Below are 472,909 nucleotides of genomic sequence, written 5' to 3'. Positions count from 1 at the left end.
ACCAGAATGAGGAAAAAAGTTCTAGAAAGTCATTTGGAGGGACCGCAAGACCCAAAATGATGTTCAATATTTTTTTGCATGCAGCCAGTCTTTAATGGAGAAGTAAGTGAAATAAACAAAAATACCCTGCGGAGAGAAGCCTGTGATGGAAAGTGCTCAAATCAGGAGATTCAGTCAACTAAGAAGTTGCAGAACAGTCTACTAAGGTATTAGCTGTGGGTTTGTTATTCTAACTTTCAGGGGATCCATTTGGCTGCGTTTGGCTTCAGTGGGCACCAGGATGCACATAGTGCACAAATATACAGGTGAAACATGCATACACATAAAAATAATTTTTTAAAAATAAATTTGTTTAAAGTTGTACTTGTTTTTGTTGGGTTTGGTTTTTTATTTGGTTGGTTTTCTGGGTTTGTTTTGTTTTTTGTTTTGTTTGTCTTTTGTGAGGTCTTTTTTAGGGGCGTTGGTTTTTCGAGACAGGGTTGTTTTTGTAATAACCCTACTTGTCCTGGAATTCACTCTGTAGATGAGGCTGGCCACAACTCTTGAGATTCCCCCTGCCTCTGCCTCCCAAATGATGGGATTAAAGGTGTGGGCCACCACCACCTGGCAATAAAAAAAAAAAGTTTTTAGAAGAATGCGAATTGTGTTAAAAATCAGAATTAGAGGGCTGGAGAGATGGCTCAGAGGTAAAGAGCACTCACTGCCTGTTCTAAATGAGTTCAATTCCCAGAAACCACATGATGGCTCACAACCATCTATAGTGAGATCTGGTGCCCTCTTCTGGCCTGCAGGTGTTACATGCAGGCAGAACACTGAATACATAATAAATAAATCTTTTTTTTTTTTAATTTAAAAAACAGAATTAAAACTCTCAAAATAGGCCGGGCTTGGTGGTGCATGCTTTTAATCCCAGCACTCCAGAGACAGAGGCAGGGGATCTCTGTGAGTTCGAGGCCAGCCTGGTCTACAAAGTAAGTCTAGGAAGAAAGAAACAACCAAGCCACTGTGAAGCCATCATCAGTTGGAAAACCAGTGTGACCAACACCCGGGATGCCTTCCTGTGCCTGGTCTGATGGCCACACCTCTGTCCCTTGGGGGCTAAAGGGTGTGCATTACGATTGGCTGTTAACAGCCACCTTCATTCCCAGTTGAGATAAGTGTATCACTTGTCAGCCATGGTGTCTATCTGACTGATCTAATATTATTCCAGTTGTTGTTGTGAATGTATTTCCCACCTGTGACTGACATCTACAGACAACTGCTTTCAAATACAGGAAAGCCCCCCCACACACACACACACACCATGATAGTGAGAAAGGGCTTCCTCTACTCAGTAAGGTCTTAAGATCAAAGACAACATTTCCAAGGGAGAGTGAATTTTCATCACAATTATGACACAGAAGAATAAGTCTTTTTTTTTTTTTTTTTTTTTTTTTTTTTTTGGTTTTTCGAGACAGGGTTTCTCTGTGTAGCCTTGGCTGTCCTGAACTCACTTTGTAGACCAGGCTGGCCTCGAACTCACAGCGATCCGCCTGCCTCTGCCTCCCAAGTGCTGGGATTAAAGGCGTGCACCACCACGCCCAGCTAAGAATAAGTCTTTAAACCCACACTCCAGATGGGTCTTTGTGAGTTCAAGGCCAGTCGGGTCTACATAGCTTGTTTCGGCCAGGGCTACACAGAAAGACCCTCTCAAAATCAAACAAACAAAACTGCCTGTGACAGGAATCTTTGCAAGATTTCTAGTTTTCCAAATGGCACAGTCACATACGCCTGTTCGTTTAAAATGTCTCTTCAGATGCTTATATGTGCAGATCGCCTGCTCAGTTTCTCTGGAAACTAGTTTCAGTGTTTTTGTACTTTTTATAAATTTAAGTGTACAGTAATATTTCCAACCTCTCTTTTTTCCCCCCTCAAGATGGCTCACCCCCCCCACCCCCCACACACACACTTTTCACAGGACCATCCATCCTTTGAAATGCTTATGAGCCTGTGGAGCAGGAGGACACCATCCAGGTCTCTAGAGTGCCTGCCGTGGTGAACAAGCAGCCAGCAGGTGGCACCAAAACATCTCCTATAGAACTGTGAACCACTGTCGCTGCAGAGGTGGTTATGCCATTCCTGTGGTTTTCTCCAGCCTGTAAGAGCAGATAGCTTTGCTAGACTGGAATCTTCACATTCCCAAGTTCAAAACCAATTTCCTCAGCCATGCAAAGTGCTTCTTGATGGCACCTTGACAGAGGTCAGCTGTGGTCGGGAAGAAGACTGAGCATCTGGAAGGGTCTGAGACTTCATGCCTTTGCCAGGACACCAGGAAGGCTGTCATTCTGGTGAGTGTTGAGGGAGTCCTTTTTAGGACAAATACTTCTTGCTCCAACAGGAAGGGGCCAGGTGATACCTTCTCACCCAGTAGCTTAAAATTAGACAGGGTTTCTGTGCTTGGGACCCTGAATATCTGCTAAAAGAAGAATAAGCCTGCTACTGCTCTTTCCAAAAGTGTGGCCTGTTGCCCTTGCTTAAGGAAACACGCTATTTCTTCCATGCTGTTTGCTTTGCTCCTCTGCAGAACCAGGGACTGGACCTTGTGACCCAGGCTAAACTAGTGCTGTGGCGCTGAGCTGTTTCCCACATCTTCTTGTGATCGGGCTCTAGTCATGTCTTCTGCTCTCACTATGTTGCCCAGGCTGGCCTTGAACTTGCTTAGTAGCACAAGTGGGGTTTGAACTTTTGATCCCCTTGCCTCAACCTCCCAAGTGGCTGAGATAACATGCTTTTGTTACCAGCTTTTTGCTATACTACAGTGAGTTACATTTAGTATTTTATCTGCTCTAGGTCAATTTAAGCAAACCAAGTCCTGGCACAAGCCTTTAATCCCAGCACTTGGAAGGCAGAGGCAGGCAGATGATGTGAGTTCAAGGCCAGCCTGGTCTACAAAGTGAGTCCAAGACAGCCAAGGATACAGTCTTGTACAAGAGCAAGGGGCTGGAGAGACGGCTTAGAGGTTAAGAGCACTGAGTGCTCTTCCAGAGGTCCTGAGTTCAATTCCCAGAATTCACATGGTGGCTCACAAAGATCTACAATGTGATCTGATGCCCTCTTCTGGCCTGCAGGTGTATGTGCAGGCAGAGCACTGTATACATAATAATAAATAAATCTTTAAAAAATAAAAAAAACACAAAACTAATGATAATAATGGCAACAACACAAGTAAAACATTTTTGTAGATAATATCCATAAAATTGGTAGAAATGCAAAGGTAATTTTTCTTTAAAAATTGTTTGGAAAGCCAGGTAGTCATAGTACAAACCTTTAATCCCAGCACTCAGGGAGACAGAGGTAGGTGGATCACTGTGAGTTTTGAGGCCAGCTTGGTCTACAATGGTAGTCCAGAACAGCCAGAGCTATGCAGAGAAATCCTATCTCCGAAAACCCCACCCCCAAAAAAGGGGGCGGGGATATAGGACCTCTAGTTTGCTATGCAATCATATATGGTTTTGAACTTTAAATCCACACATTTCAAGTACTAGGACTACAACTGTGCACCACCACACCTGGCTGATACAGTGCTGGGGATCAAATCCAAGGCTTTGTGCATGTCAAGCAATCACTGTGACAACTAAGGGATAGCCCCAGTGCTGAGATTTGTTTTAATACAAATAGTCATCTAAATCAGAGTAGAAAAAGCCCTTTTCTTTCTTTCTTTCCTCCCCCCCCCCCCCCTTCTCGCAATGGAGTGGCAATACCTCAGTAACTAACGTGTCCGGAGGAGCTCTTTCCCCTCACCCTAACAAGAGTGATCGCTACAGACACTTGCTACTCCCACTAGAAAAATCTCATGAATGATCTCAAGTTGAGAGAAACAGAAGAGCACCATGGAGACTCCCAGTCCCCAATGGGCCATTAGATTTCAGAGCTGTGGACAGTGAAAGAATTTACCCAAGTCACATCAGAGCTGAAAAAGACAGGTTTGCCAATGCTGCAACAGGGACTGCGTACCATGCAAATGAGGGCGGTGCTGATTGGTCAGTGTTTACAGACTAGCCCTGTCACACTAGCCCTGTCACATTGACTTGGTTTCACATTGACTTGGTTTACAGACTAGACCGGTCACATTCACTTCTGCCTAGACACCAAGGAAAGCCAGAGTTCTGGTGTAGACATTCATGGTTAGACACTCATGGATACCTTTATCACAAGATAGACAAGGTAGATACAGGATCTTGCTCTTATGGGAGATTTGATGGGAAGAAAGAGATGAGCTCTCTAACAGAGGAGATGGCCAAAGTGCATCCTTAAAGGCTTCTGAAGTGAACCTAGGTCTTTAGTCAATGTTTACCCTGCAGCCCTGAGGATCTTCCTAGAGTCCTGTGAGACATTTGAGAGCTGTATTTCCTCGTGCGTGAGGCAGCTGTCAAGCAAGTGTGTTCTTATGAAGAGAATCTGCCTCAACTAGGAGACGCCTGGGGAGTGTTTTCCTTTCTGAATGGAGTAGGAGAAGGTCATGTGGGAGCAGGGGCAATAGTGTGACAGAGCAGTGGCCTTCTGTTGGAGCTAAAGGACTTTGTTTCTTTTCTTAAAAGGGTCAGAGGGCTTTTGCAGGAGGAGGGGGGGTTGGTTTTTCGAGACAGGGTTTTTCTGTGTAGCCTTGGCTGTCCTGGACTCACTCTGTAGACCAGGATGGCCCTGGAACTCACAGCAATCCTCCAGCCTCTGCCTCCTCGAGTGCTGGAATTAAAGGCATGCACCACCACACCCGGCCTCAGAGGGCTTTTTTGATTTGAGTTTTTAAAGGGGTATGGGGAAGCCGGGACGTAGTGGCGCACGCCTTTAATCCCAGCACTTGGGAGGGAGAGGCAGGTGGACCTCTGTGAGTTCGAGGCCAGCCTGGTCTACAAAGTGAGTCCAGGACAGTAAGGACTACACAGAGAAACCCGGGGGTAAGGTATGGGGGGGTATGGGGAGGGAGCTGGAGAGATGGCTCAGAAGTTAAGGGCACTGACTGTTCCTCCAGAGGTCCTGAGTTCAATTGCCAACAACCATATGGTGGCTCACAACCATCTATAATGGGATCTGATGCCCTCTTCTGGCCTTCGGGTGTACGTGCAGACAGAGCACTGTATTCATAATAAATAAATAAATCTTTTTTTAAAAGGGGGGAATATGGGGAGCCAGGCGTGGGGTGCACTCCTATAATCCCAGCACTCAGGTGGATTGCTGTGAGTTCGAGGACAGCCTGGTCTACAGAGCGAGTCTAGGACAGCCAAGGCTACATAGAAAAGCCATGTCTCAAAAAACAAACAAGTCAGAGCAAAACCAGGTATGCTGGTGCATACTGTAGCCCCAGTGCCCACAGGTGGTGACAGGATCCCAGGCCCAGGACAGCCCTAAGTAATAGACAGGGTTAGGAGTAATGTGACAAAACAGCATCAAAGTCACAGCCTATTTTTCGTTAATTACTTATTTTGTAGTGCTGAGGGCGGAGCCTCTAGGGAAGTGCTTTGCCAGCTGATGCCTCCTGTAGGCCGACAGGTCTTCACAGATAGAAGGGCCTCAGAGATGGGCGGTAGAACTGTCTCTCAGCTCAAGTCCTGGCCTCCTCAGATTGCAGATGGACATCAGAGTTCTGCCTTCTAGTAAGGGGCAAGTTGACTTTCCAGGAATCTGCCCTTTGTGTGTGAGCAAACTGTTTACAACACAGGGCAGTCATGGACTTTGGGCAAGAAATCTGTGCAGCAGGACTGGGGAACAGATGTGGTCCAGTGGGAGGAAGCAGCCATTGAACAAGACTAGGGACAAGGCACGTGCCAGACCCTTGAGCTACTGTTCATTGTGGTGACAGAGGATCTGAGCACTGTCAACACTGTCAGCTGTAACTTGCAAGAAAGACAGACAGTCTGTGATATTTTACGTCAAGAGTTTAGTACTTAAGAGCAGATATGATGGTTCTTTTCCCTGTAATCCCAGCACTTGGAGACGAGGGCAAGACAGGAGTCAAGTACAAGTTCACAGAATTCTAGTTCGAGGCCAGCCTGGGCTATTCACGAACCTCCATCTCAGAAATAGCAAACAAAGAGTTTAGTCCTTACGTCACGTAACTGAAAATAGTTAAGTAGGAGTTTAGATTAGGTTGCCTTGGCTTTACACTATGCATGCTGGGGGTGGATGCCATAGACATGACAGTGCCCTAAGTGCAGGACTGGGCGTCTGGGTCTTCATTGCATGGACTGAGTCCAGCAAGCCCCCTCACAGGAAACTGCTGAGGACAGGTATAACTAAACTAAAGCTCCCATGGAAGACTGACAGCAGAGAAGAAAGGACAGTCATTTCCATATATTCTTTGCCCACCACACAGTAAACTCTCAAAACACATTTGGGAAGAGGAGATGTGTACGATGGCGCTTACCAGTTTCTGTCCGCTTTCTGTCCTATGTAAGCAAAGACAATGTAGGTCTCTAGAACAATGCTCACCCCCATTGTGGCTAACATTTGCACGCCCTCCCCAGAGTCACAGGGCAATTGCTGTTCTCAAGGACTCGTGCTGTAATGGGGCTTGCTGTCCTGGGATCCGAGAAAGGAAATTGAATTCTCAGATAATGCAGTCTGCCACCTCAGGGCCTGGCTATTTGGGACAATTGATGTGTAATGTCAGAGTCTAGGGAGAACTAATATTTTTTGTAGGTCACTTCTAAGAATTAACATAAAATGAGGGAGGAACTTTCTCAGCCCTTTAAGTTCCACTGATTGTGATGCAAGGTGATTGCTCTCTCTGATACCCAAAAATGTACATTTTCAACAGCACCATGTGGTAGGATGAACAAAGTTCCCCAAATGTGTCTATGTCCAAACCCCAAGAGCCCACAAATAGGTTGTCTTACAAGATAAATGAACTTTTTTACCTTTTTTAAAAGGACTTATTTATTTATTTTATGAGTGCTCTGTCTTCATGTACACCTGCAGGCCAGAAGAAAGCACCAGATCACATTAAAGATGGTTGTGAGCCACCATGTGGTTGCTGGGAATTGAACTCAGGACCTCTTAACCTCTTAACCGCTGAGTCATCTCTCCAGCCCGATAAATGAACTTTTGTTGTTGTTTGTTTTTTAGTTTTTCGAGACAGGGTTTATCTGTGTGTAGCCCTGGCTGTCCCAGAATCACTCTGTAGACCAGGTTGGCCTTGAACTCACAGAGATCCACCTGCTTCTGCTAGGATTAAAAGCATGTGCCACCACCGCCTGGCTAAAAGAAGTGAACTTTGAAGAAATTATTAAAATTGGAGCTAGAGATATGGGTCAGCGAGTAAGAGCACTGACTGCTCTTCCAGAGGACCCAGGTTCAATTCCCAGGACTCACATGGCAGCTCATAATTGTCTGTAACTCCAGTTCCAGAGGATTTGACACCCTCACACAGACACACATGCAGTCAAAACACCAATATACATAACATAAAAATAAATATAAAAAGAAAGTATTAAGACCTTGAGATAAGCCAGATAGTAGTGGCACGCACTTTGTTTGTTTGTTTGTTTTTTGAGACAGGATTCCACTTGGCTATCCTAGACAGAGATCTGCCTGCCTCTGCCTCCCCAAGTGCTGGAATTACAGGTGTGTGCCACTATGCGTGGTATCAAGGTAACTCATGTAAAGGAAAACAGTTCATTTGCCTGGCCTACAGTTTCAGAAGTTGAGTCTGTTATCATTATGGCAGGAAGCATGGTAGCACACAGGCAGACATGGCTCTGGAGAAGGAGCTGAGAGTTCTACATCAGGATCCACGGGCAGCAGGAAGAGACTGTGTGCCACATTGGGCAGGCTTGAGCTTAGGAGACCTCAACGCCCACCCCTTTGTGACACATCTACTCCAACAAGGCCACACCTCCAATAATGCACTCCCTATGAGCCTATGGGGACCATTTTTTTCCCTTTCTTTTTTCTTTTTCCCCCACAGAACATTTTTATTGATCCGTTGGAAGTTTCACATCGTGCATCCTGATCACAGTCCCTTCCCAGTCCTTCCATGTCTGCCCCTCTTTGTGACCAATCCCCCCCACCCCCTGCAAAAGAAGTAAAAGTAAAAATATATTCTCTATATACTCACTGGAGCATGGTCAAACTCTCAATGGCCTGCCCCCTAAATAGAACTGAGTCCTCCCCCTCCTTCTCCTCTGCCAGAGCCATCAACTGTGGAGAGCTACTTTTCAGTATCCCCAGCAGCATTTAAGAGTTCTCTTCAGCAGGGCAGTGGTGGTGCACACCTTTAATCCCAGCACTTGGGAGGCAGAGGCAGGCGGATCTCTGTGAGTTTGAGGCCAACCTGATCTACAAAGAGAGTCCAGGACAGCCAGGGCTACACAGAGAAACCCTGTCTGGGGGGTAGGGGGAAAAGACTTCTCTTCAACCAGATGTGGTGGCACATGCCTTTAATCCTAGCACTCAGGAAGCAGAGGCAGGCGGATCTCTATGAGTTCAAGGCCAGCCTTGTCCACGAAGTGAGTCTAGGAAGGACAGCCAAGGCACTCAGAAAAACCTGTCTTGGAAAACAAAACAACAGACAAACAAACAAACAAAAAGATTTCTCTTCAGCTTGGTGGTAATGGGCACCCCTTTAATACCAGAACTCAGGAGGCAGAGGGTGGCAAAGCTCTGAGTTCAAAGTTGGCCTGGTCTACAGAGTGAGTTCCAGGACAGTCAGGGATACACCCAGAAACACTGCCGTGAAAACAAAAAACAAAAAACAAAAAACAAGTGGAACATGGTGGCACACACCTTTAATCCCAGCTCTTGGGAGACAGAGGCAGGTGGATAACTGTGAGTTCGAGGCCAGCCTGGTCTACAATGCGAGTCCAGGACAGGCAAGATAACACAGAGAAACGCTGCAAAACAAAAACAACCTAAAAAGAGTTCTCTTCAGTGGCTTCCTGTCTAGGCTGTTACTTCTTTTCTTTCTTTTTTTAGTTTTTTTTGAGGGAGGGCTGGGGTTGCGGTGAGAGTTGCCACAGAAGCCTTCCATGCCCCTTCCTCTCAACTGTGTATCTACAGTCATCAGTATCACAGCAGAAGTAGCCTCCTTGCTCTTCCCAGTCGGCAGTAGGGCCTTAGACCTGGATGTGGCCCTCAGCAGCAGCAGCAAGGACCCAGACATCACTGTGGACTCATGTGGCAGTTTAGGCCACTCACATCAATATGGCCCACAAACCTACTCTAATCTCTTTTATATTTCAGGACAAAATACCAAGGAACTAGAAATCCCTTCCCCAGGTGGGTTGGCTGAAACCGTTTAGTCCCAAGATGGCTGCCAACATGATTCCAGGCAGCCTCTAACTTCATTATAACTCCATCTGCCTGGTAAATGACACACATTCCAGTACCACGAGGCTGTACAGTTGCCTTGGCAATGACTGGATAAGATCGTAAAAGGAGTGAGAAAAAGGTGGTGCCTGAATTCCTGGAAGACCATGCCCATTCCCAGAAAGTCCACAGCTACTCTTCCTTCCTAATAGCCTCCCGTTCATTTAGTGGATTGTTTGTTCGCTTGGTTGGTTAGTTGGTTGGTTTTGGGTTTTTGTTTGTTTGTTTGTTTGTTTTTTTAATCTTGTAACTTCTCAATCCCCAAAGATGAGAAGTTGATTTTTTAATTTATCTCTGACTTCTGTTGGTGTGCAAGAATAACAGTTGACTCAGCTGTTAAACGGGCACTTGTTATCACTTCCCACAGTTATAGATGGAAAGAAAAGGATCCAGTTATGGGACAAAAGCTGGTGACATGGACATTCTTCAAGAGCATTATTGGAAGCCAGGCATTGCTACTGAACACCTTTAATCCCAGCACTCAGGAGGCAGAGGCAGGCGGATCTCTATGTTTGAGGCCAGCCTGGTCAACAGAGTGAGTTCCAGAATGGTTAGGGCTGTCACACACACACATACACACACACACACACACACACACACACACACAGAGAGAGAGAGAGAGAGATGAGAGAGAGAGGAGAGAGAGAGAGAGAGAGAGAGAGAGAGAGAGAGAGAGCGCACACAAGGAATACTAAGAAAGGCTCTCTGGCCAGCATCAGAAGCTGGAAGTCTACCCTCCCTGGTTTAAGGGTCTTTTGAAGGTCTTCCTCCCCTAATTTATGATTGGTTAGTTTGGACAAAGACAGAAGACTCACAGGCCACAGCTTTGGGGAAAACCTGCCCCAAGCTGCCCTTGAGTCTTTGAACTTGTCCGACAGATTCATCTAAAGGCAGGGTGGAGGCTGCTGCTGGGAGAACAAGCCTGCCTGGGCTTTAGGCTAAGTCTCCAGAGAGGAGAGTGAAGAAGTCAGAAGTTTGCTGTCTTCACTATCTCTCTAGTTGTGGCTCTTTTTCTGAGTTTGTTTTTGTTTTTGTTTTGTTGTTATTGTTTTTTTGAGACAGGATTCCTCTGTGTAGCCTGGACTCACTTTATAGACCAGGCTGGCCTTGAACTAACATCATTCTGCCTGCCTCTGCCTCCCCAGTGCTGGGATTAAAGGCGTGCTGGCGCCACCGCCACTGCCACCTGGCTTTGAATTACTCTTAAAGGAGAGGGGAATGAAATGACCTTGTGCCTCCCAGCAAGACCAGCTCTGAAACGTGAAGAGGAGAGAAGAAAGGAGGATCCAAGGTAGGGAGGGTAGAGCAGGCACTGTTGGATGAACAACTGGCTAGAGGAACTAGTTGTTGAGCAAAGGTTGAGCAACGGAGGAAAAAGAAACTCGCAGGCATATGTGGTATAAGCTGAAGGTCCTTTTGTTGTTGTTGTTGTTGTGTGTTTGTTTTTTGAGACAGGGTTACTCAGAGATCCACCTGCTTCTGCCTTCCAAGTACTGGGATTAAAGGCATGGTGGATCTCTGTGAGTTCTAAGCCAGCCTTGTCTACAAAGTGAGTCCAGGATAGTCAAAAGAAACTCTGTCTCGAGGAAAAAAAAAAAAGAAACAGAAAAAGAAACAAAAAACTTTTCCTATTTCTAGTCCCAGACCAAGAGGTGTGCTACCAAGGGGTCCTCTAGTGTAAAATATCTGTAAAGCATGACGTTCCAAGCCCACCTTTGGTTGCTCTCAAAGCAGATTCAAAGGAAACGTTTCTACAGGTAACAATATCTAGCAAGGTACTGTTATGTCTAAGTCTTAACTTTTTTACAGTTTCTGCTTGGGTGCTCACAGTCAGAGCAAAAACTCTATCATTGTCTCAAGCCTTTGGCCAGATGCCTTGTTTCAACATTCTCTTGGGAAAAAGTTTTTTCATGTATGATTTTCCTTAGGGCTGAGAAATAAAGAGAGAAAACAGTTTTAGGAGAAATAGCAGATTTCTAACAACATTACACCTGAACCATACATAGTATGTGGGGGCAGTGGTGATCAGCTGGGGATCTTTGGAACTTCGTCAAGCAAAGACTCTACAACTTTTTTTTTTTTTTTTTTTTGGTTTTTTTTTTTTTTTTTTTGGTTTTTTTGAGACAGGGTTTTTCTGTGTAGCCTTGGCTGCCCTGGACTTGCTTTGTAGACCAGGCTGGCCTCGAACTCACAGCAATCCGCCTGCCTCTGCCTCCGGAGTACTGGGATTAAAGGCGTGCGCCACCACACCCGGCCACAGCCTCTACAATTTATACTCATGTCTGTGACACCCTTGTTCTTTTAAAAAAAAAGCCTCCAACTAGGACTCAAGGAAGATTAGAATGTTTCCAGCCAGGGCCAGATTATAACTAAAATCCTAAAATCATTTTTTGTTTGTTTTTTCGAGGGTTGTTTTTTTATTTTTTTGGGGGGGGGTGTTTGTTTGGTTTGGTTTGGTTTGGTTTTTTGTTTTTTTCAAGACAGGGTCTCTTTGTGTAGCCTTGGCCTTGTTTTTTGTTTTGTTTTTTGGTTTTTTTGTGTTTTTTTTTTAAGTTAGAATCTAACCTTGCCTTTGCAGCATCTCTCCATCTCTTTCATATACTAACAGACATTATTTTGTTGTTGTTGTTGTTTTGTTTGTTTTGGTTTTTCAAGACCGGGTTTCTATGTGTAGCCTTGGCTGTCCTTGACTTGCTTTGTAGACCAGGCTGGCCTCGAACTCACAGAGATCCACCTGCCTTTGCCTCCCTAGTGCTAGAATTAAAGGCATGCGCTGACAGACAATATATACTCCCTCATATACTGACAGACACCAGACTAGAACACTGAAGACAGGATTTCTCACTAGGAAAGTAGATTGCATCAAAGGATTTTGTTTGTTTGTTTGTTTTTGAGGCAGGATCTCACTATGTAGCCCTGGCTGTCCTGGAGCTCACAAATGTAGATCAGGCTGGCCTCAAACTCACAGAGATTCACCTGCCTCTGCTTCCTGACTGATGGGATTAAAGGCGTGCGCCACCACAAAGATGACAGGTATTGATGGTAAGGTACTAGTGCTATTGGTGCCACACACACCTCCAGATCCCCACCCATTCCCAGCCTACTACCTGGCAATTAGAATGCCTAGCTAATTTTTTTTGCTGTGAAACTCTGCCCTATCCTGGAAAGGAATGAGGGTCTTCTCTTCAGCCACCTCTGTGCTGAGTCTCTCCAGAGACCTCACCATGCTGTCTGTCTCTGGTGGTAGGGCCTGATTTCTCCTTGGAGTGTGCTGCTTGCTGCTGCCCCTCTGTTCATCCATGTTAAGGCCTCATGGACAGACCTGGAGGAGGAGCCTGGAGGAGTGGTTCCTCCTCCTCCCCTTCCTCCTCCTCCTCCTTCCTTCTTCTCCCCGCGCCCATCTTCCCAATGTGGCCATGTCGAATAAGCCATATTCTTCTTTTTAATATTAATTTGAGTCTTTTAAATTGGCTCATGGTGGCACTGGCTATGTCAGCTAAGAATAGTAATAACCCTAAAACTTGAAGGGTCTGGGCTACGTAGCCAAGTCCTGGATAGCTTGGGACCTGAAGTGAAACTGTGTCTCAAAAAGGGGGGATGCTATTTTTGGTCATAGTCAGCACAAGATTACAGAGGTAGAAACCTTAGAATGGCGGACAGAACACCTTTAGAATGCAGCTTTTACCAAAAAAAAAAAAAAATTTAGATAAGTAAAAAAAGAGCACTTTGAGCTGGGTGTGATGGTGCACACCTGTAATCCCAACTCTGGGGAGGCAAAGGCAGGCAGATCTCTGTGAGTTCGAGGCCAACCTGGTCTACAAAGTGAGTCCAGGACAGCCAGAGCTATACAGAGAAACCCTGTCTGAGACAGGGATAGGTGGGGGGAAAGCACTCTGAAATACACTTAAAATACAAGCCCTAGGGCTGGAGAGACGATTCAGAGAGTAAAACACTGCCTGTTCTTCCAAAGGTCCTGAGTTCAATTCCCAGCAACCACATGGTGGCTCACAACCGTCTACAATGAGATCTGGTGCCCTCTTCTGGCCTGCAAGTATACATGCAGGCAGAGTACTGTATACATAATAAATAAATCTTAAAAAAAAACAAAAAAAACAAAAAAACCACGGGCCTTGAAAGTGATCACTTCACTGAGCAGATATGAAACACAGAGCTAAGGAGGCCGGTGAGGAGTGTGAGCACCACTGGCCCTGTGCTGCAAAGTCAGTCCTTAGCCTAGTGATAGACAGCCTGGCCTTTGCACATTGACTCTCTCCCCTGGCTTAGAACACAGTAAAGCAGGACAGCGCTGAGCACAGGTCAGACAGTACCGAACCCCGTGGCTCTCCCACAGCTGATGGCCTCTTCCCCCACACTTCTCCTGTGTGGGGCAAGTGTCTGTCTTGGCCCCCACATGAAGAATGAATGGCCTTGGGGAGTGCAACAGAGATGGGAATGAAACAAGACAACTAACTGTAGGCTGAGGGTCAGGGTGGTGAAATGTCACTAACTTAAGGCCTAGGTCTGTGGGGAGAGAAGGAGGAGTCCGGACTTCTCCCTCGTCTTTACAGCAGGGAAGATGTTGCTTATTCAATCTCCAGAGGTTCTTCCCTGCATTAAGATGCTCCTGACTGTACCCAGAACACCACTGGGCTGCAAGAGGACAAGCTATCAGGCAATTATTGAGTATTTTCCGAAAGTGATGCCGCTGTGCAAAGTGTTTTAAAATAAATTGAATGTGCTCCTCCATTTGGAGAAGAGGAGAAGCCAATCATTTGGTTTTATTTAATAATGATTTAGATGATGGCAGGAAAAGCAAGTAAATTCAAATTAGGTTATTGACTCTCATAATGACAAAAGAGAACTCCAACAAAAATAACTGACAGATCCTTGTCTATCTGAATATATTTCAATTGATTTAAAATAACATGAAAAATACATATTAGCCATGATCCCTGATGAATGGACGCACTGGCGTTGTTACTTGTAAAGTCCTTGTAGAGCGCAGAACTTCCCAGTGAATTATCGTGAAGTGGTTTTTCTCTAGTGACGCTGGAGGATGATGTAATGGAGTCTTCCGCACAGCTCTCATCCCTGCCCATTAGGGATGCACCCTAGATGGCTGCTCTCCAGACAACTCCTAGAACTTACTAAGAATAACTCGCTCTCCATTCAGTACCCTGTAGCAATAATGGAATTAGGCCCAAAAGTAAACCTGCATATATTTGTGTGACTCATCCGTTGCCCTCTACAGTCTCAGGTTGAATTATGGGTGTTTTTAATGTGGGAGCCCTGTTTATACTTTTGGGTGGAAGAATAAGTGAAAGGGGGCATTTTATTATCCATTGAAGTTTATCTCAGGAAAGATATTCAGAATAAAAATTTCCTCCTGCCCTCAACGCAATGTTCCCATCTCTGTTGGGCAGCTTCTCCTTTCTGAATTGAAACACCCACTGGTGGACCAGATCTCTCTTTTTTTTTTTTTTTTTTTTTTTTTTTTTTTTGGTTTTTCGAGACAGGGTTTCTCTGTGTAGCCTTGGCCATCCTGGACTCACTTTGTAGACCAGGCTGGCCTCGAACTCACATCGATCCGCCTGCCTCTGCCTCCCGAGTGCTGGGATTAAAGGCGTGCGCCACCACACCCGGCTGGAGCCAGATCTCTTAAGGCTCAGAAAATAAAACTCACAAGTCTCAGGAAGCTCCTGAAGCTTACAAGATCAAGAGGCTCCTCTCTAAGGTTATACAAATAGTAACAATTATTTCTGGTTTTTGTTTTTTTGTTTGTTTGTTTTTTCAAGACAGGGTTTCTCAAGCCAGGTGGTGGTGATGCACGCCTTTAATCCCAGCACTTGGGGAGCAGAGGCAGGTGGATCTCTGTGAGTTCGAGGCTAGCCTAGTCTACAGAGTAAATTCCAGGATAGCTAGAGCTGTTACACAGAGAAACCCTGTCTTGAAAAACAAACAAACAAAAAGACAGGATTTCTCTGTGTAACCTTGGCTGTCCTGGACTCACTTTGTAGACCAGGCTGGCCCCAAACTCACAGAGATCCACCTGCCTCTGCCTCCCTGAATTTTGGGATTACAGGTGTGCACCACTATGCCCAACAGGTAGTAACAATCATGAGAGGAGACTCTAACCAGACATACTGCCTACAAATTCTACAGGGAGTGCCAGGTATGTATCTTTTGTGAGCTTTCTTTCATTCATGCTGGGGTGAACTTTTTGGGGATACAGCTTTCTTTGAGTCACCTGTGCTGTTATAAGTAACTTCTCACCCACAGTTATGTAAATGACTCCAATAAGGTCACTGTTTCATTGAGATAGACTTGTATAGAATTGTTTATTTGGTCTGTGATCACTATTCCCTCTGAGATGAACAGACATTTGCTTCTTTCTCTCCAGAAGTCATAACCAACACTGGACACAGGAATGCTGTGTCCCCAGCATTACTCCCCAGGGTAGTCACTCCTTACTATATCTGGATCATATATTTGTCTGGGTACAAGGGGCAATTAATTCATTTTGGCAAAAATAAATATATTTGTTTAAATCATAAATAAATAAAAGCCACCCTTGCATTTTATCCAAGCTGAATTTGGAGTTCTTAAGTTCCTAGGGTGCTAGAATTATAGGCATACACTGCCTGGCCTAGCTTTTTTTCTTTTCTTTTTTTTTTTACTGTTTATTTATTTATTACATATACAGTGTTATGCCTGCACACCAGAATAGGGCACCAGATCTCATTATAGATGGCTGTGAGCCACCATGTGGTTGCTGGGAATTGAACTCAGGACCTCTGGAAGAGCACACAGTGCTCTTAACCACTGAGCCATCTCTGCAGCCCTGGCCCAGCTTGCTTGCCTCCTCTTCCTCCTCCTCTTCCTCCTTCTTCTTCTTTTTGGTTTTTGGAGACAGGGTTTCTCTGTGTAGCCTTGGCTGTCCTGGACTAACTTTGTAGACCAGACTGGCCTGGAATTCACAGCGATCCGCCTGCCTCTGCCTCCCAAGTGCTGGGATTAAAGGTGTGTGCACCACTGCTCAGCTGGCCTAGCTTTCGCACAGTCCTAAATTGTACTCATCTATGTGAAGAATTGATATAGCATCTGCCTCTAAGACAGAAACAGGGACTCAAGAAATAGCTCAGAGGTTAAGAACACTGGCTATTCTTCCAGAGAACCTGGCTTCTGTTTCTAGTACCCACACAGCAATTTACAACCATATGTAACTCTAGTCCCCTGTGATTTTATGCCCTCTTGTGTCCTCCGAGGGTACTGTGTGCACATGGTGCACTGACATACATGGAGGCAAAACACACATACACATAAAATAAAAATATAGAGGCCGGGCAGTGTTAGCACATGCCTTTAATCCCAGCACTTGGGAGGCAGAGGCAGGCGGATTGCTGTGAGTTTGAGGCCAGCCTGGTCTACAAAGCAAGTCCAGGACAGCCAAAGCTACACAAAGAAAGCCTATCTCCAAAAAAACAACAAGAAAAAATTTTTAAATAAAAATATAGGTTTTTTTTTCTTTAAAAAAGACAGAAAATAAAGAAAGAAAGACAGAAAGGACAGCTGGGCGTGGTGGAACATGCCTTTGATCCCAGCACTCGGGGGGGGGGGGGCAGAGGCAGGTGTGAGTTCAAGGCCAGCCAAGGCTACACAGAGAAATCTTGTCTCAAAAAACAAAAAACAAAAAACAAAACAAAACAAAAGATAGGAAGATCACCAGGTGTGGTAGCTCACCCCTTTAATCCCAGCACTCAGGAGGCAGATGCAGGCAGATATCTGTAAGTTCAAGGCCAGCCAGTATACAAAGTGAGTCTAGGACAGCTGTCCTACAGAGAAACCCTGTCTCAAAAAGACAGAAAAGTAAGTTTCTTTAATCCAGAAGTTGCAAGCAGTATGGCTGATTAGAGTCTCCTCTTATAATTGTTATTACTTTTTTTTTTTAAGATTTATTTATTTTATTATGTATACAGCATTCTGCCTGCAGGCCAGAAGTGATGGTTGTGAGCCACCATGTGGTTGCTGGGAATTGAACTCATGACCTTTGGAAGAGCAGTCAGTGCTCTTAACCTCTGAGCCATCTCTCCAGCCCTGTTATTACTTTTATAACCTTGGGGAGGAGCCTTGTGATCTTATAAGCTTCAGGTGCTTTCTGAGACTTGTGATTTTATTTATTTATTTTTGTCTCAGCCTTTTTTTTTGTTACTATTGTTTTTGTTTGTTCATTTCTTGATTTTTGTTTGTTTGTTTGTTTTATGAGCCTTAAGAGACTTGGTCCCAGGAGTGGCTGTTTCAATTCAGAAAAAAGAAACTATATTACATCAAATATATTTTGGGGATTCTCATAACTGAATGAGACTAATGTGTCATGGACTACTTATAGTCTATGATTTAATTTAATTGTTATATATATTTTTAAGATTTATTAATTTATTACATATACAGTATTATGCCTGCATGTGTGCCTGCACACCAGAAGAGGGCACAGATCTCATTATAGATGGTTATGAACCACGATGTGGTTGCTTGGAATTGAACTCAGGACCTATGGAAGAGAAGACAGTGCTTTTAACCACTGAGCCATCTCTCCAGCCCTATTGATATATATATATTTTTCTTTGTTTGTTTGTTTTTTGTTTTTTGAGACAGAATTTACCTGTGTAGCCTTGGCGGTCCTGGACTCACTTTGTAGACAAGGCTGGCCTCAAACTCACTGTGATCCACCTGTCTCTGTCTACCAAGTGCTGGGATTAAAGGTGTGCACCACCACTGCTGGGCTCCAATTGTTACATTCTTTAGCTTTGCAGGCTCATTGATTATACAGACTTTGTCGAAAACCTGGAACAAATTCCAGATCTAAGTGACCAGCAGCAGGTTGGACTGACAGACAGTCCCTTTCTGGCTAGTAGTTCCACTATGTTCCGTATACCTTGTCCCTGGTTCCAGCTGCCCCTGAAAAGATCGTCCCTTATGACTTCTGTTGAACTCACACAGGGGCACCCTTGCAGACCTTGGACTTTCTGCACTTCTCACCTACAAACAATAGGGCCAAGGAACTACCAAACTAGACCACTCTGTGGATAGAAAGATTTATTAGGGATCAAACTGTCAAGGCTGTTTCTGGGGTGGGGAAGCAGAGAGAATTAAATGACAGAAAAGCAAACAGATGCTATATGACAGTGGGCAGGTAGGGATCTGAGCTGACACGGGCTGTTGGGGTTGAGCAGGAAATAGGTGCCCTTGCCCAAGGTAGTTAACCTTTGGGAAAGCTTAAGGGAGGTTCCTGGAAGATTAAGGGTGATTTCTGGCAAACAGAAACCTGATTTAGGAGATCTGCTTTTCTGGTAAACAGAAACACTCCTTTAGGCTTCTTTACCCAACAACTGATCCTTTCATAGTGCACTTTTACAGTATATCAGTTTCTTGTATGACTCAGATTATCCAAATAGCTAACGCTATTTCAGTAGGCGCAACAGAAGTATCTCTGGGAGTCTGAGGCCAGCATGCCCTACATAATGAGCTCTAGAACAACTGGGGCTACATAAAAAGACCCTGTGTCCAAAAACAAACAAACACATACAAACAAAAATCTAATGTCTCTTTTTTTAAATTAATTTATTATTTTTTATTTTTTTATTAATTTATTCTTGTTACATCTCAATGTTTATCCCATCCCTTGTATCCTCCCATTCTTCCCTCCCTCCCATTTTCCCATTATTCCCCTCCCCTATGACTGTTCCTGAGGGGGATTACCTCCCCCTGTATATGCTCATAGGGTATCAGGTCTCTTCTTGGTAATCTAATGTCTCTTTAAAAATCTGAAGTCTCTGAACTGTGGGCTCCTGTAAAATAGGAAATGTTACATACTTTTTTTCACTCCAAGAGTCAAGAAACCAGGCACAGTCACAAATCAAAGCAAAATTCAACAGAGCAAAAAATTCAGTGCTTGACATCTGGAACCCACTATCCATCCTCTGGGCTCCAAAGGGCCTGGGCAGCTCCATTTATCTGGCTTTTCATCTGCTGCATATACAACTTGTCCATTTATCTCAGGTCAGGGCCACTTCACGACTGCTGCTGTCCCTGGTGGTCATTCACAGTCTTGATATTTTAAATATGCTGGGGTGTTCATAGGCTACACTTTTACCAATTGAAGTGGAAGTTTCTGGTTTATTTAAAAACTCAGACACTCGGGAGGCAGAGGCAGGTGCATCACTGTGAGTTCGAGGCCAGTCTGGTCTACAAAGTGAGTCCAGGACAGCCAGGGATACACAGAGAAACCCTGTCTCAAAAAACAAAAACCTCAGTTGTGTCATGTGATGTTTTGTTGAGAGAAGTCTTGTGAGAGGGCATGTGGAAGTTTAGCTGGAAACACACTTGAGAGGGCACGTGATGTTTAGAGAGAAGGTAAACAGAACTCTACAGACAGTGAGACAGCATTGCTGTGCTGTTCAATGCTTCACTGGTCTTCACTTCTTAGAAAGAAATGTGCCAGAGAACTTCTTGTGGTACTCCAGCTGATTCTGGCCACTTCTGCCAATTCTGTGGAGCCTTGCTGCTTCTGCTGAACTGTGCTGCCACCACGGATTCATGTTGCTGTTTGGTGTTCGCTTTTGGATTGCGGAGAAGAATGTTAATTCAGAACATAGCTGTTCTGGCAAGAGAGCACATCCAAAGATCTTCTAGGTGATGATGTGGCTGGAACACAAACACGCCTTAGATTAAATGAGACAGAGGCAAGCAGATCTAAGTTCAAGGCCAGCCTGATATAGAGCAAGTATCAAGTAAAGAAAAGATTAGGTCCAGGTGTGGGGGTACATGCCTTTAATCTCAAACGAAGGGAAAGTTATTTTTCAGAAGTAAGCACCCATGTTTGAAAGTTGGGACCAGATTCTCAGTTCAAAATATCACCCAAATGATAGTGTCTTTAAGAGACACTCAAACTTCCCTGTGAAACTTCAGGAGCCAGGCAAACATTGTCTGCACGGCTCACACCATTGTTTCCGAAGTTCCCACAACAGCTCTAAACACTCAATAGCTTCTCTGTCCCCAAACTCCAAAATCTTTGGCAACCCTCCCATAACAATATGGATAGGTCTGTCACGACAGCGGTCTACTCTCTAGTACCAAGGTTACGTTCTAGTCCTGTGGTGAAGCACTATGACCTAAGGCAAGTAGCAGAGGGAAGGGTTTGTTTCAGTTTACAGCTGTAGTCCATCTTTAAGGTAAGTCAGGAACGCAATCAACCCAGAGGAGGAAGGCGATTTGTTGGAATCCAAACCCAGGACTATTTAAGATACCAAAGTGGGCCTGGCCTCCGGGTTCTCCCAGCACCCCTTTCCCACAGAGACTCCTCACTATTGTAGTCCAGACATTTTGGTTCTTTGTCTCTCTCTGCCTTTCCTCTCTCCTATTTCCTTTGTTTCTATGCTCTGCTCCAGTTGTCCTGTCCGTCCCCACGCCCTGCACCCTCCCTTTTCTGTCTCCCTCTGTAGGATTTCCCTGGCCCTGTTCCTTTGGGACCAGTGAACCCACTGGAGAGCTGCCCCCAATGAACTTGCCCTTATATACTTTAATTTGGTTTGAATTAGCACATTTTGTAGCAGAGGTAGCCTATCACTGCTTAGTGGCTCCCTCCTCCTTGCTTGCTTGAATTGATTTCTTATATACTCCAGGTCCATCAGCCTGGGGATGGCACTGCCCATGGTGGTCTGGGCATTAATCATCAACCAAGAAAATGCCCCACAGGCTTGTCTGTTGGCCAATCTGATGGAGACGTCTTCTCAATTCAGATTCCCTTTACCCAGATGTCCCAGCTTGTGTGCACCAATACATCCCGCCTCATTAATTTTATTTTTTATTTTTATTTTGTGTGTGTGTGTGTGTATGTGTGTGCAAGGTCTAACTTTAATACCCAGTTGACCTCGAATGTGAGACAATTTTCCTGCCTCAGCCTCCTGAGTGCTAGGGTTGCAGGTTAGAATTACAGTACCAGCTGTAAACCGGGCGGTGGTTGCGCATGCCTTGAATCTTAGCACTTGGGACGCAGAAGCAGGCAGATCGATGTGAGTTCGAGGCCAGCCTGGTCTACAAAGGGAGTCCAGGACAGCCAAGGCTACACAGAAAAACCTTGTCTCAAAAAAACCTCAAAAACAACTCTATACCTAGAATTTTCCAAATTCTAAATGAACATATATATTGTTAGGTTAAAATAAATGTTGGGTTGAAACTGGACAGCATTTAGAAGATGCATGTGCCCATGATGTGTATTCCTAGCATAGGGGGAATGTTTAGGGTGGAAAATAAGTTAGGAATACTCTTGGTTTTGTTTGCTTGTTTTGAATCAGGGTTTCTCTGTGCAGCCCTGCCTGTCCTGGAGCTCACTCTGAAGACCAACTTGGACTTGAACTCAGAGATCCACCTGCGTCTTCCTCCAGGGTGCTGGATGAAAGGCGAGCAGCGCCACTGCCTGGCACAGTTTTTTACAAACTTTTAATGAGGATGTTCACATTGCCTGGCAGGTGAGAAAAGCATATCGTTATACTATTGGCAGTGTTCACCCCGAGGATATAAGTTTCTCTTCAGTGAGCATGTTTGGGAGAGTTTCACATTCTCTAATCTGCGTCCCTTTGTTGTTTGGCTACATATCTCTAAGTTTAAATTGTTTGGTTAAGCCATCTCCTACTACACAAGTAAAGACCTGGAGCATCAATGTAATGGTTATTTGACACATGAAAAGTGAGCAAAAGGTCCCATACTCTTCCCTGGTTCATCTGCAAAGTAATAAGCCAAACTGTGCTGAGGTCTGCTCTTATTTGCGTGATGGTCAGGGTCTGATAACCAGTCAGCGCAAATTCCCGCACAGGATACAGAAGAGCGTATGCTTCCCATCTCCCCGAGGGAAGCATACCTAGACATATCTAGGAAGAGGGAGTTTAAGTTGAGAAAATGCCTCCATCAGACTGACTTGTAGGCAAGCCTGAGGGCACTGTGTATGTGTTTGTGTGTCTGTGATGGGGTATATGCATTTGAACCAGGGAAGAGTATGGGACCTTTTGCTCACTTTTCATGTGTCAAATAACCATTATATTGATGCTCCAGGTCTTTACTTGTGTAGTAGGAGATGGCTTAACCAAACAATTTAAACTTAGAGATATGTAGCCAAACAACAAGAGGAGAAAAGAGGGTGTCCAATCCCCTGGAGCTGGAGTTAAAGGCTGTTGTGAGAATTGAATCAGGGTCCCCTAGAAGTCCTAAAAACCAAAAACAAAAACAAAATCTGCTGAACCATCTCTCCAGCCCTCATATTCTTTTTCTTTTTTCTTTTTCTTTTTCTTTTCTTTATTTTATTTATTTATTTATTTATTTTTGGCTTTTTTCAAGACAGGGTTTCTCTGTGTAGCCTCGGCCTGTCCTGGAACTCACTCTGTAGACCAAGCTGGCCTCCAACTCACAGCCTCTGCCTCTGCCTCCAAAGTGCTGGGATTAAAGGCATGCGACGCCGCCACAGCCAGCTCTTATATTCCTTTAAAGTAACAGTATAGCAAATCTACACACATGACTTCATGTGTTTTTACATCCTTGAATTTATGTGGTGTTGGAATAAGAAAAAAAGGCTCAATCATTTCAAACATATTGAACATTTTAAGTTGTGCTTAAAGTGCCAAATCTCAAATAAATCCTATCAATTAAGTTAAAGAATAACATAGTTGAAGTTAAATTCAGGGAAGCGAGGCATCCTGGGTGGCCAGCAGTCTTTGTGGTTATGATGTGGCACTACTCTCCTGACTCAGGGCTGTTGACATAGGAACGGGTATTTAGCTGGGGAATTGAGCTGCTCAGCAGTGCCGCAATCACTTCTGTGATATCATCTGTGTCCTGCTGCCAGTAAATGCTCTGAAAATATTCTGTTCTGGAAAAGCTATGTCTCAATGAGAACAGTCAGTCTGCCAAAATAATTCTCACCACTCCCCACCTTCCACCTCCAAACAAGCTAGCCCTGCAAACCAGAGTCATGAATGGCTGGGCCGGCTCTGCAGGGAGGCAGGGGTTCCTGAGCAGTCAGACCAACCGGCTTTTGGTGCAACTCCCCTGCTCATTAACTAGCATAAAATACCCGCGGTAACAAACATCTAAGGAGAAAACAATTATTTTGGCTCAGAGTTTTAGAGGTCCCTGTTTATGACTGGGCAAACCCAATGCTTTAAGACTTTTGGGGGGCATACTGTACCGCAGTAATGGAGTGGGACATGGGTACAAAGCAGGAGGAAGGGGAAGAGGTTCCACAGTCTACTTTGAAAGTAAACCCCTGCCAGTGACCCAAGGACCTCTCACTAGAACACCACTAGAGGGTGTTCTGCCCTTTCCTCTTCCTCCATCTCCTTCCCCCTTTTTTCTCCCCCCCTCCCCTTATTCCTCTCCCTTCCCCTCTTTTTCCTCCTCTCTCTCCCCAGCTTTTCTCCACTCCCATTTCCTCCTTTCCTATCTCCCTTTTCCTTTGGAAGAAAATCAGAAGGCCAGAACTACTTCCATAAAGTTTTTGTTTGAAGCCTGGCATGGTATGCATTCTTATAATCTCAGCACTTTCGAGGTGGAGGTAAGACTTGAAATCCGTGAGACTGTCTCACATACACACACACACACACACACACACACACACACACACACACACACACAAACCCCAGATACTTCATTGGAAAGATGATGCAGCACCTGAAAACAGGGAATAAAGACAAATTTTTACTGAGTTAAAATTTTTCATAATAAACTGAGTGTGGTGGCGCCCGCCTTTAATCCCAACGCGGGACATGAACCCGCTTTATTACATGTTAGCAGGAGTTAATCCCAGAGTTTGGCTAAGAAAAATGAATCCAGTGATCCATAAGCAAATTTATAGCTGAATTAGTGTGTGTGTTGGGGGGTGGGGAGACTAGACATTATTTTCAGTTGGAGAGAATTGTGTGTTCCAGATTTTCTCCTGTTTTATTCTAAGCCATTGTTGTACTGCTGCCAACAGTAGGGCTGACAGAGGGTTGAGGTACCCTTTCTCAAAAGGCTTGAAGCCTTCCACCGTTAGTTCCTGCTATTTATTATTGGACTCACCACCAATATGGGCAAAATAATAGATAGCTCCCCACTCTTGGTGAATATACTGTAAACACTATCACTTAGCAATTGCTATGGGCAGTGGTCACTATTCTGCCTTGCAGTCCAGCTGTCGTGCCCCAAAAGGCCTCATTGTTCCTTCCTGGTACTTCCTAGGTCTCTGGGTGGGCGTGGTCAAAGCAAGTAGGCATCAGAAGTTCGAACCAGGACCAGGTTACTTATGTGTCTTTTTTCTTTGTTTGTTTTTTTGAGACAGGGTTTCTCTGTGTAGCCTTGGACTGTCCTGGACTCACTTTGTAGACCAGGTTGGCCTCGAACTCACAGTGATCCACCTGCCTCTGCCTTCCGAGTGCTGAGATTAAAGGTGTGTAGAACCGCGCCTGGCTTCACAGCTCTTTTTTTTTTTTTTTAATTTCATCTTTTGCTTTTTGTTTTTGGTTTTTTGAGACAAAGTTTCTTGGTGTTAGCCTTAGCTGTCCTGGACTTGCTTTGTAGATCAGACAGGTCTTGAACTCATAGCAGTCCGCCTGCCTCTGCATCCCAAGTGCTGGGATCAAAGGTATGCGCCACCACACAGAGCCAAAACTGTAAAATTTGTAGATTCTAGGATATTTTAACACTTTCAAGCTAAGCTGCTATTACAAGAAATCCAAAGCATCTTTTCTAACCAATAAATAAAGTAAGGAAAGAGCCTTGTGGTGTATCTCAGGAAGGAACTATGACCTTCATCAGCATGGAAGGCAGGGGCCTTTAATCATGCTTTTAATCCCAGCACTTTGGGACACTGAGGCAGCCAGATCTCTGTAATTTCGAGGCCAGCCTGGTCTAGAGTGTAAGTCTAGGATAGCCAGGGTCACACAGAGAAACCCTGTCTTGAAAAACCAAAAACCAAACCAAACAAACAAAAAAAGAAATAGTTATATATGAAGAATTGAAAACAAAGCAGTAAAGTGTGTCTGGATATTATTTTTGTTAAGAATAATCACAACTGTTCGAGGCCAGCCAGGTCTACAAAGCAAGTCTAAGACACCCAGGACTACAAGGGAAATCCTGTCTCAAAAAACAAAACAAGTGCCAGGCGTGGTGGTGCACATCTTTAATCCCAGTACTCGGGAGGCAGAGACAGGCGGATCTCTGTGAGTTTGAGGCCAGCCTGGTTATAAAGGGAGTCCAAGACAGCCAAGGCTAACACAGAGAGACCCTGTCTCGAAAAACAAGCAAAAAACAAACAAAACAAACAAACAAACAAACAAAACAAAAGAATAATCACAACTGCCATCTCTAGATTATATAAAATAGAACATGGTCAGTACTAGCCAGAAATTCCAGCATGTTGGAGACTGAGGCAGGAGAATCACAAGTTTAAGGTTATCCTTAGTGAGTTCCAGGACAACCTGGGTTATGTGAGATCATGGGGAAAATAGAAAAGAAGAGGAGGGGCAGGAGAAGGGGGAAAAAAGGACAATGGAAAAAACGAGCTATCAAGGTCATGGGGTGTGAGCAAGGTCACAGTTTTAAATTGCTAAATATAGTATACATTGGTTCTGTTCTTTCATAGAGCAATTTAATGGTGAATATAAAGGCTATAAAATATCTGTTGCAGATGCTCTAAGTGCCTTCCCGTTACCCTCTGCTTTTACTTCTAAATTCAAAGGTTATTTTCCTCTTGAACATTTTTGTACCATAGAACAAGCTCAGATTGCATATGCTGGGCATGCTAAGTGTGCCAGGGAAGCTAATATGTTCTAGAAACATCTTTTAAACTATGACAACTGGGCAGCTGATGGTTAATACCCCATGTTCTTTGTCTTTGGTTTGGAAACTTTGAGGCTCAGTACTGACTGCCTCCTCCAGCTCCCCAGTGGGACTAAGGTTTTATGGCCCCCATGGTAAATGGTTGCTGACAGACCCTTTGGTGGCTTCCTTTCTTCCCCTCTCTTTCTTGCTCCCTCTCTAATGTTTCCTGGAATCACCTCCCATATCAAGTGCATGGGCTCAACGCAATTTTCTATCACAGAAAAACAAAAGGGAGATATCAGTGTTATCTTTCCCCAACCAATTCTATTTTTTAGCTATTTATTTGGAAGAAAAAAGAGGCAGGGTGGTGGTATGGGCCTGGAATTCCAGCTACCACTTCTGGGAGCTGAGGCAAGAGGATCTCCAGTTCAAGAACTGCCTGGGGGTGATTTAGCAAGGCCCCATTTCAAACTAAAAATTAAAAAGGGATGTTGGTCATCAATAGAGTACTTTCCATGAGTAACCAGACCTTGGTACTGGGGCAAAAAAGGAGGAGATATGTCCAAAATAAGACATTGCAACATTTTCCTATAATAAGGAAATTGAAATAATTGAAGCCAGGCCCGGTGGCGCATGCCTTTCATCCAGGTGCACACACTCAGGAAGCAGAGGCAGACAGATCTCTGTGAGCGTGAAGCCAGTGTAGTTCCAGGACAGCTAGGGGCACATTAAAAAAAAAAAAGCCTGTCTACCCCAAAACAAAATAAAGAAATGAAGAAGAAGAAAAGAAAAAAAAAGGAAGGAAGGAAGGAACACTTGAAATGTTCAAAAAGAATCCACTCAGTCACTCTCAGTCTCATTGCTTTTGTACTTATTGCTTTGCCTTCTGAGCATTCTTGGCACTCCAAGTACTAACTGGAATGCTGTACAGTTGACTAGAAAAGGATAGACAGAAGAGAGCAAGCCCTAAAGCAAAGCAGCCTCAGAGGAAGGCAGCGCAGAGCACAGAAGTGAGATTTCTCGGAAGGTTAGAGTCAACAGAACCAAGTGACCTGTCAGCTGCGGGAGCTAGAGGGCAGCGATGTGTTGACAAGAATTTCCTGGTTCGGGTGTGCATGAATGAGTGACATCATTAACTGGAACAGAGGATTCAGGAGAAGCAGCAGGGTGTTTTTTTTGTTTTTGTTTTTTTGTTTGTTTTTGGTTTTTTGGGGGTTTTTTTTGTTTTTGAGACAGGGTTTCTCTGTGTAGCCTTGGCCATCCTGGACTCACTTTGTAGACCAGGCTGGTCTTGAACTCACAGCGATCCGCCTGCCTCTGCCTCCCGAGTGCTGGGATTAAAGGCGTGCGCCACCACGCCCGGCTGAAGCAGCAGTTTTAAAGATAGGTCTTTAATTCAGATTTGGATGCCTTGAGGTTGAGAAGGTTGAATAGGTTGCTCTAATGTTATGTGACTTTCATGTGGCCTCATACTACTTGAGAATAAGGCAGGACTCCAGGACCTGTGTGTGTGGTCCTACTGCATCAAGCAAACAAGCAAGTGTGTCCACTGTGTTTTCATGCTAATGTAAAGGAAACCCGTGTCTCAGTCTTCTTTCTTTCTTTCTTCTTTCTTTCTTTTTTTTTTTTTTTTTTTTTTTGAGACAGAGTTTCTCTATGTAGCCCGGCTGCCCTTGACTTGCTTTGTATACCAGGCTGGTTTCAAACTCACAGAGATCTGCCTACCTCTGCCCCCCTCAGTGATGGGATTAAATGCCTGTGCCACCATGACCGCCCCACCCCCTCTTAAGTGGTCAGGGCAGGGTCTCAAGTTTCTCATGTGATCTGAGTACTTTGGCGCATGCCTTTAATCCCAGCACTCAGGAGGCAGAGGCAGATGGATCTCTATGAGTTCCAGGCTGGCCTGGTCTACAAAGCAAGTCCTGGACAGCCAAGGCTACACAGAGAAACCCTGTCTCCAGAACAAAATAAATAAATAAATAAATAAAAATAAATCAAATTTCTTATGTGATTGTGATTGGCTATTGTTGAGCAGTGCAAGGAGAAATGAACCGAGTACTTATTTTGATTTCAAGAAGTGATGACCTTAGAGGAATTTTAACTTCTGTCAAGTGGCTTCTTTTTTGTTTTGTTTTTTGTTTTTCGAAACAGAGTTTCTCTATGTCACCCTGGCTGCCCTGGAACTCACTCTGTAGACTAGGCTAGGCTCGAACTCACAGAAATCCGCCTGCCTCTGCCTCCTGAGTGCTGGGATTAAAGGCGTGCACCACCACCGCCAGGCCTAAGTTTTCCATTTTTAGTGAACTGTTGTGTAATTACTTCATTTAGCATGCTTTGGGCATCACATACCATAACACCCGAATGAAAACTGGCCATATCATATTACAGGGCACTCAGAGGAGCAGAGGGTGATTTGGGTTCTATTTCCCTGGACGCCTCTCAGTCTCGGAGGCCTTTTGGAGGGCTGCTGTTGTTCTCTGAAGTAGATCGTAGACGCCCACCTAAGAGAGGTGCTGTGGCTCTCCACCTCCCTATCACTGCAACCTTCAAGTTGTGGTGACCCCAACCACATTATTTTCATTTCTAGTTCCTAACTGTAATTTTGCTACTGTTATGAATTGTAACTCAAATATCTGTCTTTTCCAATAGTCTTAGGTGACTCCTTTGAAAGAACTGGTTGATTCCAAAGGGGTTGAGACCCACAGGTGGAAAACCACTGGTTTAGAGGAGGCAGGAACACACCTGTGGTTTTGCCATGTTATACAAGACTTTATACATGTGGTTAAATTCTAGGCTTTGAGATGGAGAGGAAATCACAGTGTCCTCAAAAACCTGGGGAGGTAAAAGTTCTAAGTAAAAGAGGCAGGTGACACAGATCAGAGTGACAGTGAGTGGAGCTTTCTCCCATTATGACAAAATGCTTGAGATCATCAGCTGAAGGAACAAGGGTCTGTCTGGGCTCATGATTTCAGAGATTTGGTCCAGGTTACCTGGTTTTGCTACTTTGGGCCTGTGCTGTGGTCACACACGGTAGAGAAGGCCCATTTCCTTCATGGTGGCCAGGAAGGGACCAGAGCCCCCAATATCCTTTCTAAGGATTTAAAAATATTAAAAACATCTAAAACATTAAAAAGCATCTGAGTGTGGTAGTGTACACCTTTAGTCCCATCACTCAGGAGGCAGAGGTAAGCAGGTCTCTGTGAGTTCGAGGCCAGCCTGGTCTGCCAAGTGAGTTCTAGGACAGCTGAGGCTACACAAGGAAACCCTGTCTCTAAAAACAAAACAAAAAATAATTTTAAAGTTATAAACTATTTATACAGGACTATTAGTTAAAAACTATTATTTTTCGTGGCGCACGCCTTTAATCCCAGCACTCAGGAGGCAGAGGTAGGTGGATCGCTGTGAGTTTGAGGCCAGCCTGGTCTACAAAACGAGTCCAGGATAGTCAAGGCTACACAGAGAAACCATGTCTCGAAAAACCAAAAAACAAACAAAAAAAAAACTTATTTTTCTTTTTACTTTTTTAAAAAAGGCAGACAGGGAGGAGGATATTAGCTCCATTTTACAGCATATGTGAAAACACTGCATCCATCTTTAATGTAAGACAGATCTGAGATGCTAGGTGGTTGTAGCGCAATCCCAGCACTTAGGAGGCAGAGGCAGGCTGATCTTTTTTTGTTTTTGTTTTTGTTTTTCAGTTTTTCAAGACAGGGTTTCTGTGTGTAGCCTTGGCTATTCTGGACTCACTTTATAGCCCAGGATAGCTTCAAACTCACAGAAGCCCGGCCACCTATGCCTCCCAGAGTGCTAGGATTAAAGGTGTGGGCCACTGTGCCGTTGTATGGCCTATCCTTTTCTAATGTGGATTAAAAAAAAAAAAAAAAAGACATGACTAGAGAAATCAGAAAGTTCCATCTAGAAGCCAGGAAGTGGAAGGTGTTGTGGGCATTTCCTGGAGTTATAGATGGTACAAGAAGTAACATAGTCCGGGAGGCAGAGGCAGGCAGATCGCTGTGAGTTCGAGGCCAGCCTGGTCTACAAAGTGAGTCCAGAAACCTTGTCTCGAAAAACCAAAAAAAAAAAAAAAAAGTCTACCATTCTGTTCTTATGAAGAATCACTTAAGTTGTCTTGTAGGGATAAGCTACTTGGTAAACTTTGGTCTTTCACAGAACTTGGAAGCAGAGACATGGGCTAATGGGCATCTGATAGGCTATGCATGTCTCCCTACAAAAAGGGCTTTTCTTTCTCAAACCCAAAGCTTTAGAGAAGACCTTACGTAAGTTGCATGGTAGAACACAAAAGCCACCAGCTGCACTTGGAGCCAGCCAAGTCTGAGCTCTCAGAGATGTCACTGAAAAGCTAAGACACAGATTTACAGCAGAGGGTCATTTGCTTTCGTTCTTGTTCTCTGTCTCGTCTCTCTCTGTCTCTGTCTCTCTCTGTAACTGTTTTGTTTTTTTGAGACAGGGTTTCTCTGTGTAGCCTTGGCTGTCCTGGATTCGCTTTGTAGACCAGGCTGGCCTCAAACTCACAGGGATCTGCCTGCCTCTGTCCACAAGTGCAAGTGCTGGGATTAAAGGCATGCGCCACCACCGCCTGGCTTCTCTTTGTAATTGTATTTCAGGTCTTTGCAAAACAAGGCTCTGAGGATATCCAGGGTCAGTGTGGCCCTCAGCTTGATCCGCAGGTGTATGGGCTCTGGGGAGCCCTGTGTGCATGCTTTTGTCATCGTTTACAAACATTGACTGCTGAGACGGACTCCTTTCTTCATAGCATGTTCTGACTTCTGAGGAGGAAGTCACCATGGAAAACAATGGAGCGTTTCCTGGCAACTGAAGTGTGACAAGAGCTGTCTGCCATGATCAGAGTCTACTGTCTTCCTACTGGCCCCTCCCTTTCAGGTTTGGCTGCTAAGCCAGAAAAGAATCTCTAAAAACGCTTGGTAACAGTTCCAAACACCATACGTTACCACCGTGTATTGAGCTTTCCGCTTTCTGGGTCTAGTTCAGCATCTTGAGGAGCTGGTTGGTGTAGTAACATATATTTTGCTCTTTTGAGTCCGGCACCACTTGTGGGTGACACCATTATTTCCCCAGCTATGGGCCGTTGTGAAATATGCACATAGTGGATGACCTTATAAGTCTGTTGCTTGATTTGGTTGACTAGTCAGCTGCTTATTCTTCCACAAATATAGTACTGCTGTCAGGAATATGCTCTGCATGCCTATAATCCTAGTGGCTGGAAGGCAGGAGCAGGAGGGTGTCAAGCTTCAGACTATACTAGACTACAATGTAAGACCTTAACAAAGCAACAGAAAAGCAAGCACAAGCCACACAAGCCAGGCCTAGAATCCCAGCTACTTGGAGGATTACAAAAACAGGCTTGCTTCAGTTTCAGAACAAGTTCAAGACCAGACTATGAACTTAGTGAAACCCTGTCTCAAAATTAAAATGAGTCTCAGGCTATCTCCACCCGGCAGCCGCCCAAGTAATGACATGGAGACTTTTTACTAATATGAAAGCTTGGCCTTATCTTAGGCTGGTTCCCAATTAGCTCATATAACTTCAATTAACCCGTTTAGACTAATCTACCATGCTGTTACATGGCTTGTTACCTCTCAGCCCGGGTACCTGCTTCTTCCTCTGAGCCCAGGTAGGGAATCCTGTGCCTGACTCTTTCCCAGCATTCCTATCCCTGTTGGATGACCCTCTCTCCTCTCCTGCCTTGCTACAGGCGGGTCAGCTCTTTATTAACCCAATCAGAAGATGAAAAAGAATGTTTATCAAGGCCGGGCGTGGTGGCGCACGCCTTTAATCCCAGCACTCGGGAGGCAGAGGCAGGCGGATCGCTGTGAGTTCGAGGCCAGCCTGGTCTACGAAGTGAGTCCAGGACGGCCAAGGATTCACAGAGAGACCCTGTCTCGAAAAACCAAAAAAAAAAAAAAAAAAAAAAAAAAAAAAAAAAAAAAAGAATGTTTATCAAAAAAAAAAAAAAAAAAGCCGGGCGTGGTGGCGCACGCCTTTAATCCCAGTACTCGGGAGGCAGAGGTAGGCAGATCACTGTGAGTTCGAGGCCAGCCTGGTCTACAAAGTGAGTCCAGGATGGCCAAGCCTACACAGAGAAACCCTGTCTCGAACAAAACAAAACAAAAACAAAAACAAACAAACCCCGCCAGGCATGGTGCTGCATGCCTTTAATCCCAGCAGTGTGGGGGGACAGAGGCAGGTGGATCGCTGTGAGTTCGAGGCCAGCCTGGTCTACAAAGTGAGTTCAGGATAGCCAAGGCTACACAGAGAAACCCTGTCTTGAAAAACCAAAACAAAACCCAAAAAAACCGACCCCCCCCCAAAAAAAAACCCTTAACCAAACCAAACCAATACAAAGTCCTGCCTGCATTCAGATCTCTACTGGTACAGAAATCAGCATTCGAATAATAAAAGACAAACTTTACACAGAGCACAAAAATGTAAAATAATTAATCTTTATTTTTATGTGTGTGGTTATTTTGCAGGTATGCATATGTACCAAGTATGTGCCTGGTGCCCATGGAGACCAGAGAGGGCATCAGATCCCCTGGGAATCTGGGACTACAGATGGTTGTAAACAGCCATGTGGGTTCTGGAAATCGACCAGTCTTCTGAAAGAGTAGCCAATGCTTTGAACCAGTGAGTCCTCTCTTCAGCTAAATTGTAAAAAATGCCTAGGGCTGCAGCTCAGTAAGAGAGTGCTTGTTGAGTCGGGCGTGGTGGCGCATGCCTTTAATCCCAGCACTCGGGAGGCAGAGGCAGGCGGACCGCTGTGAGTTCGAGGCCAGCCTGGTCTACAAAGTGAGTCCAGGATGGCCAAGGCTACACAGAGAAACCCTGTCTCGAAAAACCAAAAAAAAAAAAAAAAAAAGACAGTGCTTGTTTATCATACGCAAGGCCCCCGGCACATTTATGAAGTGGAAGCAGTAGCGGCTCAAGTCGGAAACTGGGCTGGTGTTTCAGTTTCATAACAAAACCAACCAACCCCCCCCCCCCAAAAATCCAGCCCAAACAACCAAACCCAAAGATGACAAAAAACGTTCCGCTTGTGCTTCTTGCCACCCAGTGGCCACTAGCTAGGTGAGGCAACAGAGCAAAAACGGAGATAGACACTGAGTCATGGAATTGCTGTGTTTAGGGGGTTTGTTCTTTGTGTCCAATGCTGGGGATGTACTTTACTGAATCCCCAATTCCAGAGCTAAGTTATTTGTAGATAAAAATTTAAAGCTGGGCGTGGTGGCTCACGCCTTTAATCCCAGCGCTCAGGAGGCAGAGGCAGGTGGATCTCTGTGAGCTCGAGGCCAGCCTGGTCTACAAAGCAAGTCCAGGATGGCCAAGGCCACACAGAGAGACCCTGTCTCGGTATCAGAGAACACAGTGAGTACGTCTCTACAGGTCTTCACTTGATCTTGGCCAAAGGGCCGAGAAGCATTCTTCACATGTCTTAAGATTATCAGATGGTAAGATTTTTAAGCGCATGAGTTCAGCAACATTGAATTATCGTGAAGCTGAGGCAAAATGATTTCCGGAGCCAGGGGCTTCTTTGGTAGAAGGGGACTTACAAGTGCTTTGAACAGACAACACTAACTTTGTAGCTGTGAGTCATGTTCCAAACAAGACACATTCTCCCAAATGCCTTCCTTTTTCCCATAGCGCTTTGTTTGGCACAAAACTTGTTGGGCTGACATCACTGTAATGTAATGTGTTCCAAAGTTGTGCGTAGGCCATTAGATTAACCTAGATAGTATTTAAATAGAACTTAGATACTGCGAGGAACTCGGAGCCGGCAGACTTTTCAGGGACTCTCTCACCTCCCGAACCACCACAAATGTAGCTGCAGGATGGTGCCCGGCCACGCCCCTCCCACCTGGGCACTCTCCCGACCACTGCCCCCACCGCGGCCGCCCCGCCTCCACGACGTCCAAACCACGCGGCGCGGAGGCGGCGCGCTGACGTCCGACGCTCCAGGTACTTTCCCCAAGGCCGGCTTAACTCAACGTGGGGGGCGGGGCGGGGCGCGGAGCGCGCATGCGCCATAGCGCGAGCGCTCTCCCCGGATAGAGCGGGGCCCGAGCCTGTCCGCTGTGGTGGTTCCGCTCGTGCTGCCCCGCCGCCATGTCGGCCGCCATCGAGCAGGAGTTCGAGGAACTGGATGCTCAGTGTCGCTGGCAGCCGTTATACTTGGTGAGTCGCAGGCTCGCGCGGCGTCCTGGCCTTCCGAGGGCCCGGGCTCGTGCCTGCCGGCTCCGTGTCGCCTCCCCCGCCTCCCGGCCGGGCGGAAGTGGCGAGCGCGGGCCGCGTCAGGGGCGCGCCTGCGCGGACAGCCCTTAACCACTTTGCGAGGCTTTGGACGGGAAACGTCTAGGTGGCCGGAGGCTGTTGGTTCTGAAGGCGGCGCCACAGCGGCGCCTGCTGGCTGCGCGGGCTGGACCCCGGCGTGTGGTGGGCCGGGTGGAGGGTCGGGGGCCACCCGGCGTGGGGTGAGACGGCCTCCGGCTTCCTCGCTGACAGCGTTTTTTGTCGGCCGGTGTTCGCAGGCGGAGCGCGCTGGTAGCCGGTGCAGCGAAAAGGGCGAGAGAGCCCGCGGGGTCTCGGTCACTTCGCGGTATCCTCGGGGCTTTGTGGCGATAGCAGAGTCGCAGATGAAGCGTCAGCGAGGGCTCCCGAGGGATCGGGGATCGTCAGTTTTTTCATAGGCTACTTTCTCCCGGACAGCGGGGGGCATCCTCTGCTAGAGCTTCCCGGAACAAGAGGCTTTGCTTGTGTTACAGTGATCAAAGTAGCGTTCTCTTTAAACATTTCTTTGCTTAGGCATACTTTATAGATGTGTGTATGGTACACCACAGATCCCTATGTGAGCTTTGCATTTGGGCGCATTTTCCAAATGAGTGCACCGGTGGTAGCAGCATTCAAAGTAACCAACGATCCTTTTGGGGCGCGGCGGGGAGGGGCGTCCTAAAGAGGCCACATGTCCGTAGGCCGCCGCTGATCTCTGTCGCCAGGAAATAATCTTAACCAAGTTAGTTTATAATAATCTGTACTACGAACGCTCGTGACTTTTTTTTTTAACAGCTCGTGGGCTATCTTTTATCCAGGGAAAACTTTTCTTCCCTTAAAAATGACTCATTGCTAATCATTATTATCAAGATCGAATTTAGTGATGGGTGACTTGTTAAATGCATTTCCTTATGTTTTGGCCCATTCCCACTACACCAAAAGAAGCTAGAAAGCTTTCTTTTAGAGCTGAATGATCTTGGGTTTTTCCGCTATTCCATTTAATTAGATAACAGTAAAATTTTTTTGGTCCTTTTGCATAGCACAGCCCCCTTTGAGATAGAGTCTCAGTAATAACTTTGGCTGGCATGACACTTGATTTGTAGACCAGCCTGACATCACAAATCCCCTTGCCTCTGCCTCCTGAGTGCTGAGATTAAAGGTGTGTGTCACCATGCCTGACTAGGACATTTTTTCTTAACAAATACCCTAATTTGCCAGGTTCAGCATACACTAGACTAAGGTACTAGTTTTTATTATCATTATTACATTGGGGGGCGGAGGCATGGCCCTTTGCATTTGTGTGGAAAGCAGAGGACAACTTCAGAAGTTGATTGTTCTCTACCATGTGGGTGCTGGAGATTGAACTTGGATCATCAGGTTTGGCAGCAAATACCTTTTACCCACTAAGTCATCTTTCTATTCCAGGCACTCGTTTCTGTTTTTCCTTTTTTCTCTTTTCTTTTTCCTTTGTTTGTTTGTTTGTGACAGAGTTTCTCTGTGTAGCCCTGCTTGTCCTGGACTCACTTTGAAGAACAGGGTGGCCTCAGACTCACAGGATCCACCTACTACCCTGCCTCCGAGTGCTGGGATTACAGGCGTGTGCCATCATGCCCGGCTCAGGCACTAGTTTCTAAAGAACACTAGTAAGGACTCTTCACTGAGATATAGAGCCCGTGTTATGCTGTATATTGTTTTGTGACAGGGTCTGATTGTAGCCCAGGCTGGCCTTCCTATGTCCACTGTCAAAGTGCTGGGAAGAATTCTAACATTGTAGAAAATCTTAAATGCAAGTACTTGTATCAAGTATTCAGTTTTCCTCTGTGTGTGTGTGTGTGTGTGTGTATGTGTATACACACACCTCCAGGTCTCCTTTTTATGGTTGCATTAGTTTTAGCAGAGACTGCTGCTCAAAACTGCAAATGATAAGAAGCACTGAAGTAAGAAGGAAAAGATTTACCAGGTGGTGCCTTCAGTTCCCACATTCAAGAAGCAGAGGCAGGAAGTCTGTGAGGTGCTTTTGTTTTGTTTTTGAGGCAAGATTTCCTTATGTAACCTTGTCTGGCCTTGAACTCAGACTGCCCTGCCTCTCCAGTGCTGGGACAAAAGTCTTGCACCACCATGCCTGGCTCAGATCTCTGAGGTTTGTTCTTGGTTTTTGGTTTCTGGAGACAGGGTTTCTTTTGTAGTCCTGGCTGCCCTGGACTAGCTTTGTACACCATGCTGGTCTTGAACTCATAGAGATATACCTGCCTCTGCTTACGAGTGCTGGGATTACAGGCATGTGCTACTGCTCCTGGCTCAGGTCTACATAGTTCCAGGCCAGTCAGGGCTACATACTAAGACCAAGTATAAACAGACAAAATGGTAGGTGGGGGACTGGAGAAATGGGTCATTGGTTAAAGGGCTTTTTATTCTTCCAGAGGGGCTTGATTGAGTCTTAGCACCCACAGGTAGCTCACAACTGTTTCTAGCTCCTGTTCCTGGGAATCCAAAGCCCTCTTCTGGCCTTCAGGGACACCAGTTATGTACATGGTCACAGGAAGACAAAACACACACACACACACACAGAATTAAGAGGCCAGGCATGGGGCTAGAGAGATGGCTCAGTGGCTAAGAGTACTGACTGCTCTTCCAGAGGTCCTGAGTTCAATTCCCAGCAACCACATGGTAGCTCACAACCATCTATAATGTGATCTGATGTGTACTGTATACATAATTAAATAAACAAATCTTTTTTAAAAAGAGAAAAAGGACTGGAGAGATAGCTCAGTGGTTAGGAGCGCTGCCTGCTCTTCCAGAGGTCCTGAGTTCAATTCCCAGCAACCACATGGTGACTCACAAACATCTATAATGAGATCTGGTGCCCTTTTCTGTAGATAAAGCACTCATATACAATAAATAAATAAATCTTAGTTTTAAAAAAAGAGAGAGAGAGAGAGAGAGAGAGAAAAAAGGCCAGATATGGTGGCACATGCCTTTCTTTAATCCTGGCAGAGGCACACAGATCTCTTGAGTTTGAGGCCAGTCTGGTCTGCAAAGCTAGTCCAGGACAGCCAGGACTATAAGAGAAACCCTGTCTTGAAAAACCAAAACCAAAATCACATAGAGTTAGGGAAGAAAGTAAAATAATGACAATAATTCAAAAACCAAAAGGGTGCTGGGCTGTGGTGGCTCATTTCTTTAATCCCAGTACTCTGGAGGTAGAGGCAGGCAGATCTCTGAGTTCAAGGTCAGCCTAGTATATAGAGTGAGTTTCAGGATAGTCAAGGCCACACAGAAACCGTGTCCTGGAAAAACAAAACAAAACCACAAAAGGGCTAATACAACTTAATTTAGCTTGATTTAATTGATCCCTCTTAACAGAGCAGAAGCACTTATGCTGGGTGTGGTGACTAGCCTTTAACCTATCAGTGTGGAGACTGATACTAGAGGATTGTTGTGAGTTAAGACTAGCCTGTAGCTGGCCGTTGGTGGCTCAAGCCTTTAATCCAGCAGGGGCAGGCATATCTCTGACTTTGAAGCCAGGCTGTGTTACATAGTTCTAGGTCACCCAGGACTACAGAATAAGATCGTGTGTTGAAAAAAAAAAAAAAAAAATCACCACGCGGTGGCACACATCTTTAATCCCAGTACTCAGGAGGCAGAGGCAGACGGATCTCTGTGAGTTGAGGCCAGCCTGGTCTAGAAAATGAGTCTGGGACAGCCAAGGCTACACAGAGAGACCCTGTCTCAAAAAAAAAAAAAAAAAAAAAAAAAATTAGGCTGGAAAGCTGGCTCAGTGGTTAAGAGCACTTACTGCTCTTCCAAAGGCCTTGAGTTCTATTCCCAGCACCCACATGACAGCTCACAACTGTCTACTACCCTCTTCTGGTGTACATATGTAAATGTAGACAAAGTACCCATATACATAAAATACATAAATAAATTGAAATAAAATTTTAAAAAAGAAAGAAAAAACCTAATTAAATAAAAGCCAGCATATATTTCAGTCCTAGCATTTGGGAAGAGGAGCCAGGAAGAGCATGGAGTTCAAGGTCATCTCCAGCTACTTGTGGAGTCTCTGTCCAAAAGGAAAAGGCAAGGTGGCTATGTGGGTAAACTCGTCTGTTGTCAGTCATGAAGACTTGAGTTCAGTCCTCTGATTCACATGGAAGGAGAGAACCACATGTTGTTTACAAATTGTCTTCTGATCTCCATACAAGTGCCTATTAATGTGCACCTACAATAACAAACTAAATAAAACAATTTATTTTTATTTATTTTTTTGTTGTTTTGTTTTTTGTTTTTTTGAAACAGGGTTTCTCTGTGTAGCCTTGGCTATCCTGGACTCGTTTTGTAGACCAGGCTAGCCTCAAACTCACAGCAATCACTCCTCCTACTTCTGCCTCCCAAGTGCTGGGATTAAAGGTGTGCACCACAACGCCTGGCCAATAAAACATAATTTTAAAAGAATTGGAAGTTAGGGAAGATGACTCATTTGTAAAGTGTTTGCTCTGAATGCCTGAGGACCTGTATTTAGCTTCCGACCATTTACATAAAGGCCAGGCCTGTAGTTCTAATCTCAGTGCTGGAGAGGTGGAGACATGCCGCTCTTGGGAGCTCTCTGGGCAGCCTAGCTGAATCAGTGAGCTCCAGATTCAGTGAGAGACCCTGCTTCAAAAAATAAGGTTTGGGGGCTGGAGAGATGGCTCAGGGTTAGGGGCCCTTAGTACTCTTGCAGAGGACCCTAGTTTGATTCCCAGAGACCAGGTAGCTCCAGTGCCAGAGGATCTGACATCTTATGTCCTCTATAGGGATTGAAGTCCTGCATATAGACACATATACACACAATTAAAAATAATTGTGTGGCGGTGCACGCCTGTAATCCCAGCACTGGGAGGCAGAAGAAGGCTGGTTTCTATGAATTTGAGGCAAGTCTGGCCTACATAGTGATATATAGTGAGACTCTGTCTCAAAGAAACAACAAAAACAAAAAAAATGTATCAAGGTAACACATAAATGGTTTGGAAATGCTGAATGCTAAGGATGTCTTCTTGACTGCCAGCCAGCAGTGTTTTTAAAGAGAACAGACGCAGTAAAGCCTGGAGAGTCGTAACGAACAAAGCAGGGAAGGAAAGCTGTTGCAGAACATGAAGGGCCACATGCTACAGGTGCAGCAGGCTGGAAGGGCTCGGCAGATGATTTCAAGGGCAGTATCAGCGTATCACAGTCCTGCAGAGCTGGCAACAAAGCTGGAAGAAGTGCAGATAAGTGTAGACGTTTAAGAAACTTAGCTTGAGGGGAAGAGGAGGTAGCTAAAATGAAGCACAGTTATTTGTCTATGTCAGCCCTTTATCACTGGTTTCCCAATGGCCACAACGTAAAAGTGAGCCCTTCTGCCTCACACCGCTGGTGGTGCCTCTGTGGCTTCATTCCCCATGTCACCCCGCCCCTCACGTTCTGTTGTTGGAAATGTGTGTATCCACCATCCCCTTGAGGTCTCTAAAATGCAATTTCCTTTGCACACCTGCTCTCCCTTCTTTTCCCTGTCACCTAACATCTCCTACTTATGTCTGAAGTTGGGGAGCTTTCTAACTTATCAGTTCATGCTCATACGAGCGCCTGTAAAAAAAATCTTTGACACCAGGGTTGGAGAAATGTCTCAACAGTTAAGGACCAGAGAGAGGATCTGTATTCGTTCCCAGAACCCACATGGCACTCACAAATGTTTGTAACTCCCATTAAAGGGAGCATTCTGCTTTATTACAATAGGTGGTGTTTGTGAAAATGTTTTATGAGTTCTGCTTTTTCTGGTAATGCTGGAGGAGCTAGAAGAAGAAAGAATTGCTCTGGACCAAAACCTAGACGCTCAGCTTTTAGCTGCCTGAAGGACACCAGAACATTTACTTCATACCTTATTACAATTTTTGCAGGGAAGAATGAATTGAATATTTTTGGTTGAGGTTCTGGCCTCCTACTCTTTTTATTCTGTAAATACAGTTGCTTTTAGAACATTGATTTGGAATTAGGTGTGGTGGCCCATGCTGATACTAGCTAGCACTTGAGATACTTGAGGAAGATCTTAGAGGTCAGTCTGAGCAATGTAGTTAGTTTCAAGTCAGCTTGTATAATTTAGCATTACGCTGTTTCAAAACAAAACAAGATTAGTTTAAAAAAAAAAAAAAAGAGCCACCACAGTTTAGGGCTAGGAAGAGTATCTTTTCTTCCTATTTATTTATTAAGATTTAATTATTACTATGTATACAGTGCTCTGCCTGCATGTACACCTGCAGGCCAGAAGAGGGCATCAGATCACATTGTAGATGGTTGTGAGCCACCATGTGGTTGCTGTGAATCAAACTCATGACCTCTGGAAGAACAGTCAGTGCCCTTAACTTCTGAGCCATCTTTCCAGCCCTGAAGAGTTTCTTGGTTAGTTGGTTTTGTTTTGTTTTGTTTTTTGACAGGGTTTCTCTGTATAACAGCCCTGGCTGTCCTGGATCTGCTTGGTAGACCAGGCTGGCTTCGAACCCACAGAGATCCACCTGCCTCTGCCTCCCAAGTGCTGGGATTAAAGGCATGCACTATCACCGCCCTGCGGTTGGTTGATTTTTTGACACAAGTTCTCAGTGTAGCCCTGGCTGACCTGGAATTCACGATGGAAACCAGGTGGGTCTCCGACCAGAGATTCATCTTCTTCTCCCTCCTCAGTGCTGGGATTAAAGTCGTCGCCACCCTTCCTGACTTGTTTTTGTTTTCCAAGGCAGAGTTTGCTTGTGTAGCCCTGGTTGTCCTATACTCACTTTGTAGACCAGGCTACCTTGAACTCATAAAGATTCGCTTGCCTCTGCCTCCCTAGTGCTGGGGTTACAGGCATACCACTGTGCCCAGCCTTTGGTTTGTTCTTTTTTTTTCTCTCTCTCTCTTTTTTTCTTTGTTTGGTTTTGTTTTTTTGTCTGTGTAGCCTTGGCTGTCCTGGACTCGCTTTGTAGACCAGGCTGGCCTCCAACTCACAGCGATCCGCCTGCCTATGCCTTCCGAGTGCTGGGATTAAAGGTGTGCGCCACCACACCCAGCTTTGTTTTTATTTTTTGAGACAGATTTTCTATCTGTAGCTTTTACTGCTTTGGAACTAGTTAGCTCAGTTTAGCCTTGAACCAATGCTAATCCTCCGGCATCAGTTTCTAAGTACTGGGATTATAGACATGGGTCATGGGGCCTTGGGAAAGTTGTTGGGTTGTGTGAGTTTGTGGGGAGGGGGCTACTAGTAATCAAGCTCATGGCTTCAGGCATGCTAGGCAGATGTTCTACCACTGAGCCGTAACCACTGTTAGCCTTTCCTCCCCAAACATTTTTGGGCTAGGCCTCTATCACTTACTAGCCTTGAACATGCCATCTTCCCGCTTTAACCTCCAAGTAGTTGGGTTTCTAGGCCTGTGCCTCCAGGATAGGCATGGTGAAAGTTCTTGATTTATAGAAAGAAAGATTAACGAAATGCTGCACTTGCTTAAATGTATGCTAAGGCCAAATCTTCTGCCTGGGGATTTGGAAGGATAAAGAATTTGCTGGTTTTGCTTCTATGTTGTGTGAAAGTGCAGTAAGATGGAAAAGGACTTACAATTGCAAAGTTGAGTACTGCCTGGTGTCATACATTCCCTGGGGAGCTAGAAATGAGCTCCTGTAAGTAAATCCCCTGGACTAGTGTATGCATTATATGCTCATCCATAAAGTAGTTATTACGGTTATCTTTGTGACGGGTTACTATTTTTATTTTTGCTAATGTATAGTCCTAAATTTTGGTAATGAATATATATTGATTTATTAAAGGTGAAAACTTTTTTTCTCTCCAATAAAATCACAAATAAAAATTCAAAGCTAGGTATGTGGTGCATACCTCTAATCCCAGCCTTTAGGAGGCAGAAACCATTAGACTTCTCAGTTTCAAACTAGGTACTGCTACACAGTGCGACCTTATCTCAAAAAACAAAAGTAAAATCCTCTGGCTACTTAATAGCCTGGTCCTCCTGAGTGCTGTGATTACAGGTGTGAATCACCTCACCCTCATTGGAACAGGGTCTCAAGTAGCTCAAATGGAATTTTTTTTTTTAAGACAAGGTTTCTCTGTGTAGCCCTTGCTGTCCTGGACTTGCTTTGTAGACCAGGTTTGCCTCGAACTCATAGAGATCCACTTGCTTCTGCTTCCTTAGTGCTGGGATTAAAAGCATGTGTGACTGCGCCTGACTGTCCAAACTGACTTCTAACTATATAACTGAGACTGGCTTTGAATTTGTAATCTTCCTGCCTCTACTTTCCAAAGTGTTGCAATCGAAGGCATATATACTGCCAGGCTCAGAATATTTTGTATGTTAAAACTAAGCATTGGTTACTTAAAACAAAACAAAACATTTGTAAACTAAGTATGATCTGTATGCATGTAATCATGTACTCTCAGAACTTAGAAGTTTGAGGTCAGGAGGTTTGCCATGAATTTGAGGCTAGCCAGGGCTACAAAGCAAGACCCTATCTACAAATACAAAACAACCCCCCCACACACCCCCAACACACACACCCAACACACACACACACACACCCCCAACACACACACACACACACACACACACACACACACACACACACACACACCAAACCAGTGTTGCATGAAATCTTACCCTATTTAAGTTGATACAATGTAGAAAAAAACATTCTGACATTTGACACAGTAGGGTTTTTTGTTATGTGTATGAGTTCAGCCTGTTCATGCCATGTGTGTATGGAGGTCACCTAAACCTTTTGGGAGTATAGTCCTCTCTCCCCACAGTGGGTACTTGGGAATCAAACTCAAGTCATCAGGTTTGTGTGGCCAGCCCTTTTACCTGCTGAGCCATCTGGACAGCCTGAGACTTAAGATTTTTATAGATACATACATTTAAAATTAAAAGATTGTTTTAATATGTAACAAAACAGAAAGATCTTTTTAACCAAAAGCATTTGCTTATCTCAGTTCTAATAACTGCACTGCAGTAAATTCCCCTCCCCTGGATTTGTAATTTAGACCAGGTATCATTTACTTCGAGTTAATTATAAAAGCTGTCTCCAGAAAATATGTACGGACACACACATACAGATCATTTATTTCAAATTAAAATTTAATTATCCTCAAAACATATATTTATCCATACAACTCCACCCCTGTTTTCTGAGACAGGGTTTGGCTATCTTGGACTTGCTTTGTAGACCAGGCTGGCCTACACACAGAGATCCACCTGTCTCTGCCTCTCGAGTGCTGAGGTTAAAGGCGTGCACCACCGCACTGGGCTTCCATACACACATCTTTACATCTGTATATAAACATATAAAATAGTGTTTGGCCTTGTCCATAAAATCTCCTACTACCACCATCTGGTTCTCTCTCTTTGAGATAAGCTCTTATGTATCCCTGGCTGGCCTGGTGTTTGGCATTGTAGCCCAGACTAGCTTTAATCTCAGGGCATGCCTCCTTCAGTCTCCCAGGTGCATGTGTCACCTATGCCCAGCTCTCCTTGATATGTATAGTTCTTTTCTTTTTTCTTTTTCCCTCCCTCCCTCCCTTCCTCCCTTTTTTCTTTCTTTCTTGAACAAGATTTCTCTGTGTAGTCCTTGCTGTCCTAGAACTCGTAGACTAGGATGGCCTTGAATTCACAAAGCCCTTGCTCCCTCTGAGATTCAGGAGCTGGAGCCGGCCTCTCCCCTGTCCAGATTGTTCTCAGCACTTATGCCTTTCATGCTACTGTTACTGCTTATAGCCGTCGGTGCCTTTGCTTTTCTTTCTTTCTTTTCTTTCTTTTTTTTTTTTTTTTTTTTTTTTTTTTTTTTCTCGAGACAGGATTTCTCTGTGTAGTCGTGACTGTCCTGGACTTGCTTATAGACCAGGCTGGCCTCGAACTCACAGCGATCCGCCTGCCTCTACTTCCCAAGTGCTGGGATTAAAGGTGTGCGCCACCACCGCCTGGCTAGTCAATGGCTTTTCTAAGCCATACTTCCAAAGTCTTCCACATTCCTCAAAAACAAAACAAAACAAAACAAAAAACATAGCCAGGTTTTTCATAGCAACAATTCCACTTGGCTCCAACTTACATGTTGATTTTTTTTTCCTGCCATAAAATACTATGACCAAAAAATATCTTAAGGAAGAAAAAAGGTTATTTGGCTTATGGTTCAAGAAAAATAATTCCTGATGGTGAGGGAGACACAGCAGCAGGTAGCCCAGAAAACAGTATGAACTGGAAATAGCTAAGGCCATGAGCTCAAATCCTGGCACTTCCTCCTGCACGGCGCATTGTCTTTGAGGTTCCGTAACCTCCCCAAGTAGTGCCCCAGTTGAGGACCAAATGTTCATGCACACAAGGGCATTTTTTCATTCAAACCATAGCAGTGTTGAGTGTGGTTGGTGTGGCTGCCTGCTGCTTTTTTTCTTTAAATGCTGATCTTACATATGAGACAGACTTTCTGGGGGTCTTTCTTTCTTCCTTTCTTTCTTTTTAATTTCAAGACAGGGCTTCTCTGTGTAGCCCTGGCTGTCCTGGCTGTCCTTGAACTCACAGAGATCCTCCTGTCTTTGTCTCCCCATTGCTGGGATTAAAGGTGAGCACCACTATGCCTGGCTTGGGGCTGTTTCTTTTACGATCATCCTATAACAAGTTGTTTTATGGGGGAGGAGGTCCCCCTCGGCCATAGACCTAGGGGAGGGGAATAGGGTAAAAGTGGGAGGGAGGGAGGAATGGGAGGATACAAGTGATGGGATAACAATTGAGTTGTAATCTGAATAAATTAATAACATTTAAAAAAAACTGGAAATTAAAAAAAAATAAAATAAAAGTTTATTCCATAGTCTTAAAAAAAAAAATCAAGTTGTTTTAAGGATTTTATAAATGTGTACTTAGAGGATCTTCTCAATTCTTGTGATCTTGGTAAAAATTATTTTACTGTCTGATTTGTTGCAATAAACGGAAAATATGATAATGACTGTAGTGTACGCTTCAATGATTTCTTTTTTTTTTTTTTTAAGATTTATTTATTGATTATTATGTATAGTGTTTCACCTGCATGTCAGAAGAGGGCACCAGATCTCATTATAGATAGTTGTGAGGCACCATGTGGTTGCTACGAATTGAACTCAGAACCTCTGGAAGAACAGACAGTGTTCTTAACCTCTGAGCCATCTCTTCAACCCATCAGCTTGCTTTCTTATAGACCCCAGGATCACCAGCCCAGGGATGGCACCACTCACAATGGGCTGGGCCCTTCCCCATTGATCACTAATTAAGAAAATACCTTAAAGCCAGATTTTATGGATCAATTGAGGTTTCTTCCTTTCAGTTAACTGTAGCTTGTGTCAAGTTGTCCTAAAACTAGCTAGCATATGCTCCTTATTATTTAGATACCTGGTTTAGCTGCATAGGAAGAAAAAGAAAAATAAAGCAATAATGGACAGTAGGTTTGTGTTTTTGTATAGTGAGAGTTCTGAAGATAGGAGGGATGTTCCTGTGGCTCCCTAATGGCTGTTCATGGTACCCTTTGATTTCTGTGTAGCTTTTCTTGGAATTTGCCTTTTTGTTTTTGTTTTTTTTTAAACCTGTTGATCATAGGAGGGTTTGTGCCTACTCTTGGACATCAAAACCTGTGTTCTAGGCAAACCCAAGAGAGGACAAGTTTGCTGAGCCGGTTTTTCTTTTTTGACTATTTGGGTAATCCTTGGTTGAGGTGATCTACCTCATCAGCTGAGTAGCTGCTACTACCAGCAGCACACATCCAGTGTGTGCCCGGTCACTGAGCTGGCCGCAGTTTTCATGATAAACCTTGTTCAACATACAGCCCAGCCCTGCTCCATATTATCATTGGCCACCTTGTATGACAGGCCTATCTTTGTGTTTGTTTTTTAAAAGGTTTATTTATTTTTATGTATACAGTGCTCTCTTGCATGTTCACTTGCAGGATAGAAGAGGGCATCAGATCCCATTATAGATGGTTGTGAGCCACCATGTGGTTCCTTGGAATTGAACTCAGGACCTCTGGAAGAGCAGCCAGTGCTCTTAACTTCCGAGCCATCTCCCAGCCCTACTTTTTTGTTTGTTTTGTTTAATTTTGAGATAGGGCCTGACTCCTATGTAGATGAGGCTGACCTCATAGAGATATACCTGCCTCTTGCCTCTTTAGTGCTGGGATTAAAGATATGTAACACCATGACTGGCTCACAGGCCTGTTCTTAACTGTAAAGCAGGCTTTTTAGTCAAAAATCAAATTAGCAACCTTGAGTGAGGAAGAAGGGATAGGGAAATGCTGCTGGTGTTCATCTCTAGAGCGCCTTTTTACAGCATTGGGATTTCCTGTCTAACATTTGCCAAGAGTAAAAACATGGAAAACAAGTAGCAACATTGATGATCTGAGAAAATGGGTTCACTAAGAAAGTTCTTTGTATTGTTAGCTAACAAGAAAGTAAGTTATGGCTATATTTCTTAGGGCTGAGTATCTGGAATGAGGGGTATATATGCATTGTTTTATGAATTTTAAATCCCTCATGCTATACTCACTCCTACCATCTTTTATTTATCTATTTAGTAATATATTTTTATTCTTTGAGAGCTTCGTATAATGTATTTTTTGTTTTGTTTTTGTTTTGTTTTTTTGAGACAGGATTTTTCTATGTAGCATTGGCTATTCTGGACTTTGTAGACCAGGCTGACCTCGAACTCACAGAGATCCGCCTGCCTCTGCCTCCCTAGTGCTGGGATTAAAGGCGTGCGCCACCACGCCTGGCTTTGTATAATGTGTCTTGATCATAGTCATGCACCCCTGCTCTTTACCAAAATCTTCCTGGATCCTCATCTTGTCTCTCTATCACATTGTGTTCTTTTTTATTTAAAAAATTTTAGGTTTACTATATTTTATTCTGTGTGTATGGGTGTTTTGCCTCCATGTGTATCTGTACTGCGTGTGTACAGTGCTGCAGAAGTAAGAAGAGGCTCAGATCTCTTGGAACTGAAGTTACACAGATAATTGTTAGCCGCCTGTGGGTGCTGGGAATTGTTTGGGTCCTCTGCAAGAGCAGCCAGTGTTCTTAACTGCTGCGCCATCTCTCCAGCTCCTATTTTTAGTATTTTAAGATGAGACTACCTAGTTGAGTGGTGGCAGGCCATGCCTTTCGTCCCATGGGAGGCAGAGATGGGCCAATCTCTTCAGTTTGAGCACCACAGAGTGAGTTCCAGGACAGCCAGGGGGACAGAGACTATCTTGCTGCAGGTGTCCTGGTACTCCTTCTTCCTAAATGTTTCCTAAGTCCTAGGTGTGTAGGAGCTATGTTGTAGCCTTTTAGCTGCCTAACACCTGGTCAGTTTTTTGCATTTTGACCAGTTGTGAATTTCTGTAATGGTTTTGTCTGCTACAAGAAACTTCTTTAATAAGCAGTGAGCTTATCTGTGGATATAGGATAAATATTTAGAATGGGGTTCAAAATTATACTTTGATATTTTTTTTTCAACATTAGTAATTGTAATAGTGTATACATATAATTGTCCTTCTAGGCTGAAAAATAAGAGCTACCAACTGATAGACAAGATTCACTGTAGAGGATTGGATATACAACAGAACAATTGAAGATTCAAGTGAAGGTGTCATGGAGGGGGCCCCATCCTCTGCTCTTGCTTTATTGCCACCACTCCATAAGAGAATCACCAATACATTTTATTTTACTTATTTATTCATTTATTTATTCAGTCTGGTCTGGAACTCATAGTGATCCACCTACCTCTGGCTTCTGAGTGCTGAGATTAAAGACATGTGCTACCACACCTTGTTCCCAGTAGGTTTTTTTCTTTTTTTAAATCCCGTTTATAGTTGGGTCCCATCAGAGTTTATGAAATTCCTTAGAACAATTCCTTAGAATACTTTCCTTGAAGAAAAATGAATTTAAAATATGGGCTATAACACATATGGGATGAATAAGTAAGAGCAAAGCAACTTTCATTTCTATATATTTAGATTTTATTAGGTTTTAGTAGCTAAAATTTGATGGTCTTGATGATAAATGATTTGTTGAAATAGAATTACACAGGCCGTTTTTCAAGACATGGTTTCTCTGTGTAACCTTGGCTTTCCTGGACTCACTCTGTAGACCAGGCTGGCCTTGAACTCACAGTAATTCACCTGTCTCTGCCTCCCAAGTGCTGGGATTAAAGGCATGTGCCACCACTACTCGGCTGTTTTGTTTTGTTTATTGTAGAAACTTAAGATAGAAACTCAAAAATACAGGTAGCTACAATAAGAGTTTTAGTCAGTATTCAGATGGGGTACATCTAGTTCTGTTGCATTACTTCTGCTCTATGAAGTATTTCCTGCTTGTTTGTAGGTGTTGGTTTGTTTGCTTGTTTGTTTTTTGAGACAGGGTTTCTCTGTGTAGCCTTGGTGGTCGTGGACTCGCTTTATAGACCAGGCTGGCCTTGAACTCACAGCGAGATCCGTCTGCCTCTGCCTCCCGGGTGCTGGGATTAAAGGTGTGCGCCACCACGCTGGCTGGCCCTGAGGAATCTTGACTTGCTCTTTTTTTTTGTGTGGCTGGAAAGAGCCGTGGGTGCTGGGAACCAAACTCTTATATTTATGGTTGTGAGCCTAGCCTTTAAGGGCTGAGCCATCTCTCCAGCCCTCTTGACTTGGTCTTAAGGCTGCCACTTACTGTATACTTGACCTTTGACCAATTATTTGAATCATTAAAGCATTTCTGTTCATGTTGCATGATGTGCAATGATATAAACACTGCTTTGTAGAGTACTTAACATAAGTTCTTAATGGTATTCTATATTAGCTGGGGGAATATATGCTGCTATATAAAAATTTAAGAGGGATATTAAAACATATTTTTGTTATTTTAAGGAAATTCGAAATGAGTCCCATGACTATCCTCATAGAGTGGCCAAGTTTCCCGAAAACAGAAATCGAAACAGATACAGAGATGTGAGCCCATGTAAGTACTGTGGGTTTGTGTGCATGTGTGTGCATTTCAGTTTGTTTCAGCAGACATGATGCAGTGACAATCTTTGAGTAGAGAGTGACTAGTATAGCAAGTTTTAAATTATTATGTACTTTTTCTTTTGTTTGAGACAAGGTATCACTGTATAGTCCAGGCTGTTCTGGAAAATGCTGTATAGTATAGGCTGACTTCAGATTTGTAGCACTCTTGCCTCCGCCTCTAGAATATTGGGATTATAAGTGGCAGCCACCACACCAGGTTTAACATGTGCATTTCACATGTGTATGTACACACGTGTATGAAAGGTTGAGGTTGGTGTCAGGTGTCTTCCTTGATCACTTTCTACCTTATAGATCAACTTTTCCTGAACCCCAAACCAGCTAGGCTGGCTAGGCGACTTGCTCTGTTATAACTTGTGCTGGGATTACAGTCAGGCTGCTACATCCACCTGGCCTCTTACTTAGGTTCTAGGTATCCAGACGTGGTCCCTTACACTTACAGAGCAAGAACTGTACTTACTTAGTCATCGGCCCATCCATTCATCCCTCTATGGTTTGAGGAACATTTTATTAACTCTTCTAAGTTCTGGTAGAATTCAGCAATGACTCTTGTCTCTTGGTCTCAGATGGAGGATGCTTGTTATTCTTGCTTCCTGTAACATCTCAGCATTTCCCAGTCCTATCCAGGGTTCCTTAGCTTGCCAGTGAAGCGACCTCCACCAAAGCTCTCGTTCCCTTTGCAGCTCTCTTCTCCAGGCTTCATAGCTGCTTATTGTGTTTCCTGTCATCCCCTTTCCTCAGCACAACCTTCATCCATCCTGGATGTCCTGATGTCACCATGAAACACCAACTGTATCATTCCTAGACCTCTTCAGCACGCTTTACTTTAATCTTCAGTATCCTTGCTCAGGAAGAAAGGAAGGAGGGATTGTTTATTTTGTGGCAGGGCTTCCTGTGTCTGCTCTACTGTCCTCTGACTAGTGTAATCTCTGTCTCAGCCTCCTAAGTGCTGGAGCTACAGGCCTGGGCCACTGCACCCAGCTTTCACCCTTGTAGTCTTAACTGGTGCTGCATTCAAGGCTACTTTTTGTGTCAGCACTGTTTTTTGTTTATTGTTTTGTCGTTTGTTTTTAACTGCTTCTCTTGGAGTGTATATGCTCTTTCATGGCATTGGATTCTTTAGTTCTTTGACTTTTAGTTTATTAAAGTGTTGCCACATCCGTCCTTAACCAATCTATTACTCATAACTATTTAGCTATTTTTAAAAAAGATTTCTTTATTATTTTGTATACAGTGCTCTGCCTGGTTGTACACTTGCAGACCAGAAGAGGGCATCAGATCTCATTATTGATGGTTGTGAACCACCATGTGGTTGCTGGGGATTGAACTCAGGACCTCTGGAAGAGCAGTTGGTGCTCTTAACCTCTGAGCTGTCTCTCCAGCCCCAACTATTTAGCTATTATATTTTAAAATCGCTTTGGCTGAGGCCGGTTGTGGTGGCTCACGCCTGTAATCCTAGCACTCAGGGAGGCAGAGGCAGGCAGATCACTGTGTGAGGCCTGGTCTACTAGGTGAGTCCTGGACAGCCAAGCTACACAGAGAAACTCTGTTTTGAAAAACCAACCAACCAACCAAACAAACAAACAAAACGAAATGTCTTTGACCGTAATTCTCTAACTTGCGAAGAAGCCCCCATTTTGGAACACTTTGTATTCTTCATTCCTTAGAAAGTTTAGAAAAAGGTTAGAGTCAAGAAATGACACGTAAGCTCTGCTGTGTCCCGGGAAGTGCCTCAGCTCACCCTCATCCCCGAGGTCCCCGAATAGAGCTTTTGCTTCTCTCTCCTTGTCTTGTCCTTTGTACTTCCTCACTGCCTCCCTCTTCCTCATGGATTTCGCTATTTTCAGCCTCTTTCTTTCTGCTTTTCTTCCTTATTACATAAGCATGCTGTACACTTCCACCTGTGCTTTATTATCTATGCAGATTTATGCATGTACAGAACAGTTTTTAAAAGAGTATATTCTGGGACTGGAGAGATGAGAGATGTCCTCTTTCAGAGGACATGGGTTTAATTTCCAGGATCCACATGGTGGCTCACAGTATCTGTAACAGTTCCAGGGAATCTGATGCCCTCTCCTATCCTCTACAGGCACTAGACACACAAGTGGTACATAAATATAGATGTGGGCAAAATACCCATATACATAAAATTAAAATAGTTTACCAGGTGGTGGTGGTGGTGCATGACTTTAATCCCAGTACTAGGGAGGCAGAGACAGGCTTGAGGTCTACAGGGTGAGTTCCATCCAGGACAGCCAAGGTTACATAGAGAAACCCTGTCTCGAAAAAACAAAAAACAAAACAGAACAAAAAGTTTTCTTATGTGTATATACTAGCTTGGACCAGTCCTTTCTGCTGTGTGTGTGTGTGTGTGTGTGTGTAACATCTAAAGTATCAGGGCTAGATAGATGGCTCAGAAGTTAAGAGCCAAGTATTATTGCAGAAGATCTAGGTTTGGTTCCCAGCATCCACACGGTGGCTCACAAAATACCTATACCTTCAGCACATCCAGCAGATGTGTGGTGCACATATGTTTACACAGGCGCGCTCTCTCGCTCTCTCTCACACACACATTAAAACTTAAAATAGCTTCTGTGTCTCCACTTTATTACTGCTTTCCTCAATTCTCATACTATCCAAGTTGTTCTCCAGCTTCTTTAGGCAAAAATTTGTTTGTCATTATCATTACACATTTTTAAATATACTTTTATGGCCTTTTTTAGACATCTTGATTTTTTTTCCTAGCTATTTTTGTAAATTTTTCATGTCAGTAAAACTGAATTACTTAGCATTCTCCCATTGTGACTAGTTTCTAACACATCATGTTTCAGATATGGAACTCCTTACTCACTCCCTCGCTGAAGCATCGTTCCTTTGCTCTCTGTCTTCTAATGCCTCTCAGGGACAGTCCTCTCCCTGCAGTACCAACTCAACAGCCATCTCCACTGGTTGGCCTTTTTATCTTGTAGAGGGAATTGTGGAGGTAGTGGTGTGTGTGTGTTAATATTTCTTTGTTTTGTTTTGAGACAAGTCTGTGTAGTATGTAGCCCTGGCTGTCCTGGAACTTACTCTGTATACCAGGTTCTTCTCTAAATCTGCCTGCGTCTACCTCCCCGAGTGTTGGGATTAAAAGCATTCCCTACCACACTCAGCTGGGGCTTTCATATGTGGCAGAAACGCACCAGTTGCTAGTTTGCTTTGGAGACATTGCTGAGAGGTGTCTGTATATGTGCCTCCAGAGCACAATGATACAGATGTACACCCTGCTTTCTGATACTATACAGTACAGCTAGATAGGGACTTGTGTTGAAGAGCATGAGATCATACCGGTGTGGGGTATGGTAGAGCCAGGAAGGATGTTCAGATCTGCCTCAGGAGTAAGATATGGCTCTGGAAAGAATAAATAAATGGTAGCCAGCTCAGTAAAGAAAGAGGGATGGAAAAACAAATTTCAAAGAAAATTTAAGATCCCAGGTCTGTCTCTTGTAGATTTGGAGTCAGCAGGCCTAAAACATGCTTTAAAACAACTTCTTCCTCTGTGATTTGTTTGCCCTTCTTGTGGCCACTGGTGCTTAAACTGATGTACAGATTATGAAGATGAAATATGCTAAACAAGGACTGGGCGTGGTGGCGCACGCCTTTAATGCCAGCACTCGGGAGGCAGAGGCAGGTGGATCGCTGTGAGTTTGAGGTCAGCCTGGTCTAAAGGGAGTCCAGGACAGCCAAAGCTACACAGAGAAACTCTGTCTCGAAAAAACAAAAAACAAACAAAAACAAGACAAAACAAAAGAGAAAAGAAAAAAAAAATGGTAAACAAGCCAGGCAATGTGGCACACTCCCGTAATTCCAGCACTCTGGAGGCAGGGGCAGGTGAATCTCTGTGAAGTTTGAGGCCAGCCTGGTTTACAAAGAGAGTCTAGGACAGCAACGCTACATAGGGGAAACCCTGTGTCAAAAAACAAAAAAGAAACACAGTAAACAAATTTAAAAGGGATATTTTAAAATAGAATTTGAAGTTTACTTTGTCTTAATCCCAAGATGCCTCTGTTGTCTCATGTAACTGAAACAGTCTAGAAGAGATGGGCAAAACCTTGGTGGTTGAGAAGAGCAATGTCTTTATGCAGTTGGAGAACATTGCTGGATTTTGAAGTCTCTAGTATTTGGTATTAGGTAGATACCCCAGAAAGGAAAGAATACCAGATGTTTGAACTGTCATCACTTTTCATGGGTGATTAGTTTGTGTGTGCATGTTTGTGGGGTTAAAAACATAACATTCGGGACTGGAGAGATGGCTCAGCACTGACTGCTCTTCCAGAGATCCTGAGTTTAATTCCAAGCAACAACATGATGGCACACAACCATCTATAATGTGATCTGATGCCCTCTTCTGGACTGCAGGTGTACATACAGGCAGAGCACTGTATACCTAATAAGTAAATCTTTAAAAACAAACAAAACAACAACAAAACCCCACACCTTCTAGGCATGGTAGTATTTGTCTCTTGTCCTGGCACTTGGGAGATGGAGGCAAGGGGATTAGGAGTTTAAGAGTAACTCAGGCTACACTGGAACCTGTTTGAAAGGAATGAAACAAAAATAATATGTAACATAAATTTGTTCTAGTAGCAAGTTTTATATGTGCATCCCAGCACTAGCTATATGGGTGTTGATATGTGACTGATCTGTGCTGGTTTTGCATAACTGAGACTCCACATACTGAATGTCCATTTCCTTCTTTTAGCACCTGAAACCCTCTTTTGTGCTTTCTGTCTTTATGAGCTTGGCTACTTTGGGAGCATGTGGCATTTGTCATTTTGTAATTGGCTTATTTCACTTGACATAAAGGAGATGGAAGAAAACTGGGTATGGTGGTACATGCCTGTATTTCACCATTTAGGAGGCAGATTTTTGTTACTTAATATTAATTCTGCTATGCCAGAGGTGTTGCTGACTTCTCTCATCCTAGCAAATAGAATCGACGCAGTAGCAGCATGCCTGACTGTGCATGTGATTCATCCACTTGTGATGTGTGTCAGGTTTGCTGAGCACCAAATCAGCCTTTTTGAGGTTGATGATTAGAGGCTAGGGAAATGAGTAAGCTTCTGTGAGATGAACCAACAGGAAAAACGGTGTAAAGTGTCACGGGTAAGGACTATGCCAAAGAATCTCAGACTAGTGATGACATTGATGAATACTTCAAATGCTAGAAATGAACAAATAAAACGTTTTTTGGGAGGAGATGATGGTGGTGCACGCCTTTAATCCTAGCACTTGGGAGGCAGAGGCAGGCGGATCTCTGTGACTTCGAGGCCAGCCTGGTCTATAGAATGAATCCAGGACAGCCAAGGCTACACAGAGAAACCTTGTCTTGAAAAAAAAAAAAAAAAAGTGCGTGCCCTTGCAAAACTGACTTGGACTCAGTTCCCAACATCTATAGGTGGCTCACAAACTGTCTCTAGCTCCAGTTCCGGGGGATCTGATGCCCTCTTCTATTCTCCATAGGCACCAGACACTCACAGCCAAAGCAGTCATACACCTAAAAATAAATAAGTACAATTATAAAATGTTTTGTTATTTTTTTTTAAGTGGGAGATTGGGACCACATTATTAAGTTTGATAAAGTAGGGAAAATATATAGAACTCTGTATCAAACAACTAGAGAAACATATTCTAGAGCTAACCTAAATTCAGTATATGATAATAATGAGAGTGAATGGATATTTACCTTAAATTTAGTAGTAGCTATTTGCTATTTTGTTGTCATGTTTTTTAAATAAATAAATACTGGCTTTTTTCCCCCCTCTGAGGCAGGGTTTCTTTGTGGTAGCCTTGGCTGTCCTGGACTCGCTTTGTAGACCAGTCTGGCCTTGAACTCACAGAGATCCACCTGACTCTGTTTCCTGAGGACTGGGATTAAAGACATGCGCCACCGCTGCCCTTCTTCAAGTTCACTCTTTACTACAAGGAAACAGCTCTTTGGATGCCTGCCTGATTTCTGTGACTGGGACAAAGTGTAATCCCTTAGACAGTTGTGGTGACAAAAGCCTGTATGTGTTCCCAGCACTCAGGAGTCAAAGGCAGAAGAGTTGAGAGCTGAAGGCCAGCTTGAAAAAAAGAAAGAAAAAGGTACATGCCTTTAATCACATCACTCAGGAGGCAGGCAGGCAGGCAGATCTTTGAGGCTAGCTAGAGCTACAAAGTGAGACCCTGTCTCAAAAAATAAGTAAAAGAAAGAAGGGGGAGCTTAGAATGTCTCAAATTTCTAGGACGTGAGAGTATGATTTAAACAAATAAAAACTGATGAGAGTATGTCATGAAGACACCCAAGCCACCTTACAGTCCACTGGCCTACTTCAGGAAAAATTGAACAGTGAATAATGATTTCATTACCTCCTGAATAAAGTAGAAATCCACGAGTCTATAATAAAACTGGGAAATAAATGAACAACCAAGTTAGAAATAGGGAATGTTCCATTTCTATATAAGACGCTGAGCCTGGACGTGGTAGCGCACACTTTTAATCCCAGAACTTGGAGGCAGAGGCAGGTGGATTGCTGTGAGTTTGAGGCCAGCCTGGTCTACAAAAAAAGCCAGTCCAGGACAGCCAAGGCTACACAGAAAAACCTTGTTTTTTTGTTTTGTTTTGTTTTGTTTTTTAAGATGCTGAATAATTAATGCTGCAACAAGCTATTTACACTGTTCTAAGATATTCTCATAAGTATGTACACACAAAGAGAAGATAGTAACTGTCCAGAAGAAATGAATAGGAGGAAATTCAGGATCTAAGGCTCGAAAATATCTTAGAAAGACACCAAAAGTGTAAACTATGCAATTTTTTTAAATGAATGAATTTTAATAGGGGGGTTTGTGTATCATGCTCACAACTTCAGTACTTGGGAGGCCACGATAGGAGAATGCTGTGAGTTTCAGAATCACTTGGGCTTCAGAGAGCAAGACCTTGTTGAAAAAAATAAAACGGCTGAGTCATCAAATGGTAGCACATGCAGGGAGTGCTATGAGTTCATAGCCTGATCTACATAGGGCACTCCAGACAAGCCACCGATATACAGCGAGACCCTTGCCTAAGAAAAAGGACCAAATGAACATTTAAAAGTTTTGGAGAGTAGTTGAGTGTGGCATTCAGAGTTCAGGGAGGCAGATTAGGGAAAATATTTGAAACTGCCTCACTAGAAAATGGACAGGGGCAGGCAAATCTCTGAGTTCAAGGTAAACCTGGTCTACAAAGGGACTCCAGGACAGCCAAGGCTACACAGAGAAACCCTGTCTCAGGAAAAAAAGAAAAAGAAAATGGACAAATGGTATGAGTACAGAAGGCAGACAAAACGTAAACACATGAAAAACAACATTAGCTATTAGAAACACTAGTTACCACAGTGGTGTTGCAATGTCATTAACACCTACTAGAAATGTTAGAGACACTAACACCTCAGGATGGCAGAGAAACTTTCAGGCACTACTGTTTTTTGTTTTTTTGTTTTGTGTGTGTATGTATGTGTGTGTGTTTTGGTTCTTTAAGACAGGGTCTCTCTGTAGCCTTGGCTGTCCTGGACTCACTTTGTAGACCAGGCTGGCCTCGAACTCACAGTGATCCACCTGCCTCTGCCTCCCAAGTGCTGGGATTAAAGGCTTGCGCCACCATGCCTGGCTGGCAGTACTTTTAAAATCTATTTTATTTGTGGTTCCTTACGCCTCTGCTTCTTTTCCAGCCCCCCTGCCCTTGATAAGAGAGAAAGAAGGTTAGAAGGAACAGGGACCAGGTCTATTTAGACTTCTGCCTGGTTAAGGTCCTTGGGTTCTTTGGGGCAATACCAGTCTCAGTGATCAAGCTATCCAGCAACATGTATGCCTGCAGGCCAGAAGAGGACATCAGATCACATACTAGGTGGTTATTGGGAATTGAACTCAGGACCTCTGGAAGAGCAGTCAGTGCTGTTAACATCTGAGACGTCTCTCCAGCCCCATAGCCGTGTTTTTAAAGAAACCAAAGCTTGGGCTGGAGGAGGGCTCAGAGGTTAAGAGTGCCACCTGCTCTTCCAAAGGTCCTGAGTTCAATTCTCAGCAACCACATTGTGGCTCACAACCACCTATAATGTGATCTGATGCCCTCTTCTGTCCTGCAGGTATACATGCAGGCAGAACACCGTATATACATAATAATAAATAAATAAACTTTTTCAAAAATAAAAAGAAACCAAAGCTTTTCTCCTACGTGGTTGATAGAAATGGTATCGCTATTTTTCTCCCTTTTTTCTCTTTCTGGTTTTGAGACAGGGTTTCTCTGTCTCTCCTACAACTCACTTTGTAGACCAGACTGGCATCAAATTCAGAGACATGCCTCCTTCTGCCTTTGGAGTGCTGGGATTAAAGTCCGTTGTCCATCTGATTTTCTGTTTTGGTTTTTGTCTTTTTGTTTTGTTTTGTTTTTTGTTTTTGTAAGGGGGACCTCAGTAAAACTTGATATGTGGACCACCAGCCTGGCCACAGACTCAGAGAGATTGACCTGCCTCTGCCTCCTAAGTGCTGGGACTAAAGGTGTGTTCTACCACACACAACCTATAACATTCTTGAAATAATAAAATTTTAGTAGTAGAGTCTGTATTAAAACCTTTTAAGCCGGGCGTGGTGGCGCACGCCTATAATCCCAGCACTCGGGAGGCAGAGGCAGATGGATCGCTGTGAGTTCGAGGCCAGCCTGGCCTACAAAGCGGGTCCAGGATAGCCAAGGCTACATAGAGAAACCCTGTCTCGAAAAACCAAAAAAAAAAAAAAAAAAAAAACCTTTTAGTGGAGTTAGACATGTGAAATCGCGCACAGTACCTTGATGGTGTTCTAATAATTCTATACTAACACACAAAGCTATATACATATAAAAGTATGAAGAATAATAAGCACACAAATGACTGTAAAGATGAGAGAATTACAGTAAGGTGATTTAGACCAGTATCTTTCCATGTTTTTGAATTTAGTAGCCTTTGACAGTTGGTCCTCAGCAGCATAATTCATGAGAGGTAAGGCTCAGTGGTGAACATGATGGTCCCTGGCTACCAAGAGTTTCATTTTAAAAGGGGAATAAAAAGTGGCCGAAGGCCTGAGTGAATGTTCCCTCCTTGCTGACTAAGTGACAGAGAATCTTGTCTTGAACAAGCCCCTGTAGAACTGTAGAACTTGTTCTGGAGGGTGGAGCCAAAGTGTATGTGGAGAATGTTCTGAGTGGGCGAGCAGGGCTTTCATGAACTACCTGTGTTCAGAATTTGGGGGGATTCACTACACTACAGATGAATGAAGCTGGGCATGGTGGTGCACGCCTTTAATCCTAGCACCCGGGAGGCAGAGGCAGGCTGATCTCTGTGAGTTTGAGGACAGCCTGGTCTACAAAATGAGTCCAAGGACTACAAGAGAAACCCTAACTTGACAAAAAAACAAACAAACAAAAAGATGAATGAAGTAGAGTTTTCAAATTACTCAAAATGTTTGAAATATAGTAGGAATGTCAAAGATTTTTGTATTGGCCATCAGGAAGTTAAGGATGATTCACTGGTGAAAATAATAAAGACTGAGTCAAGCCACTCCATCTTTTCCTTCTCATGTTCTGTTTTCTTCTGCAGCAGTCTGCCTAGCAAAGGATATTAGGTATGCAAGGTAAGATGCAAGTATGTGGCTTCTCAAAGAGAAACCTAGCACTGAGCTGAAAGTTGGACATGATTCTTCTGTTTAATACAAACACGTAGACTGTTGCAATGGTGGGTTTAAGACAGAGACTTCATGTTGGTCAGGAGTTACTGAGGCTGGGATGACAGGCCTGTGTGTCACAGGTTTAAGCTACATCCTGAGTATTAGGACTCTAGGTCAGAACAGTGGTATTGTCTTACCCATGGACCCCAGTGAAGTAATCCTCCCCCTTTATCAGTACATGAGAGTTAGGATGTCAATGGTTGAATATGATCTTAAGGAAAGTCTAGGCCCGCCCTGTTTCTCTTCAGACATAGTCTGATCAGCACAAAGATGACTGGGATTTCTTAGAGGCCAGTAAACTGTTTGTTTGTTTGTTTGTTTGTTTTTTGAGGATTTGTTTATTATTATATATACAGTGCTCTGTCTTCATGTAGACCTGAAGGCCAGAAGAGGACATCAGATCACATTATTGATGGTTGTGAGCCACCATGTGGTTGCTGGGAATTGAACTCAGGACCTCCAGAAGAGCAGTCAATGTTCTTAACCTCTGAGCCATCTCTCCAGCACCCAGTGAACTCTTCTGTGTGATTGAAATCTTGTAGTTCAAATCCCTTTAGTCTGAAAAGAATGATGACATTACTACCCAGTGTCAGCAAAACGGGCATGGTAGTGTATCATCTGCTTTACAAATTGTGCGGGTTGACGTGGTAACAGCCCAGTAAGCTGTGATGTCGTTTCTGGCATATCATCATCACTAAACAGTGCTCTTTGGTATTTCTTTTGATTGTATGGTCAATGAGAAGCTGTTTATAGATTTTGTTTTCAAGTAAGCAGTTGAAATGTTCAGACGTTCATGTATGCTAAGATTTATATTTCTTCTCCATTAAAATGGTAGTAGTTATGGGACTTGGATTTAGTTCTGTCTTTGCATAGGACTCCTTGCTTAGTTATGGAAAAAATTATATTCTGTCAGCTTTTGGAGCCGACATAGCTGTAAGCTATGCTGGGTTCTTGCCAGGGGAATTCAAGTAGGTATAGATTAGGTGGGTGAAATCTATAGGGTTTTCTTTTTCAGTTTATTGTGCATGTTGAAAGAGGAAGCTTCTGTGTATGTCAGCCACACACAGAGCAAGTCATTTCTTGAAAGCTGAAACCATTCTCAGAAGACACTGAGGGTAGGAGGCAGAGACTTCATCAGAAGTGGTTGGGTTTAATTTGTATCTAATTTTTAAGTTACAATACTGTTAGATATTAACAATACTGTTAGATATTAAATTTCTTCATTCACTCAGTAATTAGAATTAAGAATAAGTAATAGGGGGACTGGAGAGATGGCTCAGTGCTCAGTGCTCTTCCAGAGGTCCTGAGTTCAATTCCCAGCAACCACATGGTGGTTTATAACCATCTGTAATGTGATCTGATGCCCTCTTCTGGGCTACAGGTGTACACGCAGGCAGAACATTGTATATATAATAATAAATAAAACTTTTTTAAAAAGAACAAATAGTACCCTACAAAAGAATAAAATATGTTCCTTACAGTGCTGCTGCTGGTATTGTTAGGAGTGGAGAAGTAAGATTGCTTATGGAAGTGTGATTCCTTTCCCTTTATCTTTTGAAAGAGAGGAGGGGGTGGGAGAGGGAGAGGAGGAAGGGAGAGGGAGAAACTATGCTGATCAAGTACTGTGGACTTTGGAACTCAGGTTGTGCAACTCTTTCCGTTTTGATGGTCTCACTCTAGAAAATCTGGGGGAAAATTGTAGAAGAGGACAAAGCATGTAAACAGTTGAAGGGCTCCAAAGAGAGGTGATTCAGCAGTTAAGGGCCATGAACTCCCCGAAAGGACTCAAGTTCCCAGCATCTACAGCTGGCAGCTGACAGCTCCACTTACTCCAGCTCCAGGGGAGCTAAGTCCTCTTTTGCCCTTCAACAGCACCCACATACACATGGGCTCATGACCTCGTGTGTGTGTGTGTGTGTGTGCGCGCACGTGCGCGCGCTATTGAAAAATACGTTGTTGTTGTTTTTTTTATTGTTTTTGTTGAAAAATAAGTCTTTTAAATTAAAATAGTTAAAGATTTGGGACAGCACTACTGAGTCAGGGAAAGGAAACAGGTTGTCAGGGAACCTCTATAATTATTCAAACTGAACATATGTGATTCCTGGTAATTGAAAAGACAGGGTCTTTTATCTTTGCTGAGCTTTGGAAATTGTAAAGTCACAGTTTCTCAAGATTTTGATGGGCTTTCGGTTCCTGGAATGTATATGTGTATGTTCTTTCTTAGATATTTCAAAGTGATGTGTTTTAGTTAACACCAAAAACTGTCTGGTTTTTCTTTTGAATTGAAAAGTTAATGTAGCTTCCCTCTCCTCTCAATTCTGATATAAGGCTTTACATAATCCTGGTGGGCCTGGAATTCACTATGTGTACCAGGCTGGCCTAGAACTCAAAGAGAGCATCTCTCTCTGCCTCTGCCTCTGCCTCTGCCTCTGCCTCTGCCTCTGCCTCTGCCTCTGCCTCTGCCTCTGCCTCTGCCTCTGCCTCTGCCGTGCTGATGTTAAAGGTGAGTGCTACATGCACTGCTCTCTATTAGTCTTCATAATAGAACTAAATAATGATATAGCTGTGTATTTGACAGTTTGTTTTCCTGATAAGAAAATACAAATTCGTGGGGCTGGAGAGATGGCTCAGTGGTTAAGAGCACTGTCTGCTCTTCCAAAGGACCTGGGTTCAATTCCCAGCAACCACATGACAGCTCACAACAACTGTCTGTAATTCCAGTTCCAATGGCTCTGACACCCTCACACCAATGCACATGAAATAAAATTAAATGAATTAAAAAAAAAAAAGTTTGAAGAGCTGAGGTCAGTAAAGTTTAAAAAAAAAAAGAAAGAAAGAAAAGAAAATACAAATTCAGTCACCAGCTGTGCTTAATTCTAAAGAGCTATTGTGTTTTACTAAGGAGTAAAAAAAAATTTTTTTATTGTCATCTGCTAACAAAATTTTAAAACTTGTTTTTTTAAACCTGAGAGAATGCAGTTTCCCTATGTTGTTGTTTACTGGATAAATTATTGTTAGACAGTGAGGCAAAGCCTTGTGGTTGTACAAGACCTTGGGTGACTTTCAGATAATATCCAATGCCCCATTGTGCTTTTAGTCATTAAGTGTGACTACTGTGAAGTTTTGGGTTAAAGACTGAAGGAAAATAGCTGAATTCGAGGATCAAGGAACAGTGTTTAAGTTGCTAAGCTTTTTTCCTAGTCTTAGCTTCTAAGCCCTGTCTTGGTCTGGGAAAGCATTATGCAGGCAGACTCAATTCCTAGCACCCTGTGTGGGCCTAACCTGCTGAGTTGCATGTTGGCCAAAAGACTATAATTTGGTTTGTATTCTTGCTGTGATTGCAATATGAGGGAATGCATTCCTTTGCCAGGGTACTGTAGTGGGGTCTAGATTTTTGTGGTTGTGTTGTTGCTTTCTCTCAAAGCTTGCATTCTTCTGTTGGTATGCTATCCAGAAAACACAATGCTCTTTATTCTGTTAAGTAGAAAGCTGTCCACTATCGTGTACAATGTAACAATTAAAGAAGGATTGAACTGTTAACAAGACAAAAAATAAACTTTTAATAAGTGCTTGCTGGCATCATCATTCCCAGAACACTAGTATATGTGATTTACTGTAGCAAGATCATAGTTTTCCTGTTAGCAAGTGACGTGTAATATTTACAGAGGTCTTGTGTCCCGTCCAACAGAAACATCTGAGCTAAATTGATATGGAAACTAAAGCCATTTAATATGTTTTTTATTCATATGGAGAAGCAGTGTCTTAGTTTGGATTCTGTTGCTGTGAAGAGAGACACCAAGACCTTGGCACCACTTATAAAGGAAAACATTTCATTACGGTTGCCTGACAGTTTCAGAGGTCCATTATCACCATGGTGGGAAGCATGGTGCTGTGCTGGAGAAGGAGCTGAGAGCTGGACATCTTGCTCCACAGGCAGCAGGAGACTGTGGCCACACTGGGCTTAGCCTGAGCATATGAGACCTCAAAGCCCACCCCCACAGTGACACATTTCCTCCAACAAGGCCACACCCACTGCAACAAGCTCATACTTCCTAATAGTGCCACTCTGTGGGCCGAGTGGGGCCAGTTACAGTCAAGCTACCATAAATAGGTTAGACATTTTGGGGTTTTGTTGTAGTAGTTGTTTGGATTGTGGTTTAAAAGTGGTAGTCTAAAAAGCCAGGTGTAGTAGCACACACCTTTAATTTGCATACCTGCTTCTCAGTTTATTCCTTCCTCATCTAAATGACACAAGGCCAAGTGTTGCAGTTTAGATATTTAAATTAGCATAAATTCTGAAATTTTTATTTTTTAAAAATGTAGAAATGTGTCTAACTTGTTAACATAGTCTTAAGTAATGAAGTGTTTTCAGTTTCTTGTAAAGAATGCAGTTTGAATGATCCAATTATCTTAGCTTCTCAGTGTTAAGAAGAGTTATTTAAATACACTATGCATGCTACCCAGAAATGAAGAGGCTATTCTCATTAGTTTGAGCCCCTTACACTTTTACACACAGATATTTAGTTACTAGGCACTGAGACTTGAGATGACTTTTCAGTTCCAGGAAGGTAAGTGCCTTACTCATGTTACTGCACGTTCTGACCAGTTTTTCATGGTACTGTAGATGATGGAGTAGAAGCAGAAGCACTTCTTTTCCAGCACCCAGTAATAAGACTGTGCTTTAACCCATTAAAAAAAAAAAAAAGAAAGAAACAGGTAATTTAGGTAGGATTTGTCTCAACTCTCCTTTGGTATTAACTTATGTTTTCTTTATTTCTCCTGTCATCTGTAACTAACATGAAATAAAAAGTCATGAAAAAGTTGAAATGACAATTACGATTTATCATTCTCTCCTTTCAGATGATCACAGTCGTGTTAAACTGCAAAGTACTGAAAATGATTATATTAATGCCAGCTTAGTTGACATAGAAGAGGCACAAAGAAGTTACATCTTAACACAGGCAAGTAGTGTGATGCTGAGCAGATGCCTGCAAAGTGGAGTTTGGTTGCTGTGCTTTAAACATAGCTAAAAGGATATCTTGGCATTTGCGAATGTTATTTCTAGGTTTCTGATTCTGTAACCAGTTGCAATGTCATAGTTTGTAGACTTTGAGTATATTGGTAAAAAGTAAAGTTGTTCCTAATGTTACTATGTTCAATGGAGGAGATTCTTCTGAAATCACTTGGTGAATTAACAGTCTCTAGCCTAGCTTTTGTTCCTGTTCTGTTAGTGGTTTGGAGTTCTCTTCCCCTGTGCTCATCTTGTGATGAACAGGGAGGTCCTGAAGACCCTTTTCTATCTATCACTGCCCTTGAATATATTTTAAGAAAGTGCAGCCAGCCGGGTGTGGTGGCGCACGCCTTTAATCCCAGCACTCGGGAGGCAGAGGCGGGCGGATCGCTGTGAGTTCGAGGCCAGCCTGGTCTACAAAGTGAGTCCAGGATGGCCAAGGCTACACAGAGAAACCCTGTCTCGAAAAAACAAAACATCTACAAAGTGAGTTCAGGATGGCCAAGGCTACACAGAGAAACCCTGCCTCGAAACCCCCCCCCCCAAAAAAAAAAAAAAAAAGGTGCAGCCATACTAAGGATAGGCGTGACCATCTGTGGGGCCTAGTAAAGCACAGTCCTGCTGGGCTTCCTTGCCTCTACTCCAGCAGCCCCTCACACCAGCCTCTGCAATGCAGGCACTACCTTTCATTCTGAGATCAGAGCTTTCTCTTTATCAAATAAGAGAGGTTAAACATCAACAACACTGTAATTTTTCCTAGTCAAAAATGTTCAGAAGTATAAGCTATAATGTTTGAGAGTTTTAAGTTGTATTTTATTATCTGTCTGTGTGTGTATGTACATGTCCAGGGTGCCCACAGGGGCCAAAAGAGGGTGTCCCCTAGAACTGGAGTTACAGACTATTGTGAACTGTACAACATGGGTGCTGACAACTGAACTCTGGTCCTCTGGCAGAGAAAAAAGTGCCCTTAACTGTATCTGAGCACCATATTTGAGATTTTAAAAAAATGATATAATTTATTTATTTTTCTGTGCACTGGTGTTTTGCCTGCATGTAAGTCTGTGTAAGGGTATCAGATTTTGAAGTTATAGACAGCTGTGAGCTGCCATGTGGATGCTGGGAATTGAACCTGGATTCTCTGGAAGAGCAGTCAGTGCTCTTGACCACTGAGCTATCTTCCCAGTCCCATGTTTGAGATTTAAAAAAAAAAAAAAGCCAACAGATTATTGTAACCTGCTACTTAAAAGACAGAGAAAAGCATGAAGTAAAGTATTATTGTTGCTGTTTTATTTTTATTTATTTATTTATTTATTTATTTATTTATTTATTTTTGAGACAGGGTTTCTCTGTATAGTCTTGGTGGTCCTAGACTCGCTTTGTAGACCAGGCTGGCCTGGAACTCACAGCGGTCCACTTGCTTCTGCCTCGAGAGTGCTGGGATTAAAGGCGTGTACCACCATGCCCTGCTGAAGTAATTGTTTTTTAAGTTCAACCTAATGTATCTATGAGCTATTAGAATTTTCTCTGTCAGAGAAACAAATGTTTCACTTGAAGTAAAGTAGGTCCAGTAACTAAAAAGGAAGAGAAACAATCTGGTGTAAACTTGTTAAGGATACCAATCAATTCAAAGTTTACAGAACAAAAGAAAGACAGACAGTATATATTTGAAAAGATGCTGTTTATTCACAGCATAGATTTAAACGGGCCCAGGCACCAAGCCTCTACCAGAGACTCAGGAGCTTGGACTTTCAGACCCCCAGGTCTTGTCCTGTCCCCTGGTGCTAACCTTTTTGTCACCTACAGTCTTTTGGTTTTTTTTTTTTTTTTTTTTTTTTTTTTTTTTTTTTTTTTGGTTGGTTGGTTGGTTGGTTCTTGGGTTTTTGTTTGTTTGTTTGTTTGTTTGTTTTTGGTTCTTGGGTTTTTTTTTTTGTTGTTGTTGTTGTGTTTTTTGTTGTTGTTGTTTTTGGTTTTTTGTTTTGTTTTTCAAGACAGGGTTTTTCTGTGTAGCCCTGGCTGTCCTAGATTTACTTTGTAGACAGCAATCTGCTTCCCTCTGCCTCTTGAGTGCTGGGATTAAAGGCTTGTGCCACCATGCCCAGCCCTACAGTCATTTTCGGAAGGTATTTTACACCTAGGAGATTCTTTGTTGATCTAAATTAGAGTGATGAATTATTCCCTGCTGGCACCCATTTAAGAAAATTAGCAAGAAGATTCTGACTGCCACCTCCAGTATCTCTAGTGTTTATGGTCACATTATGAGACAGGTTTGCCTGCAGTGGTACTGTAGCTTAACATCCAAAATATGGAGAAGTGATTCAGCTGCACTGAGACAAGTGCAAGACACTAGTCTTAAGAGGACCGGACTGGCTAAGAATAATAAGCTGAAAGTTCCTGGACTTTTAAGTGCCTGATGGTCACTAAAGCTTGAGTGAGGGTTTCCTTGCAAAAAGTATTCCCCTGACTATTGTCACAAGTTTAACAGCCTCATAGCTTTTATAATTTGAATCACTTGGAGTCCTCTTTCACTCAGACCTAGTGGGCTCAGTGCATCTGAGAAACTGAGCTGAGAAGTCCAGCAGACATGAACACATGTTTATTCCAACCCTGTTTTCACAGGAGGACTGGCATGGGTTGGATGAAATAATCATACGCATACCTTTTAGTGTAGCAGTCATTAGTGGGGATGGGGAGTGTAAACTTCTTGCTGTTACATAGTAACTAAAGTTTTTCCTATGCATAGTCATAATCATTTAGGATTAAAAAAAAAATAAAATCAACATTCAGAGCTAGAAATTCACTTTATACTGAAAATGAGCATGGAAATATGGAAAAACATGTTGTATTAGGCTCTTTGGCTGTGACAAATGCTGAAGGGAAATTTAAGAGGGGAAAAAAAGTTTATTTTGGCCTCTAGACTAAGGTGAGGCAGAAGATTGTGGCAGCCAGGGCAGATGAGAGACAAGGAGCTGTGTGACAAGGGTATTCCCTCCGTGATGTGCTTCCTCTGCTAGGCATCACTTCCTAGCGCTGCCGTGCGAACCTACCAACGGGTTAGCCTTAGGTTAGGCTGAGCCCTCCCAAAAGGCCATCAGGTCACATCAGGTTCCACCCATGAGCCCAAGGTGGAACATTTCACACCTAAACCACAACAGGTGCTTGCGCATCTCAGTGTTGTTGGCTTTTTCTCTTCTTAGTTCTTACGATTTTCTTAGCTATCCCCACATCTTCACTCCTGTTTTGGGGACCATGGTTTGTCACTCTGTTTGTTTTTGGTAGGGCAGGGCCTAAGAACCTCACACACATGAGGTTGAGTACTGTTAAATATCTGAACTGTATCCCCTGCCCAGGACCTTAGTTCTCAACTCTATATTAAGGTGGGGTGTGCGCTGCTCTAACAGAATCTATGAAATCTTGCTGATGACACTTAGTGGACCCTTCATCATCCAGAGAGTCACTGCTCAAATACAACAGCCTTGCCGGGTGGTGGCGGCGCACGCCTTTAATCCCAGTATTTAGGAGGCAGAGGCAGGCAGATCTCTCTGAGTTTCAGGCCAGCCTGATCTACAAAGTGAGTCTAGGACAGCCAAGGTTACACAGAGAAACCCTGTCTCGAAAAACCAAAAAATAAAAAAATAAAACAGCCTTCTTAAAAAAAAAAAAGAAAAAAAGCAGACATGGTAATTGGTAATGCCTGCCTATAATCCCAGGCAAAGGAGGATCTGAGGTTCAAGGCCAGTCTCAATTCATGGGGCCCTGTTTCTAAATAAATAGACAATCCCCCTACCACTCTGAACATTTACATTCTAATGAGAAGTAAAATTATTTTTAAAAAGAATTAAAAGTTTTGTGGGGTGGCAAGATGGCTGAGCATAAAGGCACAGTCCTGGGACCCACATGGTGTGAGAGCCAACTAACTTCCAAGTTGTCTTCTGTTTTGCTGCACTCAGCGACACAGTGCACACTCCCAAGGGCACACACAATAAACAATAAAAGGGGCTGGGCATGGTGGCACACACCTTTAATCCCAGCACTTGGGAGGGAGGCAGGCGGATCTCTGAGTTCGTAGCCAATCTGTCCTACAAAGCGAGTCCAGGACAGCTAAGGCTACCCAGAGAAACCCTGTCTCGAAAAAACAAACAAACAAAATAAATAAATAAATAATAAAAGGGGTTTTGTAACAGGTTTCGTATAATTTAACCTTTCAACAACCACTCTGTTGGGGGCTGAAGAGATGGCTCAGTGGTTAAGCGCACTGCCTACTCTTCCAAAGGTCCTGAGTTCAATTCCCAGCAACCACATGGTGGCTCATAACCATCTATAATGTGATATGGTGCCCTCTTCTGGCTTGCAGGAGTACATGCAAGCAGAGCACTGTATACATAATAATAATAAATCTTTAAAAAAAAAAAAAACCCACTCTGTCAAGTGCTAATATCTTATTTTACAGAGGAAGAATGTGATTTAAGTGACATATTCATAACCGTGAGTAAGATGAAGCCAAAATTTGAAGCTACAGTTTCTTCTCTTCCGTCAGGTGTCACTGTGTAGCCCTGACTGGCCTTGATCTAAGAGAGTGTTAGGATTAAAGGCATGCACCACTACACCTGCCCCTTTCTGCTATCTTATAATTGCTGTATGAGTTTGTATAAGTGACTTAACCTTCCAAGCATTTATATCTGTATCATCTGTTTTGTCTATCCATCCATCTGTCATCTATAGAGAAATGTTTTGTGAAAACTCATTGTCTTAGTTAAGGTCACTATTGCTGTGGTGAAACACCATGGCCAAAAGCAACATGGCTTGCTCAGCCTTTCTTGGGGTAGCACCACCCACAATGGGCTGGGCCCTCCCCCATCAATCACTGATTAAGAAAATGCCCTACAGGCTTGTTACAGCCCAGCCTCAGTTGAGGTTCCTTCCTCTCAGATGACTTTTGCATGTGTCCGGTACACTCATGTAGTACCCAACAACTCAATGAATTATTTACTTTGGCATTTTTTTGTTGCCACTTTTATTAGGAATAGTAGTAATGAGATTCATGATTCTTTTTGCTTGTTTTGTTTTGATTTTTGAGACAGGGTTTGTGTATCTCTGGCTGTCCTGGAACTTGCTCTATAGACTCAAACTTACAGAGATACGCCTGTCTCTGCCTCTTGGGTGCTGAGACAAGAGGCATGTAGCACCACTTCCTGGACTAGTGATCCCTTTTAAGAAATCTAAAATCTCATTATGATAAAAGTTCATGATAAATAATTCCATGAATTTTAATTCATTTGTTGCTGTTGGACTGTTCTCATGTGTCTTGATAGACACGACTCCACACATTGGGAGCATGAGAATTTAGCAGCTTGTTTCTAGTTTTTTTTTCATCTGATTTCCTTTCTATATCCCTGTTTCCCAGTTTGCTACCCTGACCTTTTCAAAGTTGCTCAATTCCACATGATTCAGCTTAGCGTTGTAAGATGTTTCTTTGCCACCAGCTCTACTTGCTCTTCAGGCATGGCTCACTACTATATACCCCCATCTCTACGTGGGCTGTAATTTCTTAGATTTCTAGCATTTGCCCAGGTTAACCTTAGAGTTTATTCACTTAAGGAATATGTATGGAGTAGAAGTGAATAATGGCTACACACCAGGAAATACATCTGCCTTAGAGATGATTTCAGTGTAGAACTATTTTAACTCTTGAGTTCCATGGGTTGGGGATGGATTAGCCGTAGCCTTGGCCTTCCCTGCTCCTGATACTTAGCAGTCTGCCACTTGCTCTGGAATTGGCTACATGTTTGCAGTGACTTTAGGCACAGTAGAACTTAATTCTGTTTCAGCTTCCACTCAGAATTAGTAAGGGTAGAGGTTGGTTTTATAGCTCTCTGGTAGAGCATCTGCTCAGTTTGAATGAAGCCCTGGGTTACGTCTCCAGCCCTACACAAAGCAAGGAAGAAAGTCATAGCCTGGACATGCCTTTCATTGCTTGTCTTCTTCTTCTTCTTCTTCTTCTTCTTCTTCTTCTTCTTCTTCTTCTTCTTCTTCTTCTTCTTTTTTTTTTTTTTTTTAACCCTATGCTATCATTAACCCAAATGTAAAAGCAATTGGAAATGTATATTTGATTTTTCCTCCTCCAGCACATTTTGTAATGTGGGCTATTGTTCACTTTTAACTCTGCCAGATGACACTGGGCACAACAAACTGATTTGCAGGGACTTTTCATGATTACCTGCAAATGATTGCCCTGCAGATTCTTTTGTGTCAAAGAGAGCTGGTTAGTTGGTCAATAATGACATAAACTTCCCCACTTCACATAGATCCCTTGATGATGTGTGTGAGATAGCACCTGTCTGTTACAGAAACTGAAGGAGACGGGCTTCCTTTCTGATGTCCTTTGTAGCTAGATGTGATTAGCCTGCATGTTATGCTATAGGCATCTTTGGTAATGCCAACAAAGCCATATAATATGACAGTATCAGAAACGGTGAACTAGCTTCACTCTGTTCAGGACAAAATCTTGCCTGTATTTTATCATTTGTTATTTAAACCTATCTATCCAGCTCTTAACTCTGACAGACATCAGTTCTTTTTCTGCTTAAGTAAATAAACTGTCTTACGGGGTGGGGGAGTGGGGGTGTTGTTGAATGCAGACTGTATTTTGAATCTAAGTGCATTTAAAGTCTTGATTTACTTATCATGGCCCAGTCCACTAGTTATCACAGTGCATTCCAGAAGCATCCTTGAAGCTGTGTCCTTTCCTAGCTCCTCTCCCTGATCTGCTCTTGTTCAATTATTACAGGGTCCACTTCCTAACACATGTTGCCACTTCTGGCTCATGGTGTGGCAGCAAAAGACCAAAGCAATCGTCATGTTAAACCGAACTGTAGAGAAAGAATCGGTGAGTAATATGTAATACTAATGGCTTTAGCACGCTGTGTGTGATCATTAGATTACACATTTTTCAGTTAGGTAAATACTCACTTATTATTTTGGGCCTTTGGTAACTAAAAGCTAGAGCCAGAATGCTTCTGACCAGAAAACTAATGGGTGCTTTTCCTTCCTTTCATTTTCATTATAATTTTTAAAAGTTCATTTTATGTAGTTATGGTACCATATATCTTACTCTGCTGCATAAACACATTTTTATTCAAGTAGAGGTGATGTATTGAGTGTGTTCCTTACCTTGCCTCCTCACCATCCCCTTTCTCCCACTTCCCTTTTTAGCGTTTTTTTTTTTTTTTTTGTACTCCTTGACAGTTCCACCTCTGTTTTCATGTCTGTTTCCTAGATTTTGTAAAGATAGATGAATTAGAAAAGACATGTGTTTGTCTTTCTGAGATTATTGTATTTCGCTTGATAAATTTATCTTAGTTGCATCCATATTTCTGCAAATGGCATAACTTTGCTATTTTTTGCTTAAAACTTTTGATTCTGTAAATATACCACATTTTCTTTATCCATTCCTTTGTTGTTAGACACCTGAGTTGGTTTCTTTCTTTCTTTCTTTTTTTAAATAATATTAGATGAAGAGTTTATTAAATGAGCCTGGGGAGAGAAGGAAAGGGAGGAGGGGTACCCCAGAGAGACAGAGGAAGAGAGAAAGGGGGTAAGGGCCTGAATTGGTTTCTTAATTTAGCTTTTGTGAATAGTGCCACAGTAAATACTGGTAAATTGCAGGTCTCTCTGTGATGTGTTGCCTTGGAGTCCTGTGGTTAGATACCCAGAAGTGATATCACTGAGTCATGTGGTAGCTCTAATTTTAGTTTTGTGTGGAACCTCCATACTGATTTCCATTGTGTCTGACTAGTTTACATTTCCATTAGCAGCTCTAACAGCTCCCTTCTGCCCACATCCTTTCCAGCAGAGTTTTTTTTTTTTTTTTTTTTTTTTTTTTTTGGTTTTATTTCGGTTTTTGTTGTTGTTGTTACTGTTGTTTTTGTTTATTTTGTGTAGCTCTGGCCGCCCTGGAACTCTGTACATAGACCAGGCAGGCCTCACAGAGATCCTCCTGCGGGGTGTGGTGGTGCACGCCTTTATTCCCAGCACTTGGGAGGCAGAGGCAGGCGAATCATTGTGAGTTCAAGGCCAACCTGGTCTACAAAGAGAGTCCAAGACAGCCAAGGCTACACAGAGAAACCCTGTCTCAAAGAAACAAAAACAAACACAGAGATCCTCTGGCCTCTGCCTCCTGAATGCTGGAATTAAAAGTGTGCCTCAGTATGCCCAACAGTTACTTTTTTTCCACGGTCATCCTAACTAGAGTGAGATGAGAGTTTCAATGTAGTTTTAGTTTGCTTTTCTCTGATAGCTAGTTAGGCTGAACCTTTTTTGTGTATAATGGCCATTTGTGTCTCATCTTCTCTGTTCATTTTTTTATTTTGTTTTGTTTGTTTTGGCTTTGGTTTTGTTTTTTCGGGACAAGGTTTCTCTATGTAGCCTTGGCTGTCCTCGATTCACTTTGTAGACCAGGCTGGCCTGGAACCCACAGAGATCCACCTGCTTCTGCGCTGGAATTAAAGGCTCGTGCCACCACACCTGCCTTGTCTGTTCATTTCATTAGCTCATTTATTGACTGAGTTGTTTGTCTTTTTGTTCAGTTCTTTTGAGTTCTTTATATATTTTAGCTATTAGTCCTGTGTCAGATAAATTAGATAGCAAATATTTTCACCATTTGGTAGGTTCTGTTCACTTTTTGTTTTTCTGTGAAACAACTTTAATTTCATGAGGTTTCTTTTGTCGTCTATTTGCAGAATTTTTTTGAGTAGAGTCCTGTTAAAGTCATTGCCTAGGTGGGTGGATGTGTCCACGCCTGCCAGAGGGAGAAGAGTTTATTCGGTGTTATCTGGTTGTTTTTTTTTTTTTTTTTTTTTTTTTTTGGAGTTAACTTGGGGCCCCTGTTTTGACTAGATTGCCTGTGAGCCCTCAGGATCTGCCTTTATCTACCCATCCACTCCTCCCCCAGTGACATCTGCATCAGGAGTCACCTGACTGAAGCTGTGTTGGCTTCTCTCTGGCTTCTCTTTGTGTTTCTCCTTTTGACAGTGCCATACTGTTTTGTTATTATGGCATAGGCGTCTTCCTTTCCTATTTGTATCCCATTCATTTTCTTCTGCCTTACTGCTCTATCTAGTTAAGACTTCAAGCACCATATTGAATTAAGAGTAGAGAAAGGAAAACCTTTGTCTTGTATCTGATTTTAGGCAATTTGTTTTGAATTTTTCTCCATCTGGTGTTATGTTGGCTATAGGTTTGTCATATATAGCCTCTATTGTGTTAAAATATGTCCTTTCTATTTCTAGTCTCCTTAGGACTTTTGTCATGAGGGATGTCTTTTTCAACATCATGTGATTTCTGTCCTTGGGTCACTTTATGTGGTGGAGTACGTTGATTTGCATATGTTGACCATCCCTGCATCTCTGGAATGAAGCCAGCTTGATCATGGTGAATGATCTCTTTTCTGTGTTTTTGAATTCAGTTTGCAAGTATTATATTGAGAATTTTGCAGTTATGCTCATCAGAGACAGCGGCCTATTAATTGTGTGTTCTGTCTTCTTTGACATTATTAGAGTAATGCTTGTTTCATAAAATGAATTTGCTAGTATTTGTTTTACTGATTCTTTATTTTTTCTTTAGTTTTGGTTTCATTAGTTTTTTTCTCTGATCTTAATTCTTACCATCTACTACTTTGGGGTTTAGCTTGTTCTTGTTTTTTCATAGCAAGCCCTGAGATACATTTTTTTGTCTTCAGTGACCCATTTCTCATTCAGTGGTGTGTTTTTCTTTTTGTTGTTTTCTTTTTTGTGTGTTGTTTTTAATCTACATATCTGTGTATGGTCTTCTTACAATAGCATAGGTATGCCAGTTTTAGAAACATTGTCAATTTACAGGTGGCTCCACTACCAAAGGAAAACAACTCTCAAAGCTGGGCAGAGTGGTGCCCACGTTTGTTGCCATCATTCTAGAGGCAGGCAGGATTTCAATGAATTCAGGCCAGCCTGGTGTACATGTTGAGTTCCGGGATAACCAGGGCTTTATAATGAGACCATATCTTTTAAAAAAAGAAAAAAGGAAAATAGTCTCTGTCTCTCTACAGCCTAATGAGCTTCTCCCACCCTCCATGCTAGATAGATAGTTAAAGGGCTCAACCTTGTACAGATCTCCTAGGGGTTAATCCCAGCCCCTGGGAGTTGAGACAGTATTCCACAACAGAGATCTAATTTAAAGGAAGTTTTTTGATCTGCTGATAAGAACATGTAATCTATAGTGTTTGCAAAGTGTTCTCTAAATGTCTGTTAGGTCCTTTTGATCTATGATGTCTTTTAGCTCAGGTTATGTTTTGTCAGGATGACCTGTCTGATGAGAGATTCTCTCACTGAGTCTGGAGCTCACATGAGCTAAATTGACTGGCCAGTGTGCCCCTGGGATTCGCTTGTCACTGCTTCTCCGTATGTGTGCTGTGGTGCTGGGATCCTGTTTCAGTGGCTCATGTTCATGCAGTTATCACTTTGTCCACTAAGAGGTCTCCTCGGTACTCCCCTTGGTTTCTTTGGAACTTGAGCCAGTTTACTCTCATTAAAGAACTTTACGGTGGGACTAGGGACTAGTAATTTTTGGAGGCATCATACTGCCTTGGCTTTTTGTTTCCTCTGTTTCTCTTTTGCCTATGTGTATCTGAGGTTAGATTGTTCTTTGTAGGGTGTGTGTGTATAATCATTCCCTGTGTAGTTTTGGCTGACCTGGACTCATTTTGTAGACCAAGCTGTCCTCAAACTCACAGAGATCTGCCTCCCAGTGCTGAGATTAAAGGTGTGTGCCGCCGCCACAACCACTCATCTTTAAAGAAAGCCTCTTTATTGCTCCCTGAAGATAAGATAACATGATAAGCAACAAATGTTCTAAACCTCTAAGTAATCATTTTCTTTAACATTAATTTTTTTCCAAAATATGTCTTACCATTTGATCAGTTTTTGCAAGGAAATAATTTTGTCCTTTTAGTATATAGCTTCAATTTCACCCTTCCTTCCTTCTTTCTTTTGTAAAGGATTATTTTTGTTTGTTTAAAGATTTGTTTATTTTATGTATGATTGCTCTATCTGCATGTACACCTGAACGCCACAAGAGGGCACCAGATCTCAGAACAGATAGTTAAGAGCCACCATGTGGTTGCTGAGAATTGAATTCAGGACCTCTGGAAGAGCAGACAGTGCCCTTAACTGTTGAGCCATCTCTCCAGCTCCTAAAGGATTATTAAATCATAGATGGGATCTGTTCTGTTTCTGTTTGTCATTGCCGGTGTCTTCTGTGTCCCTTCAGTATATATATGTTGGATTTTCTTCATATTTGTCCTGTTCTCCTTAATGCTGTTTCTATTTCTCTTTTTACTGTAAAATGCCATCCTTATCCTCTTACACTTTATTGGTTACACTTAACCTGTGCCATTATTTTAGGTGTCAAGACAAAACAAAAATGCTTATTCTTCTAGTTGGCAGGCCTGGAGCTTTCTCTGTAGACCAGGCTAGCCTTGAACTCACAGCCGTCCACCTGCCTCTGCCTCCCAAGTGCTGGCATTAAAAGTGTGCGCCATCACCGCTCATCTTGAAAGAAAACCTCTTTACTGCTCCCTGAAGATAAGATTCTTGCAAGAGCTTGAGACTTCTGGAAATTCAAAGTGAATATGATAAAATATAATTATGCTTTAAAAATAGCACACTTTTGCGCATGGTGGCACATGCCTTTAATTCCAGCATGTGGGAGGTTGAGGCAGATGGATCTCTGTGAGTTTGAAACTATCCTGATCTACACAGTGAGTTCCAGGATAGCCAGGGCTATATAAACAGACCCTGTCTCAAAATAAAGAATAGCACATTTTTATGAACATTTTATGTTTATGGCTTTTCAAATTGAAAGGAAACATTTTATGGAGATATGTTACAAAATATCATTCTCATTAAAATATTTTTAGGTTTCTGTATATGAAGAATTAAGTGTGTATATGTGAGTTTTTTTTATAGTTTTATAATGTGTCTAAACTATTCTTAAATTTAGGTTAAATGTGCACAGTACTGGCCAACAGAAGACCGAGAGATGGTGTTTAAGGAAACGGGATTCAGTGTGAAACTCTTATCTGAAGATGTGAAATCATATTATACAGTGCATCTACTACAGTTAGAAAATATCAATGTAAGGCTCTTCTTTCAAAGTTTCAGTTTTATCTAATGGTTTTAAGAATTCTTTATTACTAGGTTTGGGGTTTGGTTCTACACTTGTATTTGGATATTTGTAATAGTATTTAGTCATAAACATGTTTTTAGACTGTATTTTTATATAAAGTAACTCTTCCCGCCCCCCACCCCCACCCCCGTCTGCCCCCGAGACAGAGTTTCTCTGTGTAGCCTTGGCTGTCCTAGACTCACTTTGTAGACCAGGCTGGCCTTGAACTCACAGTGATCCACCTGCCTCCCAAGTGCTGGGATTAAATAAAGTAACTCTTTAAGGATTCTGAGGAAATCCTAAAACCAAAGGATTACAGTGTTCAAAGAATATTGATATTTGAGAATTGAAAATTAATTATTGGAGCTAGAGAGATGGCTCAGTGTTTAAGAGCACATGCTGTTCTTGCAGAATCCCCAGGCTCAGTTTCCAGCACCCATGTTGAGAGAATCTTATCACTGCCTATAATGACAGCTTTAGGGAACCCAGGCCCTCTTGTATCCTCCTCAGCCTATACATGACACACATAGATATATGCAGACACTCAAGCATACACATAAGTGCGAAGAAATAAAGTTTTAGAAGAAAACTATTAATTATTAAAATTGTAGGGAAGATGTTGTGGGTATAGCTTGGTGGTTGAGCACTTGCTCAGTATACTTGAGGCCCTAGATTCAGTCCCGAGAACTAAAAACTCAAATGTAAGTAGGTAGTAAATATAACTGAGTTCTGAGGTACTTTCTTGGCATGCTTCAAGGCTTGGGGTTCAGTCCCATTCACCAAGAATATACAAAGCATACTTGGGAATAAAGAGAGGATGACAGAAGCAAGCCCGAGGTCCCATTCCAGTTCTGCTGTTCAGTAGAAGTGTGGTTTGCCTCATTTATAAGAAGGAAATTGTATATTTGCAGGCTGTTGTGGAGATCAAATGAAAGTACAAATGTGTATAAAATACCTCATGCCAAATAAGCTCAGTATAATAGGTAGTTCCTGGTACTTAACTATAGTTGAAAGTAGCCCACAGGTCAAGAAAAAGACTTAGCAAATTTGTAAGTGACCATATAGAAATGTGACCTTATTGAGTTGGGAAGAAAATGGTGAAATAAGTATAGCATATGATCCCTGGAACATTTATTTACCTAGATCTTTTCTCTAGATGAGTCTGTGACTCTCTCTATAAGGTTTTGACATATGCACAGTGGACTGCAAATGTGCTATCACACTTAGTATCAGAGAAGCCATTCTTTCCTCTTTCTCATTTACCATCTTTGTTTGCACTGTGAATTAGAGTAAGTTAGAAAAAAATGCTGGTGGTGGTGGCTCACATGGTTAATCCCAGCACCTGGAAGGCAGAGGCAGGCTCTGGTCTAGATTTCCAAGACAGCCAAAGCTACACCAACCAACCAATCAAACAAACAAACAAATAAACAAACAACCAAGATAACTGAGGGAGAGCGTTTAATAGAAAGCAGAGTGCTTAATAGGTAGAATTGTTAATAGAAACTAGGATAACAAGAAAATAAGGAAATGTGGCCATGCTCACTTTAAGAATGTGCTTCACCACCGGGCGTGGTGGTGCACGCCTTTAATCTCAGCACTTGGGAGGCAGAGGCAGGCGGATCACTGTGAATTGGAGGCCAGCCTGGTCTACAAAGTGAGTCCAGGACAACCAAGGCTACACAGAGAAACCCTGTCTCAAAAAACAAAACAACAACAAAATATAATGTGCCTAGTCTATAAAGTGAAATACTGTTTTGAGTTAATTATTAACATGTGACGCTTTAACATATAAAGCTTTGTAGAAGGGAAGATAAATAAATGTGTAATGTAGTTCTTAGAGGTGGAAACACCCTTTATGGCCCATCTCTTAGGATACCTGTTTTTCACTGCAGAGCAAATGCAGCTACATGTTGTACACTCAAGGCCCAAAGTTTGCTTTTCCTCTTGTCAGCGTCTCTGGATTGAAATTCCATGTGCAGTCAGAGATGACCTTGAACCTTGCATTGTCCTGCTTCCATCTCCTGGTGCTGGGATTACAGGCATGCACCTGCACACCCAGTTTTATGCAATACTGGGGACTGAGCTGGAGCTCAATATATGATCCAGGGCTTTGTATAAGAGTAAGGCAAGCACTCTGCCCACTGTTGTATAGCCCCATGTCCAGTTTTTGTTTTTTTGTTTGTTTTATATATATTCCCAACCCATTATGCTTCTACAGCAATTACTATGTATTTATATAAGAAAAATTAGAACTAACTTTTCCTTGATTTTTCACATTTCAGAGTGGTGAAACCAGAACAGTTTCTCACTTTCATTATACCACCTGGCCAGATTTTGGAGTTCCCGAGTCACCAGCTTCATTCCTAAATTTCTTGTTTAAAGTTAGAGAATCTGGCTCCTTGAACCCTGAGCATGGACCTGCAGTGATCCATTGCAGTGCAGGCATTGGGCGCTCTGGCACCTTCTCTCTCGTGGATACCTGCCTTGTTCTGGTAAGGGGCCATGCTGACTTCGGTTCAGTTTTGTGCTTTTATTTTTGTTTTATGGTTTTTATTATTGATGATGGAAAGATAAACATTTGCGCATGGCTGATACCCAAGGAGATAAGAAGAGAGCGTTGGATACCTGAACTTGCAGATAGTTGTGAGACACTTCAACTTGCGGGTGCCAGGAACCAAACCCTGGTCCTCTATAAGAGTAGCCAGTGCTCTTAACCACTGAGAGCCTCTTGATTTTTTGACTGTTTCTATAGGCAGCAGTAAGTTCTGATGTCACAGCCCTTGATGGCAAAACCTATGACTTGCACTGTTTCAACTGACTCGAACTCTGGCTGGTATATATGTATCCAAGACAGTTCCAGAGATTCCCCCACAAAGTTCTTCTCAGCCAGGCTTGGCTCATCCCTGTCATCCCAACACTAAGTGAGCTGAGGCAGAAAATTTGCTCTAGTTTTGAGGACAGCCTGGGCTAAGGAGTTAGATCCTATCCAAAAAAAGGAAGAAAAGAAGAATGAAGTAAAGTCTCCCCTTAAGAGGGGGAGAAACGACAAAAGAAAAGAATACTGATGTAGTGCTGTATGCCTGTTGCTCAGCATACTAGGCAGCCAGGGTTACCTATGAGATCCCACCTCAGAAAAGAGGAAAATGCCAAATGAACTGGGGCCGGCAAGCATGAGCGCAAGATTCCCAGCACACAGGTAAAAAGCTCAGTGGCATGTAAGTGTGGTCCAAGAACCCGGGGGAAGTGGAGTTAGGTAGACTCCCTAGAGCTCACTCATCAGCAAGCTTACCCAAATCAATGAGCTCCGGTCCTAAGAGACAGTCTCAAAAAATAAGGAAAGCCAGGTGTGGCAGCACACCCTTTATTTCCAGCACTGTGGGTTCCAGACCGGCCTGGGCTACACAAGTTCCAGGATAGCCAGAGCTACACAGTAGATACCCTGCCTCAGAAGAACAATTGAGAAAGATACCTGGCATCTGCCACTGATTTCCATACACACATGTACATTCACTGCACGGATACACACATATATACATTTACAATATAACTTATATAAGTTTAAAAAAATTTTTTTGTAAGACTTATTTATTATGTATACAATGTTTTGCCTGCACGTATGCCTGCAGGCCAGAAGAGGACATCAGATCTCATTATAGATGGTTGTGAAGCCACAATGTGGTTGTTGGTTAATTGAACTCAGGATCTCTGGAAGAACAGCCAGTGTTCTTAACCTCTGAGCCATCTCCCCAGTCCATAATTTATAAAATTTAAAAACTAGCTTAAAAAATTGGGTGCTGTCAGGCTAGTTCAGCAGGTAAGGTATTTACTGCCAAGCCTAGTGGCTTCTATCCTAGGCCCTATTGGGTCCTAGAAAACCAACTGCCACACGTTGTTATCTTACTTAAAATATTTTTAAGCCAGTGTACTGGCACCAGCCTATAATCCTATCCTTGGGTAATGGAGGCAAGAGAAACAAGTCCATATGGAGTTTGAGCTAGCCTGGCAACATGAATGTCTCAACACCCCACCCCTCCACTTTCTATTAGCTTTGTACACAGAATTAGAAGCCTCTACCTTAGTGACTAATATGTGACATTAAATTTTTTCCTTTCTTGGATAAGTACTTCACTTCTTATTTATGAACTAAAGGTAATGAAGGTCCTTCCCAGAATTACTGTGAGAATTCTACAAATTAATAATACATTGTATCCTGGTTAGCTTAGCTATCAGCCTAGAGTTACCTAAAGGGAGCGCCTCAGTTAAAGGCTTTTCTACATCAGATTGGTGGGTTTTGCAGGGACCTATCATGATTGCTAATTGATGTAGGAGGCCTGGCCCACTGTGGGATTACAATGCTAGGCAGGTGGTCCTAGAGTAGAGAAGAAAGCTGCGTGAGGACAGACTGGCCCGTGAGCCAGTCAGCATGCAACATCCTCCATAGTTCTGGTTGTTAATTCTTTGGCTGTGAATCTTTCTTGGTCAGAAGTGATGTCTTAAGTTCCCACTTTAATCCTTAAATGATAGGTTATGATCTGGAGTTGTAAACTGAAGCAAACCTTTTCCTCCTGTGCTGCTTTTTTTTTTTTTTTTTTTTTTTTTTTTTTTTTTTTAAGATTTTTGGGGCTGGAGAGATGGCTCAGAAGTTAAGAGCATTGGCTGTTCTTCCAAAGGTCGAGTTCAATTCGCAGCAACCACATGGTGGCTCACAACCATCTGTAATGAGATTTGGTGCCCTCTTCTGGCTGAAGGGACACATGCAGGCAGAATACTGTATAAATAAACAAATAAATAAATATTTTTAAAAATCTCATCATAGATGGTTATGAGCCACCATGTGGTTGCTGGGAATTGAACTCGGGATCTCTGGAACAGCAGACAGTGCTCCTAACCTCTGAGCCATCTCTCCAGCCCCCTCCTATGCTGCTTTCATGTTCTATCCCAGCAACAAAAGTGAAGTCAGGAACCTGTGTTAGTACAGTGCGGATCCTGAGATTCTTAGGTGGAACCTCAAGTGCTATACTGTGTTTGTTTGTTTGTTTGTTTGTTTGTTTGTTTGTTTGTTTGTTTTCAGCCAACCACAGCCACAACTTATTCAAGTGCCCTGCCCACTTTACGTTTGCTTATATGTATGTCTGCACCAAGTGCATGAATGCCTGATCTCCATGGAGGCAAGAAGAGGAGATCAGCTCTCTTGAAACTGGAGTTAGAGACAGATGGCTGTGAGCTGCCGTGTGTGTGCTGGGCCATCCCTGCAGCACCCCCTTCTAATGGCTACCTTCCGCCTTCCTCCTTTTATTATCTCGTCAAGCCTATCAGTAATGCCCTGAGTATTGATGTCTGTGCCACTTAGTCCTTCATCATTTTTTAACAGTTTCATTTCTGTTCCTTTTGTTTGTTTTGTTTTGTTTTTTGAGGCAGGGTTGTTCTGTGTAACCACGGCTGTCCTGGAACTTGCTCTGTAGAAAGCTACTATTGATGTTACCGTGAAGGTCCTGTGTTACTCTCCTCGAAGTCCTAACAGTTCCTGATAGCTACATGTTAGGCTTCCTAACACAGCTGATAGCACAGAGTGGATTTTCAGATGAATTGACTAACATAAGGGAACATTTTCAATAGTGCTTCTCTAATGAAGCTAAGAGTTAGAAACAATTGAGTTTAAACAAACCCTAATGGATTACTTTAACATTTTGCCCATACATGGTATAGTTTTGATCAAAACTTGTATTATTTGGACTGGAGAGGTGTCTCGTCATTAAGGGCAGTTACTGCACTTTAGAAGACCGGAGGTTCACTTCCAGGACCCACACTGGATGATTTACAACCCACGACAGCTCCAGGGCCCCTGTGGGCATCTGTTCACATATGGCATACACCCATACATATGCACCTGCAAATCTTTAAAACACAAAGACAGTTTATTAAAATTAACCTGTGCTTAAAGTCACTAATTTCTGTTAGTGAGAACTGGAGGTCTGGCTCAGTGGTAGAGGTGTGGCTAATTGGTAGAGTGCTTGCCTCGTTAAGGTCTAAGTAGTGGCCTTTCATTACTTCTATTTTCAGGACTCATACAACTTGGTTTTTTTCCTTCCTTGCAGATGGAAAAAGGAGATGATGTTAATGTGAAACAGGTATTACTGAATATGAGAAAGTATCGAATGGGACTTATTCAGACGCCAGACCAGCTCAGATTCTCCTACATGGCCATAATAGAAGGAGCAAAGTACACAAAAGGAGATTCTAATATACAGGTAATCTCACTATCACTAAATCAAACCAGACACCATCTAAGTCCTCATCCTTTCCTTACTTAATGTGGCAGATCCAGCTGCCTGCTTGAAATTTTAAAAATTTCACCATTCAAGGGGTGGAGATGTAAGCTAGTCAACCAAGGCCACCCTGGTCTGTACAGTGAGATCCTGACTTAAAAAAAATTTTGTGTGTAAGTTAAGAATATAGGCTCAGGGCTGGAGAGATGGCTTGGTGGTTAAGAGCACTGTCTGCTCTTCCAAAGGACCCGAGTTCAATTCCAAGCACCCACATGGCAGCTCACAACTGTCTATAACTGCACCTTCTGACACCTTCACACTAGTACACATAAAATAAATTTAAATAAAATTAAAAAAAAAAAAGAATATAGGCTCATGTATACTTAGCATGAGTGGAAACAAGATTTAATAAAATGTATTTTACACGTGAGAGGATTTAAGCATTTGATTATTGAAATAAATCAGAAAACCTAAGTACTTTTATCCTAGTAAGAACTCAATGTGAGGGCTTGGGGACATGGCTCAGAGGTCAGTGATTTTGAGCACCTCCTACTCTACCAGAGGACCCGTGACTCTATTCCCAGAACCTGTGTTGAGCAGCTCCCGGCACTTGAACATCTCTGGCCTCTAATGGGCCCTTGCACTCATATGCACACCTAAGCACACACATACACAATTAAAAATAAAAAGCCTTCATGTGAGAATAAAGACTATTTAAGCATAGGTGCTTGTCTTTATATCTGAATAACTTCAGTGGTTATGGCAGACATAAGATAAGTAGTCTTTATACATCTGATGGTGACATTATTCTCAGGATGTTTTTATTGCACATTCATAGACAGTAATCTTGAGGAGTATCAGAACTTATTGTCATGTGATGAACTAAGGAAAAGTGTAAAGTAGAAACAGAAATAACAATAGACTCCCTTCATGTCTGGCTTGACCACATAGCATTAGACATGTATAAACAGAAGCTGAGCACTTGAGACCAACAATCTAAAATCCACAACTCTTTGAATATCTATATAGAGATCTGCCTTAAAATAAAGTAAAATAAATCTTTTAAATCAGTAAATAAATTGCATGTGATTATTTTTATGTACACGTGTTTGTGTTTGCAAGCAAGTGTTGGTGCACATATGTGCAGAGGACAAAAGCCCGTGTCAGGTTTACCTTGCCATTCCGTGCCCTATATTGAGTAATTGCAGTTTACAGATCCTGATTTAAAGAAAACAAAAAAATTTTATTGCTTATTATTTCTCTTTTCTACCTAGAAACGATGGAGAGAGCTTTCTAAAGAAGATTTATCTCCTATTTGTGATCATTCACAAAACAGAACAATAACTGAAAAGTACAATGGGAAGAGAATATGTCCCGAGGATGAAAAATTAACAGGCCTTCCTTCAAAGATGCAAGATACTGTGGAAGAGAGCAATGAGGGGTATGTGTTACATGCTAACTGAGAAATGAGGCTATTTAATAAATCCAAGAAGCATGCGGTAATAGAGACCCTGTGTTTGCACAGGTAAACAAAGTGTTTAGATGGTGTTCGATAGTGAAAATATTTTCAAAGCATTTTCTCTCATAGTAAGAAAGCCAGTTCAGCACTGGAGAGTTGGCTCACTGAGTAGAGCAAGTAACTGCTCTTTTAGAGAACCCCAGTTCAGTTCCCAGCACCCACATCAGGTTGCTCACAACCAGCTGCAACTCCAGTTCCAGGGAAATCAGTGTCTTCCAGCCTCCTCAGACTTTTTTTTTTTTTTTTTTTTTTTTTTTCGTTGGTGTGAGGGTGTCAAATCTTGAAGTTATAGACAGTTGTGAGCTGCCATGAGGGTGCTGGGAATTGAACCCAGGTCCCATGGAAAAGCAGGAGTGTCTTAACCACTGAGCCATCTCTGCAGCACCCGCCGCACCCCCCTCCCTTTTTTTAAAAGATTTATTTATTTTACATTTATGAGTGTTTTGGCTGCATGTGTGCCTAGTGCCCACAGAGGCCAGAAGAGAGGGCCAGATCCCCCTAAACTGGAGTTACTGACCCTTGTGAGCCACCCAGTGAGTGTTGGGAATACAACTTGGCCCATTTGCAAGAACAAGTGTTCTTAACCACTGAGCTGTGCACATGTGTAATTCTAACACTTGAGGACGATTAGGAGTTCAAGGTCATCCTTGGCTGTATACTGAATTCAAGGCCAGCCTGGAGACCTTGTTTTTTGTTTTTGTTGGCTTGTTTTTTGCTTAAAAATAAATAAAAGCCTAATGACCTAAGTTTGATCACTGAATCCCACCATAAAAGGAAGACACCCAACTTTTCAAAGTGCCCTCTCTGACCTCTACATGTTTCTTCCTTTCCTCCTCCCCTCTGCTCTCCTCTCGCACACACACAAGCACAGTAATTAAGTTAAAAAAGAAATTCAGAGCTGTACAGCTGTACTCAAATCACTCAGGAGGCTGAGGCAGGAGAACCTCAAGTTCAAGGATAGCCAGGCATACATAATGAGGCTCCCCTCTCTAAGAGTAAACCATTAATCTTAGGTCTTGTCAAGGCTTGTGCTTGCATCAGATTGAGGTGATGCTTTGGTGTCCTTAGAATAGTTTTCCTCACTTTTCTTTGCTTACCATTTGATTCTTTTAGAATGCCCCATAGTTTGGATTTCTCTAATAATTTTTCTTGGTTAGATTCAAGTTAAACATTTTGACCAGAAAAGGTCTTATGATCTTCTCACATGCTGTCACACAAGAGGACAAGATGCTACAGAATGTTCACTCTGTCCTCTCTCAGCTGCTTGGGAAAGAAGGAGAGCAGAGAGGAAAGCGGAGTGAGCAGACAATTTTGAAAAAGTGTCTGGGTCACTTTGAGGTCCTGTTGAAGTGTCACAGTAACCAGAAATTATACTTGAGCTGTCAGTGCATCACTGGCCACGTGGAGCAGTTTGGCTTTTCCCCCTTTCCAACTACATTGTTCAAATGAGATTGTAATTCCACAGTTTTGTTGGTGGCCAGGCCTCCAGTGTCAGTGTAATTAAGGCCTGCAGTGCAGATATCTCACTTGTTTCTGTCTGTTCACAGTATTCTCCGGAAACGTATTCGAGAGGATAGAAAGGCTACTACAGCTCAGAAGGTGCAGCAGATGAAACAGAGGCTACATGAAACTGAACGAAAAAGAAAAAGGTGGTTATATTGGCAACCTATTCTCACTAAGATGGGGTTTGTGTCAGTCATTTTGGTTGGCGCTTTGGTTGGCTGGACACTGTTGTTTCAGTAAAATGTCCTAAAAATGAACAGCTTGACCCAGCACCGTTCTGCACTAGTAGCTGACAGTGGTGCACTGATCTCAAGGGTTTGTTAGCCAATGCCTCATCCCCCCAAAACATTGCGCTAGACTAGACATCAACCAGATAAGGGACATTCACAGTCACAGCCCAACATCTCAGGACTCATCACTGCAGGTTCCTCTGAGACCCAAACTGTCAGTGGCTTGAATAAAAACAAACATGCTTGTTGAAAACTGTTGCATCTCACAGCTGTGCTCACACATGCCGTGCATCATGTTTCATTGGCTAGTATTGAGAAAGCCTTTCTCACAAGGATTGGCTTTTGGAGGCTCTCTGGATTTTAACATGCACTTGATATAAGCAATAAACATTGTGATCTTTTCTACATTATTAATGGAAAGAAAATATCCTTTAAGTAATGTATGTAATGTGTAATGTACTGTTTAAATGGGCATTACTACTTTATATGCTTAACCATTGTAGGGTAAAAATATTTTATAAGTACGTATTTAATCTTACTTTTGTAGTTAAATGTACTTTTTAAAAGTTCAATGAAAATCTGTTACCATAGAAAAATAAATTGTATGTTGACTCAGTTGTATACTGGATACATTTTCCCTTTTCAAAACAGAAGTTGGAAACTACGAGTAAGTTATTTCTACTACATATTTTTATGGTTTATCTTATTTTAAAAGGAAAAAAACAAAGAAATGAAAAATTTCTAAACATGTCATCAAAGGAAATTCTCCTTTCTGGTATAGTCAAGTGGCAGTTGATCAAGACTTAGCTTAAAAACAACTTACAAAAAAATGGTTTCTGCAGGATATGATGGCACACACAACACTCAGGACGATAAGGCAAGAGGCATGGAAGTTTGAAGCCAGCTAAAATTGCAAAGCAAGTTCCTATCTTTAAAAGTAAAAGTTAAAAATGAGGTGGTGGAGGGGAGATCAGAAAACACCAAGAATAAGAAATTGGTTCTTAGCCCAATTTGATAGCACAAACCTTTACTCTCAGCACTTGGGAGATAGAGACGGAAGGATCACAAGTTCAAGGCCAGTTTCAACTCAGAGCCAGCCCCAGAGTTTGGGGCTAGCCAGGACTGCGAGAAACACTGTCTCAAAAACTGAAGTGGTTAAGAGAAAAGAAATTGATTTCTGTATAGCCCATGCATGACTTAAACTGTTCATTTTTTTGTGTGTGTGTGTGAAAATGTTAATGTAATTATCCAAATGGGATAAATTATGATTAGTAAGGAAAAGGAACCGGTGTTTTATATTTATGATTTCAGCTCACTAGACTGAAATTTTGAAGTAAAAAACTAATTTCTTTCTAAGTTCAATAAATAGTACTATGGTTTACAAACTTACATTGTCCCTTACCTTTGTAATGAGTATTTTTAAAGCATATAACCACTAATAGGGTTTTGGTAGTTTCAAACTCTGCTTTGGACTTTAGGAAAATCACCCAGGTGGTGGAAAGGTTCCAAGCCACTAGGACAGCATCTGCTTTGTCTGTTTTATATATCATGTGAGGCTTAATTACTTTAAATGAGGCATTAGTTGTAATGCAGTTTGAAGACCATAGGTATTGCTAGGATTGTGAATGGCCTTGAGAAGCCGTTATTGTGTTCAACTTACTGAAAGTCTGGGAGCAGGATATAGGTAGTGCTGCACACGGAATCAGGTTATGCAGTGTGTGTCTGTGTCCTGGCTCAGTACTCCTGTCCTGTAACTGTGAAATGGAGAGCGGGTAAGGAGGATGCTTCCTTTTGTCTGTTTGCATTGAACCTATGTTGAAACAATCTAGACCCGTAACGCTTTAGAATGAGATGGTTATTGGTCTGAGCTTTCTGATATTTATTGGCTTGTTTTTCCAAAATGGATTATGTTACCCTACTAGATCTTGTTAGAATTGCAGTTGAGGCCCGACAAGGTGGCACACGCCTTTAATCCCAGCACTAAGGAGGCCAAGACAGGCAGATCACTGTGAGTTCCAGGCTAGCCTGGTCTACATAACAAGTTCCCAGCCAGCCAGTGATATACATTAAAAGCCTGTCTTTAAAGAAAGGAATCCAATTGAAGATAGCCTCAGCTCAAACTTCTTAGGGGAAAATACTGATAAGGCCAGGCCAAGCCCTTCCCTGGAAGGATGTACCTTCTACACATAACACTGAACCCTGTTCTTTCTGCTTCTGGTGCGTGCTTAGTGCTCCTGAGAGCCTCATTAGTGCCCCTCATCAGAGCCTGCCTTCTTTCTTCTCTGAGCAGATCTTTAAGGATGAGCTTTAACAGCAGAAACTTTAAACATCATTTTCATGCTTGCTTACAAAATAACCATCGCATTTGGTGACAGTGCCCACGGGTATCATCCTGGCTGTGCTGGTGAGGTGCTTAACGTCTCAGGTGCTAGCCAGAGAAGGGAGGTCAGCAGTCTCTGGTTGGTGCATATCTTAAACACTACATCAGTTTTGTATTTACTGATTTTACTAGATTAGGAAAAATAGTTTGACTTGAATCAGATTCCCAATAATAAATTGGGAAAAGAAAAAGATTTTTAAAAGGGCTTTCTGTTTACTGAGGCGGAATCCTTATCTTTTCCTGCCTTGCTTCAATGCCATAGTCAGTGGTCACACTTGAGGTTATGTATTCCTTCCCACAGTTAACCAGGTGCTGTGCTATTTCTGCCTACTGATTTCTATCTATGCTTGCTTAAACACAAAATGTAAAAATACACTTCTTTTTACATTTATGACTACGCAAAGGCCATTTCTCATGTTCAGCAGAGACTTGACACGTTTTTCAATTTTTCTGGGTCTTGGTTCTTCTTTTTATTCATTTCATTGTGTGTTAGTTAGCATTTGTAACAGAGAGTGAAGGTGGGGAAAAAAAAGTAAAAACAGGTATTAATCAATTTCTGGTCAGACAGCTGTGCTTTACAGATGGCGTCAGAGGAAAGAGTCCTAATTTGGTGCTCACATGCACTTGGCTTGTTCCTTTGTCTTAAGTAAACTAAAGTTGATGGTATGAATTCAAAACTATGCCCCATGCTTTAGTTAGGAAATGGAGCAGTCTTCTAGTTTTTATATCACTTCCTTCTTTGCTTTCAGTGCCAGTTCCCAGGGTGTGGTGGCTGCAGTTTACTACCAGGCATTAAAAGACTGTAGCTGATTCCTTTAAAAAACGTCTTGAGCGGGGCTGGAGAGATGGCTTAATGGTTAAGAGCACTGTTGGCTCTTCCAAAGGTCCTGAGTTCAATTCCCAGTAACCACATGGTGGCTCACAACCATCTATAATGAGATCTGGTGCGCTCTTCTAATGTGCAGGCATACATGCAAGCAAAACATTTTATACTTAATAAATAAAAATAAATCTTAAAAAAAAATGTCTCGGGCTAGATTCTACATAGAGACTGGAACCTGATGGTAGTAAAAGTGCTTTTGGGGGGGGGGGGCATTTGGAATTTACATTTCCTAATATGTTCATCAAGTCATTGCACAAATTAAAAATCTACATTGCCTTAAGTTTTTACTAACAGATACAAATCTTTATTTGTGGTTATTGTTGGGCAGGTTTATTTATTCACTCATTTTTGTGTGTGTTGAAATAATGCTTTGCCATTTCCCAAGCTTGGCCTTAATCTCCTCAGTTCAAATGATCGTCCCATCTGAGCCTGTTGAGCAGCTAACACCATAGGCACACACTACTGCACACACAACTTTCAAGTGTAAATCTTGAAGAGACTGTAGTCTTAAACTAGATACCCCTACTACATGTGTCGCCAGTTTCTTTAAATGTTCAGATAAGGTTTCAGGCCTTTAGTCAGACTTGGTTCATACTTCCTTCCCTGTTTCCTGATGAGCATCCTATATAGCTGTGGCATTGACTCTGTGTAGTCTGTTGTCAGGGCAGAAGGAAGGGCTTCTTAGGGCCTTCATCTGCTGAACTTGATCCATCTGTTCAGCTTAGAAGGGAGGAAGCACCAACAGAAATGTATGTTTTACTTATATACCAACAGCTAATAAAGTCTCTCCTTTGTTCTTTGGGGCGGGGCAGGGGTTTGAGATAGGGTTTCTCTGTATACCTTTGCCTGGCCTGGGCTTGCGTTATAGACTAGGCTGGCCTCAAACTCACAGTGGTCCACCTGCCTCTACCTACCAAGTGTTGGGATTAAATGTGTGACCCACCACGCCTGGCTAAGACTTCTTTATATAGCTTTGTCATACAATCTTGTACATGCTTTTTCCCCCAAAGTAGAAATGCTTTTCCTTCATTAAATTTGTCATCCGGCAGTCACTTGCTCTAGAGGATACCTGTGCCATTCACCCTTTCCTTGAACTCACTTATTTGGGTTGGATGGCATTTCTTCCTGACACTGGTCTTTGCCTTTTACCAGGCGGCAGTGCCACAGATTCCACAGCATCATAGCTGGAGTCACAGCTGTCTATAATTGTCCCCTGGGAATGGAAGGAGAAACTCAGGTTGTGTCCTCCTCCACTCCTGCTTTGCCCCAGTCAGAGGACTTGTTCCACCACCAGTGGTCTTCCTTCCTGGGCCCTAGACAGTTTCAAGCCATTCTGCCCACGTGCTTCCTCTCAGCTGTGGCTGTAGGGAAGACCCATTGTTCTTTGCCAGTTGGAGGTTTTTTCCCTGGCTGTCACTGTCCCATCACAGTGTCATTGCCAGTGCAAACAGTGCTTGAGTGGAAAGCTTGACCTGCCTAATGGGCTTTGTGGAGGCTGACAGAACTAAAGAGCCTGGACCATCTCGGGGCAGCCTGTCTGGAGAGGAGTTCTGACTTTGGAACTTGGTTGTAAAATTCACAGTGGACTAGGAGCAGTAAGGTGTGGCCCTATCTGGTCTGCTTTTAAATTTATCTATTTTATTTGGGGCTGCTGCAAGGAGAATTGCATGGGAATTGTCTTTTTCTTTACAGAGACCACTTTTAAGAAGCACCAAATTATTCTTTGTGGTCACTCATTAGGCATAGATATTTCAGACTCAGGATGCTGTTGATATTTTAGATGACTATTTTAAAAAGTCTTTGAGTCTGGAAAGTTGGGGAGAGGAAGCACGTTAAGTTCCTTTAAAGCATGCTTGGCACACCTCCATTAACCCAGCATGGTCTCGGTAGGCTGCTAGTGTAAATGTATCACAGCCAGCAAAACAACTTTTAATGCAGTATAACTTTCCCTCTACCACGGGCAAGGAAGACCACTCCAGCATTTGCCGCTGCAGCATGGAGAGAGGCACCCAGGACACCCACAAAGCTCATTGCTTGATTTGTTTGAACCCATTTTATTTTCACCATATTAGAAATAAAATGGTAAAGATCCATGCATGTGAATATAATAGAATTACCTAAAAAGCCTACTTATCTTTATAGTCTTACAAATAAAGTCATTTTACAGAAGCTGTTCCAATGATTTCCTCTTATTTTGTTACCCTTAAACACTATTTGCAAAGAAGTAGTGAGTTCTAAAGAAACGACAGTCTGGCTGTGGTTAAATGGCAAACAGTTATTCTCTGTACATGTATTTAGCAAACACCAGGAAAGGGTGACTGTGAGTATATATGGTGAACGTCTGCAGTTTTGTCAGCCATTTTAAATACTTGATCAAAATTTAGGCTTTAGATGATGCCACCTTTATTTTCAGATAAGACCACCAGCTTATGTAGATAAAGCTGAGATGCAAACTCCAGGCTGTGGTTTCCAGTGCTTCCAAGACCCGGGCTTTTCTCCTTATGTCACACCACTGTTCTTTATTCCAGCTATTCATTTAAACCGGGTAGTTAAGTGGGGAAATAGTAGACAGCCCACTTTTAACTAAGACTCCAAATAAATTTGCTTTATTAAGTTGAGGAGGGAAAATCCCTTTTAAAACACTTTGCGATAGTGGAGTTCCAGAAAGTTCCCAAGCCAGAGCATTCCTTCACTCCATTCTGTGACAGTGTTCCACGATCTGCCATAGTCAGAACTAGCCATTTGGTTCCAGGTTTTTAAGTCTTAAACAAGGATTGTGGTGTTTACAGTGATCCATTGATAGCTAAAGAGCATGGTTTCCTAATGACAACACTATGGAGAAATCTGTGTTGGAAGATCAAACAAGAGGCTTGGTGCTTGGTAGAGCTGTCTGCCTTTGAAGAACAATCAACAGGCAGGAAAAATCTTCATTCTTGTGATTGGAGAGGGGGCCTAGTTGTTGGAGGTCTGTTTTATTTCTTGTTTATACATATGATACAAAAGTAACAAACATTTACATTGGTAGCTTGTGTGTATTGAAAGAGAGAAAGAAGAGAGAATGTGAGTGGGGAGTTGGTGCAAAAATGGAAGTAGCTTTAAGGTCACAAAAGGTTTGGTTACAGGCATATAATCCTGAGATACCAGCACAGACTACCGCTTTTAGTAGTCGCTCAAAAACAAAAAACAAAAAACTCGCTCCCTCTTGTCTCTTGCTTGTTTAAATGCTTTCTTTCTTTTTCCATTAGCATTAAAATGCACTGAACTCTGTTATGTTTTACATAGTTTAGTAGTTAAAATCATTAGTGTTATCCTTCAGAAGAAAACACAAGAGCTGAAAATCTGATTCAGAGGTACAAGCCAACTTTATGTCCAAACTTTCTATTTAAACTGTTTCTGGCAGTTTTACAGTGGTTGTCCAAACTGCATTAGACTTTTGCATTGAAATCAAAGTATGGGTAAGTCTGGCACATATAATAAAATCTTGCTATATTTTTGTGGCTGCATTATTTTTTTTAAAACTTGTCTGTCTGTTAGCATATTATTAGAGGTCATTTCTTGAATAAAATGGGATGGCCTAAACGCTTCAGTGGGTAACTACTGAAGAAGTGAGTTACGGTGCGTCAGCTCAGCGTTCTTCCAGCACGGCCTCCATTTGGAAAGCCATCGTTTTGGAAAGTGCTCGGTGTGACTAGATGTGACATGTTGGAATGGTTTTTGATTGATTTTTTTTTTTTTTTTTTTTTAGTTCAGTGTTAGTCCTTTTGTGTTTGTATCTATGTACATCTGTGTGTGTGGTGGATATGAATTGAATAGATGACTTCTTATTTTATGTTTTAGGCCAAGATTGACAGACACCTAAATATTCATGACTTGAGACTATTCTGCAGCTATAAATTTTGAACCTTTGATGTGCAAAGCAAGACCTGAAGCCCACTCCGGAAAATAAAGTGAGGCTTGCTAACCCTGTAGATTGCCTCACAAGTTGTCTGTTTACAAAGTAAGCTTTACATCCAGGGGATGAAGAACGCCACCAGCAGAAGACTTGCAAACCCTTTAATTTGATGTATTGTTTTTTTAACATGTGTATGAAATGTAGAAAGATGTAAAGGAAATAAATTAGGAGAGACTACTTTGTATTGTACTGCCATTCCTAATGTATTTTTATACTTTTTGGCAGCATTAAATATTTTTATTAAATAGACTATGCTGGTTTGTGTGTGTGTTATCTCAGAACAGCTGCAATTCAAACAGTGAATATTTTCTCATGGGCTTACTCAAATTTTTTTTAAAAGATTTATTTACTTATTTTATATACCAGGGGGCACCAGATCTCATTATACATGGTTGTGAGCCACCATGTGGTTGCTGGGAATTGAACTCAGGACCTCTGGAATAGCAGACAGTGCTCTTCTGAGCCATCTCTCTAGTCCCTTACTCAAAAGTTTTTATAGCTAGAAATTGGCATTGAAATTGAAATCAAAATACAGGTTACTTGGCTTCAACTACAATACATTAGTCTTTTTATCTTAAGTAGTACAAATTAGGCAAAAACAAATGACGACAACAACAAAAAACCCTTGTAGTATTGCTCTTGTCACTAAGGAAAGCATTGGTTTTCATAATAGTATTGCTTTGTAATCAGCGTTCAGTAAGAACAATTCCAGAGCGGGCGGTGGTGGCACAGGCCTTTAATCCCAGCACTCAAGAGGCAGAGGCCAGCCTGGTCCACAAAGTGAGTCCAGGACAGCCAAAGATACACAGAGAAACCCTGTCTCAACAACAACAACAAAAGAAAAACACAGCAATTCTGAGCGGCTTTTAATGTTGCAGTTGTCCTATATTGCACATTGTGCGTTCCCGAGCATTTCCTTACATGAAGATGCCAGAGCTTCCTTCCCACCTGTGGCTTCTGGCTTTTCTATCTAATTTGCAGTCAGTCATGAGTTTGGATTTTTTGTTTTGTTTTGTTTTTGTTTTGTTTTGTTTTGTTTTTCAAGACTGGGTTTCTCTGTGTAGTCTTAGCTGGCCTAGACTCACTTTGTAGTCCAGGCTGGCCTTGAACTCACAGCGATCTACCAGCCTCTGCCTCCGGAGTGCTAGGATTAAAGGCGTGGCCACCACTGCCCAGCTCTGGAATGTATTTTAATCAATTGTCAGGCAAGTAACATTTTTGGTGGCTGGAGAAATTCAAACCACACAGTATTCACAGAGCAGTACTTTCAGGTAGTAAATGACAATTTTGCCACCCATAAATAAATACACCTATTTCATCCTTTAAAACTGTAGAGGACTTGGCTTATGTTCCTTTCTACCCTGGATGCCAAGTTTTCTGGGTAACTGAGTTCCTGCTGTGTCCTTCCTAAAAAGCTTACTACCCAGCAGAGTAGCACAGCAAGATGTCTTCCCAGCATACCAGAATCGCTCTTTAACCCCCTCTCTTCCCTCTCTTGGTCCTCACCTCATTAGCAGCATCTGACTTTCTTTTTTAAGCTCTCCAGTATGGCCCTGAAAGATCTTCACTCTCACTGTAGTTATATATGGCTTGTGCAACTTCTGGTAAGGATATTCTGGACGCCTCAGGCTCTGAGGGCTCCCTGGGTTTTCTCCCACTTGGTTCTATTTACAAAGATCCCATCTTTGCGCTTTGGTTTTAATGTACTGACTGGATGATCTCATCTCTGTACAAGTCTAGATCTTGCCCTGAAATTGATTACATGCAATCTTAAGCCCTAGGCCAGATTGCCGTTCAGAGTTACAAACCCTAAATCCACATCCCTGAGTGGACCCTTAACCTCCAGCGTTGAATGTGACCTGTATTCCCTCTATTCCATTTGCTTTGCCTCACTGTAAACTTGAAAGTCCTTCCTACTTCCTCCACTTGGGCTCTGTGCAGTTTGTTCATAGACTGCTAATCCTGTCCACTGACTGCTGCCTTTTGTCCTGTCTTGGCTTAAGTTTCATTATGGTGTGGATTACAGCAGAGACTTTCCCTTCTGGAAAGGCCTGCTGTATTTACACCGGTGCTCTGCACAGCTTCCATGGCTCTTCCAGAAGTTGGCATCAGTATGCTTTCTCACCTCTCCACCTTTGTGTGTGTGTGTGTGTGTGTGTGTGTGTGTGTGTGTGTGTGTGCGCGCGCGTGCGCGGGTGCGTGCACAGTGTACGTGGAATGTTGTGGGTGTGTGCACTCTTGAAGGCCTGAGGAGGACTCCATCTCTCTTTTCCTACTCTTCCAGGTTAGCTTCCAGTGCCCACATAACAGCTTACAACCACCCATGACTCCAGTTCCAGGTAATCCGGTGCCTTCCGCCCTCTGCTGGCATTACCTATACACTGGGGGCACATACACATACATGTAAGCAAAATACTCAAACACATAACCACATCTAAAATTTCTTTTCCAGTATACAAAGCCAGGTATGATGGCTTATACCTGTAATTCTAGCACTCAAGAGACCAAAACAAAACCTTACTTTTAAAAAATGAATAAAATTATTGATGTATTAGGTTTTGTTGTTTTTTTGAAACAGGGTCTCTACTTAGTTCTGGCTGTCCTAGAACTCACGATGTAGACCAGGCTGGCCTTACGATCTGCTTTCTCTATTTCCAGGGAGCTGGGGTTCAAGGCATGTGCCACGCCCGGCTGTAAAATTAAACATTTTAAAATATGAGTTATTGAGGAGAAACCGAGTTTCTATTAACCCTCTTCTCACGGACACACAAACAGCACTGACAGGAAAAGAGCCACTCTGCATGAGAATGCGCGGGAACTGGAAGAGACAACACTTTCACTCTACATAGGAGTCACTCAGTATTTTAACCCTAACTAAATGCTCGCTAAAGCGCTAGCCACTCAGGACATCAGATGTAGTTTCAAACATGATCATGAACTCCAGGCAATGTCAGTCCTTGAAGAACATTTGCCTTGAGCTTAGACACAGTGGTGCACACGTGCGATGAGTTCAAGGCCAACCTAAGCAGCTACATTGGAAGTTCCAGGTCAGGCTATGATACATGCTAAGATTCTGTCTTTAAAAAGGAAGAGGAGGAGGAGAAGTAGTAGTAGTAAACATTCAACTACAAAAGCAAAGGTGGTGTAGTCAGGAGCCTGTCCACCCAGCATGGCCATGTATACCGTGCGCCAGCCATGTTTCCTCAGATGTCCCTTTGCAGTAATGACAGAACCTGCTTCTCCCCACCAGCTTCTCTCTAGACATTTCAGCTAGACACCCAGCAGTGCAACAGTCCGCCCAGTGCTATACATGCTCCTCACACATACAGTTCATGGTAGGTTTTATAAGTACTCATGAGGGTGGCTCTGAGCCCATGGTGCCTGCTGGCTTTCAGGCCTCTCCACCTTTGCTCTTCCTGGTTTTGCTCAGGAACACCCTGCAAGGTTCAGACCTGCTAGATCCACCACCATTCATTTTGAGGGAAGTTTAGTTTTGAGGGATTTCCCACAGAAAGTAGAAGAATATTTGAACAATATTTAAAAAGAAGGACTGTAAGGTGGGCATGGCGGGGCACACCTTTACAGCACACAGGAGGCAGAGGCAGGTGGGTTTCTGTGACCCTTGAATACAGTTCCTCATGTTGTGGTGAACTGCAACTGTAAAATTAGTGTTTTTGTTTTGTTTTAGAGACAGGGTTTTCTCTGTGTAGCTCTGTTCTGGAACTCCCTTTGTAGACCAGTCTGGTCTCAAACTCGCAGAGAGATTCACCTGCCTCTGCCTCCCTGGTGCTAGAAATAAAGGCCTGCATCACCAAGCCCAGCTCATAAAATTATTTCCGTTGCTACTTCATAACTGTAACTTTTGCTACTGTTATGAATTGGAACGTAAAGATCTGATATGTAGGATATCTGATATGTGACCCCTGTGAAAGGGTTATTAGACCTACCCCTAAGGCAGTCATGACCCACAGCCTGAGAACTGCTGATATTAGTGGGTTCCAGGACAGCCAGGACTTGTAGAAACCTAGTCTCAAAACAAAGAAAGAAAGAAAGAAAGAAAGAAAGAAAGAAAGAAAGAAAAGACTGAAACAGTCAGGAAAAGACCTGACTGGCCTGGACAGGAATCAGTGCAGGTTGGCAGCCATGAATACACTGAGGTGTGAATACACTGATAGTCCCAGTACCTCTCCAAGACCTCCTGTGCAAGGCAAGACTGAGGCTGCATAGGGCTGGGGATTTAGCTCTGTGGTAGAGTGTTTGCTAAACATTCCATCCAGCAGCAAACAACTAAAAGCCGAGTAACGTTCCATCCTTTGTACATATGGAGAGCATACGTTATATGCGTATTACACTTGGTCCCTCCAGACAGGATCTTGACATGTAGGCTAGCTGACCTAGAACTTGCTGTGTAGAGCAGGCCTGGCCTCACAGAGGTTCACCTGCCTCTGCCTCCCACGTGTGGGGATAAAAGGCATACATCTCTTCCTATTTAAACATTTTAGAGAAGCATCCAGAAGCAGGGGTGCTGGGTGGAAACAGACAGGGGAGGCTCTGTGTGTTGAACCTTGCCACTGTCCATCTTTAAGTATTTCACTAGAAGCTGTACCACAGCTTACTCACAAGGCAACCCCATGAAGTCCAGAAACTTTCATTTTTGTTGCTTTACTTGACACTGGTCTGTCTTGTGCATTTGAAATATCAATTCCATTCGACTAAAGTTAAGGGTTTTTCGTTTTTTTTATTTAATTTAAAAAAAAAATAAAGTTATCTTTTTTGTCTGTCTATATGTGTGTATGTGTGTGTTAGTGTAGGAAAATGCATGCAAGTGCCTGAGAAAACCAGAAGAGGGCATCAGATCCCTTGAAATTGAAATCACAGGCTGTTGTGAGACTGAGGACACTGTGAACCAAACTCAGGTGCTCTATAAAAGCAGCAAGTGCTTGTAACCACTGAGCCATCTCCACAGCCCTTTTTATGTTTTCGAGACAGGGTTTCTCTGTGTAGCCTTGGCTGCCCTGGAACTCACTGTGTAGACCAGGCTGGCCTTGAACTCAGAGATCCACCTGCTTCTGCCTTCCAAGTTCTGGGATTAAAGAAGCCACCATGCCCAGCTCCTTTTCACATCCTTTAATGTGATGAGGATACTGTAGCCAGATCCAACAAATATCAAGCTCACAAATAACCCCACTGTATCTGAACAATTCTGAACCTGGCCAAGAACCTTGGGATTTAGGATCAGAATAGGAATCTGGGGGTAGCCATATCCAGGTGCCAAGCTATTGTCAAACAGTGTTCTGAACAATAAAGTGACCTCCTTTTCTGTTTTGTTTTGTTTCTGTTTTTTGTTTGTTTGTTTGTTTTTTGTTTTTTCAACACAGGGTTTCTCTGTGTAGTCCTGGCTGTCATGGTATCGCTTTGTAGACCAGGCTGGCCTCCAACTCACGGCGAGCCACCTGCCTCTGCCTCCCAAGTGCTGGGATTGAAGGCGGGTACCACCACCAGCCTTCCTTTTCTGTTTCATTTTTTAATTTTTAAATTTACATTTTTTGAAGACAAGGTCTCTCTACATAGCCCCGGTAGTCCTGTAACTCACTCTGAAACTCAGGCAGGACTCAAACTCCGGCACTGTGTTGGCCTAAAGTTCTTGTGCACTGTGTATAGTTTACCCTTGTTCATTCAAATGCTGATCTCTCTACCCCATTATCTGGTTTCAATCTGGACATTGTATGGTGATGTTTAAGTAGCTCCAGTTCCGCTGGGCGTAGTAGTGCACACCTGTAATCCCAGCACTCTGGAGCCAGAGGCAGGCAGATCTCTGTAAATTCCAGGCCAGCCTGGTTTACAAAGCCAGTCCAGGACAGCTAGGGCTACACAGAGGAAACCCTGTCTAGAAAAACAAAACAAAACAAAGTATCTTCTGTCTCAAGTTTGTGTAAACATGTCACCATTTGTTCTCTTTATTGCCAATAAAAACCAACTAACCAATGGTGGGCAATACAGAGAATAAGGCGGGACATCCTGGTCCAGTGAGGGGAGGAGAAAGAGAAGAAAGGAGAGGAGGGATGGCACAAGAGAGACTGGGAAACAGCAGGAGGACCTAGGACATGAGTGAAAGCAAGTATAATGTGGGAAATCAGAATGAGAGGAAGCTATCCTAGCTTGGAGGTTCAGGATGGAGTAATTGCTGTGCAGCATTGTGCTATAGGCCTATTAAATAGATCCAAGTCTCTCTGTGTGGTTATTTGGTTATAGAGTTGGTTAAGGAGTAACCACTAATTTATTAAAAATATCAAATCAACATTAAATATGAATAATCAATCACAGAACACCTCAGGCTTCTGAGTCCTAGGGCTATAGGAGTGGGCCACTAGTTGTGTGTTGTTTTTCCTTTCCTTCCCACCTCCTGTTCCCCTCCATCACTCTACCCTCCCACCCTTCCTTCCTTCCTTCCTTCCTTCCTCTCCTCTTTCTCTCTTTTTGTTTGTTTAAGACAAGGTCTAGCCTGGGACTGCCTCAGATTATGTAACCCAGGCTGGTTTCTCACAATTCTTCCTCTATCACAGGTGTGCACCAGGACGCTTGGTGGCCCCCTTTTTATTTTAAAGGAATAACATGTTAATTGTTAGCATTAGATTTAACTGGGCATGGTGGTACACTCCTGAGGCAGAGGCAGGCAATTAGAGGCCAGCCTAGTCTACAAAGGCTATACAGTAAAACCTGGCTGTGTAGGTTAGCGAAACCCTGTCTTGAGAAACTAAAAAAAAAAAAAGACTTGATAGGCAAACAAAAAAATTAAATTTCCCATAATAGACACTACTAATATTTTGATAAACTGCTGTCACATTTTGGCTTTGTATACATCCTTTTTCCTCTTGTAAACTGAAATAAAGCCGATTCTGCTTTGTAACTCATTTTGTTCCACTTAACCAAATAGCAAGTGAACATTTTCAAAGTATTTCCCAATAATATCTTTTTTGTAAGTTAAGTAACAGGTATTATGGGAATTTAGACCATTGGTTTTATGGCTGTATCTTTCCCCCACAGATCCCCTGGCTTTTCCAGTTCTGGTACCATTGTTACATTGCACAAGTGCCAGCATTTACACACTAATATCCAGGTGTGACTGTTCCCAAGTTTTACTTTTATAAACCCCCATGTCGGGTCTGGAGAGATGGCTCAGAGGTTAAGAGCACTGGCTGCTCTTCCAGTGGTCTTGAGTTCAATTCCCAGTAACCACATGGTGGCTCACAACCATCTATGATGAGATCTGGTGCCCTCTTCTGGTGTGTAGGCATACATGCAGGCAGAGCACTGTATATGTAATAAATAATTCTTTTTAAAAAATTAAAAAGGCTGGGCGTGGTGGTGCACACTTTTAATCTCAGTACTCGGGAGGCAGAGATAGGTGGATTACTGTGAGTTTAAGGCCAGCAAGTCCAGGACAGCAGAGGCTACACAGAGAAACCCTGTCTTGAAAACAAAACAAAACAAAACAAAACAAAAAAAACCAACAAAAACCAAACCAACTACATTAAACAGAGAAAAAACTGAGAGTATGTCTGCTCAAGTCCAGAATAAGACAAGAATGTTCTCTTATTCAGTAGTGCTTGAAGCCTTAGAACAATATGGCACAAGACAGCCATACAATTAGAAAAGAAAAACTTCAATTATCCTATTTGTACACATGTTCTATACTTAAAAGATCCCATAGAACCAACCAGACATCTCTTAAATCTAATAGAAATTTATATTGTAAGGAAAAAAACCAAAAAGACAAACCACCAACACCAACAATAACCTCCCCCCACCCCCTCCGTCATGTTTGTAACAATATAGCTAAGTTCACATTCATTTCAAATCACTGTGCCCATACTGGGCTGGTTTCTTCAAAAGCATGTTTTAGAATCAGTGATAGCTTAGGCCCTCCCTCATTTTTAGCTCCACTGTTAACTGTTAATATAACTTTTTTTTTTTTTTTTTTCTGAGACAGGCTCTAACTATATAGTTCTGGCTGGCCTGGAGCTATGCACATCAGGCTGTCTTCCACAGAATTCCGCCCCTACCCCCTCTGCACGCCCCCCCCCACCACCTCCTAAGTGCTGGGATTAAAGGCATGTTCCACCATGCCCAGCTAATTTCAGGATATTTTAGCTGGAATAAACTCATAGCAGCTGAGAGAGAAAACAGCACAGCAGCACTATTATGCAGGCAGTTTTGGGAGCTCAGTTGAGAAGAGCTGTGAAAGTTGCCACCAACAGGCAGCGAGGTGGGGGCTAGAGAAACAGCTCAGTGGTTAATAGTACATATTACTGTCCCAGAGGACTAGAGTGTTGTCCCCAGCACCCATGTTGGGGTGACTCACTTATAAATTCAGATCACAGCAAATTGGAAGTGCATCACTTTCATGAGGGCACATGCTGGAAGGGTAGCTAAGGAACATTTTTTGTTTGTTTGTTTTGTTTTTAAGATTTATTTTATTTATTGCTTAAGAGGGCTTTACAGAAAAGGGCAGCAGATCTCATTATCGATGGTTGTGAGTCACCATGTGGATACTGGGAATTGAACTCAGGACCTCTGGAAGAACAGGTAGCGCTCTTAACCACTGAGTCATCTCTCCAGCGCCTACATTTGTATTCTTTTAAGGTTTTTATACTAGGGGTATATTTATTGCTTATATAGTCCAACATTTGTGGGAGGAGCATAATGGCACATACTTAATTTCAGTACTCAAGAGAGAAACAGGAGGACTCTGGATTCAGGAAGGTGGGAGGAGGGAGGGACGGAGAGAGAGAAGAGGAGAGAGAGAAGAGACGAGAAGAGAGGAGAGGGGAGAGGAGAGGAGAGGGGAGAGGAGAGGAGAGAGAGAGTCTCCAGACCAGAAGATGTCAGTGTCAGTTCCGTGGGGCTTGAGTAACCTGAGCTGAATGTAATTGGATTTTGTCTTCAATTCTTCTGTGGGCTTTGGTTTGCTGAGGTTCTCATTATCTTTATTTTCTGTGACAGCATCTCATGTAGCCCAGGTTGGTTTCAAACTCTCAGTGTATTTAAAGCTGACCTTGAACCCCTGACCACCTATGTCTACTGGCCAAGTGCTGGTATTCCTGGCTTGTCTCACCATGCCTGGCTTCAGAGCATACTAAGAAAACAATTAGGTTTGAGTCCAGAGCTATTCTGTTGCAAACTTTAGAGGCTAAGAGGCTTATCAGTCACTATTAACTCTTCCTAAGCTGGGCAGTGGTGCCATCGGCATCCAGGGTAACTGAGCTTTTGACAGACACCTGTGCCCTCTGAACTCATCCTGCCCGAGTCTAGTCGGCACCTACCAGGAGTGACACAGTCAAGACACTTGTCATGTTTCATCATGTCCCTGGGTCAGGAAGGCAGCCAGAACTCAGTTCTCACTCCTGGTCAGGACACAGGAACTTAAGAAGCATAGATCGCTCTTCTCAGGCCACAGCTCTGAACGACATGATTCTGTTCAGTTAAACTCTTGTCTGCAAATCTGGGCTGACCTGTTCTGAGTTGTCCCTAACATGGTTGTCATGGCCACTACATGTGAAAGCCTCCAGCCAGGAAGGGCATGGCTGGCTTGCTGTGCTTCCCAGGCAAGCAGAGGGAGCTGCTCCATGTGGGGGCTTGAACTCATGTTATCAGGCTTGGCAGCAAGCACTGTTACCCATCTCGCTAGACTTAATAACTTTTTTTTAAACACTAAGATCATGTAAGATAGATTATTTCAAATCTTTAATATTTGTTAGACTTGCTCTGCTGCATGGAACATAATCACTGGTAGAGGCACTAGGCTGCTGAGAGAGGAAGTCTGTAGCTTATTGTTAACTCCATTTGTCTACGATCTAGTTTAAGTCTGACGTTTCTTCATTGATCTTGTTTGGATGACTCATGGAAAGATTAACAGCAAGATACTGAAATCATCTACTACTGTTCTCACAGACTAACTCCTTACACCATTAGTGTGCACTGGATGGAAGTGGAAGCCCTGATGTTCACCATAGAACTTAAATTTTCTTTAAAATTGCTTGGTTTGGCCAAGTGGCAAACGCCATTTCTTAGCACGTGGGAGGCAGAAGCAGATCTCTGAGTCGGAGGCTAGCCTGGTCTACAGAGTGAGTTCCAGGACAGCCTGGGCTATAGAGAAAAGGACTGCTTGGTTTAACATGTAGAAGCCTTTACTCTTCCTAGTTTTGTTTTGACTTCGCTGTATTAGTTATCAGAACAGTGAGAGCCTCCTGAAGAGCAGCTCTGGCACCAACTGGCCCGCAGCCTTCTATGACTGCGGACTTCTGACCTCTCAAGTCAAATTGCTGCGTGACACCATTCCACGAGGCTTCTGATAATTTAGTACAGTGGAAGCAAACAGTATGTTACTAATTTAAAAGGGAGACTTCTCAGATAAAGCTGCTTAGGAAATAACGTTTTGTTGTACAAAATTTACATTTATTGTATGTAACAAGAGTAACACTTCTAAACCTCTTTGAGATTTTACTGTGAAAAGTACGTCTAACACATTCCCAGACAGCACAAATCTCTGTGTAGCACACACTCAACAGCCTGTTCTGTGATCTCTGGGGTATGAGGGAGAAGGCTGGAAATAGATCAAAACAGCGCAGGAGGAAGTCCACTGCCGAAGAGCAGCCGCCAGGAGCTGGGGATCCTCCATGGCAAGGTGGATGCTGTGCGGCTGTTGCTCTGAAACAGAACAGGAGACACTTTAATCTTGCCATCAAATCTCTTTTGGTCCTGACATTTGTAGCTAGTCTTTATTATTAGAAAAACTAAAGCTTTTTTTTTTTTTTTGGTTTTTCGAGACAGGGTTTCTCTGTGTAGCCTTGGCCATCATGGACTCGCTTTGTAGACCAGGCTGGCCTCGAACTCACAGCGATCCGCCTGCCTCTGCCTCCCGAGTGCTGGGATTAAAGGCGTGCGCCACCACGCCCGGCTTAGAAAAACTAAAGCTTTAAGTTCCTGTCTTTATATAAAATAATAGGTTTCTAAGGTTCACCTCAAAAAAAATATGCCAGAACAGTTATAAGGTGACAGCCGGGCACAGCAGAGGCAGGCAGATCTCCCTGAGTCTGAGGCCAGCCTGGTCTACAGAGTGTATTCCAGGGCAGGATGGCTACACAGAGAAACGCTCAAAAAACAAAAACAAAAGCAAAAAACAAACAAAACAAAAAGAAACAAACAAGGTGACTTACAGATTTGGGGGTCGGGTATTGAAACAAAGCTCACATGTAGCTTTGCTGTCCTAGAAGTCTTCAAGCTCACATTAATCCTCCTGCCTCTAAGTGCTCGGATTAAAGGCATGTAACATCATGCCTGGCCTGGGGTGCTTCTGTTAGGCTACAGGCTCCCTTCTCTGGGTCTGCTATTCATTTCACAACAGGGAAATGTGTTAGTTAGCACACAGTCGATGGCTATGGTACCTATTCAATGGCGACAGCACACTGTACTTCCCTAAAGCACCGAACTGCACGGAACTGCTTATTCTTCTGAGAAGCTGTCTAGGGCAGCATGTGACAGTGCAGGTTTTTTTAATCCCAGCACTGGGAAGCAAGGCTAGGAGGATCTCTCTGAATCTGAGGTCAGTCTAGCCTAAACAGCAAGCTCCACAACAGCCAGGGCTACACAGACCCTGTCTCTAAACACCAAACCAACTAAACAACAAACCCACAAGACACAAGCAAAACAAAGCCAAAAGCTGTCCTCACAATTACTGTGACGTGAACAGTGAGCACCCTGACTGCCTAACTAAACGATGAGGTCACAGGCTAGTTCACTCCTTGCTCTCTCTCTTCCTCTCCTTTTTTTCTGAGACAGGGTTTCTCGTTATAATAGCTCTGGCTTCCCTGGACTCACTTTGTAGACCACGTGGACCTCGAACTCAGAGAGCTCTGTCTGCTGCTGCAGGCGTGCTGGTATCAAAGGTATGTGAGTGCTGGAATTAAATGTATGCACTACCACACCCGACTCCTCGCTTATTTTCAAAAACTTGGCTCAAACTAAACTTCCTGTAGAGATACATATTTATTGAGCGAACTTTCACCTCTTCAGTTTACTCATAAGACAAGTTAACGGGCACATACCAAGTCAGTTCAGAGACTTACGCTGTATTAGCACTTACACTCGGCTTGATTATCTGGAGCCATTCATTCAGATACTCCACAAGACTGACTGCATCTGGGATATTGTCCCCTTCTGAAACAAACTTCAGCAGAACTGCCATTTGGATTTCTTTAGAACAGCTACAAGAAATAAAAAGAACAATTCCGAGTTTTCTCCTGATGTGAGACACATCTCACGGTGTGTGAGCCTTTACAGATACATTAATCTACCTCTTGTTAGACAAGGAAAGACATGACATCATAGGACAGATTTCTTACCTCCCACTGTCCCACATATATTCTGTTCCCAAGAGCCTGGGGAATATGCAAGTGTGTGCCTCATTCTCATCCTCATCCTCAGGAAAATACGGCCTTTCTATCCCTAGCTATGAATCCATGGGACAGGTTCTGATCTACTTCAAAAGCCTTTCAGAGTGGCTTTCAGAGGTAATGAGACTGAGATAAAATAACACTCGAGTCTTCTTTAAGATTGTCTTGTGTGGCAAAGACTGGCCTCACACTTGCTATATACTTAGAGCTGACCTTGAATTCCTGATCTTCCTGACTCCATGTCCCAAGTGCTGGGATTACAGGTGTGAAACTCCAGCCTTGGTTCACTCTTAATAGTCTAAAGCAGTGCGGGAAACTGGAAGAGAATGAAATAGTAGAGAGAAGAGAGCCACTCCTTCTTACAGATACTTTGTTCTTTTTGAGACAAGGTCTCTCTGTGTAGCCCTGACTGTCCTGGAACTCACTCTGTAGACCAGGCTATCCTGGAACTCAGAGATCCACCTGCCTTTGCCTCCTGAGTGCTGGGATCAATGGTGTGCAGCACCACCCCTATTTATTTTGTCTGACATATTAAACATTATCTGCATTTTCCCCTGTGACAGAGTTTCTCTATATAACAGAGCCCCAGCTGTCCTGGACTTGGCCTCGAACTCACAGAGATCTGCTTGCTTCCACCTCCCTAGTGCTGGGATTAAAGACTTGCACCACTATGCCTGGCCATCTGCAAATTTTATTTATTTTTTATTTTTAATTTTCTTTTTGGTTTTTCGAGACAGGGTTTCTCTGTGTAGCCTTGGCGGTCCTAGACTCACTTTGTAGACTAGGCTGGCCTTGAACTCACAGCCATCCACCTGCCTCTGCCTCCCAAGTGCTGGGATTAAAGGCATGCGCCACCACGCCGGACCATCTGCAAATTTTATTTAATTAATTAATTTATTTTTAAAGATTTATTTATTTATTAAGTATACAGTGTTCTGCCTGCATTTGAGTTTGCACATCACAAGAGGGCACCAGATCTCAGTATCGGTGGTTATGAGCTACCATGTGGTTCCTGGGAATTGAACTCAGGACCTTTGGAAGAGCAGACAGGGCTCTTAACTGCTGAGCCATCTCTCCAGTGCCTGCAAATTTTATTTTTAACTGTCTCCACTTTATTCATGAATCAGTTGGAGTCAAAGAAACAAGGACAGACAAAATGGCAGGTTCAAACTTTCCCCTTCTCACAGCCGGGCAGATGTGTTGGGTAAGTTCCTTCTGGTTTCTAATGGTCCTCATCTGTAGGAGGAGAATGAGGAGGCGCTCTCAGTGGGCACATAGGCACACAATGCAATTCTAGCACTATGTAGACTGAGGTCAGGAGCCTGTTGAGTTTGGATTAGCCTAGGCTATGTGACATCCTGTCTCAGAAACAAAATTAAACAGACAAACATACGAAAAAGAGACGGACACTGAGTGACACACTGACCAGGTACTAAGCCTGGCCTAGTGAAGCTTCACCCTGCACATGTGGCCGAGCATTTGGAGGCCTGAGCTGACCCTAGGGCCACAGCCCCATACCTGCCTTTCCACTTGCATTTCTAGTCACTTAGGCTTCCTGCCTCACCTCTCACGTCCTCAGCTGTGCAGATGGCTGGACTGTGCTGTTCTCGCCGCACTTCAGTCCAGATGGTACAGAAAGCTACAGCGACTAGAGGGCATTTTCAGAGATCATAGTCAAGTGTTGCTGTTGGACATTATCTAAAATACATCTCTTTTTATTTAGTTTGTCAAATTTCTGTTCTCTTTTCTTTTTTTATATAGAACAGGAGAGTTAATCTGCTATGGGCTTCTATTTGGTGTGTAAAGAAGCAAGAGTAGCCGGGCGGTGGTGGCACACGCCTTTAATCCCAGCACTCGGGAGGCAGAGGCAGGCGGTCTACAAAGCGAGTCTAGGACAGCCAAGGCTACACAGAGAAACCCTGTCTCGAAAAACCAAAAAAAAAAAAAAAAAAGAAGCAAGAGTAGAGGGCACAAGGAGGGCTGTGTCCATGTGATGTGCAGAAGGCATCTATAAGCAAGGAGAGGGGGACTGAGCGCACTCTTGGAAACCAGCAGTGAGGACAAGAGATGAGAGAACAAAAGCAGAGGGAAAGGATGCCCTTCACAGAACCATCCTGCCAACAGTTTCACTGGAGTACAGAGAGCAGAGTAGACGGAGGACCAGGAAGGAGTCAGGTGAAGAGATTACGGAAGCCCGTGGACGGCCTGTTAAGGAGCAGGAAGCAAGTGCTGGACACAATCACTGATGGTGACCACTACCTGGGGATATGGTGTGGGGAGAGCAGAGCGGGTCAGCATCGAGCACACAGGTCAGGTAAGATGATGCAAGCAGAGGCTACCCACTGAATTCTTCCTCCCCACAAATCACCATGCTGTGACAGAAGAAAGGGTAACTGAGGAGGGGGACCCTAGTCAAGTCAAATCATGGCTCTACATAAAGAGAACTCTCAATTGCTTTCCTCTACTATATAAACACACATGACAGTTAGTTGTGGTGGCCCACGCCTTTAATTGCAGCACTCGGGAGACAGAGGCAAGCTGATCTCTGTGAGTTCAAGGCCAGCCTGGTTTACAAAGCAAGTCCAAGACAGCCAAGGCTACACAGAGAAACCCTGTCTTGAAAAACCAAAAACCAAACCAAACCAAACCAAACCAAACAAACCAACCAACAAACAAAAACCCTACACATGACACAAGAACCAGAATCTAGTTATTTAGGCTTCCAGCCTCCTTAATTGTGAGACAGTATGTTTCTATTGTCCTAGGCTATCTGGACTATGGTACTTTGCCATAGCACTCTCAGCTGGCTAATACAAGTCTCTAGGCTACAAAGAATACAGGCCACATGAGGCACAAGAATAACTCAACGCTGGTGATTTACAGGGCAGCGACTGAGAACAACTAGATGGCAGGGCTTTCAGGCTGTGGTCAGACAGTGGCTGACCGAGTGACAGACAAGGAATCAGAAGCTGCAAGCAACGATAATGTGCTAAGAAGAGTGTTCTCAGGAAGAAGAGAGAGCTGAGGTAACAGGGAGCTGGGGCCAGAAACACAAATAAATCGTTCCAGAAAAACAAACTGAACTGCTCATACAGTTTCTGCAAAAGAAATCTTAAATGTTTTCGAAATAGAAAACAGGAGGTGCACACCTTTTATCCCAGCACTTGGGAGGCAGAGGCAGATGATCTCTGTGAATTGAGGCCAGCCTGGTCTACAGAGAGGGTTCCAGGACAGCTAAGGCTGTTACACAGAGAAACCTTGTCTTGAAAAACCAAACCAAACAAACAACCCACTCAAAAAACCAAACAGGAGGGGCTGGGGATGTGGTTTGGTGCTAAAGTTCTTGCAGAGGTAGCATTTTTGAGGACCTGAGTTTGATCTGGGTGGGTGAGGGGGGCACGGCAGGTGGAATGGAACATCAAAACAGAAAAAATCATAAATAACAAGGAAGTTCAATACTTACATTAAGAATAAAATCTAATGTGCCACAGACTGTGGGAATTAATCCTGCTGGTGAAGAGACTGAAAGATGGAAAGTGCAGTATCTGGGGCCAGATGCCCATGTTTGAATCCTGGCTCTGCCGTGTACTATTTGCGTAGCTTTCAGCAAGTCACTAAAGTTTGCAGCTCTTCAAGTGTTTCACTTACACGGTTAACAAAAGTGTATGTATCTGCAGTGAATCAGGAATAAGCAGCACAGGAGAGTGCCAAGCACCATCGATAGAGTCCACGTTGCTATTATTTATTCATTTTGTTTTTCTGAGACAGGGTTTGTTGTAGTCCTGGGCTCATTTTGTAGGTCAGGCTGGCCTCCAACTCACAGAGACCCCGCTGCCTCTGCTTCCTCAGTGCTGGGATTAAAGGTGTGCACCACCATGCCCGCCTTGCTATTAGTTACATTACAGTTATTGGTTACAAACGACTCCTTCAAGATCTGCAAAGGCAACCAAACTGCAGGCCTACTGACTGTCTCACCACATAGCCCAGACTAGCCTGGAACTCTTAACCACCCCCCCCCCCCCAAGTGTGGGACTGTAGGTATGTGCAACTGTGTCTATGAATTTTATTAAATGCCTCTGAGCAGCAGCAGAGAAGATGAGTTGTCTGTCTGTGGTTAGCTGCTCAGGCTCGTTCTGCCCTGTTGCTGAGGAACAGTACTGTAGGGATGGTGCTCACGCAGAACAGTGCTCTAAAGGCCACCGAGCCTCCTGTAGCAGCGTCTTCCCTTCACAGCACATGATGAGGAAGAGAAAGAGGGGATTCAAGCACAAGGCAAGGAGCACTGTTAGCACCACAGCAACAGGATGCTGACACCAGATATGGGGTGCACAAAAAAGTCAATTTGCAAAAAGAAAGGCTGAAAGAAACATGATAGCCTTTTGGCTTTTGCCTTTCCTTTCATTTACACTTTCTTGTTTATAATTCATAATCAAAAGCAACTACATGCAACTGTCTAAAATAGTTATAAATTCATGGTACTGGGGCACTGAGTAAAACAATATGTTGACAATAGGATGGAGGGGAGCAGTGCTCTCTAGGACTGAGTCTTCTATGCAGCTCATTAGTGCTCGTTCCATTAGGTAACTTGAGGTGCATGTGTAAGAGGCAGATGCAAGCATGCATGATGCCCTTAGTCCAATCTTTTTATTTTATTTATTTATTTATTTATTTATTTATTTATTTATTTATTTATTTATTTTTTTGAGACAGGGTTTCTCTGTGTAGCCTTGGCCATCCTGGACTCACTTTGTAGACCAGGCTGGCCTCGAACTCACAGCGATCCTCCTGCCTCTGCCTCCCAAGTGCTGGGATTAAAGGCGTGTGCCACCACGCCTGGCTCAAATCTTTTTTTTTTTTTTAAGTTTTTTGAGACAGGGTTTCTCTGTGTAACAGTCTTGGCTATTCTGGGCTCGCCGTGAGACCAGGCTGGCCTCCCGAATGCTGGGATTAAAGGTGTGTGCCACCAGGTCCGGTCTTTAGTCCAATCTTTTGAACAACAAATTATAAAACACAAAAGAAGAAAAGAAGCAAAATGCATCACTACAAAACATCAACTAACATAAAAGATGGCAAACGACATCAAAAGCTGTAAATACACAGCCAACAAATGGCAAATGGCAAGTCCTTCCTCATCAGTGATTGTTTAGTAAATGACTCTACTCTCCATTCAGAGGGCAGAGACTGTAAGTGAGGGCAGCACTGCAGGAGGATCGTGAGTTAGCCTATTACAGAAAGCTGATGGCCAGCCTGTGGTACAAACACAAACAGGAGAGACGGAGGGAGAGAACAAGCAAACAAGCATGGAGGCCTGCAATGCCAGCACTTTGCAAGTGGAAGAGAAGGATCAGAGGTTCAAGGCCAACCTGCACCACATGAGACTGTGCATAAACAGTGAGAAACAAACTGACAGATCACCTTTCATCGTAGAGTGTTTTTGTGATTCCACCTCCAGGAATGCGAATACAAAGCTCAGAATCGGTCATCTCAGGGATGCATGGACTTCTCTCCATCTCTAGCCAGTTAAGGCTCTTTATTTTAGTCTGAACGCTCTTCTGCATAGAAGGTGTAAGTAGGTACCGGAAGGGAGTACTGGAAAAAAAAAATCACATTGTTATGTTGTTTAAAAAATTACAAAAAAAAAAAAAAAGGCTGGGTGTAGTGGCACATGCCTTTGATCCTAGCATTTGAGAGGTAGAAGCAGGTGGTTCTCTGTAAGTTCAAGGCCAGCCTGGTCTACAAAGCGAGTTCAGGACAGCCAGGGATACACAGAGAAGCCCTGTCTCGAAAAACCAAAAAAAAAAAAAAAAAAAAAAGAAAGAAAGAAGAAGAAGAAGAAGAAAATTATAAATACCAGATAAACTGTCTCAAAACAAACGAACAAAAAAACCAACCAACCAACCAACCAACCAAACAAACAAACAAAAAAAACCCAAAAAAACCAACTCAGATCTTACAAAATAATTGAACACAGTTCACATAATATTAAGTCTGTACTAAAATTTCTATTTCGGGTCAATTTAATCTTATTTATATATAAGAACTCACTGTGGGGGCTCAGGATGTCACTCAGTGGTAGAACGTTTGCCTGGAGTGTGCAAAGTCCTGGGTTTGATCTTTCAAATGTTTCTAGTTAACTTAGGGGCTGGCAGTATAGTTATTCAGCGACAGAGTGCTTGCTATGCATAAGGCTTTGGTTTGATCCTTAAGCCATAAAAGCTATCTTCCTTATACCCAGCTGTAGTGGCCAGAGGCGCTAAAAGGATCTACCCACCTACTCTTCTCTCACCTTCCTTTCTAAATTCCAGTTAGAAAAGGATATACCTGGCCTTTACATTTTATTTAAATTTTAAATAAACAAGTGATCACAGTAAAATCGACAGTAAAATCGTAACAAGGGCAAGAACATACCTGCGAAGCTGCACATCATTACGGTGGTACGAATGGCTGCTTGAAAGAACAATAATCCTGGCACAGCTGCTACTTTTCACCCAGGCCAGCAGTTTTTCACAGAATGACTTGGACTTATACTTTGTATACCATTGAGACAGCAGAAAGAAAATATGAAAATGAGATCTCAGAGTATAAAACTAACGTATGTAACCCTTTACCTACCATTTCCTGTGACAGCGGGTGATGGGACTCACTGACACTGCAATGATTGGCAAAGGTCAAGGATTTAATATATCTTTTGTTTTGTTTTTCAAGGCAGGGCCTCTCTGTGTAACAGTCCTGGCTGTCCTAGACTCACTTTGTAGACCAGGCTGGCCTAGAACTTACAGAGAACCACCTGTCTCTGCCTCCTGAGTGCTGGGATTACAGACATGCACCACTGTGCCTGGCTAATCAATTATACTTAATAGTCAACTATATAGTCATCTCTGATGTATTCTTACAAATTTCATTATACTATAAACACATGGAAGTAATCAGATGAACACAGAGTAATATCTGGCTTTGACTCCTCAAAGCAATCAATACTGAGAAAAGCAGAAAGAAAATGGCAACAGTTAAAGACACCAACTAAAAGGATGTAACTGCAAAGCATAACATGTCAGTCTTGATTGGATCTGCAACTGAAAAGAGTTTTGGAAATAATCTGGGAGAGCTAAATACACTGGATGGCAATTCCAAGTCAGCATTAATGGTGTCTGGGGCTGGAGAGATGGCTCAGAGGTCAAGGGCACTGGCTGCTTTCCAAAGGTCCTGAGTTCAATTCCCAGCAACCACATGGTGAGCCACAGCCATCTATAATGTGATCTGGTGCCCTCTTCTGGCGTGCAGCACACATGTGGTCAGAATACTGTATAAGTAATACATAAATAAATTTTTAAAAAATGATTAGTGGTGTCATGGTTAGGAATGGTGTTGTGGCTGTGAGACTGTCCTTGCTCTCTACTGTAAGTTCCTCTCGCCGTGGGTAGGCCAGAACCCTGAGCCTCATCACACACGCTGGGCATGCGCTCTACCACTCAGACGAAGCCCCAGCACCTGTCCTTGTTCCTGAGAGCTGCGTCAACATTTAAGATGAAATATATTAACTCGCTTCTCTAGTAGCCCAAGTTCCTGGGAATAATCCCTTTTTCTTTTTCTTTCTTTCTTTTTCTTTTAGGTTTTCCGAGACAGAGTTTCTCTGTGTAGCCTTGGCTGTCCTGGACTCGCTTTGTAGACCAGGCTGGCCTCGAACTCCCAGTGATCCGCCTGCCTCTGCCTCCTGAGTGTTGGGATTAAAGGTGTGTGTCACCACCGTCTGGCCCTGGGACTTATGTCTAACGCTGAAAACAACAACAACAAAATCAAAACAAAACACACACACACACACACACACACACACACACACACCGAACAAATATAAAAGCACTACTGTGTGAAAAAAATCAAGCACAGCATTAGTGGTGTAGTGGTGCACTTAAGTAACACATGGCCACACAGAGAGAGATGAGCATGCCACTGTGAGGTACAGACGAACCTCACATCGAATGCTGAGGAAAGGAGGTTGAACAGAAAGAAACATCTGCTCTAGGAGTCAGTCCACCTCCATAAGGATTTAGTGTACCATATGTGCTCTTGGATGGTTGATAATATTCTATTTCTTGACTTGGAAGGTTTTGTTTGTTTGTTTGTTTGTTTGTGACTGGGTTTCTTTGTGTAGCCTTGGCTGTCCTGGACTTGGAAAAATTTTACTTGCATTCTTTGCCACATATATTTAGGTAAAATAGGTAAAGTACTATATAACAAAATACAGTACTTAAAAAATAATGTATTCATTTTAATTTTATGTGCATTGTGTTTAGCCTGAATGTCTATCTATGTGAGGATGTCAGATCTTAAGTTAAAAACAGTTGTGAGCTGCCATGTGGGTGCTGGGAATTGGCTCTTAACCACTGAGCCAGCTCTGCAGCCCTTCCACTAAGCTCTTTTTTTTTTTTTTTTGGTTTTTCGAGACAGAGTCTCTCTGTGTAGCCTTGGCTGTCCTGGACTCGCTTTGTAGTCCAGGCTGGCCTTGAACTCAGCGATCCACCTGCCTCTGCCTCTCGAGTGCTGGGATTAAAGGCGTGTGCCACCACACCCGGCTTCCTTCCACTAAGCTCTTAAGAGCACATGAAGGTACACATCTGTGATCCCAGCACCAGAGAGTCTGAGTCTAACCAGCTACAAGACAGACTCTGCTTTCAAAAAAACAAACCAAAGACCTTCTGGATTTCTGACCTCCAGACCAGATAGTGTGTGTGAAGACTACCACAGGTGCCAAGGCGGCTGAAGGCTGGCTATGCAGAGCAGCTATTGACAGAACTCTCTGATCACAGCAATGTTCTTATGCAGTCTCTTGTTGTGTGTGGCTACAGAGAATACACAGATATATGGGGCTAGAGACTATTTTATCAGACAGCCAGGCAGTCTCACAGGCCCTGGTAAAGGTCTGTGAAGTTCATTCTCAGAGACGAAAGCCCTGATGGTTTCAAGGAAGAAGGGATGTGATTTGACTTAGTATTACTGTTGGGATGGCAGAGTTAAACAAGAGCACAAGTGAAGATGATATTTCTGTGTGATTGAGCAGTGGTAGTTAGAGCTTTTTCAGTTTTTTGAAACAGGGTTTCTCTGTGTAGCCCTGATTGTCCTGAAACTTGCTGGCCTTGAACTCAGAGATCCACCTACCTCTGCCTCCCAGTGCTGGGATTAAAGGTGTATGGCACCTTGCCTGGCTTAGAGTATGTTTTAATAAATGATTCACACCTCAAAAATTTTCTGCAGATCTGCCCGAATTAATAATGTGTTAAAACTTATGAATAAGCCCCAATTTCTTTTAGTGTTAAAGTAAAATAATAGTAACACACTTGAAGTATTATCAAATTCTTTATCCAATCAGACCTTTCCTAAGTGTATAAAACAATACAATAAAAATAATTCTTTAGTCTTGATTCTTTTTTTTATGTTTTGTTTTAAGACAGGTTTCAGCTGGGCGGTGGTGGCACACGCCTTTAACCCCAGCACTTGGGAGGCAGAGGCAGGTGGATCACTGTGAGTTCGAGGCCAGCCTGGTGTACAGAGTGAGTCCAGGACAGTCAAGGCTACACAGAGAAACCCTGTCTCAAAAAAAAAAAAAAAAAAAAAAAAAAAAGAGACAGAGTTTCTCTGTGTAAGAGAGTCCTGGCTGCACTGAGTTTGCCACCACACCTGGTCCCAGTCTTTTTTTTTTTTTTTTTTTTTTTAATTCAGAGGTGAGGACTAAACCAAGGGCCTTGCGCTTCCTAGGTAAGTGCTCTACGACTGAACTAAATCACCAACTCCCTTAATCTGTCCTGGAGTCGCTTAGTAGACCAGGCTGGCCTGTACGCCTCTGCCTCCTGAGTGCTGGGATTAAAGGCGTGTGCCACCATGCCTGGCAAGTCTTGATTCTTAATGCTACTTGACTGTGTTTTGTCATACTTTAATGAATTAAAAAAATATACTAACCTTAATAAAAATGGATCTTAACTGAAGCACCACCAGTTTCCTTGACGGCAATGAATATACTACAAAGAGAAAAAGCGAAAATCACAGGACAGAATACAGAATATTAAATTGAAATTACTAGTATGACAAATAATATCTGAGTTACAACAGCTTTGCACTTAATATTTTCAACAATTAGTATATAGGCTTTAGGGCTGGTGTCCACGTGTGGCTATCAGAACCCACATGTGATGGTTAATCTTCTATCTGGAATCAACTCAAACGCAAGCAGCTGGCACACCTGTGAGGGATTTTCCTGACTGGATCATTTAAGGTGGAAAGAGCAGCACTTTCTGGTAGCAGCTCATATAAAAGGACACGGAAAAAGGAAGCTTTTGCTTTTTGCCTGCTTGCTCTAGCTGGCAAGTTCACCCACCCTGCTGCTGAGGCAGTCCTCTGCTGGTATTAGGACCTACTTCTTCAGGAGTCCAAACAGACCGAAGACCAGCTGAAGCATGTAGCTTCATGGACTGAACATCTGGATTCTTCAAGACAGCCACTGTCGGGCCAGCCGCAGCACAGCCTGCCAGCCGCTCTAGCACACCATGTACATATTCATTTTATCAGTTCTCCTGCCTGAGAGAACTGGGACTAACCCACTACGTATCATCCCGCCACGGTGGATGGGTGGCTTGCCTATAGTTCCACCTCTCGGAAGGTGAAGACCAGGGAGGATTCCGGAGCAAGCTGACTAGCCAGACTAGCAGTACCAATGGACTGTGGGTTTACTTGACTCTGCCTCAGTGAATAAACTAAAGAGTGATCCAGGAAGACTTCCTGGTGTCACCTTCCAACCTCACATACGCGCACACTTCCCATGACAAACATACACAAGAAAAACCACGCAAAAAACACAGGTTCTAAGCTCCGTGCTCTTTATCTCCTTCCTTCAGGTCTTGTTTTGAGACAGGCCTTACAATGTATCCAGGTTAGTCTGCTCAAGTGACCACCCTGTTTCACCCTGTATGCAGCTGGACTGTAGGAGTGTGCCACCATGCCTAGTTTATAAGCTACTTCCTCTTAACTTTTTAAGTAAAAAAATCTTAGTTGTACACACACACACACACACACACACACACACACACACACACACACACACACGACTGCAGTGCCCACAGAGGCCAGAAGGTGTCAGATCCCCTTAGAGCTGGAGTTACAGGTCGATCTGAGCAGCCTGACGTGGGTGCTGGGAATTACAGTCAGGTCCTCTGGAAGAGCAGGAAGTATTCCTACCACAGTCACCTCTCCAGCTCCTAACCATTGTTTGAAGTTAGCACAGAATAGTGAGTTTCATCATTGCACTGTATACATTAAGTGTCACTGTACTCTGTTCCTTAGTCTATTCCTAGTTTAAAAAAGCTCAAGTTGCCAGGCGGTGGTGGCGCACAGGCAGGTGGATCTCTGTGAGTTCGAGGTCAGCCTGGTCTACAAAGTTAGTCCAGGACAGAGATTCAGGACACAGAGAAACCCTATATTGAAAACAAAAAAACAAAACAAAACAAAAAACCCAAAAAACAAAAACCAACCAACTAAACCAACCAAACAAGCAAAAAACAAAAATAAAAGAGCTCAAGCTGGACACAATTATTTATACCTGTAATCCTAGTACTCAGGTCACAGAGTTCCAGAAAAGCCTGTGCTATATAGTGAGACCTCCCATCTCAAATAACTAAATACTCCATGGTAGGCAAACATGCCATAGACATACCTTCAGTATTTATGCTGAGTTCATTTGAATTTTCTTCTTCAGTTGCATATGGATTGTTCCCAACCATTGGTACCAGGCAATCAGTATAGAAATAACCAATCTTAGACATGTTCAATGTAGAAATAATCAGATCTATTGCAAGCTGGCCAACATTTCCAACCGATACTGCTGGCTGAAATAAAAAAAGACATGCTGTATTAAACACCAAAATTAGCAGCACTCTTGAGACAGCAAAAGTACTGAATGCTCAAGCACAAAGCGAGACTCCAACTGTTTTACAAATAAAACAGACCAACAAAACTTTGTGGCCTTGTGGAGCTTCTATTCTAGCAAGGAAGAGCTTCATTTGTGGTAAACAGTAAAATGGACAGTAGTGTTGTGGAAGAATACAATGTCGGCGTGCATACTGCTTTTAAGTAGGGGATGAAGGAAAGGCTCACCTTAGGTGACAAGAGGCTACAGACCTGGAAAAGGAGTGGAGAGCCACAGGCAGGAACACTGTTTTCAAGGTAGTGAAAAAGCAAGGCGAAGGGCTGTGAAGTATGAACAACGACCAAATGTTGGGTGGTCTTTCAGTCTGCCTGTTATACTATCTACTCCAGAGGTTGGATCGACTGCCGTCCCCCTCCCCCCACACACAGATACTGTCAAAGTGCCAAATGTCTACCTATATCCCACAAGAGGTTTTCAAACACACTATTTAGTCATAGCACAGACCACTCACATTCAGCACATACAAAGCTAAATTTCTGCCTGCATTTGTCCTATTTTGTATTTCACAAAAAAGCAATATTATCTACTTGTTTGCTTAAAACAGGAAATTTTGACAGTGAGATGGTGGCTAATGCCTTTAATCCCAGCACTCAGGAGGCAGAAGCAGGCCAATTGCTGTGAATTCAAGGCCAGCTTGGTCTACAAAGCGTGTCCAGGATATTCGGGGCTACACAGTGAAACACAGTCTCAAAAACAATAACGAATAAAACAGGAATTTTCTCTTTTCTTTTACTAACTACATTGATTTACCACCAAAATAACTTTTGTGTGGTACATGCACATGTGTGCAAGTGCAGCTGCCTGTTGTGGTTGTGTGTGCACAGGTGCTTGTACACACCTGCATGGAGACCAGAGGACAATGTTGGGTTTGGGTTCTTTGTCTATCACTGTCTTATTCTCTTGAGATAGGATCTCATATTGAGCCTAGAGCTAGGCTGGTGACAAAGGTCCAGTGATCCTCTTGTCCATCCCTCCTCGGGGCTGGGGTTACAGATTGCACTGAGTCATCATCTGGAGCTCGGGTTTGTTTTGTTTGTTGTTGTTGTTGTTTTTTTTAATTTTAAAATATACATAGTCTAGTATATGTCCCACGGTAAGGAGCCAACTGTGACCCTGCTTCAGCCAATGGGCTGCTTGTCTTCCTTCCCTCAGCAGCTGCCTTCTTTGGACATGAGTCCTCGCTCAGCGCATTCCCATTTCTCACTCGATTTTCTACCACTGCTATTTTCTGCTAAACTTCTGGTTACTTTCTGTAAATCCTGTAAGGATTTTGCTCTTCTGGGATAGAATCATCAGTCTTATCCTACTACTGGATCATTCCTACCATCATGTAAACACACTTCAGTGTTTTTATTCCTTTTAAAAATTATTTTATTCATTTATTTTTATGTTTTGAGTCAGTATTTCTTTGTGTAGCCCTGGCTGTTCTGGAACGCACCGTGTAGACGAGTCTGGCTTTGAACTGGGAGAGTTTGAACTCGCAGAGAGCCTTTCTCTGCTGGGATTAAATACCTGCGCCACCAACACCACCTGGCCCGTATTTTTTATTCTTGTTTTTTTTTTTTTTTTTTAATTTTTAATTTTTATTTTTTAAGGCAGGGTTTCTCTGTGTAGCCATGGCTGTCCTGGACTCGCTTTGTAGACCAGGGTAGCCTTAGAACTCAGAGAGATCCACCTGCCTCTGCCTCTTGAGTGCTGGGATTAAAGGCATGTGCCACCACCCCCTGGCTGTTTGTTATTTTGATTTCGCATTTTTATTCTTTAAAAAAAAAAGTGTACTTTTGGTACCACATAGTACTTTCACTGCTCAGGCCTCAACAGAGCCAAGATTCTCTCACAGCTGTCCACTACTGTGTAAATAGGAACTGAACTAAAATGTGAACAAATATGGTTCACAAATATGGCTCGGTGTTTCTCAGCCTGCCTAGTGCTGTGACCCTTTAATACAGTGCCTCATGTTGTGGTGACCCCTGACCATAAAATTATTCTCGCTGCTACTTCATAACTGTAATTTTGTTACTGTTATGAATGGTAATGCGAATATCTGCTATTTCTTATGGCCTTAGGCGACCCCTGTGACAGCTACGGCCACTGCTTTCCCTCTCTTCTGTTTATTTGACCACTGCACCCACAGGGCATTCCTCTTCAACATTTCACTAGCAACTCCTTCACCACCTGACCAGCTGTCTATAGCAGCCGCTCCCAAACAAGCCTGCCTTGATACTTGGTGAGTAGGAGATGCCTGTCTCTCTTCTTTTCTATTACTTTAAACAATACATTCTCCTTGGGTGCCTTGTAGGCCACAAGGCCTCTAGCCTATTCTCCCCCCGACATGTTACTCTAAATCCTTTGCAGTCAGTATTCCAGGAATATGTGCCTCTGTATTAAGCATCTATTTTTCAGACGGGCACCCTAAGCCCAGCTTCTTGGCCACTAGTTTTTCTATAAGATCAAAAGCCCTTTGTTTTTCTCCTGTCAATGTTTAAAATTTTTAAATTATGTGTCTGTCTTTGAGTACAGGAACCACAGGGCGGCAGAAGAGGGAGGCAGAGACCCTGGAGCCCTTGAGCCTTTAAAGAACTCCATCCTCCGCAAGCCAGACAGGCTCTAATTAGGCTCTAATTACCGAGTCACCTCTCTGGTCCCTCCCCCTAAGTTTTTGTTGTTCTTGTTGCTTTGTTTACCTGGGCGAGGTCTCCCCTTCAGGCTGGCTTGTTGGCGCCTTCCAGCCTCACCCTTGGAGTGCTGGGAATACAGCTGCTCAAATCACTCCCAGCCTTCCTATGCTCCATGACCTCAAGTCTTTCTGAATCCTTTTCAAAATTCTGTCTTATTTGTGCTTACTGATGTATTTGTGTTTCTAACTACACTGTATACTTGGATGACTGTAGTGGCGTATGCCTTTAATCCCAGCACTGGGGGGGCGGGGGGCGGGCAGAGGCAGGCGGATCTCTGTGAGTTTGAGGCCAGCCTGGTCTACAAAGCGAGCCCAGGACTGCCAAGGCTACACAGAGAAACCCTGCCTTAAAAAAATAAACAAACAAGAATAAAAATACAGGCCAGGTGGTGTTGGTGGTGCAGGTGTTTAATCCCAGCAGAGAAAAGCTCTTTGTGAGTTCAAACTCTCCGAGTTCAAAGCCAGACTGGTCTACACAGTGTGTTCCAGGACAGCCAAGGCTACACAGAGAAACTCTGTCTCGAAAAACTAAAAATAAATAAATACTTTGATGACAAGCACCTCACGATGACTAAACAAAGACAAAAGTACAACTGCCCGTTAGCCACGATCAGTTCTCTAATGCAACTGATGGCCTACATCAGTACTGGCACAAACGACGTGAAAAGAAAATTTCACGGTTAACACTGAGGGATCCTTCTGCGGGATTTATGTGCAACGCTCTTTGCAATCTACAAACATTACAGTTGACAAACAACGAAGGCGGAACTTTCAGACAAGCCTTGATAGCGCTGACAAAGCTGCTAATTAGGACAGCCGCCTCCAGGGTCCACCTCCAGGTTTGTTTTGCTTTTGTTTTCAGGTTTAAAGCCTGAAGCAGAACATGTGCCGGCTTCTCCTAGGGCCAGGTGGCGCTTCCCGCGTCGGGGTGGCGACAGCGCCAAACTCAAATGGAGACTTACCATCAGGAGCGTGTAGTTCGTTAGATCGGGGACCGACTCCCCGCAGGGGACGAACATGACTGCAGTGGGCGGAAAAAAAGCACAAGCGCCGGCCTAGAAAGCAAGGCCACCTTCGTGGGACAGAAGGCGGAACTGCAGAAAGGCCGGGGTCCTTCGTGCCCTTCGGCTCCTCCGAGCGGCCGGCGCTCTGCCGGTGCGCAACGCGGAACGGGGCCTTGGGCGCGCGGCGGGCGTCGCCTCCCCGGGGACGTAGGTCAAGGACTGGCGACAAAGGACGTGAAGACCACACGTGCGGGATCCCCGAGGAGGCGGCTCGGTGGACGGCGCCGATCAGGCATCTCCTAGGACAGCCTCGGCGCCTGTCAGTGCGCACCGTTTGAAAACAGTTAAGTCCTGGCGCCGCAGCAGCCGGGTTCCCGCCCCTCCGGGTCTGACGCGGCCGCGCCGCTGTGGCGCTTTGTGCTCCGCCCGCCACTGATGCTTCGCGGTCTGGGCGACGGGCCCCGCGACTCCACCGTGTGAGGCGGCGAGTAGCGGGCGCGAGGCGCCAGCGCCGGCATGTCGCTGCCTCCGGAGAAAGCCTCCGAGCTGAAGCAGCTCATCCATCAGCAGCTGAGCAAGGTAAGGAGCGAGGGAGGACCGATCCCGAGCCCAGCCCCGGGCTGTCGGCGGGGACCTGAGCCGGGGCTGTGGAGCCGGGGCGGGCGAGCGGGCGGGCGGGCGAGCTTCAGTCGGGTGTGAGACGCCGAGGGAACGCTGAGGGCTCCGCAGCTGTGGAGAGAGCGACTGGGAAGCGGAGGCGATCGCCTGGGGGAATTTCTAGAAGACCGTGTCCAAGTAGTCCGAGGCGGCGAGACGTCAGGGTTACTTTAAGCTAGGAACCCCCAGTTGCAGTAAGAAGTTATGGGAGACAACCAGGACCCTCAAATGACTGACAAGGAACGAACGCATTTACCCCACTCGGGGGTTTCGTGTAGAACCGCGAGCGGCCCTCGACTGCTGGCCGCAAGCTGAAGTAATAAAGCCTCTTTATGGTGTGTTCGTGCGCGAGGGTTTGTGCCAAGTCGCTGGCTTCTTCTGTCGAATCCTCAAAAACAGTCTCGCCTTTTCCATCGTATAGGCAAGGATATGGAGTGACCAGTTAGTTTAGAGTTGCAAGTTCAAGAAGCGGAAAGCTGAAATAACTCACTCTTTGTTTTGCCTTCTTCCAGGTCTGTGTTCATTTGATTATTCCCGACTCCATCTCTAAAAGATTGGTTTTCATTGAATTATTTGTGGGCAACCAGCAATGAAAGCAGTTAGTGGATAACCAACCAGTTCAGATTGTTTCTAGTATTTTGCTCAAGAGTTTCACCTCTTAAAAGCTTACTTTTAATGGCATTGGGCATTTGCCAATGGTTGTAGAAGCCTAAAACTTTTAGAGGTGGTATTGAACTGCTTTTTAATGTAAATTGTTTTTGTGTGCTTTGTGCTTTTTTTTTTTTTTTTTTTTTTTTTTTTTTTTTTTTTTTTGAGACAGGGTTTCTGTGTGTGTTGCTCTGGCTGGCCTGGAACTCAGAGATCCACCTGCCTCTGCCCTGGAGTGCTGAGACTAAAGGCAGGAGCCACTAAAGCCCCAGCATAATGTTGTAAACTGTAATGTGAGTTTCCCCCATAGATGGATGTGCATGGCAGAATAAGAGAAATTCTTGCCGAGACCATACGAGAAGAATTGGCACCTGATCAGCAACATCTGTCAACAGAAGATCTGATCAAAGCTCTTAGACGTCGAGGAATCATTGACGATGTAATGAAAGAACTGAACTTTGTGACTGTGAGTAATTTTCTAGGTAAAGAAATTGAAAGTGGAAATATTTGCTTGTGTCTAACAGTTTATAGGGTCCATACTTGTTCTTGTGAAACCACTATAACTTCATTCTATTAATAGCCCTTTTTCTTAGTTTGGTTTTTTAGTTTAGTTTAGTTTTGTTTTTTGAGAAAGGGTTTCTCCTGTAACAACCCTGGCTGCCCTGGAGCTTGCTCTGTATACCAGGCTGGCCTCGAACTCCCAGAGATCGGCCTCTGCCTCCCGAGCGCTAGGATTAAAGGCATGCCCTTTTTCTTAGTTTTTAAAAAGACTTTTGTTTATGTATGTGGGTGTTTTGCCTGCATATAAGTCTGGTTACTAGTTGCATGTCTGGGGCCCAGGCTGGTCGGGAAGGACTTCAATCCCCGTGGAACTGGAGTGCACCCCCATCACGGTGCTGGAAATGATCCCAGGTCCTCTGTAAGAGCAGTAAGTGCAGTAACCGCTGAGTCATCTCTGCAGCCCCTGTACTATCTTTTCCTCCATGTTTGTTTGTTTTTGTGGACGGGCTCTCTTCCTGTACTTCTGGCTGTCCTAAAACTCATTCTATAGACCTACCTGGCCTCCATCTCTCCCGTTTCTGCCTCGTGGGTGCTGGGATTAAAGGTGTATACCACCACCACCTGGCTGCTTTTCTCAGGTTTGAAGTTTGTCCCACCTTGAGTTGGCAGATAGTGCTGACGAGATAGGAGGTGTACACTATATTTCTTTCTCTGAAGTGACAGAAATTTCTAAACTTCTCCTGTTATTCTGTAGATCTGTAATTTATTTAGGTTATGCCTGTTTTTAAAACAAATAAACATGAAATTCTGGAAGGAAAGAGCTGACTGCATAAAACCCCTCAGATCTCTGTACAAATAGGTCAGTAGTAGGCCAGCTCCCCATGCATTTAGTAAGGAGGCCTTATTGTGAAAATGAGGCAATAATGAAACCCTGTGACCTCAATACAAGGAGTAATCTCCTAAAAGTAGGATGAACTTCATAATACACTAGAGAGTTGGGTACTTTAATACACTATCCTTTTTTTAGGTTTTGAGGTTTGCAAGCCCATTTTTTATAAAAACTGACCTATAACAGCCTCTGCTGAATGAAAGGTTTCTTTTAAAAAAATCAGTGCATGGTGAAGTTTTTGTTTTGTTTTGTTTTGTTTGAGACAGAGTCTGACTACATAGCCCTAGCTGTCCTGGAAGTCACAGAGACAAAGACAAGAGTGGACTTAAACTCACAGAGATCTGCTTGCCTCTGCCTCCAAAGACCTGGAAGCAAAGGCATGTGCTATGTATCTCACATTTTTAGTTCCAGCATTCAGGAGGTGGAGACAGGCAGATCTCTGAGTGGGAAGACAGCCTGGTCTACATGTATTTAACATTTAGGGATGGCAAAAGTTAAAGACTATTTAATCCCTTCATGTTAGACTTTTGCCAGTTAGATCTCTTCTTTGCAGGTGTTATTTTCATTTATCTTATTCATTTATTTATTTTACTACAGAGGCAGTGTGACCTAACCTTGTTCCATGTCCTAGAGTAGAAGGCTTTTTTCCTCATGGTTTTTAGAGACAGGGTTTCTCTGTATGGTCCTGGCTGTCCTGGACTCACTTTGTAAACCAGCCTGGCCTGGAACTCACAGAGATTGCCTGCTCTGCTTTCTGAATGTCGGGATTAAAGGTGTGCACCACCACACCAGTCAGGTAGAAACCTTTTAAAAAGAGCCTAATCCTATAGTGTTTTCTGTCACTGCCATTTTCTTAACTAGAATTTTTATTTTCTAATTTGCTTTTTTTCTCTCTACTTTTCTAGGACAGTGTTGATCAAGAACCCCCTTCCTCTCCAAAGCAAACTGTTGGTTTTGATAAGCAGTCAACATTAAAAAAAAGTATGTATATACGTATATATTTTTAACATAAACTTCTTTGTACTTGGTAATGGGCGTATGGTAATATTTGGCATTTGATAGAAAACATTTTAAGTTTTTTCTCTTCAAAATTAAGTACTTAAAATTTGTTGCTGGCTAACCTAAAACTTTGATGCAGTTTTTCATGAAATATACCAGATTTACTATATAGTACTATTAGGGTACGAGGTTTTGGGAAATATGAAAGACAAGTCCAAGATAGCAAGAAAGTCTCTTTATTTAAAAACTGATAGATCAGGGATCCAAACTGCTGTCATCCAAGGAAGCACAGGACAACTTTTTAAGACAAAAGAATCCCCCACAGATTAGGTTAGGTTGGGTTATCCAATCAGGCATGTACGTACATTGTATATTTCATTCCATATTTCACACCATGTTATCTTAAGTGGCTTCCTACATGTCAAGTGTTTCAAGTAGCTTTCTTGATAGCTTAGCTGGACTGAGGCCAGCCAATCAGAGCTCATTCAGCAGCTACTAGTAGGTCTTAGTCCCACCTAGGTGCTAACCAGTGAAGCTTAGAGTATGATATTGTGGTCTAGAAGCGTCTAGGAGAGTTGACCCTGAAGCTCTTTCTGGGAGTTTATTTAGTAAATAATGGAGACTATATACAAGACACAGAGTCTCTGTAGCCAAGGAGCCCACAGCACTGCTGCTCCAAAACCAGGAGTGCTGATCTCTTTCTTTCTTTCTTTCTTTTTTTTTGGCCGGGGGAAGTGGGGGACAGGAGGGCTGGGGAGGGATGGGATGGGGTTGGTTTTTCGAGACAGGGTTTCTTTGTGTAACAGTCCTGACTGTCCTGGACCAGGCTGGCTTTGAACTCACAGAGATCCACCTGCCTCTGGCCTCCCAAGATTTCTTAAGTTTTAGTGATAATTTTTTTAAAAAACTGTAAGGCCAGACATGGTAGTGCACACCATCACTCCGGAGGCAGAAGCACGTAGAGAGATCTCTGAGTTTGAGGCTAGCCTGGTCTGCATAGTGAGTGCCAGGATAGGCAGGGAGTCACAGAAATCCTGTCTCAAAAACAAAAAATAAAACAAACCTGTGTGTTCTCTTTGTTGATGGTAATTATCTGACAAATGCAGTTCCTAAGTTGGTAGTTACCTTCTGAGTTGGCCTGCGGAGGTGATGTTTTCTAAACACCTAGAAAGCAAAGGTACACCTGCCTTAACTCAGGTTCCCTCAAAAGTAGGGAGACGGTCAATTCAGAAAAGGATATCCTGTATCTCTCAGTTCCTAACAAAATATTCTGCTACATAGTTTATTTGTTGGTTTACTTATTTATTTTTTGAGAGCTTGTCTATATGTCTGTCAAGTTGTTTCTTGTGTCTTGATCACATTCATTCAGTTATTTGGCAGTTTCCTCATATGTTGCTACACTTTGCAGCTAATATTGATCCAACACGGAGGTATCTTTACCTTCAGGTTTTGGGTGGAAAGGCTTTCTTGGAACACCTGCAAGAACCTGAGCCTTTACCTGGACAAGTCTGTTCAACTTTTACCTTATGTTTACATTATCGGAACCAACGTTTTCGCTCAAAACCTGTTCCCTGCGCTTGTGAACCAGATTTCCATGATGGCTTTTTGCTTGAAGTTCACAGAGAAAGTTTAGGTAAGAAATGAGGCCTGGTTGCTCACTTTTAATCCCAGCCTCAGGGCAGAGAGATAGAGTCGAGGCCTTGTGGGGTTGAGGAGGGGGGATTGAGTATGGTAGATGAGTATCTCTAGGTTTTGTTCTGCTTTTTCCTCAATGCTTTGTGTGTGTGTGTGTGTGTGTGTGTGCGTGTGCGTGTGTGTGTGTGTGTGTGTGTGTGTGTGTGTTTTTAAATGAGTTCTTATCTGTTTCTTGACTTTATCCACTAATCTTTTTTTGCCATATTAATTTATTTTTTTTAGTTAATTGCTTATGTCATCTACATAGGCTTTTATACCAAGTACTGAAATTATAAGACTGTGCTACCACACCTAGGTTTTTGTAACTTAAAAAAAAAGTTTGAATTGGTTGTGGTGGTTGATGCTTATAATCCTATCACTTGGGAGGTTGAAGCTGGAGAGGGGAGCTAAGGCAGGAGGCCAGCCTACACGATATAGAGACCATGTCTCAAAAACACAAAACAAAAAGTCAGTTTTTACATGTGTATCAAGGCATTAGATATATTTTACTCATCCACCTAAAGCCATAAAAGCAAGCAAAACTACAGAAGTATGCCTTAATAATTATTGCCTTTAAAAGATGCCTCACTTTTTTAAATTTTTTAATTTTTTATTTTCTTGAGATACCGTCTCACACAGCACCGGCTGTCCTTGAGCTCAGTGTATAGCTGAGCATGGCCTTAAGCTTCTGGCTCCCCTCCCTGGTCCAGGGTGTCTAGTGCTTGAATTTTAACATGGTCCATGTGATCAAACCCAAGGCCGTGTCCAAATTGAGCTACATCCCCGGTCCTTTTGTGATTTTTTTTTTTCCCTTCCCTATAAAAATGTTAATGAGGGCCCTGGCAAGATAGTTCACCAGATAAAGCTCTTGTTTTGCATACCTGATATTTGAGTTTGGCCCCAAAATCCATATGGTGGAAGGAGAGAACCAACTTCTGCAAGCTGTCCTTTGACCTCCATACAAATGCTATGGCACATGCATACCCTCTCCACATATATCTGTAAACACGTGTGCGTGCACACACACAAACACACACACGAAGACTTTAAAAATGTTAATGTGTTAATGGGGTCACTTGCTAGCTCCGGAATGTTGGACCCCCCCCCCCCCCCCCCCCCCCCCCCCCCCGGTCTCGGTGTGTATGTACATGTTGTGCCAGCATGTGTGTATGCAACTGAGGCTGGAATGATAGACAAGATGCCAGGATCACCTGGCATTTCTGTGAGCTCTAGGGATCTGAACTCTGGTCCTCTTGATTTTACAGCACATACTTTAGCCACTGAGCCATCTCCTCAGCCCCCGTGTCTCTCAGTTTTAGGTAGACAATACTGTGATGATTTCTGAGTTGAGGAATGAATGTAATTTGAGAGTTAATGTTGACATATTTGGTGAGTTTTGTTTTTTAAGATTTATTCTTATTTTATGTGTATGGGCATTGTACCTGCACTTATGCTTGTGCGCCATATGTGCAGTGCCCACAGAGGTCAGAAGAGGGCATCACATCCCCTGGAAACTGGAGTCACAGACAGGAGTGAGTAAGCTGCCATGTGGGTGCTGGGAATCGAAATCAAGTCCCTGCAAGAACAGGTGATCTTAGCCACTGAGTCACCTCTCCAGCCTCCTGGATTTTCAGGGATCTTCAGGGTTCTCCTCTTTGTGTGTATATGGTCTCACTATGTACCTCTGACTGGCCTTGAACTCACAGATCCCCACCCCACCCCCATCTGCCTCTAGAGTCCTGGGATTGCCACTACACCCAGCTGATGCCTTTTTCTTTTGTGTAGCGTATGCTATGATAGATTCTTTTAGAGAATAGAGTTCATGGGTCAGAAAGCACTGACTACTGCAAGTCACATAACTAAATAACTCCTCATACCCTCAAAGTCCTGTCAAGTCAGTAATAGAAACAGAAGTTTCCCCCCCAGATTCTAGCATGCTTTTAGAGACATCAGATTATTTCATTCTATATAAGCGTATTATTTAGTTATATTTTTCAATAAAAGTGTGTGTGTGTACAACTGCATGCCCTTGGATAGAGACTGATCACTACACCTAGTTACATCTTTAGCTTGTAAATATTCTGTGTTTCTAAGTAATACATAATACAGCTTTTTTCTTTTGGTTTGTGTTGCTAGGTGATGGAACTAGAATGGCTGATTCAACAACAATGTTGTCAATAAGTGACCCAATTCACATGGTGCTAATCAAAACAGACATATTTGGTGAGACCACTTTAGTCGCATCCTATTTTCTGGAATGGAGATCAGTTTTGGGCTCAGAGAATGGAGTGACGAGTCTGACTGTGGAACTTATGGGTGTAGGTATGGTGATTAGTGCCACCCTTCGTTTGCATTAATTACTGCTTGTTTGTAAATGCATTTTATTAATCAAAATGGCCTCATGGGAGGGGAACAGTAAAACAGGGTTTCACCAGAATTTCAGCAGTAAGTTGTCCTAGTATTTTGTATCTTGAAGAATGCCATTGTAGTTCTTCAAAGTCAGTCTAGTTTGTCAAGGAGAAATTTTTCCTCCTGGAAAATGAATAGAATTTTTGGAGGCTCAACATTTTAAAAAAAAGATTTATTCATTATTATATGTACAGTACTCTGTCTGCATGTATGCCTACAGGCCAGAAGAAGACATCAGATCACATTATAGATGGTTGTGAGCCACCATGTGGTTGCTGGGAATTGAACTCAAGGACCTCTGGAGGAACAGTCAGTGCCCTTAACCTCTGAGTCATCTCTCCAGCCCTAGAGGCTCAACATTAAAAAAAAAAAAAAGAAAGAAAGAAAGAAAGAAAAAATAGTCATAAAGAAAAAAAAACAGGATTCTTTTAAAAACATGGATACATGTATACATAAGGTTCCTTCAGGTGTACTGGAGAGCACAGCACATCGACATCACTGCAGTGGTTCCTGGGGGAAGGTTATGGGTTATTTTGTTTTGATTATGGCTGGAATCTCAGTGTATCCAGGTCTGTCCTTGAGTTCCCTATATGGACCAGTTGGCCTGCCTTGTGCTGGGATTATAGGCATGTGCCACTGTGTGGCTATTGACAAAAGAGTAGAGTTCCTCTAGCTCTTTACAGTAGACAATTAAGATTTGGAAGAGGTGCTAGCTTGTCTAATGTCAGTAGCAATGAATAGTAAAGGACAGAGTTTATACATTATCTTATTATTTCCTTGGAGTTTTGTATCCATTAGCTCATAAAGTGAAGAAAAGAAAAACCTACAGTTTACCTGTAACATATGAGTTAAACTTGGAGTTAGCGTTATGGCTCAGTGGGTACCTGCTGCACAAGCAGGAGGACCTGAGTTTGTCTCCCCAGCAGCCACATCAAAAGCTGGACATGGTGGCGTCCATCTGTAACCCAGCTCTTGCTGGCACTGGAGACACACAGACCCTGGGAGCTCCCTGCACAGCCAGTTACCTGGTGAGCTCCAGGTTCAGTGAGAGGCATGGTCTCCAAACTGAAAGGCTGAGAGCCATAGTGGCAGACACCCGGCCTCAGGCTCTGCTCTGCACATTCCTGTGAATGGGCAAGGGCATCTGCATACATACATGCACGCACATGCACACACAAACACACAGAAAGAAAAGCCATGTAGTGATGGTGCATGGCTTCAATCCCAGCACTTGGGAGGCAGAGGCAGGAAGATTTTTGTGAGTTTGAGGCCAGTCTGGATTACAGAGTGAGTTCCAGGACAGTCAGGGCTACCCAGAGAAACCCTGTCTTGAAAAAACAACAACAACAACAGCAACTACCACCACCTAAATTTGGCCAGTAGACAGCAGGGCCTTAGTAATTTGAAATTTTAAGTCCGATTCAAAATATGTCTACTTAAATAAAAAGAACTAAAGTTCTTTTTACACATGAGATTTGTTTTGTTTTGTTTCCGAGACAGGGTTTCTCTGTGTAACCTTGGCTAACCTGGAACTCACTCTGTAGACTAGGCTGGCCTCAAACTCAGAGATCCACCTACCCCAGCCTTGCAAGTGCTGGGATTAAAGGCATGCACCACTACCACTCAGCTGAGATTTGTTTTAAAAAGTGATTTCCAGTTCTTTGTCTTCAAAAACAGGCGTGGGCCTAGAGAGATGGCTCAGTAGTTGAAAGCACTGGCTGCTATTCTAGAGGAGCCATGGTAACTGTATAGCACCCACAGATGGCTCACTATGGACTGTTAGTTAACTCCACTCCCTGGGGATCTGGCCTTCAAGGGCACTGCATGCAGAAAGTACACAAGGTGCACACACACATTCAAATATAACTGTGAAATAAAATTCAAAATCAAACAGCAGAAACAGGCCTAACATGATAATCGTAACAATGACCTGGAGGCAAGTATATACCAGTTTGCTGGAGAAATACTAGTTCTAGTGTAAAAAATATATATATTTATAAAGAATACATATGGATATAAATAATAATGGGTTGAAAGAATGATGTGAGCCGGGCGTGGTGGCGCACGCCTTTAATCCCAGCACTCGGGAGGCAGAGGCAGGCGGATCGCTGTGAGTGCGAGGCCAGCCTGGTCTACAAAGTGAGTCCAGGATGGCCAAGGCTACACAGAGAAACTCTGTCTCGAAAAACCAAAAAATAAAAAAAATAAAATAAAGAATGATGTGAAAGGGTAAGTGGAATTGCTGTCTATTATAAAAAGTATGAATACGTTCTGATTTTCATGGAAACAGAATTGGTTATTAATTGCTTTGCTTTTGTATTTAATGTAAAGTCTAGTTGGAATTACATACTTAAAATAAAAACGTAAGAATTCCAAATCTGTCAGATCAGAAAGTTCCTTAAAATGTTTTTAGAAAGCTAAGAAAATATTTAATGTTTTTTTAAAGTATGTGTTTTAGTAAAAAATTAAAAACCATTTGGTTTGTTTTGTTTTACAATTTTTATTCATTTTTAGTATAACTATTAAGTGTAAAGTTATGTATTATCATTCTACCTAGATGATAGGCACCTCGCTCCTGAATTTTGGTTAGACTTTGACTAAGTACAATAGTACTGAATGGTCTATGTTTTAAATAAAGTTTAAGTAGAGTTTTAAGTGCTTTTTTTTTTTTTTTAATTTATAGGCACAGAATCAAAAGTTTCCGTGGGAATTTTAAATATAAAACTTGAAATGTACCCCCCACTCAACCAAACCCTGTCTCAGGAAGTCGTGAACACACAGGTAAAGCCTCAGCCCCCCCTTGTCCATGTGCTTCAGTTGTAGTAAATATTTACCCCAGGAAGTATTTTCTTTTTAGGAATAAAATGTCGTTCCTGTTTATATTTATACCAAAAATTACCAAAAGGGATGGGAAAAGAGTTATAAAGCCAGATAGAATGGTTATTGGGAGGCATGGTTAGGGTAGGGTAGAAAAATAATCTGAATTGCAAGAAAAATTATATTAGTGAAGCCGAGTTAGGACCTTTGTGTTTCAGGTAGTAGGAGCAACAGCCTTGAACAAAAGGCTTGTATGGATGGGAGAGAGCGAAAATGAGCCCAGACAAGGTGATAATAAGCACAGGCAGGTGGATCTCAGTATGGGAGGAAGTGATTGAAGTGTTCTATTAAGGAAGTCCATCATGTGCGGGGAAAGGTTGTGTGGTTATTGTATGGCGACCAAATGCTGTTGAAGTGATTATAAAAATCTCGAAAACGGGTTGTTTGCAATTAGTTCAGGTGAAGACGGAAGCAGCAATGAAGAACAGTAGATTGTTCTAGTAATTGAGGAAATTTTATAGACATTTAAATTTTAATTTATTTTTTAATTTTAAGCTTGCTTTGGAACGTCAGAAAACTGCAGAGAAAGAACGATTATTTCTAGTCTATGCTAAGCAGTGGTGGAGAGAGTATTTGCAAATTCGACCCTCACACAACTCACGGCTGGTAAAGATTTTTGCACAGGTTTGTAAATTATGTTAAAAATCCCATATGTGAGATGCAGTGCTGTAAATATCTTAATTTATAAAATTATACTTATTCCATAAATGAAAGTCTATTTCGAAAGCAGTTATCTTTTATTGGCTAGGTCTCTGGCTTAGTACAATCTTTGTTAACTTGGAGTATACCTTTTCACGATAGTTGATTAAACATTTGCATACATTATGGCTTATTTGTAAATTGAACTTCGTGTACAGAACAGGGGCTCTGGACATAGATGGTGTTTGTTAGTTTTACAAAACAGAAAACAAAAACAGTGTTACATGCCATTGAGACGGCCCAGTGAGTAAAGCACTCGCTGTGTATGCTGATGACCCATGTGCGATCCCTGGAGCTCATAAAGGTGAAGGAAAGAGCCAGCACCACAGAGTTGCCTTCTGACCATCACACATGCCCTGGGGCACCTGCATGGTTACACATATCATATACACACAGTAGTAAGAATAATGTATAAATGTTTTTCTTTTTTTCTTTTCCTTTCAAGACAGGGTTTCTCGTGTAGCCTTGGCTGTCCTAGACTCACTTTGGAGACCAGGCTGGCCTCGAACTCATGGAGATCCTCCTGCCTCTGTCTCCCGAGTGCTGGAATTAAAGATGTGTGCCACCACACCTGGCTTTTTAAAATATTTTTATAACGGGGGCTGGAGAGCTGGCTCAGTGGTTAAGAGACGTGCCTGCTCTTCCAGAGGTCCTGAGTTCAATTCCTAGCAACCACATGATGGCTCACAACCATCTGTAATGTGATCTGATACCCTCTTCTGCAGATAAAGTACTCATATGCAATAAATAAATAAATTAAAAAAATAAATAAATAAAATATTTTTATAACAATAGTGATAAGTATATTAATTGTATATAACCAACATTTCTAAGCCAGTGACCAGAAATGTTTAACTGTGCAATTTCAACTACCGATGCACCTTGACTTATGGTGCACTTTCAAGTTGACCTGCCTTATGTTATGTTGTAGCTTAGCAACACAATCAATGCACTGAGGGATATTGGTTGTTTACCTTTGTGATCATGTGGCACACTGGAGCTGTGGCTGCCCAGCATCAAAAAATATTACATGTTGCATATTACTAGTCTAAAAATCAAAGTTTAAAATATAGTTTCTATTGAAGAATAGATTAAATAGTTTATATATTCAGCTTCTAAACAGTGTTAGATTATTTTGACATTAAGTGTCTCAGATGTTGTCTTAGTTAGGGTTTCTATTGATGTGAAGAGACACCATGACCACAGTAACTCTATTGTTGTTTGTTTCTTTGTTTTGTTTTTTGAGACAGAGTTGCTCTGTGTAATAGCTCTGGCTGTTCTAGAACTTGTTCTATAGACCAGGATGTCCTTGAACTTATAAAGATCTGCCTGCCTCTGCCTCTTGGGTGCTGGGATTAAAGGCGTGCGCCACCACCGTCCAGCACACAGCAACTCTTATTAAGGAAAATGTTTAACTGGGGCTGGCTTCCAGTTTCAGAGGTTTAGTCCATTATCATCATGGCTGAGAACTTGGCAGTGTGAAGGCTGGAGAGGAAACTGAGAGTTCTGTATCTGGATATGCATGTTACACTAGATCTGGGTTGAGCATTTAAGACTTCAGAGCCTGCCCCCAGTAACATACTTCCTCCAACAAGGCCACACCTCCTAATAGTGTCACACCCTATGAGCCTATGGGGGCCATTTTCTTTCAAACCACCACAGTTGTATAGGTTCATGTATATATCCTACACTCTCCAGGCATTGGGACAAACTACAGATGGCTTCCTTTCTAGATAAGGAGCTTGTGAATAAAAGTCCTAAGTTGGTAAGAAGGAGAAAAATTGCTTCCAACTTTCCATAGTTTTGTTCTTGTGAAGGCATGGGATTATATTGGAGAACTGCTATGTAGAAATACATCAGTGGTTCTAAAAAAAATTGAGCATTAATGTTTCTGTTGCCTGAGTTAGGTTTTATTTCATCAGAGCATTTTACTCCTCCTGTCATACAGGTATGATTAAAAAACAAAAGGTGTGTGGTGGCGCACACCTTTAATCCAGCACTCGGTAGGCAGAGGCAGGTGGATCTCTGTGAGTTAGAGGCCAGCCTGATCTACAAAGCAAGTCCAGGACAGCCAAGGCTACACAGAGAAACCCTGTGTCGGAAAAAATAAAAAAAGATGAAAAAAAATCTGCATCCTGTATTTAGAATATATGACGTTTTCCTAAAATGCTTTTGAACTTCTACTTTCAATTGATTTGGTTAACAATTTTTTTTAATCATCAGTCAAATTTTTTCTGGATATAAGTAAGATTTGTGTCCCTTACTTTCCCTTATCTATCTACTGAGCAGTACAGGCTTTGGAGTCAGACAGCTCAAGTTTTTAAAATACTGGCTCCAGTGCATGCCTATAATCTCAGCACTTGGGAGGCAAAGACAGGTAGATCTCTGAGTTTGAGGCCAGCCTGGTCTACAGAGCAAATTCCACGACAGTCAGGCCTACACTGATAAATCCTGTCTTGAAAAACATAAAAAAAATCCTGGCTCCATTGTATAACTCTATAATTTGTTTCACTTATGAAATGAGAGTAACATAGACTTCATAAAAATTTAAGGGCCAGTCAGTGGTGGCACACGCCTTTAATCCCAGCACCTGAGAAGCAGAGGCAGGCAGATCTCTGTTTTGAGCCAAGCCTGGTCTACAAGCAAGCTACAGGATAGCCAAGGCACATAGAGAAACCCTGTCTTGAAAAACCATAACAAAGGGCTGGAGAGATGACTCAGAGGTTAAGAGCTCTTGGCTGCTCTTCCAAAGGTCCTGACTGAGTTCAATTCCCAGCAACCACATGGTGGCTCATAACCATCTTTAATGTGATATGACGTCATCTCCTGGCCTGCAGATGTACATATAGGCAGAGCCCTGTATACATAATAAATAAATCCTAAAAAAAGAAAAGAAAAACCATACCAAAAAACTCTCTGTGAGTTCAAAGCCAGCCTTGTCTATAAAGTGAGTCCCCCCAAAAAGAAGATATTAGTTAGCACTTAGTAGCTGAGTGCTAGATGTGAGGCATACACTGAGTAAATGCATCCAGAAGTATCTACAGAGTAAAGATGTGACACTTCAGGTGATTAGCTTGTTTCAGCTTGTAGATAATGTTTCCCCCTTCTTCCTCTAGGATGAGAATGGGATAAACAGACCAGTCTGTTCCTATGTTAAACCACTTCGAGCTGGACGGCTTCTGGATACTCCAAGGCAAGCGGCTCGATTTGTTAATGTCCTTGGTTACGAACGAGCTCCTGTTATCGGAGGTGGCGGCAAGCAGGAGCAGTGGTGCACTCTGCTGGCTTTTCTCTGTAGAAACAAGGTATCATATGCATGTAACGTAGCAGTACTTAGTCTCATTATTTTTAATTTATAGCATACTTATAAAAGAATTTCTGGTCTGGAGAGATGGCTCAGAGGTTAAGAGCACTGGCTGCTCTTCCAGAGATCCTGAGTTCAATTCCCAGCAACCACATGATGGCTCACAACCATCTACGGTGAGATCTGGTGCCCTCTTCTGGCACGCAGGCACACATGCAGGCAGAACTTGTATACATAATAAATAAGTAAATCTTTAAAGAAAGAAAAAAAAAGAATTTCCTTGAAAAATGTACATAGTATCAACTTGAACAAATCAAATCTTTTGTTTGTTTGTTTTTGTTTTTTTGAGACAGGGTTTCTCTGTGTAGCCTTGGCTGTCCTGGACTTACTTTGTAGACCAGGCTGGCCTGAAACTCACAGCGGTCCTCCTGCCTCTGCCTCCCGAGTGCTAGGATTAAAGGCGTGCACCACCACATCCAGCTGAACAAATCAAATCCATTACCTGAAATGGTTACTTATTGAGACTTAAAACTTAGCATCTTCATTTTTGTATGGACTTTCTTTTTTAATGGAATGTTATTCCCTTGAGATAGAGACTCATACCTACCTGTTAGAAACAAAGTCATGGAGCTGAATGTGTTGGCTCATGCCTTAATCACACAACTTGGGGCAAAAGATGATGGGTTCAAGGTCAGCCTGGACAACAGAAAGATCCAGGCCAGTTGTGCTACATCGTGAGATCTTGTCTCAAAAACAAAACAGCTAGCTGGGCAGTGGTGGTGTACATCTAATCCCAGCACTTGGGAGGCAGAGGCAAGTGGATCTCTGTAGTTTAACGCCAGCCTTGTCCTTGTCTCTCTGAGACACTATAGTGAGACCCTGTCTGAAAAAACAAACAAACAAACAAAATCCAACTTATATATGGAAATTTCATTGTTGGCACTAACTCCAATAACAAACATAATTCTGTTTAACTAAATACATAACAGCTAAGATCCAAACTGGGATTAGATATCCCACTATGCTTAGCCTTAAACCATAGTAATTTATTAGCAAAATTGCTTGCTGATAGACTACTTACCACACTAAAACTCAAAGTACTACTTAAAAATAGGTTGCATTGGCTGGGAGGTGGTGGCACAGGCCTTTAGTCCCAGCACTCTGGAGGCAATGGTGGGTGGATCTCTGTGAGTTGGAGGCCACTCTGGACTACAAAGTGAGTCCAGGACAGCCAAGGCTACACAGAGAAACTATCTTGAAAAACAAAAACAAAACAAAACAAAAACCAAGTTGAGGAGAAAAGTTACATTCCATCATATCAGAGAAATCAATGCAACAAGATTTTAAAACAGCTGCTCATATCACATCCACAGTCAAGAGCCCAGAGAAAGGAGTGTGAGCTTGCTTAGTGCTCAGCTAGCTTTCTAGCCTTACACAGTCCAGACCGTGGACAGATTGTAGTCTCCTAAAACTTGCTGTGTGAAATTAATGCTTCTTGCTTTTCTGGTCCCATTTTCTGAAGCTGTTCATGTGTCCTTGGGAGTTATGCACCAAGAGTAGAGCTGTCCTGTGCAATAGTTTTATTCTATTACCATTATAACATTAGAGAGGCAACTAATAACTTATTCCCAATTTATCATCTTTTATATGTATTCATTATGCATATTTCTTATAATTTATACGTAATATATAGATAAAATTTTGTCTTGTTTTATAATTTAACATTATGCTAAGAATACTTTTTAAAAAGATTTATTTATAGGGGGAGGAAATCCCCCTTAGGAACAGTCATAGGGGAGGGGAATAAGGGGAAAATGGGAGGGAGGGAAGAATGGGAGGATACAAGGGATGGGATAACCATTGAGATGTAACAAGAATAAATTAATAAAAAAATTTTAAAAAAGATTTATTTATTATGTATACAGTGTTCTGCCTGCAATGTACACCTGAATGCCAGAAGAGGCGTTCCCAGATGGATCCCAGACTTTGTGCCTGCGAGGCACTCACTCTACCAACTGAAGTGTACCCCTAGCCCCCAACTCTAAACCTTTTAAACTGTATTTTAGTAGAGTAAGGGATGGCCATGAAGACATGCCTGTAATCTTAAGCATCTAGCAGAGATAAGAGATCATGGCCAATTGTAGGTCAGCCTGTGCCATAAGTGAGAGCCTATGTGAAACAAAAACATTAACACAACAGAGAATCTGGAAAAAAGCAGGGGAAATCATACAATTTACCCTAATAATAAACCTTGTATCATTTTACTGTTCCAATTTTTCTTATCTTAAAGTTATATACGGATACTTTTGAACTCATTTGCTTAATTTGAGCATTTTCATTTATTTACATTTCCTACTGAGATACTTTTCAGCTTGCTTATTCATTCCCTTTATTTATTTTTTAAATCTTCCTTGTAATTTAAAGTCTTCACATTAGCATGTTTTTTCCTTGTTTCAGATTAACACTGGACTAATGATTAAACTTGAAATTTTTTTGCTGCAATTTTTTATTTAGGTATTTAATGGAACTAATTTTACTTTACCTTCTAGGGTGATTGTGAAGATCACGCTAACCTGCTGTGCAGTCTTCTTCTTGGATATGGACTGGAGGCTTTTGTCTGTGTTGGGACTAAGGCAAAGGGGGTCCCTCATGCATGGGTTATGACTTGTGGAACTGACGGGACCATCACGTTCTGGGAGAGTTTAACAGGGCACAGGTGAGTCAACTAAGTTTGCAAGGATAGTAAATGCAGGTCTAGGGCCAGTATGATGGTTGAGCAGGTAGGGAGAGAGGGAGAGGGAGGGGGAGGGAGGGAGAGGGAGAGAGGGAGAGCTGAGTCCAGACAGTTGTCCTCTTGACTTGCGTCTGCTCTATGCGTGTGCTCATACATACACATCATACACAATGATAATACAGTTTTCAAAAATTAAATGAAACACAAGTCCAGTTGTGATCCTGGGGATCAAGCCCAAGGCCTTGCATTTATTTCTTTGTTTGTTTATTAGTGTGTGGAGGTCAGAGGGCAACTTGCAGAACTGATTTTTTTCTACCATATGGGTCCTGGAGCTCACACTTAACGTCAGGGAAGCTTGGCAGCAAGCATCTTTACCTCCTGAGCCATCTTGAAATTGCAGAAGTTTTGTTTGGCTGGTACTCAAAAGTACATGTTTATAATTTTAGTTATTTGGGGCTTTTTTACTTACGGTAGATAAGGAAATGATCTTTAAGAGAATACTATGACTTCTCAAATATTCTTTACTATCAGTAGTAAAAAAAAATTAGTTTTGTGAATTGGCATACTTATCTTCTGATGACTATTTCTAAGACTAAAAATGAGCTCAAGTTGACAATCAGGGTTTAGTTTGAAAACGTAAAGTGGACGCCAACTCTGCTGTTTCCTCCTGGATTTTCTTTCTTGTTTTTCCTTCATCTTGTGGTTAAGCATTCAGTGTTGTACAGATAGGGCTGGGCTGCCTCCTTATTTTCCTAAGTTCTGTTTCTCCCTGGCTGGGAATCACTTTGGATAATCATGCCTAATATTATACAGTTAAATGATTATAATTTTGATGCTCCCTGGGATAAACTTTCTTGATCTTCACCATAGACATAATATTTTGTTCCTCCCTCCCTCCTTCTTTTCTCCCTTTGTCTTTCTTTTTCTTTTTTGACAGGGTTTCTCTGTGTAGCCTTGGCTGTCCTGAAATCTGCTTTGTAGACCAGGGTGGCTTTGAACTTATAGAAATCCACCTGTCTCTGCCTCCCAAGTGCTGGGATTAATGATATGTGCCATTGTCACCCAGTTTAGAATATTTTCTATTGTTAAGAAAAATAGAAAGGCCGGGCATGGTGGTGCACGCCTTTAATCCCAGCACTCGGGAGGCAGAGGCAGGAGGATCGCTGTGAGTTCGAGACCAACCTGGTCTGCAAAGGGAGTCCAGGACAGCCAAGGCTACACAGAGAAACCCTGTCTCGAACAAACCAAAAAAAAGAAAAGAAAAATAGAAAGTGTACCTGGACTTTTACTATTTTGTGGGTTCTTTTTTCCACCTTTTATCCCCCCAGTTTCACTCCCTATCAGCAGATAGGAGAGAAAGAAGACTATAGAGGGGAGAGAGGTCCTCCAACTAACTTCTGTCTTGTTTCATCTTTGAGCACAAATACTAACAAACTGCTACCAACCCCCTTGAATAACCACCAACCACTAAAGCACCTAGCTGGCACTAGCATTTATATATATCCTCTGAAAATTCCTAGAATTCCAAACGTCACACAATTGCAGAAACTATCTGCAGCTGGCAAAGCCATGCTTCTGCTAGAGCATGAGGCAAGGCAGCCCCAAAGCCTCACACCAGGGATTAAAACAGAAACATATTCTTGTAATAGATCTGTCTTGTTGTTGGCTTTTTGTTTTGTTTTTTGTTTCTTTCAAGACAGGGTTTCTCTGTGTGTAGCCCTGGCTGTCCTGAACTGGAGCTGTAGACCAGGCTGGCCTGGAACTCACGGAGATCCACCTACCTCTGCCTCCCTGAGTGCTGGGATTAAAGGCATGTGCCACCAGGCCAGGCTTCTATTTCTATTTTTTTAAAGAAACCAAAATTCCAGAATTCTCACTACAAGAAAGTAGGCTTTTAAAAGATATGCTAGGTAGATAAGGCAGGGTGATCCAGCTGTAGAGATGGCTCAGTGGAGTGCTTGCTGCGCAAGCATGAATCAGATCTTCAGAACTCACATAAAAGCTGAGTGTGCACGTGTGTATAATCCCCAGATGTGAGGTGGGAGATAGGAGGATTCTGGCCAGCCCAGAACTGTGAGATCTGGGTTTAGGGAAAGACTCCATCTTTTTAAAAAGTGGATAGTGATAGAGACACTAGTGCATTATTAACCTCTGGCCTCCATGTACACAAGTATGAGCAAGTAAGTGAACACAGTCATCACATTGTGAAGATACAGAACATAAGAAAAAAAGACTAGAGTCCTGGCCAGTAATTACAGCTTTCTTTTGTTTATTTTCGTTTTGGTTTTGGTTTTTGGTTTTTTGAGACAAGGTTTCTCTGAGTAGCCTTGGCTGTGCTAGACTCGCTTTGTTGACCAGGCTGGCCTTGAACTCACATCAGTCCGCCTGCCTCTGCCTCCCAAGTGCTGGCATTAAAGCCATGCTACAGCTTTCTTTTTGTTTTTTCCTTAGTAAGATAGCTGCCTTTATAATTTAACATTTCTCATTCTATTAAATTATGGTTTCTTTTAGGTATATCCACAAGCCTACTAATCCCGAAGGGCCTCCACTCGCTGAGCAGTCCAAACCTTTGTACCCTTATCGAACCATCGGTTGTGTTTTCAATCATCAGATGTTCCTGGGAAATTGTCAACCCTCAGATGCGGTAGAAACTTGCATATTTGATTTGAATGATGAATCCAAGTGGAAACCCATGAGTGAAGAAGCAATTAAGTCTGTGTGTGCTCCAGGTGCTACTACGTCTCTCCCTCCCTTCCCACCTCTGTGTGCATCCACAATTGATGCCTCAGTCACAAGCAATGAAATTGAAATGCAGCTGAGGCTTCTAGTGTCAGAACACAGAAAGGTAACTAACACAGAAATCGTTGTAGCTTCGTTCTTTCTTTTTTTATTTAGATTTTTCTAATTTGTCTTTTAGAATTATTATTTTATGTGTATGATTATTTTGCTTGCAGGTATGTATGAGTACTAACCACTTGCATGCCTGGTGCCCTTGAAGGTCAGCAGAGGGCTCTGGATCCCCTGGGACTGGAGTTGCAAACTGCCATGTGGGTGCTGGGACTTGAACCTGGGTCCTCTGCAAGAGCAACAGGTACTCTGAACCAATGGCAGTTCACAACCACCTGCTTTGTATTTCCCTAAATGTATTCAATACCAGCAGTTACCCATTATTCTAGCTTAAAGCAAAGCAAACACAGTCCCTAGCTCTGCAAAGATTATAGTGGTGGAAGTCAGGAGACATAGTTGTGAGACTTCAAAATTGCCAAATCTGGGCTGGGGAGATAGCTTAGTGGCTAAGAACACTTTCTGCTCTTCCAGAGGACCCGGGTTCAGATTCCAGCATCCATCTCCAGTGGCTCATAGCCTGTTTCTCCAGTTCTAAGGAATCTGACATACTCTTCCGGCTTACTCAAGTACCCATATACACAAACGCATGTACTACGCAAAAATAAAAATGAATGTTTCTCGAGAATTGCCTCCAGGCATAGTGTCTCAGGCCTTTACTCCCAGCACTCAGGAGGCAGAGGCAGGCAGATCTCAATGCCTATGAGGCCAGCCTGGTTTACAAAAGGGGTCCAGGCAGCCAGGTCTCTGTTACACAAAGAAACCCTATCTCAATAAACAAAACAAAAAAAACCAAAAAACAAACAAACAAAAAAGAATTCTCAAGTCTACTAAACCTACAATTTAAGAATGATGGGCTTGTTCACATTAATAGATTTTGGCTGAATGTCACTGTTTGGATTTCCTCCTTGTGAAATGGTTTATTCAGATAACCAATCCATTTAAACCAGTTCTGTTAATTTCCTTTTGTCATGTCGTCCACTCACCCTTACCCATCTCTGGCTTGTTTCTGAGATTTTTTTTTTTTGTTTTTTGAGACAGGGTTTCTCTGTGATAGCCTTGGCTGTCCTGGACTCGCTTTTGTAGGCCAGGCTGGCCTCAAACTCACTGTGATCTGCCTCCATCTGCCTCCCCAGTGCTAGGATTAAAGGCATATGTGACCAAGCTCCACCTGGGATTTTTAAAAAAGATTTATATTTTAGCTTATGTGAGAGTGTTTTTGCCTGCATGTATGTATGGAAGTGTGCCAGGCATGTGCTTCATGCTTACAGAGATCAAAAGAGGCCAGGACTTAGTAGGTGGCTGTGAGCTGCTGTGAGTGCTAGGGAGTACCACAAGCACTCTTAGCCACTGAGTGGCCTCTCCAGCCTCTTTCTGTTTATTTTATTCCACATGAGTGGATGTAAAATTATATCGTCATTCTAGCTTTAATTTGCATTCCCTTAAGAATAGGATCAGATATCTTATTTATTGGCCATGTAGGTCTCTTTCGTAAGGGTATTAAAGACACGATGCACTAGTTAAAAGGAAGAGACTAGAATGTTTTATATTTTATTTATTTTTGTTTTTTTGAAACGGAGTCTAACTTTGTAGCTCTGGCTGTCCTGGAACTCACAATGTAGACCAAGCTGGCCTTGAACTCAGAGACCTTGCCTTCTCAGTGTACAACCAAGACTGGTGAGATTAACATATTTTAAGAACTTACCTTAAGCTGTGAGTATAGTTCAGTGGTAGAATGTTTGTTAACATGTACAAAGTCCTCAGCAAAACACACACACACACACACACACACACACTCTCTCTCTCTCTCTCTCTCTCTCTCTCTCTCTCTCTCTCTCCTCTCTCTCTCTCTCCTCCTCTCTCTCTCTCCCTCTCCCTCCTCTCCTCTCTCTCCTCCTCTCTCTCCTCTCTCTCTCTCCTCTCTCTCTCTCTCTCCCCCCCCCCCCCAAACTTGCAATTTATCAAAAGAAACTGTTAGGAGACTGAAGGCTGAGAATAGTAAGTTATTTGTAACTCACGGCCAACAAGGGACTGAAATTCAAAATTTCTAGAAAAGATTTGTTTCTAGTTTACTTTTGGTGTTCTCTTTTAGAATCCCCTTCTTGGATAAACTTTCTTATCCCTAACCCATCAGAGGCAGGCTGATTCATCATATTCTCTGGCCCAGTCACTGACAGCTTTGAACTCTCACATGCTCCTTGCCCATCAGCTCATAAGGCACTGATGGTCTTCAGCGTGGTGCTGTGAGGAGAGTGCTGCTGGAAATGAGAGTCCCTCCTGGCTTCCTCCCTCTCTCATGGTGCCTGGGAGCTTTCTTACCTCTTGCTCTGTTACCAATGAGGACAGTATTTTCTTGTCCTCAAGCTTGTCTTTTAACTCAGTTCTGCAGTTTCATCCTGGCTTTCTTATGTATGGAGATTTACATAGCTAGTAAGCACCTGTTAGCAGTAAGGAAAACACAGAGCCATTTACTCATGTAGCGGATATCTGTGACAATGCTGATCATTAGCTGGGTCAGTAGTGCCTATAAACCTGCAAGAGAGACATTTGATAACAGTAAAAGTGCTAAGTATAGACCTTTGAGACTGTGTTGCAGTAGCTAAAACACTTGAATGTCGTGACATGAAAATATTCAGATTTTTAGGAAGTTTTTAATATTGGCATCTAAAGGTTTGTGCTCAATTTGCCTATATATCAGTAGTTGACTTGTTACAGATTAATTCATAATTTTGAACATTCATAGAAATATGTGTTAGGTTTCCTGTCAGCCTGTAGGCAGCACACTGTCTTTATTGTTCTGTTGTTTGTGTTTTAGGTTTATCTTTTTATGTGTATGAGTATTTGCCTGCATGTGTGTGTTTGCACTACGTGCATGCCTAGTGTCCACAAAGTTCAGCAGAAGGCTTCTGATCCTTGGAACTGGAGTTACAGATTGTTGTGAGCTGGCATGTGGTGCTAGGAATTGAACCCAGGTCCTCTACAAGAGTAAGTGATTGTAACTGCTGAGCCAACTCTCCAATCCTGTCTTTACCTTTTAATCTCTTAGACTGTAAAAGACAGTGCCTTGGGCTGGAGAGATGGCTCAGAGGTTAAGACCACTGTCTGCTCTTCCAGAGGTCCCAGCAACCATATGGTGGTTCATAACCATCTATAATGCAGGTGTACATGCCGGCAAACACTGTATATGTAATAAATAAATAAATCTTTTTTTTTCTAAGTGCCTTTTAGAGTAGCTGTTTTGGGTATACTTGAGCTTCATTTATTCAGTTGACTTTACCCTCTACTGTAGGTGAATTCATGCAGATTGTCTTGCTAAAGTTCTTGAGGGAGAAGAGGGCAGGACAGGGCGTCATCGTCCTAAACTGGCCTCAAGCTTCCTGTGTGGCTGATACTGAATTTCTGATCCTCCAGCGCCCTGTGTGCTGGGGTTACAGGATGTACCTTTATACCTAGTTTTATGTAGTGCTAGGGATTGAACCCAGGGCTCCGTTCCTTACCAAACAATCTAAATAAAATAGAATCTCAAATTGTATTTGCATTATGTCCTCCGTATTAGAATGATTCTGTGTATTCTAGCTAATGGGTATTTATTTTTTACGTCTGAGCCTTATATATGCTAGATAAATCATTGGATTGCATGATTTTTAGTTAATTCTCAGAAATATTCCTCTAATTTTTATTTCTGCTTATCCTAAAATAAGTAATAGGAAATTGAGAAATTAGGACAGCCTTTAAAAAAATCTCTTCAGCTAGGCATGGTGGCACATATTTATCAATTGGGAGGCTGAGGCAAGCAGATTTCTTGTGACCAGCCCAGTGTACCTAAGTGAGTTTCAGGACAGCTAGAACTATGTAGAAGAGACTTTGTCTTTAAAAAACGAAGAGGAGGAGGAGGAGGAGATGGAAATGGAGATGGCTCAGAGGTTAAGTACACTGACTGTTCTTCCAGAGGTCTTGAGTTCAGTTTCTAGCAACCACTTGGTGGCTCACAACCATCTATAATGAGATCTGATGCCCTCTTCTGGCCTGCAGGTGTACAGGCAGGCAGAGCACTGTATACACAATAATAAATACATAAATCTCTATTTTTTTAAAAAGGGAAGAACAAAGAAAGACATGTTGTGGCACATTTCTGAAGTCTTAGCACTGAAGAGGCAGGGGCAGGAGAATCATTGCAGGATGGAGGCCATCTTTGATGGCTAACTAGGGCTATCTAGTATGTACATGTACACACACACACATCCCGAGTTGAGTGTGGTGGCACATGCCTGTAATCCCAGCATTTGTAAAATGGAGACAGGAAAATCAGGACATAGTCAGCATCACACCTCATCAAGACCAGCTTGGACTATATGAGACCCTCTCTCAAAGCAACAAAATAAATAAGTTAAACATTTCTTGGCATACATTGAAATGAGCAGTTGCTAGGCATAGTGTTGCATGCCTAGAACCCTGAAGCTCAAAGGCTAAAGCCAAGAGGATTGAAAAATCTATGCCCATCTAGGCCATGTTCAGAGACCCTGCCAAAAAAAACCCAATAAGCACATTTTTATTGAATTGGGTTTTAAAATATTAATATGTTTCACTTTTTTAATTGCTGCAGGACCTTGGCCTCACCACTGTTTGGGAAGACCAACTTTCTTACCTCTTATCACCAGCTTTGGCTTCTTATGAATTTGAGCGAACAACAAGCATATCTGCAGGCAATGAAGAATTCCAAGATGCCATAAGGAGGGCGGTACCTGACGGTCACACATTTAAAGGGTTCCCAATACATTTTGTGTATAGAAATGCAAGGCGTGCATTTGCCACTTGTCTTCGGTAAGGATTTTATTAATTCATAATTTAAAAATTTATGAACTCATATATATTAAGAATCTAGATGGTGTTGGGCATGGTGGCACACACCTTTAATCCCAGCACTGGGGAGGTAGAGGCAGGCAGATCGCTGTGAGTTTAAGGCCAGCCTGGTCTACAAATCAAGTCCAGGACAGCCAAGGCTAACAAAGAGAAACCCTGTTTTGAAACACACACACACACACACACACACACACACACACACACACACACACACACACAAGAATCTAGAGATGGCTCAGAGTTAAGAGCACTATCTGCTCTTTCAGAGGTCCTGAGTTCAATTCCCAGCAATCACATGGTGGCTCATAACCATCTATAATGAGATTTTGTGCCTTCTTCTGGTGTGTAGGCAGAACACTGTATATGTAATAAATAAATCTTAAAAAAAAAAAAAAAAGAAAAGAATCACCAGGCGTGGTGGCACATGCCTTTAATCCCAGCACTCGGGAGGCAGAGGCAGGCAGATTGCTGTGAGTTTGAGGCCAGTCTGGTCTTCAAAGTGAGTCCAGGACAGCCAAGCTACACAGAGAAACCCTGTCTTGAAAAACCAAAAAAAGAACAACAAAAGGCTAGAAAATTAGGCAGGTGTGGTGGTACATGCTTATAATCCTAGCAATCAGGGAGGCACAGGGGAATCTGTGAGTTTGAGGCCAGCCTGGTCTACAAAGCAAGTCCATGATAGCCAAGGCTACACAGAGAAACCCTATCTCAAACAAACAAACAAACAAACAAAAAACAATTGCTAGGAGTGACAATGTTTATACATGGGAGCTTCTATGGTGACTTGCTCCTTAAATACATTTTCTTTTTATATAGGTCTCCTTTTTGTGAAGAAATAATCTGTTGTCGTGGAGACCAGGTGCGACTGGCAGTTCGTGTTCGAGTGTTTACCTACCCTGAATCTGCATGTGCTGTTTGGATCATGTTTGCTTGTAAATATCGCTCAGTACTATAGGACTGCCGTTTCCTAAGGATTTTTTCCTGTGTTCTATTAGAACTGTATATGAGTAGCTGTGTGAAGGTTTCTTAATTTAAAATCAGCTTTTGGCTTTGGATGTCATTGTTTTGTATAGATCTGACTGGTAATGTTTTAAAATATCATGTGTGTACTTAAAAATTAAGGATAAAAAATTTGTACCGAATTTAGTATAAATTAAGTTATAATAATAAACAATACTTTGTTTTGAGGGACTCAGTAGTTTAAATGTGAATATAAGATCTCTTTACATTAATAAGTAATTAAAGAAATTTGTCTAATGGTTTAAGCCATAGTAAAACCAAAATGATCATTATTTTTCATAAATGAAAGATTATTTTACACAAATTACAAGAAATTAAGCTTATACTAGTTTATTTATTACATAGATGAAAATATATTTTGCTGAATTATAGTTTTTTGTGCTTTACTCATGACACTAGGGATATTTGAGGCTTTCCAGTGGAGACTTCAATGTAAGAATAGAAAAAAAGGCCAGGTGTGGTGGCACACACTTAATCCCACAAGAGGCCAGCCTGGTCACATAGCAAATTCCAGGCTAGTCGGGGCTATATAGTGAGAACCTGTCTGCAAAACAAAACAACAAAAAAATGAATGTAGTATCAGAAAATCATAAATATTAACAACAAATCTCACATGAATATGTGGGTATATGAACAATTTATGGATGTTATTGAAATGAATTAAGCACTTTAGAAAATATTTATTACACTTCCTTGTTACAATACAGGTTGTTCTTTATTTTTTGTTGTGATAAAAACATTGGCCTATTGCTGGGTTGTGGTGGCGCACGCCTTTAATCCCAGCACTTGGGAGGCAGAAGCAGGAGTATTTCTGTGAGTTCTGAGCCCAGCCTGGTCTACAGAGTGAGTCCCAGGAAGCTAAGGATACACAGAGAAACCCTATCTCAACAGCCCCCAACCAAAAAAAAAAAAAAAAAAAAAAAAGAAAGAGAAAAACAACAACCTAAAAACTACATCAGCCTACATGTAACTGATCTTATTGAAAAAAATCCTAAGAGGCCATTGAGAAAAACATTTGAGTTTGTTTATTTTTAAATTGAGCAAGTTTTAAGAAAACAACATAAGCATTAAAAACTAAACTAATTTGACTTTCTGTAAGATGCTAATGATAAATGTTTTAAAGCTTAACTGTCCATTCTACATTTCTGTGTGGAGGCTTGTTTGATTTTGCTTTGTGATACCAGGAACTAAATCCGGGCCTACCTACATGCTAGGCAAACACTCCCACTGAGCTACACCCACGGTGTCTCACTTCACAGCCCTGGCTGGCCTGGAACTCACAGAGACTTGCTTACCTCCGTGTACAGTTTCTTAGTTTAGTTGCTTTATCTGTTGGTTTTCTTAATAAAAAAGTATATGCCAGTTTACTATCCAATTAATTTGTTCTTTTCATTACCTGCTGTTGCAAATAAAATGATTTTTATGTATTTTTGTATGTCTGACTTTTTTATATAGATTGTGTATATGTGTGTGCATGCTGATGTACAGGTGAGTGTGTGTCATAGTTTGTAGAAACAAGGCCACCTCTCAGGAGGCGGTTCTGTCTTTACACTTGTGGGTCTGGAGATTGACTCAGGTCATCAGTCTTGCCAGCAACTAAGTACCTTTACCTGCTGAGCCATCTCACTGGCCTAAAAATTGTTTTTTGAGTTAAAAATCTAAAGATTATTAGGCCAACCTGCACTGTACAGGAAGTTCCAGGACAGCCCTAGAGCTACAGAGAGAAACACTGTCTCCAAAAACAAAACAACAAAAAACCCCAAACAATCCCATAAACAGGATACATAAAAATATCTTAAATATTTATGAGTTAGCTTTTTTAAAAGTCTAAAATTATTATTCCCTCTTCATTTTCATCTCTTGTAAGACTGACATGACTTTAGAGAATCTGTTCCCAGAATTACACATAAAGCCATCAACAGAAAATTGCTTGTAATTTTCAACTTTTGAGACAAACTATGAGGCACATACAAAGAAGCTGAGTATATTAAAGCTGTTTTGTCATTAGGTTGGGCCTGCTGTCTTCCTATGTAGTAGTAACACTGGTATTTCCGTGCGCTTTTGTAACAAATTCTAAAATAAATTTGTTTGTTATATACTTTAAATAGAGTCTGGCATTAATACTCCTTAAAGATGGTTCACTTTTTTTGTTTTTTGTTTTTTTGTTTTTTGGAGACAGGGTTTCTCTGTGTAGCCTTTGGCTATCCTGAACTCACTTTGTAGACCAGGCAGGCCTTGAACTCAAAGAGATCTGCCTGCCTCTGCCTTCCAAATGCTAGAATTAAAGCGAGTGACCAGCTTCTTTGGGTCTTTTGAGAGGGGTCTTTCTGTGTAGCTGTAGCTGACCTCAAACTGAAGCAGTGCCCCTGCCTCAGTCTTTTAAATGCTGAAAGTATAGGTGTCCTTCATCATACCCAGCAGTAAATTTTATCTTTAGGAATTAAATTTGGAGCCAGGTGGTAGTGGCAGACACCTTTAATTTTAGCATTCAGGCCAGAGGCAGGCTGATCTCTGAGTCTGAGGCCAGCCTGGTCTACAAAGCAAGTTCCAGTATAGAGGGGGCTACACAGAAAAACCTTGTATCAGAAAAATAAAAATAAAAATTTCATGCATTTCTGTTTATTTCCTATGGTATCCCTCCAGCCCCTGAGATCCACGGGTTTTTTTTTTTTTTTTTTTTTTTTTTTCCTTTTTCTTTTTTGTTTGTTTGTTTTTTCGAGACAGGGTTTCTCTGGGTAGCCTTGGCTGTCCTCGAACTCACAGTGATCCGCCGGCCTTTGCCTCCCAAGTACTCGGATTAAAGGTGTGTGCCTCCACTGCCTGGCTCCTTTTCCTTTTTTCTTTTTTTGTTTTGTGTTTTGTTTTGTGTGTGTGTGTGTGTGTGTGTGTGTGTGTGTGTGTGTGGTTTTGTTTTTTCTTTTTTCTTTTTTTCTTTTTTTTTTTTTTGGTTTTTCGAGGCAGGGTTTCTCTGTGTAGCCTTGGCCATCCTGAACTCACTTTGTAGATGTTTTGTTTTTTCGAGACAGGGTTTCTCTGTGTAGCCTTGGCTGTCCTGGACTCACTGTGTAGACCAGGCTGGCCTCGAACTCACAGTGATCCACCTGACTGCCTCCCAAGTGCTGGGATTAAAGGCGTGCGCCACCACCGCCCGGCTCTTTTTTTGTTTTTTTGAGACGGGGTTTCTCTGTATATCCATGGTTGTCCTGGACTCGCTTTGTACACCAGGCTGGCCTTGAACTCAGTGATCCACCTGCCTCTGCCTCCCAGGTGTGCCACCACACCTGGTGAAATCCACATTTTTATTGCCTAGCAAAACTTGAACCAAAATGTAGGCTTATATTTGAAAAGAAAGTCATTATTAAAGTTTGGTTTTCTGAAGCAGGGTGTATATAACTCATGTTGCCCTCAAACTCACTGTGTAGCCAAGAATGACCTTGAGCTCATAATTTTTCTACTTCCCAAGTGCTGAGATTTCAGGCATGTACCATCATGTCTGAAACCCAACAATCAGACGGTACTAGTTCTGAGCCATCAATTATTTAAATTCAGAAACTCCTTCATTCTTCTGATTTCATGCTCCCAAGAAGCAAAACAAAAAAATCTGGAAATAACAGTTTAAATTTGATCATTTTCATTGGTTCTAAGATAACAATTTCATATTTTGTATTTATGTAGGTAAATACAGAAAGTGTAATTTATGTATGTGTTTGTGTGTGTGTGTGTGTGTGTATACAGTTTTCTGCCTTTGTGTATGCCTGCAGGCCAGAAAAGGGTACCAGATCTCATTACAGATGGTTGCGAGCCACCATGTGGTTGCTGGGAATAGAACTCAGGACCTCTAGAAGTGCAGCCAGTGCTATTATCCGCTGAGGCCCCAGAAATTGTATTTTTAACATGGCCCTAATCTTTGTAACAACGAAAGTAATATACTTTCCAACAGTTGGTATTTGATAAACAATTAGATTTTCCCAAGACTGTCTTAAAATAGCCATATATAGTCCGGTATGGTATCACATACCTTTAATCCCAGCACCCCAGAGGCAGAGGCAGGCAATCTCTGAGTTCAAGGCCAGCCTGGTCTACAAAGAGCATTCCAGGACAGCCAAGGTTACACAAAGAAACCTTGTCTCAAAAAACAAACAAGAAGCCAAATATAAAAAACTAGAAGGCTTCCTGTTCTAAAGTTTTGTTTTGTTTTTTAACATTCTGTTTATATAGCATAGTTCAGTTAAAACACTAGTTTGTGGATAATTAATCCTTGTATTTTTCCTTTTAATTTTTTTCGAGACAGAATTTCTCTGTGTAGCCTTGGCTGTCCTGGACTGGCTCTGTAGACCAGGATGGTCTCAACAGAGATCCACCTGCCTCTTCCTCCTGTGTGCTGGGATTAAAGGCATGTGGTATCACTTCCCAGCAGGTGTATTCTTTGTAATTATATTTGATTTATAGCTAACACATGAGGAATACATTTGAAACTCACTTGCCAATGGCTTAACAAAGTTTGAGACAAATGAAGAATAGGCTTTATAAAATTATTTTTATGTATGTGTGCTTGCTTGTCTGCAGTGTTAAGCATGTTCATGCAGGGTCATCAGGTCAGAAGAGGGTGTCCTTGGAAGTCAAAAAGACTTAAATGTGAGTTGAGGAAAAGCAGTACATCTACCTTTTTTTTTTTTTTTTTGTGGTTCATGGTCATTGAAGACTCTGTTGCCACATCCATAGCTGTACAGATTTACATTGTCTTCTCAGCTTTATTCTTTAGGTCTCAAATTCAGGCTTAAGTCGTTTGTGAATTGTACACGGTGTGAGGTGGGGGTACAAGTGCACTGACACTGTGTTTTAGAAAGTTTCCCACTTAGTCTTGTCTCTCTGGAAAAATTATTTGACCATGGATGGATGTGGTTGTTTCTGGTTTTTCTTTCTTTGTTTTTCTTGAGTCTCAATTTTTTTTTTTTTTTTTTTTTTGTTCTTTTTTAAACAATATTTACTTAGCCCTGTTGGCCTGGGACTCATCAAATAGATCAGCCTGGCTTGGAACTTGCTGTAGTCTTGAGTACTAAGATTACACTGTATACCACCATGCTTAGTTTCTAACACTTATTTTTTTTTTTTTTTGAGGCAGGATCTCACATAAGCCAGGTTGTCATTAAATTCACTCTGATAGCAGCTGAGGGTGACTGAGTTTTTGATCTTCCCCAGTCCTGGGGTTACAGACGTGTGCTACACACCCAGGTCTATGTAGTTGTGGAGATCAAGCTTAGAGCTTCATGCATGCCAGGCAAATGCTCTACACACGGAAGCCACACCCTGAACACATACGACACATTTTGATTACTGTTTCTAGTAAAGTTCTGATCTTGGGAAAGTGGGTTCACAACTTTGTTATTTCCCCAATCTTATTTAGGTTACTCTGGCTACACATCTGTAATCCAGCACTCAGGAGGCAGAGGCAGGCAGATTGCTGTGAGTTCAAGGCCAGCCTGGTCTATAGAGCGAGTCCAGGACAGCCAAGGACACACAGAGAAACCCTGTGTCAAAAAAAAAAAATTTCCATATATATTATAGAACCAGAATTTCAGTTTTTATATTTATATATATACATATATATAGTCAGTTTATATATATATTATGTAATATATATATTTAGTCAGCTGGTGGGGCTGGAGAGATGGCTCAGCAGTTAACACTTCCTGTTCTTCCAGAGGTCCTGAGTTCAAATCCCAGCAACCACATGGTTACTCACAACCATCTGTAATACAATCCATTTCCCTCTTCTGGTGTGTATGAAGACAGTGTACTCATAGACATAAAACAAATAAATCTTAAAAAAATAGTCAGCTGGCAGGGTGAGGCAGGTAGGTGGGAGAAAGTCAGCTGGCTTTCTAATGAGACACTTGGAATGTGTGGGTCACTTTGGGGAGTGTTGCTTTTCGTGATTATAGCCCCTTCCATTCTGTTTTTGTTTTTGTTTTGTTTTGTTTTTTTGTTTTTTTTTTTGAGACAGGTTTTCTCTGTGTAGCCAGCTGTCTTAGACTCGCTTTGTAGACCAGGCTGGCCTGGAACTCACGAAGATCTGCCTGCCTCTGCCTCCCACCACGTCCGGCGCCTCTTCTGTTCTTAAACTTTTAACTGATTTTGGATCTAAAGTATGTCTTACATAGATGAACATATAATTGAATCTTTTAAAAATCCAGTTGAAAAGTTTGTGTCTTGATGAGATTCTGAAGAAAAACACCAAAACTTCAATATCCACATTTAAATAGGCTCAGTGGTAGGGCGCATGCTTAGCATGTGGAAAGCTGTGTATTAAATCCCCAATAGCCTCTTCAGGAAAAATAGATTCTCATTCATCCTACATTATTATATGTTACTTTTATATTAAATTCACTATTATTGATGTAGCTGTATTTAGGTCTACCATTTTTCTTTTTGTCTAGTGCCTGCTTTATTCCTTTATGCCTCTTTTTCTACTTGATTGTTTTATAAAAAACTTTGTTTTGTTTTGAGGTCTTTGGTGTCCTTGCGTCATGTGAACCCCGCTGTGATATCTCCTTCCTCAAGACAGGATCTTGATATGCAGCCCACAATGTTTTCAAACCTGAGCTCCTCCTGCCTCAGCTTCGGCAGTGCTGGGATTACATCCATGCACCACCATGCTCTACTCCTGCCTTCCCCCTTCTTTTCCTTTTCCCTCACTATTTTTATATGAAGTAATTTGAAAAGTGCTCTCACCCTTAAGCCATGTCCTTAGCCTGAGGTCCTTTATAAAAAGTATTTTCAGCATTAATTATTTTGAGACGATGTCTTTTTTTGTTTTGTTTTGAGACTAGGTTTCTCTATGTAGCACTGGCTGCTCTGGAGCTAGCAATGTAGACCAGGCTGGCCTTGAACTCACAGACATTTGCCTGCCTCTGCCTGGGACTAAGTCTTTAGTTAGATGTGGTGGCTCACACACATGTAATCATTCAGAAGCCTGAGGAAGAATTGCTACCTTGAACTACATAGTTTCAGGTCGGCCTAACCTGTAGAGTGAGTCTGTCTGAAAAAAAAATATTTAAATGGTACATCTGTCTTCTAAAGTATGTATAGAAGAGAGCCCAGTCATTTAGTCGGTACTTGTGTGTCAGTATATGTACATTTTAGTGTGTGCACACGTCTACACATGCAGGTGGAGGCCAGAGGTGTGGGTATTGTTCATTGAACTCAGTTCCTCTGCAATAGCAACATCTTAACTGCTGCCCCAAGATAATAGTTTTACATTGTAAGTTAGCCTGCATGATAATTCACAATTATTTTATAGAGATGGGGCATGTCAGTCCCGTGGAAGGCAATTACCATGGGAGATGACTGCTGTGGTGAAGCCTAAATGCCAATAATTTACAAAAACTAATCAAGACAGATGGCCTCATTTGGGAATTTTACTGTTTTATCTTTTTTTGTTTTCGTTTTTTTGAGACAGGGTTTCTCTGTGTAGCCTTGGCTGTCCTGGACTCACTTTGTAGCCCAGGCTGGCCTCGAAATCACAGAGATCTGCCTGCCTCTGCCTCCCAAATACTGGGATTACAGGCCTATGCTATGCCACTGCACCCAGCTCATGGTTAGTGTTTTAAAATACCAAGTTTAAACAATCATTGGTTTCTTCCTATTTTCCTTGATTTGATAGGAGGAGGTGAGAGTCAACAGCAGACACTTTCACTTATCAGCCCTACATTTTGTGCCGTGACTGTATTTTCCAACCTATAAGATAGGAATAATAATAACTCACCTTCAGTTTTTGTTTTTAGATTATATTAGGTTTATTAATGAGCATATGAAAGGGGGGAGGAACCTGGGAGAGAAGGCGGAGAGAGAGAGAGAGGAGAGGGGGGAGAGGAGAGACGAGCTGAGGAGAGGGGGGAGGAGAGAGGAGAGGAGAGGAGAGGAGGAGAGAGAGAGAGGAGAGAGAGAGCACCACAAGGAGGATTTGGCCTTTTATAATCTTGAGTAGAACCACGCCCTGTGGCAGGCAGGCAATGACATCACAGGTAGGTGGATTGAAGCAGAATCCTAACATTCCTCACTTTTCCTATAATTAAAAAATGAAGGCCAGGCATGGTGGCGCACGCCTTTAATCCCAGCACCCAGGAGGCCAAGGCAGGTGGATCCCTGTGAGTTCGAGGCAGCCTGGTGTACAAAGTGAGTCTAGGACAGCCAAGTCTACACAGAAAACCTGTCTCGAAAAACAAAAAACAAAAAAAAAGGAGGGGGGGAGGGGGGGGAGAGAGAGAGAGAGAGAGAGAGAGAGAGAGAGAGAGAGAGAGAGAGGGAGAGGAGAGAGAGAGAAACATGGGTTGAAGAGATGGCTCAGAGGTTAAGGGGACTGGCTGCTCTTCCAAAGATCTTGAGTTCAATTCCCAGCAACCACATGGTGGCTCACAGCCATCTATAATGAGATCTGGTGTCCTCTTCTAGTATGCAGGTGAAACACTATACATAATCAATAAAATAAATAAATAAATAGGCCGGGTATGGCTTTAATTCCAGCACTTGGCAGGCAGAGGCAGGAGGATCGCTGTGAGTTTGAGGCCAGCATGATGTAGAAAGGGAGTCCAGGACAGTCAAGGCTACACAGAGAAACCTTGTCTCAAAAAACCAAAACAAAACAAAAACGTAATTTAAAAAATTGAGGAACATTGTATTGTTTTTCATATACAGTAAGTTAAAGTATATAGATGTAGGTTCAATGGAAGCATCTTTTGGCTACCATGTAAAGGGAAAAAAGAGAGAGAAAAGCAATAGAAACAAACGTCCAGACTATACAGTGAAGGGGACAGAAAAGCTCAGTCTTGAAAGTTCAGGGTAGAGGGCAGGCTATGTCAGCACACCATCAGCTTTTATAACTGAAGAAAGAGCATTTTGGAAGCATTCTGACGCACTATAATATACTAAATAGAATTATTGACATTGGAAATTGAGGTTACAACATGGGAAAAAAACCCCACTGTTCTATTTTTTTCCCTTTTTGTGCACTTTTCTAGGTGAATGTGCCTCTTAGGAGCATTTGTCTGGCAGTGTCTGGGATAAGCTTGGGCTGCACAGATAGGCCGTGTTCCCCAAAGGCCTCGGAGCAGCTCAGCCTGCATCGTGTCCAGTGTATCAAGCATGAAGTACATTTATTCTACAAAATGATAAGTAAATATGAGAAAAACTCTCAAGGATCCTATTTTCAAAATAAACGTAAGAAAATCAAGGAAAACTAAAATCGTATTCTGGGTTACACATGCCTTTTTTTTTCTTTTTTTTTTTCCACTTTGACCATATCTTAAATGTTGCCTTGACTCACTTGGACATTTTAAATATAGAAAGTCACTTTCAGAAACCCAAATTACAGAGTAAAAAAAAAAAATCATTGATGGTAAGTAGAACAAAATATACTAGAAATAAAGGTATTTGACTCTCAGAGATTGAATTCAAAGTGAGACGCAGGGAAGCTGCTGCACTGGCATAGGATTGCGGAGACTCCGGGAGGAGCGGCAGAATGGATGGTGAAGATGCGGGGCATGTCAGAGCCACAGAAGATTCTGAAAATCTCTGTACAGGAAGTGGCCGGTATTCAGCTATAAGCTGACTAAGTGCATAGTAGAAAATGGCACTGACCTTAAGGGTTTCCCTCCTACTTGTTCTGTGTAGAACAGGAACGCCAAACATTGTTCTCGCTGTCACTTTGCCCAAGCTTAATTACACGCATGCTCACGAAAGGCAGAAGACTTACTTAACAGTATATCATAGAATTTGTACTAAAAAAAAAAACAAAAAACAAAAGCAAACACAAAACTCTCTTTGAATATAACCTTCCAGTGATTGATGTTATTTTCCCTTTCACAATGTTTACATTTTGGAAATTATTACTCAGAAAATGAAAATAGCCAGGCATGGTAGCCACATGCCTTTAATCCCAGCACTCGGGAGGCAGAGGCAGGTGAGCCACTGTGAGTTCGAGGCCAGCCTGACCTACAAAGCAAGTCCAGGACAGTCAAGGCTATGTAGAGAAACCCTGTCTCGAAAAACCAAAACCAGCATTGTGACACACGCCTTTAATCCCAGCACTCTGGAGGCAGAGGCAGGTGGATCACTGTGAGTTCGAGGCTAGCCTAGTCTACAAAGTAAGTCCAGGGTAGCCAAGGCTACATAGGGAAACCCTGTCTTGACCCTTCCCCTGCAATCCCGCAAAAAAGGAAACCCAAACCCAAACAAACAAACAAAAGCCACCACCACCACCACAACAACAACAAAAAAAAAAACCCTAGAAAATTTAAATAATCCTAGGGTAGAAAATCAGCTTTCAAAAAACTATATTTATAGATATTCAACATAGGGGTGTGGGGAGAGCCACGTTGTCAGAATTACTGCCTATCATGCACAAAGCCCAGGGTTTGAACCTGCATAAATCAAGCACAGGTCCACAGTCAAGACTGCAAAAAATTCTAACTTGGATTTTAACAAACTTTTTGCTCACTTCCATCTCTTCCCCCTTTCCTCCATTTTTATAGTTAATTGAGTGTTTATTTACTGCCCCATTTGAATTTATGCCACATGGGATCTTTCTTTGACTAATCCAACTTGTTTTTAGTAGGTAAGGCAAGAACAAAACTTGTTTGGGGTAGTTCATGTGCGACGCACAGCAATACTGCATATGACCAGAAGATGGCGGTGGTGTCCATACAAGTGGACCATTTGTTTCTCTACATTGTTCCAAGTATTTTAAGCTCTTCTGTATTTCTAAAAGCCACACAGTATCCAGACTTTTAAAATAGAAAAATTTGGGGATGTTGGTATATTAACATATTATTACATAATATTATCATAGTAATCCTAGTAGGTATTAGTTTCACAAAGAATGAGAAAGGTCTTTGCCTCAGAGATTAGCATACATAAATACTGTATTAATTTTCTTTTACAGTTTTTTCTCTGTATTGTTCATGTGCACGTGTACATGGAGTTCAGAGACCAGCTGGAGTGGGTTCCCTCCTTCAGCTTTATGAGCTGTCAGGCTTGGCAGCAAAGTCCTTTTACCTGTGGAGCCATCTCACTGGCCCTAACTACTGCATTTTCACATTTGTGATTATGAACCCATAACTAAGTAATTTTACTTGAAGGGCTTTTTTTTTTTTAACATCTCTTGTAGTGAAAACAAAAGGTGCTCGTGGAGCTTCTGCTCGGCTGCCTCTCTATTTCTTACCCTTTTGATTTTCTGTTTTTTAATTCCTGCTGTTTTCACAGTGGCACCTTACACATTCCCAACCCTTCGTGATTTCTACTAGAAGATTAGCTGTAGCATGAGTTTCCCACATGGTTTTCTTGCTTGGTTGATGCTACAACTGGAAGACTAGCCTAGGTGGACCGTTACCTATTAAGGCCATTTTAAAGAATAATCAGTTTTATCACACACTCGAATGTGTTGAGGGAGGCTCCTAGAGTCTTTTCGTACTACAGGAAATTGACCTTAGTTTGGTCTCTGACACCAGTTCCTTCTCATATGACATGCTGTGTTAACTGGGCTAGGATGAGTGGTGGAGACTACCTCGGCGAAGGCGGAATCTGCAAGGCCCTGAGTGTTCAGCATCCCACCCCTGGCCCTGATCTAGGCTTTCAGAGAATTTGGTGAGGCAACCCCAAGATCGCTGCCCTCATTGAATGTGTGAATGGAGAGAGTACCAAGACACAAGAAACAGGAGGAGGAGGAGGAGGAGAAAAGAAGAAGGAAGAAGGTGGTGCAGGAGGAGGCAGGGAAGGAGAAAAAGGGAGGGAAAAGAAAAGAAGATAGAGGGAAGAGGAGGAAGAAAGAGAAGAAGGAGAAAAGAAGGAAGGAAAAAGGAGGAGGATGAAGAGGAAGAAAAAGGAGGAGGAGAAGGAGATGATGATGATGACGAAGAAAAGAAACCTAAGAAGTAGCGGGGCCATGGTGCATACCTTGGAATCTCAGAAAGCCAAGGCCGAAGGATAGCCAGCTCAAAACCCAGTTTGGGTTACCCAGGGAGACTTTCAAAATAAATGAATGTATAAATATACTTTAAATTAGGTTTGCAAATGTGCAGGGATAGATCGCATGTGTCCAGTGGTCGGGAGAGAAACAGATGAAGCTCGAAGGGTCCAGGGGACGTGCGCTCGCAGGCCACATAGTCTGAGAACCTGGGCAGCCTGCGGCTGGGGCGATTTTGATGACCTTTTCTTTTTAGCAGTTCGCCCCAGATTGAATTCAATTCTTAGGCTGTGAGAGAGAGAGAGGAGGCGAGGCGAATCGGTGACAGCTACTTCGCGGCCGGACGCCCGCAGAAGCACGCGCGCGCAGACCCTGCCGAACCCACAGTCCCAGCCCCAGCCGCGCAGTCGCCCCTCGCCGCGCGTCACTCACCCCGGAGGCGACGCCCCCAAGCCGTGCTCGGCGCTCGGCCACGCGTCACTCACCCGGGTGGTGACACCCCCCCACCCCCGAGGCCTCGCGCAGCTCTCGGCCGCGCGGGTCCCCCACCCCCACCCTCGCCTCCCCACCACGGGGTGGGGCGAGGCGAGGAGGGGCGGGGCGAGCGGACGCCATCGCCGCGCTACCGGCCGGCGGCGTGCTGGCCAGCGCTGAGCGCCGCGGCGTCCCCGCCTAGTCCCCGCGGCGGCGCGCGGCCGGCCTGGGCGGCGGCGGCGGCGGCGGCCGGAGGATGCGGAGGCGGCGGCTCGCAGAGACGATGCTCCGGAGCTGAGGAGACGCGGCATCCGAGCGGCGGCCGCGCAGCAACCTGGGCCGCATGGCGCAGCCCTCAAGCCCGGGCGGCGACGGGCCGCCGGGCGGCGCGGCAGGGGGTCCGCGCGACGCGCTGAGCCTGGAGGAGATCCTGCGCCTCTACAACCAGCCCATCAACGAGGAGCAGGCGTGGGCCGTGTGCTTCCAGTGCTGCGGCTCCCTGCGCGCCGCCGCCCGCCGCCAGCCCCACCGCCGCGTGCGCTCGGCCGCGCAGATCCGCGTCTGGAGGGACGGCGCCGTCACCCTGGCGCCCGACGCCGACCAAGAGGGAGAGCCGCCCCCCGCCTCCGGTGAGGTCGCGGCCCGACGCCCCCCCCCCCCCCCGGGCCGGGTGGGAGCTGGCAGGCAGCCCCGGGGAAGACGGGCGGGCGGGGCTGCGCGACCGGGCCCCGGGGACCCTATATGCGTGTCCTCCGCCCTCGGCTGTTTACCGGTGGCTGCGCTGCGGGGGTGGGGGCTCCGAAGAGGTTCGCGGGAGGTCCTGTCTGGGAGATGACATCTTTGGGAAAGAGCAGTCTTCCCTCGCAGTAGCATTTTGAATTTGTCAGTAGTCCTTGGGAATGCCCCGGGAAGCCACTGAACCCCGAGAATTCTGCTGTTTTGGAGAGAAATACAATAAATGATGACTCTGGTTATGGAGTGTGAAAATTTGCTGTGATGGAAAGTACAGGTTTATAAAAAAGTAAACAGGCTGTTTAGATGAAATTGCTTTTAGTTAGTATGCGTACATTCTTCATGACTTGTCACCTAAACAGTGACACATAACCAGGAGCTTACTCACATGCTTTATTGATGGTAAGACTGGTAATAGGTTTCCCCTATCCGGTTTTATCTAATTCATTCTTGGAGAAGCAAGTCTATTAAAAACATAGCAAAACAATCCACCTTCACCTTTAGAAAGTTGATGGAAGTGTCAAAATGCTTAAGGAGGAAAATGTAATTAGACTGTAAAATGACATTTCGGGAAAACCCTTTTTCTGAATTGACTGAAACATTCAGTCCTACTAGAATGTTCTCAATTTTTAGTTCAAGTAAGCATATTTTTACAAATTTATTTAAAGCCGGCCTTTGTGATGTATTAAAACCCTCAGTGTTGCACTATTTTCGGAAGACCATGTGACGTTTTGATACATGTACCTTGAACATGTATCTTGAATAATATATAAAGCTGAGTTTTTTGTTTTGTTTTGTTTTTTTGAGACAGGGTTTCTCTGTGTAGCCTTGGCCGCCCTGGACTTGCTTTGTAGGCCAGGGTGGCCTCGAACTCACATAGATCCTCCTGCCTCTGCCTCCCGAGTGCTAGGATTACAGGCCTCCTCCATTGCTCCGGGCTAAAGTCGACTTTGTTGTGATTCTTTTGAATCTCTTTTTTTCCTTTCAAACATTTTTTTATTTGATTTGTTACTTGATTTTTAGACTTGGCCTTAGTAGATTGGTTTCAGTTGTAATTTATTAATAAGATGCCATGAAAAGATTTTTTTTTTTCTCAAAACAACGAGGCATTGTCTCTGTCCCAAACTATTTCAAGAGGAAAGTGTGGTGTGTGCGAGCTCACTTCAGAAGAATCTTTGGTTGTATTGAAAGCACAGGCTCCGTTGTATGGTGCATCAAGAACTGTTGGGAAACTTGATCTCACAAGTGTTCTATTTATCAAAGACTGATCGATTCTTTGGGTAACTGTTGTTGGACCGTTGACATGAATGAGTTTTTGCATCATTAATATGGGTGTAATACACTTTGCAGAGAATAACAAATAGATATTTCCCAGAAACCGTAATGGATTTTTGAAAGCTTACTTTAAAATTTTTGTTATTAATTGTCTGCATGGTGTGTTGTGGGGACATGTGCCCCCGTCCGTGTGGAGGTCAGAGGACAACCTAGTGGCACCTGTTCTCCTACCTTTACATAGATTCTGGGGCTCAAATTTGGGTTGCCAGGCTTGTGAGGCAGGCTCTTTCCCCACTGAGGCGTCTCTCTGGCCCTCTGTTTTAATTTATTTGTCATTTTTAGGAACTCAGTCTCATGTACTGCAGCTGAAGCTGTTCTGAATTCCTGGTTCTGCCATCATCCGTTTCCCTCTCCCACATGCCACATCATTGACCTGGGCCTCTACACTCTATCTTGTGATGGTTTATAACATCTCCTTTCTTCTATTCCAACTCAGGCCAGAAACAAAGAGGACCTAATAGAGCAGTGGATACAGTCTGGAGCATCATAGGGCCTGATGGCTAAAATGTTTAGGGATGAGGACAGGGGAAAGAATAGAATAAAAGTACATTGTATGAAAACATTGGTTTTTGGTTTTTCGAGACAGGGTTTCTCTGTGTATCCTTGACTGTCCTGGACTCCTTTTGTAGAACAGGCTGGCCTCCACCCTACAGCGATCCGCCTGCCTCTGCCTCCCGAGTGCTGGGATTAAAGGGGCCTGGCATGAAAAAAGGTTTTAATGAAAGTAGTATGGTCCATTTTCAAATGTCAGTATATTCGTTTATTTCCTCCTGGGATTTAAGAGTAGGTCTTTGGTTGTGGAAAATACATTGTCTTTAAACCAGTAGAGCAGGGAGCAGTGGTGCACACCTGTAATCTCAGCGCTCAGAGAGGCAGAGGCAGGCGGATCTCAGTGAGTTCTAGGCCAGCCTGGTCTACAAAGTAAGTCCAGGACATTCAAAGCTACACAGGGAAAAAAAAAAAAAAAAAAAAAAAAGCAAAACAAAACAAAAAAACACAAAACCCCACAAAAAATCCAAAAACCGAAATGAAACCCAAAACCAAAAAACATTTAGTGGCCAGGCGTGGTGAATACCTTTAATCCCAACACTCTTGAGGCAGAGGCAGGTGGATCGCTGTGAGTTTGAGGCCAGCCTGCTCTACAAAGCGAGTCCAGGACAGCCAGGGCTATATAGAGAGACCTTGTCTCCAAAAAAAAACAAACAAACAAACAAAAAAAACCAAAAAAAAAACCAAACAAAAACAAAAAACAAAACAAAACAAAAAACCCCAAAACTATTTAATGTTGATTTTTGTTTAAGACAGGGTCTTCTATACCCTGGAAAGGTCTCAAACATTCCATGAGACAGGGGCTGGCCTTGAACTCTTCGATCTTCTTGCCTATAGCTTCCCAAACCCATGTTCTGGAATTACAGATGTGTGCTTTAAATCTTGTTTTTTAAAGGTGATTAAGGCTGGGCAGTGGTGGCACACACCTTTAATCCCATCACTAAGGAGGCAGAGGCAGTCAGATCTCCAAGTTCAAGGCCAGCCTGGTCTACAGAGTGAATTTCAGGACAGGCAGGACTAAAACAGAGAAACCCTGTCTGGAAAAATAACAACAAAAGTGCCTGTTAAGGTTGCCTGCATAGACTCTTTCTCAGGAAACGTGATTAGTGGTTTGACACTTGGTGCTGGGTAAGTTTCTGTAAGTTTTTCATTTTGTTTTATGTATGTGGTTCTTTTAGAAATGAGGTAAGTTTATGGCGTATACTCCAGGGGAGATCAGCCTGGGTAGTAATAAAATATTGTGTGTGTGTGTGTTTGTTTGTTTGTTTGTTTGTTTGTTTAATACACGGTCATACTATGTAGCCCTGGGTGCCCTTGAACTCACAGAGATTTGCCTACTTCGGCTGGGCTTAAAGTCTTGGGCCACTATACCTCACGCAGGACCTCACTTTTTAGCTCAGGCTTGTGGCCTGTAAAGCCTTGAATAGCCCAGGCTGACCTATAACTTGTGACAATCCTGTTCCCCAAGTGCTGGGATTACAGCCACGAGCTTTGCCCCCAGCTCACTTATTTTCCAAGTAGAGGCTTAGAGAAGCCCAGTGACATGTTAATGTCACACTGGTCAACTCTTTGACTGCCATTCAGGCCCTATTGGCCTACAACCCTATCCGGTGGCTCCTGAGGGGGGAAGGGCTGGGCAGGACCGGCTAGGGTGAAAGAGACTTTCCGGCACTGAGGGAAGTGAGAAATAGATTTGTCGGGAGGCAGCTTCAGTGAGACAGCTCATTTAATTGACGCAAATTTAAACCTCTGTGGGGTGGGTAGGGACCTCTGGCTGAGTGTGCATCATTGTGGGGGCAGGGTGCTGGAGATGCCTCATTGGCATGAGGAAAAATTCCAGGTGCTGCTGGACATGACCTTATAAGAAAAGAGGAAAGGCTGGAGAGTTGGCTCAGAGGTTAAGAGCACTGGCTGCTCTTCCAAAGGTCCTGAGTTTAGGCTGGAGGGATGGCTCAGAGGTTAAGAGCACTGGTTGCTCTTCCAGAGGACCTGGGTTCAATTCCCAGCAACCACCTGGTGGCTCATAACTATCTATAATGAGATCAGTTGCCCTCCTTTGGTGTGTAGGCACTTATGTAGGCAGGACACTGTATATATAATAAATACATACATACACACCAAAGGTCCTGAGTTCAGTTCCCAGCAACACATGGTGGCTCACAACCATCTATAATGAGATCTGGTGCCCTCCTCTGCCAAGCAGGTGTATACACAGGCAGAACACTGTATACATAATAAATAAATAAATCTTAAAAAGAAAAAAGAAAGAAAAGAGGAAGTTTAACCTGACTACAACCAACCTCCTCCAGGTTGGCAGCAAAGTAGGGGAGCAGAGCAGGGCTACATTTACTGGGACATGTGGGGGGGTTGGGGCGGGCGCGGCAGGGAGGCAGCCATGGCGGCAATCGATCCTACTCCTGCTGATCTCAGGGGGAGATTTCTGGGGTTTGGACACGCCTCAACTCCACTCTTGCTCTGGGCAGGCTTCCCCTAGTCCCTTGGCTCCCTGGCCCCACATGTGACTCAAACCCAGGTCTAAGACTTGCAGCATTGTGCAGTCCCAGAGATTTTGTTTGATTCCTCCGGAGCTAAATGATCTCAGGAAAGTTCCCTAGTCTCCAATGTCCAGCTTGCTGTGGAAAGACAGTGTCTCTCTTTTCTTTTTTACATCTGGTGAGTATATGAAGTAATATGTAAAATGACTAACAGATTCATTCTTCCCTTAGTCTTGTGGTTTTCTCACACTACTTTGTCCGTCTGTCCGTCCGTCTGTCTGTGTGTCTATCTATGTAGAGTCAGGGTCTCTATGTAGCCTTGGCTGTCCTGGACTCTCTATGTAGACCAGGCTGGTCTTGAACTCACAAAGATCCTCCTGCCTCCCAGCTGCTGGGATTAAAGGCGTGCACCGTGATGCTTGCTAAGGAAAGCTCTGGAAATGCTCTTCTGCTTTAGTCTGGGGCTGAGTGCAGTAGCGTGTTCCCCATGCTACCTCTAACTTTTCTTGTGCTGTGACCATGCTCGTCATCTCAAAGAAGGAAAGCCTTGTGAACAACAAAACCCCAGTCTTCCTCCAAGCATTCCATAAACTTTGTGTGCATTTACCTGACTGAAATATAAGCAGTCGGTTTGTAGGAGAGGTTAGGAAGACCAAGGGTAAAAGGTTCCTTTATCTCTTTTGCCTTTGTAGCTGCTCTTTACTTATTTATTTTGGTCTGTTTGTATGTGTGGAAACTGTCTAACAATAAACAACTTTATTTTGTTGAGTTCTTCTAAAAACAAAACAGTTGCTACTGTTTAAGTCTAATCTAGTTCTTTATGAGGTTAAAGTGTTTATCTGTCTGAGGTGCCACAAAGAAATGCATTATAGTGTCCTTTTAGAGATGAGACTCCTACATGGCTCCATCAGCCTCTCAGGATTTAAATACCCATTGGACAACTATTTATTTCAATGTTGGTTCCAAAATTTTGGTATATCTTTAGTTAGATGTATAAAGAACATTTTAAAAATTATGGCCCCATCTTGATTTTAAATAACTTGAAGGGTGGTAGCAAGATAGATTTTCCTGGGAGGAACAATGCAGGCTGTGTGCATACTAATGAGGGGATCCCTTGAGGATGGTTTTGGTATAGGGAACATTCAGCCTTTGTTTGGGATGTGAAAAGAGGATGAGATCAGGCTCCTCAGCTAGGTTCATGCTAACGTGAGGAGAGTGGTCTTGGAACAAGGCCTATTTGGTTCTAAAGAGAAACAGTGTTCATGGAAAAGGTGGGAGAGTAAAAAGGTTTTCAGAATCCTTTACTCCAAGCTTGCTGTTTCTTGAGTGTTCATAGCTTGACCACTATCAGCTAAATGTGCAAGAGTGTAAGAGCATAGGTGTCGGCGAGTCAGAGGTGGAAGTATGGACTGCCAGAATACATCATTGATTGCAAGAATAAGTAAGAATCACCTTTGTTGCATGTGCCAGACTAGTTCAACTTAAACATATCTTGAATTTATATTATATGCAGGCAGCTTTCTGGTTTTCCAATCAACTTAAACATGAATAGTTGTAAGAAGGAAAAAATGTAAACCTAAGTGGTGAATTTACCATGAAGTTAATACTGCTTAAATGCCAAGTGCACTACTTACCCACTCTCTCCAGGCACCTGCGAAGGTTTAATCACATGTTCAAATGCTCAGTTGTGAAGTGAAACCTGATTGGATAAGATTGTTGTCATTTCCAACGTCAGTTTACCCCTCGGATGCTTACTGTGCTGGATGAGCGGCAAGTAGCCACAGCAGAATTCCAAGGAGAAGTTAGTTTCCTGTGGTTCTGCCTATGCAAAGGGAAATAAATAGTTGCATCATATTCAGAGCTGATACTTAAGTCGGGACTTTTAGAAAATGATGAGCTTAAGATTTTTACTGACCATAATAAAGAAAAATAAAATCCACACACATTTCCCAATGATCGTATGTTGATAGCCTGCCCGCACTCCACGGGCTTGGTGACTCACATATCTGAAATCCCAGCCTTCAGGAGGCTGAGGTAGGAGGATTGCCAAAGGGCTATGTGGTGAGTTTGAGAGAGAGAGAGAGGCTGAGAGAGCATGCCCAGAGAGAATCGAACTCAGAGACAGCCAGTCAGTCAGTCACTGTCTTTGTCCAGCCGGAAGTGCTCCTGTCTGAAGCATTCTCCTGTCCCCCAGCCGCTGTAAAGTAGAAACAGTTCATCTGTCTTCTGTAGCAGCACCATTAAAGCTGTGTTTTGGGCTGGGCATGATGCTCCACACCTTTAACCCCAGCACTCAGGAGGCTGAGGCAGGTGGAGCCCGCCTCTTTTCAAGGCCACCCTGTCTGCGTAGCAAATTCCGGGCCAGCCAGGGCTACTTAGCAAGAGCTGGAAACAAACCGAGCAGAGAAGAGAGAAGGACAGCAGTAGCAAACAGGAAGTGCGTCCTGTATTTGCATACCATGCTACCCAGTCTCTTCTGATCTGTGGAGTTTTTCACAAGCCTGGCTTTGTTTTCAGGACTAGACTAGGGCTTGCGGGGAGGAATACCACAGCGGGGAGGAATACCACAGCGGGGAGGAATACCACAGCGGGGAAGGTCTTGTCTGGTAACATCGTATCTGGGAACCCAGTGTAACATTGGTGGTAGCTCTGCTCGGGTAAGGCAGTGTTCTATGAGTCTACCTTACACATACAGCTGATGGTGAGCAATAATATGGTCTATATTAATTGTCTCCTTAATTTTTGGTTATTTTTAAAAACTTACAATTTTCCATCTTCATTATAATATCCCTTTTGTCTTTAAGTGGTTGTCTTATTAGAGTTTTAAACAAATTGTTTGTTGTATTGCTTTCTAGAAAATGCAAGGACTATAAAATGCTTCTATTTATTTCCTGATTTTTGACACATGGTTTCTCTCTGTAACCTTGGCTGTCCTTGGCTGTCCTGGACTCTCTTTGTAGACCAGGCTGGCCTCGAACTCCCAGCGCTCCTCCTGCCTCTTCCTCCCTGAGTGCTGGGATTAAATGTACACGCAACCATGCCCAGCTTATTTCCTGATTTTTATATATAGTTTGCTGACATAACTTTAGTTCATGTTTTAAAATGCTATAAAACAGTTTTTTTTAACTTGTCCAGACAATATTTTTATATACTTTTATAGTTATCTAGATCCATGTAATGTTGTCTTGATTCGTTCAGATCTGCAAGATGAAAAACTATTTTCCCTCTTTTAAATTGTTGTTGTTGTTGTTATTAGTTTTTTGTTGTTGTTGTTGTTTTTGTTGTTGTTTTTGTTTTTTTTTGCGACAGAGTCTCTGTTAGCCTTGCTTTGTAGACTAGGCTGGCCTGGAACTCACAGTGTTCCACCTGCCTCTGCCTCCCGAGTGCTGGGATTAAAGGAATGTGCTACCACGCCCGGCTTTTAAATTATTTTTTAGCATACAAAATAATGGGTTTCATTATGACTTTTTCATATTATTATAAATATCATTGTATTTGCTTATATTTAGAAGCCATTATTCCCTTATACCCCTTCCACTAGTCCCCTTAACTTTTCTCATGCTTTCTGTTTTCTTGTGTTTTTTTTTTCTTGTCTTTTTTTGGGGGGGTGGTTTTCGAGACAGGGTATCACACTGTAGCCTTGGCTGCCTTGGACTTGCTTTATAAACTATGCTGGCCTGGAACTCACAGCGATCCGCTTGCCTCTGCCTCCGCCTCCCAAGTCCTGGGGTAAAAAGCGTGGGCCACCATGCCTGGCTGTTTCTTGTCATTTTTAAAAAAGAACTTTAGTTTTAAATTTATTTTATGTGTATTGGTGTGAGGGTGTCAGATCCCCTGGGATTGGAGTTACAGATAATTGTGAGCTATCATGTGGTGCTGGGAATTGAACCCAGGTCCTCTGGAAGAACAGCCCTTAACCAGTGAGCCATCTCTCTAGCCCCTTTATACCATTTTTTAAGTATATATATGTGTGTGTGTGTGTGTGTGTATTTGTGTCTGTATCTTAGTTAGGGTTTCTGTTACTGCATCAAAACACCATGAACAAAAGCAAGTTGGGGAGAAAAGGATTTATTTAATTTATACTTAGTTTTCTTTTCTTTACTTTTTCTCTTTATTTTCTTTTTCTGTTTTCAGTTTAGTTTTGTTTTGGGGGCTTTTTGGGGGGGTCCATATAATTGTTAATTGTTTATTGAGAGAAGCTATCCCTTAGGCCACATACTCACGTTTCATAGTTCAGGAACACAGGCCAGAGAGGAACTCCTATGGAGCGCAATCCAAAGAATTCTCTGCATTCAGAAATCACTTGGCACTCTGAAAGCCACCAGCCTTCCTCATCTCTTCAAAACCTTTCATGGAATCATCATTTCTGTAGAAATCTGCATATGGCTTCTCTCTTTGCTCAGCCATGCCGAACTTAATAGGAAGCCGTTACTCCGGGGCCACAATAAATGCGCCAACAATATGCACTCGCAGACGCTAGGTCAGAAGACCGCGCAGTTGAGAGTTCGGCAACGCATTGGACCTCATAGTACTGAATGTCCTCTACATCAGCGTCCTTTCTGCCCAGGAAGAAATGGCTAGCCTTCTGGCAGCACGCAGCTGCATGAGTCTAGTTTTTAGTTTTTTCAAGACATGGTCTCTCTGTGTTAGCCTTGGCTGTCCTAGACTTACTTTGTAGACCGGGCTGGCCTGGAACTCCCAGAGATCTGCCTGCCTCTGCCTCCCAAGTGCTGAGATTAAAGGTGTGTGCTACCATGGCCATCTTGGTTTACACTTTCATATTGCTTTTCTTCATTCAAGGAAGTCAGGACAGGAACTCAAACAGGCAAGGAACCTGGAGGCAGGAGCTGATGCGGGAGCCATGGAGGGCTGCTGCTTACTGACTTGTTCCCCTGGCTTGCTCTGCCTGCTTTCTTTACAACCCAGGACCACCAGCCCAGGGATGGCGCCACCCACAATTGGTGGTGGTAGTTGACAGGCTGGATCCTCTGTCAATCACTAATTAAGAAATGCTTTACATGGGCTAGAGAGATGGCTCAGAGGGTAAGAGCACAGGCTGTTCTTCCAAAGGTCCTGAGTTCAATTCCCAGCAACCACATGGTGGCTCACAACCATCTATAATGAGATCTGATGCCCTCTTCTGGACTGCAGGCTCATATGGAGGCAGAATACATTATAAATAATAAATAAATCTTTTAAAAGAAAAGAAATGCTTTACATCAATACTGGGTATTGGCTAACCAGCTGGGAGACTTTTCTCTGGAGAAAACCATTTCTCTTGTTTTTCTTAGCACTTCCCAGGTGCCTGTAGTTCTCTGTTTAGAGGCCCAGAGAGCTTTGCCCTTTCCATGTTGGCAATCCAGTGGTGTCGCTGTTACCTTCACTTGCGTGCTTGGACCATGCAGTGCTGGGGGTTAAACCCCAGGCTTTTGACCATGCTGGACAACCACTCTACCAACAGAGTTCCAGCCTCAGCTCTTGTCCTAATTTTAAGGGAAATTTAAATTAAAATGTAATCTGTAGAAAAGTACGCAACCCAGTAAATGCACTTGTGCAACCAGGACACAGAAGACAGAACCGACCATGTCCAGCATCTGGAAAGGTCTGCCCTGTGCTGTGCACGCTGCAGTTAGCATCATCAGGATCTGATGGCCAAGCTGCACCTGCTTCCTGTCTCTCATGCAGAAATTCAGACAAAATATGTTTTTGTCTGACTTCTCTTTCTAAACTTGGTGAAATCAATCCAGATTATTGCATATAGTTGTCGCTGGTTCGTATTTTAGAGCCACATTCCTTTGTATGACTCATTCAACTCTGCAGTGACATTTGGGACTCAGATACCCAGCATCATGAATAATGCTGCTATTGAATATGTCTTTTGGTGAACAGATGTGACATTTGTGTTTAGTAATATGCCTAAAAGTGTAGTTGCTTATTTGCATGTTCAACATTGTAGTAGATACTGTGTTTTTATTAAAGTTTTCCAAAGTAATTGTACCTCACACACTTTTTTCTAAGAGTTATTTACTTTTATTTTATGTGTATGGCTGTTTTGTCTGCATGTATGTCTGTGCATCGCATGCAGATAGTGACCATGGAGGCCAGAAAAGAGTGTTGGGTCCCCTGGAACTGGAGATGCAAGTGACCGTGACCCACCGTATGGGTGCTGGGACTTGAACTCGGGTGCTCTTAATCACTAAGCCGTCATCTCTCTAGCCCACCTCACAGACTTTTAAAATGAAAACCATTCTGGGACATTTAGATGACTATATTTGTTCATAACTTATGTTTCAAAATAGTAAATGAAATGAGGGCTAGTAAGATGGCTCAGTGGGTAAATGCACCTCCTTGCGAGCCTAAGGGCCTTATTTGATCCCTGGAACCCACAGAGAAGCAGAGAGGAGCAACCTCACAGTTGTCTTCTGAATGCTGTGGCACGTGGACCCCCCCCCAAAAAAAGCAAAACTCCTGTCATACACGTACACACACTATAATAACTTCTCAAAAAAATCTCGCCGGTGACACACGCCTTCAGTCTCAGCATTTTGGAGGCAGAGGCAGGCAGGTCTCTGTGAGTTGGAGGCCTGTCCTGCCTACATACTGAGTTTCAGGCTAGTGAGGACTGTATAGTAAGATGCCTCCCAACTGGAAAGAAAGTGTCCAAATTAGGAAGAGATGAGGGGACATGACAATAAGTGGAATGTGATATCTGAGGTTGAATCCTGGCACAGAAAAACAACAGTGTTAGAAAAATTGAAGAAATCTGAATTGGAAAAAAGAAGAAGAAGAAGAAGAAGAAGAAGAAGAAGAAGAAGAAGAAGAAGAAGAAGAAGAAGAAGAAGAAGAAGAAGAAGAAGCATTTCAGAGGCAGAGGCAGGTTGATCTCTGAGTTTAAGGTCATCCTACGTCACGCAGGACGTTCACTCCAGCCAGAGCTACATAGTGAGACCCTGTAACAAAAACAAACCAAACCCAGGGATGATAAGGTGATAGATACAGATATTTGATCTCATAGAATGTACTGGAATGCACTTCACATTTCCTACGTATATATAGTGTTATTTGTTCACTTAAATCAACATGTGCATTTTTTTTTTAAGTTTTTTATTTTTTTTGGTTTTTCGAGACAGGGTTTCTTTGTGTAGCCTTGGCCATCCTGGACTCACTTTGTAGACAAGGCTGGCCTCGAACTCACAGCGATCCGCCTGCCTCTGCCTCCCGAGTGCTGAGATTAAAGGCGTGCGCCACCACGCCCGGCTTATGTGCATATTTTATTAGCTGGTGTGTAGAGGGATTAGTCTTTTGTTTTGACAGGGTTTCTCTGTGCAGGCCTGACAGTACTGGACTCACTTTGTAGACCAGGCTGGCCTCACAGTGATCCACCTGCCTCTGCCTCCCGGGTGCTGGGAACACAGGTGTGCACCACCACCCCTGGCCCTATATTTAGCTTTTGAAAACATTGATTTTTACATGTTTTTGTTTGTTTGTTTGGTTTGTTTTGTTTTTTTTCGAGACAGGGTTTCTCTGTGTAGCCTTGGCTGTCCTGGACTCCCTTTGTAGACCAAGCTGGCCTCGAACTCACATCGATCCGCCTGCCTTTGCCTCCCAAGTGCCGAGATTAAAGGCGTGTGCCACCACTGCCCGGCTGATTCTTACATGTTTTCACAATGCTTGTGCTAATGTTTTCTTAAATTAGGACTGTCCTCGTATTTCCTACTTAGTCTGCCTCACTCAGCATGCTTCTGCAATATGTTGTGTTTCTGAGAGATAACGATGGGCGCAGTTGGCAAGTGATGGCAGAGTGTAATCAGCTGGCTCCAGGGCTGTCTGGCCAGATTGGGCTTCCTAGGTTTTCAGTGAAGACCCAAGTGCCGTATTAAAGGAATTCTTGTTACCGTTCCATTTGCTCATTGCACCAGCATTTATTTGTATGTCTTGTAAATGGACTGTGCTAGATGTTGCAGGTGCACAGAGGAACAGGGTACACCTGCAAGTAGAAGCTCACAGATGCATAAGCTAGCACCTGTGGTACAGTTCCGGAAGGCTAGAGATGCATAGAAAGCTGTGAGCCCAGAGTGAGTGGCTCCCTTTGCGTCACAACAAGTACCTTCCGCATTGGAGACTGAGTTCTGGAGCCATGAAGGGTGAGCAGTGGGATGAAATGGGATCCACATAGACAGACGCGTGTGCTTAGAAAGGTTCAGAAACGTGCAAGGACATCATATGCATGTGTAGATAGATACTGAGTGTGACATTTGTCGAGCCACCCGTTTCCCAAGCTGGAAGCAAATGCTGCTTACTAATCGGTCATGACTTTTGTGTTGCTAAGTATATAAGCAACCTCTTGGGTTCTCAACAGGGTGCTTCAGGCAGCCACTACAATTATTTGGACTTGGCATGTGAGGTTAAACCCGTTTGTCTGCTTTGTGGTGGGTGTTCACTGTGCCTGGAGCATAGGATGTGTGTGGGAGTGGTGGGGAGTGAGACAGGCTGGAAAGGTGTGTTTACCGAGCGCCACACTATTGTTTGTGTCTATAGGTTGGATGGGCAGTGGAGAGCTTGTGTGAAGAATGTAAACTGGAAAATGGATAAGCAGATTATTCTTTTGAGAAAAATATACAGGCTTCCTAGAAAGTACTTTTCTTCTGCTACGCCTGTGATCCCAGCACTTGGGAGGCTGAGGGAGAAGGATTATTTGTGAGTTTGAGGCTAACCTGGGCTACATGGTGAGTATATAGTAAGTACCAGGCCAACCAGGGCTACCAGCAAGACCCTTTGTCTCAAAGACAAAACAAATCCATCTTCTACAAAATGTAGTTGGACAAAGACACCAGTTGACATTTCATACTGCCTTTAAGTGATAAACCAGGTAAGAGTATTTCAGCTCTCCAGACAAGAGATTATGAAGATTTGAGCCAGAGCAGTACTAGTAGGAAGGCAGATCGGTGCTGGAACATGGTGTGGCTCTTTAGTTTTGATGTGTAGTTGCAAGAAGAACCCTGAAGGCTCTGAGACTCCTGCCTGGGTGATGGGGAGGCAGGAGGAGCAGGTTAGGGTGGGTAGATGATGATTTATGCTGCATGGAAATTAAGGTGGCGTGGAACATAGTTTCCTGGTAGAGTCATGTTAATGTCCACCAAGTTCCTTTGCTTTTTTGAGATGCATGCAAATCCCCTTTTATGTCCCCTGGCAGCAGGGTAACTGCAGGCGATGTGCTTAGAGGCTTGGTTCTGAGGCTTAATGTGTAGTCAAAGCCTCTTAGCTTTCTGGTAAACCTGTAAGAATGGAAGTTGTGTCTGTCCAGCCCTTGTATTGTGAGACTCCAGTGACGATTGTACGTGAGCGAATTTTGTCAGCTCGTACATGTTGTACGGAGGTATTAACTATCTTTTTGTGAAAAGCATCTCAAGATCCTTTGACTGAAGATTGGTAAAGAAATTCTAAAACAATAAGTCCAGAAAATGATTGTTGAGGTTGACAGAATGTGAAATGTAGATATTTATAGTTGCCCTAGAAGTATGACCAGATTTTATGAATAGATTATGGAAGATTTCTTCCGCTGTCAGAGAAAGTGAGTGCCTGAGGACTATTCATAGTTCTCTATGATTTCCACGCGCAGCTTTCCTGTGATGCTATTTCTGTGAAGTATCTAGAGAAGGCAACTCTGTCAGACAGTGTGTTGGGGATGGTGTCATCATTGTGGCTAATGATGCTCTGTCTGCTTATGGGCCATTTGCGGAGATGACTGTTTACCCAGGTTTGAATTGGGCTGTCTTTCTTCTTATTGTGGTTGAGTTTTAGGGGGTTCCTTGTTTTTAGGTCTTTGATGTTTAGTCAATTTTTTTTTGGATGGAATGAGACAAGGGTCTGTCTTCTTAAGTGGATATCCAGTTTTCCCAAACTGTCTGTTGGAGAAAAATTCCTTCTCCATTAGCTGGCCCTGGCAGAGACACAGGTAACGTTCTGTGCCTATATTCTTGAATTTAGTTTCTTCTCCTTCCAACTGATTGTTAGTCATTTGTTGACAATTTAGTCTAGCTTCCTTATGTCCTCTAGGAAGCGAACGAGGGCTTCTTTACATCAATAATAAAACTGTGCAAGAGTATTTCTAAATTTCTGTAACATTTTATTTGAGATGTAGTTGGGATGAGACATTTGGACTATTGCCTCACGTATATTGAATTAAAGCTTCGTAAAAATTTGACCGTTGATTAGCTTCATGGTTGCTCTGATGGTCTAATTTAGTTTGTGCTTATTTCATTCTGTTTATCCCTAGAGAACTTAGGCATGCAGGCTGAGTACCAGTGACTTCCAGGCTAGTCTGGGTAACATAGCGACACCCCTTACTCAAGAGCAGAACAAAAACTTAGTGTTTTACTCGTAAATGTGATAAAATGTATAACTAGAAAGTTACAAAAGGATTATTTTTTGGTAATATGCATAGTGGAAGTAAAAAATGTGTGTGTGTTTATTGAGTTTTCCTTTTCCCCCTTTCACTACGGGGTATTAAACCCAGAGGCCTGCATGTACTAGGCAAGTGTTGTCCCAAGCCAACCTAGATAGTTTTGATAGTTTAAATAAACTCTATTCTCTTTCTTCTCTCCGCTCTCCTTTCTTCTGCTTCCTTCCTCCCCTCCATTTTCCTCGTTCTTCTGAGGTTTTCTTCCTATTTCATTCTTCTTCTGAGTCAGTGTGTCACTTTGTAGTCCCCGCTGGCCTCACACTAGAAAGCCTCTGGCCTCTTTCTGGAGCCGGGATTAGAGACGTGCACTGTTACTCAGCCTTCTGTTCCTCATAGAGACTTAAACAGTTAAGCGGAGCCAGGCCTGTGGGGCACAGCTTTGGCCCAGATCCCAGCAGCCTAGTCTACACAGTGAGAAAGACCCTGTCTCTGAGAGGGGAGGTGGGGGGAGGGGAGTGGAGGAGAGAGGAAAGAGAAGAGAGGAAGAATGGGGAGGGGATGGGAGGGAGAGGGGAGGGAAATGGGGTGGCCAAGTTCTGCTGTGTCTGAAGGGAGATAGAAAGTACCAGAGATAGGTTAGCAAGATGGCTCCATGGGAGAACAGGTAGTCTGCTGCTCTGAGTTAGATTCTCACAGCCTACGTTGTAGAGGAAGAGAACAGACTCCCCAAGGTTGTCCTCAGACCACCACACATGGCTCTGTGCCATGAGTGCACATACACACGCATGCACGCATGCACACACACACACACAGAATAAATAATGTTTTTGTTATTGTTTGTTTCCCTGTGTAGGTCTGGCTGTCCTGCAACTCACTCTGTAGGCTGGCCTCCAAGCTAAAGTCCACTGCCCTCTGCCTCCTGAGTGCTGGGGTTATAGGACTGAACCACACTGCACCCAGCTAACTTTTGATATATTAATAGAGAACTAAAATATGATGAGGTTCATGGATAAATTCGTGGTCCTCAGTGGCCATGATCTTTTACCAATTCAAGTATGAATAGGTTGCAGAAAGTTTTTAAATTGCTAAATTCCAACCTGTTCATTATTCAAAATTATGCCATTTTTGTTTTGTTTTGTTTTGTTTTGTTTGAGACAAGGTTTCTCTGTAGCCTTGGCTGTCCTGGAACTTGATTCGTAGACCAGGCTAGCCTTGAACTCACAGAGATTCACCTGCCTCTGCTTTCCAGAGTGCTGGGATTACAGGTGTGCGCCACTGCGCCCAGCATGCTTTTTAAAAAAATTAATGTGACAGCTATCTTAAGTCTCAGCCCCACCTCACTCTACCCTTTTGGAGGCAGAGCCTGGAATTTATAACTATGTAGTCCAGGTTGGCCAAGAATTCAGGACGGTCCTGTTGCCTCAGCCTTGTACTTACCATTAGCTGCTATGCTTGCTTGTACTGGGAAATTGTACCTAGTGCCTCACACTTGACAAGCACACATTCTGTCGCTGAACTATAGCCCCAACCTCTTCAAAATTATGTTTGATTCCTCTTACCTTTCACAACCCTGTCTCTAACTTGGGCTGCCCATCCCCCTTGCTCTCTAGATGACAGCAGCCTCCTGGCTGGCCTATACTTGCACTGTGTCCCTCTGGACAAGGCTGACCTGGAAACACAGTCAGCTTACTCTTTCATTTTTGAGACAGGATCTCATTGTAAAGCTATGTATCCTTGGATGAGCCTGGAACTTGCTGTGTAGACCAGGCTAGCCTCACTTAAAGACTCTCCCTACTTCTTCATCCAGTGCTGGGATTAAAGGCGAGCACCGTTGTCTCTTGTCTAGTATCCCTGTGTGTTTAAAAGCACACCCGAAGGCCTGGGGCTCTGTGATTTGCCTGCCTTGCCTGCCTTTCCCAACACACTCTGAGCTAACTGCCCACCAGATGTCTCCAGGACTCAGGCTCCCTGCTGGCTCTCCAACAGGCTTTACCTCCAGCCCTAGGTCAGCCCTACACAAATTCAAGGTCTTTAAATATTCTCAAAAGGGCTTGCCTGGCTAACCTAAATTGGGTCATTTTGTTACTTTCTTTCCCTTCCTTTTGTGTCCCTAATAGCATATTACCAGCTGTCCTCGTTGTTAGTTTATGTCTACATTTACTAAATGCAAGTACTGTAGGGCAAAGACTGAGGCTGAGCTCTCTGTGTATTGATGCTTATCTCCGGTGTATTGTAGGTGTGCAGGCATTTGTGGAGCAAGTGAGGAGGATAGATAGATTGTTAGCATGCATACTGTGGTGGTATCTTTCAGTGTTAGCATGAAGAAGGACATGTTTACACATGATTAGATGTGTCTAATAGTTTCAGTTGACTCACATAGAAAAAAAAATTAGAGAGTGATTCTGAGACATTTAGCCTTAAAATTTTGGAAACGGTGTCTTTGGTGGGTATACCTTGCTTCTTTTTAGTCAGCTAATTTGCTAACTGAATGATGATTCAGAAAGTATGGTGAGATTTTTTTTACTCCAGAGAAAGCTGTCCACCTTGATTTAAAAATAATATTGATCTATATGAAAATCTGTCAGGGAGGAAGAGGCAGGTGGATCTCTGTGAATTTGAGGTCAACATGGTCTACAATGTGAGTCCAGTACCGCAAGGCTACACAGAGAAACCCTGTCTTGAAAAAAAGAAAATCTTTTCTGTAACTACCTTAAATTCTACTTACAGTTTGTGTACTTCATCAACATTTATAGTGGTACTGAGTGTGTGTGTGTGTGTGTGTGTGTGTGTGTGTGTGTGTGTGTGTGTGTGTGTCTGAGTCTGATATCTAATCCTGACCAGCCAAAGTTGAGGGGACCAATTAGGGACATTCACAGAAATGTTCTTCTGGGACTTTTGGAGCATATTGGATAACTGGAGTTTTTCTGATCATTAACATTTAAGGCTTAAAGTATCTAAAAGGGCTAGTGAGATGGCTCAGCTGCTACAGATGCCTGCTAACCTGAGTTCTAGCCTGGGAGTCACATGGTGGAGGGTGAGAAGCAACTCTGATCTCTACACATGGCCTGTGGTATGTGTGCACACACACAAATAAATGAATTGAAATTGAAAAATGGTAAATGTCTCTAAAAGATAAGTAGTATTTTGTTTATTTGTTAGTATTGGCTTTAATAACAGGCATTGTCTACCAGGTTACTTCGATACTTAAGACCATTTGTATCACTTTATTGGAAGATACATTTTTATAATTGCTAGGCTTGAGGGAGAGCAGATTTTTTTTTTTTTTTGAGAGAGAGAGTTTCTCATGTATCCTTGGCTGTCCTGGAATTCTCTTAGTAGGACCAGGCTGACCTTGAACTCACAAAGATCTGCCTGCCTCTGCTTCCCAAGTGCTGGGATTAAAGGCCCATGCACCACCATGCCCGGCTTGAGCAGATCTTTTTACATCAGTTAAAATATGGGTTTGAAACACAGCCATGCTTTTTTTTGAGACAGGGTTTCTTTGTGTATCCTTGGTGTCCTGGACTTACTTTGTAGACCAGGCTGGCCTCGAACTCACAGAGATCTGCTTGCCTCTGCCTCCCGAGTGCTGGGATTACAGGTGTACACCACTGGGCTGGCCTGCCATGACTTTTAAAGCTGCTTTTGGCTTTCTGAGCAAATCAACCCTCCTGCCTTTTTGAGAATTTTGAAATATTAAAAACGTAATGATTAAACACCATTTCAGATTTTATCTAACAGCTGTTCTAAATGTAACCCAAAGAAATTATTACTTGACTAAAAAGAAAAAGAGCTAATTCACTGTGATTATAATCTGAAGACTTGCTAAGGCCTACCATATTTTAAGTTATTGAAAATGTAGAAAGTGAAATCATGGATTTTGGGCTTTGAGAGGGATTCCTTGAGTATGGTTTCTTTGAGGCAGAAGCAGCTAGCCCTTGACGACTGAAAAATGATGAAACAAAAATCCCTTCAATTATACTGGCAGGCTCCAGCTTAAAGTGCTGGAGTAAAGCAGTTTAAGTGCTGTGATAGCATGCTTGCAACCCATCCCTCCCCTCCCTACCTGTGCCAGTAGAGAGTGTGTATGACAAAGTTGGGGGAGCCCGGATATCCCTGCAGCCCGCCAGCAGGCGTGCAAATGCGTGCCACTCACTTCATTCCCCCCATCGCTCATGTGCACAGCGAGTGGACTGTGCAGGCTTATCCAAGGCCATCTTAGCTCTGCTGACGTGGTTGGGATTTCCCATCCCTAGGTCAGCACCTGGGTGTGGAGCTGGATGACAGAGTTTTGTAGGTGGTTGGGAGTGTTCTGGTCTCAGCCTGCATGTTTTCTCGAGGTGCTCAGCAGTTTGGGAAAACCAAGTGCAGTTGCACAGTTGCGTACACAGCTTTGGTATTCGTAGAGAGAAGTATTTTAGTTCTGCATCAGAGGTGATTAGGAGGAATCTAATTTCAGTAGCCTATGCTTTTAAACATCAGAATTGCAGTTTGTTGGTTTTAGGTGCAGAGTTCACAGATGCTTACAGTTGTCCTAGCCAGGGTCCAGTCTCCTGAGGGCTCCTGAGTCCTCTGCATCAAGTGGGATAGGCTCAGGTGCACCTTTCTAGGTGAAGTTCTCTTAGTTTTGCTAGGTAAAGCTAGGTTTTCTTTCTTTTTTGGTTTTTCGAGTCAAGGTTTCTCTGTGTAGCCTTGATTGTTCTGGACTCACTTTGTAGGCTAGGCTGGCCATGAGCTCACAGAGATCCTCCTGCCTCTGCCTCCTGAGTACTGGGATTACATGTGTGCACCACCACCGCCCAGCCAGAGCTAGTTTTTCAAGCTGGGTAATACCTCTAGTTCCAGATCAGCACCAAGAGCCTCCTCTCCTTCCATAGGTTGGGTTTGCATGTTGTCACACGGCACAAGTCACGACTTCCCAGCATTGCTCTGTTTTCACCTTTGCTTTTGCTGTAATGTGTGGAAACGAATTTCAGAATTTTCACCAATAAAAAGCAAGTTTGTCGGGTATGGTGGCACATGCCATTAATTACAGCACTGGAGAGGCAGGCAGATTTCTATGAGTTTGAGGCCAGTCTGATCCATGCAATAAGTTCCGGGCTAATCAGGGCTGCCTAGCCAGACCTTGTCTCAAAAATCAAAGAAGAAAACCCACATTAATATCGGTTTTAATACTTGTTTGTTTGCTCGCCTTTTCAGGGTGTGGGGTAGAGGGCAGGATCTTACGCAGCTCAGGCTGGCCTCAAACTCTGTGTAGCCAAGGATGGCCTTGACCTTTTGATTGGTTGATCTTCATCTCCTAAATGCTGGAACTGCAGGCATGAACCCCCACATCTGGCTTACACAGTGCTGGGAATTGAACCAGTGCTGTGTGTAAGCACTCACTGTAGCATCTCAGCTACTTATGTTCCTGCCCTTAATTCTTGAGTTCCTGTGATTCTTTCTTCCTTAAGAACATTGCCTATGATAGTGTGATGTATTCTTTAAAAAAATTTTTTTTACTAATTCATTCATTTTACATCTCAATCGTTATCTCATCCCGTGTATCCTCCCATTCCTTCCTCCCTCCCTCCCATTTTCCCCCTACTCCCCTCCCCTATGACTGTGACTGAGGGGGACCTCCTCCCCTGTATATGCTCATAGGGTACCAAGTCTCTTCTTGGTAGCCTGCTATCCTTCCTCTGAGTGCCACGGGGCCTCCCCATCCAGGGGACGTGGTCAAATATGGGGCACCAGGGTTTGTGTGGAAGTCAGATAGTGTGATGTATTCTTACACATGTTGCTTTCTTCTGTGCCACCATTTGGTGTCCTGACCTCCGCTGCAGAGTAAAGCCCTCAGTAAATGTGCTCTGCTCTGAGCTGTTTGTAACAGAATGTTTTTGTTTTAAGATTTATTTATTTATTACTTGTACAGTATTCTGCCTGTATGTATGCCTACATGCCAGAAGAGGGCATCAGATCACATTACAGATGGTTGTGAGCCACCATGTGGTTGCTGGGAATTGAACCCAGGACCTTTGGAAGAACAGCCAGTGCTCTTAACCTCTGAGCCATATCTTCAGCCCTGTAACAGAATGTTTTTAGGTAAATTAATTACCAATTACAGAGTCCTAATTCCTGTACATAATCTAAGTATTGTGATTTCAGTAGTCTCCATATCTATATATATCCATATATGACTATAAGTTTATGTTAGCAACAAATTTATGTCATATATTTAGCAAGTCCCACTTGCTGTATAAAAACGTCTTATAAGTTAAGGTAATTTTGTATGTATGTTCACACAGTTTTTATTGCTTATATACTTTATATTTTACAAGCTCCAAGGTCCCCATTTTCTAGTCTTTGTTTCAGCTACTGTTTTATATTACTTAGGACCATTAGGATCCTTAGATGTTAAGGACGGGCTGCAACTTTATTATTCATTTTAAGGATTAGGTGGCGTACAGTAAGATTGTTTATGTTTTTCTTTGATGATGTTACCATGAACAGTAAGGTGAGTAGATTCTATTTAAGTCTTAAAACGTTTCAGGCTGGGAATGTAGCTGAAGGCGGTAGGAGATAATTCAGAGAAGTACTAGGAGGGAAGGCAGTGCAGACGGGGTGTGTGTGTGTGTGTGTGTGTGTGTGTGTGTGCATGCATCTGTGTGTGTGTCTGTGTGTCTGTGTGTGTGTGTGTCTGTGTGTCTATGTGTGTGCCTGTGTGTCTGTGTGCATGCGTGTGCGCATGTGTGCATGTGTGTCTGTGTGTGCATGTTTGTCTGTGTGCATGTGTGTGTCTGTATCTTTGTGCGTGTGTGTGTGCGTGTGTGCATCTGTGTGTGTGTCTGTGTGCATGCGCATGCTTGTGTGTGCACGCGCGCGCGTGTGTGCATGTGTGTGTCTGTGTCTTTGTGTGTGTGTGTGTGCATGTGTGTGTCTGTGTCTTTGTGTGCGTGTGTGTGTGTGTGTCAACCTAAGGGCAGTTGGGGCCCATGAGGTGGCTCCAGTGAGTACAGGTGCTTGTTGCCACTGCACGTGATGATCTGAGTTCAACTGTCGGGATCCACATGGTAGAAGTATGGATCATACATGTGCTGTGGCACCTGTTTGTGTGCACACATACACAAATAGATATATGTGGGAAAAGCATAGATAAAAAAAATTAGTTTCTACTACCCAATGTAAAGTTGCTTTCTGTTCTTTTATTTAAATAAATAAATGATTCCCTTAAAGTAGTTGCTTTTATTTCCAAAATATGGTTGTATCCCAACTTGACAAAATACATGGTTGTACAAGTTCTCGGGTGTCGTTTCATCGATGAGAGAAGATCCTGCTGTGCGTATAGTCCGCTGATGCTCAGTTCTAGGGTTTCTTTCTTCGCTGTTGTTTCGACCCAAGGCCTCACTCTAGTTCATGCTATAGATAGTCCTGCCTCCCAAGGGTCAGTCAGCCGGTGTCTGTCTTACATAGTCCTGCCTCCCAAGGGTCAGTCAGCCGGTGTCTGTCTTACATAGTCCTGCCTCCCAAGGGTCAGTCAGCCGGTGTCTGTCTTACATAGTCCTGCCTCCCAAGGGTCAGTCAGCCGGTGTCTGTCTTTCTGTCTCTTTCTCTGTTGGCTGTTTGTGCTTTTGAGACATTGTCTCACTGTGTAGCCCTGACTGGCCCAGAGTTCACTATGTAGACCAGCCTGGCCTTGAACTCACAGAGATCCACCTGCCTCTGCCTCTAGAATCATGGTCTATACCACCGTGCCAGGCTTTGCTTCTCCCTCCCTCCCTCCCTCCTTCCCTTCCTCCTTTCTCTCTTTCATCTTTGGGTTTTTTTTTGTTTTGTTTTTTTGTTTGTTTGTTTGTTTTTTGAGACAAGGTTTCTCTGTAGCCTTGGCTGTCCTGGATTCCCTTTGTAGACCAGACTGGCCTCCATCTGCCTTCCTTTGCCTCCCAAGTGCTGAGATTAAAGGCGTGCATCATCACTGCCCAGGTCACTCACTCTTTCTTTCTTTCTTTCTGTCTGTCTTTTTCTTCCTTTTGATTATGAGTGCAGTTTTCTTTTCTCTTCCTTTAAAAAAATTATTTCTTTTCTTTTTTTTTCAGACAGGGTTTCTCTGTGTGTATCCCTGGCTGTCTGGGATGCGCTTTGTAGACCTGGTTGGCCTCAAACTCAGAGATCTGCCTACCTCTGCCTTTCGAGTGTTGGGATTACAGATGTGCGCTACCATGCCTGGTTCTTCCTTTTCTTTTTTCTTTTTTAAAAATATTTATTTATTTCTTACTATGTATACACTGCTCTGCCAGCATGTACACCTACACCCCAGAAGAGGGCATCAGATCACATTATAGATGGTTGTGAGGCACAATGTGGTTGCTGGGAATTGAACTCATGACCTCTGGAAGAGCAGCCAGTGTTCTTAACCACTGAGCCACCTCTCCAGCCCTCTTCCTTTTCTTTTCGGGGGCAGTTGGGCAGTTTCATTAGTCTTGGTTGTCCTGGGCCTTGCCGTGTAGATCACGCTAGCCCAGAACTTCCTTTTCCAGCCTCTTGACCTCTGGGATTTTGAGTATCCAGTCAGCCTGGTAACTGAATAAACCAACAACTTTGTACATGGAAAAAAAAATCACTCCAGCATTTATTATTTTCATGTTTGATAAAGCCTTGATTGTAGTTGCTTGAATATATTATCAATGATTTAGAAATCTTACAATGAAAGTAACTTTTTGTATTTTTATTACAGGTAAATTGGGATATTCACATTGTACAGAAACAGAGGTAAGAGAAATATGCGGATATTTCTGTAAAGCAGCCTTATACTTTTCAGCATGATGAGAGTAGTGAACTTCTGCTGTGGGCGTCTCAGTTTTCAGATGAGGTTACACTGAGAACAGGTACAATCTCCTCTACTCAGGAAGAACAAATGTGAAAGAAATCTGTTACTTGTCTGCTTGTCTATAACATCAGAAGAAACAGCGTAAGCATAGCTTATTTCCGGTATTTGTAAAACTACTTAACATCCAGGGCCCTGAATAAGAAGTATTTTAAGTTTAGCTTATTTTTTCATAACACAATCTGGTATATCATAATAATAACATGCTTGAATGTGAAAACCTCCATCGTGTGTCTTTAGTAGAACAAAAATTAGGACATGGACATTGTTTCAGTGACATTAATAATGAAATGCTTGGTGTTCTCTCTCTCTCTCTCTCTCTCTCTCTCTCTCTCTCTCTCTCTCTCAGGGGAGGTTTTGAGACAAGGTTTCTCTGTCCTGGACTATCTTAGTAGACCAGGCTGGCCCTGAACTCACAGCTAAACGCCTATCTCTGCCTCTCCGAGTGTACAATTAAAGGCATGAACAATCAGGCCCAGCCCTTTCGTTTTTTTCAAGGCAGGGTTTCTCTATGCAGCCCTGGCTGGCTGCCCTTGAGCTCTCAGAGATCTGCCTGTCTCTGCCTCCCAAGTGCTGGGATTACAGACCAGCACCACCACTGCCTGGCTTGCTTACTTATTTTTAAAAGTAGATTCATGATTTTAAAATAATTTTGATAATTTTGTTCTGGATTTTCCTGTGAAATTTGAGGAGTTTCTGTGTGGTTGCTTGTGTCCCTTGCAGAGATTTCAAGGCTAATATTAGATGTCAGGCTGCCCACACATGTACCATCCTGTCCAGTGGCAGAGTGCCATGCTTAGACTAGAGTGTTAGCAACCTCATTAATGCCTAAATACTTAAGAAATTGTGTGTCTACTTTTATAATTCAATGAATATTGATAATAGATTTCAATACATTTAAATACATTTTATGTAAAATACAAGATTCCTAAAAGATGTTACATAATTAAAAACCAAAAATAATAGTCTTTTTAAAATTCAATTTATTTTTGTACTTTTTACTCAACTTTAAAAGTATAAATAGGCTGGGCGTGGTGGCGCACGCCTTTAATCCCAGCACTCGGGAGGCAGAGGCAGGCGGATCGCTGTGAGTTCGAGGCCAGCCTGGTCTACAAAGTGAGTCCAGGATGGCCAAGGCTACACAGAGAAACCCTGTCTTGAAAAAACAAAAAAAAAAAAAAAAAAAAAAAAAAAAAAAAGTATAAATAAATTCCTAAATTGGTTCTTAATGGGTTAAGATATAGTTAGGCTTTTTGATGTATTTTCCACAGGAAATAAAGGAGTGAGTTCAGTCTGAGTCAGAAGAGAGAAGTGTTGCCATAGTTTCAGTGTCTGTATACTTAGAGCTATGAAATCTTTAGTGATGAGTTTTCTCATTCCAGACCTTTGTCTATCAAGTATTTAGGATAATTTCTGTTAAACGCATAGGGTGTGGAACATAAAGAGAATATATGTGGGCTATGTCGTTAGCTCCCAAGGTTTTATTGTAAATTAGGGTATACAGACGCAGTCTGCATGCTCCTGCGTTTGATCCTGAACTGTGATCCTAAAGCAAGGCTTGTCATAAGGTGCTTCATTCCGTCTGTGTGGCACTGCAGTGAGATCAGCATGGTTTTAACACTGCTTACTCTCTGAGAGGATGGCGGTCAGGCTAACTGCAGTAGCAAACACGAGATCTGGCTGTTCATTCCCAAGTCCTTTAGAGTTTAAAAAGTTATTAAAAAGAAAAAGTACCATTAATAGTTTTGTTAGACAATAATTTTTTTCCTTAAAAGTGTTATTTATACTAATATGTTGCATGCCTAAGTGGTTAAATTGTAATTGTCTTTAAATTTTATTTTGATTTCCAGCATTGTGAACATCAGTAATTTACAAGCTGTATCAATAAAAGCTCTTTTGTTGCTGTTATTATTATTATTAGTAGTAGTAGTAGTTTTTTTTTTTTTTTTTAAGGTTGGAAAACCATGCGCTGTTGGGCTAGAGAGCACCTGCAAGTGCTACTTGACCCTGAGCTGTGGAGCTGTGGGAAGAGAGGAAGCTAGAGGCCTCTGAGGCAGCAGTGTGGAGTCCCTGCCGGGCGATATAAAAGCCAGGCCTGAAAGGGGGGTTGCCCTGGCCTAGAAAAGGTGCTTTGAGAGCCTGTCTTGCTTACTGAGTTGACTTTCTCTTGAGGAAGGAGGCACCCATGTCCTAGTGTGAGGCAGACCTTTGTGCTCTCGCTGGCAGAAAGTCCAGACTAAGAATGTATGGAGCTAGCTGTGTCAGGCGTGTGTACATGTGCCAGGTGTGTACTATGTCTGAGCTAGTGACTGGGTGTGGGTGATAGTGGAAGGGTGGCCCGTGCACTCTCCTTCCGCTTTCTAGAGGCCACGGTGGGCTGCTGTGAGGGAGGGCTGCGTGAAGATGAGCTTGCCTTGATGTAGCATGTTGTAGTTCTTCCTTGGAAGCGAGCAGGAAGGTCCTGATTCCTAAGTAAGGCTCGGAGGCTAATGGAGGAAAATAAAGTAACCTTTTCTGAGCCTGGAGGAGCCTGACCAGAGCAATGTAGTCAATACAGAGTTTTTATAGCACATGAGAACCATGCTATAAGTTGCCTTTTAGTTTTTAAATAAGAATTGTAGTTTATTCTTTGAGATTTTGTAAATGTATACAATGTATTTTGATCATAGTCATTCTTATTTTCACTCTCAGACTTCTCTGGATCCCCTTCCTCCCCACGTCTCCAAGTTTCACATCCTCTTTATTTTCCTTAAAAACAAACCAACTAACTAACTAAGAAAAAACTACTGAGACAGTTTGTGCTGCCTCTATGTGCATGGGGCCACACCCTTTTAAAAAAGCTGTTCTCTCTCTCTCTGTACTGCTTAGATTCTGCAATCACAGGATTGGGTATTGTTTGAGGTTATGTGTTTGGACATGCGCGCACACTACCCTCCCACCCATTAGGTTTTTTGTTTGTTTTGTTATTGTTGTTTGAGGCAGGGTCTCTCTATGTAGCTAGGGTTGGCCTGGAACTCACTACGTAGACCAGGCTGACTGTAAAGTCATAGAGATCTATCTGTCTGCCTTTGCCTCCCAGGTGCTGGGATTAAAGAAGTGTGCTACCATGCCCAGATGGTTAGTTTTTTGTCAACTTGACACAAGTGAGGCTCTGACAAGAGGGAATCTAAATTAAAATGTCTTCTTCAGATTTGCCTGCGGGGGTATTTTCTCAGTTAATGATTGCTGTAGGTAGTGCTACTCCTCAGTGTGTGGTTCTGGAGTATAAGAAATGTGGTTGGGTTGGAGAGATGGCTCAGAGGTTAAGAGCACTATCTGCTCTTCCAGAGGTCATGAGTTCAATTCCCAGCAACCACAGGGTGGTTCATAACCATCTATAATGTGATCTGATGCCCTCTTCTGGCCTGCAGACGTGCATGCAGGCAGAGCACTGTCCACATAATAATAAATCTTAAAAGAAAGGAAGGGAAGAAGGGAGGGAGGAAGGAAGGAAGAAAGAAAGAAAGAAAGAACGAACTGTGGCTGACGGTGAGCCTGGGAAGCAAGCCAGTAAACAGCCCTCCCCCATGGTGCCTGCGTCAGTTTCTCCCTTGCTTCCCTTCATGATGGACTAGAAACTGTAACCTGAAATAAACGCTTTCTTCCTGAAGCGGCTTTTGGTCATGGTGTTCTATCATCGATAGAAACGTAACTAAGATGCCACGCCTCCTCCCAACAACCCAGGGAGAGGGATTCCATCCCCGCACTGGGCTTTTTGTTTGGCAAACTATGGCTTCTTCAAGGCTCCTAATGCACTGTGTAGTGTAATTCTCATGTAATCCCCTAGCCTGTGTGTGTGTGTGTGTGTGTGTGTGTGTGTGTGTGTGTGTGTGTAGGAAGCTTATAAAATAGGAAGTTTCCATGAGTTTCTCAAATATCCTTAGTATTATTTCTTTCCTGCTCTTTCCTCTGTCCTCACGTCTCCCTCCCATCTTCTAGTCTACACTTATAATTCCTTCTTTTAAATTTATTTTAGTTTGAATGTTTTACATTTACTGTGTGTGTGTGTGTGTGTGTGTGTGTGTGTGTGTGTGTGTGTGTGCGCGCGCGCACGCGCTCACACAGGCATGTAAGATGAGTGGACAGCTCTTGGGAGTCATTTCTCCTTCCACTGTGGTTTCCGGAGGATCAAACTCAGGCAGTCAGGCTGACGGCACGTACCGCTAACCATGGAGCCATCTTGCTGGCCCCTGGAGTTCTCTTTTTAATACTTTCCCTAATTCGTAGAAACCAAACTGAAATTGACTATAAAGAACACCAGGGGAGTATATATAGGTATTCAGTCAGAACTTTTCTTAAGGGAATCTGGTGTCTCTTAAGATCAAGCATTCTACCACATGTCTTCCTTTGGGAAGGTTTGTTATTTTCTTTCTTTCTTTCTTTTCTTTCTTTTTTTTTTTTTTTTGTTTGTTTGTTTGTTTGTTTTTTTAGGTTTGTTATTTTCAGTACTTGGGTATTAACTTGAACCCTGGCATATGCTAAGCCAGTGCAGCCCTGAGCAACCATGCCTCAGCCACCTGGAAAATGTGTTCACACTCTTGGCTGTTAGCATTCTCTGCATGGGAATTTGTTAAGGACATATCCCCACTGTCTTTTCCTGTCCTGTGTTTTTTTGTTTTTTGTTTTGCTTTGAGATGGGCTCTTGCTAGGTAGCCTAGGCTGGACTTGAACTCACCGTGTAGCTCAAAATAGCCGCACACATGCAGCTGTACTCCTGCCTCAGCCTTCTGTGTGTCAAAGTAACTGGGGCGCACCATTGTCCTAGCTTCGCTCTTTTCTTTTCTGCTCTCATGGCCAGCTCTCTAGGGAAATCTTTCATGTGATTTAAATGCAGATGGGATTTTCACGGTGTAGCACATGCTGGCCAACAACTCACACTCTCGCACCCACCTCCTGAGTGCTGCGAGTTCAGGTATGTGCTACCATCATGCCTGGCTTCAACATGAATATTTAAAAGTTTTAAATAGACAGTCAGAATTTCTCCGTTTTTTCAGTTCTTAATAATTTTAAATTTTTAGTTAAAATGTAACTATATATTTTCCCTGTTCTTTCCTCCACCCCAGACCCTCTCATGTTCTCTCCCTTTAACCCTCCCCACACATCCCCATTGCTTCTTAATCTGTGGTCTCTTTTTTATAATTGTTGTTACATACATACATATATACATACATACCTATTTATGTGTAAACACAAGTATATGCCCATCAGAATGGCTAAGATCAAAAATTCAAGCGACACCACATGCTGGCGAGGATGTGGAGAGAGAGGAACACTCCTTCATTGCTGGTGGGAATGCAAACTAGTACAGCCACTTTGGAAATCTATCTGGTGCTATCTCACCCAGGAAGCCCTGGGAATAGGGCTTCCTCAAGACCCAGCTATTCCACTCCTTGGAATATACCCAGAAGATGCTCCAGCACACAAAAAGAAAATTTGCTCAACCATGTTCATAGCAGCCTTATTCATAATAGCCAGAACATGGAAACAGCCTAGGTGTCCCTCAGTAGAAGAATGGATAAAGAAACTGTGGTACATATACACTATGGAATACTACTCAGCTATTAAAAACAAGGAATTCCCGAAATTTGTGGACAAATGGATTGAGCTAGAAATGATCATAATGAGTGAGTTAACCCAGAAGCAACAAGACTCAAATGGTATATACTCACTTATATCTGCATACGAGCCCAAGGGGCATGTCCCATGAAAGCCTTCACTTACCAGGAAACTGGGACAGAGGGGAGGACATCCTATTGGGACTCTAGATGAGAGAAGCATGGGAGAATAGCAAAGTAGAAGGATCCAGAGGGTCCTAGAAACCTACAAGAAGAACATTATGATAGGCAGATTTGGGCCCAGGGGTCCCGCTCAAACTAAGGCACCAGCCAAGGACAAAACAGGCGGTAAACTTTAAACCCCTACCCAGATCTAGCCAATGGACAGAACATTCTCCACAGTTGAGTGGAGAGTGGGGTATGACTTTCACACGAACTCTGGTGCCTCACATTTGACCATGTCCCCTGGAGGGGGAGACCTGGTGGCACTCAGAGGAAGGACAGCAGGTTACCAAGAAGAGACTTGATACCCTATGAGCATATACAGTGGGAGGAGATCCCCCTCAGGAACAGTCATAGGGGAGGGGAATAAGAGGGAAATGGGAGGGAGGGAAGAATGGGAGGATACAAGGGATGGGATAAACATTGAGATGTAACAAGAATAAATTAATAAAAAATTAAAAAAAAACCCAAGTATATGGATACAGCCTGCTGAGTCTGTTTCATGTTTGTATGTTATAATTTCAGGGTTTATCACTTGGTGTTTGAAGGTATAATTTACATATAGTGAAATCTACCCTTGTAAATGATGTTTCTTTAAGTGTTTTAGGATTACATCTCTTTGTTAGCCATTCTTTTTCTTTTTCTTTTTCTTTTCTTTCTTTTTTTTTTTTTTTTGGTTTTTCGAGACAGGGTTTCTCTGTGTAGTCTTGGCCATCCTGGACTCACTTTGTAGACCAGGCTGGCCTCGAACTCACAGCGATCCGCCAGCCTCTGCCTCCCGAGTGCTGGGATTAAAGGCGTGCACCACCACACCCGGCCTTGTTAGCCATTCTTACCATCAAATTCTGTCATCCTCGTAAGTCTCACCCCATATCTCTTCATGTTCCCCCTCCTAGCAGCTCCTGGTCTCTGTTGCTGTTTTTAATGCTTTAAAGAGACCTACACTCTCTTCCTAGAAGTGGCTCACAGCTCCAGCTGGTTACTTATAAACTTATAAATGGATGACTGACCTGTGTTTGCACTTGCCTGTCCAGAAGGCAGCTCTGGTCCAGGGCTAGGGATAACTTTTACTGCTGCCATCCTGCTAGCTTCCTACTACTGTTACTTAAATAGTATAGATGGATTGTAATCCAAAAGAACATTGCTGGACCCTTAAACAAATAACTAGATTGTAACTGAGTTTGTAATTTCCAGTTTTGCATGTTCCATTCTGTCTTGTATTAACTGCTGTGAATTACACAGCACGCAGAGCCTTTTCCCTATGCGAGGTCAATGGCTAAATGAGTAACTAGAGCAGCTGCTGTTCTTGTGGTGGAATAGGTTAATCTATTATAGAACATTAAGTTAGTGTCTACCGTTGCCTAATCTTGATGGACCTGGTTTAACTGGGCACTCATCGATAGAGCCGATCGTAATCTATGCAGTCGAAGGAAAACTGGAGCTTCGCTCACGGAAACCGTTCAAAGCATTCATGTTTACATTTTTAAACGATCTGTTTTTATTTTTAATAATGCAGACATGTGTGGGTATGTGTCTGAATGCAGTGCCCGTGAAGGCCAGAGGCATTGGATTCCCTGGAGCTGGAGTTACAGGCTGTTGCGAGCCACCTGAACTCAGGTCCTCTGCAGGAGCAGTGTATGCTCTTACCTGCTGAGCCCAGTCTCCGGCCTCTCATGTTTGCGTCTTAACATAGAGCTCATAAATACTGTTCCTAATACCTGTACTAGTTTTACTCCTACATACATAAAAACAAAACAAAACAAAACAAAACTACTTGACAGCCTACTGTGGTGGGTATTGATAGGGACATTAATTTTAATAAGAAACCTATGAAGTTGCTATTATGATTATTGACATTTTGGAGATGAGAACTGAAGAATAGAGATGCACAATAGCTTATATTAATCTTCCTTGTTGAATTTATACTCTCTTGGGAGACACACCCGTGAATGTGCCTGTGAGGATGTTTCTAGAGAGGCACCTTGCTGGGGGCAGCACTGTCTCATGGGCAAGGGTTCGAGGCTGAATAAACCGAGAAGGGAAAGCAAGCTCCAGCACCCATGTCCTTCTCGAAGCCCAGTGTGACTGCCCTGCCACCACCTGCTCTGCCGCTCTGCCTTTCTACCACAATCACTGTACGCTCCAAGCATGAGCCAGAAGAAACCTGTCCTTTAGTGCTTTTGTCTGGTACCTTTTTCCAACAACGAGGGTAACTAACACACTTGCCCAGCCTCACATACTGGTAATGGGTAGACGCATGCATTGCCTGCTTTCCTGTGTCGTCTTTGCCCAGCTTGTTCTCACTGTCGGTGTAGTGCAGCCACACAGTGCTGGAAACCATCTTAATGTCCCTTTTGGAACAATGAAATGCGCAGGTGTCTTCTTATTCCACCAGTCGCTTTAGTTGTGGCCTTTTGTAGCTGGGGGGATGCACTTTAACTAAAATGAAAATTTGGAAAAGGCATGAATGCAGCCCATGAGCCCTCAGCCCTCATGTATTAGATAGGTGTTTTGTTTTGTTTTGTTTTTTCAGTCCAAAAATTTTGTGTCTAACATTCAAAGGCCCTTCAATATATTTACACTTAGTTAAATTGTGCAAACAACTCTTTAACAGTATATATGTATTGTGGCTTATGCAGATAGGGCACAGACACTTTGGGATGAGTTGATATATTACCTTTGAAAGCATACACACACACACACACACACACACACACACACACACACACACGAATGTATACACACATACATACATACACACGTAGATTTATATATAACCTATAGTGGGTTATGGGTTTTTTTTTTTCTATAAGAATTTATGAAATAGGCCAATTAAGAATTGTCCTGTGTCCCACTCCTTGGAATATACCCAGAAAATGCCCTATAACACAACAGGGACATATGCTCAACCATGTTCATAGCTGCTTTATACATAATAGCCAGAACATGGAAACAGCCTAAGTGTCCCTCAGTAGAAGAATGGACTAAGAAACTGTGGTACATTTACACGATGGAATACTACTCAGCTATTAAAAACAAGGAATTCCCGAAATTTGTGGACAAATGGATTGATCTAGAAATTATTATAATGAGTGAGTTCACCCAGAAGCAAAAAGAGGTAAATGGTATATACTCACTTATATCAAAACACTAGTCCAAGGGATACATACCATGAAAAACTTTACTTACCAAGAAAGTGGGTCAGAGGAGAGGACATCCTATTGAGACTTTAGGCGAGAGTAACATGGAAGAATAAGGAAATAGTAGGACCCACAGGGTCCTGGAAACCTACAAGAAGAACTTTAAGACAGACAGATCTGGGTCCTGGGGTTCTCCTCAAACTAAGGCACCAGCCAAGGAGAATATAGGCATTAAACTTCGAACCCCTACCAAGACCTAGCCGACGAACATGATATTCTCCACCGTTGAGTGGAGAGTGAGATCTGACTCTCACACGAACTCTGGTGCCCCTTTTCTGACCACGTCCCCTGGATGGGAGGCCTGGCGGCACTCAGAGGAAGGATAGCAAGTTACCAAGAAGAGACTTGATATTCTAAGAGCATATATAGGGGAAGAGGTCTCCCTCAATCACAGACATAGGGGAGGGGAGAAGGGGGGAAGTGGGAGGGAGGGAAGAATGGGAGGAAACAGGGGAAGGGCTAACAATCGAGATGTAATATGAATAAAATAATAAAATGGAAAAAAAAAAAAAAAAGAATTGTCCTGTGAGCCAGGCATAGTGGTGCACACCTTTAATCCCAGCACTCGGGATTAAAGGCAGGCAGATCTCTGTGAGTTTGAGGCCAGGCTGGTCCACAAAGTGAGTCCAGGACAGTCAGGGCTACACAGAGAAATCCTGTCTTGAAAAACTGAAAAAAGAAAAAGAATTGTCCTGTGTGTTGAAATCCTCAGGAAAATTGGACCTGTAACTCAAGGTCTTCTTTGGGGAAAATTGAACGTCTTGGGAATGAACCAAAAAATACATTGATGTTAGTATCTTGGACTTACTCTCTTGTGATTGTGGATGGTTTTTGACCTACACTACAGTAGGTGAAAATTTTTGTTTCCTAATAGCCTAAAGTAAATCCCTAAAGGGAATATGTAGGGTTTGTTGCTTTAATGTACAGTATAACATTGAAAAATGTGCATTTGGGGTGGTTTTGTTTTGTTTTGTTTTGAGACAGGATTTCTCTGTGTAGCCTTCACTGTCCTGGACTCACTTTGTAGACCAGGCTGGCCTAGAACTCACAGCGATCTGTCTGCCTCTGCCTCCCAAGTGCTGGGATTAAAGGCGTGCACCACCACTGCCTGGCTGTGTATTTTAACTAAATCTGCCCATTCCATTTTTAACTTCACTCCTGCCTCCTGAATGTACTTGGAACAGTTGGATGCATACTGCTTTTTAAGTTGACATTGGATAACCTTGGTTAATCTTAGAAATGATTAAAAATGTAATCTGAAAGAAGTAGTGTGATATTTTTAATAAAATAAAAATGTAATCTGAAAGAAGTAGTGTGATATTTTTAATAAAAATAAGATGGACATAGTGGCACACACCTGTAATGCCAGAACTGTGGAGACAGAGGCAGGCGGATGTCTGTGAGTTCGAGGCCACCCTGGTCTACATAGTGAGTCCAGGATAGCCAGGACTACACAGAGAAACCAAAGACCAAACAAAAAGAAAAACAAACAAACAAACAAAACAAAACACACCCCTGCCTCTCAGGCATCTTGGCAGCTCTGTATGAGCCAAGACATGAGACAGATGAGTACCTTAGGAGCTGTAAGCCCGCCCCCTGTACTCTTCAGCTGTCCTGTCATAAAGACAAACTAAGGAACTGTGCTAGGGTAAAGGAGGCTAAACGGACCTAATGACAAATACAGATGGTGTACTAGTTAGGAACAGGGCAGAGAGCTGTGGACATTTTAGTATGCTGCATTACATCGTATAGGCGGTGATTTTCCTGGGATAATTGTGCGGTGCTCATCAAAGGTATGTCCTTGGTTTTAGGTAGGCGTCATGCATGCTGCTTTATTCTTGGATAGATCTGAGAGAAGTGCAGGGCTGGCGGGGACTGATAGCGGATGAGGCAGACTCTTAGCTATTGATAAACGAGGTAAAAGATAAGTAGAAATTCCTAAGGACTGCTTTTGAGATGTTTCTGGAAGTTTAAAATTATATTGAAGGAAAGTGCCCCCAACTGGCTTGAGGGACAAAGAAATTGTCCTGGAAGTTGGGAGTCTAGCATGGCCACTTTGGGACTGGCTGTAGTTAGTGCTGCTTTGTCAGTCCCAGCTCTGAGCTCACAGGACCTGCATCTGCACACACCAGGGAGCCTTAGGGCATGTAAGTTGGTTTAAGAGTTTGAAAGTTTTCATTTTGATACAAACTAAGACTCACAGCAAAGTCTCAAAAACAGTACAAAGCCGTCATTAACATAAGTGTTATTGCTAATGTTGAAACTCTCCCTGCATTATTAGTTAATCTGGTTGATAGTTTTATTGCTGTTGAAGCCCTGTAAGCACTGCTCCGTGATGCACAGACACTGAGACAGCCTGAAAGCCGGGTGAGGACAGAGCCTTTCCTTTTCTTTTGGGGTCCTTAGATGTCAGTAGACTTTGTGTCTCTTCTGAGGGAGATCTTAGAGGTGAAAATACTGTTTCAGGAAAACTCAGGGCATGGGAGAATTCAGAACAGAATCAGCTTCTGAAGTAATTTGAAATAATTCTGGGTTTGAGATACCTAATATACACTCTATATGTCTAATTTAGTTAAAATATAATCCTGGGCCTTTGAGATGGCTCAGTCGGTATAGCCACCTGCAGCAAAGCCTGACACCTTGAGTTCTGTCAAGCCCTGGAGCCACGTGGTGGAAATGACCTCATAAAATTGTCCTCTGACCTGCACAGGCATGCTATGTATGACACGTGTGCACCCTCCACCCCCACACATACACATGCACTCAGTGTAAATGAATGAAGGTTTTGTAAATAAAAAACAATTGCATATAGTTTGAAGGACATAGTCATACCAAGCAAGTACAAGAAAATATGTAAGTAAATGTCACAGTTATTAGTTGCTACCAAGCATTTCAGTGGTTTGAAACGCCAGTGATTTGATAACCTTTCCTGTGGTGACTCAGTCTGGTCTGTTGTATAAAAATGCAAAGTATTCAGACTCCGTGCTGGCCCGGCCTGCAGATGCCAGGGCAGGACAGCTGTGCCTGCACCCACCAGCTCCTCCAGCTTCCTGGAGTCCCTAGGAGATGAGCAGGGCCTACACACCCAACTATGCAGTGGTGTGGGCACAGGAGCCACGGCATTCCGCTCTTCTCTCGGTGCGTCAGCCTGCATATTTCATTAAGCACTGTCCTAGGTTGCTTTTTTGTTGTTGGAGTACCACCAACCAAAGCAGCTTGGGGAGGAAAGGGTTAATTTGTTTACAGGTTAAAGTCCAGGGCAGGAGCTGGAGTAAGAACATGGAGGGCAGACCTGAGGCTGAGACCACGGAGGAGTGCCGCGTGCGTGCGGGCTTGCTCTCAGGGTAGAGTTCTGCTTCCTGTGCAGCCCAGGCCCTACTGCCTAGGGATGGTACCACCCACAGTGTACTGAGCCTGCAGTTAGCAATCAAGAAACTGCTCCACAGACATGCCCGCAGGCCAATCTGATAGAGACAGTTTCTCAGTTGACTCCTCTCTTGCTGGGTGTGTCAAGCAGCCAGCCAATATTAGCTATCACAGACTTCTTGGAAAGTGGTGTCAAGAAACTAACTCAGCTATTTCAGGCCTTTTGAGATGCTCTGAAAAAGCTCTGAAAAGCTTATCTTGTTCTTTGAACCCTTTGAGTACAAGAGAAGCCAGGAGTCGAAGCTTTTGGTGTATAATTCTCAGCAAATAGTTACTGTGAAGCATTTCCTTTCCTCCTTGTCAAACATGGCTTTGAGGGTGTCAACTTTATTTTGGGGACCTTGAGATAAAATTCACTTAGCAAATGCAGACTAGCCAGGCACAGACTTACAGAAATGTTCTTTCCTTAGTGGTTGGTCTCAGGTTGGCATTGGGAAGCTTTGTTCTGGCTCCTCCTGTCTAGGGGAGTCCTCGGTGCCTGTTGATGGGTTAAAGCAGCATGTGGCACCTGCTCACAGAGCAGCCCTCCCGTCTGCAGCATTGCTTCTTGAGCTGGAAAGGAGGAGTGCCTGGTGGGAAGTGGCACCGTGACTGTAAGCACGAGTGAGGGATGTTCAGGTTATATGAAGGGGTGAAAGAAGCAGGCCCGGTACCCCTTTGTCAAGAGCTGTAATTGGGAAAGAAAAGGGCTGTGGAGCCTGGAGCAGGGTTTGCTTATTCTTACAGTGGAGGAGAAGAGGTTAGCGGTGTCCGGAAGGGCTCACGTCTGCAGGGCTTATGCGTTATGAGACAGGGCCTATGGTATCCCAGGCCAGCTCCAACTCGCAGTGGTGTAATCTTGGGATTCCGATTCTTCTGTCTCTACTTCCCAAGTGTGCACCACCCAGCTTGGCTTGTACTCTGCTCAAACCCAGATTCTCTTGCACACTGGGCAAACGCATTGCCAACTGAGCTCCATCCCTAGCTTATGGTGACAACTTAAGACACATGTGATCACTTGTTAGGGAGTTCATCACAAAAGTCCTGTTGACCGTCTCTCTCTCTCTCTCTTCCTTTTTCTTCCTTTTTTGAGAGTTATTTGATCATCATTTTAAATATTATGATTATTCAAATATGAACAACACAGTATTTGTCCTTGGAATATATGGAATTTTGCCTAAGCTACAGGTTTCCCCTAAAGAAATTTCACCAAATATCTGTCACAAGCAACAACAAGTTAGTTGTTTCTGTTGATGACTCAGAATATTTCCTATCAAACTTTATAGGGAATATTTCTTCCTAAGCTTCTGTACAGTAAATTTAATATTGTTTTATGTCTGATTTGTATATATATTATGGTATACTTAAAAAAATGGAAATAGGGTGATGAAAGAAAAAATGTTTTTCTGTGGTATGAAAAAGGCAAAATAAAACTGAAACTGTAGCGGTGGTTTTACAAGTTGAAGAGTTAAGACTAGAGTGGAGAGGGGACAGGACTGTTTTATTTGACACGGGAGAAGGTACTAGCTGCCTTTCCTCAGCTTCCATTTCAGGCCTCACTGTTTCTTCATAAATATCCTTCAGGGGCTGAGTGCACCAGGCCTTCCCTTTTCTGAGCTCTTTGAGTTTACTTGGACACTGTCCAGGTGTAGCCAGGCGCAGTGCACACCTGCCCTTGGCAGTCCAGAGCTCGCGGAACAGGGGCAGCGCTAGATAAGGACTCTCTTGGTCTGGCCATTGTGTCTTTCCAACAACGGCTCCTTGTAAGGCAGGCTGAGTGCATCAATACTACATTGTAGTTCTGGTTCGTGCAGTCAGTACAGTGTCCCTTCCAGCCCGCTCCCCATTTTCCTTCAGGTGGCAAATAGGCCAAGGTGACGTGGGATAAATGTGACTCCCTGGGGTGCATGAGGAAGGTATCAAGGATGGACTTCTCAAATGACAGTAGCCTCTGACCTCAGATCTCCCAGTTATCTCCTCAAGCCAGACCATCTCTTTTCTCTCTCCCTCTACATGTGTGTGTAGTTGCACGTGTGTGCATTTCTTTGTAAAGGACAGAGGTTTGCTCGGGAGCTTTCCGCCTTGTTTTTGAGACAGGGTCTTTCAAGGGGACCTGAGGAGTGAACGATGATTGGGCTCTGCTGGCTCGATAGTGGGCCCTAAGGAGCCGACAGTCTGGGCTTCCTCCGTGCTAGGATTACAAGTGGGTACCACCATGCTATATTTTTTTAATGTGTGTGCTGGGGATCAAGTTCATGTCCTTGTGCGTTTGTGGCAAGCACTTAGCCAGCTGAGCTGTGTCCCCAGCCCTGCAGGTCATCCTTCCTATTCACCTGTGTCTCTCTTCCGCTTGACCGAGCTGTTTGAGGGCGAGGACCTCGCATCATATTCATATTTCAGTGTGTGGCCTGAGCAGGCCTTTCATGAAGGTCAGTTGCAGTGTTGATTAAAAACCACAGATACACAAAAAAGAAAAACAAAACAAACAAACAAACAAACCACCGATACGACTTTGAGTGTTTGGGCAGAGGAAGTTAGAGGAAAGGTCTTGTGAAGCCCAGCCTTTGCTTCAGCGCCCTAGATAGCTGAGGCTGGTTGTAAACTCCTGATCTTCCTGCCGCCACCGCCAGTGTGCTCGGATTGCAGGCATTCGGCCCCGTGCGTGCTCCAAGTGTCTACTGTTCACCTGGCTCTGTGGTAGGTGAGTGGTATGCACTTTTTTTTAATATAACTTAATAATTTATTTAATATAATAGCCCAAGAAAAGGATTCTAGGTTTTTGTTTTTTTGGGAGGAGGGGTTCGAGACAGGGTTTCTCTGTGTAGCCTTGGCTGTCCTGGACTCGCTTTTGTAGACCAGGCTGGCCTCAAACTCACAGAGATCTGTCTGCCTCTGCCTCCCAAGTGCTGGGATTAAAGGTGTGTGCCAGGCTTGATGTATATTAATTTTTACAGTAAAAATGAAATGGTTAGAAACTAAGCCCCACACACTGCCCCATCACCTCCAGTCCCACTCCTTAGCAATAAAATCCTTCAGCATTTTATAGTTTTCTTACCTTTTTTTCCTTGTGGGTATAGGTTATAATAAGAATTATATTAATGTGAGCAATACTGGCTTGTAACCAAATTTTCCCCCTAATTCAGAGCCTCCTGATGTTTGCTTTGATGGCAGAAACAAACATTCAAGCTGTTGGGTAGGTGGATCAAATCCATTTTCCTTAGGATACATCTATTGGGATTTAGTGCTCAGTGTTAGTTACTTTGCGTGTGCTGTGATAAAATAGCATGGCCAAAGGCAACTTAAAAACTTACTTTGGCGTATGGTTCCAGAAAGCTAGATGTCCATACTGGTGGGGAAGGCGGGGCAGCAGGAGCCGGAAGCTGAGAGAGAGCTGGGAGACTAGAGACTCACAAAGCCTGTCCTCAGCAAGGCTCCACCTCCTAAGGCTTGCACAGTGCTGCCAGTGGGGACCAAGTGTCAGATACGTGAGTTCAGGGAACATACACGCCCCTCATCCCCATGTTCTAACCACTACACACTCACAAACTAGGAAGCCACTGTGTTGTCATTACCTGATGGTGATTCTGATGTGGATGTGCTCAGGGCATTGTGCCACTGAAGACACCTTGAGGAACCGAGTTAGATTCTCAGTTATTGCCACAAGACGAGCATGGATGGTGGCAGCTCTGTTGAGTTAGAAACAGACTGGGAGCCTCTGCTTTCCAAGGTGGACTGAACCGTTTGACAGGAGAGGATACAGTGGAAGGAGGCTGGGCCTGGAGTCCGCAGACTGGTGTTGTAGTTTACCTGGGCCAGGTGGGAAGGGTTTAAACGCCATTTAACCTCTTTTCACCTTCTGTAGAACAAAGGAATTGGATAGGTTGTCTGTGAGCTCACTTTTACAGGGCATGTTCTTTGAATTTGTTTTTCTAGTGTTCAAAATACAAAAAGATTTTTTGTGTTTCTTTCTTTCTTTTTTCCCCCGAGACAGGGTTTCTCTGTGTAACAGCTCTGGCTGTCCTGGAACTCGCTCTGTAGACCAGGCCGGCCTCAAATCATGGAGATCCACCTGCCTCTGCCTCCCAAGTGCCGGCATTAAAGGTGTGCGCCACCACGCCCGGCTGATTTTTTTTATGTTTCAACTATTAATTTTGTTCTTTAAAAAAAAAAGAAAGAAAGAAAAGAAACACGTGACTGGAAACTGGCATTGTGCCCCTTCTAAACATTTACTGTTGGAGCGCAGCTGGAAACTGCCGCTCACCCCTCACTTCTTCTTTTTTTTTTTTTTTTTTTATTATTAATTTATTCTTGTTACATCTCAATGTTTATCCCATCCCTTGTATCCTCCCATTCCTCCCCCCCCCCCATTTTCCCATTATTCCCCTCCCCTATGACTGTTCCTGAGGGGGATTACCTCCCCCTGTATATTCTCATAGGGTATCAAGTCTCTTCTTGGCTACCTGCTGTTCTTCCTCTGAGTGCCCCTCACTTCTTGCACTGCTCTTTTCTCCTACTCTCCAATGCCAGCGTGTTGCCGTGGCTCGCATCACTCCGCGGGCTCTCTCAGTGGCTCCCATTCACCGCGTTTGCAGGAGTTTGGGCTGCTATTGGCCGAGAGCAGCCTGGCTTCTCAGCTCTTCTTCACTGGCTGCTTTCCTATGTGGCAGAACATCCCAGGCCCCTTGTCTCAGCCTTTGTACTGGCTCCTGCCTCTGAGGCGCTCTCAGCTTGTCACATACGCAACACTCCCTCTCTCACCTTCACTCCGTCCTGGTATAGCCATGGGGTATGAACTATGCATTAATTATTTAAACTTTACTCTGCTGCCTTGAAATTCCTGTTCTCCTTGCAAGTTAGCCAGTCTTTTTCCTACAAGAGCATAAACTTTAGAGGGCAGGATTTTTTTTTCTTGGTTTCGCTGCTGTGTCACTGGCTCTGCAGTACGGAGCAGAATGTCCTCATCAGTATAAAATGGTAACATGTTCGTAGGCATCATTGTGGCTGAGCACTCCTCCAGTGAGCTTATGTTACGCTCATAAAGAAATAGATTCATAAAGAAGCCTATTTCACAAGCTGCAGGCATTAAAAAAGACGTACAAAGCCCCTGACTCAGGAGTGGTGTCCTCCTAGGCCATGCTGTTCCGGGGCCTGTGCCCTCCCCCCCACCCCCACGAGGGTAGCATCCTCAGGGACCCTCTGGGGACCCTCACACTGATGTCTTTCCTCTGTTGCGTCTCACTCCTGGCTCTGGAGGCATCTACAGAGCTTGTGCTGCTCTTTCCCTGATGGCTCAGGGGGCAGTGGGGTAGACATGGAGCTCCTGCCACTTCTGTGTTCCTTCCCGTTTAAACATTCTGCTGTGGCTTGAGACTGGAATTTTCCCTATCTTTACAAGGAAATTAATTTCTAGTTTACAGATCACATCAGAAGAAAACTTTGACGCTTAATGTGTTTAACAGAGTGACTCTTTAGCTACTAGTTAAAACGTCCTCACGTGCCAACTAGTCTAAGCGTGAACTTACAAACCTCTTCTTTCTGTATTAATGTTTCATTTATGCAAGTAAATTATGTGAGCAGCTAAAGGGAAAGTACTTATTTTGTTAACATGCTGTTAATTAAACGACCCTCCATGTAGCAAAAGGTAATTTGGTCTTTAACAGCTTTAGGTCCCTGCTTCCTTGTTTCGATGTGTAAGATGCAGAGGTAGTTGCTGCCACTGGATTAGACTAGAAGGAGCCTGCTGCTGTGTGTCCCTTTGTCCTTGTCCTGTTTCTCCTCAAGCTGGACCTTCTCGTTTGTTTTCTCAGCCTGGCACAGAGCCCTGTTAGACGTGATCTGTAAACTGCTTAGAACAGGCTGGTTTACCCAAGAGCAACTTTCCCCCAATCACCTGGAGCTGACGTTCCTTGTGTACTGGCAGTGTTTGTGGCCTTTCTGTCTTGCTGATGTGTGTGCGTTTGAAGGCAGATCGTGGTAAGAGTGCACCTGGTTTTTCTCTCTAGGCCAGCCCACTAGGGCAGGCTCCCTGCACACTTTCTCTCTTAGTACCTGGGCAGGGTGGTCCAAGGTCAAACATTTCCTCTTCCCTCGTTTGCTGTTCCGGCTCCTCTGTTGACTCTGACCCTGTATGACTACACTGTTCAGCACTCTGGAGTTCATGGGCTCTGAGAGAGCTGGGTCTAAGTTCTAGCTCCATTGCTTATTTAAGTCCCTAATATCCTTAATCTCCGTTCCACGTCTCTAAAATTGGGATGGGGTGTGGTTTAATGTGCATACTGCCCACTAACAATGCTAATGTGAGAATTAAGATGTGTGAAAACAGTTAGCACGGGACCTTGCACAGCTCAGCTTAGTAGATGTCAGCTGATAGGAAACTCTACTTTAAGTTGTTCCTTTCTTCCACATTCTTTTTATGTTTATTAATTTATATCTGCATGTATGAATAACTGTCAGATTTCCACTACGTGCTGAGTACACAAGAGTGACCAAAACAGACTTGACCTTGATCACAGAGTCAAGCAGAAAAGAGGCTTGTGCTTTAAAACCTGAATAGAACATTTACGTTGAACCAGGAATAAAGTTTTAAGTACAAAATTGAATGTTAAAAAAAGTTCTAAAGTGAAAAGAGAGAAAGAGAGAAATAAGTGTAATTTTCCGGAGTTTTGAGTAAGAGGTGCTTCCAGGAGCTGAGAGAGCTTGCGTAACCGTCCTCCAAGGACAGTTAGTAGGTCAGTAGAAACGGAAGAAAGGGATAGAAAGAAACAGGGCTTGTGAAGCAGACTGGAGCAAGTCCAGTGAGGAATTTTTTTTTTTTTTTTTTTTAAAGTGAAACAAGGAGAGCAGTTGTGAGCTGGAAAGTGAGGCCCGTAATTTTCCAGCACTGAAGCCGTAACTTCTGACAGCAGAATCAGAAGATAGATGCTTTTGTCAGAAACACACTTTGGTTTAAAAGTATGAAAAACAAACAAACAAAAAACCCTCAACAATTCTAACATAGTAGGGGTCAGTGGCAGATAAAAGGACATTTTTGTCCAATGACTGTTTTGCCACAGTCATGTTTGGCTTTGATATAACCAAATATCATGTAAAAGTTTGCTGTTAATTCTAAATAGTATGACATTTTAAAATATTTATTTTAGCAGGGTATGGTGATGCATACCTTTAATCCCAGCACTCAGGGAGGCAGAGGCAAGCAGATCTCTGAGTTCTAGGCCCACCTGCCCTACAAACTGAATTCAGGACAGCCAGGGCTACACAGAGAAACCCTATCTCAATAAACAAAAAAATATATTTTTAGGTATATGAGTGATTTATTTCTCCCTGTGTGTATGTATATGCACCATATATGCATATACCTGGTTCCTACACAGGTCAGAAGAGGGCCTTGGATCCCGTGGAACTACAGTTATAGATGGATGTGAGCCATGCCATGTGTTGGAAACCAAATCAGGTCCCCTGCAAGAGTAGCAAGTGTTTTTAACTAGTGAGCCATCTTTCCAGCCCCTAACACATTATTTCTATAATGAATTCGATTTAGCATAATGAGAGCCAGTCCGAGGTGGCTCATGCTTTTAATCCTAGCACTTGGGAGACAGAGATAGCCAAATCTTTTTTGTTCTGTTTTGTTTTGTTTTTCGAGACAGGGTTTCTCTCTTTCACCCTGGCTGCCCTGGACTGGGTTTGTAGACCAGGCTGGCCTCAAACTCACAGAGACTGACTTGTCCTTGCCTCCCAAGTGCTGGGATTAAAGGCGTGTGCCACCACTGCCCAGCTGAGAGTCTCAAATCTTAGTGAATTACACGACAGCCTGATCTATAGAGTGAGTTCCAATAAAGCCAGAGCTACACAAAAAAGCCTTGTCTCAAAAACAAACAAAACAATAAACAACAAACAAAAAATAGTGTGTGCATCCATAAAGCATCTTTGAGAGTAAAGGCTACTTCATGTTATTTTTAATTTTCTTTCTTTCTTTCTTTTTTAAAATTTTCTTATTCTCAGCTTGTTTTGTCATCTCTTGATAAGAGTGTAGCAGACACTTTCTGTAATTTTGGGGGCTCAGACTTCATTCCAACTGTGGTATCTTAAGGTGACCTGACAGCCTGGCTTGAGAGCTGCGGTTCTTGGGCAAAGGAATGAGTATGGGGATGGATCAAGTCAACTTCTGTCTGTGCAGGCATAAATAAGGTCTCTGTTCACACTTTACTACTACAGAGTTAGAGTGTGTCAGCGTGTAATTATATGCTTTCATGAAAGTAATACGGCAATGCACAGTATAGGAACAATTCTCCTGAAGGAATGCTAAATGACTTATAGGCCTTTATATTTGTTGTACATTTTCTTTTTATATGAATTTTTTATACTGGCTGATTTGTAATTTTTTCTTTCTCAATCATATTATGTAGACTTAGTCTCATTGTGTTTAATGTGTATTCTAACATTTTAAAAACTTTTTATTGATTGTTTGTTTCACATCACACACCCTAGGCCTGCTCTTCTCCCCATCCCCTCATATCCACTCTTCATCCTTGCAACCTCCCCCCCAAAACAGAAAACACACAAACAGACAGAGGATACAAAGCATCTCCTCGTGGAAGCTGGGGTATGTCGTGGCGTGTCCCACAGTATACCCCTCTGTCCACACATCTTGACTTGAATGCTCAGTGTGACAAATCATTGGTCTAGCTCAAGATCTGTGACTTCTGTGACACCATCAATATTGGATCCTCACTAGGCCTCTTTCCGATTAGCTTGTTGTTGCCCTGTGTTAATGGAGATCCTGCAGCTGTCCAACACCAGGGCTGGCCCTTTCACATGCTACAACTGTTAGAGGGTGATGTTGGTATTGGGGTGGGCCCATTCCGAGCCCTAGCTCTGGCCCTGGGTGGCAGCTGAGATGGTTAGTGCTCTGCCGTGCTCTCAGGCTGGCTCACCCACAACGGCGAGGGGGGAGGGTACCACCCACGCACTGACATTGCCTCACAGCAGATGAGTGGTAGGGCCAGCTCTCCCTTGTTCTCACCCTCAGGGTTGGCTCAACCATAGCTCCTCGACCAGGACCAGCATTACTGTGCTGCTCAGGTGTGGGACCTGCTCTCTTGAGTACTGCAGATGGCAAGGGACAGGACCAACTTACCCACTCTCATGCCATTGGGCCAGCTCTCCTGACTGCCACAGGTGGAAAAGGGCGAGGAGGGGAGGGTACGCCCCCACACCCATGCCACCTCATCCGTTCCACCTCAGGGCAGATGACTGTTGCAGCTGGTGAGGGCCAGGGCTAGCTCTTCTGAACTTATGACACTGTGGGCAGCCTTCCAGACTGCCAGAGGTGGTGAGGGGCAGGGGTGTTGGGAGGGATGGGATGGCATCACCCCGTGCCCATGCCATCTCATGGCAACTCTCCCACACTCAAGCCCTTGGGGCTGGCTCACCCACACCCCACTACCAGGGATAGTTCCACTGTGCTGCCTGGGCCAGGCATAGGGCCCACTTTTTCAGTGCTGCTGCAGCTGGTGAGAGGGTGGTTGGGTCAGCTCTGCAGAGCACTGTAGCCAGTGAGGGGTGCGGCCAGTTCTGCACAGCCCCTGGACATCTGTGTGTGGTCTGCCTCGGCCAGGGCCGTCCCCATGTTCTCCAGTGGTGATATGAGCCATGGACTGTGACACTGACCCCTACTACTGTGTATTCATAGGCCCAGACATGGCCCTCAGCAGCTGCTCAGGCTCGGGCTTCACCACGTACCCAGGTAGTGGGGCTGCCACTCACAACAGGCTACTCTTCGCCACCCTTGAGTTTTCAGTTCTGGCTCTCTTCATAATGCTCAAGCTGCTCCACTTTTCCTTTCCATCTGTCCACCATATACTCACACATTGTGATGGCTCCTGCTACAGTCTAGCCATGCAGCTAGCAGGCCCGCTATGCAGCTAGCAGGCCCACCATGCAGCTAGCAGGCCCGCCATGCAGCTAGCAGGCCCACCATGCAGCTAGCAGGCCCGCCATGCAGCTAGCAGGCCCGCCATGCAGCTAGCAGGCCCGCCATGCAGCTAGCAGGCCCGCCACGCAGCTAGCAGGCCCGCTATGCAGCTAGCAGGCCCGCCATGCAGCTAGCAGGCCCACCATGCAGCTAGCAGGCCCGCCACGCAGCTAGCAGGCCCGCCATGCAGCTAGCAGGCCCGCCATGCAGCTAGCAGGCCCGCTATGCAGCTAGCAGGCCCGCCATGCAGCTAGCAGGCCCGCTATGCAGCTAGCAGGCCCGCCACGCAGCTAGCAGGCCCGCCATGCAGCTAGCAGGCCCGCCATGCAGCTAGCAGGCCCGCCATGCAGCTAGCAGGCCCGCCATGCAGCTAGCAGGCCCGCCATGCAGCTAGCAGGCCCGCTATGCAGCTAGCAGGCCCGCCACGCAGCTAGCAGGCCCGCCATGCAGCTAGCAGGCCCGCCATGCAGCTAGCAGGCCCGCCATGCAGCTAGCAGGCCCGCCATGCAGCTAGCAGGCCCGCCACGCAGCTAGCAGGCCCGCCATGCAGCTAGCAGGCCCGCCATGCAGCTAGCAGGCCCGCCATGCAGCTAGCAGGCCCGCCACGCAGCTAGCAGGCCCGCCATGCAGCTAGCAGGCCCGCCACGCAGCTAGCAGGCACCTGAGTGATACTCTCTGGCAAGCAGGTGTCTATTTCCTGCTCGTGCCATGTGCCCAAGGACAGGTCTGTGGGTAGCATGGTGGTCTGCAGGTCTGCCTACCTCCTCCCATGGTGTAGTGTGTAGTGGTAGGTGTGGCTCTCTGTATTTCTGGCCTGCCCTAGCCATGGGGCAGAGGGCAGGTCTGTGAGCAGTGTCTTTCCCTACCCACATCATGTGGCATGGCAGAACACAGGTCTCTGTCTGTCTTCCTCTCCCTGGCTGTACTGCCTGGATTTGGTTTGGTTTGGTTTTTAGGCACAAAGCAGCTTTGGCCACCAAGACAGGTATCAAGCTAGGAGAAGCAAAGAACTGCCAACTACTCTGCCCCTGACTGATCCAAGAACAACACCAACAAGGTGTCTCTTTGCCCCCTGCCAGGGAGGTTTCTAACAACTTTTAATGCTGACAGCTTGCTGGGCCCTGTTTTAAGGTCTCTGTATTTTGTTATTTAATACTCTTCACCACAACCTATGCACTAGGTGCAGCTGCTCACACTGCATAGAGGACTTACAGGCAGAGAGGGCTGTTGGTAACTTCCCAAGCTTCAAACCCTGCGTCACGTGGGCCAAGGTGTGGAACCCAGGTAGTTGACTCAAGAGGCTGCCCTGTCCAGATCGATGTGAGGTCAAGGATAGCCAGGGCTACATAGAGAAACCCTGTCTGGGAAAACAAAAACAAACAAACAAACAAACTAAAAGAGGCTCTTCTGTCAATCAAAACATGATGTTGTCTTTCCTCAAGGATACTCATTGCAGTTTCACAGGATTTCCAATTTTTCACGGATTTACTTTTATACATATATCAAGTTTTCTAGCCTTTTATAATTTCTGTTGAGTGAACAAATACCTTTTGTTAAAGGAAAGAACTATTTAAATATTGAATTTGAATTGCCACTGCTGATAGCTCGCTGCATTTCAGGGATCAAAGCTGTCTTTACTCTTCCGCTCTCAGTGTTTCTGTTTTACTTAAAAATTCTGCTTATTCTTTGAAGAGTGAAGTGTTTTTTAGTTTTCCATATTTTAAGTATGTGCATGTGTATTTAGTTTGGCTTGATCATCATATTTAGATACTCTTTTTAAAAAAAATATTTATTTATTATGTATACAGTGTTCTGCTTATATGTTCACCTGCAAGCCAGAAGAGGACACCAGATCTCATTGTGGATGGTTGTGAGCCACCATGTGGTTGCTGGGGATTAAACTTTAACCGCTGAGCCATCTCTCCAGCCCCCATATTTAGATACTCTTGAACTTTTTTCTCCCACCCTTCCTCTTGTCCCCCTTCTGTGTGTGTGTGTGTGTGTGTGCACACGCCCGTGCGCGCGCTTGCACGCATGCATGAAGCTCATTGTTTAGCCTAGGCTAGATAGCCAATGAGCTTCTATTTCTTGCATTTCTTCCCCAAAGACTAGATCATTCTTTCTTTCTTTTTTAAAAAAATTTTATTTGGGGGGGGGTCTTATTTAAATTTTTTTTCATAACTTCCTTTTGACTAAGATCAAGTGAATATCGGTTCTCAAAAATGCAAATCTGCCAGAAGGAAAGGTTTTTTTTGGCAAGTAAATTTTATCTTTATTTATTTATGCAAATTAAAACTACTTTGAGATTCCATCTTACTCCAGTCAGAATGGCTATCATGAAGACAACAATTGACAATACATGCTGACAAGGCTTTGGGGAAAGAGGACCTTTTCTTTATTCACTGCTGGTGGGAGTGTAAACTAGTGTAACAACTGGAAATCAGTATGGAACTTCAAAAAACAAAATACCTCAAACTAGCGTGTGACACAGCTGTACCACTCCTGGATGTGTACCCAAAAAGCTTTAAATCGTACTATAGCGACACTCAGAAATCTGCCGTTATTACTGCACTATTTATGTAGGGAAGTGGAGCCGGCCTAAGTGCCCATCAGTCAAATAGATACTGGAGACGTGGTATAGACACACAAAGGAATTTTGACTTAACTGTTAAGAAAAATAAAATTATGAAGTTTATAGGAAAATGGATGTAACTGCAAAGTGTTTTAATATTAAATGAGGTGACCCTGTATCAGAAAGACAAAATTTGCATATTCTCTATCATGTGTGGACCCTAACTTTTAATATTTGTATATATGTAAATAAGGAGGCATGAAAGTAGGTGTGGCTTATGAAACTAGATAGGAAACCAGGGAAGGGAAACTAAAAAAGAGGAAAGCAGGCTATTGGGGGCCAGAGGGCAGAGGGGGGAGCAAGATAGGGAGGAATTTGGGAGAGAAATAACAAAATTTATGGTAAAAAACGAACAAGCAAGCAAATGAAAAAAACCTTAATGAAACCTAACTCCAGCCTGGCAGTCCTCAAGGACTCAGGCCATTCCTGGCCAGGGACCAGGCTTCCCTGGGAAGGACGCTGACACGTTCAGACACTTGATCCTTTACTCATAACTGGGCTGGAAGAATTAACCACAAATCTTGGGTCTAGAATTAGAAACTCGGTAATGTCTTCATTGTAGCTAATATTCTGTATTTCAAAGAGAAGAAAAAAATAAGTAAGACAAAAATTGTTCTTTTGTGTATCTGCCTTGTATTTTACTTTTTTTTTTTTTTTAATGTTTCTTTTTGCTTCTTTAAATACTATTTTCTTTAAGCCTGTTTTCCTTTTTGTTAATTCAGTCTTTCTCCTGATCTGTTTTTTTCCTGGCATGGCAGCTGTCCCTTTACACCAAGCTGTGCTGTGTTTGTAATGACTAGTGTGTTATGAAGTCATCTTTTTAAAAAAACAATCTATTTGAGAATCTGCCTCTTAATGGGCATGTTTTGCCTGTTTGCGTTTATTATGATGTCTAATAATTGTGGACTAATTTCTGTCTTCATGTTGTTTGCCTCATTTTGGTCCCAGTGCCTCCTCACACCCTGCAAAGCGGTCAAGTTTTGCAATCAAGCATGTATTTCTGCATAGAGATAAGCCATGGGCTCTGCTCTCTCCAGCTGGTCAAGTCTGATCCATGATAGCAGGACCCAGACCACAATTTCCTTCAGAGAATGAATATCAGACAGATTGAGAATTACTTAAACTGAAGTTTTATGCATGCCTCTACTCAGTGTTGAAAATTGTAAAGCAGAACTTTAATTACTTAATTGCATTACCTACTTAATGTAATTAATGTGGGGTCATAGTTTCCTATGCACAAACACGTACAATTTTTGCTTTTTTTTTTTTAAGTTGAGGGATAAGTGGGCATTACCATTGGTGATGTAAAGCAAGGTTAGGTATTTGCTTCATTTATCTTTTTCTCTTCAAATGTTTTTTAGGCTTTCCTGTACTTTTTTCATGTGATCTAGAAGAAATAATTTGTTAAACACACCTGTTTGCCCTCTCATAGACGGTATCAATAATTGGTGGAGCCAGGGGGTGTTGGGCTAGAGATGGAGCTTCCACTTCCCAGAAGCCTACAGTAGCCTGGTCCTGAAGTTGACTGATTCCTGTGGTGCTCTCATGCTGTGCTTACAGGGCTGATGTGAGTTGAGCCACCTGCGCAGCCGGGAGCGGAGGTTTCCGGAGCACGAGATCCTCATAGAGGTGTAGACAGTTGTTGGTGAAACCTGTGATTGAAAAAGGAGCTCATCGAGTTCCCTGTTTGTGTTCTCAGTCTCAAGTGTTGGGAACACCAGCTAGTCTCACTGTGAAGTTTTCAGTAGATAAGTGAAGGGGGAGCTTCATATTTAATCAGGGTAAAGTAAAAAACAACAAACAAGTTTTCTAGTTTCAGCATCTTTATCTTTTAGTCACAGTTAGTATTTAACCCTTTAGTGCCTTGGTTTTCAAAATGGAGATTATAATTTTGTGCTGTACGGAACCTTAATTAATGCTTACTGATCATGTGCTTTAAGCATGAGCTGAAAGTCCCTTAGGTTCAAAGTTCATAATAACATTTCAAGTAAACAGCTGAACTTTCTGGAGAAACAACCGGCCTCAGATCACTGATTTACGTATCATGATTTTTTTGTGCTATCTTGATAAGATGGGTCATGTTTGTTTTTTTAAAGGGATTCCCAACCCCACCCTCTGGGGTTCTTACGTCTTTCTATCTCTTCTAGCGAAGTGTTTGCTTAGTTTGGTGGGCAGTGATAGACTGCCCTGTGTGAGAGATGGTGCCGGGAGCAGGCATAGATGGGCGCTTGGAGGACAAGTAGAGTCATCACCTAGAAGTAAGGAAAGGGGTTACACGTGTGCACCACCATACCCGGCTGTGCACTTCATTTCTTAAAAGCAGTGTTGCCTTTGCAGAACTATAGTAACACTGGATCTTCACTGAGCCCATGTCCCTGTGCAGCTGGGAAGCACTTTCCAACCCTGTTTTTCCTTCAGCCCGTCAGTACGCTCCTCCTTCCTCACTCAGCTCACATTGCAGTTTTCTTTACCAAGAACCCAGAAACAGCCCGAGGAGAACTTCCACACTCCCCCCACCCAGCGCCCTGCCTGGGCCTCTTAAATATCTGCTCAGGGACAGCATTTGTCATGCAGGCCAATGTCTGCCTGGAAAACAGCAGGAGCGTGTGAGACCAAGAGAAGAAAGTGGCTCAAAAGGAGGTCAGCAAAGTGACTCTTTCTGCAGTTTAATGACTGAAGCCAGCGGGGCCTGCCCAGCGCTCTGCACAGAATGGTGGCATCACACCCAGCGCCCCTCCTGAGCAGTGTGGTGGCTGGTGCTCGAGCAGAGGGGTGGATGCCCGAGACATTTCTCTTGTTTTGGAAACTTTAGGATCCACAGTAAATAGGAAAAGTTGGGCCTTTTGAAAGCTGCTAAGTGGTAACACTTCCTAAGAGTTATAGTAACCTCAGTATTTTTAAAATTTTTATAACTTATTTTTTTGTATGTCCGAGGAGGTCAGGCTTTGGAGTTAGAGGCAGTTGTGAGCTGTTGGGTACCAGAAATTGAACTCGGGCTCTCTGTGAGAACAATGCATGCTTTTCACCACTGAGGCGTCTCTCCTACTCAAACCCCAGCATTTCTGTTGTAATAAACTACACATACCATCTTAACTATTTCAAGCATACACACAGTGGCATTAACCCCATTCACAGTGATCCGCATCTGTCACTACTGTCTCCTTCCGAAACTCCTTACATCACCCAGGACTCAGCAACCTTAACCAACTTTTTCCCTTCTAGTTTCAAAGATGTTCTCTGTCCCTATAAAGTTCCTTATTCTAATCCTATCTTGTTGTGTGACTTCTTTTACTTAGCACAATATATTAGCTTGCTTTCTATTTCTGTGATAAAACACTGTGACAAAAACCATCTTGGGTCTTGTCATCTTACAGCTCACAGTCTCTCGTGATGGGTGGTCAGACCAGGGCCTGGAGGGAAGAACTGAAGATGAGACCATGCAAGGATGTTGCTTGGTGATTTTCTCCTCATGCCTTGCTCACCTGCTTTCTTGAATGCCCCCGAACCATCCGCTTAGAGTGCACTGGGCCCTCCCACATTAAGCAGTAATCAAGAAAATGCCTGATGGAGGCAATCTCTCTCTTCCCAGATGGCTCTAGCTTGTATCAAGGGACTAAATAAATAAATAAACAGACCTAACCAGCACACATAATGTGTCTAAGGTTCATCCATGATATGGTATGGTTCAGAATGTCATCACTGTAAGGGCTTGTGCTTTATTGTTTATAAAACCTCAATCTGTTTGTTGTTTTGTTTTATTTTGTTTTGTTTTGTTTTGTTTTTCGAGACAGGGTTTCTCTGTGTAGCCTTGACTGTCCGGGACTCACTTTATAGACCCGGCTGGCCTTGAATTCACAGTGATTTGCCTGCCTCTGCCTCTCCGAGTGCTATATTCTTGGCATAAATACTGTCCATATCATTTCATCATCCCAAGTAGTCAGTTCCCCTCCCCCTGCTCCAGTGTCCTGGAATCATACCGGAAGTACCTTTTATACTGCCTTTGTTGTTGTTGCTGGGTTGTTTCTCTGTTGTTATTTTTTGATTCATCAAAATTTTTTGCAGTTTACCTATATTATCACATTCTCTAGTAATGTGTCCCATTTTGTCACCAGCCTAGTATTCCATTGTGTCATATTAGTTTGTTTTCTGTTGCTGAACAGTTATGTTGTTTATAATTTGTAGCTATTATGAACATTTATGTATGAGTATTTAAAAATCTTTATGTACGGTGTGTGTGTGTGTGTGAGACTGTGTACATGTAGAGGTCAGAGGACAGCTTTGGGTATTGGTTGTTTCCTTCCTCTTTGAGATTGAGCCCTTTCTTGTTTACCCCGTGTACAGCAGGCTGGCTTTTCTGAGAGCTTCTGGGGAGTCTCTTGTTTCTGCCTTCCATCACGCTATAGGAACACAGGAATTACAAGTGTGTGCTGCTACTTTCAGCTTTCTGTGGGTTCTGAGAGTCAAACTAAGGTCTTCATGCTTGCAAGCAGTCCGCCATTTGAGCCATCTCCCCAGCTTATATGAATCTTTGTTTGTTTGGAGACAAGATCTCTCTATGTAGCCCTAGGTGTCCCAGAACTTGCTACATAGACTGTGTAGACCTTGAACTCACAGAGATGTACCTGCCTCTGCCTGTGCCTCCTGAATGCTAGGATTAAAGGCGTGTCCTGCCATGCTGGGTCTATGTGAGTCTTTTTATAGACATACGTGTTTACTGTTCTTGGGTAAATGACCTAGCTGGGTGTTTGTCAGTTGACACAAGCTGGCGTTATCTGGGGAGAGGAGCCTTCATTGAGAAATCGTCTCATCCAGACTACCTGAAGTCCAGTCTGTGGGGACTGACTGATGACTGCTGTGGGAGGACCCCGCCCACTGTGAGTGGTGCCACCTTTGGGCCTGTAGTTCTGCATAGTGTGAGGAAGCAGGCTGAAGAAGCCATGAGGAGCTAGCTGGTAAGCAGTGTTCCTTCACGGCTTCTGTCTTAGTTCCTGCCTCCAGATTCCGATCTGATGCTTCTGGCCTGCCTTCCTCAGTGAGGACTGTGATGAGGAAGTGTCAGTGAAATAAACTCTTTGCTCCCCAGCTCACTTTTGGTAACGCTGGTTTTATCACAGTGATAGACCCGAAGACAGTAAATAACTAGGAATGTAATTGGTGCTTAGCGTGGTATGTCTGAGTTTTTAAAGAAACTGTTAAACATTTTACCATACAATTGTAGTATTATTTTTTGTTCATATTAGCATATATGAAAGTTCTTTTGGTTTCCACCTTCCCCAATACTGGATTTAAGGCTAAATGGAGGTGGGATTTGTCAGACAAAATGCTGGGGGCATTGTGAGTCAAAAAGGAAAGGTGCAACACAGTGAGAGTGCTCGAAGTGACATACCCTGGGGAGCTGAAGGCCTGGGGCTCGTTTGTAAATGGCTTTGGATGACATGTGAATCAATGTATGATATGTTGACCTAGAAAGTCCTCGCATGTGGTCAAGGAGTAACTACCTGCAAATAGACCTTTTTATCACCCAACCAAAGCAACTGGGCCAACACTTGAAGCACAAGTCCTAGGTTCAATGCCGCCAGCACTGCAAAAACAGCCCCCCCCCCCAACAGAGCCATCTTCTTCAGGCAAAGTGTTTTGGGGGGAAGCCACTAAGCTGTTAGGGGGATATGATTGGTCATCTGATTATTTCAGTAATTCTGACTTCTGTTTTCCCATGGCCTCAACTGTTTTTTACTTAGTTTATCATCATTTTCATACATATAATACCTGTTGTCTTTTTTTTTTTTTTTTTTTTTAAGACTTAATTCACTTTATTTTTCTTGTATAAAAAGTCCTATGTGGTAGCCAAAGCTGGAGCCTGGGTCCTCTGAACAGAGACTCTGGTGTGGGTTTTCCCAAGATGATCAGTGAATTCTTGATAAGGAGACTTGATGAACACAGCCTCTTTCCAGAGGTCGGGTGTCAGGTAGCTGTAGGTCTTAGAGATGGCATCAAAAGTAGCCTTGGCAAAGTTGCCCAGGGTGGCAGTGCAGCCCCTGGCTGATGTATAGCAGTCATCAACTCCAGCCATCATCAGTAGCTTCTTGAGTTCAGAAGCAGAGACCAGTGGCTCTAGGGGCAGGGATGAGACGCACAAAACAGAGCCACAGTGGCCTGTCACCTTGCACGGAACAGTGTGTGGCTTAATATCTGTTGTCTTTAAACCACACAGCTCACCTCTGCCTAGTCCCATAGCCAGCTGCGGCCATGTATTGTTTCTCCTCCCAATAGAACTTTTTCTGAGACTGCTAGGTACACACATCACTGTTTATACAGGAGGACTGCCCTGGCAGAAGTCACCATGGCCGCCACCTACCTGAGCCAGTGGGTGTGCTCTGTGTTTCCCTTACCTCTTACCTATATTTGGTGCATGTGACTGTTTTCCTTCTTCAAGTGTTTTTTTTTTTTTTTTTTTCCTCTTTGATTTTGTGACTACAAGTCTTTATTTCCCCTTCCCGTCCCTGTCACTCCTTTGTAGTCTAGTCCTGGGCTTTTTAGCCTCCGCTGATGGCTCAGTAGTTAGTTCCTTCTCTATGTTTTCTCCTTAGACTATTTCCTATGACTTTACTGACTAAGTGCACACCAAGAAATCCCTTCCAGCTAGGCCACATAGTCGCCTACCTGAGGACTGTGTTCCCCGAAGGTGTCTGAACTGACCAAGATGCCCCCACAATCTCCACTAGCACAAGGACTCCTTTCCCTACATTTAATAAACCGAGAAGTCCCATTCCTGCTTCCTCCATACACTTCTTCCCGCTGTTGTCACCCTGCTTCCCCCTCCCTTTTAATGCCTCGTAATTGTTCTTGACGGTTGACTTAAGCATCTGCCATGGTGACGTCAGCCTCCATTCCTGGCTCAGGACTACAGGAGGCTGGCTGCTTCCAGTCTTGGAAGGGCTGCATGAGAGTCAGTGGGTTGGATCCTCATCTGGTAACTCCCCTGAGGGCTGAGGGGCTCCAGCAAGGTGTTTTTGTTCCTGTTTTCACAGTGGTTCCCAGAGTCTTAGTGAGCGTCCAGCCTGGTGCTTTCTCTGGGAAATTTATCACATGATTCCTCCCGGAGTTTCATTTTGTGGCTGGCTAGGATAATTCTAATTGTAGGATTCCACAGTCATCTTCCCAGTGTGTTTAAAACCCTCACTGTCTCAGATGTGGACTGTGAGTCTGAGAATCAGGCACTCAGAGAGACGCTGGTCCCCTGCATAGAGTGTGCAAGCACGGGAGCCTGACTTTGATCCCAGCACCCAGCTGCAGTACAGCACATTCTCACGCTGGAGGAGGGGCAGAGACAGAGGATCCCTAGAGCCTGGTGGTCAGCCAGTCTATTGGGGTGCAGTGAAAGACCCCCTCCAAAATAAGATGGAGGCCTGTTGAGATAACTAAGCAGGTAAAAGCATTTCCATAAAAGCCTGATGACCTGAGTGCTATCCCAGGAACTCCCAGTGGATGTTGTCCTCTGACCTCCACATGCACACTGTGTGACATGCGTGTGCCACACTCTCACACATCATATATGCACACAAGCAATGAAACTTAAAGAATGAGGCAGAGACTGATAGAGGAAGACACTTCCCTCACAATCTCTGTGCTTTACATGAACACATATGTGCTTGTGCATTTGAACACCACATGTGTATGAACACAAAACATACACATGTGCACACATGTTACATACAAGCTACATTTGAAAGCCATTAGATATGTAAGAGATGAATCTAAGCGAGATTAATCACTTTACAGAGGCATGCGTACTACCATTTTTTTTTTTTTAAATGGTTTGGATTTTATACCAGTGCTTAAACTTAACTGGGCGCTAGCTTGAGGTTGTTAGGTGGGGGGTGGGAGACAAGCTCTGCCGAACCGTTGCTGGAAGCACTGTGATACTCAGTGACAGTTCATCAGTCTGTGGCAGTTCTTCCTCACGGCTTCACTCCATGATATAGACTCACTTACAAGCAGGTACTAGCCACATAATACAGGATAACCACACTAAATCCACACACCTAAAGAAACTAACTAACAAGGAGGACCCATGAGAGTGACAGGCAGGGGCAGGAGTGGAGGGACCCGTGCTCAGCAATGCCTGCCACCGCCTCTTTGCTAAGAAGACAGCAAACAAACACAGATGCTGCCATCTGGGCTGATTTCTAATTGCTGTTGGCTACTGTGCCTTTTAAGCCACAGCTTCTGTACATTTATTCACGTCAGCAGACTTGATTCTCTTGTTAGGTCTGCAGACTAGGTAGATAGGAGAGTGTCTGCACAGTCCTCCCTTCTCCTATAGAGCCTGGCATAATTTTGATATGTGAGTATATTGTAATTGATGGAGTCCATAGTATGTTAGGGTTCACTCTTTGTGTTGCACATGTATTAAGTTCTGACACATACGATATAACATGTGCCTCACATGTACTACCCAAAAGAGTATTTCCATTACCCTAAGACTCTTGTGTTTTTCCTCCTCCCTTCCCCTGAGCCCTGGCAACCATTGTTTACCTCCATTTCCAGAGGGCCGCATGGTTAGAGTGACACAGTGGACAGCCTATCAAATTGGCTGCTTCATCTGATAAGATCATTAAGGGCTTACATGTATGTACTGTTATTTTGAACTTGATAGTCTGTTAGAGCTCAGGCCTCACGGAGTTGTAACCAGCCTCCATTCACTTCTTTTTCTCTGAATAATGTCAGAGTCTTGATGTGCCGCACAGTCCTCATCCACTTACTGAAGGAAGCCTTGGTTACTTCTGTGTTTGGGCAGTTAAGAATAATGTTGCCATCAGCACCTCACATCTTGGTTTTTATTTTTTATGTGAACATAAATGTTCAACTTATTTGAATACGATTGCTGGGTCATATGGTAAGAAAATGTTTATTTTTATAAGAAACTGCTGAGCTGTGTGAAAGGAAAAGTATGGGCCAGGACACCCTGGGACCAAGTTCTAAGCACAAAGGAGATTTATTTTCTCCAGAGGGGCAGAGGGCAGGGATAAGAGACAAAGTCTGGAGATGGAGGACAAGGGAGCAAGGGAGAGGGAGCAGGGGACAAAGGACTTCCTCTGGGTAGGGAAGAGACAGAGCAGATGGGGCCCATAGTAAAATGGTTCTTTATAAAGGCAAAAGGGGAAACCCCGTGTTAGGATGAGGTGTTTAATTGGTCATGTTAATTAGGCGAGGCAAAGGGGCTTTTGATTCCTGGACTTCAATACTTTGGTAGCTGGACCTTGGCAGGCAGCCTCAGGAGGAGGAAGCAGCCAAATAAGGGAATAGGCCTTGGTGGCTGGCTTTAGGACTGTGATCTAACGGTTTTTTAGCAAGGCAGAGGGAATTGTGGAGAAGAGCAAAGCCTACCAGAGCCGTTTGCCAGGCTGGGCCAGAGTCCCTTTACTGTGGGCATGGCATGGTGAGGATGCCATAATGCATTCCCAGCATTAGTGAGTAAGAGTTCCTGTTGGTCAGACTGGTGAGCTGGCATGCGCTTGTTGTCTCAGCCACTTCCAAGTCTGAGGAAGAAGCGTAGCTTGAAGCCAGCCCAAGCATCATAGTGAAACCTTGTCTCATGAGAAAAAAAAGAAAGTAAGTAAAAGACAGTTCCCATTGTCCCACATCTTGTCAGCACTTGCTGCTGTCAGCTTTTGGTCCAGACTTTCTATTAAAATGCTGTAGTAGTGTCTCATTTTTACTGGAAATTCCTTTGAAAAAAATCATATAGTGTATAGCTTCTTTTCATGTGCCTGTTACCATCTGCCTTATCTTTGATGAAGAGTCCACACCCTTGCTCATTTTTTTTATTATTTATTTTATTTTTAATATTGTGTGGTAGGGGTATGTATACATAAGTGCTCATGCTGAGGAGGCAGAAGCATCAAGTCCCTGTCAGCTGGAGTTACAGGTGGTTGTGAGCCATCCATGTGGATTCCGGGAATGAAGCTCCGGCCCTCTGAAGAGCGACAGCGTGTGCTCTTAGCCACAGAGCCATCATCTCTCAGGCTCCTTAAGCTCTTTGAATGCTCCCACATGATTTCGCGACTGTTCTTCTAAAGTTAGGTTTAGGCAGTTGTCCATGGGAGCCGCTATGTCCAGATATGTGTCCAGATGTGGTCACCTCGTGTCCTCAGCTCAATCTGAAGAACTACTTACACACTACTCAGGGTTCCGTCCTTGTCGTCGAGGGGCAGAGCCACCTGCTGTACATTCCAGTCTAGGGAAGCCCAGCTGTGTTACGCCTGCATCTGTAAGAGGCTGACTTACATTTAGAGCTACCTGTGACAAGCAGTTCTGGAGTGCTTGAACAGGCAGGAAGCTGCTTACTTTGGGGCGGGGAGAGCCTCCAGAATGCTTCAGAGCCAATCAGGTTGGACTACCAGTGCGGTAGTCAGTTGGGAGGGCAGAGGTTGAAGTGACCCGGAATCTTCCCTGTGACTGTATTTCCATATCTAAACTTGACATCATGCACACGTGAGAGGAAGGAATTTATGTCTCATTAACTCGTTCATAAAGTCCCAGCTGCTTATAAAGCAGTTTGAATACATGAAGGTGAATTGTGGAGGGGCTTTTGCTTTCAAGGAGCGTGGTCTTGTTGGAAGATTAAGGTGTGAACATAACCAGCCACAGCCTGTGAATGAGCCACAGAGATTCGCAGGCAGGGTCACGGTGTCCTGTGCTTTACGTTAGTGTTGGCTTAGTGTGCTTGGCTTCCTTCCTTTAGGTGGGTTTCTTTTGGACAACATACTGGTTTTTAGTTCACTTTTAGACTCATATTTGAAGCATGTAAACTATTGACACTCAGAAATATTGCCGATAAAGTTATATTAACATCCACCACGTTTTCTATTTTTTAAATCCTTGTTCTCTGCTCCTCTTCTGCATTCAGTGGTCTGTCTACCTTTTGTAACTTTAAAGGAGCATTTTATATGACTTTGTTTTCTTACCTTTCTCATCAGAACAGATCTATTTCTTTGTTGTTCTCTTTAGTGGCTACCCTGAGGTTTGCAGTGTGGATTTACAACTCGTTCAGCCGAGTTTCTCGTAACACTGTTCGATTGCTCTGTAGGGAGTGCAGATGACCTTTCCTGCCAATAATCCCAGTTCCTCCTCCTGTTACTAGTATTGTTTCCAGTTTACATTCCGTACAGACATATGTATATGCACATAGTCACAATGTACACTTCTATACATGCAACACAGGAGATACACATATAAGCACAAATAACTAGTGTGGCTGTTACTATTTTAAAATATTATCTCCTAATAGTCAGAATAAAAGTTTTTAATTGACCTTAATTTATTCTTTCTTCAATGGTTTGTTTGTTTGTTTTTAGTTTTTCGAGACAGGGTTTCTCTGTGTATTCTTGACTGTCCTGGACTCGCTTTGTAGACCAGGGTGACCTCGAACTCATAGTGATCCACCTGCCTCTGCCTTCCGAGTGCTGGGATTAAAGGCGTGTACCACCTTTTCTTTTCATAGGATCTGAGTTTCTCACTTATTTTCTTTCTTTTTAAAGAATTATTTCCTACTCCCCAGGCTAGTGACAACACCTAGGATATTGTATTAAGCAAGTGTTCCGAAAAAGTCGTGTTCACTTCTGAAGGATAGCCTTGTAGAGTACAGAGTCTTAAGTTGGTGATTTTTGTTTTTCCTCTGGGCACTGAATTTTCTGCTTCCATCTCTTACTGGTTGAATGCTTTCTCTTGATGCAAAACCCACAGCACTCACCCTAAAAAGAGTAAGAGATAGTTTGTTCTGGAGCCATTTTGAGTGGCGATGGCACAGGGGTCAGGAGCAGTTTCATGAAGCCTGAGAGGTTTACAGAACCCTGGTGGGTTCATCAGGGAGGCAGTAGAGCAAGACGAGGATCTTTTCCCTAGGCTGAGGCTATCTGATGACGTTCCTAGCTTTTGGGTTGGTGGAAGCCATTGGGTCTAAGTCAATAGATTCCCAGGGTTTTTATCTATTACTCACAGGCTGTTAGTGCAGACACAGAGGTGTGGACAAGGTGGGCTCTCCAGGGGGCTAATGTTAGCCCAAGGTGAGGTACCTAACCCCAGGACCTATATAACATTTCAGTCTTCCCACAATACTGCAGTTCAGATGAGTCAGTCCGTCTCTTCAGATGTAGCATCTTTGCTGGAGTTCTCCTTCGCATTTCTGAGAGTCCGAAGCCCTTCATCTCCTTACCGCATTAGACACCCGTTCCTCCGCCAGCTTCCTGCAAAATGATTTCTTTTTTTTTTTTTGTTTTTGTTTTTTGTTTTTATAATGTGAAAATGCATCTCTAAGTTCAGTTTTTGTTTGTTTCTGTGCCTGTATGTTTTTACCTTTCTACTGCTTGGTGTTTGCTGAGTAACCTGGGTCAGAATATCTTTCCTGCTAAGAAGAATTTGTGTCAGATTTAGTTAGTAGTTTACTCACTCAGAGCTTCTCCAAGTATGGGGGACTTTCCAGTTCTCCCCTCCTTATGCTTTCCCCCATATCAGTACCTTATTTTTCCACACTCCCTGCTGTCTTGATCCTCCTGTTGTGTGTTTCCGATGCTTAGATTCTCTCTCTCTGGAGTAGTCTGTTCTGTCTTATCTTGACTCTTCTCCCTTCATTACCTCATGCAGAGGCAGCATCTAATCTACCGTCTTATCCAGAAATATTAGGGGGAAAAAAAACCACCAGTATTATTGCTTCAAAATTAGAGGTTAAGAGTTTTAAGTAGTATTATATTCATTTTAAATGGTTATATTATTTTCTCTGGTAACATAGCTTGTAGATTGTGTAGAGTTTGTTGAGTAAATGTTTGAATGCGTTTACAGGGTACTGTGTATAGTAACATTGATGCTGTTGTGTTTACCTCATCTTAAAATTCTTGGGCTAAAAGAATTATACTGTAAAGATTATTTTTAAAAAATTATATTATTGACTAAAAGTAGGATAAAGAAAATGAAGTTTCATGCTGGAGAGATGGCTCAGAGGTTGAGAGCACTGGCTGCTCTTCCAAAGGTCCTGAGTTCAGTTCCCAGCAACTACATGGTGGTTCACAACCATCTATAATGTGATCTGGTGCCCTCTTCTAGTGTACACTGTGCATATATGACAGATAAATCTTTAAAAAGAAAAGAAAATGAAGTTTCTTTGTACAGTCTTGATGTTGGTAACTAGATAAACATTAGAAACAAGTGAATGGAGAGGAAGGACAGATAACGTTTATTAAGAACCTCTTATAAACCAGGTGCGGTGGCACACACTTGTACTCCCAGCACTCGGGAGGCAGAGGCAGGTGGATCTCTGTGAGTTCGAGGCCAGCCTGTCTACAAAGTGAGTCCAAGACAGCCAAGGCTGCACAGAGAAAGTCTCCCATTTGTTTGTGTCATTTGAGAGACATGTTTCTAATGAGTGGAGCTCAGTGAACTGTCTGTCAGCGTGGAGAGACCTGTAGCTATCTCGGCTTCAGTGAACTTAGTGAACTTAGAACTGGAATTTTCAGCCTCACATACTTTGGGGTATCCATGAAAGTTCTAAACACTAGCAGACAATTTTATTTTGGCATTGTAGGAAATCAGCTTGGTTAGGGTTTGTTGTTGTTGTTATTTGTTTTGTTTGTTTGTTTTGCATGAGTGGAAAATATTGATCTGAACATGCAGTATAAATCTAAGAAAGTATGAAAAGGTATTGTGGATTGGTTATGCCAAAATCACAATAAAGTTGCTGTTTCAAGTTTTTTTAATGCATGTGGTGGTAAAATGTTAAAATTTCTCCTCAAGTGTTAGTTATGTCTGAAATACTGAACACTTTATACCTTACAGTTAGCCCTCAGCATCGCCAGTCCCTCCATTTACCGTGTTGTTGAATACTCCTAGGTCATTGAATCCCTGGGAATTATTATTTATAAAGCACTGGACTATGGCCTGAAGGAAAACGAAGAAAGGGAGCTGAGCCCTCCCCTCGAGCAGCTCATCGACCAGATGGCCAACACGGTGGAGGCTGATGGGAGCCACGACGAGGGCTACGAGGCTGCAGATGACGGCACGGAGGACGAAGACGGGGACAAGAGAAGCATCGTAGCTATTCGGTCCTATCAAGATGTCATGAAGGTACAGGCCACATAGTGTCAGTCTCTCTGTGGGTTGTTGTCTCACAGTTTAAAAGTGGCTGTGACAGTGGTTCCCAGGCTTTCTACAGCCTGGATGTGGCCTTTTGCTGGGTCACAGCTCTTGGCCACTTCTAGATGTGTTCCATGTTGCTCATGTTCCTGTCCCCGAAGCCTGACCGGGCATGATACCATCAGCTAGCTTCTGCATTTCCTGTCTGTGGAGTAGATGGCATCTACAAGACCGAGTTGGGCCTGTCACACATGGTTTTTGATTTTGGCCTTCCCATAGGATTTGCATACAATGATAAAATTCAAGTTTTCTTTTTAGTTCAATTTTGCTGCCTACCTGAATTTCAGCCTAGCTGTATAGAGATGAAAAGTAAGACAGATTTGACAAATTAACCTTGTGATAGTCTGTTCGGAGTTATTTAGATAGAATCTTTACGAGTTTTGTCTTTGTTTTAATGTGAATCGCTTAGGTTTTCACTTTCTCTCCCAAAGGCGGGACATGGAGAAGCACCTGAGTATGGTGCGTTTCAGCTGTGCTTTGTGCTGTGCACCCACATGCCTGTTTCCCAGCAAAGCCAACTCTCACGGCTCCAAAGGGATTATACAAGTTAGCATTCTTCCCCTCCCCCCCCTCGTTTTAAAAGATTTTTTTAAGTGTGAGGGAGTGTGTGTGTGAAGCCAGAAGAGGGTGACAGATGCCTTGGAACTGGAGTTACAAGCTGTTGTGAGACACGTACAGTAACTTTTTACAAATTTTATTCATTTTAGATATTTTAGATTTTAAGGTTTATTTTAAAAATAGACACAAAAGGATAGTAGCCTAAGTGAAATAAGCTAGAAAAAAAGAAATACCACATTTCCTCTCATGTAAAATGAAAACTGATCTGCATATAAACTCGAGCTTAGCAGAATTAGACATATTGGATTTGGTCATTGTGGCCATATGCCTGCATGGAGAAACCCCATTAATGCATACACTTACTGCAGAGTAGTCAAAAATACAATAATTAAAAAAAAAATACAGACATGTTTGGAGGCTGGCAGACCAAACTGCCCTAACCCTGAGAAGACCACTGATGACCAGTGATGTAAAGTGTGAAGAGCAGAAGGCATTACGTCAGAAGCAAAGTGTACATTCTGACAGAGGGTACAGGCATGGAGGGGCTGCACCGAGAGCGGAGGAGGAAGATGGGGCACATGGAACCGTGGTCTGTACGTTAGTCGGGCACCGTGACTGATGGGCACCAGGCTACTCTCACACAGCAGGCTTAGAGGACCTTAGAGTTCTTCCTCAGCAGCATTAAGTGTGCCGCGTTATTTTTTTTAGAGGTTCTTAAGCAGTTAACAATTGAAATGAATTCATTTTACCTTCTATTTTTTAGATTTGAGCCACTGTGCCTGTGAAAAAATATATTAGTAAAAGTCTACTAAAGACATATTTCGTAGTTTGGAGGAAATCCATACTTTTACCAGTTCTAGTCTTAGGACTTTTATTTGAGAATATCATAACCTTACTACTTGCTTTTTGGTTTCCATGTTAATCAACCTTGCCTAAAATTTCCCATTTTTGTAAATATCTTGAATGTTCTTTTTGACTGAAAAGAAAAATTGCTGAGACATTCAACAAGTTCTGAAAATTTGAAACACAAATGTCATAAAGGCCGTTGTTTATGACAATAGAGACGGACATGAGTCTGGTTCAGTGGGTTAGTAATGACTAATTCAGTTAGCAGTGACTGCTTGGCTTTGTTGAAAGCGAAGACAAAGAATTAGATGAGGAAATGTGACTGCTTTTTCTCCTCTTAAAAAAAAAAATCTTAATTGCGTGTACGTGCGTGCATGCATGCGTGTGTGATGGTCAGAGGGCTACTTTGTAGAGTCAGTTTTCTCTTTTCACCTTTGCATGAGTTCCAGGATCAAACTTAGGTCATCAGGCATGTGCAGAAAACACCTTTACCTGCTGAGCCATCATCTCACCAAACTGTGATTGCTTTGTTATTGTTAAATGTAGAAACATGAAACTAAGTTGCAATAATACAAATGATAGGGTTTATAGGATCTTATAAGTTTGTTTTCATTTTAGTGATCAAGATCTCTGAATGTATAACAAATACAACTTCCTATTTTATTCACACCTCTTTTTTATTTTTATTTTTATTTTTGAGAGACAGGGTTTCTCTGTGTAGCGTTGGCTGTCCTGGACTCGCTTTTGTAGACCAGGCTGGCCTCAAACTCAGAGCAATCCACCTGCCTCTGCCTCCCAAGTGCTGGGATTAAAGGCCACCACACCCGGCCTATTCATGCTTCTTGATTATACAGCAAAGAAAGAATATACACAGGTTAAGCATAAACACACTCTGTGATTATCTTTTTCTTTACTCATTGTGGGGCTCTTTGCAGCTGATTCTAGAGCCACATGACTTGCACACACAAATATACACACGTGTCTCCTTAAATAGAGAGTACACTCTCTAGACGGGAGAGACGGCCTCTCAGTGAAGAAGCTTGGCTCATCCTCCAGAGGATCCAGCATTGCAGTAGTCTTTATAAATGTGGTTTTGTTGGCTTGCTTGTGATGGACATCTTATGCAATTTGATACTGAGTTGCTATCTTACAAAAGACATTCCTGGGTTGGAGATTGAGTTCAGGAGTGGAGCACTCGCCTAGCAGACACAGGCATTGGGTTTGAGCCCCATCTCCAGAAAGAAAAGAAAAAAATCTTAAGGGAATAATTTTGAATTTGAGTAGGGTACTGTTAAGTTTGGTTTTGAGGTACCCCCACAGAGGCTCTTGTTAAAGGCGTGGTCTCTACCAGATGGTGCTGTTAAGAAGCAATTGAACATAAAAGTGGTATAACTTCATCAGTGGTTTAGTCCTCTGATGAGACCACAGCTGACTTGGCCTTGTTAGGGGAAGTAGGCCTTTGTGGGTTGCTTATGAAGGGTATTCTCCCCTGCCCACCCTCTCTCTTTGCCACCTGTCCACCACGATACAGCCATATTACTCTACCACGTCTTTTCCTCCTGGTGTTCAGCCTCTCACCACAGGAAGGCTCAGAGCCACTGAGCATGTACTAAAACCTACGAAGCTACTACTCAGCCTTAATCTTCGCTCCTTTGCTCTTCTCAGTACTTTGTCACAGCAAAGAAGTAACATAAGAACCTTCTGCGTGGTACAAAAATAAGCTAAGAAACGTGAAAAGCAATAGAGCTACACTGAACACCTTTTATTCTATTGATGCTTTTTTTGTTTTTTTTTTTCTTAATATTTTTATTTGTTTGTTTGTTTTGAGACAGAATCTCATTAAGTAGCTTTGGTTGGCTTTGGAATTTATCATGTAGACCAGGCTGGCCTCAAATTCATAGAGTTTCTCCTGCCTCTGCCTCTGGAGTGTTGGGACCTTTGGAGTGTGCCACTACACCCTCTTTTGACTCTTAATAAAACAGTGCTTCATGAGGCCCAGCTGGGCCTCGAACCTTCTGTGTAGTGGAAGATGACCATTGATTCCTGATTTTCCTGTCTCTGCCTACCAAGTGGTAGGATTGATTACAGGCATGCATTCACCTTACTCAGCTCTCTTTTATTCTTTCTTAGAAGTTATTAAAATAGAACAGATTTTTCAGCAATTATATTAATATCTAATTTTTCTTTTAAAAATATTTATTTATTAATTATTTATAGAGTATTCTGCCTACATGTGTGCTTGCATGCCAGAAGAGGGCACCAGATCTCATTATATATGGTCATGAGACACCATGTGATTGCTGGGAATGAAACTCAGGACCTTTGCAAGAACAGACAGTGCTCTTAACCTCTGAGCCATCTCTCCAGCCCCTAATATCTAATTTATTGAAAGATGTTAACAGTTTTCCCCGCCGCCCCCTGTTTCTCTGTGTAGACCAGGCTGTCCTTGAACTCACAGATATCCGCCTGCCTCTGCTTCCTGAGTGCTGGGATTAAAGGTGTGAGCCACCATGCCTGGCTGTTAACAGCTTTTTTATAGCAAGTGAAGTACTTTAAAATGTGACTATTGAACATGGACACAATAGTTATTTTATAGAAACATAACATTATTCTTTGGACTCTTAAGAGGACATCTTTGTGGTATAATAAAGGAACAAATCACTGCATCATGTTAAGGTGCATCTCTTACTCACGGCATCTTGGGACACGAGGAGCACAGGCAGACCGAGTTCTCCACCAGCCCCCTGCCCTCCTTTTCCTCCCTCCATTCCCACGTCCCCAGGCTTCACAAGTGGGACGAGCATGGGCTTCAGAACCTAGGAGAAGTATGGTTAGATTCTCCTGTGGTTAAAAAAAACAAAAACAAACAAGCAAAAAACCACAGGGATGATTCAGGGTTATAGGGAGAATGCGTGGAATTGTGCTGTTTATATGGCAGGCCACACAGTATGTGATGTGATAAATGCTCAGAGAATGGGAGCTAGTTGTCCTCGGTTGGACACACTGACCAAGTGCAACTTGGAGTGGAAAGGGTTTGTTTCATTTTTCAGGGTACAGTCCGTTGTTGAGGGAGGTCTGGGTAGTAACTTGAGGAAGAAACCATGGCAGAATGTTTTCCTCCTGCTTCCTCTGGCTTGCTTAGCTAGCGTTCTTATACAGCCCAGACCCACCTGCCTAGGGATGGTACCACCTACTGTGGGCTAGGCCCTCTCAGGCAATAAACAAGTTAGGAAATGGCCACAACCAAGACTTGGCCACAGGCCAGTGATCAAGGTCATCCTTCACTTGAAGTTACCTTTTCCCAGGTTTGATTTATGTTGGGGTGGCAGCTGAAACTATGGCTGCCAAAATGTCTGAGTTATTGTCAACATTTAGCAAGTCCCACTCCACCTCCCTTTTTCTCTCAGACAAAACTTTGATACATGTCCTCTCATTTTCAAATAGTCAGCTTATCCTTGCTGTTAGGTATCCTTGACTGAACCATGTTTTCCACATGATTCTGTGGATTGTATCTACGATCATTTGGTATTTTAAACCTTGGGTGACAGGACTTATCTTCCATCTAAAAGATAAGCTACAGCCCAGTGTAGTGGCACACACCTTTAATCACAGTGCTTAGGAGGCAGAGGTAGGTGGATCTCTGTGAGTTCAAGGCCAGCCTGGTCTACAAAGTGAGTCCAGGACAGCCAGGATGACACAGAGAAATCCTGTCTAAAAAAAAAAAAGAAAGAAAAGAAAAGAAAGAAAAAAAAAAAACTATAGATAGGCTGGGTGTGTTTGTTTTAATGGTACCTAAAATGCCAGTAATGGCCATATTCTTTTTTTTTTTTTTTTCCCCTCTTCTTCTTCTTCTATAGATATGTGCTGCTCATCTCCCAACTGAGTCAGAGGCACCAAATCATTATCAGGCAGTATGCCGAGCACTGTTTGCAGAAACCATGGAACTCCATACATTTCTGACCAAAATTAAGAGTGCAAAGGAGGTAGGTACAAATGCTAACTAATATTTGTAGACATTGAAATAGGTGGCCAGAATTTTCAATATTGTTCACTTTGTGCTTTTTGGTTTGAGCTTTGTTGTTTTCTTCTTTTAAAGACAAGGTCTTATTGAACACCAAGGCTGGCCTTGGTCTCATGATCCTCTTACCTCAGCCTCTCTAGTTTTAGGATTACAGGTGTGTTCTACCACACATATTCTTGAATGGTAACACTGTGGATCTACTTTATAAAACACAAACTTTCATAAAGCTCCCTTCTAAATGAAATAAACAGTTCAGAATTGGCTTAATCTGTTTCCTGTGGTACTGGCTTTTTACCTCTTTCTGCACTGTCTTTCATCCACTCTGGGACATATTAGCACCTCCTTTAGGACACTGTAAATAAGGTCTCGGTAAGGCCACGCTTTCTTCTCACTGTTTAACTGTTGAAATATACTCCATTAAGATTAGTGGAGGATGCTGGGATTCCGGTTCAGGTAATATGAACAATTCAGCTATTTTGTTTAGTTACCATTTGCTAATGTCTAAAGATTGAAATGTTACATTCAAAGAGAATTGTTCCAGTTTATTTAGGACAGTCCCATTGTACACTGCATGATGGTCGTGAAGATTCTCTGAGATCTTACACAAGCCTTACTTACACAGATCTTACTTGGAGAAGGATGCCTGAAGGGGACAGCTGAGGTGGACTGGCCTCCACATATGGGCCCATAGACACATTTTCAGGGATAAATGTATCCTATTTTCCTTGTGCCTCCATGTTTATAAGTGCACCATGTGTATGCAGTGCCTGTAGAACACAGGAAAGGACATTAGATTCCCCAGAACTGGAGGTACAGACCATTGTGAGCCACACTTTGAGTCCTCTGCAAGAGCAGCAAGTGCTGAGCCATCTGTATTCTCAATCCATAATTTTTAGTCTCATAGATCTCACGAAGGGATCCTGGAGCCACAGCTTCTACCTCTCCCTCCCCCACTCCCTCTTTAGCCCTAGTTTAGCCCTCTCTCTCCTTGCTGGGAGGTATCCGGTGTCCTGCTCTATCACTTCCCACGTTATGCCCTGTGACAGTGGTCTTTCTCTGAACCTGGAGCTCGGCTGCTGGCCAGCAAGCCCTAGCACTCTTCCTGTGTCTAGCCTGCTACAGTGCTGAGGTTGCAGGCAGGTACCCAGCTTTTTATGTGAGTTCTAGGGCTTTGAACTTGTATCTTCATGCTTGTGCAGCAGATGCTTTTACCCACTGGTCCCTCTCCTTACCCAGGGACATGTGCTTTTAAAGCATTTATTTGTTTGCTTATTGATTTTTAACTCTCAAATTAGAAAATGTAGATGAGGATGCAATAATTTTGTTATTAAAAAGAACAGTGTATAAAATTGTTCACCTTTGACTTTCCAATCTGTTACACTGAAAAATGAATAGGACTTTTTGCTCTTTCATATCTCGGATTTTTTCTAAAGTTGTCCTGGAGAAGGAAATACTTTCCTTCTGGGTCAATACTAATAGCTACTACTGTTTAAGAACGGCATTATTCAGGGCTGAGAAGATAGTTTGATCAAGCAAGTACTTGCCACACATTCATGAGGACATGAGTTCAGAAGCCCAGTGTCCAGGCATGGTGGCACATGCCTGCAATACTAGCACTAAGGAGGTCGAGACAGGACAATCCCTTGGGCTTGTTGGCCAGCTAGTCTTGCCCAATTAGTAAGCTCCAGGTTTATTAAGAGACCTTGTCTCAAAACAGGAGAGTGATGGAGGAAGTATTGACCCATGATCCCTACACACACAAATAGCCGTGTTCAACTACATACACATATGCACATACCCACATGCACACACTCCAGAATTAATAACATGTTTCTAATGTCTTGTCTTTTAGATGTTGAAACAATTCTCACATGTGACTTTGTAGAAACTTGTCATCAAGTTCTTACAAATGATTTACTATCCTAGTTTAACAAAACGCTAAGATGAGAAGATGACCTCTAGATGCCAGATAGTGTTAAATTACTTATAGTTCACCAGGCAATGAAGTTCTGGAGTGAAGAATTAAGTTGGAAATAAGAATGGCCCCTTAAGATATGTTTCAGACGTTACATACATATTTTACACTCTGTTGTCACAGTTATTACTGAGAAGTGTTACTTGGTAACTTACATGCATTGGCTTACTCTGTCCTGTGTAAGAAATTATGACTTCATGATGAAATCTTTTATCTTAATTTATCTTGAATATGACTATGACTAAAATATCTTTCTTATAATAGAACTTATATGTGCATATGTGAAATGCTCTTGGAGAACATTTTTGGAATTGGCTCAGCTATTATGAAATGGCTTTTGTCTGGTTCGTAAATACTACAACTACATTTTAGGATTTGAAAGTTTGGCTTTTCAGAAAATCGATTGTAAATGTTTCCAATCTCCCTGTCTCTCATCCAGCAAATACCAAACCCAGCTGTGTCACAGTGCAGACTACATGTTAGCTCACACTGAGATGCTTATTAGTGATCCGATTTCTGCTTGAATAGATTCAGAGAAATGAAGCCGCAGACATCTGTCTCTCCCATACTAAAGTGCATGTTAGTCAGCTCTTGCCCTCTCTTGGCCTGTCCCTCCCTCGGGTCCGTTGCCAACATTTCTAGCAATACAACTGTGATGTTTAAGTTGGCTTGACATTTATTTCCAGTCCTAAAGTGGATCTGTATCCCTCCAAATGGTGAACACACCACTTTTGGACACACAAAATCACACCAGATGTCTCTGTGAATGGTAGCCATTTGTTCATCTTAATTAGGCCATTCATCATTCGTCACCTTTGAGCTCCTCGTTGCTGCCGTGTGCTTTCTTTGGTTGTAAACGCTGATGAGCATGCTCACTTTCCCAGCAACATTGAAATACTCTCTGCCCAGAGTACCCCCTCATCACTGCCCCCCACCCCACTTTAAAAGTGTTCCTCAAGAGCACTCTGCATAAAAGATCATGAAAGAGCTCTTCCAAGTACCCATGTGCAGAGAAAATGACACATGGGTTGAAATGGCTACCAAGACGAGAAGACAGTGATCTTTACAATGCAAGAGAGACTGTTCAAAGGGGACACACACATGTGATCGGACACTGAACCCAGTGGAAGGAATTGTACTCTTGAGTATTTGGGGTGTGTGTGTGATTTACAAAGTACATTTTATTTATTTGTTTTTGAAGATGCCCATAACCAAGTATGCTAGCATGGAGATCTTACGATTGCTAGCTGAGAATGGTTTCACCAGCAATGGCAAGAGTTAATTGGCATGTGTGGACTCCCAATTAGAGCTTCCTCACCGCAGTCCAGGCATAGGCTGGCATCTGTCATTACATTTATGCAAAGAAAAAAATTCATTCAGAAGCTAAAATAGAATCAACAAGAATACAGAAGCTCATCTCTGAAATAAGACCAATTTTTAGTTTACTTTCAATTTCTTTTTTTGTTAACTAGAAAGGCAGAAGCTTCGGGTCACATATTTAATCAAACTTGTACAGTTGCAGTATTTATAGACTCACAGCGATTTCATGGATTTGTTTTGAATCAGGACTTTAATCTCATGAAGACATTAGAAAGAGGTACCATCTGGTGAAGCCAATCTGTTAAGAGTGAAATTTTGGTGGTGAAATATGGGTTCATAATCACATTTTTCACTACTCATTTTAATCAGCTTTTTCCCTCTCCTGGCCTGTCCCTCCCTCGGGTCCATTCCCAACACTTCTCGCAAAACAACCGTGACGTTTAAGTTGGCTAGAAATTTATTCTCAGGCCTAAAGTGAATTATGCAAGTCATTACATGCACTCAGTCAGCTCAAGCACACTACCTATCTGGTTACCAAGTCTCTGCATATGCACCAGGCTTCCTCTTGTATTAAAATCCAAAGTTCTTTTATATTTTTGGCTTTGAGCCTAGTCTTTATTGGCTGAGCCATCTCTCCAGCTCCAAACGTTCTTTTTTTGCTCTAATCTGCTCTGCTATGTTATTTTGGTTTTGGAGAGAAGGTTATGCTGTGTAGCACTGGCTGTTTTGGAACTCACTCTGTAGATCAGGCTGGCCTCAAACTCAGAGATCGGCCTGCCTCTGCCTCCCAAGTTCTGTGGTTAAAGGTGTGCCACCACCACCTGGCTAAAAGCTAAGTGTTCTTATTGTGACCATTCTACAGATGACAAAAACAGTTGAGAATTAGATAAGACATGTGACGTCACACAGCTGGAAACATCTGATAACTGTGTGTGTGTTACTGTAAAGACACATAAGCACAGCTAGAAGGTCGGAGAATGTTGCTGGGTGCAGTGGCGCATGACTTTAATCCCAGTACTAGGAAGGCAGATACTGGCAGATCTCTGAGTTTGAAGTCATCTTAATATACATAGTGAGTTCCAGGACAGCCAGGGCTACCCAGAGAAACCCTGTCTTGAAAAAAAGAAAACAAAACAAAACCAAAAGGCACAAGATGTTCTTGGGCCATTAATTTAAATTACCCTTAATATTGTAAAGAACAGGTCATTTTTCTTAGCAGTAAGGAGGCGGGTGCTTGATCAAGGCGTATTTTTAAAAACCTACATTAAGTAAGAAGCGTGTAAGACAATGCTTTCTTAAAGGGTGAATGAATAGAATGACCAGATAGTGGGGGAGGAGGTCCCCTCAGTCTTAGGCCTAGGGGAGGGGAATAGGGTGAAAGCTGGAGAGAGGGAGGAATGGGAGGATACAAGTGATGTGATAACAGTTGAGATTGTAATCTGAATAAGTTGATAAAATTAAAAAATGTTTTAAAAGGAGGGAATAGAGAATGACCATAGCAGGATTTAAAGCAGTAGTGTTTGGAGTCAGTCTGCGTAGTTACTGCTTCTCATGCCATTCCACCACAGGACTAAAGGTCAGGGAAGCAGGAATTACATGAACATAGTAAATCATGACTTTCAGTTGCTAGGCCTCTGCTGCACCTGTATAATCCGGCCTTTTGCTCTGCTACACCTCCTGAATTTGTTATCTTTTGGCTTATGGTTGCGCAAGCTGTAGTGCTTCCTGTGGCATCGGCCTTTAAATGACAAGAAGAACATGATAGAAAAAACTTCGTTTCTGTTGGACCTGAGCAACCCCATGCTGACCTCTCAATTACATGTGGGCAAAGGAGCATTGGACTACCAGTCCCTGATGATTTCTCTCAGGCGTCGAGATTTCAAGCCAGTTCATTTTGATGCTGGTTGATCTCGCTGGCCTGATTAATACTGTAATCATATCCAAACACAACGGGTTCTTTTCTTGGTGACTGCAAAGCCAACAGCTAGAAGGTCAGAGAATAGAGGAAGGTTTACTGCCTGCAACCAGCCAGGAGACCACTGTAGTTGTCTGAAAGCCTCAGACAGGAAGCATGCAGATGTGTTCAGAAAGCCTGTGTGTGCTTATGTACAAAACCATTTGGGGTGGACACAGCGCCTAAGAAGTAGGTTACTGGGCACCGTTCAGTTTAAGAGGGAAGGGTGCTGGATTCACCCCTGCACTTGTTTGGCTCAGTGCTATAAGGCACATACACACCACCTTGAAGTAAGTGGGATAAGAACACTTCTGCGGGTGTCAGCTTGTATTATAAAGACAGCCGACAGGAACTCTTATGGGCACCCTTAACTTTTTCCAAGAAATCTTTAGCTGAAACTAACAAACAAACAAACAAAAGGATACTTTAAAGGTGTGTTCACATACAAGCTTGCCCTTACAGAGCCAAGCTCATGTGACATAACTACTTCATTCTTCTGTAGATCTTAGCAATGAATTTCTTTTTTGTTATTTATTGGCTGAATGTAACATTTAAACACAGTATGAGTTCAAATTAAGTATTTTCCTGAACAAGTACATATATTTCTACCCCAAATTCTCTCATAGGATTTTGAATTTAAAGGCCAGAGATTTCCTCTGAATAATTTTCCCTCAGATTGAATTTACTCCAGTTAAAGTTGACTTTATTAAAGTGCTGGGATTACAGGAGTGCGCCACCACTTTAAAGTGTTTCAATTTATTTATTGAACAAATGCTAAGAGCTAACCTTGTACAAAGCACTGTTCCTCATATTTGAGAATCCATCACTGAACAAAGTAAACATTTACAAATGCTGCTCTCGTTAGAGGAGGTAGACAGAAAATGCACAAACCCATGTATCACGCAGGGCAGGATGGTCCCTGGCAACTGTAGACTGGGTTAAGTGCTAGAGGCCAGGGTAGGGCTGGTGTCAGGGTAGGCCTACGGAGAGCATGACGTTTGAGAAGGAGTCTGAAGGCCAGGAGAGGATCCGTGTGGTCAGTACCTGAGGTGAGTGCTGCACACAGAGGGAGCCCTCAGAGCAGCTGCTGAAGGCCGGAGCAGCGGGAAGTGGGCTCCTTCCCTCCCAGTGGGCTGCGCAGGGCTGTGAGGTGGGGTCCCAGGGTGCCCGGGCGCTGCTCACCTCCTAAACCCATCTTCTTGCACCATTGTGAGACTCTTTCAGTCAATACAGTAATATATACTCTCAGCCATTGATCTTTTTTGCAGAGAATTTCAACAGCACCAGGGGAACCAAATACAGGCTTCTGCCCACTCGGCTGGGATTTTGATACTTCGTGGAGGTTGCACACTTCAGGTTTTAGTGTTGACTCACCAGAGATATATTTTTTTAAACACCTAATTAAATTCTAGGGCATCAAAAAGCAGAGATTTTGAATATCAGGAATACTGTTCACCAGGTTGGTATATCTTAAACGAAGAATCCTGATTTAGTAATAGTGATTTCTATTCAGATTTTGATGTAAGGTCATGCCATTTTCTGGAAAGACTAGTTAGTAATCATAAATTCTATTCTTTTTCCTTGTGTGTGACTAGAATTAAAAGTATTCCTGAAAGTTTCTTTTAACAAAATAGGTAGAACTTGAACCTACTTCACGAGCTGTTTTGTGAGGACTGTCTCAGCCAGGGTGAGGTGGGACAGCTGCCCAGTCTTCTCACCACCTTGCAGACACCACCCCGCATATCTGAGAGCCTGGGCTGCATCCCTCTGTTTCAGGCCTGCTCCGCACTTGTTCCCGAGGCCACAGACATGGGACCAACCCTTATGAGGCTCAGTTCCTCTATAATGTGGAGTAGGGTAGACATGGGTTGTCGCGTATTAGCTGCCAGGACCCTACTCTAGGCAAGACTAGTATACAGAATATCAGGAGCCAGGCTTCGGATAAGCAGAAGGCTTAGAGCTGAGAAAGCACAGGAACCATCTGAAACTCTGTGAAGTTGCTTTTCTGAAGAGGCTGCAGATGTAAAATTGAGTATGCTTAATTTATTGTGATTTAAGTTTTGGTATATTCTATGGTATAATGAATTATGATTTGTTGTACTTAGGAAATTCAGGGAATGATGCTGGGTCCCCTATTTTTATGCAAAGCAGGGTGTCAATAATTTAATGTGGCACTTCTTTTAATACTTAGAAAGTAAAGAGGTGAGTAGTGACCAGAAGATGGCAACTTGGACAAGGCCACAGACATAAAGAACAGCATGGGTCTTCTTACACCGTCTCAGAGGGCATCTTTACTTTTAAAGAAATTGTGTAAATATCTGAAATAACTAGAAATGGGTTGGGTTTTTTTTTTTTTTTTCCCCTTTTGTTTTCCCCTAGGGAGAGAAGAATGTATTTCTTATATCACATCTTTACTGTTCAGAGTATTTTTTTTCCCCAGCATTAACACTTCTTTATTAGGGTATTTTAAAAGCTTGTGGTGTTATCTTCATTTTTTCAGATGGATAATATGAGATGTTGGGAAGCTAAAAATAAGTGGTTTGGAAATGTTTTGTTTATACGTCATATGAAACAAGCTAGGTTTCATATAGTACATTTTATATATATATATATATATATATATATATATATAGTACATTTAAATCCCATCTCTGGACAAGCAGGGCAATAACCCAGGCCCACGTAAAGTGTTAAGATGAAATTGCTGTTAGGAGGCTTGGAATACGGTGGGTTTATAACTAACTTCTAAATATGCTTTTCAAATTGTTCCTTACATTTATTTGTGTGTATGCACATGTGGGTGTGCGCTTGCATGTGCGCATACACACACTCATGTGTGGAGGTCAGGACAACCTGCTAGAGTGAGTTTTCTCTTTCCACCATGTGCATCCTAGAGATCTCAGGTCATTGGGCTTAGTTAAGGCATCTCACTGTCCCGTATGCTCTATTACTCAGTACTTCTTACAAGTGGCAAATGTAGGCTTGGTGCTATTTAAAGGCATTTTATTAATTGAAGTTTATCAATAAATTGCTTGATAAATATTGTTAGTTGCTTTTCCTGTTGCTGGGCAACATACCTGACAAAAACAACCCGAGGAAGGAAGGTTTCTTTCTCCGTGTGTGTAGTCAGTCTGTCACGACAGGGAGCCTGGCAGCAGGAGCACGAGGCAGAGCTGATTATGTTGCAGCCACATTAGGAAGTCCAGAGATAGCACACACCCCTGTGTGTGTGTGTGTGTGTGTGTGTGTGTGTGCGCGCGCGCGCGCGCTCACTGGCACACTGCTTTTCTCCCTGCTGTGTCCTCTTGGAACACCAGCTTGTGGAATGGTATAACCCACATTTAAAGTAAGTTTTTCTACCTCAGTTACTCTAATTTTTAAAACCACTCTAGGACATGCCAAGAGATTTGTTTCCATGGTGATTCTAAATCCCATCATGTTGACAATCAAGATTAACATCACAAATGCACACCAAGCATCCATAAGTTCCCAAGCTCATGTCAGCTCTGTGGTGGACTTGCGCCTCAGGAAGGCTAGAGGGCAGCCACAGATGAGTGTGAACTTAGTATGAAGCTAAGAGCCCAGATATGTAGAGACTTTGCAGTAAAGGGAAGAAAGGCGCGCCTGTCTGAGGAGCTGCTTTCAATTGAACCTGGTATCTGCAGAAGAGGGGTGGGCAGTGGAGGAGGGAAGGTGTGGCATTGCCCAGGCCAGAGACTTGTCTCATGAGCCATGCTGTTTTCAGTTCATGAAAAGAAGAGAATGGGCAGAGCAGTGGTGGCGCATGCCTTTAATCCCAGTACTCGGGAAGCAGAGGCAGGTGGATCGCTGTGAGTTCAAGGCCAGCCTGGTCTACAAAGCAAATTCCAGGATAGCTAATGCTGTTATATAGAGAAACCCTGTCTTAGAAAAACCAAAAAGAAAGAAAAGAAAAGAGAATGTACATTAAAATAATTAAAATCAAGAAAAGAAAATAACACTCATGAGATTTAATTTACTATCTCCATCATTGGTACTTCTGTCTATACTTTATCTAAAGATAACTATTTGGAGTTATAATTTAAGAAAGTAGCTTAATACAATTTTAATATTGGTTTTCAAATTTTATTTTAATCAATAGAATCTCAAGAAGATTCAAGAAATGGAAAAGAGTGATGAACCTAGCACAGATCTGGAGGACCTGAAAAATGCAGACTGGGTAAGGAAATGGACAAGTTTTCTGATTGATTAACTTTTACAAATAGTGTATGCTTGATTTTATAAGTGAATATTTTCATTATAAAAATATCCTACTTTGATAGAGCTGCTGCCATTGTGACTAGAAATATTGGTATTAATACTTATAATTGTAAATACCTTAAATAATGCTCATGTACTCAAAAATCAAAGCTCTGTGTAGCCTTGGTTGGTGTGACACTTGCTGTGTAGTTTGCCTTTAGACCTGAGTTTAATCCGCGGAACCCACACAGTGTAAGGAGAGAACTGACTCCTGGAAGTTGTCATCTGACCGCCATAGGCATGGCCTGGCACACAGACGCTCACACACATACACACAAAATTCATAAATAAATGTGCTTTTTTTAATTAAAAAAAATTAAAGGTGGAAGGAGAGAACTGACTTTACAGAGTTGCTGATGACTTACATATGTTCCATGGGGGATGGAAGGCACATCCACATCCACACACATCACACCTCATAATAATAATAATAAATCAGTTAGGTTTTGAAAAACAATAATCCAAATTACAGAAATTACTGACCAATACTTCACAAACCTCAAGGGGGGGGGCAGTTCCTTTGGCCTAGATTACTGCCGCTCCTTCCCAACATCAATCAGGTGAATTATCTAGAAAGATAAGAGTGAAAAGAGAAAAAAGAGTAGAGAAATTGGACATGTTTAAAGGCAGGCCATCAAGGAGCTCTGTGCCTAGAGGTACTTGAGGCCCAGCCTGGTGACCTGAGTGCCATCCTCAGGAGAGAGTGGAAATGTACTACTATACATTGTAAAAGGAAGATTGCTTTGGAGGACTTTCTTAGAAATGTAATCATTTGTTTTACATAGAAAAATGTTTGGCATTGCAGACAGGACCTAGGCCCTCACACATACTGACGACCAGCTCTGGCAGGGAGTGACACGCCTGGATGTGGGGCATTCTTAGGACTTGACTTCATAATAAATACATTTAGGCAGCTATTGAAGTCACATTAACTTTGACAAGGTACATTTTAATTAAATACTGTATTGATTGACTTGGCACTAAAGTAGACAGTAGTAGACAGTAAGACAGGAGAACAAACGGATTAAGGAATAATACACATTTTAGTATGTATTATACTAAGTGTTTTGATGTTTCATTTTATTCTCAGAACTCTTGACGGTGGATAGAGCAACTTATTTCTAGATAAGAAAGTTGGTTATAGCATGTAGAATAGATAATATAAAATCATCACTTTGAGCATTGTATATATATATAAAGCACAAGACATCAATTCTTCATTATTCCTTATTTATTATTGATGAGGTGAACTCAGAACAAGTGCCTGTCCCCAGCAGCTGTAACCACAGCAGTGCTGTGACACTGACAGGACACCGGCTAAAGTGTAAGGCAGTGAACTCACCATGTGCAGGGCAGCCTGGGAGCTCTACTGTGCCCAGGAACAGAGTCAAAGCAGGCAGGTACACACACGCGCACACATGCACACTTGGACATACACATGCACACAGATGCACACACGCACCATATGGCCAAACCCAAAGTCAAGGTGTGGGGAATACACCCTTTCGGTAAGCAGAGTCTCAAAGTGGTATATATTGGAGACATGTATTTTAATGCAGACTACTGACTTTCTACCCATCCCATGATATCCTAAAATGTAATGTGTTTCCTTTATTCTGTGTTTTATAATCCACACCCTACCTTGATTCTCGGTGAGTGTAACCATGGATTTATTTATTGGTAACTGTCCATCCTTGGTTCTTTCAGGCACGGTTCTGGGTACAGGTGATGAGGGATTTGCGAAATGGGGTGAAACTTAAGAAAGTTCAACAGCGGCAGTACAACCCGTTGCCCATTGAGTACCAGCTCACCCCTTATGAGATGCTCATGGATGATATTCGGTGCAGAAGATACACCTTGAGGAAAGTAATGGTACGCACTCACTGGTTGCCTGTAGCTGACGTGTGGGCAGTGGGCCAGTCAGGTGGTATTTCTTCTCATAAAACATTTGATCACTGAAGAAAACTTGGAAAATACATTAAGCTCAAAGAAGGAAAGTTTTCATAGGCAAGAGGAATTTTCACATTGCTTTGCCATTTGCGTTCATAGTCATCTTTTCCCTCCCTCCCTCCCTCCCTCCCTCCCTCCCTCTTTCCTTCCCTCTGTTTTCTGGTGGCTTTTATTGTTCTTGTTTATTGAGACAGAGTCTTGCTGTGTTGCACTGGCTGCCCTGGAACCCACTGTGTAGACCAAACTGGCTCAAGATGGCCCCCCTGCCTCTCCGTCTGCTTCCTGAGTGCCCGTGTTTCGTATGCCACTGTGTCTAACTTAATCAGTGTCCTCTCTTGTCTCTGCATTTTATTAGACCAAATAGGCTGATTTCAGCTTATACCCTGTTATACTTATTTCATGTTGAGAATATCTTCCGTGCCATTAGTTCATCCTAAATGGTTACATGTTTTCTAGCTTATGGCATTAAATTAGTATGTCACCATGAGGTATAAGCCGGCTGTTCTATGGGCCCTGTTGTACACATCTTTATCAGTAGCTAGGCACTGAGGCCCTTGAGCCAAGCTCTGCAGAAAGGAGCACCAGCTCATGAGCAAACCCCGGAAGCTCTGGCTTGACACTGTCCCCTGTGTGAACCACTTCTCCCCAGTCCATCTCCTGCCCTTGTCACCTCATCTCGCATTGAAATTGTCACAGAGCCTCACCAGCCTCCTGTTGGCTAGGGTTACAAGAGCGTAGTGCCACATCTTTAAATTTTTAGCCTGCCTCCCCCCCCCCCCCCCCCCCCCCCCACCATACAGGGTCTGTCCTGGAGAAATCACATGCCCTTAAGCGCTGCTCTACAGCTGCCAGGTCTGGTAACGTACCTTCCAGTGTTCAGGAAGTGGAGCATGTGTCCAAGGCCACATACATTACATAGCAAGACTGTGTCAGAACAAGAGGGAGGGAGAGGCAGAGTGAGGGAAAGAGAAGGATATTCTGGTAGCAGAGTTCTCCCAGGTGGAGACTTCCAGTTAATTTATACAATTGTTCAAATCCCTGTTTTGTTGTTGGTCTTCTTTGTGCGGTGCGCTGTGTAAATGAAGTACTAAAGTCTCTGACTACTGTGGGATTGTTCATCTCACTTTCAGTGTTTGTGGTTCATAGCTCTGGTCTATAGTTTGGTACATATATACTTACAGTTGTTACACTTTCAGTCTAGTGTCTGCTCTTGTTTTTCCTGTTAGCTTTTTTCTAGACATCTGTCTTATCTGCTGTAATATTGCTGACCTGGCCTTTTCTTTCATTGCTTACTGTCTGCATTGACATCCTCTTCCATCCTTCACTCTCAGGCTTATTCATGTTACACATTTCTCTTTTCCTTTTTTAAGATTTATTTATTTATTTTATGCATTTAAATGCTTTGCCTGCATGTATGTAAGTGCACGGTGTTTATTCCTGGTGTCAAGGGGCCAGAAGGTGACAGATCCCCTGGTATTGGAGTTACAGATGGTAGTAAGCAACTACCTGGGTGCTGGGAATAGAACCAAGGTCCTCTGCAGCCAGTGCTGTCCCTGAGCCATCCCTCTAGCCCCTCTTTTTAATTTAATGTTTTATTTTAAAAGTAATTAACTCACTGTAAAAACCATAAAAGATGAGTAAAATTAAAATTTTGCTCTATTTTGTATTGTTTTTCTTGAAATTTTATATATTATTTTATATAATATAAAACTAATTATATTATACTAAATAATTAGTATAAAACTAATACTCTTGTAATACCATATAAACTTTCCCTTCTGTTGAATGTGGGGTAAACTTGGTTCTATATCATGAAATATGATTTATATCATTTAAAAAATATTCTCTGTATATTAGTATTTTGCCGGGATGTGTGTATGCCTTGTGCATACCTGGTATTGTTAGAGTTCAGAAGGCGCCATGGATTCCCCTGAAACTGGAGTTATAAATGGCTGTGAGCTACCATGTGGGTGCTGGTGCCTGGGCTGGGATCCTCTTAACTGCTAAGCCACCCCGTGCCCAGCCCATGTACTACAGTTATTTATAGCGGCAAACCATAGTTGAGTGTTTTATTCAGATTATATCTCAGTTGTTATCCTCTCACTTGTATCTTCCGTTCACCCTCCCTCCCTCTTTCATCCTACTCCCCTCCCCTAGGCCTGTGACAGAAGGGGACCTCGCTCTAGCCACACAATTACTGACTCAGTGGACATACATGTCTCTAAGGCGGTGGTTCTCACCTTCCTAACTCTGAGGCCCCTTACTACAGTTCCTCATGTTGTGGTGATCCCAATATAACATTATTTTTGTTGCTATTCATAACTGTAACTTTGCCGCTGTTATGGATAGAATGTAATTATCTGATACATAACTCCCAAGGGGTCGAGACCCACAGGTTGAGAACCACTGCTCTAAGGCCTACTGAACTGCAGATTGTCTAATCTGTGGTTTGAAAGTCAGATACACATGTTTGAAGTAATTCTGAATTCTGAGATTAGAGCTTCACATAGTTCTAAGGAAGCTGTTTTCTTTCTGTGAGCCGGGGCCTCGGGTCAGGTAATTGGGCTTTTCAACCCTTTCGATGTTTGTATTGGCAGAATAGTGTGCATCTCGGCTTTGAAGGCTTACTGAAGTGCAGCCCCAGTGAGTCACAAGGCTTCGTTTCTAAAGAGTTGCTGAAAGGGAAAGGTGTAGGTGTGGGTCTTGTGTGCATGGCAACAAAACAACTTACTTTTATCTGTTTTACTTCAAATCCAGCTGCCTAAAAATGTTTACTTAAGGGCTGGAGAGATGGCTCAGAGGTTAAGAGCACTGTTCTTCTTCCAGAGGTCCTGAGTTCAATTCCTAGCAACCACATGGTGGCTCACAACCATCTATAATGTGATCTAATGCCCTCTTCTGGCTTGCAGGTGTACATGCAGAAAGAGCACTCATATACTTAAAACAAACAAACAAACAAATCTTTATAAAAATGTTTACTTAAGAAACAAGACGGAGTTCTGGGTAGTTTTAAAATACTTAAAAGGAATCACTTCTTGTATATTCGAAGATTTTTGTTGTAAACCACTGTGCTACCAAATATGATCCAGTTTATGTGATTGATCTTATTTTCTTTGAATCAACAATTTGTCCATCTGGAATCTTTTTTTTTTTTTTTAAAGATTTATTTATTTATTATGTATACAGTGCTCTACCTGCATGTACACCTGCAGGCCAGAAGAGGAGGGCATTAGATCTCATTATAGATGGTTGATAGCCACCACGTGGTTGCTGGGGATTGAACTCAGCTCCTCTGAGCCATCTCTCCAGCCCCCCTGGATCATTTTTTATTTCAGTTGGGGCTGCTAGATTTGTTTTGGCAAGTGTTTTAAAAACTTACACCCCAGAAATCCACAAGTAAGGGTCATGACGAATCAGGCTTTGGTTCTTCGGCCAGGTCCTGTTGCTTGCTCTACACACACACACACACACACACACACACTTACTTTTATTTATTTGTTTTCAAGACAGAATTTCTCCTTGTGTATTCCTAGCTGTTCTGGAACTTGCTCTGTCAGCCAGGTTGGCCTTGAACTTATAGAGATCCACCTACCTCTGCTTCCCAAGTGTTGAGATTAAAAGTGTGCACCACCACTACCTTCTTTTTTTTTTTTCCCCCTATTTTTGAGACAGGGTTTCTCTGTGTAGCCTTGACTGTCCTAGACTCACTTTGTAGACCAGGCTGGCCTCAAACTCACAGCGATCTGCTTGCTTCTGCCTCCCGAGTGCTGGGATTAAAGGCGTGCACCACCACGCCCAGCCCCCCCTCTTAAGCCAGGCACTCTCACTCACATGCTGGGCTGGACTCTACTAGGATTGCTGCTGATGCCTGTAATGGGGCCTAGCTATAGGGTACAGGGAGGAAGGGAGTGGTGCTAAGTAGATCTCAGTGCAATTGTCACGGGGGAAGGACCAGGCCTGAGGTGGCAGTTTAGCCTGTTTTCTTTAAAATAAGACTGGGGAACAAGCCCATGGGACCCTGGCATTTTGGATATAGAAACTAAAGGATTGGAAGTTTGGGGTTATCTTCCACTGCACATTGAGTTAAAAAAAACAGCCTGGGGTATACAAGACCTTATCTCAAAAACAACCCTTTAAAAAGATGGGAAAACATGTGTTAAGGTGGCTACAACTGAGGGGAGTCAGAACCCCGGTTATTCCATGTACATTACATGTAACTCCTCTATTCACATGATCTGCGTTTTTGTCTCCTTTTAGGTAAACGGTGACATTCCCCCTCGGTTAAGAAAGAGTGCTCATGAGATCATCCTTGACTTCATCAGATCAAGACCACCTTTAAATCCAGTATGTAACGTAACACTCTCTCCCCAGGGATGGGTGTGTAGCATCCTCCAAGCTTCCCCTTGAGAGCATGAAGCCCACCGGTTACAAAGAAAGAAAATCCCAGATGTTATATTTTACCAATAAAAGCTCTGGAGCCAGATGTTGGGGTGAAAGCCTGCTGACTCAGAGATGCAGAGAAAGCACCCAGCTGACCTTCCTCCTCAGCCATCATCCCAGAAGGAAAAAGCTAAAAAGCACCTTCTCCTTCTCCACACTGTCTTAAATACCCTTCAACTCAATCTCTTCCTTTCTGTTTAATCCCTGTCAGCTGGTTTCTTCCTCTGCCTCTTGACCTAGGGTTAACTTTATTTAATCCTGTGTACAGATAGCTCTTTGATTAAAGGTGTGTGCTAGGGCTAAGACACACCTTAATCACCTGTTTACAATAAGCAGAAAGTTTTTGGATTAAAGGTGTGTGCTCCATACGGCTGAGCCACACAAAACAAGAAGCAGGTTTGGTTTTTGTTGTTTTGTTTTTAAAGGTTTATTTGTTTATTAAGTATACAGTGTTTTGCTTGCATGTACACCTGCATACCAGAAGAGGGCACCAGATCCCATTATAGATGGGTATGAGCCATCATGAACTACATGTGGTAACTGAGAACTGAACTCAGAACCTTTGGAAGAGCAGCCAGTGCTCTTAACCTCTGAGCCATCTCTCCAGCCCCAAGAAGCAAGTTTTTTACAATTCACAGTCTTGGCGTTCAGGGGTTCACAATGGGATCAAATATTCTGCAACATCGACCTATAAATTACTCTCTAAAGTACAGAGACGTTCCTTCGGTATAATACAATTATTTGGTATGTTTTTGCTCAAAACAACCTGAGTCATAGCACAAAATCTCCTATAACAGCTGAAAACTAGTACCACGCTGCTTCCAGCACGAGTTACCTTTCCAGCTCACATCATAAAGCTTCTACTCTGCTTAGAGCTCGCTGTCATACCGCTTATTTTACAGTAAATGTGCCCTCGCTTTTATTTGAACATCCTCTGTTGGCACTGTTCTTCCTAGTGACCATAGAATGAGAATTCAGTTTGAAATGTTGCTTGTGTTTCTTCTTTATTCTTTTCCTCCTGGCCCAATAGCCAGCGGCCTGCCAAACCATCTCAAGCCTATGTCCATAAAAAACAATGAGGGTAGAGGAACTTTCTCCCAGTTTCTAGACCGATGGAGTCGGCTATCCTTTTGGATTTTCCTGAGAGGGGGAAGTGTTGGTGCAGTAGAGCGGGATCAGACAAGCCTGGTAGTTCTCACTGGCCCACAGTCTAGCTCCATGTGCCTCTCAGCAAGCTGGCCTGCCTCTCACCTCTGTGAGGTCGTTAATAGACGGAAGACAGTAACAACGCAAGGTGGTGAGTTACGAATGCTGCTTTTAGGTAGATAGTGTGGCTCACCCCTATAATCTCCACACTCAGGAGGCTGAGACTCAGGGATTGCCATAAATTTGAGACCATTCTAGACTACAGAATAAATCCCAAAACGACAGCAATAATCCCCCAAAAAGTTAGTTTCTAAAACAGTGGCGTATAGGGCCACAGTTATAACTTCAGCACAGCATCTGAGCACGTATGGTCAGATGACTGGGAAGCCCAGTTATCCCTTACTGCATTAGACATTTTGATATTGGGGTTTGAGAGATGGTTTAGTAGGTAAAGGTGCCTGCCACCAAGCCTGGTAGTCCGGGTTCTTTGCCCAGGACCCCATAGAGGGGAAGGGAACTCATTCCCTTGAGTTGTTGTCTGCCCTCCACTCAAGTGCAAGCACACAAAGTGTGTGTGTGTATGTGTGTGTGTGTGTGTGTGTGTGTGTGTGTGTGTGTGTAAAGAACAGTTAGTTAATCAAGTCTAACTGTTGTGCTTCCTTTCAAGGCTTCAGCCAGAAAACTGAAACCAACCCCACCACGGCCACGGAGCCTCCATGAAAGAATATTAGAAGAAATTAAAGCAGAGAGAAAGCTTCGGCCTGTCTCACCAGAAGAAATTAGACGGAGCAGACTAGGTGAGTCTCCACTTCTATACTCATGAATCACCACGTGCAAAGTTGTGTTTATATTAATACACATAAAAGTAATTCACAGAATTCTCAGTTCTTGTCTAGACCCCTCTTCTGTTCTCCGGTCTCTTCCCTCCTTTCCCCCCTCCCCCTAGCTATTGCTCACATACATGTACCCTCACATTTGTTTACACTTGAAATTCATGTGATGTCACAGTTTATTTTCTTCTTTGATGTTGAACTACATGAGAGATTTGTGACATAATGGCGAGAACACTGCCAATGTTATGCTGAGGTTTGAGGATGACACTTGTGGCAGTTTGAATAGGAAAGGACCCTTGGACTTGTATTTGCATGCTTGCAATAGGGAGTGGCTCTATTGGGAGGTGTGGCCTTGCTAGAGGTAGTGTGTCACTGTGGAGGCGGGCTTTGAGGTCTTACATGCCCAAGCTCTATCCAGTGTGGCTTACAGTCTCCTTTTGTTGCCTCTGGATCAAGATGCAGAACTCACGGCTCCTTCTCCAGCACCATGTCTGCCTGCACGCCGCCATGCTTCTCGCCCTGTAAGCCAGCCCCAAGGAAATGTTCTCCTTTATAAGAGTTGCCATGGTCTGCTGCAAAAAATACATAGGTTATTAAATAAAGCCTATAAGCATTATGGCGGTGTTATCTAGCCCACTATCATAATCAATTAAAGACACAGGCACCTGATAGGTCTTAGAATACGCCTTATTTTACCCGGGGCTGGACAGATCTTTCCACCTCAGTGACCTCGTTATCTCCCAGCCCCCATCCCTGGCCATCTGCTTTAATCATTGTGATGTGGGCTAATTCCATCCATAATCCTGAAACACCTGCACCTGCTTCCCGTTTGGGCCTCCTCTCTCCACACGGGGCCTCAGGGTTTCTCCTTCCGGGCCACGTGGTTCTTTCTATCCCACTGCGGCTATGCACTTTCTCCTTTACCTCTCTCCTCCTGTGACCCTCTGTCCCTAAAGCCCATGAACCTTCTTCATTCTGCCCCTCATTTCTGCCCTGCCCAGATTTTAGCATTTTTTATTAACCAACCAATTTTAAATTAGGGACAACAAAGTTACAAAGCAAAGACAAATATATATGGAAATATATTTGTCTGCACAACAACCAGATCTCAAAAAGCAAAATAATTAACATCAAATGGAAAGCACCAGGGCATGCTGTTACATGGTCAGGCTGTCTCTTCACAGCAATAGAACACAAAGTTAGCACTCTTTCCCTTTCTAAGTACAGCTATCAGCAGAAAAAGGGATAAAAGATCTTACCTCTATTATAGTTTTCTATAAGAACTAAATAAGATCATGGTAAAAAAAGGAAAGAAAAACCTTAAAAATCTAACACGTACAACTGTAGATGATAGATACATAGCATTACTTCATTTCTTTGAGAATCCTTCTAATGGTGTGTGTGTGTGTGTGTGTGTGTGTGTGTGTGTGTGTGTGTGTGTGTGTGTGTGTGTGTGTGTATAGGTACTTCTGTATATGCACAAGCAGAGGCCAGAGGTCACCGTGAGGGGGTCTTCTGCCATCGTCTGCCATATGTTTTGAGACAGAAATTTTTACTTCACTTGAAGTGCACTGTTGCAGCTAAGCTAGCGGGCTCAGTATGCCCTGGAATTCATCCATCTCCACCCCTCCCACTACTGAGGTCACAAATGTTACATGGGTGGTGGGAATCCAAACTCACCATGCCTGTGCAGCAAGCCCTTTACCCAGTGAGCCACCCCCCAGCTCTGTTTTGAAGGACTTCCCATAGTGGCCATACCACTGTGTGTCTCTCCAGCAGCACCAAATGCCCTAGTTCTTCATCCTTGTCCCACCACTGGGGGCTTTGGGGAGCTTGTTTAGACAGTGGCCACCTGGCATGTCTAAGGTGATTTCTCATTATAGTTTTGATTTTCATTTCCCTAGTGATTGATGATTGATGTTTGAGCATTGTTCCGTGTAGTTGTGAACTATTTCTGTGTCACCTTTGGGTTGTCTATTTAGGTTCTTTTATTTTATTTTTTTGGTTTTTCAAGACAGGATTTCTCTGTGTAGCCTTGGCTGTCCTGGACTTACTTTGTAGACCAGGCTGGCCTCCAACTCACAGAGATCCGCCTGCTTCTGCCTCCCAGAGTGCTGGGATTACAGGAGTGTGCCACCACTCTGGCTCTTTGCTTAGTTTTTAATCAAGGCCATCAATTATTTTATTATTGAGTTGTTAGCATTTGTTATGTATTTTGAACATTAACTCTGTGAATTGTGTGGAAAACTGTAAGGAAAAGGAACTTTTCAGCTGTAAGGGTCCTGTAGCAGCAGGAATGTCAAGAGGGTGAGGCAGATGAGGTCTACAAGAGTTTCCAGACCTCCCCCCAATGACCTAATGTTTGTCAGTCACTCCCTGCCCCCTGTAGGCTCCATGGTCTCCCATGAGCCCGGAGGGCACTCACATTCAAACCATAGGCATTGCGGGATTGCCTTCTCTATTTATGGGAAAATTACTGTTAAGCTTGCCATGGAGGGGCAAGAGGCAGGAGCAGTGAATCAGCAGGGAGGAGCACTCGCTGCTCTTCCAGAGGACGTGGGTCCAAATCCCAGTTACAACTGTCTATAACTCCAGTTGCAAGGAATCTGCCACCTGACTCCTACCCCATGCTTCTGACTCTTGAAAGCACATACATGTTTGTATGTGATATACATACTTACATGCAAGCAAAACACTCACACATATAAAATTAAATAAACTTTTTTTTTTTTTAATTTTAAAAGAAGATTCTCTGGGGACCTGAGGATATAGTTTCATGGTAGAGTGTTTGCTTATGTGTGAGGTCCTAAATTTAATCTCTAGGCATGGTGGCACACATCTTTAATGCTAACATTCGAGAGACGGAGGTTGATGGATCTTTGCGAGTTTGGGCTAACATGGTCTGCATGGTGAGACCCTGCCTCAACAAAAAAGAAGAAAAGAAAAAGAATTTTCTTGGGAACATACATCTATAATCCCAGCAATGTAATTTCTTTGGATTCCTAGCTTGTTGAGTTTTCAACCTGAGTGTCATATTGTCAAATGTTTTTTCTGCAGTTTTTTAAGGTGACATGAGTTTTTTAATCCTCTATTCTGTTAGTTATGTATCCTATTATTTGCTTCTGGTTTGTTTTTTCTCTTGCTTTGGTAAACACTCGGATTGAAAGCAGTTTAGGGAAGAGGAGACTCATTGCAGCTTACAGGTCCAGGTCACAGTCCATCAAGACTGTGTCAAGACTGGACCTGAAGCAGGGACCAAGGAGGGGAAGGAGGGCGCTGCTTGCTCCCTGGCTCTGCTCAGCTAGCATCCTCCCTCGTCACCCGCCATCCAAGTCAGTCTCTACAGACTGGTCTGCGTTGGGGGACTCTTCAATTCAATTCTCCTTCCTGAGTGAATTTAGTTTGTGTCAAGGTAATAAAAACTAACTGAGATTCATTCCATCCTGTGTCCCAGAAATAACCCCACTTGGTCAAGGAGTATGGCCTTTTAGTGTGCTGCTGGAATGCTTTAGTAGTATTTGTTGAGGTTTTGTTTCTTTTCTTTGTGTTTTAGCTTCAGTGTGCCTCCCTATTCTGTATTTTTATTTTATTTTTTGAGACAGGGTTTCTCTGTGTAGCCTTGGCTATCCTGGACTCACTTTGTAGACCAGGCTGGCCTCGAACTCACAGAGATCTGCCTGCTTCTGCCTCGGCCCAGGAAGGTAAGCCAGACGGTGAACTCCCTCCCCCCCCCCACACACCTCTCCCTCCCCCAAGAGCTGAGGACAGAACCCAGGGCCTTGTACTTGCTAGGCAAGTGTTCTACCACTGAGTTAAATCCCCAACCCCCCCCCTCTTCTGTGCTTTAGAACAGTTCAAAAAAGATTAGAATTAATTCATCTTTAAAGGTTGGTAGAATCATCGGTGAAACAATCTAATCTTAGCCTTGGTTGTCCTGGAAGGTCCTCTGTAGACCGGCTGGCCTCAAACTCAGAGATCCACCTGCCTCTGGCTCCCAAGTGCTGGGATCAAAGGTGTGCGCCACCACGCCCACCCCCAGAACTGACTTACTTTCTTTCTTTCTTTCTTTCTTTCTTTCTTTCTTTCTTTCTTTCTTTCTTTTTTGTTGTTGTTGTTGTTTTTTCGAGACAGGGTTTCTCTGTGTAGCCTTGGCTGTCCTGGACTCACTTTGTAGACCAGGCTGGCCTCGAACTCACAGCGATCCGTCTTCCTCTGCCTCCCAAGTGCTGGGATTAAAGGCGTGCGCCACCCAGGACTTTCTTACTGAGAGCTTTTTTGGTCTTTTCTTTTTTTGAGACAGTGTCTCATGTTCAAGTACTCCTCAAACTTGCTTCAGAGCTAAGAACTGGTTTGTGCCACCACTCACGACTCTGTAGTTTGTTTTTGTTTTTTTAGATTGTCTCATTATGTAGCTCTGACAGGCCTCAAACTCAGTATATAGACCATGCTGGGCTCAAACTTGCTGTGATCCTCCTGCCTCTGCCTCCTGAGTGCTGAGGTCACAAGTTGGGAGCTTTTGGACTATTGGCCCAGTTTCTCATAGCAGGCCTTCTCAAACATGTTCCTGTTTCACTTCTTGAGACTTGACGTAAAGGCTGACTGTGAGAAAAGGAACCACGCTTTAGAACAGTTAAAGGACAGATGATGTTCCATGCACTGTATTTCAGCCCATGATGCCTCACGGCACCTAGAATAGAGCAGTCATAGACAGTGGTTGTTCAGAGCCTGGGGAGGTGGATCAGCTGCTTAGGGCACTTGTACCAAACCTGACAGTCCCAGCCTCAGCTCCAGGAGGACCCACTTGGCAGAAAGAGGACACACACACACACACACACACACACACACACACACACACACACACACACACAAATAGTTTTAAAAGAAAGTGAATTTCTGAGATTCGTGCTTCTAGAGTTCTGAGTTTAAACTAATCTTAAATCTCAAATGGAAGGTAAGAACTTTGGTTCCCCACCCCTGTTCCATCGTGTTGGTTTTTTTCTGTAGTCCTGTATTTTGGAGTGTTTGCTTAGGATAGGATTGACAGGATTAACTTGAAAAAACATATTTCTCTAAATATTTTTGTATTTTCACCTTGGAATTCCAAGTAGAAACAATGCAGATAGTGGTGGGATGTCTTAGTGCCTAAAGAGTATTATTTTCATTTTCAGACGTCTCTGGGCATCCACTGTGAACTTGTGCATTACAAAATAACAGTGAGGGCTGAGGGACGGTTCAGTCAGTAAGCACTAGCTTTCAAGCAGGAGGGTTTGTGTTCAGTCTTAGAAACCATGTACAAATGCTGGGTGCATATACAAAAGGTGGTTTATGCTGGGAATTCCTGCCTGAGGGAGATGGAGGAGGACGAGGATCCCTGAGGTTCACTGGTAATTCCAGGCCAGTTGAAAGGCATGACATAAAGTCGGAGATGGAAGGCCTTCCTCATGGTGACACCCAAGTTTATCTTGCAGCCTCCACACACACTTCTGTGCATAAAAAAATAAGACTAAAAATGTTTAAATAGCTAGGTGGTGGTGGCACACACTTTTAATCCTAGCACTTGGGAGGCAGAGGCAGGAGAATCTCTGTGAGTTCAAGGCCAGCCCAGCCTACAAAGTGAGTTCTGTAACAACCAACTACACAGAGAACTCCTGTTATTTTTTTTAATTAATTTATTTTTACTTTATATGCATTGGTGTTTTGCATGCATGTATGTCTATATGAGGGTGTCAGATCTTGGAGTTGTAGACAGTTGTGAGCTACCATGTGGGTGCTGGGAATTGAACCCAGGTCCTTGGGAAGAGCAGTCAGTGCTCTCCAGCACTGAGAAAATCCTGTCTTGAAAAACAAACAAAATAAATAATGAAAAAACCTACAATATGTTACTCTATTCTCCTGGTGTAACATTGTGTATGGTCTGAACATCTTTCATCATTAGATAGAAAGCAAACCATGACATATTAGGACATGGTCTCCCAGCCAATGCTGAAGTGGTGTTCTATCTGCCCTCTACCAATGCAGAAGCGATGCTTTATGTAACCCTCTACTAATGCAGAAATGGTGTTCTGCCTTTCCCTCTGCTGTCGTACGGGCCTTTTCCATTGTTTTGCTTATCAAGTCTGAAATTACTATTATTGTACCTCAGCCTCTGCTTGTGTCACTGATATTTTCCTTTTCTAAACATCTTAATTAATTCACTGGTGATGTAGGGAGCTGACAGTGAGAGCCTCGGTTAGGGCTTTCACTCAACCCCAAAACAAACAAACAAACAAACAAACAACAACATGAGAAGCTGAGAGTGCCGCTCAGTGGGCAGTGTCCTTCCCTCCTTGCATAAAGCTCATTTGGTTAGCTTGACAAACACAAAAAAGGAAAAGAAGAAAACAAACCTCCTCTCCCATTCCTTCTGTTTACTCAAATAGCGTTCACGTACCAGAGCAGCTCAGCGGAAGACATTAGCAGCGTGGTTACAGGGTGGTTTGAGAGTGTGGGTTTTACTTGTAAAGTTAGCGAGGGAAATCTGGACTATATTTAAGTTTAGAACGGATTATTTTATTTTTGAATGGCGAGTGGAAACCTAGTCTCATCAACACAAAATCCCACTCCTGAGACATCTGAACATCCAACCTGCACATGGGGATAGAAATGCTGAAACTCTTAGTTCCTGACCATCAAACATTATTATGTACAACATACTTATTATTTGATGAACATAACATAATTGAACAAAACTGACCACTGCATAGACAAGGAATGCTGCTCTCGCTTCTTGGGAGATAGGATTCATATTTTTTCTCTTTATCTTGTTTTCATTCTTAGTATAGTCTTTAAAACTTTATTTTTTATTTTTATTATATTCTATCATTGTCATGGACCTGGAAATAAGACTCTTGTGTGGTTTTATTATATTTCAGACTTGTCTGCACTAGCCTCTAGCTAGACCCCAGGTGTCAGTGAGAGCTCCGGCCCTTAGCCCTGTGCTGCTCCCTGTTTATCCCTAATGGCTGTATTACTTTCTCTTTATTGTTTGTTTTCTGTTTTTCAGCAATGCGGCCACTTAGCATGTCTTACAGTTTTGACTTGTCAGGTAAAAAAAAAAAAAAGCACTTTCACACCTGACATGGTTGTGTGGTTTCTGTGAGTCACATTCATTTGTCTGCTTGTTTCAACATGTCAGAAAAGAAAATTGAAAAGCTTTCTTTTAAGCTGTGGTCAGTAAAATAAAATAGCCTACCTATTTCAAAGCAGTACATGTGATTAAAGCCACAGTGAGTGTGCAGCCTTATAGAAGAGCTGTCCTGCCACTGGCAGGCTGTCGATTCGGCTGCCCAATGTGTGGTAGCTCTCGCTGTAAGGGAAAGAAACAGTTTTGAAGTGCTCTGTTCTCTGAAACGCTGAGCACCCCGGTGGGCAGAACCCGCCTTCTGTGCACCTCTGCTTCATGGGCAGAGCCCGCCATTCATGGCTCCGCTGGCCACAGATCACCACCAGGGCCTCTTCTGACATGTGCCCTGAGTTCACAGCATGCTTTACATTTTATGTTTAGAAGGTGGCTATGTTTGATGATAAATTTAGCTCCTTTTTAAAATAAAAATTTAAATATATTAATGAGCAAGTTTTCATATTTTTCTTAATTCTTCAAAGATATTTTGCAAATTCAAAATTTTAATTTCACAAGTCACTCTTTCCATCTAAAATGAGGCAATGTTTTCTCATAGACTGTTCTTTGAAATGTTGTAGACTGCTTACGTCACAAAGAATTGTTGGCAAACAAATTAATGTTTAACAAGCCAGTGAGTTCTAGTCTCTTTTTCTAGGGTTATTATTGAATGTTTACTGTCTTCTAACTACAAGCCAGTTTCCACATGTTTTTTAAATTTCTGTTTATTTTGTAACTGTCAAACATGACTACTATTTTGGTCTTCATTTAACTATTTTTGACTGACCACCAAAGAGCCTTTCTATTTTCTTTGTCCAGTTGGCTAATTTTATTTTATGAACCACTTGTGCAGTGAACCTGTAAAAATATTAGCCTGGAAAATGAAACCAAAATTTTGGACCATGTGTGTTATGACTAATCTCTAAAAGCTGGCCAAATACCTTCCATACCGTGTCACTCTGGAGATCTACTGGTCATGTCCCATTGATTGAATAAGGAGAAGGCGGCTACCTAAACACATGGCCTGCCGACTGGTATGCACCTGAGCAGGACAGTGCGCATGCTCCTGAACATGCTCTCCACATGCTCTCTGGTGTTCTTACAGGCTCATGGTGGCCCTGTATCAGGAAAAAAAACCTGAGTCCTTCGTATAGCAGGGCAGCATTGTCGTCAGCGTTCACTGTGTGCTCTCTGTCTGTGTGACTCCCTGAGCTTCACTGTCGACCTTTGTGCTGCTTTTGTTTTCATTGTTGTACTTGGCTATTCAAATGTCCCAGATTGTAAATGGGGGGGATTAATCCATCCTTCCAGCTTAAAGACTAAAGTACATTGTATTAGTAGAAAAATGAACAAACTAAGGCGTAAGTCGCCTAAACATGTGACATAGGTAATGACTTTGAGCTTGAGTGTTGAGTGAGACATAAAGAAGTATATTCTCCTGCTCAAGTGTGCTGTAGACATGTTTCTTAGTGAAAATCCTAATAAGCCATTCAGCATCAATTGAGGTAAGTCTGATTTATTTTTCTATACAAATATTAAATATATAATTCATGTTCCAGTCACATTTCCTCCAAATAAATAAGGCAGCAGACAGAATTATTCAAGTATTTAATATCATGGGTATGCCTTTTAGACTCTGGATCTAGACATAATTTCTAAAAACCATCTCTATTTTATATCTTTAAACATTTGTTTTATATATAAATATCATTTTCTCCCTCAAGAAATACTGTCTTTAAGAGTTTGCCTCTTCTCACTTAATATACTGAAATAATAGTATTTATTATTTCAATAGTAAATATAAATAATCAAACTCCTTAAAATATGTCATTCCAGCTCTTATAGGCAGTGAGACCACACAGTGTCTAGTCTTGGAGCTCGCTAGACGCCTCCTGACAGAACCTTTTCCGAGTCACATTCCTCTGAAAGCTTTACTTACTACCGATGTTTGTTTCCGTCATTGCAGTCAGTGAGCCGCATGACAGCTGCTGTTCTCATCGCAACCATGGAGCTGTTGGAAAGCTTCTCCTAACCCTGCATCACAATGAAGTGAGCCAGGGCAGCCCCTGTCAGTGAGAGGCTCTCCCTAGACATCAGTTCATAGGTCATTTTGCCCCATTGTGTGTGTGTGTGTGTGTGTGTCACTAATGTGGCCTGAATTCTCAGAGTGTTGCACAGGGTAGACCAAGTGCTAAGCCACCTGAGTTACTTTCCTGCCTCTTTATCATTTTCTCTTTTGAGTGTGTTTATTTGTTGGGGCGGGATGATTTCCCACCGTCCTCCTTCCACCTGCGGAGTGCTGAGTGTCCAGGGGCTGTTGCCATGCTTCCATACGGGATTTTATGTGCTGCTGGTGAGCTCAGAGCCCTGTATGTACTAAACAAGACTTGACCAGTGCAGTCCTTGTTCTGAGGCAGGGTTGCTCAGGCTTACTTTGAGTTCACTTTGTATCCAAACAGACCTTGATCACTGAACTTGGTGATCCTCCTGCCTCATCCTCCCAAGTGCTGGGCTTACAGGCATGTACTACCATACCAGGCTTTTGGCTTTACCAGTTGTATTAGGCTTTTGTAGAGAAACAGAACTGATAAATGAAATCTGTATGTGCATATCTATCATATGAATATAATATTGTATATGATTAGTAGAGTGTCTTGCCTTACAAGTTTGTGGTCCAGACTATTCCAATAATGCCTGTCTCCTGACAGAAAGTCCAAGAATCCAATGTTGTTTGGTCCAAGAGGCTGGGTGTCTCAGATGGTCTTAGGTACACCAGTGAAAGTGAGGGCAAAAAGACAGAGAGCAAGCACTTTTTTCTTCTGTGTTCTTTATATAGCTGCCACCAGGTGGCTCTTCCCAGTCCCAGCATCTTGGGCTTTAGTTACTTCCAGAACTAGTCAAGTTAACCACCAAGAACAGACATCACACTCACACCATTTAAGTATTTCTAACCTACACAGTATTAAATACCATCAATACAATTTGAATTTAATCCACCTCGGTCTGCAGAGATGGCTCAGCATTGCTTTTCCAGAGGACATGAGTTCAGTTCCCAATCCTCATATGGCAGCTTGTAACCATCTGTTCCTGGGATCCAACAGCCGCTTCTGGTCTCCACAGGTGCATATCTGATGCACATACGTAAATGTAGGCAAAAACACTCATACACATATAAAAAATATTTTTTTAAAGGTTTAATCTACCTTAAATGACTTCTAAATTTTTCTTAAGCAATAACAGCCACAAATATGTGGGTCTGATGTGATACCTTTTTACAAGATGGTAAATGAATAGATAGTAAATAGTAATGAATAGATAGAGTAGAGACTAAAATCTCTTTGCCTTGACAGTGTGAGCCCAGTCTTGGAAGCTGGGTTTGTTCTGTGAGAGGTGTACCTTGTCACTAGCTTCTGAAACGTGGGTGACTAAGAAAGGACACGAATGTGTGCAGCTTGACTTTTATCTATTTATGCTGTTTTTTGGTTGGTTAACTCTTTTCGTTTGTTGTTGTTTTGTTTTTAAGACAGGGTCTTACTATGTAGCCCTGGCAATCCTGAAACCCACTGTATAGACCGGGCTGGCCTTGACCTCACAGAGACCTTCCTCCCTCTGCCCTTGAGTGCTGGGACTAAAGGTGTGCACCACCATGCCCAGCTCAATAGTTGTTTTAAGACAATTAACTGCAATGGCAGCATGAGTAAGTTTTGTAGGATGTATGTGCCATAAGGCATACATAAAGTAAAAGTTTTACAAGCGTACTCTTTAAGATCACAATAAACACTTACTACCTTTTTTCTTTTTGTTATTGTTTTTATTTGTTTGTTTTGAAACAGGGTCTTACTCCCTGCCCCAAGCTAGCCTCCTTCCTAGCAATGTTCCCGCCTTGCTCTCTCAAGTGCTGGGATCATAGTGTGAGCTACCAAGTGTGACTTCTTTTTTCTTAAATAGAAATTAATCATTGATACTTTATTCTTCCATCTTTGCTTCCCGGAAAACTTTTAAAATACCTTTCTAAAGTGCCTCTCCCGGTATGTCCTTGTGAAAGAGGATTTTCACCTTTACAACTAATTTATATAAAATCTTGTTATGGTTTCCATTTTTCCCTTTTACTTTACTATAACCAATTATTTATTCGTCTTAGCTATTGAATACCTGGGATGGTAATAACAAAGTAAATAAATACGTGAACATGGTCTCAGGTTTTTTTGTACTAAAACTTTACCCAGCCAGTTGTAATAGCACACACTATAGTCCAGCGCTCAGAGGACAGGCAGAAGGATTGCCACACAGTCAGGGTTTGCCTGAGCTGTATACCAACCAGGGCTCAAAAAGCTTTTTTTTTTTTTAACCTAAAATGATAAATTATTAATAGTTGAATAGCTCTACCTTCTTTCTCTTCTCTGCTCCTCTTTTTTCTTCAATCCTCCCATCCTTTCTAGCCTATCTGAACCTTTAATTTTAGAAGGACCTGTTCTCTGACCTTGATCTATAAAAATACAAATCATAAAATTATTAATTTTTTTGCAATGTATCCCAGGCTATCAAAGTTATCATAAGCCTTCCTGCCTTAGCCTCGTGCATGCTGGTATTACAGACAAGTACCATCTTACCTGCCTAGAAATTGTGCATATTACATAAGAAATGTTATACATTGTTTCTTCAAATAATGTCAAGGAAAACGTAAGAACACAATTATAAAGGAGTTGAAGATGTAGACGTAGCTCAGTTAGTAGAGTGCTACTGGGTGAGAGCGCCAACATTATATAAACTGTGCATGGTGATACACACTTGTAATCCCAGTGTACCGGAAGTGGAGGCAAGAGGATCAAAAGCTGGTTCTTCTCAGCTATACAATGAGTTCAAGTTCAAGGCCAGCCTGGTATACATGAGACCCTATCTTTAAAAAAAAAAAAAAAAAGTCAATAAAATAAGAACATGTTTAAGGCCGGGCGTGGTGGCACACGCCTTTAATCCCAGCCCTCGGGAGGCAGAGGCAGGCGGATCGCTGTGAGTTCGAGGCCAGTCTGGTCTACAAAGTGAGTCCGGGACAGCCAAGCCTACACAGAGAAACCCTGTTTCAAAAACAAAACAAAACAAAAGAACATGTTTAAATACTGAATGTTTGCTACTTCATGTATATAGATATCACTTGTTGAGAGAAAAATAGCCTTCGATTACAAAGCTTTCCCCTCCCAAAGTCCTTAACAGTTTGGTATCTAGAAGGCACTTTACCCAACAAAAGCTTCATAGATGGTTCTGCGTGCAAAGAGCAGTTGATCGCTCTGAGCTGCACATTAAAGTATGCACTGATTGCCACATTTTCCTTCTCTAATTTTATCATTAGATACTAGTGGTAACTCATGTTAAGTCTTTACTTGAAATGCTCATTTCATTTGCATTGGAGGATTGTAGGCTAGAGTACCAAAAAGCAGGCCTTGGCCTCTGGCCCACACCAGTGCCAGTCAAGGGCTTGAGTTACTTTAGAAGAGCCGAAAACCAGTGTTGCTGTTGGCTAACATTGACTGTACTAGGCACAGCACGTCATTCAGAGTTGCTAACTCACTTGGTCCTCACAATGGGCTGTGTCATTACTACTGTGCTTTACAGGGAGGCACGGAGGTTAGGTGCCTTACCCAGACAGCTGCCAATAGGGGAAGAGTTTGATCCCTGTCTGCATTACGCCAACTGTAGACTGCTGTGTTTTCTCTCAGAAGTTGAAGGGCTTTCTCATTCAGATGTGAGCCCTCAAGAATTTAAATCTGATGTACTGAGGGGACTTGTCCCAGATTCTTTGTGCTTACGTAAATGTGTTTGTGCAAGTATAGATTCTTAGCTGCTTTGCTTTCTAAGACATTTTTAGCTCTTATTCCTAGGAAGACTGTGAGCTGTATCTGCCCTCCACCCACCACTTAGAACCATCACCCTGCGAGCCTCCCTCTGCTTATCTGGGAAGCAAGAAGTCAAGGTTACTTGTCTAGGATTTCTCCCAGTTCTGAGTCCTGAACTCCAAATGTGAATATGGTTATTGACCTTAGGCTTTCCTTTCACCTGACCATAACTTGAACAAGCGTTCCGTACGCATGGCATGGCATCACTGTACTGAGCCTTTGTGCTTTATTTGTGTGACATGGAAATGCTGTCACCTGGTTGTGCTTCCGCCACACATTACCTTTCCTGGCTCAAGAAAAGGTAAGCTCTTGCCTTTCTCTGACTAGATGTCACCACACCGGAATCTCCAAAGCGTGTTGGGGAATCGTCTGTGGTGAATGGAGGCATAACATCTCAAACAAAAGAAAACGGGCTGAGCGCTGCCCAGCAGGGGCCTGCCCAGCGGAAGAAGCTCCTCAAAGCCCCAACCCTGGCTGAGCTGGACAGCTCTGACTCTGAGGTAAGGATGCCATGCATGGCTCTGCCCTCTGACCCTGTGCCCACCCAGTTCCTTGAGCTGTCTCCTCATCTCTTCTCATGTTTCAGTCAGAAAGGCAAGAGTGGCGTTAATGTGGGTAGCAGGAAGGTCAGTTACTGTCACCACTACAGACCAGGGCAGTGGGTATGCTTAGACACATGGAGGAGTGCTCTTCCCATAAGAGCAGTGCCAACAAGAGCGCTGTTTTCCCTGGAGTCTTTGCTGTATGCTGTGCCCTTCAGGGGACAGTGCTCATCTCACTTTCCACACCTGCATCCAGGCCGAGCCGCCTCCATCTGCTGAGCTATGAGTGTCAGAATGTGCGTTGCAGCTTGCTAGGTCTTCCCTGCTTGGCCCAAACTTAGACACAGTACTGATTAGATGCATGTAGCAGACAGTCAGGGTACTTCGTATGTTTCTGTGCTGTGCCATAGCGTGCTCATGCGGCTTTCCCCACTAGTCAGACTCAAGCACACGCCTTCCTTATGCCTCTAAAACCCTCACTCTATGTCTGTGGCTCTGCTGACTAGCTGACGCTATGCAATGAACAAACCAAGTCAAAACTTATAAGTGGAGAGAAGTCTCAGGAAGGGAGGAAAGGCCTGTCTTCCCTCCTCTCTCCATCTTTCAATCCCTCCCCTCCTCCTCCTCCTTCCCCACGCACTTGCTTTTCGAGTTTACCTGAACATTTCCTCCTATCTTGAGAAACAGCCGTATCCCCTGTTTTAAACACAGAGACGTTTTTACGTCAGATGCACACAGAAGTATAACGTCCACCAGCTAACAATGGAATGGGAACTACAGCTAAGTCCACCCAACACCAGCACCCCATCTTTCAGGACCTTATAGAACACTGGGAAATTCAGTTTCCATTATAAGAAAAGTGTTGGGGCCGTGGGCCGTGGATAAAACTCTTGTTCCAGTTTGCTTTCCTGTGGTCGTGGTAAACACCATCTTCATGGTTTTATTTCAGCTCATAAATTATAGTTTGCCATCAGGGAAGGCACTCAGGCAGGAGCCTGAAGGCAGGAAGCAAAGCAGAGACCATGGAGGAATGGTGTTGACTGGCTTGATCTCTCCAGCCCTGCCCCATCACTTTCGGTTAGGCAAAGTGAGGACATGAGCCCATCCCTAATTTTAGACCTCTAGCTTGCCTTGAGTCTCTGACGTTATAATTTGGTGTGTCATGTTAAAGTGTCTGTTTACTAGGGTTAAGGAGCACAGGATCTGAAGTTAACGGATTTGCCTTTTCAGGAGGAAACTCTGCACAAGTCAAGCAGCAGCAGCAGTGCGTCTCCTTCCCTCTATGAGGACCCCGTGCTGGAGGCCATGTGCACCAGGAAGAGTGAGTGCACACCTCCAAACACTTGAGCAGGGGCCACACAGTGGGCTATGGCCATTTGGGGTCTATAAAGCTAACCCTTGCACTTCAGTGTCAGAAGCAGACAGCTTAGGAATCTTCCCAGGCTGCAGGGACAGGTACCTTAACTAGATAAGGCACGTTTATGTATATAGCACATATGTAGATAAGTCAGCAGTGTGTGTGCGCTCATGTGCATGCACGCTTTTCAGATTAATGACTTGCTAGTCTGAATTTAATCTCAGAAGCACTAAATAACCATATTTTTTCCCACCTGCCTTGTGTAACATACATACAGTCATACCCAAGACATGTGTAAGTAGTAAACACTTTTATAGCTATTGGGCAGTGGATTTTAAATACAGCATCTAAAATTAAGAGATTTTTAAAGGCTTTAGAAATGTGAAATTATTGAAGGGTTAAAAATTAATTTATTAAAGCCGGGCATGGTGGCGCACGCCTTTAATCCCAGCACTCGGGAGGCAGAGGCAGGCGGATCGCTGTGAGTTCGAGGCCAGCCTGGTCTACAAAGTGAGTCCAGGATGGCCAAGGCTACACAGAGAAACCCTGCCTCGAAAAAAGAAAAAAAAATTAATTTATTAAATATTAAGATATTCTTGGAGGATTAAGAGATGGCTCAGTAGCTAAGAGCACTTGGTCGCTCTTGCAGAAGACCTAGGTTAGGTTTCTAGCATCTACATCGCAGCATATAATCATCTGTATATCCCTCTTCTGGCCCCACACATATGAACATGCAAGCAAAATACATACATGTAAAGTAGAAACAAATCTTTTTGTAAAAAAGGTATTGTTAGAATGTTGGCTTAGTTTCCCATACTCTTTTACACAGGATCTCATGTACTGCAGGATAGCCTTGAACTCGATGCATAGCTAAGTCTGGCCTTCCACTCTCAATCCTGCTGCTTCTTCCCAAGATTACATAGCATTGGAGTTATTCAAACAGATCATATAAAAAGCAATAGGTGGCAGGCAAGATGAATCCGAGGGTAAAAACACTTGCCATGGTGGAAGGTGAGAACTGACTAACTTCCAAGGGTTGTCCTGTGGCATTCACATGTGCAGTGTCACAGCATGCACAACTGTATTTATATTGCATAACACACACACACACAAATAATAAATGAAAAAGAATTAAGTCACTAAGAGTTGCTTTGGTTGTTACCTGTGAAGAGTCCTTGGCCAGGTCCATTAGACATTAGCGAGGCCTCGAGCTGGAGTGTTGCTCAGCTGTAGATGATGATCGCTTAGTATGCACAGAGCCCCAGATTTGAACTCTAGCACTGAGAAAACCCAGATACGGTAGTGTAAGCTTGTAATCCCAACACCCAGGAGGTGGAGGTAATGAGATCAGATCAGTAGTTTGAGGTCATCCTCAGCCATGTAGTAGATTTGAGGCTAGCCTAGACTACATGAGATCTTGTCTCAAAATAAATGAATATTATAGAGTACCCATCAAATTGTGTAATGGATTTCAGTATAATTTCTTGGCTGTGAAAATTATGTCTTTCGTTTACCTTAATAGTTTGCCTTCATGGGGTAATCCAAAGACTATGTCACCCCTCACCTTCCTCCCCCACTGCATGAAGCAGCCCTGCTTTGCAAGTAGAGTAAGAGGAAGTGCTAAATAAAACTGTGACAGCATAGCCTGTTTCTAATATCCAATATCCATATGTTTTCACATAGTGAGTCCAGAACCACTCATACTAAAGATTACCCCAAACGCTGTTACTTGGTATTGGAGATGTAGTTCAGAGGCAAAATCCTTGCTTAGCAGACCCAAGAATGTAAAAGAAGAGTACAATTGAAATTTGATGTAGTTTGGGTTTATTTTGGGCCATACAAAATATGTATATTTCTATGTTTTAAAAATTGGAATGGGGAGCTCTGTTGTAAAGCTTATGAATAGTACCATGGGTCATTTGGAGTACAAATGTTAAGGTTAATCATAATGTGCTTTAATGTGAACTTGAATGGATGTTAAAAGCATAGAACAAACACACACACACACACACACACACACACACACACACACACACACACACATACCATTTTTCTTGCTGTTTCTATAGCAAGTTTATCTTGCAAACAGTTTTTGGAACAATCCTATCTCTTTCCCCTGAGCTGCCATCTTATAAAACGCTCCCCACTGAAGTACGTCCTCTGTCTTTGAATACGGTATTGCTGCACAGTGCAAAAGGTTATCTGTTGAAAAATTCAGAATCCATGATTTTATCTTCTAAGAGAGTTCATTTATTTGCTTAAATCTTTAGAGCCTCCAAAATTCTTGCCCATCTCATCAACACCCCAGCCAGAGAGACGGCAACCACCCCAGAGAAGGCATTCCATTGAAAAGGAAACTCCTACGAACGTGAGGCAGTTTCTGCCGCCCTCCAGGCAGAGCTCGCGCTCTCTTGTAAGTACCAAAGGATGAGCAGGGATGTGTCTAGGAAGGAAGGAGGCATGTTTCCCAACAACAAGGAAAAAGCCCACCCAGGGTAGCATGACCTTTAGCATCCTTGTGCTCGGTGTCTTCAGGAAATGGGCTCTGGCCATGCTTGTTGTTTGCCCAGTCTTTGGTTTATTTTGAGTACTTGTCTTCAGAAGTTTTACCGGTGAGTTATTTTTAAAGAAATGCTTTCTTTGTCTTAGAGGATATTAATGCACTTAAAATTGTCAGAAAGTTCTTAGCATAATCTAACTAGAGTATTTGATCTGAAGAGTTTTGACCATGTACAACCGTTGTAGCTTCATTTCTAGTGTGTTTATAACACGGGGTCAGAGCTGTCCTGTGAGCGGCCGAGCAGCTTCTTGTTGCTCCTCACAGTGGAGCAGCTCACAGAGAAGAGAGACTGTTGGCCTGGCAGCCAGAAGTCTTCAGAGTTCCTTTTGGTTTCCCTCATGAACTTTCAAAATATAACAAGATGCAAGGTGTCTGCCAACATTCCACCCACAGCACTCAGGAGGCAGAGGCAGAGATCTCTGTGAGTGTGAGGCCAGCCTGGTCTACAGAGTGAGTTCCAGGACAGCCAGGGCTACACAGAGAAACCCTGTCCCAAAATTACTTTTTTTTTCAAAATTACTTTTTCATGGGATAATGGCCATTTTTTATGAGTTTTTCCTAACGCCTACATCATCACGAGTCACTGTTCTTGCCTGACACAGTGGTATGCCTGGTCGGTGGTCCCAATATCTAGAGGGTTACCACAAGTTCAAGGCCAGCCTGAGTGAGATACAGAGTGAGTTTCAGGCCAACCCAGGCTGCAGAGTAAGAACATGTTTCAAAACCAGAAACTGCTCTTTGATGAAGTGCAGCCTTGTTAATGGCCTACCAGCTGTAAAATAGCTCAACACAGGAAGGTGGACTTTAAAATCCAACCCTGTTAGCCAGTGTGAACAAATTATTACAGAGCTGGATGTGGTGCTGCACATCCTAACACTTGGGAAGCTGAGGCAAAAGATCAGGAGTTCTTGGCTGCATAGTAAGTTTGAAGCCAGCCTCCTGGGTTCCATGAGATCCTACTGGGGGTGTGCCCGGTCAGCCGCATGCGAGGCGCACAGGCTGCTGGTGAGGGTGAACCGTGGGGCGTGCCCAGTCCGACTGTGAGTTATCTTTGTGGAGAAAGAAGCAGAAAACTGTTTCTGAGAAGGACTCGGGAACAGGCAGTGGAAGGAAGCCACGGGCCACACACAGAGTGCAGGTTAAAGGGCAGGGATGGAGGTCATGCTGGGCGTTCCTCAAGTGCACAGGGCACCAGCTGAGAGAAGGAAAGCCTCCTCCACACAATGGCTTTTCTCACTGGTCACCTCTCATTAGGAGTTGGCGGATTTGTACAGATCACTGACACTGAAGTTTTCTAGTTCAGTAAGTGGGAAACTTAATATTTATCCCTCAACTGAAAATGGAAGGACTGCTTTGCAGTTAATAGTTATTTTATTATGTTTAAGTACCTTTTTTTATTATTGTTATTTGGTCAAATTACTGATGTTGATTGCCAATTCAAGTAAAAAGCAGCTGTCTTGAAAGACATTCCCAGGCAGAGCAGCTGGGCTTGTGGGCACAGGAGCCAAGAACTCCACCTGCATCACAGCCAGCCTCACGTGGGAGAACTGGAGTGCTTAAACAGACCACCAAGTTCGAACAGCCACAGTGTCTGTGCTATGTGACCTCGGGTTGTGACTTACTGCTTCACTCGTAGCTCATGAAATGAGTGGATGTCAGCATGGACCACTGCCGTCCTCATGGATGTCAGCATGGACCACTGCCATCCTCATGGATGTCAGCATGGACCACTGCCATCCTCATGGATGTCAGCATGGACCATTGCCATCTTCATGGATGTCAGCATGGACCACTGTCGTCCTCATGGATGTCAGCATGGACCACTGTCATCCTCATGGATGTCAGCATGGACCACTGTCATCCTCATGGATGTCAGCATGGACCATGCTGTCCTCATGGATGTCAGCATGGACCACTGCCATCCTCATGGATGTCAGCATGGACCACTGCCATCCTCATGGATGTCAGCATGGACCACTGCCGTCCTCATGGATTTCAGCATGGACCACTGTCGTCCTCATGGATGTCAGCATGGACCATGATGTCCTCATGGATGTCAGCATGGACCACTGCTGTCCTCATGGATGTCAGCATGGACCACTGCTGTCCTCATGGATGTCAGCATGGACCATGATGTCCTCATGGATGTCAGCATGGACCACTGCCATCCTCATGGATGTCAGCATGGACCTTTGCCGTCTTCATGTTGGTTTTGTTTTGTTTTGTTTTTCTTTCACAGTGTGTAATTGCTGTTTGTAGGCTACTTGTTCAGCATTTTCTCCTTTTCTTTGCCCTGCTGTTTTCTTTTTTCCTTTCATTGTTCAGGTTCCTAGGATAACCAGTGTATGGCCAAGGACGCCTTTCCGACCACTTTTCTCTACCATACAAACAGCTTCTCTGCTGAGCTCTCATCCTTTTGAAGCAGCCATGTTTGGGGTAGCATGGGCTATGTATTATCTGTTTGAGAGAGCTTTTACCAGCAGGTGGAAACCCTCAAAGGTTGGCCCCTTTCTGCTGGTTCTGGGAATTCCTTCACTTTCTGTGTCACTGACAGTGATACCTCAGCTACTGCACTCTGCAACAATTAACAGCTCAGATGGGCACTTTGCTTTTGACCGCTGATTCCAATCTTATGTAGGACGCATAGATCATGCTGTGATCTCATTGGAGAGGAAATAGCTGAAAGGACAACAAACTGAAAATGCAGCATCAGCCAGAGAGTCCGTGGGAGTGTGTCCCTGGAAATGAATCACTGTCAGCAGGGCATTGCTTCCTCCTGACTCCTCGCAGGCGTCTCTGCAAGGCCCAATGATCTCCCACCATTGGAGCTTTGGCAGCTGGCAAACCAGCCTTGCTAGCCAAACAGTCATGACAAGCCATGATGGCCAGCCTGCCACACCTGTAGAGGTGCAGGTGCACCTGTGGTGTTCCCTCCACACTCCATCGTCAGCTCTGAGGCCAAATACCCAGCCTCCTTCAGAGTACTGCTTCTCCAGAGAAAGAAGTCAGTTTTCTTTCTACTGATATGTACTCAAAATTTTTTTTTACTATTTCTCATTTTATTACTTTTTGGGATTTTTTTCCTCCTCACAGAATAATATATGATACTATCATTTGAATGTTTTCAAAAGACCACATTAGCACACACCACCACCACCACCACTGCCCCATCCCCATCTCCCCACCTCCCGCAGCGACGACCTGGCTCTTCAGGAGTCAAGCTCTCCACAGACAGGTGACCCAGCAACTGTTCCCTGTTACCAGGCACAGTGAGCGTGTTCCAAGCTTTGTTATTTGTCATGAATCTCTGTCCCATCTTGTGTTCATCACTCCCACCTAACTTTTAGATCAGTTCCTTAGACAAAATTATTGGGTCTCTACTTCCTCTTACTGCTGCATGCTGACATTCTGTTATGAGCACAAACAGAAATGTCTACATCAAGTCCATAGACTGCTTTAAGCAAAAAAACAAATTCACTTTGAGTTTTAAAACTGAATTTGAAGAGAAGAGTAATTAAATGTAAGTCACATTTTTTTTTTTTATTTAAATTGGTCTCCCTTTGGATAGTTTTAAAATATCTACTACTGGTGTGTGAAGTTTCTTTCTAATGGAAACAATTATGTAATAGACATCTCTGGGTTGGAGAGATGGCTCAGTGGTTAAGAGCACTGACTGCTTTTCCAGAAGACCCAGGTTCAATTCCCAGCACCTACATGGCAGCTCATAACTGCCTGTAACTCCAAGATCTGACAGCCTCACACAGATATCTCTGCAGGCAAAACAACAATGCACATAAAATAAAAAATAAATAAATAAAAATTTAAGAGATCTCTCTTTTTGGAGCCTGCAAGATGGTTCAGCAGGTTAAGGCACTTAATTGCCTACCGAGCCTGTCAGCCTGAGTTCAATCCCCAACTCACACAGTGGAAAGAGAGAACTGCAAGTGGCCCTCTTGTGTCCACACCCTCACTGTGGTGCACCTATGCCCCATACCCCACGCCCCACATCACACCCCACATTCACATAGGTAGGCAGGGAGGTAGGTAGGTAGCTCTCATTTCTCTGTGGTCTAGTAACTAATAACTGAGTTTCACATTCTGCTCTCTAATTTCTGTACTGCCTCATTCTGACCCCTTTTGTTTGACTATATAACCAGAATATTCGGTACAACTCAACTTGTAAGCATATAAACAAGCTACGGCATGCCTGCCACATTGCCAACACCTCTGCTGCTCTCCCCAAAAGTTTCAGTTACTTTGGGACTTAGAACAAGCGTGATGGAGTGAGGCTGGGGCGCGGCGGGCAAGCTGCGCTCTTGTCTTAGCACCTGGGATATTCCTCAGGCTAGAGCGTTAGATCTGTTACGGTTTGATTTGGCCTTAGAGATTACAAATAATATTCTTGAAAATTGGAAAAATAATTAAACTATTCTAGCCACAATTTATCATTTTTTTCCATGTTGCATTAAAGTTTTGTTGTCCTTGGGCAAGCTCCAGAATTAAAACATTAGCATTTGAACTGATGGAAATCATTTTACTAAGGGGTAGTCTGCCTGAAATTTTCAAAAAGAGTAAGAAAATAAGCAAACTTCATGATTTCTTACAATGTTCTGTGAAGTACAGGTTTACAAATGGTTCAAAGCTGGAAGATGAAGGTATGCTTGACAAAGAAAGCTGTCTTGTGACTTAGACTGGAGAGAGGAGGCACAGTGTCAGCTTGTTCTGTGGCAGTCTGTCCCCAAGTTCTGTCCCCAAGTGAAAGCTTTGCATCCAGAGGTCTGCAGGCCACCGTGATCTGAATGCTGGCTTAGATCAGTACAGTATTTCGCAGCAGCTTAGCAGTTTTGTCATAGTGACCTGTCAGCCACCTTTTATTTAATACTGGTAGAAAAACTTCTACAAAAGTTAAAGCAGAAAAATCATCACATGGCCAAGTTCAGCCAGCACTGCTTATGTAATAAGTAGCCTATGTAAACGGCCTAACTAAAGGCGGCTCATTTTCCGTAGGACACTGCTCTGTTCCCCAGGTAAAACAAAACAAGTACATACTGAGCGCACTGCTTAATCCTGTGTCATCTCTGAAACGGGAAACTGTGTGATGGGCAGCACTTTTTGAATGTCCTTTGTGGGCACCTTAAAGTAAATGATGCAATCTTCTCCAGCAAACCTTGGCCCCCAACTACTGAGAAGCTCCTCATCTTACCAACCCAACTGCAGGATTCTTTCCAAAGCGGTCTAAAGCAAGCCCAGCCTTCCTTAAATTAGCTCAGTCAGATTCTATATTGAACTGAAACAGAAGTTAGCTGGACTACTTTTTTTTTTTTTTAGTAAATGCTAATGTTTGTCAAGTTTGCAACCTAGATTTATTTTTGTTTCTCTCTGATTGAAAGACAGAACTGAATGTTAAAACTCCATAAACTGACTGCCCTTTTGGTCATGTGCTTTCTCACTTGGCTTCTTTGGTTCCAGAAAGCCTGGGAGCAGTGCTGTGGTGTGTGGGAGTGAATTGTCATGTGTTTGCTGAGAACATTGAGTTTCAGTGTCTATACACCACAATGGGCCCTTGAAGCCTGGCAGGGCCTGAACGCACAGGGCTGTTCTGTCTTTCTCTTAGATCCACCAATCAACAGCACCGGATGGAGAATGGCTGGTTCGAGGCTCTTATTCAGTGGATCAGTTACATCAACATTTTTCACAGCTGTTTGTAAGGAAGCCATTAACATAAGAAGCCAACATAAATATTTATCATGAAGGCTCTGTCTCCATCTGTGCTGACTGTGCAGTCAGCAGTTGTTGAAAAGGCCTGGGGCGCAGAGAGATGGGCTTCGGGAGTGAGCGGCCCAGGCTTCCACTTCCTGTTGCGGTTCCACTCGAGGCTTTAGGGATTTTTGAAAGTGTGCTGATGTAACTGATCACTCAGTAATGCTTATTGTACAAAGTACTAACCACCTTCACCTGGCTCTTCTGGGTACCACAAACAAGTCCTGCAGTTTTGAAAACAGGACCAAACTTGTGGATTTGCTGCATTCCCAGTGGAGTGTCCCTCACAACACATTTGCATAATCATCTGTGACACAAAACTGGTTTAGAATAACAATGTTTTCCCAATATTTCAACCGTGGATACATAGCTCTGCTGAATGCAGAAATACGTGGCCAAGTGTGAGGAACGCTGGCTTATTGTAAATTTCAGTAGAGTGCAACGTTTTAATCAGTCACGGTCCTGTTTTCTGTGGTGCAATTAGAAGTGTGTGGTCCCCAGAGGGAGCCAGCTCTGTCCCAGTGATCATGGGAATCTGTCTCCTGAAGCTACTAACCAGCTGTCCCATCTGAAGGGAGCACGGCAGGTCTCGAGCAGGGCCAGCGCTCATCACTCACGAGGCACTTTGACTTTCAGGAGGAATTCTGCTACCCAGTGGAATGCCTCGCTCTCACTGTGGAGGAAGTGATGCACATTCGTCAGGTCCTGGTGAAAGCAGAGCTGGAAAAGTACCAACAGTATAAGGACGTCTACACCGCCCTGAAGAAAGGAAAGGTAGAACTGTTTAAAGTTGATTGAACTGTACAAGATTGGCCAGTCCCAGCCACCGTCTCCCAAGAGGCTTGTGTGCTAGCCAAGTGCGACAGCACTTCAGGGCGTCTGAAGAGGTCAGGTATTGATATTCTAGGCTGATGCCTGTTTCTCATTCACAAGAGGGGATTGTTGTTTTTTCTCTTGGTGAAATTAGTGGAAGGGGTTAAAACTCACCCTAAAAAATAATAGCATGTCTTCCTAAAGGCATGTGCACTTGGCTTGGACTTTTTAAAGGACCAGCAGAGAAAGCACGCCTGAGAAACAGGAGTTACCTAGGAATTAATCCTGTGACCATGAGCTGCTTGAGCGCGGTGACCTTTTGTTACTTTTGAAGAACCGGGCGCTAAGTGTTGGAGCTAAGCATAAAGCCAGGGTTTCTGGGTTCTCGTCCTTTTCCTGCTGCAAACGTACCTGGAAGGTCCCCTACATGACCAGGAAGTAGATCCAGCCCAGGAGCCAGGAAGCGTTGTCCCCACTTCTCCTTGTAACTTTGTATTTTTCAGCTCTGCTTCTGTTGCCGCACGCGGAGGTTCTCCTTCTTCACCTGGTCTTACACCTGTCAGTTCTGTAAGAGGTAAGGCTTTCGTCCCTGGGGAGCTCGACAGCCACGGAGGGAGGCCAGTAACTCTCTCCCTCCATCACCTGCCTCTCCGGGAGGCGTTAGTGGAAGTGCCTGTTGTTCTGTGCCTTTGCTCTGTACCCTCCTTATCTGCGCGGCACAGCAGTGTCTTCCAGAGTGAGCTCAACAGTTGGTGAACCCGGGAAAAGGTTACTCTGCGTGCTACTTCCTCCTTCCTTTCTTTGTTACTGCTGTTGTTGGGAGGAGGTTTCATGTGGCTGCTGGCCTTGAACTCATTACACAGCCGTGGGTGCTCTTCAGCTCTCAAATGCTGGAATTGCCGGCGTATACCACCATGCCTGGTGTGGTTTTTTCACATAAGCAAACTGACTCTTGTCATCCTTGAGCAGTACAAAAACAAGAAGAAGTCATGGTTAGCTAGCATATGATCCCTGGATACACTGCTAAAATTTCACATGGAAGTAATCCTTTTTATTTGTCTGGTTTTTTTGGTTTGTTGTTACTGTTATTGTTTTAAGATTAATTTTTAGGGGCCTGGGCATGGTGGTGCACACCTTTAATCCTAGCACTCAGAGGCAGAGTGCTCTGCCTCTGTGAGTTTGAGTCCAGCCTGGCCTACAAAGCAAGTCCAGGATAGCCAGGGCTTGTTACACAGAGAAAACAAAAATCCAAAACAAAACAAAGATTAATTGTTAAGTGGTGTTGTGGTGGCATAGGTCTTTAATCCCAGCACTCAAGAGGCAGAAGTAAGACGTGCTCTGTGAGTTCAAGGCTAGCCTGGTGTACACAGTAAGTTCAGTACAGCCAGGTCTACATAATAATATTGTCTCCAAACAAAAATAATAAAGATTTCTTCCTATTATTCTTACATATGTGCATGTATGTGTATATGTGTGTATCTCTGTGAGGGACCCCCCATGAGTGCAGGTGTCACAGAGGCCAGAAGGCATGGATTACATGTTACAGTTCATTGTGAGCCTCATAATGTGGCTGCAGGGAACTGAACTCAGGACCTTTGGAATATTGTAGTGTAAGCTGGAACTCACTGTGAAGCTGAAGTTGGCCTCAAACTCTCAGCAGTCTTCCTTAGCTTCCCGAGCACTGGGATTACAGGCACGAGCCACTGTGCTCTGCTGATCTTGTTGTTTTGTTTTGTTTGAGACAGGGTTTCTTGCGTGGCCTTGGTTGTCTTGGACTCACTTTGTAGACCAGGCTGGCCTTGAGCTCACGAAGATCTGCCTGCCTTTGCCTCTTAGTGCGGGGATTAAAGTTGTGTGCCACCACGCCCGGCTCTACTCCTCTTTTTAAGAGACAATGTGTTGTCTCTTAAGTGTTACATACAGATGGTCTCTTTGGCAGTCTACACTTGTACCACTCCATTCTGACAGAAGGATAATGTTTGCAGTTGGTTGAAGAAGGTCAGAGCTCTGCAGTCCTGGCTGTGCTTACACTGTGTCCCACTAACTACCACTTCTTGTTTTGTACACAGGCCCGTGTGCTCACAGTGTTGCAAAAAGGTAAGCTTGACCCAGTGAAAAGTGTCCCATGCGTTCATTTACTGCGTCTGCACAGCCTGGGACTCATTTTCACTCTCATTTGGGGTAACAGATGCGGCTGCCCTCCAAGCCATATTCCACTCTGCCGATCTTCTCCCTGGGACCTTCTGCCTTGCAAAGGGGAGAAAGCTGTTCGAGGTCAGAAAAACCGTCCACCAGTCACCATCGGCCCCTTCGGGGCATCGCCAGGTGAGAGGGACCTGACTCTTGAAGAGCATCCTCGGACGAGAGAGCGCTTGGGCATGGGGCGCTCGTGCCAGAGCTAGGGTTTGGGTCAGGGCCTGTTGCTGGTTCATTGGTTTTAAGAGTTTCAGTCTTGCACAAATCTTCAGAGTTCCCCAAGGTACTTTTTGGGTGATAATGGCTAGTTACTTAAAAAATATCTTAACATAGCTTTAATTAGACCTTGAAATGGCTTTTATGCCTTTTGAAAGCCATCTTTAAAACTGGCTTTTAGGCTAGATGGGCCATGCCTATGATCCCAACAGCTGGGAGAGGGAGACAGTAAGATTAGAAAGAAAGTCACTGAGGCTAGAGAGATGGCTCAGTGATTAAGCACATGCTGTTCTTGCAAAGGACGGGAGTTCAGTGCCCAGCACCCACATGAGGCCTCACAACTGAAGTTCTAGGTCTAGGGGTTTTGGTGCTTTGTTGTGGCCTGTACAGGCACTGCACACATACATATAGGTAAACCACCTATACAAATAAAATAAAAATATAAATCTAATGAAATAAATTCTGGTTCATCTTCAGATACATAGTGAGGGGGCAGTCTAGGTTTTCTGAGATCCTGTCCACAGAAACAACAGCAGAAGGCCAGCCTGGTCTACAAAGCTTGTCCAGGACAGCCAAGGCTACCCAGAGAACCCCTGTCTCAGAAAAACAAGAACAAAACAACAACAACAAAAAAAATTTTTTTTTTCAGTCTAGTCTTCCTTTCCTCCTTGTCTAGTTGAAGATAAAATCCGCTAACGCCTGTGTTTTAATGTGTGTTATAGCTTTGAGTTGCTTTACCATTGTAAAGGCAGACATAAAGCTTCATGCCAAGACCTAAGTCTCAAACGGTTGCCTTCAGTACAGGGTAAAGCAGGATTGTCGTTAACAGAAAGGGAACGTCTATTCAGGCCACATGCTGGCGGGGCCAAGAGATCCTGGCTCTGGACGGTGGGCTTAGGAAGCCCTGCACATAGTGTGTGTAACCTGGGCCCATGAAGCCTTGGGTGTTGACTTGTTCTCCTGAGACATGGCTGCCCATGGTGAGCACTGATGGAACAGGGATGAGCCCAGGACAGGACATCAGTGGCTCAGGGCACTTGTTCTATTCAGTGATGGCTTTGAATGGCTACTGTGTCTTTCTTTTTGCTTTCTCCTTTGGGAAATAGTTAGTTGACATAGTAGCTCAGGTAGAGGAGCCCCAGTTTGATTAGTTCAAACAGTCTTGAAAACATGATTATAACTCATCTCTCTGGATCCACCTAGCCAGTCACTGAAACAGAATTTTTTGTGGAGGAGTGAACATATTTGAGAATATAAGAAAAGTGATGGGGTGGAGTCAGAGCTGGAGAGATGGCTCGGTAAATAAGAGCACTGTCTGCTCTTCCAGATGTCCTGGGTTCAATTCCCAGCATGGTGGCTCATGACATGGTGGCTTATGTAAAGGGATCTGATGCCTTCTTCTGGCATGCAGGTGTACATGCAGATACAGTACTCATATACATAAAAAGTAAATAAATCTTTTTTAAAAAGGAAAGAAGAAAAGTAGTGAAAAGGTGTTTTTCAGGATAAGACATGTAAGTTCCCTTAAATTCCTGTAGTCTGACCTATCGTCTTCTAAAGTTGATGGATAATGACACAGGGCACTGGGCCTTGGAAAAAGACCTGGAAGCCCTTCTGAATCATCAGCAGAATGTTAGCAATACATACTTGTATTTCATTTAGGTGTTCAAAACCACAGTCCGTGGTGTGTGGTGATCGAGAAAGTACCCGGACACCCTCTTTTCCAAAAATTCCACAGGAGATGAGAATTTCCAGTGATCTCATCTTTTTGCTTCTTGTTTGGTTGGTTGTTGTGTGCTGGGGTTGAACCCAGGGCCTGCACATGCTAGGCAAGTGTTCTTCCATTGAGCGGCCACGAAGCCACGCAGCCACAGTATTGGTTTTAGCTGTTGGCTTTGTTTTGGTTTTGAGTGTTATGTGTGTGTTTGCATGTGTATGGGCATATAAATGTTAAGCTGATGTTTACTGTCTTCCTCAATCACTCTCCATCTCTTAATTGAGACCAGGTCTGAACTTGGGAGCTCCCTCTTAGCTGGCACTTGCTGCAGGGTCCCCTGGCTGCCTGCTGAGTACTGGGATTACAGGCAAACCACCATACCTACTTGGGTTTTAATGGGTGCTGGGTATCAACACTCTGTCTTCACATTGGCACAGCAAGAGTGTTTACCTGCTGAGCCAGTTCTCAGCTCCAGTATTACTACTTTTGTTTTTAATTACTTTTATTATTTATGCATATGGGTGTTTTATTTGCATGTTTCGTCACTACTTACATGCCTGGTTTCTGTGGAGCCCAGAAGAGGGCTTCAGATCCCATGGGTCTAGAGTTTTAGATGGTTGTGAGATGCCGTGTGGGAGTCAGATCCAGGTCTTCTGGAAGAAGAACCAGTGCTCTTAGCCTCTGTGCCATCACTCTTAGGCCACCCCACCCCAGCCCACAATATTATTATTTTCCTTATTCCTTTCATCTTCTTCTTGCTTCTTTCCCTCTTTCTTTTTTGTTTTGTTTGAAATGGTTGCTCTGTGTTGCCTTGGCCCCTTTTCTCCTCCACCTCTGTTTGTTTGCTTCTCTGTGTAGCGCTGGCTGTCCTGGAACTCACTCTGTAGACCAAGCTGGCCTCAAACTCAGAGATCTGCCTGCCTCTGCTTCCCAAATACTGAGATTAAAGTCGTGTGCCATCATGCTTAGCTGGTATTTATTATTTCTTCTTCTTCTTCTTCTTCTTCTTCTTCTTCTTCTTCTTCTTCTTCTTCTTCTTCCTCCTCCTCCTCCTCCTCTTCCTCCTCCTCCTCCTCCTCCTCCTCTTCCTCCCTTTTTTTTTTTTTTAAAGATTTATTTATTATACAGTAATTCCTTCTTGGATATGACATGATCTTCATCTACCCATTCTGTAATACATTTGCAACTCTTTTGAGATTTTTTTCCCTTACCTATTCTTAATATTGCAGTTGAACTATTAAGAATACTAAATATGGGCCGGGCGTGGTGGCACACGCCTTTAATCCCAGCACTCAGGAGGCAGAGGCAGGTGGATCGCTGTGAGTTCAAGGCCAGCCTGGTCTACAAAGCGAGTCCAAGGCAGCCAAGGCTAACACAGAGAGAGACCCTGTCTTGGAAAAAAAAAAAAGAATACTAAATATGGCTGGTCATGGTGGCATATGCCTTTAATCCCAGCACTCAGGAAGCAGAGGCAGGAAAATCTCTGTGAGTTTGAGGCCAGCCTGGTAGGCAAAGCAAGTTCAGGACAGCCAGGGCTATTATACAGAGAAACTCTGTCTCAAAGAAACAAACAAACAAAGAAGAGAAAGAGAAAGAAAACTAAATATTTTGTCTCCCCCACTCCCCACTCAGGTTTTCCTCAAAATCGAAGTCTGTGGACAAATCAGATGAAGAACTCCAGTTTCCCAAAGAGTTCATGGAAGATTGGAGCACAATGGAGGTGTGTGTAGACTGCAAAAAGTTCATTTCAGAAATCATCAGCTCAAGCCGGCGCAGCCTGGTGTTGGCCAACAAAAGAGCCCGGTTGAAAAGGAAGACACAGTCTTTCTACATGTCCTCGGCGGGCCCCTCGGAGTACTGCCCCTCAGAAAGGACTATCAATGAGATCTGAGCCCTGTGCCTTCCCGTTGCTGTTGTGTCCAGAGGCGGTCGCAGTGCAGCAGTGCAGCAGGGCCCGCTTCCCAGGGCTGTGACTGAACAGGCTCCATCCACAGCAGGCCAGGCTTGTGCTGCACACCCCGTGCACACTCAAGGCTGTGCTCATAGCGGCTGACGGTGTGAGGCAGGTCAGCTGCTTGCTCATTTGCACTCAGAAAGCCTAAAACTCGATTTTGGGTATGTGGATAGGGAAACTCCCTTAGTTTGGTTCCTCGATGTTCTTCAGATAATTTCTGACTAAGGCAAAAAGCTTCTTGTGTATGAAGTCAGTCTGACAGAGTGTTGATGTTAGCACAGTTCTAAGCGGTAAGTCATATTGGCATTCCACTGGACAGTGTTCCTATCTCATGCACATAACGGTCCAAAGCCCTGCCACACACTGGCTCCCCGGGGTGCGCCAGGTTGGCTCTGGTCTCACAGCACAAATCTAGACGGCCTTGCTGAGAATTCAGAGCATCCAAGCAAGCCGTACACCGCATGGACGGCCACGTCTCTGAGCTGCAGGGTCTGCCTGGCCCACACCTCAGTGTTTCCTGAGCTGCTAACAGGCCTTCATTCCCTATTGTGAATGTATTATGGTTTTAAATAGTTTTATAATACATGTCAAGGAATTAAAATTTTTTGGAAGTTTGAGGGAAAAGGAAGACTAAAATTTTGTCAAGTAGCTAAGTGTGTTTTGGCTAACTGTGACGGGCTGCGCCAGCAGAGGGCGCCAGCAGGAAGGAGCCACATCCCATACATTTTCAGCTACATTTTCCATAACTTTATAGTGTGGCCATCGTGACTAAATTAATCACAGTTTGGTACCTGAGTCTCAAGTTTATTTTTATAAATGAATTTTAAAAGAAAAATCCTGGCTGTTTTAAAATTTCAAGAAAACCTGCTGCTGTGCATAATTTCTGGATGCTTTTTGCACTAGTTGTCTTGTTAATGTTACTGAATTTCTGATGAAGGGCGATTGACAGGTAGCGCTGTGTACCTGACATTTCCTCAGCTCCTGTGACACATACCATGGCCTGACCCTCATTTCCATGTGCTTAGAAAGAAGTCAACAAAAAATGCCACTAATGTTTGGAAAATCAGTTAAGTCACATGCACAGTGATTTCTGAAAGCTATAAAAACCACCCTCATAGTCACCACTAATGACAGCTCCATTTAATAAAAGGCATGACAGTTGCATTTCATACCAACATCAAGATACAGTAACATTTCCACATTAAATTGACAGTGACACCTTAGAAATGCTCCAGTAGTCATTTCTAATGCATTGAAATTTATAGTTTAGTAAATGGCTTTAAGTTACTGACGAAATAAACTTTACCAATTGACTAAAGTAATGCATGTTAGTAGTTCCTCTGTATTGCATGTAGAAGTGGACAAAACAAAAACCCCTTACATTCCAGCTGTTTTTAAGACTATTTAAGAGCTGTAAACATTGCATCCCATTTATACAGTTCTTCCTGAGACCACCTGAACTTTGCACTGCAGTCACGGGGAACCCACCCACGGCTGTGGCCCCAGCAGACATTCTAAAGTGACCTCCTTGAAGGAAGAAGGAATGACTGGGACCTGTGTAGGTTTATAACCATGCATATTAGGTAACGTGCTTCTGAAAAATGGTGACTGAAGTACTGCTTGACTTCCTACGTAAGACCCTGAGCAGCCACCACCAGCCCAAGTGAAAATTTCATTCACATTCACAAGCCAATGACCTTGTAAATCTCATGGATTTGACCTCATTCCTTCAGGCTTGTAGTACTGTGCACAGTGATTTGGTATCACGACCACTTGTGTCAGAGCGGCAGGGTGTACATCTTGCAGCACATAAGTGGGTTTTGTCAAGTGTGTTAAGAGTTCAAGTGTATCCCATGCCCAGTAAACAACCTGCAGGAAGTAGTGGAAAGAAATGGTACATGACAAGATAGAAATCGTAGAAACAAAATTAGGATTGTTTGGGAGGCACCAAGACAGATGTGTGTGTGTTTAACTCCACTTTGTCGACAAGATGGGCTCCCTCCCCCAACACTGAGTTAGGGTACCAGGGCCTGGGGCTCTAGGGCTGGGCAGCTGCTGCTCTACAGAAGTCAGGGTGCGTCTCCTGGTGCATCGGATGTCCCTCCTGACCCCTCCTCTGTGAGCACCAGCTGTCAGTCCCATTGCCTCTGAGGTCAGAGTGTGTAAGAATGCTTGTAAATATTGTAGCACACTCATTAATATTTGAAAGGTATTCTGTCATTAGCAGGGGGAATTAATTTTCCCAAGACAAGTAAAAATTAAATAATTGATTTGTACATTGACTTAATGACCTTAATTACTTGATTTCAAGTCTCAGCCCTTTAAAATTAAACCAGAAAGTTGTTAGGCAGTAATCCTAAAAATGATCTGTGTTGAAGAGACGTGTGGCTAGGACCATGGACTCAAATTATGAAATCTGTAAGGCTTTTGTTTTCTAACTATACTAATAGAGGAATGAACCTTAGGTGAATGTAGGAAACATGAAAGTTTTAAATTACATCACTATTTGTTAAAATAAAACAGAAAATTCGGCACATTGAAGGACCATGAAGAAATGTGTCCCACTGACTGGGACACAGGCACTGATCTGGCTTCCCACATGTGTGACAAAGTAGTGCTAAGTGTGTTCCCTAGAGTATTGATGCTAGCCAGGTGTGATGGCGTACACCTTTAATCCCAGCATTCCAGAGGCAGAGGCGGAAAATCTCTGTGATTTCAGGGCCAGCCTGGTCTACACAGTGAGCCCTTGTCTTTCTTTCTTTCTTTCTTTTTTAAGGCTTTTAAAAAAATTATTTATTTTTAAGTACATTTGGTGTTTGGCATACACATATGCCTGTGTGAGAGAATCAGATCCACTGGAATTTGAGTAACAGACCAGACAGTTGTCAGCTGCCATGTGGATGCTGGGAATTGAATTACAGGCATCCGGAAGAGCAGCCAGTGCTCTTAACTGCTGAGCCATGTCTCCAGCTTCAAGGTATTTTATTTTAAAATTTATATAGGGGGAAATAAACTGGCTTTCATCATATTTTCTGTATTAAGTTCCTATTGTTAAAAGATGATGTCTTCCAGGAACCAACAAGCTGTTAGAAAGCACTCAGGTTGTAAAAACAAGGTACTTGCAGCATTTAAAAGTACTTTACAGCTGGGCATGAACCAGGCATGGTGGCACACGCCTGAAATCCCAGCACTCTGGAGGCAGAGGCAGGTGGATCTCTGAGTTTGAGGCCAGTCTGGTATATAGAGTGAGTTCCAGGAAACCTACCTGTTTGACTCAAAAAAACCAAAAACAAAACAATCACAACAAACACTTTAGAAATACAGTTCCCAAGGACTAGATTTTAAAAAACAAAACAAACCAGTTCTACCATCAGTGACTGCTGTACAAAGCAATGTGACTAAAGAAAAGAAAGGTAATTGCAGGTGTGGTGGAACACGTTTGTGATCCCGACGTTTGGGAAGTGGAGGCAGAAAGATCGTAAGTTTAAAAGCCTGTGCAGGTTGGCCCTGTGATGCAGCAGCCTTGGTCCTTGTCTTCCCATAAATGTATGCGTCCACTTGCTTTTCACCCATCTGCCATCTTACCAGGAGAAAGAGGGAGAGAGAGAGAGTGCACCAGTCAGCACGAGGATGGCCCAGGTGTCATCCCTACGAGTGCTGCCATGCCCTTTGGAAAGGTCTGAACTTGGGTGCCCTTGTATTTAGTACATAAATGTTTAGAATTGCAATATCCTCTTGGTGGATTTTTTCTCAGGTGAGTATGTAGTGTCCTTCCTGTCTCTTCTGATTAATTTTGGTTTAAAGTCTATTTTGCCTGGTACTAAAATGGCTTCTCGGGTCCTGTACTTGGAGTAGCTTTTTTTTTTTTTTTTTAATTGGTTTTTCGAGACAGGGTTTCTCTGTGTAGCCCTGGCTGTCCTGGACTCACTTTGTAGACCAGGCTGGCCTCAAACTCACAGCGATCAGCCTGCCTCCGCCTCCCAAGTGCTGGGATTAAAGGCATGAGCAACTATTCTTTTTCTTTTCTTTTTTCTCTTCTTTTCTTTCTCTCTTCCCCCTGCCCCCCCCACAGGGTTTCTCTGTGTAGCCTTGGCTGTCTTAGACTCACTTTGTAGACCAGGTTGACCTGGAACTCAAAGCAATCCACCTGCCTCTGCCTCCTGAGTGCTGTTATTAAAGGCATGCGCCACCACACCTGGCTAAAGGGGTTTTCTTTTTTCTTTTTTTCTTTCTGGTTTGAACTATCCTTTTTCTTCCTTTTTCTTCCTTCTTTCCTTCCTTCCTTTCTTTGAGACAGGGTTTCTCTGTGTAGCCCTGGCTGTCCTGGGACTCACTTTGTAGACCAAACTGGCCTTGAACTCACAGAGATGTGCCTACCTCTGCCACCCAAGAGATGTGACGACCACCATCCAGCCCTTTATCTTCAACACTTAAGATTTTTCTCTTTCATGTCTTGTAATCTTTTGGTGAAGCTTTCCCACGGTTTTTGTTTGATATTCTTAAGTTTTTCATTTCCAGTTTCAGCTCGGTTTGGGTTTCTTTTTTTTAAAGATTTATTTATTATTTATTAAATACACAGCGTTTTGTCTGAATGTATGCCTGTATACCAGAAGGGGGAACCAGGTCTCATTACAGATGGTTGTGAGCCACCATGTGGTTGCTGGGAATTGAACTCAGGACCTTTGGAAGAACAGGCAGTGCTCTTAACCTCTGACATCTCTCCAGTTTGGGTTTCTTTAATGATTCTACTTTCATAACTTGAAATGTTTTCATTATTTGATTCAATTGTTTTCATGGTCTTCATTTAGACTTTTTCATATTCTCATTAGAAGTCTTGAATAGCCGGGCATGGTGGCGCATTCCTTTAATCCCAGCACTGGGGAGACAGAGGCAGGCAGATCTCTGTGAGTTCAAGGCCACCCAGGGCTATATAGAGAAACCCTGTCTCAAAAAAAAAAAAAGGCCTTGAACATACTCGTAACAGTTATTTTGAAGTTCTTGTCTTGTGCTTCAGCTAAATCTTATTGCAGACTGCTGTAGTAGTGTTACTGGCTTCTGGAGGAGACACATTGTCTTGGTATTCATGATATTTGAGATATTTCTTGGTATAGATATCTGGTCTTGTCTTTGTTGGGTGGGCGGGTGTTCTGTTCTTTTACTGCTGTTGCCTACTCTGGATTTTAGGCAAGGGTGGTAGCTCTGGGATCCTCTAGGGAGTACTTTCATAGGTCTGCAGTGCCACAAAGGAACGGAGATGGGCTAGGAGGACAGGCTGAGAAAGGCATCTGTAAAGAGCTAGGGGGATGAGGGGCACACCATGTCTGCAGGGCATGGAGGTAGGTAGGAAGAAGTGCTCCTGCAGGCAGGCTACAGTAGAATGAAAAGCCTAGAGAGACAGCAATGAAAGGCTGTTTGTTGAGACAGGACCTCACGTAGCCCAGGCTGGCCTTGAATTCCTGATTCTCCTGCCTCTACCTCCCTAAGTGCTGGGAGCACAGGTGGGTACCACCAGGCCCAGCTCTTTGTGTGCCAAGTAGTTCATCTGACCGTGGCTCTAGAAAGACTCATCATAGAATCTGCCACATACACAGGTGAACAGTTTAAAGCAAATTTGATCCAGACACCATAAATCTCAAGGAACTGATGATGTTAGTGTGTAGTGCCTTGAGTGGCACAGAACAAAGCCAGTCACTCATGGAGTCAAGGCAGCTGAGAGGGAGAACAAGTGCCATCTGCCAGCCACCTCACCATCTGTGCCAGGACCCACAGCCTTGGCTTTTCGGGATCGCTCATAAGAAAGGAGTAAAACAAATAAATCAACAAACAAACAAATATAGAATTGGGATCTCTTTTCATTAGAAAAGAATAAATAATTTAGACCTCTATAAATAAATGAATAAATAAATAAGTGTAATTAAACCTTTCTAGGGGACTTTCTAGTCAAGGAAAGTCGGGACAGGATTATTTGTGGAAAACTAAACAGTAGAGCATTGTGAAAAGAAGGCCAGTTGGAAGGTGACATAGGAGCCATCTATTACTGTAATAAATTATGTAAAACCTCTCTTGAAATTATGAGCCTTTATTAGAGCAAAAGCTTGTGGGTCAGTTCAGCAGCAGCCTGAGGCCATGCTTTTTGATACAGAGTGACATCAGAGGCACCAGGGACCCATCGTCACTTGAAGGCCGCACTGGGCTGCAACTCCGCTTCTGGTATTACTCCTCACATGGCTGAGTGCTCTAGGGACCTTCTGGGCTCCTCAGTGACCTTACCATATGGCAGACTGAGTCACAGGCACCATCACTACATGCTGTTCTGGGGCTAAGTGCAGTGGCCCATATGCATGCCAGCTGCAGAGCTCAGGAGAGGTCATGGGGCACGGCCTCCTGGGACCATCATGGAAGCGACAACTTAGTGCAGAATGGGACAGTAAGACTATGAAACAAAAATGGATCTGAGGCCTTCTGAGGGAGGTTTTCCTGTCCAAATGGCCACACAGAAGGAGGAGTCAGGGGCAGGACTCATGTTGCTGGAAACATCACTACTTAGCACTAAGGAGAGGAAAGCTGTCTGGTGAAACAAATTGGTTTTATTTAACAATGATGGATCACAGTGGGAATTCATAGAAAACTGGGCAGTAAAGGGTCAAATGGGAAGTGTTTTAGACTTTGTGGGCCTCCATGTCTCTGTCAGCCTGGACCTGAGAGATTATTTTCACAGCCCTCTGAAAATAGCAAAACTATTCCTGGTGGCAAGCATAGCTTGCCAGCCCCTGCCCTGGCTAAGTGTGCTATAACCAGCAAATAGCACAGAACTTGAAAAAGTAGGCTGGAGACCCAAATGGCTCCTAGTGAGTACTAATTACGACTCGATGGTTCACAGTTGACAGCTCTTACTAATGACTTAAAACTAACAACAGTTAAAAACATGCTCAATTGTCAGGCAGCAAAAAAACATGCTCAATTGTCAGGCAGCGATAGTAGCTCACACCTTTAGTCCAAGCACTTGGGGGACAGAGGCAGACAGATATCTGTGAGTTCGAGGCCAGCCTGGTCTTCAGAGTGAGTCCAAGGACAGCCAGGGATACACAGAGAAACCCTGTCTCAAAAACAAGAAAACAAAAAAACCAAAATACCGCCGGGCATGGTGGCGCACGCCTTTAATCCCAGCACTTGGGAGGCAGAGGCAGGCGGATCGCTGTGAGTTCGAGGCCAGCCTGATCTACAAAGTGAGTCCAGGATGGCCAAGGCTACACAGAGAAACCCTGTCTCGAAAAACCAAAAAAAAAAAAAAAAAAAGTCACTGTCACTGCAGCCTTGTGTTCTCAAGGCCAGCTTGCTCAGCACCAGCAACACTATAGACCAGTACTCAGAGTCTGGGGGTGTGGCTCAGTGAGAGCACACCAAAGAAAACGTGTTTAGTAGGTTCAGCCATAAGGAAGCCCATAGGTTGGAGAGGAAGTGACAGAGAAAAGATACAGCAAACTCCCATATCAGCACCCAGGCCACCTGGATGTGCGTGAAGTAGAGACACAATGGCAAACACCTCTTCAGAAGCCAAAACCCACTGGCACAGACAGGTAAGCAGACACTGTGTGTGTTAAAGATTTGTATTCTTGTTTTATGTGTATAAATGTTTGTCTTCATGTATGTCTGGACACCACATGTGTGCCCTCCCTCCATTAGGCTTCCAGTCTGTGTGTTTCCTGTGGGTTGTGTCACTCTGAGGATTTGTGGAGCTCTTCTGTGGAGCATCTTGGGATACAAGGCGGTCCTCTGAGATGTTTCTTCCAGGCACCCAGGATACTGACTGGCTATGGAGTGGGACATGTGAGGCTGACGTGAAACTATATTTTTAGACCTGACTTTTGCCTATTTTCGCAACTTAAAATTAAGGTCTCAGGCAGATGGTGGTGGCACATGCCTTTGATCCCAGCACCCAGGAGGGAGGGGCAAGTGGATCTGTAAGTCTGAGGCCAGCCAGGTCTACAGAGTGAGTTCCTGGACAGCTAGGGCTACACACAAAAGAAACCCAGTCTTGAAAAACCTAAATAAATAAATGAAATAAGGTGTAACTACTTATACCACAAGATCCTAAAACATTTTATGCTGATGAACTCCCAAAAGGAGTTGTGGAACCCACTTCCAACCAAAACAGAAGTTACAAAGCCAAATAGCTTTACACAGAACGAATATCGAAGACAGTGACTACATTCCTTTAATTCAGGATGGACTTGAAACAAGTAGTGCCTGCTTCTCTCGCTGCCGTGATAAAATACCTGACAGGAAGCAGCTTAAAGAAACAAGGGTTTGACGTGATTCAGAGGCGCGCACTCTCTCAGGGTGTGGTCTGGGGCACCCATCAGAGCACTGTATCAGAGAATCCTAGGACTCCGCTGGCTTTCTCTTTCAACCCCTCTCTTAAGTCTGGGGCCCTTTGCCGATGGGATGAATGGTGCTGCCCACAGTGAAGGGAGGTTTTCTTTCCGCAGCCAAACCTCTCTAGGAAAGCCCTCATGGGCACACCCAAGATGTGCCTCCGTATTGCCTAGGTGTTTCCTACTCCAGCCTAGCTGTCAATCAATAGTCTATACGTGTTGACTCTGTTTCTTAGCAATTAAACTTTATTATGCAACCCAACTAGCTTATACAGGAAGGAAAAAGGTTAAAGGGACAAAAGAGTGAACCTTCCGGTAGCCGTTCCACGGGACGGGTCCTTAGGTGTCTCTCTGGCCTGCGTGCTGGTCCAGCTTGTCCGCTGCCCCCGCACGCTCTCTCTGCTGCCGACTTTGTTATTCTCTCTTCCCCAACTCCTTCAGTCACGTGGGAAGGACCGGCTCCTCCCGGTGAGGGTCCATTAGAAAGACAATAGTCCAGGTGGGGTTCCCAGGTCTGCTTCCTGAATTCCAGACCCAGAATGGCTCCACTCAGTCTGTCACAAGGTATTCATGGGGTGCCCCAAGGGTAAAGCCCGCCAAGACTGCTCCCACCTGTGACAAAGCTTAATCCTTCCCACACATACGTCTCAGCGGGAAAGTGTGCAGGAGCTGATCCCACAAAAAGGAAGAGCTGCAGTATCCCCCTAGGGCCCACCACCTAACCACGATGGCAGACCAACCCAGTGACTGGCAAGAAGCCGTCAGTGACCTCAGGAACTCAGGCCCAGGCTTTCTGCAGTGAGGCCTCAAAGGGGACTTTTCAAGGCACTGTTGTTTAAAAGTAGAAAGGAAACAGTCACAAGAATAGTTATAGTATGAACCAAGTTTAATGAAAGAAAAAGACAAACTTTCATAGGCATAGAAAAGTCCTAGGAGGGTCTGTAAAAATGGTGAGTTGATTGACAGGAAGAACAGAGATCTATACTGTTCAATAGACTTAGTACCTCTTTTTTAAACTATAAACATGGGTCGCCTATACATATATACATATGTTTCTATATTTATGCACTTGAATGTTTTAAACAACCTTGATTTAAAAATGGTAGAAAGCCAGGCATGACGGTACTCACCTATAATTCTGGAGGTCAGCCTCATCTACGCAGTGAGTTGAAGGCCTGCCTGAGTTACATGAGACCTTGTCTCCCAAAAAAAAAACAAAACAAAAAACCCACCAAAAACCTTGCTTGTGCGCCCATGTCCCCGAAACACTCATAAGACTACAAAGAGAAAATGAGGAAAAGCAACTCTGAGGCAGGAAGGTGAAATAGGCATGGGGGAGGGGCTTCAGCTAGGCCATGGAGGGAAGGATGTAGCTGGAAGGCTCTTTGTACACAACAGGAGGTCCCCACCCTCTCCTTAATGGACAACCAGTCTTTTTTTTTTTTTTTTTTTTTTTTTTTTCCGGTTTTTTGAGACAAGGTTTCTCTGTGTAGCCTTGGCCATCCTGGACTCACTTTGTAGACCAGGCTGGCCTCGAACTCACAGTGATCTGCCTGCCTCTGCCTCCCGAGTGCTGGGATTAAAGGTGTGCGCCACCACCCCCGGCTCGGACAACCAGTCTTGTTGGGAGAAGCTAGGACGGTAGTTGGGACTTAACAAGAACCCCAGCCCAGGCCAGGTGGCGCACACCTGAGATGCTGAGGCAGGAGGAATGCCATGAGTTTCAGAATAGCCAGGGCTACGGAGCAAGATCTGTCTCAACAACAACCAAAAAGAGCCAAGTATAGTGGCCCAAGTCTGTACTCTCAGGACTTGGGAAGCTGGAAGCAGGAGGGTCAAGAGTTCAAGGCCACCTTCAGTTACACAGAGAGTTCAGGGCCAGTCTGAGCTTGAAAAGCCCACTTGCTGCTGGAACCCAGAGTGGCCTCTGTAGAGGGCTCCACATCATTTTCTTGGGTACAGTGCATGATGGAGACCCTGAGGGTCAGAAAGCAACTTCTCTTTCACCTTTACAGAGGGCAAGTGGGACACGATAAGGACACGGGGTCACCAGGAAAAGAGGACAGCACCTGGGCCCCTGGGGAAGGTTTGGGGGACCTACCCTGGCTTAGCTGGCAGAACATGAGGAGAGGGGAGCTCTCCTTCGTCGAAGTGACTAGAGCCAGCAGGCAGAGGTGGCACTCCTGCCAGAAGAAGCAGATAATGCTTAAAATCAATGCAGGTGCAGGGCAGCCCAGGACTGCACCAGCACAGTACTGACTTGGCACAGTACCTACAGCACAGTACTGACTTGGCACAGTACGCACAGCAGAGCCTTGCAAAGTAGGGCTCCACACCACTTTCAAGAGACAGCCTCACACAGCTGGCCCCTGGGCCTGATGTTCCGCGGGAGGTCGTCATGGATGGGGAAGACTCCAGCAGATACCTCTTCCAGACTGGCGGGAACCACATCCACATTTGCCTTCCATCTTCGTTGTCCATCCATACTTCCCTCTTTCCTTTCTTCTTTGACTCTTTTTGGTGAGACATCTACTGGAGATGGAGACAGTTTAGCTCTAGTTTATGAAGAAAGAACCAGAGGAGCCACACACAGCTTCCAAAGCTCAGCTCAGGTTAAGGCTTAAAGGCCCCATGGCATGTATTGCCTTGGACTCAAGGTAAAGCTCTCTGGCAAGCTTCTTTGACTTAGGAAAAAGCAGCAAGACTATCTAAAAGGTGCCTAAACCTCAGCGACTGAGGGAAATGAGGAAGCAAACATGAATGGGGCAACAGGGAAGCAAGCCTTGACTGTCAGCAGCTTAACAGGGACAATCAGGGAGGGAGTGAGGAGGCCCTACCTAAAGGAAAGTAGGATGCTTTGTGATGACCTAAGAGCCAGCCAATCAAATATCTGGAGGCTGAGGAAACCAAGGAACATCTGTAAAGTACATGAAAATGCTAGAAATGCTTTTTGCCACAATGACACAACGCAGAGGCTGGATGAACACCAGCTTGGACCAAGTGAATAAGTAGGCACAAAGTACCTTTCATAGGAAGCTGTAGAGATGGGGAGTAAATCTCAGAGGGAGAACGCTTACCCAAGCCCACCACGTGTGGGACCCCAGCCCAGCAGGTGTGGGACCCAAACCCAGGAGGTGTGGGACCCAAGCCCAACAGGTGTAGGATCCTGGGTCCATTTCCCAGCATGGTAAAAGTGATAACAATGAATTTTTTCAAAAAGTGCACATTTTGTCCATGACAAAAAACTCCAGATTAAGCTGGTCTCAGTGGCACATGCCTGTAATCCCAGCATTCAGGGAGGCAGAGGCAGATGGATCTCTGTGAGTGAGTTCAAGGCCAGCCTGGTCTACAAAGCAAGTGTACACAGAGAATCCTCTTCTTAAACAAACAAAGAAACAAACAAACAAAACCTCCAGATTAAATTTGCCTATAACACTGTGGGCCTACTTGTGGACCCTCTTCATCAGCTGTGACAATCCTGAAGAATGTTCCGGTAGCCAGGTACTGAGACCTCAGAGTAGCACATGCTACACTGCCTTCCTCAGACTCCAGTTGACAAGAGCTCAGGTGTCCCCTGGGAATAAGTGTTGGCACAAACCAAGGAAATGAAAGGGATGGAGCTGTCCACCAGGACAGACAGACAGACAGACAGAAGCACAGAGCTGAACAAACAAGTATTCTCTCATGCACACAGGTAGTAAAAAGCTAAAACTCTGTACCAGGTGAGGAAGTCAATGAGGTTGCCCGCTGTGTCACCAGGCATGGGTGCAGACCTGTTAGCTTATGGCACTCTCGGAATGTTCAATTATCCACTCGATCGCAGCCCACCCCTGCAAGAACACAGAAGGACTTTAGTTGTTGCTGCATGCAGCAAGGCACGGGCCTGCAACATAGGCGGGAACTGCTGTGGCAGAGATGTGGCAGTAACCTCCCTGAGCCATGGTCCACGAGATGGACTGAATGAAGATGGCCCCCATAATCCCATAGGGAGTGGCACTATTAGGAGGTGTGACCCTATTGGAGTAGGGGTGGCCTTGTTGGGGGACGTGTCTCACTAAGGGTAGGCTTAGAGGTCTCAGAAGGTCAAGCCAGGCCTGGTGGGTGCACTGTCTCTTCCAGCTGTCTGCAGGTCCAAATGTAGAACCCTCAGCTACTCTCCAGCACTAGGTCTGCCTGGATGACACCATGCCTCCCTCCATGATGACAATGGACTGAACCTCTGAACTGTAAGCCAGCCCCAATTAAAGGTTTTCCTTGATAAGCGTTTCAGTGGCCCTAAGACAGTCCACAGAAGCAGGTTACTCAAGCTCAGAAACACGATGGCATGGATGTTCTCAATGCCTAAATTGCTCTAATGAGTTAAAGAATGCACCAGGTTGAGCTGTCCCAGTTGACACCCCTCTTAGAATAACACAGGCAATCCACATCTGAGGGAGCCCTAAGACATCCCAAAACCCCAGAGCCAAAGCTGTGTGGAGACAGGAGATACTGGGGTAACTAGGATGATGTCTTTCCCCTCAGATCATGGCCAGTCTTTTGTATCTTGAAATACAACCGTGCGAATGCTATGACCTTAGCTCAACCACAAGGATCCCAGTCCTCAGGAGGACCCAAGGACCACACCTGTCACCACTTCATCTGGCACATTACCAGAGTGTACCGGGGCCCTGTCCCGAGGTGTGCACCTTCTTTGCATTGGAGGATATGGTGTTGGCCATTAGACTTTCCAGGTAGCTCCCAAGGCTGATCCCCTTCACAGTGATGATGGCTTCTTGGGTGAGCACAGTCCTGCAGAAGAGCAGAAGTAAGGAGCTGGCCAACCCTGGGAGGGAGGCTCCATCCGCCCCTGCTCTTCAGTGTGTCCAGCCCAGGATGAGTTGACTCACTTTTCGGGGTTCTCTGGATGGGGTGTGTACACCAACCTCTCATTCACTGACACCAGATTTGTGAGTGTGATCTTTAAAAACAAAACAAACAAATACACATAAAAAAAAACAAAACAAAAACCCACGGGGGATTGGGATTTTGCTCAGTGATAGAGCATTTGCCAAGCAAGGGCAAGGCCCTGGGTTTGGTCCTCAGCTCTAAAATGGGGGGGGGGGGGGGGGACACGCAAGCATTGGCTTTAGGTCCTGAGCTTCTTCCCGAACCAGCTACCCTGCCAGCCCCAAATTAGCACTTAAGAAAGACAGAAGAGGGGTTGGGGATTCAGCTCAGTGGTAGAGCAAGCGCAAGAAAGAAAGAGATGAAAGAAAGAGAAAGCCAGACAAAGGAAACGTTCAGTGCCCCCCACCCCCACCCTCCCCCCCCCCCATACACAGTATATATGAAGGACCTCTGTTGCAGGATATTTGATCCCACTGTGATCTCTGAGATTGTGAACTCTAAAAACCCATCTTTTGTTTGATGGTTGAGCCCTAACACTTTTAATCCAAGAGCTTGAATCCAAGAACTTTCTGTACACAGGCTTTAGTAAAGTTAACCCTAGGTCAAGAGGCGGAGCAAGAAACCAGCTGACAGGGACTAAAGAGGAGGAGGGAACTATGAGTTGAAGAGTATTTAAGACAATGTGTAGAAGTAGAAGGAGCTTTAGCTCTTTGGCTATGGAGCTCTTCAGCTCCTCAGCTCTTTGGCCTTTGGCTAGTTAGGCTTTTTGAGCTTTGAGATGGCAAGGCTTTGGCCTTGGGTTTTTTTGGCCTTTTCCTTCTGGGCTGTCAGCTGAGCTAGTCTTTTGGGCCTTCTCCATTGGGACGTGAAGTGAGTAGGAAGGTCAGCTGGGTGTTTTCTCTGTCTCCCTGAGCTAGCAGGATTTCACCCCAGCATCTGGTCCCTGAGTCTTTATTGGTAAAATAGAATGATCTAGGATTTTCTTTTAAAACCACAGATACCACTGGGCACCTCCTTCTCATAACCATCATCAATCTCTTTCTCCCTACACATGAGGAGGAATCTGCCTTCAAGGCACCCACACTTTTCTAAGCTCATCAGCAGCCTTAGGACAGACAGTCCACTATTAGTGTCCATGGCAACAGTAGCCAACTTCCCGGCCTTCTTACCGCACCTGGAAGCTTCAGTGGCCATGTCTGCTGCCCTACTTCCTGTCGGCAAGCTAACTTACTGTTTGTATTTTCTATTAAGACCTACTTAGCACCAGCATGATAGCTCAGCTTATCACACAGGCCTAGCTAGCAACCCAGGATCCACATAAAGAAGGAGAGAATTAACTTCATCAATCTGTCCTGACCTTCACATGCAAACAGTAATGCCCTCACATGCACAGAAAACAAACAAACAAACAAACAAACAACAACAACCACCACCAAAATGACTACCTAAAAAATTGCCTCCAGAACATCACGGTGAACAGATTTCTCTATGGTACTTCGATGTTGTATATGTCAGCTACAAACACATCGGCTAATGGACGCCTAGGGTGCAGACTGAGGAATAGCACCCGTAGTTTTATTTAATCCTAATGAAATGGCCACATGTGACTGCCACACTGGTCAATGAGCATGGCGAGTCCCTGTAGGCTTTCTGGGTGGCAGGGAGATGGTCCTGTAGACCAGGCTAGCCCCAAACTCACAGAGATCTGCCTGCCTCTGCCTCCCAAGTGCTGGACTAAAGGCGTGCGCCACCACACCTGGCTATATATGCTTTTTCTTTTTTTTTTTTTTTTTTTGGTTTTTTGAGACAGGGTTTCTCTGTGTAGCCTTGGCCATCCTGGACTCACTTTGTAGACCAGGCTGGCCTCGAACTCACAGCGATCCGCCTGCCTCTGCCTCCTGAGTGCTGGGATTAAAGGCGTGCGCCACCACGCCCGGCTATATATGCATTTTTAACTAAGAGAAATAAGAGATCGTGTTTCAAAACAAACACCACCAGCAGCATCTCTCCTGTAGGAGGCAGGAGGTCTCTCTGCTCACAGATAAGAAATAAGGGAGAGCTAGGCGTGGTGGCGCACGCCTTTAATCCCAGCACTTGGGAGGTAGAGGCAGTCGGATCTCTGAGTTCGAGGCCAGCCTGGTCTACAAAGCGAGTCCAGGATGGCCAGGGCTGTTACACAGAGAAACCCTGTCTTGAAAAACAAAACAAAACAAACAAACAAAAAAACTAAGGGAGGCAGGAATGCTAAACACACAGTGTTATATATAAAAGCTGAGCATGGTGACATACATCTTAAGGATATCTGTGAGTTCGAGGCCAGCCCAGTCTTCTAGGGCAGCTGGAGCTACATAGTAAGACCCTGTCACTATATTAATATTATTATTATAATACACACATTGTTATCTAGCCACCCAGGTATGCAATAGTACACCCAGATTCTGTTCTCCTATCTAACTGGTTGTTGCTTTTTTCTTTCTTTTTATTTTATTTATTTATTTATGTAGAGACAGGGTCTCACTATGTATCTTGTCAGTCCTGGAGCTCACTATGTAGATCAGGCTAGCCCCAAACTCAGAGATCTGCCTGCCGCGCACACACAGTACCTGGCCTATGGCCTTTTCCTATACGCTGTTATCCTTGAATAAAAACTTGAGGAAAAGGTACGTGTGGTACCTCAAGCCTATAGCCTCAGCACTCCAGAGGCTAAGGCAGGAGGGTTACAGTGGATTTAAGACCAGCCTGGACTATCCATCAAGTTCCAGGCTGACCTGGGGTTCAGTGAGACCCTCGCCTCAAAACAAAGATAAAATACCACTCAGTAATGCAAAACCCTCCCCTACTAAAAACATGGGAGCAAAAAAACCAAGTTGGAAATACAGTTTAAGGGAGGCCTAACACCCCATCGCCAAGAAATATTAAGCACCTTTCTCATCTTAGACCACTGCTTACATTGGTGGAACACAGCTCCATTTTCCTTGCAGCCGGATCCACGACTGAGCGCTCTTTGATGTACGCCAAGGTCCCGTTGGCTCCCAAAATCTAAGAGACAAAACAAGTGCTAAAGTCCAGTTCCTCATTTCTTTACAGCAAATGCTCATTGTCTGTGGATACAGTGATGAGCGGAGCGGTCAACCCCCTGGTGAATATTAGAAAACTGAGCTAAGAGTTAAACATATGACAGTGATGAAGGTTTTTAACCAAAAATTAAACCAGGGAACCCTGGGACCCTGAGGAGAGAGGCTCCTCTGCTGAGGAGAGCTCTGAAGTGAAGAAATCAGCCTGCAGGGATGATTTTCAGACCATAGAATTCGCGAGTGGCAAAGGAGCCACAGAAGACAGCATGTAAGCATCGCGACGTTCCCTCTCCTGAGCTCAGGAGCCGGTGGAGCCCGCACAGGGGAAAGCTGTCTTCCACCGGACCCCATCCCACCTGCATCCTTGGCTTTATGAGCAAATACGAGCAGAGCTGTGTCTCTCTGAAGCTCGTATGTGAAAGGCCTAACTACAGCACCGCAAAATGTGGGATTCCGCGCCTTCGCAGGTGTCCGTGAATAAAGGTCACCCAGGCTAACTAACGCAGAGTGACTAGTGTCCTTTCCTGATAACAGAATGGGACCCATGGACAGTCTAAGGAGAAGGCGGCACTGGGCTACAGAGTCCCTGCCCAGCCATTGGTGGCATCCCTTAGCAGTAAGGCAAGGGTGGGTGCCTGCACGTGGAGACCAGGCATCCTGAGTGCTGGGATTAAAGGCATGCGCCACCACCGCCCAGCAACAAATGCTCTTTTATCTGTGGATAGTGATGAGCAGAGGGGTCAAACCCGTGGCTACACATGGAGACCAGCCACACAATAAAGGCTTACCGCACGCACGAGGCCGGGCAGTCCCCATTCGGTGCTGAGCAGGCGCAGACTGTGCAGGCGCCCACAGCCGTCCACGCTGCGCTCCAGCACGTCCACACCCACCACGCACGGGTTCATCGGGTTTGGGTACTTCCGCATGGCCGCCTTGATCACCGTGTCCCAGGGATGGCTGGCAAGAGAACACAGACAACATAGCAAGTGGCCCTGAGGCTGAGGTTCCTGTGGCCAGGCAAGCCAGGCTGCCCTTGGGTGCAGTCTAAGCCCGGGTTTCCAGCAGCACCCCGGGTCTGTGCTGTGGCTACGCAGGGCCATCAGGCTGACCTCTGGCTTTTCCTGTTCCGGCTCTCCCACAGGAGGCAGACACCGTTAGTGGGGACTTCTCAGCTGTGAGACTGTCCTCCCTGCCTGCACCTCGCTGAAACAAAACAAAATGCTGGCTGTCATCCTTAATGCAGGCTGGACCCTGATTTCCAGTAGGGCTTATGGTAAGTAGCCTGGTATACTGAAAAACAACCCATCTTCCTTATATAGTGTACCCAAGCAGGTTTTTGCCTCCACGTACCCAATGCCATCAAGAACCAACTAAGAACAGCTTCCAACTGATTGAATTTAGGACATTTTCGACTTTATAATGGTACAAATGTGTCTCCCATAGTCATCCCTTTTTCACGCTTAGCACAGTACACGAGCAAAGTTACAGGCAGTTGTGAGCAACCCCACCGGGGTGCTCTACAAGGGCAGTATATATATATTTTTAGCTGCCGAGCCATTTCTCTGGCATTTTTGATGGTGTGTGCGTGTCTTGCCTGTGTGTATGTTTGTGTACCACATGTGCGCCTAGTGCCTGTGCGGGTCAGAGATGGCACTGGGTCCCCGAAAACTGGGTTTACAGATGGTTGTGAGCCACCATGCGGGTGCTGGGAACTGAACTCAGTTCCTCTACAAGTGTAGCAAGCGCTCTTAACTGCTGAGCGTGCCTCCAGCCTCACAGTTTAAACTTTTAAAAATCAGAAGTATGAAGACTTTTAAAGTCATCTACAATTCCAGTAATCACTGTGACCATTCCGATGTGCCCCCTCCACTCACAAGCGTTTCAAGACTCGAGAATCTAGGACAGTGAGGACATAGGGACATCAATGGTCTAAAATGCCACTTGCTCACCACACCTCCTCCTGCAGACTCCCAGCTCTGTGTCCATGAATCCCAAGGAGCCTCCAGGATGTCCCAAGGACCCCACAAGTTCTCCTGTACAGAGTCACCTCTCTCTAAGTCAGACCTTGGAGCTAAGAGGTGACAAGCTTGCCTCCTAATTTTTCTCTTGCTATCCGAGATGCCCAAAGCTTCGCACAGCTTACTTACTACTGTCCAGAGCCATGCCTTTCATTAGACCCCTGTGATGGAGCCAAGGAGATGTTTGACATGGGCCTTCCCCCACTGCCGAGACCTGCTGTCAAGCCAGTTACACTTCCCTCCCTCTCTCGTATTCTATCCTTGGAAGTCTCCCCTGCAAAGAGGAGTGTGTCGACACAGTGCCACACCATTGTGCTTCTTTCTGATTCAGACTTAAATGACATACAACTTGTTTAAAATGACCACAGAGGCTATTGTAGATATGTATGGGTTTTTTCATTTTTTTTATTTTTTTGGTTTATTGTTGGGTTTGGTGTTGTTTGGGTTTTGGTTTTTTGAGACAGGGTTTCTCTGTGTAGTCCTGGCTGTCCTGGAACTTGCTCTGTATAGACCAGGCTGGCCTCAAACTTAGAAAGCCACCTGTGTCTTCCTCCCAAGTGCTAGGCTATGTGTGGTCTTATATCTATGTTTATATGTGCATCCATGTGTGTCTGGTGCCCATGTAGGCTAGAAGAAGGTATAAGATCCCCTGGAACCAGAGACTGCCGGTTATCATCATCATCACCATCATCATCATCATTATGGTTTTTCGAGACAGGGTTTCTCTCTGTAGCCTTAGCTGTCCTGGACTCGCTTTGCATACCAGGCTGGTCTCAAACTCACAGAGGTCTTCCTGCCTCTGCCTAGAATTACAGGCTTATGCTACCTCACCATGCTTGCCAGATATCTTTAAAGTGACAGAGTCCAGCCAGGTGTGGTGGCACGTAGTGGATATAAACATGTTTTGTTTTGATTCCAAGTGTGGGATGTGAAACTGCCTTGTGTGAGGGCGTGTTATGTTTGTCCCTTGGCATGGTCTTGCCAGTTGGAAAACATCCTGGTATGGATCCTAAAAGGAGATAAATAGGAGCCCCCAAAACAGAGAGACATCACTTCGCGTACTTTCCAGATCAGCCAGCGCTACACAGAGAAGCCCTGTCTTGAAAAACAAAATGAAATACAATAAAGTGGCAAAGTCTAGGCACAAGTCAGTATTGCATCCAGTGGCTGAAGAAAACACTAATACCCAGGCAGCATGCAAACCTGGAATACTGGGTGTTGAGAAGGGCGTGGCTGGCTGGAGGCACAGGAGCAGGTCACAGGAGCCCTGCTGGGTCACTTGCCTGCAGAATGAAGCTGTAAGTGCACCAAGCACTCTCTGGAAGATGAGGAGTTAGATGGAGACCACCCTCAAGAGGCAGAATCCCTTGGGGCTGGAGAGATGGCTCAGAGGTTAAGAGCACTAACTGCTCTCCCAGGGGTCCTGAGTTCAATTCCCAGAAACCACATGATGGCTTACAACCATCTATAATGAGATCTGGTGCCCTCTTATGGCCTGCAGGTATATATGCAGGCAGAATACAGTATACATTATAAATAAATCTTTATTTATTATCTTTCTTAATTTTTTCTTAAAAAGAAAGAATGGAAGAAAGGAAGAAAGAAAAAAAAATCCCTCGCAGGAGTGTCCAGCAGCTTATAGTTGAATTGAGATCCAGTGAAGACAACAGCCAAGACATCATCACACATGCTAGGGAGTGAGAGGGTCTGGAAGAACCCCAGGCAGCCGCAGGGTAGTAGAAACCAATGTCCAAGATCTGCCCAATCAGTAGAGTGGGTGGTGGAGCACATCTTTAATCCCAGCAGAGGCAGAGGCAGGGGGATCTCTGTGAGTTTGAGGCCAGCCTGGTCAGCAGAGCAAGTCCCAGGACGGTTAGGTCTACAAAAGAGAAACCTTGTCTTGGAAAAAAAAAATTTTTAAAGGCCAGGTGTGGTGGCATACACCTTTAACTTCAGCACTTGGGAGGCAAAGGCAGGCAGATCTCTGTAAATTTGAAGCCATCTTGGTGTACAAAGAGAGTTCGAGGACAGCTGAGGCCACACACAGTGAAACTCTGTCTCAAAAATAAATAAATAAAATTTTAAAATTGCCTAAATCATCCATTAAAAGGCCCAAGGTAGGAATACTTGTGAAACCAAGCAAGCTGTAAGAGGACCAGTTAGCCCAGGAGACCCATCATGTGTCCAGAATTCTGCTCTTTCCACTTTTGCTTATTTCTAAAAGTCATAGAGTTAAAGGTTTGGGGGAGAGGTTGGTTAAGAGGCAGTCACAGGACCAAGAGCTCAGCTATACCCTACTCCCTTCTGTGGGTTCTGAAGAGAGTGAGCCACACCCTGGGGGCTCTGGACCCTCTTAGGAAGTGGCTGACACAATGGGACTGCGACATTACTAGTTCTCACCATATCAACTTTACACTGATGGCTCTTGGAGTGATGGGGGGAAGTGCTGGCCTCTCCCAGCAGTGCAGGCCAGGCTCCAAACCACAGCCTGGTCACTGCTGCTCACTTGTGCACTCAGGGAAACAAGCTGGGACTCTCTTAGGAGTGTGTGATGAAATGGTAAAGTGGTTAATTCCATCATCACTTGACCTCTGAGGACTCTTTTTCTTTGACGATCTGCAGAAGAACAGGAAGCGCGCCAGAAATATTTCTGCAGAGCAAACCGTGTTCAGGCTGCCCTGCACATCGGGCAGCTTTGTGCTGGAAGCCCACCCGTTCATTACACAGCCGCCTCTCACCGCCCACTGCTTGCCCTTGGAAGAACAAAGCACAAAGTGTTCGCTTAGACCTGGGGACTTGGCAGGCATTTCCTGGAATGTTACAGGAGTTAGCCTGTCACTTTAAGGCCAATGTCTTCAGTGTTTGTTGCAAAGGGAAAACCTGAGCTTTTGAATGAAAGCTGAATTTTGAGGAAACTTGTATTCAACTACCACAGGCGTCACTGTCCCATCCTACACACCTGGGGTCACGCTCATTGCACAGGACGGATGCAAGCGTGACTCAAGAGGCCGAGACTCACTCAGCATGACTCATTTTTCTGTTCTTTGTTCTCAGTTTTAAATTACCATTGTCTAAGAAGCCATCATTTTTTTTAGTCACAGCAGCTGAGCAGAAAGGTACAAAGCCACCGCACTGGCTGGTTTTGTGTGTCACCTCAACACAAGCTAGAGTCATCAGAGGGAGAGGGAAGGAACGTCAGTCGAGGAAACGCCTCCATGAGATCCAGCTGTAAGGCATTTTCTCAATTAGTGACCAATGAGGGAGGGCCTAGCCTGTTGTGGGTGGCACCATCCCTGAACTGGTGGTCCTAGGTTCTATAAGAAAGCCCGCTGAGCCGGGCATGGTGGCGCACGCCTTTAATCCCAGCACTCGGGAGGCAGAGGTAGGCGGATCGCTGTGAGTTCGAGGCCAGCCTGGTCTACAAAGTGAGTCCAGGATGGCCAAGGCTACACAGAGAAACCCTGTCTCAAAAAAACCAAAAAAAAAAAAAAAAAGAAGAAAAAAAAAGAAAGCCCGCTGAGCAAGCCATGGGGAGCAAGGCAGTAAGCAGCACCCTCGGTGGCCTCTGCATCAGCTCCTGCCGCCAGGTCCCTGCCCTGCGTGACTTCCTCCAGTGACGGATTATGATCTGAAAGTGTAAGCCAAATAAACCCCTTTCCTCCCCAACTTGTTTTTTGGTCATGGAGTTTTTGTTGCAGCAATAAAAACCCTAAAACAGACTTATTTAACCTTTCCAACTCCCTATCTGAGGCTAGACATTATCCATACACCAAGGCAACGATTTACAAAATACCAGAAGCAGAAGTAGGTAAGAGAACCAAATTACAGAAATCATAGATACTATTTTTAAAGTACCAGTCTCCCAGTTTCTGGAAAATACAGTTTTTAAATTTTTTTTTTAATTGTTGAGAGAGGGTCTCATACATGCTCAGCTGGCCTTGAACTCCTGATTTTCCTTCCTCTGCCTCCCAATTGCTGGGCCAACTAGCTTGTACCGCCACATCAAGCTTACGGGGTTGGGTACTGAGCTCAGGGTTTCATGCATTCTAGGCAAGCATTTTACCATCCTCACCCCAATATTTACTTTACATTGTTAACAGTACAAGATTAAAGACAGGCATGGTGGCCTGTCATCTGAGCACTCAGGAAATGGGCACAGGAGGATCAGAAATTCAAAGTCATCATTGGCTACATAGTCAGGCCAGCCTGAGCTACATAAAACCCTGTCTCAAAAAAGTGTTTATTATTGTTTATTGTAATTAATATTTTAAAATTTCAATTGCAATTTGAATGATGATATAGAGTTGGTTGGTGGTTTTTAAAGATGGGGTCTCTGTACACAGCCTCAAGACCTTTCCTCCTAATGCTGGGTTACAGGCTGTGCCGTTATACCTGGCTCTCTGATATAGTAACTAATAAAAAAAAATGTAATGGATATAACCAAAAGCAAGGGCCTCAGTATCTCCAAGAATGGAAAGTAGTCCTATGCCTGAACAGCCTAAGATCTCCTGGCCTAAGTGGCTCCTTTGTTAGCCACTATGACAAGTACCCTCCCCTCCCCCAAAAAAACAAAAAACAAAAACAAAACAAATTAAGAGAAGGAAGATTGGTTTTGGCTCTTGGTTTCAAAGGCCCAATGGTCATGTGTCCGTGGTCACATGTCTATGCTGCTTCTATGCCTGTGACAATGCAGAACACAGTGACAGAGGTCACAGAGTATATCTGTCATCTCAAGACAGAGAGCAGAAAGGAATAAGAGAAGGGGTCGAGGCCAAGATAGACCCCTTCAATGGCATACCCCAGGTGACTCCCTCCAACAAGGACCCAACTTCCATGGTTCCACCATTTCCCATTTCAATGTGTAAGACCACTGATTGGGTTAGAGATTTCAGGAAATGAGTAATCTCCTATGGCTCAACCTGTGGGTTCCAACCCCTTTGGGGTCTCCGAAGACCATATGCACATCAGATATTTACATAACGATTGATGCACTACATTACAGTAGCAAAATCAGAGTTATGAAATAGTGGTGAAAATAATTGTATGGTTGGTGTCACCACAACACGAGGAACCGTATTAAGGGGCTGAAGCATTAGGAAGATTGAGAACCACTATATGGAAAAACCCTTGCAAACACACCCAGAGGTGTGCCTTACTAATCTCTGGGTGTCTCTCGACCCAAGGTAACAGCTAACACTGGTCATCATAGGCCTTAAGTATAGCACAAACATGTACAGGGGAAAGTCTAGCATATTCATAAAGTGGGTGACTATACAGCCAGCATAATCGAGCTGTAAGTGTATCAATTTGTATCTCAATGTATATATATCTTGGATAGATCTCAAAAACACACTATTGGAAGAAAAAAGAAACTGCCAAAAAATCCTTACAAGATGACATCATGATTCCTATTTGAGGAAAAAAAGTGAACCATGTTATGTGGATTTATATGTAAACATACATATATGTAGTCACATAGATTTTGGCACAAACCTTTGGAAGGATGCTCACCAGATTTACCATCCGAGCTGCCTTTGTTAAAAAGAAAAAGGAAAGACCAAACTGAAGAGAGGGGCCGGGCGTGGTGGTGCACGCCTTTAATCCCAGCACTCGGGAGGCAGAGGCAGGCGGATCACTGTGAGTTCAAGGCCAGCCTGGTTTACAAAGTGAGTCCAGGATGGCCAAGGCTACACAGAGAAACCCTGTTTCGAAAAAAAACAAAAAACAACTGAAGAGAGGGGAAAGTGGATATTTTATGCCTATCTGGAAGGTAAAATTCTCTCTCCAGCTCCTTGCTGGAAAGCAACCTGGCTGTAGGGTCCTCTTTCAAAGCCTGACTGCCATGAGTGGGTGCTGATGGCCGTCCAGAGGCCTATTGCTGCCCTTGTTTGGGAAGAACATCTGGTCTGCTTGTGAGTTTCCTCTCTGTGAGCAGTGCCAGGGTCAGACACTGGCAGGGTATCTGGGACACAAAACAAAGAACCAACACATGCTCCCACATGGGTGAACCTCAAAGGGGGGGCGGGGGGAGATGCTTTCCAAAAGAAGCCATACATAGAATACCACACATGACGCGTGGCTAGTTATATAAAATACTCAGGGAAAAAAAATCTACAGGAACAGAAAAGTGGTTTCGAGGGACAGGAATGGGGAACAGATCTCCCGCACAAAGTTCAGTATCTCTTTAGAAGATAACAGAAACGGGAGGGAGGAAGGAATGGGAGGATACAAGGGATGGACTAACAATTGAGATGTAATATGAATAAATTAATAAAATATTTAAACAATAGTATAATTATCATCAAAAAAATTTTAAGTGGAACATTAAAAAAAAAAAGGCCGGGCGTGGTGGCACATGCCTTTATTCCCAGCACTCGGGAGGCAGAGGCAGGCGGATCACTGTGAGTTCGAGGCCAGCCTGGTCTACAAAGCAAGTCTAGGAAAGCCAAGGCTACACAGAGAAACCCTGTCTCGAAAAAACCAGAAAAATAAATAAATAAATAAGATAACAGAAACATTCTAAAGCTGGACCATCATGATGAATGAGAGCTACACGTACGTTTTGAAAACAAAAAACAAATTAAAAACTAATTCCTGTAACTATACTAAAATTTAATTATATATGCACCTAATTTTTTTTCTCTTTAAAATAATATAAAATAAAAGGAGGGAAGCTGCAAAAATGGTAAAAATTGTCAACAGTGGGTTTTCAGTGTCAGTCAACATTTCAGGACCCTTAGGGCAGCTCTCAGCAGGTCCAAGTCAATACCCTGACATCTCTGTACTTAATGACTTTCCTGCCCTTCTCTGTACCAGACAGTGCAAACTATGTCTGAATCTTGAGGGGATCTCCTTTAGAAAGGCTGCAAACTTCACCAAACAATTACATACCACCCGTCTAAGGTTCCATATTTTAAAAGGTTTTTTTTTCCCTACAGGCCATAGGTACACTTTTCTAGCGAGCTCAAAAAAACGGAGTTCGAGCCACAGCACCATCAAAAAAGAAAAATAAAGAAGTCAGAAGTTCTGAAGCCAAGTGATACATTTTTATTAACATTTTGCACGTGAAGGAAAATGGATGACTATTCTGTTTCATGCAGTCTCCCCACTTCCACCCCCGCCCAGAACGAAAAGCTTCTCTAAGCAGAATCAAACATTCTCAGAAATCTTTTTTTCTTTGAAAAGATATTAAAACAGCCAATGACAAGATGGAAGGCGCCCCGTGGGTCAGGAGAGCACTTGAGGCAGTTTGCGATGTCTCCAGGAAGCTTTGAGGTGTCCGTGTGCACAGGTATTCAGGACCAAACTCCCCAAATGCTTTCCTCGGGTCTAGTTTTCTCCCAAACCTCTCCGTCACCATCGGTGACACCCGCTGCAAGGGGAGCTGGCCCGCAGGCCGCTACCCTGCTCGGGACCGATCGCGATGCCCAGCCGCACAGCTGGCTGCCCCTACGTGCCGGCTGAGGATAGGGAGGCCTGCGCCACGCACCTGCCGCTTCGCTCCCCGCCCCGCCACGATCCCGGCCCCGGAGCGCCTGGTTCTCCGGCATCCCCTCCCCTCCGCGAGGCCGCACAGATCTGGCCGCGTCCACGCATTTCCCAGCGCAGCCCTCAGCCTGCTCACCCGAACACGTGCTCTGAGCTCCAGATCTTCATCGCCGCAGCCGCAGCCGCAGGCCCGAGGCACGGGCTCGGCGCTCTGCGGGATGCTGCGCGGCGCGGTGAGGGCGGGCCGCCCTCCGTACCGCCTCCTCCGTCACGTGTCCCGGCTGCGACGGCTAAAAATAGAGATGTGGGAGGCGAGTGGTACCCAGAGCCGCGCTGCAGCAGGGACTTGCGTGAGTGCGCAGCCACAAATGGCAGCCCAGGCTTTTTAAAGCTGTGCAAATTCTGCCCCTGCCCTTTCCAACCACACGGGAACATCGTGGACAAACCAGAATTGCCAATTCAAAATAAACAGTCTGGGTACTGAATAAGCTTGAAACCTCAACGCTTATCGATGCGCGTCACAAGCAACCCACTAGAGAGACTACAAAGCCAGAGCCCTCGGCGCTATGAAACAGAAGTAGCTGGTTCCGCGAATGCTTTCGAGGTGAATAATATGTGTTGTTCCGAAAAGCTGAAGGACAAAGGCGGACTTCGTCCTAAAGTTACCAGTAACTGGAGCGCTGCTCCAGCAGAGCTAATTGCCTCCTTTGGAGGTGTAAGACCCAGTTTATATTTGAGCCAAGTATGAGTGATCATGGTCCAGGAACAGGGGTTGAGATTGCCCTGAAAGGTATGTCCCACTGTGGATTCGGTTACGTGAAACTCTGAAAGTCACAAATCACCAAGAACAGACTTGATACCCTATGAGCATATACAGGGGGAGGAAGTCCCCCTCAGTCACAGTCATAGGGGAGGAGAGTAAGGGAAAAATGGAAGGGAGGGAGGAATGGGAGGATACAAGGGATGGGATAACAATTGAGATAATATGAATAAACTATATATATATAGAAAGTCACAAATCAGCCGGGCAGTGGTGGTGCATGCCTTTAATCCCAGCACTAGGGAGGCAGAGGCAGAGGCAGGCGGATCTTTGTGAGTATGAGGCCAGCCTAGTCCACAGAGCTAGTTCAAACGCCCATGCCCCGCAAAAAAAAAAAAAAAATCACAAATTGTAGCTTTTACCAAGTAAGTCAGGAGGGGCCAAAGCAAGTCGGGAATTCAGCTATAGGCCTCAGATGATTACATTCTTAGCATTTGGATTGGGGAAAAGTCAGTGGTCTGCTATGGGGTACACTGAGATACGACTGTGTGCCACCATGCCTGGGTGTGTTTTATTTTAATGTTGAGTATATGAATGCAGGTGTGCTGTGTTGTGAGTGAGTCCAAGCACAACTTTCAGGAATTAATTCTCTTCCTCCACTGTGAGATCACACAGCCAGATCTCAGTATTTAGGAGGTGAGTCAAGAATTCAAGGCTGGCAGGGGATACAAGAAACTATGACTACACTTGCAATGATAAGTTTTCTAAAATAAATCCCCTTAGAGCCGGCAGTGTGAGTTCGAGGCCAGCCTGGTCTACAAAGTTAGTCCAGGACAGCCAAGGCCACATAGAGAAACTCTGTCTCAAAAAATAAAATAAAATAAAAAAATAAAATAAAATAAAAAAATAAATCCCCTTAGAAAGATAAAATAAGGAAGAAGGAAGGAGAAAGGAGGGAGAAAAAAGCGTCTCCCTTTTTGGCGATGTGGCACATGGTCACTACCTATGCACTGGTTAAGGTATGGTTGTTTCTTGACATCCATCTCTTTAATTCTCAGATTATCCCATTTTACAAAGAAAGTTGGGGTTGTTTGATTCTGGCGCACATGCTTTCTATCAGACTACATATCAGCAAGGACCACTATGGTATATGTAATCTTCCTGCCTTACAGCTACCAAATCCAGCAACTACACCCAACAGGAAGGGAACCCGAGGGTCTATCTCTTTATTTTGTTTTTGTTTTGATACTGAATCCCACTTTAAAAAAAAAATAGCTTATAGGGCTGGAGAGATGGCTCAGAGGTTTAGGGCACTGACTGCTCTTCCAGAGGTCCTGAGTTCAAGTCCCAGAAACCACATGGTGGCTCACAACCATCTACAATGTGATCTTCTGGCATGTAGGTGTACATGCATGCAGAGAACTATATACATAATAATAAATAAATAAATCTTAAAAAAAATAACTTATTTAATTTACTTTATTGCATTGGTATGAATGTGTTAGATCCCTTGAAACTAGAGTTACAAACAGCTGTGAGCTGTCATGTGAGTGCTGAGAATTGAACCTGTGAACCTGAGTTCTTTGGAAGAGCAAACAGTGATCTTATCCACTGAACCATCTCTCCAGCCCCAGAATCTCACTGTTTAATGCTGGTTAGTGTGGACATCTCTTTGCAGATCTCCATGGCCTCAAACTTGCAGCAATTCTCTGCCTCTGCTTCCCAAGTGCTGGAATTCCAGGAGCGGCTCTTGTTTAATTTTAATGTAATGAGTTCCTGAAGTGCCTCTCACTCAGCCAAGACCACCCAGCCCACCCAGAGCTGCCCAGCATCACTGACCCTCTGTACTGTGCTTGATTGACATCACATTCTCCTGGTATCTCCCTTTCCGTGTAGAAAGAACACCTGTCCCTGTATCCTTGGCACGTTCCCCTCTTCTCCCTCTGCATCCTCTCTGGGAGTGCGTCCACTGATTCCCAAGCCTGTATCTCCGTGCTGGCTAGTTCTATGCCAACAATGACACAAACTAGAGTCACTGGAGAGGGGGACACCTCAATTGAGAAAATGCTTCCACAAGATAGGGCAAGCCTGTAGGGCATGCTCATTAGCCCTCCATGATTGATGGAGGAGGGCCCAGCCCATTGTGGGTGGAGCCTGGACTGGAGTCCTGGTTTCTACAAGAAAGCAGGCTGAGCAAGCCATGGCAAGCAGCCAGTAAGCAGCATCCCTCCATGGCCTTTGCGTCAGCTCCTGCCTCCAGGTACCTGCCCTGTTTGAGTTCCTGCCCTTACTTCCTTCAGTGATGAACAGTGAGTGTTAGCCAAATAAACCCTTTCCTCCTCAAGTTGCTTTTGGTCATGGTGTTTCATCACATAGTAACCCTGACTGGGACAATCTCCGTGTCACATTTCCACCAAGCTTTGGATTGACTCCTGCAGCATAGGTGCTTACAATCTCCCAGCAGGTTCCAGTACCCATATTCCTTAGTCACATTCCTCCTCGTTGTCACTATTGGGGCATGGAATATGCAGGGTCCCCAAGCTAGAGACCTTAGTCTGTCTTGTCCCATGAAGCCAATTTGCCTCTTGCACAGGGTGCTAACCTATTCCTGTATCTCCATCCTACAAAAGGCAGCAAGCCTGGGGCCAGGGCTGCCCTCTCCCGCCCTCATGAGCTATTTTCCTCTAAACCTCAGGGCCTTTACCCAAGAAAGAAACAGGCTGGCAACAGCTACCCTGAAGGGCAGATGAGAATGGAATGACACCATAAGGCCTGCCAGCTGTCATGTCATACCTCCTGGCTGCACCTAGCCCCGCCCACTTCCTACTCCTCACTGGTCTCTGCCTCCTGTCAGCCTGCCTGAATAAATGGTGTTACCCCATGCCAGGCAGCTGTGGCTTGTCCTTCAGAACCTGTCTCATGCCTCTGCAGGCATGCCCTACAGACCTCAGGGTTGCCCTTGGGTGCCCCTCCTGCGCTCCTAGTGCTCAGAAGCACCCCTGCACTTCCTCCTTTACTCATCAAACTCCTCTGGGGTTACTGGACCTGATGGTCTGTCTGTCTCTCCTATCAGATTCACGCTGACTTGGGGCCACTAAAACGCTTGGAAAGTGGGATTCTGCCTCTTTGAGCTCTTCAGGGACATGATCTGAACCCCGTTTGTCGTGCACGCAGGACCTGACCCAGCCTCTGGCAAACAGCAGGTTGCCAATTGCTTGTTCAGTGACTCAAGAATCATTCCCAGGAAGTGATAAGGCCAAGACTGGCCTGGCCCTGGGTGGCCCACACACCACCCAGGAGAACTCCCAGCAGGCAGCTAGGCTGGTATTTCTAGCCCTGTTCTTCAATCTTGTTGACCACCTGGGGGATCCCTACAGGCTTGTTTAACAGTGGTCCTAGTTTTTTTGCTGTTTGAGACAGGTTCATCCTATGTAGGCCAGGTGGTTTCACACTACCGATCCGCCTGCCTCAGCTTCCCAGTACTGGAATTATAGGCCTGCGTTATCACAGCCAGCCTCTCAGTCTCTCTCTCTCTCTCTCTCTCTCTCTCTCTCTCTCTCTCTCTGTGTGTGTGTGTGTGTGTTTGTGTGTGTGTGTGTGTAAAATTGGGGCTAACATGAAAATTATATATATTTCCCATGGGTATTTGTTTCATTCCTTTCCCAAGAACTACAAGAAGCCGCAGGCGCAGGCATGTCACCGATTCACGAATACAACAGTAGTAAAGACTTTGCTTATAGAGACTTACTGGTCTGCTGTGATGTCAGAGCAAACAGGGCACCAGCAACTCAGAGTTCTTTGCCCTAGCTAGGTTTGCTGAGCTCTTTCTGACAGCATATACCGGAAGGGGCTGAGGCTGTAACTCGGTGATAGAAGTCACCTATGCCCTGGGTGCTCTGGGTTCAAAAGCCAGTACCAGGAAAGAAATTCCTGCAGGAGCTAGAGAGAAGCCTCAGTGGTGAGCGCACTGGCTGCTCTTGCAGAGACCTGGCTTCAGTTCCCAGCATCTCCATGGTTGCTAACAATTCTCTGTTACTCCAGTGCCAGGGGATCTGATGCCATCTTCTAGCCTCCACAGGCATTGTATGTACAAGCATACACACATACATCAATGCAAAACACGCATAACGCATAAGATCAAAATAAATAAACCTAAAAGAAATTACTGGAATCCAGACGTTTTCAAATCTATCTTGAGCCCTGTTTTGCCAAGGGTATCCAAACATATTCTTATTATTTTGGCTTTTTGAGACAGGGCTTCTTTGTCTAGCCTTAGCTGTTCTGGAACTCACTCTGTAGCCCAGAGTTATCACCAAGTCTTATTTTCCTAGGAGTCATCCATTCTCTTGCAAGAAGACACATTGGGTCGTTTTTTGCTTTGCTGGAGATTGAACTTGAGATCTTTTGCATGTTAAGAGAACAACCTTGGGCTGGAGAGATGACTCAGCGGTTAAGAGCACGAGCACGGACTGCTCTTCCAGAGGTCAGGAGTTCAATTCCCAGCAACCACATGGTGCCTCACAACCATCTGTAATGTGATATGGCGCCCACCTCTGGCCTGCAGGAATACATGCAGGCAGAGCACTGTGTACATACTAATAAAGAAATAAAGCTTAAAAAAAAAAAAAAAAAAAAAGCAGCCTAGCTCTGAGCTATGCTCCAGCTGCAAATATAGGGACATTATGACATTATTGGTTTACTTTAGTGTACTATTGCGGAAATAGTCCAAGAAAAACACTGACTCACTACAAGGAAAGTGCTGGCTAAGGAATTCTAAATGCTCTGCTGCCGTTGCTCCTGCAGCTTGTATCACTAGCTCCTCAGAGTTAGTGTTGTAATTCATGATTTTTTTCACTATCATCTAGAAATCTTTTTGTTTTGTTTTTGTTTGTTGGTTGGGTTTTGTTTGTTTTGTGACAGGGTTTCTCTGTGTAGCCTTGGCTGTCCTGGACTCCCTTTGTAACAAGGTTAGCCTTGAGCTCACAGCAAGCCACCTGCCTCTGCCACTCTGAGTGCTGGGATTAAAGCCATGCACTACCACGCCCAGCCATCTAAAAGATTTTTTTAAATGTTTATTTATGCCGGGCATGGTGGCTCACGCCTTTAATCCCAGCACTTGGGAGGCAGAGGCAGGTGATCACTACAAGTGTGAGGCCAGCCTGGTCTACAGAGTGAGTCTAGGACAGCCAAGTCTACACAGAGAAACCCTGCCTTGAAAAGGGGGGGGGGAGGAGCAAAAATATTTATTTATTATGTATAGTGTTCTGTCTGCATGTATGCCTGCATACCAGAAGAGGACATTGGATTACATTATAGATGGTTGTGAGCCACCATGTGGTTTCTGGGAATTGGACTCAGAACCTCTGGAAGAGCAGACAGTGCTCTTAACCACTGAGCCATCTCTCCAGCCTTAGGAGATCTTTTCTAAAAAATAATTTATTTACCTTTATTTTATGTGCATTGGTGTTTAGCCTGCTGGGATTACAGGCATGTGCCACCTCGCCTGACTTAAATGGACATTTTTAGAGTATTTTGCCTGACACATTAACTGAGGCAGATCGTGCACACAGCTTTGTCTATTGGGAAAAAAATAAACCTTACAATCTCAAAAGATAAACTATGGAAAATGGCAAAATCACTTAATGATAATTTTGTTATTTTGTCTTTTTTTTTTTTTTTTTTTCCAGAGCTTGCTAGGCAAGCGCTCTACCACTGAGCTAAATCCCCAACCCCCTTAATGATAATTTTAAAAGAAGTCCATACCAATCTTGTGAACCTATTTTAAGGGATTGTTATTGTTGTTTTGGTTTGGTTGGGTTTCTTGAGACAGGTTTCTCTGTGTAACTCTGGCAGTCCTGGAACTTGCTGTGTAGACCAGGCTGGCCTTGAACTCAGATCTGCCTGCTTCTGCCTTCCAAATGCTGAAACTAAAGATGCCTGCCACAGACTCCAGCTTTATTTTAAGTTTTTCGTTTTGTTTTGTTTTAAATGCAGCTAGCTGCTGGGTTGTCTTGAAGAGCTTTATAGAGCTCTCCTGCCATCTAGTGGGAAATTATATACAGCACTGTTCACTTGGGCAATCCCGAAGTCCTGCCCTGAATCCTCAAAAATTACTACATTTTAGTGTTTGTTGTTCAATGCCTGGGGTGTAGGCCTGCGATTCCTGCTACCTGGCAGATGAAGGCAAGATGGTCACATGCTCAGGACCTTCTTAGGTTAGCACAGTAAACTCAAGGTTACAATTTATTGAGACTGTCTCAAAATTTAAAAATAATAATAATAAATGAGTTGAGTTTGGTGATGGTGCATAGGCAGGCAGGTGGATCTCTGTGAGTCTGAGGCCATCCTTGTCTACAGAGCTAGTTCTAGGATGGCCAGGGCTACACAGAGAACCCCTGTCTTGAAAAACAAACAAACAAAAAAAATCAAGACAAATCAGAAGAAATGGGTGGGGGGAACTAACTAAAGAGAAAGTTAAAAAAAAAAAAAAGGCTGGAGACAGTCTCGTTGTATAGCTCAGGCTGTCCTTGAACTTGTTATCCTCCTGTCTCAGTCTCTCCACTTCTGGGACTACAGATGCACGTGACCAGCTCTAGTTATGCCTTCAAATTGCCTGTCCCTGATGGCTAGTGACACTGAGCACCAGTCCATGAGCCTATTTAGGCCGCTGTGTTTATTCCCGTTAGGCATGTCTAGTCAGGTCCTTTGCTAATTAAAAAAAAAAAAGCGCCCCCATGGTGAGAGAGAGAGAGAGAGAGAGAGAGAGAGAGAGTTCTAAGACAACTTTGGGAGTTGGTTGTCTCCTTCCACCTTTATGTTGGTTCTTGGGATTAAATTTAAGTCTCCAGGCTTGCATGGCAAGCACTTTTACAGGCTGACCCATCTTACCAGCCCTTGCTTGTTTTTGAGACCAGATTCATCCTGTAGCCCAGACTGGCCTTGAATTCTCAATCCTCCACCTACCCCTAGTCTCCTGAATTGCCACCCCTCTTTCTTTCTTTTTACTTTATTATTATCTATTATTATTATTACCATTATTTTGAGATAGGGTCTCTCTGTGTAGACCCTATCTCACATAGGTATGCTCTGGAACTCAATATGTAGACCAGCTGGCCTCAAACAACAGAGATCTACCTGCTTTCACCATCTGAGGGGCTGGGTTTAAAGGCATGAGCCGTGCCTCCCCCCTCCTTATGTTTTTGAGTGTTGCCTGCATGTATGTATGCGCATACCACATGTATTCCTGGAGCCTCAGGAGTCAAAGGAGGATCAGCTCTGCTGGGACTGGCCTTTCAAGTGGTTGCAAGCCGAGTCCTCCGCAAGAATGGTAAGTACTCTTAAACACTGAGCCACCTCTCCAGCACCTGTTTTTTATTTATCTATTTATTTGATACTTCCATTTCGTTGGGGTAAACACTAACAACATGAATTTTGCCATTTAAAACAATGTGAAATTAATTAATTAATGTTACAATTCTGTTCACTATTTTCAGAATTTTTTTTTATGACTCCAAACAGAAACTGAATCCACTAAATAGCCACTCCCATCCTTCTTTCTAATCTATTTTATCGAATACATTGTATTTCTAAGAAGTGGCCCATTCTGGCATTTCCATCTAGGTGAGCTCATGAAATATTTGACTTTTTTTTTTTTTTTGTCTTTTTTTTTTCCCACTTTCCAGTTACTTTTTTTCAAGATTTATTTATTTTTGTTTTATGTATATGTGTGGTGTGGAGATTTTGTTTTGTTTTGCTTTTGTTTCTTGAGATAGTCTCACTATGTAGTCCTAGCCGCCCTGGAACTAATTAGGTAGACCAGACTGGCCTTGAACTCACAGAGATCCACTTACCTTTGTCTAAAACTGCTAGGGTTGAGCCGGGAGTGGTGGCGCACGCCTTTAATCCCAGCACTCGGGAGGCAGAGGCAGGCGGATCGCTGTGAGTTCGAGGCCAGCCTGGTCTACAAAGTGAGTCCAGGACAGCCAAGGCTACACAGAGAAACCCTGTCTCGAGAAAAACCAAACCAAACCAAACCAAAACAAAACAAAACAAAAAAAGCAAAACCTGCTAGGGTTAAAGGTGTGCACCACCACCATGCTCAGCCATCTCAGTATTTTGCCTGTGTTGACGTTTGTACACCATGGGCCTGCAATGTCCAAGGAGGCCAGAAGATGGCACTGGATTCCCTGGAAGAGGACTCATAGAAGGTTCACAACCGTCCTAATGCTGTAGTCTTCATGTTGTGGTGATCCCAACTAAAAAATTATTTCCATTGCTATGTTATAACTGTAATTCTGCTACTGTTATGAATTTGTATTTTCTGGTGGTCTTAGGTGACCTCTGTGAAAGGGTCATTGGACACCTCCCTGAAAAGAGTCCTGACCCACAGGTTGAGAACTGTTGTTCTATGCCATCAGGTGGGTGTTGAGGACCCAGATTTTCTGTAAGAGCAAGAGGGCTCTTAACCAGGGAGTGATCTCTAGGCCCACTGTCTCCTTTTTACACAGTGCAAGACCTTTAACCCATAGGATGGAGCCACCTACTTTAGGGAGGGTCCTTTCTTCTCAATTAGACCAATCTAGGAGCTCCTGCACAGACATGCCCAGAGTATGTCTTCTAGGTGACAGTCAACTTAAACCATAAGATGGAGGCATGTGTACTTTGAATAGGAATGCCCCCATATTGACCTTAGGACAGTGGCAATATTAGGAGGTATGGCCTTGTTGAAGAAAGCATTTCACTGTAGGGGGTGGCTTTGGGGTGTTTGTTTGTTTATTTGTTTGACTTTGTTTTTTTAAAGATTTATTTATTTATTATACATAGGTTTTGCCTGCATGTACACCAGAAGAGGGCACCAGATCTCATTATAGATGGTTGTGAGCCACCATGTGGTTGCTGGGAATTGAACTCAGGACCTTTGAAAGAGCAGCTTAGTGCTCCTAACCTGTGAGCCATCTCTCCAGCCCCTTGACTTTGTTTTTTTAAAGATTTTTTTATTTAATATTTTTGTATACAGTTCTCTGTCTGCATGTATACCTGCAGGCCAGAAGAGGGTATCATATCATGTTTTAGATGGCTATGAGCCACCATGGGGTTACTAGGAATTGACCTTGGGACCTCTGGAAGAGCAGTCAGTGCTCTTAACCTCTGAGCCATCTCTCCAGCCCTGGCTTTGAGGTCTTATATGCTCAAGCTATGCTCAGTGTGGCAGACAGTCTCCTGCTGTCACCTGCAGATCAAGATGCAGAACTCTCACCATGTTTCTTGCCATGATGACAATGGCCTAAACCTCTGAACCTGTAAGCCAGCCCCAACTAAATGTTTTTCTTAATAAGAGTTGTTATGGTCACGTGTCTCTTCAAAGCAATAAAACTCAAACTAAGACAAGGCATATGCTCAGGGAGGGAATTGTGGGTGCCGTATTGTCACATGGTGACTGTGTTCAGCTTTGGGGAGAACGGCCCGTATCTTTCCACAGCATCAACACTGCTCATATTCTCACCTGTGAAAGCTCCAGTTTCTCCACACCCCACCAATACGTACTGTCTTTGAAAGAACTGACCATATCTGTCATGGTAAATATGAAGTCATATCTTTTTAAAAAGATGTTTATATATTTTATGTATGAGTGCTCTGCCTGCATGTACATCTGCATGTCAGAAGAGGGCATCAGATCCCAGTATAAATGGTTGGGAGCCGCCATGTGCTTGCTGGGAATTGAACTCGGGACCTCTGGAAGAGCAGACAGTGCTCTTAATCACTGAGCCATCTCTCCAGCCCAAGAAGTCATATCTTACTGAATTGTTAGTCTTTCACCTCTGAATATGATGTTACCTGGGGTTTTCCTAAAAGTTCCTTTATCAAATTAAGGAGTGTCCCTTTAGTCCTAATTATATTAATATTTTTTCATGCAAAGGTGCTAGATGACACACACACACACACACACACACACACACACACACACACACACACACACACCGTACCTTGTCTGTATCAACCAAGATGATTATATGATTTTTTTCATTATTTTACCAACATGACTTTTTCCCCCACCGACTTTCCATTAGTAAGGAACTCGCACTTGGTCATGATGTGTATTTTAAATATGTAAGAGTGCACCCAACTCTATGTTTCATTTTCTGGGATTTTGTTCAGGCATTTCATGCACATCTGTAAGGTATGCTAGTTTAGCTTCTTCCTTTTCTTCCGATGTGTATCTGGTTTGGGCACCAGCATAATCCTGTTCTCACAGAGAACTCCCTTTTCTTCTCTTCTTGAAAAGCTTTGGGAAAGATTAAAGCTATTGCACCCCACCCCTTGGTTGTTTTGAGACAGGGTTTCTCCGCGTAGCCCTGGCTGTCCTGGAACGTTTTCTGTAAACCAACCTGGCCCCAAACTCATAGAGATTCACCAGCCTCTGCCTCCCCAAGTGCTGGGATCAAAGGCATGCGCCATCACACCAGGCAGATCCCGAATTTTCTTTCTTCAAATCTTTTCATTTCTTTCTGCTGCAGAGATGGCTCAGTGGTGAAAAGCACTTATTGCTCTTGTAGAGATTCCAGTTTGGTTCTCAGCACCCTCCTGGCAGCTCACCGCTGTCTGCAACTCCAGTTTCCAGGGATCCAATATTCTCTTCTGACCTCTGAGGACAGCAGGGACACATGTGGTGCATATGCAAACATACATGCAAGCAAAACACTCAAACACATATAATAAATAAATATTGAAAGTTTCAATGTTTTTTTATTTCTGCTTCAATCTATTAACTTGCAGTCCATTGAAAATTTGTTTCTTCGCCGGGCGTGGTGGCACACGCCTTTAATCCCAGCACTCGGGAGGCAGAGGCAGGCGGATCGCTGTGAGTTCGAGGCCAGCCTGGTCTACAAAGTGAGTCCAGGATGGCCAAGGCTACACAGAGAAACCCTGTCTCGAAAAACCAAAAAAAAAAAAAAAAAAGAAAGAAAGAAAGAAAATTTGTTTCTTCTTAAAGTAGTTTATCCCAGGGACTTATCTTTTTTTTTTAATTAATTAATTTATCATCTATACACAGTGTTTTGCCTGCATGTATACCTGAAGAGGACACCAGATCTCATTATAGATGGTTGTGAGCCACCATGTGGTTGCTGAGACTTGAACTCAGGACCTTTGGAAGAACAGCCAGTGCTCTTAACCTCAGAGCCATCTCTTCAGCCCCTCCAGGGACTTATTCTGTTCACATAAAAGAGAGACAATTTGCTCAAGTCATCTCACTTGTATTTGATTGTTTAAACTGTACTTTTACTCTCAGTGACATCTTGTTATTATTTATTTCTTTTAGAACATTTTATCTGTAAGACTGATAGAAATGACCCAACTTTCATTTCCAATTTTATTTGTTTATTTTTGTGATGTTAGGGATGGAACCAGAGGTGTGAGTGTGTTGGAGGTGAGTGTTCTACCACTAAGCTGCCTGCCCTACAAATGTAGTCATTTTTACCTTTTTTGTTAAAAGTTCCTCATTCTCTGTGTAGCTCTGGCTGTCCTGGAGGTCACTATGTAGACCAGGCTGGATTGGAACTAAGAGATCTACCTGCTTCTGCCTCCCCAAAACTGACATTAAAGGTGTGCACTACTCCACCTGGTTCTTTGGCTCTTCTTCTCCTCCTCCTCCACCTCCTCCTCCTCCCCTTCTTCCTCCTCTTTCTCCTCCTCCTCCTCCTTTTTCTTTTGTTGTTTTGTTTGTTTTCTGAGACAGGGTTTCTCTGTGTAACAGCCCTAGCTGTCCTGGACTCCCTTTGTAGGCCAGGTTGGCCTCGAACTCACAGAGATCCCCCTGCCTCTGACTCCCAAGTGCTGGGATTAAAGGCTGCACCACCACACCCAACTCTCTCTGGATCATCTAAAGAACTATCTTTTAGATTTCTTTCTTCTGTTGTAATTGTCTTAGTTTACTTCCGTGAGGCAGCACCTCCTATCTAAGGGTGATCTGACACTCCTTACAAGGCTGAGGATAACCCAGAAATTTTGACTGATTTGCTTCCATCTCTTAAGTGCTGAGATCGCATGGAGGTACTACCATGCCCAGTTTGTGTGGCACTGGGAGACTGAACCCATGCCTTTCTGTAGGCTACACATCGCCACATTGCCAAGCCCTACTTCAGTTTCTTTGCCTTGTTTCTTAGAGTGGAAGCTGAGATCACTGATGTAACACAAGCAAGTGATGTCATTAAAAATCCATAAAATTACAGCTTTTACTTCATCTACAAATTTTACTGTGGGATGAAATGCTTTATTATTTTTAAAATTTATATTAATGTGCATTTGTGTTTTGCCTGCGTGTGTGTGTGTGTGTGTGTGTGTGTGAAGGTGTCATGTCAGATCTTGAAGTTACAGACAGTTGTGAGCTGCCATGTGGGTGCTGGGAATTGAACCAGGGTTCCAGCCTCTATTATTTTCATTTATGTTAAAATAATTCCTAACTTTTTATTTCCTTTAGACACATGGGTTGCTTAAAAGCATGCTATTTGTATCAAACAAAAGGAAGAAAGAAACTTGCAGGAAAATGAATGAAATCTCAGGAAAACAATAATCAAGGTAATCAAGACTCAAAAAAACATACTGTATGTTTTCCCTCATATGTGGTCCCTGGTCTCTGTTACATATGTGTTCACGTGGGAAAAAAAAAAAACAGGGTTAAGGCTAGGAAACAAGAAAGACCGCCATGGGACTGGAAAAAGAAAGGCTTTGAGGGAAGGGGCGGGGGAGGCTGTTCTATTCCACATAAAATAATGTGGAAGGAGAGATTGAGGAAAAGGGTACAGATGTGAAGGGAAGGGAACGCTGAAGGGAAGGATAAACCAAATGAAATATGTAGAAACATCCCATAGGGAAACCTGCCACTGAGTCATCTGCCCAGCCCTGTTCTTGGTCTTTTCCTGAAGCTGAATTTTAGTTTTGTTCTATTGTCACTAGCAAGCATACATTGTAGGGCCTCAACTCTTGTGATCTTTTTATGATCCACGGTTGTCTCAGTAAATATGCCTGAAAATACTGCGTACAGAAAGTTTCCTTTTCTTTCCTTGTTTGTGGTGCTGGGAATTGAGTCAAGGCCTTCACACATGCTAGTCATGTGGAAGTTTTCTATAACTACTAGGTTTAGTTTAGTCATGGTGATGTTAGTTTAGACACAAGAATGAATAATCCTTAGGACTATTAAAGGGACTAAACACAGACCAGGTCAATTTCTCCCTTGTTTGGCAACATTCCTACCCCCCTCTTTTTTTTTTTTTTTTTTTTTTTTTTTTGGCTTTTCGAAACAGGGCTTCTCTGTGTAGCCCTGGTTGTCCTAGACTTGCTTTGTAGACCAGGCTGGCCTTGAACTTACCGAGTTCCACCTGCTTCTTGCCTCCCAAACGCTGGAATTAAAGGCGTGCACCACTACTGGCCCAGCTCAGCATTGCAATTCAGCAGTGCAGAATCTTTAACATAACATCTTTAACATAACATCAGTTCCCAGTAGCGTTTGAAGACAGCCAGATCTCCAAGCCTGTCCCTAAAACACCGGGAATAAAATAAGTAAATAGCTGGGTTTTGGCCTTTGCAGAGCCTCTCCCATGCCTGTTAGCGAGCAGGCAGATAACTAAGTACTTGATAAGTTAAACAGTGAATGTTAAAACGTCAAACAAGACCAATGGTCTCCAGTCCTGAATGAAAAATGTCTTTTTTGATATTGCCCTTGCTGAGCCTCCTGTCAACTCCTTAGCTCCCGCCCCCAACAGCACTCTTACTCCTCATTTGGCTCCACCTCCGGCCCCGCCCTTCTGCACTCCCCCAACTCCAATTCAGCCCGCCCAGCTCCTTAATAAGCCCCGCCCCAAACCTGCCCCCACCCCTTTGACCCCGCCTCCACAGCACTCTGTAGTCCTTCTCCAACCACGCCCCACCCACCTCCTGGCGCCTTATTCCGCCGTGCCCACCCGGCCCCATTCTTCTTTTGTCCCCGCCTCCGGTCGCACCCCTCTTCTCCTCCGCTCCCGCCTCCAGCCGGGCTCCCACGCTTTGCGCGCTCCTACCCCCCTCCCGACAGGAGGGCGTGGTCGGCCGCCTATAGGGCACGTCGACGTCCGCACGCCGGGGCGGGGCCTGACGAGCGCGTGTGGAGCGTGGGTTCGCGTACCGCCGCGGGTCTCCTGCGCCGGTGGCGCGCAGTTCCCGGAGGACCGATAAGCTGCGGAAACTGAGGGTAGCCGCCCGCCCGCCTTGGCTCCGTGCCTGCTCGCGCCCGTGAGCGGGCCGGGCCCGCCATGGCTCACCGCTGCCTGCTGCTGTGGGGCCGGGGCGGCTGCCGTCGCGGCCTCCCTCCACTGCTAGTGCCCAGCGGCTGCCTAGGTCCTGGCCGGCGGCCTTGCCTCCGCACGGTGAGTCCCCGCGTTGCTGCTGCTCCTTCCGGTCGCCTTCCGGCTGGGCGCAGGTGTCAAGGTCACCGGCCCGGGACGCGTGACGGCCTGAGTCTCTTGGTCCCCGCGGGCCGTGTTTCCCCTGACCCCGGGCCCTGTGGGCGGGCCGCGCTGCCGTGAGTGGCGCCGTGAGTCCGGGAAGGTCACGCCTCGGCTTAGCTGCTCGATGCGGTGGTCACGCTAGCTTTCGTGGCACTGGAAGACGGCGGACTAGTGGGCTGCACCGGCGAGCTGGAGGGGAGAGGGAGGCCTGTGGAACCTTCCTTTCCCATCTGTTGAATAGGGAGGGCCGTTGCTGGCACCCTGAATACACACCGACTAATACCACTGGTGTCAGGATATATACTGTTCAGAGTAGGGTCTATGTATTTTGCTGCATAACAGCGCCTGTCAGGAGGCTTCGCTGCTGGTAGGGCCACACACGCCCCTGGTACATTTTATGGAAGTGTGATGCTGTTTTGGCAGGACCATGACACAGCCTCTTGCTGTCTATCTGCCAGCCCAGCACAGGTTTTACCCAGAGGTACATAGCATGGCGGTTGAGGGGTGCCATTGGTCGCTGGAACCTGGCTTGACCACGTACTGGCCAGTGCCCTTAGTTGTTAGTCCAGCCCCTTAGAAACTAAAGGTAAGAAATTGTACAGCAGCCTTTCAGTATCCTCGGGGTTGATTCCAGGACCCTTAACAAAATCAGGACGCATACCCTCCTACGTACTTTGCTTCGTGTTGTGTTTGGAGATTTTTGAAATGGGGGGGGGGGTCTTGCTGTGTAGCCCAGGCTATCCTCTCGACTCTCTCACCTGGTCCTCCTAATCGTTCATCTCTAGATTATTTCAATATCTCATGTGATATAAACGGTTAGCAAATAGGTTTTATACCCTCAAGGAATGATGACCAAACCCAAACCCAACCCAACCCAACCAACCAACTGGACAACATCCCCCTCAGGAAACAATAACAAAACCCAAACTGACCTCACGCATTCTTCATTGCTGAGGTTGGCCTTGAACTCTTGATCATCTGCCTCCCATCTCTTAGGTGGAGGGGTTATGGTTATGCGCAACCACATCAACTCCTGTAGAAATTTTTTTTCTTTTCTGAGTGTTTTTTTCTTTTTTTTAAGATTTATTATTTATTAATATATATACAGTGTTCTACCTGCATGTACACCTGCGGGCCAGAAGAGGGCACCAGATCTCATTATAGATGGTTGTGAGCCACCATGTGGTTGCTGGGAATTGAACTCAGGGCCTCCGGAAGAACAGTCAGTGCTCCTAACCTCTGAGCCATCTCTCCAGCCCCCTGAGTGTTTTTCACCAGTGGCTGGCAGATAGGAGAATGGCAGCCATGGGTGAGGATTGCTTGAAGGTACCTGTGCTTGTGACACTTAATTTGAAGCTCACTTGTCATCCTTGTGTTTACTTCTGAGTCCACATCTTTTCTACTGTGTACTGCACGGCCGTGGGCCATCTGTCCAGTGTTTGACCATTCTCCTATCTTGCCTTGCCCATCTGACCCCTTTTATAATCAGTGGACATTGGACTCAGATCTGCCTTGGGAGGTTTAATCTCATATAAAAGGTCTTAGTGGGACTATTGTCCCTGTGAGTCACAGTGAATGCAGAGGCATAAGGAAGTCCTTGTTGCAGACAGTACAGCTAATGGTGTGCGTGGTGTGTGTGTGTGTGTGTGTGTGAGAGAGAGAGACACACACACACACACACACACACACAAACACACACACTCTGCTACTGGACAGGGACATCGAAACATTTCTTTGCTGTGCAGGATGTATACAGCCCAGGGTGACCTTGAACATGTTATCTTCATGCCTGAGTGTTGGCGTTTCAGGTGTGGTACTCATTCCTGATTACTATGTAGTATTGGGGCATCAAACAGGACTTTGTGGGTTCTAGGCAATCACCTCACCAATGGCTACATTGTCAGCCTCCAGAGGGCATTAAACTATCCAGACAACCCCCCTATAGGGCATTTTGAAGAGACAAATATTTGTGGTGTGTAACTTGTGCGCCTAGTTCCTGCTGTGTTGCAGAAAGTTGTCCCATATTGTGATAGGAAGCAGTATCTCCTTGCTTCTGTGCCGTCCTCACTTCTGTACAGTTGATCCTTGACATCTGTTCCTTTGGATTTTGAGTATTGAACTTGGAGAAACTGCCCTCTTGGAAAATACAGTATAGTTCCTGGAAGACACAGCCTAACAGAAACTTACAGAACAGCTCCCTCGTATTAGGTATTATAAGTAATCTAAAGGTGATAAGTGAATTACCACTTCCTGTTTATTCATTTATTAGCTGATGAGCATTTGAATTGTTACCACTTAGAAAAAATGGTAGTAAACTATGAATGATGTAGCTGTGAGAGAGAGAGAGAGAGAGAGAGAGAGTGTGTGTGTGTGTGTGTGTGTGTGCGTGCGCGCGCGCGCTCGCGCATGCGCGTTTCTGAATTTATGTTTTCAGTTCTTTTGAGGGGAAAGAGCTGAATTACTGGGTCCTGTGGTATTACATTTTAACATTTATTTGGTGTGGGTGTGTACGCACATGTGCATGTATACACATGTATATGCCATGGCACTCGTGTGGAGGTCAGAGGACAACTTGTAGGAGTTGGTTCTCTCCTTTCACCACGTGAGTTCTGAGAGTTGAACTCAGGTTGTCAGTCTTGGTGGCAAGCGTCTTCACCTTCACCCACTAAACGGTCTCATGCCCCCTCCCCCCAGCCCCCTCCCCCCACATTAAACATGTTGAGAAGTTGCCAAACTGTTCCAAAGCGGCTTGGCCATTTTACATCTCAGCAGCAGTGTGAAGGAGTTTGTCTCCTTATTTTCTCCAACCCCTGTCTTTCTGTGGGCAGCACAACCCGGTGTGTGTGAGGTGTCTTACTTGATGGGTGTTGCTTTATTTTTGTCATAGGCCATAAAGGAGAAAACGATAGGCTGCAATAACTAATACAGATGAGCCTCCCTGCCAGCATCATCAGCCTCTGCAAATAGCTGCTCATAATAATTTGTGGTGCTCGGGTTCAGAGCCAGGGCCTATGTGTCCTAAGTGTGTGCTTTCCCATGGAGCTTCATCCCAGCCCCCAGACAACATCTTAGTAACATAGTTAAAGCAGAGATATGTGGACTTTGCTGTGGTCGTGAGTCTCCGTCTGGATGACAGCCTGTCTATCAAGTGTCCTTAGCAGCTGGCTAGTGTGAGGGTTGTCATTGACATTTAGCCCCGACTTTGGCTTGTAACTTCAGGTAAGTACCTGAGAATGAATCGGCAGGAATCAGCAGTGTTAGGAATGACGTCCTGTCCCTCTGTTTTGTAAAGCAGCCCTCATGCTCTTACTTAATGTCATGTTGCAGCTTTATCAATACGCTACAGTACAAACAACAACGAGCAGGGATTCTCTTCTGAGGGATGTGATTGCTGCTTATCAGAGATTCTGTTCTCGACCCCCCAAAGGTGCGTGCTTTACTCTGACTCTAATGCTGTGTGCTCTTTTTAAAGGGGCGTGCCCTGGGAGGAGGGGCTTCCTGTGTGGGTACATAGGTTGACTAGCTTGTTGTCTGCTGTGTCTACACCCTGACTTCAGCTTCTGTCTGATGGTAGCAGGGGAAATATGTCACCTACAAGTAAAAATCTTACAGGTGATGAAACTGACACCTCTGGCTTGTGAACTATATCATTAGACTCTGTTGTATTTCTATGTGAAGAATATTATGATTTCTAATGGTATGTGTCAGCAACTTTATAAATAATGTGCACAAACTCTGACAAACAAGTTTTAAGATTTTTTTTTATTTTTTTCCAACAGGATTTGAAAAATACTTTCCTAATGGGAAAAATGGAAAAAAGGCCAGTGAACCTAAGGAAGCTGTTGGAGAGAAAAAAGGTAGTTAAAAAAAAAATATTGATTTTATTATTTTCCTATGATATTTGTAGCAGAGAAAGAATAGCCAGAAGTTGGCTGTGTAACTAGTTACACACACCCAAACACCCAAAGTTCAGTGGTCTGTATTTTATTCCTTGGTTCTCTCTTTGTATGTCCTGTCATTTACACATTGAAGTAGTTTAGAATCCTTAGAGTGATGCTGAATGACCAAACTAAAACTACTTGGTAGGTGTCCCTGGCACATAACTCTAAGCTATTGAGAAAAGTCATAGAAGCCCAACAGATGCAGTTTATATTTATTGTGGGATATTGCTGGCTGTTTTTTGTTTTTGTTTGTTGATTTGTTTGTTTGAGACAGGGTCTCTCTGAATAGCCTTGGCTGTCCTGGACTCCCTTTGTAGACCAGGCTGGCTTCAAATTCACAGTGATCCACCTGCCTCTGCCTCCTGAGTGCTGGAATTAAAGGTGTGTGCCACTACGCCTAGTGCCTTTTTTTTTTTTTTTTTTTGAGACAGGGTCTCTCTTTGTGTTAGCCTTGGCTGTCCTGGACTCACTTTGTAGACCAGACTGGCCTCGAACTCACAGTGATCCGCCTGCCTCTGCCTCCCGAGTGTTGGGATTAAAAGGCATGTACCACCACGCCTGGCTGCTTTTTTTTTTTAAACAGATGTATTTATTTCATTATTGTTATTATTACTATTGTAATTATTACTATTATTTTTTTAAAGATTTAAAAAATTTATTATTTATACAGTATTCTGCCTGCATGCCAGAAGAGAACACCAGATCTCATTACAGATGGTTGTGAGCCACCATGTGGTGGCTGGGAATTGAACTCAGGATCTTTGGAAGAACAGTGCTCTTAACCTCTGAGCCATCTCTCCAGCTCTATTATTATTGTTGTTTATTGTTTTTCGAGACAGTGTTTCTCTGTGTAGCTCTAGGGTTTCTCTGTGTAGGTCTGGCTGTCCTGGAACTTGCTCTGTAAACCAGCCTGGCCTTAAACTCACAGAGATCCACCTCTCTCTTTTCCCAAGTGCTGGAATTCAAGGCACACACCACCACCACCTGACTAAAGATTTATTTTAAGTTACGTATATGTATGGGTATGTGCATGTGTGAATGCAGGTGCCTGTGAAGTTGAGAGGAGGCCTTTAGATCCCCCAGTGTTGGGGTTGTAGGTGGTTGTGAGCTGCCTGATGGGGGTGACGTGGATGCTGGGAACCAACTTGGGTCCTCTGGAAGAATATGAAGTACCCTGTAGCCATGGAGCCACCTCTTTAGTTTCATAGTGCAGTGGTTTGTTGTTGTTGTTGATGTTGTTGTTTTGTTTTTTGAGACAGCGTTTCTCTGTGTAGCCCTGGCTGTCCTGGACTCACTTTGTAGACCAGGCTGGCCTTGAACTCACAGTGATCCGCCTGCCTCTGCCTCCCGAGTGCTGGGATTAAAGGCGTGCGCCACCATGCAGTGTTTTAAAATTCTAAATTAAAAACTTAAAATTTAAATTCTAAACCTTAAGAGAGCTCTATTGACTTAGAGAAGGTTTCTTAAGGCTGGGCAGGTGGACAGATCTTGTGGCACCAGACCTTCTGTTCCGATTTCATACATTTGATAGCAGCTGGCATCCCTTTTAGGAAAATCTTTGTCCTTTTGTTGTTGGTGGTTCCCACCTATGCTAAGCAGGTCTACTGTTGAGTGACGTTCTCAAGCCAGCTCCTGTTTTTAAAAGGCTCTGGGTTGCAGTGTTGGTTACCTGGGTAGCACTTAGGATTTAGCAAAGGCCTAGGCCAGTCGTCAGCAGGCCCACCTGTGATGGATGCACATTATACTACAGCCCTTTGGGTGTGCTTTGTCTCAGAGTAGTTAGGGATGCTGTCACTCCAACTTGTACTGGGTCAACTTTGTTTCTTAATGCTATGCCTTGTCAGGTGGCCTGAGCTGGCATATGTCTCGTCTGCCTCTGTGCAGGCAGTAGTTTAGTGAATGGGTCATGAAGCCACTGGAGTTGACAGGCACCCGGGGCCTTATCTCCTGCTCTGCTCTGTTTGATGGTTGTGATGACATTAGAATGGTACTTGTAGGTCACTGGGAAGATAGAGAAGTGACAGAATTACGTGACTGCATTGATTCATTTGGGCTCCTTTACAAAGGGTCAGATCCTTGGGGAGGAGGGCTTAAGTAACGAACAGGTCACCTCAAGTTCTGGAGGCCACCATGCCCTGATCTGTGTTGTTCCGGCGGCTGAACCCTCAGTTTCGTGGGTGTTAGCTAACACTGCCAGCTGAGTTACACCCCCATCCCAGCTCATACTTTTTAACACACACAGCAACAAGTTACCCAACAAGTTACTTAAGCTCAGGTTTTCCTTTGTAAAATGGGTGTAACAGTAGCAGTCTTCTGGGGGGGGGCGATATTGGGCTACTGTGTGTATTTTCTGAGATCATCGAAGGCAGGTGTTGGAGCCTCTTGGCTGTTGCCACTTTGTATTAATGTCTTCCTCATAGTGTTTTATGCAGTAACTGATGTGTAGCCAGTCAGTCTTCTTTGTGGAGGTGCTGCAAACTGGACATGCTGCTCTCTGTTTATGACAGACTCACAACCATCTGGTCCCCGGTCTTCTGGAGGTGCAGGTGGTGGGGGAGGGAAGCGCCGTGGCAAGAAAGAAGATTCTCACTGGTGGTCCAGGTTCCAGAAGGTTTGATTTCAAACTCTAGACTTTTGACATCGGGTTGGATGGCCCCAGGAAAAGCCCATATAGCACACAGATCATATTTCCTCACAGAAACTGTCCCTCTTTGTCTAGGGTGACTTTCCATGGGATGACAAGGATTTCAGAATGTACTTTCTCTGGACTGCTCTTTTTTGGGGTGGAGTCATGATTTACTTCATGTTCAAGAGCTCTGGGCGAGAAATCACGTGGAAAGACTTTGTCAATAACTACCTGTCCAAAGGAGTGGTAAGTAGTGGGGGGCTTGGGGGCGTTGAGTTCAGGAGGTGAAATGCAGCTCTGTTAGACTACGGCGAGGCCAACACTCACCCAGCCAGCCACACTTGTCTATCAAGGCAAATGTTTGCATATTGAGTATTTTCTTGAAGTTTCTTTTACAGATTTACAATTATTATTTGCCAGGGGGAGCGTGTGTGTGCCATGTCATATAGGTGGAGGTCACGGACAGCTTTGTGGATCTTCCTCCTGCCTTTATGTCAGTCCCAAGTATTGTACTCAGCCCTGTCAGCCTTGCATTCCAAGCACCTTCATTCACTGAGCCATCCTCCTGGCTCCTGATTCTTAAATTTCATGTTTCTTTTGTTTCCTGTACCTGGGATTATAAGAATTGTTGTGCTTTATTTTCTTCTGATAGTTAAAATAGTCTTAGGTCTTTGATTTCAGTTAATTTTCCATATAGTTAAGTAAGGGATTAGTTACATAAGGTTCAAGTCCATTCTTTGGTTCATGGATATCCAGTATTTTGGGCTTTTGTTTTGTTTTGTCTTACTGAAAATGACTTTTTCATATAATGCAGTCTGACTATACTTTCCCTTCCCCAGATCCTCCCTACCTTCTCACCTGTGCAATTCCATGTCTTCTTTCTCTCTCTTTAGAAAACAAACAGGCAAAGCCAAACAAAAATAGAATACTTTTTAAAAAAATGACAAAGCACAAGAAACATACAAATATGTTGAATTAAGGTACTAGCAGAGGCCTTTTCTAGTACCTGCCCTGCCTCCCAAGTAGTCGACAAAGAGAACTATTGGGTTTATTCAACAAGTTTTAAGCTCTCTAACTGGGCAGATACTCATTTATTCTAACCCAGCCATGTTAGTCTGGCTGCCTCCCAGCCATGTGCCATCTCAGTCTGGCCGTGCCCTCTGCTGTAACTCTGGCTCTGTGGCGAATTCCTCATACTGCATTCTCTTCCTCTTCTCTCTCACCCTCTCCTTTCCATCTCCTTGACTGGGACGGAAGTCCTGCTTCCTGACCTCTAGCCCAGCTATAGGCTGCTCAACTTCCTTGTTAACCAATCAGAGATAATTGGGAGAAAAAAAAATCTTATAAAAACCACAAAGTCAAGCCAAGTGTGGTGACACACACCTTTAATCCCAGCGCTCTGGGAGGCAGAGGCAGGCGGACCGTTGTGAGTCCTAGGCCAGCTTCTCTATAAAGCGAGTTCCAGGACAGCAAACGCTACATATTCAGAATCTGCAAAAGACCAAGAAGATAAAAAAAAATTCCCAAACAAAACAAAATGAGATTTAAAAAAAAAAAAAATCTACAATCCAGCACTGAGTTTGCTTTTGTTGGCGCTCTGCTACTGGGCGTGGGGCCTACCCCTAAGTGAAGTTTATATATCCTGTGAGACTATTGGAGAAAACTAATTTCTCCTCTGCAAGTTCTTATCATTTGGAGGTAGTGTCTTAGTTAGGGATGGGAGCTTGTGTCTGCTTCCCCTCCCAGCACTGGGACCCTGTCGGTCTTGGACCTGTGCAGGCCGTGGGCTTTTCTCCTTCTCTCCTTTCTTTTCCTCTCTCCTCTCATGGCCTGGTTTAGTCCACTACTTTCTCTCCCTGCTCTAGACTCTTCCAGAAGCCTCTGGCTGTACCTTCCTTCCTATCTACAATAAAAGCCTCCTCAGCTATACCTTGGAACAGTTGTGTCCTCATTTTACTCATTTTTTGTTTTGCTGGGTTTTTTTGTTTTGTTTTTGTTTTTTGTTTTTTTTGAGATAGGGTTTTCTCTATGTAGCCTTGGCTGTCCTGGACTTGCTCTGTAGACCAGGCTGGCCTTGAACTCCCAGCGATCCACCTGCCTCAGCCTCCCTAGTGCTGGGATTACAGGCGAGCACCACCATGCCTGGCCTTCATTCAGTTTTTTAATCCAGTCAGCTAGTCAGTCTTTTTTTGTTTGTTTGTTTGTTTGTTTGTTTGTTTTCCAAGACAAGGTTTCTCTGTATAGCCTTGGCTGTCCTAGACTCGCTTTGTAGACCAGGCTGGCCTTGAACACTCAGTGATCTGCCTGCCTCTGCCTCCTGAGTGCTGGGATTAAAGGCTTGAATTCCCTGGAACTGGAGTTGTAGGGTTGTGAACCACCTCATGTGGGTGCTGGGAATTTAGCCTGGGTTCTGTGCAAGAGCAGTGAGTGCTCTTAGCCACCAAGCTGTGTCTTCAGCCCCAGCCTGAATTGATGAATTCAGGCCATGCATGTATATTTTACTATAGAGAGATGCTTACTAAATTGCTGTGATTTTTGTTGGATTTTTTTGTTTGTTTGTTTTTCGAGACAGGGTTTCTCTGTGTAGCCTTGGCCATCCTGGACTCACTTTGTAGTCCAGGCTGGCCTCGAACTCACAGCGATCCGCCTGCCTCTGCCTCCCGAGTGCTGGAATTAAAGGCGTGTGCCACCACGCCCAGCGTTTTTTGTTGGATGTTTTATCTGGCCGGAATATTTGCTCTTTACTTTTTCTCTTTAGTGTTAGGGGTTTGCTGACACTGTAGAGGACATGGTTGATGCTTCCCTTGTTTCAACCCTGTTGAGCCATTCCTGTTCCAAATTGCAATCTTCCTGTGCCCCTGTGATTATATTTCCTTTCTTCCTCTTCTTTGTGTAATGTTCCCATAAGTATCTTTTGCAGTGCCAGTTTGTTGGTCATGAACTGCCTTCATTAGTGCTTGTCTCGAAATGTCCTTATTTCTTTGTCAGTTTTACAGAGTAACTTTGTAGGATATAAGCTTTGCTAGAAAATGCCATTTCATGCTTTTCTGTCTTTGAGGGTGGCAGATGAGAGATCTGACATTATTCTCATGTTTTGCTTTTGTAGGTGATTTGGCATTTTTTTTTGTACTGCTTTTTACTCCTGTTTCTTGACTTTGTAGTTTGGGTTTTTTATTATTATTATTATTATTATTATTATTATTATTATTATTATTATATTTTTTGCTTTGTAGTTTTGACTTTTGACAATAGTATGTTATAGAGTTTCTGTGTGTGTTTGGAGTTCTAGATGTTTCTTATGTTTGAATTTCTTTCTCTAAATCTTGTCATAATTTCTTTGAATAGACTCTGCCTTTAGTGCTTGTCTGAGCTCCTCCTACTGTGTGACTTGTTAGGCTGATTGTATTCCAGAGTTTGGACATGGCGGCCATGCTCATTTACATTGTGTTTTTCTTATTTTTATTTTTATTTATTTATTTATTTTTTGAGAGGAGGCATGCTGACCTTGAATTCCCAAACAGTTTGAGCAGGTGACACTTTCAGCCATTCCTTCCCAGACGGAGCCGTTACTCACTTTGTTCCAGTTTCTCTGGAACACCCTTACTTTCAGTTTGTCATTGTTATTTTGAAGACTTACCAAAAGTAGATCATGAGAAATGAGCATGCTTTAAGGGAGTCCTGCTGTCACTGCCCTTCAGCTTTGATATTTCAAGAGTATTATTAGAAGTGAGGAGGAAAGGATGTCACTAAGAATCAGATATAGGCTGGCAAGATGGCTCTGTGGTTAAAACATTTGCTGTGACACCTGATGACTAGGATTTAATCCAACGAGCCCATGTAAAGTGGAAGGAGAGAACTGCTTCCACCAAGGGGGCCTCTGGCCTCTATATGCATGCTGTGGCGTGCCGGTGCCTCTCCTCTTTTTATCTCACGTATGAAATAATAGTAATAGTAATAATTTAAAACTCTCATCTACTCCCCACCCCCTCTACCTTATTCTGATACAGGGTCTCAAACCTGTAGTAGTCCTGGCTGACCTGGAACTTGCAATCTAGACTGGGTATTAAAAAGCTGGGATTAAAAGCATGCATCACCACACTCAGCCTGTTATATGCCTTTTTAAAAATAAGAATAAAATAACATTTCAAGTGTTATCTGAAAACTTACATTTAAATATTTGCCTTTTTGATTTTCTAGGTGGACAGACTAGAAGTTGTCAACAAGCGTTTTGTTCGTGTGACCTTTACACCAGGAAAAACGCCAGTTGATGGGGTAAATAATTCCATTAATTGATGTGAGTTAGTAGTGAATTTTTCAGATTTAGAACTGACAGGAAACCATCCCTTGCATTACATCACATATATGCACTGGGGACAGTGGGATCTGGTGTGCCAACGGTGTGACATCACTGGTGTGTGCCTGTGTTGGTGGATCTGGTATGTCAGAGGTGTGACATCATTGACTGACTCTAGCTGTTGTGTGCATGTGCTGCTGCATGGAAAGGCTTCAGCGTTGGGTTGGGTTGGTAATCATTTTAGTTTTACACCTAAGAGCTTGGTTTTCAGCATTCCAAAATAACGTGTGATTGTTTTGTTTTGTTTTTAGATTTATTTATTATGTATACAGTATGCATCAGATCATAGTGTAGATGGTTGTGAGCCACCATGTGGTTGCTGGGAATCGAACTCAGGACCTCTGGAAGAGCAGTCAGTGCTCTTAACTTCTGAGCCGTCTCTCCAGCCCCTCAGTATTCTTTTTTGTTTGTTTTTTGTTTTTTGAGACAGGGTTTGGCCATCCTGGACTCACTTTGTAGACCAGGCTGGCCTCGAACTCAACAGGGATCCGCCTGCCTCTGCCTCGGAGTGCTGGGATTACAGGCGTGCGCCACCACGCCCGGCTGCCCCTCAGTATTCTTTCTGTTCATTTTCTTCAGCCCTTTTGTGATATCCATTTGTTTTCCTAGTTTTTGAAACAGGGTCTCACTCTGTAGCCTGGGCTGTCCTCGGACTCAACGGCAGTCTTCATGCTTTAGTCCTGCAAGTGTACAGGCAGAAACCGTTACACCTGGTTTTGCTGGTTTTAAAACAACCTGTATTTCTGGTCCACTTAGCAGAAATGTCTTAGAGGAAATTATGAAGAGGGGAGGGCGGCTCCCAGGTGAAGTCAGCCCTTCCCTGGTCTGATCCTATTCTTGGGTGTCCTGCAGTCCTACTGTCCTCTGCCAGGGCCAGACTTTTCCACCAGGCTGTTCCCTAACTATTTTCTGGCTGCACTAGGCACCCACTTTTGGCGATCACCTTTCCCTGTCCTGTCCTTGGTACTGTCTCCAGAGGACAACGTTGATAATGGAGAGGAGAGGCCTTGTTTTCTAGGACTCGCATGCATAAGCATTTGCATCTAAAATTTATGGCATTACATTATTTGGTTTGTTTGTGGTTATTAGAGATTGGACCTAGAACCTCATAAGTGCCTAGCAAATACTTTATACCACTGAGCTGTAACCCCAGCCCTGCATCTTAGGATAATTGTCTGGTATGCACACTGCAATCCTAGTGCTTGATACAAGAGTTCAGGGTCATTCTGGGGTCATTGAATGTGTACAGGCTTTTTCCCATCACTGTCCATAACCAGTAAAGCTTAAAAGACTCCTTCTGTAGCATTTGCCATTCTATTGAGCACTTTAAGTCATCTAGAATTAAAGTTCATAAGGTACAGCATTTTCAGATATTGTCCATTTCATAGGAGGGACTTGTGCATCTTGGATTTTGGCCTCAGATTTTACTGGGATTCAGCATCATTTTCTTACGGCTCCTGAGGGGTCATTACTTTTGTGTTGTCTTGTAGAGTAGCTGTTCCCTCAAGGTATTTGTCCCTAGGGCTCTAAGGAATTCCCTGGTCCTAGGTAATGTCCAGCACAGCATTTCTGGTACTTTTGTTCTGGCCAAGTTTTATTATTTTTCAAGACAGTGTTTCTCTTTGTAGCCCTGGCTGTCCTGGACTCACTTTGTAGACCAGGCCAGCCTCGAACTCAGAGATCCACCTGCCTCTACCCCCTGAGTGCTGGGATTAAAGGTGTGCGCCACCACTCCTGGCCTGGCCAAGTTTTAATTATCACTGTCACCATGATCCTACTTCTTAGGAAGATTCTCAAGGTTAAATTAGTTGATATGTACATTAAGGGCTTAGAGCAGTGCCTCACTGTGTATGCCCAGCAGACTTGAGCTATTACTGTTGTGTCACACTGGGTTTTACTTTGGAAATAGGCCCCTGAGAAATGGACAAGAAGAAAAGAGTACTTGTTCATCTACAGAAAGGATTTTCTTTTCAAGTTAGGTTTTTAAATGCTTTTCTTTTTTAAAAAAAAATGTTTATTTTTATTTTGTGTGTATGGGTGTTTTGTCTGCATGTATATCTTTGCACTGTGTGCACGCAGTGTCTCCAAGGCCCTAGAAGAAGGTGTTGGAGCCTCTGGAGTTGGAGTCATGTGTTGTTAGCTGATACGTGGGTGCTGGGAATTTTGAACCTGGGCCCTATAATAAGAGCAGCCACTGCTCTTAACTGCTGACCCTCTCTAATCCCAGTGTTGTTCCTTGGGTTTATATTTTTTAAGCCAGTGAGGAATATTGCTAAGAAAGTGTTTACTTGCCAAAGATTGCCACATGTTCTCACCAAATTAGAAACCATGTCTTTAAAACCAGGCTTTTTTGTTGTTGTTGTTGTTGTTTATTTATAAGTATTTAGTGTTCCTGAAAAATTCTTAACAGGTTAAATGCTTTAGAAAATTCAAATTTTCATTTGCTTTTCATTCTCAGGGTATTTGTTTTTGTTTTTTATAGCAGTACGTCTGGTTTAATATTGGCAGTGTAGACACTTTTGAACGGAATCTGGAGACTTTGCAGCAAGAATTGGGCATAGAAGGGGAGAACCGGGTACCTGTGGTCTACATTGCTGAAAGTGATGGGTAAGAAATCATTTTAAGTACAAAATTTGTGTTAGATATGGTACACACACCTACAGTTCCAGCCCATGGGAGACTGAAGCCAGAAGATTGCCAGGTGTTTGAGGCCAGCTTGGGTACATAGAAAAGACCCTGTCTCAAAAAGATGGAAAAATAAATAGATAATAAGAAGAAAACAGACTTGAGTACTATTTACTATACTACACATGGTTCGTGTCCATGGGTCACCATGTCTTTTTATTTATAAGGTTTATTTGTTCATGTATTTCATTTGAGTGCATTGTCTGTATGTTACCTACCTGCACACCAGAAGAAGGCATCAGGTCCCATTGTAAATGGTTGTAAACCATCATCATATGGTTGCTAGAAGTTGAACTCAGGACCTTGGAAGGGCAGCTAGTGCTCTTAACTGCTGAGCCACCTCTCCATTAAAGTCTTAAACAGGCCTTGCTCTGTTTGGCCAAATTGAAAAATAAATCATTAGTAATTTAGTTTTTGCGCATGAAGTTTCCCCATCTCCTCCCCCTCCCTCTCCGTCTCTCTCTTTCTTTCTCTCTCCCCCCCCCCCAGATTTATTTATTTGTTACATACACAGTGTTCTGCCTGCATGTACACCTACACACCAGAAGAGGGCACCAGATCTCATGATAGATGGTTGTGAGCCACCATGTGGGTGCTAGGAATTGAACTCAAGACCTCTGGAAGAGCAGATGGTGCTCTTAACCACTGAGCAATCTCTCCAGCCCCTGTTTCTCTTGATTAAGCAGGATTTATAGCTTTAAGGTCCAGTGTGCTGTCTTTATATAGGTTTTGCATGAATAGCCCTATGTGGAAGAGTAGCATCCTGCCTTTAGCTGCCACTTACTTTTATAGTGGATAGGCTTCCAGGATTTAAGAAATTCTTCTAGGCTGAAGGGATGGCTCAGTGGGTAAGAGTGCTAGCTGGTCTTCCAGAGGACCTGGATTGAATTCCCAGCACCACATGTTGGCTCACCACTATCCAATGTTCATTTTTGGCCTCTGTGAACAAGAGGCATGCACATGGTGCACAGACACACACACACACACACACACACACACACACACACACACACACACACATATTCATACACTTAAAGGGAAAAAAAATCATTTTTCTCTCTTCAAAACTACTTTTTTAAGGGTTTATCTGAATAACTCCACTTGTAGTTTGGGAAAATATTCCTGTGTTGAGGGTCTATGGGCTGAGGATGTAGGTTTTTAGTAGGCCATTCACCCAGCATCAGTGTGGTGTGTCATGGTGTGCATGCCTGTAATCCAGTGCTTGGGTCATCTTTATTAAATGCAGAGGGTACATCCTGCTATGAGACAGCCAGTTCTGCAGTGAGGTTGACACTGTGTATGCAAGAACAAAAGCCAGCCTAGGAGAATCACGCTAATCACACTGTTGGTATTACTTGTAGCTAGAGACTTCTGGGGTTCGGGGGTCTGGACTCAACCTCCTGGTGTGCTGCCACATGGCTGATCAGGTGCTCTTGTGAAAGATCTTAAGGCGGTTGCCTAGTTTGATAAACTGGTGCAGGTGTTACAGAGCAGACTCATACAAGTTGGGCAGCCCTTATGTGGTGTGCCTGGTGTCTCGGGGTTTGGAATGTCTGCATAGAATTTACTGATTGAGCAGCCCTAGTCCAAAACTTGAATTCACGCTCCTCTAGAATTCTAAATATTTTAAACATGTTGGCAATGAAAACTAGATTTTTCTGACATCTCAGACTCATGTTTTTAGATTAGGGCTGCTCATAAGCCATAGAAAGTGTTATTGCACTCTTCCATAAACCTGTTTTCCAGTGCATATTGTTTCCCACTGGTTCTTCCCCGTACCCCTAACCCCCCCCTTTTTTTTTCTCTAGAGACAGGGTTTTTCTGTGTGGCCTTGGCTATCCTGGACTCCTTTGTAGACCAGGCTGGCCTCAAACTCACAGTGGTCCACCTGCCTCTGCCTCCCTGAGTGCTCGATTACAGGCGTGCACCACCGTGCCAGACTGTTCCTGGTTATTTTTCTGTTTAAAAATACATAAAAATTAAGCAAGCTTGTACCCAAAAGTTATGTTGAATAAAGATTATTAAGATTAAAGATAGACTACATCCCAGGCTTTGAGGCATCTTTGCAGGTACCATATTGGAGAGGTTCTGCTGGAAGAAAGCTGTGAAGTCTGTTAACAGTGAGGCCTGTGCAGCTTCAGGGCAGAGACATTAAACATCAAATGTCCCCTCCAGACTGGCTGTTGAGTGAGGACATTTCATGGGGTTGAGGCCTCCTAGGAAGAGGACTGGAACTCTGAGACCAGCACCCAGATTACGCTAAACATTTAGCTGAATAACTGCAAAGAAGAAAAACTCAAATATAATAGTAGTAGCTAGCATGTGCATATTGAGATAGGGATAAGATGGAACATATTTGTTGAGACAAAGTTGATCTTGTTATTCCATGACTTTACTTTAGAGATATAAACATGACGAGAATCTCCTGTGCCTCAGTTAAGTTACTAGAATATTTTGAAATACTAGATCTTTTTTTTTAAATACTAGTGTTTTGAAGATTTTCCTGTTTGCCCTGATATCTGAAGCAGTTAGGAAACGTAGCACGGTCTCACAAGCTGACCTGTTCTGTGTTGTCTCTCTAGTTCCTTCCTGCTGAGCATGTTGCCCACAGTACTCATTATCGCTTTTCTGCTCTACACCATAAGAAGAGGGCCTGCTGGCATCGGTCGGACCGGCCGGGGAATGGGTGGACTCTTCAGTGTTGGGGAGACCACGGCCAAGGTCTTAAAGGATGAAATAGATGTGAAGTTCAAAGATGTAGCCGGCTGTGAGGAGGCCAAGCTAGAAATAATGGAATTTGTGAATTTCTTGAAAAACCCAAAGCAGTATCAAGACCTAGGAGCAAAAATCCCAAAGGTAAAAAGATACTTGGAGAGAATTAACTCCAAGCTGTGTGTTTCCTAAGCTGTCACATACTCAGTTGTTTGTCCTTCTTTCTGAATTTTGTTTCTGTCTGATGCAGTTCAGCAGCTTGTTTTCTGTGTTTCATTTATGGATTTTGTGTATTCCTAAAGTGTTTGGTTTTTTTCTCCTTATGGAAGCCTTCTTCGATTTGCCTTTGTTTTCCCTCTGTCTGAATTAGGAACTTTCCCTCCCCCATAGCATAACCATATCACAGTGGCCCAGTCTCCTCTTCCACAGAGTGATGCAGGCCATCTGCTCGTACCTGATACTGAGGGTCTTGGCACGGCATTGTTGAACAGACAATACTAGTGTTCACTTCAGCACATTCCTCATAGCTGCTGGGCTAGTGCCAGGCCTGTGTCATGTCATCTCTGCAGCCCTTGGCTAGGCATAAGGTAGCAGCTTGCCATTTGTTAAGTGAATTGCTTGTATATGGAGGTCCTGTGGATTGAACCCAGGGTCTTGACCATGCTGGGCAAGTACTCTGTCACTGAGCACATGATACAGCCCTCTTTTTGCATAGATTTTTTGAGGCCGTCTCATTACATTACCTGGGCTGGCCATGAGCTCTTCCTGTGGGCCAGGCAGACCTTAAATTTGCTGTCCTCTTGCATCAGCCTTCCAGTGAATTGGGATTACAGATCTGTGCCATAAGGCCTAGCTTGGATTAGCTGTTAAATAACTGGATAAAATAATTCATTAATAAAGTTTATTTTAAAGAACTGCTTAGGGCCTGGAGAGATGGCTCAGCGGTCCAAGGAATCTAATGGCCTCTTCTGGCCTCTATGGGTAGTTGCATGTGTGCATGTGCACGTGTGCACACACACACACATAAATATAGATAAAATATTTTGTCAAAGAAAGATCTTTGTTCGTTTGGTAGACAAGGTCTCACTGTGTAGCCCTTGTTGGCCTGGGACAGGGTATGTGGACCAGGCTGTCTCAAACTCACAGAGATCCACCTGCCTCTATCTTCCATAGTTGGCTTAAAGGTAAACTCCACCACACCTGGGCTGATAAAAGCCTTGTAAAATGAATAATTTCTATGATTTTCATATTCACTCCATATGGATACAAAATGATGTTCATGATGAAGTAATTTGCTATTACTTATTGCCCATTCGCATCATACCTATGCAGATGAAAACAAACATTTAAAAAAGTATTTGAGTGCTGTATTACAGTCCTGAAAATGCATTTTTGACCATATTTTCATCTTTCCACAGACAATATTTAGAAATTAGAGTCAATGTGTATTTATAAGACAGAACAGTTCGTAGTTGGTCACTTAATGGAAAGTGGGTACTTTTCTGTTGCTATGATAAGACACCATGACCAAGACAATTTATAAAGAGTTTATTTGGGCCTACGATAGCAAAGAGCTAGAGTCCATCAGAGCATGGTGGACAGAGCAGGAAGCTGAGGGCTCACAATTTAAACCACAAAGCACAAAGCAGGGAGCGAGCTAGTAATGATGCAGGTCTTTTCATGTTTCTGGCTTTTTGAGACAGGGTTTCTCTGTAGACCAGGCTGTCCTGGAACGCATAGATTTCCACCCACCTCTGCCTCCTGAGTCCTGGGATTAAAGGCATACACCACCATACCGAGCACCAGCAATGAGTAGGTCTTTAAATTCTCAAAGAACACTTGCAGGTCATAGTTACTTCTGTGAGGGGCTACACCTCCTTAGCTGCTCCAGATAGTTCCATCACATGGGGACCAAGTATTCAAATACCAAAGACTGGGGGCATTTCTCATTCAAACAGTGTAGTTGGGCTTTGAGTTAGATGTAGTTACTGACTTGTACATGGTCATGAAAACAAAAGCCAGTATTTGTGTTTATAAATTATATGGATTCAAAACCCAGTTTTACATGTAAAGAGCAAAAGAATTTTATAAATTGAGAGTGCTGGTATGTGTATTTATTATCTAGCTTTTTATTGGAGCCTAGCTGAAGTTTTTTTTTTTTTTTTAATACTACTAGGGAGAAAGCTTAAAAATAAACCAAAACCAAAACCAACCACTACCACAAACCTCCAAAAGCCCATCAAACCTTGTAGTGTTGGGGACATTCTGTGCACACCACCAAAGTCTGCTGCTGAGCCACCCACAGCTAAGCACTGAAGGTCTTTATAAGGGACGGATTTAAGATTTCACATCATATTGTTACCAGGTTATTTAGAAATTAGCTCTAACAATCCCTTTCTTATCCTTACTATTGTAAAGACATTCTGCTGTCATGTAACTATTCCATTTATCAGTAGGATTTAGAGACAGAGGTACCCTTTTGGAATTATACTGATGTGCTGCTTATGTTTTAAAATTCTGATTAGATGTAATCTTCCTTTCTGTGTCTGAAGGGCGCCATTCTCACTGGTCCTCCAGGTACTGGGAAGACGCTGCTAGCTAAGGCCACAGCTGGAGAAGCCAATGTCCCCTTCATCACCGTCAGCGGATCTGAGTTTCTGGAGATGTTTGTTGGTGTTGGTCCAGCCAGAGTAAGTCTTGTCCTGTTCTGGTTATGGAACTTCTTTACTCCATCAGCCTAGTGCCCAGGGTGTGAACGGGTGAGGAGTCAGTCTTCCAGGCTGTACAAGTGGGGCCCGTGGAGTCCCATCTGCCTCCCCTGCCCCAGCCATACTGTAGGCCATTCTTAAGATAATCCTAGTTTACATATTTCAGTAAGTGGCTTTACTTTGTGGGGTTTTTGTGTTTTTTTGTTTTGTTTTGTTTTGTTTTGTTTGGTAGCAACTTCATTGACGCATAATTGAATAATTGGCATGTTTATTTAGAGTGTGCAGCTAAATAATTTTTAGATCCATGCAACTGTTAAAACAGGTAATGCGTTTTAGTCACTTTAAGAAGAAACCCATGTCCTTCAGTAATTGCTCCATCCTTAGTCCTATAGATCTATAGATTTCAGACATTGAAAATAAATGGAATTGTGTAATGTGTGATCTCTTTTGTTTTGGGATTTTGTTTTGTATTTAAAAAAAATATATTTTTTATTCTATGTCTATGCATGTTTTTGCTGCATGTGCACGCAGTGGCCACAGACAGAAGAGGTGTTGGCTACCCTAGAACTGGAGTTACAGACTGCTGTTAACTACATGTGGGTGCTGAGAACTGAACCTGGTTTCTCTGGAAGAGCACCCAGTGCTCTTATCATCTGAGCCATCTGTCTAGCCCTTTATTTTGTTTTGTTTTGTTTTGTTTGAGATGAGATCTTACTGTGTTGCTTAGGTTGGTCTTGAATTCCTGAGCTCAAATGACCTCCCTGTATCTATTTCTTGAGTAGCTGGGCCCAGCATGCACTGCTGTGCTCAGTATGTGGTCTTCCGTGCTTGGCTTTTCTCACTCAGTGTACTTAAAGTTGCCACTGAATTTTCCAAAATGTCTGTGCCATTTTACATTTTCACCAACACTGTGAAGGTTCCTCATTAATGCATTCTGAGTTTTTAGCATAGTAAGGCATTTTAATTTGCCTTTGATTTGTATTTCCTTGACTAGTAATATTAAGTATATTTCACCTGCATATTGGCCATTTGTCTTTGGGTGTGTGTGATATATCTACATTTTTGTGTCAGTATGTGCATGTAGGTGTGCATGTGTGCATATGCTTTACAGACTAGGCCATTTATGTCTTTCTTGCAGAGATGGCTTTTTTGATCCTTTGTCTGTTTGATATAGGGTTTCTGTGTGTAGCCCTAGCTGGCCTGGAAATTGTTCTATAAACCAGACTGGCCAGCTGAGTATAGTGGTGCACACCTTTAGTCCCAACACTCAGGGAGGCAGAGGCAGGCAGATCTCTATGAGACCGGCTTGGTCTACAAAGTGAGTTAAGGACAGCCCTGTCTGGAAAAACCAAGCAAACAAACAAAACCACGCTGGTCTTAAACCCACAGAGATTTGCCTACCTCTGTCTCCTGTCTGCTTGGATTAAAAGTATTAAAAATCTCTACTGCCTGGCTAGCCTGTTTATTTTCAAATATTTATTTGTTAAATTTCGGTGTATCTTTCTGTGCGAGTGAGTACAGATGTATATTTGTGTGTGTGTGTGTGTGTGTGTATGGTGTGTGTGTGTGTGTGTGTGTAGACTTAGAAGAAGGTCTCAAATTTATTTTCCTCTTTCACTCTATCCATTTCTTCAAGGCAGTTTCCCTGAACCTGTAGCTTACTTTTTTGACCTAGGATAAAAGCCTGCAAGCCCCTGCAGCCCTCCTGTCTCCTTTACAGGCATGTGCTGGGATGCTCGGTTCATTACATGGTAATGAGAGCTGAACTCTGATCCCCATGATTGCACAGGAAGTCCTTTTAATTGCTGAGCCATCTTTCCAAGCCCCAGTGTTTTGTTTTGGTTTAGTGTTTGTTTTTGAGATAGGGTCTTATGCAGCCTAGACTGGCCTTGAACTTCTGATGGTTGTGAGCCACCATGCCAGTCTTGTGTATATAATTTTTTTCCTTGAGGAGGGCTTGTTGTTATTTGTTTGTTTACATTTATTTATCTTATATGTGTATGTATATATGTATGTATGCATATCATGTGTGAGTGTCCACACCAGGAAGCCTGTGGAGAACAGGGAGCAATCTGTAGTAGTTGGTTTTCTTTTTCCTAGGGAATCAAACTTAGAACGTCAGAATTGGTGGCAGGCATTCTCATCTGCTGAGTCTTCTGTGGGCCTTGCTTTTGTTTTTTGGCTATGTATGTAACTTGGCTTAGCTTGAACTCACAGCAATATGTTTGCCTCAGCCTCCCTAAGGGTAGGCTCATAGATGTGCACCACCATTCTTAGCGTGCCTTTATTTACTGAATGCCTGTGATCCAGCTTCCTTAAGGGTAGGCCATAGATGTGTACCACCATTCCTGGCATACCTGTGGCCAGGTCCATGCCATGTATGTATATGGAGGTCAGAGGGCAACTTGGGAGAGTCAGTTCTCTTTCTGCTTGTTGAGGTAGTCTTTCTTGTTCCTATTGCTTGCTGGTCCACGTGCTTCCTGCCTCTGCCTCCCATTTCACCATAGAAGTGCTGGGTTTGCAGAAAATACACCACTGCATCTGTCTTTTCACATGGGTTCTGGTGTCAGGCTTGTGTGGCAAGTCCTTTTACCCACTGAGCAGATTCCCTGGCCCTGCTTCCTGGTTTTAATTTTATTAATTAATTTATTGGTGCTTTTGTTATTGAGTGGTCACAAGTTTTTCATATATTCTTGCTACTAATTCCTAGTTGGATAATTGGTTTGCAAACACTTTTTCCTCAGTGTGTATCACTATGAATCTCACTATGTAGCCCTTCACTAGTCTGGAGCTTGTTGTGTAAACTAGGCCAGCCTCAGATGTACAGAGATCCATTTGCCTCTGCTTTGTGAGTGCTAGGATTAAAGGCATAAGCCACCAGTGTCCAGCCAAAAGTCATTGACTTCTTGACAGAATGGATTATAATTTTTGGTAATGAAGAGGTCTCTTGTATTAAATCACAGAGATCTACCTGCTCAGGGCTGGGATGAAAGGTGTGAGCCACCACGCCCAGCATATCTTAAAGCACAAAGGGTTATTTAAAAACGATTTCTAAATTTTGTATGTGTGCGGGGCGGTAGAGGAGAGAGGGAAGGAGAGTATGATGGGGAGAGAGGAGGAGGGAGAGTGCGTGTGTGTGAAAGGAAAGGGGAGAGGGAGATGTGTGCAGACTCTGTTCCAAATAAAGGTTGCAAGCATTTATTCTTACAATTTTTTTCCCTTAAGAGTTTTATGGTTTTTGCTCTTATAGTCAGGTCGGGTTCTCTTTTTAGTTAATTTTTATATGTAGGATGAAGTAGAGGCCTATTCTCATTCTTTTACATATGTATGTCCAACTCTCCCAGCATCATTTGTTGAAAATACCCTCTCCCCCACTGAATGACCTTGACACTGTCAGCCATGGTGCATGGGTTTATTCTGGACTGAGTTCTCTCTTGCTGATCTGTGTTCTTAAGCCAGCACCACACTCTTGATTACTACTGCTCTGTAATGTTTGATGTCAGAAAGTGTGGGGATGGTTTAATTTTCAAGAGATACTCATTTTTCATTTTCAGTGTATTTTATCTGTGTCTAAAATGTTAACTTAAGTGAAAAAGCAATGCTGTCAAAGTGCAGGGTGCCATCCCGTCACTTCCCAAACATGAGGATGTAGCTCTGAATCTGTAGGATGGACTTGTGCTATTTGGTAGTGAGTGTACTGCTGAGGATCTTAGCATCAGCGACGCTTATAGTTAATGGAGCAGGAGATTAATGTGGATTTGCAGAACAGATCAGTCCTAGAAAAAGAGAAGAGGGAGTCATATCGTGGATGATACGCCACTAACCCTTATATGTATAGGGGATATTGAAGATGGGAGGTGTATGAATGGTGCTAGGCCCATAGGTCAAGGAGCTGAGAGGGGAGCAAAGCCTTGGTGATGGGAGAAGCTTAGGATGTACATAGTGAATTAGTCTGGGAGGTGGGGCAGGCAGGGTGAACAGCTTACGGCTGGGTTTGCAGAAGACCCAGTGGCAGTGCTGGCCTTGAGTGGGTCAGTAACTGAGTCCAGCAATCACGTGCATGTGTGCATCCACGAGGGAAGTGACCATCAGGCTTCAGGAACATGGAGGCTGGAGCCTGCCACACAACAGGAATAAGACTTCTCAGTAGAAGTCTTACAGATTAAAAACTATATATCCTCATATTTGGAAAGTACTGTGACACCACCTTGCACTTTGATAGCATTTTTGTTCATTTTAACATTTTAGACACAGAAGCAATAGTAGGGAATAGGGTGGACCCCCAGCTGCCTGAAGAGCAATGTGCAAACCCCTTCTCTTGAACACTTTGCAGGGCTGCCAACTTCCAGATGAGGCCAGGAGCTGAAGGGTTGGGCTTAAGGGCAAGAGGTCTTTGGATCGCAGCTCTGGAGCTGGGTTGGGAGTTTACAAGCAGCAGCACCTTGCATTAGGGGATATATTCAGGGCAGAGGAGGGAAGATAATCCAGAATTTAGGCAGGAAAGGCGACAGCAATCTGAGCGTGGGGGAGCTGGGCCTGAGGCTGACAGTGAGGCCCAAGGCTGTTTGCCTTTCTGTCTTTCCAAATTGTGGCCTTAAGAGGGACGCAGCCATGGCCCCTGTTGTGAGTTGTGGGCAAGAACCTCATTGCCAGTTCTGTGTTGGTTAGCTGGTGGATGTGGAAACTGAGCCCTGTGTGTGAGGCCTGTTAAGAGTCCTTGCTTGTTAATAGCTGCCCTGGGTATGAAGTATGAGCCTTGAAGAAGCTGACTGACCAGCTCAGGGTGAAGGTAGAGGCCAGCTGCCTCTGTATCTGCAGGGCAAGATGCCCAACAGGACTGACTTGTTATGTTACAAAAACAGAAGATACAGATCGGCCACAGTAATTTATAGATTATAGAAATAATATTGGCACACCTATGACAGTAGCTATTACTGTCATTTCCCACTTCTTTGTTCCTTATCATTTTTTAAATTGTGGTTTTACTTATTTTTGTGTGTGGGCATGTGGGTGACACAACAGGTACACGTGGAAAAGGACAACTTGAGGGAGTTTGTTCTCTCTTTCCACTAGATGGGTCCACGGGCTCAAACTCTGATGTCTGCAGGCTCAGCGGCAGGCACCTTTACCCACTGACTCACCTCACCAGCCCCACTGCATATAACTGGAAAAGTATCTGGATATATCATGTGAATCACAGAAAGGTTAGGGTTTAACAGTCTTTAGTGAGGGAACAGGGTTTTACTACGTAGCCCAAGGTGCCCTCCATTTTGCAGTCCTCCTACCCTAGGCTCCTGAGTGTTCCAAGTACAGGTGTGTGCTACCATGCCTTGTTTTGAGTTGTGTTACTAGGAACACTGACTCGCCAAGTAACTCATGTTTCTTTCTGTCAAGGTCCGAGACTTATTTGCCCTTGCTCGGAAGAATGCGCCTTGCATTCTCTTCATTGATGAGATTGATGCTGTTGGAAGGAAGCGGGGTCGTGGCAACTTTGGAGGGCAGAGCGAGCAGGAGAACACCCTCAACCAGCTGCTTGTGGAGATGGACGGTGAGCAGTCAGCCCGAACCTCCAACTGTCTTGAGCCTCTGCATGAGCATCTTTACTGTGACACCAACCTTTAAAGTGAAAGACCATCTGATCTTTAGGATTAGAGTCAGTGGCTCAGCAGAGCACCAGCTGCTCTTCCAGGGGACCTGGCTTCGATTCCCAGCCCCACATGGTGGCTCACAGTTCCAAGGGATCCACCTCATTTTCTGGTCTCCACCTCATTTTCTGGTCTCCACAGGCGCACACTGACACACATACATACATGCACCTAATGTTATTTCATACCAGTACCTTAGCCAGCCAGCACCACCCCTCAACATTGGCAATAAGATGGCTCTGATTAAGAAAGTTGGTGAAATTATCAACCAAAGAGCTAATGGCTGTCTCATTCTCAAAGTTGAGTATGGTTCTGGAACATTATGAAAACTCAAGCACAGTGAAGTATGAATTCGGCAAACACTGAATACAAGTCTTTTTTACCTTTGTGGGTTTGCATCTAAGTTGAAAATACCCTAAGTCCAACATACAGTGAGTATCCCTGACCCACAGGACTTCCTACTGAGCAGCACAGCACACTGCAGAGTGTGTTTCCTAAGGCTGGCTGACTTACTGCTGCCACCCCACTTAGCCAAAGAAGATCAAAGCCAAACTCTGCTGGTCCTATTTGAAGTACAGATTTAACCATTGTGTATCACTTTCACCCCCTAAAATCCTGGGTTCTTAATCCATAAAGTAGCAGTCTTTGCATGCTGGACAGCTTTTCTGTCAAGTAAAGAGGCAGAGTTTAGGGCTGCTGCATCCTGCCTGCTGGGAGGTGTGTGGACACTTGCCTGTGTGTACAGAAAGGGAAGGAGGTACAGTGCCAGGCATCCTGCGGGATTAGATGAGGAAGCCAGCCAGGCGCAGTGTCAGAGTGTGAAAGCGGAGAATGCCCCGTTCTCTGGCAGTCAGTTCACCCTTCAAGTTGTGAGTTCAAAGCAAGTGCCACATTGGGATACCAGCCCATGTACGCTTTTAGTGCCTGTGTCTGGGGTGCATGTTGGGGGAAGGATATCAACATTTGAGAATGACTGAGAAAATTGAGCCGTTGGCGGCAGAAGAGATAGCTTAGTGGTTAACAGCATGTACTGCTTTTACCAAGGACCCCAGTTTCATTTCCGGCAACACAAATTTTTTGGCTTATAACTCTCTGTAAATTAAGCACTCAAACCATCTGTAACTCCAGCCTCTGGACTCTAAGGGAACTCTGACTTACATGTGGATACAGACATGTAATAAAAATGATAAAAATTAAATCTAAAAAAGAGAGAAGAATGCTGGGCACAGGGGTATAGCACTTGAGGAAGAGCTAAGAGACTTACCACAAGTTTGGTACGTAGTAAGTTCTAGGCCAGTCTAGAATACAGAGTGAGACTATATCTTTTTTTAAAAAAAATTTAAAAAGAAAATTAATTCTTAGCCCGGCACAGTGGCGCATACCTGTAATCCCCACACTCGGGAGGCAGAAGCATGTGGATCTCTGTGAGTTCGAGACCAGCCTGGTCTACAAAGTGAGTCCTGGATAACCAAAGCTACACAGAGAAACCCTGTTTCAAAAAAGCCAAAAACCAAAAAAAAGAAAGAAAGAAAATTGATTCTTAAAGCTGTGTGTGCCCTGTAGAGGAAAGGGCTTGACAGAAAATGATTAGTAGGGATTAGAGGAGTCACTTCTGGTTTTGGTAAGACAGCAGGATAATCATAGTTCTGATATATATGGAATTTATTGTGTAACTTACAGGCTGTGGTCCAGCTAGTCCAAGAATGGCTGTCTACCAACAAAGCCCAGGAACCCAGTAGTTGTTCAGTCCATGAGGCTGGCTGTCTCAGCTGGTCTTCAGTAGACACCCGAGTCCTGAAGACAGGCTCTGCTGCCAGTGAGAGTGAGGGCAAGCAGGCAGGGAGAGCGAGCTTCCTTCTTCCATGTTCCTGATAGAGGCTTCCAGCAGAAGGTGTGGCCCAGGTTAAAGTGAGTCTTCACACTTCAAATGATTTAATTAAGGAAAAAAAAAATCCCTCAGAGGTGTACCCAGCCATTGGGTTTTAGTTAGTTCCAGATGTGGTCAAAGTTGACAGCCAAGAATAGTCATCACATAAGCCGGGCATGGTGGCATATCCCTTTTATCCCAGCACTCGGGAGGCAGAGGCAGGTGGATCACTGTGAGTTAGAGGTCAGCCTGGTCTACACAGTGAGTCCAGGACAGCCAAAGTTAACCCTGTCTTGAAAAGCCAAAAACAAATAAAAATAACTTGAATTCCAGTCCGAGGGGATCTGATACCCTCTTCTGGTCTTCACAGGCACTGTACATACGTAGTGCACAGACATAGATGGAGGCAAAACACCCATACACAATGAAAATTTGAAAATTTCTAAGTCTAGAAAAGATTGTCTAATACAGGTATGGCTTTGTGATACCCTTCCACTGCCAGACAGTCTTGTCTGTCTTAAGCTATTCAATTCTGACTATGTTTTTATTACCACCATTTTAGGCTTCAACACAACCACCAATGTGGTCATCCTGGCAGGCACCAATCGGCCAGACATCCTGGATCCAGCTCTGTTGAGGCCAGGCCGATTCGACAGGCAGATCTTTATTGGTGAGATGGCATTCACTAGATTCAGTCTAAGGATTATGATAGAGATGTGTCTCATTGTGACCTTTTTTTCCCCTTAAAAATAATTTCTGAAGGACCCCCAGATATAAAAGGACGAGCCTCAATCTTCAAAGTTCACCTTCGACCATTGAAACTAGACAGTGCCTTGGAAAAAGATAAATTGGCCAGAAAACTGGCGTCCTTAACCCCAGGGTTTTCCGGTAAGTGGAAATTGCTACTATTGTCAAAGCATTTTCAATCACTGGCAAGTACCCAGTTACTGCCGTTCCTCATCACTTGGGGCCTTCATCAGTTGTTTTTACCTTTTCATTATGGGAGCCTTCACACATGCACATAATTAGAGGATGCAGTAAATTGAGCCTTGAGCACTTTGCCAGCTTTGGGAGTGAGCAGGTAGCAGTTAAGAAGCAGGCACTCTGCATTTGGACCCCACCCTCTGCCTCCATAGTGGATTGTGGTCAGTTCCGGACCACACATCACTTTATCCATAAATCTTCTAGGCCTTGTCCCCAAGTATCTTTGAACAGTTATTGGTGTAGACAGCATGCTCTACACTAGTACTGAGTGTGACTGCACTGGGTTTTAGTGTATTGACATTTATTGTATTGATCCTGTAGCACAGCCATGGCTTTAGCTTTGGAATATTGCATCACCCCGAGAAGAATCTATCAGCAGCCCTTCCTCCTTCCACCCACGTCAGGACAACAGATATCTACTTTCAGTCTTTATAAGTTTTTCTACCTGGACATTTCATATAATTGGATTATGCAATATGTTGCCTGGCTTATGTTCACTTAGAATGCTATTTGAGATTGGTCCATGTGGTAACAGGTAGAATTTGCTGGTGTGTGGCTATGCCATGTCTCACTTACCTTTCCTTTTTTGATGACATTGAGTGGTTTCTACATTGTGATTGTTACGTAATGTTCCTAATAATCACCTACAGTTTTGTGGGTATATTCCTTTCTAAGGGTCTATCAGGCTGTTCTCTACAGTGGCTGCATCATTTTAACTTCCCACTAAGGCTATGAATACTTATGTCAGTCTCTCACATATTCTAGCCAGCAACGTCTGTTCTCTCTGGCTGTCTCTCTCATGTCTCCTCCTCACTGTCATTTTGAGACAAGATCTTGCTGCAAAGCCTGGCTGGTCTGCAAACTGCTAACTAGTCCAGGCTGACCTTGAATTTGTAGTGGTCCTCTTGCCTCAGGCCTCCCCAGTGTTGGGATTACAGGCAAGAACCACCACATTTAGTTTATTTGTCTTCTTCTTGTAGTGATCCCAGGAGTGTAAATTGCTATCTTATTGAGGTTTTGACTTGTTATTTAAGTGTTTATTGTATTTCTATAGTTTGTTTGCTGTTGGTTCTAGTTTCATTTCACAATGATTTGTTAGATATGAGAAATCATTTTGATTCTTTTTGATTTATGTTCTCTATATCTGTTGGATAAAATATTCTATCAGTGTTTGTTAGCCAAATGTAGATTATTTTAATACATACTTGTTATATGTTATATAGGCATGTTGTCTAGCATGCCTATAAGTTGTTTTCTCAGCAAAGATGAGCAAAGCTAAGAAAATTAATGAATATTTAAAAATACTATCATTGGGTCGGAGAACGCTCAGTAGTTCAGAGCACTGGCTGCCCTTCCAGAGGACCTAGGGTTGATTCCTAGCACCCACACAGCTAGCAGCAATCTGTAACTCCAGCTCTGGGTGATCTAGCATAAAAAATAAAATAAAAATGTAAAAACACTATTATAGTTTGCAATTACAGAACCATATTATCTATTGAGGTACATAGTTCTCTGGAGTTATCCGTTTACTACTCTTTCTCTCGTCTTAGCTCACAGGCCAAAGTTGTATAGGGTTGTACTTAATACTAGAATAGCTTAGGGTTCCTTCAACCTTGAATTGCATTTCAGTTTACCCCTTCTTGGTCTCTTTATGGCTAAGATCTGTGTGGGTTGGTCCTCCCTGGTGTGACTGGCCCATTGGAGCATGACTTCGCGTGTTCGTTTTGTAGGAGCTGATGTTGCTAATGTCTGCAATGAAGCTGCTTTGATTGCTGCAAGACACCTTTCAGATGCCATAAATGAGAAGCACTTCGAGCAAGCCATTGAGCGTGTGATTGGAGGTACGGAGCTCAGGGTTACTCAGGTGGTGTGTAACTAATTCCTGCATATGGGAGATGACACAGGAGAAGCTTGATTTTGAGCCCACTCTGTGGGAAATGGTGAGACCATGTCTCTTTTTTTTAAAAGCTCATAAAAGAAATTTCCAGCCCTTAATTTCTCTACAAAAAAACCCCACATCGCTTTGGGGCTTGCCATGCGATCTCTAGGCTTGCCTTCGGCTTTCTTGTGTCTGAACTGTCGTTCCTCTCTCTGAGGTAGGGAGGAGTTGCCTGTTGACAGTGCCGCCTCTGTGAACCAAAGCTTCATGCTTTGTAATAATGTGAGAAAGGGGAAAATCCTGTGATGAACTCTGGGAGATGGTTTGTAAGCAGGCAGGTTAGGGGTTATAGCATAACGGTGGAGTGCCTGCTTAGTATGCCTGTGGCTCAGGGTTCCATCTCCAGAACTACAAAAAGAAAGAAATGCTTGAGGAAACAGAATGTGTATTAAATCGTCCTTAGTTCCTTTCCCCCCTGGTAGCTTTGTGGAGTACACTTGTTATGTCACTGAGAGCATAGCTTCCCCCTCAAATGGATTACTTTGAACAAAGCAGGATGGTGTGAAGGTTTGCCTACTGCAGAATATGCACCATCAGGATTTACAATTATAGATCATGATTCAAAATGAGGCTTGCAGCCTGCCTCTACAGGCTAGGAAAAAGCTGAAATTGCAGAACTCTGAGCTCTGCAGTTGGCATTGAACTGTGTGTCTGGGAGCTCACCTTCCTGGAGTGTTTCTTGACAACCTCCTTAATCCCTTAAGCTGTCTGGCCTGTGTGATGACCTGGCTATCTCTGAGTAGGAATTTCAGATCTTTCATTAGTATGATACTTTCCTGTCATCTGCCTTCCACTGGTAACAGACAATAAGCATCCTTGTTATCCTGGGACTTGAGGATTCTGGGTAACAAAACCAAGCAGAGGACCCTTCCATACTTGTCTTTTTCCTATGAGTTTCATGTTTCACATGACCTAAATGACTAATTACTTTACATTTCTGTTGATTTAACCCAAAAAAGGTATGTGGCTTACAAGTGAGCCTGGGGCAAAGATGAGAAATAGACTTTTTTGTTGTAGTTGGATATATTTCAGACTTTGCCCTTAAGTCTGATTTTGGTCAGGAAGTTGAGGCAGCTCAGAGGCAGGTGGATCTCTGTGAGTTTGAGGCCAGCCTGGCCTACAGAGCAAGTCTAAGATAGCCAGAACTACACAGAAACCCTGGCAAAAAAAAAAAAAAAAAAGGAAAGAAAAAGAAATATAGCACTGTATTGCTACTTTTTCTTTTTAAAGATTTATTTATTACATATACAGTGTTCTGCCTGCATGTACTCCTGCACACCAGAAGAGGGAACCAGATCTCATTATAGATGGCTATGAGCCACCATGTGGTTGCTGGGAATTGAACTCAGGACCTCTGGAAGAACAGATGGTGCTCTTAACCACTGAGCCATCTCTCCAGCCTCTGTATTGCTACTTTTTAATGTCATTGTCACTAAAACTGTGGTCTGGGGTTTTGTTATTTGTTAGGCTTGGAGAAAAAAACCCAAGTTCTGCAGCCTGAGGAGAAGAAGACGGTGGCTTACCACGAAGCAGGCCATGCAGTCGCCGGCTGGTATCTGGAGCACGCAGACCCGCTCTTAAAGGTGCCACAGCATGTGCTGCAGTAGGCGGGCCAACGTAGAGTGAGCAGAGGCTGAAAGGGAATGCACTCACTCAGGAGAAAACATACGGGGACTAGTGAATGCTGAAGGAAGAGCTCACTTAGCCCTCCTGCAGTACAGCACACGTTTAGACAGGAAACTGCCTGTCTGCCATCCTGGAGCTTGAACCTAGTGCTTCATAATGCTAGATGAGTGCCAGCCCTTTTAAAATTTAATTTGATTTATTAAGTATGTGTGAGCTGGGCGTGGTGGTATACACCGTTAATCTCAGCACTCAGGGAGGCAGAGGCAGGTGGATCTCTGTCAGCTGGAGTCCAGCCTGGTCTACAAAGTGAGTCCAGGACAGCCAAGGCTACACAGAAAAACCTTGTCTCCAAAAAAAAAAAAAAAAAAAAAAAAAGGTGGGGTAGGCACATGGTGTCACGCTCAGGAGGCGAAGGGCAGGAAGATCATGAGTTGCAGGCAGCCTGGGCTATTTAATAATTCCCTGTCGCAAAAGTGTAATCATTTAAATGGGGGGAAGGGAAAGAAACTGCCACATTCTAAAAATACTTGTAGTAAATATGTGTGGCAAAAGAGTTAAATCTAGAAAAACAAATCTTAAAGTCAACAGAGTAAAGCTGTGGGCACGAGCTGCATGCAGACTTTATAGAATAAGGCATGTGAATGGGCACGGGGACAGGAAATGGTGAAGGAGTCAGCCTGGTACCAGAGTCACTGCTCACTGAGTAAATGGCTGTTTGCTGGCTCCTATAAAGGCGATCAAGAGGTGAAAATGGATTCCATTCACGTGTCGTGTCAGTAAGCTGGAAACAGTCCAGGTGTCCATCAGAATGAACGGGAAGCTGGTTGGGGTGATGACTCATGCTTGTAACCCCAGCACTTTGGAGGCTGGAGCAGTAGGATTAACATGCCAAGAGTTCAAGGTCAGCTTGGGCAGATGTGAGATCTTGTTTCAAAAAACAAAGAATGGATACCTGATGTGTTTATCCAGTGCATGCTATAAAGCAGTTAAAATGAGTAAGCCAGCAATATTGGTCAATCTCAAAAACGGAGTGAAATCACACACAAAGTCCACAGTGTGCAGTGGCATTTACATGCCATTCTGGAAAAGGTAAACTTGCCTGTAAGCACACATGCTGTTGCTTGGGGCTCTGTGTGGCAACCTGGGGGCATGGTGGCCGCATTTTAGATATTAGTTGTGGTTAGAAGTTTGTTTTATAAAACCTCTTGTTTTACACTTAAAGTGGTTACACTTTATAGAAAAAAATCTTTCTCCAATGCAGTTAATTTCTAAAGAAAAAGGAACTTGCCTAGTTTCATAAAAAGGACCTGGAAGAAGAATGAATGCTCTTGAGCATCTTGGTCCACTGTCCCCTTTGTCCTCTGAGACACAAGTGGTTGTACCAGCTCTGTGGGCTTCCAGAGGAGACCCTAGCGGTCATCAGCACTCCTCTACTAAGAGGCTGATTTTAGCTTGCTTTTGTATAAGGGCAGAAAGTGAGGTGAGGCAGTGTCCCTCCTGCTCATTGCTAGGTCTCATGCACTGAAGCACCTGTGCAGCCCTTCATGGTGTTCCTTGTTCCTCCTCATCAGCAAGTCTCCTTGTAGCCAGACTCCTCCCTGTGTGTGCTTCCTGCTCACAGGTGTCCATCATCCCTCGTGGGAAGGGACTGGGCTATGCTCAGTACCTGCCAAAGGAGCAGTATCTGTACACCAAGGAGCAACTGCTGGACAGGATGTGCATGACCCTGGGTGGCCGTGTCTCTGAAGAGATCTTCTTTGGGAGAATTACGACCGGTGCCCAGGATGACTTGAGGAAGGTCACCCAGAGTGCCTATGCCCAGGTGAGTCTGTTGGTCCTTTGTGGGTTACTGAAACAACACAGGTGTTTCACTGGTTTAGGTTTTTGAAGCAAAGATTCATTTTCTTTCTTTCTTTCTTTCTTTCTTTCTTTCTTTCAATAGTTATTTATTTATTATATATACAATGTTCTGCTTTCATATGTGACTGCACACCAGAAGAGGGCACCATATTTCATTATAAATAGTTGTGAGCCACCATGTGGTTGCTGGAGATTAAACTCAGGACCTTTGGAAGAACAGCCATTGCTCTTAACCTCTGAGCCAACTCTCCAGCCCAAATATTCTTTCTTAAATCCACTGTAAGGGCTGGAGACATGGCTCAGCTGTTCATACTATCTTTGCAGAGGACCCAAGTTCTCCCCAGAACTCACATTGGGCAGCTTATATCTGCCTATAACTCTACGTCTGACATTCTGGCCTAACACACACACATACAAATAACTAAAACTACTAAAAACACAGTTTCACTCTAAAACAATAAAACCGATAGAAGAAAAATTTGTACTGCAGTCTTCAAAGTTTTTCCTAAGGATCGTGCATGTAATGCGTATAGGTAGAGTCTAAAACTTCTTTTTCTTTTTTCTTTTTTCTTTTTTTTTTTTTTTTTTTTTTTTTACCCTGAGACAGAGTTTCTCTGTTACACAGAGCTCTGGCTGTCTTGGATTCTTTGTAGATCAGGCTGGCCTCAAATTCACAGAGATCCACCTGCCTCTGCTTCCTGAGTGCTGGGATTAAAGGGCGTGCACCACCATACCCAGCTTAAAGCTTATTTTTCAAAGTGTTTGTTTCTTTGAGACAGCATCTCGTGTAGCTCAGGGTAGTTCCCACTTGCTGTCCAGCTGAAGGTGGCCCTGACTCCTTTATCCTCCCAGGTGGGGGGATTTCAGAACGTGCCACAAGGCCCATGTGTTCTGTATGCATGTACACCTGCACACTAGAAGAGGGCACCAGATCTCATTATAGAGTCACCATGTGGTTGCTGGGAATTGAACTCAGGACCTCTGGAAGAGCAGATAGTGCTCTTAACCTCTGAGCCATCTCTCCAGCCCCTAAAGTTTAATTTTTTAAAAAGGTTGCTTTTGTCATTTGAGCTATGTGAGTGTTGTGGCTATATATTTGCGTGTGTACCACATGTGTGCCTAGTACCCTTGGCAGCCAGAAGAGAGCTTTGGACCTTCTAGAAATAGAGTTTCAGTTGATTGTGAGCTGCCACGTGTATGCTGGGAACCAAACCCAAGTCCTCTAAAAGCCCTAAGGTTTAATTGTTAGGCTCCATGTACCCACAGCGGTTTGACACCTGGCATATCTGTCCCTTGCCACTCTCCTAGCAGCAGCCTCTCTCCTGACCTGTAACCATGTCTGTTTTCTCCAGCTCCCACCACCGGCAGCCCCGGCAGTCGGCTGTTCACTGTGGGCTGACATGAGTGGCTTCTTTGGGAACTGCTCTCCGTTCAGGCAGCTCTTTGCCTGTCTTCCATGTCATGTTTTGAACATAGTATTTTCTAACTAGTTATTTTTAATGTTACATTATTCCCCATAAGGCATTATTGTTTGTTATTTGCTCTTATTTCTTTCTAGTTTAATCTTTTTTAAAAGTACTTTTTCTCCTGTGTGTAGATTTTTCCTGCCTTTTAGCCTCCTGTGAGTCCTGTGTCTTGACGGATGGAGTCTTTTCTGCTTCCCCATGCTTCCTTCATTTCTGGAAGTTTCCTCTGCTGAGGACTTGTATTTCCATTCTGCTTTTCTTCCCTGGAAACATTATTGTGCATCCTATTTCTTTTCCTCACAGTAACTTCACAAGGCACCCACCTGCTGTCCATTTTCATCTCAGGAGTGGGAAGGGCTGGCTTGTGCTAAAGTGGGGAAACCTGTGCTGCCGGCTGTCTGGTCACTGGAGTCACAGATGGTAGAGAGCCTCTGTGTAGGTGCTGGGTCCTCCAGAAGTGTTCTTAACCATTGAGCCATCTCTCCAGCCCTCGCCCTTTTTTCAAGTCAGTTTGGATTTCACTTGTGACCTTAAGTCATCACATGACCGTCTGTGTGGTTGCATCACTGGAACTCTTCTCCCTCAGACAGAGCTCTCTAGTTCGGGAGCCTCACACGAGTCAGTGAGGCTTCTAGCCCTTCAGTACCACAAGAGGTGTAGCCTGCAGGCTTCACAGCTGTTGCAGCTTGCCCTCTGGTGTCTAGCATTTTGTCCTGGTTGTGTTCCCGGATGAGTTTAAATCAAACTGCCACTCTTGCTGCCATCTCCTGAGTGTCTCTAAGGGTAAGCATTCTGTGTAATGGTTAGTTCTGGATCTCTTTCAGATTGTCCAGTTTGGCATGAACGAGAAGGTGGGGCAGATCTCCTTTGACCTCCCGCGCCAGGGGGACATGGTATTAGAGAAGCCTTACAGTGAAGCCACGGCCAGGCTGATAGACGACGAAGTGAGGATTCTCATCAGCGATGCTTATAAGAGGACGGTGGCTCTCCTCACAGAGAAAAAGGCTGATGTGGAGAAGGTGGGGGCCAGTGTGCGTGTGTGGGTGGGTGTGATGCTTATTCTGTCGAGTTGGTTATCTCTTTCCACCTTTATGTGGGTTCCAGGGATTAAATTTAAGTCATCAGAGTTGTCCAGCAAAGTGCCTTTACCTGCTGAGCCTTCCTGCAGGCCTTGTTTGTGTTTTGAGACAGGATTTTGCTGTGTAAGTCTGGCTGGCCCGGCTCACTGTGTAGACCAGGCTGGCACCAGTCTTGCTGTGCTTCTCCTGCCTCTGCCTCCTGAGTGCTGGCATTTCAGGCTGAGCCACCCTGCCTGGCTCCCCACACATCATTTAGTTGGTAGCTACACTTAGGGGTCCCTCATCCCGATCACCTGCTGTGCTCCTTCACTCTGCTGTGAGTGTCTTCCATGCCTGGGGAACAGAAGCAGGCACTGTTCTGTTCCAGGGTTAGGTGAGTGGAGCTATAAACACACAAAGGTAAATGTTTAGACCAGCCTCCCACCAAAGAGGTAGTTAAAAATAAGGAGCCGCTGCCGGACTCTAGATCCCCAGCTCTGTGCTGGCAGAGAGGGTGCTGCCATGATGGGGGAGGCGGGGGTGCACTTATTCACCCCTGCTTAGACTGTGTGTACACAGTGTGTACCAAACATGTTTGTTGGAAGGAGAATGTGTTGAACGGGGTAAGGACCCTGAAATACTGGATTTCAGAAGAACTTTTTTAAACAGCAGAGAAAAGGAAACAAATGAAGAAAAGTCAGCCAGTCAGGGACCGAGAGGAGAGGGGTGGGAGGCGTTGCTCACGCCTGTTTACTCACCTGTGGAGTGAGGACTTGGGCAGATTGTCTGAGGTTCTTCTTCAGAATAAGGGACCTTGCGAACACAGCGCCAGCTAAGCCTGCACTACTGAGGTACCTCATGTCATTATCCCCACTTAACAGTGATGAAACCACACAGAGGGTCGTGCGATGACTTAAGGTCACAACATTTGAGAGTGGCAGAGGCAGCATTCTGACCTGCTGCAGAGCCTTTGCAAGTCACCTCAGCCTGTGCCTTCTCTGTGATAGCTGTGGGTAGTGATCAGGCATCTAAGAGATGTAGTGAGTGAGTCACGCTGGTGTGAAAGCACTGTTGATATGATCAGATGTTCCGTGGTAGGGTCACTGAGGTCTCAGTGGTTGTCCGTGGCTGGGCTGTGTACTTGCATACATATCAGAGGCGGCCTCAGAAGGAATGCTCAGAAGGAATGCTCAAAGCACTCGCTTCTCCTGTGCTTCACTTAATAGAGAAATGCACTCAATTTGGTTTTGTGTTAAGAGTTCCAGATGTGGAACAGCCCAAGGCGCTGACCGCCTCAGTGGCACTTAATCTACTCTAACTTCCTTAAAGCAAGCATAACTGTGTTACACATCGCATGCTTGACTTTCTTCCCAGAAGTATGTCATTCCTCTATTACACCTACGTGTGTGTGTGTGTCTGTGTGTGTGTGTGTGTGTCTGTGTGTGTGTGTGTCTCTGTGTGTGTGTGTGTGTGTGTGTGTGTGTGTGTGTGTGTGTGTCTGTGTGTGTAGATGTACCAAAATGCGTTTGCCCATGATAGACATTTGTGACTCCCATACAGTACACACTTTACTCTAAAATTATGTGACCTTAATGGAACGTGTTCTGTTATATTAGGTTATTTTTTAAACTTTCTTTTCTTTTCTTTTCTTTTTTTTTTTTTTTTTTTTTTTGAGACAGGGTTTCTCCATGTTATCTTGGCTGTCCTGAACTCACTTTGTAGACCAGGCTGGCCTCGAACTCAGTGATCCTCCTGCCTCTCCCAAGTTCTGGGATTAAAGGTGTGCACCACCACACCTGGCCTTTAAGTCTTTTTATTTTTTTAATGTTTGTGTTTGCCTGAATGTATGTGTGTGCACACTGTGCATGCCTGGTGCTCTCAGTGACCAGAAGGAACTGACCCCTTGGAACTGGAGTTATGAGATGGTGGTGTGCTGGGAGCTGAACCCAGGCTCTCTGCAGTGCCATCGCCCCCAGCCCCTTAGGTTTTTATTAGAAAATGGTTAGCTCTGAATAAAAATGTTAACTATTGAGTAATTTTGCTGAGAAGCTTAATGGGAATTGCTTGTATTCCAGGTCGCTCTTTTACTGTTGGAAAAAGAAGTGCTAGATAAGAGTGACATGGTTGAACTTCTGGGCCCCAGACCATTTACAGAAAAGTCCACGTATGAAGAGTTTGTGGAAGGCACTGGCAGCTTGGACGAGGACACCTCACTTCCTGAGGGCCTGCAGGATTGGAACAAGGAGCGTGAGGAGAAGGAGAAGGCGAAGGAGGAGCCCCTGAGTGAGAAGGTTGTCAGCTAGGCCCAGGGCTGGAGGCCCCTTTACTCTGTCCGCCTAGGCTCCAGTCTGCAGTTTCAGCAGTAGCAGCCTTCCAAACAACAGCCCTGCTACAGAGCGAGCTGCTGACTCAGACAGGCTGAGAGGACTGCAGAGGGCCAGCAACTGCCCAGGGCTCGGGAGGGGACTTTGCTGCCCCACAGCCTTGGCCTGGAGAGCAGTGGCCACAGCAGGAGGGACAGCACCACCTGAAAAGGCCTGTCCTGTGGAATCCTATTACGTGGGAGAATTTTTTTTTCCCATCACCTACTCTTCATTCCTCCTCCTTTGATATCTCTGCAGATGTGCTGTGAACCTCAGTTGGAATCCTGATAAGAATATTTTGATTCAACCAAATATTTTAAATTTTGAATTCAGATCACTTGTTGCTGTTTTAATGGAATGGTTTTCTATAGAAAACTGTAACATATTTAAAAACATGAATGTATTGTGTAAATATGGATTCTTTACATCAGAAATAAAAGGTGGACATTGTAGTTTTTTTCCTGAACATGTGAAGGGTCAACTAAGATGTCTAATTTCAAGAAATTAAGTGTTCTTTGTCTTTGGAGATGAATTCCTCAAAACCTCACCTTGCTGCTCTCATCAGTTCCCACAGAAAGCTGCAGCCTTCCAGATTCATTTCCTGGACCAGTGCTGTCATTGGGAGCTGCACCAGCTAGGTTCCCTGTGAGCTGGTCATGACCAGGTGTCCATTGTACGACTGGGCAAGGCTGTCCTGAGCTATCTGGAGTTCAAAGCAAATGGATCTGGGTCCCAGGTGGTAACTGCTGCTGTTGCCAGTCACCAGAGGGAGTTATAAAGATTGCACAGTGAGGACTGACTCTCATCTTCAAATGCCATTGTTTGAGCTTAGATGTATGAGCTATCAGATCTCGAGACTGCTGTTGTGGACAGTTGTGAGCTGCCTTGGATGTGGATGCTGGTTATGGACCCTGGGTCCTGTAAGAGAACAGCTGCTGTTCTTAATGTCTCTCCAGCCTTTATTTTTAAGTGGTGTGTCTGCCTGTGAGTGCAGGTATCCATGGAGGCCAGAAAAAACATGGGATCCCCTGGAGCTGGAGTTATAAGCCCCTAACATGGGTTTGTGGATCTGCAAGAGCAATGTGTGTGCTTAACTGCTGAGCCATGTCTCCAAGCCCTGCTCTATTTTTGAGTATGAGGATTATATGTATGAGCCAACATACCTGACTTGTTTCTATATTTTTTCAGCTGCATCCTGTAAAAACATTGCAGCCTGCGTTTTACATTGTTGACGTGGGGACAGTGCCCTTAGACATACAAAATACAGTGGCAACCCTGAGGCAGCCTTCCCATGGAGGTAGGAGCTGTTCTTGATGGTGTACACTCCAGCCCACGGCAAATGGACCAGAGATGCATGAATCTTGGTACCTCAGCTCTCACTCCAGCGTACCTGCTCTGCCTGGTCATTTGTAGGACCGCACTATACCTTGTTTTCTCCCCACTGGATGCTCTTGGGAAGTAGAGCGACGAAGTTTGAGGCTGTAAGGCCTATGTAGTCGTAGAGTATTTGATGGTAGATGAACTCTTATCCGAGACGGGGCCATTGACACAGAAGTAGTCATGGAACTGGGGCCTCTCTGTGGAAGGGAAATACTGGCCAGAGGCCAGGTTGCTTCTAGAGCAAGGAGGACCTGGCCTTCAGAGGCGTCCTAGAGCAGGCAGTCTGTACCTTGCTTAAAGTTTTCAAGCAGGTAGAGCTAAGACTCTGGGCCCTTGTAAGTGCCCAGGGCTTCTCCCTCCCTCATGGGGTAGTTCCTACTTGCCTCCCAAGAATAGAGGTGCCATATTCTAGCAAGCCTAGGGGCAGGAGAGTGGTGTTGGGAAAATTACGTTGTACCTACAGGGATGTCAGTGGTACTCACCTCTCCTTTCCCCCCTCTTCTGAACAGGAATAGGTGTGGCAAGGTTTCCCTGACCCTCAGCAGGCCCTACTCCAAATGGCGATTTCCAGGATAGGTAAGGTATTTTGGTAAGAGACTTAGGGGTTATCTCACAAAATAGGTATTTTAAAAATATCACATTGCTTTGGTGAAGTTTAAGAGACCAAGGAACAGGTTTAACATTTTATTATGAATGGATTGTCATAAAGTTCCATATTGCATATTCAATTAAGGCAACACTGTGCGGCTTTAGTTTTTAATCACCAAGGATGAAGAAACAAATCCTATTCTAACTCCCCTGCTAACTCTGATGGCTGCACGCTTAACAGAAGGTGGTCCCTTTCTTTAGCTCTGTACGGCCCCCTACTTTGCTTTCAGTGTTCCTGTATAAAATCTCCCTGGTCTTCTGGGACTGCCAATTCTCTGGTAAAGGAAAGCTCTCTGTTCCAGGTAACCCGGGCAACAGTGTAGTGTGTGGTTTGAGAGGGGTCTGTGACATGCCTAGACCACGGCACCATTACCACACCATCAGAGCTAACAAAAGAGCAGGTGTGCAGGGAACATCCTAAGGGCCCCTATTCGTTGATCTCTTCTTCATCCTCGTCTTCAAAAGCCTCTTCGCCGTCGTTGACTGTGGCGTCCTGGTACTGTTGGTACTCAGACACCAGGTCGTTCATGTTACTCTCGGCCTCCGTGAACTCCATCTCATCCATGCCCTCGCCGGTGAACCAGTGCAGGAAGGCCTTGCGCCGGAACATGGCTGAGAACTGCTCCGAGATGCGCTTGAACAGCTCCTGGATGGCAGTGCTGTTGCCAATGAAGGTGGAGGCCATCTTCAGGCCCCGTGGTGGGATGTCACACACGGCCACCTTGACGTTGTTAGGGATCCACTCCACGAAGTAGCTGCTGTTCTTGTTCTGGATGGCCAGCATCTGCTCGTCCACCTCCTTCATGGACATGGGGCCCCGGAAGACGGTGGCGACGGTCAGGTAGCGGCCGTGGCGCGGGTCGCAGGCAGCCATCATGTTCTTGGCATCGAACATCTGCTGTGTGAGCTCTGGTACCGTCAGGGCACGGTACTGCTGACTGCCCCGGGCTGTGAGGGGGGCGAAGCCAGGCATGAAGAAGTGCAGGCGCGGGAAGGGCACCATGTTCACAGCTAGCTTGCGCAGGTCGGCGTTAAGCTGGCCAGGGAAACGCAGTGATGTGGTGACACCACTCATAGTGGCAGATACCAAGTGGTTGAGGTCCCCATAGGTGGGCGTGGTCAGCTTGAGCGTGCGGAAGCAGATGTCGTAGAGGGCCTCATTGTCGATGCAGTAGGTCTCATCAGTGTTCTCCACCAGCTGGTGCACCGACAACGTGGCATTGTAGGGCTCCACCACGGTGTCCGAGACCTTGGGCGACGGCATGACGCTGAAGGTGTTCATGATGCGGTCTGGGTACTCCTCACGGATCTTGCTGATGAGCAGTGTGCCCATCCCTGAGCCCGTGCCGCCGCCCAGCGAGTGTGTGAGCTGGAAGCCCTGCAGGCAGTCGCAGTGCTCACATTCCTTACGCACCACATCCAGCACCGAGTCCACCAGCTCCGCGCCCTCAGTATAGTGCCCCTTGGCCCAGTTGTTTCCAGCGCCTGTCTGTCCTGCAAGACAGCAAGATTCCAGAGGAGGTATCAGTGACCTGCTTTCTACGATCAATAGTTTCTCAATGTAAGAAATAATAGCACAAGAGCCGGCCGTGGTGGCCCATGTCTTTAATCCCAGCACTCGGGAGGCAGAGGCAGGCAGATTGATGTGAGTCCAAGGCCAGCCTGGTCTACAAAGCAAGTCCAGGACAGCCAAGGCTACACAGAGAAACCTTGTCTTCGGGAAGAAGAAAGAAAAGAAAAGAAAAGGAAGCCAGGCGTGGTGGCGCATGCCTTTAATTCCAGCACTCGGGAGGCAGAGGCAGGCGGATCACTGTGAGTTCAAGGCCAGCCTGGTCTACAAAGCGAGTTGTGGACAGCCAAGGCTACACAGAGAAACACTGTCTGAAAACAACAACACTCAACAAAAACAAAACAATAATGTCCGTGTGTGTGTGTGTGTGTGTGTGTGTGTGTATACATACACAGAATGATTTGTTTTGTGTCATTCAATTTTATCTGCATATGGAGGTGGTAGCACATGCCTTTTTCCCAGCACTCAGAGGGCAGAGACAGATCCCTGAGTTCAAGGCTAGCCTGGTCGACATAGTAAATTCCAAGACATCCAAGGCTACACAGAGAAACCCTGTCTTAAAAAACAAGCTGCCAACCCCCACACCCATACCCCACCCTACCCCCTAGGCTGGAGAGATTGCTCAGAGGTAAAGAGCACTGCTTGCTCTTCCAAAGGTCCTGAGTTCAATTCCCAGCAACCACATGGTAGCTCACAACCATCTATAATGAGATCTGATGTCCTCTTCTGGTGTACATGTAGGCAAAACACTGTATACTTAATAAATAAACAAATCTTTTGTTTTTTGTGTTTTTTTGGTTTTGGTTTTTTTCAAGACAGGGTTTCTCTGTGTAGCCTTGGCTGTCCTGGACTCGTTTTATAGACCAGGCTGGCCTCGAACTCACAGCAATCCACCTGCCTCTGCCCGGCAATAAATAAATCTTAAAAACAAAAACAAAAAACACCCCCCCCCACCCCCAATCTTATCTACTTCAGTACATGCCAAAAATCAAAAGTAATCTTTCACCAAGATTTATTTGCAGGGTGGAGAGATGGCTCAGTGGTTAAGAGTATTTAACTGCTCCTGCAGAGGACCTTAGATTATTTCCTGGCACCTACATGACAGCTCATAACTATGTGTAACTTCAGTTCCATGTAATCTGACACCCTCTTCTGGTCTCTCCAAGTACTGCAGGCATGTGGTGCACATACATACAGTCATATACATGGACAGTCATATGCATGTAAAAAAATAAAATCTTAAAAATTTAAAACTCAGGGTTAGAGAGATGGCTCAGAGGTTAAGAGCACTGTCTGTTTTTCCAGAGGTCCTGAGTTCAATTCCCAGCAACCACATGGCGGCTTACAACCATCTAGAATGAGATCTGGTGCCCTCTTCTGGCCTGCAGGCACACATGCAGGCAGATACTGTATAAATTAAATAAATAAATAAATAAATTTAAAACTCAACAGACACATTTTATAAGATAACCAAGGGAATATGAAAATATGCTTTTAAGTGAATCACTTTACGTATCATCAATAAGCCGAGTCACTGAATCACATGTACAGTAGAAAGGTACTATGACTGCCATGGAAGATGTCTGACAGACATGTTAGTGAGCTTCTCAAGAGGCTTCAAGAGTATGTATAGCATAATTTCATTTCCAGAACACGGAATCAATTGTGTATGCAAACATGTAAGAGTGAGTGTACATAGAAAACCCTAACCATCTATACTAGTTATCTGCCTAAGGATACAACCTCATGGCCACTGGGGGGCTAAAGGGTCCCCATTGTTACACTACACACTTGTGTGATATTTGGAGAGAACATCAGACCCTTTGATTTCACTTAGTGGTGAAAACAGAAATCACATTTCAGTATTAAAATTTTTCAATATTAAAATATTAAATATTAAGCTTCTAGGGACACCCAAGCCTGACCACAGTGGCTTCCCCTCTCTGACTTTGCCAGCCTCAGGAGGGTGCTCCATCCTGCCATCTATGCCTCTCTGGGTGTGGTGAGGTACCAAGACCATCGACAGAGCAGCTATTTGGTGGTCTGGCAAATACCTGCTCCGCAGCTACAGGACCCACGTAGCAGGCACCAGCCCCCTAGCCTCTGAGGTAGCCATTTTCTTACTTGCTTTTCCCTGGCCTAACCTTGCCTAAGATGAGCCTCTCTCTCTCGTTCTCTTTCATCCTGTCCAGCTGTGCTGCCCAGTGATGCCCACCTGGTTCTCTTCTTTCTGTGCAAACTCTAAGATGGTGTTTTGAGTTTCTATGGCTGTGATAAAACACCATGACCAAAAGCAACTTGGAGAGGAAAGGATTTATAGTCCATCATGAACAGAAACCAGGGCTGGAACTCAAGGCAGGAACTTAGAGGCAGGAACTGAAGCAGAGGCCATATGGAGGGGTGCTGCTCACTGGCTTGCTCCCCACAGTTTGCTTTCTTATAAAACCCAGGACCACCTGCCCACAATGGGCTGGGCCCTACCACACTGATCATTAATCAAGAAAGTGCCCACTGGCTGGGTGATGGTGCATGCCTTTAATCCCAGCACTGGGGAGGCAGTGGTACAGGCAGGTTCCTGTGAGTTCAGGGCCAGCTTAGTCTACAGAGAAACTTTCAGGGCAGCCAGGGCTACACAGAGAAACCTTGTCTTGAAAACAAAACAAACAAAAACAAAAGAAAGGAAGGAAGAAAATGCCCCACTGGCTGGCCCATAGGTGAATCTGATGAAGGTACTTTCTCAATTGCAATCCCTTTATCCCAAACGAGTCTAGCTTTTATCAAGTTGATAAAAGAGTGGCCAGCACAGGTGGTCATTGTCCCTCTTATGCACCCACAAACAGAACCCAGCAGGCAACAGCCAGGCCAGACCCTGAGACAGACACTGAGAAGAGCAAACCCTGGGGTCGACTCGGAATGTAGGGAACCATTCATTAAAGGCGCAGAAAGCACAGAAGGTGGCTTCAGGCAAGATGCGGACCTTACATCAAGCTAGCTCAAGTTCAAAGCGTTAGAGTGAGTCTGAACTCACCCCAGCCTGAGCCAGTGACTCAGGTTCCTCCTTATTCATAGCGCAGATTAGCCCCCAAGTCGTCTCTACTTGACAAAAGAAGGAAGCTGGTGACTTCTAAAAAATATTTTGCCCCTGTCTCATAGCAACAGATCCTCCCTGCTTACATATTTGGGGGGTCATAAGTTGAACATCTCTGAGATGCATTTGGCCATTACTCAGCAGCTGCAGCTGCAGCTTGTTAAACACTGGCTGCAAACCTGAAGCCCGGCAGGCATACTGCAGGCACCCAGGGTTGCTTCACAGTCGGCCCTCTGGTTGCCCTCCAACTCACACTGGTGAAAAATTAAGTCTTCCAGATCTTGCTCCCCTGGTCCTCGGCTAGTCCTGCATTTGAAGGAAAACTACAAATCCACAAAAGGGCTTTAAGGAAACAGCCTGTCTGGCGCTTAGCTTCCTTCCCACAGTCTCCCTTGGCATGACTGCAGTGCAACCAGCAATTAAGAATGAAAGCATATGATCATGTCATTGGGAACTCAAATATAAGTAACTCTCACTTTTTAAAATTATATATTACAAATGCAAGTGCATTCCTTTTTTGTTTTTTTCAAAGAGGTCACTCTATGTAGCCCTTGCTGTCCTAGAAGTCACCAGGTAGAACAGGCTGACCTCAAACTCCACCTGCCTCTACCTCCCAAGTGCTGGGACAAAAGGCATGTGACATTTCAAGCTATATCCAGAACTGAGACGACACCAGCTTATTGGTTCAGTCCTCTGGTGCAGAGGATGGGCCCTCACACACACTCTTCCACAAGCCCTGCTTAACAATGGTCTACTTCAACTTCCCAAAGCTAACTAAGAGCTGTGAGTCAGTTGTATTTAAGACAGTTCTTGAATTCAGATCCCTAGACCCACATAAAATATGAGCATGTGTTCACTGGCCAGCTGGTATAGCCAGAACAAAAGAAATGTAAAATAAGCATTTTAGACAAGTGACTTTTTTTTTTTTTTTTTTTTTAAAGACAGGGTCTCATTCTGTAGCCCAGGCTACCCTCAAATCACACTATATACACCAGACTGTCCTCCAATCACAGTGACTCCCCTCTTCTGCTTTCTGGGTGCTCAAATTATACTTATGAGCCACCACACCCAGCTTATCTTAAATAAGTCACAATTCTTAATTAAAAACAATATCCAATTTGTTAAATTATAACTAAGGATATTTTGTGTCAGGACAACTTGCTAAATTTTTTTAAACATTCTGAATTGGGCATGGTGGTGCAGGCCTTTAATTCCAGCAGTTGGGAGGCAGAGGCAAGCAGATCTCTGAGTTTGAAGGCATCTTGGTCTACACAGAAAATTCAGGGCAAGCCTATATAGTGAGCCTCTGTATCAAATAAGTGAGTAAATAAGTCAGTCAGTAAGTAAGTTTTTGTTTTTCTTTCTTTCTTTCTTTTTTGGTTTTTCAAGACAGAGTCTCTCTGGGTAGCCTTGACTGTCCTGGACTCACTTTATAGACCAGGCTGGCCTTGAACTTACAGAGACCCACCTGCCTCTGCCTCCCAAGTGCTGGGATTAAAGGTGTGCGCCACCACTGCCCAGCTTGTAAGTAAGCTTCTTAACAGGAGAGCTGCAAAGATGGCTCAGTGGTTAAGAACACCTGCTGTTGCTCTTCCAGAAGACCCAACTTCAGTTCCCAATACCCATCAGGTGGCTCACAAATGCCTATAAACTCCAACTCTAGAGGAGTCAACACCTTCTGGCCTCTGTGGGTACCCACATATACCTGACACCCCCCAGCGCGCGTGCGCGCGCGCGCACACACACACACACACACACACACACACACACACACACACACACACACAGAGAGAGAGAGAGAGAGAGAGAGAGAGAGAGAGAGAGAGAGAGAGAGAGAAATAAAAGAATAAGCCTGGGTATGGTAGTATATACTCAAGTTCCAGGTCAGCCAGGACTACATAGTTGAGAACCTGTCTTTAAAAAAAAAAAGGCTGGAAAGATGGCCCAGCAGTTAAGAGCACTGTCTGTTCTTCCAGAGGACCTGAGTTCAGTTCCCAGCAACCACATGGTGGCTCACACCCATCCATAATGTGATCAAATGCCCTCTTCTGGCCTGCATGTAGACTGAGCACTGTATACATAATAATAATAATTTTTAAAAAGCCAGTCTATGATGGCTCACACCTTTAATCCCAGCGCTTGGAAGACAGGGCAGGTGGATCTCTGAGTTCAAAGCCAGCCTGGTCTACAGAGCAAGCTCCAGGACAGCCAAGGCTACATAGAGAAACCCTGTCTCAAAAATAGAAAGAAAAAAAAAGTAGAGAAATATTTTAAACATATTTAAAAAGGAAAGAGAATGAATGAATGAAGGTACAAAAACATTCAGGGACAGCTTTAAATGCCAAATGTCTTTTCCTTCTCTGCATGTGTGTGCATGCACATATGTGCACCTGTGCATGTGTGAAGAATGCAGAGCTGGAGGCTGAGAAGTATCTTCCTCAGCTGATCTCCTCTCATGTTCTGCAGATGCACTCACTGAACCTGGAGCCGACTGGTTCAGCTCTACAGGCTGACCAGCAGGTCCCGGGGACCCTTTCAAGACAGGGTTCCTTTGTGTAGCCTTGGCTGTCCTGGACTCGCTTTGTAGACCAGGCTGGCCTCGAACTCACAGAGATCCACTGGCCTCTGCCTCCCTGAGTGATGGGATTACAGGTGTGCACCACTGCACCTGGCCCAGATTTTTTTTTTTCTTAAGTGGAACTTAGTCCTCATGACTGACTGTACAGGAAGCTCTTTGCTGACTGAGCCATCTCCCCAGCCCCCAGATGCCACTTCCTGGCATTTTTTTTGAGGATGCACAGGAGGGTCAACTGAAAAAACTAAATGACATTTGCATCTGCCCCAATTCGTGCTTGCTCTTTTTGAACCATGTACCAGTAGCTGGAATGGTGACTATAGATCCTTCCTAACCACCTTCTATGTTTCAGTTCAAACCAAAGGAAACTGGCATGATCCAGTTTCATAACAGGGCTGCAACTGGGGCACAACACCCAGAAAAGATGAAGAGAAAACATGACTGTGCTGCTGTGGACCAGCCATCAACTCCATGGAACCTACCATTTTCCTTACAACAGACTGAAGGCATGTAAAATGCATGGATCATAACATGGTGACTACTCACGTGAAGAAAGACACCACCGGCATTCTAGAAAGCCCAGCGTAACTTTAACGTCATAAACAGTGCAGAGCTGGATACAAGCCTCTTACTCTCACAAAGAGCAGGAAGGGGCTACGTGCCCGGGGTCTAGTCAAACAGCCTTCTTCACTGGGAAGTGTTCGGGTCAGCTATTTTGACTTGGGCCTTCAGGTTTCTCCAGGGTGAGTCTCTCGTGTACCATGTCCAAGTTTGTCTTTTTGGCACAGATACTTTATACACACAATAGCCATTTTCAGGGTTGTTTTGTGATTCCTACAGGGTGAATACCTCCCACCCTGCCCCCCAGCTTGTATTTGTGGTCCTGGAGAATCAAACACAGGCCTTCCCATGTCCTAAGCACATGTTCTACCACTAAGCCACACCCCAATCCTGATAAGGCAGTTCCCAAAGCCCTAAGTCACTACTAGGATTAGTACTTGGACAGCAATGTCTTTAAGTTCAGGTAAAGGCAGAGGTAAAACTGGCACTTGCCCACTGGGAAGACTTGTCCGAGTCTTCTGAAATGTTTATTTGGCTTTTGAAAGTCTACTACTCAGCAAGAAGAAGGACTTTTGTGGGGCCCATACGTTCATATTCTTTTAAAAGAAGATTTACTGGGGCCGGAGAGATGGCTCAGTGGTTAAGAGCAATGCCTACTCTTCCAAAGGTCCTGAGTTCAATTCCCAGCAACCACATGGTGGCTCATAACCATCTGTAATGTGATATGGCGCCCTCTTCTGGCTTGCAGGAGTACATGCAAGCAAACCACTGTATACATAATAATAAATAACTCTTAAAAAAAAAAAAAAAGATTTACTTATGGACCTATGTCTGTGAGCATCTGCACACGTGTGAGTGCATGCACGACCAGACAAAGCTGTCTTATTCTCTCACTCTGTCCATGTGAGGCAAGGTCTGGCTCTGAACCTGCAGCTTCTGTTCTATTTCCTCTCCATTCCCCAGGCTGGAAACCAGCAAGTCCCAGCAATCCTCCTGCCTCTACTCCCCTAGGGGCTTCAGCTACAAGTATGTGTGGGATGTTAGGCTTGTTATGTGAGTGCTGAGGTCTGAGCTTCAGTTTTCATAACTGACCAGCAAGTGCTCTTAACCACTAAGCCAGTATCTTCAGTCTCACAGTATTATTCTGTTTGCTCGTTTGAGACAGGGCCTCACGTAGCCCAGACTGGCTTAAATTCCCCAGCTTTCTGCCTCCAAATCCAAAGCACTGGGATTTCAGGCCCACACTACCATTCCTGGATCATTTCAGTATTCTCTGGGTATGCATGTGTGCACACATGTGTGTACACGTGTGTGGGTGTGTGTGCACATGTGTGAGAGGAGACCAGAGAACATCTTCCTCAATTGACAGGGTCTCTGACTTAACTGGAGCTCTCTGAGCCGGCTAGACTGGTTGGCTGAGTATACCCCAGGTATCCACCTCCATCTCCCCAGCACTAGGAGTATAGGTACACACAGGGGAGCTGGGCTATCGAGCATCTGAATCCAGGTCATGTTTGCAAAGCAAGTACTTTACCAGCTAAGCCACCTTCCAGCCACCTTATTACTGCATAAGAGCAAACATTAGTTTCCTGTCAAATAATTATTGAGAACCAGCCTTATAAAGTTAAGAATTAATTACCATCAATTAATTACATCATGTGCCAATTGAAACTACAGACCTTACAATTACACACTAACACAACGTATGGTTTCTGATAGTCAGTGAAAAAAAATCTACATAATGTATAATTAAAACAAGACTATCAGAATAGACAGGTTAAGGTAGACCACAGTGTTGACCACGGTTATACAGAGAGAGACAACATGGGAAATGATTTGGGTATGCTAGTTTTCCTCCCTCCCTCCTCCCTTCCTTTTGAGATAGAGTCTTTCTACACAGCTCTGGCTGTCCTAGAACTCACTTTGTAGACCAGGCTGGCCTCATACTCAGAGATCCACCTGCCTCTAACCCTCGAGTGCTGGGATTAGAGGACCGAGCCACCACACCTGCCTTGAACACAAAAAGAATTTAGTTACCAGGAACCCAGAGTGAAATTGGTTCTCAGCCTACTGGATTCACACCAGAAGCTGACCGTACTTCTGAAGGACTGTCCTTCATGAGGCCAACTCTATACAACCAATCTGCTCACCCTTGCCAGAACACCCAAAGCACTGCTCATCTAAGGCTTTGGGGTGGAGCTTGAGAGTGGGCTGACTGCACTCCACCTGTGTAGGTCAGAGGACAATTTTCCATTGTGTTTGAGATAAGGTCTTCCACTCACTGTTTCACACTAACCCCCCTCCATCCCACCCCGGCCCCCTCCCTGCCTGTGAGCTTCTGTTGGGTTCTGCATCCTCCATTCATCTATAAGATGCTGCCATATCTAGCTCTATGTGAGTTCAGGGAAAATCCTAGGCCTGCTCAAGCTTCTAAGGCAAGTGCTTTATGCACCACCATTATCTCTGCTCAGAGACTCATAGGAGCTTAGAACTTCTTAAAGGGCCCCTGCAAGGGGGCAAAAAAGGCAATGTTTTTGGGTTCTGTTTGTTTGTTTGGCAGTGCTGGGGAGTGCCCTACATGCCATCACAGACCACAAAGCTGAAGACACTCAGAGAAGGCAAATAACACACGAAGGTCATAGAGCCAGAGTTGGCTGCCAGTTTCTTTCTCTGCTTGGCTACATGGTGCCTACGAGAGGCCGGAGACAGGTCCCTGCCCAGACCTACAGGGGTTACTAACTGAAAGCCGTTGAGTACCAATCTGTGCAAAGCATGTCACCCTTTCCTGCTGTTACAACAGTGGCCCCCAGGTGGGTCTTTCTTGTTGCATAGGATCTTATGGAGCTCTAAGTTGGCTTCAAGCCTCCTATGTAGCCAGAAATGGCCTCCTGCGTCCACCTCTGAGCACTGGGATTACAGGCGTGCAACACTCTCCATGGCCGGATTCTTTCTTCAGAAGGGAACCAAGCATAAAAGCTTTGTAAGAGGCAAAATTGCAGTTTCCACGTGGGAGCATTTCTGTGACTTCCTACATATCTAATCTTTGATTCTGTGTCACTAAGGGCTAGAGAGTCCCAGTGCAGGTTAAACAAGTTAAACGGCAAGTCCAAAACTGTGTGGTGAGTGTAAGGGCCAGAGGGCTGGTGGCAGTGTGCTAGACTCTTAACTGTAGTCTATCATAATATGTGGTGGGTTTCTTCTTTTTCTTCTCTTTCTCCTCCTCCTCCTTCTTCAGATTTATTTATTATGTATTCAATATTCTGCCTGCAGGCCAGAAGAGGGCACCAGATCTCATTATAGATCGTTGTGAGCCACCGCATGGTTGCTGAGAATTGAACTCAGGACCTTTAGAAGAGCAGCTTTCTCCTTCTCCTTCTCCTTCTTTTGGTTTTTTGAGGCAGGGACTCTCTTTGTTAGCCTTAGCTGTCCTGGACTCACTTTTGTAGACCAGGCTGGTCTCGAACTCACAGTGATCCACCTGCCTCTGCCTCCGGGTGCTGGGATTAAAAGCATGTGCCACCATGCCCGGCCCTCTTTTTTTTTTTTTTTTTTTTTTTAAAAGACAAGGTCTTACTATGTAGCTCTGGCTGACCTGAATCTCACTATATAGACCAGGCTAACCTCAAACTCAGAGATTCACCTCTGCCTCCCCCGTGCTGGGAGGTACAGCAGTTGTGTGTGGCACAACACCCCACAAGGTACTGTCTTATTTTTAAACACAGTGACATTTGGACTTTTGCCTTGGTAGTTTAAGTGGTTTTGTTCTGTAGCTTTCCCGCATTATGCTTGGGTAAAGCTACTTAGCCTCATAGGCAACGCTGGCACTTCCATTATTTCCTCTCAGGAACCCCTCAATTAAACTGTCTGCCTGGGGCCTTCTGAAGAAAGGGCCAGGATATAAAATGTACATGATACATTTCACTCTCCATAGTGCTTAGAAGCCGGAGTCACCCTTAGAATCCTCCCCTTGCCCTGGAATGCACTCTGCCTCTCACAAGCACGGCTCAGCATCCCTAACCTGAAAATCCCCAATGCTCCAAAATCTGAAACCTTTCCAATAGCGACAGAGTCACCACACATAGACTATCCCAACTCAATCCCTGGCACCACGATAACATAAAAACAAGCAAGATGGAACCTACCGAAGATGAAGTTGTCGGGCCGGAAGAGCTGCCCAAAAGGCCCAGACCTCACACTGTCCATGGTGCCTGGCTCCAAGTCCACCAGGGCAGCCCTGGGTACATACTTCTGAGCTGGAGGAGGGAGAAAAAAAAAAGCCCACAAAAGTTACTTCCTTTCTTTTCAGCAAGTTTCTCACCAGGTCAGAGCTACAGGGCAGGGTCAAGCAGTGTCTTTTTCAGAGGAGGCCCTGGGACTTCCTCTATCAGAGGAAGTCTTAGTCCAGGCTGGCCTCGAACTCACACCTGCCTCTGCCTCCCTGACACCCAGATCTATCAGAGAACCTTAACCTTGGGATGAAGAACCACTAAGCCATAAGCAGGACTAGTAAGAAATCAACTCCCCTGCCTGCTTCATAGCTGCTGTGCCTTTCCTACTAGACAGCTGCACATCTCTAACCACGTGGGAGTAACAAGGGCTGTGGCAGCAATCTGGCCCTCCACCCGCCCCATTCACATTTGCAGACCTGCGTGGACCCAAGCTGTCTGAGCAGCTCCTCCCAGGTGCCATCCCCAGGGGTTCTGGGTCCCTAGGAAGTCTTCACTTTTGAGTAAGAATGTGCCTGTGCAGCACTGATTGCCACGGGGGCAAGCTGTAGCTCCCAGTGAGGATGCTGGCTTTTACAGGGTCTGGAGGATGTGGGTGTATTCCACCACATCCTGCTTGGCTCTCTCTGCACGTGACCGAGTTGAGGCGAGGGTTGTCGCAAAGGCCACCCGTTGAATGAGAGGAAGTACACTACACGCTGGAGTTTCTCCTAGAGCTGCCTAGAGCGTCCGTGTCTACTTATATGAACAATATCCCATGATTTATGTCTACCGCCCTTCCCAGTTCTGGGTAGACAGCTGAGAAGTGCCTTTAAAAAATCTGGTGACTCCAAACACAGTTGTCTTGGATGCACTTTCAATGTCATGCCATGGGAGTGCCTGCACATGTCATTTCTGGGTGTTCTTTCTATGTTCTGGGATGTTGTTGTTTTGTGAGGTATGTGTCATACTTTTATAATAAAAATTGGCTGTAAAAATAGTCTGGAGGGCAGAGAGGTGCTATGATTCCCAAACTGGGATCACCCTGTGTCAGGAATTTTACTAATCTCCCCATTAATTACTCAGAGCTGTCTGCAGTTTTAGTGTCCAGTGAAGATAATTTTAGGTGAAGGACCAGAAAAAAATAATTTAAACAAGTGTTTCTCAACATTTTAGCTAAGCATCGCTAATAAAAGATGCCTTCAAAACTCCATTCCATTTGGTTACTCTGATTCGTTAAAAGTTTAAGAAAAGGATGGCCTGGGAAAGATGGAGTTATTTCACAACCTCAACGGATGGTTTGGTTCAAGCCTTCGGGATAGGCCGGATCCCAAAGTTTGAATAGACCTAGGGCGGGTTTCCCGCTCCAGGGGGAGTGAGGGAGTGGCCGGGCATCCAACTCTATCCCGCCCGAACTTTTCCCTGAGTGAACTCTCGGGGCGCCAAGACCGCACCCCGAACACCTCCCCCTCTGGGTCCAGCCCGGGGTCCCCGGCAGGGTACAGTAGGGTCCTGTCAGGGCATGCCCGAGAGGCAGCCGGGAAAGGCCAGGTGCCGGCGCCGGAGGCCGGGAGGGGAGCGGGGGGAGGGTGTTGCAGGGGTAGGGGGTGGGGAAAGACTGCCAGAAGCCGCGCGACTCACAGGATGACTCATTGTAGTAGACGCTGATCCTCTCCAGCTGCAGCGCTGAGTCGCCCACGTAGCCTCCGGCCGGGTCGATGCCGTGCTCATCGCTGATCACTTCCCAAAACTTGCGAGGGCGCGGCGAAGGGACAGAGTCAGACCCGGAGCCCAGGAAGCCCCCGCCACCCAAAGACCCCTTCACCGGGACCTGCGGCCGGCTCCCCGAGCCCTCAGTCCCGGGCGCAACCCATGTGTCGGAACCCCCCTCGGTCCACTAAGACCAGTAATCCACTCTCCCGGCCGGGTCCCCTGGTCCGCGCAGGAACTTGGAGTTCCACTTTCCGGGGCCAGTTCTCGAGGGTGCGCCCTTCTGGGGCGGTGGCTCACTCTCTGGGTCTGGTCCCCGAACACACCCTCTGGAACCCGCAGCTGGGACCGGTGGCCCACTCTCTGGGCCAGATACTCTGGTCAACCCGCAGGGACACTGGGCGGGCTCTCCGGGACTTGCTCCCCTGGGAGTGCATAGGGTCAACCTGGCACCGAGGAGCAAGGCAGGGGTCTTCCCAGACTGGCGACACTAACTGCCCACCCACGGGAGCGGAACGCGCGCCCAGGCCCACCTTGGTACCGATCTGGTTCCCGCACTGGCCCGCCTGGATGTGCACAATCTCCCTCATGGCGGGCGCGTCTGCGCTCAGGCACTGGCTCTCCCGACGGCAGCGTGATTACGGTCCGGCGGGCGCGGCGGGGACTCGACCCTGCTCGGCTCTCCGCCCTCGCCTTCCCAGCCAATGGCAGAAGACCGTTTCCCTTGCAGTCCCCGCCCCCTCCCAAAGGCTAGCGGGCTGATCCTTGCCCCGCTGGTGGTCTGGACAGCTGAAACCCTGGTGGCCGGGCTGGGTCGAGCTAGGTCGCGCAGGACCGACTGGCCGGGATTCCCGAGGAAGAGATGAGGGAAGCCCTAAGCTCTCGCTTTACCACCTTTGCTGTCCCTCCTTGCTGTTAGTACCTGGAGTAGACTGGAACCCAGCATATTGGTCACCTGCCATCGGGTGGGTTACAATGCTCCCAAAAGAACTGGGAGAGTCACCCATAGCCCTGCGAGGGTAGAAGGCTACCTTTGAGACCCGACATGGATTCATTCTGATGTCTCCCTATCCTAAGTACGAATATTTAGCTTGCACGCCTTTGCCTGCCTCTCCCGTACCATTCATAGGGTGACTCCATCGCCGTATTTGACTACCAACACCCTCATCCACGCAGCTTAACGAGTGCTTGGCCGCTAGGGCTGGCCTCGTTCCTACCCTTACTCCATCACTTTTGGAAAATGCAGCACAAAACAAAACTGAGCGCTATCGTGAGGGAGCTGCACAAGTACACGGGCGCCGTGCTGCTTGAGGGAGAGGACCACAGGGAAAGCAGCCGCAAAGAGCGTGTCTTTGTAATCTCATCAGAGGCAAGGGGCCACTCGGAGATGAGCCATCGGAGTGCCCGACAATTGTATGATGCCTCCCAAGCTATTCTTGACCTCAGCAGTTGACTCTGCCACTGCTGGGCATTCCATCCTGGGAGGCTGCCCCAGCCCCTCCAGCAGATAATCTCCTTTTATTCGCAGATGCCCTCACTTAACCCATAAGGATGGTAGGGGTGTCTTGATACCAGGGAGCATAGAAGACTCTGAAATCCCGTGGGAGGCTCATCCGGCAGGGATCTCACTCAAGGAGAGGGGAAACATGTGGGTGAAAATCAAGGTGTCCTTAGGGACCCAGAGAGCAACGAGCCCTGGGTGATGGCTGAAATGACTTGCTTTTCCATTCTGGTAATAAGATTCCAAGCTTCAGTTTCCTCGTTTGTAAAATAAAAGGCTCTCAGGTGCTAGGATTCTTTGGCACCTGTGGCCCGTGCAGCCATTAGAGACTCCCAGGTGCTCTCCCAAGAGCACCTCCTGTGAGGGGAATCTGGAAACCTGTGTCCTCCTGATCCCAAGAGAGGCAGAAAGGTCACACAACAAGGAAGCAGCAAGATCTGTAACTTGAGCAAACTTTTAATCCCAGTACTCAGAGAGGCAGAGGCAGGTGGATCTCTGAGTTCGAGGCCAGCCTGGTCTACATAGCAAGTCCAAGACAGCCAAGGCTACACAGAGAAACCCTGTCTTTAAGAAACCAAAACCAACCAACCAAACAAAACAAAACAAAAAACCCTGTTATTTGTACCAGAGGTTTCTTTTTAGATCTGCTAAGACTGAGAACACCCTAGTGTGGCACTGGGGAAGCATTCTGTTGGTGGAGTGTTTGCCTAGAAGGCAATGCAGGAACGGGGTGTGGGGCTACATGCTTGGATTCCTAGCACTATAAAGGTTCAATATCAATCTAGGCTAGATATCACATTTGAGGCAAACTTGGCCTACATCAGACCCTGTCTCCAAAAGAGAGAAAGAGAGTGGGGGAGAATGAGAGTGCAAATATGGATGGACGTGTGCGTCCTGGCTAGAACCACCTGAAAGGAGGGAACCCCAATTGAGAAAAAAATGCCTCCATAAGATCCAGCTATACAGCATTTTCTTAATTAGTGATGGATGGGGGAGAGGGCCCAGCCCAGTGTGTGTGTGTGTGTGTGTGTGTGTGTGTGTGTGTGTGTGTGTGTGTGTGTGTGTGTGTGTGTGTGTGTGTGTGTGTTGCCATCCCAGAGCTGGTGATCCTAGGTTTTATTAAAAATAGAAAAAAAAAGCAGGCCCAACAAGCCTGTAAGCAGCACCCTTTGTGGCCTCGACATTAGCGACATTAGCGTCTGGCTCCGGGTTGCTGCCCAGTTGGAGTTCCTGCCTTGGCGCCTTGGCTTCTCTTAGTGGGTTGTGATTCAGGATACGTAAGCCTAACAAAACCCTTTCCTCTCCATGTTGCTTTTGGTCATGGTGTTTCATCACAGCCATAGGAACCAACCCTAAAACAATGTATTCACTTGTCTTCGAAAGGGGGCAAAAGACACCCAAAATCATCTTTCTCCAGGAGCTTTTCAAATGCTTCCAAATTGGGGTATTGTTTTATCCACTGGATGTCCCCTCCCCCTCCATCACTCCAGCCTTGTTCTCCTCCCAGAGCAGAGAGCTCCAGTGATGCTCCTGGAGAAGCTGGGAAGGAGGCACAACCTTACCTAGGCGCCCAAACCACAAGCCTGACCCTAGCCAGCTCCCTGTATGGAGCATTCACCTCTCTCATCTACGCTCTTGTTGCCGTTGCTCAATGTGGTTACTGACTCCCCATAAACAGTACCCTTTTCTTCTGCTCAGAGCAGAGACTAGGGTGGGAGGCCCCATAGAGGAGCTGTGCAGTTCTTGGGGCGGGAGAGGCGGGGGGGGGGGGGGCCTCTTCTCTTCATCTTCAGTCTCCTGGGCAGTTCAGAGGACACTACCCACTTTGTGAAGTAGCCACTTCTACAATGTGGTCCTGGGGTGTGATCTGAGGCTGTGGCTTCCTGTTGGGCTAGGAACTGGGTGCCAGGGTAGCTCCAGGAACTTTACTGCAATGATCAGGATTCAATAAGGAACTACGTGACTTAGTGGAGTTTCTCAAGGGCCCCTTCTTGCCCCCCCCCAAACCTGCCCCCTACAGTGTGGTGGGAGAGGGTAAGAAGAGGATGAGACATTGCTGGATGTTTTTGTATAAGAATTCATGGAATTCTCACAATGCTAGTAGATGTCCTAGCAGGATGAGAAAAGAAATGGGGCCGGCTTAGATCCCATCAACCTGCTTGCAATTGGATGAAAAGACTGTATCCTAGTTCTGAGGCTGGCCCAGGGTACTGAGGAAGTAGAGTAGGAACACACAAGTGATGTCCAAAAAGCTGGGAACGTAGCTTATGTGAATCACTTGTCTGCATTAAAAAGGCCTGGGGCTTAATCCCCAGCATGCATGCGCACGCGTGTGCATGCACACATACATGCATGCACACACATATGCACATGCCCTTAAATGTACATGCATGTGCATATGCACACCAGCCCCAACTCTCGGCTCAACTCCCTTCGTCCCCACCCCAATCCCTCCAACAGTGGGGAGCGGCTCTCCCCTAATACTGACCGTCCTACATCAAATCCAAATTCCTCTCACCCACAGATACTAACCTCAAGCCACCAGGACTCAAGAGGCCCTGGATGCAGCAGGCTCAGGAATCCTGGGGTCTGGGCTGTAGCACTGTCTAGAGCAGGGATTGGCACTTAATGAACACATTGGGACCCAGGGGCTCATATCTGGATCTAGGGCAGCAATGGTTCTGACTCGGACCCTGGCCTGCTGCTGGGGTCCAGAGCCTGCTCACTCCTATGTGCTCCAAGTTTAGCTTGTGTTAAACTCTTCTGGCCCACGGTGCCTTCCATAAAACATTGCCAAAACTTAATTCTCTGGAAGTTCCCACATCCCACCACGAGGCACTTGTACTAAAGTCAGTAAGGACGTGGATATAGATACAGCCCATTTGAGGTTCACTGGCCCGAGATGACCTAGTTACAAACTGGAATAAAGTTTTCAAAGGTAGCCTATAGACCCGCTAACAGTGAACTGTGTTCAGCTCAGGGTAGAAAATATTTCCTCGGTTCCAATTTCTTCATGTATACTAACTAAAAGCATTTTTTAAAAAACCAACCAGAACACCCATGATCACAGGCTGAGGGAATAGGAAGGATTTCAGATGAGGAGCCCAGAACTGCAAGATGCTCCGGGAGACCTCAAAACCCAGAGTGGGTTCTCTGCTGCAGGAGTCAGCCATATTGTTACCACAGGCTAGTACCTTGCCCCACGTGTCTCAGGCCCCTTGTCTACATACTGCAAATTAGACAAGACAGTCTAGTCGGTGTGCTATTTATGTCGATTTCTACAGTCTGGTGGTGGCAAAGACTGGAGAAGACAAGTAGGTGTCCCTCCCCAAATCTGCAGGGTCCAGAGTAACCGGTGTTAATGCGAGTCATATGACCGTACATGAAAGGCATTCCAGTTTCACACGGCATGGTCTATTTTCACACTCTGACTGATGTGCAGTTTCATGACACTTAGGGAAGCCTGACTGGGCTTTGGAAGCTTCTGATACAGTTCTCTGAATCACTGGTGGTGGGTTACACCCCAAAGAGCACTGGAGCCCTGTGCCTGACCAGCTTGCCTTTACTGTGGCAGGTCTGCTTGGCATCTTAGGGCCTATTTAAATATTGGGTAGACATTTGGCCCTGTACATCAAGTGGTACTCCTTCCTGGATCCAGGAGAGCATGTTGGGGACACGTCCCTTTAAAGGAAGTGGCTAGAGATCCATCACGTAGGCCAGGCCTTGCTGACGATTTATGTATCGTATGGAGTATGTTGGAGAAGCTTGGGGGTAGGAGGATAGGAGGCCAGTCTGAGGGTGCTGCTGGTTCTATCACACTGACCCTGATGTCTCCTGCCTCCACCCCTGGGCTCCTGGACCACTATGTCATGGTCCTGGTTCCTCTGGGTGAGGTCATTAAGTCAAAGCTGCCCATCAGGTTTTCAGTGCCTGGGGCTGAGAATCTCAGACATCTTCTGTTTCAGAAAGGGATGGGGGCTGAGGTTATCATTTGCTTTCACTGTGGCAAAGCCATGCTGTAAGAGTAACTTTTTTGTTTGTTTGTTTGTTTTTCGAGACAGGGTTTCTCTGTGTAGCCTTGGCCATCCTGGACTCACTTTGTAGACCAGGCTGGCCTCGAACTCACAGCGATCCGCCTGCCTCTACCTCCCGAGTGCTGGGATTAAAGGCGTGCGCCACCACGCCCGGCTCAAGAGTAACTTTTATTCACCAGATGTAATTGTTGTCTCAGAGGCATACAGCAGAATGTTACTTGGAAACAAGTAAGAAGAAAGTAATGGTGTGTGCGTCAAGGCAGATAAGCCTGGAAGAAGCAGGCTGTGCAGGAGATTGTGGGATTCCAGTCCAGCGACGCGGCACAGAGTAGAGCAGTGTTTGTCAGGTCTCTGGAGGGAGGGCGAGTGGGTGGATTTCTAAGGGAGTGGGTTTGTTTCTCAGTGGTGAAAATGTCTAGACAATGACTGTGGTGGTGGTGGTGGACAGATCTGTGAGTGGACTAACAGCTGCTGAACTGACCGCTCCGAAGGAGCAGGTGTATATGGTAAGCGAGCTGCAGCTCAGTAAAGCTCTGTACTGAGGCAGGCTCTCACTGTGTAACTCTGGCTGGCCTGAGACTCAGACATCTTTCTGTCTCTGTCTCGAGGCTTCAGTAAAGCTTTTAAAAGAATAAGTGTTATTAATGTGGGCGAGTGGCCCACATCTTTAAACTCAGTACTCAGGAGGCAGAGGTAACCATGGGAATAAACCTTTATCAACTAGGAACTGGTCGGATTTACTCCATCTCCCGTACTAAGACAAGATACACGCTCCTTGCAGGACACTGATAACACTTACCTTAATCTCTGTAAAGCAATGGGGTCATGGGGGGTGGGGTAGAAAAAAATCTAAAGCTGATGGCTCAGTGGGTTGAAGAGATGGTGAGTGCTGGGATTAAAGGCCTGTGCTACTATGCCTAGCTAATCGTCAGTGATAATTATAACTGTTACTACATGAAAAAACTGCCCTGCTGAGGGAAGCACAAGAGAAAAGAAGCCTCTTTTTCGCCCTCCCAGACAGGGTTTCTCTGTGTAGCCTTGGCTGTCCTGGACTCGCTTTGTAGACCAGGCTGGCCTGAAACTCACAGTGATCCACCTGCCTGTGCCTCCCGAGTGCTGGGATTAAAGGCGGCGCAGGCTGAAAGAAAGTATCTTAATGTATCTAATAAACAACCCATTGTTAGTAGCTACTGGTCTGCTCTTTCATGTGCCTGAGCCCAAGATCCCCAGCAGGATTCATCTGTTCTGTGGACACAGATAGTGGCTGTCAGCTCTTGGCCAGTTTTCAACAGGTTCTGTGGTTCTAGCCAAGCTCTTATACCCAGCATCAGGGAGCCGCAGCCTTTGTTAATGATGGTCTGGGTCAAAGAAATGACGGTGGATTATGGGATCCTCTTCTCTGACAAAGCACACATGTTAGGTAACACCAAGCTTGCTCTGAAAATGAGTAAGAAGGGAATTGCCCTGTGTCTGTGGGGTTGGAGTTGGAGGACTTGGAGAAGATGGCATGCATAGGGGACCTGGAAGTACGGGAGAAGAGGAAAAAACAAACAACAACAACAAAAACAACAAAAAACAACAAAAAACCCACCACCATCAACCATCAACCTGGCTCTTACAAAGATTAGCCTCACTCAGTCATTTTCATACTTTTTTTTTTGTATCTTGACAATAACAAATGTGTGTGTGTGTGTACTTCAGTGCACACACATATAATAACTAGAAAAGGCAATATCATTGCCTTGTGTGTCCTAGGAATTAAACCTAGGGTCCTAGCGCATGAGCTGAGGCTAGCCCTCTGCCACTGAGCTACACAGCCAGCCCACAGTCTTTGTGATGGCTAATCTTGCTTGTCAACTTGGTTGGTCTGAGAGACCCCTAGGCCATTAGTGAAGAACACCTGGGTGGCACATTCCTGTAATTCCGCACTCTGGGAGGCAGAGGCAGGCGATCTCTATGAGTTTGAGGTCAGCCTGGTTTACAGAGTGAGTCCAGGACAACCAAGGCTACATAGAGAAAGCCTCTTGGGGGAGGAAGAACACCTCTGAGTGTCCATGGTGTCATGGGGACATTTCCAGAGAGAACTAGATCATGAGGTCTCTGATCTGATTGAAGGCTCAGCGGTAGATGGTAGAGCCAAGGAAGGTGCAGCCTCCATGGAGGAAGAGACTTCCTGTCTCTCACTTTGTGCTTCCTGGCTGCCAGGAAGTGATCAGCTCTGTTTCACAACCTTCCCCCTGGATGCATCACCACAGGACAAGAAACATGGACTAGCCAGCATGAACTAAAACCCTTGAAGCTGTGAGCCCAAATAAAATGTTTCTATTTTTAGGTTGTTCATGCCAGGAATTTTGTCACAGTAGGAAAAAAGCCTACCACAGTTATATTTCCTTTCTCTCTCCCTTTCTTTCTTTCTTCTTTTTCTTTTTGCTTTTTTGTGACAGTTTCCCTGTGTAGCTCTGGCTGTCTTGGAACTCGCTCTGTAAATCAAGCGGGTCTTGAACTCAGAAGCCTGCCTCTGTCTCCTGAGTGCTGGGGTGTATTCCTTTTTAAAAACTTTTTACTCTTTCTTTCTTTTTTCTTCTTTTGGTTTTTCAAGACAGAGTTTCTCTGTGTAGCCTTGGCTGTCCTGGACTTACTTTGTAGACCAGGCTGGCCTTGAACTCACAGAGATCCACCTGCCTCTGCCTCCAGAGTGCTGGGATTAAAGGCGTGCGCCACCAGGTCTGGCTCCCTTTCTACTTTCATAACACACACACACACACACACACACACACACACACACACACACACACACCTACTTTAAATCTAGAGCCTGATTATGAGAGAAAATACACAGTATTGATCTTTCTGAGTCTGGCTTATTTCATTTAGTCATCTCTAGTCACATACATTTTCCTGACAATGTCATGGCCTCATTTTTTCTTTATGGTTGAATAAATTCAGCTGTGTGCATGAACCTCCTTTTCCTTATCTATTCATATGCTGATAGACACATAAGCTGATGTCATATCTTAGCTTAGAGATTTCATCAGAGAACACAGTGTCTCTGACACAGCCTTATTCTTAGTATGTACTATGTATGTTTACATTTTCTTTTTTTTTCTTTACCTTGGTTTATTTATTTATTTTGAACTAGGGTCTCACAGCATTGTCTTACACTATGCTTAAGCAGCCGACCAGTGGCTGATACAACAGGTGCTCCTGCCCAGCCCCAGCTCAGTTTGCAGGGTTGTCACAGACTCCTGAGCTGACTTCAGACAGCTTTACTCGGGCATGGTTTACACTCTGACACTCACCCATTTCATGGATCTTCTAGACAAAGTCTAAGACTCCTGGCAGCGACTAAAGCGTAAAGATACTCTCTGAAGGGCCACTGATCTTGAATGCAGTCATGGATGGAGAGGGACAGAGGATGTGTTCAGACCGGGCCCCACTCTGCACTTACATGTACTCACTCTCCTTCTTACCAGGTCCCCAAAACCACACCTCCGAGGAGGAGTTTCAAATGAAAATCGTACATACATATATCTCAGATGCATTTATGACCTAATAACTGTACATATTTATGGGGTACAGTGTGGCATTTAACTGCACATATAGGAGCTATGAGGGTCATATCAGGGTACTTGGCATAGCACCTCAGACAGCATGGTGGTTTGAATGACAATGGCCTCCGTAGGCTCGATGCATGTATTTGAATACTGGGTGGAATTGTTTGGGAAGAATTAGGAGATGTGGCCGTATCTCTCCTTCTCTCTTCTCTCTCCTTTCTTTCCCTCCCTCCGTCCCCTCCCTCTCTCCCTCTCCACCTCATGGTTGTTTCTCAAGACATGAGCTCTCAGCTAGCACTCCAGCACCATGCCTGACTGCTGCCTGCTCCCGGCCACAGATTCTAACCCTCTAAACTATAAGCCCCAAATTAAGCGCTTCTGTGTATAAATTGCCTTGGTCATAGTGTCTTACCATAGCAATAGAAGAGCAAGGACAATAGACATGTACCATTTCTTTGTGCTGAGGCATCCATAATGCTGTTAGCTATTATGAAGTATTTGATTGTTGTCAACTCCTGTTATCCTGTTGTGCTATTACCAGGGAGGACACAGGGCCCTCACTGCACAGCTGAGGTGGAGAAGTGTACCCCCACTCCACACCCATCAGTCTCATGTTTGGGCTCATTTGGACAGTGGTTTTTGTTTGTTTGTTTGTTTGTTTTTTCTTCTTCTTCTTTTCTTTCTTTCTTTAGTTTTTTTGTTTTGTTTTGTTTTGTTTTGTTTTGTTTTTAGATAGTGTTTCTCTGTGTAGCCTTGAGTGTCCTGAAACTCACTATGTAGACCATGCTGGCTCGGATCTCAGAGCTCTGTCTGCCTTTGGCTCCCAAGTGCTGGGATTAAAGGTGTGCCCCAGCACCACACAACTCATTTGGACAATGTTATGCTTAGGGAATAGGCCACAGCTCCCCTGACTCCCCTGTCAAGAATCCTTTTGCACAGAACTGGAGACAAACAAGATTGTATGTGCATATCTGCTACACAAGAGAGCAAGAGTCCACACAGGTTTGGGAGGTCAAATTAGAACGCATGTTTGGTTTGCACCAGGGGAAGTCTCCTGTGAGTCTTGCCTGGCATGGAAAATGAGTTCCAAAGTCTGTGGCTCTTTTCATCCTAAATCCTGGAAGTTCTGGGTGAAGATAAAACCAGTTTCCACATTAGCCAGTGAGTGAGGCCAGATGACCTCTGAATAGCTCCTGGTCACATCCTGTGACTAATGGGCACTTGCCCAGGCTTACACAAAGTCACAGATGGAGCTCCCCCCACCGCCCCCCAGCCTCCCCACAGCTGCCTGTTGCATGTCACCTGAGTATGTTACAAATTAACTCTCTACCCCTGCCCAGTCTCAGCCTGGCCTCTGTTTTAGGGTCCTCCTGCCTCAGCTTTCTGAGCGCTGGGATTACAAGCATGTGCCACCATGCCCACTTCTTTCTTTTATCTTTCTTTTACTTTTGCAGTACTGGGTATGAAACTGTGGCCTCAGGTGTGCAGGGCATGTGCTACCACAGAGCTCAATTCTATTACAAAGAATTTTCATAGGAAGGAATTTTAGTTCCTTAAACAAGCAAACAAAAAACCCACTTCTTTTTAATTGGCAGAAGATTACATAGATATGCATTGCATATTTCATTTGCCTTGATGTATGTATGCACCATATCAAACCAAGCTAATTCATGCGTGTTGCTATGCACACCATTTCTCTAACGAGAAGTATACTTTCAAATCTACTCCCCGCCAGCTTCAAGGGTGAGATGCATTGTTGTTAGCTAGGGGCATTTGCACAATCAACTGCCTTGAACTGCCTTCTCCAGCTGAACCTATGTCTCTTCTGACCACTCCCCCCTTCTAAGCCCCACTTTCTTGTTTCCAAGGAAGCAGAGACACACATCTGTGAAGTATATGATGGGATGGATGCTGGAGTGGAGCTCTGCCATTCAGAGTGGCAGAGGAGTCGCCATTCTCAAATTCGAGCGGTGTGGCAACCCACACTTGATCCTGACAAGGTCAGGATCGTCACCATTCTTTTGTATAAAGAGGGAGGGTCGGTCACGAGACCCTTGCCTCAGATGCCAGCTACTTCCTCTGTCTGGCCTCCTCGAAGCTGGCCTTGGAGTATTGTAGTTACATTAGGGAGTGGTGGTTTGATTGGGGCAGGCCTCAAGTGAGTTGTCCCTTTGCTGAGCTGGGGGCTTTTTGATGATGATGATGATATAGCTACCGGAGAGTCGTCCATGCCCTTCTAAATAACCCCAGTAAACCCACTGGTTCAGCAAGCTGGACTTGGATGAAGTAATTTCTCAGGTCTCTTGGTATTCTACCTGCCCTTTCCAGGCAATGTCACACAGCAAGTGCACATGTGCAGAGCGGGGCCACCCCAGCAAATCCAGCCTAGGACAGCTATGACTTTCTACCTCTGGGAAGATAACAGAGTTTCTGCACTGGGTAGGGAGTGTCAGGGAGTGGGGCTCACACAGGACTGCAGCCAAACTCAATGCACTGTAGCGTGGTTTGGTAGAAGAAGCCTGACCAAGGTCACAGAATACTGAGATTAGTCCTCAAGGACCCCTAACTAGCTCCACAAGCTTCAAGTCTCAGTTTTCCCCTGGTGATACAAGGACGTGAGAACTCCTGAGATGGGCTGACTGCACTGGCACCTCCCAGACAATGGTGGGCCTTTCTGCTGCTCCTCCGAGAGGTCCTCATCTTGTGCACAAACACACACACACACACACACACACACACACACACACACACACACACACACTGAACGCATCCATTTGGACCAAGGAAGGAGCTGTAGGAGAGGGAGGGATAGAAGCACAGGCAGAGAGAAGCCCAGTGAAGTCTAGTCTGGGATATCCTAATCTGGTGATTTAAGATAAAAAGAAGAGGAACTAAAGAGTGCTTTAACTGCAGAGGCAGGGGGATCGCTGTGAGTTTGAGGCCAGCCTGGTCTACAAAGTGACTCTAGGACAGCCAAGGCTACACACAGAGAAACCCTGTCTCAAAAAACCAAAAAAAAAAAAAAAAAAAAAAAGTGCTTTACCTTTTTAATTTCTGTCCCGTCCCCACCCCACTCCCGCCGTGTGTGTGTGTGTGTGTGTGTGTGTGTGTGTGTGTGTGTGTGTGTGTTACTAGACATAGAATGTAGGAGCCTTTGATATCAGGCAAGCATCATTGATGTTAAGCAAGATACACTGCTGAGCTGTACCTCACTGTGTGTGCTGGCGTTCATTTCCACTTTAAAAGTTATTTTTTTAATCTGTGCACCCATGTGAAGTTGGTTCTTTCCTCCTATATTTACATGAACTTCAGGGATCACACTCAGGCCATCAGTCTCGAATCGTTGGGAGCAAGCTCCTTTACCAGCTGAGCCATCTTGCTGGCCCTGGTGTTTGTTTTAGTTGTTCCTTGTATGCAACAGTTGGAGAGTTTCTAGGTTTCTATTAGGAGCACTATAGTGTTTCAGCAGACATCTTTGTCCCCTTGGTGTGTTTTGAATTTGGAACTGAGCGCTGGTTCTTGGGTGACCGGTGTGAAGAGTGAGGTAGCTGTCAGTCCACATTCCAGAAAAGGAACCGTGTTGGTGTACGGCCTTCGCCGAGCCAGAGGCTGAGAGTTACCTGGTGAGAAAGGGAACTCCCAGTGGCACTCTGGCCTCCACCTCCCTTCTGGATTCTTCTGAGGGAGACTGGGCATAGCCTGCAGGGTGCTAGAGGATGTGACTCATGGGATCACACAGGCCCGCCCCCACCCCCAGTTAGGGGCAGCTTCAGGGAGAATGAAACGCTGCTGAAAAGCAAGTGCAATGGAAAGGGAGGTTGCCAGCTCTGCTGCGTCCTCCCCTGTGCAACCTCCGTGCTACGAGAGACACTTCTGGCAGACAGCTCACGTCTTTACAGGGAGTATCCCTGAGGATCACTCATGGGGGTTAGGGGGCCCAAGCTTCCTAATGGGTGTGGGGAAGAGGCCTGTGAGCCCATACTCCATAGGACAGGCCTCAGGAGAGACACCACCCCCTTGGGGCACTGACTTCCTCAAGACCAGAGTGGAGGCCAAGGAGACGGTCCATGTGTAGAAATACTTATCACATAAACATAATCCAAGGTCAGTTTTTGGATCCACTGGGGAGGGAGAAAAATCAAATCCTGAAAGTCCTCTAATTGTACACACCCACACAAACGCCCCCACTAGCCACCCAAAATAATAAAACATTTCTAAAAACCACATTGGCTATGAAGGATACCATCACTGCAGGATGGTAGCTGTGTTGTGTCCTTGTGTGTATAATACAGAGATATGAGATATGTCCTCAAGCCCTTTAATTTGCACCAAAACAAGTACCCACCCAAGATAACAGAAGACTTGTCTTTTCCACAGCTCTATCTCCTACTGGGTCCCTCAAAGACATGACCCAGAGTTCAAAGGCCTTCTCTGTAGAAGGTTGAGGGTCAGGGCCATGTCAGTTATCAAATATTATTTTCAGGGTTTGATGATGATTCATGGTTTGCTCTCTCTTAGGGAGTGCTGGCAACATGCCAGCCAGTGACCGGTGCTAATGGGCTTCCTTAGGGGCTGTTGGGAACATCTGAAACAGATAAAAAGTAACTCTCAGATGTTGGGCCAGGAACTCAGCTCTGCCTTACACCATCTGTCTAGCATACCCAAGACCCTTATTTTAATCCCCATCACTGAAAAAATTATATGTGTCCATATGTATAATTATAAGACGTTGACTGAGGAATAGTGGGTACCAGAGGCTAGGTAAAGCACATGGGAGGGAGTGACGGGGGAAGATTGCTAATCAGTTTTAGGTGGATGTCAGTGGGCAAGCCTGTGGGGCATTTTCTTGATTAATGACTGATGTGGGAGGATCCACTGTGGGAAGTGCCGCCCCTAGGCACATAGGTGGTCCTGGGTTCTATGAGAAAGCAGAGCGAGCAAATCCTAAGGAGCAAGCCAGTAAACAGCACCCCTTCATGGCCTCTGCCTCAGCTGCCCTGATTCCCCTTCATGATAGGCTGGTTGTGGTGTTCATCACAGCAATAGAAAGCAAACTGGAATTCACCCTGGTTTGTACATCATGCAATGAACACCCAAATTGAAATGTCACACGGTGACCCATCAAGGTGCGCGATTTTTATGTTTCTCGGCAGAATAGAAAAATAGTAAGAGTGATGAGATGGTCCAGTGGTTTTCATCCTTCTTTACTTGGGTTTTCTGTTTGTTTCTTTGCTTGAATGGGTCATGGTACCCAATGAGTCCTCCTGCCTCAGCCTCCCAAAGACTAAGATCACAGGAACTCGCTAACCCATCCAGTCATTATGGAAGGTGCCATTTTGTCTGTCTGTGGATTTTACATGACTGCTAAGGAGGAAGGGGTGGACACAGAAGGCTTCCTGTAGGGATGTGAGGGGACCGGTAGGAGGCACCCTGGGGGAGCTCTTCAGTGGAATCTATTTGTTTGGATCCATCAGACCCTTTGGGGATGCTAGAAACGGACAGGCTGGACCTGTGGGTCCAGTGGATCCTGAGTGTCTCTGAGATGGGGGCTGCTGTGGGCTCTCTGTCTGTTAACTGTTAACACCACCACTTGGTGAGGATACAGACCACACACCGTATGCCTGAGTGGCACTCAGAGTCTGTGTCATCTGGAGCAGCCCAGTGACCTCTGACCTTTCACCTCCAAGCTCTCCATGGTTTCCCAATCTGTGCTCATGATGGGCCAGTTGGTCTGTCGCTACAGATACCCTTTCCTGGTGAAAGTCCTGCACACCAGAATCTGTGCCCACATGGGCTGCTTTCATCTTTCTGTAGTGATATTGTCTGCGAAAGGGCTGTTTTAGTTCGACCCAGCTCCAAGTCTTGTTTGGTCCACACACATACCTCTATTCCCTGCCTGGCTCCCTACCATGAATTCCCAGAGTCCTGCAGGAATTCCAGGGCCACTCCCTCATAGTGGTGGTGAGGAGCCCCACTTCCTATTGCTTGCTTTCCCCATAGCCACAATGATCTGTCCCTGGGTTCAAGTTTCCTGCCTCTAGATGCTGCCCGGATGCCTGACTGTGTGTTCATTAACTTCTAAAAGACGTCTGCAAGAACCCTTCAGGTCGCTTACATCACTCTCTCTCAGCTCTTTCTGCCCCTGGACTGTTCTGGAACATTTGGATCTGTCTGTCTCCGAGCCTCTCCGCCACCCCCCTCCCCCGCCATGTCCCCACCACCAAATGCACTGTTAGGAGGTGAAGAGATTAGAGACACAAACTGCTGTGTGACCTGCTCACTATCAAAGGCACAAGCACCAGTGTTGACTTTTACCCTACCTACACCCCTGTTTTTTCCCTTGGCAGGTGGAATATTTGCTTTGGTCAGACTCCAGGGCTGGGGACAGGCGCTCTTTGCCGTCAGGGTTTCCTGGGACGAGCTGGCAAGTGAGAAGGGATGTAAAACTCTTGCTACTTCTTCGGGAAGGTGTAGCTGTAATTGTGTGGAAAGTTAACTGAGGGAGCCTGGCTGGCCCCTCCCCAGCTGGCTCAGCTGTTCTTTGGAATTCTTCAGCAGCCACTCCCTGGCTCTCAGCTGGCCTAGCGATTCAAAAAACATCTTCCCCCACTCACCCTGCGACTCTCATCACCTCAATTCTTTAACCATTTAACCATCCCCCGCCCCAAGTTAAATTTGTTATTAGCTCCCAAAGGCATGGTCCAGAATTTAGGGGGAAACAAAGTGGTGTAGTGTGTCAAGGGTCCATCTCTCTCTCTCTCTCTCTCTCTCTCTCTCTCTCTCTCTCTCTCTCTCTCTCTCTCTCTCCTCTCCTCTCCAGGGTTTCTCTGTGTAGCCTTAGCTGTCCAGCTGTCCTGGACTCGATTTGTAGACCAGGCTGGCCTTGAACTCACAGCGATTGATCTGCCTGCCTCTGTCTCCCGAGTGCTGGGATTAAAGGTGTGTGCCACCACGCCGGGCTAAGAGTCCGTCTCTTTGGATGATTATCCTGTCCAGGGCTGGTACCTTTGTGTTTTTCAGCTGTGGAAGTGTACCCTGGAGCGCCGAGCAGCCTAGTCTAAGCCAGACATTAGGAAATCCGCTGCTGCAACTTCTTCCCCGACCTCCTACATTTGTGTGCACATGTGTGTGTGTGTGTGTGTGTGTGTGTGTGTTGTGTAAATGCTCCACAACACATGTATGGAGGTCAGAGGAGTGTCAGTTTTTCTATTCTTTCTTGTGGGTTCTGGAGATCAACCCCAGATTGTCAGGTTTGGTGGCAAGTGGCTTTAATCTACCTGTGTGTCTCCCCTTCCCCCCCCCCCCGCAACCCCCACTTCTTTCTTCTTTGGTGTTTTTAATTTCTTTTAAGTGCTGAGGATGGAACCCAAGGCTTCCTTTTATGCTCAGTCCCTGTATCTTTAAACACATTTATCATCACATAGATCAAGGTATTTTTGTGCTGGCAAAGCCATCAGACTGCCTTCAGCTTCAGTGGAATAGTAAGAGCTGTTGTCTAGGTCCCATAACCGTGGAAAGGATTCTGCCAGGGAGAGCCAGGGTTACCACACTTTGTTGCCGAGATGAAAATCCTGGCCTGTGCTTCTAAGGTATTCTGCCTGGGTAGAGCTTTTGCTGCCCATGGTGACAACACTGGGAGCAGCTGGGCACCACCCTCAGGCCTAGCCAGGGACTGTCCTCCTCCACCACCCTCTCATCTGCCTTCCACTCAGAACAGCTGGAGAAATGGCCCATTAAGGGCCCTGGGGCTATTTTTATATGACCATCTGCCACCTAGACCAGGTCTGGCAGGCAACAACAGGCCTGAATAATCCAGAGCAGGTGGTGACACCCAGACAGCTGAGGATACTCCCCTAACCCGCACCCCAGGCCAACCCTCTTCATGGATTATGGATCCAAGGATGCTGGAAATGTGGCTGAGAATAGAAGGCAGAAGGGTCCTCTGTCCATCATCACACGGGGTGTGTGTGTGTCTGTGTGTGTGTGTCTGTGTGTGTGTGTTTGTAGTGTGTGTGTGTGTGTGTGTGTGTGTGTGTGTGTGCATGCAGCCATGCGCACAAGGCCTCCTTCCTGAGTCATCTTAGAACAAGATGGGATCTGGGTAAGGGAGGCCTGGGCACAGCGTGGGGCCAGTGCTATGACCAGCTAATCCAGCTGCCCCAACTGCCACCAACTGTACAGGACAATGCTCCAATCTGTAACTGTATCTACAGAAAGCCAGGGGCTTCAATGGTAACAAGGCCCTGAAGTGCCTGTAGCCTAGCTCCACAAAGCCTGGTGTGGTCGGGGCGTGGTTCCATCTTCCAAGCCCAGTGGCTACTATAAGATGGGGTGTGTGGGAGACAGTAGTCATCAAAGTTGAGGAGAAAAGATTTTTATTTTACTCAGCTTCCTGGGAGGAAGGCAGTATCAAAATTTCAAAAAACAGTTCATTCTAGAATATTTTTTAAATTTAAAAAATTTTTGGTTTTTTGAGACAGGGTTTCTCTGTGTAGCCTTGGCTGTCCTGGACTCCCTTTGTAGACCAGGCTGGCCTCAAACTCACAGAGATCCGCCTGCCTCTGCCTTTTGAGTGCTGGGATTACAGGTGTGTACCACCACGCCTGGCCATTCTAGAACATTCTAAACATATACAAGTTAGAGACTAGAATAATGAACCTCTATGGATCATCATTCAAGGTCATTTGTTTTTTTTCTTAGATTTATTAATATATATACTTCCTAAAAAATGGCTCAGCAGTTAAGAGCACTGTCTGTTCTTCTAGGGGTCCTGAGTTCAATTCCCAGCAACCACATGGTAGCTCACAACTATCTATAATGAGATCTGGTGCCCTCTTCTGGTGTGCAGGCAGAACACTGTATACATAATAAATTAATCTTAAAAAAAAAAAAAAAACAGGTAAAAGAGAGAGACTGCTTGTATCTAATTATAGCAAATGTTTTTATTTCTCATTTTTACGGAAGAAAAATGGGTCAGATATGTTAAAGACATCAAATTTCTCTGCCATTTTTTTTCTCCTCAGTGAGAATAAAAGGCTGTTAATTTCTATGGTATCTATTGACTAAGCTTCCTTCAGCTCTGTCTTAGATCACCAGCTTGATCTTGGAAGGCAAGGAAGAATAGTAAGGGCCTGGATCCCTGGAGTGGCTCCAACTCCATTCATGTGTGTCACTGGTGAACGCATGTTCCAGGCATAAAGACTTCCTCACAGGTAGAACATCATAATGGTGACTTAGCTGTCTTACTTTAAATATTAAGTACAGTTATCAACAGACTGTAAATGTTTTATAATCAAGTTCTCCGTGTATAGTTCTGTACTGGGATTTGCTGTGTAGACCACAGACTTGCTTTGTAGACTCTAAGAGATGCACCTGCCTCTCTGCCTTTTGAGTGCTGAGATTAAAGCCGTGGGCCGCCACGGCCTGATTTAAAACCTATTTTTAAAGTTTCTGGCCTCCACTCCTGGGCTCAAAGGTTCTTACTCAGGAAGCTGGGGCAAGGTGAACAGCGCTGTGCAGAACTTGGGTTATTCTGAATATACCTAAACCAGGAGGGGAAAGCTAGAGATCTGAGGGCAAATGATGCAAGGTTCTGGGTTTACTCTGGAAGCAGAGCCCTCCTTTTTACCGTATTTTTTTGGACCATAAGATGCACTTTCCACCCCCCCCCCCAAAGGTGTGTTTGTGTGTGGTGGGAGTGAGGGAGGAATTAGGGTGTACCTTATGGTCTGATTGCTATTTTTTACTGTTTTTCTTGTTTTACTGCTCTAAAAACAGGGTGTGTCTTATGGTCAGGTGTGTCTTATAATCTGAAAAATATGGTAAAGACGCACAATGCTGGAGGTGGTGACTGAGGCAGGCCTGAGTCTATTTGTGGTTCTGATCAAGCCCCTCCAACAATGTCATGGTGAACCCTAGTTTATATGTGCAAACTCCCCTTCTATTTGAACTGCTTAGAAAGGTCAGCCCTCCTGTATCAGATCCACCTTGAAGCAGGTGACTCAGAGAAGGCAGGGAGCAACATGACAGTTTGTTAGGGAATGCATGGAGAAGAGGAAATTGCCCATCAAAACCTGTGGGCCTGGCTCGGTGGCACACTCCTTTAATCCCAGTGTTTGGGAAGCCGAGACAGGCAGATCTCTGTGAGTTTGAGGCCAGCTTGTTCTACACAGTGAGTTCCAGCCCATCCAGGGCTATGCAGGGAGACCCTGTCTCAAAGTGAGTTAAAAAAAAAAAAAAAAAGAAGAGGCCAGGTGGTGGTGGCACACGCCTTTAATCCCAGCTCCTGGGAAGCAGAGGCAGGTGGATCTTTGTGAGTTCGAGGCCAGCCTGGACTATAGAGCAAGTTCCAGCAAGTTCTGTTACACAGAGAAACACTGTCTCCAAAAACAAAAAAAAAAACAAAAACAAACAAAAAACCACCACCACCACCACCACCCCAAAAAAGAAAGAAAGAAAGAAAGAAAGTCTAAAACAAAACAAAACAAGAAACTTTCTCTGGGCTGGAGAGATGGCTCAGTGGTTAAGAGCAATGGCTACTCTTCCAAAGGACCTGGGCTCCCCAGCACCCACATGGCAGCTCACAACTGTCTGTAACTCCAGTTCCAGGGGATCATACCAATACAGATAAAATTTTTTCAAAAATTATATTTAAAAGAGCCCTTCCTGTGTCTGTGGTACTATGGGGTCTTGGTATAATAATCGAGTGTCATGTCCTGAGACATTTTGCAGCTGAAGCAGGGTGACGGCTCAATGGCCTCTGTCATGTGACCTACTGTGATTTTGCCCATGTTTGACTCACCCAGGGAAATGAAGGGAATTTTTCCCAGTGACAAGTGGCAGATGCTACTGTGTATAACCTCAAAGTCATTCCTGACCAAGACAGTCTGAATGAGTGGTGGGTTCTGTCATGGAGGGGTATGTGTTTGCTCCTGCAGACAGAAAGCCAACTTCCTTAAATGCAGTAGAGCCCCCTTTTGGTAGCCACTCCATTCAGGGTTGTGGAAGGCCTAGATGTGGCTTTAAGCTGCCAACCAGGCTCAGGCCTATTCACACATTTCACTGTGGAGCCCGCCTGAGAAGAGCTGAAGAAAATGACAACAAAGACCAGACCAGGAGTCCCAAGGGAGGTGGGTGGCAGGGAGAGAGAATTACTGCCCAACATTCTCTCTGCCTGTGACTTAGACTAGGTCAGTGCAAGAGACTGCGGGACCCTGGCTGGGGATAGCCATCCATCCTTACAGGCAGAGGCTCACCTCTGTGCTGAGAGCATGCAGGCCTTCCTTATTGAAGAGGGGCCACATTTTTAAAAGCCTGGAGCTGTGGGGGAAAGCAGCCAGCATGGTGAGTCTCCTGTGCCCCAGGGCATCTCTGGAGTGTGGAGGTATTTGTTTCTTGGTATCTGGTGCAAAACACAGGCAGGGCTAGGGGTGTCATCTACGGGGGGGAAAAAATAAAAACACTAGCTGGGTGTGGTGGTACAGGCTTTAATCCCAGCAATTGGTGGTGATAGTAGGGGTGGAGGGGAGGAACAGGTTGACCTCTCTGAGTCTCTGTGAGTTTGAGGCCAGCCCTGTCTACAAAATGAGTTCCAGGGCAGTCAGGGGTACACAGAGAAACCCTGTCTTGAAAAAACAAAACAAAACAAAAAACAAAAAAACCCAACCAACCAAATAAACAAAAACAAATACACACACCAAATAAAAAGTAAAGAAAAGATCCTTTTTTGGTTCATAAGCGTGATGATTGGGTATTCACGCCTCTGTGTGACATGTGCCGCCCACTAAACCTTGTTATGACGTGGGCACATTACCCGTCTGACGTTTAAAAAAAAAAAAAAAAAAAAAGTAAAGAAAAAATAAAAAGCGCAGGTGTGCAGCTGTGTGGGTTGAAGAACTCAGATGAAGTGAAATCCCAGCGGTAGGTGTCCTTGAGTGGCGTTCCCTGCGTCAGGTGGGAAGCGGTTGCTTTCCAAAGAGTGGATAAAAGAGTAACAGCAGAATTGTGGCCATGGAGAGATGCCTGCCAACCAAAGGCATGATGTTTGCATATTTTAAATTTCTGCAAAACGCCACGCCTTTGGAGCATATCTTTAAGTTCAGCCACAAGGGAGGCAGGGGTCGGTGGATTTCTGTGTGTTTGAGGCCAGCCTGGTCTACATGGTGAATTTCAGGATAGCCAAGGCTACATAGTGAGACTCTGTCTCGATAATGATCATGATAATAATAATAATAAAATAAAATGTGTGCAAAGTGAATTCTCCAGGAATGGAATTCCTGGTCCACTTAAGTTGAACCCTAATTTTACAGTTAGAGAGTGGATAGCGTATCTGCCCCCAGCAGGGGCATTTACTCTGGAGCCTGATTTTGCCCATGAGGTAATTAATAACTTTGTTCTATGTTTTTAGCATTTGGATGGCACACTGACCAAGCTGTGGTAGAAAGCTCTGGGTCAGGCCTACTAACCACAAGATAGAACCACTAGCTTTTGTGTATATGGGGGACAGGCACAGTGGGCATGGGCATCTGTTTTAGTTTGTTTGAAAAAAGGAGGTCCATGATCCCAGCACTTGGGAGGCAGAGGCAGGCGGATCATTGTGAGTGTGTGGCCAGCCTGGGCTACAAAGCAAGTTCAGATCAGCCAAGATAACACAGAGAAACCTTGTCTCAAAAAAACAAAAAATAAAAATAAAATAATAAAAAAGAGGTCCACTAAGAAACACCAAGGTGGGTAACCCAGGAGACTCAGCGCTTACTGAAGAGCACCTGTTCTTGCAGAGGACCTGGGTTCCATTCCCAGCACCCACATGGTGCCTCACAACCTTCTGTAACCCTGTCCCAGGTGATATTATACCCTCTTCTGACCACTATGGGCACCATGCACACACATGGTACACATACATACATGTAGTTGAAATATTCATATACATAAAATAAAAACTAAAAATCTAGGGGAGGCAGCTGGAGAGATGGCTCAGAGGTTAAGAGTTCTTAAGGACCTGAGTTCAATTCCCAACAACCACATGGGGGCTCACAACTATCTATAAGGAGATCTGGTGCCCTCTTCTGGTGTGCAGGCTTACATGTATTCAGAACACTGTATATATAGTAAATAAATAAAAATTTTGAAAAATCCAGGGGGGAAAAAAAGAAATATCAAGGTCAACTTAGTGCCAGAGCCACCAACTCTGAGTTCCTGAGAACCTTTCTTTTTCTTTTTCCTCTTTTTTTCCCCCTGAGTTGTTATTCTAGTAGTATTCTTGTGCGCCGACCTATCCATCCAGGACACAGAGCTCTTGACAGGGACACCCACATGGGTGGGTTTGCCAAGGACTTGAGTATTGGCAGCACCCAATACCCTGCACAGTCGACTCCTGCCGGGGCCAAGCTAGCCTACCCCTGGTTCTCTCTGAGATGTGGGGACTGTAGGGAAACTACGATCAGGATGAGAAAGTGTCACATTTGGAAAACACGCCGCCTAATTTGAACCAGAGACGGAGCTGTCTCTTGATGAGGCCCTTCCTTATATAGGGTGGCTGTTAACTGGCTCCTCGCTCTCAGCTTCAAAGGCTCCTTAAAGAGCCCTCTGCAGTCTTTGATGAGTCAGTACCAACCTTTGTGCCTTTCTCCCAGCAGGTCTCCCGGGAGAATTCTGGGAGAAGCTGCCCCTTCCGGGATCGCAGACTAGCTCGGGGAGCTGAAGACAATGGCACGCAGACCACCACCTGTTCAGAAGTTTCCCAGCACCAAGTGGTCCTCCAAGCTGCAAGCCCCTTCTCACAGGGAGGGGGTGGGTGGTCAGAGCTCTGTCCCTCCCTATGTCTCCCTTGGTGGCAGCCTCCGGCCCCCTCCCCCTCCCCTACATTCTGAGAGAAAAAGGACAGGCGCCCCCACCCCGCCCCCACCCCCCACCCTTGGCTGGCAACAAAACACCAGAGCTAGAGAAGTGGCTGACTCAACAGGATCAATCCGGAGTGAAAATTCCTTTTTTGGAAGCCAGGCAGTGGCTTCCTAGGAGGGTGGGATCCTGGGGAAGTGATGCAAGCCTGAGGGGGGCTGGGGGGGGCAGGCAGGAAACTAGGGTTCTGAGGCCTCCCATTCAGAGCCCACACCCCTTCCCTCCTGGGCTGTCACTGCTGGGACTGCAGAGTAAGGCACCTTGTTCCTGCTATAAGGTTGAAATCCACAGGAGGGGTGTGTGTGTGTGTGTGTGTGTGTGTGTGTGATCTTGCAAGGCTCCCTCCTCCTCCAGCCATATCTCTTCTCTAGAAGAGTTAAAAGAGCTAAACAGCATCAGGGGAGTGACACTGGGTGTGAGGTCCTGACCCAATACATGGTGACACAGGGAGGTCTAGGACAGGCTTGTGAGTGTGTGCGTGTGTGCATGCATATGTGCGAGTGTGTGTGTGTGTGTGTGTGTGTGTGTGTGCACGTGCGCACGCGCGTACCCCTGTGTGCATGCCTGATGGTGGAGGGGGAACTTCTAGCTTACTGTCTGTTCATATGCTAGAACAGGCAACTAGGAATGAGAACTGAGCCACTGTTCTCTTCAGCAACGTCTAAGCCAGGGAAGCTGACTCAACAGGATGAATTTAATAGGAACTGAAGTGTCTCCCCGGGGGCTGTTACTCTTCACTCAGGGAACAGCACCTCAGTTCCTCTGGGGAGTCTACTCCCTGCTCTGAAGACAGGGTAGAGGACACACAGTGAGAACCTCCCCCCAGGGGCTGAGGGTGACACTTGGGTTTCCGTTGAGCAGTGTGGCCCAAAGTTCCTCGCAAGGTACTTTTGAGAGCCTACACTCAGCCGATCATCAGCTAGAACCCATGGCCAACAAGGCCTTTGCTTTGGCCAGTTGCTAAGCAGAGCTTGGCATCTTGCCACGAGGGTTCTCTTGGCGCCCTGGCAGCCCTTGGCTTCCAACCCGAGTTCCAACAGTTTTGTTTCCTTCTAAAATCAAGGATGAAATTACCCCGCCCCCAACCCCGCCCTCAACCCCGCCCCCAGATGGCCCCTTTTGCAGGTCCTTAAGCTTTAGGGCCTTTGGGGCTCATTAAAAGCCTTTAAAGGGGCAGAGGCATGGGTCGAGGCAGGGGCAGGGGCAGGGACAGGGACAGAGGCAGGGACAGGGGCAGGGGCAAGGGCAGGGGCAAGGGCAAGGGCAGGGGCAGGGACGTGGGCAGAAGATGGCTCGATGGGTAAAGAGCTTGCACTACAGGCTTGCAGACCCGAGTCTGAATGCCTAGAGCCTCTGTAAGGCTGGCCGCTTAACAATCAGTGGTTCTCAGCCTATGGGTTGTGACTCCCACAGGGGTCACATATCTGATATTTATATTACAATTCATAACAGTAGCACAATTCTAGCTCTGAACTAGCAACAAAATACTTTTATGGTTGGGGGCCACCACAGCGCGAGGAACTGTATTAAAGGGTCACAATGTTAAGGAGGCTGAGAACCACTGGTTTACAGTACTGTGAGTCTACCATCTACGCCTACAGCCAGCTGGAGGTGGAGACAGGAGACTCCTGATGCTTGCGCTAGCTTGTGTGGCTTTCCCAACAAGGCAGAACTGGCCCTGAGGTTGTCTTCTGCACTCACACTATATGATCATGTACACACACACACACACACACACACACACACACACACACACGAGGAAAAGATCCTTTGGAAGGAAAACCTAAACCAAATAAAATCCTGGCTATGTGACAGATCATGACTTTTGCATTGAGTACCAATAAGGATTAAACAAGAATCAAGGCTGGAGAGATGACTCAGTGGTTAAGAGCTGCTTTTCCAGGTCCCATCCCGAGTGCCCGCAGGGAGGCTCACAACTGTCTATGACTCCTCTGAGGAGGTCTGGCGCCCTCTTCTGGCCTTCTGGGGCACTGAATGCACATGTTGCATAGATATACATGCAGGCCAAAACAAAACAAAACACAAAACAAACAAACAAAAACCCACCCACAAAATAAAATAATAAAATAAAAAAGAAAGACTAATCAGCAGTGATAACTCTCTTTCTGTCTTTGGTTCTGGTTTTCGGTCTGTGTGAAAGCGTACTCATCTCCAGAGAGATGAACCAGTCTCAAGAAAGCAGGGCATGTGTTAAAACGGTTCTTGTGATGGATTTATTTCAATTGGCAAGGATCCAAAGTGTCTAATTCATATGCCTTTTGCTCCCAGACACTCTGCTGTGAGTCCCTTTCTAAGGCCTTTGAAAGGACCCCCTCCCTCCTCTCCCCTGCAGCAAGCCTGCTGCTCAGCCCCACACGATGTCCCACCAAGCTCCCTTCCTTCCCATGGCATCCCACAGCCTCTACGCGAAGGTAGTGAATTCACATGTAAGGTGGGCCCTCTGGGCCTCCGTAGGTTGACCTGATCACATGAACCAGCCCTTGGTGCTAGGCTTGGGGGATGGCTGCTCCTCTGTATCGCCCAGTGCTCGGAGCATGTATGCGCCTGCGTAGACCAGGAACTGTCCTACCACCTGAGCTGCATAGGACATAAACCGCAACAGACTTCTGCAACATAGCAAGATGGAGACACATCAGGCTTGGGATTCTGGCCTGGACAAAGTTCAAATGGCAGAAATGTTTCATCCTATGGCATCTTACTAGGCTCTGAGGCGGCAACAAGCATGCGTGAGTGGTAGCATCCACAGAACACCACTTTCATGGCACACAGTGTAGGCTGCCAGGGCTCTCCAGGCCCAGGGACACTCACTGGGGGTGCAGTGTAGCCCTCAAGCCACTTTGACAGGAGACTGCCTAAGTAGGACCTCAAGGGCCCTGCAGAGCCCCTGCCACTCTCGAGAACATATTTTTGCTATACGAGGATTCCCGCAGCTTGAGTGGGTGGGTGGGGCTTGCTGCTGCATCTCCTTGAGTGGGTGGGTGGGGCTTGCTGCTGCATCTCCTTGAGTGGGTGGGTGGGGCTTGCTGCTGCATCTCCTAGGTCAAGCTGAGGAAAGTTGTATTAAGAACTGGCATTATGATGTTCTATGGGGCCCTGTGGAGGGTAAGGTACCTGGGACATTCCAGCTTGCTCCTCAGAGTGAGGGGACACTTTGCTCTGTCCCAGCCTCTGAAGTCCCAAGGCTGAACTTAGTGTTATTTCAAGCTGAGTCAAACAAAATGTGTTCCTTCAAGTTCTTATTATTTTCCTAGCCTCAGAAGTTTTCACTCTGGCTTTTGTAAGATGACAACGTGTGTGTGTATGTGTGTGTGTGTGTGTGCATGTTCACACATGTGTGTGTTTACACATGCACGCAAGCATGTTTATGCATGAGTGTGTGTGTGTGCACGCGAGCGTCCATGTGTGCATGCTGCTGGGTATTAGACGTAGGGGCTCTAACATGCCAAGCAGGTGCTTTACCGCTGAGCTATATTCCTAGCTGAACTTCGCACTTTTTGATATGAGTCTGTGGTCTAAAAGTTAAACTGAAGACTACATGGATCAGCGCACACCTGATGACAACAGAAGATCCAAGACCTGTTGTGGGGCCCTGGGGCAGGAGACAAGGCGAGAAGAACCCCCTGTGCCGCACCTGGGTGTTTCCAGACCCCACAGATAGCCCCTGCAGACTGTTACCTTAACATGGCCTTGACGCTTGTGCATCGGATGTCGTAGGACACTGAGTACATCTCATACATGGTGGCCTTGACATTGAGGCAGCCAAGGAAGTCTTTGGGATTCAGTCGGTACAGGTCGAAGGTAACTCTGGCTATTCCCGATTTCTTTGGTTGCTGGCAGACTGGGACATACTTAGTGCCCTAGAGCATTGAAGCAAGGGACAGACTTAGGAGTGTGGTACTGGCCAAGACACTTGAACCACACAATTCTGGGGTTATGCCAAAGTTAGAGTCTCCTAAATGTCAGCTGTAATTAGTCTAGTCATTCTTACAGCAATACATACTCATCCCTTATCAACCTCCAGTTTAGTGACTCTGGATGACTTTGCTTTGGCTGTGAAGACTCCATGTCTGATGCATAGAGGTGTGCCTGCTTAGGGTGCTAAGGCTTGCTTGTTTGCGTGGAGGCCCGAGGCTACCCCTTGGGTATCCGAGGCCACCCCTTGAGTACGTGAGGAAATGGTCAGCCACCTCTTCTAATTGTCACAAAGCCATAGAGGAACAGGAAGCACTGTTTTCATTTCATTTCACAAGTAGCCCTGATGGAGAAAATGCTGGAACTTTGGGACTTGGGGAACAGGTAGAACAAGCCTCTCTAGGGGTATCTTCTATTTCCCAGTAACTGCCAAGGAGGAAAGATGACTTTGTGGAAACATTAGCCACTTATAGACTCTTTGTCCACCAGGGACACCGGGTGACCCTTCAGGTTGCAGGTGGGCATATGATCCCACGCTTGTAGATAGCTCTACAACAGACTCTGAGAGAGCCAATCCTGGCTCATGAGTTGCTTTCCTAAGTGAGGTTTTCTTGGTTTTTTGTTTTTTCCACACATCAGTCCCACTGTATCCAGGGTCAAGCTTAGATGATGCAAGAGTCCCTTGCCTCAGGAGCATGGGGGTTGGGAGGACTTGAAAACTGCATGTTATGTAATGAAAAACAAACAAACAAACAAATACACTTGAAATTAAAACATAAATTCCCCTAAAAGTGTGCCAGCCTTTCTTGATGAAGCTACTGCTGGCGTCCCCTCTTCCTACCACCCAGATCAGAAACGACAAACGGTTCTGGTTGGCACCCAGTATGTACCATGCACAAGAGGCTGTGCCTCCCCTCTACCAACTGTCCACTCTCTGAGGGAGAAATGTCATTCAAAAAACCCCAAACTGGGGCTGAAGAGGTGGCTCAGAGGTTAAGAGCACTGGCTGCTCTTCCAGAGGACCAAGGTTCAATTCCCAGCACCCACATGGTAGCTCATAACTGTCTGTAACTCCAGCCAAAACCCCAATGCACATGAAAATAAATGTATCTTTAAAAATAATCCAAAACTGAGTCAGACATGGCGGCACACAACTTTATTCCCAACACTTGTGTGAGGCAGAGGCAGGCAGATCTCTGTGGGTTTGAGGCTAGCCTGCTCTACAGGCAAGTGTCAAGACAGCCTGGGCTATGCAGAGACACTTTCTCAAGACAAACAAATAACTCAAGACTTAGGAATAGAAGGACTTAAACTTCATCACATTCTTTTCTGGCTTCTCAAACTTTATCTGACTCTCCCTTTAGGCTTCCTTAAGTGCTAAACCAAGATGCCCTCACAATGCTAAGTGTAGCGGCCCTGCCAGCTGGGTATGCAGAAAGCCTGCAGGAAAGGAAGGGTATGACTGGGCCCTGTTTTCTGCCAGAGTGGCAAGGAGCATCTTGGGATTTTAGGGCTCCAAGACTGAGGAAGGGAGACATCTGGTGGCTGTTTCTTGGTTGAGGTTTTTGCTCCAGTCAGAATGGGCCTCAGATAACCTTCTTGAGTTAACAGGACAATCTGTCCTCTGCAGGGAGCACCCGGTCTACCATACAGGAAAATGGCTGAGAAATTAAAGCAGGTGACAACTCCAGAGTGTTTAATGGGGCTTAGTGGTAGAGCATGAGCTATGTGTGTCTGTGAGGGCCTGGGTTCCATCCTCCCCTGCAACCCTAAAACCTCAGGTAGCCTTGAACATGGCAGTCACAATATTTACACTCACTACATCTTGTCATGACTTGGCTCTGTGCTACGTTTCATAGGTCCCATTACTGTGCAGGGCTTAGATGTGTCACTTCCTAACTCACCTCTGAAGTCTCATTTGCATAAACAGGAAACACCTTTCCCACTGTGTCAGTTTCCCATTGCAGCTATAACAAGTTACCCACAGCCTCAGCTTAGAAGTCACGTGCTCAGGCTGTGAAGGTTCTGGGAACAGGGATCCTGTCCAGTGTCCCCACCTTCCTTGGCCCTCCTCTTCCCCTGCATCTCATTGTAGATCTTCTCCTCCTGCGCTCCCACCCCATGAGGACCCTGCGGTGACACTGGCCTCTGGGATAATGCAGGATGGTCTCTCTATTTCACAACACACATCTGTGAAGACCCTCTGGTTCTGAGAACAAAAGCAGACATTCTGGAGGTCACGCAAGTGCACATCTTCCTCACACAGAAACCACACGGGGGAGGAGCCACTGTGTGGGAGAACACTGGCCTGGCCTGTGGCAAGCCATGGCTAGCTTGTCCCCCACACTACAAATAGTAAAAAGAAAGCCCAGAAGAAGAAAGAATTGGAAGCTGGGTGGTGGTGATGCACACCTTTAATCTCTGTGAGTTCGAGGCCAGCCTCATCTACAGATTGAATTCCAGGGTAGTCAGGGCAAGAAGGAAGGAGAGGAAGGGGAGGAGGAGAAAGAAGAAGGGAAAGAAAGAAAGAAGGAAGTAAAGAAAGGAAGAAAGAAGGAAAGAAAGAATGGAGGAAGGAAAGAAAAATTAGCAGAGCCCAAGATTAATCTGTCCTTTTAAAGATTTTCTAATCTGCCTATTCTAAGGGAATGGTTACTGTGGTGGTCTGTTCCAGGAAAGGCAACCATTCCTTTGTTTCTGGAGTTGCTATGACCAACTTGTTATGTTTCTGTCCTGCTGCTGTAACCCCACTTATTTACCTGCCAACACCCCCCCTCCATTTGGAACCCCCTACTCCTGAGTTATCTTTCCTATGTCCAGCACTGATCTCTTGAGCCCCGCCTTAGGAGGAGACAGCTCGTGCACATGAATAAAGCTTGTTTTGTTTTGGTTTGGTTTTGGTTTTTGAGACAAGTTCTCTCTGTGTAGCCTTGACTGTCCTGGACTTGCTTTGTAGACCAGGCTAGGCTTGAACTCACAGCGGTCCACCTGCCTCTGCCTACCAAGTGCTGGGATTAAAGGTGTGTGCCACACCGCCTGGCTTGAATAAAGCTTGCTTTAGTTTGGCCATGATTGGGTTGGCGGCCTTTCTCCTTGCATCTGTGGAATTAGCACATACGTACATACAGGCAAAATACTCATACATAGAAAACAAAATAATTTTTAAAGTTATGAGGCACATTTTGTGCATGTGTACACACATATATAGATATAGATATGTTATAATAAGACAAAGTGAAACATCTACCCCCAGAGGTGCTGTGAGTCTGTGTCCTCTGGCTATCCCACCACACTCAGGGGGAAACCACCTTGGCTGTGTATCTTTCCCATGAACAGTATATTGCTAATTTTGCATAGTTTTGAATTATCTGGAAATGGTTTAAATGCAGATCACGCTGTGGTCTGGAGATAGAGGATCAAGCTTCACGTCCCTTCCGGGTAAATACTAAACACAATTGTGCATCTCTGTTCTCCCAAGTCCTGATTTCCTACTGCACACTTGGGGAAAACGTGTAGCTCAGGGAATCAGTATTTTCCTTTGTTCTCTTTCTTTTCTTTTTCTGCTATTTTCCTTTTGGGGTTGGGGATCCAACCCAGGGCCTTGTGCACCTGAAGTGTGTTTACCACTAAGCTATGCCCCAGCTCCAAGTCAGTGTGTCCCCAATGACCCAAGTATGATGTCTCAGAATCACTCTGATGGAAGATCCTTTCAAAATGCAAGACAGACAGACGTGCTCAGTGGAGCGAAGTGACCGACTCTGGGACCACTCAAGTTCTCCAGTGCAGTTGTACTTTGTGGACTCAGCAACTGCCGGCTCTCAGTGCCAGATCAAGGCAGAGCATTCTCAGCAGTATGCAGCTTGTTATGCTGTGTCCCAGGCCCCTCCTTTCCTCTCCATTTTCCCACCTGCAGCCAGGCCAGATTTTTTCCTTTGTAGTTCCACCCAAGTGACAGAATATAGCAGTTTAGCACAGAAGTATGCCTGTAGTATGTGCTCGTGTGTGTATATGTGTGTGTGTGTGTGTGTGTGTGTGTGTGTGTGTGTGTATATATGTGCATATATATGTATATGCACACTTACCTTTACTCAGAGATCAGAAAAGGCATCAGATCCCTGGAAATGGAGTTACAGATGGTTGTGAGCTGCCATGTGGGTCCTAGGAACTGAACCTAGGTCCTCTGCAAGAGCAGCAAATGCTCTTCATTGCTGAGTCATCTCTCTAGCTCTAAGAATTCCACGGTCTTCTAGCCATTAAAGAGATTTGCAGTGGGTCCCCTAGTAAGGGGAGCAAGGGCTGTCTCGGCCATGGACTCTGTTGCCTTCAATCACTAACCCCCCCCCTGCTCCCCCCCCTACCCCCCCAGTGTGTCAGCCTGGCCAGGTCACAGAGGAAGAGGATACAGGCAGTCCTCAAGAAACTGGATAGGCTGGGCTGAGTTGGTAGGGAGGAGGGCTCTCCCTTTCTCAGGACTAGGGGAGGGGGATAGGGAGGAAGAGGGAGGGGCTGCGATTGAGATGTAAAGTGAATAAAATTTAAAAACTAAATGTACTAAAAGAGATTTGCAAAAATACAATAAGCTTAGTTCCTTGCTCTTTTTTTAGAGAGTGGTCATTTATTTTTAAGAAAGTATTTTCCTATTAGAAATGTGGTTTAAGCTCACCTTTACTGTTATTAGTCAACACATTTTTTTTAATTTCTCAATTTTAATCTTGAATAGTGGAAACGTCTGTATTTATGGATTATAGTTTCTCAACCCCGGTACAAGTGGCACTTGGAACTAGGTGATCCTTTGTTACAAAGGCTGTGTGTTGCAGTTTCCCTACTAGAAGTGTCCTCTGCCCCAGTTTATCACTAAACTGTCTTCAGATATTACTCCATGGCTCCTAAGGGCAAAATATGCCCAGGTGAGAACCTCTGATCGACAGCTGTTTGTGCAACCCACATTAACAAAGGATCTCGGAGTCTTCGTTACTTTTCATGAATCCTGAGATGAAAACGTCTGAAGCTGGCTGCCAGATGCACTGTTCTATGCTGTTCTCACACGGCACAGTTATGGGATCTGCGCAGACAGTGCCTGTAGCTGCCCTACATATGTCTTCAAGGTTGAAAAGCATTTTGTTCAAGTAAATATACAGCGGCCTGTCAACCTATGCGAACTCAAATAGACATACAGTGATGGCTGCACATCTCCATTCTACTGCAACGGACATGTGGTTTGTTGCCAGAATTTACTATCACTCACAAAGGTGACACGGGTGATCTGATACACATCTGCTGTATAGGTGCTAGTGTGATCTAGGTGCATGTCCAGGGATGGATCCACATTCCTAGGCCACAGATGCCTTTCAACTCTGCTCTTTCACACAGCAGTTTGTGGGAGGCTGAGGAAGCTTTTCCTATATCTTAAAGATGGAAAAAGAGATCATGGGGCTCCCATTTCCTCTTTGCTTTCTCTACCCCATGGTTCCGATATCAGTGGTCCTGCCTTACTGCTTGCCCTTGCCTCAGCAAGAGGCCACTGCCTGAGCAAGGAGGCAATATTTGATTATAGTGATGGAAGTGTGTGTAATGAGCGTGTGCGCACACACACACACACACACACACACACACTCACTAAGGATTAGGCCATTGGCCAAAGCTCATGTTCCAAAATCATATGATCTAAATTCAGAAACATCAACATTTCTAGAAACACTTGAGAATCCTTTTGAGTGTTGTGGCTGTAGCTAGGAGGTGAGTACATTCAGTATATAATCAGGATGTGGCCACCCAACACCAACCTAGACAGTGCACTTACAGGTAGAATGTCTACCCAGTTGTTGCTTGCGTAGCAAGGCTGTGCTCACCGGTGTCCATTTCTGTCCCTTTTCCAAGATCATGAAATGTGTGTTGTTCCTCAAGGTCTGAAAGAACTCCTCCGTGTCCACCACGGTACCATCCTCCTCCAGCACCAGCGTGACCAGGCCAGCTGTGATAGCCAGGATATCCAGAGTCTAGGTTTGCAAGGGAGGAGAGAAACGAGGTGAAGGGAGAGCTATTTGTACGGACCATCAATGACGTTCATGTTAAGGTTTCTGGAGGGCTGGCTGGCTGGGATAAAGCTGTGCCAGTGAAGAAAGCCATGGACTGCTATGTGCAATCCAGCCTTCACTCAGAAGAACAGACTAGGGATTTTGAACGGACCTCTCTCTTCCCAGGGAACAGGTGATCTAGTGCATGTTGGTAATCTCCGTGGTTGCCTGTCATGTAGAGGAATAAGCACATCTTGTGCTTCAAGCACATGGCTTTCTGCAGCACCTGCTTTACAGTCTGCATGCCGCATGCCCATTTCTCATTTCTGCAGACAGCTCTGAGAGTCTATGATTCTTCTTTATTTGAGAACACTGTTTCCCTCCCTCCCTCTCTTCCTTCCTTCTTTCGAGACAGGCTCTCTCTATGTAGTCCTGGCTGCCCTGGTACTTGCTCTGTAGACCAGGCTGGCCTCAAACTCAGAGATCCGCTTCCCTCAAGTGCTGGGATTAAAAGCGTGTGTCACCACTACCTGGAAGATGTGTCTTTTCTTTCCTTTTTTTTTGAAACAGGGTTTCTCTGTGTAGCCTTGGCTGTCCTGGATTCACTTTGTAGACCAGGCTGGTCTTGAACTCACAGCGATCTGCCTGCCTCTGCCTCCTGAGTGCTGGGATTAAAGGCATGTGCTGCCATGCCCGGCATCTTTTTTTTTTTTTTTTAAAGATTTATTTATTACATACACAATGTTCTGCCTGCATGTGCACCTGCACACCAGAAGAAGACAGCAGATCTCATCTTACATGACTGAGAACCTCCATGTGGTTTCTGGGACTTGAACTCAGGACCTCTGGGACAGCAGACAGTGCTCTTAACCTCTGAGCCACCTCGCCAGCCCCGATGTGCTTTTTATTAACACTGTGTCTTGGCACTGACTTAGTGCCAGGGCCTGGACTCTGAGCTAGCAAAGGTAGCAAAGAGTACCCAAGGTTGTGACCACAGTACCTTGTTGATAAGCTCCTGCAGGGTGCTGGCCATCACCCCACGCCGGCTGCTTCGGTCGTGGTTTGAGACTCGAAAAGGGCGAGCTGGATGCATGAGGGGTGTCAGCAGGGCTTTCTTAGTCTGCAACCCCATGAATGTCAGGGGCCTATGGAGCAGGCACAGAGGAGAACCATCCTTTAGACGAGGGTTTGGCTTTTGTCATCCCTCTCCAACCCCCAAGATATCGAGTTTCTCTGTATAACAGGCCTAGCTGTCCTGGAACTTGCTCTGTAGACCAGGCTGGCCTCAAACTCAAAGAGATACATTTGCCTCTTCTTCCTGAGTGCTAGGATTAAAGGCATGCACCACCAAGGCCAGGCTTTTTAAGAAGAGGTTTCACACACACACACACACACACACACACACACACACACACACACACACTGATATGTGTATGTGTGTGTATATATATATATATATATTTTTTTTTTTTTTTTTTTGAGACAGGGTTTCTCTGTGTAGCCTTAGCTGTCCTGGACTCACTCTATAGACCAGGCTGGCCTCGAACTCACAGAGATCCACCTGCCTCTACTTCCCAAGTACTGGGATTACAGTTGTGCGCTACCTGCCCCTCTGCAACTTTAATATTTGCATCTAAAAGAAAGAAACATACCACTTAGGCATTACTAAATGTTACATATATCCATAACTCCATGGGAGCAAGTAACACATACACTCAGCACACCCAGGAGCTGCCCTCAGTTTACTCCTTGGCCCCTCTCCAAAGTATATTTTACATCTATTGATTCAAAAACTTTCAGATTTATTTTGTATGTGCACGAGTATTTTGCCTGCATGTATATATGTGGACCACATGCGTGCCTGGTACCTGGGGAGTCTAGAAGAGAGCATCGGACCCCCTGGGGCTGGAGTTACAGATGGTTGTGAGCCACAGTGTGGGTGCTGAGACTAGAACCTGGGTCTGCTATAAGAGCAATATGTGCTTTCAGTCCCCAAGTCATCTCTCCAGCCCCCAAACATATACTTACTTAATATTATTTTTATGCGTGCCTGCATGCATATGATGTGCACACTTGGACACACATGTCACAGTGTGTGAGCAGAGGTCAGAGGACGCGCTTGTGGAGATTGTCCTCACCTTTTACTTTTATGTGGGTTTTAGGGATCAAATGCAGGTTGCCAAGCTAGTGAACCAAGAGCCTTTGCCCACTGAGGCACCTCAGCAAGCCCGCTGGGTGGGGTTTAAAGTGAAAAACTCAAGAAAATGATTTCTAGTGATTACAAATTAGCTACACCAATTTAGAGAGTTGGTGTATAGAAACAACGGTACATATTTATATAACCAGATACTGGTCAATGTATCAGTCAATTCAGGATTTTCTTTTGTTTTGTTTTAGTGTAGGGGGCAGAACTCAGGGCTCTATGCTTGCTAGGCATATGCTCTGCCACTGAGCTGGTTCCGGCCCCTCAACCAAGGTTTTGAGATCAGAATAAACGAACCGCCATCATAAATGTCATTGGAAGACCAGAAAGGCAAAACTCCAGGTCCCAAGTCACATGAAGCCTTGTATTTAGTTTTAATTCTTTGGAAAACGTGGAATTATACCCCTTCTGTTAAGCCAGTCTACATCATGTAAAACAGCATGTGCTCGGTTATACTCCTTTCATATGTACTCTTAGACATGAGAGATGTTATTTACTATTCTCCTTTCTAAGCAAAGGCTAAGTCCTAGACTTCAGCTGAGGCAGATCTACTACTGACAATTTAAACAATGGACCCCCAAACCACACCAACATGGATCAGGGAAATAATTACACCAACATCGAGACAACATTTTCTGAGGAAAACAAGCCAACCCTCTATTATTCAATTTTTGTTAATGGGAAAACTAGAAGAAAGTAGTGTGGTAGGTTAGTGAGAAAGAACGAAGATGGCTGCTCTTTCAGTAACTAGTTAGGAAAAACTATTGTTTTATTTGGCCTTACTGTTTAATTAACCCGATTTTCAAACTTCAGTGGGGTTGTTTCTGTCTTGGTGGTTTTGAGTCAGGGTCTCCTGTAGCCTAGGTTAACCTTCAACTCCCTATATGGCAGAGGATGACCCTGAGCCCCAGGCAGCCACCACCTTTCACAGGCCAGCTGGGTGCTATTGGCTAAGTAAAGAATGTGTGAGCAAAGCCTGCATACTTGACAATGCAGGACACCCGTTGCAGTGAAAGAACGCCAAACTGCCTCTGCCATACCACTGCGTGTGCTCAAGTAACACACAGTGTCTAACACACTAGGGAAATAATCCTGGGAAGTGAAGCATTGAGACCCTGTCCAAAAATAGCTCCATCGGGGTGACAAGTGTGCTGTTGACCTCAGTGGTTAAGGCTTTGTGGAAACCAGGTGAGTGACGCACAAGGTGCTTTAGCCCAGGCTTGTGGGCTCTTTTCCAGTTAGGAACAAAGCCCTAAAGACGCTATCCAAAGGGGCTGGAGAGAAGGCTGCTCTTTCAGAAGACCTGGCTTTGATTCTCAGCACCCACATTGTAGCTCACAACTGTAACTCCAGTTCTAGGGGATCTGATGTCCTCTTCTGGCATCTGTGGGTACTGCATGCATGTGGTGCACATATATGCATTCTGACATGCATATATGTGGCCTGTTTTTGGATCACTTCCCCCTAGTAGGGCTGCCTTGCCTGGCTTCAGTGGAAGAGGATGTGTTCAGTCCTGATGTGACCTGATGTGGGGGAGGGCTCCCCCTTTTTTGAGAAGGGGACAGGGGGAGGGGAAGGGGAAGGGGGAGGAAGAGTGTGAGAGGGTGGGACCAGGAAGAGAAGAGGGAGGGGGCTGCATTTGGGACATAAAGTGAATAAATAAATAAACAAACTTTAAAAACCTCATACACATAAAATAAAAGTAAACAATCTTTTAAACAAAACAAAATAAAACAAAGCAAAAAACAAAACAAACAAACAGAACCCTGTCAGGTTAAGTCTTGTTGCTACCTGGTTGACGTGTCTCAGGAAGCGTCCTATGGCTCCACCAACAAGTTGGTACTCTAGAATCAGACCTGAATGGTCTTAAGTACACACAATCAGCACCACCAGGGTTTCAAGACTGCTTGTCTCTGAGCACCTGCCAGGGTAATTCTTCAGACACACCGTTGTCGCCACACCATCCATCACACCCCATTTCTCAGGTGAGAGGTCTGAGGCCCAACATGGCTTCTCAACGTCATTCAAAGTGGTAAAGGTAAGCGATGGGATGGGATGTGGTATCTGCCCTGAGCTAAATTTTTCTGTTGGGTGGGAGAGCTTCAGATCCAAGCAGTCAACAGCATTCTGGAGCAACCAAGTTGAAAGCATAGCAGCTTAAAACATGATTACTTAATTAATTAATTATTTATTTGGTTTTTCAACACAGGGTTTCTCTGTGTAGCCTTGGTTGTCCTGGACTCACTGTGGACTAAGCTGGCCTTGAACTCATAGAGATCCACCTTCCTCTGCCTCCTGAGTGCTGTGATTAAAGGTGTGTGCCACTACACCTAGCTATTTTACCATAATAATAATGATGATGATGATAATATAATAATCCTAGATGTCCTGGAACATGCATTGTAGATCAGGCTGGCCTTGAACTCATGAAGATCTGCCATCCTCTGCTTCCTAAACTCTGGGACTAAAGTTTTACACTACTTTGGGCTGGAGAGGTGGCTCAGGGGTTAAGAGCACTGGCTGCTCTTCCAAAGGTTCTGAGTTCAATTCCCAGCAACCATGTGATGGCTCACAACCAGCTATAATGAGATCTGGTGCCTTAATCTTGCATGCAGGCATACATGCAGTCAGAGTACTCTATACATAATAAATAAATAAATAGATAAATCTTTAAGAAGAAGAAGAAAAAAAAAAGGCTTGCACCACCATGCCCAGCCAAATTTTTATTATTTTTAATTAGGTATAGGTGTGTATGTTCGCATGTGGGTATATGCAAGTGAAGGCAGGTACACGTGAAGGACAGACACTCAAATATACTAGGAATTAAAAATGGTTGTGAGCCTCCTGGTGTGGGTTCTAAGAACTGAACTCAGGTCCTTTGTAAGAGCATCAAGTACTCTTAACCATAGCAAGTTTGTATTTATATGCTCGATTCCTCCCTCCTTTCAGATGTAGAAAGTGACTTCACAATTTGTTTCCCATGAGGCTGCACTCAGGGGACTCGGATAGACCAAAGGGTCCCCGACCTGGGTCTCCCATCAGAACGACTTTGGAACCTTGAGCAGAAACCTAGATGGGCCCAGCACAGCAGTGGGCCTGCTGGCATATGGCTCCTGAACTTCTGCCTTGATTCGGAGGAGTTGCACTGGGTTTCTGTTGCACAACCCACAGAAGAAATGTTCACACATGGCTGAGCTACCACTAGGGCAGAATTCATGCAGTGCTGTCATACCTGGTGACTTGGAAGGCAGCGGTTGGGGACTGGCTATGTTTATGCTTCCCAACCGGCATCCCAGCTTTGTCCTCAGCCTACTCTGTACTGTGAAACTCTAATCTGGTCATGTCCTCATAAAAGTTCTCCATCAGGCAAACACCTATGTACGCTAAGGGATTACCAAGAAACTTGTAGGTCATAGTCATGAGTTAGATGGTGACCTAGGGACAGTAGGCAGTGGGGAAGGTCAGTAAGCAGTGCCAGGTTTGGAGTTTTCAACATACACCCAAAGCTTTTGGAGGGCAGGGCCATTTTGAAACAGGGTCTCACTATGACCAGGAACTCATGTGCTTCTTCCTCCCTCTTCTATGTGTTATAGCTGCAGGCCTGTGTCACCACACCTGACTCTCTAAGCACAACTTTCTTACCTTGGTGTCTGTCCCTCAGGAGATTCTGAGCCCCCTGTGGAGAGTCTATGTCCTACTCTGAGGGAAAGTCATTGCTATTATCCACGAGGGCTCTGGAAGCTGCAGCGGCTGCCTGAGCATCCCCCCTCACCCCACCCCCCACATGCCATTTTTTGCTAAGTCAAAAGCATGGCAGGATGACTTAAGAGACACAAGAGAACAGGGCTCTGTATTGGAAACACCAAAAAAGTCCTGGTCTAACCACATGCAGCAGAAGGCACGTTTTTGACCTAATTAACTGGCCTCCAGATCTCCAGTTCTCTCCATTGGAAAAAGATACATGTCTTCCCAAGAATCACTCCAGTAACCTGGCTCAGCTGAAGAGTTCAAAAGCCCCACTGTCTTTTCTCATCTGACAAGATAAGAGCTGGCAATCACTGTGGCCCTCGGAGCCTCTGCCTGCCCTCTGGGCAGCCTGCTTGGCTAGGAAGGACAGTGGGTCTTTTGTTCTTAGCTTACTATTTCCTCACCAGGAACTGGTTCATTGCTTGAGATAAGACTCTTGGAACACACACACAGACACACACAATGTACATATGCACACACACAGAGCACACACACACACAGACATAGACAGAGAGACATACAGTATATATTCACATACACAGACACACAGAGAGACACACAGAACACACACATACAGAATATACAGACACACACACAGACTACACATACACATAGAGACATACACAGAGAGACATACAGAACACACACCTAGAGACACACAGAACACATATACACATAGACACACAAAACACACACACACAGACATAGACAGAGACACAGACACACAGAACACATACACACATGGAGACACAGAACACACATAGACACGCAGACACTCACACAACCCAAAACATTTATATCAAGGATGAGTACCTTAATGTGTCAAATATAAGAAATCAGGCTGGGTGGTGGTGGCACATGCCTTTAATCCCAGCATTTGGGAGGCAGGGGCAGGTAGATTGCTGTGAGTTTGAGGCCAGCCTGGTCTACAGAGCTAGTTCCAGGACAGCCAGGGCTACACAGAAAAACTCTATTGAAAATCAAAAAACAGCTGGGCAGTGGTGGTGCATGCCTTTAATCCCAGCACTTGGGAGACAGAGGCAGGTGGATCGCTGTGAGTTCAAGTCTAGCCTGGTCTACAAAGCGAGTCTAGGACATCCAAGGTAAAACAGAGAAACCTTGTCTCAATAACACACAAAGGGGTTAAATGAACATTTATTCACACTAAACTTGCTTAGCAGACATGTATGAGCACTGACATCTCCAACTAAATGATCAACTGGGCCAAGCTGCTGAGTGAATAACAGGTCAGAGTGTTACTGAACAGGCTGTGAGTGGTTCCTACCCACGCTGTCCCATAGGAAAGGCAGAATGCCTTACATGGGGCCATTGACACTCTGCTGAAAGTGGGGTTTCTGTTTCCATGTCCTCAAAATTCTGACTTGTCAAAGGTAAGAGGGCACCTGAAGAGTTGAGGGTGTGGCTTAGTCATCAGCAGAACATAAGGGCCCAGAGATCAGTCCTCCTTCCTCGCTTTCTCCCCAAAAGCAAAACAGTAAGAGGACCGAAAGACTCTGCTTTCCACCACGCCAACAATGAAAGCAGTTGCTCCCTAATTCCTTGGAAACTGGGTGCAGACAATTCTACGAAGTAGGAAGGGAAGCAACTCATTGAGGAAAAATAATAAGGAAGTGGGGTGTTTAAGGAAGTAGATTGTTAGAGGAAATCAAAACAGTAATAGAAATCAGATTTCATAGAATATTCTTGAACATTGTCATGTATCAGATCTCCCAGAAGAGAGACACAAAGCCAGAAGTCATAGATTGACTGCCCACGTGAGCTTTTCTCCAAAAGATCACTACCCCTTCCCACAGACATACACTTACACACTAGAGGGAAAAGACCAAAAACAAGATCAAAATCCCAGCACATCAACAGTAAGGCCAGGACTATGTGAAACCTCAACCTCATCTCATTGACTCAATGTCCCTGAGCAAGACCAGTCTCAAGGGGAAATAAAATGCATGCTGTCAAATGTATTGCTTCACAAAATAATAGAATGCTCACCAGATTCAGACCTCATGCCAAGGCCCACCAGACAAGACTGAGTGAATCCCCCTCAACTTCTATGAAAGACTTCTATTCCCTCTCAGGCACCCAGGAGCTTGCTTGCTGCTGCTTTGTGGTACATTCCAGTCAATTCTCTGTCCTTTGTGCCTTTGGTAAACTCTCATACCACCTGGCCCACTGGCCTTGCCCACTATTCCATAAAAAGCTTTCTTCGTGTGCTACTCAAGGGCTGATGTCTCTCCTGAAAGTGCTGGAGGAAAGGCCCTGGAACTAGGTCTTGGAGAGAAATACAGCTGTCTGCCATTAACCTCAGGGGTGGGCCCCAGGAACCCGAGTGTCCCCACATCCACAGATGCTCAAGTCTCTTATACAAGATGTAATGTTTGTAGAACCCACAAGAATCCTCTTGAATATTTTAACCACCTGCAGATTACTGAACGAACCAAGTACAATGTAAGTAGCTGCTCTACTCTATAACATAGGGGAAAGGCTGTGTTTGTGCAGGTGAAACTGAAAAAATACAGATATTTTCCAGAGCCAGAGATGGTGGTACATACCTGTACCCTCAGGTGGTACATATCTGCACTCTCAGGTGGCACACATCTACATCCTCAGGTGGTACACACCTGCATACTCAGGTGGTGTGTACTTGCACTCTCAGGTGATACACACCTGTACCATCAGGTGGTATACATCTGCATACTCAAGTGGTACACATCTGCACTCTCAGGTGGTACACACCTTCATCCTCAGGTGGTACACACCTTCATTCTCAGGTGGTACACACCTTCATCCTCAGGTGGTACACACCTTCACTCTCAGGTGGTACACACCTTCATCCTCAGGTGGTACACACCTTCACCCTCAGGTGGTACACACCTTCATCCTCAGGTGGTACACACCTTCACTCTCAGGTGGTACACACCTTCATCCTCAGGTGGTACACACCTTCATCCTCAGGTGGTACACACCTTCACTCTCAGGTGGTACACACCTTCATCCTCAGGTGGTACACACCTTCACTCTCAGGTGGTACACACCCACCTTCATCCTCAGGTGGTACACACCTGCACTCTTAGGTGGTACACATCTGCACCCTCAGGTGGTACACAACTGTAGATGACACAGAATGACTGCATTCTCAGTACCCGAAGAGGCGGAAGCAGTCAGATCACAAGTTTGAGGCCAGCCAGGGCTACATAAGAGAATCTAGTCTTAGTATCAAAAAAAGCAGAGCCGGGCGTGGTGGCGCATGCCTTTAATCCCAGCACTCGGGAGGCAGAGGCAGGCTGATCGCTGTGAGTTCGAGGCCAGCCTGGTCTACAAAGTGAGTCCAGGATGGCCAAGGCTACACAGAGAAACCCTGTCTCGAAAAACCAAAAAAAAAAAAAAAAAAAAAGAAAAGAAAAGAAAAGAAGAAAAGCAACCAACCAACCTCCTCTCCAAACAAAAACAAGCACCATTTTCCCCCCTGCAGTTGGCTGAATCCATGGGGGCAGATGCCATGGTGTAGTTTTATCCTTTTGCTGTTATTAGTGATGGAAGCTGAGGGATCAGCCACAGCTGCTGTGTGTTAGGCATTCAGAAAGCAGGGAATGCACATGAGGGAAGTAAAGAACAGAAAGAAAAAGATCAGGCAAACAGCACAGGGCCAAGAATATGTGCGGACAATGTGAGGTCAAACACCAGCTAGAGAGAGAGAGAGGAGATGACAGCTGGGAAGGTGCACATCAGGCTTAGAGAGCTGTCCACAGCCACACAGGGCCGAGTCCAAGGGTAGCTGGACCTAACGGCAGATTCCAGCAAATTAGGCTTCCTATCACCAGGCTCCCCACACCACGGCCCCTTGTAGGTAGCACGTACGGTTGGAAGGCGCCTGCCCACACCTCTGAACCCAGGCTGCCTGACCCTTGTCTGTTCTCACTGACCTAACAGAACGCTTGCTCTAAGAGCTCAGGACACAAGACTAAAGCCCTTGAGCACTTTGCAATATTATTGTGAAAGGATGTTTGGTTCCAGAAACAGAAAGCCTGGAGGTTTGCTTGTGGCAAACCTGTCCTCTCTCTAACATCACCAGTGAAGCCAGGATAAATTCTGAGCTGAAAATGCAGGTGTACAAAACCAAGTTCTTATCAGAGGGAAGGCACTCTGATTCTTTTTCAAGTGACACTGGAGATGGAGCCTGTGGTATCAAGCAGTCCCTGGACCACTGAGCAGTACCCAGCCATTGAAGATCTTCTGAATAATTACAAACGCTCATGCTGCCCTTTCAGGGTGAATATCAGCTTTGCAACAACTTCATAGTTTGGCCAAAGTAGACTTTGTCTGTGATGATAAACACCTATAAATATCCAGAGTTTTGCTGGAAGACTCCGGGCCTCTTTCCTTCTTACCAAGGTCTCCAGTGGTTACCAGCTTGTTGACAAGCTGTTTCTGAACTTGCAGTTAGAGGTAGGAGAGACGACCCAGCAGTTAAGAGTGCATACAGCAATTGCACAGGACCCAAGTTTAGTTCCCAGTTCTCACATCAGGTAGTTCACAACGATTTGTAACTCCAGCTCCAGGAAACCCCAAACATCTTTTCTCCCCCTCAGGCATTCCACACACAAATATGCACATATGCGCACAAATAAAATAAAATAAAAAAACCAGCTGGTCATAGTGGAGCATGCCTTTAATCCCAGCACTCAGGAGGCAGAGGCAGGCAGATTTCTGTGAATTCGAGGCCAGCCTGGTTTATAAAGAGAGTTCTAGGACAGCCAGGGCTATGACACAGAGAAACCCTGTCTCGAAAAACAAAAATAAATAAATAAACAGATAAGTAAATAAAACTTTAAAAAAAATATATATATATATCATTGAAGAAGACTTCGTAACTTGTGTGAATGTGGTGTGTGTACACACACCTGAGCACACACAGAGGCTGAAGCAGGACATTGGGTATTCTGCTTCATCAGTCTTTCTACCTTATAGAACACACACACACACACACACACACACACACACACACACACACACACACCTATATATAAAGACCAAAAGACCAGGTCTTTTTCTGAATCTGGAGCTAGGCTGGTGGCCAAGGGGCCCTGAGCACCCTCCTGCCTCTGTCTCCCACATGGCTGAGGTTCTGGGTGCCTGTGACCATGCCTGGCTTTACATGAGGGGGCTTGCATCTGAGCTGAGACTTCTGCTTAGGCAGGAAGCACACCAACCCCTGAGCTGTCTCTCCTGCCCCAAGGACTTCATCCCTGTTTACAAGCATGCTCTCTCCCACCTCAGCCCAGGGCTTCCTCCATGCCTACTCTACTACGGAGCCCCACCCCCAGGACAAGTACCTAGCTTCTTCATAATGTGTTTATTGATTAAGTCCCCTCCCTGGCAGACTCCAGTTAGTAACTAATGAATGACAACTACAGTGAACTGTTCTGGGCTGTTTGCATCCACTGACAGGAAGAAGAAATACGGCAGGACTAACAGTGAACACACAGTGCGCCTTGCCTGTGGCTCTTTAGCCTGGATAGGATTTTAAAGAAGGGTGGGGAAGGGGGGAAAAAAAAATCTTTCCCCTTCAGCCAGCAAGTATCATAGGTTATTTTCTTCTGGTTTTGTTTGGAGTCAAGTCAGGCCAAAGGATTAGAGCAGGCTGGTCTGCAAGTAGGTAGATTTTTTTTTTTTTTAAAGAACTGAAGCAAGTTTGTCACTAGCAAGAAGAAGCCATGAGCTCTGGTTACTTTTCAGTCTGGAATGGAGGGTGCCGTAGATCATACAGTCTCCAGTGTTTTGCTTTACTGAGTCACTCCCGCCTCACACACGATGACACCGTAGAGATATCACCCATGTTTCCACATTTTGGATTTCAGTAAACCATTGCCTGGTCAGATACAAGGCTAAGGTCATGCCTCCTACTGTGAGGCAAACTGGGGCCTGCTTGGTGAACCTCAGCCCTTGGAGAAGGGAGAACTACAGAGCCATGGCTCTTGTCCTTAAAAGTGTTGGTGAGGGCAGATGCCAAAGAGAAGCCCCCGTCCCCCCCACCCCCAGTCTGAGCAGCAGGGCTAGATGGATGAAGGAAAATAAGGCTCTCGGCACAGGCAGACAGGAGCAGAGGAAAGCGGGGGAGCTAAAGTGGAAGGCCGCAGGTAGAATTAGGAAATCTGGCCAAGAGCTGTGTCATGTTGTGAGGCTGCCCTGTGGTCCTCCCCATTTAAACGTGGATGGTCCGCCCACCCATCGTCTGCCACGGTGTTATTTGGGAGACTTTATTTTGTTTGTTTGTTTGTTTTTTTCGAGACAAGGTTTCTCTGTATAGTCTTGGCTGTCCTGGACTCGCTTTGTAGAGCAGGCTGGCCTCAAACTCACAGAGATCCACCTGCCTCTGCCTCCTGAGTGCTGGGATTAAAGGCATGCCCTACAACTACCGGCTTTGGGAACCTTTTAGAAATTTCCCAACCCCCAAAGTTAAACCTTTGTTTCAAGAGGAAGCAGGTAGCATCCAGGAAGACCAGTCTTTTTTCTTCTAGTAGCTACTATTCTAACTTTGTGGACTGACACACTGTTTCCCTTCTGGCCCTGTCTGATAAACTGCTGGACACCCACGGTTGGTGACTCTATGCTTCCTCGCTCACATTTCTCTCAGGAGATACACAGTGAGATCTGTCACTGTGGGGCCTGTGCTTCTATGCACTTGGCTTCTTTCTCCATCCTTCTGCGGTACTTTCACTATCTTTAGAGAGACAAAAGCTCACTGTTGAACCTCTCAGTGAAGTCATTGCCTTGCCGTGACTCTGAAAGCCAGTCATCTAGACTAGAGAAAGAATCAGAGGCAAGAACAGTGTGAGTTCGAGACCAGCCTGGACTGGTCTCCAACTCGCAGTTCTAAACTAGACTGGGCCTTAGAAGGAGACCCCGGACGTCCTTCAGTCTTTGTCAGTCTCTCTCTCTCTCTCTCTCTCTCTCTCTCTCTCTCTCTCTCTCTCTCTCTCTCTCTCTCTGTTTCTAATTCCTTCTCTCTGTGTCTCTCATCTTCACTGTGTCTGTCTCTCATTCCCTGTCTCTGTGTCTCTGTCCCCAAATTTCTGTCTCTAATGTCTCTGCCTCAGTGTCGTTCTGTGTCTCTGTCTCTTTCTTACACACACACACACCTCTGCCTCATAATGTCTAGGATATTACCAAGAACTAGAATGTTCTATTAATATATGGAGATTAAACCGAATGGTGTGTGTGTGTGATACCAGTGGCTTGGAGCAAGACCACTCTAAAAGGGCCAAATCTGCCCCTCAAAAACCTGAATAAAGCAATCTCTCCTGAATAGGCATGGTCCCTACTCACCTGGATGATCTAAGCCTAGACTCTCCTCTACTTCCCCCAATTTGATTTTAAGTCCCAGGAAACAGAGAAACTTTGACCAGCATAGACACTCCAGGGTTCCCAGTACCTCATCTTCTGTAGGTTCTGTAGGAGCTGCGAGAGATGCGGCCACCCCCGCGTTCACCACTGCCGCTTTTTTTTTTTTAAACAGACTTCCACGCACCTCGGAAGCGCCCTATCCCGCACCTGCGTCCCTTTACAGGAGGAACCTCGGGGTTGTTGAGCCGGTTGGCGCTGGCTGGCGTGGGTGTGGGCAGGCCCGGCGGTGCGGACTGGCAAGGGGACCATGGTCGAGAGAGCGGAGACCGGGGGTGGATGATAGGGTGTGAGAAGAAGGAGGAGCTCGGGGTTCACGGGAACGCGCAGGGAGATGGTGACTTGGGGCGCAGGACCCGGGGGCAGAGGAAATAGAGACGACCTGAGTACACAGGAAGAAGGGTGACCCCGGGCATAGGTGTACATGGGCAGCACTCGCCTGATAAGGGCTCCCGCGTAGTCCCTGGCGGTCTCCATTGACGCGGGTCCTCCTGTCCCCAGGCCGCTCCTCTTAAATCACTGCCCTGTCCGCCCCGCCCCGCGGCGGCTTGACCCGACCCAGCCCAGACCTTGGCGGCAGGCTGAGCTTCTGCGAGCAGCAATTAATTCTGGCTCCCACGCCTGGGTCCCGGGGCCACGCCCCTACGCGGGCAAACGGTGCCGAGGGCCTTGGAACCCCAGATTTGGTGGTGTTAGTGACTATTGTCAAGTTGTTTATTTTTCTCTCTGGAGGCGGGGGTGACTGGTGACATCGCCAGTGCCTGCGACATCACTTGGCAGTGGAAAAGCAGGTGTGCGTGGGGCAAGCGAATTGTCTTCATGCTCGAGTCTTCAGAGCCCGAACTAGGGGTTGGGCGGCTGGCCAGCGAGTTCCCGGGGAACAGGAGGAAGTAGCTGGGGACAGGCGGAAGCTAAGCACTTCGGGTTCTTGGAGATGCCCGGGCTTCCCGGTGAGTAAGTAAGACAGTAGAGTAAAGGGAGTGGAGGAAGCATAGGTCTGTCATGATTAATTACTCGAGTTGTAGGTTAGAGAGACAGAAGGAAAGCACAAAGTTGATCCCGCTGGGAAGGTTTTGTAAACTCAGTGTGCAGCAGCCGCTGCCCTGCGCCCAGGACAAGGTGTGTGTGTGTGTGTGTGTGTGTGTGTGTGTGTGTGTGTGTGTGTGTGTGTGTGTGTGTGTGTGTGTGTGTGTGTGTGTGTGTGTGTGTGTGTGTGTGTGTGTGTGTGTGTGTGTGTGTGTGTGTGTGTGTGTGTGTGTGTGTGTGTGTGTGTGTGTGTGAGAGAGAGACCTGGAATAGAGGGTTGCTGGAAGCTCCTTTCTGTTCACCATGGCTTTCCAGGAGCTTGTTACTGTGTTCCGATCACGTGCCTCTTCCCCAGTACGTCTCACGGGAGCAAAGACTGTTCCTTCTTCAGGGTCATTAGTGTCAACAAACCTCACCTGACCTGCAGGGAAGTAGAAGCCAAAAGCGATTTCCCTGTGAATGCCCTGCAAGAGGCTCACAGAGCCACCCTTCCTGCCCAGAGCAATGGGGCTAACAGAGCCACCAGAGGTCTTTAGCTGACCCTCCCATTGAGACCTTCCTAGGAGGTGAGAAAACGGGACCAATCAATTCAAATGACCTTTTCAGAAATGTCTCACTGTAGAGAAATTCTAATGGCCAGATCCACCTCTCTCTCTGTCTCTCTCTCTGTCTCTCTGTCTCTGTCTCTGTCTCTCCCCCCCCCCCCCCCAAGGCTGGCCTCAGGCTCACAGAGATCCTCCAGGCCTCTACCTCTTGAGCGCTGTGCTTAAAGGTTTGTGTTACTACTCACAGCAAACTCCCAGGGCTAAGAGCTCACTCACAATCACATAAAAAGCTGGGGGAAGGTACATGCCTCTAATCCCAGCACTTGGGAGACAAAGGCAGGAAGATCTCTGTGAGTTCAAGGCTTGCCTAGTCTACATACATATGCGTTCCAGGACAGACTGGGCTACCTAGAGAGACCCTTTCTCAAAACAAAACAGAACAAAGCCTGGCATGGTGGCACACACCTGTAAACGCAGCAATACGGGAGGCAGAGGCAGAGGAGTTCAAGGCTGGCTAGTCTGGTCTACAAAACAAGTCCAGGACAGCTAAGGCTACAAAGAGAAACTCTGTCTCAAAAAACCCAAAGCAAGCAAACAACAGCAAAAAACAAACAAACAAACAAACAAAAAACCAAAACAAGCGTTCAACCAAACCAAACAAAACAAAAGCTGGGGGAAGCCTGGGAGCCTGTAATCCCAGTGTTGTGGGGCTGTGGGGGGTAAAGACAGGAGGGTTGCTGTGGCTTGCTCGCCACCAGCCTAGCTCAGGAAAATATGGTGGAGAGTGGTAGAGAACACTTGCCTTCTATTCCCACATCACACACATTCACCGCACACACACAACACAGTCTCAGGCGTGGATGGAGGAGGGCCTCAGCGGCCTGTCTTCACCACTGAACAATTTGCTACTGATAACAGCACTGGTACCCACCGGCAGCCACATCAGGCTCAGACGGTCAGTTCCGATCTGATTGTCAAACAGTTGACCCAGCTTAAAGTAAGTGGGTCATGGAAGAAAACCAAGACATGAATCTGAAAAAGAGCTGATGGGGGTTGGGGTTGTGGTTGACTCGGGTAAGAGGGAGACAGGAGAGATTAGGGAGTACAGAGTAACTAGAATATATTATATAATGTCTGGAATTCTCAAATAACAAACTTAAAAAATATATGAGAAAACGTTCCCACAGATCAGTGGGATTAAAAAAAAAAAAAAAAAAAAAAAAAAGCCGGGCATGGTGGTGCACGCCTTTAATCCCATTAATCCCAGCACTTGGAAGGCAGAGGCAGAGGTGAATCCCTGTGAGTTCGAGGCTAGCCTGGTCTGCATATTGAGTCCAGGACAGCCAGGGATACACACAGAGAAAGCCTGTCTTGAAAAACAAAAACAAAACAAAACAAAAAGATAGTCTGTAGTCTATGCTCTAACCATCCAGGCTAGTTAATTTAAGTACATAAGGCACTAGCATTCAAGGTCAAGGTCAGGGAGATTCTCATCTCTAGGGCCTAGAGAGCTGCTTGATTCATGTAGACTCAAAAGCGAATGAATGAGGTGCCATCCAGTATCTGAGTGCAAACGGTAAAAGGAGCAAAGTGAGGAATTCATTGCCAAGGGCAGAGAAGCGGTGACATGATGCTGAGGCTCCAGGGGCTGGAGGTGGAGGTCGGGGAAGCAGCAAAAGCCCCATGGGACATCAGTCGCCTGGAAAGCTGTCCAGGGCAGAGAGTTGTGGGTCGTTGGAAGAGTGGTGGAGAGCCTGCAGACAATGGCGCGTGACCTGCTCAGATCTGGGTTTGAGAAAGTCAACGGAGTGGGAGCAGGGCGACTGGGCTAGGTAAGGGAAGAACTCTGGTGACCCAAATAAAAATGTCAAGTGTTGTCCTGGGTGCCAGCCGTGGGCATCAGCAGGAGGGGAAGCTGGGGGCTTCGAGGACACAATGTTAACAAAGAGGGCTGCAGTTGTGTCAAGGCGACTGCCCCCTCACATCTAAGTGGGACATGACTGAAACGTCTCAGGAATGCAGGTTTGGTAGAGAAGCCTAGTCCCTTAGGAACAGGCATGGGAGGAAGAGTTGGTGGCTGGTAGGGGGTCCAGCCTTGATGCCTGCAGCTTGAGGAGGCTTCGTTTGGCTTCAGGTGCCTCTGAGACCAAGTCACCGCATACACTTGATGCCATGGTTCTGATTGAAAACAGCAAAAACCAATTGAAGACGTGCATTCCTGAGTGAATCGAGCATGCCCAAGGAAGGTTGAAGGGTATGTTCTCCCAGTTGTTGATGAGTGAGACTAGGTGTAGCTATTAGAGGAGAGAGATCGGGGGGTGGGGGGGGTGGGGGGGCAATTTTTACAGCTTACTTACACTTTAAGTCCTAAGGTGGGTGATCCCGTCACACCTTTCTTTGGGATCACACCACACCACAATAGCAACTCTCAGTCCCACTACAGAATGGACAACCCTCGAAGTGGGGGCACCATCAGATATGGGAGCCCTAGAGTAAACAGCTTGCTACTTGCTAGGTTCGAGCCCTTTACTCTGCCTGAGGCCAGAGTATATTCTGAAGATGTGAAGAAAGTCACCTCCACTGTCCTATTTGAGTGAAAGCCCTGGGGGGGGGGAGTAAATGTGGGTGAGTAAGACTAGGGGAGGCAGTGTGGGGAGGTGGAGGTGGGGGTTGGGGGTAGGGTGGTCAGGACAGTTGTGCAGGGAGCCCTTGCTCTATATAGTTATTTCTTCAACTAGATTAGAAGCAAATATGCCATGGAGTCTAAAACGGGAACTAGTATCATCACAATTTTGTGTATAGCCTGCTTTAAAAACTTAATATAAGAGCCAGGTATGGGGGTGCATGCTTTGAAGGCCAGCATTCAGGAGGAAGAGGCAGGTGGAGCTCTCTGAGTTCGAGGCCAGCCTGGTCTACATAGTGAGTTCCAGGACAGCAAGGGCTACATAGTAAGACCCTGTGTCAAAAGCAAATAAAAATACACCAACAACAAAACCTTAATATTGGGGCTGAAGATACAGCTCAGTGGTGGAGCACTTGCCTAGTGTACATGAGGCAAGTGGTGTAAAGTATGAACCAAAGCAAAACCATAAATAAAGCAGAACTGAAACCCAGTGTTACAGCACTGGAGATTTTTATACCCTGCAACCTTTTGGGATTCAAGGTCACATACATTTAATGGAGGCCATGCGCTCACTTGCCTAAAGGACTTGTGTGAACTGCCCCAGCAGTATGCCAGCATCTACAAGTCCCTGGAGCTCCAGCTGGATGCCATCTCTACTGGGAGAAGGGTTATCCAGGCAGCTGGCAGACCCTCAGCCAGCGCTATTAATAGCACCCGGTGCTGGCCTGGTGTTGCCTGGCGCCTCTCTGGTTGTTGCTGTTGCTGGGCTTGGGTTTTTGTTTTCCTTCCAAGCACAGGAACAAGGGTGATGCTCTTTTTTTTTTTTTTTTTTTTTTGAGACAGGGTTTCTCTGTGTAGCCTTGGCCATCCTGGACTCACTTTGTAGACCAGGCTGGCCTCGAACTCACAGCGATCCGCCTGCCTCTGCCTCCCGAGTGCTGGGATTCAAGGCGTGCGCCACCATGCCCGGCATAAGGGTGATGCTCTTTGCGGCTTTTTTTTTTTTTTTTAATCTCTTGTGTGTCCAGAGATTCTAGGTCTTCCTCAACTGAGCAAAAGGACAAAGAGGCAGGCTGGGCCAGCACATAGCTCTGGTTTTCTTATATGATTGTCTTGGTCTTTTAAAGAGATTTCTTCTCCTCCTCCTCCTCTTCCTCCTTCTCCTTCTTCGTTATTATTATTTTTTACTATTATTTAGATTTAGTTATTTATGTAGATGAGTGATCTATCTGTAGGTACCCTGCACACCAGAAAAGGGCACCAGATCTCATTATAGATGGTTTAAGACACCATGTAGTTGCTGGGAATTGAACGCAGGACCTCTGGAAGGGCAGACAGTGCTGTTAACTGCTAAGCCATCAATCTAGCCCCAAGAGATTTCATTTTGGAGACAGGATCTATTATGGCCTAGCCTGTTTTGGAAATCAAACCTCCACCTCCCAAAAGCTGGGATTACAAGCATGAGTTAGTTGCCAAGCCTGGCTAAAAGATGTTTTTTTTTTTTTTTTAATCAAAGTCTGAGTGGCAGAAGCAATGCCTGTGTAGGGTGTGGGCTCACAGGGTCACACGGACACAACTGGCTGCTACTTCATCTATTGCCTTTAGTGCCAGCAAATGGCAGTCAGGCCTCACACACGTTCCCAAGTGCTGGACAGGAGCTACAGCCCAGAGCCAACAGGAAAACTAAGAACAAATCTTAGTTTAGAAGGAGATTTATCTCTAGCTAAAAGTAAAGTCATAAATCATAGAGGGGGCGAAAAGGAGATTGCACTCCAAGATTCAAACTGTTCAATCTCCAAGAGGAAGAGGGAAAGGCAAGCCATGAACCCAGAGTAAATGCACAAAGCACAGAGCTGCTCTTCTGACTTCCGTGCACCATGTGGAAAGACGTATCTAATTCTGTGGTAAGAAAGTGAGCAACCACACAGAAATAGCAGGATATGAACAGACACATCACTAAAGAAGATCATTGCATGCAAATCAGAGCACGGGGAGGTGACCAACAAGACTCAGAGAAATACAGACTAAAATAGCAGCGGGCTACTCCTGTTAGCTGTGTAAAATGAGCTAAAGGCCCAACAACACCAAGTGCTGACAAGGAAGCAGACCACTGAGATGCTCTGAGTGGCTAGTGGGAATGCAAACTGGACCAGAGGTTTTCTGTTTCTTACTAAGTAAAGCCTTCGACTAGAACCCATCGACCCACTTTCAGATACTGACTTAAGTAAAGCAAAAACTTAGCTTCCCCCAAATCCTATAAGTGAATATTTATAGAGGTTGTATTCCTGATGGCTCCAAACCAGAAGCAAACCTACGGGAAAGGATAGACAGCTTGGCACGTCTAGGAAACAGAACACCCAGCAATAAACAGGAACTGCCGACGTGTGAACTCCACAGATGAACCTCAGGCAGGCGAAGGAAGCCAGATTCAAGTGTCTTTGAGGAGAGACATGAGCGTCTCCCTCAGGCACAGCCTGGGAAGGGACAGGATTATGAGGTCTACACTAAAGTTCCCAAACTCATGAGCCAAACAGTGTGTGTCACTGTAACCTCATCTGGATGAGTGACAGAGCCTGGGTTGGGAGCTGAGGGCACTGAGGCAGAGGGAACTTTCTAAGACAGTGGAAATGTTTGTATTTAGTTTGGAGCAATAAAAACTCTGAACAACTATACAGAAAAGCAACAAACAAACAAACCAACCTCTGAACCAAACACATAACAATGTAATTCAGATAAACTCCATCTCAACACAATAGAGTATAAGATATAAAACAAATAATAATGCAGAAAGCACAACATGAGCATCATATTTAAAAACTGATTTTAAAGAATCTGCTGGGTGGTAGTGGTGCATACCTTTCATACCAGCACCAAGCAGAGGCAGGTGGATCTCTATGAGTCTGAGGCCAGCTTGGTCTATAGAGTGAGTTCTAGGACAGCCCCACACAGGGAAATGACACAGAGAGAAACCCTGTCTCAGAAAAAAAACCCAAAATATCTTTAGGTGGGCTGGAGAGATGGGTCAGTGGTTAGAGCCATCTTCCGGAGGACCTGAGTTAGATTCCCAGAACCCATATGTCAGCTTACAGCATATATTATTCCAGTTCCAGGTGATCCAATGACCTTTTTTGGCCTCTGTGAACACTAGGTATATGTGTAATGCTTCTGCATACATGCAGGCAAAGCACCTATACCCATAAAACAAAAATAAATACATTTTTTTGTTTGTTTGGTATTATTTTGAGACAGAGTTTCTCTGTGTATCCTTGGCTGCATTGGTCTTTCTTTGTAGACCAGGCTGGCCTTGAACTCACAAAGACCCGCCTGCCTCTGCCTCCCAAGTGCTGGGGTTAAAAGTGTGCACCACCACGCCTGGCAATAAATACATTTAAAAAATATAATCTTTTATTTGTGACAAAAAAATTCATAACATGAATCTGGCCATCATATTTATTTTTCTTTTCTTGTAGTTCAAATTCAGGGCCTTCTCACAAACTGCGAGCTACACCCAGCCCACCAGCCATCTTTGGTATATAAAGCCTCTTGCATAGTCAAATTGTGCATTGTGGCCAAAATCCTTTATGTTCCCAAGTGGACTTGTTTCATCCACAAGACAGTAGCCCCCCATTTCCATACGCAGCCTGTGGCTACCACCCCTCCACATTCTGTCTTTTTGGATCTGACTACTCTGGACAGCACAGGCTGGCTTATTTCCCTCAGCACAATGCCATCAGCACACAGGCTGGCTTATTTCCCTCAGCACAATGCCATGCACATTCTGCGTTGGGTCTATCTTTTGTCTTCAGGGCTAGCCGAATGTGAACGGATTCCTCCTCCTGGCTATCAGGAACATGAACGTGACTGTGCAAATAAGAAACAGGGGAAGCGCATGCTTTTGTCCTTTGTCACCTTTTCCTTTCTTCTGGGCTCTGGCGGTGCACTTGGGATCACTCTGCTAGCACCAGGTTTGACAGTGACCTTGGCCATGCAAACCTCATTCTTTCCCGGAGGACAAAGCGGAGTGGCGGCTGTAATGCTCTGTGGTGTTCTTACACAACACTCACTCCTGGCCTGGTTGGCTCCTCAGGTGGCCCTGTCTCTTTTGGGGACGTGGGATAGTGGGGTCAGAAAGCCTTAGGGAGAGGCTGCTGACCAGTCCTGTGACTGGCCCTCAGGGGAAAGTAGGTACAACACTTGCCTGCAGTCAACACTCTAACCCTTCCTAGGTGTAGGTTGGTTGTTGTAACCACAGTAGTTTGCTGGGTTTTCTCTGGCCTGTTATTCACCTACCGCCATCCAACACCTCACATTCTGTGTTTCACCCACCTGCAGTCATAACTGTCAGTTAGTGTCACCCCTAGGGAGGCCTGGGGACTTCCAAACCCCTCTGATGATTTGCAAGCTTGTGTTTTCTACCACTCTAGAGCAGAGGCAGCTTTAGCTAGTGTAGTCTGTGGGAGAGGCTTTTCAGGATATCGTAACAATGAGTCATTTTCTTATGCCCGGTTCACAGGTCCCAGCGTCGGCTCAGTGGCCCCTGTACCCGAGCAAGCTCTTGAGAGCCAGCGGGAGCAAACGGAAGTTCCGCCCTGAGTGCATCTGCCGCTCTAGCTGGCTCAGGAAGCTTCAAGTTCCTATTTAAGTTTTCACTCCTGTACCTTCAGAACCAGATGGAGATCACACATCTCTCCCGCTGCACACTCCCTTTTGTCACATTCATTGGTTAATCTTCTCCCCACTGTCTCCGGATCACGAAACAATATTCAGGGGCCTTACAGTCACATGATCGGTCACAGAGGGTCACTTCCCCTGTGTGTGTGTGTGTGGGGGTCAATTCCAAAGATACTGGCTTCCTGCAGCACCTTTTGTTTTTCAGGGCTTCTGAGATAAGCCTCAAATCTTTAACTTAAAAAAAAAAATTTTACTTTTCAGCCGGGCGTGGTGGCGCACGCCTTTAATCCCAGTACTCGGGAGGCAGAGGCAGGTGGATCGCTGTGAGTTCAAGGCCAGCCTCGTCTACAAAGCAAGTCCAGGACAGCCAAGACTACACAGAGAAACCCTGTCTCAAAAAACCAAAAATAAATAAATAAATAAATAAATAAATAAATAAATAAATAAAAGGAGAAACCTGTAAAAAAAAATTTAATTTTATGTGTGTGGGCATTTTGACTAAATATATGTCTGTGCACTGCACTATGTGTGAAATACCTGAGGAGACCAAAAGCGGATGTTGGATCCCCTGGGCCTGGAGTTGTAGATGGTTGTGAACGGCCATGTAGGTGCTGGGAAAGAGCAGCCAGTGCTCTGAACTACTGAGCCATCTCTCCAGCCCGAGCCAAAGTCCTGAACTTCTCAGGGTGGCTATTTACCACCTTTGGTGGTTTCTGCTTTATGCCCTGCTATACTTAGATGGGGCTTGCCCCTAGACATACTCTGCCAGGACTCAAGTCAGTTTAATTCACCACAGAAGTATCTGAAGCCTGTTGTGGCATTTCTCTTCCCAAGTAGGCATTCATTTGCTGTCGCCCTGTCTGTGGATAAGGTAGACGCTGCCGTAGGGGGTCACGAGGCACCACGAGTTTACAGTGCTGTGCCTGGCACTGTAGCTTTCTCTCAAGGTGGTCACAGCAGTTCCTCCGGCCACACTGCTGTTCTCCACCAGTCACATGATGACTCACTGATTGCAGCTTATTGCATATGTTCCAGATGGTTCTAGTATTACTACTTATAATTTATTTATTTTTATTTTATGTTCATTAGTGTTTGCCTGCATGTATGTCTGTGTGAGGATGTCAGGTCCCCTGGAGTTACAGACTGTTGTGAGCCGCCATATCAGCACTGGGAATTGAACCTGGGTGGTCTGGAAAAGCCAGTGCGCTGAACCGCTGAGCCATCTCTTCCAGCCCATGATTCTGTATTATTTATGATAGATTTTCTTCTCAGAACTGAATTTCATCCTGTCTAAATGTCATCTACCCTTCAAGATCCAGTGCAAAGGTGATCTTTTATATAACATCCTAAGTTCAGGAGTCTCTCCTCAGCCGCCCACTTCTCCTCCATCCAACACTTATTTCTTTCTACACTGTTGCCAGTCAATAGCTGCTGTGGTTCAACTGTGCTTTGTGCTACCAAAGCTTTAAATCTTGGGACCTTGGCCCTCAGAGTGGTGACACTGGGCAAGGGACCCTTTAAGAGGTAGGGCCTCACGGGAGCTGGTGAGGTCAGTTGGGAAAATGCTCTAGGAAGGGACGTGAAACTCCCACTTCTCTGGCTTCTGGTCTTGCCACATGACTTCTTGGTCCTCTGTGCTCCCAAAGCTACCTGCCATGAGGTGGTGAATCCAAGTGTGCCCATGGCCAGTATCTGTGCCATGCTGTTTGGACTTCCAGCCTCCAACACTGTAAGCTAAGTGAAAGTCTTTTTCTAACAAGGAGTCTGCCTCCGGTGTTTAGGTATAGCAACGGGAAGCTGGCTGACACAATAACCTCGCGCATCTGTTTGTATGCCTGATGTCTCCCTTTGCGTAGAATGATAAGTAAGCTTTGTGAAGAGAGGAATGAGGTATGTTACAGGCGACGCTGGCCCTTAGGTGAGAGTCTAACTATAGCTGCAGGTGGCTGTGGGAGAAAAGTCAATAGTCATTCCCAGCTGTGGACTCTGTGAGCAACAATGACAACCTGCGGAACAAGATTATGGTATGATAGTGACAGACTGTATGACGGGGGTGACCGACTGTTTCCTAACTGAATCTGAGAACCACTCCACAGTAGACAAATTGTGCCTGGTACTGTAAAACTATTCAAGAACCTAGGGCTTAGAGAGGTCATGGGTCTCAGTGTTGTTTTGCTAAATGGTCATGGTGTCTTAGCGTTTCTATTGCTGCGATGAAATATCATGGCCAAAAAGCAAATGGAGCGGGCGGGGGATGGGGGAAGGAGGGTTTATTTGATTTACACTTCCACAGTGTAGTCCATCAAGCCAGGATAGGAAGGCAAACAGGGCAGGAGCCTGGAGGCAGCAGCTGATGCGGCTGATGCAGAGGCCATGGAGGGGTGCTGTTTACTGGCTTGCTCAACTTGTTTTCTTATAGAACTCAGAGCTGCCAGCCCAGGGATGGCCCCACCCACAATGGGCTGGGACACCCCCATCAATTACTAATTACAAAAATGCCCTATACATGGATCTTATTGAGGCATTTTCTCAGTTGAGTTTCCCTTCTTTCAATAACTCTAGCTTGTGTCAAGTTGACATGGAACTATTAGTGTCAAACTGTATTCTAAATACTTACATTTCTACCTGTAGATTTGTGCTGCATTCAGGCTTAGTTGGAGACCCTTGGTTTACAGTGGACTCAGAGCTGGTCAGACTAAGGGGAATAAGTAACTGCTGGGTGTATCATCCCTTTGGAGACTCAGGGAAGACATAAAAGTGTACAGTGAAGAGATGTCTTTTAGATATGACAAGACCACTGCACTCCTGTGGGTACCCGCGCAAGATGGAGCCTGCCAACATGTCACCATGGATGGAAGAGGGGCTTATGAGGGTCCCTTCATGAGGGACTATTGGCAGTTAATAGTAGCTGGGGGAGTGGGTGTCTATGGTAAGCAGAGGCCAGGAGTACTGCTAGTATAGTGTTTTACAGGTTCTAACTATGCCATCTCCAAATGCACCACCTTGGCATAAGGATTTGAGTGAACACAAGCTAGAATCAGAGGCTGTAGAAGAGTCCCCTTTGTGTGTTTGTGTGTAAGATTTACATTTTATTGTATGTGTATGGGTGTTTTGCTCACATGTATGTACACCACATACATACAGTGCATTGGAGGCCAGAAGAGGGTACCAGATCCCCTGGAACTGGAGTTACAGATGGTCGTGAGCCACTGTGTGGGTGCCTGGAACTGAACTCATGGCCTTCAAAAGTGTAGCCAGTGCTCCTTACTGCTGACCCATCTTCTTGTTTTATATTTTTAATGTAACTTTCTTTTCTTTTCTTTTTTCTTTTTTTGGTTTTTCGAGACAGGGTTTCTCTGTGTAGCCTTGGATGTCCTGGACTCATTTTGTAGACCAGGCTGGTCTTGAGCTCACAGTGATCCACCTGCCTCTGCCTCCCGAGTGCTGGGATTAAAGGCATGTGCTACTACCGCCCGGCTTTTAATGTCATTTTAAAAGTACCATTTGGGGAATTTCATGCATGCTACAATGTACTCTGATCCCATTAACCCCACTCCTCCTTATAACTCTTCTCAGATTCACCCCCACCATCCTCGGGCTTCATAAACTCTCTTTTTAAATATAACACAGGAGTCCAGTGTGTACTGCCCATATACACGTGGGTGTGGGGCCAACCAGCCAGAGTCCAGCCAACCCCTAAAGAAAACTGATTCTCCCTGCTCATGCAGCCATCACTTGTCAATAGCTCTTTAGGTAGGGGTGGGGTGTAGGCTTCAACCTTTTCCAAACCTATTTTATTTGGGTTCTTTAATGCTTATACCTCCCTTCCAACCCACCTATCCTAGGTAGGAGAGAAAAGAGGTTAATGGAAACAGGACAGGTAGACCTTTTTGGATTCAGTTCCTGGGAGCGATTCTCCTGGCGTAGTAGGCAGGATTTCAGCAGACCAGCAATTCCACCAAAGTTGCTGCTGGAACCTGGAACAGCAGCCAGACCTGGGCCCAAAGAGTTCTCTAGAGCAGTTCTCTCTTGGAGCATCTCAAAGTGGAGCAATGAACAGCCAAACACCACCAAGACCCAAAAAAGCCCCCGCCTACTGTTTTGCCTCATATATATCCTCTCTCAGAGTCTGTACTAAGATGTGTTTCAGCTGGCAAAAACCAAGCCCCCGGAATGAGGTAGTTCATCGTCTAGTGGATAAACATCACCTGTTCTCTCACAAGTCCGTTCCCCATCCCACACTTGGCATCAAAACAAAAACATGTTCACATCCACCACAGTGGGGGCTCCTTGGTCCTTCCCTGCTTGAATGTTGAGTGGCTTGATCTTGTACAGTGGTCTCTCCCCCCCTCTTTTTTGTTTTTGTTTCTTTTTTTTAGTTTATAATACAAACCAAAGCTGCTATGAGTTCATGAGTGCAAAGGCCTTGGCATGTCCAGAGGACACTCTTTTGCCCCGGTACTCCCCAACTTCTGGCTCTTACAACTTTTACAATATCTCTACTTTGTTTTTAAAAAGTTTTTCAAGACAGGGTTTCTCTGTGTTATGTTGACTGTCCTGGACTTGCTTGGTAGACCAGATTGGCCTTGAACTCACAGCTATCTGCCTGCCTCTGCCTCCCAAGTGCTGGGATTAAAGGCCTGTGCCACCACGCCTGGCTATCTACTTACTTTTCCTTGATGTCCCCTGAGCTTTGGGGAAGCAGATGTGATGCAGATGTCCCATTTGTGGCTGAACACCCCACAGACACTTAATTCTCTGAATTTTGATCAGTTGTGAGTTTCTGTATTAACTGTCACTCACAGCACAAGGAAATTGCTGGTGAGGTAGATCTGAGAGCTGCACTAATCTAGACATCCATTTAATACAATAATAGCAGCCAGGCGGTGCTAAAACTTCTCTTGTGCTGGTGTCCCCTTCCTCCATCCTGGGAGGAGAAAAGTGACTCTTATTGTAAGAGCGTCAGCCCCGAGTTGCATACATGTAGTCAGAGCCAGATGGACACAGCCCTCTCTCTGCAGTTCCTGGCTCCACTCTCATGATTGCACTGAAGTGCAGCCTCCCCTTTGCTTTGTTAAATGGTGTATGTCATCTAACCTAGCTGCGAATTCCCATGCAGATAAGTATTACTAAAATGGCACGTCTTTTCTCCTGTGAATGGTTAATGTATAATTTGTAGCCTTGTATCAGTTGAGCCCAGAGTGGGTGAGGAAACAGTTTTCTTGTCAGTTGTAGACTCAATTTTCCTAACCAAAATATTTTATTAACAACTTATTGACTGAGCCTACATCAATTCTAACCCGATTAACCAAGACAGTAGGAAATGAGGATTAATTGACACAACAACAAAACCTTAAGGATATCAGTCCCGAGGAACGATTCTCCAGTCAGGAGCCGCAGGATTCTTCCACTGGAACCGGGGGTAACCAGACCCCAGAGCCTCAGCCGGAGCCGGTGCTCTGAAGTCTTCCCTCAAGCAGTTTTCTCTAGGAGCGTCTTGAAGGGCAGCGATGAACAGCCAAATCTATCCCAAGTCTTCAATCCACGCAGCCGCCAGTTCTGGGCTCATTTATATATCTCCTCTCAGAGTCTGTTCACGGGATCTTTTTCATCTGGTAGCATTTAAGCTCCTGCACGGGGTGGTTGCTCTTCTAGTGAATTAACATCACCTGTTCTCTCACTAGACTGTTCCGATCCCACACTTGGGATCCTAAAGAACAGTTTTCTCTCCTTCAGTCAGTCAAAGCATCTCACTTGATCCCTGCCCTGCAGGAGGCCAGCCATCTTTATTCCCAGTGATGACAAAACAGGCATAGGTAGAAGAATGCTATTGAAAGGTAGGTGCATGCCTTAAGCCCAGCACTCAGAAAGGCAGAGACAGGCGGATTGCTGTGAGTTCAAAGCCAGCCTGGTCTACAAGGACAGCCAAGGCTACACAGAGAAACTCTGTTCCCTGCCCCTTCCCAAAAGAATGAGTTTCACAGTGACAAAACACAGTGGCCATTACTCAGTTGTCATCACATTGTGGCCATTATAAAGTGACCATCACACAGTAGCCTTCATACAGTGCCAATCTCTCAGTGGTCATCACACGGTGTCCATAACACAATGGCCATCCCAGCGTGACCATCACAGAGTAACCTTAAAATGGTTGGGCATTACACAGCGCCTATCACGCAGTGGTCATCACACTGTGGCCATTACAAAGTGACCATCATAAGGTGATGATTGCAAAGGGGCCATCACACAGTGACATCACACAGTGACATCACACATTAGTTATAACACAGTGGCCACTACATGGCTGCCATTACGTAAGGCACATTACATTGTGGCCATATAAACACTAGTCAACAGTATCATTAGATTATGCTAAATGCTAGTATGTTTAAGTTAGATAAATTAAGATTCTTTTCCCTAGTACACTGGGAAGGTTTTGGAAAAGTCAAACCCACAATGCCTATTCTTGGTGCACTTACCCCAAACTCTTGGGTGCACAGACACACAGCTCTGCCTCCATCTTACATTTAACACAGAATGAAGGAGTAGCTCCCCCAAGTCATTTCTGCAGCCACAAACAATAACAAAACCAGAACACACATCCAACATTTAACAGAGCTGGGTTTGGGAGGGCAGTCTTTAATTCTAGCACTCAGGAGTCAGAGGCAGATGGATCTCTGAGAGTTAGAAGTTAGCAAGTCCAGTCTAGCCACAGCTACCCAAAGATGCTGTCTCATAAACAAGCCACCAAACAACAACAGGGAAAACAAAGCAACAACAAACCCTCAAGTGAGCTTTGACCAACAAGTTTCTCTGTCTCTGTCTCTCTGTCTCTCTCTAGTTTTTCAAGACGAGGTTTCTCTGTGTAGCCTTGGCTATCCTGGAACTCACTCTGAGACCAGGCTGGCCTAAAACTCAGAGATCCAACTGTCTCTGCCTCCCTAGCTGAGATTTAAGGCGTGTGCTACCATCACCCACCAAGTTTTCTTTTTCTTATTAGACTTGAATTTTTATTTCACACATTTTGGAATGGCTTCTGCTGATATTTTTTGCTTTTCCAGAGACGATCTATCACAGGGCACAAAATGGCATGTAATCTGTCATTAATCCTGTCACCTTGTGCACATTCAGTCATAGACACAGAGGAGCACTGCCGCTAAGATCTCCTTACTTCCAGGGACACATAACCTTGTGCAACACACCATGGACATTCAGGGAGCAGCAGACGGAGCGTGTGGTGTAGTTCGCCACACGGACAACAGAGGGCACGCACCCTTAGGAAGCCGAGCTCTAGACCGTCAGCCCAGCCAAGGATATTAGGGACAATAAGTTACAGAGTCTTGGAGTGCACAGAACTTTCTGGCAATAATCTCTGCCCAGCAGCCCTTCGGCTTTAGAGGAATAGGTGTGTGTGTGGCCCCTTAATGACATCTTTCAGGGAGATGTGGACCCTCCTGCAGTCACCAGCCGTTGGAATGAAATGACAGGCAGGTGGAGGGCTTTGTGCCATCCTGCCTTTGTTGTTGTTGTTGCTATGGTTTCAGTAAACCATGTGGATGCTGAACAGAGAAGGGTGTGCTCTTGCTGAGACAAGCAATGCTCCTCCTACTGATGGTCCAGTCTCAGGGGGTGGTTGAAAGATGCTGTACTTGACTGAGCAACTCACAGCCTTGCACACCTCTCCCCTGGAACATTCAGGGATTAGTTTACCAATAGGGCTTTCCCAATGTTAAATGTGTCTATATATCTGCAGCAGTTAGCCTAATGACACTGGGAGAACCCAGTTATCCTGAAGGGGCTCGTTTTATCTCATTGCTCAGAGACATTGTTGAGTCTCCAGCTTACTTTATTGATAGGTGAGAGGACCCACCTACCATATGGCCGGCAGCATTCAGCCATATTGATACCTGGGACGTCTTCTGCCTTTTTGCCAGAAGAGGGCACCAGTAGATGGTCATGAGCCACCATGTGGTTGCTGGGAATTGAACTCAAGACCTTTGGAAGACCAGCCAGTGCTCTTAACCTCTGAGCCATCTCTGCAGCCCCTGAACTCTTGCCCCACTCCACCCCACATCTAATGGCCTGCTCTGGGTTGTCACTCACTGCCACTCATAGTTCCAAGGTCACTCACACTGTCCCTATAAAGCCTGGCAGGCTTGTCCATGTTGTGCCCTTGTCCAACGCCTCACTGGGTGCCGTGAGTCTGCAGACTCAGTGGTCTCCTGGGGTATGGGCCCATGAGAAGCTGGTAGACATCAGTAGCTACGAGCAGAACTTCCGCCAACGAAAGGCTCCAGTAGAGGCCATACTTAGCATTTCAAGCGGCATCCCCAATCCTGAGGCTGCATCTGTTCCTTCTCCACTTTTCTTCAGATGCTCCTCAGTCCTCCCATGAGCTACTTCATGGACTCTGGGGTGTCTGTCGTGCATCTAGGCGTGGACACTGGTGTGCTGCAGATCTCTTTGTTTTTGGTCTTTTGAGACAGGATCTCACTACGTAGGCCGAGCTGGCCTCCAACTCACAGACCTGCCTGCAACTAAAGGTGTGCACCCAAACCTCCCACGGCCCTTTTATCTCTAACTCCCCCCACCTAGCTTTCCTTCTCCCCTTCTTGCTTGTTTCCCACCTGTCCTGGGGCAGCTGCTGGCAAGCACGGGTCCAGTGGAGCTGAATAACAGGACCGGTCTCTCCCCATGCTGGCTCCATCTTCTCAGAGCCTCAACAGGTAACTTCTTCATGTGGTTCTGCATCACCGCTTGAGGTTACTGACAAGGCACTGTGACCAAGGCATCTTGTAGAAGAGTTTATTTGGGGCTGATGGTTTCACAGGGTGAGAGTCCATGAGCATCACCGGGAGTGGGGGGCGGGGAGGGGAAGCATGGGGACAGGTATGGCACTGGAGCAGTGACCGAGAGCTTCTAATTTGATCCACAAACATGAGGCAGAATTAACTAGGGACGAACATCGCGGGCTTTTGAAACCCCAAAGCCCACCCTCAGTGACATACCTAACACCTCCCAAACAGTTCTCCTAGCTGTGGGGACCAGGTATACAAATATAAGCCTATGGGGAGATTCTCATGCAAACCACAATTATCCTGACCTCTTCACTGATAGTCAGGGGAAGTGATTTGTGGGGCTGAATTGGGAAGTCTTGGGGAGGAAGGTGTGAAGTGGCCAGGACAAGCACTGCTTTGGGATTTTCCATGTGGTTTCCACAGTGCCTGCGCTTCCTGGATGTCTGTATTGATGCTTCATAAATAGCCCTGCATAGCCCATCGATTCACTGGTTCTGATGGATTCAGGCTACAGGTGTTGGCTCTTTGACTGTGCACTCTCAGGGTGTGTTTGTGCGCACGAGTGTGCATGGAGGCCAGAGGTTAACACTGGGAGTCTTCCTCAGCTTGCTCTCCATTTTATTCTTTGAGACAGTCTCTCCTTAAACCTGGTGGTCACCAATTGGCCAGAGCACCTTGCTGGGGGGCCCCAGGGAGCCCCCTTCTTCTCTTCCTCAGCCTGGGATCTTTTTTTTCTTTTCTTTTTGGTTTTTCAAGACAGGGTTTCTCTGTGTAGCCTTGGCTGTCCTGGACTCACTTGTAGACCAGGCTGGCCTCGAACTCACAGTGATCTGCCTGCCTCTGCCTCCCGAGTGCTGGGATTCAAGGCGTGCGCCACCATGCCCAGTTTAGCCTGGGATCTTAATACAGGTCCTCATGCCTGCCGGCAAAAACTTACCTGCTGAGGCAGCTCCCCAGGTCCTGCTTACACTTCTAACCATTTGCTCAAGTTATACTTTGCCTCCATAGGAAAAAAACAGAGATTAATACTGTTTCCTGCTGAGGAGAGGCACAGGCAGTATTATTTTGAGCCTATATCCAGAATCCAGAATGCAGATTGTAAACGGTTTCTCAATCAGGCAAAGCCCATTTAAGCTGTGGGGCAACCTGACAAAGCATTCCTGGTTTTCTGTAATAGAACAGGTGAATCATCCTAGTGAGCTATGGGAGATGTTACAATCTTTGAGCTATTAAATAATAATAGCAAAAAAAAAAAAAAATGTAACTAATTGTGTACAGTAAAATGCCTGTATATAATATTTTAAAGTGCTAGAACAAATCACTTGAATGTTTCCCCCAAGAGAAATAGCAAATCACTACACAGGCTTTGCTGATTTAAATATATAATACACACTGGAATATCACATGCATCTCATAAATATGTAATTTTTTTTTTTTTACATTTTTTAATGTGTTGAATTATTTTTAAAAGAACAGACAGGACAGCAACAGGTCACTGCTTGGATAAAGTATGACAGACTGATGCCACCGTTCTCCATCACAGACTATGGACATCAGCTGCTCGCTTCTCGGCTTCATGGAAGCAGCAGCTGGCCATTCTGATGCAGTGTACCCCAGTGACAAGGGGACCACAGGGAAGAATTTGTGCGGAACATCATACTCCTGAATGTGTGTGGAGAGAAGTTCACTAAAACAAAGCACAACAGCAAATCCACCTGATGCTTGCACCCGTTGGCTTCCTCACACTGCCCAGAGGTATTCCTCAAGAGTTCTGACTTAAGGGCAAGCCAGAAGCAGGCCAGAGGCATTCCTGAGGACACAAAGCAGAACTACTCTCCCCTGATCTCCTGCTGTGGACAGCGGGGGGGGGGGGGGGGGCCTTTTATCATTTGGTTCATTTATAAGGCAAGTCTTTCCTGTAGAGCAGTGGTTTCCACCCTTCCTAATGCTGCAACCCTTTTAATACAGCTCCTCATGGTGTGGTGGCCCCCAACCATAACATTATTTATTTTTATTTTTAAAAAAGATTTATTTGTTTATTATGTATACAGTGTTCTGCCTGCGTGTACACCTGCAGGCCAGAAGAGGGCACCAGATTTCATTGTAGATGGTTGATGTGGTTGCTGGGAATTGAACTCAGGACCTTTGGAAGAGCAGGCAGGGCTCTTAACCTCTGAGTCATCTCTCCAGCTTCCCATAACATTATTTTTGTTGCTACTTCATAACTGTAATTTTGTTACTGCTATGAATTGTTACACAAGTTCCTGTGTTTTCAGATCAAAGGGCCATTCAATCACCAAAGGGGTTGCGACCTACACACTGAGAATCCTTGGTCTACAGGACGCTACCAGCAAAGCTATTGAAATACAAAGGGAAGTTAGAAACAGTGTTTGGAAGCTGAGGGGAGTTCTGAAGGAATGGGTTCGCCAGCCACCAGATAAGACGAGTGATGCTTGCGATGGAAGTAAAAGTGACCTGTGTGGGAGGATGGGCAGGTGGCCTGGAGCACCACAGAAGCAACTGGCCAGCCGTGTTCTTGGCAGGTCCTTTAGGGAATGAGTGAATAGGCAAACAAGCAAGTGAGTTAGCAGGGTGCCCGGCTGGCCCAGTCTTGGGGCTTTCCCTGTTCCCCACAGCTCTCTGTTTCTCTTGGAGCGGTAGAATTATGTCAGGCTCCACGCTCAGTCAGTTTCAGACCCAGCTACTGAGTGACAATGAGATGCAGATGTAGCTTGTCAAGTGCTCTGAGGGCAAGGAGAGCTGTTCCTGCAGTTATTTATTTGAAAATAACCCTCCATAAACATTCAATCCAGAAGATCCTCACAGTTAAGCATTGCATCTCAAAATGCATGCTGCAGAGTCTGAGGGAGTTCTTGTGCATCTGTGTATATGCTAAGTGCTGTTTTGAGTATATTCTGAGGGGGGAAAAAAAGGTACATCTCGGGTAATCAAAAAATATCTTTTTTCCCCAGGCAGGGTGGAACATGCCTGTAATCCCAGCAGTGGGAAGGTGGCAGTAGCAGGAGATCAAGGTCATTCTTGGCTATATAGAAGGTTCCTGGCCAGCCTGGGATCCATGAGATCCTGTCTCAAAGAAACAGAACAATCCACCTACAGAAAAGTGGTACTAGAAGGAAAATGCTTGGAACAACCACGAGATAGAGCGACGACTTCCAGAGACCAAAAAAAAAGCAAGAACCCCAAATCCATCTCAAAATGGCTTAGCTGCTTTTGGAAGGATTCAGTAGCTTGAAAAGGCCTAGGCAATTGGTCCCAGGAAGATGATGGATGGAGAGATTTGCTTTTGGCCAGTGTAGCTACATGTGATAGTTTCGTCAAAGAGAGAGAACTCTTGAGAAAGACACAGTGCTCACACTCCAGACAAATGATGGAAATGTACGAATTCTTCACTAAGAACAAGGTATTTCAACTAGCGCAGAAGGAAGGCACCATCTCTCTCTCTGACAACCACTGTGGTGTGTGTGCCATGTGTAAAATTGACCAGGTTTACAAGATAGCAAAGGCCCCGAGGCTTGTTAGTGCAGATATTTCACAATCATCGGGGCTTTGTCCATAGTCACTTGGCTAAACAGTCTAGAGCCACAGCTTATTTAACGCAGAACCAAAACTCTGGTCCTTAGGGCTGTGATGAAGCTCAGTGGCAGAAAGCATGCCTCAGTCCACGGGGCCTTCCTAAGCTCTATCCCAGAAATGCCATCTCCCCCGCACCCCCCGAAAAAAAAACTTTAAAAAACTCCATTGTTTAAAAAGTTGCAACTCCCAAGATATTTATATTTGCTTCTCCAGAAAGACAAAACTAAAAACAATTCATTTAAGAAGTTGCAACTCCTAAAAGATTTTTCTATTTAAAAAAGGTTTGTCACGAAATATATTAATGCCAGGTGTGGTGGTGCACACCTTTAATCCCAGCACTCAGGAGGCAGAGGCAGGTGGATCTCTGTGAGTTCGAGGCCAGCCTGGTCTACTACAAAGAGAGTCCAGACCAATGAAGGCTACACAGAGAAACTCTGTCTTGGAAAAAAAAATTTTTTTTTAGTATTGTTTTTCAGTTCCTCATTTTTTTCTTTTTCAATACATGTAGGCTTCAATAAAGGTTCTGTACACATCATTTTAATTTATATAGCACACATACTCCCTGAAAGTCCACTAAAGGCAGTATAAAAAAAAAAACGGCTAAAGATTATCTGTGTACAGTTAAATACAGCGGGCAAATCAGGAGATTGATATTTGGGGAACTGTTTTTATTGTTGCCATGGTTGGGGGGCCAGCAGAGACGACCTGCAGGGGGATGGCAGAAATAGCCTTGCCTGCACAGCATAAGGTTTCAGGAAGGCTGAGAACCACAGGCTGGAAGGGGACAAAAAGCAGAACACTGTAATTCTGATTTATTGCATTTTGTATTACCATGGGCAGGGGAGGGCCTGAGAGCAAGTTCTAAAGCTTTATTACCTGAGATTTGCATTCTGGAAAAATAATCAAGATGAATGACTAATACACACCTCACAAGAGATTTGGGCTTGGCTCTGATCAAAGAACATGTACCGACCAGAAAAGGGCTACGTGAGATTAGAGAGATACCGGCTAAGCACCGAGTCCCAGCGAGAGCTACGGCGGACTTTTTGCCTTGGAGCCCAGGCCACTGGGACGGCTCTTTCCCAGGGAGCTGCAGAATTTCAGCCTTCGAGCCGAGTTCCATGTGTGGCTGGGTCATTTCTCATCATCCCGTCCGTAGTTAATAGTTTGTAAGGCCTGAGCGATGAGCACTGCCATCTCTCTGGTGCCAGCGGCAACGACTCTACATGACATGAGGTCAAGGGGTCCACCTGTAGGCAGAGAAGAGGGCAGACATCTGATCCCTGGGAACCTGCACAACACTAGTACACAGCAACTTCTCATGTATATAAGTGCAGAGAAAAACAGCCCACAGGCCTAAGGTGGAGTCCTGGGGCCAGTACCCAACAAGCAGCCAAGAAATGAACCTGGCTGTGTGGGAGGCATGGTGACTCTTGCTACCCTAGTGGGAAAGTAGCCAAGGGCTGCACAGAACTGAGCCCCGAAGCTGTCCCATCTTAAGAGGCATGACGGTTCTGTGAAATGCAAAACTGGATGAGACCAGGATGGGAGTGGAGTGTCCTGAATTTCACCACACAGCAGGCTGCTGTGGCTGAGAGGTCTGAGGGACTTCCTGGACTTAGTAAGTCTGGGAGGGCCAAGCCTGCCTTCCCACATGCCCTGTGCATCTTCTCAGGTGCACGGTATAGGAGTCATCAATCACACCCCGAGGCGACAAATGCACACAGATGCAGGCCCCAAGGTGCTCGAACGATAAAACCCGGAGTGTGAGGTGCTTTTTTAGTGTGAGGCTGTCCTCCTGTACAGTTCACTGCCAAAAAGCCAGCACAACTTCACTTTTTATACGTTGCTAGGAGATTCAAGTCCCTCAAAAGAGAAATAGGATAAACTACAGAAGAGCCACTCTCTACACCCAATAGTTAAAAGTGGCCATAGCACTTTTACTAACAAACTCTAAAACCGGGGCTGGCGAGATGGCTCAGAGGTTAAGAGCCCTGGCTGCCCTTCCAGAGTTCCTGAGTTCAATTCCCAGCAACCACATGGTGGCTTAAAACCACCTACAATGAGATCTGGTGCCCTCTTCTGCCATTCAGGCACACACGCAAGGAGAATACTGTATACATAATAACTAAATAAATCTTAAAACAAAATAAAACAAACAAACAAACAAACAAAAAACCCTCTAAAACCAAGAAGGAAAAATGGGTCTAGCAAGATTTGCCAGAACTCAGGGGAGGGAGCTTTGGGCACTAAGTAACTGATCAGAGGCAAATGGGGCTCATGTGTGCTCTACAAAGGAGGAGCCGTGGCCGGGACTTGGTGGCACAAAGATAGAAGAACAGGCCACCTCCTGCTGGGCGCTAGGCTGACCTAGATGCTTGTGGAAGCCATGGGAAACTGTCCGTGGTGGTGACTGTGGAATGCTGCAGTGACCCTAACCTATGTGTGAGGAAGGGCAGGACCAAAGCCCCTCTATGGTTGGCCCCCGCCTGCCATGCATCCTGGTGTGGTCTTGTCTGCAGAACTAAGAGAAAGTGGGGGGGATCCAACGTGGTTCCAACCTCAGGTTCGCTCTATTCGGCGTCGCCTGCTGGGTAAGATAAGGGGGAGGGTGGTCAAGGGCCATGGAGCTTACCCGAGGTGTCCATCACGGTGCCACCTGCTTCTCTAATGATGACTGTGGCAGCTGCCAGGTCCCAGCAGTGAAGGCCAAACTGGTAATAGGCATCAGCAGCACCCGAGGCCAGGTAGCACAGTGCCAAGGTGGAGCTTCCGATGACTCGGACCCTGGCAGCGGAGGGCGGATGTGGGTGAGTGAGAGGGCATGCCTTGACATGGCAGGCTCAAGGCTTATCCTCCCCCACCCCCCAGCTTTTAGTAGGTACACCCCCATACTCAGAAATGAGCCACTGGATTCTGCCAGCCATCCCATGGTACAGAGGGCAGGCCTGGAGTGAGTGGCCTGGGCAGATGACTCTTCCACAATGACGCTAGCATACTGCACTAAGACTGGTCACGAGGGGCTCCTAAGTGTGACTGTGGCCAGTGCGGCCAGAGGCCTGAAGTCCTTACTCTACTGAACCCTGGGAAGTTACATGTAGGACCTTCAAGTGGCTGGTGGTTAGTTACCACATAGAAGGAGGGGCAAGGGGAGGATGGAGTTATCTTAATCTAAGCACATAGGAGAAATAGATAACCAACAATTTACCTAGCAGGCATGCCCGACCTGTGGCCCATAGACCACATTTGTCCTAGACTAGGGATCCGACCTGTTTATAAACTGCAACATGGAACAGTTGGACACTGAGGAGGTTTGAGCAAGAACGGCCACCCGCCCTCAGGCACATATATTTCAGTCCTTGGTCCCCAGCTGACAGACCTGTTTGGAAAAGACTGGTGTGGCTTTGTTGGAGGGAACGTGTCACCAGGGGTGGGCTTTGAGGTTTCAAAAGCTCACAGCTTTCTCAGTTATCTCTCTTTGCCTTGTGGTTGTTGTCTCAAGACGTGAGCTCTCAGCTCTCCAAGCACCAAGCCTGCCTGTTTCCATGTTTCCCACCATGACAGCCATGAACTCTGACCTCTGAAACTGTAAGCCCCAAATAAGCCCTTTCTTCTGTAAGTTGCCTTGGTCACAGTATGTGACCATAGCAATAGAAAAGTAACTAAGACAGTCACCCTCGGTCCAAAGCAAGGCCACTGAGAAACTCTAAAGACCCTAAGACTCATTGACTGAGGGACCCAAACTTATTTATTTGGCTTTCAAATACAGACTAGGACACGGGACCCATCTGTTTCCTGACACCCGGCAGCCAGTGTTCTCTGTAGGCAATGGCGCACACCGCCATGCCTCTCTGAGCCTGGTGTCAGCAGCCTCCTGTCCTACCTCTCGGTGCCTCTTCACATCTCTTGGGAGTGTTTAGCCAAGAGCACACTTGGTTTTCAACCCACTGGCTACGGGACTGAGGGTCTGTACCCATGAGCCTTGGCGTGCAGCAGCCGTTCCATGTTGCTCAGGAATACTTTCAGAGTATCGGGGTCACGTTTGGGCCCGATTTCTGTCAGAACCAAAGCCTTCGCGAGATCTGCAAGAAAGAATTTCCCATCAACACAAAGACTGAGTTCCTGTTCTAATGGAATCATTCGAGATCCCTCAAGAGTGGCTGAGTCTGTGTGGTCTTTATGCTGTAATGGGCAGGGGCCAAAACTGACCTGCTCTAATTCAAGCTGTCACTGCCCTGTGCTATTTTTGTTTGGTACTGCATGCGGAGGAGCCACTTTCCATTCCCCTCTCAGGGACACCCCATCATATAGAGGAACAAAAGGGCCTCAGGAGAGTCCAATGGCACGAAGAAACAGCTGCCAAATGCTCCCACACTGGCAATATTCCATGTTTGAACACGCATTTTTTTCACACCTCAGCAGATAAATCTTATATTTTTTGTTGCGAGCCTAACCTTTAACAGCTGAGCCATCTCTCCAGCCCCAGATAAATCTTTCTATTAGGGTTTAAAAAACTTTTGTCTGCTCTGATCACAGCAGAAGCTGACTTGGGATCCGTGGTGTGACCTGGAGGCAGAGGGGCCGAGGTGACGGTACCTGAGCTGAGAGCGTGGCTTGTAGGAACGTGACTGAGTCTTGCTGTTGGGGAGTCAGGAACATTTTGTCCTTGTCTCGCCACATATGCCAACCTGGTCCTGTCTCAGCAGGCCATACTGCAGGCAGGATGGAGCCACACTAGACGTGCTTAGGAGGAAACCTCAGCTACCCCAACGACAAGGGAAGCAGCCTCTACTGTGTCATTGTACTCAGCAGGCCTTACTCTATGTAACACCTCCAAAAGAGTCTTCCACACCCACATTCCAGATTCCCTGACTTCTTCAATACAAGCAAACTCTTGTTTTATAATACAGTGAACCATGGTGAACCCTATACACAACTGTAAAGAGGTAAACAAAGTGGGCAGAATACCATCTCAAACAGTCAATAAAAGAACCTCTGAAGATCTACCTATTAAACAAAAATAGCATGAAAAACAGACTGCACAAAACAAACAAACAAACAAACACCCAGCAAAACTCAAAATGAGAGGGCACAGAGCTTAGAAAAAAAAAAAGGAAAATATTTTAGATGATGAATAAAAGGAACACAAACTAGGAGCTGGAGGGAAGGGTGGCTCAGTGGTTACACTTCCCTGATCTTCCAGAGGACCACGGTTTGGCTGCCAGCACCCATAGTGGATGGCTTGCAGCCACTTTCTGTAACTCCAGCTTTAGGAGACTAGATGCCCTCTTCTGGACTCTGAGGGCATCTGTAACTCCAGCTTTAGGGGACTAGATGTCCTCTTCTGGACTCTGAGGGTATCTGTATACTGTAACAGGTTGACACCAGTTTCCCAAAAGACAAAACATGAAGCAACAGAGTTAAGGAAAAAAAAATACTAATGATTACAATTCAAGAATACTAAAGTAAAAAGAGATGTAAAATATCAAAGAACTATGTCCCTAGGAGGACTGACTCAGCTCTGAAGTCTACCTCTATAAAATTACTGTAGTCTGGAGAGAAAAACAAACAAACAAAAACCCCAGAACATGTGCATCCAGGAAGAGAACCAACGTCCCTCACAAGCAGAAGAAAGCCAAAGTGCCATCACATATGGCGGCACTTTTATAATCCCAGTACTTGGAAGGGTAAGAGAGGAAGACTGAATTTAAGGCCAGAATGGGTTACACAGTGAGACCCTGTCTTAAAAAGAAATCCATCCTTGAACCGTTTGTCTTTCACCAACACTGTCTGCCAGCGCACAACAGGGACATTATAGAGATCTGACACAGTAAGGCAAGTTTTGGATTTTATTGCTAGAAAAGCAGACTTACAAGCCATAAGGTCAATGACAAGCTGTAATGAACACAAGGAAGCAGGGACACCACTCTCATGAACCTGCCCTGAGAAGCCAAGTAGGACTTTACTCTCAAAGTATGGCTCTCATCGCTTACCATGGGCTGCTCCGTTAGAAGCACTTGCCCCGTTAAATCAAGACACACTTGTCTTCTTCATTATGCTGCCTTGTGTACTCAGATGACAACGGCAACCAGGGGAGGTAGGTGTCCCCCTCAAAGTAGCCCATGAGCTCACCATCCCAGCTGGCGCCTAGTAGGCACAGAAGCTCTCCTGTCGCGCACAGTGGGAAGTGGCAGGTTTCTGTCACAATTACAAAGCCGAGAATACTATCAAATGCGTTAAATCTTGAACGGTGAGTTTTTTTTTTTTTTTTTTTTAAATAACCTTTCCAGTAAGGAAACAAGCAGCCAGAGGATTTTGATAAACTAAAATGGTCAGGACTTGAGTATTTGGCAGTGAGAAAGTGAGCCCACCGCTTCAGTTACCAACACTACCAGATACGAATTCAAGTGGAGCTTGGAATCGGGGAGAACTTGTGTCAGGGGGGATTGTGCGGGCCTGTGACCCAGCACTAAGGAGGCAGAGGTGAGGGGACTGTTGCAAGTTCAAGGCAGACCCGGTCTACATCAGTGAGAGCCCATTTCAAGATCAAAACAAGAGAATTTCAGATACTTGCTGATCAGGTTTGACACTTTTACTGCTACCTGCCCGCAGAACTCTCATTTGCCTGAGATACTGTGGTAAGTTCTATAAACTCTAAGTTGTTCAGAAAATGAACATTCTATGTGAGGTTGAAATTTACTTATGTGAAAGGCTTAGGAAGTTCTCAAAATTTGTGTTTATAACTTTGAAAAGTTTTACAAAAATTAAACTGCAACTGAGATATTAAAAAGAAAAAAGAAAAAGAAAAAGAAAAAGAAAGAAAAAAAGAAGGAAAGAAAGAAAGAAAACTTGTATCTTTCCCAACAGTTAAAACTTCAACTGTCCTGCTGGGATTAGAGGTGTGTACCTCCACGTCCCTGCTACCTACAGTCACAGGTTTTTGTTTGCTTGTTTGTTTTTTGACACAAGGTCTTTCTATTATGTAGCTCTGGCAGTCCTGGAATTGACCATGCAGATCAGGATTGCCTTGAACTCACAGAGATCCACTTGCTTTTGCCACCCCCCCCATCCCCGTCCCCAATACTGGATTAAAGTCCTATTAAGACCCTGCCCAGCCTCTACAACTCACTGTATCTTCCACCAGATGGTGCTTAAGTATGTCAACGTGAGTTCTGAGAGGTCACTTAACTTGCTCTAGGCCTGCGTCAGGTCAGGAGTCAGACAGGGACCTGAAGCCAGTCAGTCTGCATACTGCCCAGAGCACTCACACCTGTGACCAGAGGTGACCAGAACTCATTGGACTTCAAGTCACGGTTGTGTTTTGGCGATGGGAGAGCATAGTACGGCAGTGTGCAGAGGCAGAAGAGAGGCAGGTGACCAGTAGGAGCCGGAGCTTTAGAGACAGAAGTTTCTTTCCCTGGGTGCTAGCCTATGGGTGGGGGCGGGGAGGGGGGACGGGCCCAGGAGAGCGGAAGTCAGACCAAGTATCACCCTTCAGGGTTAGGAGGGGCCAGAGCAGAGGTGGGTGGACCTATCAGAGCCTGCAGTCACCACCTGACTGAACTGTGAAGGCAGCCAACCAGGAAGTGGGTGTGTGAATAGTTCAGTGTCTATCAAATGAAATCTGGAGCAAAGTTCACCCGAGCATGTTTAATGGCTGGCTTCCTCACACTGCCTTTCCCAGCTAGGCTTGGATGGATGCCTTTTGCCAGCATGGCTGGAATTAACACCACCCCACAGCCAAACTAAACACTCTAGCAGAAGGAGAAATGGGGCAAGGTACTTTTCCTCACCTACTCCAGGTCAGAGCACTGACTTGCCAACCATCCTGCCTGGGTGTCTCACAGAGCCCCTGTGAGTTCCACTCCCTTGCTCAGAGCCCACACAGAACTCTCACAGCCAACCTCTCTTCCCCAAAGTCCTATGAGTGCATCCAACCTCACATCAGTACCTCACAGGCCGGGTGGTGCTGCCCCCCATGGTTACGAGGCTGGATTGGCACACCAGCATTAACCAGGGAGGACTAAGAGGAGCTGTGAAAAGATGAACCAACAACCGGCACAGCGAAGAGGCTGGTAAAAAAGACAGGCAGGCTGGGAGCCAAGTGCTGACGTCCCGGGACTGAGGCAAACAGTGTCAGCGAACACAAAGCACGGACGATGGAGGCTGGGGCGCTTTATGATGTGCCACAGACAAGAGCAGAGGCTGCTCAGTGCTGCAGAGCCTGAGTGACTGAGGCCCTGCTAGGCGAGTGCTCCACCCTCGGCCCTCACCACCTCTCCAAACCCAATTATGTGACCCATTCAGGGGCTGTTAAAGTCTTCCTCTCCTACAACGGCTTCTCTTCTAGGATCCTTTTTCTCCTCTGACTATGCACACTGCCATGAAGCCACCTCACCAATGATACATACACAAAAGTTCCGGCATTTCTCTGTTGCCTACTGTACGTATGTATCATCGTCGTCATCATCATAAACCTGCTAGCTGAATCACTGTGGGACAAAGGAAGGAGGGAGAACTCCCAGCTGGCACACCGCTAATGGCGAGCAGTTCCGAGATTTACCTCCTGAGAGTGAACCATCAGTATCTGGAAACCTCTACAATTAAGGAAAACAAAAGACAACCCTAGTCCTGGTGGCAGGCCCGAGGCACATGCAAAGTCTGCTTCTTTCTCTACACAGCTCGTCCCCACGGCTGCTCGCTCTTCCGACATCCGGGTCAGAGACCACATGCACTGGTTGTGGTCACGGGTACCAGTAAGTTGTGCCTGGATCCTCTGCTGGCCCTGGGGCTAAGCTGTTCTCTTAGTCCTACGGGGCCAAATTGTAACCAGTAACTGCCACTTTAGAGAGGATGGATCCAAGAGGACGCAATAATGCATTCACGGCTCCTGAACCACACAGGCATCGCCATCGCACAGAATGAGTTTTATCCATTCCCACTAGGGAGATGGCATCCCTGGAAAGAGGCAGAACTCTCTGCTGAAGATGGCCACCACTACCTGTGTAATAGCGACACTGGGGGTTTCTCATCACCTGTCTCTATCTGAAACAACCCAAGAGGAGCTGAATGAACCCCACCTGTCTCCCTGGAGACCTGGAGCCGCTGGCCATTGCAAAAGGCACCCTGGCCCCTCCTGCCGGTGTACAGCCGCTCCTCTGTGCAGTGGTGAATCACTCCGAATTCCAGCTATAAGGGGCAGGAGAAGAAAGCGAACGCACGTCACTCCTTGACACAGAAGTAACAGAGACCTAAAAGGTGAAGGCTCCTCTTAAAGCTGGAGCTAGTATCGTGACAATGGGACAGAAATGGCCTGCCAAAAAAGGAATGGAGAAAAACAGACTTCAAACTACACCGGACAGAAGAGCCAGCCGCTTCTTAAGCGGACATATTGAAACTGTATTAATACTAATAAAACTGCATTAAAACGATCATAATAAACTATTGAAAGTTTCATTCTTTAGAACGGCCTCTCAGCTCTCTATCCTTCCTCTGGCAAGGAGACTGTGACTGGAAAAACAAAAACAGAACAAAAACAAACCACACGCCTTAAGCATCCTTTAGGTTGCTGGTTAGTGAGGAGCTGAGCGCACATCCATAGGAACCAGGGACCCATCATGGACAGCCCCAGGGAGCATGGCTACTGCCCAGAGAGGGTCCCTGTGCAGGCAGAATCAACAGTGACACCAGACAACACCTCCCAACAAGTAGCAGCAGGAGGAGGAAGAGGTCAACGTGAAAGTGATGAGCCTCACAGGTAGCGTTCTGCCTCTATTTCACCACTGGGGTTAATATGCTTGGTACCACACGCCCATCTTTAGGGAGCCCAGCAGGATGCCTTAGCAGGGTCTTAGGGAGCCTTGATGTAAGCTTAGCCACCCAGAAATGGGTACTCTGCTTATAGAACAGGTTTAATTCCTGGAGAGGACTTTCCAACAGTGTGTGTCTCTCCAGCAACCCTTACCTGCCCGCTCCCATGACCTTGGCTACACCCTGATACCCAAGTCCAGGTATCAGAATTGTGTGAGTCTTGGCTACCTGTGACAAGGCCCCCAAGATCAAAGGAAATGTCCTGTGGGCAGGAGGAGTTGCTTCCTAGATTGGGCCATGACTGAAAAAAGTATTCCTGTGCTCTGTAACTAGAAACACAGGGCAGAAGAGTAAGGCTCAGCCATGGCGAGGACCTGTCTGACCTTTGTGGCCCCCAGTCTTCTTTCCCGGAAGGCCTGACTCCTGTTATGATAACCTGGTGGCTCACTGGTCTCCATGACAATACTGAACAGAGAAACCAGTGGCTGGTCAATTCTTTACCCAACTGGCAATATTTAAAATGTTTAAGTTTCTACAACAAAAGTGCTTTGAGGTATGTGCAGGCCTTGTTCCCATGAGGGGGACATATGCTGATATTGAGGAAGGCAATGCTGTGCTGTTTCGACAAGGCGCAGTTGAGGAAGACATGGCACCCCAAACTCTGCTTATGCTATTACAAGAAATCAAGGCTCTTGCTGACTTCCTGCACTGGCCTCTCTGCCTTTCCTTCAGGTCTCACGCCATGGCTTAGTTCAGAAAGTCCCTGGGAATCCTGATGGGGCCACGTTCTCATACTAATAGCCAGGAGGACAAGAAGAAGAATTAAAAGAATATTGAGATGAAAAATGTCATCCAAAAATAGGCGCTCCTTTTTGTTTGTGACTAGATCACACGCTCTAGGGGTCAGATGAGAGTCATTCGGACCATCTGCTCAGAACATTGCTTTCCACAGCAGCTTATGACTAGGCCACGGCAAAAAGACCAGAGCCGGCCCACCCTAGGATATAAGCTCCAAAGCCACACTTCTACAAAAATTGGTCTGTGCTTCTTTACTTTCTTGGGTTTGAAAAATACATACTTGGACATATTCGTCATGGTTAAGGCACATGTCAAAGAGCAAGGCAGAGGTTGGAACCAAACAAGGAGGGCCACATTACCTCCTGGTGAACAGCAAATCCGATGCTGACCGCCACGGTGGGGAACCTGCAAGGGAAGACAGAATGGGTCACAGGTAATGTCGGGACACTGGCTCTCAGAGGCTGTGTGTATCTGTGGGCCTGGGAAGGCTCTCCTCCCACACACAAGGACTTTTCTGCGCTCTGGCTGGGTTTGATCTTCCAAGTGACTTTCCAGTTTCACTCACTGCTTCCAGTATAAACAGGCTTAGCTAGCCATGCTGTATGTTAGCTAGCCTGAAGCCATAGCAGTGTTCTGGAAGCTGTGCTGAGACTGGGTGATCTAGCGATGACCGAATGCTACTAACTGGGGATGATCCCAACAACCCCACTGCTGGTTCTCACTAATAGACCAAGGCTAATGTCAGAGCATATGCGGAGGACTTGGTAGATGACGTCACACACCCTGGGCTGCAGCTACCAGACAGATGTAACCTTTCACCAGTGCTAACATCCCCAGCCCGTCTCCTGCTGGAGCTCCCAGCAGGCAACATCATGGTGAGCCAGTGGTAGAGGGACGGTTTTTATGCCACAGTCTGTGTGCGCTTTTTTTTTTTTTTTTTTTTTTTTTTTTTTTTTTTTTTTTTTTTTTTTTTTTTTAGTTCCGTCAGTTTGCTGCTGTGTCTCAAAATAATCTCTCCTTTGTGTGAAGATCATAGGAGCTTAAAAAACAGGAAGGGGGAAGGAAAGGGCAAATACTGTGGACTTGTAGGGGAAAAATACCAACCGAGACTACAAGCAGAATGCAGCACAGAAACCCTCAAAGGCAAGGCCGAGGCTCCCTGCTTCCAAGGCAGGCGCCTCCCGGCTTTCCCTCAGCTATGTTGGCCAGGGCCCAGCACTGCAGGCTTTCTAATGGCCCAGGTCACAGGCTGCAGCTGTGGTTGGACATACTGGGACTGCCAGGTCGCTATTAGAGCCTGTTTGTCATCAGCACTCTTTCCAGCCCCAGATTCCCTCGAGGGCTGCTGATCAGGAAGACCCCAAGGACACCAGAGCCATAGGAGACCCTAACGTGACCATGTAGCCCCTAGCTGGGATGTCATGATGACAAATGGGTCAGAAGGGAGAGGTGCATCACTGAGCAAAACCTACAGAGAGGAGGGGTTATGATACACTACTGCTCCACAGCACCAAAAGGGTCCTCTTGTTCATGCCATGACCGAGTCCTCAAGGTAACAGCCACTACACAGTGGTCATGCTTACTGTACTACTTTGCATGTCAGCGTAACACGGGGGCTCACAGCAGCCTGAGAGCTAGGCACCCCACCTGGCTCTGTTCACTTACTCAATGTGGTGTATACACAATGTGTGAGTATAGGGCTGGGGGTGGGGAAGGGCTAGCAGCATAGAAATATCTCCAGGGAAAAGGTTAAATATACCTGCCCTCTGTGGAAGCCATGTCATCTACTGTACTTCGGGGCCTTTGGCTCCTTCTACACAGCTGTGGCCAAGTATACACAGTTCCCATCCCTGTCACTGTCAGGGACCTCTAACTCTTCAGCCTTACTCTCATAAGGGCTGTCTGCAGGCATGAGGTTTGGCTCCTGTAAGAGTGACCCTCAAACCTCACTGGCGCATCCTGGCTCTGCCTCCTAAGCTCCAGCCCTCCTACCCTAACTCCACCTTTTTTCCAGGGGCAACAACGTCTTAAAGCAGCCGCCCTTCAGTCCAACCTCTCTCTCTTTCTCTTTCTCAAAGATTTATTTATTATGTATACAGTGTTCTGCCTACATGTACCCCTGCAGGCCAGAAGAGAGCACCAGATCACATTATAGATGGTTGTGAGCCACCATGTGGTTGCTGGGAATTGAACTCAGGACCTTTGGAAGAACAGACAGTGCTCTTAACCTCTGAGCCATCTCTCTAACCCCCAGCCCAATGTCTTATAATTGTAGACAGTCTCTTAAATTAGTTTCATCTATAAGCAATTACATTCCTAATTTTTGTTTGCTTGCTTGCTTTTGAGACAGGGTTTCTCTGTAGCCTTGGCTGTCCTAGACTCACTTTGTAGACCAGGCCTGCCTTGAACTCTCAGCAATCTGCCTGCCTCTGCCTTCCTGAGAGCTGGGATTGCAGGCATGCACCACTGTGCCCACAGCACATTTTTAATTTTTAAAGTACGGTAAAATATTTAAGTATAGGGAAAGCTGATCTTAAGCTTGTGATCACATCTTGGGCTTTGGAGTATAGGCCTGTACTAGCCAAGAACACCTAAAGGAAAGAAACAAACAAAACCCCCAAATGTAGCTCAAGCTGGCCTCGAACTTCTGACTCTCCTCTGTCTCCAACTCTCAAGTTCTGGGATAGCAGGTGCACACCACCATACCTAGCCAACTCCCCGAAAAGCCTCTATCTATCCCCTCCCTCCATGCACACATGCACTCCCAAACACATATACAAAGGAGACATGGTCTTTCTACATGGACCTAGCTGGCCTGAACTCACAGAGATCTACCTATCTCTATCTCCTGAGTACTAGAATTAAAGGCACATGTCAACGCGCCTTGCCAAAAATATTTTTTAAAACAAAGTTTCCTTCTATATTCTTTAGATTCACAAATGGAAGAAACCTTTTTTTTTTTTTTTTAATATCAAGATTCTAATTTTTCTCGTACAAGACTAGAAACCACCCACATTTTCAGTTTTCAAAACTTACCGTGTTGAAAAGGAAACCGAGAGGCCACATGCTCCCAACTCCTGCTCACCTGTGCACAAAGTTGCAGGTGCCATCGATGGGGTCAATGATCCAGGTTGGGCTGGGGGTGAGCACACACTTGGCTCCGGAGGCTGTGGCTTCTTCTGCAATGAACCTGCTGAGGCAGGGGTCTCAGCCTGAGTCAATGTCCATCACTCAGCACAAGAGCGTATGTAACAAGCACAGGGCTCTGGGTTCTAGCCTCAACACCAAAACATGCAACCTCCTCCTCCCCCCGCCCCTCCCAACAAGCGTAACTCTCGCTGTTGATGCTTTGGAAGGAAGGGAAACGGAGTGGTTCTGGGTTCCAGCCCCAGTACCAAACACCCCCCAACACTTCCCAGAACAGAGTGTCTCACTGCTGTGGTCTGGGAGGCACACACGGTAAATGTAGCGGGCCAGGTAGAGATGCAGGAGTGCAGAGCGCCTGAGAGAGCACAGAGGCGAGTAAAACTTGGTTCCCAATTCTGCACGGAGCTAGGTGAGTGAGAGGCAACAGAGGACCAAGGGATCTTGCTCTCATGCAGAGCAGAACCTGGGCCATAGAAGGGCACGTGTCACCCACGTCTCCCTTCCCCACTGGGACCTTTTACCCTTCCCTCCCTGGTCTCTGCTTCCCTTCGGGAGAAAATAGGGGCCGGACCCAGGGAGCAGTATAGTTGTCAGGATGTGTCATGTGGTCCCTGTCCTCATGGTGGTCTCCCTTACGTGCCCCTTCAGGGCCACACTGGCTGTCTCCAACGGGGCGGGGGGGCTCCGGGCTGGCCCCTCTGTAACAACGCTTCCCACTAGGAGCCAAAACCTCAAGCAGAACATGCACAGAAAGGACGGCCAAAGGCAGGGAAGCTCCTCCCACTTCTCCCCCACCCACGCGTGGGATTGGAAAGACCTGGCTCATTTAGGTGGCCCTGAATGTGGCGTTCATTCTGCCACTTTTCTTGGGCAGTTTTTTTTTTTAAAGAATTTTTTTGTTTGTTTGTTTAATTATGTACTTATTTGTCCTGTAAGAGTGACTCTCAAACCTCACTGGCACATCCTGGCTCTGTGCCTTCTCAGCTCCAGGCTAACTCCACCTTTTTTTCAGGGTAAAAAAAAAAAAAAGTCTTAAAGCAGCCACCCTTCAGTTCAATGTCTTATAACTGTAGACAGTCTCCTAAGTTAGTTTCATCTATAAGCAATTACATTTTTATTTATTTTTTGTTGTTTTGAGACAGGGTTTCTCTGTGTAGCCTTGACTGTCCTGGACTCCCTTTGTAGATCAGGCTGGCCTTGAACTCACAGTGATCTGTTTGCCTCTGCCTCCCTGAATGCTGAGATTACAGGCATGGGCCACCACACCTGGCCTTGGGAAAAGTCTTAAGGAAAAGTCTTTTCAGCATGGTCTTCTGTAGTTACTGGCCTTTCCTATAGTGTCATACAGTTATGTTTTTTAAAAGAAAATACACCATACTCTTTTTAAAGAAAATTATTTATTTTTATTTTATGTGGATTGGTGTTTTGCTAGCATGTATGTCTGTGTGAGGGTGTTGGGTCCCTTAGAACCAGTTACAGACAGTTGTGAGCTGCCATATGGGTTCTGGGAATTGAACCCATGTCCTCTGGAAGAGCAGCCAGTGCTCTTAACCGCTGAACCAACTCTCCAGCTCTGCAGAGTACACATTGTACTCTTAAAAACAGACACAAAGAGTGGGTGCCAAAGCTTGAATGCAGGACCAAGCAGACAGAAGTGGTGCAAAGATAGAACGCAAAGCCAAGCTCTCCACGTAATTTTGACAGTCAACTGCTTCTGAGACCTTCTTCTTTTCTGGCTATTGAGTGTGGTGTCAAGTGAGTCACCACTGTCTCTTCAGTCCATGAAGGAGCTGACTGATGCTATTTGGTCCTCTCTTCCCAGCTGCAGCCCCGTGTCCACCAGCTGGCCCACAGGGCATTCCAGGGCAAAGCATCTTGGGAAGACGACTGGACATTTGTGTGGCAAATGCTTTGGTGGCAGGAATGGGCTTTTCTACGTCCAGGACCCAGTTTTATGTCCTGAGTAACTTACACATTCAACTAATACTGCCCTGTGCTGACACACCACAGGACACCAGGTCACAGTGACCTCAAGGGGGCAGAAGGCAGTAGGACACAGTGAGCTGCCATCCTCTCCCCCAGCTTGAGGTAACCTCACAATCTTGGATGCATCACTCAAGAGGATAAGGATGACCGCAGGGTTTGTACCGGTGACAGGTCACCGGAATGAATGAAAGAAGATGAAGAGAAGAAAACACAGACTCAAGCAAGCAGCTAGTTTCTTAAAAAGATTAACAAAACTGACAAGGCCCTATGCAAACATAAAGAGGAAATAGGAAATAATAAAATTAGAGATGAAAAAGGAGTGGTTAGAAGAGACTCCAGTAAAATCCAGGAGATCCCAGAATACGCCAGTTTATGTAAAAGAGAAATGCACAGATTTCCTAATTATAACCCTATCAAAATTAAAACGGGAAGACAGAAACAGATTACACAGGCTGCAGCAAGCACTGAGACTGAAGCAGTGACTGAAAGTCCTTCCACAAGTACAAGCCCAGGACTGGACGGATCTGCTACTGAAACCTACTAAGCCTCTGAGGGAGACCTAACGGCACCACTTCTCAACCGCTCTACAAGACAGACAGAACCTCACTGAACTCATTCTACCAAGTCAGTACTGTCTCAATAACCAAATACAGTATTACCTGAACACCCAAACTGGGTAAAGACTGAAAACAAACATTACAAAATGCAATAATTCACAACGAAGTATTTGCAGATGATTCAAGAACACATTGAGAAGATCCTACATCCCAGCCAAGTTGGTTTCATCCTAAGGATGCAAAGTTGGTTCAAACCTGCAAGTCATGTCTTACTCGATATAACCAGACCTCAGGATAGAAGCGCAATACATCACACAGACAAACTAAAGGATGAAAACCATCTCGATAGGTGATTAAAAAAAAAAAAAGTCCTACAAAGTGAGTCCAGGACAGCCAAGGCCACACAGAGAAACCCTGTCTCGAAAAACCAAAAAAAAAAAAAAAAAAAAAAAAAAAAAAGGAAAGAAAGAATCATAGATGGATAACAACAACAAGAGAGTAGAACCAATTAGTTTTGTCCCCTGAAAATGGAGGGACCAGGGCTTATTCTTGGTTACTTAACATTTCCCATCTGCCTTTCAGGGACAAGTGTCAGTGCCTCTCAGCTGTACCTCGGCCTCTGTGAGGTGACAGTCACTGGGGTGTGCCTCCTGAGAGAGCACTCACCTGTGGGAAGGGAACCGCTTTTGCAGCTCAGAAACAATTAAATCTTCTACTCGGTGATCTGTTTCTGTCACAAGATCTGCAGCAGATGTTTTTGTGGAGACGTGCTTTTCTTCAGTGAGGGCTTTCCTGATGATCTGAAACAGCACAGGAGGCAGTGAGAGCTGTGGGTCTCCTTCCCACGGACCCCAGCTTTCTTTGGTGGACTGGCTGGCTTTGGCCAGGGCCTGTAGTTACTCCCTTCCTCCACCAGTGACTCATCCCATCACACCCAGCTCCCAGGGCTTCTAGAACCCTCCACCACCAGCCCCTACTCTGTTCCCAAGCCAGGCTCTCCACTTGAAACTCTCTACTCAGATGCCACTTGAAAGTACCTTTGAGAGAAATTTTCTCTGAAAGAAAGTTATTTTTTAAAAGGCTGGGGTTTATCAACAGGAACCCGCCCTCCCCCCCACCCCACCCCCCGCCAAAATAAAAGCAGAACACAGGTTAACCTCCTAGAATTCACACTTCAAATTTGCAAGGTGTGTATGTGAAAGCCTTCCTCTGACTCACTTTACGTACCATGCACCCACGTGATGTGCTTGCAAATGCAAGCTTCGCACACCCCCGCGAGAGCTGAATTGTGTCCTAGGAGCTGAGGCTAGCTTCTGCGGCTGTATGCAGGACAGCACCAGCCAGCTGCCCACAGGGACACGTCAAAGACACTGGAGGCTCCTCAGGGACCACAAGGGCAGGCTCTACAGCTAGGCAAGCTGCCAGCACATCTGGATTGAACCCACTATGTCTAAACATAGGGTAAGGCCTAGTTGGCACCATTTCTGCTGCCCTGGTGGAGTTCCAGGAACCCCCTAGAGACCCAAACAGGAAACCAGAGCAGTCAGTATCTCTGGATGCTTCAGAAGGATCAGTTCCAGTCTGTGAATGAAAATTGCCACCTCCAGTTCTAGGTGGGGCTGTTTTCTCTATGTCTGCCTGTCTGCCTGTCTGTCCAAAACTGAATAGAAGTGGTGAAGTCAGGACACCTGAGCAGACTTGACAGGTCCCCAAATCATGTATTTTTCCCCAACGTGTCATGAGGGACTGGCAAGTTGGCTCAGGGCATAAAGTGCTTGCCGCATAAGCCTGGTGACCGGAGTCCAGTCTCCAGAATCCTTGTAGAGGCAGAAAGAGAAACAGGATGCACAAAGTTGTCCTCCCGTCTCCACACGTGCACCGTGGAACATATATACCACCCCATACACACATACATAATGAATTAACAAAACAGTACTGACCCACAGACTGGCTATTCACACTTGACACCCTGGGCCCACTGTGACACTTAGCCGGTACCTGGCCAGCACTACTTGGCCCACACTGTGCCCTGATGATGCCAAGGTGGGGAGGTCCTCAGTGCAAAGGAGGCTCATAAACGGACTCTTTTAAGATACTTTTCACTTCTGTTGTTTTGTGTATGTTCTGTGTGGGCGCACATGAGCCAGTGTATGCGGGGAGGTCAGAGGACATTTTGCAGGAGTCGGGGTGTCCCAGATATCAAATTCAGGTCCTTGTGCTTGGTGGCAGGTACCCTAACCTGCTGGCCCACCTACCTGCCCCCCACAAATGGCGTCTTAAACAAACAAACATGACATCTAGCGGTCTCTACTTTCAACCTTCCCCGTGGTAGTTCTTGCCTGCTCAGCCTCAAAGTCCTTCCCAGATGAGCCTACCTAGGTAGGTGCTGGTTTTTAATCTGGGCTGCAAAAACAACAGATGTGCACGATAGAAGATTTTAATGTGATGGACAGCACAAACATCCAAGAGGTCCCCTACAGTCCATTAACTTCAGCTCACCACTACTGCTCACATCCTGCCGGCCTCCGTCCTGCACTGCAGGGCTTCCGGTCGCCACTGTGCAATATCCTGCCCATTACCACCTTGCTAACTCTCTTACAAAACCAATTTGCACACAGCATGGCTTGGCAAACCGATCCACAGGTGCTCATAAACTCAACAGTCTTCAATGTCTAGCTCGCACAGGACCTGACATCCTCCAGGAACCCCAAATTCCGGGCCAGTCCAGGCAGCCTACTTGGCACTGTGTGGATATCTTATACAGGAGGGAGGTTTTGTGTGTGGGAGCAGCAGATGTAGCTGGGTAATGTGCATGCTGTGGTGGGAGAGGCAGGGGAAAGTAAGAGACAGTAAGAGAGAGACAGGAGAAAGGGGTCCATCTCAAGGACGAGGCAGCAACAGAGCTTCTGGAATCCCGTAGAAAGAAGACCGGTCGCTAGGTTGGGGCTTGGGGTCTGAGATCAACATTCTGGCAAGTTCCACTATGGTAAGGAGCCAGGGCAGTTTTCATACCTTGGAGCAAGGAGGGTCACCTAGGAGGTTGGGACAGTCTCACTTGGCAGGTGGTGTGTATGTACAAGTGTGTGCATGTACGTGTGCTCAGAGAGACGCCTCCATTTTGAACCAGTGCCTCCTGGGACCTGCTTGAGAGGAAGCAGACACGAAACCAGTCGGCTATCTCAGTTTCACACCCATGTGGCCTCCCCATAGAAGCTGGATTGAGGACTTAAGACAATGATCAGAAAAGCTCTGAAATCCCCCAATAGCTTCTTCGTACTGCTGCCAGAAAAACCCCCAAATGCTACACGGCCAGACCACTGGCCAGCCTCTTACCTCACCTTCCACAGGGTATCATGCAGAGTGGTTTTCCTCCATCTGATTCCGACTTCCCTGCTGATCGTAGCAAGACTTGCTTCCACCCAGGGCCTTTGCACAGCCTGGTCCTTTATCCCTTCTCCCCACCCGCGGCTGCCTTGTTCGATCTGTACTTGGCTGCGTTGCTCTCGTTGCAACAAGAGATCCCTGACACTCTGCCTAGCTGCCTGTGTGGGGCTGGGCCTGGAGTACAGTAACTGCTCAGGAATGGAAGGCACACAGGCTGCTAGCGTGCTTCCTGCCACGTTTCTTCCAACAGGACCGCTGATGTCTGTGTGAACACTGGCCACCCACCCAGGCGTCCATTCTCTTGGCGCCCTTTTTCTGGTTGTGCTAACAAAGGTGCCAATGTGCCTGGAATCTGCTCTCCTCTGGGCCTTCCTGAACATGGCCTCATCCACTACTCTGCTTTCAGAGCCAAACTCAGTCTGCCTTAGGCACTCACCCCCACAGCTGTACACCCGGCCAGCTGTACCTCCATAACCACGCGTCTCCCCAGCGCAATGCACAGACGGCCCTCACTATCCTGGGTGGTCAAGGCCCTGAGGGAGCAGTGTGGCAACTTTCTGGACTTGGCCGTGGGCCTCTTCCTCCCCTTCTTCCTTTTAGAAACAGAACCCCTGTGTTTCAGGAAGCCCCAGAGCTGCTTTCAAAGATTAATTACCCTGGCTTGGAGTGGTGGCGCACACCTTTACTCCCAGCACTTGGGAGGCAGAGGCAGGTGGATCTCTTGTGAGTTCAAGTCTAGTTCAGACAGACAGGGCTCTCTATGTAACAGAGAGCCCTGTCTTGAAAAACCAAAAGAGAGCTGGGCGTGGTAGCACACGCCTTTAATCCCAGCACGCAGGAGGCAGAGGCAGGCAGATCGATGTGAGTTCGAGGCCAGCCTGGTCTACAAAGCGAGTCCAGGACAGCCAAGGCTACACAGAGAAACCCTGTCTCATAAAAATAAATAAATAAATAAATAAATAAATGAACAACCAAAAGAGAAACAAACAGATTAATTACCCTGACTTCCCTCTTGTACTGCTGGACGTGGCAAGCTCTTCTTTGAGGGCACAAACAGAGACACCTCTGCACCTTCAGAGAATCCTTGCTAATGACAGCGAGGGTGGTCACAAGGGGCCCTAGGCGTAGGAGAGAGAACCTTGGCTTCCTGGGGTTCCACAAGCAGAGCCCCTCTTTGGGTCTTGCACGCACTTTGCCCCGCTTCAAGGCCTTGTCTCTCACATCCACTCTCCTTCTTCCCAAGCTGTCGCGCTAAGGTTAGCATCCTTCCATGAGGCTTTTGATGCCAAAATTTCCCGTTTTCACATGGTGATCTGAATGGCCGCAGTAGGCTCACATATCTGAGTGCTTGCTGTTTGAAGGGACTAGAAGGATAATGAGATGCGGCCTTGTTGGAGTAAGTGGGTTTCAAAAGCCCCTGACAGTCTTGGTGTTTCTCTCTGTGTGTCTCTTTCTCTGCCTGTGGGTCAGAATGTAGCTCTCAGCTACTGCTCCAGTGCCTCGCGGGCCGCCATGTTCCCCGCCATGATGATAATGGACTAAGCCTCTGACATTGTAAGCTGGCCCCGATGATATGCTTTCTTTCATAAGACTTGCCTTGGTCATGGTGTCTCTTCACAGCAAGGGGTCAGTGACTAACACACCATTCTTCTTTCTGACTCAGCCAGAATATCACCTCTTCCACAAGGGGCCTCCCACAGAGACCAGCATTTGTTCCTCTTGACTTACACAATGTAACCTGTAGGCTCCCCACGGCACTTAGTGACTGGGGAGGACCCCCTCATTCTGTGTCCACCTCCCACAGGCAGGTGTGAGCCTCTGCAAGGGCAGCCACACCCAAAGGGCTCTGTGAACACTTGTTGATGGGGCAGAAAAAGATGCCTCGCTGTTGTACACTGAGCCGCCCACTAACCACACTGGAAGGCGTTAGTAAGCACTCTTGTGACTAACCTCCGGGATAGTTACAAGCTTGGTTTTCCAGGTCTAAAAGCTGATTGTGGAGCTTAGGGGCATCTTGGGGGCTTGTCACTATGACTCGAAAGGTTCTATCCACACCAGGCCTCACCTCACTATAGTTTCTACAAGAATCTGTACAGTGTGGATTGGCGAGGGTGGTGACATGCTGTACTGTGTTCTTTTAAAAAAAAAAACAAGCCATTCAGCCAGGCATGGTGCCGCACGCCTTTAATCCCAGCACTGGGGAGGCAGAGGCAGGCAGATCGCTGTGAGTTCAAGGCGAGCCTGGTCTACACAGAGAGTCCAGGACAGCCAAGGCTACACAGAGAAACTCTGTCTAGAAAAATCAAAACCCCCCAAAAACAAGCCGTTCACTTTTGGCTTTTTGTGTTATTGTGGCTGCGACTGGGATGGAACGTGCCTGTGCCCTCCAACAGTGTATCCTCCTTACCTAGGGCATCCCTCCCTCAGGTCCTGGTCTTCTCCCCACCCCACCGCCCTGGTTCTTGGAGACAGGGTCTTTCTATGCAGGCGAGGCCAGTACTGAACTGTGCTCCTTCTGCCCCAACTTCTGAGTGTGGGGATTTCACAAAAGTAGCGAGGTAGGGCTGGAGAGATAGCTCAGTGGTTAAGAGCGCCGCCTGCTCTTCCTAAGGCCCTGAGTTCAATTCCCAGCAACCACATGGTGGCTCATAACCATCTGAAATGTGATATGGTGCCCTCTTCTGGCTTGCAGGAGTACATGCAAGCAGAGCACTGTATGCATAATAATAAATAAATAAATCTTAAAAAAAAAAAGTAGCGAGGTAACTAACCTTTGGTACCCCTGTGTGGCAGGCCCTTCATACCCATCCTGAACTGCACTAAGCCTTGAGGCCACCTGAGACTATTCCATGCCAGGCCCAGTCCCTCACTGGCACCCTCCTGTGTGTCTCCTCTCTTCTATCTCTTTGGACACAATGTCCCTTTTAGTTATGACGACATCCCTAGCTTCCCCAACCCCCACCCCCAAACTACTCTTCCAATCTCACCTTATCACACCTAGGTCTTGGCTGAGTCCCCTTCTCTTGGGTCAGTGCCTGGTAGCCATAGCATTTGGCTACTAGGGGGAGAGAAGACTGTCTGACTCTTCCCTGGACGGTGTGCTTTCCAAAGCAGTAAGCCTTTCACCATAGCAGCTTCAGGACAAGCCCGTCCTGCACAGCCAAGGAGGTGAGCCCCAGCAGCATGCCCTGTATGGTGCCTGCCCGCTGGACCCACACACAAGGAAGCCACACAAATTCTCTTAACTCAGCCGGCGAGTTATCGGCTGTGGGCTCACCACCTTCTTGCTCTTACTGATTTCTTATCACTGACAGAATAAGGGATAGGCTACCTTTCACAAGCAGAGCTCTGAGTTCAACAGCCACTTGGCAGCCAGAGCCACAGTGTCCTTGTTCTAAGAGTACAGGCCAGGTGCCCATGCTGACCAGCACGCTCCCAGACTCCCACACCATTCTGGTTTTTCTAAGAATACAGATCTGACAAAATGTAATGGCTCATGACCAGACATTTCACACATACTACATGCAAATGTCAAACAGGAACCTAAAATCGGAGGCTGAGAAATGTTTGATTCCTGGGCTGGCTCTGTATGTTTAAAAAAAGGGGGAGGGAAGGAAGGAAGCAAAAGAAAATTTAACTTCTAAGTCTTCCCACACTGAGAGGAAAGGTGAAAGAATGTTTTCAATCAAGTGGTAAGATTTAAGAACCTTCCACCCTGCTCTGTAGCCATGACTGAGCTCCAGCGGGACATAGGGGTGTATGCTGAGTACCTGCTAACGCCTGTGCCCATGACTCGTTCCTCCTTAATCTTAGAGATGTTAATCATTCTGCCAGCAACAAGTTAGTATGTACTGTTTTCTAAGCCTCTTTTCATGACTCTTTCCCCTTCAGTCTTTTTTTTTTTTTTCTTTCTTCGAGACAGGGTTTCTCTGTGTAGCCTTGGCTGTTCTAGACTTGCATTTTAGAGCAGAATGGCCTCACACTCACAGTGGTTCATCTGCCTGCCTCTGCCTCCCGAGTGCTGGCATTGAAGGCGTGCGCCATCTTGACTGGCTTCCCCTTCACTCTTAAAGAGATTTTTAATCATTCTACCAGCAACAAGTTAGTGTGTGCTTAAAAAAGTTTTTTTTTCACAATTCCAATCTACAGCGTGTGGTATAGAGAGACCCCTGGCGAGACTTTCTTCTCCTCTCCAAAAGAGCCCTTGGTTAATGTTTCGTATACAAAATGTGTACCAGGCACAGTTGCAAGTCTTCCCTCCATGGGAAAGGCACTCCACCCTCATTTTTTTCCTCAGCTAGCTTTTGCTAGCAAAATGGGTGTGAGAAATACAAAGAGGATCCAAAGTTCTTGAGCCCCTTCGTCATCAGGGAAAAACCAACCCAAACAAAACAAAGCAAAACTAAAGTTAAATAAAAATTGGGACTGGGGCGAAGGCTCAAGTCAGTGAAATGTTTGTTGTGTGTGTAGATAACCTGAGTTTGGGGTTCCCAGCACCAACATAACAGCCAAGCATCATGACACACAGCTGGGATCCAAGAGCCAAGGAGACAGACATGGGGGTGGGGGGAGGAGACTGCTCTGGCGCAGTAGCTTGTTGGTGTGTGTGCGGATAGGTGACACGGAGACTAAAGCAGACAGGGAGCCTGTGGAAACATAAGATCACTACCCTCTTTCTCCACACTTCCTTCAATGGCAGATGTCTCAGCCCAGCCCAGGCAGGAGAAAGGAGTCACCAGAGGAAAGACTTCATACAGGGGCACTAGGGACTCTTTCAAAGAGAACAGCAGGAGCCCAGGCCGTGGTGATGGCATCCTGTGGGCAGTCATCTGGCTGGCCTCGTGGCATTCTACCTCTCTGTAACCTGGATCCAGTCAGGCTCTGCTGAGAACCACAGGCCATCCACACGCTATAAGCTCGGAACATCCCTACACCTGCTCCACCTGCAAGACACTGCAAATCTTCTATGAAACCTGTTTTTCAGGCCCAAATGCCTGATATCATCCTAGCACCTTTTCCTCACAGCTTCCGTCCAACACAAACTGTCGCCTCAGCCTTCGAGACCAATCTTTCTTCATCACCTCTTTCCACAGCTCAGTCAGTCATATGCATGTAGATCTATGCAGCAGCTGGGTGGGCTCTGGCCATTGAGTCTCACACAGGACTCCACACAACACCTCACATTACATCCAGAGCAAAGGCTAAATACAGTCCCTGACTGCTTGACACATATTGATTGGTGAATCAATTTCAGTGTTTTAGCACCACAGTTTTATTTTATTATTGTTGTTGTTGTTTTTTTTTTTTTTTTTTTTTTTTGCGACAGGGTTTCTCTTGTATTCCTGGCTGTCCTGGACTCTCTTTGTAGACCTAGCTGGCCTCAAACTTACAGCAATCTGCCTGCCTCTGCCTCCCAAATGCTGGGATAAAAGGTGTGTGCCACCACACCCTTCTAGCACCTCGATTTTAAAACAAATAGTACCAAAGAAGTCAGTAAACATGTAAAAGACATTTAAAGCTAATGAAATATAGTCTAAACTCCCCAGATCACCTTTTGCAAATGGGTAGAAGTCAGCTATTTTGACTGTACTTCTGACCTTGTCTCTCTCATCCATGACCAACCTTGCCAGACCTGGTATCAGCTGGTACTGAAATGGGTGTGAGCAGTTTGGGCAAGGAGGTCTGAGTAGACAGACTTAGGTCCGATGAGACCAATCTGTGGGGTGTGCAGGCACAGCTGTCTGTAAGTTGCTGTTGGCCAGCCTGTAAAGGGATGGCTTTGAGAAGTGCTTTTCCTGTCCAGCACACCAACGGCCCAGCCGCTGCCACTGGCATTCCTACAGAGGAGAGAATGTACCTGTATGGGGCAGCGGGCATGAGAAAGATGCTGACTGGTCAGACGAGAGGGTTTTTTTTTTTCCCAGACAGGGTTTCTCTGTGTTAGTCTTGGCTGTCCTGGACTTGCTTTGTAGACCAGGCTGGCCTCGAACTCACAGAGATCTGCCTGCCTCTGCCTCCCCGAGTGCTGGGATCACAGGCATGCGCCACCGTGCCCAGCGTAGAAGAGAGAGAGGTTCTTAATGCATGAAGCTGGGATCAAGCCTGCTCAACGCTCTTCTTCATGGTCCAAGTAATGTGTGAAATACTGCAACAGTAAAGAAAATTTAAAGTTCTCACTTGTTGGTGACTATAAAAGTTTAAATTGCACTAGCATAATTTTTCTAAACTACTGATGATAAATTTCAGTTTTGCACTAGGAAAAGCTGTTTACCTTTTTATTCCCTCACAGAAAACACTATACTGAGCTGGCACTGGGGTGCACACCTATAAGCCCACTCCTTGGGAGGCAGGGCCAAGGAGACCATGAGACCAACCTGGAGACCGGGTCAGGAGGGAGGGAAGGAAAGAACAAAAGAAGGAGAAAGTAGTGTAGAGACTAGGGGAGTAGCTCAGTGTTAGAGCATGTGCTGGTGGCCCTGGCTGGGGTCCCCTGCAACGCCATTGCTTGTGTACACACGCGCGCGCGTACACACACACACACACACACACACACACACACACACACACACACGGCTGGGATTGCTGAAGGGCAGGTGTGACTCCAGTAGGCTGAGGTTAACTGAGTGGTGGAATGCAAAGGAGGAATGGGTGGGGGTGGGGGCGTCCGGAGAACAGGGGACCAGCAAGGCTGACGGGATGCTCTCCCAGGGTGGAGCAAGGGAAGCCTGGGAACAGACAGCATAATCTGGGGACACTGGCCATATATCTTGGGAGCTCCCTCTCTTTGAGGCCCTGACCTTTTAGCATCCAGCACTGAGATCCTCCGCTGATAACTGAGAGTAGTCCACAACAGAGTAGAGCACTGGGATAGGTGGAGCCTGTAGCTAAGGAGGCGACACACTCACTGTCATCGGGCTGCCTTGCTTAAGGGCTATTTTCTCCACGATCAGTACTTAATTACTACACATCATCATTTAGAGACTCTTTCCCTCTTTTCACAGGTTACAGTGACCTTGTGTGCCTTTGCTCTCTCTCAGCCTTTCCCTCAATGGCAGGCAGGCAGGAAGCTGCATAATTCCCAAGAGGGAGCCTAGAGTCCTGAGCTTCCTGACCAGACTCCTAATGTCAGAATCTTCACTTCACTGCCTTTCTCTCCCTCTCTCTCTTTCTCTCTCTCTCTTAAATTTTATTGTTGTTGGGAAATTGTAAAGTACCAATCTCTTTAGGTTAAAATTTATAAAACCCTTAAGAACTGTGCCTGTCGTTCTGCAAGCTTCCAATGAACATCGCCGAATATTAAAAGTTATTTAAGCCTCTATTTCTTTGAAGATTTAAATCTGAAAGGCCACAGAACCTGTTAACTTCACTCACATGCTTTTGCACAGTCCTAAATTTGCTTCTCAAAGTTGCCAGGAAAAAAAAAAAAGCTGTAGTGGAATCTTAAAGTCCCTACATACATTGACAAAGCTGTCTCTGGAAGGATGCTGCAGAAATGTGGAGGTGGAAAAAAGGGCTGGTAGTTTCCCGGAAGTGTCTACCCTGGGCTACAAGCTTTATCAGCTGTTGGGCAAGAGCTGGGACTCCCCCCCCCCTTTTTTTTTTACTGCATGTTGCACAGGGTAGTTTCAAAAGATTTGTTCTTCCGGCTATTGATATGTTGGGAATGGTTTTGTACAGGTACCACTTTACCATTGGGCTCTGCCAGCACTGTGGCAACACTTTTTAAAACAGGCATCCCTTTTAGAGTCTTTTCAGATACACCTAAAAATACTGCTTTTTGGATATAAACCTTTCTGTCCACAGTACTATTGTAACTCTTCCTTCCCACCCCCAAGTCAGCAGAGCGCAAGCACATGTTTTAAGGAGCAGAGCACTGAACAAGCCCTAACTTAAACGGGGCCTGCTCTGACGTCTTGGGAACCCACTGCACATCCACTCCACCAACCCTGAAAGTTTGGCGCTGCTGGAGAGGGCAAGGAACAGTTAGGGAGCGAACATAAAAAACAAGAAAGCAAAACAGAGGCGCCACAGTTAGTTTTCAAACCCAGTCTGGTTTTCTTCAGCTTCGCGCTGGTTTCCATCCTTCCGGCAATCTAACGAGTTCTTCCTGAACTCGGGTCTGTGCCAGTCACTCCCTGGAGGCGCTCTCAGGCTGGGAGCCTAGGCTGTCTGGGCTCAGAATGCCTGGATAAGGACAATCAGCTACAACCGAGCCAGAGCTCCACGCGCCTGGGGTTGAAATTGGGGGGGTGGGGGCACCCACAACCTAGCTGCAGGATTGGTCCTTAAAAAGAAACAACTGCCGTGTTCTAGCCTGGGAGAGACGTTTGCGTTCCAGGTGACTCAAACGCCAAGGTCAAGTACCGAGAGGTTGTCATTTCATCGTCCAGTGAGGAGTGCGACCCTCATGTTTTCCCGATGGCTGTATCCCTCTCCACATGGTGCCGACCCCATGCTCCTCATGCAAGCCTCCTACCGATGCGGGATGGGGGTGGGGGTGAAGGGCCAGAGAAAGGTGAGCCCCAGAAACAACACAGGCCCTGTCCTTGCAACTCACTTCGCCCCCACCCACGCCGTCCATCTCGGGTGTGCCTCAGAGCTCTGAGGGTCTGAACGCGACCACCGCACTCACCTGCCCGGCTCGCAGCGCCAATTGCACCGCCACCTCGAAGCACTCGTCCCAGGGGCCCACACCCCGCACCACCTCCTCCTCCTCGCTGCTGGGCTTCATCCTGGCTTCGCCGGGCCCCGCCACCTTCTGCTCTGTTCCGCGTGCTGCGGCCGGAACCCGGCTCCCACTCGTTGCTGCCGCCAGCACGAGAGGCTCCGCACGCTCTCCTCCGGTTCCCGCCAAGCCGTTCCTCCTACCGCGCGCCTTGCAGCAGGAAGGCCCGCAAGGGGCTGCAGCCCAAGTAGGCGGGCCTCGCGCCCCGCCTCCGTCTCCGCCCCCCAATTCAAGGCCTGGCCCCACCTTCCCTTCTCAGACCACGCCCCTCAGCGTTGGCCACGCCCTCAATAACAGGCTTTGCCCCACCTCCTAGTCCTGTGCAGAGCTCGCTCCGCCCTCTTCCCGCCCCCATCTCACGCCCCGCCCCGCCCTCCCCACTCCAGTGCTAGCCTTGCCTAACCACGCTCTCTAATCCAGGCCCACTTCCCAGCTGGTCCCGGCCAGGCGGCTGCTGGGAGCTCAAGGTGGGCACTTCCAGCTCCAGGCGGCTGGTGAAAGGAGGCCTCGGAATTCATTCCCGCTGGGCACATAGAACCGCGGTGTCGCTAGGTGTGAGGTGGGCCGGAGCTGCCAGCCAAACACCCAGGCAGTCCTTGGCTTTCATAAACTGTTTAAACTCAAAACTTGTTTAGAGCCCTAACTGTGACGGAGATTAGAATTTCTATAGCAAGGAGTGACCTTTTTAACCTTGGCTGCTGCAAGCTATTCCACACCTACTATGAAAATGCAAATAATAGAAAGGCATTTCCTGAATGTCCAAGAGTTTAACTTCAGGAGTTCCTCCACCCACCACTTTTATAAAATCTACCCACAGCCGGGTTGTGGTGGCACCCGCCTTTAGTCCCAGCAGAGGCAGAGACAGACAGATCTCTGTGAGTTCGAAGCTAGCCTGGTCTACAAAGTGAGTTTCAGGTTAGCCAGGACTACACACAGAGAAACTCCTCCTCCCTCCCACCCCAAAAATCGACCCACATAAAATTATTCTGGAGTGCCACTTCTCACAGTCTGGGAGGAGAATGGGAGTTTGTGTAAAAACCTTAATGGGACTTTTCACCCCTAAGTTAACCTAAAGATGGCAGTAAACCCTTTTGGCTAGGGTCAGCTTTAAGTACTCTGCCTCCCCCAGCTCATCCCATGACACAGAAAGGGGGGTTGGCAACGATTTCCACGATCAAGTGGAGCTCGCTAAAGGCATTTTCTCCTCCATATTTATTCATGTGCCCCGTCCCCCGCCCCCCTACCCCCACCCGTAATGTTCAAGGTAAGAGTGTTGAACTTTAGAAAATGCTTGAAACTGGAATGCTTCTTTTAGAAATGGAATGTGAAGCAAGTGAAGGTGGCTCAGCAGGTATTTCCTGCAGAGCCCGATAAACTGAGTTCGATCCCTGAAATCGACGCCGTGGAAGGAGAGAACCCACTCCCGAAAATTGTCCTCTGATCACATACATGCGCGAGCGCGTGCTAGTACACAGGCATGTACAGAAACAAATACGTGGCTTTCTGTTTTGTTTTATTGTTGTTGTTTTTCGAGACAGGGTTTCTCGTTGTAGCCTTGGCTGTCCTGGACTTGCTTGTAGACCAGGTAGACCAGGCTACCTCGAACTCAGAGATCCGCCTGCCTCTGCCTCCCTCCGTGCTGGGATTACAGGCGAGCGCCATCGCTCCAGGCCGTGAGATCTTTAAAAATCGAATAAAAACCAGAATGTTGCCGGGCGGGCGTTGGGGGATGGGGGCTCGGGGAGCCAGGGGGAAGGGAAGCAGAAGCCCGGCTCCTGGAAGGGGCGGGTGAGGAGTGCGGAGAGGAGCTACAGGTATTGAGACTCGTCCTGGGTTTCTTTGCAACCTAACAAAGAGTGGTCACATTGCAGATTTTCACTGGAGATGAAAATTAAGGATAATAAGGTTTGGTTTTGATTCTTTCTAGCTCCCCTTCCTCAACACTGCCTTCGTAACCCCGCACCTTTATCCAATCGGGAAGCTCAGTTATAACTTGGTATAAAATTTTTATTACAGATATCAACCCACCTGCAGAAAATATTGATAACTTCCTCGTCTAACGGACAAATCTCTTCAGGCAGAATAGTGTTTTTGACAGGTGTGAAGACTGAAACCAGCCAGGTTTCTCTTTTCTCTTACCTCCATTCATATACAGAACGGCCTTTGTAAACCGAGCGTGGTAGTGCATGCCTATAATTCCAGGCCAGGCAGAGGCAGGCAGAATGCTGTGAGTTCGAGGCCAGCCTGGTCTACAAAGTGAATCCAGGACAGCCAAGGCTACACAGAGAAACCCTGTCTTGAAACAACAACAAACAAACAAGAACGGTCTTTGTGGCTGTTATGAGTTAATATTCCTGCGCTTGACACTCATGTATTTTCGGTGGATACAGCCGAGTGGCAGAGCTCATGTTTAACCTGTGCAGGGGCCCTGGGTCCTGTCCTCAGCACCCAAACCAAAGCAAGTCTGCTCACTCATGCACCAACATAGCCTCAAGAGACTAAATACACCTATGTGCCATATAACTGGTATTTACTAAATCTAAGTTACTTGCCTTGAATGCTTGAGGCCTTAAATTCAATTTCTGGCATTATAAAAATTAAATAAATAGGGCTGGAAAGATGGCTCAGTGGTTAAGAGCGCCACCTGCTCTTCCAGAGGCCCTGAGTTCAATTCCCAGCAACCACATGGTGGCTCACAACCACCTATAATGTGATCTGATACCCTCTTCTGCAGATAAAGCACTCATATGCAATAAATAAAATAAATAAATCTTTAAAAAAAATTAATAAATCTGTTACTCACTGAATATTGAGATCGACCTTCTATAACAGATTCCTTCCTGCCATACAATTTTAAGGCACATCTCTGTGAGTTCGAGGCCAGCCTGGTCTTCACAGAGTGAGTTCCAGGACTGCCACAGCCACACAGAGAAAGCATGTCTGGGCGGGGCGGTGAGGGGGGGGGGGAACAAACTGGTCCAGAAAGATGGTTCAGAGGTTAAGAGCACTGGCTCTTCTTCCAAAGGTCCTGAGTTCAATTCCCAGCAGCCACACGGTGGCTCACAACCATCTATAATGTGATCTGGTGCCCTCTCCTGGCGAGCAGGCATATATGCAGACAGAACATGGTATACATAAAAAATCTTTAAAAAAGAAAAAAGAGAATTAAAAAAAAAAATCACACCCCTTTCATATCTAAATGACAAGTCTCAGCGGAAGTGTGAGATAGCTCCCCACTCAGCCCATCTCCTGTATGTTGCCGCATCCAGAGGCTGAAAGCCATGTTAACTTCAGCAAGTCACTGTGTTCTCTGACATGAAAAACTTTCTCAACTTCCCCTTCCATTGATGTCCCCAGGGCACACCCTCAGTGTGTATGTACCTTGGCCACCAGGAGGCCTCCTGCAAAGTGCATGGGCAGGGCCCCAAAAACCTCAGAGTGGCAGTGTGTAAGGACTCCCCTTCTGTCCTTGCTGGAGCAGAGCAAAGGGTAAAGAAGTAAAATTCCCGCCAAAGCTTTCTTCTATCTGCTTCTCTGACAGGCTGCTTTGAAATTGGGTATTCTCCAGGGCCCAATAAGTCAAAGAAATTGGCCTGGACATTATATCCATTTTTTGGTTAGTTTCATCTTATTAATACTTCCTTGGAAGGGGACTCCTGATAATGTCTTGACCTTTAGACACCGTCTGTGTAAAAAAGCTGAGTTTTATATTTGATTGTCTTTCTCCCAACTGTGCCCCCTTTCTCCCTGCTGGGAATGGTGGTCCATGCCTTTAATTCCAGCTCTCTGGAGGCAGAGGCAAGCAGATCTCCAAGTCTGAGGCCACTCTGGTCTACAAGACAGCCAGGACTACACAGAGAAACCCTGTCTCACAGACATCTGCCTGCTCTTTCTTGCCTTCCTTCCTCTCGGTAGGATGAAAATAGGTAGCTTCCTCTCAAACAACTCAGACCTATTAATGGAAAGCAAGGTCTCTGTTTTAAAGGAAAAGTAGAAAGTAGATTATTCTGGCTAAATCTGAGTAATTAGACACAGGAACACAGATTCAAGCCACCCTGGTGTGCTGGTTAGTTTTTTATTTTGCTGTTTGTTTTTTGAGACAGGGTTTCTCTATGTAGCCTTGGCAGGGCTAGACTCAATTTATAAACCAGGCTGGCCTTGAACTAAAAGTGATCTGTCTGCCTCTGCCTCCTGAGTGCTAGGACTAAAGGTGTGTGCCACCACACCCGGTTGCTGGTTAGGTTTTTTTTTTTTTTGTCAGCTTGACATTGTCGTGGTGTAAGAATTGCCACACAAACCACTCACGCACCAATCTCAGTGAGATATCGATGGTTTATTAAATGCAGCACCCCAAGACTGACCATGGCCAGGGACACAGTAGACTTGTGACCCCAGTCCATTTCTAAGGCTGGTTTTTCTTTGTTTGTTTTTGTTTTTTTCAAGACAAGATTTCTCTGTCTAGCCGGGTTGCCTTTTCTTCTTCTTCTTCTTCTCCTTCTTCTTCTTCTTTTGCTTTTAAACAATATTTGCTTTTTGTTTTGTTTTTTAAGATTTATTTATTTATTATGTATACAGTGTATATGTATGCCTGCAGGCCAGAAGAGGGCACCAGATCTCATTATAGATGGTTGTAACCCATCATGTGGTTGCTAGAAATTGAACTCAGGACCTTTGGAAGAGCAGGCAGTGTGCTTAACCTCTGAGCCATCTCTCCAGCCCCCTAAGGCAGGTTTTTATAAGAAAAACTGTAACCAGGTGAGAAGCAAGGGGAGGGCAGCGCATTACATCATTTTGATTAGCTAAACATAAGAAGAATCAATTTTGTTCCGAGCACATTGTATCCAGGTGGCTAGACAAAGCATTTTAAGCTGATTGGCTAGAATAGAGTCTTGGGGACTTTCCATTTCCTCACTGTTCCAGGAGAAGGGAATATAGCAGGGTATTGTGATTTTGTTTAAAAAGCACATAAATCATTAATTCAAGCAGAATGTTCGACAAGAATTGAATTGTAAGCCAAAGGCGATTCAAGCTCCCAGGCGGGCAGAGACAGAGAACCTGAAGCTAATTTCACCTTATGATCAAAATGGAGACTTAAAATTAAAAAATGGCTTCTGTTATGTTGAAAATGAAAGCAGATGTTGACAGAGGAGCTACAGTTTTAAGCAGGTTACAACAACATAACCTGGAGTCTTCTGGAAGGGAAGAACCTCAATTGGAAAATACCCCCCATGAGACTGGTCTGCAGGCAAATTTGTAAGACATTTTCTTTTGTTTTTGTTTGTTTTATTTTTGTTTTTTCTTTGAGACGGGGTTTCTCTGTGTAGCTGTGACTGTCCTGGATCACTTTGTAGACCAGGATGGCC

At 44.8% G+C, this 472,909-nt stretch overlaps 9 protein-coding genes, 1 non-coding gene and 1 pseudogene across 18 annotated transcripts; 5 read left to right on the top strand and 6 right to left on the bottom strand.

The window, feature by feature from the left end:
• The first annotated feature begins 34,231 nt into the window (after nucleotides 1–34,231).
• Ptpn2 (protein tyrosine phosphatase non-receptor type 2) lies at nucleotides 34,232–93,490 on the top strand. 3 transcript variants are annotated; one of them, XM_051163501.1, is made up of 10 exons: nucleotides 34,232–34,398; nucleotides 49,372–49,462; nucleotides 64,141–64,241; nucleotides 71,076–71,174; nucleotides 76,322–76,456; nucleotides 78,769–78,978; nucleotides 82,582–82,734; nucleotides 84,027–84,193; nucleotides 85,819–85,920; nucleotides 93,105–93,490. In XM_051163501.1, the coding sequence occupies exons 1-10, from the start codon at nucleotides 34,330–34,332 to the stop codon at nucleotides 93,124–93,126; spliced, it is 1,149 nt and encodes a 382-aa protein (XP_051019458.1). In that variant the 5' UTR covers nucleotides 34,232–34,329; the 3' UTR covers nucleotides 93,127–93,490. The 3 variants fall into 3 exon arrangements, with proteins under 3 accessions (XP_051019458.1, XP_051019457.1, XP_051019460.1); XM_051163500.1 differs by lacking the exon at nucleotides 93,105–93,490 and having other exon boundaries at nucleotides 85,819–86,662; XM_051163503.1 differs by lacking the exons at nucleotides 78,769–78,978; nucleotides 93,105–93,490 and having other exon boundaries at nucleotides 85,819–86,662.
• Nucleotides 93,491–103,631: 10,141 nt separating this feature from the next.
• On the bottom strand, nucleotides 103,632–121,420 carry Psmg2 (proteasome assembly chaperone 2). Its single transcript, XM_051163498.1, has 7 exons — nucleotides 121,282–121,420; nucleotides 117,370–117,541; nucleotides 115,623–115,681; nucleotides 112,080–112,198; nucleotides 111,087–111,260; nucleotides 105,362–105,482; nucleotides 103,632–103,926 (listed from the first exon to the last, which is right to left on the bottom strand). The coding sequence occupies exons 1-7, from the start codon at nucleotides 121,336–121,338 to the stop codon at nucleotides 103,834–103,836; spliced, it is 795 nt and encodes a 264-aa protein (XP_051019455.1). The 5' UTR covers nucleotides 121,339–121,420; the 3' UTR covers nucleotides 103,632–103,833.
• A 292-nt stretch (nucleotides 121,421–121,712) lies between these two features.
• Nucleotides 121,713–147,970, top strand: Cep76 (centrosomal protein 76). Of its 2 annotated transcripts, XM_051163497.1 has the most exons (12): nucleotides 121,713–121,902; nucleotides 122,939–123,094; nucleotides 124,924–124,999; nucleotides 126,426–126,650; nucleotides 128,828–129,013; nucleotides 131,784–131,881; nucleotides 132,473–132,601; nucleotides 135,793–135,981; nucleotides 138,530–138,696; nucleotides 141,226–141,559; nucleotides 146,162–146,379; nucleotides 147,235–147,970. In XM_051163497.1, exons 1-12 carry the CDS (start codon nucleotides 121,840–121,842, stop codon nucleotides 147,371–147,373), a joined length of 1,980 nt encoding a protein of 659 aa, XP_051019454.1. In that variant the 5' UTR covers nucleotides 121,713–121,839; the 3' UTR covers nucleotides 147,374–147,970. The 2 variants fall into 2 exon arrangements, with proteins under 2 accessions (XP_051019454.1, XP_051019453.1); XM_051163496.1 differs by lacking the exons at nucleotides 121,713–121,902; nucleotides 122,939–123,094 and having other exon boundaries at nucleotides 124,905–124,999; nucleotides 126,464–126,650.
• Nucleotides 147,971–160,199: 12,229 nt separating this feature from the next.
• Spire1 (spire type actin nucleation factor 1) lies at nucleotides 160,200–276,925 on the top strand. 4 transcript variants are annotated; one of them, XM_051163491.1, is made up of 18 exons: nucleotides 160,200–160,500; nucleotides 184,098–184,132; nucleotides 223,152–223,385; nucleotides 228,716–228,841; nucleotides 238,249–238,326; nucleotides 240,114–240,278; nucleotides 244,614–244,700; nucleotides 246,610–246,739; nucleotides 253,818–253,859; nucleotides 260,147–260,319; nucleotides 261,592–261,682; nucleotides 263,989–264,131; nucleotides 266,604–266,777; nucleotides 270,675–270,812; nucleotides 271,355–271,425; nucleotides 272,921–272,948; nucleotides 273,040–273,176; nucleotides 276,613–276,925. In XM_051163491.1, exons 1-18 carry the CDS (start codon nucleotides 160,215–160,217, stop codon nucleotides 276,869–276,871), a joined length of 2,397 nt encoding a protein of 798 aa, XP_051019448.1. In that variant the 5' UTR covers nucleotides 160,200–160,214; the 3' UTR covers nucleotides 276,872–276,925. The 4 variants fall into 4 exon arrangements, with proteins under 4 accessions (XP_051019448.1, XP_051019449.1, XP_051019450.1 ...); XM_051163492.1 differs by lacking the exon at nucleotides 253,818–253,859; XM_051163493.1 differs by lacking the exon at nucleotides 266,604–266,777.
• LOC127204473 (cytochrome c oxidase subunit 6C-2-like) lies at nucleotides 169,229–169,509 on the bottom strand (annotated as a pseudogene).
• Nucleotides 276,926–288,994: 12,069 nt separating the features above from the next.
• On the bottom strand, nucleotides 288,995–303,002 carry Prelid3a (PRELI domain containing 3A). Of its 2 annotated transcripts, XM_051163641.1 has the most exons (6): nucleotides 302,913–303,002; nucleotides 294,059–294,227; nucleotides 293,146–293,235; nucleotides 290,196–290,266; nucleotides 289,995–290,097; nucleotides 288,995–289,139 (listed from the first exon to the last, which is right to left on the bottom strand). In XM_051163641.1, exons 1-6 carry the CDS (start codon nucleotides 302,942–302,944, stop codon nucleotides 289,086–289,088), a joined length of 519 nt encoding a protein of 172 aa, XP_051019598.1. In that variant the 5' UTR covers nucleotides 302,945–303,002; the 3' UTR covers nucleotides 288,995–289,085. The 2 variants fall into 2 exon arrangements, with proteins under 2 accessions (XP_051019598.1, XP_051019599.1); XM_051163642.1 differs by lacking the exon at nucleotides 290,196–290,266.
• A 14,676-nt stretch (nucleotides 303,003–317,678) lies between these two features.
• Afg3l2 (AFG3 like matrix AAA peptidase subunit 2) lies at nucleotides 317,679–356,866 on the top strand. Its single transcript, XM_051163490.1, has 17 exons — nucleotides 317,679–317,932; nucleotides 321,341–321,440; nucleotides 321,793–321,870; nucleotides 324,462–324,565; nucleotides 324,674–324,826; nucleotides 328,778–328,852; nucleotides 331,417–331,541; nucleotides 334,202–334,475; nucleotides 336,884–337,021; nucleotides 342,434–342,587; nucleotides 345,114–345,221; nucleotides 345,314–345,439; nucleotides 347,266–347,376; nucleotides 348,942–349,057; nucleotides 350,722–350,922; nucleotides 353,251–353,445; nucleotides 355,560–356,866. The coding sequence occupies exons 1-17, from the start codon at nucleotides 317,819–317,821 to the stop codon at nucleotides 355,785–355,787; spliced, it is 2,400 nt and encodes a 799-aa protein (XP_051019447.1). The 5' UTR covers nucleotides 317,679–317,818; the 3' UTR covers nucleotides 355,788–356,866.
• Nucleotides 356,867–358,188: 1,322 nt separating this feature from the next.
• Nucleotides 358,189–372,255, bottom strand: Tubb6 (tubulin beta 6 class V). The gene is made up of 4 exons (XM_051163489.1): nucleotides 372,118–372,255; nucleotides 371,516–371,624; nucleotides 369,812–369,922; nucleotides 358,189–359,369 (listed from the first exon to the last, which is right to left on the bottom strand). Exons 1-4 carry the CDS (start codon nucleotides 372,172–372,174, stop codon nucleotides 358,303–358,305), a joined length of 1,344 nt encoding a protein of 447 aa, XP_051019446.1. The 5' UTR covers nucleotides 372,175–372,255; the 3' UTR covers nucleotides 358,189–358,302.
• A 20,135-nt stretch (nucleotides 372,256–392,390) lies between these two features.
• LOC127204838 (small nucleolar RNA U13) lies at nucleotides 392,391–392,495 on the top strand. Its single transcript, XR_007832529.1, has one exon. It is a non-coding gene; the product is annotated as a small nucleolar RNA U13 (small nucleolar RNA).
• A 4,474-nt stretch (nucleotides 392,496–396,969) lies between these two features.
• On the bottom strand, nucleotides 396,970–418,359 carry Cidea (cell death inducing DFFA like effector a). Its single transcript, XM_051163222.1, has 5 exons — nucleotides 418,033–418,359; nucleotides 405,517–405,708; nucleotides 404,352–404,498; nucleotides 398,266–398,447; nucleotides 396,970–397,196 (listed from the first exon to the last, which is right to left on the bottom strand). The coding sequence occupies exons 1-5, from the start codon at nucleotides 418,357–418,359 to the stop codon at nucleotides 397,055–397,057; spliced, it is 990 nt and encodes a 329-aa protein (XP_051019179.1). The 3' UTR covers nucleotides 396,970–397,054.
• Nucleotides 418,360–439,944: 21,585 nt separating this feature from the next.
• Impa2 (inositol monophosphatase 2) lies at nucleotides 439,945–467,745 on the bottom strand. 2 transcript variants are annotated; one of them, XM_051163480.1, is made up of 8 exons: nucleotides 467,454–467,745; nucleotides 456,104–456,237; nucleotides 452,833–452,940; nucleotides 450,107–450,152; nucleotides 448,220–448,328; nucleotides 443,113–443,221; nucleotides 441,775–441,926; nucleotides 439,945–440,389 (listed from the first exon to the last, which is right to left on the bottom strand). In XM_051163480.1, the coding sequence occupies exons 1-8, from the start codon at nucleotides 467,550–467,552 to the stop codon at nucleotides 440,274–440,276; spliced, it is 873 nt and encodes a 290-aa protein (XP_051019437.1). In that variant the 5' UTR covers nucleotides 467,553–467,745; the 3' UTR covers nucleotides 439,945–440,273. The 2 variants fall into 2 exon arrangements, with proteins under 2 accessions (XP_051019437.1, XP_051019438.1); XM_051163481.1 differs by having other exon boundaries at nucleotides 452,833–452,937.
• Nucleotides 467,746–472,909: the final 5,164 nt, after the last annotated feature.

This window comes from Acomys russatus, chromosome 20 (genome assembly GCF_903995435.1).
Source record: "Acomys russatus chromosome 20, mAcoRus1.1, whole genome shotgun sequence".
In the NCBI taxonomy this organism is placed as follows: domain Eukaryota; kingdom Metazoa; phylum Chordata; class Mammalia; order Rodentia; family Muridae; genus Acomys; species Acomys russatus.
The sequence above is the reverse complement of the archived record's forward strand: the minus strand, read 5'-3'. Positions and strand labels throughout refer to the sequence as shown.

Coding starts and splice junctions, on each gene's coding strand:
- Psmg2 (XM_051163498.1), bottom strand. CDS start 121,338: ATGTTCGTCCCCTGCGGGGAGTCGGTCCCCGATCTAACGAACTACACG. Junction 105,483..111,086: donor AAAACACTCTACGATGAAAG/GTGATCTGTCAG, acceptor TATTTCTTGTAG/CTGTTCTAAAGAAATCCAAA. Junction 103,927..105,361: donor TCCAGATAATCAAGCCGAGT/GTAAGTGCTAAT, acceptor GTTCTGTTTCAG/AGCAACAGCCGCACAGCATC.
- Cep76 (XM_051163497.1), top strand. CDS start 121,840: ATGTCGCTGCCTCCGGAGAAAGCCTCCGAGCTGAAGCAGCTCATCCAT. Junction 125,000..126,425: donor GCAGTCAACATTAAAAAAAA/GTATGTATATAC, acceptor TACACTTTGCAG/CTAATATTGATCCAACACGG. Junction 135,982..138,529: donor CTTTTCTCTGTAGAAACAAG/GTATCATATGCA, acceptor TTTACCTTCTAG/GGTGATTGTGAAGATCACGC.
- Afg3l2 (XM_051163490.1), top strand. CDS start 317,819: ATGGCTCACCGCTGCCTGCTGCTGTGGGGCCGGGGCGGCTGCCGTCGC. Junction 334,476..336,883: donor TAGGAGCAAAAATCCCAAAG/GTAAAAAGATAC, acceptor CTGTGTCTGAAG/GGCGCCATTCTCACTGGTCC. Junction 349,058..350,721: donor ACGCAGACCCGCTCTTAAAG/GTGCCACAGCAT, acceptor TCCTGCTCACAG/GTGTCCATCATCCCTCGTGG.
- Cidea (XM_051163222.1), bottom strand. CDS start 418,359: ATGGAGACCGCCAGGGACTACGCGGGAGCCCTTATCAGGCGAGTGCTG. Junction 398,448..404,351: donor AGGGACAGAAATGGACACCG/GTGAGCACAGCC, acceptor TCAATGCTCTAG/GGCACTAAGTATGTCCCAGT. Junction 397,197..398,265: donor AGCGTCAAGGCCATGTTAAG/GTAACAGTCTGC, acceptor GCTATGTTGCAG/AAGTCTGTTGCGGTTTATGT.
- Prelid3a (XM_051163641.1), bottom strand. CDS start 302,944: ATGAAGATCTGGAGCTCAGAGCACGTGTTCGG. Junction 293,236..294,058: donor TGCCCGGCCTCGTGCGTGCG/GTAAGCCTTTAT, acceptor TTTGTCTCTTAG/ATTTTGGGAGCCAACGGGAC. Junction 290,267..293,145: donor TGGAGCTGTGTTCCACCAAT/GTAAGCAGTGGT, acceptor TTGTTTTTAAAG/ATCACACTCACAAATCTGGT.
- Spire1 (XM_051163491.1), top strand. CDS start 160,215: ATGGCGCAGCCCTCAAGCCCGGGCGGCGACGGGCCGCCGGGCGGCGCG. Junction 228,842..238,248: donor AAATTAAGAGTGCAAAGGAG/GTAGGTACAAAT, acceptor TTTAATCAATAG/AATCTCAAGAAGATTCAAGA. Junction 253,860..260,146: donor TTACAGTTTTGACTTGTCAG/GTAAAAAAAAAA, acceptor TTCTCTGACTAG/ATGTCACCACACCGGAATCT.
- Impa2 (XM_051163480.1), bottom strand. CDS start 467,552: ATGAAGCCCAGCAGCGAGGAGGAGGAGGTGGTGCGGGGTGTGGGCCCC. Junction 452,941..456,103: donor AAGCGGTTCCCTTCCCACAG/GTGAGTGCTCTC, acceptor CCCCTGCCTCAG/CAGGTTCATTGCAGAAGAAG. Junction 450,153..452,832: donor ACCTGCAACTTTGTGCACAG/GTGAGCAGGAGT, acceptor CTTCCCTTGCAG/GTTCCCCACCGTGGCGGTCA.
- Tubb6 (XM_051163489.1), bottom strand. CDS start 372,174: ATGAGGGAGATTGTGCACATCCAGGCGGGCCAGTGCGGGAACCAGATC. Junction 369,923..371,515: donor CTACTACAATGAGTCATCCT/GTGAGTCGCGCG, acceptor TCCCTCCTCCAG/CTCAGAAGTATGTACCCAGG. Junction 359,370..369,811: donor GCCCGACAACTTCATCTTCG/GTAGGTTCCATC, acceptor GCTGTCTTGCAG/GACAGACAGGCGCTGGAAAC.
- Ptpn2 (XM_051163500.1), top strand. CDS start 34,330: ATGTCGGCCGCCATCGAGCAGGAGTTCGAGGAACTGGATGCTCAGTGT. Junction 34,399..49,371: donor GCTGGCAGCCGTTATACTTG/GTGAGTCGCAGG, acceptor TGTTATTTTAAG/GAAATTCGAAATGAGTCCCA. Junction 84,194..85,818: donor GTGGAAGAGAGCAATGAGGG/GTATGTGTTACA, acceptor GTCTGTTCACAG/TATTCTCCGGAAACGTATTC.